Below are 576716 nucleotides of genomic sequence, written 5' to 3' on the forward strand. Positions count from 1 at the left end.
ATTCGGATTCTGTAAACATAATATGTTCTCCGCGATGAAGCTTAAAGTGAAGTAGTATGTATATAATTATATTGTGAATATGCATTCATATATGGTTGTATTTCATGTAAATATGTAATATTTGTAAGAATATGCTCATATGTATGTATTTTTTAATTACATATGTATATTTTGAATATTTTGTTTTGTATCTTCGGATTTTCCTTAGGTTTTATGAGCGATTGCTTGTTGCGTTTTTTTTTTGCCCACGAATTATCGCAGGAAGTATTGCAAGTATGTATACGTAATACTTGACTTAGTAAAATTTTTTGGCGTGAAACGTCCTTAAAATCGCGCTGAAACATACGGGTAGCAGGTTTAAAAAGTGGACGGTAACGAAAAGGGTTATATCATCGTACCTTAGTAATTAAAAAACTATTAGCCTTAGAAACAAAAATGTGGTGTGAACATTTCGCTTATATAGTCAACTCGCTATTATGACATTGATTTCGTGTCGGAATCGAGAGGGGCAGCGGGGGAGGCATACTGCGTTAACTGTGCGAAACCGGCGCTCTCGCTTATTTCTATTCAGTGTAACTTGTGACTCCGACTTTATAGCGCGGTGATTCTTTCGTGTGTATGACAAGTTTATTTAAACCGATCGATTTATACAAAAATAAGTGTAATTTGTAATTTAAAATAAACAGAAAGTGATAATAAATATATAAAAATTTTGGTATGTCGGCCTCAGCTCGTGCAAGAGCTAACCAGAAATATAAATTACGGCTATCGTTACAAAGAGGGGGCTATGGCCCACGCATAATTCCCCAATGTCCGGCGTCGAGCGAGTGAGGAACGTTGCAAAGCTGCTGCTACCGACCTCACGAGTATCTCTATCACTGGAATACCTATACTTATGGACATAACGAATGAACAGACGATCGATATATCTATTGGAACTGCTACGGAACTGAGAGATGTCAATATCAGTAGAAGTGAAGCAATGCAAAATCATTGGCGTTCAGCGCACAAACGCTTCAAAGCGGTATTTGAAGCCAATCCGTTTTGGGTGAATTCATGTCCGATAACGGAAATAGCTAGGCACTCAATTCGGATTGTAAAGATTTGGTCGAGAAATCGGTCAAATCGAACCAAAGTCGTAAGATCGTAAGTCTACGGTGCTATCAGCACCTACACTCAACGTGTCTGTTACGTCAGGACGACAATCATCTGTGCACTCAGATGTGGACGAGACAGGTTCTGTCAAATCCACTCGCTCGTCAAATCATGCAAAATCACCCGCGCGGCTACCTGACGAGCTCGTGCTTAAAGCCAGATCGCAACTCAATCGCGTGAAGGCACTCACTCTACACTTCAATCAAATCAATAATTTCCAGGATGAGGACAGTTCTGCAATGAAGGCAATTCTGCAATCAGCTGAGGAAATACACAAAGCTTTCCTCAAAGAGCACTCCTTTCTGGAAATTACCTGGCCAGTAGCACATCGCACTCACGAGTATTTTGCGGATGATGTTTACTCGCAAGAAGCAAGCATCATCTACGATATTCGTCAACTCGCTGCAGTCTGTCTTCAGCCAATCGACACTCCTGCACCTCAGTCATATCGTGAAGCAGTACAACCTGAGCCAAAGTTGTCAAAGTTCTGCCGCTGCCGAACTTTGACGGTAGTTACCAGTACTGGACCTCGTTCTGCACTCTCTTCCAGTCAATGGTAATCAGCAACTCAACACTCATAGATCTTCAGCGACTGCATTATTTGCGAGTTGCCGTTACTGGTCCAGCACTCGAGCTCATCTCACACATCCCGACGTTTTCAACAGCCTGGACAGCACTCAAAGAGCGCTACAGGAACAAACGAGTTCTCATCGACGCTCAACTTGCACATCTACTTCAAGAACACTCGGCCACTCAAAAGCAGAAAGAATCTGCCGAATTTCTGCAGCAATTCATCTCTGGGATAGATTTAGCACAGAACAGAGAATTGGGATTGTCTGGTAGTTTATTCTACCATCAAGCAACTCTCAAGCCGCACTCGCGAACTGTGGGAATCCTCAGTTAGTAATCAAGCGACATATCCAACTTACACGCAACTCAAGGACTTTATCAGTCAGCGGGCTCGCACTCTCGAGAACACAGAGTCAGCCCGTCATCAATCAACTGCCAGCACTACAAGCACCTCAAGCAATCAACAAAAACCAAAAAACGCACTTCACGCCACCGCTCGCAAAACTGCCACTCAGCCAGCTCAGCAAGACTTGTTTTATCAATGTGATTGCTGCTGTGGAGCGCACTTCATCACATCATGCCAAAAGTTCCGCACTCTGTCACCTCAAGATCGTCGTGAAGTAGTTATTCAACGACGCATCTGCCAGAACTGTATGGGCAGACACAACCTTGCATCGTGCAAAGTTCTGCGCGTTGCAAGACTTGTAATTGCACTCACCACTCAATGTTGCACGAAGCAGCTACAGCAACAAGTTTGCAAGCTGCTAGAATTCAAAGCCACGCAAATTCACCGACAATCAACAATAGGATGTTTGTGCAGCCTCCAATCACCCATGTCAATCCAACCACTCAATTCAAACATCGTTCAACTCCGCCACGCACTCATCAACTGCAATAACTTTACTAGCTACTGCAAAAGCACTAATCATCACGCCGATTGAGCAAATCAACGTTAGAATTCTGATCGACTCTGGGTCAGAAATTTCACTCGTCTCTGAATATCTCATCACGCAGCTTCAATCAAAAAACGCCACTCATCAGTTACCATCACGGAAATCTGAGGTAAGAATGTCATCACATGAAAGGGGTCAGCTGACCTCATACTCAAGGTAAGTCACTCTGACACTACTGTGCAAATCGTTGCTCAGATTTTACCAATTCTTACTGTCCGTTCACCATCATCACCCACCTCATCTGAACCGTGGACTAATCCACACCATATCACGTTTGCAGATCCGAGTTTCTTTCTGCCACAACCAGTGGACATCATCATCGGCGCTGATTTCTTCGGTCGAATTATTAAACCAAACATCATCGTCTCTTACTCATCACCACCTCAAACACTAGACAAGAAAGCAATCTCGACGAGTTGCTCACTAGATTCTGGATTCAAGAAGAAGTTCCAGAGCAATCGGTCAGTGAACTGACCCCAGAAGAAGAACAATGTGAAAAACACTTCAAAACGACACATCAACGAGATCAATCGGGGCGATACATCGTCCGACTGCCAATCATCTCAGAAAAATTGAATCTGGGAATTTCGAACAACTCAGCACATCGACGGCTACAGCAAATCAGCAAGAAACTCAACACCAATCAAGAATACAAGCAACTCTACACAGAATTCATGCAAGTCTACGAAGGAATGGGACACATGACTGCCGTGTCAAACACTCCAACCTCACTCAATGCTGACAACGACATTGAATCAGCTGATTTCACCACCGAGATGACCTAAGCACATGATACTTCGGTATCAGGAGGGTTGAGGATCTCAAACGGTGAGTCAGCTGTTAAATGTCACCAGCGCACGCAATCAGTATAATATCTGCCACATCACGGAGTGTTACGTCCCGACAGTGTCAGCACCAAACTCAGAGTCGTCTTCGACGGCTCGTGTGTCACCACATCAGGAAAATCACTCAACGATTTTCTGCACATCGGAGCAAAAATTCAACTTGATATCACCGACGTACTTCTATACGTCCGACAACACCAATACATCGTCTCGACAGACATTGAAAAAATGTTCCGGCAAATCAACGTACACCCAGACGAATGGGACTTGCAACGCATTCTGCGGTTCAATAATAATAAAGAGATTACGCCATATCATCTCACCACAGTCACCAACGGCACGAGATTAGCACCGTTCCTTGCCGTCCGAGTCCTTCAACAACTCGTGGAGGACGAAGGAAAAAATTATCCACTCGCAGTACCTGCACTCAAGTCCGGCAGATATGTCGACGATATCTTCGGCGGAGCTGATAACACTTCTGAGCTAAAAGCAATCGCCACTAAATTAAAACAAATCTGCACGGCGGGCGGTTTCCCACTCGCCAAGTGGCAATCAAACACCGAAGAAGTACTCAATTTCATTTCACCAGCTGGAGCACGTGATGAACCGCACCAGCATGGACACTGCACGAGCAAACTACTAGGATTGTACTGGCACGCAAAGTCGGACAATCTTAGATTCATCATGAAAAGCCACTCGGACAATCAAAACAAGTCCTCAAAACAAACAATCTTATCTGAGGTGGCTCAGATCTTGGATCCACTGGGATTTTTATCACCACTCACAATCAAGGCAAAGATGCTGCTGCAGGAATTGTGGTTGCACAAAATCGGTTGGGATCACCAGGTTCCGTCGAAAGTATTGCAATCATGGCAGTCACTGCAACTCGAACTTCAACAAATCGACACACTCAACATTCCACGCTGGATTAGCACTTCAAAGGCCACGAATTGTGAATTCCTCAGGTTTTGCGACGCATCTCAGCTCGCAATGGCAGCAGCAATCTACGTCACTGTCCACTCAGTATCCGGAGAGACACTCGCGACACTCCTTTGCGCAAAGACAAAAGTAGCACCACTCAAACGACTCACTATCCCACGACCAGAGCTATCAGCAGCGCTGCTACTATCGAAATTATTAACTTACATACGTCAAAGCCACTCTTCAAGTTGACGCACAATCAACCACTCTCTGGATTGACTCATTAGTCACACTCACGTGGATTCGATCACATGCGTCACGCTGGAAGGACTACGTATGGAATCGAGTTGTCAACATCCAAAAACTCACCACAGATTGCAACTGGCGGTATGTTCCGGGTAAACAAAACCCAGCTGACTGTGCATCTCGAGGCATCATTCTCGCTCAGCTATCATCACACTCACTGTGGTGGACGGGACCACCATGGCTCTCAAAGTCACGATGCAACTGGCCTCGGCAGCCAGACACTCAGGACGACACCACTAGTCAAGAAGCTCGTTCAAGTCTCACTCTCGTCATGAAAACCACTCAGCCGATTAATCAATGGGAGTTAATCCACAGGTATTCAAATTTTCGCACTCTCATTCACGACACTGCTAAAATTTTCAGAGCTATTGACACACTCAAATGAATACCGGGGTCATCTCTTGCCGCACGACTCACCCCAACAGACAGTGAGAGAGCAACAATCTACTGGGCAAAGTCAACTCAAGCAGCGTATTTTTCACTCGAGTTGCATCAGCTCAAGGCCAATCGTGCACTACCTGCAAATCATCCGTTTCACCGACTGACAGCATTTATCGACGAACACGGAGTCCTGCAAGTTGGTGGTCGACTCGCGAATTCCACACTCACGTACAATCAACAGCATCCAATCATTCTGCCAAGACACTCTACACTCACATCATTAGTCATCTACAACGCACACCTCCGTACAATTCACGGTGGCACTCAGCTAACGATGGCAGAAGTTCGAAAATCATAGTACGCTTTATGAAATGCGCTCGCCACAGGGGTAAACGAGCACAGCAACTCATGGGCCAGTTGCCTACAGCAAGGGTTCAACCATCAAGAGCATTTCTCCACACTGGTGTGGATTATGCTGGACCAATCGCAGTCAAATAATGGAGAGGCTGAGGCGCCAAACAATTTAAAGGCTGGATCTGTGTATTTGTTTGTATGAGCACATCAGCTGTGCAAATTGAAGTGGTAACAGACTACACTTCTGACACATTCAGTGCTGCGTACAGACGGTTCACCGCACGCAGAGGCATCCCGAATAAGGCCCTAAAAATGGCTATTAAATATAAACCCACCCCGTTTACGGAAGTTTATACGCGATGTTTACGAGAGGGAGTATTCCCTAAGATCTGGAAAAAACAGCGGCTAGTGCTTATACAAAAGCCAATTAAACCAGCAAGGGAGCCAGGCTCCTACCGACCACTATGTATGCTGGACACAATGGGGAAAATACTGGAGCGTATAATCTGTGTGCGGCTAGAGCAACACCTAGAAAGAGAGCCACCGGCCTTAGCCGAAAACCAATATGGTTTTCGAAGACACAGGTCAACAATAGACGTCATAAAAAAGGTAACAGAGGTCGCAAGCAAGGTTATTGAAGGAACCAGGTGGTTATATGGCTCCAAGGAATACTGTGCGGTAGTGACGTACGACGTAAAAAATGCCTTCAACTCGGCCTATTGGCCGCACATCATGGAAGCCCTGAAACAAAAGAAGACACCACTCTACCTGCTGAGGATCATATCCAGCTACCTCTCCGATAGATTACTGCTATATGACACAGAAGAAGGTCCTAGAAACTACATTATAACAGGCGGTGTACCACAAGGCTCTGTACTAGGGCCGCTACTGTGGAATGTTTTGTATGACGGGGTGCTACGTCTTCCATTGCCCAAAGAAATACAGATAATCCGGTACGCTGATGATATAGCAGTAACGGTAGTAGCAAAAGAAATAAGCCAGATAGAGTACCTGTGCAACCACGTGGCGATTAAAATAAAAGAATGGCTAACAAAAGCAAAGCTCCAGTTAGCAAGCCAAAAAACTGAAGCGGTGCTGATAACGAGCAGGAAAAAACTAGAGGCGACTACGCTCAACATCGATGGATACAATATCCCAACGCAACAGTCGTTGAAATACCTGGGTGTAATTATTGACGCGAGGCTAAATTATCGGGCCCACATCACGAAAGCCTGTGAGAAAGCAGCAAAGGTGACGGCTGCATTAAACAGAATCATGACCAATATAGGTGGACCTAGTCAGAATAGACGCGCTCTTCTGGCAAAAGTTAGCCAATCAGTTTTAATGTACGCCGCAACCATATGGGGACCAGCATTGCTGCACAAAACGTATGCGAATGCGGCAAAAGCAGTAGTTCGATTAAGCGCAATTAGGGTAGCGTGCGTTTTCCGGACTGTGTCACACGAAGCGGTTGAAGTTATCTCAGGTATCATGCCTCCAGATATTATGGCAATGGAGATAAAAAGAATGTATGACGAAGCAAAAAGCGCGGGGAGACGACTAAATATTCAAGAAAAACAGCAAGAAAGACGAACCAGCCTTAATGAGTGGCAAAAACGATGGGACGAAGCAACAAATGGTAGATGGACACACGATGGAGAAACGTGCAAATGTGGGTAGAGAGACAACACGGAGAAACTGAATATTACTTGACGCAGTTCCTGACTGGGCACGGTTGCTTCAGAGAGTATTTACGCAAATATGGACATGTCGATGGGTTTGAGTGCTCTTTTTGTGGAAACAGGATTGAGAACGCGTGGCACATTTTCTTTCTGTGCCCCCGTTATAAGAATGAAAGAGAGGAATTAGAGAAACTACTTTCAGAGCGGCTAACCCCTGAAAACATTGTACCACACATGCTACGTTCCCAGCAAGTGTGGAACTTTGTTAGAGAATGGAGCGCGACAGCCCTAATAGAACTTAGACGGAAGGAATGGCAAAGAAAGAGCGACAGACAGGTGACCCACATGGAGTTGGTAAATTTATAGATCGAGAGCCAAACGGCTAAAGCTTATCCTTTTGAAGAGATGCCTAGCGGCGGTCCCGCAAGGAAGATAAATAGCTAGAGGAGACGGAGTTAGGGTTTAGTACGTAGGCGTCTTACCCCGCAGGTTCCGCACTTAGTAACAATGGCGGCCCATGCGCGTGTAGGATGAATCGTTCATGGAATAGGACGGTATCTTTCGAATATTCCCCCTCCGGTAACACAAAAAAAAAAAAAAAAACGCAGAGGCATCTGCCACACTCAAAAAATTATTCACTCAAGAATCATCAGAAAGCACATCAATCGCTTAACTCCTACTGGATGACGGCACTCAATGGAAATTCAATCCACCTGCAGCACCGCACATGGGCGGCAAGTGGGAAGCAGCGGTAAAGTTAATCAAATTTAATCTCACTCGAGCACTTGGGGACACATCATACTCACTCGATGAAATTATGACTTTACTCACACAAATCGAAGCCATCCTCAACTCAAAGCCACTAGAACCACTCAGCGATGATCCTGAAGACCTCGCAGCACTCACGCCAGGTCACTTTTTGATCGGCCAAGCACCCACAACGCTTCCAGAACCCACTCTACAACCAATCAATATCACGCGACTATCACGATGGCAGATGATACATCATCAGCTTCAACAATTCTGGAAGCACTGGTCAACATCATACTTGCAACGACAACTCGCTACGACGAAATGGTGGCACCCAAACAATCAATTAGAAATTGGCTCACTCGTATTACTCGCTGACGAGAGGTTTCCACCTTGCAAGTGGCCATTTGCAAGAATCACTCAACTGCATCCTGGCGCAGATGGATTCACCAGGGTTGTTACATTTAAAACTGCAACTACCACTCTCGTCAGACCAATCGCAAAGTTGGCAATCCTTCCACAGGGCAACAAAATCAGATCAGAAGCACGCTTCTGATGGCGGGCAGAATGTTACGGATTGCCAATGCATTACCCACACTCTAGTCACGCTATAAAGAAGTCACATCTCGTGCTAATTTCAAGTCACTTGGTGTCATCTTGTTCATTGATAATACATTTTGTAAGTCAAACGTTACAAAAAAACCATAAAATTAATTGTAACAAAAGTTCAAAGGCTGTGTATAAAGTGAGGGCTGATTTACTAAAAATGAGCAGTCCTCATGGTAATAAACGTGGGGTGCAACACCCAAAACCGGAAGTAAAGAAAATTTTCTTCAGTATTAAACACAATTATAATATACCACAAACACTGCAAACGGAATTATAATACTGCCTCAAACACTGTCAATATGGAATAATTTTATGGCAACAAAATTTTGCTGGTAGGAACCACAGTGAATTCATTCAACAATCTTTCGCTCCATTCGCAGATATTCTCTTAGATTCAATTTATACTCGAACAGAAGAAACAGGTACGGGTATACCTATGTACTTTAAAACCTCCTTTGGCGCATGCACAAGAACTTAGCTAAAGGTCAAAAGGCATAGTTATGGAAGGTATACACGCAACAATTATTGTACCAATTTCATCGAATTGTCCAACTGATTGTTACGTACTTATATGGGGCAGTTGTATGAGTTGTACCAACTGATTGGATGAAAATCAAATTTTTTTGATATTTTGTCAAGTTGGTTGTGATAGTTGGATAGTGTTTGGGTTGGTCGTGCGATTTCAAACGATCTCGCCATTTTATTTTGGCTGTCAAAGAGAGCGCGTCATTTATAATAAGTAAAGCAACAACTTCCAAACTCATGTTTAAGCAACGAAGTGAATATTCAAAAGAAGTTGGCCTCAAAATTGTGTTAAAAGTTGTGTCGTATGTAGCGACAAGGGCAATTTCTTGCCCAACTCAATCAACCAACTAATTGTTGCGTGTATGCCTTCCATTACGATTTTATAATAATACCCAACGATTACCCTTCTCGTTACGTAGGCTGCTATATATATCTCTGACGTAGGCAACACTAAGTGTTGCCAGGTGCAAGCTGACATTTCCATTGGAAAGTTTGACATTTCTTAGCATAACATCACTCAGAACGTTTTGTCATTTAATCGTGAATTGTTTTATTTACAGGGAATTAAAAAATTCAACTCGGCCAAAAAATGGAATTAACTCGTGAACATTTTCGTGTGATCATTTTTCACAACTTTCGACGTGGATTATCACGACAAGTGTGCATCGGTGAACTAAAATCTTTGTATGGCTATGAAGCACCATCCTATAACACTGTGAAAAACTGGTACAATGAATTCAATCGTGGCCGACGCTCGCTCAAAAACAAATTCCGTGAGACATCGATGCCGTACGTGAACTGATAATGCAAGACCGTCATGTAACATACCTTCAGATAGACGCATGCCTATGCATTTCTCCCACCAGCATACAAATTACAAATAACCGTCTTGTTTCTTTATTATTATCACTTTATTAATCAGATCATGCTGTCTGATGAGTTCTCTGTTACAAACTGAAACTTACATTCTAAAGCTAATGTCTTAAATAAGTCCCTGCACCTTGTCTTAGTTGTTGTGTCCCGCAATTCGTTGTTAGTAGTAGTTGTAGAGTTATACGACGCCGACGCTTGCGTTGGCAGTTTGCCGCTACCGCTGTGCCTTACCTGTCAGCGTGGGAATGTGAATTTGTTGACTCAGGCCACGTGCGGACTTTGTTGTTGACAAAGTGCTGCTTATGTTAACTGCAAGCTGCCTGCGTGAGAATGTGGATTCGCTGACTCTGGCCATGCACGGACTTTATTGTTGACAAAGGGCAGCTTATGTTAACTCCTCCCCTTCTAAATGAAGGCCGTCCACGGACTTCTTAAGATTGTTTATGACGTTCTGAAGATTCTGGGATTTGCGTTTTCTTTTTCGCTCTAGGTATAGTTTAATTAGACCGTAACAGGAAATTAGTATGACAATGCTACTGAGACCTGATATCGTTGGTCCTATCATAGTCCTCCCTTCGATTTTCCCAATAAAACGCAGGTTTTCCATACTTATCTTGGGAAGGTATGGAAGACTCAAAATCTCTTGATGACTGGTGATATTGAGGAGCGCCGTCGTTGCTGATCCTGGTAATTTTTTAAACATGCCATTTACGTTTTTGAAGTAGGATCCATTAATTTGAATCTCATTTTCGAAGGAAAGTAAATAAGTTCCCTTTATGGTCTTCTCGGTGGCTGCGGTAGTCTTGACTAAAGCGGTATTATCGTTAAAGATGATTATGCCATCATCGACCACCATAATTGGTTCAAGGTGGCTGGGGCGAGGGCTGCAGTGGGCAACATTTTCAGAATGAAGTTGCTGCGCGCACGTTGGATGTTGTAATTTTTTGCAAAACGTTGGTGTGAGCGTTGCGCTGCAATTGCCAATCGCCAAAATTTGATTATGACAATTGGCAACATTGTTGTCATTCCCAAGGTGCAGGATTGTTCCGTTGTGTTGGGCAGGAAAAATAATAATTTTCTTACAGACTAGTACTGGCTTGGGATATTTGATAATAAAATGTAGAAGATTACCATCTAATAGAACCTTAATATATGATACCTCCATTAAATCAGTGATAGTTGTGTTTGTAGAGTGCATTTCAATAATGTTTTTTATATCATTTGAGTTTAACAACATGGGATTTATTATCCCTATCTTTGCAAGGGAAGTAGTTGAAATTAAAGTTTCAAATTCATTTATAATGATCCTATTTCTTGCAAGCAATATTTCATACAAGTGACCAGTGTCGATCTGTCCAGCTTTTGAGTTTTTAATGATGTGGTTAACCGTTTCCGTCAGTTCATTTATCTTTTCTTGTATCCTTGTGTTTATTTCTACCTGATGTCGCTCTGAGTCTACGAGTTCCTGTTGTCGGAACTTTAAGTTTTCGAAATCGTCAAAGTCAGGCGTACCTGCGATAACCTTTAGGGCAGTACCCAAAACGTTAATGCTCCTAGCCTGTCTGTGATGGATGTCCAGTGTTGTCAGAAGCACCTTTATATGTGCAATGTCTGCGTCGAGTAACATTCTCATATGGGATAGAGGGAATTGCGTTGTTAAGCCTTTAGTTTCCTCAACTATTCCCTTGTATACTGTAAGATAAGTTGTATGCCTTAGATAGCCAAATTCCTCCCAAATCGTCGCGGCACCATCTTGAATCGGTATGTAGTCGGAAGTCGAATAGTCGGTCAATTTTGCCGTCGTCGTTTGAATAAGGAGTATCGCAATCAGTATCCTGAAAGATAGTGTGAAAGAAGCTTAAATAATTTACCCTATGCTATTTAAATAATTCTAAAATATGCTAAGAATTTAACCTTACTTTAGGTTGTCCTTGTGGACCATCCTCCCTTTTATGAGAACCGTGGTTCCCAAGTCTGCTTCAACTTTCTCCTCAACATATAAAGGGGATAATTTATTCCCGAGTCGTCTGTTAGTCTTTACCAATACTCTTTCCCCCACGTCGAATACTCTATTCCGTCTGGAGGGGTTATTCCTATCCATTTGTGCTTGTTGAGCCTTCATTATTTTCATGGTTATCTCATTCCTCAGTTCGGGTGGGTTGGCGTGAAGTATTTCGATTGGTTTCATATTGGTCACCGAGTGAATCGTTCGATTGTATTTATTTGTTGCCATTAATATGAGGTCTGTTGTCTCGTTAATTTTCCTGTCCAGTTTCAAACATCTGGCTATCTCCAAAAGTGTACTATGGAGGCGTTCAACCTGCCCGTTCGAGGTGCTATGAAGGGGTGGTGCGTTTACGATGTCCACACCAAAACTATTCCTCAACAATGTGGTTATCGTTTCAGAATTTAGAGAAGCTTCATTATCACAATAAATTGTTTTTGTGTTTGGAAATATATTCATTAACTGAATGATTGGTACCTTTACATCCACAATTGTTCGAGAAGGTATAGGCTGCACCACCGCAAATTTTGAGAATTTGTCCAGACAGGTAAGAAAGTACTTCTTATCTGTCGAAAAGATATCAATGTGCAACATTTCCCCGGTATAGGAGGGGATTGGAGTTACACCATGTTCCTGCTTACGTGGGTGTCTGTCGTATTTGGCCTTACCACAGATCCTACAATTCGCGACAACTTCATTCGCCAAATTTGTCATCTTTGGGAAATAGTAATCGCAGAGGATTTGTTTAATATTCTCCTGGGCTGCTCTGTGAGCTCGATTGTGCTCAGCAACAACAATTTCCCTCTGCTCGTTTTTGTTGACAATATCAGACCCCATGTTTTTGCAGTGCCAAAACTTTGTTGACGGAAAACTCCTTATCAATTCATCTTGTATGCTGGCCAATGTTGGTAGATCGCAATGTATGGCATTTACCACATTTGGGTTTACAGCTATTTTTATCTCCTCAATAAGGTGCTTCCTATTTGTAAATTGAATTATATGAAGAGTTTTATTGCCAAAGTATATGAAATTCCGTCTTAAAGCCATGTCTGCTTCTTCTAAAACGATTTGGTTTCGGAAGCAATTTAATGGTTTCTCAGTTCCTTCTATCGTATAAGATAGTGACATTTCGCTGTGGACTGTAGCCAAATCTGATTGGGCATCCTCCTCTAGAGCGTGGATGTTCTGTCGTGACAGCGCGTCAGCAACATGATTTTCCTTACCCGGTTTGTAAAAAATTTTAGCGTTGTGCTCGTCGATAAACGCTTTCCAGCGTTTAATTTTGGCATTTGGGTTTCGGTCTGAAACCGCAAACGTAAGTGGCTGATGGTCTGTAAAAATGTTTAAATTTTTAACGCCATAGAGATAGATTCTAAGGCTTTTTAGGGCCCAGACTATGGCAAGTAACTCGCGTTCGTTAGTTGCGAAGTTTTTCTCACGATCTTTCAAAGTCCTTGAAATAAAGGTGATTGGCCTATTGTCTTGTGACAGTACTGCCCCTATACCCAAAGATGAAGCGTCTGTCGTTAGATCAAATGGCTTCCTGAAGTCTGGGTAGAGTAACATAACATCCTCCGATGTAAGGACTTCTTTCAATTTGTTAAAAGCAAGTGATTGTTTTTCGTCTAATTCCACTTTTTCGATTGTGTGGCGCTAACCTTGCCGTTTTCTCCTTTCAAAATATCTGTTAAAGGCTTTGCTATTGCCGCTTGCTAAACCTAGAAAGGATCTGACATTGAAAAGAGTGGCGGGCTTCTCGTAGTTATGTATAGCATCTACTTTGCTGCGGCTCGTTTTAATGCCTCCCCTAGACACAACAAAGCCTAAGTATTCAACGCTTTCCTTAAAAAATTGTGATTTCTCGCGCGAAATTCTCATATTAGCTTCATGTAACCTCTTTAACACCCACTCGATATGCTCCACATGTTTTTCTTCGGTTTCTGAAATGATAATAACGTCATCGACGTAAACGTAACAGGACTTTCCTAGTTGTTCTCTCAGTACGTCGTCGATAGCCCTTTGAAAAATGCTGGGCGCATTCTTCAATCCAAAAGGAAGCCTGCAGAATTCGTATTTTCCGTTGCCTGCCGGGAAAGCGGTCTTTTCCCTATCGGATTCTGCGAGAGTTATTTGGTGGAAGCCCGAATTCAGGTCGAGTGTTGTGAAATACTTGGCCTTTCCTAGATTTGATAGTATTACGGTTACATTGGGGATGGGATATTTGTCATCGATGGTTTTTTCGTTTAATTTTCTGAAGTCTATTACAAGACGTTTCTTCACATTGCCTTGTGCGTCCATTCCTTTTTTATCTACAACCCATATTGGGTTGTTGTATGGTGACCTAGACGGTCGGATAATACCATTTTTTAGTAAATCGCGAATTTCAGTATTCACGAATTCCGCTACACCCATTGGATAAGGGTATAGCTTAGAATACACCGGGTCGTCACTTTCGGTGCGAATAGTGGCGACAATATTTGTGTTAAATGGTAGAGCCTCATTAGGATCAGAAAAAACGCGTAATAAATTTTTCACCATTTTCTGAAATTTGCCCCTTACAACCTCGGGGACTTCTATGTCCTCTACTCGTGTGAAATTCACATTTGCACACTTTAAAAACTTTATTTCTTCTGAGCCATTATCAGTTATTATTCTTTTTGATTTTAGATCTATTGTTGCGTTTGTTTGCGTTAGCAAATCCTGACCTACTATTCCGTCGAACGTTGAAAGAGACGGGAGAATAAAAAAAGTCATGGATTGACTTTACCAAGAAAGAATTTTCGACAGGTGCTATGTGCTTAAGCACTTTTAGAGGCTTTATACAGTTCTTTGATGCCCCCGTATCAATCAATAATTTTAGTTTTCTCCCTGCAATTGTTCTTTCAATGAACGGTAGCAAGGAGTCCTGTCTAAAAAATTTAACTAGTTAGGTTCAGTAAGGTCGTCTTCGATTGATGAGGCCTCTGAGTTTGCTACCTCATGATACGTCGTATCTTCTTGATTAGAAGTAGAATTTACGTTTGGCAGGTAGTTAACCCGTTGTTGTTTTGGTCCTGTAAATTTTGCAGAATCATTACTTGGTCTCTTCACTGTCTGTCCGTATTTTTGATTTTGATTATTAGGATATCGAGATGAGTATCCACTATTTTTCTGTTGTGCTGTAGGTTCTCTGAAGCGTTGCGAGGTATCAACGTCCATTGGCTGTACTGGCTCTAGTTTCGGCGGAGTCCTGCTGTTGAAGTCCCGCGTTCTGTTAAAATGGGGATTTTTCGCAAGATACGTGTCATTCGTCTGATATCTACTACTTGTACCTTTTTGCCTAGATTGCTCTATATTTAGCCTTTGGGATTTGTCTTCCAGGCTCCTGGCATATGTGCTTGCGAACTGGTATCGCTCATGGTTAGATTCCACCTCCTGTGCTAACGCTAGAGCCGAAGGTAGATCTTTAGGCCGGGCTGAGAATAACACATCACTAAGGGGTTTCTTAGTCCCTGAAATAAATACGCGTAATGCATCCATTCTGTATTTTTCGTTCAGTGATGCTGCAATTGATTTTTCGTAAGTCATTATCGTTTTGTTAGTTAAAAGGGTTAACCTTTTCTCTACCTCGTCGTAATATTGTAGTAATGACAAACTTCCTTGGCGGAGAGTTGACATCTCCTGTTCGATCAAGTAGATTGGTCGTTTGTCGGAATAACTGAAATCGAGTCTATTAATTATGACCTTAAAATTTAGAACGGTATTAAATGAGACCAGAACCATGTCGGCCGGGCCTTTAACTTTATTCCTAATGATGTCAACAGCCTGATAATGTTTGCTGCTACCCTCATAGCCTTCAAAAACTTTATAGTCGGTGTGTGCCGCCTGCCGCCTGCCGCCAAGATACATAATTCTCCTGCTTACCGTCGAAGTCCGGTAAGGACTTTACAATATCGAGTGGCTCCTCACATCTAATCTAAATTTTCTCTTTGAGTGGCAAGTGCACTACAAACTGCACTTTCCACTAATGCCCTTAATTGGTCTGGTTCCAGCGCCATTTCTTGTCTTTTGTCTGTCACTCTATATTCTGTCCACCAATTTTCTGTATTACCCCTATTGTTGCACTGTCTTTTACTAACTTCTATTCCGTTAAGGCTCTCAAATATTTTGTTCAGGTCCTGATCACTCATGAGCTTGAAGTAAAACCGATACCAATAAGCTGGCCTGCGCAAAATTTATTTCTCAAAAACTCGTGCAAAGATTTACAATTATATTTAACACAAGTTTTCTTTTTTAGCTACTTTTTTTACTAGAGCAATTCAACATATTATATTTTTTTGCACTCTGCTTACATATTTTTGAATCTTAATTCTATTGTTTAGTTTTTTGTAGAAATTTTCAATCCCCTTTGGTCCGTGATTCCTTATTTGTGACGTCTCCTCCTTGATGGGTCCGTACAATTATTCCCGAATAGTTTTTTTTACTATTTTTTATCGAACTTTTTATTTCCGAATAGTTTTTACTATTTTTTATCGAACTTTAATTTTTGTTCCCAAATAGTTTTTACTATTTTTTATCGAACTTTAATTTCTTTTATTCCCATATCTTGTTTCTTTATTATTATCACTTTATTAATCAGATCATGCTGTCTGATGAGTTCTCTGTTACAAACTGAAACTTACATTCTAAAGCTAATGTCTTAAATAAGTCCCTGCACCTTGTCTTAGTTGTTGTGTCCCGCAATTCGTTGTTAGTAGTAGTTGTAGAGTTATACGACGCCGACGCTTGCGTTGGCAGTTTGCCGCTACCGCTGTGCCTTACTTGTCAGCGTGGGAATGTGAATTTGTTGACTCAGGCCACGTGCGGACTTTGTTGTTGGCAAAGTGCTGGTTATGTTAACTGCAAGCTGCCAGCGTGAGAATGTGGATTCGCTGACTCAGGCCATGCGCGGACTTTATTGTTGACAAAAGGCAGCTTATGTTAACTTACATTCAATATTGCATGAACACCTGGCCGTAAAAAAAGTTTGTTCTCGTTTCATCCCGCACAATTTGACAATCGCTCAAAAAAAGGCTCGTGTGGATTGGTGTAAAGAAATGCTGAAAAAATACGATCGCGGTGCTTCAAAAGACGTTTATAAGATCGTCACAGGTGACGAATCATGGATCTATGCATATGAGCCCGAAACAAAACAGCAATCGATTGTGTGGGTCTTCCAAGACGAGCCAAAAGTTGTTCGTGGAAGAAGCACTTCGAAAGAAATGGTCGCCTGTTTCTTCGGCAAAACTGGTCATGTAGCGACTGTTCCGCTTGAGCAACGTAGGACGGTCAATTCTGAGTGGTGCACCACCATTTGTTTGCCTGAAGTCTTCGGATAAATTCGAAAAACGAGCAAGAGAAGACAAATCATTGTGCACCATGACAATGCGAGCTCTCACACATCGGCTCAAACCAGTGCCTTTTTGACCGGCCAAAACGTCGAATTGATGGGTCATCCGCCGTACAGTCCTGACTTGGCACCCAATGACTTCTTTTTATTCCCACACATCAAGAAAATAATGCGTGGTCAACGATTTTCGTCGCCAGAAGATGCTGTTGAAGCATTTAAAAACCATGTTTTGGAGGTGTCTCAATCGGAGTGGAAAAAGTGCTTCGAAAATTGGGTTGAGCGCATGCCAGAGTGCATAAATCTTGATGGAGAATATTTTTGAAAACAATAAAACCATTTTCGTTGATAAATATTCCTATTTTCATTATTAGGCCAGAGATAAATTTAGCAGCCCTCGTATAAAAGGCAAGAGAGTTTTAAGCGTTGCGAAATTAAGCTGCTCAGCTACAGAAACAAAAATTCCAACAGACAAAATTAAGAATTAGATTAAAATTTATAATTTTTAAATGTTACTTGTTAGGAGTAGATAAAATAATTTTTTTAATAGTAAAGAGTGAGTCTGTTAGATCAAATGTGCTAGAATCAGAAGTGAAATCATGACATATACGGCGGAATGGTTCGTTTAACTCATAATTTGTTCTAGAAAATTTTAAAAGTAAGGGTCTAAACTGCCTGGTAGAGCGAGCGGCAAGCATCTCCCTACGACTAGCGAGTGTCGGGAGATTTATAACTTTTAAACGGTTAGTGTAAGGAGGAAGATTTAAACTGGAATCCCAATGCAAATGATTTAAGGCAAAAAGTAAAAATTGTTTTTGAACAGACTCCAACTTATTCGAATGGACTTGGTAACTAGGGTTCCAAACCACAGAAGCATACTCACCAGAGATGTAAAAAGAGTTTTTGTGATAAGCGGATATTTAAATTCTTTCGACCAACGTTTAACAAAACTAAGAGTGCCTTTAGCTTTAAAAACCGTGGAAGATGCGTGCAGACTAAAATTGAGTTTGGGGTCCATAGTTACTCCCTGATCAACAAAAGTGCATACTTGCTCTAACCTAAAGTCTTGTATTGCGTATGAAGTAGGCTTTACAGCTCTACGTAAAAAGCACATTTTGCATTTTTTAAGATTCAATGACAAGTCATTTCTATCACACCAAGAAACTAGGATGTTTAAGTCTGCTTGCAACTGACATCTTTCGCTGTTTGAAGTATACGTTTTAAAAAGTTTTACATAGTCAGCATATAATAAAACATTTGAAAACTTAACAACAGATGATATGTCATTAATAAATAACAAGAGCAGAATTGGACCAAGATGGCTACATTGAGGAACACCTGAAGGAACACTGATTTTGTCAGAAAAATGATCGTTAAATATGATTTGTTGAAGATAAGAAGCAACCCATTTTAGAAATATTGGTTGAAAACCAAGAAGATCAAGTTTATTCAAAAGAATTGAATGGTTTACTTTATCAAAAGCTTTACTAAAATCTGTGTATAAAACATCAGTATTCTTATTCTCCCTAAAGCCCGTTGATACATGTGATACAAATTCAAGCAAATTAGTTATTGTAGAACATCCTACTTATTAGTTATTGAGAACAAGAAATTAGTGGAGACCTAAAATCCACTCTTATGTAAAGGAATTATAAATGACTTTCCATATGGATGGAAATACGCTTTGCATAAGAGATGAATTAAATAGTTTTGTTAGGGGTTGGTATATATAATATATTTGGCACATTTCTTAAGAAAGAATGAGGGAATAATATCTGGTCCTTAAGATAGGTGCATTAATGACAGAAATCAGACATAACTAGCTGATTCGGAACATTTTTTGGAGATTTAGGAGAGTAATTGGACCCAAAGAATTCAGCGAATATATTAGAAATAATATGATTGTTACTAGACATACTAGACTTATATTTCAAAGCGGATGGAAATTTATAAATCCTGCGTTTGGAGGTGACGAAACCGTAGAACAATTTTGGATTAGGCTTAATATTAATTTTTTACTTTATTTATATCTTCTTCTTCTTTACTGGCGTAGACACCGCTTACGCGATTATAGCCGAGTCAACAACAGCGCGCCAGTCGTTTCTTCTCTTCGCTACGTGGTGCCAATTGGATATTCCAAGCGTAGCCAGGTCTTTCTCCACTTGGTCCTTCCAACGGAGTGGAGGTCTTCCTCTTCCTCTGCTTCCCCCCGTGGGTACTGCGTCGAATACTTTCAGAGCTGGAGTGTTTTCATCCATCCGGACAACATGACCTAGCCAGCGTAGCCGCTGTCTTTTAATTCGCTGAACTATGTCAATGTCGCCGTATATCTCGTACAGCTCATCGTTCCATCGAATGCGATATTCGCCGTGGCCAACGCGCAAAGGACCATAAATCTTTCGCAGAACTTTTCTCTCGAAAACTCGCAACGTCGACTCATCGGTTGTTGTCATCGTCCAAGCCTCTGCACCATATAGCAGGACGGGAATTATGAGCGACTTATAGAGTATGGTTTTTGTTCGTCGAGAGAGGACTTTACTTTTCAATTGCCTACTCCGTCCGAAGTAGCACCTGTTGGCAAGAGTAATCCTGCGTTGGATTTCCAGGCTGACATTGTTGGTGGTATTTACGCTGGTTCCAAGATAGACGAAATTAACTACAACTTCAAAGTTATGACTGTCAACAGTGACGTGAGAGCCAAGCCGCGAGTTCGACGACTGTTTGTTTGATGACAGGAGATATTTCGTCTTGCCCTCGTTCACTGCCAGACCCATTTGCGTTGCTTCCTTGTTCAGTCTGGAGAAAGCAGAACTAACGGCGCTGGTGTTGAGGCCAATGAAATCAATATCATCGGCATACGCCAGCAGTTGTACTCTTCTTATAGAAGATTGTACGTTCTCTATTTAGTTCTGCAACTCGAACTATTTTCTCCAGAAGCAGGTTGAAAAAGTCGCACGATAGGGAATCGCCTTGTCTGAAACCTCGTTTGGTATCGAACGGCTCGGAGAGGTCCTTCCCGATTCTGACGGAGCTTTTGGTGTTGTTCAACGTCAGTTTACATAGCCGTATTAGTTTTGCGGGAATACCAAATTCAGACAACGCGGCATAACGGCAGCTCCTTTTCGTGCTGTCGAAAGCAGCTTTAAAATCAACGAAGAGATGGTGTGTGTCGATTCTCCTTTCACGGGTCTTTTCCAAGATTTGGCGCATGGTGAATATCTGGTCGGTTGTTGATTTTCCAGGTCTAAAGCCACACTGATAAGGTCCAATCAGTTTGTTGACGGTGGGCTTTAATCTTTCACACAATACCCTCGATAGAACCTTATATGCGATGTTGAGGAGGCTAATCCCACGGTAGTTGGCGCAGATTGTGGAGTCTCCTTTTTTATGGATTGGGCATAGCACACTTAAATTCCAATCGTTGGGCATGCTTTCGTCCGACCATATCTTACAAAGAAGCTGATGCATGCACCTTATCGGTTCTTCGCCGCCGTGTTTGAATAGCTCGCCTGGAAATCCGTCGGCCCCGCCGCTTTGTTGTTTTTCAGGCGGGCAATTGCTATTCGAACTTCTTCATTGTCGGGTAATGGAACGTCTGCTCCATCGTCATCGATTCGGGAATCGGGATCGCCTTCTCTTGGCGTTGTGCGTTCACTGCCATTCAGCAGGCTGGAAAAGTGTTCCTCCATAATTTAAGTATGCTCTGGGCATCGGTGACTAGATCACCTTTGGGGGTTCTATAAGAGAATGCTCAGGTCTTGAAACCTTCTGTAAGCTGCCGCATTCTTTCGTAGAATTTTCGAGCATTACCCCTGTCGGCCAGCTTATCAAGCTCATCGTACTCACTTATTTCGGTTTCTTTCTTTTTCTGCCTGCAGATGTGCTTCGCTTCCCTCTTCCGCTTACGGTATCTATCCCATCCCGCTTATGTTGTGGTCAATCGTAACGTTGCGAGGTAAGCAGTCTGTTTTCTCTCGGCACTCCTCGTCGTACCAGCTGTTCTTTTGCACTTTCTGAAAACCAATGGTTTCGGTTGCAGCTGTACGTAAGGAGTTTGAAATGCCGTCCCACAGTTCCCTTATACCAAGTTGTTGACGAGTGCTCTCAGAGAGCAGGAGTGCAAGCCAAGTGGAAAATCTTTCGGCTATCTGTTGTGATTGCAGCTTCTCGACGTCGAACCTTCCTTGTATTTGTTGGCGTGCGTTTTTTGCTGCACAGAGGCGGGTGCGAATTTTGGCTGCAACAATATAGTGGTTCGAGTCGATGTTAGGACCTCGGAGCCCACGCACATCTAAAACACTGGAGACGTGTCTTCCGTCTATCACAACATGATCGATCTGGTTGGTGGTTTTTCGATCCGGAGACAGCCAGGTAGCTTGATGTATCTTCTTATGCTGGAATCTAGTACTACAGATAACCATATTTCGGGCCCGGCGAAGTCGATCAGCCTCAACCCTTTTGGGGATGTTTCCTCGTGGAGGCTGAATTTACCGACCGTAGTGCCAAAGATACCTTCTTTGCCCACCCTGGCGTTGATGTCGCCAAGCACGATTTTGACATCGTGGCGGAGGCATCTCTCATAAGTGCGCTCCAAGCACTCATAAAAAGCATCTTTGGTCACATTGTCCTTCTCTTCCGTCGGGGCGTGGGCGCAAATCAGCGATATGTTGAAGAACCTCGCTTTGATGCGGATTGTGGCTAGACGTTCATTCTCCGGAGTGAATGATAGTACTCGGCGACGGAGTCTCTCTCCCACCACGAATCCAACACCAACCTTGCGCTCCTTTATATGGCCACTGTAGAAAATGTCACAAGGACCTACTCGTCTCTGTCCTTGTCCCGCCCATCGCATTTCTTGGACGGCGGTGATGTCAGCCGTTACTTTCACGAGGACATCTACCAGCTGGGCAGCGGCACCTTCCCAATTAAGGGACCGGACATTCCAGGTGCATGCCCTCAAATCATAGTCCTTATTTCGTTTGCCATGGTCGTCATCAAAAGGGGGGTCACTCATCCGAGGCTTGTTGTTCCTTTTCATTGGGGGTGTTTTTTTACGTGGCGGGTCCCAAACCCAGCGCACAACCCTATGCAGGGGATGTTTCGCCTTCTCACTTTAGCTCGCCTTCAAACGGTTGTTCTTAGGCTACCCAGAGGATACTTGGTCAAAGACCGGAAGTCGTGAGCTACTTGAGTCATATGTAAAAGAATCGTTTCTGGCCACTCCCAAGTGAATGGCGATCAGAGAACTTTCCTCACTTGCGTGAACTTCTACACATGACTCCATCCTCCATATAAAAAAAAAAATATTATTAAAAAAAATCATTTATATATGTATACTACATAAATAGATGTATATTATAAACTTCGTTATTCGTTGTTCAATAAAATATAAATTAATAAAACGAGGACAAGCGTAAATTCGTTTGTACCGAATGCTCTTGACAAATTTTAATTTTTTATACAAAGACTTTATTATTTAGTTTATATGCTTATTTCGTACGGTATCGGCGATTCCGACAGATGAGTGGGTAGAAAAGATATGGTGGATATCTCAGAAATTGAGAGACCGGGGATATATATTATACAATATAGTAGACAGGCGGACATGGCTAAATCTCGTCAGCTCGTCACTCTAATCATTTATATATTTTTTTATACGATCTCCGACATTTGCTTTTCTTTTACATTGTAATATTTCTGTGAACCTAACGGGGTTTCAATAGAGACGTTACAAAAGTAGACCAATGGGAACAGCAAACAACACAATATTTTTCCCGCTCTTTCGACATTTATCTTCAGTAAGGTTTGCCATTTCATCATGAAAAGATATACAGGGTTTGTCCGAAAAGTAATAGGACTGATTTTCTTCCGCCGCGACTGTACCTCGGAGCGTACGAGCACCGACTTGTTTCGGTAGAGGGCATTCCTAGCTAACGAACAGTTGTCTCCGAGCACCTGGAGAGTCAGGACAAACATTTTTGCGCGACGTGTTTCTGTGAGTGTGCAAGCCGAAAATGCAACGTTCGTCAGAGAAGAGGCACGCCATTGAATTGTTGTTAAACTCGGTAAATCTGCGACAGAGACGGTTGATATGATCAAGCAGGCTTACCCAGATGTTGCTTTTAGAAATGGTGTGTTTCGGTGGCACCAGGCTCTTTTGTAGGGCCAGGAAGAGGTCGCTGATGAAAACTTGAAACATGAGCAAATCCAAGGTGAAAACGATGGTCATTGTCTTTTTTGAAATCAAAGGCATCGTCCACCATGAATTTGTTCCTCCTAAACAAACCGTCATTGTCATGTTTTACGTTGAAGTCCCCAAGAGACTTAAACGCATGGTCAATCAAGTCCGCCAAGAGATCGCAGCCAACTGGAAGTTGTACTACGACAACGCCCCGGCTCACACCGCGTTTCTTGTGAACAGCTACCTAACCAAGGCCAGCATCCCAACGTTTCCGCAGCCACCTTACAGCCCAGATGTGGCCCCCCGGACTATTTTTTGTTTTCTTGTCTGAAAAGGCTGATGAAAGGCAAGCATTTTGAGACGGCAGAGATGATCCAAGCGACATGTACCTCGGCTCTCAAGGCTATTCACGGGTATTCCGCCTTCAATACTTCGAAATCTCGCTGGCAGCACTGCATTGACGTAGAAGGAGCCTATTTTAAAAGTTTTTAAGGAATTGTAACGATTTGTTCAATAAATTTTTCAAAATCGACTCAGTCCTATTACTTTCGGGACAAACCTCGAACGATCCAACAACGAGTTGAAATTATTAAAATTTACTATCGAAATTCGGAGTCAGTGGTCAGTGGCCGCTACGTTTAATTTATCGTCGTTATAATCCTCCTGTAAGATCAATAATTCAGCATTATTTTCCAAAAAATCCGGTTTTTTTGTGCTTTTCCACCAACTTTTTTTCAAAATTGACTTTTCCATTCGATTCCTCGTTAAATTTTACATAAGAATCGGTGTTCAAGAATATGGGACTCTGGAAAAATTTGAATCCACGGGCACAGTAAAAAATCGAGAATATTGCTGTCACTACCTCATTAATTGAGGAAGACCCGAATAAGTCCTTCACACATCGTTCTCAAGCTTTTGGCATATTTGTGACGTCGTTATGGCTAATTTTGCAAAAGGATCTTGGCATATATCCTTACAAGATCAATTTAACGCAAGTACTGAAGCCGCTTGACCAACAACAACTTGAAAATGATCCGTATTTTCATCAAATTCAGCGATGAGGCTCATTTCCGGCTAAATGGCTTCATCAATAAGAAAAATATGTGTTATTGGTCAGGCAGCAAACTATCCCGATATTGGTGGTACGATTTGGTGTGGTTTGATGGGCCATGATGATTAAAACCGCCACGTTACTGTGAATGGGAATAGCTCCCGCTCAATGATAACCGAATATTTTTGGCCCGAATTGGATGATACGGACTTGGTCAATATGTGATTTCAACAAAACGCCGCCACAGGCCACAAAGTGAATGTCACAATCGATTTATTGAAAACCAGGTTTGGTGAACGTGTTATCTCACGAAAGGGGGCTACGTGAAGTCTATATGGGCCATTCCATCAATTGGCGACACGGTTTTGTACCCGTGGTTCTCCGATTTTGACGAAACTTTAGAATATCATAATATAGACTAAAATAAGAATATCTGTAAACTTTTAAGTGGCCAAAGTTGCTCCATTGTTTTTTGGCGCGCACTTCAAATTGAGATCAAACAAAAAAATGATTTTTACTTTTATTTTTTAACGACCTCAAAATTGAGTGAAAAAAATTTTGAAGTTATCCATTTTTATGTAAAAAAATCTCAGTTTCTGATAAAAATATTTTCAAAATCCAAAAAAAAATTTCAAAATCCAAAAAAACATGTTTTTTCCAAAAATCCCGCTTTTTATGCTCTTCCCCACTTTTTTTTTTAAATTGACTTTTTTATTCGATTTCTCGTTAAATTTTACATAAGAATCAGTGTTCAAAAATATGGGACTCTGATCCCATGAACAGCAAAAAATATTCAAAGTTGACGCTCAAAATCCAAAAAAAAAACATTATTTTCCAAAAAAGTCATTTTTTTGTTTGATCTCAATTTGAAATGCGCGCCAAAAAACAATGGAGCAACTTTGGCCACTGAAAAGTTTACAGATATTCTTATTTTAGTCTATATTATGATATTCTAAAGTTTCGTCAAAATCGGAGAACCACGGGTACAAAACCATGTCGCCAATTGATGAAATGGCCCATGTATAGAATTGTCACCTTGAAACTTTTCTCTGATTATATTACACACGCTCCAAATGTAGTAATAAATACACTTATTTTGACAACATTTTAAACATTTTACTTAGTAAATGTCAGATATTTCTAAATATCATTTCTTATCAACTAAACAGCACATGAGTTGCAAATTAAACATTATAATAATAATATAGTACACATGTTATATATTCAATTAAAACTAAGAATTAAAATCTATTGAATTGAACTACAGAGTTTACAGTTGCAAAGATTAAAAATATACCATTATTAATTTAGATTAAAATATAGTAAACTGTTCTCTAATCTTAAGTATTTCTTAATAAAAAAATCGAAACAGCATAAAAATTAGTGAAGAAGTTTTCAGAGTCAAAAAATCTAAAAAAAAATTCTAAAAATAATCGAAATTCAAATAGATAGTTGTAAAACTTTTACATATATGTACATTAAACCTTATTTAAAATTGCCTTTAACAAACATGCATAGCGATCATTTGTTGCTTGCTAGCTTGTTTATTTAAATTACGTTTTAAGACTTTTTTCCGACTTGTCTAGGATTACCTATGTAATAAGAGTCATATTTTACAATTAGAGTATATTGTACAAACTTTCTAATGAATTCACGAAGATATATCAGGAATGTGTATGATAAATTCAAATAAACACACAAAGCACGAAAAAGTTTGAAGCATACAATTTCATCGGCTAATCATTTTTATTAGATTCTTAATTCTAAATGAAATTTGGATGTGTTTTAAATATTTGATTTGAAAATTAGTAATTCATTTTGTATTTTTAAAATTTAGCTAGTTTCTTATAGTTCATAGTTTATGTAAATTCCATTTGTTTAGAAGCGATTTACAATGCATAAATTTCTACTGTTTTATCCGTATCCTGTTGCATTTTCTCTCTCAGATGCTTAATATCTTCATCTATTCGTACGATCGCTCGAATTTTCTGAAATCAAAACAAATATAAATAATCGATATGTAATTTAAAATAAACTCGAATTATTATTTAAGTTTAAGCTTTTAATCAAAAGCTCCAAAAATAATATTGTCAAACCAATTATTCGTAGCTCAAAACTGTGTATATTAAAGATATAAGTAACTTTAAAATGTCTGTGTGACAGATAATTTATTGATAATGATTGATAAAGAACCTAACTAACCAGGAACATGAATTAATATCAAATCTTATCTCTACATCTTATAAAATAAAGCCTTAAAATGTGTATGTTACCTCACAGCTCAGCTAAATTTTAACCAATTTTATTCCGGTTTTTTGCAAAACATACCTTGAGCCCTCCTCTCCAACGTAGGATACCTTCGAAAATATTTTGCCTTATAAAGGCGCGACAATAAGCAAAAAAACCTCAAAAATATACTAATTTTATCTTCACATTCCAATATCTTTAAAACTACTGCATCAATTTAGAAACGACGTAATGAATTGAATATTTCTTAAGCAAATTGCATCAGTTATTGCATTGTTCATATTAATACTAATACGAAAAAAAAAATTAAAATATAAACCCGTTTTAACATTTTTTATTCTGTTTTATGCGAGCTTCGTTATTATTGTCGCCTGTTGCTGCATGCAGGAGAAGCGCAAAGCATAAATGAAAAAAAGAGTTGAATTGAAACATGTGTATATATGTATGTTTTATGCATCCGCGGCAAGGCGAACAATTTTGCGCAACCTGCTCGCTAGAAATGAAATTTGTTTGATTACAACATGTTCGCGCAAAGCCCCATTCGTATTAGTGGTATTGAAACATTTGTATATACCAACGTAGATATTAATACTTATATTTCCATATAATTGTGTGTATATGTATATATATGTATATTAGGGTGATTCAAAAAAAAAATTTTTTGTTTTTTTTTATTGGTACTCGGAAAAATGGGTTCCTAGACACCTCTAAGAAATCCTCTCCAAATATGAGTTTTTAATTGTAACGGGAAGGTCCTCCGCCTAACGGTTTTCTATTTTTTCTTATTATCAGATAGAAAAATTTATATCTCGCTTCCAACTACTTAAAAAAATATCTTGTTAATTAGGTTTTGTAGGAAATTGAATGCTCTAAAATATGGTCTCTCAAGATTTTTTCGTAAACCCAACCGTTTAAAAGATATTAACAGTTGAACTTTGATTATTTTTGGTAAAATTTTTTATTTCTTATTAATTTTATAACTCAATGAAAAAAAATTATTATGAATAGGTTTTTGAAGAGGATTTCTTAGAGGTGTCTAGGAACCTATTTTTCACAGAACCAAACGAAAAAAAAAAATTTTTTTTTTTGATCCTCCTTAATATGCATTGATGTTTGACGATGAATATCTCGTAAACGCTTAACTTAAATTTCCTACAAAACTATGTGTTTCATCATTCATAATAATTTTTTTTCATTGAGTTATAAAATTAATAAGAAATAAAGAATTTTTCCATCGCCATTCACTTGGGAGTGGCCAGAAACGATTCTTTTGCATATGACTCAAGCAGCTCACGACTTCCGGTCTTTGACCAAGTATCCTCTGGGTAGCCTAAGAACATCCCTTTGAAGGCGAGCTAAAGTGAGAAGGCGAAACATCCCCTGCATAGGGTTGTGCGCTGGGTTTGGGACCCGCCACGTAAAAAAACACCCCCAATGAAAAGGAACAACAAGCCTCGGATGAGTGACCCCCCTTTTGATGACGACCATGGCAAACGAAATAAGGACTACGAATTGAGGGCATGCACCTGGAATGTCCGGTCCCTTAATTGGGAAGGTGCCGCTGCCCAGCTGGTTGATGTCCTCGTGAAAATAAAGGCTGTGATGTCAGTCCAAGAAATGCGATGGACGGGACAAGGACAGAGACAAGTAGGTCCTTGTGACATTTACTACAGTGGCCATATAAAGGAGCGCAAGTTTGGTGTGGGATTCGTTGTGGGAGAGAGACTCCGTCGCCGACTACTATCATTCACTGCGGTGAATGAACGTCTAGCCACAATCCGCATCAAAGCGAGGTTCTTCAACATATCGCTGATTTGCGCCCACGCCCCGACGGAAGAGAAGGACGATGTGACCAAAGATGCCTTTTATGAGTGCTTGGAGCGCACTTATGAGAGATGCCCCCGCCACGATGTCAAAATCGTGCTTGGCGACTTTAACGCCAGGGGGGGCAAAGAAGGTATCTTTGGCACTACGGTCGGTAAATTCAGCCTCCACGACGAAACATCTCCAAATGGGTTGAGGCTGATCGACTTCGCCGGGGCCCGAAATATGGTTATCTGTAGTACTAGATTCCAGCATAAGAAGATACATCAAGCTACCTGGCTGTCTCCGGATCGAAAAACCACCAACCAGATCGATCATGTTGTGATAGACGGAAGACACGTCTCCAGTGTTTTAGATGTGCGTGGGCTCCGAGGTCCTAACATCGACTCGAACCACTATATTGTTGCAGCCAAAATTCGCACCCGCCTCTGTGCAGCAAAAAACGCACGCCAACAAACACAAGGAAGGTTCGACGTCGAGAAGCTGCAATCACAACAGACAGCCGAATGTTTTTCTACTCGGCTTGCACTCCTGCTCTCTGAGAGCACTCATCAACAACTCGGTATAAGGGAACTGTGGGACGGCATTTCAAACTCCTTACGTACAGCTGCAACCGAAACCATTGGTTTTCGGAAAGTGCAAAAGAACAGCTGGTACGTCGAGGAGTGCCGTGTCGCAGCGGAGAGAAAACAGGCTGCCTACCACGCAACGTTACGATCGACCACAACACGTGCGGGATGGGATAGATTCCGAGAGTTGAAGAGGGAAGCGAAGCACATCTGCAGACAGAAAAAGAAAGAGGCCGAAATGCGTGAGTACGAAGAGCTTGATAAGCTGGCCGACAGGGGTACAACACCAGCGCCGTAAGTTCTGCTTTCTCCAGGCTGGACAAGGAAACAAAACGAATGGGTCTGGCAGTGAACGACGGCAAGACGAAATATCTCCTGTCATCAAACAAACAGTCGTCGCACTCGCGACTTGGCACTCACGTTACTGTTGACAGTCATAACTTTGAAGTTGTAGATAATTCGTCTATCTTGGAACCAGCGTAAACACCACCAACAATGTCAGCCTAGAAATCCAACGCAGGATAACTCTTGCCAACAGGTGCTACTTCGGACTGAGTAGGCAATTGAGAAGCAAAGTCCTCTCTCGACAGACAAAAACCAAACTCTATAAGTCACTCATAATTCCCGTCCTGCTATAAGGTGCAGAGGCTTGGACGATGTCAACAGCGGATGAGTCGACGTTGCGAGTTTTCGAGAGAAAAATTCTGCGAAAGATTTATGGTCCTTTGCGCGTTGGCCACGGCGAATATCGCATTCGATGGAACGATGAGCTGTACGAGATATACGACGACATTGACATAGTTCAGCGAATTAAAAGACAGCGGCTACGCTGGCTAGGTCATGTTGTCCGGATGGATGAAAGCATTCCAGCTCTGAAAGTATTCGACGCAGTACCCGCCGGGGGAAGCAGAGGAAGAGGAAGACCTCCACTCCGTTGGAAGGACCAAGTGGAGAAGGACCTGGCTTCGCTTGGAATATCCAATTGAAGAAAAGAAGAAACGACTGGCGCGCGGTTGTTAACTCGGCTATAATCGCGTAAGCGGTGTCTACGCCAATTAAGAAGAAGAAGATATGTATATGTGCATGCGCGGCAAGACATGGAATGGAATGCTGGATGTTAGAGATGAGCGATATTGTGATTTTTCGATATCTGTGATTCCAATGATTGCTCTTTTTAAATCACTGTGATTTTATATTGCTATTGCGATCGCAACTAAGTCGACGTTCAAACGTCGTTGTTGTTGTTGTTGTGGCGGCAGATTCTGCCAATTTGATAGTGTTCAGCCGAATAAAAGTCCGGGTACGTTCCACTTACGTAGACCCGACTGTCGTGGGAACGACGGAAACATTTTGTCGTTACTGGCGGCAAATTCTCTTTTGGCTCCTGTAACTCGAGTCAAGTTTTTCCGCTTTTCTTTTCACTACATTTTCGCAAATGTTGGAGCGGATCGGCTTCCTGACACTTAGAGCGTATTGCATAGTTCATTTGTATGTTGGCATGATGGTTTCACACATTTCTTAGAAGGAATTACCATTAGTGTGGTTGATAATTTGTTTGTTTAAAATACCCGCTTTTAATATTTTCAAGACCAAATTGATAACGGGAGTTTCCTAATCTTTGGGAAAATATTAAAAACCCGTCATTTTTTTATTCCATAATTTTTTCTGAAGTTAATTAGTTACAATTCTTGTTTTCATCACAAAAAGCTTTCAAATCTGGTTTTAACAATAAGTAAAATTAAAAATTTTATTAAAACAAATTAAAATATTCCATAATTCCATTTTGATTATATTTCATCTACCACTTCAAACATCTGCTATACTTCACTTCTTTTCCTTCATTCATTTCCTGCCATTATTAAAAATTATAAGAACGTTACACTCAAAACTTCAAACCGCTATGACGAAAAATAGCATATACGATATGTATATACAATACCCTGAAGAAAGTTGTTACTTTTCTGCTATTTGCTATTGTGATCGCAAATCACAGGTTCGAACTGTGATCGAAATTTACAGATTCGAACTGCTATCGTAAATCACAGGTTCGAACTGTGATCGCAAATCACAGTTTCGAACTGCGATCGCAATTCACAGGTTCGAACTGCTATCGCAATCGCAGTTCATAGAAGCGAATTGCTATTTATAAAATGTGATCGCAGTTGCGATTTGAGATTTTTCAATCACAGTGAAAAAATCACCGGTAGTGAAATATCGCTCATCACTACTGGATATGGGCATTGTCGCGGAAAACACCATTTGTATGTATTTGTATGCTGAACGACAGTTTGCAAGCATGTTCGATACTTCATAAAAGAATAAATTCTCACTCCGTTCCTCTGCGAGGCAACATGAGTGCATATTTGTAACATATGGTCAGCTGCTGAAAATTATTAATCATTCTCGAATTAGCAAGCGAATAGAACTGAGCGCTTTTCGTGTTTTCTCAAAATTGCGAGAATTTTTGAATTAATAGCTACTACTAAATCTAAAAATTTAATTAAAAGCATGCCCGACGTCGTCGTACTATCTGTACGTGCGAAGAGACAGCGCAATGCACGTACTATTGAAACAGAAAGTCAGCGGGAGGCGTGCCTGATGCAAAGTAGGGTTAGAAACCATGCGCGCCGGTTTGAAGCCAGCCAACATTTGTGGCGTGAAAAAAAGCTTTCGGGTATGCGCTACGATGCTGCGATTGAATATGCAAATGACCAATATATTTCAATTGGAAATATGTCGATTGTTTGAAGTTTTTGTTCTGCCAAAAGATATCCAGGTGAATCAATTGGCATGTGTTGCCTTGGTGGAAAAGTCTATTTAGAAGAAATCCCTCCTCCACCCGAACCACTAAAGTCCTTATTAACAGGTAATGATCCAAAATCGACTCATTTTTTGCAAAATATACGGAACTACAACAATGCATTCCAATTTACTTCATTTCGGAGTAATCAAATTGTCGAGAGTGGTTACATGCCTACGTTTAAGATACAAGGGCAAGTTTACCACTTAGCAGGTAGTTTGTTTCCGGAATTAGACCAAGGGCATCAATTCCTTCAGATTTATTTTATTTCAGACTCTGAAGCACAAGCGTCCGTAAGATGTAGTAGAGCAGCGCAAGTAGTTGACAAAGGAGTGGTAAGGGTTTTGCAAGACATGTTGCATGAACATAACGCGTATATTTCGTCATTTAAAACTGCATTACAAAGTGTTCCACCAAATACTCCAGATTTCCAAGTAATTATTCATGCAAATAAAGTGCCTGTCGGAAGTCATCCTGGTCGATACAATGCACCATGTACCAGTGAAGTTGCGGTCATGATAACTGGTCAAGAATTTAATAAAAGGGACATAATTTTAAAACGTCGGTGCAACAATTTAGTTCGAATTTCTGAACTTCATCGTGGTTATGATAGTCTCCAATACCCACTAATATTTTGTCGCGGTGAAAACGGTTACTACATAAATATTCCACAAATTGATCCTAATTCGAAAAAGCCTATCTCAAAAACAGTTTCCTGCATAAGCTTTTATTGCTACCGTTTAATGGTAAAGGAAAATTTGTTCAACCCGATTCATAAGTATGGAATGTTAATGAATCAGTACATAGTTGATCAATACGCTAAAATTGAGATAGAGCGTCTAGCTTATTTACGAAATAACCAAAATACGTGCAGAGAACTATATTCATTTGAAGGATGCTTTAAAATCAAATGAAGAACCAAATCAAATTGGTCAATGAGTTATTCTCCTAGATATCTTCATGAAAACACGCAAGATGCTAAGACTTATGTCAGGAATTATGGGAAGCCTGATTTGTTCATAACATTTACATGCAACCCTAACTGGGAAGAAATTAAAGCCAATTTAGATTCAAACACTGTTGTTCAACAGCGCTATGATATTATCAATAGAGTTTTTAACTTAAAAATTAAAAAGCTGTTAAAATTAATTAACAAAGCTCATATATTTGGCCCGCCTCAGTGCCATATGTATACTGTGGAATGGCAAAAGCGTGGACTTCTATTGCTTTGGTTAAAAAATAAGATAACAGCAAATCAAGTTGATAGTGTTATTTCCGCCGAATTACCGAATAAGTAATGCGATCCAATTTTGCACGATTTGGTAGTGAAGCACATGATACATGGACCATGCGGTGCTTTAAACCCTAATGCTCCATCTATGAAAGAGAACCGCTGTATAAAAAAATATCCAAAAGCTTTTCAAGATACCACATCCTGTGGGGATGATGGATATCCAAAGTATTTCAACGAAAATAACGTGCGTGATATTGTTAATAATCCAACAGATACGACTTTAACGGATTTTTTTAAGTTATGTGCAAATGATGATTTTGCCAAAAATATAACCTACGACAAAGTTCCTGCATATTACACGTGGAATAGATCTACAAATAAATTCCAACGTAGGAAAATAGGCTCTCCTGTTGAGGGTTACGAAAACTTAAAAAAAGGAGACGCCTTGGGAAGAGTTTATGTTGTTCATCCAAATAATAGTGAATGCTTTTACCTAAGGATGCTTTTACATAAAGTCGAAGGCCCAACTTCTTTCCAATTTTTTAAAACTGTTCAAGGTAGGGCTTTTAGTTCCTATCAAGCAGCCTGCAAAGCTTTGGGTTTGTTGGAAGATGATTCACTTTGGGAACAAACGCTACTGGAAGCAGAAATTAGTGCTTCGTCTGTTTCGATGCGATATTTATTTGCTATAATTTTGTCTTTTTGTCAAGTTTCAGATTCTGTTGAACTTTGGAATAAATTTAAAGAAGGTATGTCAGAAGACATATTGCAAAGAAAAAAACGAGAAGCTGGTAATCAAAATTTAGGTTACAATCAATTAATTTTTGATGAGGCTTTGTGTGACCTCAACAAAACTTTAATTTCTCTTTGCGGTAAAACAGTTACCGATTTTTCCCTTGCACTGATAACTGACGTTAACACTGTCAATAATAGACTATTCGAGAGAGAAAAATCGTATGATCAACATCAACTACTTGAAATTGTTAGACGTAATGAAGATAAGCTTAATTCAGAACAAAAAAGTATATATAATTTAATTTTGAGTTCTGCTTTTAATTGTGAGGGTAAAATATTCTTTCTTGATGCCCCTGGGGGTACTGGAAAAGCCTTTCTTATTAATTTACTATTGGCAAAAGTTCGGTCTTTAGGGAAAATCGCGTTAACTGTTGCATCCTCAGGCATAGCAGCAACTCTTCTCGATAGGGGCAGAACTGCTCATTCAATGTTTAAAATTCCACTTAAGTTAACTGAGGAAATAAGCAACATTTGCAACATTCCTAAACAAAACAGTACTGCTAAGTTTATGCAAGACTGCTCGCTTATAGTTTGGGATGAAGCTACAATAGCACACAAATCAGGAGTAGAGGCTTTAGATAAAACATTGCAAGACCTACGCAACAAAGTTTCACCTATGGGTGGATACACAGTACTATTTTCTGGAGACTTTCGTCAAATTTTGCCCGTGGTTCCTAGGGGAACAAGGGCAGATGAGGTAAATGCGTGCTTGAAAAGATCAAAGTTGTGGAAACATATCTATAATGTCCAATTAAAAAAGAACATGAGGCTGACCCCAGGTCTAGAAAATGAAATTTTTGGTAAGACACTACTGCAAATTGGTCATGGGCAAATGACAGACAAAAACTGTAAAGTAGACATAAATCAAAGTCTTTGTGTACCTGTTAAAAACCTTGAAGAACTTATAGAAAAGGTCTATCCAGATATTTCAAATGTAAGTGGGAAAACATTGGATTGGTTTAAGGAGAGAGCTATTTTAACTCCAACAAATGACGAATGTTATGGAATTAATGACATGGTTCAATGCAAATTTGACGCCCCTAATAAGACTTACTTTTCAGTCGACACAGTTGTCGATTCTGAGCAAATAGTTCATTTTCCAACCGAATTTCTTAATTAATTAAATCCGTTTGGCGCACCTCCGCACAAACTTAATCTTAAACTAGGCTCACCAGTTATTTTGTTAAGAAACCTAAATCCTCCAAAACTTTGTAACGGCACCCGCTTGGTCATAGTATCTTTCAAAAATTATTTAATAAAGTGTAGGTTTGTAACTGGATGTGGCGCTGGAGATATTGTATTAATACCCAGAATACCTATTATTCCGACAGACTTGCCTTTTCAGTTCAAACGCCTCCAATTTCCTTTAAAACTTTGTTTCGCTATGACAATAAACAAATCTCAAGGCCAAACATTAGAAGTCGCTGGGCTGGACCTAAGTATCAATTGTTTCTCTCATGGCCAGCTTTACGTAGCTTTGTGGCGAGTCACTAATAAAAATAATCTTTTTATTTTATTTCCTGAGAAAGAAGTTCTAAATATTGTTTACAGAGAAATAATTTAATGTATCGGTGCACCGGTTTCAGGTTTTTTTCCTCATTTTAAAGAGAATTTAATTTTAGTTTTTATGCAACTTTTCACTTAAGAATTCTTTTCTTTGCAGTCAAGTCAGTTCATAAAAACTGAGAAATTTTGAAATTAACGCTTTAATTGTCATAAAACAAATAAAGAATTAAAATAAAATCTCTCCTAAAAATATTTTGCTTACTGATGAATGAATGTTTGTTTATTAGTAACGCTAAGGGAACGACTGAACCAATCTTGATGAAATTTTCAGAGAATGTTCTGTGTGGGTCGGGGAAGGTTTAGAAATAAAAAACCTGTATGCTTTTCGTTAGGAAAAGTCGGGAAATCGGACAATTCCAAAAAGTTAATTTTTTCCATACAATTTTTTTTTCAATATTTTTGTTTGGCTTTTCAATTATTTTAATCGTTCAAATTTGTCGTTTGCTTCAAAAATTTTTGAAAATTATTCAGTGAAAATGTTATGTGTGTTCCACATATTTTTCGGCATTTTCGGCTTGCACAGATTGAAATTTGTTACGATGCCACGAAGAGGTCGCGCTAATATCGGTCGGCGTTCTTTTTGGCATCAACATACATTAGCAGCCCAAGACACATAACCAAGTACTCCCAGGATGCGATGACATACGGGCGGTATTATGGATCGCAGTCAATCAGCAAGCGATCGTCACGATGTCACAGCAAGACTTTTCAAGCAAGAGCTTCGATGGATTTTATCTTGAATCAACGTATATAATATATGGTGCTGTTGGATGCTAGATGTACTCTGTTGAGTGGCAAAAGAGAGGTTTGCCGCACGCACACATTCTTCTTTGGATGGTAGATGGTGGCTACACCGGATCAAATTGATGAAATCATTTCTGCGAAAATTCCTGATGCAGAGAAAACTCCAGTATTATATGAAGTGATAAAAACCAATATGGTTCATGGACCTTGCGGACACTAAAATCCCACTTCGGTTTGTATGTCTGACAAGAAATGCACGAAACACTATCCACGTGCTTTTCTTTTGGAAACACAAATTAGAAATGATGGATATCCACTCTATCGGCGTCGCTCACCAGACGACAATGGCAGAACATTTAGCATTTAATTTAGAAGAGTGAACATCGAAGTTGACAACACATGGAACGTACTATATTGACCATTATTGTCTAATTCATATTCAAAACTCATATTAATGTTGAGTATTGCAATTTGGTGTAGTCGATAAAATACGTTTGTAATTACATCACCAAAGGAAGCAACATGTCGGTTATTGGTCTTGAACATGATACGTGAACTGTAATAAAGTTCTTTGTAGAATATTTACTTCTGCGATTCATGAATGTTTTCCGATTATTGTGCGTCTCGCAGTTAATTTGGAAAATGGCCAAGAGAACAACAAACTTAACATTTACGAGTTTTTTCTCAACTTTCGTCAGTGATCCGTTTGCGAGAGCAATGCTCTATTCGGAAATACCTTGATATTATACTTGGAATGCTTCGTCGAAGAAATAGGTACGCAGAAAGCAGGCCAACCAGGAGATTTGTTAATGTACGCGGCTCACCTTTATTTCATTCATTGCGTACTGTGCGGTGTGTGCAAGTTTTGGAGAAGTAAGCCAGCAATTACAATTGCTGAAACATGTTAATCACTGGAATGAAAATGAAGGTCGCACACTTTTCGTGATAATCATTCCGACATATCAGCACGCGCAATGTTAGCTGCCAAAAATACCGATGTTACTTAAACTGGAAGATTCAAAGTCAAATTCCAGGAGACTTGCGCTCATACAAACCGATCGATCGTCTTGACAATGAAGACAACGCCGTGATTTATTCAGTGGAATTTCTAAATTCTTTTGAGAGGCTTGGTATGCCACCGCATCATTTGCGTCTTAACCTTTAACTTATGAGGTCAAATTTCGAAACGTAGATTTAGAGGTAGTAGTAAATTTTACACCATTTTTATTGCTAAAATTTATTAGAGATTTTTTTATTATAATACTTACAAATTTCATCAAACTGATTTAAATTAATTCTAATTACAGTATTTGGAAAGAAAATTTTAAACTCTTTGTATTTTTTTGAAAAATGTGTCGTTTATTTTAGAAGCCTTTTTTGTGATTATGAGAAAATCAAAACACAAGGTGTAAAATTTACTACCACGTCATAAGTTAAAGGTTAAAGTTAGATCTCTCGTTAATATGATTCGCAATATCCAGCCGAATCTGTATAATGGAACCCGACGGATTGTGACGCAGCTATCGAATACAAGGGGCAGAATGCTTGATTCTCCGAATTCCTTTGAGTTCTAACGATTTGCCATTTCAGTTCCAACGTCTTCCGTTTCCAGTGACAATTGCATTTGAGATGAACAGCATACAAGGTTAGTCGCATAGTGTGTGGCATAAATTTAGAAATGCTATGTTTTCACACGGCCGGATATACGTTGCGTGGTCACGAGTTGAAAAACCATCTTTTTTGTACACCGGAACAGAAAAAAATGTTTTTTATCAACTTGCGTTACATTCAAAATAAAAAAAAAATGAAATTATAAATTCAACTTCCCTTTCATTAGCTAGTTCACTAATAAATTTTAAAGTTTTATGCTAAAAAAAAGCACGAGGTTACAAAATCTAATAACAGTATTTATCTAAAAATATTTAGATATCTATAATAGGTAAGAAATTACGATCCAAATGGAGGATATGTTGAAGCTGAAGGAATTACGAGCCAAATTGGGGAAATGCTGACGCATAACACTATTAGAGAAAGTTGATCACATATAAATAGCCCTTTGTGGATAGTACCGAAAAAGATAAATAACTGCGTTAACATGAAATGGAGAATAATTGTTGATTATAGGAAATTATATTGAAAACACAATTGTCGATAAATTAGGAAGATGGCAAAATTATACTACCACTGCCCTAGTCAAAGGTCTTATTTTAATTAAAGAGGATTATGTATACTCGTATAATGTAAAGATACAATAAAGAATTACGCCAGTAGCTCAACCCATGGCGGAATATTTAAACAATACCTCAGATAAAAATTATTATTGGCTATTTTTTGTACAGTAACATACTCTCCATCTTAACTGTTCGGGTATATATAGATTTTATATTAGATTTTTGTTTAACAATTGTAAAACAATTATGATTTTACATATGTATCAACCACAACTAATATATAATACAGCCCTCTTTTACAAAACCAATGCCAAACTGGTAATGAAGATATAAAGAGTGATCCATTCCGAAGATCCCTACTTTTTTAAATTTTGTTATCATTCAAAATAACAATGTTTGGCATTTATTTTTGAAGATTATCTCTTTTAAAATATTGTCTGCAGCTACGTCTTAGATTTTCTATCTATAAAGTCCAATTTTCAACGACGCGTTCGAGCATTTCGACTTGTGACTGGCGAATGACACGCGTGATGTTTTGCTCCAGCATAATGATAAAATAATTATATTCAATCTACAGTCGGAGACCAATAAACTATTATGGAAAAGAGGATAAAAATATGGCAACACTGGTGTACGGCATTTTTGCGCACCGGCTATATCTACCTTATTTTATTTTTTTTGCTTATACATTAAAATAAGAATAAAATTAGTTCTGATTTTGATTTTATGTTCCAAATATATAAAAACTTAACTCAATAAAAATACTCTAAAATTTTACATACAAATAATTTATTAAGGGAATCCGATCACCTATTTAAGATTTATTTCCAAATTTTAAAATAGACTCCAAATGTTTAACAATTAACGGTTTTAATTTTTCTGTCAGGATCCGTAGAAGTTTTTCTTATTTACCTATAAATAAAATCTTGGCTTGGAAATGTCTCTCAAATTCCATTTTATCTTAAAAGAAGCCTTCTGTTTGTTCTTCCGAAAAAGCTCCCAGATTATTTTTAAATTTAATGGACAAATTCCTATTCATATCAATGATAAGCTCATCATAATTGTTAGTCTTATGGTTTCAAAAGAAACCATGCATTACTGCTATAAATCCCAGTTTTCTTTTCTCCATTGCTTAGTGTCTTCGGGAAACTATCACAATCCATGTTTTTATACTCTCGCAACAAAGTTGCTAAGGAGAGTATTATAGTTTTGTTCACATAACGGTTGTTTGTAAGTCCTAAAACTAAAAGAGTTAGATATAGGGATATATACCAAAGTGATCAGGGTGACGAGTAGAGTTGAAATCCGGATGTCTGTCTGTCCGTCCGTCCGTGCAAGCTGTAACTTGAGTAATAATTGAGATATCATGATGAAACTTGGTACACGTATTTCTTGGCTCCATAAGAAGGTCAAGTTCGAAGATCGGCCCAGAATCATTTTCTTGGTATTACTTGTAGAAGCCCCGGTGTCTATTTTTTTCTTCCGCAATTTATCACTGGCATTAACACTTCTTTTAATAAGCTTAACAATGTCGCGCACCTTAGTTATTAAAGCTGATACTTCCGTGGACTTATCCATTTATTGCGTTACAACCAAATTAAGCGTATGTGCAAAGCAGGGTATTCTTTTTTGTTCGCCAAATAAGCTTCTATTTAATTTCATCATGGTTGAATCATTATCAGCTACACAAGCAGAAACTTTATTTATGGAAACGTTCCATTCGTTGAAAAGTTTAAACATAGTTTCTTCTAAATAAACTGCTGGATGACTTTCGTGCAGTTCGACTACTCCTAACGTCCCACTTAACAAACGTAAATTGTCCAAAAAATGAATGTTAACCCAAGGAACGACTGATTTTTCATTGTCTCCGTCCATATGTCATACGTTAGGCAATAACTGTCGCACTTACGAATATCTTCATCTTCTTAATTGGCGTAGACACCGCTTATGCGATTACGTATAGCCGAGTAAACAACCGCGCGCCATTCGTTCTTCTTATCGCTACATGGCGCCAATTGGATATTCCAAGCGAAGCCAGGTACTTCTCTACTTGGTCTTTCCAACGGAGTGGAGGTCTTCCTCTTCCTCTGCTTCCCCGGCGGGTACTGCATCGAATACTTTCAGAGCTAGAGTGTTCCGGATGGACAGGACAACATGACCTAGCCAGCGTAGCCGCTGTCTTTTAATTCGCTGAACTATGTCAATGTCGTCGTATATCTCGTACAGCTCATCGTTCCATCGAATGCGATATTCGCCGTGGCCAACGCGCAAAGGACCATAAATCTTTCGCAGAATTTTTCTCTCGAAAACTCGTAACGTCGACTCATCCGTTGTTGACATCGTCCAACCCTCTGCACCATATAGCAGGACGGGAATTATGAGCGACTTTAGAGTTTGGTTTTTGTGCGTCAAGAGAGGACTTTGCTGCTCAATTGCCTACTCAGTCCGAAGCAGCACCTGTTGGCAAGAGTTATCCTGCGTTAGATTTCCAGACTGACGTTGTTGGTGGTGTTAATACTGGTTCCTAAATAGACGAAATTATCTACAACTTCAAAGTTATGACTGTCAACAGTGACGTGGGTGCCAAGTCGCGAGTGCGACGAGTGTTTGTTTGATGACAGGAGATATTTCGTCTTTCCCTCGTTCACTGCCAGACCCATTTGCATTGCTTCCTTGTTCAGTCGGCATAAGCCAGCAGTTGTACGCTCTTATAAAAGATTGTACCTGCTCGATTAAATTCTGCAGCTCGAACTATTTTCTTCAGAAGCAGGTTGAAAAAGTCGCACGATAGGGAATCGCCTTGTCTGAAACCTCGTTTGGTATCGAACGGATCGGAGAGGTCCTTCCCGATCCTGACGGAGCTTTTGGTATTGCTCAACGTCAGCTTACACAGCCGTATTAGTTTTGCGGGGATACCAAATTCAGACTTCGCGGCATAAAGACAGCACCTTTTCGTGCTGTCGAAAGCAGCTTTGAAATGAAATGTGTGAAATGTGTGTCGATTCTCCTTTCACGGGTCTTTTCCAAGATTTGGCGCATGGTGAATATCTGGTCGGTTGTTGATTTGCCAGGTCTAAAGCCACACTGATACTTTTTTTATGGATTGGGCATAGCACACTTAAATTCCAATCGTTGAGCATGCTTTCGTCCGACCATATTTTGCAAAGAAGCTGATGCATGCACCTCAGCTCTTCGCCGCCGTGTTTGAATAGCTCGGCCGGCAATTCATCGGCCCCTGCCGCTTTGTTGTTTTTCAGGCGGGCAATTGCTATTCGAACTTCTTCATGGTCCGGCAATGGAACGTCTGCTCCATCGTCATCGATTGCGGAATCGGGTTCGCCTTCTCCCGGCGTTGTGCGTTCACTGTCATTCAGCAGGCTGGAGAAGTGTTCCCTCCATAATTTATGTATGCTCTGGGCATCCGTGACTAGATCACCTTTGGTGATTTTACATGCTCCGGTCTTGAAACCTTCTGTAAGTGGCCGCATTTTTTCGTAGAATTTTCGAGCATTACACCTGTCGGCCAGCTTGTCAAGCTCTTCGTACTCACGCATTTCGGCCTCTTTCTTTTTCTGTCTTCAGATGCGTTTCGCTTCCCTCTGCAACTCTCGGTATCTATCCCATCCCATTACGAATATACTCTTTGAAAATTGAAGACAGCGCTTCATATTTTTCGTGCACTCGTAATTTTATTGTTTCTCTACGTGGAACTTTAAGAAGCAGAACCAGTTCTTTCATCATCTGCAGAAAGCCTTTTCCTTCTACAGTGGAAAATTGTTTGTTGTCCATTATAATATATTTCACAATTGCTTCAGTAATTTTCCTTGATTTAGGGCCATCTTGGTGAGAAATACTTTTGACCTGCTCAAAAAAGTCTTTCACGTTAGGTTGGATCAGCGCTGGCAACTGATCCGATTTATTTTGCAGTACTGACGGAGTACATGTACTAGGAGACGATTCAATACATGCAGTCTTCTTATTACTATTGTCGGATAACTCACTTGACGCTGTCGTCATAGCGGTTGGTGATATGTTAATTATTTCAGAAATTTTTCGCTGTTTTGGTTCCGAGTGCGGCGTAGTTTTGGAGGATCATTCTGCATTATCAACTTGATCGAGTAATACCTTTTTATGTACATTCTCAACGTGACAGCGAAGATTCGACGTGTTACCTGATGTTTTTAATTTCTTTTTTTTTTCAATATCTTTTTTATTTATTGAATCTGCTACTTGTTTTGAAAGCCTAACAGTAAGTAATAAAATCTTAAACCTATTTAAAAACTAGACACGCTCAGTACGCGGGCATATCTCTTCTTTTAAGGCGTGTTTGATCACAGGAATATACAAAGCATTAGCCAAAGGGTTTGTTTAGATATATATTTAATTCTGCTGTCTTCTACTTCTTTCCTTACCATAGAAAAACCAAGGTCTTTATGGATATTTTCATTACGCATGTACCATGGTGAACACGTGATTGATCTAAGCATTTTTGATTGGAACCTTTGTATTATGTCTACGAGTATATTAGTTGCACAGGTCGTACCCCACAGTTGAATGCCATACATCCAAATCGGCTTTATGACCGCATTATATAAAAGCACTTTGTTGTCTAGGCTAAGTTTGGAGTTTTTATTTAATAGTCAATTTAAATTTGCAGCTCTTATCTTTATGCAAGTTATTTTACTAGATATATGTTTTCTCCACGTAAGTCTTCTATCTAGGTGAATTCCAAGATTAGTTACTTCATTCGCTTGGGGTACTAAAATATTGTTAATTTTTACTGCCGGACACATTTTTGGTCTAAACGAAAATGCAACATGCTTACACTTTTGTTCATTTACTTTTATACGCCAGTTGGCTAGCCATTCTTCGACAAACCTTAAGTGCTCGGCTAATATTCTTGATGCTATTATGTGGCATTTGTTACGGCTCACTATAGCTGTGTCGTCCGCAAAAGTAGAGGTTAATACATTTTTAGCTGTTGGAAGATCTGCTGTATAAGTTAACACACCATAGTAGCCAACAACAAAAGAACAGCAACAACACGCTTCCGGACAACATTTCAATTCCACCGAAATCGCTGACGATGCGTCTGGAGCTGAGCGTGCGAAACAACGATATTGCTGACGACGCGCTCAACGAGTTGCGCGTGACAACAACAAACACCTATCGCTGCTACTGCGCTGGCAAGTCACGCGGCAGAGCATTTATTCAGACAGGTAAAGGGTGATTTTTTAAGAGCTTGATAACTTTTTTTAAAAAAAAAACGCATAAAATTTGCAAAATCTCATCGGTTCTTTATTTGAAACGTTAGATTGGTTCATGACATTTACTTTTTGAAGATAATTTCATTTAAATGTTGACCGCGGCTGCGTCTTAGGTGGTCCATTCGGAAAGTCCAATTTTGGGCAACTTTTTCGAGCATTTCGGCCGGAATAGCCCGAATTTCTTCGGAAATGTTGTCTTCCAAAGCTGGAATAGTTGCTGGCTTATTTCTGTAGACTTTAGACTTGACGTAGCCCCACAAAAAATAGTCTAAAGGCGTTAAATCGCATGATCTTGGTGGTCAACTTACGGGTCCATTTCTTGAGATGAATTGTTGTCCGAAGTTTTCCCTCAAAATGGCCATAGAATCGCGAGCTGTGTGGCATGTAGCGCCATCTTGTTGAAACCACATGTCAACCAAGTTCAGTTCTTCCATTTTTGGCAACAAAAAGTTTGTTAGCATCGAACGATAGCGATCGCCATTCACCGTAACGTTGCGTCCAACAGCATCTTTGAAAAAATACGGTCCAATGATTCCACCAGCGTACAAACCACACCAAACAGTGCATTTTTCGGGATGCATGGGCAGTTCTTGAACGGCTTCTGGTTGCTCTTCACCCCAAATGCGGCAATTTTGCTTATTTACGTAGCCATTCAACCAGAAATGAGCCTCATCGCTGAACAAAATTTGTCCGAAAAAAAAAAAAAAAACCGAACACTGATTTTGGTAATAAAATTCAATGATTTGCAAGCGTTGCTCGTTAGTAAGTCTATTCATGATGAAATGTCAAAGCATACTGAGCATCTTTCTCTTTGACACCATGTCTGAAATCCCACGTGATCTGTCAAATACTAATGCATGAAAATCCTAACCTCAAAAAAATCACCCGTTATTTAGGCGTAGTTGCCGCTGCAATAGTTTTAAGAAGTTCAGTTGTAATTACTCGCTCGACCTTAACGGCTGCCCTTGCTCCAAAGCAAGGGAAATAAAGAATATCATTAATTCATAAACAACCGGTCTTGTAATTGGCGCCCAACGTGGGGCCACAACAAAATCCTTGTAAAGGATAATTTCGTGGCCGCGGTGCTCGGACGCACGCCAAGCCGAGGCGTAGCCATCGAGGGACTAAACTAACAACCATCGAGAGACTAAACTAACAGCCATCGAGGGACTAAACTAACAACCATCGAGGGACTAAACTATTACTATTACTACAGTATGAAAGAATCTATGTAAGTAGAGTGCTCGAGATATTGACATATTCGTTGAATTAAAGCATCAGCTTAAAAAATATTAATATAAATATTAATTTAAGTAAAAATTGTTTTGATTAAAAAATTGTTTTGATTTAAAATAAAAAATTTTAAAGTGAATAAAGAATAAAGGGAATATCAAGGAACATGGACGAAAATATTCTTCGCGCCGTGCTGGGTGCCGCTGTGCGGACAGCAACGGAGCAGACGAGACGCGACTTCCAAACGACTATTGACGAACTTACCGCTAGGTTAACACTAATCGAAAGACCGGTTCAGGTAGAGGAGTACAGGGAGATTGCAATTGACCCCACTGTTAGGTGCGATGAGTCGCTGGATGTTGTAAAGTCGTTGCCGGAGTTCAATGGTGACCATTCACGATACGTGTCGTGGCACCAGGCGGCTTATACCGCGTATAAGATTTTTGAAGACGCGCAGGGCAGCTCGAAACATTACCAGGCAGTGGCTATTATTAGGAACAAAGTAGTTGGATCTGCGGATGCGACACTATCGTCGTTTAATACAATTCTCAATTTCAAAGCCATAATAGCAAGGCTCGATTTTACCTACTCGGACAAAAAACCCGTCTATATATTGGAACAAGAAATGTCCACCCTCCGGCAGGGAAGACTATCTATTACAGCATTTTACGATGAGGTGGGAAAGAAACTAACGGCTATTATCAACAAAAATTTGATGACCTACGAAAACAAGAAAGACGTCTTGGAATCGCTTAATACCAAGTATCGTCAGGACGCATTAAGGGTGTTCATATCGGGTCTTAACCACCCGCTGTGCGATATTCTATTTTCGTCAAGGCCAGCTGACATGGCATCGGCCTTGGCACTCGCACAAGAACTGGAATCCAACCAGACGCGCTCACTATTTGCTCAGAGGTTTTCAGACACTAAATCCCCAGCCAATGGCATGCAATCACGCAATTTCACCGGAATGCCGTTAATAAGCCCTCACTTCTTTAGGCAGTCAGGCGGGCAACCGCAACAGAGACCTATTTCTAGGCCCACCCCAATGGATGTGGATCCAAGCCTCTCTAAACTCAGATATCCAACGCAGAATATAGGTTCCAATTTTAAAGCAGCACCACAAGTGGTACAACCATCAACTTCCTCTCCTATCGCAAGGAATTTCCCTTCAGGAAGAACAGCCTTCGGGAACCAATACCCGAGAAATATTATAACTTCTGATACTCAACAGGCACAGAAAAGACAACGCGATAGTGACCGTGCTAACCTAAATAAGATACAACGCTTGAACCATTTAGGACAAAGTACCGTGACGGACGATATTAATGGGGATCCCAACTGTTATTACCAACCCGAATATTTTGATGACTATGCATACAACGAGAACTCTTATACTGACTGTCCACCCCAAGAAGAAACTACAGACGAGATAAATTTTTTAGGGGTAGATCCCTGCTACCATACGTTAGCAGGACATTCGGAGGAAAGCAATTAAAATTATTGATAGATACAGGTACGTCGAAAAACTACATTAAAGAATTCAACTGGAAGGGTATCAAACATGTAGCATCACCCTTCTTTGTTACGTCAATTCATGGCAAGAACGAAGTCACCAAGAAATGCACCATAAATATTTTCAATACAAATACCTCATTTTTCATTTTACCAACCCTGCATACTTTCGACGGTATAATCGGCTATGACCTTCTACGAGAAATAGACGCCAGACTGGACATAAAAAAGGGCATTATTAATTATGGAGGCTGTTCAGAAAAACTAATGTACTTCTATTGTAAGGATGTTAACAGCATCATTGCCAATGAAGACATCGAGCAATTGAAATTAAAACACGCTGCTGTTTTTTCCGACCCAAATGAGTCCTTGCCATACAACACAAATATCATAGCCACCGTACGCACGGAAGATAACGAACCAGTTTACGCCAAGTCGTACCCATACCCAATGGCAGCTTCCGCGTTCGTGAACGAAGAAGTGAGTAATCTGTTGCGCGATGGCATTATAAGGCCATCACGATCGCCTTATAATAGCCCAGTGTGGGTGGTGTACAAAAAAGGAACAAACGAGGCAGGGGAAAGGAAGATGCGTATGGTAATAGATTTCAAAAAACTAAATGCGAAAACCATCAGCGATAGATACCCCATTCCCGATACTTCGGTCATTCTGGCCAACCTGGGAAAATCATCACTTTTCACCACTATAGATTTAAAATCCGGTTTCCACCAAATCACGCTGGCGGAGAAGAATAGAGAAAAAACCGCATTCTCCGTAAACAACGGAAAATACGAGTTTTGCAGGTTACCATTTGGTCTGAAAAACGGCCCCAGCATTTTCCAGCGCGCCATCGATGACGTCCTCAGAGACGAAATCGGTAGAAGCTGTCACGTCTATATAGACGACATAATTATATTCTCCGGTGACTACGAAACACACCTGCAAGATGTGAGCCGGATTCTTGAAAAATTATACTCGGCAAATATGAGGGTATCCCTGGAAAAAACTCAGTTCTTTAAAGCTGAGGTTGAATTTCTTGGATTTGTTGTTTCCAAAGATGGCATTCGAACATCAAAAGAGAAAGTGCAGGACATTGTGAACTACGAAGTTCCGAAAACGCTTCGCGCTTTGCGCTCATTCCTAGGGTTGTCCGGTTATTATCGGCGCTTCATTAAAGACTACGCGCAAATTGCCAAACCCCTAACAAAATATTTAGGGGGTGAAAATGGAACAATTGGTGCAAATGTTTCTAAAAAAATAGAAATTGTATTTGATGATGAAGCCCATAAAGCTTTCCAGAGAATTAAAAATATTTTGTCCTCAGAGGATATCCTTCTTCTCTACCCAGACTACGATAAACCCTTTGATTTAACCACAGATGCGTCCTCTCATGCGTTAGGGGCGGTGCTTTCACAGGGAGGCAGACCTATTACTATGATATCGCGAACCTTATCTCAGGCAGAGAAACATTATGCAACCAATGAGCGAGAGCTCCTCGCAATTGTTTGGGCTCTTCAAAAACTTAGAAATTACCTATATGGTGCAAATAACATTAACATTTATACGGATCATCAACCCCTCACCTTCTCGATTTCGGACAAGAATCCGAATGCTAAGCTAAAGCGATGGAGGGCTTTCGTGGAGGAATTCTCACCTAGATTCCACTATAAGCCAGGTAAGGAAAACGTTGTGGCGGACGCATTATCGAGACAACATATAAATACCTTAGACCCTAAGGCAGATTCCCCATCAGATGGAGAGACGGCTCATAGCGAAGAATCGTCAACGGACGTTATCACCACGTCTCCGAACCCCATCAATTCCTTTAAAAACCAGATAATCCTTGAAGAAGGGCCCACAAGCTCAAAAACCACGAAAATTTTGTTCAAGTCACAAATCAGGCACCATATAACCTTTCAAAACATAGATGCAATCTTTGAACAGATAAAGGACTGCATTAACCCCAATACTACTAACGGACTACTTTGCGAGCTTTCCGTCCTTGGGAAAATCCAAAACAAGATCAAAAATGATTATCCAGCCGTGAAGTTCGTCCACACAAAGTTTTTGGTCACGGACATCTTTAATGAAGACGACCAAAAGGAAATTCTTCATACAGAGCACAGCAGAGCGCATCGCTCCCTTAAGGAAAACGTGCTGCAAGTCTTGAGAGATTACTATTTTCCGCATATGCGCAAAATGCTGAAGGAAATAATCGTAAACTGTAAAATTTGCCAGGAAGCAAAGTTCCAACGCCATCCATCAAACCCCGAAATAGGACGCACACCGATTCCTAGCAAACCTGGTGAGATACTCCATATAGACATTTTTTCGACGGACGGCAAACACTTCTTGACCTGCATAGACAAATTTTCGAAATTTGCCTTAGCCCAATCAATTGCTTCTAGATCAATAGCAGATATAAAGGAACCTATAATTCGTATCATAAATTTTTTCAAAAATACCAAAAGTTTTGTTTGCGACAATGAGAAATCTCTAAACTCAAATTCTGTAAAATCCCTACTGAAAGATAATTTCAATATTTCGATTTTTACAACACCGCCTCACCATAGTACAACGAATGGACAGATAGAGCGGTTTCACGGCACACTTTCAGAAATTAGCAGATGCATTAAGTTGGGCCAGGGTTTAAACGACACGAACGACCTTATACTGCTCGCCGCATATAAATACAATAGAACAATTCATTCAGTGACAAGACAACGGCCTATTGACATTATTCATTCTGACACACAGAAATTTCTAGATGAAGTCAAAGACAGCTTGATCAAAGCACAAAATTCTGACCTTAACTACCACAACCGAAAAAGGGTAAGAAAAATTTTTAAGCCAGGGGAGAAGGTCTTTATAAAGGCCAACAGGAGACTTGGTAACAAACTTAGCAAATTATACACAGAAAAAGTAGTTCAAAAAGATTTGGGAACAACCGTTCTTATCGACGGAAAACAAATTCACAAAGGTAATCTGAGATAATTTTGTTTCATCATTAGGCTCCTGATTTTGATGGCGGCTGCGTTATCGCGGTCAGAAATTCTGAATTTCACTGAGTCCGTCTACATTCCTATTTCGGACGGGGAGGTTGCAATTTACCGCCAGTACAAACACATCATTCACCACCTGAATTTGACCATTTACGAGAACATAGCCGAAGAAACGCATAATCTTCTTGAGAATTTCCCGCAGTCTCACATTAGGAAAACCGTTCAACTGGACATAGACCGCATATTACGATTAATAGATTCATTAAGAATTCATCACCGACAATCCCGTAGCATAAACTTTCTTGGCACCGCTCTCAAATACGTAGCTGGAACTCCCGATTTCGATGACTTTAACCAACTTCAGACACGGGCAGAATCCCTAATTGAAGCAAACGAGCAACAGATTTACATTAATAGCCAGCTCCAAGTTAAAATTAACCAGTTAACCGACACCGTAAACAAATTAATTAGCTCGACCAAACAGCATGAGATTGACACTGGACATCTTTTTGACTTGATATCAGCAAGAAACAGAGCGTTAATAGACGAAATAGAATCAGCTCTTTATTCCGTCACTTTGGGTAAGATACAATTAATTAACCCAATATTGTTAAATAGTGATGAGGTTAAAAATTTACTAACTAACGAGCACTCTACAGATATTACAATAAGCGATTTACTAACAGTCTCAAAATTAAAAATTTTGCAAAATTATAATAACATATATTTCGTAATTAAATACCCAATGGTAGAACAAAATTGTAAGAAAATTAGGATTAAACCAGTTGTAAAAAATTTTAAGTCAATTATGATAGAGACCAGTGTAGTTCTAAATGCAACAATACATATCAACAACTAGCGAATTGTAAAAATTCTTTATCAACAATATTTTGTCAAATGTCAAACATGAATAGCTCTTGCGTGTTGAATTTGTTAAGCCAGCGCCTAGCGTCCTGCCAGACTATTACAGCTGATCATATCGAAGCGGTAGAAGAAATTGACGACGGTTTAATTATTATAAATGATAAATTGGTTGAAGTTCGCGAGGGAAACTCCCCGCCAGCAATTTTGAATGGGACATTCATGATAAAGTTCACAGAGAATGCTACCATCAAGGGCACTACGTACACCAACTGGAGGAAGATTGTGCGCGCTCACCCCGAGGCCGCACCCGCACAATTTGTGAACCTGACAAATCATACCACACTCTTGTCACTTCCTTACCTGCACAACATTAACCAAAAAAATCTGCGACACATTGCATCGTTGAGGGGGCTTGTCGAAGCACAGTCGTCTCAGTGGCTTATAGCCTACACCTTAACAATAGTATTTTTTATTGTTTGCATATCAGCCTACATAATCTACAAAGTACGGAAGCACAGTGCTAATATTGCAATATTGAGCAGCGTTCTTAAGGGATCCGTGGACGTCCCCTCTTCTAGCGGGGGAGTAGTTAACACACCATAGTAGCCAACAACAAAAGAACAGCAACAACACGCTTCCGGACAACATTTCAATTCCACCGAAATCGCTGACGATGCGTCTGGAGCTGAGCGTGCGAAACAACGATATTGCTGACGACGCGCTCAACGAGTTGCGCGTGACAACAACAAACACCTATCGCTGCTACTGCGCTGGCAAGTCACGCGGCAGAGCATTTATTCAGACAGGTATTTAGGCGTAGTTGCCGCTGCAATAGTTTTAAGAAGTTCAGTTGTAATTACTCGCTCGACCTTAACGGCTGCCCTTGCTCCAAAGCAAGGGAAATAAAGAATATCATTAATTCATAAACAACCGGTCTTGTAATTTATATATGATGTATAATGTTGGGCCTAGAACTCTGCCCTGGGGTACACCAGCCCTTATCTGTCTTTCATCAGATATGAAATCTCCCACTTTAACCATAAATTTCCAATTTTTTAAATAAGATTCCAATGTTTTATATAATTCTGAAGGTAGAATATTCTTAATCTTGTATAAAAGGCCATCATGCCATACCTTATCAAACGCCTGATCCACGTCTAGAAATATAGCTGAACAGTACTCTCTGTGCTCAAATGCTCTTCTTATTTCGTTAGTAATTCTATTTACTTGCTCAATCGTGCTATGTTTTTCACGAAACCCAAATTGGTGCGTTGGTATTATATTATTTTCGTGGAGGAAAGGAGTCATCTTTGATAGTAACAGTTTTTCAAATATCTTAGAAAGACAGGGTAGAAGACTGATTGGTCTGTATGAAGACGGCTGTGTTAAGCCTTTCCCAGGTTTGTCTATCAAGATGATCTGCGACTTTTTCCATGAATTTGGATAGTGTCCGAGATTAAGAGTTGCATTGAAGAGCAAAGAGAGCACTTCTACGGCAATATTTGGTAACTCAATTAGCATTTATGGGGTAATATTATCATGTCCTGGTGACTTTTTTGGGTTAAGTTCTTTTATATTTCTAGCAACTTCAGAAGTAGAAGTCCTAATAGACACATGCGACTCGTTTACGGTATTGGGCAAGGTTGGCAACTCAAAGTTGTTCTTTTGGCAATTGGGTTGAAATACCTTTTCTAGGTGATTTGCAGAGCAATTTGCCTTATCCTCATCACTACGTGCCCAATTCTCATTCAACTGTCTTAGAGGCATGTTGGAATCTACTGGTGGCTTGAAAGACTTTTGTGCTTGCCAAATAGAGTTTTGCTTGCGAGAATTTGGACACAGTTCCTTTATATAATTTTAGGTGTTGTGTTCCTCTTCGCATTTAAGCGCCTTTTTTAACTTCGTACAGTTGAAACAAAGTTGAAGGGGATCGATTTAACTGCCATTCCCGCCTAGCTCGCCTTTTCTCATTTACAAGTTTCTCTATTTCATTATTGGTGATTTAATTTCTTGTTGCAGAGTTTGCATGCGGCGGAAGCATCTGAATTTCTTATAAAGATGCTCCAGACCTTGCTTTTTAATTTTGAAGGCAGCATTTTGAAAATCTGAAATATTATGTACATATTTAAACATCTAACGCAATTATTTACAAATATTTTATATTCACCACACTTGTAATAAAGTTGTGATTGACAACAGATGAGTTCGAAACAAAACTTATAGTTATTAAACGCTCAAAAACAACTTCTAACACACATAGTACGAAATAGACAGGCAACATCGATGTTTCAGAAACATCGATGTATCGTTTGCATCCCTATGAACCACAGATTTTGATAAATTTAACATCTGGACAATTAAAAGAATACTTTTCACACACGAGACATATTGTCGGTTTTTGTCGAAGTGGCAGGTTTCCCAGCACGGTATTCATTAGCGACCTCTTCCCGGCCCTCCAAATAGGCCTCCGAAACACACCACTTCTTGCTAAAGCAACATCTGAGTAAGCCTGCTGGATCATATTAAACGTCTCTGGCGCAGATTTGCCGAGTTTCACACAGAATTTAATCGCGTACCTCTGCTCTAATGAACGCTGTATTTTCGGCTTGCACCACTCACAAAAACAAGTCGCGCAAAAATGTTTGTCCTGACTCTTCAGGTGCTCGGAGACAACTGAACAGCCGCTCGTTTGTTAGCTACGCTCCGAAATACAGGCGCGGCGAAAGAAACTCAATCCTATTACTTTCCGGACAAACCCTGTATAGAGTATGGTGTCTCTAATTTGGAATACATAATTTTTTTTAGGTATCGATATGCATACCTCCAATTTATTTTAAGCTACCCAGACTTACTTAAATACAACATTTCAGCTTCCTACGTCAACGTTAACCCATGCCGACAGAGCCCTGAAGATCTTAAAAATTATTGTTTTTAACCCTTTCCGTAAATCAGAGTTGAGTAGCTAAATCAATTGAAATATTTAATTCTTTAAGAAATATTTATTAAAAGAATATAAAATTACAGATCAGACAGCATATTTTCTTTTGAGGGTCTTTTTTTTACAGTATGTATACAGATTTTTATGCTCCTGAACACAGAGTATCAAAAACTTAAACCATTGAAATTGTGGATATGTTTTACACCTCTTTCAGCTGTATCATTAACTCCCTTTGCTTTTCGCCACCTTCATCTCAGGTAGAAACGGGTCTCTGGAGAAAATGTTTATTAATTTTTAAACGAGAAAATAAATTTGTGCTTTTTTGACAGACACGAAACTTAAGTCATTTCCTGGGTAAGGTTTCTAAGGTAAAAAAATACTTTTTCTGCGAATTTATTTCTTATATATGAATTGAGTAGTTTTATTCGGACCTTTTGTACATTATTAAGCACACTTTTGACATTATAGGGCAATCAAACCTTCCCCATCGTTCTCTAATATTTTTTTTTTTTTTTTTCATTTACAAATTTTTGAAGGCTATTCAAAGTGAAAACTGTTATTTTCCACTAAAAAAATCCACAATTTTGTGGGTGAAAAACACCCTTTATGAAAGAAAAGAATTTGCTAAACGATAGGGGGAGATATTTTATATGTCAAAAATGTGTACAAAGTTTGAAATTAATCAGTCAAGTAGTTTTGAAATGACAGTGAATACGGACGGAAAGTAAAAAAGTGACGAAAAAATTCCCTACATTGTCAAAAGTGATTAAAAGATGTATAGAAGATCCGAAAAAAAGACTCAATCCATATTTTGGAAATAAATTCGCAAAAAAGTAATGTTTTTTATTATGTAGTTCTTAATGATTTTCCTGTAACAATAAATAAGACAGTATTATTAAATGTTTATTGAAAACAGTACACAAAATAGTACTATTTTATAAATACACAATATACAATAAATAGTATTTATACGAATAATCAGACATATCTTCTTTAGATGGAATATATCTTTTTCCAGAATCATACAAATCCTCTCTTTGGAAATTTACTATAATGTTCATTTTGGTTTGTTCATTAACTTCATCACCAAAGAGTGACAATACGGCAATTTCTTTTGACAAGTACAAAAGATGTTGATCAAACTTGCTCAGGGCTTCTTTGGAGAGCAATTTCTCAACAGTTTCATATCCCTTAAAAAGCACAAATCCTTATTCGTTTCCTTCGCCGCCAGAATACATCCAAGCCATGGTTTTACATATAAAACCGCAATGAATAAACAGGCGTCTTGAAGTGCTTATCCTTGGCACTCATTTTGAACTGAGAGTAAAATGCTCTAAGCATCCACCTTGTTTCAAGCATCGCTCCAGGAGGTCTAATATTTATTTATTTTTCTGTATCCTCCTAAGAAAATAAAGGATAATTCAATCAGTTCCCGATAATCGTCACGTCTAACGGTTCTTTGGAGTTCTAGATCATAAAATTTCAACAATTCTTCTATTGTTGTATGACAAAAATTTCGTATCGATATTTGGTTCAATGGTAGCAGAATTAATAGTTTTCCAGTTGTCTCTAAACTTTTTGAACAGTGGGATATCAGTGCTACTTGGTGGACTTTTGTTTGGAATACTTATTTTAAAACCAGTTCCTAAACGTGATGACGGCAAGCAAAAGTTAGTAATTCCCTATCTAGTGTTTGTTTAAAATCGCCCTGTACTAGTCACAACACATTATTGGTCATAAATTGCGTTCAACACAGCCTTGGCTTGATCCTGGCCGGAAGAGCTTTCCAGTACGGCCGGAAGTTTCTCCTTTTCTCCAAATTAAATTAAAATTGGTAGACGTTCTTTTTAGAACATCTCACGTCATCCCAGTGAACGGTCACTATTTCAGGCACATTATTATTCTGAAAATATGATTTATCTTGTCGACTCTGTGTGCGAATACCTTGAGTAAACGATTTGCTTATGGGAAAATCATCACAGACAGTATCTAGTGTTACAGCCTGAAGTATATAGACAGAATCCCTTACACTAAATTGCCATTAATCTGAAGCTGCAACTAACATAGGCGTGATAAAGTTTTTCCTTCCTATTTTTGTAGTAGTTTGAGAACATACCATTTGAGAGGTGGATGCCAAGGGTTCCTCAAGGCTTTCATCTGAGCTGGTAAGTTGATCGTGATGTCCTTGCATTTGAATAGAATCTTGAGCAGTAACAGATGACGATAAAGCTCCGAAACACATTTGCTCACATCTTTTTTCTTTTAATTTGATTTCCTTAATCGTCCCCTGCTAAGCACCTTGAACGCTCTGGTAGTCTTTGTTTTTGTAAAAATATCTTATCTTCTTCAATTTTTATCACTTCCAAAGCATCAGTGTGAGCTGTATCAAATCAATTTTTCTTAAAATCCTCCTCCAGTCCTTGTAAACATCCTATATTTTTATATTCTTGCAACCAGTTCCTTAATATTCTGAAGCAACTTTGTTTTTGTTTTTTTTGTGTTCACCTAACGGTTGCACGTATCACCTAAACCTAATCGAGATAGATATAGTGGGTTATATATATATAACTGGGCGTAATAGGACCACAACCACGTCCACAAATTGTCATTAACGGAAAACGTATAAAGTGCCATAACTAAGCACTAAATTAAGATATACTTGTATATATTTTTCCTGAAGGAAAAATTTGTTGAAAAAGTGGGCGAGGCGCCGCCCTCTAACAATGTACATATCTCCTAAACCACTTAAGCTATAACAACCAAATTTGTAGGCAACAAATCCTAAAAGAACCTACATTGTAAAATTATGTGAAATCGGGGGATAACCCCACTCACTCCCCATATAACGGTGCTATTAAAGACTACTAAAAGAGCAATAAATCAATAACTAAATACGCCAGAAACATTAAATTTTATCACCGAGATGATATGAGAAAGCTTTATTGGAGACGTTGCGAGAATTTGACAATGGACGTGGCACCGCTCAGGTTTTAGTGCAATCTCATATCTCGAGACCCGACCAACCGATTTCGATTTAATACGTAGCATTCTTTTTACATTTTTATGTCACAGTGTGAAAATGGACAAAATCGCACAACAATCACGCCTACTTCCCATAAAGCAAAATTGTAAATTCCACTGTATTCTTATACTTTTCAGTACACAAATCAAAAAGCAATTAATATAACGGTATAAAACTTTGCATGAATAATGTCTTTAGTGTGTGCCACCAAAAATTGTATAAATGCAAAAAAAAAACTGTTCAAGAACCTAGATGCCGAATATTTAGATCCCGGTACCTATAGTTGATTTGTGTTCCAAAATATCGGTAAATGTGTAATATATGCAACTGAAATTAAAAGTTTTTTCTATAATGGTATGTCCGTATGTCAAAAATAAAAGCTAATACTTCCCTTAGTCCTCATATACTTAATTTTCAAATTCCAGGGTGACTTTGCACCGCATATTTCGGCCAATATGTGAGTTATCCCAATGAAAATAAGAGAGCGTGTTTTATTTAACAGTGTATCTTTGTGCCTAAAATATTGGTTGTCAAAAAAGTCTTGCGGTATTTTTATTGAATTTTTTTTTATTGAAATTGAAATGAGTTTTTGATGACTCATGCCCAGCTCTTGACCGATGCTACGGCTGCTACTATGCCGGTCTCTTTCGACCAATTCAGCGATTTTATCGCAATTTTCGACGACAGGCCTTCCGGAGCGTGGCGCATCTTTGACCACCTCTACACCAGAACGAAAACGTTGAAACCATCGTTGTGCGGTGGAAATGGAAACTATATCGGGTCCATAAACTGCACAGATTTTATTGGCGGCTTGAGATGCATTTTTGCCTTTATCGTAGTAGTACTGTAAAATATGCCGTATTTTCTCTTTATTTTGCTCCATGTTTGCGACCCTATAACTCCTATAAATCAATCAAACACGTGTTAGCACGTGAAATGAGCTTTCCCAAAAGGTATAGCACAGTGATGGATTACCGCCTAGGAACGCGAGGCCCGGGCCTAGGGCGGCACAATTTGGGGGCCGCAAATTTTTCAGAATGTCAAAATTTTAAATCTGATATAATGTAACGCCAATACATTTTAAGAATTTATTTTGATTCTTTTTATATAAATTTACAAATTCTGTGGAATAGAATGTAATTCATTTTCTGATTAACTTTTTTATTCGTGAGTGCAATACTGATAAAAAATGTTTTATAACAGAAATAATTGAATATTGATAAGCTTTTTCTGACGAATTTTCAAAGCTCTGTTGACTTGTTGTATCTTTAGTAAAGTTAATCTTACAAGTGAGCCGCTTCTAAAATTGCAAAATGTTTTCTTATTTTATTTACAATGATTCCGGTGTTTCATATATGAATTTATATAAGTATTCATTTAAAATTCATCTTTTTGTTTGTATATAAAAGTATTTTTATTCTTAAAAATGATTTCTGTAGAATCAAATAAATGAATGTATTCATTTTATATCCAATTTTTTGAAAAATAGAAACAATTTGAAGAAAATAAAAATTTAATAACATTGATGTTTCATTTTCGCAATATTATGAATTATATTGACGCATATTAACGATCTTTTATAGCTTAAAGCAATAATTCGTAATTATTGTAAAATATTATTAAAATTCAAGTATATATTTATGTCGATATACAGCCGAGTTCACACAAATAGCACACATAGTCATAGGAAGCAATAAGAGCTTATACAATTGACAAAGTTCTTTAAAAGGCTAAACAGGGCTAAAAATATCATTATTTGTTTATTAATTTAATGAATGAATTAATGCCCGTGGCTAAAAGAATTTTTGGTTTTTAGCCTTGATTAGATGACACTTCAGCACAAGATACCAAAGAAATACAATCGAATCCTCCTTTATTTCAAGATACAAATACAAACAAAACGTCGTCAACTTTTCTTTCATCAGAAGTTGCGGAAGAAAGTCAATCAACAACTGATATGTTTCAATTGAATGGTGATCCTTTTCTATGGAATATAAATGATGAAACGCGAGATTTTATAACTATAAACGGTTTACCACAAAGTAATGTAACGGATTTTAAAAATTCACGAAATTTTTATAATGATAAAACGAGGTTTTGTTCTAAAAGCTTATTCCAAAGTAATTTAAAGAACGGAGAAATTCAACATCGTGAGTGGTTCAGAAAGTAAAGGATCAGTATTTTGTGCTCTATGTTTACTATTTGGTAGGAGTGGCGAAGTAAACGCTTTTACTGGTGAAGGGTTTAGAGATCGGAAAAACTCAAAAGCGCGCATTGAAGCTCATGAAAATTCTGATTTTCACAAAACTAACATTAGTCACTTCAAAGCTCGAGCTGTCATTCAAGACCGTGTTGATCAACGTTTAATGGAGCAGCTCGATGAAGAAATTTTATGCTGGAAAAAAGTTTTGCATCGAGTAATTGTGATAATTAAATCTCTCGCAATAAGAGGACTGTCATTTAGAGGACATTCAGAATGAATTGGAGATCCCCATAATGGAAATTTTTTAGGTTCAGTCGAGCTTCTTGCTAAATTTGATCCGTTTTTATCAGAACATTTAAAATTATATGCGTACCCTGGCCGTGGAAATACTTCGAATTTATCTAAAACAATCTACGAAGAAATTATCTTATTAATTTAAAATAAAGTAGTGCAACATATTTCTAAAGAAGTGCAATCTGCTAAGTATTTTATATATGTACGTAACAATGGTAAAATTGTCGAAAGATTTCTGGAATTCATTCCAAATACTGGCCATAAGGCTAAAGATATTGAAGATGCTTTGTTAAAATCTCTTGAGGATAATGGTTTAAATATAATGAATTGTCATGGTCAATGGTCAATCTTACGATAATGCAAGCAACATGTCAGGTTTATATTCAGGAATGCAAGCACAAATCAAAACAACTAATCCATTTGCTGAATATGTTCCTTATGCTGGTCACTCTTTAAATTTAGTGGGAACTTGTGCAGCTGAATCTGTTACCGAAGCAGTTGACGTTTTTTCTACTTTGCAAGAATTATATAATTTTTTTACCGTTTCGACACATCGTTGGGAAATTTTAAGACAGCATACAAGTTTAAGACTTAAAAGCCTTTCTCAAAGTCGTTGGTCGGCTCGACATGCATGCATGCTACACATTAGAAAAAGAGTGGCCTGGAATAATTGTTGCACTAAACTTTATTGGTGAAAACAAAGATGAAAAACCGACTACGCGAGCTGAAGCTAAAGGACTGCAGCAAAAATTACAACATCTAGAAACAGCAATTCTAGTCGTTGTTTGGAATGCAATTTTGGATCGCTTTAATGCTGCGAGTAAGAAGCTTCAGGACTCTCAAGCTGATTTATCATCTGTGATAAGAATATATAATTCTTTGGCATTATTTCTCTATGATATGAGAGATAAGCAATTTTCTGATAATGAAAAAAGCCAAAGCACTATCTGGAGTTCAAAATTATTACCACTATGACACTCGTAGTAGAAAAACCCGAAAACTTCAGGCTGACGAGTCACGGGAAAATGAAAGAACATTTATCTGGAGAAGAAAATTTTCGAACCAACGTTTACTATCTAATTTTAGGTACTTTAAGTGTACAATTGACAGGACGTAATAGTGCTTATCATAATCTTTACGAAAAATTTAATTTTTTTGACAATTTATATGAAATAGATACCGATGAATTAAAAATTCTTGCAGATGAATTAGTTACTAAGTATTCTGATGATTTGGAAGATACTTTCCCGAATGAATGTGTTCATTTGCACTCAAAGATTCTCTAATGAACACAAAAGATATTCGTTCCGCGCAAGGAATATACAATTTTTTGCATTCTCAAAATCTTCAAGATGTTTATCCAATGTAGACATTGCTCTACGTATTTTTTTGAGTATTCCGGCTACGAACTGTTCAGAAGAAAGATCTTTTTCCACCTTGAAAAGAGTCAAAACGTATTTACGCGCAAGTATGGGCCAAGAGAGACTCAATGCTTTAGCATTACTGTCAATTGAAGCCCAAACTAGTTCAAGAAATTGATTACAACGACATAATTGATGATTTGCTCAGACGAAAGCCAGAAAGAAGATATTTGAAAATTAAGTTATACATTATAGTTTAAGAAAACTGACTGGTATTTATGTTGTTAATATTTATTTGTATTGTTTAATAATTATACTTTTATGAAATAAATATTATATCTTAATAATATGAACGGACTCAAAGAAATAAAATTTCATCCTTTAAAAAGGGCGGTTAATCAGACAGGGCCTAGGGCGGCAGAATACTTAATCCGCCACTGGTATAGCATGTCCCGATGCGACGAATAAAACTAGAACCAACTAGCGAAAATACCGCAAGACTTTTTTGACAATCCAATATATAAATTTGAGCGAAAAGTAATAATTATATTAAGTTATAGTTAGTACAGTAGAACTCCAATTATCCGAATTAATGGGGACCGGGACCCATTCGGATAATCAAATATTCTGATAATCGGATTTAAAGAAAAAAAAAATTGCCATTGGAGCGAATAAAAGCTACGTTTTGATATTGCACTATTTTTTTATTGAATTAAATGAAAGAAACATGAAATTTTCATATGTTTTAAATATAAATAAAATGTACTTATGTACAAGTTTAGAAATAAAAATCTTAGTTTTTTAAACATCTCCGTCAATGTAAGCTGTTTTGCGGTCTTCAACCGTTTTCGGGCAGCCAGGTCACGCATTCGCTTGACGGTGAGCAGTTGCAAGTGGTCACACTCGGGCTGACGCTCCATCCACTTCAAAGCAGTCTCGAGGCCGGCAAATGCTTCACTAGCTGATGGTCCAGCGTCGACTTCAACATCAGCAGAAAGTTCTTCTTCTACTTCCACTTCAACATCTTCTCTCACACTTACAACAATTTCACCGTCATTGAAATTTGAAAACCAGGGTCAGACGTGTCACAAGCCATCCACTCTCCTACATTGTGATTCGGATAATCGGCGATTCGGATAGTCGGAATTCGGATAATTGGAGTTCTACTGTATAACTAATATCACGATTTTAGAAAATCCGGCTGAGTTTGTTCTTAATGATTCGTTTTACAACCTAAAGTAATTCCCTGGCACTGATTCTTGCAGGAACTTAGCCTTTCATTACTTGTTTTAGAATGTTTTTGCAATTCCCTTCAAGCATGGCGAAGGTCTACAAGGTGTCTTCCAAAGTAAACAGGACTTTTGGAATCTAGTGCCCCTTGGTGGCGCCATCTATGTATATGTCGACTAGAGCGTTAGAATCTGCTATCTTTATTGATTGTTCAGTGAGAATTTCATGACATTTCATAGAATGGAAGTGAAGTTATTGCGTTTTAAGTGTCAGTATGTTTGTGTTATCGGTGCGAAAATGAGCTTCGAACAAAGAGCCAACATTCATGCCTATCCCGTAGCAGAGTGTACGAGTGGTTCAAAGTGGTTGTGAGGACATAAATGACGATCAAGTTGTGCTCCAATCGAAATCCGTGATCGCCGGAAATTCCATCGAAACTATGCGTGAATTCATCAAAAATCAGCCGAAATTATCATTGAAATTCATGGTAATGGAATTGAACATCTCTAAAACATCGATTTATTGCATTTTGACCGAACATTTGGGTTTACGAAAGATGTGTGCACGGTTTATTTGCACAAATTGACTGACGATCAAAAATTGCTCGGAATCCAACATTCGAAGGACATCATTAAAGAGGTCAAAAAGGACAAAAACTTCTTTTACAATGTTTTGATTGGTGACAATTCACCTGACATGACACCGTGCGACTTCTTCCTTTTCAAGCGTTACGCAGACGTAGAGGCCATTCAAAAGGCGTGTATCTGCATACTGGCGACCATATCGGTTAACGAGCTAAAACATTTGTTCGACATGCTTTTGGACCGTGCAAAAAGCATAATTGAAGCAGAGGGAAACAAATTTTGAATAAAATAATTTGATTTTGCTGAAAAAAACCATTTGTTCTGTTTTTTTTATAAAGTCCTGTTTACCTTGGAACACACTTTGTATCTTTTCCCCAACATATAATGCACTCCCGAGTGATGAGATTAGCGTTTTCACTAACAGTCAATTTGAATTCGCGAATGTTAAAAAAGTACTGAAAGAACTTGACAATTAGACGGTAACTTTGCGTCTATTATTTAATAATTTATGTCACCAACTAAGAAAACACATTTTTTTGCTTCTTAATTCCACTGCCATTTTTTAAATGTACAACAATAATGTGTTAACCGCTAGAATAATTGAGACCAAATGACAAATGCCGTGAATACGTACCGCTACTGCCACGCAACATGTATGAACATGATTCGATACAATTCGGCACGGGGTTTCATACTCCAAATAAGGTAAAAATTTATAAAGGATACCCTAATATATAGTGGAGGATCGAGTCATGTGTAGAAGTTCACGCAAGTGAGGAAAGTTCTCTGATCGCCATTCACTTGGGAGTGGCCAGAAACGATTCTTTTACATATGACTCAAGCAGCTCACGACTTCCGGTCTTTAACCAAGTATCCTCTGGGTAGCCTAAGAACATCCGTTCGAAGGCGAGCTAAAGTGAGAAGGCGAAACATCCCAATGAAAAACCACCAACAGCCTCGAATGAGGCTGTTGTTGACTCGGCTATAATCGCGTAAGCAGTGTCTACGCCAGTAAAGAAGAAGATACCCTAATATAGACTATACGAGTATATATACAATTATTTACATTCCGATCCTCTGGTTGATATTTTGCAACTTAAGCTATTTCCCTGGCGTTTATTCTTGTTCAAGTTGCAAGAATATAAAATGTTCGGTTGCATCCGAACCTAGCACTCGTCGTTGGTTTTGGCCAAGTCAATAAGCACATGACTATTGGAACAATAAATCGACAAACAAGTATAAATTGAGATTCTAATTCATCCGTTTAGCAACTAAAACCATTACTTCTAATTGGAGTTAATAAAAAAGCGTAAATTAAAAAAAAAAAACAATAAGAGCAAAGCTAAAAATATATTTCATAGATAGATCCCTTGATTAAATTAACTGTTATGCAAAAAAAATGCAAAACAATCAATGGGACTATAGATAGTTTTAATTTCTGCTAACTGTCTATAGTTTAGTTTGACTGGCTTAACTAAACTTACAAACGTAAATTTGCAAAATTTCTCTTAAGAAGGCTACATAATGATATATTCTGGTAAAACCAAATGTGAAGCCAGAACACTCGCTCAAATTGGACAAAATATTCTGTGCCAAAATAATATAGTACGAAATATCCATTTTGCAAGTCGGGCAAAATTTGTCTCAATGTTAAAACAGCAAACCATTCAAATACCTTTCTATCTTGAACAATACATTAAATATATACATATGTATATTTGTATGCTGTTTACTTGCAATACCGTTGTTTTTGGGTAAAATTATATGCATAAATTTTCAAGAAATAACAATGATGCAACTACGTGTATTTGATCATTTGTTGCAATCATGTCAAAAAGAAAACGCGCAGTGGAGTTATTTCTAAAAATTAAAATAAATAATAATAGGATATCTGGAAGGAAATTGGCAGAAAAATAAAAAGGCTAATATTAAAAATAACAAGTAAGAAAGGCTAAGGTCAGTTGCAACCGAACATTTTATGCTTTTGCAGGATTCAACACCAGGAAATGACCTTAACATGGAGAACGTCAACCAGAGGATCGGCATCCAAGAAATTTTATATAAACATATACTTTAAATAACACATACACTGACCGACAAATTCGACATAAGATTTATCAGAAAAACGAAAATCCTTACATAGTACATAGTATATGTGAGTTGGGGTAGTATCGACCCGAATTTATCTAGTAATTGTTATCATGCCACATATGAAAAAAAATTTATTTGAGTTTCATTAAAAAATCCGGCTAATAGTTATACAGGGGTAGGCCAAGTTTCGAGAAATTATATATATTTTGGGCTTACTACACACAAGCAAGTTATCTGCGCCTGGCTTACAAAGAACGTTGAAATGAAAAAGACACAAAACGGAAGAAGGAACACAGAGTTCCTTAACTAGGCTCGAGGGCGCCCGCTGCTATTACTGTATAGGACACATCGTACGATCATCTCTCTTCTCCTGTTGGCAGCCACCACGTGCGCAACGTACATTAACCACCACAACTGGAGACCCCGACAGGATCAATAGTTTTCCCTCGATTTGTTAATATAATTTTAAAATTCGCTAACTATTTCGGCTACAGTGCATCACGTTATCTAATATAAATTATGCCAACACTTTTCTACTACAGTGCGCTTTGTGTATTGGTTCTTGTGCACAACCGCGCACGACAGAAGACGACGCTAAACACACATTCTTCGAATGTGTGCATTGGTAACGAGAACACACCGCCCTAAAAGACCTGATCGACCAAATAAACGTGAAGAATTTAATCAGCATCATGCTGGACTGTGAAGCAACCTGGGGGATTATCTAGAAATCTGCAGCAATCTTCGCTACGCAGCAAAAAGCGGGACCTGGACGCAGGTGTGCAGACGTATATCTCTCAATGTGAAAAATGTAACGCCATCCTGAAGTAATGCAAATGCAGTTCCAGGGTGGGCGACGGTTTTTAGTGACCAGCAAGTGGTACATACCGTTGCTGTGACGTCAGCACTGATGATGAACCATAAACGTAAGACTCAATTTCTAACGAAAATATCAATTATGTATGCTGCAATCACATATATTATTCAAATTCGGTGAAAATGATTCCTTGATAACAGTGCACCCTTCTTTCGAATATGACTTTTATTGGGTTAATACTTCCCTTAGCTCCCATATAGCTAATACTAGGATTTTGCAACTTCCGGGTTACTTTCCTCTTCTTTACTGGCGTAGAAACCGCTTACGCGGTTATAGCCGAGTTAACAGCAGCGCCAGTCGTTTCTACTTTTCGTACGGTGGCGCCAATCGGAGATTGCAAGCGAAGGCAGATCCTTCTCCACCTTTCCAACGGAGTGGAGATCTTCCTCTTCCTCTGTTTTTCCCAGCGGGTACTGCGTCGATTACTTTCAGAGCTGAAGTATTTCGTCGTGTCAAGGTCGTCGTATATGTCAGACAGCTCATCGTTCCATCGAATGCGGTATTCACCGTGGCCAACGCGCAAAGCACCATAAATCTTTCGCAGAACTTTTCTTTCGAAATCTCGTAACATTGGGTTTTGACTTATAGAGTTTTGTTTTTGTTCGACGAGAGAGGACTTTACTTCTCAATTGCCTACATAGTCTGAAGTAGAACCTGTTGGCAAGAGATATTCTGCGTTAAATTTCGAGGCTGACGATGTCGTTGGTGTTGATGCTGGTTACAAATTAGAATTATCTACGTCTTCGAAGTTATGACTGTCAACAGTAACGTAGATACCTAGTCGTAAGTGCGACGATTGTTTGTTTGACAGACCCATTTTGCCTTATGCATTCTGGAGAAAGCAGAAATAACGGCGCTGTTGCCAAGGTCAATGATGTCAATATCATCAGCATAACACATGTATGGGGCTGTAGACTCTTATGGTACCTTCTCTGTTTAGTTCTGCAGCTCGAATTATTTTCTTCCGAAGTAGGTTGAAGAAATCACACGATAAAGAGTCGCCTTGTCTGAAACCTCGTTTGGTATCGAACGGCTCGGAGAGATCCTTGCTGATCCTGACGCTACGGGCATAAACCATCTGCTAAATAGCTCCTGGGCAGCCTCACAGTTATTCAGGTTCAGTTTTTGGTGTTTTTTGTTGGTGTTTTCTGTGCCCTTTTTTTAAATGCACTACGTGATGGGTTCATATCGCACGACTTCGCAAAGTAACCGAAATTCAACCATATTGCTTCCTCATTTCTTAGATTTTTTTATTTTTCTTCTTCGTCTCGAGGCCTTTATGGTGGTTATCTGCAGTGGTTGACGTCACGAAAAAAACTTCGTCGTGCTTCCTTATATGCAATGGTCGCCTCCTGAGCACTTGCGTGAAACTTTGCTAGCACCCCGAGAAGATGATCTTCCAAAGTTTTGTCAACACCAAGGTTTTTGATACTGTTTAGGCGCCCTCAGAATGAGCAGAATGAGGTCTATTTCCGCAATCATCGTCCTTTGGGAAGAGTTTTGCACTTATTATCACCATGGTTTATGGTTCTATTGCTGCTGTTTCTTATGATGCCAAAAATGTTGCTGATGTTGTCGTTATTATTTTTATATCTTATAGAGGATACTTGGTCTAAGACCGGAAGTCGTAAGCTGCTGAGCCATATGTAAAGAATGTTGCTGATGTTGTCGTCATTATTTTTATATCTTATAGAGGATACTTGGTCTAAGACCGGAAATCGTAAGCTGCTAAGCCATATGTAAAGTATAGTTTCTGGCCACTCCCAAGTAAATGGCAAACAGAGAACTTTCCTCAATTGCGTAAACTTCTACATATGGTTCCATCGTCCACCATTGTTACTGGAGGGACTAATGAAGAGACGGTATTGAAACCCATAATCCTTTTAATACTTACTTTTCCAGCTTATACGCTAACGTTTTTCTGTAAAAGTGACTTTCTCAATCCCCCGCATTCACACAGGCACCCCTTGTTTCCCTCAAGGACAACTGTACGTGGCCTGCTCACGTGTCGAGAGCAAAAAATCTTATTATTTATGCAGAATTAAACAAATAATTACGATATTGTCGGTTAATGTCACCGGACCATTGTCATTGCAACGTATAAATATGCGTGTTTTGCGTAAACTTTGCTAGTAGATAATATTCATTGGGGAAGTATGTTTATTCAACCAGCGTTGAACTGCACAGGAACACACATTCGTCTACTATCTGTTATAACACTGATAACATGATTCCCGGTATATAGTATAGTATATTGTATCGACATCGTAGAAAGTGCATCGATTTAACGATATCATTCGGTGACGCAAAATGCAATGAATCAAGGATTGCTATTAAGGATCATTGCATTGTCATTGCGACTTTAACAAAAAAGCATTCATTACAATATTACATTTAACAATTTACTACCGCATTATGCACACACAGTTACGGCAGGTAAGAGGGATTATTTCTTTTTACGCACGACGTGGAACTGACAAAACATTCATTTTTTCGCTACTTCTTGCTGAGATATCTTAAAAGAATTGTTAGATATATTAGAAAAGTAGCTGTATAATCCTCAATTCATAAAATACTTTCATCGACAATGTATTTTCCGATGTATTCACAAAATCGAAATATCTTGAGTGGCTGGCAGATAGATCGATTTTGGCAGCAAAATATGTAGACGTCATTGGATTAAAGTGGCCTGGAGACGATCACATAATTGCGTCAAACACTTTAAGTGTATTAGTGTCATCGGCTACACGTACTCTACATCGACATGTTGTCGGCTCTGTCTCCACTTATGGTTGACAAGCTTAGCTCATTTACGATGTAAATTTCAAAGCGGTAGCAGAGCTAAAGAGATGTCCAACTCCTCTGTCAATGGAGAGAACAATTGCTAAACGTCAAAACCTCCTGTACTTTGACAGTTGATCATTAGGTTTCGACGCTTAACAATTGGAAGCGAGCGATAGCCAGATTGAAATCTTACCAAAAAAATATGTAAACAGAGGGATTCGTTACATCGTTCAAGACCACTAATAAAAAATGTTGGCTAAATGAGCACCTGACTCCCCTCTTAATACAATAAAGCTACACACCATACTCAACACGACTACACCATCTACATCATCCACACATCATATTCCACACATCTATACCATATTCACATTCACACCTCACACTCAACACACCTGCATCATATACACCACACATGAGGACACCGTACACAATGCACAAAAGGGATTGACGGACGGCGCTGGTTCTCTTTTTAGTACGATCCGCACGCCTATACGCATCTACGGTCAGCTATAAGCATTTCTTTTCCCGCTTTTAATTCGTTCAACAGCAAAGTCGTCGCCAAAACATGGGTGAGTTGCCGTGCGTTTTTATAAAGTTTCACATGGTCCTTCGAAGCCGTACCGAACGGTCAGGGTGTCGCGGTAACGCGTTAACTAAAACAAAAAAAAAGTGTTGGTGAAAACCCGGGGCTCACAGTTGAAACAAAAAGTGGAAAAAAACCCGGAGCTTAAAACAGTTAAAACAAAAAAAAAAAAGTGAAAACCCCGTTGGGATAGAAAAAAAAAGAGGATCAAAGTGTCAAAAGTGCAGTGTCATACACATACAATATACATACATTAATGTGTATGTAAAAAGTTAGTGAAAAAGAGAGTTGGTGACAAAATTTGGCAACCAAATATATACTTATGTATATATACATACATCTTATATATAAAAATGAAACCGTATTCGTTGTCACGGCATCACGCGTGAATGGCTGAACCGATTTGGCTGATTTTTTTTTTTGTTGTATTTGTTATTATTAGGAGAAGGTTCTTATGTAAGAAAAAATTAAGAAAGTTGCCGGGAAACCCCTAAAAACAGCACTTTTCTTTTTCCCATACAAACGTTTTATTTTGTATACATATATGTACATACATACATACACATGTATGTAAAAATGATTACATATGTAAGTAAAAATGATTGTTTGTTAGTAACGCTAACGCTCGAGAACAGCGGAGCCAATCTTCATTAAATCAGAAGTTGTTCGCTGTGGATCTGGAAAGGGTTAGATATAAAAAAAACCATATACTTTTCATAAGGAAAAGTCGAAAAATTGGAAATTTCCAAAAAGTGACTTTTCATACAATTCTTTTTTGTTTTGTTTTTCAATATTTTGATTTGTAAATTATTTGAATCGTTCAATTTCGGTCGCTTGCTTTTTTATTCCGGCTTAAATAGAAAAGTTATTGAAAATTATTCAGTGAAAACTTTATGTGTGTTTCAAACGAAGTGATCAATTACAGATTGAAATTTGTTACGAAGCAACGAAGACATCGCGCTAATATCGGTCGGCGTTCTTTTTGCCATCAACGTATGGCAGCACAAGACACATGAACTACATGAGACTCCCAGGATATACAAGTATGGTGTAGTCAGATGCTGGATGTACTCTGTTGGGTTGCAAAAAAGGGATTTGCCGCACGCACACATTCTTCTTTGAATGGTGGATGGTGGTTACACCAGATCAAATTGATGACATCATTTCTGCGGAAATTCCTCATGCAGAGAAACATTCATTATTGTACGAAGTGATGAAAACCAATATAGTGCATGGACCTTGCGGACACCACAATCCCACTTGCAATAAATGCATGAAACACTATCCACGTGCTTTTCTTTTGGAAACGCAAACTAGAAATGATGGATATCCACTCTATCGTCGTAGCTCATCAGAGGGCAATGGCAGGACATTTACCATTCAACTTAAAGTAGTGAATATTGAAGTCGACAACATATGGATCGTACCATATTCGCCACTATTGTCTAATTCACATTCAAACGCCAATGTTTGATATTGTAGTTTGGTGAAATCGACTTTTCCGGCTGTTGTGTGTTTCGCAGTTCATTTGGAGAATGGATAAAGAGTGTTTTTCAACCCAGAGAATACAGTACAGCCAGCGGAAACACTTCCAACAACAAAATTTACATTGACGAGTTTTTTTCTCAACTTGCGTCAGTGATTCGTTTGTGAGAACTCTGCTCTATTCGGAAATGCCTTGATAGTATGCATGGAATGCATCGCCGAAGAAGTAGGTACGCAGAAAGCAAGGCCAACCAATAGATTGACATCCAGGTGTGTTCTCAACTAATTCCTTAGGACGAATTTGAAGTGGCTATTGTCATCGTGGGAGAAAATTTAGGAAACCGAGACATTGTTTTACTTCGACGGAACGATCAACTTCAGCGTGTGTCTGAAACACATCGATCATATGATGCCTTACAATATCCTATCCTATTTTGGCAAGGTGAAGACGGCTATCATTTTCCAAGTAAGATGATAAGTCCAGTTACAGGTAAATTAATTAACAATATATATTTACCACATTAAAATACATATATGTTTAATAACTTAAAATTTATATTATCAAATTAATAACAAAAAAAATTGTTTATATGTGCTGAAACGAACAAAAAAGTTTGTTCAATGAATTATTATTCATATAGACTGATGAAGATATATCATCGAACAGAATCCTTATTGCCAATGCCTGATGATCTATAAAGTATTTTGCGAGCCACATGGTGGTACAAACAATTTGCTATACAATTACCTAAATATATATTTATAGTCTTGCAGATTCAGGATCAAATTTGAAATTTAGTTATAAATTATTTATATTATTATGCATGGAATGCATCGTTGAAGGAATAATTACACAGAAAACAAGGCCAACCAGTAAATGGACATCCAGGTGTGTTATCAATTAATGCATTAAGATGAATTTACACAATCCACCCGAAAAACGACGATTGTTTCTACCTTCGGTTGCTATTGATAAATGTACGCGGTTCAACTTCATATGAGTTATTGCGTACTGTGAATGATACGGTGTGTGCAACTTTTTGAGAAGCAAGCCAGCAATTACAATTGCTGGAAAATGATAACCACTGGAATGAAAATGACGTTCGCACACTTTTCACGATAATCATTTCGACATATCAGCCTCCAAATCCGCGTTTATTATGGGATACGAACAAAAATGACATTGCCGAAGACATTTTACATCTAAAAATTGAATATGGATAAATTCCGGTTGATACTTCCGGTATTTTGATATCAATTCCATCTGCCGTTTATCGATTCACGAAAGATGAACTCATCACGAATGTTTATCTGAACATTAGCCAAATTACCTTAACTACGATTTCTTGAGTGCACGTGCAATGATAGCTGCTAAAAATAAACTGGAAGATTCAAAGTCAAATTCCGGGAAACTTGCGCTCATACAAATCGATCGATCGTCTTGACAATGAAGATCCCAAAGTTGGATCTGTCGTTATTATGTTTCGCAATCTGCAAGCGCCGAAACTGTGTAATGAACTGATTGTGACGCACCTATCGAAGGTGCCCCAAGGGGGCAGAATGCTAGATTCTACGGATTCCTTTGAGTTTTATCAAACGGATTCCGTTTCCAGAAAAAATTGCATTTGAGATGACAATCATCAGGACACAAGATAGTCGCTAAAAATGTGTGGTATAAATTTGGAACTGCTATGTTTTTCACGCTGCCAAAAATACGTGGCGCACTCACGAGTTAGAAAACTATCTTCTCTGTACAGTTACGCACCGGAACAGAAACCAAAAAATCTTCGTTATCAAACTGTGTTACATTGAAAAAAAAAAAAAGAAATGATGAAAACGGCTGCGGGGTCAGCTAGTACAATATAAAAAGTTAAAGTGGGGTAAAAAATTTGGAAAAAAAATATATATACATATATATATATATGTACATATGCATAAATGCATAACACATAAAAAGTGAAACGTGCGGTTACAAAAAAAAAAGAAGAAGACAAGTACGGTGGTTTATATATATATTCTCATACAATATACATACATACATACATACATATGAGTGATAAATGGTAATTTCCATATTACCAAAAGCACAACTAACACACAAAAAAAAAAGTTCTAAACCATCAATGTAGGGAAATGGAATAAAGTATCGATATATATTGTATCGGTAATTTTTGAATATATCAATATCGACATTGATATTTTTATTTAAAAATATCGATATATCGATATATCGGTATGATATGAAAACAAAAATATTTGGCCTAATCTACTTTAATCATCTTACCTTACTAGATAAATACTAACCAATAGACATAATTTTTAATAAATCAAGAACAACAATTAAAACATTAATTATTTATTAATCAAACCAATATTTATCTGATACAGACATAAAAAAACTCTTTGATTTACGTGCTCGGCTGTAAACCGTCTTCTGTTATTACCCAATAATGAGAAATGTGAGATTCACAGCAGATGCCACTTTCTCCAAGGAAACTGAGGACGCTGGCGATATCAAATACTTTAGAGCTATGTCGGAAAAGACTGGGTAAAATGACGACAATCAAATCAGAATTTTGTTGGATTCTCTTTTCTGGGTATTATAGGCTGATCTAGATATTGCTTTAGTTCACTAGGCATACCATCACTGGTTGAAGTTGAAAGTAAAGAGTTTGCTGAATCTGCAGCAATATCTATCATAATTTTTTCATGTCCGGACCACAACGACGGCGAAGATTTTTCGGAATTTGGAATTATGGTAGTGCGAATGGGTCTGAGTTCAGGCGAAAGTTGTTCTCTACGCCTATGTTCTAAACGTATTTCTTTTGACAGTTTGGTTATTGCAGTTGAAACAGCTAGCGCTGAACTAAAATGAATACGCTTAAAGCGTGGGTCTAAAATTGTTGCTTTGGCCAGATGTAAATGCAGCTCTAGTGGTTCTAGTTTTGCAATAACTAAATTTAGCAAACTCTTCTGAACCGCAATACCAAAAGTGAAAGGTTTTACTTGTTCAAGGCCTCTCTGAAGTAAGTTTGCAATGGGAATCACCAAACTTGAAGTCACGTACTGATCGCCGCTAATTTCTTCATTAGCTTGCTTAAATGGGATATCTGATAATAGATCTCGTATGACACCTAACTCTGAAGAACAGTGTGCCCACAATCCTTTTGTAAAAAACGCGGGAAAAGATGTTTTCCTTTTCTCCTCTTTCGCCTGTTGAGTGAAGTTGGGGCGGTTGATATTCCTCTGCATTACGCTTCTATTATTTTATGTAATTTGTGGGAGTAATGCAGAGGAGCATTTATTTGGATTAAACTGTTAGTATAAAAAAGGATTTAGAATTTTTTTTATCATAAAAATAACGTTTTTATACCTTTTGAATACTTATAATATTATATCGATACCTCGATATATCGAAACAATAAATATCGCTCAAAAATATTGTTACATTGAAAAAATTATATCGATATATCGATGTATCGATATTTTTTCGACAACCCTACATCAGTGAGGTGAAAAGGAAAACAAATAATAATAATCGTGCTGTGAAAATAAGTGAATAAGTCAAGTTTTGGGTCAAATAACGCACAAACAAACAAAAAAAAAAAGAATAAAGAAAAATGAAACCACAAAGTCACCAAATACACTCATATTATCCCCAAAAGCACCTGGCGGCAATCCAAGTGAGTTGTATCGTCTCCTTTCAATTTTTATATATTATATCATATGTATGGGTTAAAATCTAAAATATAAAATTTACGGTTCAGACCAAAATTCCGGTCGAAAAAAAAAATTAAAATTAAAAACCGTTACCAAACTGTTTTCGGTGTTCGGTTTATTTTCCGGTAAAAACCGAAAACCGCTAACAAAGCAGTTCGGTACTGTGTATAACAGATTAGTGATTGCCGGTAAATGCTTACCGTTGTGTTATGACACAAAACTACCCCGAAAAATATATACATATAAAAGTTCAAGTATTTACTTGCGAAATTTCCAGCAAGGCCCCTTATACTTCATCAAGTATAAGCAGGATTGCTTAAAATAAGCAAAAAAACAAGAAAAGCGTATTTGCGAATTAAATTTTATACCATACATACATATGTACATACATTTTACATATATTTATAAAAACATATAAAGAGCATAACGGGCTCCTTTACTACTCAAATCATATGCATATATACATATTGCAAAATATCTACATTTAGTACATACATATATTCTAAAGCAGCGTTGGCCACGGCCTATGCGCACAATAGCGCGCGGAGAAGCCAGACACCTCACACCGACATGTCGCGACAACTGTCTGTGAAAGCACGATTGTGCTACTGTATTCAACTTCGTAGGCAAGTAAAGAAGAATTTTGCGATCAGTTGACGCTAGAATTTCAAGCAAGCAACACCATTTACGTTTTGCGCTTTAAAAACAGAACGCACTAAAAATGTTCCGACAAATTTGGGAAATATGTTATTTTTTTATTGAGAACAATGAAAAGCATGCAGAATGCTTAATTTGTTATAAAAAAATAAAGCGTTGTAGCAAACATGACATAAAAAGACATTATGAAGGTTGTCACAAAAATCTTGTAAATATCGAGGGAGACGCCCGAAAAAGTCTTCTTGATAATTACAAAACAAAATTTTATTTACAATTAAATTCTCAGCCTATGGCAAACAAAAAGTATGCCCACGTGAAAAGGCATCTTTTGTAGTTGCACTTGCATTAGCAAAGCAAGGCAGACCTTTCACCGATGGCGAGTTTTTCAGAAACTTATGCGACAATGTTTTGCAATGCTTTGATGAAGGAAAAGAAATGCAGGAAATTTTGAAAACCATTCCATTATCCCACCAAACTATAGCACGTAGAACTGAGGTTCTCAGTGCATATATACAGTCCTGTACCAAACAAAGATTGTTAAACTGTAGATATTATTCAATATGCTTAGATGAAAGCACAGATAGTAACAACATATGCCAATTAGTTATTTGTGCAAAAACTGTCAATGATAGATTTGAGACTTTTGAAGAAATTGTTACTACTGTTGCTTTCTTTGGTAACGTCACCGGGAAAACTCTATTTGATACTTTACAAGAGCATGTTTTCTCTATAGCGAACACCAATAAATTGAGCGCAGTGTGTACAGATGGTGCGAAGGTCATGGTGGGCAAAAAAATTGGTTTGGTTGGGCAGTTATCTATGAATAACATTAAGGTTCCCACATTTCATTGTTGCATTCACCAACAAGTGCTTTTTTCAAAAGAACTGGGTTGTGTACAAGCAATGGAAACAGCAATTAAAATCATAAATAAAATCAAGGGGGGTCATAATGCGCTTAGCCATCGAAAATTTAAAGCTTTCTTAGAAGAAATCGACGCTGAACACAACGATTTACTTTTACACACCGAAGTTCGTTGGCTAAGTAGAGGCAAATGTTTGCAAAGGCTTTTCGAACTAAGAATAGAGGTCAAAATATTTCTAGAAGATGATAATTCAGAGTTAGGAAAATCGCTGGTTTCATCATTGAATAATGAAGAATTTATAACGGATCTAGGTTTTCTGTGCGACATAACAAAAATACTTAATCAATTAAATCTGACATTGCAGGGCAACAATAAACTAATTTTCAATTTACATAAAACAATAACAACATTTCATGAAATATTAAAGAATTTATCCCATCAAATCAACAATAACAATTTAATAAGTATGCCAAACCTATCATCACTTGCAGAGGAATTTTCAATCACAAATAAATTAGAATACTATAGCCAAATTATATCCCGCATTTTAGAAAATTACAACAAAAGATTTAAAGATCTAGCTCAAATACAACCAATTATAAACCTATATGATAATCCATTGACGTGTGATGTTTCTACCTTTGATCCGTTACTTCAAAAAGAAATCAGAGAAATGCGATCAGATTTTTGGTTACTTATTGACTCCGGTATTGATTTTTGGAAAACGATTGATGAAAAAAAGTATTCACTAGCGAAAGATGAAATTTTAAAAATATTTTCAATGTTCGGATCAACATATAGTTGCGAAGTGGCATTTTCCACTTTAAAGCATATTCAAAGCAAATATAGAAATCTACTATCAAACAATCACATTTCTGATCTCATTAGAATTAAGCAATATAATAAAGAAATAAATATAGATAATTTAGTTGACCGTAATTTTTAAAAAGTACGTTTACTTATTTGTACGCACTGTTCCGTATTCGTGTTGTCTGCTCGTAGCTTTCCGAATGTACGCTAATAACCAACACAAGCATAACGTGCACACATTCACGTTGGACAACACTGTTCTAAAGTCAGAATATCATTCTATTTTCTTTTCGCGGCCTCTTCTCACTTATGTATGTATATGCGGCGCAGTTACACAAATTATATACATACTTACTAACAAATGAAATTACCTACGGTCGTTTAATTGTATTTTCGGGACTTATTCGTACCGCGAACATATATACGCATATATATATATATACATATATACATAGGGGCGCATATAAATACATTCAATATATACTGGAAGAAATACCCAATCGACATTGGGTACAAATTATAGAACAATAAATACATATAACAAAAAAGGATTTTTTGTAACATATAAAATTTGTACAAAAGTGTATTGTCACGTATGTAGATACGTTAATTACTTCAAAGTCCACATTGGCATATGTTCCGCGATACTCCTTGGATTTTGGCTTACAAAACCAAGCAGGATTGCGTATAAAAATATTCAAAGTCCACATTGGCATATTCCCGTAATACCCCTGGATTTTTGAGCAACAAAAACAAGCAGGATTGTGTAAAAAACCAAAGCGTATTACATATGTACGTACATGCATATGTACAAAGTGCAGTGATCTCTAATACGAGCGCTCATTAGCACATAACAAATAAAATATCCACCCTATAGGACATTTGGACATAAAGCATATATAAAGAAATAAAATACTTCAAAGACATTTCTTATACAAAATTCATTGCTGAGAGTGACAGTTTGATACGATACTTCACTCGATTTTCATCTTCGCCGATTCAAGACAACTCTGAATCGGTATTAGAAATCAAAAAAGACAATTTAGACAACTTCTGGACACGTTTCCAAGCGGCATATGATGCAATCGTAGAATCTGATGATTTAGATTTACCAGAAAATTTTAAATCCTCGGCTTACACCAAATATGAACACTGCCTAGACCAGTTCGGAGACACAAAGGCAATGATTTTTGATCAACTAAAGCTATTAAGGGCAATTGCACCTACTCCACAACCGAGAGTAGAGCTGCCACAAAGACAAGCCCAAGAGGCAAGTTTAGGCATTCACCTCAAAGTGCCAATATGCGATACAGATATATTTCATGGTGGTTATGAATAGTGGCCGTCCTTCCGGGACATGTTTACAGCTGTGTACATAAACCATCCTAAATTATCACAAGCGCAGAAATTGTATCACCTCAGATACAAAACCAAAGGTCATCAATGACGAAAATTTTAATTTTGCTTGGGAAGCTCTAAAAGCACGTTATGAAAACGAGAGAATATTGGTCGATAAGCAAATAACAATTTTAATGAACTTGCCAAAAATTCAAAAGGAAACCAGTGAAGAGTTCATAAAGCTTCAATCCACGGTTTCAAATTGTTTGTCGGTTTTATCGACACAGAATATTCCCACAGATAATTGGGACCCCATTCTGGTAAATATATGCACAGCTGCATTACCAGAAAAATCGTTACTTTTGTGGGAGCAATCGCTCTCATCGCGAAGAAAGTGCCCAACGTGGCAGCAAATGAAAGAATTTCTTACTACCCAATACGAAATTGCAGAAAGGGTAGATAAAAAACTAGTCAGAACGAAAAACGTTCAAAACGACCTCAATAGAAGCTTCAATAGACTCCAAGCAAGTAGCCACAATAATTCAAATAGAAACTTTTTAAAAATCAATCGTTCTCTTCCGAACAATATAAACAAACGTCATGCGAACTTTGTAGACGAGGTCACAAACTAAAATTGTGCGAAAAATTCAAAAAAATGAATGTCAGCGATCGAATCAGTTTCGTAAGAACGAAAAAATTATGTACCAACTGTCTGTCACATGCGCATACGCTTAAAGATTGCGAAAGCAAATTTAATTGCGTTTACTGCCATAAAAGACATCATTCAATGTTACATATAACAAATTTTTCCAGCTCACCTCCGAACAATGCAAACGTAAAACGAGCAACAGGATTAGTTGCCACAACAAATTCTGAAAACTGCCAAGAAGCACCATGCTGCTCAAAGGCGTTGAAAACCCAAACGCTACATAGCGAAAATCACAGTAGGGTACTATTACCCACAGCAGTTGTCTCCATCGAACACCGAGGAGAACTGTTTAAACTCAGAGCCTTAATAGACCAAGGATCACAACGATCATTTATAGCGTCAAGGGCACAAAACAGGCTACAGTTATCAACAAAACTGGCCAACTTTGAAATCACGGGAACGGGCGGAAGAGTTGTTCAAAACTCAAATGAAATCTGTCCCATTACCCTCTTTTCCCCCAAAGCGGATAAGCGCATACAAGCAGAAGCAATTGTCCGCAATTAACCAACATGCTACCAAGCTATCATATAAATAGCAAACATTGGCAAAAGGTTTCACACAAAATACTATTTTCGGATGGGTCCTAAGTGGACTAGTTGGGGAACCAGCACAATAATGACAACTCAAGTTGAGGAAATCTCAAACGAGTACCTCAATTCCCAATGGAAATCTTGAGAATTAGAAGAACTCCCTCCGATATCAGTCACAACCCCTGAAGATCAGTATTGTGGACTTTTACAAAGCCACCACTGCTAGATCAGAAATGGTCGCTACGTTGTACGACTACCACTTAAGCAACAATTTCTTAACAAACTCGCCTTAGGTCACTCTCGCACCTCTGCAATTCAGCAGTTTCTAAGTAAGGAAAGAAACCTACTTAAAAAAGGTGAACTCAAATCTGAATATGATGGTGTGTTAGAAGAATACCTCCATTTAGATCACATGGAGGAAGTAACCCCAGGGGAGAAAATCATCAACGGCAAATAATACTCCTTTTATCTGCCACATCACGCAGTAGTGAAGCCAGACAAAAAAACAACAAAAGTAAGAGTTGTTTTTAATGCCACGAAAACCACTAGTTCACAGGGAATTCCCTAAATGATATCCTATTTACGGGACCCACACTCCAACCAGATTTAATGCTTCTGATATTAAATTGGCGTGTATTCAAATACGTATTCAATGGGGACGTTGAAAAAATGTATCGGCAAATAGGCGTACATAAAGGCGACCAAGATTTTCAACGTATTATGTTCCGAAGATCCCCCACCAGTCCTTTACGCGACTTCAAATTAAAAACAGTTACATTTGGCGTTAACTGTGCACCATATTTAGCCATTCGAACTCTCCACGAATTGGCAGACAACACAAAGTCAGAATTTCCTCTGGCAACTGAATTGTTGAAAACTCAAACGTATGTAGACGATATTTTGTCTGGAAGTCACACTCTTCCACAAGCATACGAGGCCTTATCACAGGTAATTAAAGCCCTCAAATCCGGGGGGTTTCCATTAAAGAAGATTTCGGCAAATCACCCAAATATACTCAAAAATATTCCAAACGAAAATTTGTTGGACACTAATTTCCTTATATTCGAAAAGGAAAGTACAACAAAAACTCTAGGCATTCCATGGAATGCGATATCGGAACAGTTCTCATACACGACGGAGTCCATATCCGCATTATCAGCCATAACGAAAAGACAGATTTTATCCTCGGTGGCAAAACTTTTCGACCCCGCAGGATGGCTTTCGCCAATTATGATCCAAGCGAAAATCTTAATACAAGAATTATGGTTAGATGGAACCGACTTGGACGAACAAGTGAAACCTCTTCGCTTAGAAAGTGGTCCCAGTTCGCAAACAATCTGAATGACATTTCTCAGATTCAAATTCCACGATGGGTAAATTACTCTCCCGATCACAAAGTTGAATTACATGGCTTTTGTGACGCCTCAGAAAAGGTATACTGCGCTACTATCTATGTGCGCACGCAAAGTGACACCACGACCACAAGCCACTTATTAGTAGCAAAGGCAAAGGTGGCACCTTTAAAAACTATAAGTCTCCCACGACTTGAGTTATGTGGCGCACTACTATTTTCAAAACTAGTAGCCATGATGCAAATGCATTTAAATATGACAAAATGCAAACTATATATGTGGTCCGATTCAGAAATTGTACTAGCCTGGTTGGAAAAACCACCACATCCATGGAAGACGTATATTTCTAACCGAACGTCTCAAATTCTTGACCTAGTGGGATCAGCCACTTGGCGTCACGTAGCCAGTGCTGACAATTCTGCCGATCTAGGTTTAAGAGGGTGCACGCCACTGCACCTTGCCACTACCACCCTCTGGTGGAATGGCCACCGATGGTTGATTCTTGGCCACAATCCGCCATGCGCAACATTATCGCCCCAGAAGGTCGAAAAATCGCCACCTTTCATACATTATTGGATGATACCGACATCCTTGAACGATTTTCATCGTTTCCAAGAGCTTTCAGAGTAGTATATGTTCAAATTTAAAGAGCAACTCAAAAGGAAAATCAAAGGATCACATAATTTCCCATGCAACACAGTGACGCACCTAGAGTTACAAAAGGCAAAGGTCGCACCAATAGCATACACACAAGCGCGCTACTTCAGCCGCGATATATCAGTACTAAGAGAATCGAAGCCGATTGATAAAAAGAGCTTACTCTTAGTTCTAAACCCATTTCTGGACACGAAAGGTCTGCTTCGTGCCAATGGACGGCTCGCTAATTCGAGCCTAACATACAATGAACGCCACCCCAGAATAATTCCAGAGAGGTCACCATTTGCCACATTATTCCTCCACTACATCCACACCTTAATGCTACACGCCGAACATCGTCTCATGCAACAGATGGTACGCCAGGAGTATTATATCCCCCGTCTTAAGCCGCAAATCAAGAAGTGCATCTTCACGTGCAAGATTTGCACTATACACACACAGAAGATGCGAACGCAGATTATGGCAGCACTTCCACCGGAACGCTGCAATTTCGCTCTGCCTTTCACCACAACAGGAGTTGATTTTGCTGGGCCTTTCCAGGTAAAGGCGTCCATGTTAAGGTCTCCCACTCTCATGAAAGGCTATGTGGCTGTCTTTTTATGTTTCACGATAAAGGCAGTACATCTTGAGCTATGTAGTAATCTGACGACGGAGGCTTTTCTCGCGGCATTTGCTCGCTTCGTCGCTCGACGTGGCTACCCATCAAAAATCATGAGCGATAATGGCAAAACCTTTATCGGAGCTCAACGAGCCACAGAAAAGCAATTTGTGGATTTTTTTAAAACAAGTGTCACACGACATCGTACAAAAGTACGCCCCTCAAGGTATCAACTGGCAATTTATACCCCCAAGCGCTCCTCATATGGGCGGTTTATGGGAATCCGCTGTAAAAAGCTTCAAATCCCATTTCAAACGGGTAGCTGGAAATTATAAATTCAATTACGAAGAGTTCACGACGTTATTATATCGAATTGAAGCCGTTCTCAATTCACGGCCACTTACAGTACTATCGCAAGACCCCTCAGATTTCACCGCCTTAACTCCAGCGCATTTTTTAAAAGGAGCACCCATCCTGGCCATTCCTGAGCCAGGCGCTATCAGGAGTCGCTATCTCTATTAAATCGATGAGACCGAATTAAAATTCTCCATCATGATTTCAGCAGCCGACTGAGACTGTGTCCTCATTCATGATGATTGTCTACCTCCTACCGAGTGGCGGCTTGGCCGCATAGAAAAGCTTCATTATGGCTCAGACGGTCACATCCGGGTCGTGGATCTCCGTACGCAAAACGGAACACTAACTAGACCGCTCGTGAAGCTGTGCTTTTTACCAACCACCGACGACCGAATCCGACAATCGAAAAAACCAAACCGATAATGTCGCGATATAATACAGTCACCCAATTTAACACTAAAACGAGAAGTACGCCAATAACAAACCGCTAAAAAGTAATAAACCGTTCGAATTAAGACGCCGTATAAAATGACCAAGAATCTTAGCCAAAAAATTGTCGATCAAAACGACGACACGTTCATGCCACATATCGTGGCACGTTCACCATGTCTGCTTATTTGATAGCAATTTATAATCAATAATCTTCTCTATACAGATTATCATGGATATAGATACGACAGCCGCAAATAAGTCAACCGCTCGCGCGGCTACGAATGTGCCACGCAACGGGCCTACACCAGCGTCCCGGACGATAGTTGCAACAGCATCGGCCGCTGCACCGCAACCACGCCAGCAACCGCACCGGCAACAACGCCGGCACCTGTACCGGCAACCGCGCCTGCAGCGGTCCTTCCCTCCGCACCTCGTGGTGGCACGCGACACAGATTTCAGCGACCCTAAGGTGCCCCATCTGTCGACGCCCGCATCGCCTGCATCATTGTGGGATATTTAGGGGAGTGTGACTCACGAGGGTTTTGCAAATATGCCACACGCTGCTACATCGCAGCGCGGCGCGCGAGATGAATCGGCCACCCATCCATCCCGGCCGCATACCCCGATGCCAACCCGCAGCTCGTGCCGCACCCCATCGGAGCGGAACATCATTGCGGCGTCGACAGCCTGGGCCACCCTTTCGTCGATCTACGGGTCTGAGCAGCGTTGTGGCAACGCTGTAACAGCTGCAGCGCCTTTTAGGCTAAACAGTCGTTTAGGGGGGCCGGGATGGCTAAATGAGCACCTGACCCCCCTCTTAATACAATAAAGCTACACCCCACACATACACACCATACTCAACACGACTACACCATTTACATCATCTACACATCATATTCCACACATCTATACCATATTCACATTCACACCTCACACTCAACACACCTGCATCATATACACCACACACGAGGGCACCGGACACAATGCTCAAAAGGGACTGACGGACGGCGCCGGTTCTCTTTTTAGTACGATCCGCACGCCTATACGCATCTACGGTCAGCTATAAGCATTTCCTTTCCCGCTTTTAATTCGGTCAACAGCAAAGTGGTCGCCAAAACATAGGTGAGTTGCCGTGCGTTTTTATAAAGTTTCACAAATGTATAGCAATAAAAATTAAATAAATTTGTGAAATTTGAACATACTTGATGAAAAGTTTTGTAATGTCAAGCATCATAGTATTATTTTCAATGGAAAATTATTAAAAACATTTATTAATTGAGAGCTAAAAAGCTTAAATCCTTTTATTGGGTATTGGAAGGTCAAAAGATTTGAATAGTTTCTCCATATAATAAATAATCACTATATAGTAATTTTTGTTCGTACTAAATGCTGGGCTTTTTAATTTAAATGCCCAAAAATTATTATTTTATCCAATCTGGCCATAATGGAAAAAGTTATAAAAAACGCTAACTGGAATAAGTTGGACATCGCTTTATTCCTGGCGGTAGCATATACGGATGTAATTAATTTGTATGTAGAAACTTTTATACGAAGTGCAAGTGCCACATTACAAAACTTTAGAATGTTTATTAAATGATAAAATAGAAGCATACAGTAGTACGAAATCACCTTAAAATTTATAAGGAGCTCCACCTTGGTTAAAGATTTATTAAATGTGTTGGAATTAATTCGCAAAAAGTTGCAATAATATGTTTTGTTGGATATTTGTAATTCTGCGAGAAGATTTTCATGCGAAAACTTACAAGGTATGACAGTTAAGTAGTGAGACTGATTCCATAAAAACCGTATATTTGAAAATTATTCTACAACTCTGCCATCCTCTTCAAAGTAGTCCTCTTGGGCAGCTATACATCGATTCCAGTGCGTTTTCCATTCTTCGGAACGCTTCGACTGGGATGTTCGTGAGTACCCTCGTCACGGCCGCCTGGATGTCCGTAATCGACTCAAAATGGCACGGCGCGTTGTCGTGATGAAAGATCCAGTTACGAGTGATGTCTGGGCGCACCCTATTGACTCGTTTTCGCAATCTTTCGAGTACTTGGCAATAGTAGACTTGATTCACAGTTTTCCCCGGTGGAACGAATTCTTTTTGGACGATTCCACGGCTATCAAAAAGGCAATAATCATCGTTTTCACCTACGAGCGAGCTTTTTGGCGTTTGGTTTCCGGTTCGTATTGGAAAAACCAGCTCTCATCGCCTATAATATCTCGATTTTAGCGTACGTTTCAGAATCTGGCGCAAAATTTAATCGCGACGCGTTGCTCTTGATTTCGTTTTTCCATTTTCGTGACGAGCACTACAAACCCACGTCGACCCAACTTGACGCAGCAGGCAAAAAACAAGCTAGAGCGATGGTACATATATCTGTGTAAAGGGGAGGGATGCCGGAAAAAAAGAAAGGGAATTTCAAGGACACAGGATTACCACAAGCGCGGCAATAAAATCAGTCTCATTACTTAATTGTCAAACCTCGTATTACGCTATTTGTACTAATTTTTCATCCACTCTGCCTTCTTTTTCAGTAGAATTGCAGCACATGAATGAAAGAGAATCATCATCCGATACTGACATGATAACCGTACGCTACGATCTCAAAACAAAACTGATTCTTGACGTGTTTATTTGATCGTTTGCGGACAAAACACGAGTAAACATCACTAACACATATTCACTGTTTGACGCAATTATTTGATCGTCTCCAGGTCACTTAAGTCCAAAGGCAAAACGGTTGTTGTCAACTATCGATGATTGCACTGCCAACGAAGCTGTAAATTACCCCATTGAGTTTTTGAATTCATTTAATATATGGGAATGCCAACGAAACACTCTCAACTGAAAAGGGATCTCCGGTTACATTACAAGGTTAGTCAATAAAAAAATAACGAAGCCGTGCCATTTTGAATTCCAAGTGCCGAGGTGAAAATGTTTTGCTGTCACGAATCCCTATGATACTTTATTGACATTCGCGAAGTCTATGAATAACTCGCAAGGCCAAACGTTGCCTATTTGTGGCTTGGATTTGGGTACACTATAATTTTCCTGAGAATAACACTATGTGACATGTTCTCACATAAGCAAACCATCCATTTTGTTTGTCTTTGTTAAAGACGGACTGCCACAAAATATTGCCCAATTCATTGCGATAAGAGATAAAGCTTTGTTTAATTTTAATTGAAATAATTAGTAGTAGATACATAAGATCTTTTGGATATTTATGAATTCCAAGTGCCGAGGTGAAAATGTTTTACTGTCACGAATCCCTATGATACTTTATTGACATTCGCGAAGTCTATGAATAACTCGCAAGGCCAAACGTTGCCTATTTGTGGCTTGGATTTGGGTACACTATAATTTTCCTGAGAATAACACTATGTGACATGTTCTCACATAAGCAAACCATCCATTTTGTTTGTCTTTGTTAAAGACGGACTGCCACAAAATATTGCCCAATTCATTGCAATAAGAGATAAATCTTTGTTTAATTTTAATTGAAATAATTAGTAGTAGATACATAAGATCTTTTGGATATTTATGAATTCCAAGTGCCGAGGTGAAAATGTTTTACTGTCACGAATCCCTATGATACTTTATTGACATTCGCGAAGTCTATGAATAACTCGCAAGGCCAAACGTTGCCTATTTGTGGCTTGGATTTGGGTACACTATAATTTTCCTGAGAATAACACTATGTGACATGTTCTCACATAAGCAAACCATCCATTTTGTTTGTCTTTGTTAAAGACGGACTGCCACAAAATATTGCCCAATTCATTGCGATAAGAGATAAAGCTTTGTTTAATTTTAATTGAAATAATTAGTAGTAGATACATAAGATCTTTTGGATATTTATGAATTCCAAGTGCCGAGGTGAAAATGTTTTACTGTCACGAATCCCTATGATACTTTATTGACATTCGCGAAGTCTATGAATAACTAGCAAGGCCAAACGTTGCCTATTTGTGGCTTGGATTTGGGTACACTATAATTTTCCTGAGAATAACACTATGTGACATGTTCTCACATAAGCAAACCATCCATTTTGTTTGCCTTTGTTAAAGACGGACTGCCACAAAATATTGCCCAACTCATTGCGATAAGAGATAAATCTTTGTTTAATTTTAATTGAAATAATTAGTAGTAGATACATAAGATCTTTTGGATATTTAGGTAGCTACCAATGACACCGTCCTATACGCACGGGTTGTGATTTACTCTTTAGAGAAATTCCTAACCATATCAGCGTTATCCAAGGAAAGTACTGCCTTAAAACTGTTCCAGGAGTTTTTCTACTTATTGCTAAGTGGCTTCTGTAAAATATCACAATCCATATTTTGTTTTATTTGAGGACCTACATATATACACACATATGTATATATATAATATATTTTTGATACACATATAATATATATTTAAAACCAAAAACGAAAGAAATTGATGTTATAAGAATACATAAATATATACCTTTAAAACAAGGGGAAATAATTAATAAAGTGTCGTAAAACAAAACATTGTATACATATTTATATATGTATCTTTATATATAAAAGTGCATGTCACGTTGTTTGTCCGCAATGACCTCCTAAACTACTGAACCGATTTTAGTGAAATTTAGTACACTGTGTCCAGTTGGAACCAACTTAAAAGATAGGATAGTTAAGACAATTCGTAAATAAAGATTACAGCAAAAGCTCTCTTAAATGAACACACTATTAAGCGGACATCTCCATTAACCATGGGCATTGTTGATGTGTATTAAGTACAGTCTATAAAGCGGACAACTCTATTAACTGGTCTGGTAACCAGGCATTGAGAGAGCAGCCTTAAATTCGTTACTATTTAAAATGAAATTTATTTGTATAAACATATTCAAAATTAGAGTACAATTGTACAATCCCTTGGATCCTTATACCGACGAAAACAGTTCCCCTTAACAGTAATTACATAAATGAATTTTTTGATGCAATAAATTGCTAGCATAACCATATATATTTTTGTAAAAAAAATGTTAATATATTATTTTTATACAGGTTTAAAATACACTATAACTATAAAAAAGTATGGCAAATTCACTCGTGTTTTTAAAACGTCCAAATATTGGTCCTTTTTCATCTTTCCATCGATTTTCACATTAGGACCAACTCCATACTGCGTAATACACCCCCAAATAATTAAACATCCACTTCCAAAGTTTATATTGTAGTTTGCTTTTCTTGATGGCGTTGAAGTGGTCCTGAAGTGTTTGACTAGTACCAAGAGCGGCCATCTGACTGGAATCGGTTAATTTTGGGACCAAATTACCTTAAAAAAGTTCAAAAAAATTAAAGACTTCCCACAAATAATTAACATTTACAATTATTCGCGTCCAGTCATCACACGTCCAGTATTCGTGGCGTGCCAGGAAATCCTTTCGGGCTGAAACATTTTTTTTTTGTCAAAGCGTCCTTGCTTTGGGTAGTCAATTTGTTGGATATAAGAAGTCGTCCAACATGTCAAGTTTCACGGATTTGAATTTTTTTGGGTCTCGCGCCCTTATTGCATGTTAGCCTTTCCATATTGCTATCCGCAGAACCATTGTATGGCCGATTTTGAGCTCCTTGTCAATATCGGGAGAAGATTGCCCAGCGGAGAAATATCTTTCAACTTTTCTTTTAATTTCTTCACTTACACCATGCATTGTAAACGAATTTTACCGTAACACAATAAAAAAGTAAAAATTTGTGTCAGAAATTTCAATTTGAATATTAAATTGCAATGTTTAGTTAGATAAACGTTATCCAAATCATTGTCTGAAGTTGAAAAAGGCATTGTATGGACTTAAGCAGTCTGGGCAGCAATGGAACATCAAGTTGGACGGCATATTAAAAGGTATTGGATTCCAACCATGTAAAAGCGAACCGTGTGTATATGTAAAGTACTATAATGGTCACATTAATATTGTATTATAGCAGTATATGTCGATTATCTGCTTATAGCGTGCTCCGACCACAAACAAATGCAACAAATAAAGAATGACATTTCGAAAGAAGTTAAGATAGTTGAAAAAGGACCAGTACAATATTTTTTGAGCATGGAAATCGATCGTGATGGTGAAACTGGGTCTATATGCGTTGGGCAAAAATCATACATACAAAACTTACGCTTAACATGAATATAATATGGAAAACTGTCGACCAATCGCTACTCCACTAGATACGGAACATCAAGTAAATTGTAATGAGAGTAAATATAAGAAAGCCAACCAGATGCAGTACCAATCATTACTAGGTTCATTAATGTACCTAGCAGTATGTAGGCGGCCAGATATTTTGCATTCAGTGTATAAACTTGCGCAGCGAAACAACTACATATACACATTCAGAGCATATGGCTGCAGCTATGAGGATATTGCGTTACCTGTGTAATACTCAAGACAAGCGATAGCGGTATTATAGCTCTAGCAAAGAAATCGAATGTTTTGTCGATGCAGATTGGGGCGGCGATAGCAGCGAGCGTAAGTCATATACGGGGTATGTATTCATACTTGCTGGAGGTGTTTTTTCATATGAATTAAAGAAACAATTAACAGTAGCTCTCAGCAGCACCGAGGCCCAATACATGACACTTACGTCAGCCGTGAAAGAAGCAGTATTTCTACGAACACTTTTGGGAGCAATGAGAATCGAATGTCCAAAGACGTTCATGGTAAATGGAGATAACCTCAGTGCCATGAATCTTATTAGGAATGCGGTATATCACGCAAGAACCAAACACATCGAATATGCATGCATATGAACGTCGAGGAGGCGTGTTGAAATGCAGTCCTGCATATAACAACGAACATATTCATGCAACTCTGATGTATTTAAATGAAATCGGATTGTAACTGAACTTTATTGTACCTACACATTTTCTCACTCTTGTTCTAACACTGAAGAATAAACACATATTTTAATAAAAGGGTTAAACAAAATTTAACTTATATCAATATTTTTTAAAATGAAATCTCAAACACAATACATGGATTTTTTCGCCTTTAATAGGCACAGCAGCGTGTGTACAGTCCTACTATGTATGTATGTATATACAACATCAACCAGATACAAACGCAAGACCGCTAAAACTGAAAAACACTTATTTTATTAGTTTTACAAAAAAATAAAAGCTCTTATAGACGTGAAAGTATTTTCGGTTCTCACAATTTATCCGTTTGATTGGAATTGAAAGAACACATATTCAAAGGAACCTTAATCTTACCAATTTCTGAAAATACTAAAAATTATTTCTGACGAAAAAAGTCCATGTACACCACACTCGAAACAAGGTGCTACAAAACAAAAACCGAGTAAAAATATTTCGAGCGCTAGTTTTATATCAGAGAGTGACAGTTTAATACGATACTGCCATCGAAATCAAGAATCAAAATATTGACAATTTTTGGACACGTCTCCAAGCAGCTTATGACACCATTGTAGAAACTGACGATTCAGACCTAAAATTTTATAACCTCGGCTTACGCCAAATTCGAAAATTGCTTAGACCAATATGAAGATATAAAAGCCATGATCTCGGATCAATTAAAACTAATAAAATCAATTGCACTTACTCCAAAACCTATAGTAGAGCTGCCACAAACACAATCCCAAGGGGCATGTTCAGGCATTCTTAAAGTGCCAGCGTGCGATACAGATATATTTCACGGAGCATTGTTTTTGGTTTTATGACCGGACCCAGACACTACGAAATCGAGACTGAATTTATTCTTTAGCTTAAAACATTTGATATTTGGTTACTCAGCCAAAGGCGCGAGCTTAGGCTATTACTTGCAGTAAGTGCAATACGCAAGATAAGCACTTAAGCGCCAATAGCAGTATTACGCCGGATGCGCGAGTGGCTGTTTTGTACTTGGAAAATATTTATGGTTCAAATTACCGCGCCGATTACTTGAATCGGATTTAGCGACTTTATTTATATGAAATATTAAAATGTTAAATTTACTGATTTTTTCCCGGAATCTGATTTGACTTTAATTTTTGAAACTTTATTTATTTTGTTATTTATGTGTTAACTTACTTACATAAACCATCCTAAATTATCACAAGTGCTGTAATTGTAACACCTCAGGTACACAACCAAAGGCCAAGAAGGCGTAATATCAACGAAAACTTCAATTTTGCTTGGGAAGCTCTAAAAGAACGATACCAGAATGGAAGAATAATGCTCGACAAATAAGTATTGATATAAATGAGTTTACCAAAAATCCAGAAAGAAAATAAAACTTCAATCCAATGTTTTAAATTGATTGTCGGTTTTATCGACACAGAATATTCCGGTAGGCATATGCTTCGCGGCATTACCAGAAAAACTTTTACTTTTGTACGCGCAATCGCTCTCAACGTGCTCAACATGGCAACAAATGAAAGATTTCTTAACTACCCAATATGAAATTGCGCAAAGAATAGATAAATCAAGAAAAAAACGTTAACTTCGGCTTTACCAAAGCTAATATACCCTTCACAGGTGTATTTCTTTTAGTAACTACGTGTTCAGTTCGTGGAAACTAAATATATGCTTTAGTAATCCGATCTGAATAATTTTTGCGGAGATTATGTTATTACCTTAAGCAGTAATTAATGTCAAATTTCGTGAAGCTACCACGTCAAAAGCGAAAGTTTTCCATACAATCTCTTGATTCCGATCGTTCGGTGTTTATGGCAGCTATATACTATAGTGAGCCGATCTAAACAATTTCTTTCCATATTACATTATTTCTATAAACAATAACTCATACCAAATATCCTGAAGATATATCGGAGGATGGAGTCATGTGTAGAAGTTCACGCAAGTGAGAAAAGTTCTCTGATCGCTATTCACTTGGGAATGGCCATAAACGATTCTTTTACATATGACTCAAGCAGCTCACGACTTCCGGTCTTTGACCAAGTATCCTCTGGGTAGCCTAAGAACATCCGTTTGAAGGCAAGCTAAAGTGAGAAGGCGAAATATCCCCTACTTAGGGTTGTGCGCTGGGTGTGGGACCCGCCACGTAAAAAAACACCCCCAATGAAAACCAACAATCAGCCTCGGATGAGAGGTTGTTGTTGACTCGGCTATAATCGCGCAAGCGGTGTCTACGCCAGTAAAGAAGAAGAAGAAGATATCGTTAAATGAGGAAATTTCCCAAGCAAACATATGAATTCGATCATTGTATGTATGCCTTTTAACATCGTATACTATACAAATAAATATTTTTCTTACTAATAGAAATTAAATTTATCACAGCAATATTATGTATATGTATGTATATTATGTATATTGCTGTGATAAATTTAATCTCTATTAGTAAGAAAAAAAGGTGCGTGTGGAGTCCCTACGCGCGGAAGAAGTTATACTTCTTGGTGATAATCAGAAGCAAAATGCGAAACAATCATACATCTTCTATCCTATCTTGTGTATCTGCACATGCTCATATGAGTGTATGTATACGCATGTGCGCGTTCAGAAATTGAAATCATATTTTCATCACTTATCAATATACTTATTACATGTGCGCGCATTGACTTGCATGTTCATACATTCATATATACTTATATGTACATATATTTGCATACATTACCAAACAAATAATGCACAAGCATACAAACATACATATGCGTACACATATGAATATGTCACCAACAAAAAATTGATCTTCACAAGTCAATATGGCAGCCAAATTGGCGAAGAACAAAAGAGAGATGATTACGCTGCATATTCTCTTCCGCAACGAAGAGACGGAACTACTTTCCGAGTCAAAATTCCTTCATTTAGACTTCGCTTTATTCTTCATTTTATGTGCATAATAAATTTATAAAATGTGAATTTTAGTTTTCTAGTTTTCTTTCATACAAAATGATATGCATTTCTGAATATCACTAAGAAGTATAACTTCTTCCGCGCGTAGGGACTCCACGCACCTTTTTTCGTTCTCCCGAGCCTTCAGAGTAGTCGCCTATGTGCTCGAGTTCAAAGAGCGACGTAAACTTAAAGTTAAAGGGGCAACTTACCCCAAATGCGATACATTGAAGCACCAAGCCTTCGCTTTTATCGCATCAACTAAAACGTGCTACTTCAGCCGCGACATATCATTGCTAACAGATTCGAAGCCGATTGATAAAAAAGAGCACACTCTTAGTTCTGAACCCAATTCTATACAAGAGAGCTCTGCTTCTTGCCAATGGTCGGCTTGCTAATTCAAGCGTGACATACAAAAAATAATAATACCTTAGAAGTCTCCATTTGCCACATTATTCCTGAACTCTTCTTCTTTACTGGCGTAGACTCGTGAATTATATCCACATATTAATGCTACAAGCCGAACATCGTCTCATGCAATATATGGTAAGCTAAGAGTATTACATCCCACGCCTGAAGCTCTAAATAAAGAAATGTATTTTCATATGCTTGCATAAGCAGAAAATGCGAACGCAGATTATGGCAGCACTTCCACCTGAACGCTGTAACTTTGCTCTGCCTTTCACCACTACAGGTATCGATTTTGCTGGTCCCTTTCAGATAAAGGCGCCCATGCTAAGATGTCCCTCCTCATGAAAGACTATGTGACTGTCCTTGTCTGTTTCACAATAAAAGCAGTACACTTTGAGCTATGTACTTATCCCACCACGGAGGCTTTTCTGAAGCTCAAAGAGCTACAGAAAAACAGTTTATGGAGTTCATAAAAAAGTCTCACCTGACATTGTCCAAAGCACGCCCTCCAAGGTATCAATTATGGGAATCAGCTGTCAAAACCCACAAATCTCATTTCAAGAAGCTAGCCGGCAACCACAAATTCAATTATGAAGAGCTAGAATCGAATCCGTTCTCAACTCATGGCCTCTCGCTGCACTCTCGAAAGATCCTTCAGACTTTCTGCCCTCGCGCTAGGGCATTTTCTTAAAGGAACCCCCATTCTGGCCACACCGGAGCCAGGCGAGGAGTCGCTGTTCTTATTAAACAGATGGGAAAGAATTAAAATTCTCCATCATAATTTCAACCGCCGATGGAAAGAAAAGTATCTAAAAGACATTCACCAGAGGTGTAAGTGGAAAATTCTAGAACATGGACCAAAGCTTGGAGATTGTATCATAGTTCACGACGATTGTCTCCCCCCTACAGGAAGCCAGCTTGGCCGCATAGAAAAACTTCACTACGGTTCAGACAGTCATATCAGGGTGGTTGATCTCCGTACTCAAAGGGAAAGCTAACCCGGCCGCTTTTAAAATTATGCTTCTTGCCAACCGCCAATAATAACGAAAACGTAAATAATAACCATTCCTAAACCGATCCAATAAGACGAGAAAACGGAAAAAATTAATAACAAACCGATATCTTAAAAGCAAAATAGCAAAGATAATTATAAAAAAAAACGTTAACTTCGGCTGCACCGAAGCTAATATGCCCTTCACAGGTGAATTTCTTTTAGTAACTATGTGTTCAGCTTGTATGGAAGCTATATTTTATAGTAATCCGATCTGAACAATTTTTTCGGTGATTACATTATTACCTTAAGCAGTAAACCATGTCAAATTTCGTGAATATACCACGTCGAATAAGGAAGCTTCCCATGCAAGCATTTGATTCCGATCATTCAGTTTGTATGGCAGCTGTATGCTATATTAAGCCGCTTTGAACAATTTCTTCGGAGATTGCCTTGTTGCCTTAGAAAATAATCTACACCAAATTTCGTGAATATACCTTTAAAAATGCAAAAAATTTCCATACCAGCACTAGATTCCGATCGTTCAGTTTTTATAGCAGCTATAAGATATAGTTAGCCGATCTGAACAATTTATTCGTATATTACATTATTATCTTAGAAAATAACCTGTGCCAACTTTTGTGCAGATACATTGTCAAATGTTAAAGTTTTCCATACAAGAACTTGATTCCGATCGATTGGTTTGTATGGCAGCTATATGCTATAGTGAACCGATCTGAATAATTTTTGCGGAGATTATGCTATTACCTTAAAGAGTAATCCATGTCAAATTTCGTGAAGATACCATGTCAAAATCGAAAGTCTTCCGTACAAGCCCTTTTCCATACAAGAACTTGATTCCGATCGTTCAGTTTGTATGGCAGCTACATGTTATAATTTTCCAATATCGGCAGTTCCGACAAATGAACAGTTCTTGAAGAAAAAATGACGTTTACAAAATTTCAAAACGATATCTTAAAAACTGAGGGACTAGTTCCTCTATATACAGACAGACAGACGGACATGGCTAAATCGACTCAGCTCAATAAACTGATAATTTATATACTTTATGGGATCTCCGACGCTTCCTTCAGGGTGTTACAAACTTCTTGATAAATTTAAAATATCCTGTTCAGGGTATAACAAGTTTCAAAGCCCCATATCAAACGCAAACTCTCCGTTCGGCTGTTACTGTGCCGCACCCTAGGACTGTCCCAGAAGCAGCGGCCCGAACCATCAGGGCAGCAACAGTGCCACCCGTTGCACGAATTTCAACACGAGAAGCACCGACGCTGGCATCTCCGAAACCGCACTGCACCATATGTCCGCTCTGTTGCTGTTCACATAGGTTGCACCACAACTCCATTTTCAAGGGAATGCTATCCGTACAACGTCAGAAGGTGGCGCAGGCACATGAGCATTGTCACGCAGGAGTGCGAGTCTGCCCAACTGTGCTGGTTTTGCGAAAGATCCCACCATACTTTGCTGCATAGAAACTCCGGACGTCCTGTCTCGCCAAATGACCTCCGCCGCCGTACGACCATCCGACGGTCGCAGCGAAGCCGTATGCACATTAACATAATCCAGAAGCTCATACCTGGCGACCACTCAATGCGACTTCGACGCACCAACAGATAAGGTCACAATCTCACCGCATTACCGGTCTGAGCAGCGTTGTAGCTACGCTACGGGCATTACAGCGTCTGCTAGGCTAATACTCGCCTAAGGGGGGCCGGGATATCCAAATCAGCTCAAGTCGCCCATAAGTAACACCATCCAATACAACACAGCACTTACCACATCAACACGCTAGTGAGGAAAAACCCCATTACTGACACACCACACTTAGGAACACCATTGCATACAAGCACAACGCATCGCTACATACGGATGAGGACACCACACTTTGTTCTTCAACTTCCAAAAAGGAAGGTAAAACAGTTCGAGTCTCAATCACTGCGGCAGTATAGCAAAGCATCATACAATATTCGACGCAAAAATGTATCAATATAAGTATCAGCTGAGTATCTGCAAAAAAACAACATTGTCGCAATATTGCTGCAGATATTTGCTTGCTCGAACATCCCCTGACTTAACCGTTGCATGAAATGAAGAATGGTCTGAACCACTTTGAATGTAATACAAAAAAAAAAAAATCAGAAAATATTCATTTTTAACTGACATACGAGCGTACGAGGTGTGTTCAAAAAGTATCGCGAATTTTGTGTTTTTTCAAAAATTATTTATTTATTCATGAATATCTATTTTGTCCCCTTCAAAGTAATCCCCATGAGATATTATACACTTGTGCCAACGGTTTTTCCAATCTTCGAAGCACTTCAAAAAATAATTTTTTTTTATCTTCTTCAGCTCCCCTCCTTCGATAATGTCTTTATCTCGTCAAGAGAAGCGTAACGTCGTCCTTTCATGGGCCTCTTCAGTTTAGGGAACAAGAAAAAGTCACAGGGGGCCATATCTGGGGAATACGGTGGCTGCGGCATCATTAGTGTGTTGTTTTTGGCCAAAAAGTCGCGCACAAGCAACGATGTGTGTGAGCAGGGGCGTTATCGTGGTGCAAAAGCCAATTTTTGTTCTTTCACAAATCCGGGCGTTTCTGGCGGATTGCTTCGCGCAAATTGCGCATAACTTGCATTTAATACCTTATTGACCGTTCTTCCCTGTGGCAAGAACTCATGATGCACCACGCCCCTGCAATCGAAGAAAACTGTCAGTTACGATTCGCGATACTTTTTGAACACATCTCGTAAATTAAAAAAATGCATTGCTACTTATGTATAACAAAGAATGTTAAATTTAGACAGAGAATGTTATTTTACATATAGCAAAGCTGCAACATACTGATAAAGGCGAAACCTTAAAAGACCTTAGACACTCCTTTGCTCTCATTGGCGGGTTTATTTTTGTATTTTCTGCAGATTTCCGACCTACTCTTCTTGTGACTAATGAACGTACGCGAGCATATATCATTTAAGCATGCTTAATGTCGTCGCCCTTATGAACTTCGATTGAAAATTTAAAATTACGGACGAATATGAGAGCTCATCTTCATGAAATCATTGATGGTGATTTTCCACAGCAACTGCTTAAACTTGAGGAAGTAATTTTTCCACTCCATATTTAAAACGTAATTGTAATATTCTTTTCCAAATAGTCCATAGTTTAGAAATTTTAATAGATGCAGTATACCTAAACATCGACAATTGGCACGAAAAAAATCAATTGCATTCCTCCGAAACTTAATGTTCATCGCAGAATGGTTGCGGCCAGAGATAAAGAGATGTCCAACTTCTCTCTCACTGGAAGTGAGAGAACAATTGTTTAACGTCAAAACCTCCTGAACTCGATCAGCTAAAACAGCATCTCCAGGTTTAGCAATTAGGAGATTTTGACGTTCAGCAATTGGAAGCGAGCGATGGCCAAATTGAAATCTTACCAAAAAAATATGTAAACGGAGGGATTTTTTGCATTGTTCAAGACCACTTATAAAAAACTTAAAACAATCAAAATTAAATGAAGTTGTGAAATATAATTGCATATGATGAAACATTTTGTAATGTCAAGCATCATAGTATTGTTTTCAATGGAAAATTAGAAAAAAACGTTTATTGATTGAGAGCTAAAAAGCTTAAATCTTTTTATTGGGTATTGAAATGTCAAAAGTCATTTGTTTTAACATACCATAAAAGGATTAAAATAGTTTCTCTATATATTAATTAACCACTATATAGTAATTATTATTCGTACTAAATGTTCGGTGTTTTAATTTAAATGCCCAAAATTTATTATTTTGTCCAATCTGGCCATAATGGAAAATGTTATAGAAAACGCTAATTTTGAAGCGCTCTCACAGTGGAATAAGTTGGACATTACTTTATTCCTGGTTGCGGCAATACTGACATTGTACACAAATTAAAGAGTAGAAATTTACTTCAAATTGGAATTGTACAGTTGTGTGATCAAAAAAAAAAAAAACAATATTTCGCAGGTTTTAGAGTTTCGTATTTATATTTGATTTTATTTAGCTTTGTATGGTGGGAAATTCAAATCACTCTTAAGAAAAAATTATATAAGATATACTTGTATCTAAAAACAATTTTATTTAATAAGAAGACAGCACACTTCACAATACAATATGAGTTTCGACTTTGTCGCAATGGGCACTATAATAATATGTGTCTAAAGTCAAAGCGATGCCATAAAATGCCTCTGAGCTGAGAAATTTAAAGATAAAAAATCACGATTTACGTTAGGTTCTTAATTTTGTTAATTTTGTTATTTTTATTATTTGTCTTACATTTTATAGATTTATGGTAGTTATAAAGAAACTTAAAATTATTTGGCAATTGTTACCCACGGTGCAACTTCGCATTTAAGCGCGCTCTCACGATCTAATTATTCCTAATATATTAAGAAATAAAAATATACAAATCGATAGACAGCGTAACTAATATCGAAGGCGCAATCCTTTATCGCCAGGAGTTCTTAAATTCATTAAACCCTGCTGGACCCGCAACTACATGAATTGGCATTAAAAATTGGAATTCCAGTTATGCTTTTGAGGAATTTAAATCATCCCAACATGTGCAATGCAATTAGGTGGGATAGACCTACGAAAAGAATGTTTTACTCATGACCAACTGTATGTATCACAGCCCGGAGGTCCTGAAAGTCAATTTATGTTGCTGTCATAAAATAAATTAACATCAAATATCGTTTATAGGGAAGCTCTGATTTAATAAGTTCTTTTTTCAGAAGCAGAAAACGTAAAATATACAATAAAGATCTTTAAAAAAAAAAATAAAAAAAATACAAAACAAGTAAAAAGGGCTAAGTTCGGGTGTAACCGAACATTTTATAATCTTGCAACTTGTAAGAATCAAAGCCAGGGAAATAGTTTAAGGGCTTCACCAGTTTTTGTTGGATTTAAAATATTTTCGGTCATAAGGTGGCACACAATAAGTTCATTATTCGTGCAAAGTTTTATCCCGTTATATAATAATTCCTTATTGATTTGTGTACTGAAAACTGAACGAATCAAGTGGAATTTAAAATTGTGCTACGTGGAAATAAGGGTGGTTGTTTCACATGTGTGTTTTCACACTATGACATAAGAATGTAAGAAGAATGTCACGTACTAAATTCTGTCGAAATCGATCAGTCGGGTCCTGAGATATGGGATTTCACCATTAAGTGGGCGGTGCAACGCTCATCGTCCAATTTTCACATCAGCTCCCATAAAACTCTACCGTCCTGGCGGTAAAGTTTAATGTCGCCGGCGTATTTAGTTGTTGATTTATCGCGCTTTTAGTAATTTTTAACAGTACCGTTATATGCGGAGTGAGCGGGATTATTCACCGATTTCATCCATTTTCACACCGTCGAGAAAAGTTCTTATAATATTTATAATCTGCAAATTTGATTGTTGTAAGTAAGTGGTTTAGGAGATATGTATATTAAAATTGTTAAAGGGCCGAGCCACACCCGGTTTAAAAAAAAAATTGCCCACAAGTGCCTCTTGCTACTAGGATCCTCTGTAACAAATTAAACCTTTATATTTTAATTTAGTACATAGGGCTGGCACTTTATACGTTTTTGGTTAATGCGTAGCACTGGTCCGATTACGCCCATCTACGAACTCGATTTTTTTTTCTACTAAGAAATAAGCTTCATCAAGATATCTCAATTTTTACTCAAGTTATAGCTTACACGGACGGACGGACGGTCAGACATACAGTCAACCGTATTTCAACTTTTCTTGTCATCCTGATCATTTATATATAAATAACCCTATATCTATCTCGGTTAGTTTTAGGTGTTACGTATAACCGTTAGGTGAACAAAACTACAGCAGTATGTAGCAACTGGTTGCAAAAGTATAAAAATAATACTCACTGACCAATATATTCGGCACAAAACCTGTTGCAATAACGATTTTATTTATTTTAATCAACCAGACTGACAAAATGCTCACAGACTTTCATCAAAGTTTCTCACATCCAATCACAGATCAGATAAAATCAGAGTGATGTTCGAAAATCCTGATATTACTTACATGGGAGCTAGATCAAGTTTTCAATGAACTGTATTCATTTTAGGCACAAAGGTACACTGTTATGAGCAAAACATGCTGTCCTGATTTTAATTAGATAACTGACATATTGGTCGATATATGCGGTACAGAGTCACCCCGTAGTTCAAAAATCTTTAAATCTTTAGGTATATGAGGGCCAAGGGAAGTATTTGTCCGATTCAACTCAATTTGGACATACAGACAAACCATTATAAGGATTAACCTTTAATTTCAGTTTTATATTTCACACATTGGCCGACATTTTCGATCAAAAGTCAACCATAGGTACCAGCGTCTAAATATTCGGTGCCTAGGGGCTTGAACAGTTTTTATTTAATTCAAACAATTTTTGGCTATATAGTGGCACAAACCAAAGATATTATTCGTGCAAAGTTTTATGCCGATATATTACATCCTTCTTGATTTTTGTACTGGAAACTGAAGGAATCAAGTAGAATTTAAAATTGTGCTATATAAGAAGTATGCGTGGTTATTGTCTGATTTCGCTTATTTTCACAGCGTGGCATAGGAATATGAAAAGAATGCCTTATTCTAAATTTTATCTAAATCGGTTAGTCGGGTCCTGAGATATGGGATTTCACAAAAAATGTGGGCGGTGCTACGCCCATCGTCCAATTTTTACCACGGTCCCTATAAAGCCTTGTCATACCATCATAATGTAACATTTTTACGCTTCTGGGGCATATAGTTATCGATTGATCGCGCTTTCAGTAGTTTTGAACAGTATGGGGAGTTTGCGGGGTTTTTATCCGAATCTTGTGATATTTATACTGGGCGAATTTGGTTATTGTAGCTTTAGTAGTTTAGGAGATATGCACATCAAACATTTCAGAGGGCCATGCCCACTTACTAAAATTTTTTTTTTCCTCAGTTGGCCCTTGCTACTGCGATCCTCTATGCTAAATTACAGTTTTATATCTTAATTTAATGCGTAGTTATGGCACTTTATACGTTTTCGGTTAATGGCACTTACGGACAGACAGACAGTCAACTGGATTTCAACTTTTCTTGTCACAGTGATCATTTATATAAGTATATATAACCCTATATCTATCTCGTTTAGTTTTATGTGATACGCACAACCGTTAGTTGAGCAAAATTACTTCTATAATATTCTGTAGCAACTGGTTGCAAAAATATAAAAATAAACTTTCTTGTTTGAATTTCTTTCATTTAACTAATTTTTAATGACCCCATACAAAAACGAGAAAGTATAACTTTTATATTGTTAAATGCGATTGTTACAAAAAAAAAATTCATGGACATTGTGGAATTTAAATCTTAATTCTCCCTGCATGGTGAATGGAAAATTTTCACAACGTTCTCCAACACAGTTATTAGCAGAAATTATGTAAATACTTATTAGTGAGAATTATCGTCAATTCATTTATGACAACGGAAAGTCAGGAATATGCTCGTTCAAGTAGATCAGCACGACATTGAAGCTGATAAGGTTTCCGTCAAGAAGGTAGTTCTAGAAGTAGTCAGAATTATAAAAATCATGTAACGTGAAATGAAAGAGGTTTATTGTATGCAAAAACGTTGATGTCAACGAAATTGATTTTCAGATTCAAAACAAAATAGTAGGCGCATTGTGGTACGCTTACGAATACCTGGTTTTACTTGCGTAGCGAAGGTTATGAGTAACGAACATACCCTCCTATACACCCATGGGTCCATATATGTATATGAGCAAGAACAAAATAAAATTTAAATTTAGAGGAAGTCAAGGGCAAAGCGTGAAGTCAAGGCTGGTTCCAGGAAAACAACAACACTAGCGGCAGCCAGTTCCAAACCCAGTAGCCAAAGTTTAGCTGATAAGCATTGGGAGGAGGGAGAGGTGCTGCTGCCAACATTGCGTATATCAAAGAATGTCCAAACTTTGAGATCAACAACCAAGAAGAGGCAAGGTAGGCAGAGAAGCGGCATGCTAATAGCTGATAAAAGTACAGTTGCTGCTGCTAACTTCGGATAAGTGTCGCAGCGGAGAGAGAACAAAGTGCCTACCTCGGAACGTTGTGATCGACCATAACACGTGCGGGATTGGATAGATAGAGCTGAAAAGGGAAGGTATTTGTGAAAGGAAAAAAGTGAGACCGAAATGCATGAGTATGAAGAGCTAGACAAGCTGGCCCACAGTGGTAACTCTCGATAATTCTATGAAAAAATGCGACGACTAACGGTAGGTTTCAAGACCGGAGCATGCTCCTGTAGAACCCCCAGAGGTGATCTAATAACCGATTCCAAGAGCACACTAAAATTATTAAGGGAATACTTCTCCAGCCTGAACGGTAGTGATAGCATAACATAAGGAGATGCCGAACCCGATTCCGATGGAGCAGATGTTTCATGTCCGGCCGTGAAGAAGTACGAATAGAAATTACCCGTTTGAAAAAAAGTAAAGCGACGGTGACCGATGGATTAACAGCCGGGATATTCAAACACGGCGGCGAAAAACTGATAAGGAGCATGCGTCAGCTTCTTTGTCGAATATGGTCGAACGGAAAGCTTGCCTAACGATTGGATTTTAAGTGTGCTCTGCCCAGTCCACAAAAAGGCAGACCCCACAATCTGCACCAACTACCGTGGGATAAGCCTCCTCAACATTGCGTATAAGGTTTTAACGAGCGTATTGTGTGAAAGATTAAAGCCCACCGTCAACAAACTGATTGTACCTTATCAGTGTGGCTTTAGACCTGGCAAATCAACAACCAACCAGATATTCACCATGCCAAAGTTTGGAAAAGACCCGTGAAAGGAGAATCGACACTCACCACCTATTCGTCGATTTCAAAGGTGCTTTCGAGAGCACGAAAAGGAGCTGCCTCTATTCCGCGATGTCTGAATTTGATATCCCCGCAAAACTAATACGGCTGTTTAAACTGACGTTGAGCAACACGAAAAGCTCCGTCAGGATCGGGAAGGACCTCTCCGAGCCGTTCGATACCAAACGAGGTTTCAGACAAGGCGACTCCCTATCGTGCGACTTTTTCAATCTGCTGCTGGAGAAAATAGTTCGAGCTGCAGAACTGAACCGAGCAGGTACAGTCTTTTATAAGAGTGTACAGCTGTTGGCGTAAGCTGATGATATTGATGTCATCGGTCTCAACACCTGCGCCGTTAGTTCTGCTTTCTGCAGACTAGACAAGGAAGCAAAGCAAATGGGTCTGGCAGTGAACTAGGGCAAGACGAAATATCTCCTGTCATCAAACAAACAGTCGTCGCACTCGCGACTTGGCTCTCACGACACTATTGACAGTCATAACTTTGAAGTTGTAGATAGTTTCGTATATTTGGGAACCAGCATAAACACCACCAACAATGTCAGCCTGGAAATCCAACACAGGATAACTCTTGCCATTAGGTGCTACTTCGGACTTAGTTAGCAATTGAGAAGTAAAGTCCTTTCTCAATGAAGAAAATCCAAACTCTATAAGTCACTCATAATTCCCGTCCTGCTATATGGTGCAGAGGCTTGGACGATGACATCAACTGATGAGTCGACGTTGAGAGTTTTCGAGAGAAAAGTTTTGCGAAAGATTTACAGTCCTTTGCGCTTTGGCCACGGCAAATATCGCATTCGGTGGAACGATGAGCTGTGCGAGATATACGACCACATTGACATAGTTCATCGAATAAAAAGACAGCTACGCTACGCTGGCTAGGTCATGTTGTTCGAATGGACGAAATTACTCCAGCTCTGAAAGTATTCGACGCAGTATCCGTCGGGGGAAGCAGAGGAAGAGGAAGACCTTCACTCCGTTGAAAGGACCAGGTGGAGAAGGACTTGGCTTTGTTTGAAATCTCCAATTGGCGCCACCTTAAGAAAAGAAGAAACGACTGGCGCGCTGTTATTAACACGGCTATAACCGCGTAAGCGGTGTCTACGCCAGTAAAGAAGAAGAAACGAGTTAGTTAACTTTATTAATATCTCAAAAGAATGCTTAGTCATACAAGTCAGAAATATCTACAAATGAAACAGTTTTGATCCTATTTAGTGCCATGTTTCCTAAATAAAGATTAGAAAGACAAATTTTTAAAATGGAAAAGTAATTGTGCTACGAACTAGTATTAAATTTTTGAAGGCTCCAGAAAAGGTTCATATGAAAATACTTATCTGATATAAAAAGTTGAGCTGAAAACAAAAGCGTATTTAAAACTTCTTGAGGCTTCACACTATCGAACTTGTATCGATATATTGGAAGACCGTCGGAACAAAAGGAGCTCCAAAATGGAGTTTATACTGCAAAATAAGCCCTTATTTGCATTCAAAAAGGTACAGTTCGTTGTTGCGTATGCAAAGCTGCTAAATGTACATAGATTTGGTTAGGTTAAGCTACACTGACTAGCTTTCACGACGTACATAAAACTACAAGTTCTTCGTAGCTCCAAATTAAGGTTTATTATTAATACGAGCTGAAAATTACGCCTTTGAGTACATCAACGCTTTTTGCATATGTTTCCTAGATATCCCAGCCGAGTTTTGGATAGGGGCGGATATAAGCAGCGAACGTGTTCCAGCGTCTCCCTCATGCCTTCTTCTCTCACTTTCTAAATGCATCATCGTTAATAATCCCCATACGGTATGTATGTGAGGAAAGTAATTTGTGACCTGTGACTAGGGCAGCAATCGTTCTGCAGTGTTCTTGACACCATATGAGTGGAAAGTTTGCGTGTTTTCCTTTCGCTTCGCTTCACATGAGTTTGGCGATTCTGCAAGACCCTAAAACATTTCATCGCACCCTGATCCGTCTGTTAGCCTTCGGAAATTTCTTTGTGTATGCTTTTTAACGCCTTCCCCGTTTCCTGAACTGGGGCGGTCGTCAAGCAAATGACATTCTTGGTAATCTCATCTACTACTTCGATTCCCGGAATGCGATTCTAGCCTAGAACGCAGTATATATGCAAAATTTTCCGGCAGCCTGCTTTTAAAGAAATTCTCTAACGTAATGCGAAGTGAGGTTATTGCTTTATTTGACGCTTGGCGATATGTACTGATATTTTATAATTCATTTTCTGCTATTACAGCAGACCTCCTGGCCGCAAGCACAAAGAATATACTGCAGTGTTCCGGCAGCTTAAAGGGTCGCCTGATATCTAGCACTTTTTATCCCTGCGCTATCTACTCTCTTTTAATGTGACTTTAAACATTCTCTTCCAGATAAAGCTCGAGGGTGTCTATTTTACCCACCGTTTTACTGTTCATCGAACTATGTTTGGAGCCGAGCTTTCCACAACAATGTCATTTGGTGACAGGTAGGTAAATGGCTTAAATGGTTCGAAGTCTTTGAGTGACCAAAGCATTTTGTCCACGTTATGGTATTGGACATACTCTACGCTATTTCCTACAAGTTGGAGATTAGTAGAGTTCGTATACCCATGAAAATGCGTGCTGAAAGGGTCTTCCAGTGATTTTTCATTGCACTCCATTCATTTGCCACATTTTTTGGATCTAAGGGTAATCAATTGCTTGAATGGTACTTTCCTCCGCCTAGCTACCCCGGTTGTCTTTTCTAACTTACCGCAAAAGCTCTTCCACGACTGGTCTTTGGCTCTTCGAATTTCTTTTTTTTTTCAGTTCCAGTTTGAAGAATTTTACTTCAAATCCTATACACCTATGGGCAGAAACTGAGCGTGCCCGAAGCACCTCCCAATCTTCAAAATTATTTACCTTTATTCTTGTATCATTGTAATTTTTTAAATAAGGTTACTTATGTTAGAATGTGTTTTTCGAAAAGTTCGACCGATTTCACAGTATGTTTTCCGTCTTCAAAAAGTGCTTTGCATATTCTTTTTTTAATAACAAACTCAATAGAACAAATATTTTATCAAATTGTTTATTTTATAAATGTTTGAAAGTTAAAGTTTTGACATTCAAACATTTTAACACCTGATTTTTACGCGGGGAATTCTCAATTTTCTTTTTACACACAGACCTTTCTGCATTGAAAGATTACAGTGTTGCCAAAATTTATTTGCTTTAAGCGCTATTAGATTTTGCAATAGACTAGCTCACTGAAACTCAGTACATATATAACAGTTATTCTTTAACAGGCGAAAAAACGGTGTACGCAGACTTTTTGTGTCGAGTGTGTATACTTGTATGTATATTAGTTTTAGCCTAAATATGCAGTATAGCATGGTTCAGTATATTATTTACGAAGTAGCTTGCCATCATTAACAAAGTTCAAATTGATTTTTTTATGTGATCTTTTGAACTTACCTCGCCTGTATCTCCGGGAGTTCGCCTCCATAGCCAAACCATGTAAACAGGTATGTAAAGCATCGATGACAAGGCAGTAAACCATCCAAACGCATGAGCCCACCAAGGATAATTATAGTCTAAATATTTGATTGGTTTCCATTGCACAATGTTGAAAAAGAATACTCCCTAAAAATACTTGATTAAAAACAATTACGACATAGTACTTTTTGTTTTTATTTTACCAGACAAATGAGCGGAGTTGTAACACACCAACAAAATTTCCACCAGACCATGGGGTAATAACCGATCATATCTTTTATGCCGTCATAAAAACGGTCGACGCCATAGCACCACGAGATTGACACACATTCGAAAAATATTAGCCATAATAGGCAGAAACCACTAACTGCATACGAGTCCAATATTTGAAATATGTACATGCCACCCTATATGATTTTATGAATTTAATTTAAAATTATGGACAAATGTTTTTTAATAAATTAATTTTTCTAAATGAAATTTGTATTAAAATCTAAAATTGTGAAAAATCTCTCTACACAAGACTATGTCCTCAATCTCCTTATAATTCGGGAACGGTTGAATCGATTTGGATGAAAATTGGAGGATGGAGTCATGTGTAGAAGTTCACGAAAGTGAGGAAAGTTCTCTGATCGCCATTCACTTGGGAGTGGCCAGAAACGATTCTTTTACATATGACTCAAGCAGCTCACGACTTCCGGTCTTTGACCAAGTATCCTCTGGGTAGCCTAAGAACATCCGTTTGAAGGCGAGCTAAAGTGAGAAGGCGAAATATCCCCTACTTAGTGTTGTGCGCTGGGTTTGGGACCCGCCACGTAAAAAAACACCCCCAAGGAAAAAGCAAACACAGCCTCGGATGAGAGACCCCCCTTTTGATGACGACCATGGCAAACGAAATAAGGACTATGATTTGAGGGCATGCACCTGGAATGTCCGGTCCCTTAATTGGGAAGGTGCCGCTGCCCAGCTGGTAGATGTCCTCGTAAAGATAAAGGCTGACATCACCGCCGTCCAAGAAATGCGATGGACGGGACAAGGACAGAGACGAGTAGGTCCTTGTGACATTTACTACAGTGGCCATATAAAGGAGCGCAAGTTTGGTGTTGGATTCGTGGTGGGAGAGAGACTCCGTCGCCGAGTACTATCATTCACTCCGGAGAATGAACGTCTAGCCACAATCCGCATCAGAGCGAGGTTCTTCAACATATCGCTCATTTGCGCCCACGCCCCGACGGAAGAGAAGGACGATGTGACCAAAGATGCTTTTTATGAGTGCTTGGAGCGCACTTACGAGAGATGCCCCCGCCACGATGTCAAAATCGTGCTTGGCCACTTCAACGCCAGGGTGGGCAAAGAAGGTATCTTTGGCACTACGGTCGGTAAATTCAGCCTCCACGAGGAAACATCCCCAAATGGGTTGAGGCTGATCGACTTCGCCGGGGCCCGAAATATGGTTATCTGTAGTACTAGATTCCAGCATAAGAAGATACATCAAGCTACCTGGCTGTCTCCGGATCGGAAAACCACCAACCAGATCGATCATGTTGTGATAGACGGAAGACACGTCTCCAGTGTTTTAGATGTGCGTGCGCTCCGAGGTCCTAACATCGACTCGGACCACTATCTTGTTGCAGCCAAGATTCGCACCCGCCTCTGTGCAGCAAAAAACGCACGCCAACAAACACAAGGAAGGTTCGACGTCGAGAAGCTGCAATCACAACAGACAGCCGAACGATTTTCTACTCGGCTTGCACTCCTGCTCTCTGAGAGCACTCGTCAACAACTCGGTATAAGGGAACTGTGGGACGGCATTTCAAACTCCTTACGTACAGCTGCAACCGAAACCATTGGTTTTCGGAAAGTGCACAAGAACAGCTGGTACGACGAGGAGTGCCGTGTCGCAGCGGAGAGAAAACAGGCTGCCTACCTCGCAACGTTACGATCGACCACAACACGTGCGGGATGGAATAGATACCGAGAGTTGAAGAGGGAAGCGAGACGCATTTGCCGACAGGGGTAATGCTCGAAAATTCTACGAAAAAATGCGGCGACTTACAGAAGGTTTCAAGACCGGAGCATACTCCTGTAGAACCCCCAAAGGTGATCTAGCCACCGATGCCCAGAGCATACTTAGATTATGGAGGGAACACTTCTCCAGCCTGCTGAATGGCAGTGAACACATAGCACCAGGAGAAGGCGAACCCGATTCCCCAATCGATGACGATGGAGCAGACGTTCCATTGCCCGGCCATGACGAAGTTCGAATAGCAGTTGCCCGCCTGAAGAACAATAAAGCGAACAATAAGGAGCATGCATCAGCTTCTTTGCAAAATATGGTCGGATGAAAGCATGCCCAACGATTGGAATTTAAGTGTGCTATGCCCAATCCATAAAAAAGGAGACCCCACAATCTGCGCCAACTACCGTGGGATTAGCCTCCTCAACATCGCATATAAGGTTCTGTCGAGCGTATTGTGTGAAAGATTAAAGCCCACTGTCAACAAGCTGATTGGACCTTATCAGTGTGGCTTCAGACCTGGTAAATCAACAACCGACCAGATATTCACCATGCGCCAAATCTTGGAAAAGACCCGTGAAAGGAGAATCGACACTCACCACCTATTCGTCGATTTCAAAGCTGCTTTCGACAGCACGAAAAGGAGCTGCCTTTATGCCGCGATGTCTGAATTTGGTATCCCCGCAAAACTAATACGGCTGTGTAAACTGACGTTGAGCAACACGAAAAGCTCCGTCAGGATCGGGAAGGACCTCTCCGAGCCGTTCGATACCAAACGAGGTTTCAGACAAGGCGACTCCCTATCGTGCGACTTTTTCAATCTGCTGCTGGAGAAAATAGTTCGAGCTGCAGAACTGAACCGAGCAGGTACAATCTTTTATAAGAGTGTACAGCTGCTGGCGTATGCCGATGATACTGATATCATCGGTCTCAACACCCGCGCCGTTAGTTCTGCTTTCTCCAGACTGAACAAGGAAGCAACGCAAATGGGTCTGGCAGTGAACGAGGGCAAGACGAAATATCTCCTGTCATCAAACAAACAGTCGTCGCACTCACGACTTGGCACTCACGTCACTGTTGACAGTCATAACTTTGAAGTTGTAGATAATTTCGTCTATTTAGGAACCAGCATTAACACCACCAACAATGTCAGCCTAGAAATCCAACGCAGGATTACTCTTGCCAACAGGTGCTACTTCGGACTGAGTAGGCAATTGAAAAGTAAAGTCCTCTCTCGACGAACAAAAACCAAACTCTATAAGTCGCTCATAATTCCCGTCCTGCTATATGGTGCAGAGGCTTGGACGATGACAACAACCGATGAGTCGACGTTGCGAGTTTTCGAGAGAAAAGTCCTGCGGAAGATTTATGGTCCTTTGCGCGTTGGCCACGGCGAATACCGCATTCGATGGAACGATGAGCTGTACGAGATATACGACGACATCGACATAGTTCAGCGAATTAAAAGACAGCGGCTACGCTGGCTAGGTCATGTTGTCCGGATGGATGAAAACACTCCAGCTCTGAAAGTATTCGACGCAGTACCCGCCGCGGGAAACAGAGGAAGAGGAAGACCTCCACTCCGGTGGAAGGACCAAGTGGAGAAGGACCTGGCCTCGCTTGGAATATCCAATTGGCGCCACGTAGCGAAGAGAAGAAACGATTGGCGCGCTGTTGTTGACTCGGCTATAATCGCGTAAGCGGTGTCTACGCCAGTGAAGAAGAAGAAGAAGTCACCATGAACAAATAATCCCCCACCCAGTTTTTCTTAATTTTAATTTTAACAACATTTTTTTTTTAATTGAAAATTTTTACTAGTTTTAGTTAAAAAATTAATAATTTAAAAACTGTTCGTGATTTTTTGATAAAATTTTCAGTAGATATAGTTCAATGCTTGTACTTTCAGAAAATATGCATGGATTTTAATTATTTTTATTTTTTCATATTGTTTATTAACTTTTAAGTTAACAAATGAACATTTTAATGACATCTCCCTCAAAAAAAAAAAAAATTCAGTATTTTGCAATAAACATTCAAGTAATGAAATCCGCGAAAAAATTTGACTGATCGCAATTAGATTAAGCAAACAAAATTTTTTAAGACGGGGGGTCAGCGCTGCCGGTATAGCGCGCTGCCGCGTATCATTGGCATACCCTTAGATTTACTCCGTAATTATAAGTAAGGAATAATAGTTAATGTTTTAATTTAAAATATCGTTATTTTATGGTTAATTTTATTTAAACAAATGACAGAGATAGTAAATCATATAATTTAATAAACTGTCCATTCACATGAATTGCACATATAATTACCAATAAAATCTTTGAAAACATGAGCCCAATTTTTTGTTATTAAAACTAAGTTTTTTATGAATTTTGTATGATCTTTTTTGTTAAATGGATTGCAGCATTTATTTATCCGGTTCATCTTTAACACGTTCTACCCGGGACATTTTTTGCGTGTTCGTATACAGCGCGTGCACGAGAATTCAAGTTGTTCATACAACGGAACTCGTTCGCGGAATTATGTATGTCTCTCTCTAGTATGGTTGTTGAATTAAAAGTATAAACATTTGTGTACCACCGGTGGTAATACATCACTCGAGTGCAAAGTTTTCTCCAAAGCCCTTAAAATCGTTACCAATAAAGTTAAAAAAAAAAAGAAATAAAGCAATATTTTTGAGTTATAAAATTAATTTAAAAATTATTTAACTTCTTTGATTTTTATTTATAAAAGAAATATATGATTTATGATATCTGACATTTGTTTAAATAAAATTAACCATAAAATAACGATATTTTTAAGTAAAACATTAACTATTAGTCCTTACTTATAATTACGGAGTAAATCTAAAGGTATGCCAATGATACCCGGCAGCGCACCATACCAGCAGCGCTGACCGCCCGTCTTAAAATTTTTTTTGTTTGCTTAATCTAATTGCGATCAGTCAAATTTTTTCGCGGATTTCGTTACTTGAATGTTCATTGCAAAATACTGAAAAAAAAATTTATTTTTTGAGGGAGACGTCATTAAAATGTTCATTTGTTAAAGTTAAAAGTTAATAAACAATTTGAAAAAAAAAAATAATTAAAATTCATTCATATTTTCTGAAAGTGCAAGTATTGAACTATATCTACTGAAAATTTTATCAAAAAATCACCAATAGTTTTTTAATTATTAATTTTTTAACTAAAAGTAGTAAAAATTTTCAATTAAAAAAAAAATGTTGTTAAAATTAAAATTAAGAAAAACTGGGTGGGGGATTATTTGTTCATGGTGACTTCTTCTTCTTCTTAATTGGCGTAGACACCGCTTACGCGATTATAGCCGAGTTAACAACCGCGCGCCAGTCGTTTCTTCTTTTCGCTACGTGGCGCCAATTGGATATTCCAAGCGAAGCCAGGTCCTTCTCCACTTGGTCCTTCCAACGGAGTGGAGGTCTTCCTCTTCCTCTGCTTCCGCCGGCGGGTACTGCGTCGAATACTTTCAGAGCTGGAGTGTTTTCATCCATCCGCACAACATGACCTAGCCAGCGTAGCCGCTGTCTTTTAATTCGCTGAACTATGTCAATGTCGTCGTATATCTCGTACAGCTCATCGTTCCATCGAATGCGATATTCGCCGTGGCCAAAGCGCAAAGGACCATAAATCTTTCGCAGAATTTTTCTCTCGAAAACTCGCAACGTCGACTCATCCGCTGTTGACATCGTCCAAGCCTCTGCACCATATAGCAGGACGGGAATTATGAGAGACTTATAGAGTTTGGTTTTTGTCTGTCGAGAGAGGACTTTGCTTCTCAATTGCCTACTCAGTCCGAAGTAGCACCTGTTGGCAAGAATTATCCTGCGTTGGATTTCTAGGCTGACATTGTTGGTGGTGTTTACGCTGGTTCCAAGATAGACGAAATTACCTACAACTTCAAAGTTATGACTGTCAACAGTGACGTGAGTGCCAAGTCGTGAGTGCGACGACTGTTTGTTTGATGACAGGAGATATTTCGTCTTGCCCTCGTTCACTGCCAGACCCATACGTTTTGCTTCCTTGTCCAGCCTGGAGAAAGCAGAACTAACGACGCGGGTGTTGAGGCCGATGATATCAATATCATCGGCATACGCCAGCAGCTGTACACTCTTATAAAAGATTGTACCTGCTCGATTAAGTTCTGCAGCTCGAACTATTTTCTCCAGCAGCAGATTGAAAAAGTCGCACGATAGGGAGTCGCCTTGTCTGAAACCTCGTTTGGTATCGAACGGCTCGGAGAGGTTCTTCCCGATCCTGACGGAGCTTTTGGTGCCGCTCAACGTCAGTTTACACAGCCGTATCAGTTTTGCGGGGATACCAAATTCAGACATCGCGGCATAAAGGCAGCTCCTTTTCGTGCTGTCGAAAGCAGCTTTGAAATCGACGAATAGGTGGTGTGTGTCGATTCTTCTTTCACGGGTCTTTTCCAAGATTTGGCGCATGGTGAATATCTGGTCGGTTGTTGATTTACCAGGTCTAAAGCCACACTGATAAGGTCCAATCAGCTTGTTGACGGTGGGCTTTAATCTTTCACACAATACGCTCGATAGAACCTTATATGCGATGTTGAGGAGGCTAATCCCACGGTAGTTGGCGCAGATTGTGGGGTCTCCTTTTTTATGGATTGGACATAGCACACTTAAATTCCAATCGTTGGGCATGCTTTCGTCCGACCATATTTTACAAAGAAGCTGATGCATGCTCCTTATCAGTTCTTCGCCGCCGTGTTTGAATAGCTCGGCCGGCAATCCATCGGCCCCTGCCGCTTTGTTGTTCTTCAGGCGGGTGATTGCTATTCGAACTTCTTCATGGTCGGGTAATGGAACGTCTGCTCCATCGTCATCGATTGGGGAATCGGGTTCGCCTTCTCCCGGTGTTGTGCTTTCACTGCCATTCAGCAGGCTGGAGAAGTGTTCCCTCCTTAATTTAAGTATGCTCTGGGCATCAGTAACTAGATCACTTTTGGGGGTTCTACAAGAGTATGCTCCGGTCTTGAAACCTTCTGTAAGCCGCCGCATCTTTTCGTAGAATTTTCGAGCATTACCCCTGTCGGCCAGCTTATCGAGCTGTTCGTACTCACGCATTTCGGCCTCTTTCTTCTTCTGTCTGCAAATGCGTCTCGCTTCCCTCTTCAACTCTCGGTATCTATTCCATCCCGCACGTGTTGTGGTCGATCGTAAGGTTGCGAGGTAGGCAGCCTGTTTTCTCTCCGCTGCGACATGGCACTCCTCGTCGTACCAGCTGTTCTTGTGCACTTTCCGAAAACCAATGGTTTCGGTTGCAGCTGTACGTAAGGAGTTTGAAATGCCGTCCCACAGTTCCCTTATACCGAATTGTTGATGAGTGGTCTCAGAGAGCAGGAGTGCAAGCCGAGTAGAAAAACGTTCGGCTGTCTGTTGTGATTGCAGCTACTCGACGTCGAACCTTCCTTGTGTTTGTTGGCGTGCGTTTTTTGCTGCACAGAGGCGGGTGCGAATTTTGGCTGCAACAATATAGTGGTCCGAGTCGATGTTAGGACCTCGGAGCGCACGCACATCTAAAACACTGGAGACGTGTCTTCCGTCTATCACAACATGATCGATCTGGTTGGTGGTTTTTCGATCCGGAGACAGCCAGGTAGCTTGATGTATCTTCTTATGCTGGAATCTAGTACTACAGATAACCATATTTCGGGCCCCGGCGAAGTTGATCAGCCTCAACCCATTTGGGGATGTTTCGTCGTGGAGGCTGAATTTACCGACCGTAGTGCCAAAGATACCTTCTTTGCCCACCCTGGCGTTAAAGTCGCCAAGCACGATTTTGACATCGTGGTGGGGGCATCTCTCATAAGTGCGCTCCAAGCACTCATAAATGGCATCTTTGGTCACATCGTCCTTCTCTTCCGTCGGGGCGTGGGCGCAAATCAGCGATATGTTGAAGAACCTCGCTTTGATGCGGATTGTGGCTAGACGTTCATTCACCGCAGTGAACGATAGTACTCGGCGACGGAGTCTCTCTCCCACCACGAACCCAACACCAAACTTGCGCTCCTTTATATGGCCACTGTAGTAAATGTCACAAGGACCTACTTGTCTCTGTCCTTGTCCCGTCCATCGCATTTCTTGGACGGCGGTGATGTCAGCCAGCTGGGCAGCGGCACCTTCCCAATTAAGGGACTGGACATTCCAGGTGCATGCCCTCAATTCGTAGTCCTTATTTCGTTTGCCATGGTCGTCATCAAAAGGGGGGTCACTCATCCGAGGCTTGTTGTTCATTTTCATTGGGGGTGTTTTTTTTACGTGGCGGGTCCCAAACCCAGCGCACAACCCTATGCAGGAGGATGTTTCGCCTTCTCACTTTAGCTCGCCTTCAAACGGATGTTCTTAGGCTACCCAGAGGATACTTGGTCAAAGACCGGAAGTCGTGGGCTGCTGATGATCATGGTGACTACTTTATGAAAAAATACTCACATTAATATTCGATGATCAAGTGGAAAACGAGGGGTCCACGTGAGGGGTGACGTGTTTTTACTCATCGCACAGGCATTATAGCTACTTTCTTAGATTATGTACGAAAGACGTCAGGCAATTATAACAAACCAAACGCAGCTATTATAGACCAGTCATTTAAGCTTAAATTAGGTAAGAATCTCGGAATTCGATATACCCATTTTTATGTCTGTAAATACACATACATACAGACATATAAATGAGTATATCGAATTCCGAGGTGAACTTACTATAATGACTGGACTATTAAAATGAAAAGGTGGAATAGCTGCAGTGTTTAAATACTTCATTATATATGATCTCTGATAGAAATGGGATATGGGGATGGTAGAGTATAACTGCAACCAAATTGTTTAATTAAGAGTATAGTATAATTCTGAATGATAAAATTAAATGTTTGAATCATAACTGACTCAATTATGAGGCTACACTATCGACCAATTAAGTACGTAGATGTTGACGAAATTAATTTCCTGATACAACAGTTGTTGCAGACTATTAGTTATATTCTAAACCTACCATTAAAAAGTATTTTAGCAATATACTAGATATAAAAGTAATTTATCTAGATACTAGATAAACCCGAAATGATAGATTAAGTTTGGGAGTAATCGAAAATTTTATACTCTCGCAAGTTAAGGGGTGTATGGAGTTTTCGTACATATTTTGATTATTATTTTTATTAATACATAGCTGACACTGCAGGCGTTGTCCTGCGTGAAACTATGTGTTTTGAAATGAAAAGAAAGCTGCATTTACTTGCGTTAAAAATCATTTATTTTCGATTTTTCAAATTTCGTTCGATTCCATTGATTATAATGATTATCAATCTCAAGAAGTTGCACACGACGTACCATTCACAGTACATAATGACTCAAATGAAATGTAGGGGGTATTTATCAATACATAGCAGCGAAAGTTTATCGTCGTTTTTCGGATGGATTGTGTAAATTCGTCCTAATGCATTAGTTGAAAACAAACCTGGATGTCAATCTACTGGTTGGCCTTGCTTTATACGTAACTATTTCTTCGATAATGCATTCTATGTATATGTATATAATATCAAGGCATTTCCATGCATAATATCAAGGCACTGCCGCAAGTTGAGAAAAAACTCGTTAAGATCAATTTTGTTGCTGGCGTTGTTTCCACTGGCTGTAATGTATTCCCTGGGTTGAAATACACTCTTTGGCTATTCTCCAAATGAACTGCGAAACGCAATAGACGTAAAACGTTTGTGAATTGTAAAAGTAAATATCAAACAAAGCGCTTTATTGCAGTTCATGTATCGCCCCATTTGATACTTGCTGATCTCATCTCGTTCAAGGAAAATAACAGCCATGTTGCTTTCATTGGTGACGTATTTGCAAACGTATTTGATCGATTTCAACAAATTGCAATATTCAACATTGACATGAGTTTTGAATGTGAACTAGACAACGGTGGCAAACATGGTACGATCCATGTGTTGTCGACTTCGACATTCACTCCTCTAAGTTTAATGCTGAATGCTCTTCCATTGTCGGCTACGCCGATAAAGCGAATATCCATCATTTCCAGTTTGCGATTCCGAAAGAAAAGCACGTGGATAGTGTTTCGTGCATTTATTGTCAGACATACAAACCAAAGTGGGATGGTGGTGTTCTGGATCTATCTCTGGATCAGGAATTTCCGCAGAAATGATTTCATAAATTATGTTTATTAACTTTTAAGTTAACAAATGAACATTTTAATGACATCTCCCTCAAAAAAAAAAAAATATTTCAGTATTTTGCAATAAACATTCAAGTAATGAAATCCGCGAAAAAATTTGACTGATCGCAATTAGATTAAGCAAACAAAATTTTTTAAGACGGGGGGTCAGCGCTGCCGGTATAGCGCGCTGCCGCGTATCATTGGCATACCTTTAGATTTACTCCGTAATTATAAGTAAGGAATAATAGTTAATGTTTTAATTTAAAATATCGTTATTTTATGGTTAATTTTATTTAAACAAATGACAGAGATAGTAAATCATATAATTTAATAAATTGTCCATTCACATGAATTGCACATATAATTACCAATAAAATCTTTGAAAACATGAGCCCAATTTTTTGTTATTAAAACTAAGTTTTTTATGAATTTTGTATGATTTTTTTTTGTTAAATGGATTGCAGCATTTATTTATCCGGTTCACGGTTTAACACGTTCTACCCGGGACATTTTTTGCGTGTTCGTATACAGCGGAATTATGTATGTCTCTCTCTAGTATGGTTGTTGAATTAAAAGTAAAGGGTGATTATTTAAGAGCTTGATAACTTTTTTAATCGTTACCAATAAAGTTAAAAAAAAAGAAATAAAGCAATATTTTTGAGTTATAAAATTAATTTAAAAATTATTTTACTTCTTTGATTTTTATTTATAAAAGAAATATATGATTTATGAGGGTGTATGAATTAGCCCCCACTGAATTAACCCGAGCGCTCGAAAAAAAATATCCCTGGTCGGTCCAAAACCCCGGTGTTCATAATTCTTCTGTGAAAATTATTAAAATCACTAATAGTGCACATTTCGTAAAAGGAGAAACCATAATTTTGTAAATTATAAAATAATAGAAGGGAATTTTTCCTTTTACGAAAGGTTAAAATCACAGTGTACATTTCGTAAAAGGAGAAACCATAAGAGAGTGTGGCAAACAATTTTAATAAATTTAAATTCCCGTTTTGTCGTCAAGATGTTGACGAATATTTACATATTTTTATTTAATTACTAGCTGGCCCCGCAGCCGTTGTCCTGCGTGAAATTATGTGTTTTGAAATGAAAAGAAAGTTGAATTTATCATTTCATTTTTTTTTTCAATGTAACGCTTGATATACCACATTTTTTGATTTCTGTTCCGGTGTACAGAAAAGATTGCTTTCCAACTCGTGTGCACGCCACGTATATCTGGCCGTGTGAAAAACATAGAATTTCCAAACTTATTGCACACACTATGCGACTATCCTTGTGTCCTGTTGAGTGTCATCTCAAATGCAATTTTCGCTGGAAAATGAAATGGCAAATCGTTGGAACTCAAAGAAATTCGTTGAATCAAGCATTCAGCCTTTTGTATTCGATAGCTGCGTCACAATCAGTCGGGTTCCATTATATAGTTTCGGCGCTTGCAGATTGCAAAACATAATAACGACAGATCAAACTTTGAGACGCAAATGATGCGGTGGCATACCAAGCCTCTCCAAAGAATTTAGAAACTCCACTGGATAATTCACGGCGACGTCTTCAATGGCAAGACGATCGGTCGATTTGTATGAGCGCAAGTCTTTCGGAATTTGACTTTGAATCTTCCAGTTTAAGTCAAGAACATCTGTATTTTTTGGCAGTTAATATTGCGCGTGCATTTAAGGAATCATAGTTAAGATAATTTGGCCAATGTCCGAAGTTTGGTGATGAGTTCATCTTTCGTGAATTGATAAAGGGAAGATGGAATTGATATCGAACCACCGGAAGCATCAGCCGAAATTGAACCATTTCCAATTTTTAGCGAATACGATGTAAAATGTCTTCGACAATGTCATTTTTGTTCGTATCTCATAATTGACGCGGATTTAAAGGCTGATATGGTGAAATGATTATCGCGAAAAGTGTGGGAACTTCAGTGGCATTCGAAGTAGCTATCGCATCGTCCAACATTTGTTTCCACTGATTATCGGGTTCCAGCAATTGTAATTGCACACACCATACCATTCACAGTACGCAATACGCCGCGTACATTAATCAGTAGCAACCGAAGGTAGAAGCAATCATCGTTTTTTGGGTGGGTTGTGTAAATTCATCCTAATGCATTAGTTGAGAACACACCTGAATGTCCATCTACTGTTCGGTCTTGCTTTCAGCGTAACTATTTCTTCGACGATGCATTCCATGAATGCAAGGTATTTTCAAATAGAGCAATGTTCTCGTAAGCGGATCACTGACGAAAGTTGAGAAAAAAACTCGTCAATGTTAGTTTTGTTGTTGGCGGTGTTACCACCGGCTGTAATGTATTCTCTGGGCTGAAATAAACTCTTTGGCCAATCTCCATATTAACTGCGAGACACACAACAATCGGAAACCGTTCATGAATTGCAAAAGTAAATATCCTAAAAAGCGCTTTATTGCAGTTCACGTATGGACCGTATCGTTTAAGACCATTAAGCGCCATGTTGCTTCCCTTGGTGACGTACTTACAAACATATTTTATAGATTACACCAAACTGCAATACTAAACATTGATATGAGTTTAGAATGTGAATTAAACAACAGTGGAGAATATAGTACGATCCATATGTTGTCAACTTCGTTATTCACTACTCTAAGTTGTATGGTCGTCTGATGAGCTACGACGAAGGAGTGGATATCCATCATTTCCAGATTGCGATTCCGAAAGAAAAGCAAGCGGATAGTGTTTCGTGCATTTATTGTTAGACATACAAACCGAAAAGGGATTGTAGTGTCCGCAAGGTCCATGAACCATATTGCTTTCCACCACTTCATATAATACTGGATCTTTCACACGTAAAGTTTTCACTGAATAATTTTCAATTGTTCAATTCACAACCTGTCGTAAAGCATCGTAAATCGTAATAGTAATAATTTTTCTCTTGAATAGCCGGAATAAAAAAAGAAGCGATCGAGACTGAACTATTCAAATAATTTCCAAATCAAAATATTGAAAAACAAAACAGAAATTGAAAAAAAATGTTTTTGGAAAAAAGTTACTTTTTGGAATTATCCAATTTGCCGACTTTTCATGAAAAGTATAAGATGTTTTTATTTCTAAACCTTCCTTAATCCACAACGAACAACCTCTTAAAATTTCATCAATATTGGTTCAGCCGTTCTCTTAGCGTTACTAACGAACAAACATTCATTCGTTTGTATGAGAAAAAGAAAAGGACTGTTTTTAGGGGTTTTCCGGCAATTATTCGAATAATCCCTGAACCTAAACGAATATTTAAAAAAAAGAATTATCAAATTTCGTTCAGTCGTATTAAAGTTATGAGCGTACATACATTTTGGCGATTCATTTTTACATACATACATATTTATATAGACGAAGATGTAAGGTTGTTTTTATTGTTTTTTTTTTTTTTTTTTGAAGAAATGAAATATTGAAATGATTCCTACAAACATGAATTTTGAACAAATGCTTATGATTTGAAATATAATTTTTGTATTTATGAGTTGTATTAAATTTTGACATAAAGAGATAAAAAGTATCCTATGTCCGTCTCCTGGCTCTAAGCTACCTCCCTACAAATTTTCAGCCAAATCTGTTCTGCCGTTCTTGAGTTATAAGTGATGTAACTAACACGACTTTCTTTTATATATATAGATTTTCTTTTTCTCACATTTTCATATTTTCATTTAATTCTTTACTTTTTTTTTAAATATTACATACGTATGTATAATTGAATTTTTGTTAAAATTTTGATTTAAAAACTTGACGTTTAAAGCAAGCAAAATAAATTAAAAATGAAGTAAAGTGGGGCTAAAGTCATTTTCGTGGGGATTAATTCCTTTTTTTCGTGGGGATTCTGTCATGTAAGAACACCCACGTTTGGTGGGGCTTAATTCATTTCGATTGGTGGGGATAAAATCATTTTCGTGGGGCTTAACTCATTTTTTTTCGTGGGGATTCTGTCATGTAAGAACACCCACGTTTGGTGGGGCTTAATTCATTTCGATTGGTGGGAATAAAATCATTTTCGTGGGGTTTAATTCATTTTTTTTTCGTGGGGATTCCGTCATTTTTGGTGGGGAAAGATTCACTAAGAAATTGGTGGGGCTTAAGTCATTTTGCCCGGTGGGGGTTAATTCAGTGGGGGCTAATTCATACACCCGATTTATGATATCTGTCATTTGTTTAAATAAAATTAACCATAAAATAACGATATTTTTAAGTAAAACATTAACTATTATTCCTTACTTATAATTACGGAGTAAATCTAAAGGTAAGTCAATGATACCCGACAGCGCACCATACCAGCAGCGCTGACCGCCCGTCTTAAAATTTTTTTTGTTTGCTTAATCTAATTGCGATCAGACAAATTTTTTCGCGGATTTCGTTACTTGAATGTTCATTGCAAAATACTGAAAAAAAAAATTTATTTTTTGAGGGAAAAAAAATGTTCATTTGTTAAAGTTAAAAGTTAATAAACAATTTGAAAAAATAAAAATAATTTAAATTCATTCATATTTTCTGAAAGTACAAGTATTGAACTATATCTACTGAAAATTTTATCAAAAAATCACCAATAGTTTTTTAATTATTAATTTTTTAACTAAAAGTAGTAAAAATTTTCAATTAAAAAAAAATTGTTATTAAAATTAAAATTAAAAAAAACTGGGTGGGGGATTATTCGTTCATGATGACTACTTTATGAAAAAATACTCACATTAATATTCGATGATCAAGTGGAAAACGAGGGGTCCACGTGAGGGGTGACGTGTTTTTACTCATCGCACAGGCATTATAGCTACTTTCTTAGATTATGTACGAAAGACGTCAGGCAATTATAACAAACCAAACGCAGCTATTATAGACCAGTCATTTAAGCTTAAATTAGGTAAGAATCTCGGAATTCGATATACCCATTTATATGTCTGTAAATACACATACAGTATATCGAATTCCGAGGTGAACTTACTATAATGACTGGACTATTAAAATGAAAAGGTGGAATAGCTGCAGTGTTTAAATACTTCATTATATATGATCTCTGGTAGAAATGGGATATGGGGATGGTAGAGTATAACTGCAACCAAATTGTTTAATTAAGAGTATAGTATAATTCTGAATGATAAAATTAAATGTTTGAATCATAACTGACTCAATTATGAGGCTACACTATCGACCAATTAAGTACGTAGATGTTGACGAAATTAATTTCCTGATACAACAGTTGTTGCAGACTATTAGTTATATTCTAAACCTACCATTAAAAAGTATTTTAGCAATATACTAGATATAAAAGTAATTTATCTAGATACTAGATAAACCCGAAATGATAGATTAAGTTTGGGAGTAATCGAAAATTTTATACTCTCGCAAGTTAAGGGGTGTATGGAGTTTTCGTACATATTTTGATTATTATTTTTATTAATACATAGCTGACACTGCAGGCGTTGTCCTGCGTGAAACTATGTGTTTTGAAATGAAAAGAAAGCTGCATTTACTTGCGTTAAAAATCATTTATTTTCGATTTTTCAAATTTCGTTCGATTCCATTGATTATAATGATTATCAATCTCAAGAAGTTGCACACGACGTACCATTCACAGTACATAATGACTCAAATGAAATGTAGGGGGTATTTATCAATACATAGCAGCGAAAGTTTATCGTCGTTTTTCGGATGGATTGTGTAAATTCGTCCTAATGCATTAGTTGAAAACAAACCTGGATGTCAATCTACTGGTTGGCCTTGCTTTATACGTAACTATTTCTTCGACAATGCATTCTATGTATATGTATATAATATCAAGGCATTTCCATGCATAATATCAAGGCACTGCCGCAAGTTGAGAAAAAACTCGTTAAGATCAATTTTGTTGCTGGCGTTGTTTCCACTGGCTGTAATGTATTCCCTGGGTTGAAATACACTCCTTGGCTATTCTCCAAATGAACTGCGAGACGCAATAGTCGTAAAACGTTTGTGAATTGTAAAAGTAAATATCAAACAAAGCGCTTTATTGCAGTTCATGTATCGCCCCATTTGATACTTGCTGATCTCATCTCGTTCAAGGAAAATAACATCCATGTTGCTTTCATTGGTGACGTATTTGCAAACGTATTTGATCGATTTCAACAAATTGCAATATTCAACATTGACATGAGTTTTGAATGTGAACTAGACAACGGTGGCAAACATGGTACGATCCATGTGTTGTCGACTTCGACATTCACTCCTCTAAGTTTAATGCTGAATGCTCTGCCATTGTCGGCTACGCCGATAAAGCGAATATCCATCATTTCCAGTTTGCGATTCCGAAAGAAAAGCACGTGGATAGTGTTTCGTGCATTTATTGTCAGACATACAAACCAAAGTGGGATGGTGGTCTTCTGGATCTATCTCTGGATCAGGAATTTCCGCAGAAATGATTTCATAAATTCTTGTGTAACCACCATCCAAAGAAGAATGTCTGCGTGTGGCAAACCTTTTTCTGCCACTCAACAGAATACATCCAGCATCTAACAGAAACCATATATACATACGCTGCTTCAAGAAAAAGTCCATCAAACATCGTAGCTGTTGTTTGAAAAGTCGTGCTGTGACATCGTGACGATCACTTGCTGATTAACCGCGATCCATAAATCCACACGTATGTCATCGCATCCTGGGAGTACTCGTTCATGTGACTCGGGGTGCCATGCGTTGATGGCAAAAAGAACGTCGAACGATACGTATATTAGCGCGACCTCTTCGTGGCTTCGAAACAAATTTCAATTTGTAATTGATTACTTTGTGTAAAATACACATACATTTTCAATACTTTTTCTTTTAAATAGCCGGAATAAAAAAGCAAGCGACCGAAATTGAACGATTCAAATAATTTACAAATCAAAATATTGAAAAAAATGTGTGTGAAAAAAAGTTACTTTTTGGAATTGCCCAATTTTCCGACTTCTTCTCATGAAAAGTATAAGGTTTTTTATTTCTAAACCTTCCCAGATCCACAAGGAATAACCTTTTCATCAAGATTGGTGCAGCCGTTCTCGAGCATTGGCGTTACTAACAAACAAACATTCAAGAAAAGGGCTGTGTTTAGGGTTTGTCCGGCAATTATTCGAAATATTTAGAAAAAAGAATTGGCCAAATTGGGTCATCCGTTGTTGAGTTATGCGCTTAGAAATATATTTTACGATTAATTTTTATATCCTGAACAGGGTATATTAAGTTTGTCACGAAGGTTGTAACAGACAAAACGAAGCGTCGGAGAGCCTATAAAGTATATATATAAATGATCAGTATGTTGAGCTGAGTCGGTTTAGCCATGTGCGTCTGGCTATCTGTCTGTCTGTATCTATACGAACTAGTCCCTCAGTTTTTATCAGTTTCTATCGTTTTGAATTTTTGCAAACGTCATTTTCTCTTCAAGATACTGCTCATTTGTCGGAACTGCCGATATCGGACCAATAGTGGTCCGATAGCTGCCATACAAACTCAATGATCGGAATCAAGTTCTTGTATGGTAACTTTCACATTTGACAAGGTATCTTCACGAAATTTAGTATAGATTATTTTCTAAGGCAACAATGTAATCTCCGAAGAAATTCAGATCGCATTACTATAGCTTATAGCTGTCATACATACAGAATGATTGAAATCAAATGCTTGCAGAGGAAACTTTCTCATTTGAAGATATATCTTCATGAAACTTTCGCATTTGACGTGGTATCTTCACGAAATTTGACATGGATTACTGCTTAAGGTAATAATATAATCTCCGAAAAAATCCGAAATTACTATAGCATATAGCTTCCTTACAAACTGAATATATAATTACTAAAAGAAATGCACTTGTTAAGGGTTTATTAGCTTGGGCGCAGCCGAAGTTAACGTTTTTTCTATTTACAATAGTTTGATTTTTATTTTTATTATTACATTCATTATTTACAATTACAGCCAAAAAGATACACTGTTATTAGAAATATTTTTCAATTTCATTAAAGTAGGTTGTGTTTATGCGACTTCCTGGAATCTCGCCCCACAACACAACATTCATCCCGCAACATGACATTTATCATACAACACAACTTTCATCATACACAACATACAGCATCACACCACGCAACCCCACGCACCGAACACCACCATACCACAACATACATCGTTCTCACAACCCAACCGAGTAAAAAAGGATTGGCCAGATCGGGGCGGCCCCCAGTCGATTTTTACGCCCGTAAACTTAACACGCGTCTCGCCAGCTATTGATTCCCGTTTCGTGGAAGTTGTGGTCCAAATTCTAAAGAAAATCAGTTCGGTCGTGTGTGGTTGTGCACTGGCAATAGCAGTGAAGCTATATAGAAAATACAATTAAACCATATATATATTGTTGAAGATACATAGAAAATACAAATACACCATATATATATTGTACATACATAGTTAATAAGAAAATAAAACATTGTGAATACTAAAGTGCCAACCCGTTGAAGTTTTCCCCGAAACGAAAAAATATACACAAGTGATTGAATTGTTATACTTTTAACTTTAAATTATAAATTTTGCAAGTAAGCGCTAACAGAAAGGGATATATAATTCAAGGCACACGTAAGTATACCCTGTAAAACTAAGTGCAACGAACAGGTTGTAAAAAATATATATTAGGTATACCGAGGAGAAATGAAATATTGGCCGGCTTTACCCAAAAAACCATTTTTTTTCGAATTTCAACACTAGAACTGACAGATAAACCGATATGTTCGGTAAAAAATCAGTCAAATGTGCTGCGTTCAGATATTTGGTGTCTGGGTCCTTGAAAAGTTATAGCCCATTTCGAAAATTTTTAGGCATAACATTAATTACTTTAAGCAAAGTTCATCAAGCATATTCATTGGTGTTTGATTTGTATACTTAAAGAATCAAATTACATCTCAAGTTGTGTTATATAGAAATTAGGCGCGTCATTTCCTCATTTCGGCAATTTTCTTGTGAATAATAATAATAATTCGGTGACTTTACATACCACATTTGGTTTAAATTGCTCAAGCAGATTCGGGGATACAGGATCTCACCTAAAAGTGGACGGTGCCATGCTCTTTGTCCAATTTTCATACCGGATTACTTAACGCCTTTCTGTACTATATACGATGTGAAATTTAATGCTTCTGACATATTTAATTAGTCAGTTATTGCACTTTAAGTCCTATTAAGCATAACCGTTATAGTGGGCATAATCATTCTTACACCCATTTTCACTTTCACAAATTTCAACCACAGCAAATCTTCTTCTTTACTGGAGTAGAAACCGCTTACGCGGTTATAGCCGAGTTAACAACAGCGCGCCAGTCGTTTCTTCTTTTCTTAAGGAGGCGCCAATTGGAGATTTCATGGCAAGCCAGGACCTTCTCCACCTGGTTCTTCCTACGGAGTGGAGTGGCCTCTAAAACCTTTGAAGTTCCACACAAAACATTTTAGCGAATGGCTAGAAGCGAGAAGCCGGCAGAGGATCTACTTTCCACAAAATTAAGCAGGAAACCTTTGTTCAGCGCAGAAATTGAAAGCGAGCTTGCCAGTTATTTTTTGGAGATAGAATCTCGCTTTTGGGGGCTAAGTAGATTGGACTTAAGATCCCTTGCATTTGACGTGGCACTTTGAAACAATATTCCCAATAATTTCAATGTGTTGGCTAAATATGCAGGCAGAGACTGGTTGAATGGGGTTTGCAAACGCCATAGTAAAACTTTAAGCTTACGTACACCAACTGGCACTTCTTTCGACAGGCAAAAGGACTCACACGCCAAACCGTCGCTTCCTTTTTTAATTTACTTGAAAGGAGTATACAAAATATAATTTTCTAGCAACCCATATTTGGAATGTAGAAGAGTTGGGACTGTCAGTGGTGCAATTTCGACAGCCTAAAATAATTGCAAAAAAGGAAAGCGACAAATAGGCGCTATGACTTTCGCAGAACGTTGATTCCTTATAACTGTTATAACGTGCATCAGTGCTGGCGGGTTTTTCGTGCCTCCATATATCATATTTCCTAGAAAGAATAATAACCCACTTCTTATGAAGGATGCTCCACCTGGGGCGAAATCTTCGGAATTGATACAAATACCCATTTTCACAAATTAGTTTAGGCATTTTTTGGAACACACAAAACCAACAAAAGAGGATCCAATTTTATTAGTTTTAGATGGAGAAATTCTATATTGCGGGCTATAGCAATATATAATTTCTTGACCTAGCTCGTGAAAACGGAGTTGTTATTTTGTCATTGCCACCACATTCGACTCATAAAATGCTACCATTGAACAAAACTTTCATGGGTCCGCTGAAAGTGTATTATACTGATCAAGTTAGACACTTCAGTCGAGAACAATCCCGTAAAGTAACCCTGTATTATTTAGTTGGACTGTTCACAATCGCTTAATGGAAAGTTCCAAACGGTGAAATATACGTAGCTATCACTGGATTTAAAAGTACTGAAATTTGTCCTTAACCACAGTCCAAACTGAAAATCCCTTAAAAAGCTTGGAATCTTTCCGGCCAATATCTGATAACTCCATAGCCAGTACAAGCACTGGATTATCAGTGTGTTTTATTTGCAAAAATATTATTTAATTTTATTTGATTTAGAAAAAAACTAAGACAAAGAGAACTTTTTCTTTCATATAATTTTATTCGAATTGTTTTTATAATAGATACGTAATAAAAGATCGAATATATTAAATTGTCACATTTTTTAAACGTTTATTACACTCTTATTAATATTATATTGTGCGGGTAACATGGTATAGTATACTATATTAACCTAACCATGTATACCATATTACCCGCGCGTTTTTCATAATGCCAGTTTCTGACTTCTTTCACATTTTTAATCGCAAATTTTATACCATATAATATTATGCATTTAAAGTAATTTATACTTATTTATATTTGCGAATATTAAAATACTAGAAACAATTCAGTTTTGGAGGTTTCTGACGAATCTCTTCATGGTTATAGCCAAAATACAAATTAGTATACCATAAAGAGAAGAACTTTGCAAATAAAGTCAATGTAATACGGACTACCTCACAGTATCATTACTCGGCCCATTATCATTTTCTTCGTTGCAGCAATTTCGCTTGTATTTTCGCTTTTCGTAAATTCGCGCGGTTATAAAAAAATTGTATTGCCCTACATTTTTTGGCGCTCAACTTGCCCAATTTGGTGGTCAGTATTAGACTGCATCGTTAGACATTATCGTCTTTGGATCATCACCATTGGATATTTTTACCATTATTACAGCACATCTACTTGCCGCCGTTACGTTTAACTCTCATATGAGAATGTATTTAAACTTCATTGATACCTTTTTGCGATAAATTATATTCAAAATAATTTTGAAGCCACTATAAAGTACATAGGAGATCCTGTGCTTCAATGTCTTTGGTCGAGCTAAAACAACAGCGCACCAGCACCAAGAAAAATGTTAGGCGTATTAAAAATATTATGCGTATTAAAAATATCATCGATTCTAGCTTACGACCAGGTGTAAAAGTTCTTTCAGTCGCTGAATACAAATGCCGATTAAGCATCTTGGAGTAATATTTTAAGCAGATTCTCTCAATTCAAACTAACATCGAAAGACTGGATGCTGAGGACATTTACGAAATTGTCTCCAAGGTCAAGCCTCAGAAACTATAAATGCATTTTTCTGTTCTAGCATATTGTACCAATTCTGTTTTAATAACAATCATAAGATTTTCAATTGTCAACGATTTAAGTCGCTAAACATCACTCAAAGTTTTAATCATGTAAAGAAAATTGGACTTTGCATGAATTGCTTATCAAGGGACATCAAGTAACCAATTGTTCATCACCACACAGATGCAAGGTTTGCGCACGACAACACCATAGCTTACTTCTCCGCTGTTCAACTCCAGGCCAACCAACAGCTGCTCAACTATTTACTAAGTACACAGGAGGCAGCCGTACATAGGTACAAACATGAATAATTCATCGTTGGATAATGTAATCCTTGCAACAGCAAAAATTTTCGTTCGTGACTCAACGGGAAGCTGTAGATTGGGTACAGCCCTGCTAGATTCCTGTTCGAACAAAACATAGTAATTCAAAGCATCGGTTTGTCATCAACAAATATTAAATTCAAAACTTCAACTAACATTAAGTCGCAAGTCACCGGTTTCGAGCTTCCAATAACTTTTTGTATTACATCGCACATTGCTTATCAACCAGATCCGGAATTCAACATTTCAACATGGAATATTCCAAACAATATAGTACTCGCTGATGATGAATTTCATATACCAAAGAAAATCGACATGTTGCTGGGTACGGAAACGTTTTTTAGTCTGCTATCTATAGGTCAAATCCATCTTGGGTGTAATTTACCTATCTTGCAAAAAACGCTCTTAGGTTGGATCGTTTCGGGACGCTATAATACCGGCAGTAACAATATATCTAAACCATCGTGTTTACTTTTAACTAATGAATCTTTAGATGCCAAATTGGAAAGGTTGTGGAAATTGGAAGAAGTTACTACCATCCCAGAGCCTTGGACTCGTGAACAACAGATTTATGATCATTTATACAATGCAACCGTGTCAAGAAGACCTTGCGGCAGAATAGTTGTCAAACTCTCTTTTAAGGATGATCCGACGTGCTTGGGTGAGTCATACACTACGGCATTGCGACGATTCAATGCACAAGAACGTCGATTAGCCAAATCACCACAATTGACAGCACAGTACGTTGAATTTATGAACGACTACGAGAGCCTGGGTCATATGAGCATCGTAAAGAATCCGAATCTGAGCGAACCGTATTATTTTATACCACATCATTGCGTTCTTAAACCAACAAGTACAACAACAAGGCTTAGAGTCGTATTTGATGCCTCCTGTCGAACTACATCCCAAAAATCACTAAACGATATTCAGATGGTTGGTCCTACAATCCAATGCGAACTTTTTATTCTTCTTCTTCGTTTCCGATTCAATAGGTTTGCACTCACTGCGGACATAGTCAAGATGTATCGGCAAGTATTAATGCACGAAGATGATCGAAAGTTCCAGTACATTCTGTGGAGGAGTTCACCGACTAAGAAGATTCGGACATACCAACTAAATACTGTAAAGTATGGAATGGCTGCTGCACCATATCTTGCTATACGGGGTTTGTTGTACCTAGCTGAACAGCATTCAAAACAATTCCCAATTGGCGCAAAGATCGTGAAGTCATCATTTTACGTAGACGACTTAGTGTGTGGTGCTGACAGTCTAACCGAACTTTCACAGATAAGGCATGAGGTAACACAACTGTTAAAGTTAGGAAAATTTAAATTAACAAAGTGGCATTCTAATCATCATCGATTCAGAGAAGACGACTCGGCTAAAATGGAACCAAAATATTGATTGTTTTATTTTTTCATTTGAAGCAAAACTAGGACTCAGTGGTCGTCTTACAAAACGTTCCATCCTCTCTTTTGCATCGTCACTTTACGACCCACTTGGTATTTTGGTTCCTGTTGTTATAACTTTAAAAATTTTGTTGCAAGAAATATGGCTGCTAAAGTTGGATTGGGATGAATCAGTGCCACAGAACATTGAATGGACTTGGAAAAACTTTCTGAATTCCTTATCGGATCTTTCATTAATCAAGGTGCCTAGGCCTTGTTTTTCAGCAGATATGGAGTCTCTTCAGATACATGGATTTTGTGACGCATCGATTCGTGCATATGGCTGCGCAATTTACACTCGTTTCATCAACAACTATTCGCTTACTCACCGCTAAGTCCAGAGTTGCATCCATCAAAAAACAATCGTTACCAAAATTAGAACTTTGTGGCGCTCTTCTCCTCGCTCGTTTATTAGCAAAAATCAAACAAACAATTTCTCATAAATGTTTTATTATTTTTCTTTGGACAGACTAACAATAGTCTTACACTGGCTGAAACTGCATTCTGCAACACTTTCGACCTTTGTTGGCAATCGAATTTCGGAAATCCAGGACTTAACCAAAGGTGCCCATTGAAGACATGTACCAACTCATTGTAACCCGGCGGATGTTGCGTCTAGAGGATGTACCGTGAAGGAACTTGTTGATTCAATATGGTACACGGACCGGGGTTTCTATACGAAAACTCAAATAAATGGCCAAAGGACAACTGCAATGATATCGACATGGAAGTTGTCGAAAAGGAGATACGAAAATCTGCATTCAAATCAATCGTTAGCACCAGTTACATTTTGGAAATCGTGAATCAGCGAAGTAACTATTCTAGCAGCCTTCGATTAATAGCTTGGATGTTCCGCTTCATCAATATTTGTCGACATAATGCACAACTTAACGGATCATCAACTCTCTCACCGCAAGAGTTGCATCACGCCTTACTTTGCATAATTTGGAACATACAACATATACATTTTGCTAATGACATTCATCTCTTACAGAAAGGTCTCACGACAAATGGTCCATTGCGTTATTTAAATCCGTTTTTAGAGTATATCGAAGGATTTCAAATACTCAAAGTTGGAGGTCGATTGGAATCAGCAGATATTCCAGAAGAAAGGAAACACCCAATGCTGTTGCCAAGCAAATGCAAATTCGTTGTGTATAACGCTCGCCACCTACATCGAAAACACTACCATGCAGGATGCAAAGGCACTCGTAGCACTAATAAAACTTCAGTTTTGGATAGTCAATGCACGCGATTTAGCAAGACGTATCGTCAGATCGTGCACACATTGTATAAGCTGATGAAAGGGTAATGGGACAGTTACCTATCGAGCGATTGACTTCATCTCGCCCCTTTGCACGTTGCGGTACTGACTACTGCGGACCAGTTAACGTATATTTGCGTATTCGAGGTAAAAACACCTTATGAATCGTTCGTAGCGACCTTTATTGTCTATTATATTTTATTACATCGGACTAAATTCGGTGGGTGAATCGGACTACAACCACGCCTACTTCTAAAGTTTCACAATTTTAATTTCTATGTGATTCATACAATTTCCAGGATAAAAATCAAGCACCAATTTATATATTGGGACTAAACTTTCCACAAATAATGCTTTTAACATATGCCATCTCAGGTATAAAAGTTGTCCAAGTCAAACCAGAGGTTTCCAGCTTCCAGTTACCGAATATGGACAATCTTTGAGATATATTATTGTAATTTTTAGATAATAGCCCTTCTGATAATAGTATGTCTGTGTGAAAAAATGGGGTTGAATCTGGTCAATTCTTCCTTTAGCACCAATACATGTATTTATGAACTGCCGGTTTACTTTATATCATACATATACATATATAAATTTGTGTTCTATTAATAAAATTCATAGAGCGTGATTTTCTAATAACGGTGCATTTGTGCTTAAAATTAGTAAAATCGGGCGAAAACTTGACTTAGCCCCCATATAACCAACATAAAGCATCCGGGTGACCTTATTCCATATACATACTTATAGCTTATCACTCCAAATTTTCAAGTGTTGTGCATATTTAAAAACTTTTTATATCGGTACTTTTTGCCGTATAGAAATTTTTTATTTTGAAATACTATAAGTTAATGACATGTTATTTATCAAAAATATTAAATATTAAACAACAAAAAAATATAAGAAACTGACATGCGATGAAAAAATTTTATTTTTTAATTTAATTTCATTTACACTAAATTTAAAATTAATGTTTTCTTTTCTTTTTTTAATTGAAACACGAAGTGTAGTCGCGGTATTACTTTAAAAACTACAAAATCGGCCGCTTTTGTATAAGCATAGAAAAGCTAGTTTGTGTTTTACTTATAATAATTTAAAAACTATAATTATAATTAGATAATATAATTTAGTTTACTTATGCTTACTAAAAACATAAAAATATAGTATTAGGTCTAGAACTTTGCTTCCGCCTTTTTTTTGTAAATTTAAAGCTTTATTTTTTAAAAACGGTCCAAAAGTGTTTTCCTTTATTCCCTTAAAAAGCAATGCTTAATTAACACACGAAATGCTTTATGATTCATTTTTTTGTAAACTAACACAAGTTACTTTACAAAAATTCTACATTTTTTAATTCCTAATAGAAATCATTTAGATGGTAGTAGTAGAGTAATAGTATTATCTATGTATGTGTCAGCCTCAGTAAAGCGTGGACGGGTCTTCAGCCGCACTTTTCTTGGAATTAAAAAAGAAAAGCAAAATTTCCCGCAAATGTCGAGAATTCCGCTCAAAAAGTGACATTTTCAGTTGAGAATAAGTTAGGGATGCAAACAGATCTCTACAAATATTTTGTTGGGTTAATGTTGACACCAAAGGTCCAAGATCGATATAAAACGATTTAGTCGACCAGTGCTTGACCATAGAGACATTTATTAGAAAACGGCGGAAGCAAAGTTGTAGGCCAATATGGTACATGACAACGAGCAGATGCCGGACACTGCAAAAATGCTGCGTCCTCGTCAATGCTTAAAAGGCGAAGCTGCACGAGTAATACAGCATCTACGAATTTCGTCGGAAAATTATGAAGCTGCATGGAGTTTACTTAAGCAAAAGTATGACAATCAGCGAATTCTGTTCACAACGCAGGGGGGCAGAATAATGATACCTAAATTACCTACAACGGCGACGAAACCAAAACTAACTAATGCAGTGCAAAAGATAGAAGACGAGAAACTTATAACAGTTCGATTACTTATTCTATCTTCCGTTGAGGAAGAAACAACAGAAGTATTATAATAGAGGAAGATAAAAAAGGACTAAAAATTTTTGATTTGTATCATTTGAACTGCATTAGTTAGTTTTGGTTTCGTCGCACTTGTAGATAATTTGGATAATTTTAATTTCATCCGATAGGATTTGGATACGAAATCTTTGATATTCTGCCTTTGGGAAGCAATTACTCGATTCATCTCGCACGTATCGATCGAGGTCGCAATTTCTATCGAAAAGAAAAAATGCAAAGGGACTCATATTTGTTAATAACTTATCTTCTAGTTAAACTAAGAAAATTCCAAAAAAAAAATAAATTCTACAACTTTTTAAAAATTAAAAAAAAAATGGTTGTTGACCAAAAAAATTTTATTTTATGTTGTTTAAAAATATGGTCAAACTTGACTTTTCTCAGTTTTTTTTATTAGTAGTAGTTTTTTAGTTTAATAAATAATTTAATGCCAGAGATAATAAGCTTTGCCACCAATTCCATACGACTTTTAGTTTTTTTCTTTCCTGCGCCCGCCAATTGAGAAAAATCGTAGAAATGAAAAGAAAATCACGCGTTAAAGTTTTCACTTTCTGCCCAAGCGCTCATACATATGTTTGCTAGACTCTTGGTCACTTTTTCCCTTCTAGCTTCCACAATATTTCGAATTTTCATCTATAAATTTGAGGGCATATTCTTAGTCATTTTTTAAAGAGATTTAAGTAAAAAAAACGATTTTTTTTAACTTCTAAAGGAGGCTCCCCCTTTAATGCAAGAAATTTAGATTTGCCTATAAGATTACGATGAAACATTATCATCCAATCTTCATGACATTTGATTGCATGTTAAAGCTGATTTAAACTTTAATAATAAAATCGAAGTTCCACGTCATGTACAAAAAACATCCAATTCTGGCTAGGAATTTCGTGGTTTCGCAGACGTATTACCGCGCCTGTATGGGTGCTGCATTTATGTACGTTCTATTAAAATGACGCTTACAAAACAACGTTACTTATTGCAAAATCTAAAGTGGCTCCTATGAAAGCACAATCGCTTTCACGTCTGGAGTTGTGTGCCGCATTGTTACTGAGTAGGAAAAATCAAAGAGAAGTTATTAAAATTTTTGTAAGTACGATTTGGTTATTTTGACCAGAGTTCGTAATGAAAAATGCGTTGGAATGGCCGGTAAGCGAGAAGGAAACTAACATTAAAATCCAAGATTTGGTACAACAGAAGGTAAATAACCTCAAGTGTAGCAAAAGCAGCAACGAGGGAAATATCATCAAAACCGTTATCAACAGCTGTTCATCGTACCACCGATTACTTCGCATAGCTGCATATTTGTATCTTTCTTTGTTTTCAAAAAAGTTGATGTTAACAATAGGGGTATTCAGACCGAAGCCTGTTAATTTGGTAATTCGTTAGTTGATACTTCATTAAAAGGCTTAACTGTGAACATACTTTTTGCTCTACCTTGGTAGTATGGTAAATTCTATTCCGAAACAGGGGTAAAAAAAAGGATCTGTATGCTACCTACCCTACGCCTTTGCGCAAATGATTATGTTATGATAACAATCCAGAGGCAGATACCGCAGTCACAGCGGCTATACTAACTCCAAATGTCAAACTGAATTGGCTTTCCGTTCTGAAAAGGACTTCTCCCAATGTGACCACTGAAATTATCATCACACGAGCTTTAAAATGCATTTTGAAATTCGCTGTTGCTGAAAAACTAGTTCCAACAAAGCAGAGTTGTTCTAACCATGAGGATGAAATCGCCTTTTTTGATTTGGAAGAGATTAGTAAATTTATATAAATTAGTTACTTTCGTTAAAAATTACTAGTTTCTATTATTATAGATGCAGACGAGGAAACGACAACTTCACAGAGCTTGGGCTATAGTAAAGTAGAGCTTGAAAGCATTATCAGGGAGCAGTTGTACTCATATCTTGCGGACCCAATAAAAAATTGCGCAGTATGGCAGAAGTATGACTTGTTAAAACAAGCTTCGCTCTATTTTAATACGCCTCTGACATCCTCAGCGCCTGTGGAGAGATTGTTCTCTTTCGCAGGAATTATCAATAGCGCAAGAAGAAATGCTTTGAACGATTTTTCATTTGAAAAATTAGTATTGTTAAAAGCAAATAATTGAATCTTTTTTATCTTTATGGTTGAAATTATTGAAATATTGTTAAATTTGTTTGTTTAAATTTTTGTTGAATTATTGTAATGACTATATTTTGTTATTATTTATTTATTTATTGTATTATTAAATTCACCATATGATTTATAAATAACAATAAATTTAAAAATTAATGGAATATTAATTGCCATTTAATCCACTTTAATCCAAATTAATCAAAATTTTTAATCTAACTAAGTTTTTGATTAAATTTTTTTAATCTGTAAATAAATTTTTCAAACTAAATTAATTCCCTTTAATCATGATTAAATTTTGATTAAATTAATTTTCAATCATTAATTAATCAACGAATTGCGAAAAAAATTAATAATCGAATTAATTAAAAAAATATATTAATTCAATTGATTATTAATTTTAATCCCTTTTTAACAGCTCTGGTCAATAGCAATAGATTTGACACTTAGTATGCCATAAATTTTATTCTGTCGAGATGCCCCGTTAGGTTTGGGCAATTGATTACAAAGGCACATGTGCACCTGAAAACAACCATACAACATAAACTTTTTGATAACACACACATCTATTAAATTGTATAGTTAAAAACAACACCATGCGTTGTCCAGTACATACCAATATCTATATATATAAAAATGCATCACGCGTGAATGGCTGGACCGATTTCTGTTGCATTTGTTATTATTAGGAGAAGGTTCTTATGTAGGAAAAATACGAAAGTTGCCTCTATAATATAAAAATTAATCGCAAAATGTGTTGCTAAGTGCATAACTCAACAACGCAATTTGGCCAATTTTTTTTTTAATGTTCTTTGAAGTTCAGAGATGGTTTTTACAGTGAGAAAAATTCGAATAATTGCTGGTAAACCCCTAAAAACAGCGCTTTTCTTTTTCAATTTCCCATACAAACGTTTTCTTTTGTAATAATTTATGTATGTATGTAAGTAAAAATGAATGTTTATTTGTTAGTAACGCTAAGAATCGAGAACGGTTGAAGCAATCTTCATGAAATTTTCAGAAGTTGTTCGAAATTCCCAAAAAAAGACTTTTTCCATACATTTTTTCTCTTTCGTTTTTTGTGTGTTTTAGACGAAGTGATCAATTACAGATTGAAATTTTATACGAAGCCACGAAGAGGTCACGCTAATATCGGTCGGCATTCTTTTTGCCATCAACGTGTGGCACACCAAGGCACATGACCGAGTACTCGCAGGATGCAATGACATACATGTGGAATTATGGATCGCGGTCAATCAGCAAGCGATCGTTAGGATGTCACAACACGACTTTTCAAATAACAGCTAGATGTTTGATTGACCTTATCTTGAAGCAACGTATGTATTGTGCTGTTAGATGCTAGATGTACTCTGTTCAGTGGGAAAAGAGAGGTTTGCCGCACGCACACATTCTTCTTTGGGTGTTAGATGGTGGTTACATCAGATCAAATTTATGAAACCATTTCTGCGGGAATTCCTGATGCAGAGAAAGATCCAGCATTATGTAATGAAAACCAAAATGGTTCATGGACCTTGCGGACACCACAAATCCCACTTCGGTTTGTATGTCTAGGAGTAAATGCACGAAACACTATCCACGTGATTTTCTTTCGGAAACCCAAACTGGAAATGATTGATATCCACTCTATCATCGTAGCTCATCAGACTACAATGGCAGAACATTTACCATTCAACTTAGAGGAGTGAATATCGAAGTCGACAATATATGTATCGTCACACATTCGCCACTGTTGTCTAATTCACATTCAAAACTCATGTCAATAATTGATATTGTAGCTTGGTGAAATGGATCAAATACGTTACCAAAGAAAGTAAAATTGCAGTTACTGGTCTTGAACGAGATGAGATCAGCAAGTATGAAATGGCCGATGCGTGAACTGCAATAAAGCGCTTTGTATGTTATTTACTTTTGCAATTCATGAACGTTTCTCGACTGTTGTGCGTCTTGCAGTTCATTTGGAGAATGGGAAAAGAGTGTTTTTCAACCTAGAGAATACAGTACATCCAGCAGAAACACTTCCAACAATAAAATAGACATTGACGAGCTTTTTCTCAACTTGCGTCAGTGATTCGTTTGCGAGAACATTGCTCTATTCGGAAATTGCTATTATACATGGAATGCATCGTCGCAGAAATAGTTACGCAGAAAACAAGGCCTACCAGTAGATTGACAACCAGGTGTGTTCTCAACTAATTCCTTAGGACGAATTTATACCTTCGTTTGCTATTGATAAATGTACGTGGTTCAATTTTATTTGAGTCATTGCGTACTGTGAATGGTAGAGTGTGTGGAACTTTTTGAGAAGCAAGCCAGCAATTACAATTGCAAGAATATGATAATCAATGGAATCAAATCATGGACGATTCGATAGCTACTTCGCATGCCACTGAAGTTCGCACACTTTTCGCGATGACCATTTTGACATATCAGCCTTCAAATCTACGTCAATTTTGGATTAAGAACGAAATTACATTGCCGAAGACATTTTACATCGTATTCTATAAGAATTGGAAATAGGCAAATTTCGGTGTCAGTGGTTTGATATCAAATCCACCTGCCTTCTGTCAATTCACTTCAACGAAATATGAACTCATCACGAATGTTTATGCCAACATTATCGTAACTATTGCATGAGTGCGCGCCAGTTATATGTGGCGTGTTCCCGAGTTGGAAAACCATTTTCTCTGTACATTTACGCACCGGAATAGAAACCAAAAAATGTTGTTTATCAAACTGCATTACATTGAAAAAAAGTTAGAAAAATCGAAAAGAAATGATTTTTAACACAACGTAAATTGAACTTTCTTTTCATTTCAAAACACATAATTTCACGCAGAACAACGCATGCGGGGTCAGCTAGTACACATATATTTAATTAGATACGTAAGATTTCAACTCCAAAATACTAGATATTGCGTTTCGTTATTCTAATAAACCTTTTGTTGAGTTATATAAATAAAATTGCTTGAAACTATGTATTCAAGTATACAAGTAACTATATCAGTAATGCAAAAATTAATTATTTTTCTCCGCTCCAAATATAATGTATATAATAATTTCCGACTTTCCACCTATCGAAATGTGTGATGATTTACTAAAATTAACTGAACAAATTTTATTTCACTATTCTTTCGAATAATGAATCCTGAATTCTTTTGTAACATTTTCTAATCTTTTTGCTGCTTTGACCCTTTTCTTTATCCATAGTTTATTTTGACTATCGATCCCTGAATAAACTTACCAACATTTTTCATAAAATTGCAAAATTTCATTACTAGGGTGCTTCAAAAGAAAATTTTTGAATATTTTTTAACTCTTACCCCTTCAAATGTTAGTTACTGACAAACAAAAAATCCTCCCTCCCAGAACTAAAATTTCACAAACTAATTTTCGTTTCTCAGAATTAGCCATCACATATTCATAAAGTTGGCTTTTCAAACTTTAAATACTCCCGCGACAAAATTGTTATTCTCAGAAACTTTATTTCTTTTTATTGAAAAAATTACAAATTTCAAATCACTATATTTAATTGTCTAGTTGAGATAATCAAACTTTTTCGCAGAAATTTTTAAAATTTGAAAAGTGAACTTTCTGAATATGTGATGGTTATTTTTGAGAAACGAAAATTAGTTGGTGAAATTTTAGTTTGAATGAAAAAACGAAAATTCCTAAGTAAAATGTATTGGAATCTAAAAAAAAACTAGCGACCCCTTAGGTTTAAGCTACAGCGCCTGGCTTGAGGGAGGATTTTTTGTTTGTCAATCACTAAAATTTGAGGGGGTAAGAGTTAAAAAAAAAAAATTTTAATTTGTTTGAAGCACCCTAATATGTAGTTTAGTTTTGGATAACAGCCTTGCTAGTCACGGCTACGTTCCACTCATATACTCTATGCATAAGAAAATGGGTGAACGATCTCACGTACACAAAAGTTTCGGACAGGTTGACAAGCCTTTAGAAAATTATTGAACATTGATCGAAAATCTCTGTTAGCGCTATTGGATAATTGACCGTTGATTTTACGGATAGGAGCCTTGCAGAGATAGGAACCTCAGAATCATCTAATCTTGTTTGGGTTGATTCCCTGCATGTTGTCGTAAGTACAGACAATTTTTAAAATAACGTATGAGTTATATTTTCTTTACAATTAAGTAACAATTTTGTAACATTCTGAAATGCTACCTTCACATAACCGTAGTTATTTATAGAGGCAGCCTAAATTCAGAACTTTTGTCGAGACATTTGTGCAAATAAACGAATATCACGTTAATTAACGTAATTTTACAGAGTCGAAGAGAATGTTTAGCCAAGTCGGATTGCTAATATCTGATGAAAGAACAGTACTAAAGGCTAAAAACTCAACAAACTACTATTTTTAAACAAAAACAAGTGAATTTTTGACAAATAAAGTACTCAACCGAAACTTATTTGAAGTATAAATTTTCGTGATGTATACAAAATTTACGGTTTTAAAATTAGTAAACTCTCAGAGCAGTTTATATGAACAATTTTATAAGTAACTTTAATAATTATTTGTGTGTTGCCTGGGAAAAAAATGAATAAATCCGGAAATTATTTCATAAAAGCGCAGTGTACAAAGCCAGGACCTCTTAATTTAAACCAGCGACAAGTAAATGGATTTCAAGGGGAACACTATCGATATTACGTTTTTAAACTATGTAGTATTCCGACTATCGTCAGTTTCGCAGCTTTATTTCATAGTGATACTAGCTTTCCCCGCTGGCGTTGTCCTGCGTGAAATTATTGGGGTGCTCACAACGTGTCATAAAGCATCGTAAAATCATAAATTTGTATACTGGTTTAAAAAATTTGTTGTAGGATTGCATACTAAAATAAGTTTACGCAAATACAATTCTGAACGCTATGTTTTCGGATCGTTATAATTTATAACTTTATCAGACTATGTGAAACCTCTTTATGTGTTTGGAAATGAAAAGAAAGATGATATTATATTGTTAAAAATCATTTATTTGCGATTTTTCTACATGAAGATTGCGAAACATAATAAAGACAGATTCACCTTTGAGACGCAAATGATGGGACGGCATACGAAGCCTCTCCACAGATTTTAGAAATTCTACTTGATAATTCACGGCTTCGTCTTTATTGTCAAGATAACCGATCGATTTGAATGAGCGGGAATCACGGAATTTGACCTTGAATCTTCCAGTTTAAATAATTAACATAGTTAAAATTGCGCGTTTACTCAAGCAATCGTAGTTACGATAATTTGGCCAATGTTCGGATAAACGTTCGTGATGAGTTCATCTTTCATTGAAGGGAATTGACAAAAGGCAGGTGAAATTGATATCAACCTACTGGAAATATAAACCGAAATTCGCCCATTTCCAATTCTTATCGAATACGATGTGAAATGTCTTCGGCAATGTCACTTTTGTTCGTATTCCATAATTGACGCTGGCAATTGTAATTGCCGGCATGCTTCCCAAAAAGTTGCACACCGTACCATTCACAATACGCAATAGTTCAAATAAAGTTGAACCGCGTACATTAATCCGTAACAACCGAAGGTAGAAGCAATCGTCGTTTTTCGGTTGGATTGTATACATTAGTCCTAATGCATTAGCAAAGAACACACCTAGATGTTAATATATTGCTTGGCCTTGTTATCTTAATTCTTCGACGATGCATTCTATGTATAATATCAAGGCATTCCCGAATAGAGTAATGTTATCGGAAACGGATCACTGACGCAAGTTGAGAAAAAACTCGTCAATATCAATTTTGTTGTTGGCGGTGTTTCCGCTGGCTAAACTGTATTCTCTGGGTTGAAATACACTCTTTGGCCTTCTTCAAATGAGCTGCGAGATGCACAACATATTTGATACGTGTTGATCTCATATCGCTCAAGGCCAATAACCGCCAAATTGCTTTCTTTGCTTGTACTTGCAAACGTATTTGATCGATTTCACCAAACTGCAATATTCAACATTAACATGAGTTTTGAATGTGAAATAGGCCACAGTGGCGAATATGGTACGATCCATGTGTTGTCGACTTCGACATTCACTCCTCTAAGTTTAATGCTGAATGTTTTACCATTGTCGTCTGGTGAACTACGTCGATAGAGAAAGAAAAGCACATGGATAGTGCTTTGTGCATTTATTGTCAGACATACAAACCAAAGTGGGATGGTGGTGTCCGCAAGGTCCATGAACCATATTGGTTTTCATTACTTCGTATAATTCTGGATCTATCTCTGGATTAGGAATTTCTGCAGAAATGATTTCATCAATTTGATCTTGTGTAACCATGAAGTTTTGCCACTCAACAGAGTACATCCAACATCGAACAGCACCATATTGCTTCAAGAAAAAGTCCGTCAAATATCGTAGCTGTTGTGTGAAAAGCCGTGCTGTGACATCGTGACGATCGCTTGCTGATTGATTGCGAATCAATAATTCCATAATTTATGCCCATTTTGCATCACAAGTGAATGTAACAAACAAATCCGTCAGCCCAATGTACTTGTACAACCTCTTCGTGGCATCGTAACAAATTTCACTCTTTTGTACGAAACACACATAAGGTTTTCACTGAATAATTTTCCTTTTGAATAGCCGAAATAAAAAATCATACGACCGAAATTGATCAATTCAATTAATTTAATGTTATAAATCAAAACAAAAAAATTGAAAACAGAATTGTATGGAAAAGTCACTTTTTGGAAATTTACGCTCGTAAGTCAATTAAAACTTTTTCTAAATTTTGTTTACAAACCACCCTCATTGGATTCCCTTCAAAGTGGTTCAGGCCATTTTTCATTTCGTGCAACGGTTCAGTTAACTATAGCGAACTGACAAAAACCCAACTTATGTTTATGTATATATGTATAAGTTTATTATTTGTTTACATTTCAATAATAACTAGAAGCTTCCGATCATACGTGGCTGCTGCTAAGATATTATTCAATAAGTTAAAATTTTACTTATGGATTAAGACGAAAAAAGAAAATTTGAACCTAACTTCAAAGTTTAAAAATTATTGCTAGAAATTTTCTTTGAGGTGCTACAAATCAACATAAGATATTGAATTCTTTTACTTTTTTATTTTATTTTTTATTTTGTTACAAATAAGTCTTTTTCAAACCTATTAGTTAATAAGAATTAAGATAATGAATGAAATAGTTAGTACGAGTAGGAGTAGTAGATCACTCCAAATTTGTACTCTTGCAACCTGTTGCAACAGAGTATTATAGTTTTGTTCACCTAACGGTTGTACATATCACCTAAAACTAAACGAGATAGATATAGGGTTATATATATATGCATATATATTAGGGTGTGCCATTCTGAGGCAACCTTTTTTTTCAACTGAAAAACAGGCTCAAAACTTTCGAAAAAGTGTAAAAAAAGTCACTCAAAAGATGAGCTCCTAATATTAACATTAAGAGGTGCCTATTTCAAATTTTCTGTTTTCCATATAAATTACATAGAAAAAAAATCATTTTTTTTGTGGTGGTTACTGTGCGGAGGTTTTATATGTGCCCCGATGGCTGCCAGTAGGGATGGTAAACTCGATTCCGATTCTACTCGAGAATCGAGTTTTCTCGTAAAATAATCGATTTTTCGAATGTCAAGAACCGATTCTTAATCGACTTCGACTACTGGAGATCGATTCCGAAAAATCTCAACTGGTTAGATCAACGGAAAGCTTTGTTAATAGCCGATGGTAGGGCTCAAGTTGATCTTAGAACGCTAGATATTTGTTAGACACAAAGACTTATCGAAAAGTATCCAGTAATTTTGAGACGACATTTCATGGTAAGAGTATATGTTCTAACGAAGTTTATAAAAAACAATGATTATGTGTTTGCCGGCAAAGTGAAAGACTATTAGTGGCGTATTAAATTCCAGAATCGGGGTAGTCCTCATCTTCATATGGTGATTTGAATCGACCTAACTCAGAAGAAGGAAAACTTCTTTTGGATAATAATTGTTGGTGTGGAACTTCTCTAGAAGAAGAAGATCCAGAGCTTCATGAATTTGTTAAAAAATGTCAAATTCATCGGCATACACAAACTTGCACTAAAAATAATACCTCGATAAGATGCCGATTCAACGAGTGACGAGACATGAATTGTGTCACATTCTTCAGATGATTTACTTCGTAATGGAGGTCGGATTTGTTTACTTAAGCGTCGAAAGAAGATGCTTGGATAAATAATTAACACCAACACGTGGGCAGGCAACATGGGTAATCAGCCTTGCGTATCAATCAAAGCGATACCGTACTATATTACGTATATATACAGCAAATTCAACGCGAGGACACTGATATTTTACGCAAACTGTTCAGGATATGTATGGAGATTCTTCATGAACGACAAGTATCAGCTGTAGAATGTGCATATAGACTTTCGTCGTATCCCATCACGGGACAGTTCTAGAAGCTGCATTTTTCTGAACACAAGAAAGCTAGAACAGCGTTGGAGAGTATTGCAATTCGACAGAAGCGAACACGCAACTGGTTATTATAGTAATATATTTGAAAGATATCAAAAACGTCCATTACAATCTCCCGACTACGGTTTTACCAATATGAACCTTACAGAGTTTGCAATGTTGCTTGAACAATTCTATCCGAAAAAAGTGAGCGAAAATGGAGAAAGTGTTGAGGATGATGCTTACGAAGAATACCGAAACACACGTTGTCCGCTCATTACGCTATTAGATACGAGCAAAATGGTTGTGAGAAAGGTTCCTGAAGTTGTTAGGGTGCCACACTTTATAGCAACAAACTTTTTCAGCACCTTACTCCTTCAATATATGAAACTGAATTACTTAAATGTTCGATAAAGCAAAAAAGTCTTTTTACATCGAGAGAATTGTTTGAAGGAAATGAGTAGGCATAAGCGTGCCCAACAGCTTCATAATGCATTCAATCAAGTACATGCATTTGAAATTTAAGAACAAAATCTTTAAGTTAGAGAAGAAGAATTCCCGGACACAGAAATGAGCAATGTTCAATGTGCGTGTAGCACAACAATGGTTCGCTCGCTTCCGTTCTGGAAATTTCGATTTACACTGATGACAGTTTTACATTAATGGAATAATGTCTCTAGCGGAAAAATTGCAAAGAGTGGTCGACCAAAATGGTATATATGTATATGTTTATTTATTTATTAGTATAAGTATAAAACAGAAAAATAAGTTGAACTTTGATTAGATACGAAAAGACTTTTTCGACTACCAATATAATAATTTTTAAACATAATAAATTTTGTAGGTTTTACTTTAAATGCCTAAATTGAGCCTCACACTGGAATAAGTTGGGCATCCCTTTATCCCTGGTTTAGGCTTTGTGACACACCGTTTTTTGTCACATAATACCAACCTCTTTCAGGAATTTGTTAAACACATTATTACAAACTGCCGTAGTCACTACGAATCATTTTTACTTTTGTTTTTGGCACTAAACCATTTGTTTGATTTTATCCTCTTTAACCTCTGCGAATGGTAGGCACCTTGCCGTGGTGCAGGGGCTTAGGCGCAAGGCATACTCGGCGCCCCCCAATCCAGTATGGTTGGTGCTGACCATGTGGGATGTCGGGTGCCGCATGCGTGCGCTAACTAAGAGCTACCACCTCCTAATCCAGGGTGTTATGCGACTCCTGCGCTCATTGGATATTTTGCAGCCAGGAGGTAAATGTGGCTGTATTCTAATGGAGCCTCCCCTACATCGGGCCGAATTGGGGAGTAACTGTGGCTTTACCGCGTCGAGATATCGTTACGAGATTTAGATTCCTTGACGCTCTTTCGCCAGAGGAGCGGTCGCTGTTTGAAGAGCACGCCTGGGAGGATAATGACGACGTGCCCTCTTGCAGCGGCGCTCACCTGGCGAAAACGCCCGGTGCGGCTGTAGCAGCAACGAGCGCCGCCGAGACTTCCGCCGGAAGGCGCAATGGGTCGGACTCGGGTGAGTCACATCAGGCAGAGCCTGATGGCGCTCGTAAAAGAAGAAGGAGGAGGCGCAGAAGAGGTGGGCAAAATCCCCTCCCAGAAGCTGGCCGGCGGGTGCGACGATCCACACAGGAAGGAAATGAGCGGTTTCACCATGAAGTGGTACCTACGGTACCTCCGTGACGGGAAGACTCTGGAGGTAGCGGAAGCTCTAGCCAGGAATAGAGGCAAAGGGAGCAACGCATCCCCGGCAAAGGGGCACGACAAAAACGTGTCAGCTCGCGCGCAAGGCAGCGGAACCAGCAACCGTGGCCCGGTCAGCACCACTCTGACTGCAGGGCGTGGCGATAGCAGGGCCCTGCCCGCAGACACGTATGCACAAGCCGCAAAGCTTAAAAGCGGCCAAATCCCGCCGCAGGAGCCCCCCAGCCTTAAAAGGTTGCGGGGCATCAATCCAAAGGCAGCCGGGGGCCAACCATCTGGACCGCATGGCTGTACTGCCTCTTAACTACCCGGCGGAGTCGTTGAAACCAGAGGAGCTCACCCTGCTCTAGGACCTCCTCATAGAGGAGGTGTTCAGAGGAGAGGACTACGCGGCGTCCTTTCTAGGAGTAGTGTTCAGAGGAGGTATGCTGCAGGTGGACTGCATGGATGAGGGGTCCGCCGACTGGCTGAGAGAGTACGCTCCAAAGCTGAGAGCCTGGAAGGGCCCTGTCCTTTGCGCGAAGAGGGCGGAAAACTTGCCAATCATGCATAACGTGACAAAGTTCCTCCCTCGGTGCGGGGACAAGCCCTATGAGTTCGCCTTGGGTCTGGTGAAAAACCAGAACCGGGGACTCAACATCTCGTCCTGGCGCGTCGTCAGCAGCAAAATGGAGGAGATCGATGATATGAAAGGATGGATCATAACAAGCAGGTTCACAGCGAAGAAACTGGGCACACTGCTCATCCAAGAGCCTTGGGTCCACAGAGAGAAGTTAAAGGCCTCAAGACGGAGACAAACAAGGTAATCTGGGATCTCTCTAGCGAGAGTCCTAGGACATGTATAGTTGTCAGGAATAACATTGATTTCTTCTGTATTTCAGAGTTCCTGACGCAGGATTTGGTGGCAGTGCAGGCCAAGGACTCTGAAGGCAAGGACTTCGTCCTGGCGTCAGCATACTTCCCAGAGGAGGCAGCAACGGCACCCCGGAGGTAGTGGAAAAGTTGGTGGAGCACTGCAGACGGCACAGGCTTCTCCTTATCATTGGCTGCGACGCTAACGCTCACCACTCGGAATGGGGCAGTACCGACTGCAACGTAAGAGGTGAGTCTTTTTTAGAGTACGTAGTAGGTAGCAATTTAGTGATAGAGAATGTAGGGTGTGAACACACATTCATAACTATAAGCAGGAGGGAGGTGTTGGATATCACCCTCAGCAATGAGCCTGCAACCGGATTGGTCTCGCAATGGAGAGTCTCAACGGAGCCCTCCTTGTCAGACCATAGAATTGTAAGGTTTACGCTGAAGGTAGAGGTCAAGCAACACCCCCCTAGACGCAACCCTCGGAGGACAAATTGGAGGGCCTTCAGGGAGAGGCTAGACGAAGAACTGTACAGGGAGAGGCCGACTGACAACAGCGTCACGGGCCCAAGAATGGAAAGTAGGTTGACTGCGCTGAACGGGTCCATCATTAACGCGTACAATGACAGCTGCCCCTAAGAAAGGCGCAACTGCCCCTGGTGGACAAGGAAACTCGCAGACCTCGGGAAGAAGGTACGCTGCCTATTTAATAATGCAAAACGTACAGGGGTCTGGGAAGAGTATAGGGGTAACCTAACCCTATATAATAAGGAGATTAGGTCTGCCAAACAGGCTAGCTTTAGGAGATTCTGTGAAAACGTCTCCTCCACACCAGAAGCGGTTCGGTTGCACAAGGCTCTGGCTAAAGGGAAGACTGACACAGTGCTAGCTATCAACAGGAGTGACGGGACATTTACGACCAGCGCGGAGGACAGAGCTTCGAGCTCACTTCCCGGAGACTATTCCGGTAGACAGATGCCCACCTGAAACTGAACACAGGCCATCCCGCTCTGATTGGGCAATCGCTTAACAATTATTCACTGCGGACTCGATCAAGTGGGCAATGGCCTCGTTTGAAAAATTCAAGTCTCCAGGAGTGGACGGCATCTTCCCAGCGCTTCTACAACGAGGTGAGCAGATCCTTCTGTCACACCTGATTCGGCTGCTGAGGGAGAGCCTCACATTGGCGTACATCCCTGACTCATGGAGGACGGCTGCGGTGATCTTCATACCCAAAGTAGGAAGAAAGGACTACTATCTGGCTAAATCATTCAGGCCAATTAGCCTAACCACCTTCCTACTAAAAACTATGGAGAAGATCATAGACCATGATATAAGGTCGAAGGCGTTGAAGACGGCACCCATGCATGCGGCCAGCTTGCATACAGAGCGTGAAGATCCACCAATACGGCTCTGTACCAGCTGACCTCTGAGATAGAGAGCTCACTGGAGAAAGGGGAAGTGATGCTATGCGCCTTCCTGGACATCGAAGGTGCCTTTGACAACACATCTCACAGAAGTTTACCCATGGCACTGAAGGGAAGGAATGTGGCGGCACCGGTGCATAGATGGATAGAGGCTGTACTGCGCACAAGGGTCGCTGAGACCAAGGGTATGCGAACGACATTGTGATCATGGCTAGAGGCAAATTTGAGGACACCCTCTGTGACCTGGTGCAACGAGGTCTAAACCTAGCAAAAGAGTGGTGCAGAGGAGTTGAACTGGGTATCAACCCCTCAAAGACGACCGTCGTCCCGTTTACGAGGCGTAGGTCCCTACCCGGCCTCAGAAATCTTACACTTGGTGGTAGAGAGATCGAGATGACTAACAAGGTCAAATATCTTGGTCTTACGCTGGATTCTACTCTGCGGTGGAAGCAGCATGTGAACCAGACCTTAGTCAAGCCTACAAAGGCATTAATGGTGTGCAATCGGCTGGCGGGAAAATCCTGGGGATGCAAGCCAAGGATCGTTAGGTGATTGTACACCATGCTTGTGCGACCGATAGTCACATACTAGGCGGTGTCCTGGGCTTCTATAGCATCGCAGGCTTCGGTGGGAACCCAATTATCGAAGCTTCAGCGGCTAGCATGTGTCTGCATGACACTATGCGAACCTGCCCAATGGCAGCGCTGGAGGTCCTGCTGGAACTCACACCGCTTCACATAGTGATCGGTCAAGTAGCCAAGCACTCACTTCTGCAAATAATGGCAGAGGGATGTGGTAAAGGCAAGATAATCTCGTCCCAGAGGATGGAGATGATAAGTGGCAATATTCCAATTGCCCTCCTCCCGAAAGTCAGGATTACAGAAACTATCAACTTCACGAAGAAGTTTAAGGTTGCCCTCGGCAGCAAGGGTGAGTGAAACGACTCCACTCTTGAGCTGAAGCTGAGAGATAGCACACTAAAGTGGTACACCGACGGCTCGAAAACGTCGGAAGGAATGGGTGCAGGGATCGCAGGTCCACGCACCAAGCTCTCCATACCGATGGGTAGCTATCCGAGCATCTTTCAGGCCGAGGTCTTGGCCATAAGTCGGTGTATAGGGATAAACCTCCATCGCAAGTATCGCAATGAGCGAATAGCCATACTCAGCGATAGCCAAGCGGCACTAGAAGCGATCTCCTCGTACGAGATTAAATCACTACTAGTGCAGGAGTGTAGAGATCGGCTGAACAGCCTAGCTGAAAGGAACCAGGTGCACCTAATCTGGGTGCCTGGTCATAGAGGTATAGCCGGCCCGCTCCGCAGCCTCCACAAATATGGTAGGGCCCGAACCATTTACTGGGGTGGCCCCCATACCGTGAAGGAGCTGCTCCGTAAGGAAAAAAGAGTGGGCAGAGAAAGACATTGGCAACGGGTGCATGGTATGCGACATGCCAAGTTGCTAATTGGGGGTACAACCAAAAGAGGTTTAAATCAATAATTAACCTCCCAAGGGATAAACTCAGGCTTCTGGTCGCATTCTACACCGGTCACTGCAAGTTGAAAAGGCACTTATTTAACATGGGACTAGCCTCTTGCGTTAACTGCCGGTATTGCGACAGCGAGCCTGAAACCCCGGAGCATCTGCTAATCGACTATGTGAGTCCCTGTGAGTTAGGAGAGGGCACAATAGACCTAAGGTCGCGGTGCATTCCTCAATTATTTATCTATCTACCTTGATTTTATCTAACATTTCGTGTTTGTGTTTTAAAGAATATACGAATATAAAACGGGTCTTATCAGCCATTAACGGAAGTACGTTTTTTACACCACCAACCGAATCATCCCGCATGGACCCACACATTGATCAGTCTCAAAATCTCTAGCGCCACCACCAAAGAAAAATCACTAGATTTAGTGCATTGTATAAAGCTAGGTTTATAGACCTGGAACCACTACTTCACTATGAATACTTTAGTTAAATAGTAATACACTTACCTGCGAAATGCATGTAAGACCAACAAGATAGCTCAGGGTGCACACGACGGCAATAAATATTTCTTTACGTTTGCGTAACAATTGTGGCCATTCATCAATTATAGCTGTAATGAAACCTTCCATTGTACAGAATTGTGAATCAAGTCCAATAAGAAGTAACATAAAAAAGAAAAGACAAGACCATAAGGGTGAACCTGGTAGTTGTAACACTGCTGATGGATATACCAAAAATGCCAAACCAGGACCTGTAAAGACCGAACATATAAATATTACAATATAAAAGCAAACTTTAAAACAATTAAGTTAAGAGAGCCATAAAATACATTAGGTGGATTCTCTTGCGCTTGCACGGTGCACGACTTGCAGAGTTTTCCCTCTTGGTGCAACGGCACAATAACAAACACACGCAGCAAATTATTTGCAATGGCTGTAAAATATGTCAGCCCAAAACCAATGTTTATTTCCGTGCCGTTAAATTGTTGATGAAGGTGAGTTTTAAATAGATTTTATAATTTCTACTTAAATTATAAAGATTTGTTACAGTTTTTTGTTAAGAATGAATGCAGAAGCAGCGCTAATTCACAATAGTCATTCTCAATAAATTGACCGAATCAGCCGTTCATATATCACTAGATTCTGCAATGGGTGCTCTCTTGACATTGCGCATTTCGGTATAAGATTTCTACATTTTTTGTCATCGTGCAATCTTGCAAGAGCAAGAGATTCCCATATTGTTTAAGTTTGTTTGGAATTTAAGGTGGCCTCGCTCCTGAATAGGTTTAATACACACATCTAAAAAAAAGTCTCGAGCTTAATATAGCTTGCTGAAGAAGCTTTTTTCTCTAGTGTGCTCATTATCAATACCAATAAAAATTACAAGAAGAGAGTTAACGCATAAGAAAACTTTGCGAAGAATTAAATTTTACAGTGGAGATGTTACAGTATGATTACATGTAACTCATTGAGTCTAAGTTAAATGCCATATATAAGCAACTCATCTTCCAAATAAAATAAAAACTAAACCATAACGTTATCTTGACACCTTTGTGAAATGGTTTAAAAATTAGTGTAATTGATGTACAACCACAGCAAGTGTAGATATTGGATCTAAATATTACACAAACAGTGCTTTCAAGGTGTGCCACCTCATCTAAAAGTAGTCGAAAACGAGTTACAACTTTTCAATACTCAGATACTGAGTATACCTAGTAAAACATGTAATACATGATGTGTGGAATGTCGACCTGTTACTCTAATTGACTTTATGCTAAATAGATACATATCTGTCAATCTGCGAGTTTTCGTAACCAATATTCTGTTAATATAATAGTCAATTTTTGTCTAGTCGAAGTATGAAGTTTGTCTAGACCTTAGCCCAAACCTCATATTCCCAATGTAATTGTTAACGATTAATAATAAGTTCACTAACTTTAATATATGATTTATACTGTGCAATTTGGCATCACCATTATCAAGGTACACACTGCCCAATCTGGCATCACCATGATCAGCAGACTCATTTTCGTTTTAGCATTTCTACCGTTGTTTGGGTCAGACCATTGTGTGGTATACAACAACAACTAGACGCACGGTTATCAGGTGATGCGTTTTAGCTTGGCACATCATACGATTATACTGTTCTTTGGTCAGACCATTGTTCCGTATGCAATAACAACATTCTTATTTTCGCCAGTTCGCTTACATGTTATTTTTCTATATAAGCTTGAGTTAAGCATAGAATAGTCTCAGTTGTCAAATGCATTAGATGGTACTTGGAGAGTACCAAATAGAGAAAATAAATTTATATTGAAAGTGAATCGTGGTTTTTATTCCAGTGCAGACATATACGTTATACGAGTTTAATTTGAGTGTTTAGTGCAATCCTAAACATTTTTGGTGCCTCCTGTGAGGACGTGTGTATATTGTTTAAATTGCTTATAACATGTCAGCATTAAACTTGCGTACATCAGCGCGCACATCTATTTTGCGCATCTGGACGCAAGTTCAAGCGGAGAACTACCATCCAGACTGTGTTGAAAGTGAACAGCTCTTGGGTAGTGCCAGACAACACTTCTCTCGTTTTATGGACAACCATTTTGCCCTCGTGTCCAGCGCACATGGAGGCGAGATGGCAGAGCATGATGATTTGCTCGCTTCAACGGAGGAGATTTTTAACAACATTTGCATCAAACTAAAACGCAAAATGTCAGCGTTTAGCGAACTTCCCATCCAGGAATGCAGCCATGCACCAGACATGCGTTTGGATCCCGTCTCCATTCCGAGCTTTGACGGACATGTTTGAGACGCTGGTTCACAACAGAAGTGACTTGCAGTCCACCTATAAACTAGGAAAATTGAGACAATATGTGAAGGCGGAAAATGTTCCTTTAGTCGGTGGTTTGTACACAGGTGGTTATGAAGAAGTCTGGGCTGAACTGAAACAACGTTACGACAACCCCCGTACTCTTTCGGAGCATCATGTTCAGCATCTTCTAGACTTACCAACTCACCCATCAGAATCTCGAGCTACGCTACTTAATTTTGTGGATAGTGTACGTAATTCCTTCAGAGCGCTTGAATTGATGAATGTGCCAGTAAAACAGTGGGATACTATAGCCGTACCACTGCTACTACCGAAACTGCCGATTGTTACTCGAACCGAGTGGGGAATGAGCCTAAAATCCAATGAAATTCCGAAAATGGAAGAAGTGATCATGTTCGTGGAACAGCGTGCAGCAAACCTGCCGACATCGGCGCCAATTGTTCCACATATTTTAAGCGGACGCACATCCAGTCGTGTCGTGAAGGCGCATCTGACTATGAACTCCGAAAAAATTCTTAATCCGTTGGTAGCATCTGACAAGGCAACGAATTGCCCATCTTGTAATGAGTTTCGTCGCATTACGAAATGTCAAACGTTTCGTAACCTTCAACTTGACGGACGCTGGGACTTGGTGAAGCAGGCATCATTATGTTTCAATTGCCTCAAGGCCGGCCATCGTAATCGCGACTGTCCATCTGGTTTATGTCTCAACTGCCAACAGAAACACAATACTCTTCTATGTAGAAGGCCCCAGCAGAGGAGCGTTGAAGGTACTTCCTCCAGATTTACTCCTGGAGCGTCGGCTACAGCACCAATAGTGGCTCCCAAGGTACTTCCTCGACAACAATGACCAAGCAGCGACGTCCAGTCATTTCTCTTACAGAGTGACCGGACTATTCTCTTAGCAATGGCAAACGTGCTTCTTGCTGACTGTAAGGGTTATTTAAAGGAATGTCGAGCACTTTGCGATATCGGTTCCCAGGTGAGCTTCGTTTGTGAATCATTAGTAACTGTTTTGAATCTTCCTAGAAGTCCCTGCGAGTTGCAAATCGAGGGCATTGATCGAAGCCTTTCAACTCGTACCAAAGGTGTTGTCAGAGTTAGTATGCAGTCTCATGTGGACGAGAAGTTCCAGATCAGCTTTGATGCGTTCATCATTGATTCAATCACGTCTATGGCTCCTTCTACTAATATAGACATCCGGACCAGTCATCACTTAAGGGATCTTTGTTTAGCTGATCCGGAATTCGGTATACCAGGTCCCGTAGAATTACTGATTGGCGCAGATATTTGGCCTGCTCTCGTATTAAACGATGTTGTCGTCGGTTCTCATAACGAACCATGTGCATTACACACTCGTCTGGGATGGGTAGTGCTAGGGCCAGTAGCATCGAACGAGTCGAAGTCAACCCTTTTCTCATCACTCATTGACGTTTCCGATGATTCTACCAACGATGAACTTCTAAGAAAATTTTGGGAAGTAGAGGAGCCTCCTGATAACATCAAGGCGGAGGTGGACGAATGTGAAGAGATTTTCGCAAGTACGGTTGCGCGACATCCGAATGGTCAATATATAGTACAGATACTATTTCGATCTGATGCCCCTCCACTTGGAAATTCACATTCGGCGGCACTTCGGCAATTTTTGAAACTAGAGCGGACATTGGCAAACGACTATGTACTGAGGGCGAAATACGTGGAGTTCATGAGGGAATACATTAATTTGGGACATATGAAAGCAATCGATGCTCCTCCAGTTGACATGGGAAGCCGTTATTACATCCCTCACCATGCTGTTTTGACCAAATTCAGAGTAGTGTTTAACGCATCGTCTAAAACAACAAACGGTGTATCTTTTAACGATACACAAATAAGTGGACCACAGCTACAGGACAACCTGGTTGACATACTTCATCGATTTCGGCGGTATTCGGTAGCTCTCACAGCCGATATCAAAAAGATGTTCCGACAGGTAATGATGGACTCCAGGCATCGAAAATGGCAACAGATCCTTTGGAGGGAGGGCCCTAATGAACTCTTGCGTACCTATCAACTTAAGACAGTGACGTACGGTATGGCGAGCAGTCCTTTTAATGCTATTAGGTCATTGAGACAGTGTGCATACGATAATTCGAAAGTGATCGCTGACGTCAGCCGGGCAGCCGCAGCACGAGACAGCATCCTTCATAGCTTCTATGTTGATGATTATTTGGAAAGTGTCCACACGACAGAACTGGCCATCAACCGTGCACGAGACGTTGATGCCATTCTTCAACAAGGTAAATTTGAGTTAGACAAATGGAACTCCAACTGCGTTCAGACCCTGGAAGGAATCAGTGGCTCTAAGGCGTCAGCATCGGAGATAAATTTTAGCGATTCCAGCACAACGGTATTGGGCCTTCACTGGAATCCTATTTCTGATACGTTATTCTTCAAGGTTAAGGTATGTAACTTTGACACAATTCCTACTAAACGGATTGTTTTGAGTGATATTGCAAGGTTGTAGATCCTCTGGGTATGCTGGCACCAGTTGTCGTGACGGCCAAGATATTTGCTCAAAATCTGTGGTTGGCAAAACTGAGTTGGGATACGCCTCTACCACATAATCTTCGAGAGACTTGGATGAAATACCGGAACAGTCTACAGGCTCTCGAAAGGACCAAAATACCACGATGGCTGGGGATCAGAGAACATTCTGTATCGACACTACATGGGTTCTGCGATGCAAGTACCAAAGCTTACGCCGCAGTTATTTACCTACAAAATACCAGCGCTAACGGAGGGACTATCCCCCGCCTGGAGCTTTCAGCAGCTCAGCTATTGGTTACAACTATGAACAATATACGTCGCGCCTTGCAAATGGAAGATACAGCTTACACTTTATGGAGTGACTCAACAATTGTTCTCCATTGGATTCGGCGGCCACCCATTTCATTGAAACAGTATGTCGCAAATAGGATAGCTTTTATACAATCAAAATCGGACATAAACGCGTGGCGACACATTCGTTCAGAAAACAATCTTGCTGACTGCGCCAGCCGTGGAATTACATCGATAGCAATCATGGGGAACGACCTTTGGTGGAAGGGACCTCCTCTTATTCATGCGGTTAATGAATCATCATCCGCTTTACCAAGTCTCACCGCTGAGGAAAATCAAATTTTTAATGGGGAAAGCCGTCCGTTAACGGTGCATCTTGGCGTTAACAGCGGGGACGGTATACTGATGACATCCTTTCATGCAGAACGAATACCTTTGGTAGCAAGGTTTAGCCGTTTGAGTGTCTTACTGAATACAACTGCTCGGCTTCGTCGTATCATGCCGACGTTTAGAAATCAGAGATCACAGGACTTGATTACTGCTGAAGAGAAAGAATGGGCACTAATCACGCATATTCGTCAAAGCCAAGGTAAAATGTATCATTCTGAAATAAGAGCACTTAAATCTCGTTCCAGCATCGATTTGTCAAGTAAGCTTCTTCCACTGAACCTGATTTTGAACGAAGAAGGCATACTGCGTGTTGGTGGTCGGTTAACAAATTCGGAATTACCGTATGAGCAAAAACATCATTCTTGCCAATACCTGTTCATTGGCAAACCTTCTCGTAAGTGATGCTCATCAGCGCTGTCTCCATGGTGGGATACAGGAAATGCTGCAGTACTTACGCATGCGATTTTGGATTATGCATGCATGTCGGATTGTAAAGTCATATCTTCATCAGTGCGTCATATGCCGTCGACACTCCCGAGTAACTCAGCAGCAACAGATGTCGTCACTTCCAAAATCCCGAGTTATAGTTGCCCCACCCTTTACCCATACCAGGTTGGACTATTGCGGGCCTTTCAACGTTCGTCATGGAGGAAAGCGAGCGACTACAATGAGCAAAACTTACGGAGCGATTTTCATTTGTATGGCTACAAAGGCCGTACATATCGAACTTGCGGAAAATTTGTCAACTCTGGCATTTATCGATGTGTTTGATCGCTTCATAAGCCGCCGTGGAATATGTTCGATCCTTTATAGCGACAACGGAACACAATTTGTAGGTGCTAGCCGAGTTCTACATCAAGACCTGCAAAGTTGGAGAAATTTATATGCAACTCAACACCTATTGATGATATTCCACAAAATCGTCTTTTATATTCTCAACAATTACAGAAAGTGTTCGAGCATTTTTGGAAGCGGTGGAACCGTGAATATTTATCCAGCTTACAGGCGCGTCGCAAGTGGGAAGGTCGACGTGAGAATCTCCAGCCAGGAGATGTAGTACTGATTCAGAACGAGAATCTACCACCCACGCATTGGCGCATAGGTCGCATCACTGAAGTTCATCCTGGCAGCGACGGATTGGTACGAATAGTTACTGTTGAATATAACAGTAAGAAACGTACACCTGAAGGACTTTTCGTTAAACACCACTGTCAACGTCCAGTGCAAAAGATTTGTCGTCTTATTGATCCAAATCGCGAATTCCTGAACCCTAACGGTTCAGCCGGGGAGGAATGTTAACGATTAATAATAAGTTCACTAACTTTAATATATGATTTATACTGTGCAATTTGGCATCACCATTATCAAGGTACACACTGCCCAATCTGGCATCACCATGATCAGCAGACTCATTTTCGTTTTAGCATTTCTACCGTTGTTTGGGTCAGACCATTGTGCAGTATACAACAACAACTAGACGCACGGTTATCAGGTGATGCGTTTTAGCTTGGCACATCATACGATTATACTGTTCTTTGGTCAGACCATTGTTCCGTATGCAATAACAACATTCTTATTTTCGCCAGTTCGCTTACATGTTATTTTTCTATATAAGCTTGAGTTAAGCATAGAATAGTCTCAGTTGTCAAATGCATTAGATGGTACTTGGAGAGTACCAAATAGAGAAAATAAATTTATATTGAAAGTGAATCGTGGTTTTTATTCCAGTGCAGACATATACGTTATACGAGTTTAATTTGAGTGTTTAGTGCAATCCTAAACAGTAATCAATTCCGATTTTTTGGGTGACGTTTTCAACATCAACGGGTCATATAGGATTTAGTTTCTTTAGTTGAGTTTATATCACATATGTCTCATTTGATGATTATCTTAGTACAATTTTCGCTAATGGAAAGTAAAATATGGTTGTAAAACTAAGCGAGTCTTTAATATAAGTTAAAAGATGTACATTTTTTATTAACCCATTCACTATTTTGTCGAATTTTGAATTTTTTTGCAATATTTTTTATTTTAAAGTTTTGCAAACACCTTAATTTGATTTGTTTCCGAGACTATAAGATGTTTGGTTGCATCATTGGTTGGTAGTCGAACTTAGCCCTTCATTACTTCTTCTAGCAGCACAATTTTTTTTTGTGAAACATTTTTAAGAGTTAACATTGCCTATTGATGCATTAATATGATTAAAATAATATTTATAGTTGAAATAATTAAGGTTTTATAAATTCTCAGTTAGTAACTAATTTTATAGATTCTGTAAAATGTCAGTATTAATCAACTTGAACAACTGAGTCAAAGCATTGAAATAAAGTACAGTGGGTTGCCAAATTATTAGGGACAGTCGTATTTTTTACCAATTTGTTCCTTTGGGCGCAGTTGAGTGCGGTTTTAAGAGGAACAACTTTACAGGAAAGTACTTTTTGCGTTCACCACATCTTGATAACTCCAGTTTTAAGTAGATTTTGAGAGTTAATGTATTTGTTTACTTTCTAAAAATATTTTATTAACGGTAGACTCGCAGGGTGCTGAACACGTATTTTAGTGAAAGTTGAAATTAATTATTTAAAAAAAGTTTTTATCATTTTTGTGCAACAAACGCAGATCAAATGTAAGTATCATAGTTGTATTATTAAAAAATAATGAATTTGGACCGATTTTCATTATAATATTTTTTTATTTTGCTCCAGTATGGGTCGAGGGTGTGATTTGTCCCCAAGGAAAAAATCAGAGATTAAAATTCTTCTCCAGGCCACAAGCCATTCGCAAAGGAAGATAGCAGAACTAGCTGGAGTTTCTAAGACAGCAGTGAATAAAATAAAGATTAGTTTGGATCAAAATCAGTCACTTTCGCCAAAAAGAAAAGGCAAGAGTGGAAGAAAACGCATAACAACATCACGATCTGACCGGAAAATTCGGGACATCTGCTTGCAAAACAGGAAGAAAAGTGCTGGGCTCTTAACTCAATTAGTCCAAGAGTCTAGAGTACTAGTATCCAAAAGAACTGTGCAGCGAAGGTTAGCAGAAGAAGGGTTGACTGGTCATCGTCCTGCTAAGAAACCTCGGTTAACAGATGCCTGGACCCAAAAATACCGCCAGAAGACTGACGAGCACTGGAGTAAGGTCAGCTATTATTATTACTGTCATCTTACACCATTTTTTAAATCATATATTTGAAAATAATAAGCAACTTTGTTTTTTTTTTTTCAGGTATGTTTTTTAGATGAGTCAACATATAAAATTCTGGCCGACAAGAGCAGCTTCGTCAGGCGACGTCCAGGCGAAAAATATCACCCTGACTGCATTGTGGAGAGGGTTAAACACCCTGTTAAAATAATGGTGTGGTCTGTCATAAGCGCTAAAGGGGTTGGACGTCTCTACATTGTCCAGAGTACCATGAGACAAGACCAATACAGACAAGTTCTGGAAACACGACTGTTACCGCAACTTAAGGATTGGTTCACAGACGGTGAGGTATTCATTTTTATACATGATTCAGCGCCATGTCATAAAGCAAGAAGCATAACCAAATTTCTGGCAGACTATAACATTCCAGTTTTACCTTGGCCTGGCAATTCACCTGACATGAACCCCATAGAAAATTTATGGCAGATTACCAAGGCCGAAATTGCCAAAGAGATAATAACTACCAAGGTAAAATTGATTGAAAAGTTAATAAATGTATGGCACTACAACCCCATGATTAAAGAAAGTGCCTTAACGTGCATAGAAAGTATGCCCAGACGGATTAAAGCACTCATTGTGGCGAAAGGAAATGTGACTAAGTACTGATTATTAATCAGAAATATTTTATCTCGCTCATATGTATATTTTTGAAATAATTATTTTTATTTTTTTGTTCTTATGTTAGTTTGTAAATTACTCTTTTATTATTATTAAAGCTTTTTATAACTAAAAAAGACCAATACTTCACTTATACCATATTTTTGTGACTGTCCCTAATAATTTGGCAACCCACTGTATGTTCACGAAGAGCGCACAAATGAATTCAATTCTACTAAACACACCTATTTTAATTTTGAATGAACACATTGTTTACCGACCTATTATTGCATATATGTAACAGGTGAGCCAACCCACATCGACATAAGTTTTTCTTCTCCCCGTCCAATTATCTTTCTATGTTCTGTCATAGCCTAGTTAAAATCTCAGATATCTCCCTAGGAAATTCATGTTATCTACATTAATATACACATAGGGCATATGTGAACTAAGGAAAGTTTTGGAAAACTACAATACATTTTTGGTACAAAATTGCATTGTACATGTCATGTGAATATAGTTTGCAAAATTACGTGAGATCAGATCGAAGTTTTTGGAAGATCCTCATAAATAATAGAATGTGATAAAACTGTTAAAATGTACGAAATTTGTTCATGCATCTAGTGAATTCTAAATCTATATATATAATATAAAAGAAAGTTGTGTTAGTTACACCATTATAACTCAAGAACGGTTGAACCGATTTGGCTGAAAATTGGTCTGGAGGTAGCTTAGAACCAGGGTAAGGACATAGGATACTTTTTATCTCTTTATATTAAAATTTAATACAACTAATAAATACAAAAATTATATTTTAAATCATAATCATTTGAATATATTAATATTAAACAGATTCTTCCTCAAAAATATTACAACTGCTAAGTATTTGGAATAGTAGAAAAGAACTGCAATCAAATACGCAGTGAAATAGATTATATCTGGCTCAGTAATCAGTCGTTAAGTATGTATTATACCACGTGCATCTCAAAAGACTGATGTCATAACCTTTCCAGCCGACTTTTTCGTCTGAGAACCGGTTCATCATGTGACAGTCGATTGGACTTCAGTGAGAAATGATGGAGCTATGTTTCTATTGTCACACACCGACGCAAAAGTTCGGTTTTATTACGATTGAATAGTACTTAAACACCTCTCAGAATCAGATATTCGTTGATTTTGTTGGACTGTGAACTTGCGAGGCACCCACTTTGCACAGAGGTTTCGCTTCTTTAAGCTTAGCAAATATCCTTTCTCGGTGGATTTCCCTGAGCCCAAATTCAACAGTATTTTCCCCCAAAAAGCAATGCTTTATAAACACTCGAAATGCATTATGATCCATTTTTTTGTAAACTAACACAAGTTGCTTCACAAAAATGTTATATCTCATTAACTAATAGTTATAATCCAACTTATAGAAATCATATAGATGGTAGTAGTAGTATTATCTCTATCAGCCACAGTAAAGCGTGGATGGGTCCACTTGGATAAAAAAAAAAAATAGATTAATTCATTGTTTATATTGTATTTCTAAATTTATAAAATTTTTTTCTTACTAAACAATATGAGTAGAACATAAAATAGTGCAGTTAAAGAAAATTTATTATTTTAGTTATAAGTTAATCATACCAGATGCAGCTACTTCTGCAACCGGCCTTTGCTGTTCGTTTGCCATAAAACCCACAACGGAGAATATCACAAATCCAGCAAACATGCTTGTACTTGAATTAACCGTACATACAATTAAAGCATCTCTAAAAAGTAAAAAAGACAATTATAATTATTATCTCGTGATCTTGTAATGATCGACATATGTAAGACTAACTTGTATACATTATTTGTAAATTTATTATAGCTGCCAAGCGCAACTAATGTTCCAAGTCCAAGTCCATAAGAGAAGAAAATTTGTGTAACCGCATCAATCCATACCTATGGCCATATCTAATTATTCAACATGATAAAATAATATTTTTGGTTACTTTATACTTCTGATTCCGTAAGTTTTGAAAAATTAGGTATCACGTAAAACTTTATTCCTTCTAATGCCCCTGGAAGGGTTATACCACGAATAAGTAATACAGTTAGCAAGACGTATGGAAATAGTGCAGTGAAGTAAACTACTTTGCCTGTCCATTTTACTCCTTTCCATATACAGAAGTAGCATAGGATCCACACGAGTAGCAGAGTTCCCGCCAATTCCCAGCGTATATTGCCAATATGTTCGATACCATCAGATATTTGCAGTGCACGACGTCTGAATGAACGAAAAACATTTATCAATCAATTACTATTATATATCCGTTATACATAAGTATACTATATAATGTGAATTAGATTTAAATTATATACATTAGACGGTGCCAAATAAATAAAATATTTTTTTCGGTCCCATATCAAAATTTTGTTGAGAGTCACGAAAAAAAAATTGTGTCAAAATTTGAGCCCTTTAACTTCATTTTTCAGTTAGCGCTCGCAAAAATAAGAATTTTCGTCAAAAAATGTTTTTTTTTTCATTCATTTTTGGTTATAGATCATTTAAAATACCAAATATAAAAAAAACCCTTAGTATGGTTTTGTAGGAAATTAAATTCAACACCGTTTTTTTTATTGCTCATTCAATTACAAATTGTTCTATGATTTTTATTTTCAATTATTGATAAACACTTATTAAACTTCTTTCCAACGAAAAAAAAAACAAACTAAATCAGTTTTTCTAGGAATGTTTATGATCTAAACAAATAGTTTTTATACTTTAATTGTGGCTAAATGAGTTAAGCTTCCCGCCCTCACGCGCCACTACACCACACAGCACTCCACTCACAAGCAACACTGGCACATACACCACACCTGAAGACAGCAGATTTCCCACACACCACACATCAATTGGAAGCAGCAGAAAACACCACACACACACCAATACACGCAGCTGCTAATCCACCACCGCCCAACGAGCAAAAAGCTTCGTCCTGGAAGTGAACGTCCACTTCGATCACGAATTTCGATCAAAAAACATCGGCGAACGTGCTGCATTTTTCCCTTCGTTTCGAGCTGTAGCGTTAATCGATAAATATAATGATAAGACTATCTTGTGATGAAAAACAGAAGCAGTTTTTATTACAAGTTGTTGCTGAACATCGCAAAAAATATCCCAAATGTAATAAACGAAATCTATGTGAGTAATATGTTGGCTTGGATTTCATAATTGACTTAAAGTCATTCGAGTAAAGATCATATCAGCCTCTTTTATTACAAGATCAAAAATATGTTTATCATGATAATTTTATGTCAGAGGACATAGGATCTTTTAGAGAAAAGATGTAAGATCTTAACAATTAATGAAACATGTGAATAAAAATAATAAAATAGTAACTATCTATTTCTATTAACACACCAATGATTTTTCATAAAATCGAAGATTTGTGGAATTCTGACTCTAAACATGAATTTTACTAAGCTTTGACACAATAATAAGGACAAAAGCAAAAAAAGATAAAATTAGCATAAACTTTTTTATTTTAAAAATAAAAAATATTAACAGCTTAAGAGTATTCACATTTATTAAAGTATAATAACTACTTGTTTAGATCATAAACATTCCTAGAAAAATTGATTTGGTTTGTTTTTTTCGTTGGAAAGAAGTTTAATGAGTGTTTATCAATAATTGAAAATAAAAATCATAGAACAAATTGTAATTGAATGAGCAATAAAAAAAACGGTGTTGAATTTAATTTCCTACAAAACCATACTAAGGGTTTTTTTATATTTGGTATTTTAAATTATCTATAACCAAAAAAAAAACATTTTTTGACGAAAATTCTTATTTATGCGAGCGCTAACTGAAAAATGAAGTTAAAGGGCTCAAATTTTGACACAATTTTTTTTTCGTGACTCTTAACAAAATTTTGATATGGGACCGAAAAAAAAAATATTTTATTTATTTGGCACAGTCGAATTTACATTTAAATTACCTTACAGAACATTTAGAAAATACATTGTGAATTATTAATTTAACTTTACTTAAAAATTTTCAGAAACCTAATATATTAAACTTTTTCAATTTACAGAAGCGCTAAGTTCGGATATAACCGCAAATTTCATATTTCTGCAATTTGCCTAAAATTATTGTATTCTATTCTTGATAGTAAGGGCTTGCGCTGATCTTGCTAAAATGCAGACCAACAGGATTAAAGCTGGAGCAATTCCATCGGTCCATTTGTTAGTTATATGAGATTTAAGGAAAGTTTTCGTCCAATTTTATTCATTTTAGGCACAAATATACGTGGTTATAGTCCGATTTCGCTCATTTTCACACTGTAACATAGGAATGTTCGAAGTTGTCATAACCTCCAAGTCGTAAACAATTTCGTCTTTCTATATATTCTTATCTATAGTTGACTTTTGATCGAAAATATCGGTCAATAAAGATGTTCGAACTTCCGGGTGTACCACATACATATCAGTGATCTGCAGTGAATAAGTTAAACACAACTTTGAGCCACTTGCGAAAAATTGAGTATGAAGCAAGCAAATTATTCACGGAATGAGTATAAGTGTGAATACTACTCACTTACAATTATGAGAGAGAGAGTTTTGGCTTGTGAGCTGCTTAGCTTGTATGAAGCATATATTCACAAGTGTTTGCTTATGAGCTCACAATACTTATGAATCTTTGCTTAGGACTCTCTGACATTCATGAATACAAAACACTTGTGAATATACGAAGAAGCTCAATTGTGCGCAAGCCACTTGAGCCACTTGAGCCGTAACGCTATGAACCAAAGGCTAAGAAATCCATTATGAAATTAGTAAGAGTTACTATTACATTATTGTATAACAACAAGGATTTTGTAACTGGTTCAAATAATGACTAGATATAATGAAATAAAAAACTGGATTTTCATATTTTGTGTTAATTTTCTCTATTATTAAAAAAATCACATATACATACTTACATACATTAATATGTTATCACTTATAATATTTCATTTTATTTTATAAAATGATAATTTAGTTCCTTTCAATGGAATTAAAATTAAAAATAAAAATCACGTCAGTTTAATGGTATAAAAATTACATGAATTATTATCAAAAAACTAAATAGCAAACTTCAGTTAATTTCGGTAAAAAATAAAAATAATAAGCATAAAATTTACTTCAAGATTTATGTACATACATAAGATTCAACTCCAAAGATACAAGTATATATTATAAGTATAGCTTCTAAATATATATTAAGATTGAGGTATTGCACAAAATTACTTTTCAATATCATTGTATATTTTTGTTTTTTAAGTTTCTAAGGTCTTCTTGCCATATTAGTTAGTCTTAAATATAGAATTCAGGAATATTATATTATCTACGGTTTTGGGTGCAAGTCGATTTCTTTTATCAGTTATTAAATTGCCTGCCAAGGAAAATACACGTTCAGACGCCGCACTACTTGCAGGCATAGTTAATATTTTAAGTGCAAATTTTGATATGCGTGGAAAGTTAGCTTTATGTTCCTTCCACCATTGAATTGCGTCAAAGTCATTATCAAATTGTATTCTTTCTGTAAAATATCTATCCATCTCATCTTCGATACGTTCCTGCGCGCTCATGTTTGAAATATTTGTAAAAAAGAAGTTCAGGTCATTTGCAGGTGAAGACGCATTTGATGTTGAAGTAATTGGTGAATATGGAATTTGTGGGGTCTCATTGTGTTCGGAAGTGTAAAACTCAATATTGCCTGATATCTCCTCAATGCAGAAATGCTTCACAGCTTCAATATCGACATCTCTCATAGCTTTTGCGGGAGGATATGAAAATAGTGCTACTTTGTGGTAAATGCTTAAATTAGCAAGCCATATACCGTCGATATATGTATGTTGATATGTTACGTTTAAAGCTGAATATTGTTGGAATGTCTGTATGAACTGCTCCGCATATCGTTTTTAATCGAAAAATTGAAGGAAGTACAAAACATATTGCCACAAAACCCACCCACATTTCTTGTATATATGTATAGTATCTCTTAGTAATTTTACTATGTTTTAATGTGATTTATTGTTCTATTTTAAAAGAAAACTGAATAAAAGAATAAGAAACAAAGAAGTTTCAGTTTTGTAGTTTCTACGAAGTCACTAGACTCACTCGTTCCTTTTAAAACCCCTCCGTGTAGGTATAAACTTCAGGGACTCATCTACCTAAGCTCTTCACTTTCTAGAATGTAAGATAAAGATGCAAGGGTTTAAGAAATAATTGAATAAAAGGATAATAAACAAAGAAGTTTCAGTTTAGTAGTCACTACAATCGCACGTTTCGTTCCTTTTAAAACCCCTCCGCGTAGGTATAAACTTCAGGGACTCATCTACCTAAGCTCTCCAATTTCTAGAATGTAAGATAAAGCTTAAGAAAATAATTGACTAAAAGGATAATAAACAAAGAAGTTTCAGTTTTGTAGTCACTACAATCGCACGTTTCGTTCCTTTTAAAACCCCTCCGCGTAGGTATAAAATATATTTTGAATAGGCAAGGAATTTGTGAATGCATTCATGAATAAATAATGAGCCACTTATTAGTGAATGTATTCATGAACCTTTCAACTCATCTAATGGTAAGCAACGAATAGCTCAAACAATTGTATACAGAGAAGCAAGCCAAGCCAAGTGTGAGCGATAAGTGATTGTGAGACATATTCACACTCATTATTACACAAGCAAGCCATGTGATTGTGAGAAGATAATATTTTTAGTGAGAGCAAGTGTGAGTGAATATTGGGGGTGGTTCATGAATATGAGAGTGTATTCATAAGCCAAGTATTCACTGCAGATCACTGATGTACATGTCTACAGATACATTGTTTACAAAATAAGTGCAGCTGAGAAAACATAAATATTTATGTATAGTTATAAATACTAGTTATAGATAGTCACACATGTGTACAAATACTTTTAATTATCAGTAAAAATCAGAACAATAGAATGTAAATACAAATAGTCCCAAAACCATAAATATTCCCTTCCTTTGTTAGAAGTAAATGGGTACACATAAGATTTGGAAAACAACTGACCTGTGCGTCGGTACTAGCATAACTATAAATAGAAGTAGTTTGAAAAAGAATAATCAGAATAAATTGACCACTGAGCGCAGAGTACGGCGTTTAATTTAAAATGCAGCAAATAAAAGAAAAATATGTAATAAGAATACAATACAGAAAAACAACCCTTGTGTTGGTTATTGTATTCTTCATCATAAATCTCAAGTGGCTTAAAGAGGACATACACGGGCACACATGTGCGTTCGATCTGTGTGAATTCGTTTGCCCATACACGACACACAAATCCATTTTGCGTTCGTTCTTCACACAGTTAACATGTGCGACAGGCAAGCGGAACATTTCTTCGAAATTATTTCTAATGTAGCACTTTTATCTATTTCTTTGTATTTCGTTATTAAGTTATTCCAACTTTTATTTTTCTCAATTTTATTTTTATATTTATCACTTTTCGTTTGCCAAATTGTCGATTAATTTTTTAAAAGATCAATAAATTCAGATACGAAATCTTTATTAAGGGAGAGCCTGCTTTAGAAGCTTCAAACAATCGCTTAAATCTCTTTAAAAATTATCTAACAAAAAACAAAGTTATAGATTGGAACTCGAAATATTGTCGAAGCTAGAAGGGAAATAGTGTCCGAGCGTCAGACAGATACATACAAGTATATGAGCGCTTGGGCAAAAAGCTAAAAGCGCGATTTCTCGGTTTTTTATTTTTACGATTATTTTAATTGGCGGGCAAAGCTGGAATTGGGCAAAGTTTATTGTCTTTGGCATAAAATTATCTACTATTTAAACTAAAAAAACTAGGAAGAGTCAAGTTTGAACATAGTTTTAAACAAAATAAAGTGATTTTTTTTGGAATTTTCTTAGTTTAACTAGAAGATAAGTTATTAAAAAACATGAATCTCTTTGAATTTTTTGTTCCTGATAAATGCATATGCGAGATGCATCGAGTAATTGCTTCCTAAAGGCAAAGATTTCGTATTCAAAAAATTTGTGAAAGATGTTCAAATATATGACTATAAGGCCTAGAAATTTCGCTTGAATCAATTATTTTTTCCCCTCCCAAAAAAATCCTCAAAAAAATCGATTTTTTAAAGCCTCTAAAGCAGTGTCTCCCCTTAACACTTGCAATTGTCCGCGACCTTCACTGCTCGGCGACACGAGAGAAATGAGATTTTGTGCGCTCACAACGCCATACACGATAAACATGTTCGCGCACCGATCGTAAAAAATCAAACATTTTCGCGAACATGGATCGGTACGCGAACAAGCCCATACACGAGTAAACCGCATGTTTACACATACCGATCGAACGCACATGTGTGCCTGTGTATGGGCGCTATTAGTCACAAACACACACAGATGCATACTTACATAAACAAACAAATACCCTGCCAACCACGGCTACCCTCTTGTGTCAAATATTTCAATACAACTACACATTTTTTCTCTATGCACAACGCACATTTTCGGATTATTTTTTGTTCACCTAAATGTGATGAAAAAGGTTTCTTTAATTTCTTGATTTATTTGAATGAGCGCGAAGGAGAAAACATAACATAGTGCCAAAAGAAAATCCCGAAAAGGGTAATAAAAAAACCATTGAAAGACGCATGTCATTCGTGCTAGTACCATCGTAAAGGAGGCTCGTACAACAAGAAGGTAAGTAAGTGAATTATATGTGATTTTTATTTTAAATAATTTCCAAATAATTACTTCATTTGTTTTTATAGCATTGGAAATCAGAATGAATCGAAAATAGCTGCAGCAGCAATATCATCAAAAGCAGCAAATATCAATTGTTAAGTAAGTATGTGAAAAAAGTGTGTTTAAAATTGGATTGCGCAGTCCAACATAATACGCAAAAATAATTACATATGTACATAAGCATGTATTTTATGCGTTTAAGACGGCCTGCACAATCCAACATAATATGTGACAACAAATGTTTGTTTTATATTTTAAATGATGAACTAATATTTATCTTTTCTTTCAGATGTTATTATTATTTTTATTTATTCAATCTTTGCTTTCAGAGTAAATTCTATTTGTATTTAATATATTTTATTTTTTCAGATAATATTAATCTTTCTTTTTGTTTTAGATGTTACAAATTCAATGTACTTATTATTTATTTTTGGTTTTAATAACCTTTATTCTATTTTCAGGTATTTTTCTTTTATAATCTTTTTTCATTCTTTTTTTCAGATATTTGTCTTTTACAATCTTTTTTCATTCCTTTATTTTAAGGTATTTGTTTTTAACAATCTTTTTTCATTTCTTTACTTTTAAGTATTTGTTTTCTACAATCTTTTTTCACTGCTTTATTTTTAGGTATTTGTCTTTTATAATATTTTTTCACTTTTTGATTTTCAGCTATTAATAATTCTTTTCTTTTTTCAGATGAAGTAAGTTTTTTTAAATTAAATACATTTTTATTTACACAATGTTTACGTTAAGATATTTAGTTACAATAAATTACAATTTTATGTAAATATGTATTAAAAATAATAAAATTAATAATTTAAAAATTAAAAAGTTTTCTTGAAGAAATTTTTAAAGTAGGAATCAAAAAATGCAACCCTCCATCAGCCGTCGATTGAGGATACTAGAGCAGGACAGATATACCTTTTTATATGACACTGCTGAATGAGCGCAACAAAGATGTATGATTACATGTATGTATACTGTTTTTTTTACCCGCTCATGGTTTGCAGGGTAGAAATGCAATAGATGCACACTAGCAAATGTATACATATTCATATGCTGATAAAATATACGTGTACTTTTAGATAAGGCCAACGCACTTCTTATGTGTTATGCGTTGGCCTGATACTTGATTTAAAAATATAGGCTAAGAATTTTGTATAAAAGAAGCTGCTCAACAAAAATAAAATCAAAAGATTCTTTTTATTACTATATTTTACTTCCCACCACCGGTGGTAAGGGGTAAAAGAAGCATGAAGAAGAATTGAGAATAAAGCCTAATACTGAGAATAAGGAACAGGATACGTAAGCCGTACTAAAAAGACTATACATAAAAATCCTTTAATTGTGATTCAAACTGATACTCAACTGCTGTGAGTCGAGGGACAGCAATGACAACTAGGCGACCAATCAATAACCTCTAACGATCCCTTTGAAAAATAAAAGCGCAATATTACAATTAGAAAAAAAAAACTGTCAACATGGGAATCAACAGAGGAAAGATCCTTGAGAACTAACTCGACATAGCGGAAAAAGTCCTGCAAACATACAATAACATAGCTGGCAAATCGATAAGAAAATCGAAAGTTGAAGAATTATATAAATATTTTATTAAAATACAAAAGATTTTGACGTTCTTCTTCTTCACTGGCGTAGACACCGCTTACGAGATTATAGCCGAGTTAAAAACCGCGCGCCAGTCGTTTCTTCTTTTCACTACGTGGCGCCAATTGGATATTCCAAGCGAGGCCAGGTCCTTCTCCACTTGGTCCTTCCAACGGAGTGGAGGTCTTCCCCTTCCTCTGCTTCCCCCGGCGGGTACGGCGTCGAATACTTTCAGAGCTCGAAAGTTTCCGTCCATCCGCACAACATAACCTAGCCAGCGTAGCCGCTGTCATTTAATTCGCTGAACTACGTCAATGTCGTCGTATATCTCGTACAGCTCATCGTTCCATCGAATGCGATATTCGCCGTGGCCAACGCGCAGAGGACCATAAATCTTTCGCAGAACTTTTCTCTCGAAAACTCGCAACGTCGACTCATCCGTTGTTGATATCCTGCGTTGAATTTCTACGCTGACATTGTTGGTGCTGTTAATACTGGTTCCTAAATAGACGAAATTATCTACTACCTCAAAGTTATGTCTGTCAACAGTGATACGAGAGCCAAGTCGCGAGTGCGAGGACTGTTTGTTTGATGACAGGAGATATTTCGTCTTGCCGTCGTTCACTGCCAGACCCATTTGCTTTGCTTCCTTATTCAGTCTGGAGAAAGCAGAACTAACGGCGCGGGTGTTGAGGCCAATGATATCAATATCATCGGCATACGCCAGCAGCTGTACACTCTTATAAAAGATTGTACCTGCTCGATTAAGTTCTGCAGCCCGAATAATTTTCTCCAGCAGCGGATTGACGAAATCGCACGATAGGGAGTCGCCTTGTCTGAAACCTCGTTTGGTATCGAACGGCTCAGAAAGGTCCTTCCCGATTCTGACGAAGCTTTTAGTGTTGTTCAACGTCAGTTTACACAGCCGTGTTAGTTTGCGGATATACCAAATTCAGACATCGCGGCATAAAGGCAGCTCCTTTTCGTGCTGTCGAAAACAGCTTTAAAATCGACGAAGAGGTGGTGTGTGTCAATTCTCCTTCCACGGGTCTTTTCCAAAACTTGGCGCATGGTGAATATCTGGTCGGTTGTTGATTTTCCAGGTCTAAAGCCACACTGATAAGGTCCAATCAGTTTGTTGACGGTGGGCTTTAATCTTTCACACAATACGCTCGATAGGACCTTACATGCGATGTTGAGGAGGCTAATCCCACGGTAGTTGGCGCAGATTGTGGGGTCTCCTTTTTTATGAATTGGGCATAGCACACTTAAATTCCAATCATTGGGCATGCTTTCGTCTGACCATATCATACAAAAAAGCTGATGCATGCTCCTTATCAGATCTTTGCCGGCGTGTTTGAATAGCTCGGCCGGCAATCCGTCGGCCCCTGCCGCTTTATTGTTCTTCAGGCGGGCAATTGCTATTCGAACTTCTTCATGGTCGGGTAATGGAACGTCTGCTCTATCGTCATCGATTGGGGAATCCTGTTCGCCTTCCCCAGGCGTTGAGCGTTCACTGCCATTCAGCAGGCAGGAGAAGTGTTCCCTCCATAATTTAAGTATGCTCTGGGCATCGGTGACAAGATCACCTTTGGGGGTTCTACAAGAGTATGCTCCGGTCTTGAAACCTTCTGTAACCCGCCGCATTTTTTCGTAGCCAGCTTATAAAGCTCTTCATACTCACGCATTTCGGCCTCTGCAGATGCGTCTCGCTTCCCTCTTCAGCTCTCGGTATCTATCCCATCCCGCACGTGTTGTGGTCGATCGTAACGTTGCGAGGTAGGCAGTTTGTTTTCTCTCCGCTGCGACACGGCACTCCTCGTCGTACCAGCTTTTGGACTTTCCGAAAACCAATGGTTTCGGTTGCAACTGTACGTAAGGAGTTTGAAATGCCGTCCTACAGAACCCTTATACCGAGTTGTTGACGAGTGCTCTCAGAGAGCAGGAGTGCAAGCCGAGTAGAAAATCGTTCGGCTGCCTGTTGTGACTGCAGTTTCTCGACGTCGATCTTCCTTGTGTTTGTTGGCGTGCGTTTTTTGCTGCACAGAGGCGGGTGCGAATCTTGGCTGCAACAAGATAGTGGTCTGAGTCGATGTTAGGACCTCGGAGTGCACGCACATTTGAAACACTGGAGACGTGTTTGGGGATGTTTCCTCGTGGAGGCTGAATTTACCGACCGTAGTGCCAAAGATACCTTCTTTGCCCACCCTGGCGTTAAAGTCGCCAAGCGCGATTTCGACATCGTGGTGGGGGCATCTCTCATAAGTGCGCTCCAAGCACTCATAAAAGGCATCTTTGGTCACATCGTCCTTCTCTTCTGTCGGGGCGTGGGCGCAAATCAGCGATATGTTGAAGAACCTCGCTTTGATGCGGATTGTGGCTAGACGTTCATTCACCGCAATGAATGATAGTACTCGGCGCCGGAGTCTCTCTCCCACCTCGAATCCCACACCAAACTTTCGCTTCTTTATATGGCCACTATAGTAAATGTCACAAGGACCTACTCGTCTCTGTCCTTGTCCCGTCCATCGCATTTCTTGGACGGCGGTGTTGTCAGCCTTTGCTTTTACGAGGACATCAACCGGCTGGGCAGCAGTACCTTCCCAATTAAGGGACCGGAAATTCCAGGTGCATGCCCTCAATTCGTGGTCCTTATTTCGTTTGCCATGGTCGTCATCAAAAGAGGGGTCTCTCATCCGAGGCTGTTAACGCTTTTGATTGGGGGTGTTTTTTTACGTGGCGGGTCCCAAACCCAGCGCACAACCCTATGCAGGGGATGTTTCGACTTTTCACTTTAGCTCGCCTTCAAACGGATGTTCTTAGGCTACCCAGAGGATACTTGGTCAAAGACTGGAAGTCGTGAACTGCTTGATTCATATATAAAAGAATCTGACATTCACGGATTCCTGGACCAGCATTTCCAAACGTTAAAAGCAGTAGAGAATAAAAAAACTATTGTACAAAAACCGCAAGCTGCAAACATACAAAGAAAAACCATATGCCTTTCAATGCAACGCAGCAAAGTATAAAATGTACTTATTGCTAAATATTGGATCATGTAATTACTGATTGCCGAAAATTTAAGAATATGTCTTTTGAAGAAAAACGGAAATATGCAAAAAAAAAAATCATCACTGACCACTGCTCAACCAGATCAATCATTTATGTATGATATGAAACTTACTGACCCATTTTTTAATAAGGCAGATAGAATAGACATGGTAATTGCTGGAGACATTTTTAAATGAATCACAGAAGACGGAAGTGACGGAGTCCTTGGAAAAGCAACAAAATTCGGTTGGATTTTATCCGGTATCATCAAACAAAAGACATTCCGTAAGATGACATCTACGACTACCAACCTAGAGCGATTTTGGGAACTGGAGGAAATACCAGATGAAAACAATATCGAAGAAGGTGATGCATGTTTAAAGCATTTTGAAGAAACCATCAAACAAGATGATGATTGGCGATTTATTGTAGAAATCCCTTTCAAAGAAAAGATTTGGGTGATTCTCGCATACAAGCAGTGGCGCGCCTCGTTTCTATGGAAAATAAATTTCAAAAAAGCAATAAACTAAAAGATGAAAATGACGTTACGAGAGTTGGAGGAAGGCTGACAAGCCCGGAATTGCCTTATAGTTCAAAACACCCAATAATTCTTCATAAAGTCAACTTTAACTGCATTAATAATTAAAGACGCACACCATTGTACAAAACATGGTGGAAATCGGTTAACAAAAGCAATTATCAGAAGACAATACTATATAATCAGGGTTAAGAACGCGATAAAAAGTTGTATACGAAATTGTTGTAAGTATATACGATACAAACAAGTCACTGCAAAACAAATAATAGGTGATGTATCAATGTTAAGTCCTTCTACTTATACTGGAGTTAACTACACTGGACCACTCCAAATGAGATGCTCAAAAGGACGTGGTCAAAAGCCGTTCAAAGGGTATGTAGCAGTTTTTATATGCCTCTCAACTAAAGCTGTTCGTCTTGAGGTAGTCAGTGAGTTATCATCAGACGCGTTTTTGACAGCACTAAAAAGATTTTTCGGCAGAAGAGCAAATTGTCTTCATATCTACTCGGACAATGGATCCAATTTTGTTGGAGCAAATAAGTGGCTTGATAAAGAGTTTAAAGCAGCAATAAAGCAAAACTCAGATGTGCACCAATTTTGGCCAACAAACAAATAACTTGGCTTTTTATTCCCCCGACAGGCCCATATTTCGGAAAAATGTAGGAGTCAGGTGTAAAAGGAATGAAATACCACTTAAAAAGAGCCATCGCAGATACAAACTTAACTTTTGATGAAATGTCTACAGTACTAGCTCAAATAGAGGCATCCTTGAACTTGCGTCCATTATATGCAATAAACGACGATAAAGGGATAGATGCGTTAACACCGGGTCATATTCGAATCGGAAGACCAATAAAGTCAATTCCATCTCCCGTACCAGATGTGAACACCTCTACATTACACAAATGGAAGTTAGCACAAAAAATTCAACAAGATTTTTGGAATCGTTGGAAAAATGAATATCATCATACACTTCAGCAAAGAAATAAGTGGAAAACTCCGATAGACAATATTAAGGTGGGCGATGTGGTAATACTAAAAGACGAGAACACACAACCCGCCAAGTGGCCTCTTGCTAAAATTATAGAAATTCATCCGGGAAATGATGGTCGCGTTCGTGTGGTAACGTTGAAGCTGCAAAATAGCATATAGAAAAAAACAATTCAGAATTTATGTCCTTTGATAAGCGTAACAGAAGAAGACCAGAAGGATCAGGTAACAGAAACTTCCTTAGCCATAAATAGTCAAAAGAAAGCAGACAGGTCGAAGATGAATATAATTGGAGTTGTTTTGTCTTACATCAAGCACCAACACGCGAACGCCTTGAAAGTATTGACCGCATCAACAAACAACAAAGATGTCGAACAAATTAAGCAGCAAATCAATAGAATAAGTAATAATGATTTTAATTTAAGGGATTTAAATCTAAAAATGTAATCAAACAAAAAATAATTATTATAATATTGTAACCACATTTTTTGGCCCTCGGTAGTGTGTTCAAATTACTTGAACAATAATATGCTATCAGATGACTGCATACAAAAATGCAGCAAATAAAAGAAAAATATGTAATAAGAATACAATACAGAAAAACAATTTCTTGTTTTCTTCATCACACATACATACTAACTTAAACAAACAAATAGAAATGCAATAGACCCTGCCAATCACGGCTACCCGCTTGAGACAAATATTCCAATACAACTATACATTTTTCTCCGTACACTAACACCAACGCACATTTTCGGGTTATTTTTTGTTTACCTAAATGCGATGAAAAAAAGTTTTTTTCATTTCTTGATTTATTTGAATGAGTGCGAAGGAGAAAACATAATTGTCAATAGTGCGGAAAGAAAATCCCAAAAAGGGTAATAAAAAAAGATTGAAAAACGTATGTCATTCGTGCTTGTACAACAAGAAGAAGTAAGTGAATTTTATGTGATTTTTTTTTTAAATAATTTGCAAATAATTATTTCATTTGTTTTTATAGCATTGGAAATCAGAATGGATTGGAAATAGCACCAGCAGCAATACCATCGGAAGCAGCAAATATCAACTGTTCAGTAAGTATGTGAAAAAAGTGTGTGTTTGAAATTGGACTGCGCAGTCCAATATAATACGCAAAAATAAATATGTAAATATGTACGTATGTATGTATTTTATGCGTTTAAGGCGGCCTGCACAATCCATATATATAATATGTGAAAACAACTGTTTGTTTTATATTTTGATCAAATAATATTTATCTTTTCTTTCAGATATTATTATCATTTTATACAATTAATATTTCTTTTTCTTTTAGATATTACTAATTCAATGTAATTATTATTTATTTTCAGGTATTAATAACCTTTATTTTGTTTCAATCTTTTTTCAGATATTTGTCTTCTATTTTCAGGTATCAATAATGTTTCTCTTTAATAAATCTTTTTTCAGGTAATAATTATTTTTTAAATGTAATATATTTTTATTTATATAATTTATAAAAATTTTATGAGAATATGTGAAAAATAAAATAAAACAAAAATTTTAAAAATTTAAAAGTTTTGTTTGAAATTTTAAAATTAGGAATTAAAAAATACAACCTTGCATCAGCTGTTTAAAATGCAACCCTGAATGAGCCAAACACTCCATATGTTTACCAGCACGTTTACCACCATGTTACCCGCTGATTATCTGGTGTTTTACCCGCTCATGGTTGGCAGGGAGATGCACAAATGTATACAAATGCATTTGCTGATAAAATATACGTGTACTTTTAGCTAAGGCCAACGCACTTATTGTGTGTTATGCGTTGGTCTGATAATTAATTTAAAAACATGGGCTAAGAATTTTGTATAAAAAGAGCTGCTCAACAAAAATAAAATCAGATTTGAAATACAATCTCATCCGAAAAGATTATTTTTATTCATATATTTTACTTCTTTTGTATATACGAGGTGTGTTCAAAAAGTATCGCGAATTTTGAGTTTTTTCAAAAATTATTTATTTATTTATGAATATCTATTTTGTCCCCTTCAAAGTAATCCCCATGAGATATTATACACTTGTGCCAACGGTTTTTCCAATCTTCGAAGCACTTCAAAAAATAATTTTTTTTTATCTTCTTCAGCTCCTCCTTCGATGCCGATGTGGGGAATACGGTGGATGCGGCATCATTAGTGTGTTGTTTTTGGCCAAAAAGTCGCGCACAAGCAACGATGTGTGAGCAGGGGCGTTATCGTGGTGTAAAAGCCAATTTTTGTTCTTCCACAAATCCGGGCGCACAAATTGCCCATAACTTGCAGGTAATATTCCTTATTGACCGTTCTTCCCTGTGGCAAGACCTCATGATGCACCACGCCCCTGCAGTCGAAGAAAACTGTCAGCAAAACTTTCGCGATACTTTTTGAACACACCTCGTATGTCCTTGTAAACTAATCGTATTATTTTTTAAATTGATCTTAGAGTTGAGCTGACGAAGTTATTGTAGCTTATTAATCCGTCGTAATTTTAAGAACAATTATAACGTAAAGATTGAATTTGTGGTTATGGTAATTCTAGAAAACTTCTTGAATTTGTTTAAGTAACACTTTTCCTGTACTGTTGTTAATAATATTGGTTCAACTTCAAGGATTCTACTACTAAGAATTTGGGGTTTAATTAAGCTAACAGAAGACCCTGTATCTACATATCAAGAACCTTATAAATTTATCTACAACCTTTAATTCTATCGTTGGTCTTCTGGAGCTTCTTATTGAAAATTTCACGACACAAATTCAGTCGCCGTATTGCTTGATTCGAATTAGTTTCATTTTGCCTTCTTATTTGTTGCGAATTTATTTTAGATACATTATTGGCATTAAGCGCACTAAAATTATTGCTGTTAGTATAACTATTAGGAAATTTAAAGTTGTATTCATTTGTGGGTGATAAATCCATCAATTTGGATTTGAATGATAAAAGCGATTTGCGTTATTAGGTGGTAAGGCATGGCATAGACGGAGAAAAATGTTGAAACTCGTTACCATTTGCTTTATTAGAATTTATATGAAAAAGTTTGGGAACTCTGGCAAATGAGATGTTTCTTTGATTATGATTTTGCTTTGTTTTGCTCAGTCTTCTTCTTCTATCATCTTCAAACACATTATTTTCTTTCAAATTTTTATTGCTGACTTAAGATCAGTTGCTAAATTTGCGTTTATTAATGCAGTTAAATAATTTGGCAATACCCTCTTTAACGTCTTTAAACTAATCTGATCTAGCTCTTTATACAAAATGTCTTAGTGGATACATATTAATTTTTTAATTTCTTCGCACAATAATCTTACACTAATCTTAAATTTTATACTCGTATTACTGATTTCAAAAATAAGAGTAGACACAGGTGCATGTTCGCCAAATTCATCAATGAACAATTGTCGTAGTGTTGTCCAATGACACGGTTGCTTCCATCTTACAATATCCAGATCAGAACCTCTTAGATTGCAGGTAACGCAGTTCAAATAAAATGCAACCTCTTCTGAAGAGATTGTTGTGTACGAAGGTAGAACGCTACCAATGCTGTCGATATATAGTATATCGCCAAGTAGTTCAAGTTGCCGTCAAACGGTTGAATCAGCTTAATGGTTTGAGATCGAGCTTATCTTTTCCTTCAGACTTTGTTGTTTCTTTATTTATACTAAGAGAGCTCAACTTTTTGTCTACATATAGTTTCTAACTCTTCTTCAACGCGTATTAATAAGAGCAGTGTACATTAGGCATATAACTTTTTACAATTTTTGCAAATACGAAAAACGGCATACCATAGTCGAATAGAGAATAAAAAAGTATGAACCCAATTATTTTTTTTTTTTGCGAAATTGCAAAAAAGTTTCCGCGCAAAACGAAATTACTTTTTTAACAGAACTGCTGAAAAAACAAAAAAAGTTTTGTACACTGTACACGTTTTTCTTCATAATAATAGATATTTATTTAACTAATAATCTTCCTATTATTCCAAACGCCTTTTAATGGACCTAAGGGAAGTGCCCCACCCACCCCAAACTAATTTTTCTTCAGAAAATTCTGATTCAATGTGATAATAACACAAAAAAAAAAAATGTTGACTTTTTTTAGAAATCCATTTTTGCGCGGAACGTTTTTGAACCGAAATCACCTAAAAAAGTGATATTCATTACTTGTACAATATTTGCCACCACGTGGTGGTATGCCAAATTTTTCGTCAAAATTTGTTATATGCCTAGTGTACATATAGATTAACACCCTTATTCTTTTCACTTGACAAAATCAACACATTTCTGATTTGTGAAAATTTAAAATTTATCAAGCATTTCGTATTCTGTGTCTGAAGTAAAAAGCTATTTTCCTTATAAGTTGTTAAGATGTCAAATGCTCTTGACAGTTCTCGTTATAAATTAAATATCTGATTGAGCATATTGTTGTGAAAATAGAAGATATTTTACTTCTGTTATTATTGTTAAACGAGGATGAAAATTATGAGAATAGGGATCCCACGCGGCTTTTAAAAAGTTTACGCGACGATGGCGTTCAATTTTCTTTCGGCGAGAATGCCTTTTTGCAAAATTTTCGATTAACTCGTAATAATTGAAATTGCCTTATTGATGAACTGGCCCCGAACGATAATCAGAAATCGTCACTACCTTTAACAGTAAAGATATTAGCAGCTTTGAACTTCTTTGGGCACGTCTCATACCAGAAATGTGTAAGTAACAACGTCAACTTGCCCATGAGTCAGTCGTCCCTTTTGAGAGGTATGCGGGCTGTAGCAAAACTTATTGTGAAGGTGAAGGGAGGAGAAATAAAGTTTCCCAGTTCAACATAGGAAGAAACTTTTATGAAAACGGGGCAAGTATTATTGTAATACAAATAATAATATACTAATTTAAGCTAATTTATTTGAATATAAATATTAGGGTGTGTCATTCTAAGACAACCTTTTTTTCAACTGAAAAACAGGCTCAAAACTTTCGAAAATGTGTAAAAAAAGTCACTCAAAAGATGAGCTCTTAATATTAATATTAAGAGGTGCCTATTTCAAATTTTCTGTTTTCCATATAAATTACATGGAAAAAAAATCATTTTTTTTTTTGTGGTGGTTATTGTGCGAAGGTTTTATATGTGCCCCGATAGCTGCCAGTAGGGATGGTAAACTCGATTCCGATTCTACTCGAAAAACGAGTTTTCTTCTCGTAAAATAATCGATTTTTCGGAATCGATCTCCAGTACTCGAAGTCGATTAAGAATCGGTTCTTGACATTCAAAAAATCGATTATTTTACGAGAAAACTGGATTCTCGAGTAGAATCGGGATCGAGTTTACCATCCCTACTGGCAGCCATCGGGGCACATATAAAACCTCCGCACAATAACCACCACAAAAAAAATGATTTTTTTCTATGTAATTTATATGGAAAACAGAAAATTTGAAATAGGCACCTCTTAATATTAATATTAGGAGCTCATCTTTTGAGTGACTTTTTTTTACACATTTTCGAAAGTTTTGAGCCTGTTTTTCAGTTGAAAAAAAGGTTGCCTCAGAATGGCACACCCTAATAAATATATTCAAGACTTTTTAGAAAATTTGGAATAAAAAGCACCATAGGAGCAATTGACTGCACGCATATTGCTCCACCATCAAAGAATGTCGAACGTCCTCTTAGTTTATATTTAAATAAAAAAGGATTTTACAGTATAAATGTTCAAGCAGTAAGTTTTGTTGTTGCATGCACATCCACAGCAGCCGAACCAAATGTAGATAAAGCCTTTTCATCAAATTCGGTCATCGGCTTGGAGCTTGGACCTTCACCTGTGAGCCTTTGACTCATTTTTAACCGCCTTGCAAGAGCGGGCAGTTGACTTTTCCAAACGCCTAACATGTACAATATAATAAATAAAAGAACATATGTATCAACAAAAATTAAGATGTTATCTTTTTCCATTTTGCATCCCTTCGTATTGGTCCTCTAAAAGAATTCAGTTCATCTGCCAGCTGTTGCCATAATTCCCTCATTTGTTGAGGCCTTTTTGGGCAATTTTTCCTCGTACCCATTTCTAGGTGTGCTTGGCAAAATGAAACATAAGCCTTCAACTGCTCGTGAGTAGTTCGATTGTGTTTTTGTTGACTATCAAAGTTAAATTATAAATTTTGTTAATAATTAATCGATATACAATATGTGAAAACTTACGTTGCAGAAGAGTCCATTTTAACGAATAAATATAATTTGAATAGAAATCAGCTGTTTCTATTTACATTGTTTTGTTTACCACACGTGTGGGGAAAAGCTTTCCGAACTGAAGTTTTTACTTTTATCAAGATTGCCACAGAATACCAAAATATTTCTTACTTGATAAATATTTGAATTAATTTTCAAAATTTTATTAATTTGTCAAGTGCACAGAATAGGGGTGTAAGTTCAATTCTTGTTTTATATAGTGTTTTTTTATCAAATTATTTTAACAAAGTTAAGTAATAGATATCGGCAAAAATATTATTTACTTTACTAGTATTTGTTCTAGAACTCTCTTTAGTTGTATGAATTCTTTATTGCCAAAGAGTATTATTTTTCACACACTCTGAGTAGGTATTTTTGAGTTTTTTCTCTTAATTAGTTAATGTTTGTGTAAATCACTGGAACCACTTTTATTGTTTTTTCGTATTGTAGATATCTTTTTAGATACTAGTTTGTCCTCCAGTCACATTGTTAGTGGCATGATATTGAAAGACATTACACTGACCTTTACTTGACATTGAACATTATTTTGATATCCAACGTCATGACAATAGAACATACTGTTTTTGAAGTTATACTTCTTATATGACGCCGGAAAAGGTTGCGATAGATTCTGGTTGCGCAACCTTCCATATAAATGTAACGCAAGGTTGCGCAACCTCGCTCCATCCATATGAATGTAACGCAACCTTGTCTGCGAAGATGTTCGAGCAGCAAGCGAAGCGGTGACAATCGGCGATCGTTTGTTCGTTTCTTTCGGCACAGCTCGGCTTTTCTAGCAACAACATAATGTTGCCATGCTTATGCTGTTGTTGTTTTTGTTTTCGTAGAACAATGTTTCAATTTTTGGTTGGTGACATATTCACATGTGTGCGCATAAATATGTTTGTATGCTTGTGCATTATTGAAGTTATACTTCTTTTTCTTTTCGTTTGTTCTGCGAATTCTCAACTATTTTGTGTGACTTTTAATTGAAATACTCTGCGTTGGCCTTTCAAAATTAACACTTCACAGAATCATTTCTGTGCTTTTGAAAAACGACCCACGATGACGAGGTATATCGTTTTATCTGGGAGCGTGAGATTTAAGAAATTCATTTCTAATTTTGTCTTGTGGCATATTAGAAATGATGTTTCTTCGATAATCGCTCGCTTACAACGGATAGAACGACTTCTGAGTGGTGATTTTAATGAATGAATTCACAGAATCATTTCTGTGCTTTTGGAAATCGACCCACGATGACGAGGTATATCGTTTTATCTGGGAGCGTGAGATTTAAGGAATTCATTTATAATTTTGTCTTGTGGCATATTAGAAATGTTTCTTCGAAAATCGCTCGCTTACAATGGATAAAACGACTTCTGAGTGGTGATTTTAATGAATAAATTCCTTTTGGTTGAAATACTCTGCGTTGGCCGTTAAGAAGTTAAGACTATACTTCTCAGGGCATCACAGCAATGTTATGTATATGTATATTGCTGTGTTAAATTTATTGCGAAAGCAAATGTTCTACAAAGTATGTATATTTCTATACTTAAACAAAATTATTGGAACCATCGTATGTTTCTTGCATGCATAACCAAATCATACTTAAGTCAGCGCAACCTAAGTGTCAATGGTGGTGTTGGTGGTAAGCGCTTGGAAAGTCAAGATGCTGTGAGTGCCACAGGTTCGAGCCCCGACGGAATAAATTTTTAATTTTTTGCTTTTAACATCGTATACTATACAAAAAATATTTTTCTTACTAATAGAAATTAAATTTATCACAGCAATATTATGTATATGTATTTATATTGCTGTGATAAATTTAATTTCTATTAGTAAGACAAATATTTATTTGTATAGTATACGATGTTAAAAGGCATACATCTTCTATCCTATCTTGCTCATGTGAGTGTATGTATACGCATGTGCGCGTTCAGAAATTGAAATCATATTTTCATCACCTATCAATATACTTATCACATGTGCGCGCATTGACTTACATGTTCATATATTCATATATACTTATATGTACATATATTTGCATACATTGCCAAACAAATAATGCACAAGCATACAAACATACATATGCGTACACATATGAATATGTCACCAACAAAAAATTGATCTTCACAAGTCAATATGGCAGCCAAATTGGCGAAGAACAAAATAGAGATGATTACGCTGCATTATCTCTTCCGCAACGAAGAGACGGAACTACTTTCCGAGTCAAAATTCCTTCATTTAGACTTTGCTTTATTCTTTATTTTATGTGCATAATAATTTATAAAATGTGAATTTAAGTTTTCTAGTTTTCTTTCATACAAAATGATATGCATTTCTGAACACCGCTAAGAAGTAACGGGTGATTTTTTTGAGGTTAGGATTTTCATGCATTAGTATTTGACAGATCACGTGGGATTTCAGACATGGTGTCAAAGAGAAAGATGCTCAGTATGCTTTGACATTTCATCATGAATAGACTTACTAACGAGCAACGCTTGCAAATCATTGAATTTTATTACCAAAATCAGTGTTCGGTTCGAAATGTTTTTTATCGACAAATTTTGTTCAGCGATGAGGCTCATTTCTGGTTGAATGGCTACGTAAATAAGCAAAATTGCCGCATTTGGGGTGAAGAGCAACCAGAAGCCGTTCAAGAACTGCCCATGCATCCCGAAAAATGCACTGTTTGGTGTGGTTTGTACGCTGGTAGAATCATTGGACCGTATTTTTTCAAAGATGCTGTTGGACGCAACGTTACGGTGAATGGCGATCGCTATCGTTCGATGCTAACAAACTTTTTGTTGCCAAAAATGGAAGAACTGAACTTGGTTGACATGTGGTTTCAACAAGATGGCGCTACATGCCACACAGCTCGCGATTCTATGGCCATTTTGAGGGAAAACTTCGGACAACAATTCATCTCAAGAAATGGACCCGTAAGTTGGCCACCAAGATCATGCGATTTAACGCCTTTAGACTATTTTTTGTGGGGCTACGTCAAGTCTAAAGTCTACAGAAATAAGCCAGCAACTATTCCAGCTTTGGAAGACAACATTTCCGAAGAAATTCGGGCTATTCCGGCCGAAATGCTCGAAAAAGTTGCCCAAAATTGGACTTTCCGAATGGACCACCTAAGACGCAGCCGCGGTCAACATTTAAATGAAATTATCTTCAAAAAGTAAATGTCATGAACCAATCTAACGTTTCAAATAAAGAACCGATGAGATTTTGCAAATTTTATGCGTTTTTTTTAAAAAAAAAGTTATCAAGCTCTTAAAAAATCACCCTTTAGTTATAACTTCTTCCGCGCGTAGGGACTCCACGCACCTTTTTTTTATTCAGTCCGTGTTTTCTATTTTAATTATCTCTCCTTTTATTATTATGATTATTATTAATTTTTAATAGAAGATTCATTTAAGGATCTTTTTGGTAAATTATACTGACTGCGCCATCAAAATTTAAAAATTAATATTTTGAATTTTGTTTAAATTTATTAACAATTTAAAATATTACAATATTAAATTAATACCCTCACATTTTAGTATTTGCTTAATATCAAACTCATCCTTCGATAACAACTGTATAAGAGCGTATTAGAGATTGATTTATTGTTTAATGCGAAATTTCTGTTGTCCCAGACTACCAATGGACGACATTGGTAGAAAATCCGAGCTGTGCCGAGAAATACAAACGAACGTTCGCCGATTGTCACCGCTTTCCTTGCCGCTGTAACAGCTTCGCCTAAATATCGTCGTAGATTTTTGCGAACCGCGGAAATATATTTTAAAATTGTAAAATATTTTACATAGACAAGACTTTTGTCACTTATTTCAGCATTTTGTGGGGTTGACACTTTTCCCATTATCTTGAGAAGTATTAATGACAGCGATTTTGACGTTGGACCCTTTTTGTAGAAATTAAAATTTCCTACAGGTTTGTCAAGTACATTTTTTCTATAGCTCTTGTCATTTACGAGATATATATATTATGTATAAAAAAAATAGGAATTTGGTGGAAAATCGGATGATGGGATTGAAAAAATAGAATAGTTCACAAAAAAAACACCCTAATATAAATATATATCATATATATAGTACAAACATAGTCAAATATGAAATTATATTATGCTATATTATCAAACATAAGAAATATTTGAAAAATAGCTCTTATTTGCACATTAATATTAAAAATAGCATAATTTAATTAGAATATTACCACTTTTGCATTTAGAAGGTGTGTTCAAAAAGTAACGCGAATTTTGAATTTTCGCGGGTTACGTATATTCGAATTTCGAATTTTTTGTGGCGTTATGTTGGTACACATGTCTCTCACTTATGCCGACAAGCTCGGCCATTTTGAATGTTCATTTAATTGTTGACAGCTGGTTTGCTTGCACGTGTTTTGGCTCGTCTTCGATTTTTACCTATCAAAACAATTGCACCACGATAACGCCCCTGCTCACATATCGTTGCTTGTGCGCGACTTTTAGGCCAAAAACAACACACTAATGATGCCGCAGCCACCGCATTTCCCAGATCTTGCCCCTGTGACTTTTTCTTGTTCCCTAAACTGAGGAGGCCCATGAAAGGACGACGTTATGCTTCTCTTGACGAGATAAAGACGGCATCGACGGGAGCTGAAGAAGATAAAGAAAATGATTTTTTGAAGTGCTTCGAAGATTGGAAAAACCGTTGGCACAGGTGTATAATATCTCATGGGGATTACTTTCAAGGGGACAAACTAAATAAATAATTTTTAAAAAACACAAAATTAGCGATACTTTTTGAACACACCTCGTATTCATAAAAATACGCAAAATTAAACCATATCAATTAATATGATTGCATGTAAAAGTATATAAATATAAGCAAAAGGTCAACATACGTTTGAAAATGCAATGTATATTTCTGAGCATAATTTTCAATGAGTGCTCAGCTCTGTTCAAATTAAAATTTCTCCTTCTGAACTAGCTATGCTGAAACACGCTCATCGCATTTTTTTAGCTTTTGATAGTTCACACGCTTGTCCGTAGTTGGACCTTCTTTATAATATAATTTCTCTGCTCTGATTGACGTTTTACATCTTACGGTATTTCGCTGGCTTTGATTCTTGCAAGTGGCAAGAGTATAAAATGTTCGGTTGCACCCGAGCTTAGCCCTTCCTTACTTGTTTTTAATTGTGATTTATATCTTTTATATTGATTTTTAAAGATTTCATTTCTTCCACGATTTCTTTGATAATATCAATTACTTTCTCTAACTCAGTGGACTGTTCATGTTTCATGCTCTTGGAACTTGCCAAGCCAAGGAAATACCTTCAGGTATATAAGGATTGTTAGTTATTAGAAACACACGCCCTCTTAATTGCATCACATAACTTACATATTCGAAAAACTAAATATTAGGTATATTGGGCTGAGGGAAGAAATGACCCAATTCCATCTGTTTAAATGAGTTAAGCATCCGCCTACTTTACCCGAAAAAACTGGCGCACCTTAATACGCCACGCAATTCACCACAGCTGATGACACCACAACAGAACACCAAGACATCTCACTACAGCATCAACCCACTCATCAAAAGGGATAGAAAAAAAGGGAAAGCGGACACAATTCGACTCTCGTTCAAGGCACTTCGACACATACAGTTCGAGCATCAACATCCTGTATATCCTCGTATTGGTGTCGCTGCAGTTACCACTGTGACCCCCACAATATAATAACATTAAATTTTTAAAAACCATTTAACTTATCCGTGAACATTAAGATTTAATATTTAACTTTACTATAACTTTATACAAACAAGAGATTTTGATAATAAATTATATTGTGATTATAAACTCAAGTGTAGCCGATTCTTTTATTTCGATTGTGCATGACAACCAGTTAAAAAGGTTAAAAATTAGAGATACATACATATATACATACATATGTATCTAATGGTTACGAATTTATACATGGTCCTTCGAGCCTCACTGAAAGGCACTGTGGTGAAACAAAAACCACAATAAACACACATAAGTGCAGTGACCCTAATAAAAACAATACTAAACAATCAAAAGAGGTCTGCGAACAGAAAACATATACACATTAGACGAAAAAGTGCAGTGGCGAACAAAAAAAAAAAACAATAAAAATAAAATAAAATAAAACAAACAAAAAAAAGTTTGAAAAACAAAAGTGTAGTGTGCCAAACAAAAAAACTATATCTAAAAATACAAACATATTTACAAAAAAATATATATCTATTACAAGAAAACAAAAACACTGTACGCGAATTTAAAACAAAATATAATAAACAATTTCAACAAATAGAAAACAATAAAAACCACACACAGAGAATCGCGCGCGAAATGTAAAAGTTCCTAGATAATAAAACAACACACAAAACGGGCGCGAAACTCTCAAACAAAAAATACATAATTGCAATAACAATACGGGCGCGAATTTAAAAAACAAAACTACAAACAACAACACGCACGAGATGCCAGGCAGCTGGAAGAGTACAAGAGGAGTGGAAGAAAGGAATTGACATCAAAGGCCTGAATACACGCAAGCACACACGCACATACATATGTATATTATTCCCTCAAAAAACCCTTGACGAAGGATAAAGTGAGTCGTATCGTTTGCTTTTCATTTATTTCAAGAAGCATTTATGCATATTAAAGGTTGCAGTTTTTAGCACAAAACTGTAATAACAATTAAAAAGAAAACACAAAACGGATTAATAATACCGAACTGTTTTAAGTGACGACTTTATTCTGCGAGTTTGTCAAAAATATTATTAGTAAATAAAGATTCACTGCCTTCTATACTTAGCTTTGGTATTCAAACACATGTGTACATATATGTATAACTACAATGTAAGTATACATATTAGACGGCGGGTCTAATAGAAGCTACACAAAAGTGCGTTTTAAAAGCACAAAGGAAATTACCTTTTTCAACTCCTGTTTCAATCTATCATTACATACAAACATACGGCAAAATCTGCCTGTGACGCAAAACAAAAAATCCCAAAAAAAAACAAAAGTTCAAAGTCCACATTTGCAATTATCCAGCAATACCTCTTGTTCTTTGGCAAACAAGAACAAGCAGGATTGTGGACAAAAAGCGAATTGATCTCTTTAACGAGCTCTCAATTGCTTACGAACAAGGCGTAACAAATAATTCGTGCATACTTATGTACACAGCATATTGATCTCTTCGACGAGCTCTCAATTGCACAAAACATAAGCAACTTCATACGCACATACAAACATACATACGAGTCCAAGCATTAGGGCGCACATAAATAAAAAATCATTCGGACATCAAATATTTTAATAAATAAAAAACGCGGTTTTTAATAGTAACTAATTCAAATATATTTTCAACCTAAAATATAAATAAATAATACTATTTTGCAAAAATGGTTCATAATGGCACAAATCAAAATACACCTGCAGGAGCTACACGCTCAAAACAGGTTGTTAAATTCATTTCTGAAAGTGACAGTTTAACAAGATACTGCACTAGATTTTCCGCTTCACCGATTCACGAAATCTCGGAATCGTTATTAGAAATAAAATGCCAAAATCTCAAAAATTTTTGGACTCGCCTCTAAACGACTCATGACGCCATAGTAGATTCTGACAATTCAGATCTACCTCAAAATTTTAAATCGTCGGCTTACGATATTTACGAAAACTGCTTAGACCAGTACGAGGAAACGAGAGCTATGATCTCCGATCAATTAAAGCTAATTAAAGCAATTGCACCTACTCCCCACAGTAGAGTAGAGCTGCCACAAATGGACAGTCAAGAGGCAAGTTCAGGCATCCACCTCGAGTTTCCTGCATGTGATACAGAAACCTTTTACGGAGGTTATGAAGAATGGCCGACATGTTCACAGCCGTTTACATCAACCATCCACAACTATCAAAGGCACAAAAACTGTATCACCTCCGATACAAGACAAAAGGTCAAGCAGGCGTCACAGTAAAACAGTTCGCATTAAATGACGACAATTTCAATTTGGCTTGGGAAGCTCTAAAAGCTAGATTTGAAAACGAAAGAATACTGGTCGATAAACAAGTAACGACACTAATGAACTTGCCAAAAGTTAAGAAAGGAACAAGTGTAGAATTCATCAAACTAGAATCCACTGTTTCAAATTGCTTGTCGATTCTATCGACACTAAATATTCCCACAGACAGCTGGGATCCTATTCTGGTAAACATTTGCACTGCCGCATTACCAGAAAAGTCGTTACTTCTATGGGAGCAATCGCTCTCATCACGAAAAAAGTGCCCAACGTGGCAACAAATGAAAGATTTTCTCACCACCCAATATGAAATTGCGGAAAGGATAGAAGAAAAAATAATCAAAACTAAGAACAAACACGACCAAAATGGAAGCTTAAATAGACCCCAAGTTAGTAACAAAATCAATACAAACAAAAACTATTACAAAACGCAATCGTTCACATTCGAACTGAAAAAACAAACGTCATGCGAACTATGTAAAAGAGGGCATAAGCTTATATCTTGCGAAAAGTTTAAAAACTTAAAAGTTAACGAACGAAATCATTTTGTCAGGTCAAAAAGACTTTGCACAAATTGCCTCTCAAATACGCACACATATAAAAATTGCAAAAGCAAATTCAATTGCATCTATTGCCACAAAAGGCATCATTCTATGTTGCACTTAAATAACTATCCCATCTCACCCTATAAAAGCGCTTATAAATCAAGAACCACGGGATTAATTGCAAACACAAATCCCGAAAACCAAAATTTTAAAAATAGCCAAGAGACACCATGTTGCTCAAAGGCACAAAAAGTTCAAACGCTGCACAGCGAAACACAAAGTGGACTAGTTACAGAACTAGTTACCACCATACCAACCCAAGTTGGGGACAAATACCTCAATTCACAATTAAGGAAATTACAAAAGTTAAGGAAACTTCCATTAACAAACAAAACTATACAAGATCAGTATTGTGAGCACTTCTCTAAAACCTCAAATACTCGATCAAATAATGGCCGGTACGTCGTACGACTACCACTAGAGCCACAATTTTGCAATACCCCACATAATGGTAGAAAAAACATAGTCAGAATCCCCCTGAGAACTTAATATAAAAACAAAAATATATGTTCGTAACTTTTCGACCCCGCAGGATGGCTTTCGCCAATAATGATACAAAAATCCTGCTTAAAAAATGTCAACTATGTGGCGCGGTACTAAACGTCAAATTAGTGCATACGCACTTTAACATATAAAAAAAAGTGTCTCAAAAAGTAAAAAAAAAAAAAAAAAATTGACACTTTTCATACAATATTGCCCCACAGAGGCCTAAATTGTAAAATAGAAAAAAAATTAACAAAAGCAGATATCGCTCTTATCGCGGGTAGTTGGTGAGAATCTGTAGTAAGGTATGAACATCCCACTTAAAAAATTTTAATTCTACTGAAGCCGTTCGCAATTACCGGCCACTCTCTCGCAAGATCCCTCTATTGTCACAGTCCTAACCCCAGGGCTAAGGAGTACCCATTCTGGCCATATCTGAGCCAGACGTGGAGCTACTATACTTCATAAGCCGATCGTAACTTAAATATCATAAAAATATTGCAACAATTGTCAATAATACAGAAAAATCAAGTAATAAATGATTAGCATAATAACTATCAAAAAAACAACCACTTTATATAATAACTACGAAAAGCAGTTACAAACTCGTAAATGCGCATCATATAGTTTCATATCGCATGAACGTAAAAACAAATACATACAAATGTTTAAAACCAAAGCCATTTTTCACATTTATTCCCTCGGGTACTCTACTAGCAATACACCGATATACATTCCATCGCATATATGTACATACACAACACTAGGCAAAATATTCGCCTAGGGGGCCCAGGATGTTTAAATGAGTTAAGCATCCGCCTACTTTACCCGAAAAAACTGGCGCACCTTAATACGCCACGCAATTCACCACAGCTGATGACACCACAACAGAACACCAAGACATCTCACTACAGCATCAACCCACTCATCAAAAGGGATAGAAAAAAAGGGAAAGCGGACACAATTCGACTCTCGTTCAAGGCACTTCGACACATACAGTTCGAGCATCAACATCCTGTATATCCTCGTATTGGTGTCCAAATCTCGCGCGCTGCAGTTACCACTGTGACCCCCACAATATAATAACCTTAAATTTTTAAAAACCATTTAACTTATCCGAGAACATTAAGATTTAATATTTAACTTTACTATAACTTTATACAAACAAGAGATTTTGATAATAAATTATATTGTGATTATAAACTCAAGTGTAGCCGATTCTTTTATTTCGATTGTGCATGACAACCAGTTAAAAAGGTTAAAAATTAGAGATACATACATATATACATACATATGTATCTAATGGTTACGAATTTACCCTATATCACGATTAGTTTTAGATTTTACATACAACCGCTAGGTGAACAGAACTATTATGCTCTGTAGCAACATGTTGCAAGAGTATAAAAGTTTTAATATTCAAGTGAGAATCATTTGAATATTTTTTTTTTACTTCAGAAAAAAAAACAACAACACATAGCTACTGCCATCAGTAATTTATGCTGACATATGTAAATACGTTCTTATATTGTATATATGGATTATACTGATTGTTGTTGATGAACAAAGCGGTTTTTAGATACTCAATGTAAAACCATCAATGCTTTTATAAAATCAGGCATTGCGACTACATTGTTAGATGATGGGCGAACGACGCACATATACGTGTTCCAAAGGACTTTAAGAAAAAAACAGAACAAATGGGTTTTTTCGGCAAAATCAATTTATTCTATTCAAAATAGTCTTCTTCTGTTTCAATATAGTTTTTTGCACTATCCAAAAGCATATCGAACGAGTGTTTTAGCTCGTTGGCCGGTATGGCCGCCATGCCCGTGTAAGCCTTCTGAATGGTCGCTACGTTTGCATAACGTTTTCCTTTCATGGTCAATGCATTTTTCCGAAAAGAAAGACGTCGCACGGTGCCATATCAGGTGAATACGGGGAGTGGTTAATGGTTAAAATATTATTTTTGGTTAACTAATCGGTCACAAGATGTTCTTCGAATGTTGGATTCTGAACAATTTTTGGTCGTCAGTGCCGTGCACACACCTTTCATAAGCCCAAATGTTCGGTCAAAATGCGATAAATCGGTGTTTTGGAGATGTTCAATTCCATTTTTATGAATTTCAATGATGATTTCGGCTGATTTTTGATTAATTCACGCACAGCTTTGATGGAATTTCCGGTGATCACGGATTTTAATTGGCCCACATGTTAATCGTCATTTATGTCCTCACGACCAATTTGAAAACGTTGATACCACTTGTACATTCTGCTACGGGATAGGCAATCATCGCCATAAACTTGTGTCATCAATTGAAACGTTTCAGTAAAAGTTTTACCAATTTCAAAACAAAATTTAATGTTGGCTCTTTGTTCGAAGATAATTTTCGCACCGATGACACAAACATACTGACACTTAAACCGCAATAACTTCACTTCCAATCGATGAAATGTCACGAAATTCTCACGGAACAATCAATAAAGATAGCAGATTCTAACGCACCAGTCGATATATAGCTGCCACTAGGGAGTGCTAGATTCAAAAAGTCCTGTTTACTTTGGAACACACCTTGTATAACATAACGAACCAAACAGAACACCTAACATTAAAAATGGCGGTCCAAATTCCACGCAAGCGGAGCTCCATGTATAGAGCTAGTGTAGCAGTAAAACTAAGTCCGAGCGTTTAATTCATTCGAAACATTTTTGAATAAGAAGTGCTTGAGGAGTATTGACCCGATTTTACGTATTTTTGGCCAACGCCAAAACATCAGATTATGAAATAAGGGAAAACATTCGTGTTTAAAACCTAATATGGGAGATTGCCCCCAAAACGGTTTAATTTATAGATATATATAGTAAAGCAGTTTGAACCAATTTTATAACAAAACATACCCTCGAATCCATGTGATTGAATCAATGAGATGTAGTGAATCCAGTAATATCATATAACGAAATCATTTTGTCAGGTCAAAAAGACTTTGCACAAATTGCCTCTCAAATACGCACACATATAAAAATTGCAAAAGCAAATTCAATTGCATCTATTGCCACAAAAGGCATCATTCTATGTTGCACTTAAATAACTATCCCATCTCACCCTATAAAAGCGCTTATAAATCAAGAACCACGGGATTAATTGCAAACACAAATCCCGAAAACCAAAATTTTAAAAATAGCCAAGAGACACCATGTTGCTCAAAGGCACAAAAAGTTCAAACGCTGCACAGCGAAACACAAAGTGGACTAGTTACAGAACTAGTTACCACCATACCAACCCAAGTTGGGGACAAATACCTCAATTCACAATTAAGGAAATTACAAAAGTTAAGGAAACTTCCATTAACAAACAAAACTATACAAGATCAGTATTGTGAGCACTTCTCTAAAACCTCAAATACTCGATCAAATAATGGCCGGTACGTCGTACGACTACCACTAGAGCCACAATTTTGCAATACCCCACATAATGGTAGAAAAAACATAGTCAGAATCCCCCTGAGAACTTAATATAAAAACAAAAATATATGTTCGTAACTTTTCGACCCCGCAGGATGGCTTTCGCCAATAATGATACAAAAATCCTGCTTAAAAAATGTCAACTATGTGGCGCGGTACTAAACGTCAAATTAGTGCATACGCACTTTAACATATAAAAAAAAGTGTCTCAAAAAGTAAAAAAAAAAAAAAAAATTGACACTTTTCATACAATATTGCCCCACAGAGGCCTAAATTGTAAAATAGAAAAAAAATTAACAAAAGCAGATATCGCTCTTATCGCGGGTAGTTGGTGAGAATCTGTAGTAAGGTATGAACATCCCACTTAAAAAATTTTAATTCTACTGAAGCCGTTCGCAATTACCGGCCACTCTCTCGCAAGATCCCTCTATTGTCACAGTCCTAACCCCAGGGCTAAGGAGTACCCATTCTGGCCATATCTGAGCCAGACGTGGAGCTACTATACTTCATAAGCCGATCGTAAATTAAATATCATAAAAATATTGCAACAATTGTCAATAATACAGAAAAATCAAGTAATAAATGATTAGCATAATAACTATCAAAAAAACAACCACTTTATATAATAACTACGAAAAGCAGTTACAAACTCGTAAATGCGCATCATATAGTTTCATATCGCATGAACGTAAAAACAAATACATACAAATGTTTAAAACCAAAGCCATTTTTCACATTTATTCCCTCGGGTACTCTACTAGCAATACACCGATATACATTCCATCGCATATATGTACATACACAACACTAGGCAAAATATTCGCCTAGGGGGCCCAGGATGTTTAAATGAGTTAAGCATCCGCCTACTTTACCCGAAAAAACTGGCGCACCTTAATACGCCACGCAATTCACCACAGCTGATGACACCACAACAGAACACCAAGACATCTCACTACAGCATCAACCCACTCATCAAAAGGGATAGAAAAAAAGGGAAAGCGGACACAATTCGACTCTCGTTCAAGGCACTTCGACACATACAGTTCGAGCATCAACATCCTGTATATCCTCGTATTGGTGTCCAAATCTCGCGCGCTGCAGTTACCACTGTGACCCCCACAATATAATAACCTTAAATTTTTAAAAACCATTTAACTTATCCGAGAACATTAAGATTTAATATTTAACTTTACTATAACTTTATACAAACAAGAGATTTTGATAATAAATTATATTGTGATTATAAACTCAAGTGTAGCCGATTCTTTTATTTCGATTGTGCATGACAACCAGTTAAAAAGGTTAAAAATTAGAGATACATACATATATACATACATATGTATCTAATGGTTACGAATTTACCCTATATCACGATTAGTTTTAGATTTTACATACAACCGCTAGGTGAACAGAACTATTATGCTCTGTAGCAACATGTTGCAAGAGTATAAAAGTTTTAATATTCAAGTGAGAATCATTTGAATATTTTTTTTTTTACTTCAGAAAAAAAAAACAACAACACATAGCTACTGCCATCAGTAATTTATGCTGACATATGTAAATACGTTCTTATATTGTATATATGGATTATACTGATTGTTGTTGATGAACAAAGCGGTTTTTAGATACTCAATGTAAAACCATCAATGCTTTTATAAAATCAGGCATTGCGACTACATTGTTAGATGATGGGCGAACGACGCACATATACGTGTTCCAAAGGACTTTAAGAAAAAAACAGAACAAATGGGTTTTTTCGGCAAAATCAATTTATTCTATTCAAAATAGTCTTCTTCTGTTTCAATATAGTTTTCTGCACTATCCAAAAGCATATCGAACGAGTGTTTTAGCTCGTTGGCCGGTATGGCCGCCAGTATGCCCGTGTAAGCCTTCTGAATGGTCGCTACGTTTGCATAACGTTTTCCTTTCATGGTCAATGCATTTTTCCGAAAAGAAAGACGTCGCACGGTGCCATATCAGGTGAATACGGGGAGTGGTTAATGGTTAAAATATTATTTTTGGTTAACTAATCGGTCACAAGATGTTCTTCGAATGTTGGATTCTGAACAATTTTTGGTCGTCAGTGCCGTGCACACACCTTTCATAAGCCCAAATGTTCGGTCAAAATGCGATAAATCGGTGTTTTGGAGATGTTCAATTCCATTTTTATGAATTTCAATGATGATTTCGGCTGATTTTTGATTAATTCACGCACAGCTTTGATGGAATTTCCGGTGATCACGGATTTTAATTGGCCCACATGTTAATCGTCATTTATGTCCTCACGACCAATTTGAAAACGTTGATACCACTTGTACATTCTGCTACGGGATAGGCAATCATCGCCATAAACTTGTGTCATCAATTGAAACGTTTCAGTAAAAGTTTTACCAATTTCAAAACAAAATTTAATGTTGGCTCTTTGTTCGAAGATAATTTTCGCACCGATGACACAAACATACTGACACTTAAACCGCAATAACTTCACTTCCAATCGATGAAATGTCACGAAATTCTCACGGAACAATCAATAAAGATAGCAGATTCTAACGCACCAGTCGATATATAGCTGCCACTAGGGAGTGCTAGATTCAAAAAGTCCTGTTTACTTTGGAACACACCTTGTATAACATAACGAACCAAACAGAACACCTAACATTAAAAATGGCGGTCCAAATTCCACGCAAGCGGAGCTCCATGTATAGAGCTAGTGTAGCAGTAAAACTAAGTCCGAGCGTTTAATTCATTCGAAACATTTTTGAATAAGAAGTGCTTGAGGAGTATTGACCCGATTTTACGTATTTTTGGCCAACGCCAAAACATCAGATTATGAAATAAGGGAAAACATTCGTGTTTAAAACCTAATATGGGAGATTGCCCCCAAAACGGTTTAATTTATAGATATATATAGTAAAGCAGTTTGAACCAATTTTATAACAAAACATACCCTCGAATCCATGTGATTGAATCAATGAGATGTAGTGAATCCAGTAATATCATATGTCTTTCTGCTCATACGTCTAAAGACCGAAAACAGAGCAAGTGAAGATGAACGGTAGTCAAAAGTATTCTCTTGCTCTGTTTTCAGTCCCAAGTAGCTCTTCTTCCTTCCGTTCTTCTCCACCTGGTCCTTCTAACAGAGTGGAGGTCTTCCTCTTCCTCTGCTTTCTCCGGTGGGTACTGCGTCGAATACTTTCGAATGCGACGACTGTTTGTTTGGACTTGCCCTCGTTCAACACCAGATCCGTTTGCTTCGCTAACTTATCCATTCTGGAGAAATCAGAACTAACGGCGTGGTTGTTAAGGGTAACGACATCAATATTATCAGCATACGCCAGCAGCTGTCCACTCTTATAAAAGATTGTACCTGCTCGATTAAGTTCTGCAGCTCGAACTATTTTCTCCAGCAGCAGATTGAAGAAGTCGCACGATGGGGAGTCGTCTTGTCTGAAACATCATTTGATATAGAACGGCTCGGAGAGGTCTTTTGGTGTTGCTCAACGTCAGTTTACACAGCCGTGTTAGTTTTGCGGGGATACCAAATTCAGACATCTCGGCATATAGGCAGCTCCTTTTCGTGCTGTCGAAAGCAGCTTTGAAATCAACGAATAGGTGGTGTGTGTCGATTCTCCTCTCATGGGTCTTTTTCAAAATTTGGCGCATGGTGAATATCTGGTCGGTTGTTGATTTTCCAGGTCTAAAGCCACACTGATAAGGTCCAATCAGCTTGTTGACGGTGCGCTTTAATCTTTCACACAATACGCTCGATAGAACCTTATATGCGATGTTGAGGGGGCTAATCCCACGGTAGTTGGCTCAGATTGTGGGGTCTCCTTTTTTATGGATTGGGTATAGCACACTTAAATTCTAATCGTTGGGCATGCTTTCGTCTTTAGATATGACCGGCTGGACAGAAAAGGAGGTGGTGTCTTGTTTGCTGTTCATTCTTCAATTCCATCTGAAGAAGTCGATGTTTCGCATGCAGACTTCATAGAATTTAAGTGCATTCCTATTTGCGCTAATAGTGGCCATATCTACTTAACTTTATCTTACATACCGCCTCACTCGGACATATCTGTATATTTGCAGCATGCTTCATTAATAAATAAGGTTTCCTCAATGACTAATAATACTGATTCCATGATTGTTTTGGGAGATTTCAATTTATCGTGCGTATCATGGAAATCTATTGATGATTACACCATTCCTATTAGTACTCGCTTATGTCGGAGTTGGGTCTTAACCTAATTAATTTAATTTCAAACGAGTGTGGTAAGTTCTTAGATCTAGTTTATGTTGATAACGCTTCAATGTTCTCCGTTGTCCGATGTGATCCTTTGGTTCGGCCAGAGGACCCGCATCATCCTGCTTTGGAAATTAACATCGAAACCATAACCAACATTGCTCTTAACAATACACAAGACCTTTGTTTTCGGTTCAACTTTGCGAAAGCTAATTTTAAGAAGATTAATTACGAACTTTCTAAAGTAACTTGGCCACATTACAGTGGCAATATTGAATTTAGTGCTTCTCACTTTAATGAAACTATTTTAAACTTATTTGAAAAATTTGTTCCGAAGTGTGTTGTTACTCGAAAAAGGAGTTCTAATTTATGGTTTTCGAAAGAATTATGTAAACTAAAAAATAGAAAATCTCGTGCTTTTAAACTTTTTAAAAAAACTGGTTTAGTTGCTGACTATTCAAAATATTCTAAATTGCGTCAACAATTTGCTGAACTTAACAAAATATGTTATAATAATTATATAAATAAAGCAAAAAATAATATTATACGTAATCCAAAATTGTTCTATGGTTTCGTCAACTCCAAACGCAGGATTTCTAACTTTCCGTCCGCTATGAAATATAAGTCTAGTATGCCTAGTGACAATCACACCATTTCTAATATGTTTGCTGAATTCTTTACGTCCAATTACTCTCCAAAATCTCCAAAAACTGTTCCGCATCAGCACAAGTTATGTCCGATTTCTGTCATTAATGCACCTACCATTTCCGAAGAAGACGTCTTATATCAGTTGAACATGTTAGAACAATCATACAATTATGGCCCAGATATGATTCCCTCATGCTTTCTTAAGAAATGTGCCAAATATATATACATCCCCCTAACAAAACTATTTAACTCATCTCTTATGCAAGGCTTATTTCCACCCATATGGAAAAAGTCATTTATAATTCCTTTACATAAGAGTGGATTTAGGTTATCTATTGAAAACTATAGGGGAATAGCAAAGTTGTCTGCAATACCTAAACTTTTTGAAGCAATTATAACAGACGACATAACCTTCCGGATCTCTCCACTAATTTCTTGTTCTCAGCACGGTTTTCGTAAAGGGAAATCTACAATAACTAACTTGCTTGAATTTGTATCACATGTTTCAGCTGGCTTTAGGGAGAATAAGAATACTGATGTTATATACACAAATTTTAGTAAAGCTTTTGATAAAGTAAACCATTCAATTCTTTTGAATAAACTTGATCTTCTTGGTTTTCAACCAATATTTCTAAAATGGGTTGCTTCTTATCTTAGCAATAGAATTCAACAAGTCTTATTTAACGATACTTTTTCTGACATAATCAATGTTCCTTCAGGCGTTCCACAAGGTAGCCATCTTGGTCCAATTCTGTTCTTGTTATTTATTAATGACATATCATCTGTTGTTAAGTTTTCAAAAGTTTTATTATATTCTGACGCTGTAAAACTTTTTAAAACGTATACTTCAAACAACGAAAGATGCCAGTTGCAAACAGACTTAAACAACCTAGTTTCTTGGTGTGATAGAAATGACATGCCATTGAACCTTAAAAAATGTAAAACAATGTGCTTTTCACGTAGATCTGTAGACCCAACTTCATACACAATACAAAACTTTAGGTTGGAGCAAGTATGCAGTTTTGTTGATCTCTGAGTAACTATGGACCCCAAACTCAATTTTAATTTTCACGAATCTTCCACGGTTTTTAAAGCTAAAAGGCGCTCTTAGTTTTGTTAAACGTTGGTCTAAAGAATTTAGAGATCCGTTTACCACAAAAATTCTTTTTACATCTCTGGTGAGGCCTATATTAGAGTATGCTTCTGTGGTATGGAACCCTAGTTACCAAGTCCATTCGGATAAGTTGGAGTCCGTTTAAAAACAATTCTTCCTTTTGCCTTAAATCATTTGCATTGGGATTCCAGTTTAAATCTTACCCCTTACACTAACCGTTTAAAACTTATAAATCTCCCGACACTCGCTAGTCGTAGGGAGATGCTTGGTATAATATTTCTTGTAAAACTCATGAATGGGTCAGTCTGTAGCCCATCTCTCTTATCTGATGTTAATTTTAACGTCCCCGCTCGCTCTACCAGGCAGTTTAAAATTTCTAGAACAAATTTTGAGTTAAACGAACCATTCCGCCGTATATGTCATGATTTCAATTTTCATTCCAGCACATTTGATTTAACAGACTCACTTTTTACAATTAAAAAAATTATTTTATCTACACTTAACAAGTAAAATTATAAACTTTAATTTAATTCTTAATTTTGGCTGTTGAAATTTTTGTTTTTGTAGCTGAGCAGCTTAAGATCGCAACGCTTAAAACTCTCTTGCCTTTTATGACTCGGTTAATTCCGCTCGTTCGCGGATTGCGTCCCTCGCGTCGGTTGGGCGGGAGGAGGGTAACCGTTGGGTATTATTATTATTATATCTTACAAAGAAGCTGATACATGCTCCTTATCAGTTCTTTGCCGCCGTGTTTGAATAGCTCGGCCGGCAATCCGTCGGCCCCTGCCGCTTTATTGCTCTTCAAGCGGGCAATTGCTATTCGAACTTCTTCATGGTCGGGTAATGGAACGTCTGCTCCATCGTCTTTGATTGGGGAATCGGATTCGCCTTCTCCTGGTGTTATGCTTTCACTGCCATTCACAAGGCTGGAGAAGTGTTCCTCCAAATTTTTAGTATGCTCTGGGCATCGGTGACTAGATCACCTTGGGGGGTTCTACAAGAGTATGCTCCGGTCTTAAAACCTTCTGTTAGCCGCCGCATTTTTTCTAAGAATTTTCGAGCATTACCCTTGTCGGCCAGCTTTCTTTTTCTGCCTGCAAATGCGTCTCGCTTCGGTATCTATTCCATGCCGCACGTGTTGTGGTCGATCTCTCCGCTGCGACATTGCATCCCTCGTCGTACCAGATGTTTTTTTGCATTTACTGAAAACCAATGGTTTTGGTTGTGGTTGTACGTAAGGAGTTTGAAATGCCGTCCAACAGTTCCCTTATGTTGTTGACGAGTGCTCTAAGAGAGTAGACGTACAAGCCGAGTAAAAAATCCTTCGGCTATCTGTTGTGAGTTTAGCTTCTCGACGTCGAACCTTCCTTGTGTTTGTTCACGTGAGTTCCTTGCTGAACAGAGGCGGGTGCGAATCTTGGCTGCAACAAGATAGTGGTCCGAGTTGATGTTAGGACCTCGGAGCGTACGCACGTCTGGAACACTGGAAACGTGTCTTCCGTCTATGACAAAGTGATTGATCTGGTTGGTGGTATTCCGATCCGGAGACAGCCAGGTAGCTTGATGATTTTTTCTATGATGAAATCTAGTACAAAAGTCAACCATATTTCGGGCCATGGCGAAGTCGAAAGCCCAATAAGGGTTGTTTCCTTCTTCGCCTACCCTGACGTTAAAGTCGCCAAGAACGATTTTGACGTCGTGGCGGAGGCAGGTCTCTTAAGTGCGCTCCAAGCGCTCTAGAAGGCATCTTTGGTCACATCGTCTTTCTCTTCCGTTCGAGCGTGGGCGCACATCAGCGGTTTTTTGAAGAACTTCGCTTTAATGCGGATTGTGGCTAGACCACCGGAGTGAATGATAGTACTCGGCGTCTCTCGGAGTCTCTTTCCCACCACGAATTCCACACCAAACTTGCGCTCCTTTGTATGGCCACTGTAGTAAATGCCACAAAGACCTACTCGCCTCAGTCCTTGTCCCGTCCATCGTATGTCTTGGACGGTGGTGATGTCAGCCTTTATTTGCACGAGGACATCAACAAGCTGGGCAGCGGTACCTTCCCAATTAAGGGACCGGACTTCCCTCACCCAATCGAGGCTTGTTGTTCCTTCTCATTGGTATGGTTTTTTACGTGGCGGATCCCAAATCCAGCGCACAACCCTGTGAGGTTGGCTTTCGCCTTCTCACTTTAACTAGCCTTCAAACGGTTCTTAGGCTACCCAGAGGATACTTGGTGAAAGACCGTAAGTCGTGAGCTGCTTGAGACATATGTAAAAGAATCGTTTCTGGCCAGTCCCAAGTGAATGGCGATCAGAGAACTTCCCACACTTGCGTGAACATCTACACAAGACTTTATCATGAATTGATCAAGGTCTACAAAAGCATAGCATCCTTTTGCACAGCAACAAAGACAGCAAGAAATTACGATTTCTGTGGAATGTGCAAAAAAATTTGGCTGAGTAAATACTTTTAACTACGTAACTGCTGACGTTTTCGAAAACGTACTACTGCAAAGTTTCGATAAAATATGAATACAGAACTCGTATCATTGTTATACATCGTCAAACAACATTGCAAAACGATGCGTTGCTTAATTGCACGGCATAGACAACATTTACTTGAAATTAAAACCACTAGTTTAATCTACATAAATAAAAATGAATCGCCAAAATGTACGTACGCTCATAACTTTAATACGACTCAACCAAATTTGATAATTCTTTTTTTAAAATGTTCGTTGAGGTTCAGAGATGGTTTCTGTGGAGAAACAAATTCGAATAATTGCCGGAAACCCCCTAACCCATTTTCTTTTTCTCATACAAACGAATGAATATTTATTCGTTAGTAACACTAAGAGAACGGCTGAACCAATATTGATGAAATTTTCAAGAGAATGTTCTTTGTGAATCGGGGAGGGTTTAGAAATAAAAAAAACCTGTATGCTTTTCGTGAGGAAAGGTCAGAAAATTGGATTATTCCAAAAAGTTAATTTTTTCCATACACATTTTTTTTCAATTTTTTTGTTTTGTTTTTCAATTATTTGAATCGTTCAAATTTGTCGTTTGCTTCAAAAATTTTTGAAAATTATTCAGTGAAAATGTTATGTGTGTTGCACATAAAGTGATCAATTACAAATTGAAATTTGTTACGATGCCAAGAAGATGTCGCGCTAATATCGGTCGGCATTCTTTTTGGCATCAACATACATTAGCAGCTCAAGGCACGTGAGCGAGTACTCCCAGGATGCAATGACATACGTGCGGTATTATGGATCGCGGTCAATCAGCAAGCGATCGTCACGATGTCACAGCAAGGCTTTTCAAGCAACAGCTTCGATGGACATTATCTTGAAGCAACGTATATATGGTGCTGTTAGATGCTAGATGTACTCTGTTGAGTGGCAAAAGAGAGGTTTGCCACACGCATTTTTTGGATTGTGGATGGTGGTTACACCAGATCAAATTGATGAAATCATTCAATCATGCGGAAATTCCTGATGCAAAAAAAAAATCAGTATTAAACGAAGTAATAAAAACCAATAAGGTTCATGGACCTTGCGGACACCACAATCCCACATCGGTTTGTATGTCTATCAATAAATGCACGAAACACTATCCACGTGCTTTTCTTTCGGAAAAATAATCTAGAAATGATGGATATCCACTCTATCGGCGTTGCTCCCAGACGACAATGGCAGAACATTCAGCTTCCAATTCAGAAGAGTGAATATCGAAATTGACAACACATGGATCGTACTATGTTCACCATTATTGTCTAATTCACATTCTAAACTCATATCAATTTTGAGTATTGCAGTTTGGTGTAATCGATAAAATACGTTTGTAAATACGTCACTAAAGGAAGCAACATGGCGGTTATTGGTCTTGAACGATACGGTCGATACGTGAACTGCAATAAAGCGCTTTGTAGGATATTTAATTTTGCAATTCATGAACGTTTTCCGACTGTTGTGCGTCTCGCAGTTAATTTGGAGAATGACCAAAAAGTATATTTCAACCCAGAGAATACAGTATAGCCAGTGGAAACGCCGCAAGCAACAAAATTAACATTTACGAGTTTTTGCTCAACTTTCGTCAGTGATCCGTTTGCGAGGACACTCGGAAATACCTTGATATTATACAAAGAATGCATCGTCGAAGAATTAATTACGCAGAAAGCAAGGGCAGGCAGTAGATGGACATCCAGGTGTGTTATTAACTAATGCATTAGGACGAGTTTACACAATCCAACCGAAAAACGAAGATTGTTGTTTACCTGCGGTTGCTATTGATAAATGTACGCGGTTCAACTTTATTTGAGTCCTTGCGTACTGTGAATGATACGGTGTGTGCAACTTTTTAAGAAGCAAGCCAGCCATTACAATTGCGGGAAAATGATAATTACTGGAATGCAAATGCCTTCAAATCCGCGTCTATTATGGGATACGAACAAAAATGGCATTGTCGAAGACATTTTACATCATCTTCGATAAAAATTGGAAATGGATCAACTCCGGTTGATACTTCCGGTGGTTTGATATCAATTCCATCTGCCGTTTATCGATTCACGAAAGATTGAGTCATCACAAATGTTTATCAGAACATTGGCCAAATTATCGTAACTACGATTTCTTGAGTGCACGTGCAATTATAGCTGCCAAAAAAAATCAAATTCCGGGAGACTTGCGCTCATACAAATCTATCGATCGTCTTGACAATGAAGACGACGCCGTGAATTATCCAATGTAATTTCTAAATTCTTTAGAGAGGCTTGGTATACCGCCGCATCATTTGCGTCTCAAAGTTGGATCTGCCATTATTATGTTTCCGAATCTTCATGCATCGAAACTGTGTAATGGAACCCGACTGATTGTGACGCACCTATCGAATACAAGGGGGCAGAATGCTTGATTCTACGAATTGCTTTGAGTTCTATCGATTTGCCATTTCAGTTTAAACGGATTCCGCTTCCAGTAAAAACTGCATTTGAGATGATAATCATCAGGACAAAAGGATAGTTGCTAGAAATGTGTGGCATAAATTTGGAACACGGCCAAAAATACGTGGCGTGCTCACGAGTTTGAAAACTATCTTCTCTCTACATTTACGCACTGGAACAGAAACCAAGAAATGTTGTTAAGCTGCATTAAATTAAAAAAAAAATGTAGAAAAATCGCAATGAATTTTTGTCTTTTTTCATTTCAAAACACATAACTTCACGCAGGAAAACGGCTGCGGGGTCAGCTAGTCTATAATATAAAAATGAACCGCAAAATCTGTTGGTAAGCGCATAACTCAACAACACCTGGACCAATTTGGTCAATTATTTTATTAAATGTTTGTTAAAGTTCAAAGATGGTTTTAACGGTGAGACAAGTTCGAATAATTGCCGGAAAACCCCTAAAAACAGCCTTTTGCTTTTTCCAATACAAACGTTTGTATATAAAAATGAATGATTGTTTGTTAGTAACGCTAAGGCTCGGGAACGGCTGAACCAATCGTGATAAATTTTTTGGAGATTATTCGTTGTATATTTAGGAAGGTTTTGAAATAAAAAAAACCGTATACATTTCATGAGAAAAAACCGAAAAAATGGAGAATTCCAAAAATGACTTTTTCAATACCGTTTTTTTTAATCCAGAGTTCGTAAAACCATCAAAATACGCTCTTGCTCTGATGAGTAATATTCCGCAAGAGGACATCATTTCAAATACTCAGGAGCGCAAGCTTAACTAACATTCTCATCACAAAAAAACTCCTCACGTATTTGGCTCACTCATATATTAGCATGAGCGAGCATTTTTAAAAGATAACTATTTGCCTAACGCATCATCTTTATTTTTATCGCTCTGAGTGTTCAAGTGATGCGAAAAATAAAACTCATCTTTTAAATTATTTACATACACACAATACAACTTAAATTAACGGTTAATCATGCATGTACCCAAAACTGTTAATATTTACACCAACAACAATTAAACTTTAACATAAATTTATAAATATACATACTCTAAGAGAATAAGAAATTGCTCAAGAGCACTCTCTGCTGCATCACTGAGTTTATCAGCGATACAAAATACTGAGTGCTGAAACCTGAGATGAGAAAAAGAAACTTAGCGCTCTTGTGAGGAGTATTATTTTGAGGAGCACGTACGTTTGCGGTAAATATTAGAGCGAAAAGATAAGATAAGTATTAAAGAGAAATATTCTAGAAGAGCACTCTTTCCTTTGAACTCACAATTGAGGAAATCAAAATTTATTGCTCCTCAATTGTGTTGTACTGAGGAGGAAGATAGAAATTTTACTTCTCAGTGATGAGTATTTGCGAACTCTGTTTTAATCTTCTTTTTGAACTGAAACTTCTTAAGCGACTCCGGAAAAGGTTGCGTTAAACATTTAACGCTTCAGTGGAAGGGGAATAGCATAAACAAACCATAAAATTAGTGACAGTGATAATACGCATAACACAGCGGATTCCAGGTTATGCGATGGAATGTTTCTCTTGAATATTTCAATTATCCATAATAGATGCACCTTGTGGATTAAATCGTCTTTAAACTAATATCCATTGGATTGGCAAAAATTTTAATGGTTTGATTTTAAATTGATTTTACAGCCAAATGGCAACGAGTGAAATAAGACGAGTGGATCGACATGGGGTTACTCCTCGCCATTTGCTTTATATGGCTGCAAAAAATATGAGACTTCGTGTTGCTTCATCTCTGACTGTTGCCTTCAGGTATATCGGGAATGACACACGAATGACGAGACAACAAAGAGAATCGGAAGAGTATATCCACAATTGGCTCGACACAAATCTGGCATTTCTAAGATCAATACCGAATTCTGCATATTATTATTCACAGCATAAAAAAAGATCTATTCGCCTTGATTTGGCAACTTGGAAGGCCTATGTTGTTTCTTACGATGAGTGCAAATGAAATTGTTGTTACAGCTACTACAAATGAAGGATAGAGGAGTCATTTCTGAAGATGAATCCGCTCAATTGAATTGGATTCATAAAAGTACATTAATCAACAAGGACGCTGTAACCTGTGCCATCTATTTCGACAAATTAGTACACATGTTAATGAGTCTCCTATGAAGCAAAAAAGCATCCCCATTTGCACAATATAGGGTGAAAGGCTATTTCAAGCGAATCGAATTTCAACATCGTGGTAGTCCTCATGCCCATATTCTACTCTGGCTGGAGAACGCACCGAAGCGCCCATTGGAGGAAGACAGAAAAATTACGATATCATTAATCGACATTTTAATCGCAGTATCCACATCTGAAGCATCACGAAACATCAAATTGCAGACACATAAACATACATTTACGTGTTATAAAAATGTAAGGGGTAACCAGCCACAAAAAGTCAATTTGAAGCACTTTTCCTGCCTTCTCGATCCACACAAATACTCGTCCCTATGAAGAAAGAAGACCCAAATTTCGTCAGCTACGTCAGTCATTACCAGAAAATAAGATCTCAGTACGAAATAGCCGATTACAACGACATTGATGACTTCTATCAAAGCAACAATATAACTTCGGATGAACAGTACTATAAATACTTTCTGCGGGAATTAAGCGGCCACGTATTTTCTTGAAAAGAACACCAGCGGAGAAATGGCATAATCCAGGGATGGGCACATTTTTAGCCCGCAAAGTTAGCAAAGTGCGTACGAGGGCTAGATGAGGGGAATATCAGTTTACGGAGGGAAGGGCATAAAATGTGGCGAAAAAAATTAATTACATTCCTCCGTAATTTAATGTTCATCGCAGAATAGTTGCGGCAATATCCACAAATTAAAGAACGGAAGTTTACTTCATGACAGAATTGTACAGTTGTGTGAACAAAAAGAGGTAAACATAATTTGCAGGTTTTAGAGTTTCGCATTAATATTTATTTGTATTTACTTCTGCATGGTGGGAAATTCTAATCACTATTAGGAAAAAATTATATAAGTTATATTTGTATCTAAAAACATTTTTATTTAATAAGAAAACAGCACATTTTAACCTTATGGTTGTTCCTATCGGGTGATTTTTTTGAGGTTAGGATTTTCATGCATTAGTATTTGACAGATCACGTGGGATTTCAGACATGGTGTCAAAGAGAAAGATGCTCAGTATGCTTTGACATTTCATCATGAATTGACTTACTAACGAGCAACGCTTGCAAATCATTGAATTTTATTACCAAAATCAGTGTTCGGTTCGAAATGTGAAAATCCGCTTTTTTATCGACAAATTTTGTTCAGCGATGAGGCTCATTTCTGGTTGAATGGCTACGTAAATAAGCAAAATTGCCGCATTTGGGGTGAAGAGCAACCAGAAGCCGTTCAAGAACTGCCCATGCATCCCGAAAAATGCACTGTTTGGTGTGGTTTGTACGCTGGTGGAATCATTGGACCGTATTTTTTCAAAGATGCTGTTGGACGCAACGTTACGGTGAATGGCGATCGCTATCGTTCGATGCTAACAAACTTTTTGTTGCCAAAAATGGAAGAACTGAACTTGGTTGACATGTGGTTTCAACAAGATGGCGCTACATGCCACACAGCTCGCGATTCTATGGCCATTTTGAGGGAAAACTTCGGACAACAATTCATCTCAAGAAATGGACCCGTAAGTTGGCCACCAAGATCATGCGATTTAACGCCTTTAGACTATTTTTTGTGGGGCTACGTCAAGTCTAAAGTCTACAGAAATAAGCCAGCAACTATTCCAGCTTTGGAAGACAACATTTCCGAAGAAATTCGGGCTATTCCGGCCGAAATGCTCGAAAAAGTTGCCCAAAATTGGACTTTCCGAATGGACCACCTAAGACGCAGCCGCGGTCAACATTTAAATGAAATTATCCTCAAAAAGTAAATGTCATGAACCAATCTAACGTTTCAAATAAAGAACCGATGAGATTTTGCAAATTTTATGCGTTTTTTTTTTAAAAAAAGTTATCAAGCTCTTAAAAAATCACCCTTTATTTTGTTCACACCACTGTACATGTGATAGAACAGTTAATGGTGGTGATGCCAGTTGTAAAATTTCATTTTAGGTTCAATTGGGAAAACTTTTCTTAAGTTGTGCAAGGCAGTTTTATATATCTGCATATATAAAAAAGGAAAGATACTATTCAAAGAACTGAGGTTTTTCTCTATAATTGTTTTGTTAAATTTAAAAAATCTAAGATGCCTCTGGAAATGTATTAAAATAATACATTTTGTGCACATCTAATTTTTCATAATATAAAATATCAAAAAGGGAAATGAAACTATTAAAACTAGTTTATATATTTATAAATAATAGCATTCGACTCTGATTTTGAGTTAGTTTAAGAAATTTTCGAACATATTGGAAACATTGGCAGACCCTGCGTTGTGAGAGAGCAATCTGCTGACTCGTTTCTACGGGGAAACCCCAAATCGTTGGAAATTCTATGGTAAGCGGGCGGTAGAGAGAAGCGGTATAGGCTAATCATTTACATTGCGCACGTTTGAAGAAACAGTGGTTCATAACCTGAAGTTATTATTGAAATTACTTTTTATAAGGAAGTTTAAAGAAATAAGCTGGTTTGAAACTTTTTGCTTCGAAAATTATATCTCTGTTTGGAAGCACATACACTTGTGAACAATTTTCTGCAATAATGAAATTAAACAAACATAAAATAAAAAGTAGGTTATCTGATACAATAATGCGTGTAGCTATAGAGAATGAGATTAAATTAATTCTATGTTTAAATTTATTATGTCAAATAAACTAAATTAAATGCTGTTATTATTGTTGGTATTAAAATAATTATTACTAAAATAAAATATTTATTTTACTTTTTGTTATTTGTCTTACATTTTATAAATTTATAGTAGTTACAAATAAACTTAAAATTGTTAGGCAATTTTACAGTTATTACCCACAGTGCAACTTCCCATATATGCGCGCGCTCTCATTTGTAAACATGGTGTGGTAAAACACGTTGCTCTCACTTCCCTCTTCATGTTTGCCCGCGATGATCCCCTCATCTAGCAAAATGTGCACTCTGCCAGTTAACACCCAGCCAAACACGTATGACTCATATTACCTACCACTACACATATATACAACATAGCAACAGTAGACCACGTGAACAAAGCACACAAACACATGGAGGGGCATCACTATACAAGAATGTACAGCCAACACGTGACCAACAACAACCAGCCAATACCACATCACGCATATGCAACGTGATCAAAACACAAACACATGGAGAGGCATCATCTTACAAGAATGTACAGCCACCACGTGACCAACAACAACAAGCCAATACCACATCACGCATATACAACGTGATCAACATACAGACACATGGAGGGGCATCATCTTACAAGATGCCACGCCACCGGAATTAGCCAATCAGAAGACGACACGAGTTGACTGCACTGCTATAAAAGAGTGACGCGCATACAACACTTGTTCTCAGTTTAAATATAATCATAGGCATAGCTAGTAATATATTGTCCAATGTGTAAACATACAATATGTATATTTAAATAAAGAAACCTTGGAGGAATCCAAGGGAAATATATTTCTATAGAATAACCAAAGATTATTCTTAATTGGCGCCCGAGCAGGGACCGGTCAACAAAAGGATTCAGTGAATAAAATCCTTCGCGACTTCAATAACGACGAATTCAAAATAAAATTCAAGTGTATCAAAAGTGGTCCAGCAGAAGAAATTTTCTAAAAATGGCACAGGCACAAGCGGAAATCCTTGGTTATGGACTTGAAGAGAAGATTCGCCGAAGCTCAAATAACCGCTGCACCTGGGGAAGAAGCACAGGACGAAGTCTGCATATACTCAGACCCAAAAGAAGTTGATTTAGGACTCTTCAAGTCAGCAATAAACAATTTCAGCGGAGACTACCATGAGTATAGAAACTGGAGAAAACTGGCCACAACTCTAATGGGAAACGTGAAACCATTCAGGGGACAGAATATATACACGGAAGCCTTAATCTTACTCAGGGGAAAGATTACAGGAAAAGCCGCGCAAATTCTCATCAATAATAATACAAAATTAAACTGCGAGGAAATCATAGACCGCTTAGACGACTCATATGCCGATCAACGCCCACTCTATGTCCTGGAAGAAGACATGATGAGGATGATGACAGGCAGAAAAACCTCTACATATATGTATACTACTATCAGTTAAACCAAGCGCTGAACGTAGTATTATCCAAAATAGAGATGACACACAAGAATGAAAATGTGATCAGCGCTCTATCCAAGGAGGTACAACTAAAGGCAGTGAGAACATTTATCGCAGGATTGAGTAGTTCAGCAACAAAGAATGCATTATACTCAAGATCATGCACCAATCTGATGGAAGCACATGGGATAGCTAGAAAGATGCAGCATGATTCGCATTATCACCAACTGGAACACGTACCGAGGGTACAACGGCGAAGCCATCAGCAGTAGCAAACACAGCAGCAATTCCAGCAGAATTTTTATCACCAACAACCTCAAATGCAACAAGAAACAACGGAACCAAAGGAGGTAGACCCCTCTTCAACAAGATTTAGGCGACAACCATACAATCCACAACCGCCAATGAACACTCATCAGGAAGCAAGGCAAACACAGAATCCGTTGAGACAAGTCATCCAAAGATTCGGCAACCAATTCAAGCGCGACAGAGAAGACACGGCAAACTCGCAGCACAACGCCTTAACCAAGTGAGAGACACCCAAGAAGACGACCAGGAGTCACTTTACAATGAAGCACCTAGTGTAAGTTATAGAAATAATAATAGACCGAAACATTTTATAATAAGATACCACGTTCTTCCGACGTTAAGACGCACTGCATCTAATGGAAGATTCGTGCATATACTGATAGATTCAGGTGCAACTAGTATGTGAGTAAAAATTACCCATTTGCAGAAAGAATAAAATTAAATAAACCTGTTCAGTTTAACACACTACACGGGAGTTCAACAGTTCACAAGAGAGAAATCAATCTAGTAGGATTTGACTTAGATTTTTTTGAAGCAGAAGAACTAAAAGAGTTTTATATATTACTAGGAGAGGACGTGTTAAGAAAAATGAAAGCAAAAATACATTTATTTGAATACTCAGTAACATTTGAAAAAACTACTGAAGTAGGTAGGGAACAAATAAATTACTCTATAGGAGATAAAAAAATATGAGAAAGAAATCAAGGAACTAATGGAGAATAATTACAATAATGAACTGTTACCTTTCACCACCACAATACAAGCAGAGATTAGGACTGAATCCAAAGAACCTGTCTGGGTGCGACAATACCCATATCCATATGCAGATCAGGAGTTTGTCGAAAAGGAAATACTGAAACTTTTAAAAAACGAAATAACTAAAGAAAGAAAAAGCCCATATAACTCACCGATATGGACGGTATCAAAAAAGGGCATAGATGAAGAAGGAAAACCAAAAAAACGTATGGTTATAGATTTTCAAAAATTAAATAAACAAACCACAGCGGACAGATACCCTATTCCAGATATAACTATGACATTACAAAACTTAGGTAAAGCAAGATACTTTACAGCTTTAGATTTAGAATCTGGCTTTCATCAAATTATGATCAAACCAGAAGATAGGGAAAAGACTGCATTTTCAGTCAATGGCCAAAGTATGAATTCCTTCGCCTACCGTTCGGCCTAAATAACGCTCCAGCCACATGCGAAAATGCGCATATGTCTATATCGATGATGTCTTAATTTACTCTGCTGACCCAGAGCAACACAAAGCAAAGTATGAATTCCTTCGTCTACCGTTCGGCCTAAAGAACGCTCCAGCCACATGCGAAAATGCGCATATGTCTATATCGATGATGTCTTAATTTACTCTGCTGACCCAGAGTAACACATTAAGGATATCACAAATATTGTGCATATGCTACATGCAGCCAATATGAAAATCTCGGAGGAAAAATCAAATTTTTTCCAAACTAAAACGGAATTTTTGGGCCATATTATAAATAATGGTAGAATAACAGTAGACCCAGGGAAAATAGATGCAATTGATAGATATAAAACCCCAGAGACTCTGAAAGAATTAAGGTCATTTTTAGGATTAGCCTCCTACTACAGGAAATTTGTGAAGAACATAAAGGGTGATTTTTTAAGAGCTTGATAACTTTTTTAAAAAAAAAACGCATAAAATTTGCAAAATCTCATCGGTTCTTTATTTGAAACGTTAGATTGGTTCATGACATTTACTTTTTGAAGATAATTTCATTTAAATGTTGACCGCGGCTGCGTCTTAGGTGGTCCATTCGGAAAGTCCAATTTTGGGCAACTTTTTCGAGCATTTCGGCCGGAATAGCCCGAATTTCTTCGGAAATGTTGTCTTCCAAAGCTGGAATAGTTGCTGGCTTATTTCTGTAGACTTTAGACTTGACGTAGCCCCACAAAAAATAGTCTAAAGGCGTTAAATCGCATGATCTTGGTGGCCAACTTACGGGTCCATTTCTTGAGATGAATTGTTGTCCGAAGTTTTCCCTCAAAATGGCCATAGAATCGCGAGCTGTGTGGCATGTAGCGCCATCTTGTTGAAACCACATGTCAACCAAGTTCAGTTCTTCCATTTTTGGCAACAAAAAGTTTGTTAGCATCGAACGATAGCGATCGCCATTCACCGTAACGTTGCGTCCAACAGCATCTTTGAAAAAATACGGTCCAATGATTCCACCAGCGTACAAACCACACCAAACAGTGCATTTTTCGGGATGCATGGGCAGTTCTTGAACGGCTTCTGGTTGCTCTTCACCCCAAATGCGGCAATTTTGCTTATTTACGTAGCCATTCAACCAGAAATGAGCCTCATCGCTGAACAAAATTTGTCGATAAAAAAGCGGATTTTCACATTTCGAACCGAACACTGATTTTGGTAATAAAATTCAATGATTTGCAAGCGTTGCTCGTTAGTAAGTCTATTCATGATGAAATGTCAAAGCATACTGAGCATCTTTCTCTTTGACACCATGTCTGAAATCCCACGTGATCTGTCAAATACTAATGCATGAAAATCCTAACCTCAAAAAAATCACCCGTTATATGCAAACCATTAACGGTTTACTTAAAGGGAGAAAACGGTAGTATATCGAAAAATAAAAGCAAAAATGTGAAAATTAAATTAGACGAACAGGCACTTAAGGCCCTTGAAGAAATAAAAGAAAAACTAAAAGAAAAGGTAGAGCTATATCAGCCAGACTTTGAAAAGGGATTCGATCTAACCACAGACGCCAGTAACCACGCAATAGGAGCAGTACTGAGTCAAGGTAGAAACCCATTTTCGTAGAGCACGTCTGACATTTCTGCGAACTCATCAGAAAGAGCTACGTGTTGAAACATATGCAGGTTTGCATGACTACTTAATGCGTGGTGCAAATATGGAAAGTGTTCGTCCTGATCGTATAGTTGTACTTCCTTCAAGTTTTCTTGGCTCCCCTCGAAATATGAACATGCATTACCATGATGCTATCATGAGTAATATTCGAACTTTCAACCTATACGGACGTGTTTTTCATGCGCTCCGTAGAAACTTTCGAAAAAAAACAAAAATAAAACAAAATAAACAAATATTAAAAAAGTGCATTCAGTGCAAACGTTTTGCAATAACGCCTAAAGTGCAAATCAAAACATAAAAAACCACAAACTGTTTACAAACAAAAAACATAACAAAATAACAAATAATAAGTGTGAAATAAAACAAAAAAATACAAAAGTATGAGCGCAGCGCAGCCCCACCAACAAGGCCGTAGACATTCTCTGAATGCCTACTTCAGCTTTGTCGAGCCTGCGAGTTCAGCTCCTACCAACAAACAAGGCAACGGTGAGAAGGATGAGTCATCGCAGCGACCAACTGAGCAGCACCATAAGCAGAGCTTACAAAAAACTAAAGCAGGAGAGAACGGCAGTCAACAACGGCCAGCAGCAAACATGATCACATCAACTAAACAGGTACCAGCAAGTACGCAGGCAGCGAAGAACAACATAAAGCAAGGTGAGAATGTACCAATAAAAAAAGGCCAGTCTGTACAAACTGGCATTGACCGCTACATTAACATAAAAAGGAAATTAAGTCCTTCAAAGGCAGCGGTCAATCCCAAGAAATTCCAAGGCGGTACACCAATTAAGAATAAACCGGAAGTTTTAAATGGCAATAGGTTTGCCTTACTAAGCAATGGAACAGACGACGATGCCAAGGGTACCACCACAGTCGTTAATGCCAAACCACCACCAATATATTTGCGCGAACGTAGCAGTAATGCTCTCGTTGCTGAAATAAGTAAAATTGTAGGTACTAACAATTTCCATATAGTGCCTTTGAAAAAAGGCAATATAGATGAAACAAAAATTCAGTCCTACACTGAAAAAAGTTTTATGGACATAGTTAAATTTTTGTCAAATAAAAACAAAAATTATTATTCGTATCAACTGAAGAGCTCTAAGGGCCTAGTTGTTGTAATCAAGGGTATAGAGTCCGCCGTAGACTCCAGTGAAGTCAAAGAAGCATTGGAAGAATGTGGTTTTGGAATTAAAACAGTTGTAAATAAATTTAATAGAAACAAAATACCATAGCCAATGTTTAAAATTGAATTGCTGCCGAATTCGAATCAACTTAAAAAAAATGAGACCCATCCCATTTATAATTTGAAATATTTGCTCTACTCTACGATGCAAGCAACTGTGGAAGAACCACATAAAAGAAACGGTCCGGTACAATGTACTAACTGCCAAGAATATGGGCATACTAAATCATACTGCACTCTACGCAGTGTTTGTGTGGTATGTGGTGATTTACATCCCACTTCTAAATGCACCCTTAAGAAAGAAGAGTTAAATAAAAAATGCAGCAATTGCGGAGGGAATCACACTGCTAACTACAGAGGTTGCCCTGTATATAAATATCTGAAATCTAAGTTGTCACAGGGAATTCAAGCACGTCGTAACCAAATGTTACAAACGCCCCGTAATGAAATTATAGCAACCTCAGAAAAAAGTACAAATCCTATTACTTCTAACAATAACAATATGCAAGGAAGCTATGCAAATGTGGTAAAAGGCAACACTGTGCAAATGCAACTGCCGCAAAATCCTCCAAATGGAGGTATTGAAACTATGATTATAAATCTTACACAGTGTATGACACAATTTAAGTCTACCATGCAAAAAATGATCCAAGATTTAATAAAATCACAAAATCAAATGCTGCAAAATTTATTAAGTAAAAAATGAGCTTACTAAATATCTGTATATGGAATGCTAACGGTGTTAACCAACATAAATTAGAGATTATCAGATTTCTGTCTGAAAAGAATATAGATGTAATGCTTATTTCAGAAACTCATCTAACAAATAAAAATAATTTCAACATACCGGGATTTAGACTATATGTTACAAATCATCCGGATGGAAAAGCGTATGGTGGCACAGCAGTGTTGATTAGAAATCGTTTAAACCACTATGCTCTAGAATCTTATGCTACACCACAGTTACAAGCTACAACAATATCACTAAAAAATCGGGGTTGTGACTTAAACCTTGCGGCTATATACTGTCCACCTCGTTTTAAAATTACAGAAATCGAATTTAAAGACTTTTTTGGAACACTAGGTCAAAGATTTCTAGCAGGTGGAGATTACAACGCAAAACACACGTACTAGGGCTCACGTATTATTAATCCGAAAGGGCGACAGCTGTATCAACCCCCCCCCCCCCCCCACAATAACCTTGAAATAATATCTCCTGGTAAGCCGACATATTGGTCTAGTTATCGGAAGAAAATACCAGATTTAATTGATTTTGCTGTAATCAAAAATGTAGATAAATCGCACATAACAGCAGATACATGTACTGATCTATCTTCTGATCACTCTCCGGTACTAATAAAATTATGTGAACAACCCATAATCGTTAATCCAAAAGCGGGTCTAACTTCTTATAAAACAAATTGGCTAAAATATAAAAAATACGTCAGTAGCCACATTAATATTGAGTACAAAATAAATACAGGAAGAGATATTGACGAAAGTATAAGAGAAGTCAATGATATAATAACCAGCGCAGCTGTCTTAGCAACACCAAACAAAAGCTATAAGCCGCTTGGTTTCAGAAAAATCTCTAATAGAGAAATAGAAATGCTTGTAAATGTAAAAAGGCGTGCAAGATGCGAATGGCAGATAAATCGTTCCCCTTCCACTCAGCTTCAATTAAAATCTGCTGTACGTAAATTAAAAAAAGCGCTTAAACGTGAGGAAGAATTGAACACCGAAATGTATATAAAGAATCTGTGTCCGAATTCAAACAAGCGAAATTCCCTTTGGAAAGCCCAAAAGTCCATGAAGCCACCAACTGACTCCAACATGCCTATACGAGACTTGGGAGGAAACTGGGCTCGAAGTGACGAGGAAAAGGCTAATTGCTTTGCTAGAAAAGGTATTTCAACCCAATTTGCCAAAGAACAACTTTAGGTTGTCAATCTTATCCAACACAGCTAAAGAGACGCTCAAGCCTCTTATAACTTCACCTTCTGAAATCTTTGGTATCATCAAAGAACTTAATCCAAAAAAGTCGTCGGGGCATGATAAAATTTCCCCAAAAATGCTAATTGAATTACCAATTATTGCTATAGAGGTGCTCTCTTTGCTCTTCAATGAAATACTTAGTTTCGGATACTATCCAATTTCATGGAAAAAGTCGCAGATTATCTTGATAGATAAACCTGGGAAAGACTTAACACAGCCGTCTTCATACAGACCAATCAGTCTTCTACCCTGTCTTTCAAAAGTATTTGAAAAAGTATTACTATCAAAGATGTCTCTATTCCTCCACGAAAATAACACAATACCAATGCATCAATTCGGATTTCGTGCGAAACATGGCACAATAGAGCAAGTAAATAGAATTACTAACGAGATAAGGAAAGCATTTGAGCACAGGGAGTACTGTTCAGCAATATTTAGATGTAGCTCAGGCGTTTGATAAGGTGTGGCACGAAGGTCTTTTATATAAGATTAAAAAAATTCTACCTTTAGAATTGTATAGAACCTGGAGTCTTATTTAAAATATAGAAAATTTATGGTAAAAGTGGGAGATTTCATATCTGATGAACGTCAGATAAGGGCTGGTGTACCCCAGGGCAGTGTTTTAGGCCCAACACTATATATCATATATGCAGCAGATCTTCCAACAGCTAACAATGTATTAACTTCAACTTTTGCGGACGATACAGCAATAGTGAGCCGTAACAAATGCCACATTTTAGCATCAAGAATATTAACGGAGCATTTAAGTTCTGTCGAAGAATGGCTAGCGAACTGGCGTATAAATGTGAATGAACAGAAGTGTAAGCACATTACATTCTCGCTAAGACCAAAGATGTGCCCGGCAGTAAAAATAAACAATATCTTAGTACCCCAAGCGAACGAAGTAACATATCTTGGTATTCACCTAGATAGAAGGCTCACGTGGCGAAAACACGTATCTAGTAGAATAACATGTATGAAGATTAGAGTTGCAAATTTAAATTGGCTTTTAAATAAAAACTCCAAACTTAGCCTAGACAACAAAGTGCTCTTATATAATGCGGTCATAAAGCCGATTTGGATGTATGGCATTCAACGGTGGGGTACGAACTGTGCAACTAATATTGATCTAATACAAAGGTTCCAATCTAAAATGCTTAGAACAATCACGTGTTCACCATGGTACATGCGTAACGAAAATATCCATAAAGACCTTGGTATTCTATGGTATCCTATGGTAAAAAAAGAAGTAGAAGACAGCAGAATTAAATATATATCTAAACTCCGAGATCACCCAAACCCTTTTTCTAATGCTTTGGCACATTCCTGCGATCAAACACGACTTAAAAGAAGAGATATGCCTGCGTATTAAAGAGCAACGTAACACCAAAACAGCTCAATCACTTGCTTGAGTCTGTCTAGTTTTTAAATAAATTTAAGATTTCATTACTTATTGTTAGGCTTTAAGAAAAAGCAGATACAATAAATAAAATAATTTTGAAAAAAAAAGGAGGCTATGGTTAGAAAATATGGAACACCGTCGCTTTCATAACTTTTACATGCAACCCAAAATGGCCAGAAGTCATTCAGAATATTGGGAGATACCAGGGGCCGGAAATGCATCCAGAACTGATAGCCCAGGTTTTTAAGCACAAGCTCAATGAGGTTATGAAAGATATTTCCCAGAGGAATGTGTTTGGAAAGGGGAAATACTACCTAAATGTCATTGAGTTTCAAAAACGGGGTCACGAAGAAGATGTTATTCGCGAGCCTTCTGAAATTGACCTGGTTGTTTGCGCTGAGATTCCTAATAAGGAGGCAGAGCCTGAGTTGTATGAAATAGTCTCAAAATGTATGATTTATGGCCCATGTGGAGTACTTAATCCGTCATCGCCCTGCATGACTGATACGGGAATTTGCTCCAAAAACTATCCGAAAACTTTTCATGCTAATACGTTTACAAACGTTAACGGCTATCCTCAATATCGGCGCCGCAATGATGGAAATAAAATAGTTGTTCGTGCCAATAAAAATTTAATTGAAATAGACAACCGATGGATAGCCCCATACAACAAATATCTGACCAAAAAATACAGTGCCCATATTAATGTCGAAATATGTTCATCGGTAAAAAGCGTTAAATGCCTCCACAAATATATTTACAAAGGATATGATTGCGCAACAGTTCAAATTATTGAACACCCAATTGATCGCGTGGATAATCATGATGAAATATCTACATTTATAGACGCTCGATATGTTAGCGCCTCTGAAGCCTGTTGGAGGCTTTTGCAATTTTCAATGCAAGAAAAGTCGCACGTGGTAAAAGTTCTTGCCGTTCACCTTCCAGACTCACAAAATATTTCTTTTCGTGATGATAATGCTGTGATTTCTGATATCCTTGCTCGATGATGCGATACCACTTTAACCGCATATTTTAAATTGAATGCGATAAATCCATTTGCGAATACTTTGTTGTATTATCAAATTCCTGAGTACTACGTATATACCTGGCAAGATGCGTCGCGCACATGGCAAAGAAGAAAACGTAATGCAATTGGTTAAATGTATACGGTCGATCCAAAAAATCGGGAACTCTTTGCTTTACGTTTATTGCTTACTTCGTTAAAAGGACCCAGGTCGTATTCAGATATGTTAACCGTGAACAGGGAACATCTCTCTTCTTATTGGGAATCAGCAGTAAAGAGAAAATTGCTAGCGGATGACACAGAGTGGACCGCTGCACTTGAAGAAGCATCTGTCTTTAAAATGCCTGTGCAACGTATGTTTGCAATGATTTGCATATTTGGAGAACCAACCTCACCAATAGAGCTCTGGAGAAAATTTAAATTGCATCTTTGTGAAGATTTTTTAATAAATAATTCAGAAAACACCAGCGAGCTTTTAGCATTGAGAAATATTAGTCACATTTTCCAATCACATGACACATCTTTAAAAGACTTCGGGTTACCTGCAGGTGATCTTACCACTGAAGACACAGGAATTGAGAATTATATGTAATATAGATGATGAAGTATTATACGCGCAAACACTAAAGGAATAGCTTAATCATGAGCAAAAGACTATATTCCACCAAATAACCCATGCAATTTCCAGTAGCAACGATGTCGTAAAGGCATTCTTTGTTGATGGTCCTGGCGGCTCTGGCAAAACTTTTTTTATAAGAGTATTATTCACCATATTCGTAGCCTCAGACAAAAAGTGATATCCGTGGCTTGGACAGGGATTGCCTCTATTTTGCTTCCTGGCGGAAGAACGGCACATAATATATTCAAATTTCCAATACCTTTGACTGAATCTTCTGTTTCTCTAATTAAGCCAGATAGAACCCCCGGAAAAGCAGTCAAATGTTCTACAGAAATAATATGGGACGAAGCTAGCATGGTTCCTGGGACTGCATTACAATGCATAGATCGATTATTACGTGATATTCACCAAAATGAAATACCTTTTGGTTATTTTGTTTGGTGGTGATTTCAGGCAAGTTCTTCCTGTGGTGCCCAATAGCTCACTCCGTATATAACAGTTTTTTTTTGCGTGTTGGAGAAGGTCGAGAGCTCTCTCCAGAGTCGAAAATCAATATATCTCAAGAAGAGATAATTTTGCTAAATGAAAATTTAGTGGATTGGGTATATCAGCCTCAGTCTGGTGTTATTAGTCAAAACCATTTGAAGGATCGGGTAATTTTGTGTCCAAAAAATGATCACTGTACGATAATAAATAGCGAAATAGTAAATATGTTGCCCGGTGAAGAAAGAGTATATTATAGCGTGGATACTGTCGTTTCTGAAGATCCTCAAGAGCTTGTCAGATTCCCTACAGAATTTCTAAACTCCGTTAATTTCAGTGGAGTGGCGCCTCATGAGTTAAGGGTTAAGGTTGAAACGTTGACTCGCTTGATAGTAAAAGCACCACATTGTAATTGTTTGGAGGTCGTAGGTGGAGATTTCATATGGTAAATTTAACAGAAATATTAAAACATTACGACGCATTATGCGATTCGGTTCAAGGAAACAAAAGTTTAGCTAAAGAAACGGCTATAATAAACAGAAGGAAACCTAGAAGTATAAATTTTTTAGGCTCAATACTTAGCTTTGTTACCGGAGTACCAGACCATTATGATGTTATTAAAATTAAATTAAAATTAAAGAAAAAATAAATGACATAATAGAAAACAATGATAAACAAAGATTGATTAATACTCACTTTGAGAAACTGTTGAAAGCCTTCGATTACAAAACTATTAATCAACATACAATGTTAGAAGAAATTCATAAAGAATTAGGAGATTTAACGTTAACTATAAACTTTGCAAAGAATAAAAATTTCTACTCTGCATCAATAAATTTAGAGGATATCGAAAAAATAATTAAAACCGAAGGATCAGATGTACCCGTAATAAATTTAATGGAATACTCAGATATTCATGTATGTAGAATTGGAGATACCTTTATTGTTGTATATAAATATCCAATAATCAAAGAAAAATGTGAAACCAGCGTTTGAAAAACTACGCTACTCCCGTAGCATTTCATTTTACTCTTGCTACCGCTCTCACTTTGTCTGGAGCCACAGCATAGCCTTAGCATAACAATGTAAACGAAGTGCTCTACTCTGCTCCAAGTTTTGTTAGGTAAAAAACTATAGCTGGAGCGGGAGCAAAAAATTAAAGGTAGAATTAGAGGTGCCATAACCATATCCATATAAAACAGCTGATTCAACCAAATTTACGGGGAACAATGTTTCCAATTAGAGGTGCGTTACCATAACAACATGCCCATAACCATAACCATAGCAATCAATTGAATTTTGATTTTCGCTGTAACCATAAAAAGCTATTTGTTGATTTTTTGATTTTTCATTTGAAATTTCGTTTGCATTTTGTTTTGTTCGCCTCATAATTTTGTATTTATAAAGCTCGGATTGTTTGACATAATGCGATTTTTAAACAGCAATCAAATAATAATCTATTAATAAAAATGGATGATATTAAATTAATAGAATGTGTGCGGAATTCGCCATGCCTATATGACAAGAGTCATGCCGATTTCAAAAATCAAGAGAAAAAAAGGCGCTCTTGGAAGGAAGTCGCCGATAATTTGGAAGTTGATGGTGAGTTCAATATAAATATTATAATATTTAATATACAATATGTTTGGACATTATAAACAGAAAGTGTTGTTATGAAGCGTTGGGGCAACTTGAGAGAACGCTTCTCAAAAGAAATTAGAATCTCACAAAATGCTTCAGGAAGTGGTGCATTCGTAGGAAGGCAGTGGGCGCTATTTGAAAGTTTGCAATTTTTAAGAAGTCACATTATTACCATATCCATGTAAATAATGAGAACATTAATATTAACAGAATGCGACAAAGTGCGCCAATATTGAAACGCAGCGACGAGAATTATGACTTTATAAACATTTCGTCCGAATCACAAGATCTCTCGCCGTCACCTCCAATTTCCCCTGGGCAGTTAATTTCGTCCGACCAATCAACAATAATTCTGTCCGATCAAACAACAGCAATTCCGTCCGATCAGTCAATTCCGTCAAATCAGCCATCAGCAAATCCGTCATCAATATCGCGACCACGAAAACGAAGAGGCAGACAGCTTGACGAGGTGGACACTGCCATCCTCGGAACAGTGAAAACTTTCCAGGAGGTATGTGAACGTAGAGCGCGTCGAGAAGAGTTTAATGTGGAGATAAGCGGTTTTGGGCGAATGATATGCTCTTCGATTTCAAAAATGAAAAAATCAAGGCAAGCATTGGTGATGCGTCAATGTACTGACATTGTAATGCAAGCGCAAATTGATGAAGAAGAAGAAAGCTTTGTGTATTTGAACTAGTCCCTCAATTATGAGAAGAGTTTTTTTAAACTTTTATTACATTATTACTTTTTGTTCTTTTAATCAGAACGGTTTAATTTTTGAACCTGAAGTACAAAGGATATAATCCATATAACGTTCAATATAATAATTATTTGTGTTTATTTAATTAATTTTTTGTTCTTTTTATTGTTAATCAATGTGTATGAAACACACGTATGTAAAATAACATTTTCAACATTTTTTTTTATTGAATTTTATATGTATATCTATAAGTGTTTTACTCTATATGGTTTTGAAAAGGTACTGCACCATTGTTCATAAAATAATTGGTGAGATGTTCTCTGTGGTTATACGCACTGTTTTGACCCCTGCGTCTAAAAGTTTGTGCTGACCGCAATGGCCCCCCACAAGATCTTAATTCGTTTCTCCATTCAGCATTTCTTCCATCTCCGTCAGTGTAATGCTCTGAGCAGTACCATCGATTCATATCGTGGAGCATTATGAAATTATGAAGCACTAGACATGCTAGTACGATTTTTTCAGCATTTTCAGGATGAAACTCCATTGTTGTTCTTAGCACTCTCCACCTCGCTGTCAAAATCCCAAACGCATTTTCAATAACGCGTCTTGCCCGTGATAGTCTATAATTAAAAATTCGTTGAGCTCTTGTTGTATTTACACCTGGATACGGCTTCATAAGGTTATTTTTTAATGGAAAGGCACAGTCTCCAACAAAGTAATGCGGAAACGGGTGGGAAGATAACGGAAGTGGAGTATCAGGTGGTAGTGGCAAACGATTTTCTAACAGATCTTCGCCAAATCTCGTTGCATGAAAAATACCTCCATCACTCTGGCTTCCGTAAGCTCCTACGCTAATGGCTGTAAAAGTGTATTTAGCATCACATGCTGCCAGCAGTACAATGCTGAAAAACTTTTTATAATTATAAAACATGGATCCTGAATTTGGAGGGCATTTTATCGCAATATGTTTTCCGTCGATCGCACCTACACAGTTTGGCATGTTCCACATTTGTGCAAAGTCGGTCGTGATGTCTTTATACTGTTGTTGCGTGGGTTCACTCAGATAAATTGGTGAAAGCATTTCCCAAATCGCCTCACATGTCTCCAGCACTATGTTTCGCACAGTGGTCTTTCCGATTTTGTAGCTCCATGCTAATTTTTTGAAAGGAATTCCGTATGCTAAGTACCTAACAATTACCTTAATAAATATAACAAATGGAGTAATAATCATATAAACTTACAGAAGTGTGAGGGACAAACGCTCTTCGGCATGGATTTGTTCCTTGAATTTACTCATTGAAGGCGCCATTAACTTCAAAAAAGTATCATACAACTTCCTATTCATTCTTGTATGGGCAAACAATTCTTGTTCATCCATATCTTTTATTTTCAGGAACGTTTTTTGATGGTATCCGTTTTGGAATCTATTAACATTAATAGGATGGACAAGCCATCGCCTTGTACGCTTGCATTGCTTTTTTTTAGCATATAATGCTATAATATTAATAAATAATTGATCAATTTCTTCGTCACTGCTCATTTTATTTATTTTTTTTGGCACTTTTGAAATGAAAACAAAAATTCTGAATGAAAGATCAGCTGATTATGGTTATGGCACCACTAATCGGTAGTAGTAAATATCGTTACGGTTATGGCAATGGTTATGGATATAGCGATATGTTATAGCACCTCTAATTCTACCTTAAATTCTGCGCTATGCTCTGGTGTAGCGGTAGCAAACAATTGGGAGCGGTAGCACAGCAGAGCTAATGAAAATTTTCATGTGCTAGAACTCCCGCATGTGTTTGTTGTTTTTTTTTTTTTTTTGCTATTTTCTGTCATAACATTTGAATTAATTGAATAATTCAAACAAAAAAATGTTATACAAATCATTATGGCACTTGTTGCGTCAAGTGACTTTACAAATCTAAAATCAAATATTTTAAGAAACATATTAATAAATTCAATTAAATAATAATTGAATAAATTATATATATTTACCCTTTTTTATATTACCATTTTATATTACCATTTTTATATTACCAAAAACATCATCTATTCCAAATGTATTACAATACTCAATTCTATGAATTTTCGAAATTAATTTTAACTACATTACTTTCCTCTTTTGTATATACATTAGGGTGTTTTTTTTTGAACTATTAATTTTTTTCAGTCCCGTCACGAAATTTCCTTGGAAATACCATACAAAAACTTCCTTGAAATGTTTAGCCCTAAATATTAACATTAAAAACTGGACCAAGGCATGTAAAAATTGTCCATAGAAAATACACGACAATCCTGATTTTTTATCTTTAAATTCCTTCTTCACATTTCGTGCGAATGCGAATTTCTTGGAAAAATCATTCATAGAATTGAGCATTGTAATACATTTGGAATAGATGATGTTTTTGGTAATATAAAAATGGTAATATAAAATGGTAATATAAAAATGGTAAATATATATAATTTATTCAATTATTATCTAATTGACTTTATTAATATATTTCTTAAAATATTTGATTTTAGATTTATAAAGTCACTTGACGCAACAAGTGCCAAAATGATTTGCATAACATTTTTTTGTTTGAATTATTAAATTAATTCAAATGTTATGACAGAAAATAGCAAAAAAAGAAAAAAAAAACAACACACACATGCGGGAGTTCTAGCACATGAAAATTTTCATTAGCTCTGCTGTGCTACCACTCCCAATTTTTTGCTACCGCTACGCCAGAGCATAGCACAGAATTTTTTGCTCCCGCTCCAACTATAGTTTTTTATCTAACAAAACTCGGAGCAGAGTAGAGCACTTCTTTTACATTGTTATGCTAATACTATGCTGTGGCTCCCGGAAAAGTGAGAGCGGTAGCGATAGCATAGCAATAATTCTAGAAATTTTGCTGCTTCGGAGTAGTAAATGAGAACCCTGTGTGAAACTTACGAAATTACGCCAATATCATATGAACACGGAAAGATAGAATTAGACTCAAAAATTGCCAAATGTGCTAATGGAATGAAACGAATTAATAAATGTAAAAATATTTTGTCGAGATACATATGTAAAGAAGAAAAACCAGATAATTGTACAATACCTATATTACTAAATTTGCAATCACAATGTAATGTTATAGAAGAAAATAATGAGGAAATAAAAGAAATTAGCGAGGGAAATATATTAATAAATGGAAAAAATAATGTTAACAACAAAACATATGAAGGAACATATTTAGTTCAATTTGATAAAACAGTTGAAATTAATAATAATAAATACCATAATCTAGATCAGTGTTTCCCAAAGTGGGCGATAACGCCCCCTTGTGGGCGCTGCAGGTGTCAAAGGGGGCGGTAAGAGACCCAGAAAGAAAATGGGGGCGTTGTGAGGAGGCCTGGGGGGTTATTTGTAATTTTATTTAGCTAGGAGGCCTCTTAGACAACGACTACATGAGCTCTCGACTCTCAACAACATCTTGTGAACATCAACTAATATGAATTAAAAGATTGCTCAAACTCGGTTCTATATTTCTCTCCGCGTAGTTCATATATCTGTTCTATTTTATAGAATATAGAAAAAAAGAAAATCATGTCAATCGGTCGCTCCGTTTCATAACGGGGCATCTCGACAGGATAGAATTTATAGAATACTAACCGTCAAACGCATTGCTATTGCCATTGCCAAATCTGTATGTGGGCATTTGCTATCATAATATAATCATTTGCGCAAAGGTGTAGGGTCGGTAGGTTCGAGCTGATGTAGCGCATGCTTTGAGCTCTTGAACTATATTATCCGAAAAATTCCTTTGAGTACTAATTCTGTGCAGAGACGAATTGATGAAATGGCGGAAAACATTGAAGAATCATTGTGCGATCACCTGAGGACAAACCAATTCTCAATTCAGCTCGATGAGTCCACTTTCCCAACTAATGAAGCATTGTTGTTGTCTTACGTGAGGTTTATTAAAGATGAGAAAATATGTGAAGAACTATTATTTGCTAGAAATTTAGAGACCGATACAAAAGGCGAAACCATATTCAATATATTGGAAAAGTTTTGCAATGAGAAAGAGATTCCTTTGAAAAATATTATTTCAATTGCTACGGATGGCGCTCCGGCTATGATAGGGTGCCATAAAGGCTTAATAGCGCACTTAAAAAATAAAATTCCAGGTGTCCTTGGTGTACATTGCGTTATGCATAGACAACATTTAGTTGCTAGAAACTTAAGTGAAAAACTATTTCAATCACTGCAATATGTCATCAAAGCAGTCAATAAAATCCGCAACAACTCTTTGAATGATAGATTATTTCATCGGCTTTGTGTTACTAATGACGAGGATTTCAATCATTTGTTGTTTCATACTGAAGTTCGTTGACTATCAAGGGGCAATTGTCTGACTCGATTCTACAACCTGTTTTACTCTGTTATAGAGTTCTTGGAAACTAAAGATACAGAATTTCAAGACAAGCTCATAACATCAAAGAATGATATAGCTTACATGACAGACATGTATAAATTGTCCAACGACATGAATCTTTAACTGCAAGGCGTTGCTGCTTTCGCAGCCAAACTGCTTCTACGCAAAAAGAATCTGGGCAGACGTGAGTTTCACAATTTTCCGAATTTATCAGTATCATGCAGTAATGGCGAATTGTTTGCCTACTGCCAACATTTGGAAAATCTCCACATTGACTTCACCGAATGATAGCAGGTCATTTTGAACTTGGAAATACCAGACTGGGTGTTGGATCCGTTTTCAAATGTCAACACAGCAATGTCACCTCAACTGGAAGAAGAACTTATAGAATTGACAACAAACGAGGAAATAAAAATCAAGTTCAAAAATGGTTACCAAGAATTTTGACTACAAAAACCGATCTCGCAATTGTACCCTGGATTGTGGTCAATCGTTCAACGAGTGCTATGACAACACTGCTTGCAAAAAATAGAAATCGTTTGCTTGTTATCGAACGTGGCGACTTGCGACTGTTCTTGAGTAAATTGGAACCTGATATTAACAAACTTATTAAACAGCATCATATTCATCCCTCACATTAGTTTTTATATATGGATCGATTATTTTAGTTTTATTTTTAATAAAAGATTCTGTGTTTTAATACTATAAAGTTGTGTTTCAATAATCATTCTTATTGGCAGGTGGAACCCGTACTGCGCTCGGGTTTTAAGTTGCTGGTTATAGTAAAAGTTTAGTTTAGAATTCTCCGTTAATATACATATATACATAGGTCACAATAATTAATTTGAAGTTATAGTGGTTTTTAAATGGGTGAAAAAATGGGGGCGCTAAAAAATATTTATTCTCAAAGTGGGCGGTGGACAAAATAAGTTTGGGAACCACTGATCTAGATGAAGAAATAAAAAAGTATATTTTAGCGCACGGACAAGAAGATATAAAAATATTAGAAATTGTGTCCACAAATACGAAATATCAATTCAGTAACATACAAAAATTACAAAAATTTTTAATACCGTATGAAGAGCATCCTATACGAAATATTTGTATAACTATTATTGTAATAATCACACTATGTACTCTGTTATACGTTAGTTTTAAATTGTATTATGCAATTATGAAATGTAAAACACTCAAACTACAAGAAAGACAGCAGAAAGAATACGAAGAAATATTAAAACAACAAGGTATGGAACATCTCATCAAAAAGGACGGCACAACTAGCGTATAAAAAGATCAGGAGATCTTTTCAACGGAGGAGGGGAGAGTTAACACCCAGCCTAACACGTATGACTCATATTACCTACCACTACACATACATATATACAACATAGCAACAGTAGACCACGTGAACAAAGCACACAAACACATGGAGGGGCATCATTATACAAGAATGTACAGCCACCACGTGACCAACAACAACAAGCCAATGCCACATCACGCATGTGCAACGTGATCAAAACACAAACAAATGGAGAGGCATCATCTTACAAGAATGTACAGCCACCACGTGACCAACAACAACAAGCCAATACCACATCACGCATATACAACGTGATCAACATACAGACACATGGAGGGGCATCATCTTACAAGATGACCAATCAGAAGCCGACACGAGTCGACTGCACTGCTATAAAAGAGTGACGCGCATAAAACACTTGTTCTCAGTGTTTAAATATAATCATAGGCATAGCTAGTAATATATTGTCCAATGTGTAAACATACAATATATATATTTAAATAAGGAAACCTTGGAGGAATCCAAGGAAAATATATTTCTATAGAATAACCAAAGATTATTCTTAATTTGCCCGAACGGACAAAATGCCACTGAGGGCTAATATGCCCACCCCTGGCATAATCCATTCAACCCATTATTATTTAATGTTTTAAAATCGGATATGGATTTGCAGTTCATATTAAACGAATATTCCTGCGCGACGTACGTCGTGGACTATGTTAATAAATCTAACCGAGGGATCAGTAATTTACAGAGACAAATTAATGAAATCACAGAAAAATATCCGTATTTTGGAGTGGTTGAAATCACTAGCAAAATGAGTGTCGACTTATTGAACTCAGGAGAGATTTCTAGCCAAGAAGCAGCTTGGTGGCTACTTTGTAAACCAATGTTAGAAGCCTCTAGATCAGTAATACATATTAACCCTAACGTCGTGGCCGATAGACCGACAGAGATGGAAAAAGCACGCAAAGAATTGGCGGAGCTTAATGACGAGTCCACAGACATTTGGAAGGATAATGTGTTCGACAAATACTCGTACGAGCAATGACGGGAGAAATTGAACGATCTAACCCTGGCCCAGTTTTGTGCGCAATACAAATGCAACGCCAATAATGAATACAAGAAATTGACTAAACACCATGTTATAAGATATACAAGTTATAATATGACAACCCAATTCGAAGAGTACAAAAGAGAGATGGTTACGCATATTCCCTTCCGCAACAAAGAGACAGAAGTACTTTCCGAGTCAAAATTCCTTCAAATTTATGCATACAATGAGAATATTATTCTAGAGCGTCGCAAGGAATTCGATTCCAACATCAACATTGAAGAAATTATGATATTATGCTACAACTGTTCGTGAGAAAGAAAATTGTATGCAAGAAGACAATCAAGATGTTATGGGAGCGGTTCTTCAGCCACTTCCATTCGACGAAATGTACGCAGATCCTAATTCAAACGTCAACGATGATCTCCGCTTAGCAACCTTGAACAGGCGCCAAGCAATTGCGAAGCGAATAGAAAATTTAATGCCGAATGCACAATTTTGTGAATTTATGCAAACAACAAATATCGGACAACGATCCATCTTACTACAGGTTATCCATTACTCAACATCGAAACAACTTCACCCATAGTTAGTATTTCTGACAGGTCCCGCTGAATGTGGAAAAAGTTTTGTAATTCGGCTCATCATGGAAATTTACAATAAATATGCAACCAACAACGAACACTGTAATGCATATCTCACTTGTGCTTCGACAGGAAAAGCTGCAGTGGCAATCGACGGTTCCACCATTCATACTGCTTTGTCGTTGTCCACCAGTAAAGATAATGCTTTGAGTTCTGAAGCCTTACACAAATTCCGATCATTTTTTCAACACATAATATCAAAATCATAATCGATAAAGTTAGTATGGTTGGAGCAGAGCTTCTAAAAAGAGTCGACAGGAGATTGAAAATTATATCAGGTAATTCAGATGCACCTTTCGGGGGACTGGACATGACACTAGTTGGGGATTTGAGACAACTCCCACCAGTGAAAGCTACACCAATTTTCAAACAATCGAAACATTACATTGTATCTCAAACTTGGCGTTCATTCAAACTGCATGAAATCACGTAAGTCATGCGTCAAGCAAATGTGGTTTTCTCGACCATTCTAACGAAAATCGGAAATGGGGATCGGTTGAATGGTGAAGAACTTGCGTTAGTAGAATCAAAATTTGTGACAGAAGAAGAAGCCAATAAATTATGTCCTAAAGGGATTCGAATGCAACGGTCGACAAATATAATCAACTCATCTTGGCAAATCATCCAGATCAGATCACATTCGCGGCTGTAAACTTCATCTCACGTTGTGAAAATGATGAACAATTACAGAGCGCACATAAAGCCCTTGAGAAGAAAACACTACCAGCTGATACCGGTGGACTGCTACAACGTTTAACACTCGTCATTGGAAAGTATTATATCATAACAGCCAAAATCGCAGTTGCTGATGGATTAGCCAACGGTGCCATGGGGAAATTAGATCACATAGAAAGAAACGACAATGGAGAAGTCACTCGAGTGTGGCTAGTATTTCCAAATTGTGGTAAAACTGGAGTAAAAGCTCGCATGACAGCACGATCATTCATGCAAGCAAATAATATCAATCCTTTGGCCGTGCCAATTGCTCGACGAAACACAACAATATATCTTAATAGACATAGGAGTATATCAGATAAAATAAACCACTATCTACTCCCAGCAGCTTGTGGGTTTACAATTCCCAAGTCACAAGGAGGAGTTTTCAATGAAATTACTACTACGAAAATGGTCAATTTCAGCAGTTAGTTTATGTCGTACTGTCAAGAGCTGTTGCCATTGAAGGTACAGTGAACAAACAGAAAAAAATTTATCATTGCATTGGAAGCAATAACAGGTCATGTCGCGCTTTGCGAGATGAAATGATAAAATTACGTCAAAATCCAATTATCACCTTAGAAAAAGAATTATTCGACTTTCTTAGCACAAGAAAATGTTTATCAATAATGTCAGTCAATTGTCAAAGTCTTCGTGCTCATGTTGATGATTTCTCAAATAGAGTGTTTAAACAGTCAAACATCTTGATGTTATCTAAAACATTTATGAACGACAACGAGCCTCCTGTATCCAAAACATGAATCGTACCATATTCATCACTGTTGTCTAATTCACATTCAAAACTCATGTCAATGTTGAACATTGCAGTTTGGTGAAATCGATCAAATACGTTTGCAAGTACGTCACCAAAAACAGCAACATGGCGGTTCCAATTCATGAACTTTTTACGTCTGTTGTGCGTCTCGTAGTTCATTTGGAGAATGGCCAAAGAGTGTATTTCAACCCAGGGAATACATTACAGCCGGTGGAAACACCGCCAACAACAAAGTCGACATTGACAAGTTTTTTCTCAACTTGCACCAGTGATTCGTTCGCGAGAACATTGCTCATCAACTAATGCATTAGGACTAATTTATACAATCCACCCGAAAAACGACGATTGCTTTTACCTTCGAATCCAATTGACAAATGTACGCGGTTGAATTTCATTTGAGTCATTGCGTACGGTGTGTGCAACCTTTTGAGAAGCAAGCCAGCAATTATAATTGCTGGAACGTGATAATCACTGGAGTCAAACGATGGACGATGTGATAGCTACTTGGCCACTGAAGTTCGCACACATTTCGCGATTATTATTTCGACATTTCAGCTTTCAAATCCGGGTCAATTATGGGATACGAAGAAAAACTACAATGCCGAAGACATTTTAAATCGTATTCGCTAAGAATTGGAAATGGGAAAATTTCGGTTGATACTTCCAGTGGTTTGATATCAATTCCACCTGCCTTTTGTCAATACACTTCAAAGAAAATTTCATTAGGAATGTTTTTGCAAACATTGGCTAAATTATGGAACCTACGATTGCTTGAGAAAATACCGATGTTAATGACTTAAACTGGAAGATTAAAAGTCAAATTCCAAGAAATTTGCGCTCATACAAATCGATCGATCGTCTTGACAATGAAGACAAAGCCGTGAATTATAAAGTGGAATTTTTAAATTCTTTGGAGAGGCTTGGTATGCCGCCGCATCATTTGCGTCTCAAAGGTGGATCTGTCATTATTATGTTTCGAATCTTCATGTGCCGAAACTGTGTAATGAAACCCGACTGATTGTGACGCAGCTATCGAATACAAGGGGGTAGAATGCTTAATTCTAATTACTTTGAGTTCCAAAGATTTGTAATTGTAATGGAAAACCATCTTCTCTGTATATTTACGCAACGAAACTGAAACCAAAGAATTATATTTATAAAGCTGTTCTTGATTGAAATAAAAATGTAGGAAAATTGCAAATAAATAATTTTCAACACAATATAAACTCAACTTCATTTTCATTTCAAAACACATAATTTCACGCAGGACAACGCTTGATTCATAAAAAATAGAAGCGCAATCATCATTCAAATATAGTATATAGAAAATTGTATTCTTGTCATCATAAGTGCATTTTTTGCTATAATCCCTGAATTTAACGCAGATTACGTATAAATTAATGTTACTAAAGTTTGAATTTAAGCCGCGCAGTCCTCCTCCGCGTATCGGCTTTTGGTATCTTTTTTATTATGCTTCCCTACTCGTTGTGTTTTTTGTCGTTAGTCGTTATCATTTTAAAGGCAGTGTTGCCTGTCACTGTCCGTACGTACCTCCATTTCTAATATCGTTCTACCGTCCTGACATTCGTTCGTCCTCAAACGACCTGCTTCATTTTTTCATGAACATGGCAACTGCTGATATTCGATTCGTTCCTCCATGATCACCTACCTTTTCAACATCATACCCTTTAATTCGGCACAATATTGTGTACGTATTATAGCTACTAACTCATTTTCTGGATTGAATAATGTATCTACAACGCATAAAATGTGGTTATAATGTTTTGCAGTAGCCCTCAAAGGTCTTTAATTTTCTAAGTGAAAGATGCCTAATGGTTGATCATCTTTAGGAATTAGGTAAGGGACCCTTCTTGTTTAGCTCTAGTGTTTTACGTGCGGCAAAATTATTTTGTCTATGCACCTTAAATATTAGACCTTCCATTAAACTGGGAACAACGATCATCATTCAACTATGTATGCTTGTAGGACCCGATATCTTAAGGCATCTTCCATCTGAAAGCAATGCATTCCACTTAGGGCATCTACATGCCTCATCTGAGATTCTGTGTACAATTTGGTAGTCGAATTATCTAAATTAAGAAGTTAATCAGAGAAACCGGTCGACAGTTTTCCTATCATTTGGCAATGAGTAATTTTTAATGGGCTGCATATTTTCCTCAGATGGCTTAATTGTCCCCGCCTCAATGACATGTCTAAAGAAATTCAGTTTTCGCTCCAAAAATTAGCCCTTTTTCTATTTGACACGCACACCGTCTTGCGATCCTATTTCTAAAGCGCGTCTCAATTTAATTATGCCTTTATCGACGTCTATGGATGGAATTATGATACATATACCGAACATATATCAAATGAAAAGTATTTAAATTCATTTCCACTAGGGGTAATGAATCTAATGTTGTTAAAATTTGTCCTGCAACATGTCTAAAACGTCATCGATCTGTGCCATTGGAAAGTCTGCCCGAATAATTTTCCTGTTCAACAACCTTGTTGGCTTACGAAACTTTTGTCTTTTAAAGATAGTCTTCGTGGAAGTTGGAATTCTGATGTTTCGTCTTATAAAACGCATTGCAGCTAAAATTGCACCTGCACTCAAACAATCGTAGTTACGATAAATTAGCCAATGTTGGCATAAAAATTCGTGATGAGTTCATATTTCGTTGAAGTGAATTGACAAAAGGGAGGATGGAGTCATGTGTTGACGTTCACGCAAGTGAGGAAAGTTCTCTGATCGCCATTCACTTGGGAGTGGCCTGAAACGATCCTTTACATATGACTCAAGCAGTTCACGACTTCCGATCTTTGACCAAATATCCTCTGGGTAGCCTAAGAACATCCGTTTGAAGGCGAGCTAATGTGGGAAGGCGAAACATCCCCTCCGCAGGGTTTCGCGTTGGGTTTGGGTCCCGCCACGTAAAAAATCTTACCAAAAGGAACAACAAGCTTCTGATGAGTGACTCCCCTTTTGATGATGACCATGGCAAACGAATTAAGGACTATGATTTGAGGGCATGCACCTGGAATGTCCGGTTCATTAATTGGGAAGGTGCCGCTGCCCATCTGGTTGATGTCCTCGTGAAAATAAAGGCTGACATCATCGCCGTCCAAGAAATGCGATGGACGGGACAAGGACAGAGACGAGTAGGTCCTTGTGACATTTACTACAGTGGCCATATAAAGGAGCGCAAGTTTGGTGTTGGATTCGTGATGGGAGAGAGACTCCGTCGCCGAGTACTATCATTCACTGCGGAGAATGAACGTCTAGTCACAATCCGCATCAAAGCGAGGTTCTTCAACATATGGCTGATTAGCGTTTACGCCCCAGCGGAAGAGAAGGACGATGTGACCAAAGATGCCTTTTATGAGTGCTTGGAGCGCACTTATGAGAGTTGCCCCCGCCAAGATATCAAAATCGTGCTTGGCGACTTTAACGCCAGGGTGGGCAAAGAAGGTATCTTTGGCACTACGGTCGGTAATATCAGCCTCCACGAGGAAACATCCCCAAATGGGTTGAGGCTGATCGACTTCACCGGGGCCCGAAATATGGTTATCTGTAGTACTAGATTCCAGCATAAGAAGATACATCAAGCTACCTGGCAGTCTACGGATCGAAAAACCACCAACCAGATCGATCATGTTGTGATAGACGGAAGACACGTCTCCAGTGTTTTAGATGTGCGTGCGCTCCGAGGTCCTAACATCGACTCGGACCACTATATTGTTGCAGCCAAATTCGCACCCGCCTCTGTGCAGCAAAAAACGCACGCCAACAAACACAGGAAGGTTCGACGTTGAGAAGCTGCAATCACAACAGACAGCCGAACGATTTTCTACTCGGCTTGCACTCCTGCCCTCTGAGAGCACTCGTCAACAACTCGGTATAAGGGAACTGTGGGACGGCATTTCAAACTCCTTACGTACAGCTGCAACCGAAACCATTGGTTTTCGGAAAGTGCAAAAGAACAGCTGGTACGACGAGGAGTGCCGTGTCGCAGCGGAGAGAAAACAGGCTGCCTACCTCGCAACGTTACGATCGACCACAACACGTGCGGGATGGGATAGATACCGAGAGTTGAAGAGGGAAGCGAGACGCATTTGCAGACAGAAAAAGAAAGAGGCGGAAATGCGTGAGCACGAAGAGCTTGAATGGCAGTGAAAGCATAACACCAGGAGAATGCGAATCCGATTCCCCAATCAAAGACGATGGAGCAGACGTTCCATTACCCGACCATGAAGAAGTTCGAATAGCAATTGCCCGCTTGAAGAACAATAAAGCGGCAGGGGCCGACGGATTGCCGGCCGAGCTATTCAAACACGGCGGCGAAGAACTGATAAGGAGCATGCATCAGCTCCTTTGTAAAAAAAGGTCGGACGAAAGCATGCCCAACGATTGGAATTTAAGTGTGTTATGCCCAATCCATAAAAAAGGAGACCGCACAATCTGCGCCAACTACCGTGGGATTAGCCTCCTCAACATCGCATATAAGGTTCTGTCGAGCGTATTGTGTGAAAGATTAAAGCCCACCGTCAAGAAACTGATTGCACCTTATCAGTGTGGCTTTAGACCTGGTAAATCAACAACCAACCAGATATTCACCATGCGCCAAATCCTGGAAAAGACCCGTGAAAGGAGAATCGACACACACCACCTCTTCGTCGATTTCAAAGCTGCTTTCGACAGCACGAAAAGGAGCCGCCTTTATGCCGCGATGTCTGAATTTGGTATCCCCGAAAAACTAATACGGCTGTGTAAACTGACGTTGAGCAGCACCAAAAGCTCCATCAAGATCGGGAAGGACCTCTCCGAGCCGTTCGATACCAAACGAGGTTTCAGACAAGGCGACTCCCTATCGTGCGACTTTTTCAATCTGCTGCTGGAGAAAATAGTTCGAGCTGCAGAACTCAACAGAAAAGGTACCATCTTCTATAAGAGTGTACAACTGCTGGCGTATGCCGATGATATTGATATCATCGGCCTCGACACCCGCGCCGTTAATTCTGCTTCCTCCAGACTGAACAAGGAAGCAACGGAAATGGGTCTGGCAGTGAACCAAGGCAAGACGAAATATCTTCTGTCATCAAACAAACAGTCGTCGCACTCGCGACTTGGCTCTCACGTCACTGTTGACAGTCATAACTTTGAAGTTGTAGATAATTTCGTCTATTTAGGAACCAGCATTAACACCACCAACAACGTCAGCCTGGAAATCCATCGCAGGATTACTCTTGCCAACAGGTGCTACTTCGGACTGAGTGGGCAATTGAAAAGTAAAGTTCTCTCTCGACGAACAAAAGCCAAACTCTATAAGTCGCTCATAATTCCCGTCCTGCTATATGGTGCAGAGGCTCGGACGATGACAACAACCGAGGAGTCGACGTTACAAATTTTCGAGAGAAAGGTTCTGCGAAAGACTTATGGTCCGTTACGCATTGGCCACGGCGAATATCGCATTCGATAGAACGATGAGCTATGTGAGATATATGACGACATTGACATAGTTCAGCGAATTAAAAGACAGCGGCTACGCTGGCTAGGTCATGTTATACAGATGGATGAAAACACTCCAGCTCTGAAAGTATTCGACAAGTACCCGTCGCTGGAAGCAGAGGAAGAGGAAGACCTGCACTCCGTTGGAAGGATCAAGTCGAGAAGGACCTGGCTTCGCTTGGAATATCCAATTTGCGCCACGTAGCAAAAAGAAGGAACGACTGGCGCGCTGTTGTTGACTCGGCTATAATCGCGTAAGCGGTGTCTACGCCAGTAAAGAAGAAGAATAAGAGAGGTATACTTTATTGGAAATATATGAGTTCAAAGTTTTAGCCCGCTAAATCCTGACTTGTGTACTAGAAAGAATCAAATGTAATTTTAAATTGAGTTAGTTGGGAAATATTCGTGGTTTTAGTCCGATTTCGCTCATTTTCACACTGTGATATCGAAATATTAAAAGAATGTCACATTCTTAATTTAGTCAAAATCGATCTGTCGGGTCCCGAGATATGGAATTTCACCAAAAAGTAGGCGGTGCCACGCCCATTGTCCAATTTTCACACCGGCTCCGATAGCCACCAACCGTCTAGAATAATTTAGCAAGATTTCAGTATTTAATTAAAAAAATAAATAAATAAGTAAAAGGAGTACCTACTTATTTTATGCAAGTGACCTACCTAATTGAGCGTGCTTTTTTAAAAACAGTGGAAAGATGTTGAAATAAATTTAGGATAAGTATAGACCCTGTTGTTTAGTAAAAAAAACTTATAACTCGATCTCTTCCGACACTATGAGAAAAATATATTTTTTATTTTTTTCTGATATTACATTGTTTTCCCGAAAAAATACAAAATTATACATTAAGTAAATTTAACTGTATATTATTAACCTTTAACTAATGACGTGGTAGTAAATTTTACACCTTGTGTTTTGATTTTCTCATAATCCTAAAAAAGACTTCTAAAATAAACGACAAATTTTTCAAAAAAATACAAAGAGTTTAAAATTTTCTTTCCAAATACAGTAATTAGAATTAATTTAAATCAGTTTGATGAAATTTGTAAGTATTATAATAAAAAAATCTCTAATAAATTTTAACAATCAAAATGGTGTAAAATTTACTACTACCTCTAAATCTACGTTTCGAAATTTGACCTCTTAAGTTAAAGGTTAAAACAAATACTTTGCAGAATTCACTGGCATCGCTGTAATTTGTAATTCTATTCTATGTGCGACGGCTTGAACAGCAGCGAATTGATGGCAGCAACGGAGTGAGGACAGCAGCGGAGATTCCAACGTAGCAGCGATGTTGCTGTTGTTGACGTTACAGAACTAGACATTTAGCAGCACTATGTAGTTACAGTGGTTTGTAGCGGCACTTTACGCTTAAATTTTATTAATTTTTGTCATACGGCACTTTTATACAAATCTTGTAATTATCATATTTCTTAACACTTTTAGCCAAGAACACTTTGATACAATTATTATGGGACTCACTGTACCTACGTTCATATACTTATAGGATGTATATGCCTTAAATTTAGATACTTATGTTCGCTAGCTCAAGCCTAGCTTGATTAAACTTGGTATGCAGGTTTCTTAGTACAAAAAAATGAGTTCGTACATGGGCGTAATCAAACCACTGCCACGCCCACAAATCGCCATTAACAGAAAACCTTTAAAGTGCCATAACTAAGCACCTAATTAAGATATAAAACTCATATTCGGCAAAGGGTCCCAGTAGGTAGGGGCACCTGTGGGGGAAAAAATTAAAATTAAAAAATTAAAATTAAAAAATTAAAAAGTGGGTATGGCCCCGCCCTCTAATATGTTTAATGTACATATCTTCTAAACCACTAAAGCTACAACAATCAAATTCGGCCAGCACAAATTCCTACCAATAGTGAGAAAATTAATAAAATCGGATGAAAACCCCGCTCACTCCCCATATAACGGTACTGTTCAAAACTGCTAAAAGCGCTATAAATCAATATTTAAATGCCCCAGTGACGCTAAAATTTGCCGCCGAGGTTGTATGATAAGGCTTTATTAGAGCCGCACTAAAAATTAAACGATGGGCGTGACACCGCCCACTTTTTGATGAATTCCCATAACCCGGTACCCGACTGACCGATTTCGAAAATTTGGTACGTGGCTTTCTTATCATATTCCTATGTCAAGTTAATCGAACTTAAGGATGACTTTGTACCGCATATATCGGCCAATATGTGAGTTATTCGAATCAAAATGAGAGAGGGTGTTTTACTCATATCAGTATATGTCTGTGCCTAAAATAGGAAAAAGTTGATCTACCCACCATTTAACTAATATCAGGATGTTCAAACATCCGGCTGACTTTACTCTATGTGATTAGTTTTTTAGTAAGTGACATGTTAATAACATAAGCATGTTAATTTTTTCTAAAAAATCTTATGTGTCTGTCAGTTTAAGGAGTTAGGAGTAGTCAGAGGCACGAAAAAATGATAAGTTTCAGTATTTTTTTTTGATCGTGTTATTTTAAAAAAGTAGTAATATGGCATTATTATAGAATGTGTTGACTTGAAGTCACGAAAATTTCAAAAAAAAATTTAATTTCCAAAGTTATAGGTGTTTGTGTTGACCCAGTTCCAAACAAAGGTACTTGCTGTGACAACCATAAGTCCTTGGAAATTCATCTAAAATCAATCGGACAAAAAAAAATGTGTTTTACAAATAACGGGTGATTTTTTTGAGGTTAGGATTTTCATGCATTAGTATTTGACAGATCACGTGGGATTTCAGACATGGTGTCAAAGAGAAAGATGCTCAGTATGCTTTGACATTTCATCATGAATAGACTTACTAACGAGCAACGCTTGCAAATCATTGAATTTTATTACCAAAATCAGTGTTCGGTTCGAAATGTGTTTTATCGACAAATTTTGTTCAGCGATGAGGCTCATTTCTGGTTGAATGGCTACGTAAATAAGCAAAATTGCCGCATTTGGGGTGAAGAGCAACCAGAAGCCGTTCAAGAACTGCCCATGCATCCCGAAAAATGCACTGTTTGGTGTGGTTTGTACGCTGGTGGAATCATTGGACCGTATTTTTTCAAAGATGCTGTTGGACGCAACGTTACGGTGAATGGCGATCGCTATCGTTCGATGCTAACAAACTTTTTGTTGCCAAAAATGGAAGAACTGAACTTGGTTGACATGTGGTTTCAACAAGATGGCGCTACATGCCACACAGCTCGCGATTCTATGGCCATTTTGAGGGAAAACTTCGGACAACAATTCATCTCAAGAAATGGACCCGTATGTTGGCCACCAAGATCATGCGATTTAACGCCTTTAGACTATTTTTTGTGGGGCTACGTCAAGTCTAAAGTCTACAGAAATAAGCCAGCAACTATTCCAGCTTTGGAAGACAACATTTCCGAAGAAATTCGGGCTATTCCGGCCGAAATGCTCGAAAAAGTTGCCCAAAATTGGACTTTCCGAATGGACCACCTAAGACGCAGCCGCGGTCAACATTTAAATGAAATTATCTTCAAAAAGTAAATGTCATGAACCAATCTAACGTTTCAAATAAAGAACCGATGAGATTTTGCAAATTTTATGCGTGTTTTTTTTAAAAAAAAGTTATCAAGCTCTTAAAAAATCACCCTTTAGATAAACTCGGACCTGATCCAAGGATTTTTTTTTTCAATTCAAAAATTAACGAAATGGCGGCCTCAGGAAATTTTTGTCTAAATTTTTGGGAAAAAACCAACAGTTAATTGGTCTTAAAAAATCGAAATTTTTGAAAAAAAGTCCTTCGATCAGGCCCGAGTTTATTATGTATTCTAAAAGCTGTATACATTTCATCAAAATCGACAGAGCGGTTTTCGAGTTACAGTTGTCTCCAGTTCAAAAAACATAGTTTTGAGAAAAACGCGTTCAAAGTTTCACACTAGCGCTTTGATGTGCCCGAGCTCTCTTTGTTATTTGTCGAATAGCTCAAAAACTAATTTTCGGATCAACGTGAAATTCATCATAATGTAATATAAAGTATAAGTATTTGGGTGTGTCATTCTGAGGCAACCTTGTTTTTCAACTGAAAAATAGGCTCAAAACTTTCGAAAATGTGTAAAAAAAAAGTCACTCAAAAGATGAGCTCTTAAAATTAATATTAAGAGGTGCCTATTTCAAATTTTCTGTTTTCCATATATGTAAATTACATGGAAAAAAAATCATTTTTTTTGTGGTGGTTATTGTGCGGAGGTTTTATATGTGGCCCGATAGCTGCCAGTAGGGATGGTAAACTCGATTCCGATTCTACTCGAAAATCGAGTTTTCTCGTAAAATAATCGATTTTTCGGAATCGATCTCCAGTAGTCGAAGTCGATTAAGAATCGGTATTTTCAAATTGCGACAGTTTAAATTCGTCGATAACTCCCGAATTTAGTCTCTGCTTACTTGATTAATATAAAATTTTCCCAAGAAAAGAAAATCTTATTTGTTTATAATAAGGTTTTGAATATGGATTTAATAAACATTTTTAAGTAAGTTATACCGAGTTTTCCATTACAGATGGTATGAGTTCTAAGTGTCGTGATCTGTACTTCTTTTCATTGTATTCAGTAATGTTTACTATCTTACCATGGAAAGAACAATGCTTACAAATTTTTACATTTTTTTATCAAAAGAATCGTTCTCCAATTGAAACTTTTCATGCGCTTTTGCCATTGCATGACTGTAATAATGGTTCACCTGTGCTTTCTACTCGTCGAATCTTTGGAAATTTCGTGCGTACATTTTCTTTACAGTAAGGAAAATGTTGCTGCCGTTCAGGCAATTGTTGCTTAAGACCTCAATTTGTCGATTCCAAGACGTTCTTAAAAGTGGAAAAGTCTCAAACTCCAACCTGGCGGATTTTAAAAAAGGATTTGGGCTTGCATCCGTATGAAATTGATCTCACTCACGGTCTGAAGCCATTGGGCCACCAAAAACGTCGTGAATTTGCTGATTTTGCCTTGGAACAACTTGAAAATGATAGCAAATTTTTTAAGAAAATCATTTTTTTTGATGGCGCTCACTTTAGTCTGAGTTGTGCGGTAAATAAACAAAACTATCGCTTCTGGTGCAAAGAAAATCCGCAAATTATTAATGAACAACGATCACATTAACCTAAATTGACAGTTTGTGTGGTTTTTAATCTGGTGGAGTCATCGGCCCAAACTTTCTTCAAAATGAAGCTGGTTTCACCGTTAATGTCAATAAATATCCGCACAGATCGATTATAACCAACTTTGTATTGCCGCAATTTAAATAAGTTGATCTTGAAATTATTTGTTTCCAACGAAGCGAGGCTACTTTGGAGATTCGATTAGTTCAACAAATTGTGACATTGAATGATATCCATGAAGTTGTGATTTAACACCTTTAGACTACTTCTTGCTAGTATACTCGTACATCTAAAAACAGTTTTTAAGAAAAGAGCTCGTAGTATCAAGTACAAAAAATAAAAATCATATACTTACTCCCATGTAGAATACCTTTTAATTAAAGGGCTTATAGCATCAAGTAGAGGCAAAGGAATATACTTACTCCCAGAATTCTTTAACTGGATCTGTCAGTTCTGAAGTGGTGATATTTGCTAAGGTTAAAGAACAAATTTTTTTTATTGTTCCATTAATTGAATCCTCCCAGCAAATTAAATTGTTGCGTTCGTATGGATTGACACAATTTACAGTATTCCAGAAGTTATTACAAGAACGCCAAGGCACATCTACAAATGACAAAGTAAACTAGAGTTAAGCAAAGACGGCAGAGAAATTGTATTTTAAAAATGCTAACTATTTTGAAAAAGCTGCACGTATATTTTCAATAAAGTTGTTACTTTTGCTGAAGAAACACGTAAATAAACTGTTATGATTAAAATTCTGTAACATTACTTTATTCGTAAACTAGAGGACCCGTCCACGCTTTACTGTGGCTGACATATAGATAATACTACTACTATCAGCTTTATGATTTCTATCATTTAGATTATAACTATTAGTCAATGAGATATAGAATTTTTATGAAGCAACATGGGTTAGTTAACAAAAAAATGGATCATAAAGCATTTCGTGTGTTAATAAAGCCTTGCTTTTTGGGGGAAAATACTGTTGAAATTAGGCTCAGCACCGAGTGAAGACGTTTGCTAAATTGGAAAGAAGCAAAATGAGCAAAATAAAAGCGAATTTTTGCGTCGGTGTGTGACAATAGAAACATAGCTCCATCATTTCACACTGGTGCCCAAGTCATTCTAGTGGACTGCACATGTTGAACCGGTTCTCAAGCGTGGAAAGACGAAGAAGTCGGCTGGCATTCATCGACTGATTGCTGAGCCAGTTATAATCCATTGAATTGCGTATTTGGTTGCAGTTCTATCCTACTATACCAAATATTTAGCAATTGTAATATTTTTGTATTAGTTTGAAATTGTACGCATATACTTCATCGTTTCCGTTTAAATATTCCTCGTTAGATATATATATACATATATATATATATATATGTGTATATATGTATATGTTAGAAAGCTCCGATAATTGTGGATAGGCTCGCGACCGCCCTGTACCGCCACAAACGCTACGTCTCCCAATTTTTAAAATATTAATTTAAATCGTATGCAGTAAAAACCATACAAGTCTATATTAAATCAACAACGTATTTAAGGTATTTAACTGAATAAGCATAAATTCTGTATTGGTTAAAATCGCTTCAAAAATTCGCCATTATCTGTCGTAAAAAGTAAATGACAAAAAAATGTTATTGTGTTTCAATGTGTACAATACCTAGTACATTGTTTCAATAAATCTCGTAGGGTTCAGCCCGCATTTACAATGTATTTAATTATTTACGACATCACATAAGAAATCTGAAAAATAACAGCATTTCTCTACTATTTAATGAATGTTACTCGTATTACACTTATAAACCACTTCAATCACTCTATCTATTAAAAAAAACCGCATCAAAATCCGTTGGGTAGTTTTAAGAATTTAAACATACAAAGGGATATAGGGACAGAAAAAGCGACTTTGTTCTATACTATACATATATTGATGGTATAAAAAAAAACTAAAATAACATCTAAATGATCAGCTTTTCGATACGAATTGACATCGTTGACGCCTGCACGTCCGTCTACCGTGCAAGCGATAACTATCTGAAATTCTCGGTTATGTTAGCACAAAATGCGGCGGATTAGAGTATGAGGAGCAATGATGGTAGATGAATAGGATGAAAAACGCGCTCACTTCATACAAATATTATGTTCAGAAGTTCTAAAAGTGCGATAAAGTCAGAATCTATTACTTTCACAGTAAAGATTGTCAGATTAGTATCGAAATGCAGTGAAGGATCTGTAAACTAAAAGAAATAAGAAAGAAACCTATTCTTGGCACTCTAAGAAGGAATGTAATTTAGTTTATCAAATTTTCAACGCATCTTTATGATCTACAAGTATTTTGAAAATTTCCATATAACGCCAGTCAGGACGTCTTTTTTGCCTTTACCGTAGATCAGGGTTGGGCATATTAGCCTTTAGTGGCATTTTGCCGTGCGGGCACGAGTGCACATTTTGAGGGCCTGGTGAGGGGATCATCGCGGGCAAACATGAAGAGGGAAGTGAGAGTAACGTATTTGACCACTCCATATTTACAAATGAGAGCAACGTATTTTCCTACACCATGTTTACAAATGAGAGCGCACGCATATATGGGAAGTTGCACTGTGGGTAATAACTGTAAAATTGCCTAACAATTTTAAGTTTCTTTGTAACTACTATAAATTTATAAAATGTATGACAAATAACAAAAAGTATAATAAATATTTTATTTTAGTAATAATTTTTTAATATGTCTTTATAACTGCATTTAATTTGGTTTATTTGCCATAATAAATTCAATGTTTGGTTTAATCTCATTTTCTTTAGCTACGCGCATTATTGTACCAAAATTTAAATCAGATAACCTATTTCTTATTTTATGTTTGTTTAATTTCATTATGGAAAAAAATTGTTCACAAGTGCAGGTGCTTCCAAACATAGATATAATAAGCAAAAAGTTTCAAACAAGAATATTTCTTTACACAAAGATCTTTATAAAAGTAATTCTGTCTGAAGTTTGCGCAAACTTATTTTTTAAAATAGTAGAGCACTGCAGATTTAGTTAAAGTTTCAGCTGCTTCCAAAATGCATTCTTTAATGAAATCTCCATCAGAAAATGGATGGTTACCTAACACCATTTTAAGTGCAATCGCTAACATAGATTGCACCATTACTATCAACAGAACAGATAATACCATATTTGGAACAACTGAATAACCTACAAACCTCTTCTTTAATGTTGCCTAACGACTTTAAGTTCATAAAAAATTGGTACGGGATTCACCTGTATACATATCATATTCTTTGTGTTGCGCTTCATAATGCCTTTGAATATTGTATTTTTTCATCTGAACATGTTTCTTACATAGCAGACATTGTATGCTACCAGAACTTTCCTGACATAAATACTTTTCTTCCCATTCCACATTAAATTTTCTTTTTAAATTTTGGGCACTGCTTTCTTCCTCTGATAACATTTTGGCAGATTTAAATTATAATAATTTCAGTTTCTGAACCACTGTCTTCAAATGCATATACATCAGTGAAGCGCTTTACCTAGACCGCGGGCGGCCGACTTTATTGCTCTCTCACAGATTCGCTCACACGTATTAGTCAAGCGCTCTCTATACATTGTGGAAAATTAATGTGCATTTGAAAATCACTTGGTCAACGACTGTTGACTGCTACGCATGTATTTTGTATGTGCGCGCTGAAGAGCTAAGAAGAACACGCTTTGTTGTAGAAAAATATTCTAACCATGCAAGGCTGCAAGAATATCAACCAATCCTTGATATATTGCAGACTAATTTTCATAACCGATTTCATGACTTTTATAAAATTAAGCATATTATTGAAATTCATAACGACCCTACTGGGTGTAATACTTTTGGGGTGAGTTTAAATTTAAAATCCGAATTAGAAAAGATGCAACGTGATTTATTGTTGCCTCGTGAAACAGGGCAACAGTTTTGGAAAAATCTGAACGACAACTTTTATCCGAAATTAAAGAACGAAATGTGGAAACTCTTTTCAATGTTTGGAACTACTTATTGTTGCGAAGTTTCGTTTTCCACTTTGAAATTAATAAAATCAAATACTAGAAATAAAATTAACGATCGGCACCCTGAAGACTTACTTCGTATAAAATTTTGCGGCTCCGAACTAGATTTAGATAAGTTGGTTCAAAACCATGAAAATATTGATTTTTAGTTTTTTGATACAGCCGTTTAGGTGAAAACTTCAACATAAATTCAATATTTAAAATTTTTTGAATTTTAATTTCTTTTTGACACGTGAATTGTTTTTATTTTTGTAATAGATAAAAAATTAATAAGGAATTTCATTAATTTCACAATTTTGTAAAAGTTGTCGAATCACTTTCAAAATTTTTTTATATTAATTAATACTAAAGTTTTGTATTTTTTTTGGGTGTAGCAACAAGCTCTCTCATACTCCAACACAAGCACACAGTTTGGTAGTGTGCGTTTGGGCATCACTGATATACATAAATGAATCTTATGCGCAATGTAAACAATTACCCAACAACGCTTCTACCGTACTTGGGGTTTTCCCCATAGAAACGATTCAGCTGATTGCTCTCTCACAACGCAGGGTTGCCAGGCTCGATATACGTAGTTATTATAAAAATTGCCTTCAATATATTATATTTGAAATTTTCTTAAACTAACTCAAAATCAGAATCGAATGCTATTATTTATAAATATATAAACTAGTTTTACTAGTTTGATTTCAGTTTTGGTATTTTATATTATGAAAAATTATAATTGAAAAGTTAGATGTGTGCAAAACTACATATGCGTATTGAGTAATGGCAACACTGTTCGAATGAACACGAAAACAAAACGCCTTCCGCTCGTAGCGGAGGGAGAAGCGAAATACGATGTTTCTGCCATTAGTGTTTGTATTCTATTTGTGTGCTTAACCACTCTCAATCAATAATGCCATACCGCGCAAATATATTTTTATTTGATGATTTCTTATATTTTTGAAAATATGTGTTCCCTTTCTATAGCGCGTATTATTATTTTAATACATTTCCAGAGGCAACTTAGATTTTTTAAATTTAACAGAACAATTATAGAAAAAAACCTTAATCTTTAAATGTTTTGATAAAAAAACCAAACTGAAAATATCACAAATGTTAATATATATTAAATATATATATAGATAAGCATTTTCATTAAATTATATATATATATATTATGGTCTCAAATGTTTTTTTATATATGCATATATATAAAACTGCCTTGCGTATAAAAGCCCACAACTTGATAAAAGTTTTCCCAATTGTAACTAAAATGAATTTTTAGATAAGTATAACTTATATATTTTTTCTTAACAGTGATTAGAATTTCCCACCATGCAAATGTAAATAAAAACAAATTTTAATGCGAAATTCTAAGCCCTGCAAATTATGTTCACCTCTTTTTGTTCACACAACTGTACAATTCCGATATGAAGTAAACTTCCTCTCTTTAATTTGTGTACAATGTCAGTATTGCCGCATCCACTCTGCCATGGATAATATGATACGAGACTCTCGCATTGGCTCTCATTTTTCCCTCAAACGCGTTCCCTGATTATTTGACAGCCAAGAAGATATGTGCGAACATATTTTGGCAAAATAAATGTTTATGTAAATTTATTAAGGATTTTGCATTTTAGCTTTTATATTTGTATGCATTTTCAAAGTGTTTTATTTAGTGTTTTGTATAATTTATTACATACTCAATATAATTTTTTTCAGCAGTGGCATCATTGACAAATGTTATAAAAAATGCGAGTTTTGACAGCTCTCTCTCGAATCAAAGAGTCTCGTATCATATTATCCATGACTCTGCGATGAACATTAAGTTACGGAGGAATGTAATTGATTTTTTCGCAACTTGTTATGTCCTTCTCTCCGTAAACTGATATTCCCCTCATCTAACCCCCGTGCGCACTTTGCTAACTTTGCAGGCTAAAAATGTGCCCATACCTGCCGTAGATAAATCAAACATGAACAATTAAGTAAGAGCTAAGTTCGAGTGCAACCAAACATTTAATACTTACACAAATTGATACTTGAATTTATCAAAACTATTGTTAAACATATTTCAGAAAGATTATTTTTTTGTAAGTTTTTACCTGTTTTCATGGACATGAAAAAATAAAAAACGGCCCATGCCAGAATTACGATATAGTAAACGTTCATCCAGCAAGACATCACAGCAGCAGCGTAGCCAATGCCTAAAATAATAAAAGAAATTTTTAGTAATGGAGCTAAATTTGCTTTATTAGATATATTTTTGAAGTGAGAATAGAAATTGATAGTAAAATACTAAAATTTAGAATGAATAAAATGATTGAAATAATTTGTGCATCGAAGGGTCTCACACTTAATATAGTTTATCCAGGATTATGCTTCAATTTATTAATAATTGATGAAATAGTATTATAGTTGTAAAGACTGTTTGATAAACGTTAAAATAGACCACATTTGTAACAGCCACATTAAAGATATAACATTGACAGATGTTCTCGCTTTATTCGGAAAAGCAAGCCTCACTGCAGATTAGGGTGATTCAAAAAAATTTTTTTTTCGTTTTGTACTCGGAAAAATAGGTTCCTAGACACCTCTAAGAAAGCCTCTCCAAATATGAGTTCTTAATTGTAACGGGAAGGTCCTCCTACATAGAGTTTTCTATTTTTTCTTATTATCAGATAGAAAAATTTATATCTCACTTCCAACTACTAGAAAAAAAATCTTGTTCCTTATTTAATGCCCTAAAAAAAGGTCTCCTATGATTTTTTTCCTAAATCCAACCGTTTAAAAGATATTAATAGTTAAAGTTTGATTATTTTTGGGAAAAGTTTTTATTTCTTATGGATTATTATAAGTAAATGAAAAATTCATTATGAATGACAAAACACATAGGTTTTTGGAGAAGCTTTCTTAGAGCTAGACACCTCTACCTAGCTATTTTTCAGAGTACCAAACGAGTTTTTTTTTTTTTTTAATACACCCTAATATGCTTTGATGTTTGACGATGAATATCTCGTACACGCTTAACTTAATCGAAAAATCATACCGGACCATTTTTATAGAGCAGCAAATTTCCTACAGAACTATGAGTTTCATCATTCATAATAACTTTTTTTCATTGAGTTATAAAATAAATAAGAAATTATAAATGTTTCCAAAAATAATCAAACTTTAACGGTTAATATCTTTTACACTGTTGGGTTTACGAAAAAATCATATGAGACCTTTTTTGTACAGCATTCAACTTCCTATAAAATCTAAGGAACAAGATATCTTTTCAAGTAGTTGGTAGCGAGATATAAATTTGTCTATCTGATAATAAGAAAAAATAGAAAACTCTATGTAGGAGGACCTTCCCGTTCCAATTAAGAACTCATATTTGGAGAGGCTTTCTTAGAGGTGTCTAGGAACCTATTTTTCAGAGTACCAAACGAAAAAAAAAAATTTTTTTTGATCCACCTTAATATGCATTGATGTTTGACGATGAATATCTCGTAAACGCTTAACTTAATCGAAAAATCATACCGGACCATTTTTATAGAGCAGCAAATTTCCTACAGAACTATGAGTTTCATCATTCATAATAACTTTTTTTCATTGAGTTATAAAATAAATAAGAAATTATAAATGTTTCCAAAAATAATCAAACTTTAACGGTTAATATCTTTTACACTGTTGGGTTTACGAAAAAATCAAATGAGACCTTTTTTGTACAGCATTCAATTTCCTATAAAATCTAAGGAACAAAATATCTTTTTAAGTAGTTGGTAGCGAGATATAAATTTTTCTATCTGATAATAAGAAAAAATAGGAAACTCTATGTAGGAGGACCTTCCCGTTACAATTAAGAACTCATATTTGGAGAGGCTTTCTTAGAGGTGTCTAGGAACCTGTTTTTACGAGTACCAAATGAAAAATTTTTTTTTTGAATCACCCAACTGTAGATATAAATACAATTTCTTTAAAACGAAAGAGTGGTTTGATGGAACATTTCTACGATCAAACTCACTGCTACATGATAACTGAATTTCCCAGAAAGGGTGTTCCAGAATGGACGATGGGTCCTTTCGTGCGCTCAACGTAGCCGCTGACCAGTACAACATTTCGTAGTCCATCGCCTCGTTTCAGTGGCTGCCGTCTTGAAGCAAGCTTATCGCCTCACATGCTTCTCGGGCAGCTATGATTTTGTATTACTAGTGCCGCTTCGATACTACTTACATATCGACGCGCACGAAACATCTGGACCTCTTCTTTGGATCGATTGTAGCGTTACTCTCCTGTCTCACGGTGAAAATGGTCCCGTCACTGCCCTTATTTAAGTATTTACATATATAATTGATAGCCTGGACCGTGCTGAAAAATCGTATCTTTGAAAAGCGCGCAAGAATATTTTCTTCTGCATTTTCCATCTTTCGTGCATTAGACCATACGTTTCAGTTCGCTGTATGGTCCGTGGTTCATGCTTTTAGTGATGGTGTCATATAACTTTTTATCTTCGTTGGGGTCGGGCAACTCTGCAGAAACAAGTTCGGCAATTTGGCTGGGAAGCAATTTCTAGTCTAGTCTATACCAGCGACTCCGTTCACTCTTTGTTATCAAGGATATCCTTAATCCAAAAATCACTTTTTTCAATTAAAAATTTTTTTTTTTAAATATTACACTTTTTTTTTGGAATTTTTTTAGTTTAACTAGAAAATACATTATTAAAAAATATTATATATATTAAAAATCTTTTTGATTTTTTTTGTTTCGGATTGAAATTGCGACCTGCATCCTGCAATTGCTTCCTAAAGGCAGAATATCAAAGAATTCGTATCCAAAAAATTTGTGAATGATGTTTAAATATATAACTATAAACCCTGGACATTTCGTTTTAATCAATTATTTCTTTCCCTTCCAAAAAATTCCTCAAAAAATCGAATTTTTGAAGCCTCAAAAGCAGGCTCTCCCCATAAGGAATAGTACATTTTCACAAATATCTTATCACTTGAAATATTTAATACGTAAAACATGCATCTCTGTATAATACTGCATGTATACACATAATACTGCATGTTTACACATACATATGTATATTTGCCTCTTGAAGGAGTAGAGCAGAAGAAGGCAAGACTCACAGCCTATGTCTAATATGGTAATGTCTTGTTCAACATTCATCGCATGTAATTTCAAAATCGTCGACTAAAACCTAGAAAGTAATATATGAAAATTCTCAAGCGTTTTTGAGAAATAAAATATCATTTGGGATAAGTGATTTCACTAAATTTAAAGGTTAACGAATTGTACGGACCGAAAATAATAGTGAAAAAAAGAAACGAGTGCGATCACGATTGCAGCGTAAAATATTGCGTAGTCGAAAAATTCTTTTCGTAATTTGTCAATAGATGTCGTTGTAGTCGTATATCTTCAATGCTACTAATCAAATTATATAGTGTTGAAAATATGAGATTTTAAGCTTCAATTAAATTTGGGGAAGTTGAAAAAAGTTATAGCTGTTCAAAAATGAGTGAAAATAATGAAGTAATTCACTTTACTTTGTATAAAACAGGGAAGTATGTTCATGTAGCGCAACAATGGTTTGCTCTTTCTGTTCTGAAAATTTCGATGTTAAAGATTTACCCTGATGAAAGTTTTACACTGAGGGAATATTGTCTAAAACCTTGAGAAATATTATACATCATCTTTAAAACACATATCATTTTTTTTGTTTCAGATAATCCGGTAACGAGTTGTAATGTTCGCCACTTTTTTCAAGGCGCTTCTGGAGATTCACCGTCACATTTTGTTGTAAAATAATAAACCATTAAATTTATTAAAATTATATAATTTACTTATGTTGCCGCAAAAAAACACAAATACTATATCCTTTTTTTCGCCTTTAATTTTTAAAATTACTAGTGCAAAGTTCTAGTCCGTTATAACAATTGCTTTCAAATTTGTGTGCTGAAAAGTGAAAGAATCCCATGGAATTAAAATTATGTTATATGGGAAGTAGGCATGGTTGTAGTCTGATTTCGCCCATTTTTACACCGTGGCATAAGAATATGAGAGGAATGTGTTGTTCTAAATTTTGTCGAAATCGGTGGGATCGGGTCCAGAGATATGTGATTTAACCAAAAAGTGGGCGGGGCCGCGCCCATCGTTCAATTTCCACACCGGCTCCCATAAAGACCTCTCATACCATCTCGAAGGTGAAATTTAATGTCTCTGGCATATTTAGTTATTGATTTATTGCGCTTTTAATAGTTTTCAACAGTACTGTTATTTCATCTATTTTCACACTCTCGTTAAAAGTTCTTATAAGATTTGTATTCGGTAAATTTGGTTGTTTGTTGTTGCTTAAGTGGTTTAGGAGATATGTACAAGGTGCTTTCCGAAGTAAAAAGGACTTTTTGAATCTAGCGCCCCCTGGTAATGCCATCTATATGTCGACTGGTGCGTTATAATCTGCTATCTTTATCGATTGTCCAGTGAGAATGATATTTCATAGATTGGAAGTGAAGTTATTGCGTTTTAAGTGTCAGTATGTATGTGTTATCGGTGCGAAAATGAGCCTTTCTTATCCCGTAGCAGAGTGCACGAGTGGTTTCAACGTTTTCAAAGTGGTCGTGAGGATATAAATGACCAGCACGATCAGCATGAGAGCTAATCAAAAATCCTTGTTAACTGGAAATTCCATCGAAACTGTGCGTGAATTCATCAAAAATCATCCGAAATCATCATTGAAATATATGGAAGTGGAATTGAACATCTCCAAAACATTGATTTATCGCATTTTGACCGAACTTTTGGGCTCACGAAAGGTGTGTGCACGGTTTGTTCCGCACAAATTGACTGACGACCAAAACTTGTTCAGAGTCCAACGTGAAAGAGAGTGCCCATGAAAGGAAAGCGTTATGCTGACGTAAAGACCATTCAAAAGGCTTGCGCCGGCATACTGGCGGCCATATCGGCCAACGAGCTAAAACACTCGTTCGACATGCTTTTGGACCGTGCACAAAGCTGTATTGAAGGAGACTATATTGAAGAAAATAAATTGATTTTGCCGAAAAACTATTTGTTCTGTTTTTTTTTTTTTAAGTCCTGTTTACTTTGAAACGCACTTTGTACATTTAACATTTTAGAGGCCGGGCCACGTCCATTTTTTTTTTTAATTTTGCCGATGGATGCCCCTTGTTTCTGTGATCCTCTGTACCAAATTAACCTTAAGGTGTTACATGGGTTTCACAGTTTCAAAAAATCGAAAAAATTTTTTTTTCTTATTAAATTCTATAACATTTCTAGAATATTGTCCTAAATTTTCAAGTTGATCTGATCAATACTTTCGGAGATACAACCCTGAAAACTTGTGCGCTCGAGGCAATCTAGGCTAAGTGCGCCGTCTTTAAGCGCGTTTTTCTCGAAACTGTGTTTTCAAAGTCGGTTGTCAAGATTTCTCGCGAACTACTCAACCGATCTTGATGAAATTGTACACAGGTCTTCGAGATATCATTTACAAGATCTTGAACGAAGGATTTTCTTTTTTTTAATTACAACTATTAAAAAAAAAATGTCGAGAAATTTTCATCGAAATTTGCATTTTTTTATAAAACGTCTGCTAAAAATCCAATTTTAATTTTTTTCTTTTTCCTTCGTCCAAAACCCAGTTAATTGTCTTTACTAAAACACGTATTTTTTATTTTTATTTCTGATGATCCTGAAAGAAGTTCTGCTGACAACGCAGATGCACCTTTTTTCCGAGGGACTGCCGGAAATGGCGTCGTAATGACTGCCATTTTGATATTTTTTTTTGAAAATTTTACAAAATGTTTACTAAATATGAGTCTTTTAAATAAAAAAAAATCATTAAAATATTTTATTTCTTATATGTAAAAAAAAATTATTGAAAAAAGGCCGTTTTTTGCCCGAGGAAACCCATGTAACCCCTTAATTTAGTGCTTAGTATGGACCTTTATATGTTTTCGGTTAATGGCGATTTCTGGGCGTAGCAGTGGTCGGATTACGCCCACCTACGAACTCGTAAATTTTTTTGTACTAAGTAATCCGCGTTCAAGGTTTCATCGAGATATCTCAATTTTTACTCACGTTACAGCTTGCACGGACGGACGAACGGACAGACAAACAGTCAACCGGATTTCAACCTTTCTCGTCATAACCCTATATCTATCTCGCCTAGTTTGGTGATATGTACAACCGTTCTGTGAACAAATCTACTTGTGAATGTGAATAGTATGCTATCGCCTGAATCGGATTCAGACTGAACCTTTCGATCTATATAACGGGTGATTTTTTTGAGGTTAGGATTTTCATGCATTAGTATTTGACAGATCACGTGGGATTTCAGACATGGTGTCAAAGAGAAAGATGCTCAGTATGCTTTCATCATGAATAGACTTACTAACGAGCAACGCTTGCAAATCATTGAATTTTATTACCAAAATCAGTGTTCGGTTCGAAATGTGTTTATCGACAAATTTTGTTCAGCGATGAGGCTCATTTCTGGTTGAATGGCTACGTAAATAAGCAAAATTGCCGCATTTGGGGTGAAGAGCAACCAGAAGCCGTTCAAGAACTGCCCATGCATCCCGAAAAATGCACTGTTTGGTGTGGTTTGTACGCTGGTGGAATCATTGGACCGTATTTTTTCAAAGATGCTGTTGGACGCAACGTTACGGTGAATGGCGATCGCTATCGTTCGATGCTAACAAACTTTTTGTTGTCAAAAATGGAAGAACTGAACTTGGTTGACATGTGGTTTCAACAAGATGGCGCTACATGCCACACAGCTCGCGATTCTATGGCCATTTTGAGGGAAAACTTCGGACAACAATTCATCTCAAGAAATGGACCCGTAAGTTGGCCACCAAGATCATGCGATTTAACGCCTTTAGACTATTTTTTGTGGGGCTACGTCAAGTCTAAAGTCTACAGAAATAAGCCAGCAACTATTCCAGCTTTGGAAGACAACATTTCCGAAGAAATTCGGGCTATTCCGGCCGAAATGCTCGAAAAAGTTGCCCAAAATTGGACTTTCCGAATGGACCACCTAAGACGCAGCCGCGGTCAACATTTAAATGAAATTATCTTCAAAAAGTAAATGTCATGAACCAATCTAACGTTTCAAATAAAGAACCGATGAGATTTTGCAAATTTTATGCGTTTTTTTTTTTTAAAAAGTTATCAAGCTCTTAAAAAATCACCCTTTATAATAAACTTTAGTAATGTGAAGTGATATTTTCGATTTTGTTTCATGTATGTAGTTTAGAATATGGAGTCATGTGTAAAAGTTCACCAAAGTGAGGAAAGTTCTCAGACTGCCATTCACTTGGGAGTGGACAGAAACGATTTTTTTACATATGGCTCAAGCACTTCACGACTTCCGGTACTGGACCAAGTATTCTCCGGTTACCCAAAGAACATCCGTTTGAAGGCGAGCTAAATTGAGAAGGCGAAACATCCCCTCTAGAGGGTTGCGATCTGGGTCTAGGACAGGCCACGTAAAAGGCGCCTCCAATGAAAAAGTACAAACAGCATCGGATGAAAGAACCCCCTTTTAATGACGACCCTGCAAACGCTCTACAGATAACGACTAAAGGACCTGCATCTGGAATATTCGGTCCCTTAATTGGGAAGTTGCGATGCCCATCTGATTGATGTCCTCGTTAGAGTGAAGGCTGTAATCACCGCTTTCCAAGAAATTGTATGGACGGGACAAATACTGAGGCCACAACACGTTCGGGATACGATACATACCGAGAGTTGAAGAAGGAAGCAAGACACATTTACAGACAGAAGAAAAATAGAAGCAGAATTCCGTGACTATGAAGAGCCTGACAAACTGGCCGACAGGGGTAATGCTAGAAAATTCTACGGAAAAATGCGGCGGCTTAACGAAGGTTTCAAGACCGGAGCATTCTCTTGTAGAACCCCCAAAGGTGATCTAGTCACAGTTGCCTAGAGCATACTTAAATTATGGAGGGAACACTTCTCCAGCCTGCTGAATGGCAGTGAACGTACAACGCCAGGAGAAGGCGAACCCGATTCCGAACTCGATGACGATGGAGCAGATGTTTCATTGTCCGACCGTGATAAAGTACGAATAACAATTACCCGTTTGAAAAACAGTAAAGCGGCGGGGGCCGATGGATTGCCGGCCGAGCTATTCAAATACGGCGACGAAGAGCTGATCAGGAGCATGCATCAGCTTCTTTATAAAATATGGTCGAACGAAAGCATGCCCAACGATTGGAATTTAAGTGTGCTATGCCCAATCCATAAAAAGGGAGACCCCACAATCTGCGTCAACTACCGTGGGATAAGCTTCCTCAACATCGCGTATAAGGTTCTATGGACCGTATTGTGTGAAAGATGAAAGCCCACCGTCAACAAACTGATTGGACCTTAGACCTGGCCAATCAACAACCGACCAGATATTCACCATGCGCTAAATCTTGGAAAGACCCGTGAAAGGAGAATCGACACACACCCCTTCTTCGTCGATTTCAAAGCTGCTTTTGGCAGCACGAAAAGGAGCTGCCTATATGCCGCGATGTCTGAATTTGGTATCCCCGCAAAACTAATACGGCTTTGTAAACTGACGTTGAGCAATACTGAAACCTTCATCAGGATCGGGGAAGACCTCTCCGAGCCGTTCGATACCAAATGAGGTTTCAGACAAGACGACTCTCTATCGTGCAACTTATTCAATCTGCTGCTGGAGAAAATAGTTCGGGCTGCAGAACTTAATCGAGCAGATACAATCTTTTATAAAAGTGTACAGCTGCTGGCGTATGCCGATGATATTGATATCATTGGCCTCAACATCTGCGCTGTTAGATCTGCTTTCTCCAGACTGGACAAGGAAGCAAATCAAATGGGTCTGGCAGTGAACGAGGACAAGACGAAATATCTCCTGTCATCAAAAAAAAAACAGTCGTCGGATTCGTATATTTGCTCTCACTTCACTGTTGACAGTCATAATTTTGAAGTTGTAGATAGTTTCGTATAAACGCACGATGCTTCTTCGGACTGAGTAGGCAATTGAAAAGTAAAGTCCTCTCTCGACGAGCAAAAACAAAACTCTCTAAGTCACTCATTATTCCCGTCCTGCTATATGGTACAGAGGCATGGACGAAGACAACATCTAATGAGTATACGTTGCGAGTTTTCGAGAGAAAAGTTCTGCGAAAGATTTATGGTCCTTTGTGCGTTGGCCACGGCGAATACCGCATTCGATGGAACGATGAGATATACGACGGCATTGACGTAGTGCAGCGAACTAAAAGACAGCGGCTACAGTGGCTAGGTCATGTCATCCGTAAAGATTAAAACACTCCAGCTCTGAAAATATTCGACGCAGTACCCGCCGAAGGAAGCAGAGAAAGAAGAAGAGCGTTGACTCCGTTGGATGGACCAGGTGGAGAAAGACCTGGCTTCGCTTTCAAATTTCAATTGGCGCCACCTTACGAAAAGAAGAAACGACTGGCGCGCTGTTGTTAACTCGGCTATAACCATGTAAGCGGTTTCTACATTCAATAACCTTAAGATTTTAGGTTTAGCTTTTGATAGTCTATGCTCTTTCACTCCTCAAACGACCACGATTATCGCCAAGGTACAGAGCCAAAACAAAATTTTCAAGTTGCTCGCCGGCAGCACATTGGGAAAGGCAAGATTTATTCTGCGTTGGATTTCGAAGCAAACATTCTTGTTGCTGTTAATGCTGGTTCCAAGATAGACGAAATTATCTACAACTTCAAAGTTATGACTGTCAACAGTGAAGTAAGAGCCAAGTCGCAAGAGCGACGACTGTTTTTTTGATGTTAAGAGTACTTTCGTCTTGCCCTCGTTCACTGCCAGACTCATTTGCTTTGCTTCCTTGTCCAGTCTGGAGAAAACAGAACTAACGGCGCGGGTGCTGAGGCCGCTGATATCAATATTATCGACATACGCCAGCCACTGTACGCTCTTATAAAAGATTGTATCTGCTCGATTTAGCTCTGCAGCTCGAACTATTTTCTCTAGCAGCACATTGAAGAAGTCGCACAATATCGAAAGGCTCGGAGATGTCCTTCCTGATCCTGACAGAGGTTTTTCTTCTGCTCAACGTCAGTTTACCGAGCCGTAGGAGTTCTCATAGGTGCACTCAAAATACTCATAGAAGGCATCTTTTTACACATCGTCCTTCTCTTCAGCGATATGTTGAAGAACTTCACTTTGATACGGACGTTCATCCACCAGTGAATGACAGTACTCGGCGACGGGGTCTTTCTCCCACCACGAATCCCACCCCAAATTTTCGCTCCTGGCCTCTGTAGTTAATAACACAAAGACCTACTTGCCTCCGTCTTTGTCCCGTCTTTCGCATTTCTGGGACAACCGTGATGCCAGCCTTCACTCTTTCGAGGACATCAACGAGATGGGCAGCGGAACCTTCCCAATTAAGGCACCGGAAATTCCAGGTGCAAGCCCTTAAATCTTTGACGTTGGTGCTATTGCCAGGGTCGATATCAAAAGGAGGTTCTCTCATCCGATGCTGTTTGTACTTTTTCATTAGGGGCATCTTTTACGTGGCGTGGCGTGGAAGGGATGGTTCGCCTTCTCACTTTAGCTCGCCTTCAAACGAATGTTCTTTGGCTACCCAGAGAATACTTGGTCAAGAATCAATTTCATCCGATTTTGGAATGTCTACGTCTTTTTCATATTGCCATTCAACATGATGGTTCTCTAAATTTTTAGTAATAGACATACATAGGTTCTTTAGACGATTCTTACAGCCGTAACTATCACTTCACTATGCGTTATCACCTGTTTAAGGATCTTCTCAATGTGACGATTTAGGAACTTAACTTCGACTTAATAGCTTAAATTTTACCGACAGACAAAAATATTCGTATTGCATTTGTAGAAAATATTTGGATGAAACATTTACGCGTTCTTGTCGTTCGAGGTTCTTGTCGTTCAAGGTGTACGAACGTGTTTTTTAATTCGCTTCGGGTATTCAGATTGTGCAAAAAGAAAAATAAAAGCAAACAATCAAAAAAATTCAGTGCTCACAAATTATTAATAATAAACGTAAGCAAATAATGCATGAAATTAATAGATGAAAACAAAACAAACAATAATGAGAGCTTCGCAGCCTAAGCAGCTTGGCGTAGACATTCCTTAAAAGCTTTGTCGAGGCAACATAAACAACGGCTAGCAAAAAAAATGTAACGGCGATGATGACTCATCGCAGCGATCAGCTGAAATGCAAATTAAGCAAGCGCAGTCAGCAGAAGCACCAGTGAACAACAATCGGGCAACAACAAATGCGCCGAGAGTAACCAATATGCAGGTACCAGCAAGCACCCGGACAGCGAAGGAAAACAAAATGCAAGGTGAGAATGCACCAAATAAAGAGGACCAGCTGTTCATACTGGTATTAATCACTACCTAAATGTAAAGAGAAGATCGAGTCCAATTAAATCAGCGATCAATACCAAAAAAAAAATCACCTAAGCACGCCAAATGGTCAATTGCCAGAAATTCTTTATGGCAAGAGATTTGCCTTGCTGAGCGAGGATCCTAACGATGATTCAAAGGGTATCACCACAGTCGTGAATGCCAAACCCTCTTATATCTATTTACGTGAGCGTAGCTCAAATACGCTTGTCTCCAAAACAAGCAATTTAGCAGGCACAAACAGTTTCCGTATTGTGCCTGTATAAATGAGCATCCACACACACACACCACATTAGCACGCCACATCAGCTCCACATATCAACACTGACACTCATCCTTCACCACACTCATCACATCACCACTTACCATCCACATTACTCACGAGAGCAACACATATTGACACCCACACACAAGTACACCAACCAACAACCATGACACCGCCCACTTACCAAAGCGAAAAAGGGAACCTACGAGGAGATGCAGTTTCAGTTGGTTATCGACATCATCAACAATCGGTGCATTTTTTCGTCGCGCATCTCCCACGCCGCCGAGAGCAACAGTGACATACCCTTTTTTCAATTTTTCGGAAAGTTTCCGGTTTTTTTCCATCAAACCCTAGTGGGCTTATACCGTCCCCGAAACTCTATCATCAGTGCCTTCGGGAATTTTAAAGTATTTATTAGAACCTTATTGGAGGATATCCCGTCTCCAAAATTATTGTTAAGCAGCGGTGAATTTTAAATTAATAAAAAACCTGTTCGAGCACGCGTGCACAAACAAATCCAGTGTTTTCATTTCTTTCGTTACGGGAAATTTGTGGTCAGCTGAAAGGTGAGTGCTCGAAAAATACAGTGCCCTTGCAAAAAGGTAACACAGATGAAACAAAAATTCAAACATACACTAAAAAAAGTTTCTTACCAACTAAAGAGGCCTAGTTGTGATCATAAAAGTTATATAGTATTCCGTAGTAGACTCTACCGATGTTAAAGAAGTACTGGAAGGAGGTGGGTTTAGTATTAAATGAATAGTAAATATCTTTAACAGGAATAAAGTCCCACAACCAATGCTTAACATAGAATTGATGCAAAATTCTAACCAACTAACGAAAAATTAAATACACCCGATTTACAATTTAAAGTACGAGATTATGGACATACGAAAGCATATTGCACCCTTCGCAGTGTCTGTGTGATGTGTGGAGATATAGTTTTAGTGCAAGCTGCAGAGTTAAAAATACAAAAATCGAGCTTCCTTGCTTAGTTCTATATTTCCGCTACGGAGTTAAAAATAAAAATCCAAGCCTCTTTGCTTAGTTTTAAACTTCAACTCTGGAGTTAAAAAAAAAAGAAATGCTGTTACTTCTTATAGAAGTGCTGTTACTTCTTTATTTTTAAATCGCACACATTCTAATTTTAGAAGTGCTGTTACTTATTTTTAAATCTATGCGCGCAAGCACTTATGTATGTGTATGTATACACTATAAGTTTTGGTGTATCTAATATGATGGAGTTATTTGCTTGGCCAGCAGAAATGTGTCTGAAATATGTTCATATGTCAATATGTGACTCTTCCACCCTTAGATTCAGTGGTCTCCATTGAATAACTATATTAATTTTTCTTACCATTTTTATACTCTCGCAACAAAGTTGCTAAAGAGAGTATTATAGTTTTGTTCACATAACGGTTGTTTGTAAGTCCTAAAACTAAAAGAGTCAGATATAGGGTTATATATACCAAAGTGATCAGGGTGACGAGTAGAATTGAAATCCGGATGTCTGTCTGTCCGTCCGTCCGTCTGTCCGTCCGTCCGTGCAAGCTGTAACTTGAGTAAAAATTGAGATATCATGATGAAACTTGGTACACGTAGAAGGTTAAGTTCGAAGATGGGCAAAATCGGCCCACTGCCACGCCCACAAAATGGCGGAAACCGAAAACCTATAAAGTGTCATAACTAAGCCATAAATAAAGATATTAAAGTGAAATTTAGCACAAAGGATCGCATTAGGGAGGGGCATATTTGGACGTAATTTTTTTGGAAAAGTGGGCGTGGCCCCGCCCCCTACTAAGTTTTTTGTATATATCTCGGAAACTACTATAGCTATGTCAACCAAACTCTACAGAGTCATTTCCTTCAGGTATTTCCATGTACAGTTCAAAAATGGAAGAAATTGGATAATAACCACGCCCACCTCCCATATAAAGGTTATGTTGAAAATCACTAAAAGTGCGTTAACCGACTAACAAAAAACGCTAGAAACACTAAATTTTACGGAAGAAATGGCAGAAGGAAGTTGCACCCAGATTTTTCTTAAAAATTGAAAATGGGCGTGGCGTCGCCCACTTATGGACCAAAAACCATATCTCAGGAACTACTCGACCGATTTCAATAAAAGTCGGTATATAATATTTTCTTAACACCCTGATAACATGTACGAAATATGAGTGAAATCGGTTCGCAACCACGCCTTTTTCCAATATAACGCTATTTTAGATTCCATCTGATGCCTTCTCTGTATAATATATACATTAGGAACCAATGATGATAGGTAAATGACGGATAATGAACTCTCGATTATCACTTTATCATGCGAGAGTATAAAATGTTCGGTTACACCCGAACTTAGCCCTTCCTTACTTGTTTTAAATTAATTTTACTTAAAAATAATTTTTCATTTAATATTAATCTTTCTTACAAAATAACTTTCTATTCACCGTTTTATAAAAAATATTTTTTTTTGGAATTTTCTTACGATTGCATAATATAGTTTTATTTTTTTCTAAAGTTTTCCAAATAAATTGTTTTTTGTTTATTAATTTTTTTTTAAATAATGTGTTCTTTATCAAATTTTCTTAGAATTTGTTTACTAATATTTCTTACAAATAATGCGTTTTTGGAACGAAGTTCCTTACGGCAGACTTGGAGAAGATAAGGATTTTGCTGTGGGACCTAACTGAAAAAAAGAGAGAGTAAAACCTTAAGAAAAAGTCCGCAAGGAAAAAGTATTAATTGCTTACTTTTAGGCGGGACCCCCTGCACATTTGTTCACCATTGAAAAAGTTTACGATCCGCTTTTGTGAATAAGCTTTAGTGTCATTGTGTGTCATTGTGTTGCCATATTCTTTCAATTCGTTTTCTTTAAAAATATAATTAATTGAAAACAATACATATTGGAACGAAGTTCCTTACTTCACGCTTGGAGGAGGTAGGGATTTTGCTGCGAGACCTAACTGAAAAAAAGTGAAAGTAAACCCGTAAGAAAAGACCGTAAGCTCTTCGAGCTAAAAAAAGCTATTTATAAGTATCTTTGCTTGAGAACCAGGATCTTAGGCCGCTGTCACAAAAACTCCAGAAAGCGTTTTCTTTCCAGTGTAGAAAAAATTTATGAAATGATGACGCTTCCCTCTTTATCTCATCTTTATCGACTTCCAAGAGGCGTTCAATACACTTCATAATCTGGAATGCATTCGATAATAGAGTGGTCCACTTAAAATTAATTGATTTAATAAGACGGTCTTCTCTGATGTGGGTTAACGTACTTCGTAAGAAAAAGAGCTCATTAATTGAATAAAACCACCTATACTATACTATAGACTATAGACTTGTCTAGGTCCAGAACTAACCATATCCCAAAATTTACTTAAAAAAAAAAATAAAATAAAATAAAAAAACACCGAGCAGTTATAAATGTGGTAGTTTCAGATTGTTGGGAGGATTAAAATCATTTGTATGGGCACGTCCCAATCTTTTGAGACCCCACATCATCAGCTGGTACTTTTTATAATCCTGCAACCAGTTACTACAGAGTATTATAGTTTTGTTCACCTAACGGTTATACGTATCACCGAAAACTAAGCGAGATAGATACAGGGTTATATATATGTACATATGTATATAAGCGATCTGGACGAAGAGAAAAGTTGAATTTTGGTTGACTGTCTGTCTGTCCAAACACTAACCGAGAATATATAAAGTTCCATAACTAAGCGCTCAACTAAGATATGAAGCTGTAAGCACAAGGAATGGCAGTAGCTAAGGCCACCTGTGGGCACAACCTTTTGAAAAACTGGGCGTGGCCCCGCCGTCTAATAATGTACATAGCTCTTAAACCACTTAAGCTACAACAACAAGCAAATTTTCTGGGTATAAATCTTATAAAAACTTCTAGCGACCAAAGTGAATGAAATCGGCGGATAATCCCGTTCATTTCTACTAACAGCACGATAAATTAATAACTAAATACGCCAGAGACCACCATGATGGCATGAGAAAGCTTCATGGGAGCCGGTTTGAAAATTAGGCGATGAGTGTGGCACCGCCAACTTTTTGTTGTAATCCCATATCTCGGGACCCGACCGACCGATTTCGACAAAATTTAGTACGTGGCATTCTTCTTACATTCTTATGTAACATTGTGAAAATGGACGGAATGGGACAACAACTATGCCTACTTCCCATATAGCACAATTTTAAATTCCACTTTATTCGTTCAGTTTCCGGTACACAAATCAAGTAGCTATAAATATAACTGGATACAACTTTGCACAATTAATATCTTTAGTGTATGCCACCTTATGACCAAGAATTGTTTAAATCCAATCAAAACTGTTCAAGCCCCCAGGAAACCATATATTTAGACCCCGGTACCTATTTTCAGATTGTTTTGTGTATTCTTGTAATGTTAAAATAATAAAAAATTTATATTCAAAATATTAATTTACATTTTTTACTTGAAATTTCTGACTCTAGACTAAAATATTCCCTTAACATCGTATTGGATATAGTAATAGATAAGGCTAAACGCGGAACGGGAGAAATAAGCTGGGGTCAAAGTAGAAGTTTCGAAGACCTAGACTATATGGAGACATTATATGTTTAATAACACACAACTTTGCAAAAAGAAACCCATCAATGGGGCAAGAAACGGCAGCGCAAGTAACCCTCGGCTAAATCAAAGAAATGCGTTTAAACACCACCTTTACCCAAAACTTCCAAGTCGATTGTGGAGAACTCGGAAATGTGAAATTCTTTTAGTTACTTAGGCAAGTTATAGGCATGCACATTTGTTTTTACCAAACTTGACTATTATTTTGTTATCTTAATTAATAATTTGAACTACATTTTTTTTATTTTACGTAATTCATTATTTCTTAAAATACTTAATTTTCTTAATATTCTACTCTAAAATTTTGAAAAATTCGATTTTTTTAATATATTTAAAGTTTAGACCCTTATGAATATATCATCCAAAGGATTTTTAAAAATTAAAATTGTTTAAAGAGCTACAGTTACTTTAGTGGCGCAGTAACTAGCCCGGTAGGTAGGTAGATTCACTTTTTTAAACGCGTTTTTCTCGAAACTACTTTTTTCCACACGGTACCGGTATTATCTCAAATTCTATAAAACCGATTTACTTGAAATTTTGTGTGAACCTTCTTTATACAATCCTTTATCGTTCCTATCAGCATCGTGTCAAATTTTTGTTTTTAATATTTTAATGAAATTCAGGAATTTCAAAAAAAGCGTAAAAAATGATTTTTATTTTCAGACGGTCACCATTTTTTCAAAATAATTTATTTCGTATTGCCTGAGGTAGGGATAGTCCCTACAGCATCCTTAGTGATTAAGAATTTCTTTTGATTTTTTTTTCAGACCACCAGGAGAGTCAGGATCAATGTCACCAGGATGCGCCATTTTTTTTTTAAACCTGTCTCTCCACCCCGCCGCCCCCTATAATTATTTTAATTTTTAATATTTTTTTGTAAATTTTTTTTTCTGTATTCTTAAGATATCAATAAAAAAAAAACACCATAAAAAAATGGATGGTAAAAATATTTTTTGTTTTTTTTTTAATAAAATTCAAAAAACTGCCCAAAATTTGATTTCTAAACTAGAATACAGCAAAATTTGAGAGAAAAATCAAGACAACCTACATAAAATTAAGCACAATTTTTTTTGGAAATTGTATCGATTCTACATTAGCCGAAGGAACTTCTTTCGTACCTGGTGTCCCCTGACACCACATTTCTTTTTTATTGATACACCTAGCGAAATATTTATAAAGCCACTTTCGTTAAGCTCAATAATGAAAGAAAAACCTATCATTTTTCTATTATTTATTATTTTTTCGAATAAATATTTAATTCAATTAATCTTATGCTTAGTTTTAGGAAAAAAAATAAGCCGAACGAAATAATTATAAAGCCACTTTGATTATGCATTCTATTTTTGGTATTTAAGGGAAAAATTAAAGTGTTTAATAGGATGTATGACCTCCATTGTTAGCAATAACTTCTTCCAATCGTCTGGGCATAGAATTAATTAAAGAATGGATAACGGTTTGATCAATTGTTTCCCATTTTTCAACGATGGCATTTCTTAGACATTTTACGTTATCAAATTGCCGTCCCTTTCCGAAAACCTTGGCTGATAACACGGACCAAAGGTTTTCAATAGGGTTTAGATCGGGACTAATTGCAGGCCAATCGAGAACTTTAATATTCCGAGCGAGCAAGAAATCAACTGTTTTCTTGGAACGATGTATCGGTGCATTATCTTGCTATCAATAAGAACTTCATCCTTAATGTAGTATTTGTTGTTACTATTATTTATTATATTTTCTTTCTGTTTTTGTAATTTTTCGCGAGTTTGGTTAGTTCTTGTTCGGAAAGTAGGTTATTTATGAAATCAATTGGTATCTTTTTTATAGTAGAACTAGCTGACCCGGCGAACTTTGTACCGCCTAACAGTCAATGATTGTGGTGTTACAGATAAGCAGAACTGTATGATTTTTTGAAAGCAATACAATGAATACATATAATATTTATAGCGGCCCGGTACGTGCTTCGCTACGTATAAAGTGAAATATTAAATCAAACTTATTTATAAAAAAAATATATTTAATTATTTGCTAGCTATCCAAAACATTTGGATAAACAACATTTTTTGTTTTTCCATTTTGAGCATGAATAAACAAACGGCTGGGGGTATCGACTCTGGAAAAGGCAACATAAAGTTGGCCATGTGAAAAACATGATTCCTCCAAATTCACACCACAAACGTTAAGTGTTTGCCCTTGAGTTTTGTTGATGGACATCGCAAATGATAAACGCACAGGATATTGTAATCGTTTAAATTCAAATGGCATATCAGTTGGAATCATAGGGATACGCGGTATTGAACAAACTTCTCCTTTTGATTTACCAGTTAAGATCGTAGCTTCAATCAAATTTGGCAATAAATTTTTCACTGGCAATCTGGTGGCATTACACAGTTTTGGTGGATTAATATTTCGCAATAATATAATCAAAGAACCCACTTTCAGATTCAAGCAATGCGGTGGCATACCAGCCGGTTCTAATGAATTTAAAAATTCAGTTGGATAATTCATTGCCTCATCTTGATTCATAGCGCTGTCAATTGATTTACATATATGTCGTGACTACGCCTGATAGTTTTGCTTGAATTTGAAAATTAATGGCATGAATGTTCTTCGGTGATAAAATGGCGCGTTCTCTCAATCAATCATAGTTTCTGTAATTCTGAAGAATATTTGGAAAAACACATTCAATCAATTCATCTATCGATTTCGTAATTGTACAAAAATTGTTCGGTACAGTGATCGATCCGTTGGTTCTGTCGATTTGTATTTTGCCATCACCAATTTGTAACAATTGTTTTGAAAACTCATGGGCAGCTGGATCATTTTGTAGGTGAATACGCAAAATAATGTTCAGTGTCAATTTTATTTGTACATATCTCCAAAGAATTGATGACTTTAAACAGGCATTTATTTCATCATCAGGAGTTGACCGAGGAATGACAGGCAATGTTTGTCGAAAATCCCCTGACAGTAATATCAAAGCACCACCAAAAAGCTGTTGGTTACCACGTAAATCTTGCATTGTTCGATTAAATGCTTCTAGTAATTTTTTATTCGCCATTGTACACTCATCCCACAAAATAATTGACGTTAATCTCAGAACTTTTGCCATAGCAGAATTTTTTGAAATATTGCAATTTGGAGTTTCAATCACCTGTACATTCAATGGCAATTTTAATGCAGAGTGTGCTGTCCGACCACCTTCTAATAATGTAGCAGCAATTCCCGAAGATGCAAGTGCCAATGTAATTTTCTGTTCCGATCGAATAGTGGCCAAAATCAGTGATATAACGAACGTTTTGCCTGTACCACCAGGTGCATCCAAGAAATTTAACCCACCTGCATTATTGGAAATGGCTTGCATGATTGTGTCATAGACATGTTTTTGCTGAATATTCATTTTGGTTATATTCGATTGTACAAATAAACGCAAATCATTAGAATTGAATTCCTGCTCACGTTGCAATTCACGATCAAACAGATCATGCATGTCACGATTTGGTGCGGTCATACCCAATTGTACTAATGTTTTATTTGCAATCCGTAGACACATATATTCAATTATTATCAAAGCTTCGTTGTACATTTCCAAAGTTATCAACAAATCAGGATTTCTTGCATGATGACGCGTACGAATTAAAATATCTTCTGCAATATTATGTTTATATTTGTTCCATAATTCAAGTGGATTTGATGGCATACATGTTGATAATATAACGGCAAACAGCATTCGTATTTGTTGAGGATGAGCCGAAATAGATGCATCATGAAGTGTTGAATCCCAATGAGCATCATCCTCCATCAAATGCAAAAGTTGGCATGCTTCACGATACGTTTCACACAAATACATGTTGATATAAATATAATGCAAGTAAGTTTGTAGGTGGCATAATAAGTATGCTAGTTAAGACGAAAGTTCAAAAATTTTGAGAGCGAAAGAGCGTAGCTAAGTAGGTAACAAATCGTTTAGTAAATGATTAAACTACTATTGATGTAAGTATGTTAATATGAAAACGTATAATCCGCTGGCTAAGTGGGATGAATCTGACCTAACAAATGGGGTTTTGGTGTGTTTTTAAAAATAATTTCACCATACATTGAGCGCTTTTCAGCTTTCCAAGTAGGTACGAGTTAAATAAAAAAAAAAATGTAACATATGTGTGGTGAAATTTTTGAAACATTTTGGCCGATATCTCGAGACCCTAGTCACGGAGCGTCAACAAAAATACTCTATACTATAGAAATCATCAACAGCTTCCACTTGCTACCCATATTGTACAAACACATCCTAGGGTTACCCGGGTCCACGTTTTGGCCTATTTCTCGAGACTCTGGTATCCGATTCTTAAAATTTCAAAACACAAACCATCTACTGAATAGTCCAAACAAAGCCTAAAAATTTGGTTTGGATAGGTGAGCCCGTTCTTGAGTTATAAAGTCACAACGAAAAATGGCATTCATTTTTATACATATAGATATATAGTATATAACTATTATTATGAACGGTTATTGCTTTAAATATTTTTGCTTTCAAATTGTTTTGTTATTTTGATCGGCATTAAAAAGTCTTAAGTGTTCATTCAAAGTTGAGTGCAATCTTTCAACATCTGCGTTGCCTGTTTTATTATAAGTGGTCGCCAGGTGTAGGTTTATTTTATTATATTCAAGAATTGTTTTATTATTTAATTTTTTGCTTGTACTAAAGTTTCCGTTTTGCCTAAATATTGAATTCTTTCTTTTATGGCATTTACGATTGATATCCAAGTTCTGTCCTTTAATGATGTGGCTATTGCGTATTTTGTTAATTTATCTTTTAAGGTACATTATGCCTCTTTGTGGGTACCAAATATCAACATGAACAAATTCATTATCGTTTTTAGGAGTTTCCGTAATATTTAAACTATGTTTGAAAGGGTTTCTATCGAACTTCGCTTTATTGCATATTTCACACTTATTGATGTATTTCTGTATATCTTTTGGTAGTTTGGGTAGTAGTGTTTTCCTCAAATATTTTATTTATTCCCCTGTGATTATTTTCCAGGTGTTTCTTTCTATCATTGTTAAAAGTTGTTCTTTGTCTGTTACATCCTTTAAAATTATGTTTGATTTCATTATTTTTAGATTTGGAATATTTGCGAAAAATTTTATATATATATCTTGAATTTGTAGAAATAATTTGTCATCTGGGCAGTATATTACGATTAATTTTTTCAGGTAGGTTCTCTTGCATTATTTTTAAAATGTCACTTTAAAGTTGTGCGTTTATTATGTTTCTTATTTTCCTTTGAAGTATTATTTTCTTTGTTATTGATTGTCTTTGCGTTCTTTGAATTATAAGTTGATTTTTATATATTATATATTGATTGCGTTTTCTGTTATTTTTATGAAGTATGTACTATGTACGAGTACTATTCATTTCTGCGTATCTACATATCGTTCATTTGCTGCAAGGCCGGCATAAGTCAAAAAAATCGATTCGCCAGAAAACGCGTTTAAAGTTTTCAACTTACTACAACCTTACACGGTGACTCCAACCTTACACCTCTTCTCAAGCGGAGCATATAAGAGGTATTCATATGAATTTTTCACTCAACATGAAGTATGATATAACGAACAATTCTGCAGCATTAACTCAAAAATCACGTTTTTTGAATTATGCCGGTCTTGCAGCAAATGAGCGATATGTCATCAACATTGAATATTTCGTTTGAATTCAATTCCATCATATTATTCTTTTCATAATTTAGTCTGCTTAGACCATCTGCAATTACATTTTCCTTTCCTTTTGTGTAATTAATATCGAAATCAAACTCATTTAGTTTTATTTTCCATCTTTAGAGTTTAGCGTTTGGTTCTTTTAAGTTCTTCAGCCAAGCTAATGGTCTATGATCAGTTTTAATACCGAAGTGTCGGCCAAATAAGTATGGACGGAAATATTTCGTTGCCCAAACAAATGCAACTAACTATCTTTTTATCGTACTATAAGTTTTTCATGTCCATTCAAGGTACGACTGAAATTGTTTTGTTATCTTGTATAAGGGCTGCTCCATGTGCAAAATTGCTAGCATCTGTAACAATAGTATACATTTTTGTTAAGTCTGGGTGGATAAGAATGGGATCATTTTTAATAAACATTGTTTGTTTTATCGAAAGAATCTTTTTAGTCCTTGTCATTAACGTTTTTTTTTTGCGTCCTTATTAAATGATATGGAGGATGGAGTCACGTGTAGAAGTTCACGCAAGTGAGGAAAGTTCTCTGATCGCCATTCACTTGGGAGTGGCCAGAAACGATTCTTTTGCATATGACTCAAGCAGCTCACGACTTCCGGTCTTTGACCAAGTATCCTCTGGGTAGCCTAAGAACATCCGTTTGAAGGCGAGCTAACGTGAGAAGGCGAAACATCCCCTGCATAGGAATGTGCGCTGGGTTTGGGACCCGCCACGTAAAAAAACACCCCCAATGAAAAGGAACAACAAGCCTCGGATGAGTGACCCCCCTTTTGATGACGACCATGGCAAGCGAAATAAGGACTACGAATTGAGGGCATGCACCTGGAATGTCCGGTCCCTTAATTGGGAAGGTGCCACTGCCCAGCTGGTTGATGTCCTCGTGAAAATAAAGGCTGACATCACCGCCGTCCAAGAAATGCGATGGACGTGACAAGGACAGAGACAAGTAGGTCCTTGTGACATTTACTACAGTGGCCATATAAAGGAGCGCAAGTTTGGTGTTGGATTCGTGGTGGGAGAGAGACTCCGTCGCCGAGTACTATCATTCACTGCGGTGAATGAACGTCTAGCCACAATCCGCATCAAAGCGAGGTTCTTCAACATATCGCTGATTTGCGCCCACGCCCCGACGGAAGAGAAGGACGATGTGACCAAAGATGCCTTTTATGAGTGCTTGGAGCGCACTTATGAGAGATGCCCCCGCCATGATGTCAAAATCGTGCTTGGCGACTTTAACGCCAGGGTGGGCAAAGAAGGTATCTTTGGCACTACGGTCGGTAAATTCAGCCTCCACGACGAAACATCCCCAAATGGGTTGAGGCTGATCGACTTCGCCGGGGCCCGAAATATGGTTATCTGTAGTACTAGATTCCAGCATAAGAAGATACATCAAGCTATCTGGCTGTCTCCGGATCGAAAAACCACCAACCATATCGATCATGTTGTGATAGACGGAAGGCACGTCTCCAGTGTTTTAGATGTGCGTGCGCTCCGAGGTCCTAACATCGACTCGGACCACTATATTGTTGCAGCCAAAATTCGCACCCGCCTCTGTGCAGCAAAAAACGCACGCCAACAAACACAAGGAAGGTTCGACGTCGAGAAGCTGCAATCACAACAGACAGCCGAACGTTTTTCTACTCGGCGTGCACTCCTGCTCTCTGAGAGCACTCATCAACAATTCGGTATAAGGGAACTGTGGGACGGCATTTCAAACTCCTTACGTACAGCTGCAACCGAAACCATTGGTTTTCGGAAAGTGCAAAAGAACAGCTGGTACGACGAGGAGTGCCGTGTCGCAGCGGAGAGAAAACAGGCTGCCTACCTCGCAACGTTACGATCGACCACAACACGTGCGGGATGGGATAGATACCGAGAGTTGAAGAGGGAAGCGAGACGCATTTGCAGACAGAAGAAGAAAGAGGCCGAAATGCGTGAGTACGAACAGCTCGATAAGCTGGCCGACAGGGGTAATGCTCGAAAATTCTACGAAAAGATGCGGCGGCTTACAGAAGGTTTCAAGACCGGAGCATACTCTTGTAGAACCCCCAAAGGTGATCTAGTTACTGATGCCCAGAGCATACTTAAATTATGGAGGGAACACTTCTCCAGCCTGCTGAATGGTAGTGAAAGCACAACACCGGGAGAAGGCGAACCCGATTCCCCAATCGATGACGATGGAGCAGACGTTCCATTACCCGACCATGAAGAAGTTCGAATAGCAATCACCCGCCTGAAGAACAACAAAGCGGCAGGGGCCGATGGATTGCCGGCCGAGCTATTCAAACACGGCGGCGAAGAACTGATAAGGAGCATGCATCAGCTTCTTTGTAAAATATGGTCGGACGAAAGCATGCCCAACGACTGAAATTTAAGTGTGCTATGCCCAATCCATAAAAAAGGAGACCCCACAATCTGCGCCAACTACCGTGGGATTAGCCTCCTCAACATCGCATATAAGGTTCTATCGAGCGTATTGTGTGAAAGATTAAAGCCCACCGTCAACAAGCTGATTGGACCTTATCAGTGTGGCTTCAGACCTGGTAAATCAACAACCGACCAGATATTCACCATGCGCCAAATTTTGGAAAAGACCCGTGAATGGAGAATCGACACGCACCACCTATTCGTCGATTTCAAAGCTGCTTTTGGCAGCACGAAAAGGAGCTGCCTTTATGCCGCGATGTCTGAATTTGGTATCCCCGCAAAACTGATACGGCTGTGTAAACTGACGTTGAGCGGCACCAAAAGCTCCGTCAGGATCGGGAAGAACCTCTCCGAGCCGTTCGATACCAAACGAGGTTTCAGACAAGGCGACTCCCTATCGTGCGACTTTTTCAATCTGCTGCTGGAGAAAATAGTTCGAGCTGCAGAACTTAATCGAGCAGGTACAATCTTCTATAAGAGTGTACAGCTGCTGGCGTATGCCGATGATATTGATATCATCGGCCTCAACACCCGCGCCGTTAGTTCTGCTTTCTCCAGGCTGGACAAGGAAGCAAAACGAATGGGTCTGGCAGTGAACGAGGGCAAGACGAAATATCTCCTGTCATCAAACAAACAGTCGTCGCACTCGCGACTTGGCTCCCACGTCACTGTTGACAGTCATAAAGTTGTAGATAATTTCGTCTATCTTGGAACCAGCGTAAACACCACCAACAATGTCAGCCTAGAAATCCAACGCAGGATAACTCTTGCCAACAGGTGCTACTTCGGACTGAGTAGGCAATTGAGAAGCAAAGTCCTCTCTCGACAGACAAAAACCAAACTCTATAAGTCTCTCATAATTCCCGTCCTGCTATATGGTGCAGAGGCTTGGACGATGTCAACAGCGGATGAGTCGACGTTGCGAGTTTTCGAGAGAAAAATTCTGCGAAAGATTTATGGTCCTTTGCGCGTTGGCCACGGCGAATATCGCATTCGATGGAACGATGAGCTGTACGAGATATACGACGACATTGACATAGTTCAGCGAATTAAAAGACTGCGGCTACGCTGGCTAGGTCATGTTGTCCGGATGGATGAAAACACTCCAGCTCTGAAAGTATTCGACGCAGTACCCGCCGGGGGAAGCAGAGGAAGAGGAAGACCTCCACTCCGTTGGAAGGACCAAGTGGAGAAGGACCTGGCTTCGCTTGGAATATCCAATTGGCGCCACGTAGCGAAAAGAAGAAACGACTGGCGCGCGGTTGTTAACTCGGCTATAATCGCGTAAGCGGTGTCTACGCCAATTAAGAAGAAGAAGAAGTATTAAATGATATGCGATTTTTGAGTAATCCTTTATGAATCGCCTGTAGCATCCCGTAATACCTAAAAATGCTTTTGTTTCCTTAACGCTTCTTGAAAGTAGAATCTTTTCTATTGCTTCCACTTTAATACCATCTAATCAAGTGACCTAGTTTCTTCCTTTGTTTCTTGTCTTAGAATGTCGCATTTATTTGGTTGGATTGCTCAATGATTCTAGGTGTTGTTCTACGCTTGTAGAAAATACTAGAATATCGTCCATGTACACAATGCATATTTTGCCGATATATTCTCTTAATATATCGTTCATTAGCCTTTGGAACGTTGCCGGTGCATTTCGCAATTCAAAAGGTTTTCGTAGAAATTCATAATGTTCATTTGCAGTGGATAACGCAAACGTCTATTTTTGGAATTGGAAATCTCTTCTCCCTAGTTACGCTGTTCAACTTCCTGTAGTCGATTACAAGACGCTATTTTTGTTCATTGGTTGCGTCCACCTTCTTTGATACCAGCCAAATATGTAGATACTTTAATTATACCTTGGGTTAACATTTGGTCTATTAGTTTTTCTATTTCCGGTTTGTGTATTTCTAGATACCGGTAGATTTTAGAGTAAACCGGAATATAATTTTTGGTTATTATTCTATGTTTTGTTGACCTTGTAAATGTTAAATTACCATAATCGTTGTAAAATACGCTTTTATATCTTTTTAGTATATTTAAAAGTCTATTTCTGTCCATACTGTTAAAGGATTGGTGTCAACGAATTCTGTGACACATTTATCTTTTATGTCATTATTGAAAATTTCCACCTCATCGCCTTTGTAGCTGATTTTGTTATATATTATATTTCTTCTTTTGTTAGATAAAAAGTTAGTATTGTTTTATTTGTTTTTTATAATTCTGTTTGAGTAGTATATTATCGCATTAAGCTTCCTTAAGATATTGTTCATATATGAATTCCTTTTGATTAAATTCTTTCAATATTGGGAATTTGCAAAGCTTCTTAACTTTCGTTTTTCTTCCCATTGCTGTGATTTACACATCAACTTCCCTCTTTCATTTCGGGTTATAAATATTTTCATTGATCAGACTAAACTTTGCTCTAGTGTCAATGATGAAATATAACTTTCTTATGTGTTTATCTATTACTATATAGGGTAATTGTTTTGTGCCTCCCACTGAGAATTTGTATTTGCATTGTCAATATCCATAGGTTCTGTTTTATCTGGTTGATATTGCGGACCGATTGTAATTTCCTGATTGGTTATAATTTCGCATTTGATTGCCGTCTCTTTGTTGATCAAAGTTTCTCTGTGTTAAAATTTCCCTGTTGTTCTTTGGTTTGACATTGTAGTTTGGTTTGATCCGTTGCCACTGTTATAGTTATTACCTACATTACCATAAATACCTGTTTTGTGGCATATGTTCTATTGTTAACGTTATCACTAAAATTAATCCTAAGATAACTAATTTCGTTCAGATCTTTCTTTTGTTGCCCTAGCGCTGTCAAGCCTTGATAATTATTTTGTATGCCTTATCTAGACTGTCGGGGTTTCTCTAGGGAAACGCCTTTAGTACCGTCAAAAAAAGTAATTTTTTCCAATTCTATTATGGAAGAATAAAAACAGATCATATCCGGGTTTTTTGCATATGTGTTAAGAGGTATTATTGAACTGCAAAATAAAAATTTTTTTATGTAAAAAAAAAACAAACAAAATGGCGGAAATATCAACGATCACGTTGATTGACATTTTTTTGCGGCCGTCAACTTCCTGGCTAAAATAAATTTTGTTTTAATCTGAAAGATTTTATCAAGTGCATAGTAGAGGGGTTTTGAGAATTTCGGAAAATCGGGGGTGTAGGCCAGGATTTTGTAAAAAGTGGCATTTTACCTGGGTTTTTCGAGATCAAAATACTTAAACAACTATCAAAGGAAACGAGCCTCAAAGTTCTCCGGTTGTATAGACTGCTGCATGAAGTGCAATGGTTCTAGGGCCTTTTTCTTCGAAAATATTCGGAGTAAACCAATGAAACTTCGAGACTATATTTCTGAATAGTTTTTCAATTGATTAGAGCGAAAAAAAAATTAAAATTTTTTGAAAATATCTGAATTGCTATAACACTACACTACCGGCACTCACCTTTGATGATTTTGATTTGTAAAAAGGTTTAAAAACGTTGGCACTTGAGCGGTTGGAAACAAGCGAGTGGGTATGCGCACGGACCGATAACAAAAGAGGCTCGGCGCCGTCCGTCAGTCCCTTTTGTCCATTGTGTCCGGTGTCCTCGTGTGTGGTGTATATGATGCAGGTGTGTTGAGTGTGAGGTGTGGATGTGAATGTGGTGCAGATGTTTGGAATATGATGTGTGGATGATGTAGATGGTGTAGTCGTGTTGAGTATGGTGTGTGTGTGTGGGGTGTGTCATATTATATTAAGAGGGGGGTCAGTTGCTCATTTAGCCATCCCGGCCCCCCTAAACGACTGTTTAGCCTAAAAGGCGCTGCAGCTGTTGCAGCATTGCGACAATGCTGCTCAGACCCGTTGCTCGACGAGATGGTGAAACAGGCTGTCGACGCCGCACTGATGTTCCGCTCCGCAGCGGTGCGGCAGGAACTGAGGGTTGGAATCGGGGTATGCGGCCGCGATGGATGGGGGGCCGATTCACCTCGCGTGACGAGCTGCGGTGTAGCAGCGTGTGGTGCGGCCGGTGGCACATTTGGCACAGCCCACGTGAATCACACTCTGTTGTTGCATGAGTGTGCGACAGGCAGTTGAGGCAATGCCCGTGAGCCTGAGCAACTTGCTGCTGTTGCAAAGGCCGCATACCCAGAAATATTCCACAATGGTGGAGACGATGAGGGCGTCGACAGATGGGACACCTTATCCGACGGGTCTCCGAAGTCCTCGATGTAGTCGCTGGTGGTCGGGTGCCACGAGGTGCGGGTGTAAGTACCGCTGCAGGCGCGGTTGCCGGTACAGGTGCCGGCGTTGTTGCCGGTGCAGTTGCCGGTGTTGTTGCCGGTGTTGTTGCGGCCACAGTTCGGGGCGCTGGTGTAGGCCCGGTGCGTGGCGCATTGGTAGCCCGAGCAGTTCATGGGGTTGCGGCTGACGTATCTACCTCTATGGTGATCTGTGGTAAAGGAGATGGTTAGTTATACATATTTGTCATATGAAATGATATGGACAATCGTGCCACGATATGTGGTATGAATGGGTCGTCGTATTGATCGACCATTTTTCGTTAGTTTTCACTGTTGTCTTTGACGGTTTGTTATTTTTGACGGTCGATATTGGCGTATTTCTCGTATTACTGTTAAATTTTGTGATTTTATTATATCGCGATATTATCGGTTTGGTTTTTTCGTTTTTAGGATTCGCGGTCGTCGGTAGTCGGTAAAAAGCACAGCTTCACGAGCGGTCTGGTTAATGTTCCGTTTTGCGTACGGAGATCCACGACCCGGATGTGACCGTCGGAGCCATAATGAAGCTTTTCTATGCGGCCAAGCCGCCACTTGGTAGGGGGTAGACAATCATCGTGAATGAGGACGCAGTCTTCAAGTTTAGGCGCTTGTTCAGGAGTCTTCCAACGATATCTTTTGTATTCGTCCTTTCATCGGCGGCTGAAATCATGATGGATTTTACTTCGTTCCCATTAATAGAGATAGCGACTCCACGCCTGGCTAAGGTATGGCCAGGATGGGTGCTCCTTTTAGAAAATGACCTGGAGTTAAGGCGGTGAAATCTGAGGGGTCTTGCGATAGTACTGTGAGTGGCCGTGAATTGAGAACGGCTTCAATTCGATTTAATAGCGTCGTGAACTCTTCGTAATTGAATTTGAAATTTCCAGCTACCCGTTTGAAATGGGATTTGAAGCTCTTCACAGCTGATTCCCATAAACCGCCCATATGTGGAGCACTTGGGGGTATGAATTGCCAATTGATACCTTGAGGGGCGTACTTTTGTACGATGTCGGGTGACACTTGTTTTAAAAAATCCACAAATTGCTTTTCTGTGGCTCGTTGAGCTCCAATAAAGGTTTTGCCATTATCGCTCATGATTTTTGAAGGGTAGCCACGTCGAGCGACGAAGCGAGCAAATGCCGCGAGAAAAGCCTCCGTCGTCAGATTACTACATAGCTCAAGATGTACTGCCTTTGTCGTGAAACATAAAAAGACCGCCACATAGCCTTTCGTGAGAGTGGGAGACCTTAACATAGACGCCTTTACCTGGAAAGGCCCAGAAAAATCAACACCTGTTGTGGTGAAAGGCAGAGCGAAATTGCATTTTGTCACGTTTAAATACATTTGCACCTTGGCTACTAATTTTGAAAGTAGTAGTGCGCCACATAACTCAAGTCGTGGGAGACTTATAGTTTTTAAAGGTGCCACCTTTGCTTTTGCTACTAATAAGTGGCTTGTGGTCGTGGTGTCACTTTGCGTGCGCTCATAGATAGTAGCGCAGTATGCCTTTTCTGAGGCGTCACAAAAGCCATGTAATTCAACTTTGTGATCGGGAGAGTAATTTACCCATCGTGGAATTTGAATCTGAGAAATGTCATTCAGATTGTTTGCGAACTGGGACCATTTTTCTAAGCGAAGAGGTTTCACTTGTTCGCCCCAGTCGGTTCCATCTAGCCATAATTCTTGTATTAAGATTTTCGCTTGGATCATAATTGGCGAAAGCCATTCTGCGGGGTCGAAAAGTTTTGCCACCGAGGATAAAAGCTGTCTTTTCGTTATGGCTGATAATGCGGATGTGGACTCCGTCGTGTATGAGAACTGGTCCGATATCGCATTCCATTGGATGCCTAGTGTTTTTGTTGTACTTTCCTTTTCGAATATAAGGAAATTTGTGTCCAACAAATTTTCGTTTGAGATATTTTTGAGTATATCTGGGTGATTTGCCGTAATCTTTTTTAATGGAAACCCTGCGGATTTGAGGGCTTTTATCACCTGTGATAAGGCCTCGTATGCTTGTGAATGGGTGTGACTTCCAGACAGAATATCGTCTACATACGTTTGAGTTTTCAACACTTCAGTTGCCAGAGGAAATTCTGACTTTGTGTTGTCTGCCAATTCGTGGAGAGTTCGAATGGCTAAATATGGAGCACAGTTAACGACAAATATAACTGTTTTTAATTTGAAGTCGCGTAAAGGACTGGTGGGGGATCTTCGGAACATAATACGTTGAAAATCTTGGTCGTCTTTATGTAAGCCTATTTGACGATACATTTTTTCAACATCCCCATTGAATACGTATTTGTATATATGCCAATTTAATATCAGAAGCATTAAATCTGGTTGGAGTGTGGGTCCCGTAAACAGAATATCATTTAGGGAATTCCCTGAACTAGTGGTTCTCGAAGCATTAAAAACAACTCTTACTTTTGTTGTTTTTTTGTCTGGCTTTACTACTGCATGATGTGGCAGATAAAAGGAGTAGTATTTGCCGTTGATGATTTTCTCCCCTGGGTTTACTTCCTCCATGTGATCTAAATGGAGGTATTCTTCTAACACACCACCGTATTCAGATTTGAGTTCGCCTTTTTTAAGTAGGTTCCTTTCCATACTTAGAAACTGCTGTATTGCAGAGGTACGAGAGTGACCTAAGGCGAGTGTGTTAGGAAATTGTTGCTTAAGTGGTAGTCGTACGACGTACCGACCATTTTCTGATCTAGTAGTTGTGGCTTTGTAAAAATCCAGGGGTTGTGACTGATATGGGGGGAGTTCTTCTAGTTCCCAAAATTTTCTCAATTGTGAATTGAGGTACTCATTTGAGACTTCCTCAACTTGAGTTGTTAATGTTGTAACTGGTTCCGCAACTAGTCCGCTTAGGACCCTTCCGAAAATGGTATTTTGCGCCAGACATGTTTTGATAATTTTCTCAATACCTTCGAGAATAATTTGTGGTATGAGATCGCTGCCTAATAGGAGATCTATTTGAGCGGGAGTGTTGCAGTTGGGGTCTGCTAACTTAAGGTGTGAAACCTTTTGCCAATGTTTGCTATTTATATGATAGCTTGGTAGCATGTTGGTTAATTGCGGACAATTGCTTCTGCTTGTATGCGCTTATCCGCTTTGGGGGAAAAGAGGGTAATGGGGCAGATTTCATTTGAGTTTTGAACAACTCTTCCGCCCATTCCCGTGATTTCAAAGTTGGCCAGTTTTGTTGGTAACTGTAGCCTGTTTTGTGCCCTTGACGCTATAAATGATCGTTGTGATCCTTGGTCTATTAAGGCTCTGAGTTTAAACAGTTCTCCTCGGTGTTCGATGGAGACAACTGCTGTGGGTAATAGTACCCTACTGTGATTTTCGCTATGTAGCGTTTGGGTTTTCAACGCCTTTGAGCAGCATGGTGCTTCTTGGCAGTTTTCAGAATTTGTTGTGGCAACTAATCCTGTTGCTCGTTTTACGTTTGCATTGTTCGGAGGTGAGCTGGAAAAATTTGTTATATGTAACATTGAATGATGTCTTTTATGGCAGTAAACGCAATTAAATTTGCTTTCGCAATCTTTAAGCGTATGCGCATGTGACAGACAGTTGGTACATAATTTTTTCGTTCTTACGAAATTGATTCGATCGCTGACATTCATTTTTTTGAATTTTTCGCACAATTTTAGTTTGTGACCTCGTCTACAAAGTTCGCATGACGTTTGTTTATATTGTTCGGAAGAGAACGATTGATTTTTAAAAAGTTTCTATTTGAATTATTGTGGCTACTTGCTTGGAGTCTATTGAAGCTTCTATTGAGGTCGTTTTGAACGTTTTTCGTTCTGACTAGTTTTTTATCTACCCTTTCTGCAATTTCGTATTGGGTAGTAAGAAATTCTTTCATTTGCTGCCACGTTGGGCACTTTCTTCGCGATGAGAGCGATTGCTCCCACAAAAGTAACGATTTTTCTGGTAATGCAGCTGTGCATATATTTACCAGAATGGGGTCCCAATTATCTGTGGGAATATTCTGTGTCGATAAAACCGACAAACAATTTGAAACCGTGGATTGAAGCTTTATGAACTCTTCACTGGTTTCCTTTTGAATTTTTGGCAAGTTCATTAAAATTGTTATTTGCTTATCGACCAATATTCTCTCGTTTTCATAACGTGCTTTTAGAGCTTCCCAAGCAAAATTAAAATTTTCGTCATTGATGACCTTTGGTTTTGTATCTGAGGTGATACAATTTCTGCGCTTGTGATAATTTAGGACGGTTTATGTACACAGCTGTAAACATGTCCCGGAAGGACGGCCACTATTCATAACCACCATGAAATATATCTGTGTCGCATACTGGCACTTTAAGATGAATGCCTGAACTTGCCTCTTGGGCTTGTCTTTGTGGCAGCTCTACTCTCGGTTGTGGACTAGGTGCAATCGCTCTTAATAGCTTTAGTTGATCAGAAATCATTGCCTTTGTGTCTTCGAACTGGTCTAGGCAGTGTTCATACTTGGTGTATGCCGAGGATTTAAAATTTTCCGGTGGATCTGAGTCGTCAGATTCTACGATTGCGTCATATGCCGCTTGGAGACGTGTCCAGAAATTGTCTAAATTATCTTTTTTGATTTCTAAGACCGATTCAGAATTGTCTTGAATCGGTGAAGATGAAAATCGAGTGCAGTATCGTATCAAACTGTCACTCTCAGCAATGAATTTTGTATAAAAAATATCTTTACCCCTCTTTAGTTTTGTAGCACCTTGCTTTGAGCGTGTAGCTTCAGCAGGTGTACACGGACTTTTTTCGTCTGAAATCATTTTGGGAACTTTAGCAAATGAGTTGTTTTACTGTCCTTTGAATCTGAGCTCATTTAAAAGATGTATAGAATATCAAAACGTCGTAGTGAAAACTAGACTTGCAGATGTTTAAAAAAGTTTCGTATATAAATTGTTCAATAGAAGAAAATCAATAAAACCAATGGCTTTTGGATACCGAGATTTCGAAAAATATTTTCGTTTATATATGTATATGAGTAGACGTGAACTCTTAAATAAATAAGAGTTTTGAACGAACTTAATATGATAAGACGCTTTACGTATTTTATAGTGTTTGTAACCGCGAACTCTTTTAAGTTAAAAAGAGTTTTGACCGAAATGTTTAGACGTGAACTCTTTTAAGTAAATAAAAGTTTTCCAAATTAAGTAAAATATTACGCGTATACTGAATATCGCTTAAATTCGATTTAATTATCTATTGTTGACCGGAAATTTTTATAAGTATTTTATTTTTCCGTGTATATTTCTTTTATATACGTTTTATGTCCAGATGTCCTATAGGGTATACCTATAGGTGGATATTTTATTTATTATGTGCTAATGAGCGCTCGTATTAGAGATCACTGCACTTTGTACATATGTATCACGCTTTGGTTTTTTACACAGTCCTGCTTGTTTTTGTTGATCAAAAATCAAGGGGTATTGCGGGAAATATGCCAATGTGGACTTTGAATATATTTTATACGCAATCCTGCTTGGTTTTGTTAGACGAAAACCAAGGGGTATCGCGGAATATATGCCAATGTGGACTTTGAGGCAGTAAGCGTATCTACATGTGTGATCATACACTTATGTATGTGCAAATTTGTATTTTATAAATCCTTTTTGTTATATTTATTGTTATTTAATTTGTACCCAATGGCGATTGGGTATTTTTTTCCAGTATATTGAATATATTTATATGCGCCCGTATGTGCATATATATGTACGCATGTATATATATAAGTATATTTTCCTACGAAGAAACCACCAAAAGAGAATTAACCGACCGCAGGTAATTCTCTCAAGCTCACTCGTTTTTATGTATAGGGTGATTTTTTAAGAGCTTGATAACTTTTTTTAAAAAAAAAACGCATAAAATTTGCAAAATCTCATCGGTTCTTTATTTGAAACGTTAGATTGGTTCATGACATTTACTTTTTGAAGATAATTTCATTTAAATGTTGACCGCGGCTGCGTCTTAGGTGGTCCATTCGGAAAGTCCAATTTTGGGCAACTTTTTCGAGCATTTCGGCCGGAATAGCCCGAATTTCTTCGGAAATGTTGTCTTCCAAAGCTGGAATAGTTGCTGGCTTATTTCTGTAGACTTTAGACTTGACGTAGCCCCACAAAAAATAGTCTAAAGGCGTTAAATCGCATGATCTTGGTGGCCAACTTACGGGTCCATTTCTTGAGATGAATTGTTGTCCGAAGTTTTCCCTCAAAATGGCCATAGAATCGCGAGCTGTGTGGCATGTAGCGCCATCTTGTTGAAACCACATGTCAACCAAGTTCAGTTCTTCCATTTTTGGCAACAAAAAGTTTGTTAGCATCGAACGATAGCGATCGCCATTCACCGTAACGTTGCGTCCAACAGCATCTTTGAAAAAATACGGTCCAATGATTCCACCAGCGTACAAACCACCAAACCAACCAAACAGTGCATTTTTTGGGATGCATGGGCAGTTCTTGAACGGCTTCTGGTTGCTCTTCACCCCAAATGCGGCAATTTTGCTTATTTACGTAGCCATTCAACCAGAAATGAGCCTCATCGCTGAACAAAATTTGTCGATAAACATATTTCGAACCGAACACTGATTTTGGTAATAAAATTCAATGATTTGCAAGCGTTGCTCGTTAGTAAGTCTATTCATGATGAAATGTCAAAGCATACTGAGCATCTTTCTCTTTGACACCATGTCTGAAATCCCACGTGATCTGTCAAATACTAATGCATGAAAATCCTAACCTCAAAAAAATCACCCGTTATATATATATATATATTTTTATATTTGCGCCGCATATACATGTGTTTGTATGTATATTCATATGTTCGCCGTGTTAATAAGCCGCGAAGAGAGAATTTAATAATCTTTTAATTTGAGATATATGTATGTATGTACATATATGTATTTGAAAAATATTGATGTGAATATTATTAAGCATATGTATCAAGTTGGTTAGAATAATAAGTGAGCAAGTTACGCTTTTTGGAATGAATATTTAGAAATATATAGAAATATATGTAACATATATGTATGTATGTACATATATGTATTTGAAAAATATTGATGTGAATATTATTAAGCATATGTATCAAGTTGGTTAGAATAATAAGTGAGCAAGTTACGCTTTTTGGAATGAATATTTAGAAATATATAGAAATATATGTAACATATATGTATGTATGTATTTTATCTCCAATTGTATTTGCGCATATGTTTTTTTCTTTTTCTTATGATTGCCGCAGCTTGTTATAACACACCGGTAAGCATTTACCGGCAATCATATATGTATGTATATTATATGTGCGCATGTTTTTTATGTTTGCACTTTTAGTCACCTCACTTTTATTTTGTAACACTTCACTTTGTACGTCTTGACAAATTTTGCACATATGTATATATGTAAATATGTATGTATATTATATGTTTTCAAGATCTGCTTTTGGCATTACCGGTAAAAAATTTTGTTTTTGTTTTTTGTGGAGGTTTTATCCTACCGGTACTTTTTTATTTTATTATCTGTTTATCTTTTTTGCCACCGCTGTTTAAAAAAAAATTTTGTTTTCACAGTTTTTTTTTCGTTTGTCACTAACAGGCGTTTGGTTTTGCTCCCTTTGTCACCACCGGCTTTTTTTTGTTTTTTTGTATTTTACTAAGTCCACAGTTTTCACCTTTTGCTTTTTTTTTTTTTTTTTTTTTTTTAAATCACAATTATGTGCACATATTATGTTCTTTTTTTTTATAGATGTATGTATATTTTTTATTCACTTCACTTTTGTGGTGATATTATTTATTATTTGCCGCGTCGTCGCGTCACCGTGATTAATTTTTTATTTATTTATTATTTTTATTCTTTTATTTTTTATTATTATTATTTTTTTTTTTTTAATTGACTTTATCACTGGTGCCGTCCGGTACGGCTCGAAGGACCATATTTGAATTGGTATAACACTACACTACCGGCACTCACCTTTGATGATTTTGATTTGTAAAAAGGTTTAAAAACGTTGGCACTTGAGCGGTTGGAAACAAGCGAGTGGGTATGCGCACGGACCGATAACAAGAGAGGCTCGGCGCCGTTCGTCAGTCCCTTTTGTTCATTGTGTCCGGTGTCCTCGTGTGTGGTGTATATGATGCAGGTGTGTTGAGTGTGAGGTGTGGATGTGAATATGATGTGTGGATGATGTAGATGGTGTAGTCGTGTTGAGTATGGTGTGTATGTGTGGGGTGTGTCATATTATATTAAGAGGGGGGTCAGTTGCTCATTTAGCCAGAAAATTCTAAAGGTATCTTCCCCCTTAAATGATTTCAGCGCTATTCTATTGACTTCATTCGTTGAAAAATTTAAATCATTATGCGCTTTTATTATGTAGTTTGTTCATTTTTATTTATTTTAAAATAATAACTTTCTATTGTTGGTTTTCAACTCATCCATAAGTTCCCCTGAACTTTTCTTTTCCCCGCAGTTACTCAAAAGTATTCGTTTCAATGTTTCCCAATCACTAACTTGTCCACATCTGTGAATTATTTCTTTAGTTCTTCGCACGCATCTTCTTTTCAGATAATTGTATAAAATTTTTTGATTATATGCATAAAAAATTGATATTGTGGGTAATATGTCTTCAATTTACCCAATAAAATCCATTAATTGGTTCGGATCTCGTCCGTCAAATTCTACAATTCCATTAATACAGTTTAAAATTAGTTTAAAAAAATGGTAAGGTGGATGCTTCCATCTTGAGAGAAATTTGTTTCAAGTGAAAATAAAAAAATGTTCGTATTGTTTTCTGATTCAACTTTGTTTTGTGTAAGAAGTTCCTACCGTATATAATATTTTAATTGATCTTGTACGGTTTGAGAGGTGCTTTCTACTCTTGTAGTGAAGACATCTATTTAAGAGTTTGAAAACAATTTTTGTCGAGACACATTAAAAATTTTATCGTTACAGTTTTGGAGTCACTGTTTTAGTGAAACATTGTTATTTGTTTTCTATTTTCAGCACTGCATACACACGATGGAGGATGGAGTCATGTGTAGAAATTCACGCAAGTGAGAAATGTTCTCTGATCGCCATTCACTTGGGAGTGGCCAGAAACGATTCTTTTACACACGGCTCAAGAAGCTCACGACTTCCGGTTTTCGACCAAGTATTCTCTGAGTAGTCTAAGAACAGCCGTTTGAAGACGAGTTAAATTGAGAAGGCGAAACATCCCCTCCACACGGTTGCGCTCTGGGTTTGGGATAGGCCACGTTAAAGACGCCCCAATGAATAAAAGAAATGTGGTGTCGTGGGACACCAGGTAGGAACGAAGTTCCTTCGGCTAATGTCGAATCGATACAATTTGCAAAAAAACATGTGCTTAATTTTATGTAGGTTGTCCTGATTTTTCTCTCAAGTTTTGCTGATTAGTTTTTATTTAAGTATAGATAAATATTAAGAAAATTTAGTATTTTAAGAAATAATGAATTACGTAAAATGAAAAAAATGTAGTTCAAATTACACTGTGATAGTCAAAAAAAAAAACAAGACCAAATTCAACGGTTTCCCCCTATTTCGGGTCCTACGAATCGAACTGCAGCATTACTTGTTTGAGTTACAATCATGGTTTCATACAAAAATTTTTGTTGAAGTTTTTTATCAAAGTGGCCCATGGTAAGAGAAAGGCACATTTTTCTTCGGTCTCTAACTTTTTTAATGTTGACTTTTTTGGTAAACTTTCTTTGGCAAAGCTTCTCAGAATATATCCGTCTTTAAGTTCTTAGATGACTGTAAACCCCGAAATCAATGTTTTTTGTGTCCTTATAGCCAATATGTCGGAAAAACTGAATTTTAATCCATTTTTTAATGTTTTTTCCCTCACGTTTCGTCAATATTTTAATTTACCCTTTGATTCTTATACATTAAGTGACATCGTGTAATAGTAAGAAACTTAAGCAAAGACAACGTTGTGAGCAAACTAACCATTGGAAAAAAATCTTAACAAAATTTTTATTTTTTAAAATTTTTATTTTTTTTTTGTATCTTATAAGTGTTATCAATAAGTATCATAAATTTGTACACAATATTTAAATTAAATTTAACAAGACTCATCTATCAATGTCCAACACAAATCAGCAAGCAACGAGTCAAGCTTTTAACCACTGCACTGATAATAAATAACAACAAGTAACGTTTGAAAGAAACGTTAAATGCTTGCCTAAGAGTCAAAATTTAAGCATAGATTGCAGTAGTTAATTTGACTTTGACTTCGCGGAAAGAACATTGTTTTAGTGCCTTGTATATTAAGAAAATAAATTAAAATGAATAAGTGTCCAATTGTTCTGCTACGTATGTGGAAAATTTACAAGCCCTCGGAGTAGACGCAAAATATCTTCGGGAACTGCCGGCATCTACGAGGAATATTTCGATTTGCCCGTTATAAGAGACGTAGATTGGGTGCCAAATACCATTTGCACGCAATGCAACAACAACCTGCATAACTGGTCAAAAAGACTGTACCTAAAAATGGGGTTCGGCATCACAAGGGCATCATACTGGTAACTGCTACGCGTGCAAGAACAAATGTGCAAGACTCAACAAAAAAAACACTGTTTACAAAAGTGTTCAATCTGCACAGCTACCAGTATCTCACTCAGAAAGTGTTCCGATACCAAGATGTCCAAGTCCAACTGACAGATATATTTCGCCAACATTTTCCACCGAGCCTACAGATCTACTCACAATGTATAACCGAACCGAAGTTGAAAGCCCATGTCGTCATTTGGAGATTTCCCAAGCCCGTTTGAATACGATGGTACGACAGCTGAAATTATCGCAAAGACAAGCGATTTGCCTAGCACATCATCTTCGTTCGGTAAATATATTGTCTAAAGATGTGAAGGTGTATGGATACCGCAAAAGACAGGAGGAGCTTTTAGATTTCTTTGAGGTTAATGGCGACAATACTTTTTCGTATTGTAAAAATATTCCTGGTCTTATACAATACATGAACTGTGAGTACAAACCAGAGCAATGGCGTTTGTTTATTGACTCGTCGAAAAATAGTTTAAAAGCAGTATTGATGTATGTGGATAACACAAAAAATCCGGTTCCAATCGCCATAGGCTCCAACACAAAGGAAACATACGAAGCAATGAAATTAATTTTGGACGGAGTTCAGTATCAGCAGCATCAATGGAAGATATGTGCGGATTTAAAAGTTATCGCCTTGCTTACTGGTTTGCAGACAGGATACACAAAAAATATGTGCTTCATTTGTCATTGGGACTAAAGGGCTGTATGAATACGCAAAAAACAAACTTTGAGTCACTGTCCAAAAATTTCAACTCGTACTCACTCATACAACGTAAAAATGAATTCTCATGTTTGGGTAAAATAAGGACCGAGTCTCATTAGTGAGAACAACAACGAGTTCGCTCAACTCATAGCACTCTCACAAGTAACGATCCACTCTCTGTAGAATTGGTCTACCAAAGCATTTCATTCTGTTGGTGTGAATTAATTCTGTGCAAGAAGGATGTTGGATGAGTGAATGATGTTCGTGTGAATTAACAACTGTTAACTCGAGTTATTGTAGTTGCACGACTAGAAAGAAGTATGTAAATACGCATAGATAATTACATACGAATGTGAATAAAAAAATGTTTCCAATATTAAATTTTATTGCAATTTTCGTGAAGTTTATTTAGGCATTAATAGATTTAACAAAGTATTATAAAAAATAAAAATATTTTAGAACTAAAACCTGTCCTTTGGAACAATTGAAAAAAAACTCTTTTTAAATCACAAAATACATACAACTTTTAGTTCCAAAGTATCACATTTTTATTAATTACATTCGCATTCATTTCCAGTCCAATTAACTCATGTGTAAATATACCTATGTATTATGCTGATAAACTGTCGATAAATCGTAAAAAAAACATTAGGGAAAACCAAAAAACGTACGTAAACAGAGACACAGGTGTAAATTGTATTACTACATGGCAAATATTAGCAAACAATTCCACTGAATTTCGCGGTCAATTACTTACATCCATTATTTTTGATGAAAAATATGAGATATTAAAATAAAAATCTGACAAAACTATTTTACCCCCTTTTATCTCCCTATACACAAAACAAATGACGAATTTAAATATTTAATAAACTGTCTCGGTTAGGCGTCTACGGTCAGTACAATGCAGGCAAACATGTTGTGTGGAAAACCCTTCCGTTTATCTTCTCTATTTGCTTGCTTAGCTGAACACTATGGGTGCACACTGTTCTGTTAAAAGAATGAGAGAAACAATGAATTCACAACAATAAGTGACGATCACACACTATTCCACTACTAAGCGAACGCTAACGCTTTGCATTCACTGCTGGTTGATGATATGAGTGTGAGTTTGGTTTGTTTATGAGATGAATGAGCTGAGTCTACCTGCTAGCGATAAACAGCAACTCGCAATGTCTTCTCTGTATCTGCATTCACATAATTCCAACTCACCGTCGGCGCTTAACTCGAGTTATGAGATGAATTCATAAATTCTCTGTTGCATTCATAGCGTGAATTAATTCTTGCAACCCTTTAATTGGGACACAAGGTACCGCGGAAACCAATATAGAATGCTTGATTGGAAGCTTCGCACAGAATTTCATTTAAATGTGGCAAATGTTATCCATATTCCGCTGATACCAGCTAATAACATTTTGCTACCACCACTGCACATAAAATTGGGAATTGTCAAAAATTTCATAAAAGCAATAAATCGAGATGCCGAAGCTTTTAAATGTTTGACAGAAATAACGGGTGATTTTTTTGAGGTTAGGATTTTCATGCATTAGTATTTGACAGATCACGTGGGATTTCAGACATGGTGTCAAAGAGAAAGATGCTCAGTATGCTTTGACATTTCATCATGAATAGACTTACTAACGAGCAACGCTTGCAAATCATTGAATTTTATTACCAAAATCAGTGTTCGGTTCGAAATGTGTTTCGCGCGCGTGTTTTGTTCAGCGATGAGGCTCATTTCTGGTTGAATGGCTACGTAAATAAGCAAAATTGCCGCATTTGGGGTGAAGAGCAACCAGAAGCCGTTCAAGAACTGCCCATGCATCCCGAAAAATGCACTGTTTGGTGTGGCTTGTACGCTGGTGGAATCATTGGACCGTATTTTTTCAAAGATGCTGTTGGACGCAACGTTACGGTGAATGGCGATCGCTATCGTTCGATGCTAACAAACTTTTTGTTGCCAAAAATGGAAGAACTGAACTTGGTTGACATGTGGTTTCAACAAGATGGCGCTACATGCCACACAGCTCGCGATTCTATGGCCATTTTGAGGGAAAACTTCGGACAACAATTCATCTCAAGAAATGGACCCGTAAGTTGGCCACCAAGATCATGCGATTTAACGCCTTTAGACTATTTTTTGTGGGGCTACGTCAAGTCTAAAGTCTACAGAAATAAGCCAGCAACTATTCCAGCTTTGGAAGACAACATTTCCGAAGAAATTCGGGCTATTCCGGCCGAAATGCTCGAAAAAGTTGCCCAAAATTGGACTTTCCGAATGGACCACCTAAGACGCAGCCGCGGTCAACATTTAAATGAAATTATCTTCAAAAAGTAAATGTCATGAACCAATCTAACGTTTCAAATAAAGAACCGATGAGATTTTGCAAATTTTATGCGTTTTTTTTTTTTTTAAAAGTTATCAAGCTCTTAAAAAATCACCCTTTATTTCCAAGACTAAGTGTTGCGAAAATAAAATAAGGTATTTTAAGTCTTTTAATAGAACGAATGTTATGTTGATACATTATTTTCAGGTGTTCTCAATTGCCCCGATATAAGAAAACTTACGAAGAACGCAAAATTCGGAGAACTTCTAAGGCCAAATGAAAAAATTGCCTGGAACTCCGTTATGACCGTTATAAACCATTGCTTAGGAGTGCACCGGTCTGAAGATTGGAAAAAATATGTGGATGACATGGTAGACACTTTTGAAGAAATAGGTGTGAATATCTCCTTAAAAATTCATTTCCTTCACCATCACAAGGACCATTTTGAGCAGCAAGTTCCGACTGAATCCGATGAGCATGGAGAAAGATTTCACCAAGTCGCCGCCCCCCTTGAGCATTGGTACAGCGGCAAAAAGCTTGACTCGATGAGTCTTATTAAATTTAATTTAAATATTGTGTACAAATTTATGATACTTATTGATAACACTTATAAGATACAAAAAAAAAATAAAACAGCACACAAACATAGTTAGTGTAGCTTTTTTAAAAAATACAAATTTTGTTAAGTTTTTTTCTAATGGTTAGTTTGCTCAGAACGTTGTCTTTGCTTCAATTTCTTACTATTACAAAATGTCACTTAATGTATAAGTATCAAAGGGAAAATTAAAACATTGACGAAACGGGAGGAAAAAACATTAAAAAAATTGATTAAATTTCAGTTTTTTCGAAGTATTGGCTATAAGGACACAAAAAACATTGATTTTGGGGTTTACAGTCATCTAAGAACTTAAAGACGGACGTATTCTGAGAAGCTTTGCCAAAGAAAGTTTACCAAAAAAGTCAACATTAAAAAAGTTAGAGACCGAAGAAAAATGTGCCTTTCTCTTACCATGGGCCACTTTGATAAAAAACTTCAACAAAAATTTTAGTATGAAACCATGATTGTAACTCAAAAAAGTAATGATGCAGTTCGATTCATAGGACCCGAAATAGGGGGGAACCGTCGAATTTGGTCTTGTCTTTTTTTTTTTTGAAAAAAGCTATCACAGTGTAATTAACTAAAATAACAAAATAATAGTCCAGTTTGGTAAAACCAAATGTGCATGCCTATAACTTGCCCAAGTAACTAAAAGAATTTCACATTTCCGAGTTCTCTACAATCGACTTGGAAGTTTTGGGTATAGGTGGTGTTTATACGCATTTCTTTGATTTAGCCGAGGCTTACTTTCGCTGCCGTTTCTTGCCCCATTGATGGGTTTCTTTTTGCAAAGGTGTGTGTTATTAAACATATAATGTCTCCATATAGTCTAGGTCTTCGAAACTTCTACTTTGACCCCAGCTTATTCCTCCCGTTCCGCGTTTAGCCTTATCTATTACTATATCCAATACGATGTTAAGGGAATATTTTAGTCTAGAGTCAGAAATTTCAAGTAAAAAATGTAAATTAATATTTTGAATATAAATTTAATAGTTTTGATTGGATTTAAACAATTCTTGGTCATAAGGTTGCATACACTAAAGATATTAATTGTGCAAAGTTGTAACCAGTTATATTCATAGCTACTTGATTTGTGTACTGGAAACTGAACGAATCAAGTGGAATTTAAAATTGTGCTATATGCGAAGTAGGCATGGTTGTTTTCCCATTCCGTCCATTTTCACAATGTTACATAAGAATGTAAGAAGAATGCCACGTACTAAATTTTGTCGAAATCGGTCAGTCGGGTCCCGAGATATGGGATTACAACAAAAAGTTGGCGGTGCCACACTCATAGTCTAATTTTCAAATCGGCTCCCATAAGCTTTCTCATGTCATCATGGTGGTCTCCGGCGTATTTAGTTATTAATTTATCGTGCTGTTAGTAGAAATGAACGGGATTATCCGCCGATTTCATTCACTTTGGTCGCTAGAAGTTCTTATAAGATTTATACCCAGCAAATTTGGTTATTGTAGCTTAAGTGGTTTAAGAGCTATGTACATTATTAGACGGCGGGGCCACGCCTACTTTTTCAAAAGGTTAGTGGCGATTTTTGTTCGGACAGACTGACAGTCAACCGAAACTCAACTTTTCTGTTCGTCCATATCGTTTATATACATATGTATATACACATAACCCTATATCTATCTAGCTCAGTTTTAGGTGATACGTATAACCGTTAGGTGAACAAAACTATAATACTCTATAGTAACTGGTTGCAAGAGCATAAAAAGTACCACCTGATAATGTGGGGTCTCAAAAGATTGGGACGTGCCCATACAAATGATTTTAATCCTCCCAACAATCTGAAACTACCACATTTATAAATGCTCGGTGTTTTTTTATTTTTATAATAAAAACTTTAATTTTGGGATACGGTTAGTTCTGGACCTAGACAAGTCTATAAAGAAGACTCTCTACCATCGTATAGGTGGTTTTATTCAATTAATGAGCTCTTTTTCTTACAAAGTACGTTAACCCACATCAGAGAAGATCGTCTTATTAAATCAATTAATTTTAAGGGGACCACTCTATTATCGAATGCATTCCAGGTTATGAAGTGTACTGAACGTCTCTTGGAAGTCGATAAAGATGAGATAAAGAGGGAAGCGTCATCATTTCATTAATTTTTTCTGGTTCTCAAACAAAGATACTTATAAATAACTTTTTGAGTTCGAAGAGCTTACGGTCTTTACGGTTTTACTATCACTTTTTTCAGTTAGGTCCCGCAGCAAACTCCCTATCTCCTTCAAGCCTGCCGTAAGGAACTTCGTTCCAATATGTATTGTTTTCAATTAATTATACTTTTTAAGGAAAACGAATTGAAAGAATATGGCAACACAATGACACTCAATGATACTAAAGCTTATTCACAAAAGCGCACATAAACTTTTTCATGGTGAACAAATGTGCAGGGGAGCGAACACTTAGTTAGAGCCCGCCTAAAATTAAGGAATTAATACTTTTTTCTTACGGACTTTTTCTTAAGGTTTTACTCTCACTTTTTTGTCAGTTAGGTCCCGCAGCAAAATCCCTATCTTCTCCAAGCCTGCCGTAAGGAGCTTCGTTCCAAAAGGTACAAACAGCATCGGATGAGAGAACCCCCTTTTAATGACGACCCTAGCAAACGCACTACAGATAACAACTAAAGGACTTGCACCTGAAATATCCGGTCCCTTAGTTGGGAAGATGCCGCTGCCCAGCTGATTGATGTCCTCGTTGGAGTAAAGGCTGACATCACCGCCGTCCATTAAATGCGATGGACGGGACAAGGACTGAGCGCCAGGGTGGGCAAGGAAGGTATCTTTGGCACTATGGTCGGTAAATTCAGCCTTCACGACTGCCTACCTCGCAACGTTATGATCGTCCACAACACGTGCGGGATGGGATAGACACCGGGAGTTGAACAGGGAAGCGTGACGCATTTGCAGACAGAAAAAGAGAGAGGGCGAAATACGTGAGTATGAAAAGCTTGACAAGCTGGCCGACAAGGGCAATGCTCGGAAATTCTACAAAACAATGCGGCAGGACCTGGCTTCGCTTGGAATATCCAATTGACTGGTGTGCTGTTGTTAACTCGGCTATAATCGCATAAGCGGTGTCTACGCCATTAAAGAAGAATAAGTATACACACGATTGATATTTTGTTTTACAATATTGTGTGATAATTTTTACTTATTGCTTCGCTTTTACTATTTACTTCGATATATTATAGTATGTATATTTACTTGTCTTCTTACTCTTATTTGGTTCTGTGGTTTGATACTGCTGCTGCTGCTGTTGGTTTTGTTGCCGCCACTGATGTTGTAATTGTGATTGCTGTTACTGCTGCTATTGTTGTTGCTGTTGAGGTTGTTGTCCCTGCAACTGCTGCCGCTGGTGCTGTTGCTTTTGTTGCCGTAATTGTGACCTCAGGCCCTGCTGCTATTGCTGCTGTTGTTGACGCCGCTGCCGCTGTTGATGATGTTGTTTTTATTATTGTTGCTGCTACTGTTGTTACCTCTTTTATTTAGGTTTATTTATTCCCATTCCGTTTTTATTTTGTTTTGTTCCGCATTTTTAACTTTGTTCATTACTAACTTGGTTTACTTATTTATGAAATCTTGACGCTTGATGATGCTCGATTTTTATGTCCTCGTCTCAAGTTTTATTGTAAGCTGCGGAGTTAAAAATACAAAAACCAAGCTTCTTTGTTCTTTATTTCCGCTACGCAGTTGAAAATAAAAAAAACAGAGCTTCTTCGCATAATTCTAAACTTAAACTCTGGAGTTAAAAATAAAAACACCGAGCTTTGTACACGTATTTAATTTTACTTTTTATATTTTTGGAGTGATATCCAACTAACGAAGTGAACAGCCGAATTAAAAGTGAAGCCTAAATCTAAGCTTATTTTAAGCGGCGGCTGAGCGCTTCGCTTTCTAAAAATCGATTTTTTTTGTCTTATCTTATTGTTTAACATTTCAAAAATATGTCCTTAAAATTATAAGTCGATAGAAGTAATATTCTTAGAGGTATCGTATTATTAGTCTCCTGGCCTTTAACGCTTTAACTGGTTAGAATTAGCTGTTAAGCTGAGGGAGGTCGGGATAGAAGTGTAGCTGCCGACGCGTTTCTCTCAAAACTACTTTTTCAAAGTCCGTGTTCACTGTCATTTCAAAACTACTTGATCGATTCATTTCAAACATTTTTAACATATAAAATACCGCCCCCCAACGTTTATTAATTTTTTTTTCATTAAGAGTGTTTTCCACACACAAAATGGCGGAATTTTTAATGGAAAATAACATTTTACACTTTAGATGGCCCCAAAAATTTTTGAATGCAAAAAAAAAATAGAACGTTGGGGGGAAGATTTGATTATAGTTTAACTAATTTTTCTTGGTTTTTTTTTTTGTATAATTTCCAGCCGAGTTATGGTGAACACCGCAAAGTGTTTTTTCTCAAGACATTCTGGGGAAAGCACTGTTACCGGCCTATGCCTCAACATTTCTGCATGAAAAAATTACCTTACATTGTCAAAAGTGTGCTCTATAATGTCCCAATAAAATTGCTCAATCCAGATTTGAGAAATAAATTCACAAAACAAGTCTTTTTTTACCTTGAATGTGATTGGACTGGAATTAAATGATTTTCCATTATCGAAAATAATAACTTTTGGTATTCCTAATGAAATTATGATGTGTCTAAGACAGTGGTCGGCATTTCTTAGCACAATTGTGCAAACTAACTTCACACGTACGCTTACGCTCTATCGTTAAGTCGTTGTTGAGCCAGCAACGAATTAACATCACGCAACACTATAGCGCAAAACCAAATATACCCTGCGAGAAATATGTTATTATTCTAAATGCCTTTGATGCCATGCAATGCCTTTTATGTTCCAAGTCTTTTAAAGATAATAGGGAATATATCCTCAACAGACAATTTGTTAATTTTCATTATACTAATAATTAATAATAAAAATTGCTTAATTTTAATTCCAATTTCTTACTGGGCTACTTTATTTTCGTGCTCACCAACACAGTGACAGATCCTCTCATGCCGACCACTCGCTGGCTAAGGGTGCAAAGTGCCTAAGTCCATTTTTCCCAAAAATGAGATTTTGATGCAGTTCGAAAGATAATTCGAAAATACATGGGTTAAAAAACAAAAAAAGGGATTTTTTTTTTTTTTTAAGTTGTATAGTGTTGGTAAGCAAAAGTCTTAAGTCCGTAGTTGTCAAAAAAGCGCGCGCTAAGTCCACTGAACGTACACAGCATCAGCTGTTTCATAGGAATTTGGCGCAACATTCAGTAAAGTTTGTTTATTTGTTTTATAAAATTGCTCATAAGTGGAAGGTGAATACGGTTACTTATTTTTTCTTAATATTTAAAGTTTAATTATTGTTATTATATCAGATAATGTGTGCTGATAAAAATTATAATATTCAACCGAAAGCAGTAGAGTGCCCTGATTTTGGAATTGAAGCAGATGATGGTGTTGTAGGACTAGTGCCTTATGGTTTTAACAGCAGTTCAGACAATTCATTTGAGTTACCAGAGCAGAGTAAAACACGTAAACGAAGATTAAAAACAAAATCCAGTTCCTCCTTTTCTGAAAAAAATAAAGTCCTTCGCCAAAGTGGTAAAAAATACCTCGGCAAAAAAAAAACAGGTAACGTTTGGCAATACAATAACATCAGAGACGCTAGAACTCTCAAACAAAGATGTAATTGTTTGGACAAAGGTGAGACTGCAATCATGAAATGCGCACAACTGTCAGAATCATGTAGAGATCAAATATTTAAGGAATTTTGGAAAATGTGTTGGAAACAAAAAAAAAATTACGTTAATACTTTGATAGAGTGTATTCAAACTAAAAGACCTCGAAATCGTCGCATAGAAAACGCATCCAAGAGAAGTCAAACACTGCAGTATCACCTTAAAGCCAATAATACAATTTTGCGTGTGTGTCGCACTCTCTTCTTAAACACATTGGGCATAAGCGGAAAAACTGTTTTGAAATGGTTGAAAACGCCCTTTTCTGTATCCAATTCAAACAAACACAACCGAGGAATGGCTACCCAAAGTGTACAGCAGCAAGAACTAAGTATGTTTTTCGACAGTCTTCCAGCCACAGAATCTCATTATTGTCGAGCTACAACCACAAAAAAATATCTGTTATCAGAATGGCAGTCTAAAACAAAGCTTTATGATTTCTATAAAAATAATTGGTGTACTGAACACGAAAAGCAACCTCTTTCTATGACAGTTTTTAATGACATTTTTGAAAACAAAAAATTATCTTTGTATGCGCCGAGAAAAGATCAGTGCGATATTTGCGCGCGTTATCGTGTCGGAAATATTTCAGAGGAAGATTACTTACTCCATCAGGAAAAGAAGAAAGAAGCCAGAGAAGAAAAAACCAAAGATAAAAATACCGCGCAATTCGTATTTACAGTTGATCTTCAAGCTGTTTTAATGTCACCGAAATCAAATGTTAGTACATTTTATTACCGCTCTAAGTTGCAAGTTCATAACTTAGTATTTTATAATTTGAAAAATCAAAAAGCGTACTGCTTTTTATGGCACGAGGTCGAAGGCGGATTAACTGCTGATGAATTCGCTAGTATTTGGACTTATTTCATTGAAAAAAATATTCTGCATAATTTGGAAAACAAAAATAACCCGGTTAACATTATTTTTTACAGTGACGGGTGTACATATCAAAACCGTAATTGTACTATGTCAAACGCTTTGCTTAATACATCGATAAATAATAAAATTACGATTGAGCAAAAAATACTTGAAATAGGTCATACGCAAATGGAAGCTGATAGCGTACATTCTGTAGTTGAACGTGCATTAAAAAATAAAGACATTTATGTACCAGCCGACTATATTGGTTTGTGTAAAGGTGCGCGGAAGAAACCAGAACCATATGATGTGACCTATTTAGATCATACATTTTTCAAATCGTTTAAAAATGTATCGTTTTTTAAAACCATACGTCCTGGTCGTGGTACAGGTGATTCGAAAGTGACAGATATTCGAGCACTGAAGTATACTCCAGATGGAGAAATATTTTTTAAATTAAGATTTCCACATGAATGGAAAATTCTTCCACAGCGCAAATGTATGCATTTAGCTCCATTACTGTGGTACAACCTGGATCAGCCTTACCATGAAAAAAGGCCTATTTCAAAAAGGAAATATGAAGACTTACAATCTTTAAAAGTAACATTGCCAAAAGACTACCATAAATTTTACGACGAGTTGCCACACGAATGAATTGTGTTTATTTTGAATAATTAGTGTTTAAGATTTTGATAACTGGAACATATGACTGATTTTTGTATATTTAAGATATTTATTTTTTTTTTTAGTTTTAAAAAATTTAAAAAAGAAAGTGAAATATAATTAAACTTGATTAAACAATTAAAGTTTATATGAACTTTAAATAAAACTTGTTTTGTCTTTTCAGGCGAAGAGAAAATACAAAAGTGTTTAACAATAAAAAGAGCTAAGTCCCATACAAAAAAAAAACTCTGTTGCAGAAAATGGGCTAAGTCCCAAAAATAGGCATAAACAAGTATCTTATGCTTATTTCAAATTAAAATTGTATTTGAGTCATCAATTACGAATATAAAAAGACATTGTGTTATACAGCTTTAAAAAATATTAACAAAAATAATATTTAAAATGTTTTTCGTCTCTCCTGAAAAATTTCAAAAAATGGACTTGGGCACTTTGCACCCTTAGCCAGCGCACTGGTCTAAGAGGTTGTTTCAAATCTTCTACCGCTCATGATTTAATTAGTTATACGAGTATAATAGCATATTTCGAAAATTTATCTATGGCGGTAAGAATGAACTGTTTGTTTGTGTGGTAGATATCGATATGAACAATGTGTCCGGGGTACTCAGGTATTGGTGTGCTTTGAATGTCGTGTTTATGAGCGTGACGGTCGTATTTATTAAGCTTACACGTTCTGCATTGTTTTAAGATTTTTTTACCCTTGGATCTCATTTATGGAAAATATAACTTTTCTAGAATTTGCAACTTGTTTTCTTCGGCACGACTGTGTTCATTAATAATTACTTTATTTTGATCGGCTGAATTTGTTAAATCTCTTACTAATTTTCTAGTGAACTGTATTTTGTATCTTTTGAAACGATGGGCATAAATCTTTTGTATTATACAGTGTTCCTTCGTCTGTCAGTAGGCCATTAGTGACCGATGGGTTGAAATATGATTTAAGGATATTGGTTAATTTTCCTTCGTTGAAACTGTGTGACAATGATAGGTAGGCAATGGAATTTCAAACTTATAGTCAGTATTATTTCCTACATTGGGAATAGTTTGGTTTGACGTTAAGCGGGACATTAGCAAATGGTATTAAATTCTGTGAGGAGCTTTAGTCGGGTGGACGAGATCATCTGCAACTTTATTCATAGTTCCGGGTTTGTATTGTAGTTCGTAATGGTATAATTCTAAAATTGGTTTCGATCGCTTCTTTTTAGAACAGTGGTCGGCATTTCTTAGCACAATTGTGCAAACTAACTTCACACGTACACTTACGCTCTATCGTTCAGTCGTTGTCGAGCCAGCAACGAATTAACATCATGTAAGACTATAGCGCAAAACCAAATATGCCCTGCGAGAAATATTTTATGATTCTAAAAGCCTTTGGTGCCATGCAATGCCTTTTATGTTCCAAGTCTTTTAAAGATAATAGGGAAATCCTTAAAGACATTTTGTTAATTTCCATTATACTAATAATTATTTAGATGAAAAAGAACGAAAATGTCTTTATTTTATAATTTTGCTCATAAAATTTGCTTAATTTTAATTTCAATTTCTCACTGGGCTACTTTTTTTTAGTGCTCACCAACACAGTAACAGATCCTCTCATGCCGACCACTGTTTTAGAATTAGAATTTTTGTTAGATAAGGCGTATGTTAATGGCTGATGCTAAAGATCTCTACTTTGGCAGTCCCGTACAGGTAGTTTTGAAGGCATTTCAGAGCCCAAATAATAGCTAGCATTTCTCTCTCCTTTGAGGCATATGCTTCCTTTGTTATACTAAGGGTTCTAAAAATGAATATAATGGGTCTATTTTCTTGTGTTAATACTGCGCCCGTAGCGTATTTTGATGCGTTCGTCGTTAAGTGAAATTCATTATTACAATCGGGATAAGATAGCATAACGTCTTCTGACAATAGAGAATATTTTACCTTTTGGAATGCATCAATGGCTTCTTCATAAATATTAATGTGTTTTCTACTAGAAAGTCTTTTGGATATATGTCTTTCCTCCCCCTTAAAAGGGATGTCAAGGGTTTCGTCAATTTGGCGTAATCTTTCATGAAACGACGATAAAAGCCGGACAGTATGAAAAAAATGATTGTAGGCTAGTGTAATTTTCTTTTGTATGAATGATGGCGGATAGTTCCCTTGGGCTATCAAAAAAAAGAAAGTTTAAATAAATTTTCCATTGTATGGTGAGTTATCTTAACATTACCTGCTATTGAATTTACGTAGAATATATTTTTATTAGGGTTTTTTATGGGTTTTTAAACATGTTTTGGTTGAATGTAATTTCTTTTCGAGCCAGTATTGATAAGGAATTTGAGCAATTCACCGCTATTTATTTTGCACTCGAAATATGGTAGTGATGAATTACTTAGTCTAAAAAAACGTATGTCTGTAAAGTCTTCAGATTCGTTAGGAAATGTCTCGTTTATAAAATTTGTTTTGTTCGTGTATTCAATTAATGTCTGTTCATAATTATGTTCTTCGTTTTCGATTTCTGAACTATTGATGTGAAAATTTCTTTGTAGTTCTGGTGGATTTTGATTATTGGAAAATCCACTTGTTGGCCTTTTCCCTGCGTATTTAGGAGCAATACGTTTGTTCGCATAGCTAACATTAGACTTGGATCTATATCCATAGGTTGCGATGGTTCTGCTTGGTTAGAATACACTTTAAGGTATTTGTGGCGAGTGAAATGGTTGAGGATAATCTCGATATTGGTTAAATGTTTTGGGGTGTGAACTTTAGGAGAAAGGTGGTGGTGAGCTTGTGTTTAGCCTTTTTCCAATGTTACTAGCATGTTTATTTATAGTTTTGATTCTCTAATTTTTTACATAGATATAAAGCCTTTGGTAGGTCTACTGGTTCTTTCATTCCCAATAATCGCGGTAGGTCACCTTTAATCCTCTAACAAAAATATCTAAAGCCTTATCACGGTAGTGCCTATTAGGACGTTCATGGATTCACTGCCGATATCTGTACACGAAATTTTATTCAAAATAAGAAACAAATGGTTTGATAAAATTGTTCACCCGTTTTGTTGCCTTGAACGAGAGTAATCATTTGGTACTTAAGTGTGCCGAGATCTCGCTTATCTGCATAATGCAGAGTCAAACAACGTGAAATGCTGTTCCAGTTTAGCGGAGTATTATACGACTCCAAAACATTATCAGCAGTTCCCGTTATTTTATTTTTTATGGAATTTATAACACTAAAATATTTAGCTGTTCCTCTGATAGGTTCATACAACTTAAAAATTCTATCAACGCTCTTCTTCCAAGAGCTGCATTCGATTGGTTTTCCCAAAAATTTTCTGAGGCAGCGAACTACATCAGGAACCTTGTCTAGTTCATCAATATTTTGCCTATATTCGCTATTAATTACTTCATCTGTACAGTTATGTAAGTGCGTTATGTTTAGTTTGCCTGCTGCCCTCGGTGAGGCATACATTTCTCACTATTCTTCTAATCAGAGCTTCTAATTCTGGTGTTGCGTTTACTTGTTCTATAATTGGTGTGTTAGCAGGGGAGGGTACGGATGGGATATTTATTAGTGGTGGACAAATAAGGTTGCTTGGGTTAGCCATTTTGATTATTTATTTGATTATATATTTTTATTTTATTAATTTGTTTTGTTTTTTGGTATATTGGTCTTTATTATAAGAACCGGAAGGATCCCCCCGAATGTGGTGAATCGCAAAGATATTTAGTTTGAATTTTATTTTAATGACTAGAAGTTTTTTTTTTTTGTGTGGTGTTATCTTATATTGATTTTCAACACAATATTATAATTTTTATTTATAATTGTATTTTATTTTATTATAAGGATGACTTTATAGAATTTTACTATAGTTCGTTAGCTAAATTTGCTTTTATTTTATATTGAATCTAAATATATATTTCTTTTTAAATCTATATATGTAAGTTGTAGGATAGGAATTTTTTTTCCTTTTTTGGAATTTTTAGTAATAACTAACTTTTATATCATTTTTGGCTTTTATTTTTTTTTGTGTTCAACTAAAATTTTCCGCATACACTTTTTGTGAAGTGAACAACAACTGATAAAAGACGTTTTTTTAACACTTTTCACTTAATTAGTTAATTGAATTAAATCAAAATCCAATCCAAATTATAATTCTTAAAATTAACATCTTACATTAAAACGTGCATGACAGGAAGAAGTGTCCCGTTTAATTCGTTTCGTCATTACTAAGCCCCGACAACACTGTACAAATGCAACTGCCCCAAATCCCCTAAATGGAGGTATGACACAATTTATGTCTGCCATGCAGAACATGATCCAAGATATAATAAAATCACAAAATCAAATGCTGCAAAATTTTTTAAGTAAGAAATGAGCGTAAAAAATATCTGTATATGGAATGCTAACGGTGTTAACCAACATAAATTAGAGATTATTAGATTTCTGTCTGAAAAAAATATAGATGTAATGCTTACATCAGAAACTGATCTACAAATAAAAAGAGTTTCAATATTACCGGGATTTAGACTCTATGTTACAAATCATCTTGATGGAAAAGCGCATGGTGGCACGGCAGTGTTGGTTAGATATCGGTTAAACCAGTATGCTCTAGAATCTCATGCCACTACACAGTTACGCAAAACTTTTTGGAACGCTAGGTCACAGATTTCTAGCAGGTGGAGGTTAGAAGACAAAGCACACGTACAGGGACTCACGTCTGGTTAGCTGACATACTGGCCCAGGGATTTCTATCCCAGACTCAATAGAATTTGTGTAGTCAAAAATATAGATAGATCGCAGTTAAGTGACTTCCCTTCAACTCTGCTTCAACTGAAATCTGCTGTACGCAAGTCAAAAAAGTGCATAAACGCGAGGAAAAATACAACACTGTATATTATATAAAGAAACTGTGTCCAAATTATAGCAAGCATAACTCCCTTTGGAAAGCCCAAAAGTCTTTTAAGCCACCAGGGAATCTACTGGACTTCTAAGGCATAGCAGTTAAATGGTAATTTCGCACGTAGTATTGAGGAAAAGGCAAATTGCTTTGCAAATCACGTAGTGAGGTATTTTAACCTAATTGCCAAAGAACAACTTTAAGTTGCCAACTTTTCCAACACCGCTAACGAGACGCTTGTGTCTATTAGAACTTCTACTTCTGAAGTTACTAGAATCAATAAGGGGCTATGCCAGTGTGATGCATGAAAAATTAGGCGATTTTTCTAATTTTTTTTTAAGTGAAAGAACGCGATTGAATATTTCGAACTTATGTAAGGTATATTTTCAGTTATATTTTAAGATTTTTTTTTCACAAAAATGTTGAAAAGTAACGAAGTTATGGATTCCGGCCGAATAAGTAGCTGAAACAAAACAATTTTAAAATTTCTTATACAATGACCTACGATCTTTGAAAAATATTAAAAATTAACAAAATGGCGTAATTAAAAAAAAATAGTATTTTTAGGTAAAAAGTTGTCGTTTTTTTAATGCCAAATTGACAATTTTCAACCAATCAAAAAATCATAGGTCATTTTATAGTAAATGTATTCAAAAACACTCATTTGAAGTCGATCGGTCAATTTCTCGTTGAGCAATTTTGAAAAATTTCGTTTCGAAAAAAATCCGTTAAAAGTTTCAATGATATATGTTTGCACCTCTGAGCGGTCGCCCTTTTGAACGCTGCCATCCAAAAACTATTTAAGATACGACCTTCCCGATTTCACAGGATATTTATGGGAATATAAGCTATTGAAAAAGCAAATTAAAAAATCCTTTTTTTTTTGAAAGTATCACTCTGGTATAGCCCCTTAAAGAGCTAAATCCGAAAAAAGCATCAGGATATAATAATACATATTACTCTAAAAATGCTAATTGAGTTACCAAATATTGCTATATTAAATTTCGTGGAAAAAGTATTAGATCTTCATGATAGATAAACCTGGGATAGACTTAACACAGCCGTCTTCCTACAGACAAATAAGTCTCTTACCCTTTATTTCTAAAATATTTGAAAAAGTGTTATTATCAATGATGACTGCTTTCTTCCACGATAATAATGTAATAACACACCGATTCAGTTTTCGTGCTAAACATGGCACTTAGCACAGAGATTACTGTTCAGCTATTTTTGAAGATGTAGCACAGGCGATCGTTAAGGTCTAGTATGAAGATCTTTTAAGGAAAATCAAAATGAAACATAAAATTTATAGTTAAAGAGCAGACTTCATATCAAAAAATCGAGTAATAAGGGCTGGTGTACCCCAGAGTAGCGTGCTAGGCCCAGCTCTGTACATAATATTTACAGCAGATATTCCAACAGCTATTAATGTATCGACATCCACATTACATGTTACATTCTCGCTAAGAGCAAAAACGTGTCAGACAGTTCAAATAAACAATGTCCTAGTACCCCAAGCGAATGAAGTAACTTTCCTTGGGATTCACCTGGATCGAAGGATCACGTGGCGAAAACATATAGCGAGTAAAATAACTTGCATGAAGATAAGAGCTGCAAATTTAAATTGGCTTTTAAACAAAAACTCCAAACTTAGTCTAAACAACAAAGTTCTTTTATATAATGCGCTCATAAAGCCAATTTGGATGTATGGCATTCAACTAAGGGGTACAACCTGTGCAACTAACATTGATATAATACAAAGGTTCCAATATAAAATGCTTAGAATAATCACGGGACCAGCATTGTACATGCGTAACGAAAACGTTTATAAAAATCTTGATATTCCTATGGTAAATAAGGAGATAGAGGGCAGCAGAATGAGATGTGTTTCAATATTTCGCGAATATCCAAACCGATTGGCTAATACCTTGGTAAACTCATGCAATCAAACACGTTTAAAAAGAAGTGAGCTTCCAGCCTACTAGAGAGCAATGTTCTACCAAAAAAGCTCGACCACATTCTTAAGGTTCTGTTGTTTTAAATTGATTTAAGATTTGATTACTTAATGTTAGACTTTACCAAGCACATTCAATAAATAAAGATATATTGAAAAACATTAAGTATAGAGGTAAAATAATTGGATGATAACGAAATTGTCCTCCTTCATACATAACCAAGTTATCAACTATTTGTGTCGATTGGTTTAGAGGAATGATAAAAAAATACGACAGCGGTGATTTAAAACACGTCTACAATATCGTGAATAAAGGACTTACGTAGGAACCCAAAAGTACAATAAACAGCAGTCAAGCAAAAAAAAAAATTGGAAAAACTGGGTATGTCGTAACCATACCCCTAAGAACTGTAAATTCTGTCTGCCAGTTGTCTTTGAAAAATTCGGAAAAACCAACCACCAAAGACGGATCACTCTCTTAAGCATTCGGCTTATCTTCAATATATTCCATAATTTACTAATATGCGTAAGTCTATGACATAGCACGAAACCTCAGCAGCAAAGTCCCCTCCACGTTTTACTCTCAACTGCGTTTCCTCAGAATGAAGGCACTAACCTTATCAAAACTATAACATCTGAGACAGCCAGAGAAATTTCTGTGAAATGGCGATCAGGATAATCTCCGCGAAAATTAATATGAAAAAGCGGTTCGACAGCCATAACATATCCTGTCAAACTGTGACATATTCATTATTTACAGTAATCTACGTTTTCAATATAATATAAGTAATATAGCAATTAAAGGTGCACATCATCATCATCTTCCACCTCAACATCTTGATTGTGACAACAGAGGGTTTCATACTAATCACCATGGAAGGAAGCACAATTGCCATGGTTTATGTCATATTGATTTTTTCCGGTGGACTTCCCTATCTATGTGTAAATTCCACTTGAACATTCGTAGAGGACCGCGCGATACACGTAAAAGGTTAAGGCGCCACTAATATTGAATGTTCTACAACGTTGCGATTGATATATCTTAGCATTTTCGATTCAATTTCAAGTCTATATCCTATAACTTATCACGACTAGAACACTTCAAACTTGAAGCACCTTACAGGCTCCGATTTTCGTTAACCAATTCTTTACGTCGGTGCACTACTGTGGGTAAAAATAGTAACATGTCGTAATTTAACTTTAACGTGAAAACCCATTCGTCGAAATATTTTTTCAAGGTATGTATGACTGTCAGTGGCATCTGTGCCAAATGTCACATCAAAATAATCATTGGTGTTCAGTATATATTTGTCTTTCTGACAATGATGGAGGAAATTATTCAACAAGGAAGTTCCATTACATTTTGTGTGCGGAATCAAAATATCTATGCTTACGACCCGGAAAGAGACGATCAGTCGGTCGACCATCGCGACATAGGTGAGCCGAAGCCGAAAAAATCACACCAAAGCAGGTCAAAAATGAAGGTTATGTTGACTGTTTTTTCGACTATCGGCGTGTGGTGAATTTTGAAATCCTTTCGACGGGTCAAGCTGTCAACAAGGAATACTATTCGTAAAAAGGGGCCGGAATTATAGGCCGATAACTCTTAGTTTTTGCAAAACGATAATGCACCGTGGCTTACTGCCTTGATTCTTCGTGAATTTTTCACCAAATTTGAAAACCAATATCGTGCCGCAACCATCGTGTTCGCCTGATTTAGTTCCGTGTGACTTCTGGCTATTCAGTCAACTCAAACGATCGCTCCGGGAAACCGTTTGGAGACATTAAACGTGAATCACTGCGGCTACTCCGGAAATTGACTGTAACAACTGTTTGGAGGGTTGCAAAAAACGTTGGGCGTTGCAAGTTTTTCTCAAGGTGTCGAAACTTCAAATGCGCTATGTCGCTTAATGTAACAGCATCCAAAACAAAGAAACCAAAACTGGGCTATTTGACTCCAACGCTACCGTTTTAGGCCTACATTGGAATCCGCTAAGTGGAGAGGTATTTTTAAAGAGCAAATTTAAGAATCACAGACAATACCAACAAAGAGTAGAATTTTTTGTGACATAGCAAGACTATACAGTCTTTCTACGAATACCTATCGCTAGTCCTTTCTTAAATTTCGAAGAAGCCTTTGTAGAGTAATATGTATGGGTGATTGTGACTTGTTGATTATACAAAGTTGGTTAAACTTTCAAGTAACCAATCCAATATAGCGAGGAAACTAATGGCAAAAGTTTGGCATTCGGATTGCCTAATGATATTCTACTACTAAAAAATAAAATAGGTTCAATTCTTGTATGGTGTGTTGCCGTGTTATATTATAAAATTTACAACTTTAGGTATGATTTTCGTACTTTTTCAAATATGTTTCCATTATTTAAATTCTTAAAGATTAAATTTACGTAGTTACACTATAAAATGTTCAAAAGGTAAATGTGGATATAGATGAAAACAGCTTAAATTAACGTAGTCACATTATTAAATGTTCAAAAGGTAAATGTGGAGATAGATAAAAACAGCTTTCTACGTAAAACTTTTTCTGTCCATTTTTGCTGTTACTTGCATTCTAAATATTTTAAGCGGCATTTTTTAATTGTTTAATGCCTATGCCAAGATTCGATGATAGTATTACTTAAGAAGATTTTTTCTCCAATTCAGAAAAACAATACTCGTAGAGTAAATTCCATGTATTAAAACCACCCGACGAAGATATTTATACATAACACAACATCTTGGTCCTACTTGCCAGAGGATCAGATTTTCGCGTGCATTATTTCAAAAATGTAGTGGAAATATAATCATTTGGAATATTTTGTAAATATTGTTTATTATAGTATAATTAGTATAATGTTTTGAATATTTTTTTTGTGCCTCAATTGTTCTTGATTTTTATATATTATATTTATTTTTTTCTAAATTATATCAAAAATGTTGATTTAAATTTTTATACAATATATGGATTAAAATGTGCTTCATTGCAATCTTACAGGTGGAGAGGAAAAGCAATAAATATGTAATAAAATAATAGTTCGAAAAAATTTTTGAAAATTTTCACTTACGTATCTTTTATTTTCTGTTTATATGTAAATGCAAACCAGTATAAACTTAATATTTCCCCTTATTTGAGAACTTTTTTCACTTAAGTTAAAAATAAAAACGGGCTTACCTTTAAATATGGGAGCAATTTTAAAAACCCCCAGACCTCCGATTGTTAGCATTTGTCCCAGCGCTAATTCCATAAAAAACATTGGTATCCCAGCCAATATTAGAGTCAAGAAATATGGTATAAGGAAGGCCCCTCCCCCATTTTTGTAGCATAGATATGGAAACCGCCAAACATTTCCCAGTCCGATAGCAAGACCCACAACAGATAATATGAAGTCAAGTTTTGATGACCAGGAACCACGTTCCGGTAAGCCATTATGGTTTCGCATCTAATTTAGAAAGGTTTAGTGAAATTACTATTGTAAATTCTATAACATTAAATTTCAAAATCAATCCGAACCAAGTAAGGAGGGCTATGTTCGGGTGCAACCGAACTCTTTCAAATTACTATAATCAAAGCCAGAAAAAAAACTTTAAATATAAAACGTCAACCAGATCTTTGGAATCTAAACAATTTTGTATATACATATACTCTAATCAGATTTTTTAGATGTACCTCGAATACAATCATAAATTCAACCGGATGTTGGAATATCCTGATATTATTTATTGAGATAAATTAAAAATTGGACGATATATGCAGCGTAAAGACTTGGAATTTCGAAAATCTTTATATTAGATATATGGGGCCTCAAGGAAGTATTCAACCGATTTAATCCATTTTTAATGCACAGAATAACTATTATCATTATTATTGGAGGATGTGATGTGTAGTTCACGCAAGTGGGGAAAGTTCTCTGATCGCCATTCACTTGGGAGTGGCCTGAAACGATTCTTTTACATATGACTCAAGCAGCTCACGACTTCCGGCCTTTGACCAAGTATCGTCTGGGTAGCCTAAGAACACCCGTGTGAAGGCGAGCTAAAGTGAGAAGGCGAAATACACAGGGTTTGTGCGCTGGGTTTGGGACCCGCCACGTAAGAAACGCACCCAATGAAAATATACAAACTGCTTCGGATGAGAGACCCCACTTTTGATGGCGACCATGGCAAACGAAATAAGAACTACGATTTGATGGCATGTACCTGGAATGTCCGGTCCCTTAATTGCGAAGGTCCCGCTGACCAGCTGGTCGATGTTCTCGTGAAAATAAAGGCTGACATCACCGCCATTCAAGAAATGCGATAGACGGGACAAGAACTGAGGCGAGTAGGTCACAAAATTTCATCGATTTATCTCCAGTAGTTTATGAGCAAATAATTTTACAATTTTATCGTCCTCTAAATTTCAACCTTCAATATCTTTAACAAAAAAAAAAGAATTTTGACGAAATACTTATATCCCGAGTTCCCCTTCTTAATGAACTGCTAATTTTCCAAATCGGAGAATTTTCATGGACCACTTGTCGTGGTTTGACCCATTTACTAAAATGTCGACATCGGTTCACGTCGAATTTATCGTGAGAAAAAAAGAAAAAAATATAAATACTCCTTTTGCATAACCAATGTTTGAATGTAAAACTCACTATTGCTACATGCAAGTAGGTATACATTCCACAAGAAAGTACACATTTGTATAAACAAATGTTTACGTAGACAAAGACAAAGTCAAGTGAGTTAGTGTCGTTACGTACTTTTCTGGTACCATGTACGATAGGAAATAATCCAAAATTATTTCCTAAGCGCGAGTTAAGGGACGTCTTCTTTTTAATAGTAACAAACTTCAAAACAACCTTTTGTTGCAGTAAACAGAATGCTTCAAAACAACACTGATTTGGAACAATAGAAATGCACTATCAGTACAACAAACAATAACAACCTAAAGAGTCATTTACTAGTAAACAACCGGCATATCAATACTCGTAGTAAAAGTAGCACTAAGACTTATGTAAGCAAACCTAAACAAACAATATATGGTATTATATCTAAACAAATTAACAACTAGTAATAAGTAAACATACTAGTTAGTATAAATAGAAGCAAGAGCCATGTAATAAGTTAATCTTAAGAGTATAAATAAAGAGTACACATTTCGGTGCAGCTCAGAATATATTCTTTTGACTCATTTTTACTCAATGTGAAAATTAACTCGCGCGGAAACATACACAGTGCCCACATCAGCTCAAGTTAAACAAAAAATTGAGCATAATAAAGCCATAAAAGCGGTGAGTGTTAAACAGTTTATAAGTATTTATTTATTTGTGAGAAAGTTTGCGTAATAGGGAAATAGCGAAGAGCGCATTTTATGAGCTTTCCCTTTAGATACCGGCTTAGATCCCACAATCCACTCAAAGAGCAAATCCTGACTGAGAAATTTCCGAGCATCAGTTACACTAGTGGACTGCTATAGGAATAGCTAAGAAATGTCAGCTAAACCTAAAGCAGCAAATACCATCTCTGGGAACAAGTAGGATTGTAGTCCGTTCACAAGAAGCAACAAATCTTCCGATGCCCAGACGCTTAAAGTTGCTACACTAACTACACATGAGGCGACTCCATCAAATACGGTCCCGCACGATGTGACTTCATCTAGTAACTGACACAGCCAGCGCTGCCGACCTGCCAACACAAGGCACTTGCTAGTGGTGAAAATGCAATAAGTGCAAGAGTTGAGGAACGTATTCCTTATAATAGTAACAAACAACAAAACAACCTTTGTTTCAGTAAATAGAATGCGCCAAAAAATCCTTGAACAATTGGTACAATTAGAACAAGGAACAATTGAAGTGCACTATCACTGCAACAAACAAACATCAAAACAACCTTGAGTTTAAATACCACAACAACCTTATCTTAAAACAAAGCAAATGTATCTAAGCAAACAAAACATATGTAAAAAACCAAAAAAAAAATAATATAATCTGTATCTAAATCCTCTGTATCGGAGGATGGAGCCATGTGTAGAAGTTCACGCAAGTGAGGAAAGTTCTCTGATCGCCATTCCCTTGGAAGTGGCCAGAAACGATTCTTTTATGTAAGACTCAAGTAACTCACGACTTCCGGTCTTTGAACAAGTATCATCTGGGTAGCCTAAGAACATCCGTTTGAAGGCGAGCTAAGGTGAGAAGGTGAAAAATTCCCTACATAGGGTTGTGCGCTGGGTTTGGGACCTGTTACGTAAAAAAACACCCCCAGCGAATAGTAACAACCAGCCTCGAATGAGAGACTCCCCTTCTGATGACGACCATGGAAAACAAATTAAGGACTACGAATTGAGGGCATGCCCCTGGAATGTCCGGTCCCTTAATTGGGAAGGCGCCGCTGCGCAGCTGGTTGATGTCCTCGTGAAAGTAAAGGTTGACATCACCGCCGTCCAAGAAATGCGATGGACAGGACAAGGACAGAGACGAGTAGGTCCTTGTGGCATTTACTACAGTGGCCATATAAAGGAGCGCAAGTTTCATGTGGGATTCGTGGTGGGAGAGACTCCGTCGACGAGTACTATCATTCACTTCGGTGAATGAACGTCTAGCCACAATCCGCATAAAACCGAGGTTCTTCACCATATCGCTGATTTGGGCAAACGCCCCGACGGAAGAGAAGGACGATGTGACCAAAGATGACTTTTATGAGCGCTTGGAGCGCACTTATGAGAGATGCCCCCGCCACGTTGTCAAATCGTGCTTGGCGACTTTAACGCCAGGGTGGGCAAAGAAGGTATCTTTGGCACTACGGTCGGTAAATTTAGCCTCCACAAGGAAATATCCCCAAATGGGTTGAAGCTGACCGACATCGCCGGGGCCCGAAATATGGTTATCTGTAGTACTAGATTGCAGCATAAGGAGATTCATCAAGCTACCTGGCTTTCTCCGGATCGAAAAACTACCAACCAGATCGATCATGTTGTCATAGACGGAAGACACGTTTCCAGTGTTCCAGACGTGCGTACGCTCCAAGGTCCTAACATCGACTCGGACCACTATCTTGTTGCAGCCAAGATTCGCACCCGCCAAACACAAGGAAGGTTCGACGTCGAGAAGCTACACTCACAACAGATGGCCGAACGATTTTTTACTCGGCTTGTACTTCTGCTCTCTTAGAGCACTCGTCAACAACATAAGGGAACTGTTGGACGGCATTTCAAACTCCTTACGTACAACTACAACCAAAACCATTGGTTTTCGGAAAATGCAAAAAAACAGCTGGTACGACGAAGGGTGCTATGTCGCAGCGGAGAGATCGACCATAACACGTGCGGCATGGAATAGATACCGAAGCGAGACGCATTTGCAGGCAGAAAAAGAAAGCAGGCCGACAGGGGTAATGCTCGGAAATTCTTCGAAAAAAATGCGGCGGCTAACTGAAGGTTTCAAGACCGGAGCATACTCTTGTAAAACCCCCAAAGGTGATCTAGTGACCGATGCCCAGAGCATACTAAAATTATAGAGGTAAAACTTCTAAGTGAAATTACAACGCCAGGAGAAGGCGAACCCGATTCCCCAATCGTTGACAATGGAGCAGACGTTCCATTGCCCGACGACATTGACATAGTTCAGCGAATTAAAAGACAGTGGCTACGATGGCTAGGTCTTGTTTTTCGAATGGATGAAAACCACTCCAGCTCTGAAAGTATTCGATGCAGTACCTCCCGGGGAAGCAGGGGAAAAGGGAGACCTCTACTCCTTTGGAAAAACCAAGTGGAGAAGGACCTGGCTTCGCTTTGAATATCCAATTGACTGGTGTGCTGTTGTTAACTCGGCTATAATCGCGTAAGCGGTGTCTACGCCAGTAAAGAAGAAGGAGAAGATAAGAAGTGACTCGATTCCATCCCTGCCTAACATGAGCGGGTAAAAAACCAGATAATTAGTGGGTAGCATGTGGGTAAACATGTGTAGTTTGCCACAGGCCGCGCGAAAATTCTACCCGTCACGTACGTATACATATGATCATACCACAAAAAATAACCCGAAAATGTGTGTTGGTGTTAGTGCATAGAGAAAAAATGTGTAGTTGTATTGAAATATTTGACACAAGAGGGTAGCCGTGGTTGGCAGGTATCCATTTGTAGCTCACAGTCATACTTTCAGTTTCAATTCTGAGTTTCAATTAAATATCTCACACATTGACTTATATACTTGTATATCTGCAGTAAAAAGTCAACTACAGGCACTGAGGTCCTTATATTTGGTACCTGGGGGCTTGAACAGTTTCTTGTTATGTTTTTTGTTGCTTTGTTTTTGGACAATTTTTGGCCATAAGGCATTATTCGTGCAAAGTGTTATTCTGATATATTAATTACTTCTTGATTTTTACACTCGAAAAGAAATGAAAAACTCAGATGGAATTCAAAATTGTGTTATATTGGAAGTACGCGTGACTGTAGCCCGTTTTCGCCGATACATTTTAACATAAAAACGTCAGAGCAATGACGTTATGTAATATGTGACGTACTAAATTTGGTCAAGCGAGTTTCAAGATACTAAAATGTTGACCCCAGCTCAATTAAAGTCCTATCATACCAGCGTGGGGGCACATTTATTGATTTATAGCGTTTTTTCCCACAGGTTTCACTTGTTACTGCGATTCCCTTTGCCAAACTAGAGTTTTATATCTATTATTATAACTGAGTACTATGCAACTTTATAGGTTTTTATTAATGGCGTTTTGTGGGCGTGGCAGTGGTACAATTATGATCATCTACGAATTCGTACTTTTTAGTTTCATCAAAATATAATATTTAATAAAAATATGTATTTTTATTCAAGTTACAGTTTGCACGGTCCGGACGGAGATACAGACAGTCACTCGGATTTCAACTCATCCCGGTATACTGATCATATACACTCTGTCCAGAAATTATCGGAAATTTTAGATTAGTACAACAGTCCTTAATTAGAATGCTAAAAACTAGCGCGGTCTGTCAACCAGTGTGTTTACAGCATTTTTTTATGTCAATCGACCTCAGCTCTCGCGTCGAATTTGTTTTAATATCTTCAATTAACTCAAAACGGTTTCCTCGGAGTGGTTCTTTGAGTTATAAGATTAGCCAGAAAGCTAAGTAAATCAGGTAAATACGGTGCTTGCTCAATGATATTTGTTGAGTGTTCTGTCAAAATTTAACACAAATGCGTTAAAATTTTTTTCTAAAACTCGACAAACACTACTGAGGTGGACTAACATAAACAGCTATTTGTCTTTGTCTTTAGTTGTCTTGCATATAAGCAGGAGATGAGAGGGGAAATGAAAAATTCCTGACACTTTCTTGAGTGGGTGTACATGTCGGGTTTGTACCCACACGCTTGTATGTTAACTTCCTTTTTAAAATGAAACTACTACGGTTTCATATTATTTTAGAACAGTTTAAAACGCACAAGGTTTTATTAGTTAATGAAAATAGTTTTTTATAAAAAGTAAAAGGATTAAATAATTGAATTAACAGTTTATCTTGGTAAAACGCTTCGCTTATAATTTACGTCGTCACATGCGTACGACTACTCGATCTGCCGTCATCTATTTTTTGGATTTTCTGGTTCGGAGTCTATTGTTCGAAACTTCTTGCGAAAAAGGGTTTCCGTACCGCTCAAAAACCAAAACTTGAACACCCTCCATCGTTTTCGACTTCAATTACGTCGTCATCTTCATTATAAAAATTGAAACATGGTTTTATAAATTCTGCACAAGTCGTCGTTTGACTTGGACCTTCAGCTACGCCAACTTTTGCTTTGACTTTAGTAATTCGGTATGAACCCAAATTTGACTTCAATTTAAGACTGCCACCAAACTGCGTTTTCTTCACGGTGACTAAATCATTTACTGAATATTGGTTAGCTTATTTGCGTCTAAGATTGTACAGTGGCTCCAAGCCAAAGTCGGACACCGTAGAAAAAAATGTTCCGTCCTAAAAATATTTGAGTCAAAGCAGTTAGAAAAAAAGATAAAATATTTTTTCAATTACTTATTTATTGCAGTTCCAAAATATAAATCAAAACATATAAATTAATTCAGTATTATAAAATATTCTACTAAAACAACAAATAAGAGCAAATTCAATGCACAAGCCAAACTCGGACAGTCAACAAGTTTTTTGAAATTTCGATATATATTTTAAAAACTAATATTTTTTATGAAGACTTTTATTTTTAGTAACCATTTTGAGCCGGTTAGGCATTGTTTTAACTAATTTTTCGCAAAAACTAAGTTCGATTTTTTCACATTCTTGTAATAAGATAGATTTCAAATCATTTTTGCTTGACACGGAATGCTGTCGAATTTTTGTGTTAAGATAGTCCGATAAATTTTCGATCAGATTAATATCTGGACTTTGGGGTGGCGTTTCCAGAACATGGGGGCAATTATAAAGTAATCAAGAACGCACTTTGTAGGCCTTGTGCTTTGGATCATTGTCTTGATAGAAATACCAATTATCACTGAGATCCAATTTTTCAAGACTTACCTGTTGCGAAAGGTTAAAGATAATAGATAATCCTTTCCTTAGCCCACCAAAGTTAGCTGTTATAGCTGAAAATGAGTTTGGAAAGAAATCTAGTGCATCTACTATTAGAAATCTACTTCATGAAGCTGATTTAAATGGTAGAAAGGCCCGACAAAAGCCGTTGATCAGCAAACGAAATCAGATCATCCTTTTAAAATTTGCAAAAGAACACGAATATAAGGATTTTTCGTTCTGAAGAATGTTATGTGTACTGACGAAAGTAAATTTAATGTTTTTGGCTCCGATGGAAAACCATATGTTTGGCGGAAACCAAATGAGGAGCTGCAACTGCGCAATCTGAGACCAACTGTTAAACATGGTGGTGGATCGGTAATGGTTTGGGGTTCATTTTCGGCTTCTGGACCAGGGTCTTTGCATTTTATTGAAGGAATAATCAATCAGAATGACTATCTTAACATTTTAAGAGAAAATTTACCAAAAAGTCTTGAAAAATTGGATCTCAGTGATAATTGGTATTTCTATCAAGACAATGATCCAAAGCACAAGGCCTACAAAATGCGTTCTTGGTTACTTTATAATTGCCCCCATGTTCTGGAAACGCCACCCCAAAGTCCAGATATTAATCTGATCGAAAATTTATCGGACTATCTTAACACAAAAATTCGACAGCATTCCGTATCAATTTGCAATTTGCACTACCACTAAATATTTAGTGATAGTGAAAAACAAATTGCACTGCCACTAAACCTTTAGTGATAGTGAAAAACAAATTGCACTACCACTAAATATTTAGTGATAGTGAAAAACAAATTGCAATACCACTAAATATTTAGTGATAGTGAAAAAAAATGCACTATCACTAAACCTTTACTTTACAGCCATCCATAAGTGCTAGTACATCATTTCTCGAATTCGATGACGAGTCCACAGTTATTCGATTTAAAGAAACCAACCTGCGAAATTTTTGTAAATAACTTCCTTTTTCAGATGAAAATCAATGTATACAAGGCGGAGCTGTAGCAACCGAAGTAACTTTGTACTTGAATGACGCTGATAGAAGCATTGATGCTTTGCACCGCTTTCCTATTATAAAAAAAAAAAATTTTAAATAAAGGGTGATTTTTTAAGAGCTTGATAACTTTAAAAAAAAAAAAAACGCATAAAATTTGCAAAATCTCATCGGTTCTTTATTTGAAACGTTAGATTGGTTCATGACATTTACTTTTTGAAGATAATTTCATTTAAATGTTGACCGCGGCTGCGTCTTAGGTGGTCCATTCGGAAAGTCCAATTTTGGGCAACTTTTTCGAGCATTTCGGCCGGAATAGCCCGAATTTCTTCGGAAATGTTGTCTTCCAAAGCTGGAATAGTTGCTGGCTTATTTCTGTAGACTTTAGACTTGACGTAGCCCCACAAAAAATAGTCTAAAGGCGTTAAATCGCATGATCTTGGTGGCCAACTTACGGGTCCATTTCTTGAGATGAATTGTTGTCCGAAGTTTTCCCTCAAAATGGCCATAGAATCGCGAGCTGTGTGGCATGTAGCGCCATCTTGTTGAAACCACATGTCAACCAAGTTCAGTTCTTCCATTTTTGGCAACAAAAAGTTTGTTAGCATCGAACGATAGCGATCGCCATTCACCGTAACGTTGCGTCCAACAGCATCTTTGAAAAAATACGGTCCAATGATTCCACCAGCGTACAAACCACACCAAACAGTGCATTTTTCGGGATGCATGGGCAGTTCTTGAACGGCTTCTGGTTGCTCTTCACCCCAAATGCGGCAATTTTGCTTATTTACGTAGCCATTCAACCAGAAATGAGCCTCATCGCTGAACAAAATTAAATCGGACGTAAAGCGCGAAACACATTTCGAACCGAACACTGATTTTGGTAATAAAATTCAATGATTTGCAAGCGTTGCTCGTTAGTAAGTCTATTCATGATGAAATGTCAAAGCATACTGAGCATCTTTCTCTTTGACACCATGTCTGAAATCCCACGTGATCTGTCAAATACTAATGCATGAAAATCCTAACCTCAAAAAAATCACCCGTTACAACACACCTCTTCCTTCCTCTGCGCCAGTGGAAAGACTTTTTTCCTTTGCTGGAATTGTCAATCGATCCACAAGGCAAAATCTTACCGACCGTAATTTTGAAATGTTGGTATTAAAAAAAGCACATAAAAAATGAATTATGTTTTCCTAATTTTGGTGCGGCATAATTAGAAGTCTCTATTCAAATATATGGTTTATTTTGAATACATTGCCTCATACTGCTTCAGCTTATACATACATATATGTACATACATAATCTTATTTTTATTCTTCAAGAAACAGTGTTATGTTACTGAAAAATGTTTATTATCACTAAGGGTTTTCACTATCACTAAAGATTTTCACTATCACTAAATATTTAGTGGTAGTGCAATTTGTTTTTCACTATCACTAAAGGTTTCACTATCACTAAAGGTTTAGTGGTAGTGCGATTTGTTTTTCACTATCACTAAAGGTTTAGTGATAGTGCATTTTTTTTTCACTATCACTAAATTTTCAGTGATAGTGCATTTTTTTTTCACTATCACTAAATTTTCAGTGATAGTGAATTTTGCTGTTTAACTACCACTGAAGAAGTAGTGCTAGTGAAACCTTATTGCATTTATTTTTTAGTGCACTGTGCCCAACCCTGTTTTATATTTTGGAACTGCAATAAATAAGTAATTGAAAAAATATTTTATCTTTTTTTCTAACTGCTTTGACTCAAATATTTTTAGGATGGAACATTTTTTTCTACGGTGTCCGACTTTGGCTTGGAGCCACTGTATATCTTTTTGTTTTCAGTTTGAATCTTTAATATTTGTTCTTTTGCATGTTGTCGTATTTTGTCTCTTCCTTCTTGGAGTTGTGATCTTATTTCTTCTTCAATAAGTTGTTTGATGTTCTTGTCGTTAGCTGTAGGCATTTTAACGCCAGTAAGTAATTCAAAAGGTATCATGTGAATACTTCTGTTTTATGTGGAATTTCTGTCTGTGAATTTGTACAACTTCTTCATTCTGGCTCAGTTTCGTTAAAACATTAATAGCAATCATATTCAGTCGCTCTTTTTGACCATTGGCACGAGGTAAGCCAGTCTTTATTTTAACATGATTAATGTTCCCGTCCTCACAATAACGCCGAAAGTCGTCAAACGTGAAAGCTGATCCACGGTCTGTAACAATTTGGATTGGATTTCCGAATGTTGCACTTTGTATTCTCAGACGGCTGAAAATCATTATCGCTTATCATCATTATTGGATTGCGGCTAAAGGCGTCAACGTGCCTCATTCGACTTCCAGATCGATGTTCCACCTGACAATCGTATTCTTGGAGAAAAAGGATCCGTCGCGCTATTCTAGTCTTCAAATATTTTTTCTCAAGCGTTTTTGTTAAAGCGTTACAATCAGTTATTAGTTTAAAGTGTATACCCTGTAAATATACTCGAAAAATTTTCAGCGCTTCTATTACAGCCAATATCTTTAATTCGTAACTGGAATACTTACGTTCAGCATTAGAATTATTTTTGCTCATGTAATATATAGGATGTAATTGGTTATTGTCTGAGAGTTTTTGCAGTAATACGTCACGATAGCCGTCAGCGAAATTATCTGTATGAACTTTAGTTTCTGATTGAATATACCTAATACCGTTTTCACGTCCAGAATTTTCTTCAGTATATTGCAGTTATTTCGTCGTGATTAATTTGGTATTTCTTACCTTGTTTAGTCAGATTAGATAATGATTTAGAAATTAACGCAAATAAAGGTACACACTTTCAAAAGTAGCCGGCTAAACCCAAAAAGCTTTGTAATTATTTTAAAATTTTCGGCAATGGGTACTTAACTAAAGCTTTGATTTTTTGGACATGGTGAAATTTTTCGATGTTCAATACCGTTTCTATTCGCTTTTTTTTAAATTGACATTTTTTCCAATTAATTACAAGTCCATATTATTTACATTGATTCAACACTTCTTCTAAATTACGCACAGTATAGTTTTTATTCAATGCTGGTACATTTATGACATCAATGTAAGGAAGTGATACTCCTCTATGCATCAAATCACGGAAAATTGCATTTACATGTCTTTGGAAAACACCGCGAGAGTTCAACAAGCCAAATGGAACTCTTCAAAACAGTGCGCCTAGTGTAACGAATGACGTGCAGTTGCGGCTAGATGCAGGCACAGGCACATGATAAAATCCATATTTCAAGTCAATTGTGCTAAATATATTTGCATTTTGCCATCAGTTTAGCTGGTTTTTAATCAAGTGTAATGAAAATCTATCTTTTATTACTTAGAACTTTGTTCAATTGTCTATAATCAACACACAGTCTTGGACTACCGTCTCTTTTTTTCACTAAAACCACAGCACTACTAAAATCAAAATTTTCAATCATGCCGTCTTTGACCCACTTATCTATTTGATCCTCAACAATGCCTCTTTTTTAATGGCAGTTTACGTGGTCTAAACGATATTTGTGTTTCATCACTTCAAACAATAGGTATTCATTTGCACATTTGTTGATTCGCAAACCAGTTTACACATTTCTTCTTTCGCTTCTATTAGTTTCATCGATATCAAATTAATCTATTAATGAGTCCACTTTCATCATAGCAAAAACATCTTCAACTTTGTCACAAGGAATTTCCGAATAGAAAGTCCATCTCGATTTATTTGTATATATCTGCTTGTAAGCAAAAATCTTCCCCGATCACCACGTCAATGTCAATCAACTTTGAAGGTACTACCAAAAAAATTAAACAAAAAATTTGATTGTAAATACTTATGTCAACACTAAGTTCCCCAATTGGTTTTATTTAATATTATTACAAGGCTTACGTTCACCAAAAACCTATTAGACAAATGTTTGTTTCTTTTAACACAGGTTCGCGTAGCGCCTTTTAAATAATAATGATAAACACTTCCTTGTTCATTATACTACTTTCGGCAAACAAACGAGTATTTCTTTTTTCGTTCTTATTTTCAACTTGTGGGCAATCTTTCAAAATATGCCCACATTTTTTACACTGGAAACACTTCGTACCTTTTGTTTTAACTTTGCACTCTGAGCTTTTGTGCCTTTTTGTACCACAATTATAACAAGTTATATTTTTACTATCATACTTAGCTAATTTATTTTCGAATGAATTCACTTCTATACTTTCTTTGTTATTTTTCCGAATAGATTCACACACTTTTAGTGTTATTTTATTTATGTTCAAATCACTTATACCATTGATTACGTACTAAATATATCAACACATTGTTTTCTACGTTACCACGCATTGCTAACTATTTCATACACAAAAAATTTTCTTGAACACTTTCTTCTCGTATCTATTATCATTTTTCTAGCAATAAGTTGTTAATGTATTTGTGTGCTGTTTATAATAGTCCTAAATTCATCTTCTAAAGCCAATTTTAATTTTTGCCACGATGTGATTCCACTTTCACTTTCAAATAAATAGTTTAGCCGAACCTTGTGGATATTTTTTTGCAAAAATTAATTTTTGAAATTCGTTCTACCCCATTGAAATAGAACTTTCTTCGAATTCGCTTAACCACACTCCGACGTGGATTTTATCTCTACTATCAAACCAACGAATAGAGTTTTCTATGACTCGAAAGTTCATTGAAATACGAGAAATTTGCGGCGCTTCAGAAAACGTTTTTTCTGTTGTTTCCCCTCTTCTGAACATTGCAGCCTTATCATCGTTTCTGTCCGTTATATTTCTTGCAACACGTTTGCTTTCAGCATTTCTCCTTTATTCCCCCCGTTCTTGACATTCAGATGTGATGCTACTTGCGCGAGCGTCGTCAAAACTGCTCATAACATCACCATCACCGTTGCGCTTTGCAAATATCAGTTTCAAACCTCGGAATCTCTCAAACTGTTTTCTATGTAGATCAATTTCTGTGGATAGCGCTAGTTAATGACTTCATCACAAAGCACGTAAACAAAGTTTCCACTAAGCATCGTCAATAACAACCAGACATGTATTATCAAGAAATGCATTCTCAACATGTAAGCAACAAATATCTAGCAATGGAATAATCCACTGCGATAACCACCGTCGCATCTCTACAATAACAAACAAGTGATAACATACACCGAATTTCAACAAACAAATGGCAAGCAGATAATAACTAATTCATCTCAATAACAACAAACAAGTTGCAACCAGATAACAACAGTCACATCTCACTAGAATAAATAGCTGTAAGATCTCATATTAAAAACTGTTTTTAAGAATATCAATAAAGGCACGCATTTCAGCGTAGCAATAAAAATATATTTTATCTCACATCGTAAAAACGATATTAACTCGCTCGTCGTTTTCGTCCATTTCAAATCCAGTCCTCTCCTTCTGTTTCGAAAATGAATTTTTGTAGTTTTGAGGAACTAATTCGGGCTTCTGCAAACTCGCCATGGCTGTACAATTTCATTGCATTACCCTATTCTATTTAAATTTTGGGCTTTACGCTTATATTTTTAAACATTTTCACTTCGTAATGATGGGAAATTTATCCTTTTTTCTTTGGTTGAGCCCCCACAATATGTGGGGTTTGTACCGACGCGTTTGCATCTATGTAAACTTCCTTTTTAAAATGAAACTCGGATAGTGTTGTTTAATATTTTTTTAAAACAATTTAAAGCATACAAACGTTATTAGTTAATGGAAATTGGTTTTCTATAAAAAGTAAAAGGATTAAATAATTAAATTAACGGTTTTTTTTGGGAAAATACTTCGCTTTACGTCGTCACAGGCGTACGGCTACGCGTTCTGTCGTCAAGTCGTCGTCTATCTTTTGGATTTTCTGGCTCCGAGTATTACGAGTATGTTCGAAACTTCTTGCGGAAAAGGGTTTCCGTGCTGTTCAAACCCCACACATACATAATCCTGTATCTATATTGATTATTTTTACAGCCTTATTCTGATGCCTTCACAAAAATCACCACCCTCGCTATTTTGAGCTTGTTATCTGTGAGATTTTCCGTATGCTGAAGTGAAAAAGCTCAAATATTCACAGTTCCCTCACAAATTTGTGATGTCTGAAAGCAAACCTCAAAAAGCGAAATCGATTGTGTTTGTTTTGTTCATTTCAATATTTTTAAAGAAATTTGCTATTATATTATAAAAAAGAATGGAGGAACTATCCGAAGGGGTTATCTTCTTCTTTATATAGAAAAATCACGTGTCACGTTGTTTGTCCGCGATGGACGCCTAAACTACTGAACCGATTTTAAATTTGATTGCACACCGTGTGCAGTTTGATCCAACTTGAGAGACAGTATTGCTTACATCTCAACGGATAATTGCAATATTGTATTCTTGCAAACTATTTTTATATTATTAGTGATTATGCTATTAAATTGTAGCTTATTTGTATTTTTAACATAGATTCATCTTTTGAATACTTACTCAATCCAGTCAACAATTAACGTCATCTGTTAGAATATTTTGGAGCTAAAGGATAATTGTGAGTGTCAAATAATAGACAAAGAATTTAAAATAAAATAATCTTGCTATTAAATTTTAAATGTAAGCTATCCTATCAATTGAAAAATAATGTGGAATAAAATTTTCAATTATTCTTACTTTTACAGTTTTTGATGTTAGCAAAACCAAACTAAATTTGGTTATCAAGCTATTTATTTTCCGCTTGCTTCTCATGTTATTGATTGAATTATTAATGATAGTTAATCGATTAACAAAAATTTATTTACCAGTTTGCAGAAAATTTACCGGTGATTAATAATGCTATCTTCAACAATAAACTAATATACTACTGTAATGAAATTGGAAGTTGAATTTTGTCTATTTTATCTCCTTCAAAGTATTCCTCTCCCGCTGCAATACACTTATGCCAATGAATTTTCCAGTCATCATGGCACTTGGGAAAATCCTCCGGCGTGATAGCCATCAGAGCCTTCTTCGATTTAGCTTTTATATCCTCAATTGAGTTAAAACGGTGTCTTAGGAGTGGTCATGTAAATTTGCTGAATAGCCAGAAGTTACAGGAAGGTACATCAGACGAATGCGGTTGCGGCGCGATATTAATTGAAAATGTGGCGAAATTATCACGAATAACCAATGCAGTATGAGATAGCGCATTAGCGCACTTGTTGTTTAATAAATTCAGACATAGTAAAAATAGAAGAATTCACTTTTAGAGCCTCACAAAACGACACGTATTTCAAATACTAATGAATATTTTGACGTGAGATTTAGCATAGATGTACTATCAACTTACCGACTCGGAAAACACGCGAAGTATTGATTGAACAACCAATTGGAAGAAGGGAATAAAAGCCGTTTTTGACGGAATAGATTTTTACTCATATTAGCTCTTTTCAATCGTAAAACTACGCGTCAGGTTGAAAAAAGAAATAAAAAGGTCAAACGTCATTGTAATACTAGCGGCCAAAAAAATGTAAGTTGGAAGAAGGGAATAAATCATGGATTTATTTTTTTCTTCCAACTAACAACCTTTTGTCAAACAATTAAAGGTCATTTTAATTTGACATTTTTATTCACTTAAGCCGTTAGTAATAACTGAATCTGATTGGCTGGTTAACCGGCTGCTTAGATCATCGCGATTTTGGTTTGTTTACCAGTTATATAGTTGACACTTGACCTTGAATACAAACGTTTGTGGTGCGCGTTGTTGTGATTATTTAAAAGAAGAAAGAACAATGTCAACTGAGATCAACATCATCTGATGATGAGATTAACATTCCAAAAAAGAAGAGGAGAGGCGTACTTAATTTTCACCTTTATAAAAAGAAAATACAAAAAACACAGCGTCTATTGGGTCAATCGTACACAAGCACAGGGAGGTTAGTAGAGGCAAAAAGCAATAAAAGACGTGATTGTAAATGCAAAAAAAGTGCACTCATCAGTTCAGTAATATAGATAGACAAGCAATAATGAATACAGTTTATAATGTACGAACCAAAAATGAGCAAGACACGTATCGTATGAGCCTTATTGAACGCTCAAATATAGCCCTTCGCCGCCAATCGGACAATGAGAATAAAAAAAACCGTGAGAGTAGCTTTCATTACTTTGCCATGAAAAATACTGAAAAGATAAAACTATGTCGTGAAGCGTTCTCCATATTATACGCTGTGAAAAATAAACATATATTCCGATTGACTCGTCTTATCACCAAAGGTAAACTTCCAGAAGATCAGCGTGCTAAACATCGTAATCGAGGAAATAGCTTACCAAATGAAGCGAATGTTGCGATCGATCAACACATACGATCATTTCCCCTAAAACTATCGCATTACAGCAACAGAGAGCTTTATTATTTAGAGGCTAGCCTTAATGTCAAAATAATATTTGAACTTTTTTCCAAGGACTACCCCCAATATAAAGATGTTGTGAATATGATTACTATAGGAGTTTAAACAAAATTTCGACTATAGATTCGGGCGGCCACAAGTCGACGTTTGCTCTGTCTGTGAAGAGCTAGAATCCAAAGTAAAAAGTACTTCACTTAATGATAATGCAAAGAGAGTAGCTGTGGCTGAGAAAATGGTACATGTGAAACGAGCGAATAAGTTTTATAATAAACAAAAAGAAATATTGACTTTATGCAATGAGAGAGACGATGTAGGCGCTATAGTTTTTGATTATATGCAGAACCTACCTTTGCCAAAGATTCCTGTTCAAGAAATGTTTTACTTAAGAAAACTATGGCTGTACGTGTTTTGCGTTCACGATTTTAAACCAAACGAGCATATTTCTATATTTATCATGAGGGAGAAGCTAAACGAAGTCCGGATGAAGTTTGTAGTCTATTATGGATGATGATACAGAAAATGGATCTTAAAATCAAAGAACTACACGTTTTTAGCGATGCTTGCGGGGGTCAAAATAGGAACAACACACTCATAAGGTTTTTTTTTACCCTCGTATCAATCAATCGTTTTGATAAAATATATCAATACTTTCCTTTTTGCAATGTGATCGTAATTTTGGAACAGCCAAGATACTTATTAGAAGAAAAGATAGAATATATGTACGTCCCAGCTCAGTACAACAACTTGATTTCAGCAGCTAAAAGTAAGGCATTTTTGGGTGAAGCCATTAATAAAGAGAACAAATTGAATTTTAAAATAACATGGCAGCCGTTCTACAAGAAAACCTGCAAGTCAATAGATGAAAGTATATCTCTTAAAATATCAAAATATAAACATTTTGAGTACAATAAATAGTGGTAATAAAGATTACTTAACCTGTTCCAAATTCATTGACGGATTTGTAAAGACATCTTTTTTGCTCCGAAAATCAAGAACTACTCCTAAAATACCCGACGAAAAAGCATACCATATATTCCTGAAGAGTATAAGACGTTTTATGATTTGATTTTGACTTGGCCCACAGCCACATTGGATGGTGCTGATATAGATGAGGATTAATACAATATCTTTTCTATGTTATTAATATAATAAATGCCAATATTCTTTAATATTTGTGTCTTTATTTTCATAAATTGGAAAAAGGGAATAATTCCAAGAATTTCAAACTACCCTAACTTTTGTTTTTCTTTACATAAAATATTTTTTTTACAACCTATTATCGGCAACAATGTTTACTACATTTCATTTTAAGATATCATGGGTATTTGATCTCGTTGAGAGTAAATCAGTTTTTTCTAATTATCTCAGTTCGAACTTTTTGTAATTATTCCCTTCTTCCAATTGGTGGTTCAATTGAAAATTCACCTTTCAATTAGATCACAGTAGTATATATGAAAAAATTATAAGAAGCTTCCCATAATTTTTAATAATTGTGCAAATATTTTTATTTTCATTATTTTTATTCAACTTTTATTAAAAAATATTTTGTACTCCTCATTTCTATGTGTTATAATTGTATGTTTTTGAGTTTTATTTTTAATATTCAAACGCTGAAATCATTATTCTAAGTCGAATGCCACCGAAAAAAATCAACAACGCGCGAAGCAGAGAGGCACGAACCAAGCTTATTGAAAGAGCATTAAACTGCCAGATAATTTATACACTGTTCTTGAGGAAAAAAAATGAATTGATTCAGAGTATTTTTCCGAATATACAGAGTATTTACTTGAATAATAACTGGCTCAGTGAGCGGGCTATTTTGGATTTTGGCAGCAAAATATGTTGATGTTGAAGAAATTAACTTCTAAATACAACAGTTGTTACAAGGCGATTTGATGTCTTTTAAATCGATCGATACTGTTCTTAATGAAAATAAAAGTGAAAGTTTTGAACTTTTAAATTCACTAGATATACACGGATTTCTTTCACATAATCTTCGATTAAAGAATGTTCACCTATTTTTCTCCTGCGTAATTTCAGTCCACCTCGATTATGCAATGGTGCGAGTTTTTCTCATGGGCAACTTGCATGTTCACATGTAGGAAAACCGTCGAATCTATTTGTGTTAGCTAAATACGGATTAACCAAAAATATTCTGCACCAATTAGTGCTCAATTAAATTGAGATTAAAAGTATTCATAATTCAAAATATTTAATATTTTACTTAAAGATTTAAAACTATTTGTTAGAAATTTAAATAAAAATATTTTTAAATTAATTCTTTTGTATTAACTCTTGCCAAATTCAATAGTATGAAAATTTTGTTCAATCGTATTAAAAGTAGTTCCCTTTCAAATTCCAATCCTGTGGATTTTTATACCAGTTTTAACGTTTCCGTCTTCGTTCATACATAATAATTTCATTAGGGATATTGTTAATCTGGTAGTTCGTTAGTTGATATTTCGTTAAAACACTTAACTGTGAAAATACTTTTTGCTGTACATCAGTAGTGGGTGTAAATTTGGTTTCAAAACAGCTGATTCAATTATATTAAATACTTGTTTTTGAAAGATTGATCAGAAACTAATTTTTAGTAGGCAGAAGATGCATTTTTTTGCAATGAATTAAGTTAACTTTTGAGGCAACAACGCAAACAAAACAGCTGAGTGATGTTACCAAGTAACGAAAAAACTATCATGCTTGCCAGTCTGGTACTTCGTTACTCGGCAAAACGATAATCTGTTAATTTTACAAAATCAAAACCCACGTAAAAAACTACCGAGTAACGACTAACGAATTAACACAGCTGGTCTGAATACCCCTATTGTATTAAGGGGTAACTGTTCTCCATGAAGACTTTACTACAATGTAATATAACAAAAAATTTAGCCACAGCAACGCGTGACCGGGTGGGCTAGTCGATTGTAAATATAAGTATTTGTCTATTACAATAAATATGTAACTTAAGGTGTTTGTACATTTTACTTCCTTCTAAGTATGAATAAAAAGACATATACATATTTCAGTTGAAATAATTCGGACAATGTTTTATTTGTAAATATGTATGTATGTGTTTAATACATGTGCGGATAAAAAGATATTTGTTGAAATAATACTCTATAAAGCTCAAGCTGTTCCTGAGTTGTTCTTTCACATTTTGAAATATAGATTTGCTTTTCTTAGTTGTCTATTTCTTTATTTTTTCTTGCTTGTGTTTTGTAAAATAGCTGGTTCACAGCAAAGTGCTTTTCACCTCATGTGGTGCTCTTGTGAGGTTTGACCAAGAATAACCTCACAGCAAGCCTAACATAATAACAGCCTTATTCTGATGCCTTCAGAAAAATCATCAATTTCACTATTGTGAGGTATTTGTTATTGTGAGGTTTTCCGTATGCTGATTTGATTTCAAAAACACAAATGCTCACAATTTCCTCACAAATTTGTGATGTCTGAAAGCAAAGCTCACAATGGGAAATCGGTTGTATTTGTATTGTTAATTTCAATATTTTTAAAGAATCTATTATAAATATGAGTATTTGTCTATTACAATAGATATGTTACATAACACATTATCTCGTTTGTTTTTGTAAAACCGCTGATTCACAACAGAGAGCTTTTCTCCTCATATGGTGAGTTTTTTGTGATTTTTTTGTGAGGTTTGAATACGATTGGCCTCACAAAATAAACCTTACAACACACCTCACAAAATTTTCCTTACAAACAAGTTGTGAGGTTTTCTCAGAATATGGCTGTAAACCTCAGAAACCAGTTGTGAGGCTTTCTCAGAATAGGGCTGTTAGGTGATACATACTTATGTATATAAGTTAACGCAACATACGCCGAAATTGGCTTACATAGCTTTTACAAATAAAAGCTTACGTAAGCATGCGACTTGGACAGCGGTCGCTATCCCACGGCTAAACGACACCACACGCGCATCCGGAGTAACTGACGATACAGCACCGTCACTTGAGAACGTCAGTGCTGCTTTTCAGCAACAACAACGACTCCAATGCACCTGTACGTGACTTGCTAGCTTAGTTTAACCATAAGAAGATTTTTGTATTTCAGTCTAAGTTTGGTGTTTGAAACGATAACAAATAAATAAATAACTGGCGCCCAACGTGCTAGTCGCGAATAAGTTAAGCGAGTAAAGGCCCTCAAGAAGTGCCTCGCGCCGCGACTGACAGCAGAACCAAGGGATAACTTCGGTAGAAGAAAGCCCGCACCCAACGAAGAGTGCGCAACGTTGGACCCTAAGTAGCCCCGGCAAAAAGGAAAAATCCAATGCGTCGTTGGACTTTAACGTAAGAACGTAAATTAAGAATTTAAGTGAATAGATTTAAGAGTTTAATTCAATAAAAATAAATGAAACAGTAAATTTTTTAGTGAAATTTAATTGAAAGAAACTTATAATAAACTAAGCAATTATTACACAGAAGTGCATTGTTAGCGTAGATCTAGGAAAAAATACAAAACAGAATTTTTCCATTTTAAACTATAACAAAAAGCTTGTACAGCTTATAATAAAATAAAATAAAGAACCTGGATCAGTTCAAGTTCTTATAACACTAAAAACAACTCTGCGATTCACCACCAAAAGGGACCCTCCAGAGATTGATAAATCTAATAAAAACAAAACGTAGTTACAAATTGGTAACATAAGAATAAAACACCACTGCACCGTGTGCAGTTTGATCCAACTTGAGAGACAGTATTGCTTACATCTCAACGGATAATTGCAATATTGTATTCTTGCAAACTATTTTTATATTATTAGTGATTATGCTATTAAATTGTAGCTTATTTGTATTTTTAACATAGATTCATCTTTTGAATACTTACTCAATCCAGTCAACAATTAACGTCATCTGTTAGAATATTTTGGAGCTAAAGGATAATTGTGAGTGTCAAATAATAGACAAAGAATTTAAAATAAAATAATCTTGCTATTAAATTTTAAATGTAAGCTATCCTATCAATTGAAAAATAATGTGGAATAAAATTTTCAATTATTCTTACTTTTACAGTTTTTGATGTTAGCAAAACCAAACTAAATTTGGTTATCAAGCTATTTATTTTCCGCTTGCTTCTCATGTTATTGATTGAATTATTAATGATAGTTAATCGATTAACAAAATTTATTTACCAGTTTGCAGAAAATTTACCGGTGATTAATAATGCTATCTTCAACAATAAACTAATATACTACTGTAATGAAATTGGAAGTTGAATTTTGTCTATTTTATCTCCTTCAAAGTATTCCTCTCCCGCTGCAATACACTTATGCCAATGAATTTTCCAGTCATCATGGCACTTGGGAAAATCCTCCGGCGTGATAGCCATCAGAGCCTTCTTCGATTTAGCTTTTATATCCTCAATTGAGTTAAAACGGTGTCTTAGGAGTGGTCATGTAAATTTGCTGAATAGCCAGAAGTTACAGGAAGGTACATCAGACGAATGCGGTTGCGGCGCGATATTAATTGAAAATGTGGCGAAATTATCACGAATAACCAATGCAGTATGAGATAGCGCATTAGCGCACTTGTTGTTTAATAAATTCAGACATAGTAAAAATAGAAGAATTCACTTTTAGAGCCTCACAAAACGACACGTATTTCAAATACTAATGAATATTTTGACGTGAGATTTAGCATAGATGTACTATCAACTTACCGACTCGGAAAACACGCGAAGTATTGATTGAACAACCAATTGGAAGAAGGGAATAAAAGCCGTTTTTGACGGAATAGATTTTTACTCATATTAGCTCTTTTCAATCGTAAAACTACGCGTCAGGTTGAAAAAAGAAATAAAAAGGTCAAACGTCATTGTAATACTAGCGGCCAAAAAAATGTAAGTTGGAAGAAGGGAATAAATCATGGATTTATTTTTTTCTTCCAACTAACAACCTTTTGTCAAACAATTAAAGGTCATTTTAATTTGACATTTTTATTCACTTAAGCCGTTAGTAATAACTGAATCTGATTGGCTGGTTAACCGGCTGCTTAGATCATCGCGATTTTGGTTTGTTTACCAGTTATATAGTTGACACTTGACCTTGAATACAAACGTTTGTGGTGCGCGTTGTTGTGATTATTTAAAAGAAGAAAGAACAATGTCAACTGAGATCAACATCATCTGATGATGAGATTAACATTCCAAAAAAGAAGAGGAGAGGCGTACTTAATTTTCACCTTTATAAAAAGAAAATACAAAAAACACAGCGTCTATTGGGTCAATCGTACACAAGCACAGGGAGGTTAGTAGAGGCAAAAAGCAATAAAAGACGTGATTGTAAATGCAAAAAAAGTGCACTCATCAGTTCAGTAATATAGATAGACAAGCAATAATGAATACAGTTTATAATGTACGAACCAAAAATGAGCAAGACACGTATCGTATGAGCCTTATTGAACGCTCAAATATAGCCCTTCGCCGCCAATCGGACAATGAGAATAAAAAAAACCGTGAGAGTAGCTTTCATTACTTTGCCATGAAAAATACTGAAAAGATAAAACTATGTCGTGAAGCGTTCTCCATATTATACGCTGTGAAAAATAAACATATATTCCGATTGACTCGTCTTATCACCAAAGGTAAACTTCCAGAAGATCAGCGTGCTAAACATCGTAATCGAGGAAATAGCTTACCAAATGAAGCGAATGTTGCGATCGATCAACACATACGATCATTTCCCCTAAAACTATCGCATTACAGCAACAGAGAGCTTTATTATTTAGAGGCTAGCCTTAATGTCAAAATAATATTTGAACTTTTTTCCAAGGACTACCCCCAATATAAAGATGTTGTGAATATGATTACTATAGGAGTTTAAACAAAATTTCGACTATAGATTCGGGCGGCCACAAGTCGACGTTTGCTCTGTCTGTGAAGAGCTAGAATCCAAAGTAAAAAGTACTTCACTTAATGATAATGCAAAGAGAGTAGCTGTGGCTGAGAAAATGGTACATGTGAAACGAGCGAATAAGTTTTATAATAAACAAAAAGAAATATTGACTTTATGCAATGAGAGAGACGATGTAGGCGCTATAGTTTTTGATTATATGCAGAACCTACCTTTGCCAAAGATTCCTGTTCAAGAAATGTTTTACTTAAGAAAACTATGGCTGTACGTGTTTTGCGTTCACGATTTTAAACCAAACGAGCATATTTCTATATTTATCATGAGGGAGAAGCTAAACGAAGTCCGGATGAAGTTTGTAGTCTATTATGGATGATGATACAGAAAATGGATCTTAAAATCAAAGAACTACACGTTTTTAGCGATGCTTGCGGGGGTCAAAATAGGAACAACACACTCATAAGGTTTTTTTTTACCCTCGTATCAATCAATCGTTTTGATAAAATATATCAATACTTTCCTTTTTGCAATGTGATCGTAATTTTGGAACAGCCAAGATACTTATTAGAAGAAAAGATAGAATATATGTACGTCCCAGCTCAGTACAACAACTTGATTTCAGCAGCTAAAAGTAAGGCATTTTTGGGTGAAGCCATTAATAAAGAGAACAAATTGAATTTTAAAATAACATGGCAGCCGTTCTACAAGAAAACCTGCAAGTCAATAGATGAAAGTATATCTCTTAAAATATCAAAATATAAACATTTTGAGTACAATAAATAGTGGTAATAAAGATTACTTAACCTGTTCCAAATTCATTGACGGATTTGTAAAGACATCTTTTTTGCTCCGAAAATCAAGAACTACTCCTAAAATACCCGACGAAAAAGCATACCATATATTCCTGAAGAGTATAAGACGTTTTATGATTTGATTTTGACTTGGCCCACAGCCACATTGGATGGTGCTGATATAGATGAGGATTAATACAATATCTTTTCTATGTTATTAATATAATAAATGCCAATATTCTTTAATATTTGTGTCTTTATTTTCATAAATTGGAAAAAGGGAATAATTCCAAGAATTTCAAACTACCCTAACTTTTGTTTTTCTTTACATAAAATATTTTTTTTACAACCTATTATCGGCAACAATGTTTACTACATTTCATTTTAAGATATCATGGGTATTTGATCTCGTTGAGAGTAAATCAGTTTTTTCTAATTATCTCAGTTCGAACTTTTTGTAATTATTCCCTTCTTCCAATTGGTGGTTCAATTGAAAATTCACCTTTCAATTAGATCACAGTAGTATATATGAAAAAATTATAAGAAGCTTCCCATAATTTTTAATAATTGTGCAAATATTTTTATTTTCATTATTTTTATTCAACTTTTATTAAAAAATATTTTGTACTCCTCATTTCTATGTGTTATAATTGTATGTTTTTGAGTTTTATTTTTAATATTCAAACGCTGAAATCATTATTCTAAGTCGAATGCCACCGAAAAAAATCAACAACGCGCGAAGCAGAGAGGCACGAACCAAGCTTATTGAAAGAGCATTAAACTGCCAGATAATTTATACACTGTTCTTGAGGAAAAAAAATGAATTGATTCAGAGTATTTTTCCGAATATACAGAGTATTTACTTGAATAATAACTGGCTCAGTGAGCGGGCTATTTTGGATTTTGGCAGCAAAATATGTTGATGTTGAAGAAATTAACTTCTAAATACAACAGTTGTTACAAGGCGATTTGATGTCTTTTAAATCGATCGATACTGTTCTTAATGAAAATAAAAGTGAAAGTTTTGAACTTTTAAATTCACTAGATATACACGGATTTCTTTCACATAATCTTCGATTAAAGAATGTTCACCTATTTTTCTCCTGCGTAATTTCAGTCCACCTCGATTATGCAATGGTGCGAGTTTTTCTCATGGGCAACTTGCATGTTCACATGTAGGAAAACCGTCGAATCTATTTGTGTTAGCTAAATACGGATTAACCAAAAATATTCTGCACCAATTAGTGCTCAATTAAATTGAGATTAAAAGTATTCATAATTCAAAATATTTAATATTTTACTTAAAGATTTAAAACTATTTGTTAGAAATTTAAATAAAAATATTTTTAAATTAATTCTTTTGTATTAACTCTTGCCAAATTCAATAGTATGAAAATTTTGTTCAATCGTATTAAAAGTAGTTCCCTTTCAAATTCCAATCCTGTGGATTTTTATACCAGTTTTAACGTTTCCGTCTTCGTTCATACATAATAATTTCATTAGGGATATTGTTAATCTGGTAGTTCGTTAGTTGATATTTCGTTAAAACACTTAACTGTGAAAATACTTTTTGCTGTACATCAGTAGTGGGTGTAAATTTGGTTTCAAAACAGCTGATTCAATTATATTAAATACTTGTTTTTGAAAGATTGATCAGAAACTAATTTTTAGTAGGCAGAAGATGCATTTTTTTGCAATGAATTAAGTTAACTTTTGAGGCAACAACGCAAACAAAACAGCTGAGTGATGTTACCAAGTAACGAAAAAACTATCATGCTTGCCAGTCTGGTACTTCGTTACTCGGCAAAACGATAATCTGTTAATTTTACAAAATCAAAACCCACGTAAAAAACTACCGAGTAACGACTAACGAATTAACACAGCTGGTCTGAATACCCCTATTGTATTAAGGGGTAACTGTTCTCCATGAAGACTTTACTACAATGTAATATAACAAAAAATTTAGCCACAGCAACGCGTGACCGGGTGGGCTAGTCGATTGTAAATATAAGTATTTGTCTATTACAATAAATATGTAACTTAAGGTGTTTGTACATTTTACTTCCTTCTAAGTATGAATAAAAAGACATATACATATTTCAGTTGAAATAATTCGGACAATGTTTTATTTGTAAATATGTATGTATGTGTTTAATACATGTGCGGATAAAAAGATATTTGTTGAAATAATACTCTATAAAGCTCAAGCTGTTCCTGAGTTGTTCTTTCACATTTTGAAATATAGATTTGCTTTTCTTAGTTGTCTATTTCTTTATTTTTTCTTGCTTGTGTTTTGTAAAATAGCTGGTTCACAGCAAAGTGCTTTTCACCTCATGTGGTGCTCTTGTGAGGTTTGACCAAGAATAACCTCACAGCAAGCCTAACATAATAACAGCCTTATTCTGATGCCTTCAGAAAAATCATCAATTTCACTATTGTGAGGTATTTGTTATTGTGAGGTTTTCCGTATGCTGATTTGATTTCAAAAACACAAATGCTCACAATTTCCTCACAAATTTGTGATGTCTGAAAGCAAAGCTCACAATGGGAAATCGGTTGTATTTGTATTGTTAATTTCAATATTTTTAAAGAATCTATTATAAATATGAGTATTTGTCTATTACAATAGATATGTTACATAACACATTATCTCGTTTGTTTTTGTAAAACCGCTGATTCACAACAGAGAGCTTTTCTCCTCATATGGTGAGTTTTTTGTGATTTTTTTGTGAGGTTTGAATACGATTGGCCTCACAAAATAAACCTTACAACACACCTCACAAAATTTTCCTTACAAACAAGTTGTGAGGTTTTCTCAGAATATGGCTGTAAACCTCAGAAACCAGTTGTGAGGCTTTCTCAGAATAGGGCTGTTAGGTGATACATACTTATGTATATAAGTTAACGCAACATACGCCGAAATTGGCTTACATAGCTTTTACAAATAAAAGCTTACGTAAGCATGCGACTTGGACAGCGGTCGCTATCCCACGGCTAAACGACACCACACGCGCATCCGGAGTAACTGACGATACAGCACCGTCACTTGAGAACGTCAGTGCTGCTTTTCAGCAACAACAACGACTCCAATGCACCTGTACGTGACTTGCTAGCTTAGTTTAACCATAAGAAGATTTTTGTATTTCAGTCTAAGTTTGGTGTTTGAAACGATAACAAATAAATAAATAACTGGCGCCCAACGTGCTAGTCGCGAATAAGTTAAGCGAGTAAAGGCCCTCAAGAAGTGCCTCGCGCCGCGACTGACAGCAGAACCAAGGGATAACTTCGGTAGAAGAAAGCCCGCACCCAACGAAGAGTGCGCAACGTTGGACCCTAAGTAGCCCCGGCAAAAAGGAAAAATCCAATGCGTCGTTGGACTTTAACGTAAGAACGTAAATTAAGAATTTAAGTGAATAGATTTAAGAGTTTAATTCAATAAAAATAAATGAAACAGTAAATTTTTTAGTGAAATTTAATTGAAAGAAACTTATAATAAACTAAGCAATTATTACACAGAAGTGCATTGTTAGCGTAGATCTAGGAAAAAATACAAAACAGAATTTTTCCATTTTAAACTATAACAAAAAGCTTGTACAGCTTATAATAAAATAAAATAAAGAACCTGGATCAGTTCAAGTTCTTATAACACTAAAAACAACTCTGCGATTCACCACCAAAAGGGACCCTCCAGAGATTGATAAATCTAATAAAAACAAAACGTAGTTACAAATTGGTAACATAAGAATAAAACACCACTGCACCGTGTGCAGTTTGATCCAACTTGAGAGACAGTATTGCTTACATCTCAACGGATAATTGCAATATTGTATTCTTGCAAACTATTTTTATATTATTAGTGATTATGCTATTAAATTGTAGCTTATTTGTATTTTTAACATAGATTCATCTTTTGAATACTTACTCAATCCAGTCAACAATTAACGTCATCTGTTAGAATATTTTGGAGCTAAAGGATAATTGTGAGTGTCAAATAATAGACAAAGAATTTAAAATAAAATAATCTTGCTATTAAATTTTAAATGTAAGCTATCCTATCAATTGAAAAATAATGTGGAATAAAATTTTCAATTATTCTTACTTTTACAGTTTTTGATGTTAGCAAAACCAAACTAAATTTGGTTATCAAGCTATTTATTTTCCGCTTGCTTCTCATGTTATTGATTGAATTATTAATGATAGTTAATCGATTAACAAAAATTTATTTACCAGTTTGCAGAAAATTTACCGGTGATTAATAATGCTATCTTCAACAATAAACTAATATACTACTGTAATGAAATTGGAAGTTGAATTTTGTCTATTTTATCTCCTTCAAAGTATTCCTCTCCCGCTGCAATACACTTATGCCAATGAATTTTCCAGTCATCATGGCACTTGGGAAAATCCTCCGGCGTGATAGCCATCAGAGCCTTCTTCGATTTAGCTTTTATATCCTCAATTGAGTTAAAACGGTGTCTTAGGAGTGGTCATGTAAATTTGCTGAATAGCCAGAAGTTACAGGAAGGTACATCAGACGAATGCGGTTGCGGCGCGATATTAATTGAAAATGTGGCGAAATTATCACGAATAACCAATGCAGTATGAGATAGCGCATTAGCGCACTTGTTGTTTAATAAATTCAGACATAGTAAAAATAGAAGAATTCACTTTTAGAGCCTCACAAAACGACACGTATTTCAAATACTAATGAATATTTTGACGTGAGATTTAGCATAGATGTACTATCAACTTACCGACTCGGAAAACACGCGAAGTATTGATTGAACAACCAATTGGAAGAAGGGAATAAAAGCCGTTTTTGACGGAATAGATTTTTACTCATATTAGCTCTTTTCAATCGTAAAACTACGCGTCAGGTTGAAAAAAGAAATAAAAAGGTCAAACGTCATTGTAATACTAGCGGCCAAAAAAATGTAAGTTGGAAGAAGGGAATAAATCATGGATTTATTTTTTTCTTCCAACTAACAACCTTTTGTCAAACAATTAAAGGTCATTTTAATTTGACATTTTTATTCACTTAAGCCGTTAGTAATAACTGAATCTGATTGGCTGGTTAACCGGCTGCTTAGATCATCGCGATTTTGGTTTGTTTACCAGTTATATAGTTGACACTTGACCTTGAATACAAACGTTTGTGGTGCGCGTTGTTGTGATTATTTAAAAGAAGAAAGAACAATGTCAACTGAGATCAACATCATCTGATGATGAGATTAACATTCCAAAAAAGAAGAGGAGAGGCGTACTTAATTTTCACCTTTATAAAAAGAAAATACAAAAAACACAGCGTCTATTGGGTCAATCGTACACAAGCACAGGGAGGTTAGTAGAGGCAAAAAGCAATAAAAGACGTGATTGTAAATGCAAAAAAAGTGCACTCATCAGTTCAGTAATATAGATAGACAAGCAATAATGAATACAGTTTATAATGTACGAACCAAAAATGAGCAAGACACGTATCGTATGAGCCTTATTGAACGCTCAAATATAGCCCTTCGCCGCCAATCGGACAATGAGAATAAAAAAAACCGTGAGAGTAGCTTTCATTACTTTGCCATGAAAAATACTGAAAAGATAAAACTATGTCGTGAAGCGTTCTCCATATTATACGCTGTGAAAAATAAACATATATTCCGATTGACTCGTCTTATCACCAAAGGTAAACTTCCAGAAGATCAGCGTGCTAAACATCGTAATCGAGGAAATAGCTTACCAAATGAAGCGAATGTTGCGATCGATCAACACATACGATCATTTCCCCTAAAACTATCGCATTACAGCAACAGAGAGCTTTATTATTTAGAGGCTAGCCTTAATGTCAAAATAATATTTGAACTTTTTTCCAAGGACTACCCCCAATATAAAGATGTTGTGAATATGATTACTATAGGAGTTTAAACAAAATTTCGACTATAGATTCGGGCGGCCACAAGTCGACGTTTGCTCTGTCTGTGAAGAGCTAGAATCCAAAGTAAAAAGTACTTCACTTAATGATAATGCAAAGAGAGTAGCTGTGGCTGAGAAAATGGTACATGTGAAACGAGCGAATAAGTTTTATAATAAACAAAAAGAAATATTGACTTTATGCAATGAGAGAGACGATGTAGGCGCTATAGTTTTTGATTATATGCAGAACCTACCTTTGCCAAAGATTCCTGTTCAAGAAATGTTTTACTTAAGAAAACTATGGCTGTACGTGTTTTGCGTTCACGATTTTAAACCAAACGAGCATATTTCTATATTTATCATGAGGGAGAAGCTAAACGAAGTCCGGATGAAGTTTGTAGTCTATTATGGATGATGATACAGAAAATGGATCTTAAAATCAAAGAACTACACGTTTTTAGCGATGCTTGCGGGGGTCAAAATAGGAACAACACACTCATAAGGTTTTTTTTTACCCTCGTATCAATCAATCGTTTTGATAAAATATATCAATACTTTCCTTTTTGCAATGTGATCGTAATTTTGGAACAGCCAAGATACTTATTAGAAGAAAAGATAGAATATATGTACGTCCCAGCTCAGTACAACAACTTGATTTCAGCAGCTAAAAGTAAGGCATTTTTGGGTGAAGCCATTAATAAAGAGAACAAATTGAATTTTAAAATAACATGGCAGCCGTTCTACAAGAAAACCTGCAAGTCAATAGATGAAAGTATATCTCTTAAAATATCAAAATATAAACATTTTGAGTACAATAAATAGTGGTAATAAAGATTACTTAACCTGTTCCAAATTCATTGACGGATTTGTAAAGACATCTTTTTTGCTCCGAAAATCAAGAACTACTCCTAAAATACCCGACGAAAAAGCATACCATATATTCCTGAAGAGTATAAGACGTTTTATGATTTGATTTTGACTTGGCCCACAGCCACATTGGATGGTGCTGATATAGATGAGGATTAATACAATATCTTTTCTATGTTATTAATATAATAAATGCCAATATTCTTTAATATTTGTGTCTTTATTTTCATAAATTGGAAAAAGGGAATAATTCCAAGAATTTCAAACTACCCTAACTTTTGTTTTTCTTTACATAAAATATTTTTTTTACAACCTATTATCGGCAACAATGTTTACTACATTTCATTTTAAGATATCATGGGTATTTGATCTCGTTGAGAGTAAATCAGTTTTTTCTAATTATCTCAGTTCGAACTTTTTGTAATTATTCCCTTCTTCCAATTGGTGGTTCAATTGAAAATTCACCTTTCAATTAGATCACAGTAGTATATATGAAAAAATTATAAGAAGCTTCCCATAATTTTTAATAATTGTGCAAATATTTTTATTTTCATTATTTTTATTCAACTTTTATTAAAAAATATTTTGTACTCCTCATTTCTATGTGTTATAATTGTATGTTTTTGAGTTTTATTTTTAATATTCAAACGCTGAAATCATTATTCTAAGTCGAATGCCACCGAAAAAAATCAACAACGCGCGAAGCAGAGAGGCACGAACCAAGCTTATTGAAAGAGCATTAAACTGCCAGATAATTTATACACTGTTCTTGAGGAAAAAAAATGAATTGATTCAGAGTATTTTTCCGAATATACAGAGTATTTACTTGAATAATAACTGGCTCAGTGAGCGGGCTATTTTGGATTTTGGCAGCAAAATATGTTGATGTTGAAGAAATTAACTTCTAAATACAACAGTTGTTACAAGGCGATTTGATGTCTTTTAAATCGATCGATACTGTTCTTAATGAAAATAAAAGTGAAAGTTTTGAACTTTTAAATTCACTAGATATACACGGATTTCTTTCACATAATCTTCGATTAAAGAATGTTCACCTATTTTTCTCCTGCGTAATTTCAGTCCACCTCGATTATGCAATGGTGCGAGTTTTTCTCATGGGCAACTTGCATGTTCACATGTAGGAAAACCGTCGAATCTATTTGTGTTAGCTAAATACGGATTAACCAAAAATATTCTGCACCAATTAGTGCTCAATTAAATTGAGATTAAAAGTATTCATAATTCAAAATATTTAATATTTTACTTAAAGATTTAAAACTATTTGTTAGAAATTTAAATAAAAATATTTTTAAATTAATTCTTTTGTATTAACTCTTGCCAAATTCAATAGTATGAAAATTTTGTTCAATCGTATTAAAAGTAGTTCCCTTTCAAATTCCAATCCTGTGGATTTTTATACCAGTTTTAACGTTTCCGTCTTCGTTCATACATAATAATTTCATTAGGGATATTGTTAATCTGGTAGTTCGTTAGTTGATATTTCGTTAAAACACTTAACTGTGAAAATACTTTTTGCTGTACATCAGTAGTGGGTGTAAATTTGGTTTCAAAACAGCTGATTCAATTATATTAAATACTTGTTTTTGAAAGATTGATCAGAAACTAATTTTTAGTAGGCAGAAGATGCATTTTTTTGCAATGAATTAAGTTAACTTTTGAGGCAACAACGCAAACAAAACAGCTGAGTGATGTTACCAAGTAACGAAAAAACTATCATGCTTGCCAGTCTGGTACTTCGTTACTCGGCAAAACGATAATCTGTTAATTTTACAAAATCAAAACCCACGTAAAAAACTACCGAGTAACGACTAACGAATTAACACAGCTGGTCTGAATACCCCTATTGTATTAAGGGGTAACTGTTCTCCATGAAGACTTTACTACAATGTAATATAACAAAAAATTTAGCCACAGCAACGCGTGACCGGGTGGGCTAGTCGATTGTAAATATAAGTATTTGTCTATTACAATAAATATGTAACTTAAGGTGTTTGTACATTTTACTTCCTTCTAAGTATGAATAAAAAGACATATACATATTTCAGTTGAAATAATTCGGACAATGTTTTATTTGTAAATATGTATGTATGTGTTTAATACATGTGCGGATAAAAAGATATTTGTTGAAATAATACTCTATAAAGCTCAAGCTGTTCCTGAGTTGTTCTTTCACATTTTGAAATATAGATTTGCTTTTCTTAGTTGTCTATTTCTTTATTTTTTCTTGCTTGTGTTTTGTAAAATAGCTGGTTCACAGCAAAGTGCTTTTCACCTCATGTGGTGCTCTTGTGAGGTTTGACCAAGAATAACCTCACAGCAAGCCTAACATAATAACAGCCTTATTCTGATGCCTTCAGAAAAATCATCAATTTCACTATTGTGAGGTATTTGTTATTGTGAGGTTTTCCGTATGCTGATTTGATTTCAAAAACACAAATGCTCACAATTTCCTCACAAATTTGTGATGTCTGAAAGCAAAGCTCACAATGGGAAATCGGTTGTATTTGTATTGTTAATTTCAATATTTTTAAAGAATCTATTATAAATATGAGTATTTGTCTATTACAATAGATATGTTACATAACACATTATCTCGTTTGTTTTTGTAAAACCGCTGATTCACAACAGAGAGCTTTTCTCCTCATATGGTGAGTTTTTTGTGATTTTTTTGTGAGGTTTGAATACGATTGGCCTCACAAAATAAACCTTACAACACACCTCACAAAATTTTCCTTACAAACAAGTTGTGAGGTTTTCTCAGAATATGGCTGTAAACCTCAGAAACCAGTTGTGAGGCTTTCTCAGAATAGGGCTGTTAGGTGATACATACTTATGTATATAAGTTAACGCAACATACGCCGAAATTGGCTTACATAGCTTTTACAAATAAAAGCTTACGTAAGCATGCGACTTGGACAGCGGTCGCTATCCCACGGCTAAACGACACCACACGCGCATCCGGAGTAACTGACGATACAGCACCGTCACTTGAGAACGTCAGTGCTGCTTTTCAGCAACAACAACGACTCCAATGCACCTGTACGTGACTTGCTAGCTTAGTTTAACCATAAGAAGATTTTTGTATTTCAGTCTAAGTTTGGTGTTTGAAACGATAACAAATAAATAAATAACTGGCGCCCAACGTGCTAGTCGCGAATAAGTTAAGCGAGTAAAGGCCCTCAAGAAGTGCCTCGCGCCGCGACTGACAGCAGAACCAAGGGATAACTTCGGTAGAAGAAAGCCCGCACCCAACGAAGAGTGCGCAACGTTGGACCCTAAGTAGCCCCGGCAAAAAGGAAAAATCCAATGCGTCGTTGGACTTTAACGTAAGAACGTAAATTAAGAATTTAAGTGAATAGATTTAAGAGTTTAATTCAATAAAAATAAATGAAACAGTAAATTTTTTAGTGAAATTTAATTGAAAGAAACTTATAATAAACTAAGCAATTATTACACAGAAGTGCATTGTTAGCGTAGATCTAGGAAAAAATACAAAACAGAATTTTTCCATTTTAAACTATAACAAAAAGCTTGTACAGCTTATAATAAAATAAAATAAAGAACCTGGATCAGTTCAAGTTCTTATAACACTAAAAACAACTCTGCGATTCACCACCAAAAGGGACCCTCCAGAGATTGATAAATCTAATAAAAACAAAACGTAGTTACAAATTGGTAACATAAGAATAAAACATAATTTCAATTTTAATTTTTATGTAAATTTTTTGATCATTCTCAATCCTTCATCAAATTTTTCGAGTTAAAAAACTTCAAAATGAGCAATCCCGAATCCATTATCAGACCCCCCATTCTTAATACCAATGTACCACCACCATCCACTAACCCCCAGGTAACCCCAGAATTAGCCAATATAATTCGCAATATAGTATACCAGGTGATTTCGGCAGAAGCACCATCATTGATTGAGAATATTATCCACCCAACAAGCACAATAGTAACGGATCAAACAATAGACCCCAGACACGCAGGAAACTTGACAGGACTCGATAGGATACCAGACGTTGTAAGGTGCTTAAGAGACTTTTCTGGTGATCCAAGAGAATTCGCTTCTTGGAAAAAAAGTGTTGAGAGAATCCTGAAAATATACAATAGCGAAAAAGGTACTCCACGTTATTTCGGCATTTTAAATGTCATACGAAATAAAATAACGGGGAATGCCGACGTCGCTTTGGAGTCCTACAACACTCCTCTAGACTGGGAGGCCATTTCGAAATGCCTCAACACACACTACGCCGACAAACGCGACATCAGCTCTTTAGAATACCAAATGTCATCTTTATATCAAGGCAATAAAACAATAAACGAATTTTACCAAGATGTGTTCTCACATCTTTCCTTAATTTTAAACAAAATTGCTTGCCTCGAAATAGGACCAGAGTCCGTAAACATACTGACGAAAACCTACCGCGATAAAGCATTAGATACATTTGTTAGGGGATTAAATGGCGAACTTCCAAAATTACTCGGAATTAAAGAGCCGACCGATCTACCCCAAGCACTCCAGTTGTGTATGAGATTGGAGAACCAAAACTTCAGAACTCAGCACGCCTTCGGGAACCAACCCACATCCCGGAAATCACACCCACCACCACTTCCACCAAGGAAGCAACAGCACTTAACGCAAGCCTTTTACCCAAGCCTTGCCCACATACCACATCCAATGCCTCTCATGCAACAAACAGCATATACAACTTTACAGCCCCAATATCAACAGTATCCTCAATACCACCGATACCTAACCTACCCGCAAAATCAACCACCAAGACCCAATCAATACCAAAACCCACCAGCTAGACCCAATCAATACCAAAATCCGCCACCTAGACCCAATTACCAACAGAACCTACCACCAAGACCAATTCAACCCAAACCCCCAATTCCAATGGAAATAGATGATTCGCAAAGGACAAAACAAGTAAATTACATGAACAGACCGAACAATAACGGCTTCGCCGGAAAGCGACCGAACACGATTTCAAACCAAGTACACCAACCATACAAACAGCACAGAATTAACCATATTGAACCCGTTGACAATACTATTAATGATCCAGAACAGCAGAACGAAGAGCAAGACGGACAACCATGGGAAGATTACTATAATCAGTACACTTCACACGACAATACCCCGGCAGAAGATTCTAGCGAATTCTCCGACATTCATTTTTTAGGTTAACAAATTCAACGTTACCCTACTTTCAATGTAAAGATGGTAACGGATAAATCCTGAAATTCTTAATAGACACAGGTTCTAACAAGAACTATATTCAACCCCAACTTGCCAAAATCCCCATTTCAAACAACAAAAATTTCTATGCCAGCTCAGTAGGAGGGAACATCGAAATCACGCATCACACTTTTCTTAACCTTTTTGGACTTAACGACGAAAATCTAAAATTTTTCATTCTACCTACCCTTAAATCCTTTCATGGAATTCTAGGTAATGACAGCCTTAAGCAGTTAGAAGCAATAATTTTCACTTCAAAAAATTATATGCTATTAAAAAATAACATAAAAGTCGTAATCAAACAGCAAACAGCAAAATCAATTAATAATATCGAAATTAGAACGGAACATCTCACACTTGGACAGACAGAAAAACTTCGAAATTTATGTAATAGATACCCGCAACTTTTTTCCGACCCAGACGAAAAATTAACGTACACTACCGTTGTAAGAGCCGAAATTAAGACGACCACTCAAGATCCAGTATATTCCAGATATTACCCTTATCCCATGTCCCTTAAGGATGAAGTCGAAAAACAATTGACAAAATTACTCGAGGATGGTATAATAAGGCCTTCTCGATCCCCCTATAACTCCCCAATCTGGATAGTACCGAAAAAAGTTGATGCATCTGGCACAAAGAAGTACAGAATGGTAATTGACTACCGCAAACTTAATACAGTTACGATAGCCGATCGCTATCCTATCCCAGATACAAATGAGGTACTCTCTCAACTCGGACAAAACAAATTCTTTACAGTTCTTGACCTGAAAAGTGGCTTCCATCAGATTCCATTAGTTGAATCGGATATTGCGAAGACAGCTTTCTCAGTCAACAATGGTAAATATGAATTTACCAGACTTCCCTTCGGCCTAAAAAACGCACCCTCAATTTTTCAAAGAGCATTAGACGATATACTCAGAGAATATATCGGCAAAATATGCTTCGTTTACATAGATGACATAATCATTTTCGGCAAAGACGAAGACTCCCATCTAAAAAATGTTGAAACAATTTTCCGAACTCTACAAAAAGCTAACATGAAAATCCAGATTGACAAATGCGAATTCTTAAAGACGGAAGTTGAGTTTTTAGGATTTGTCATTTCTCAAAACGGAATAAAAACAAATCCAACAAAAGTAAAAGCAATTTTAGACTTCCCATCCCCACAAACTTTAAAAGAACTCCGATCTTTTCTAGGACTATCTGGTTATTACCGCCGTTTTATTAAAGATTATGCCAAACTTGCCAAACCACTAACCGTACTTTTGAGAGGGGAAGAGGGACGTATGTCCAAAAATCTTTCATCCAAAATTAAAATTACTCTTGATAATAAAGCAATAGAAGCATTTAGTAAATTAAAAAAATCACTAGTATCTTCTGACGTCATGTTACAATACCCAGACTTCGAAAAAGAATTTCATTTGACAACCGACGCATCAAACCACGCAATAGGAGCAGTCCTAGAGCAGGACGGCAAACCCATAACGTTCATTTCCAGAACATTGACAAAGACTGAAGAAAACTACGCGACTAACGAAAAAGAACTTCTAGCCATAATATGGGCTTTAAAAACTTTTAGGAATTACCTTTATGGATCAACCATAGTAAAAATTTTCACGGATCATCAACCGTTAACATATTCACTCAGTAACAAAAATACCAACAATAAGCTGAAAAGATGGAAATCGATATTAGAAGAGTATAATTATGAGATTAAATACAAACCTGGCAGTAACAATATTGTGGCAGACGCACTTTCTAGACCACCACAGCAAATAAATTCCATGTCAGCAACACAACACAGTGACGAAAGTTCAGCTCAAACCTTAATTCCATATACTGACGCCCCAATCAATGCCTTTAAAAATCAAATCTTTATTTCAACAGGTGAACCATCTTCATACCAATTTAAAATACCCTTTCCTACCTATCACAGGCATATCATAATTGAAAGAGATTTTACGGAAGAAAGTCTTGCTACCATATTAAAAAGATATCTCAATCCTTCAGTAACAAATTGCATAAAAACTGAAGACAGCATCTTAGGCAAAATCCAAACAATTTATCAAATTCATTTTAGTAGATACAGGGTACGTTACACTCGAAAATTTACAAAAGACATTATAGATGAATCCGCACAAGAAACGGAAATAATCAACGAACACAATAGAGCTCATCGCAACCCCACAGAAAATAAAGCACAACTTTTAGAAAGATGCTATTTCCCACAAATGAACGCCAAAATAAAACGAATTACAAAACAGTGTAAAATCTGCTCAGAAAATAAATACGAAAGACACCCCGTAAAACCCATCCTGAAAGCTACTCCGATTCCTAATTACCCAGGCCAACTTGTCCACATAGACCTTTATTACACTAATAGTAAGATAGTACTCACAGCAATAGATAAGTTCTCAAAATATGCTCAAGCAAAAGTCGTACCTTCTAGAGCATCCGAAGATATAAAAACACCCTTAAGAGAAATCTTGACATCATTTGGAATTCCTGAGAAAATCGTGATTGACAACGAAAAATCATTAAGCTCAGCTTCTATAACCTTCATGTTGGAAAACCAATATGGAATAGAAATCTTCAAAACCCCACCGTACAAAAGTTCAATAAACGGACAGATAGAGCGATTCCATTCAACACTCACCGAAGTACTGAGATGTACTAAGGCAGAGAAAATCCATACCGACTTTGAAGATCTTCTTAATAGGTCTTTGTATAAATATAATTATTCCATTCATTCCACCACAAAAAGAAAGCCTGTAGAAGTATTTTTTGGAAGAACAGTCGGACCTAATCCTTTCGAATTAGACAGACAAGAAAATATTAAAAATCTCAAAAACAAACAAGAAAAAGACCTAGAATTTCATAATAAGAATAGAACTGATTTCAAAACATACAATAACGAAGACACTATTTACGTTCAAATAAATAAAAGACTAGGCAATAAATTAACGCCCCGTTATAAAAAAGAAATAGTTCAAGAAGACAAAGGCAACACGATTGTAACAAAATCAGGTCGCACCGTTCACAAAAGTTTCATAAAAAAATAATAATAATACACTCAATTTTTCAGGATCTTGCTTGCTTTGTGCAATGCAGAAGTTAAAATTTTGGACTATACGAACAGCCACTTAGTAACGATAGAAATAGGAACCGCAAAGGTCCAGACCGGAACATTCAGATTGATACACACCATTAACCTCGACCTATATGACTCCGTGCTCAACGAAATACATTCCTCAATAGAACATTACGTAACAAGGAAAGGCCGTAGCTATTCATTCTTATCCCAAGAAGAAAAATCCATCCGATCCCTATTATCCCAGCTCAAACCCAAAAGAACCAAGCGAGCAATAGATTCTCTTGGCACAGCCTGGAAATGGTTGGCCGGATCCCCAGACCATGAAGATTTGAGAATATTAAACAATAAAATAAATAACCTGTTAGTTAATAATAACCAACAAGTAATAATTAATAAGTCTATTCTAGAAAGAATAAACAATCTGACGTATATTTCTAATGTAATATTAAATGAAATTAAGTCAAATGACATTGTCAAATTAGAAGTAGAAAAAAGTATTGAGAGAAAATTAAATTTAATTAAAGAAGAGCTAACAAATATAGATTATTCTATCCAGTGGGCGAAAGCTGGAATTGTAAACTCGTTTATGTTATCAAATGAAGAATTAGTTGTAATCAAGGAAACATTAGAAAAACAAAATACGCCTTACATAAATGTAATCGAAGCTATTGAATTTAGCGATGTCAAAATTGCATCAAATTTATCATCTATCATTTACATTATAAAATTTCCCTTGACAAGTCAAGAGCTTTGTAAATCAATAATAACAAAACCTGTAAACCTAGGAAATAAGGCTATTAAACTCGAATACGAAAATTTAATTGTTTGTAATAAAGACATATTTGGTGTCAAAAATAGCTGTAATAATGTTAACGATTTAATAATTTGTAAGCAAGATAATTTAGAAAAAGTCACGAAAAGCAGCTGCGTACCAAATCTACTAAAGGGCTACGCATCCAACTGTACTTTAGTCAATAACCACCACATACCAACAATAGAAGAGGTAATACAAGGAACTTTCCTGATAAAATACGATAACGCAAGTTTAACTATTGAAAACAAGAATTATACAAATAGAAATCAAGTTCTTGCACAACCCCTACCAGCTATCATCAAATCAGTAGACGTTACAGCACATCTCGAGGAAGTCCTCTCTCTGCAATATTTGAAGGACCTTAACGTAGCAAATATCCAACAAATCAATGCCATCAACACTAAATACAAAATCAGCCTATTCACTGGATCCACAGCAATAATCCTATTACTTTTTGCCCTGTTTGTAATGATAGCAAGAAAGATCCTCCTCAAACGAAAAACAAAGTTTCGTATTCAGGTCAATAATAATGTTACACCAACGAAAGGATCAACCCCTACACTTGACGATATTTCAAGGACATCCAACGAGGACGCTGCATGTTCTAAAGGGGGAGGAGTTAACGCAACATACGCCGAAATTGGCTTACATAGCTTTTACAAATAAAAGCTTACGTAAGCATGCGACTTGGACAGCGGTCGCTATCCCACGGCTAAACGACACCACACGCGCATCCGGAGTAACTGACGATACAGCACCGTCACTTGAGAACGTCAGTGCTGCTTTTCAGCAACAACAACGACTCCAATGCACCTGTACGTGACTTGCTAGCTTAGTTTAACCATAAGAAGATTTTTGTATTTCAGTCTAAGTTTGGTGTTTGAAACGATGACAAATAAATAAATAACTTATACAACCCTTAAGTGAACAAAACTATTATATGTACTCTGTAGTAAGTTGTTGTAAGAGTATAAAAATATCGGCATTGCAAAGTGTTGAAAAAAGCTCAATTATAATTTGAGATGATCTCGTATAAGCTCACAAATATTTTCCTTGCAATGCGCACACAACAAAGCAAGTCATAAAACCATTAAAGAGAATAGTACTCCAAGAAAAAATTAATGCCTTTTGCATCCGTAAGCTTCAAATCTTATTAAAAGATTAAGAAGAATATTTTGAAGATTGCGGAATAATCGTAATAGTCTGTATAGATAGTATTAGAAAAAAATCGTAATACTGTGTTTGAATTTATTAGCAAAAACGAGAATAGGGAATTAATCTGTAAATTTAAATTAATTTTGCCAACCTATGTTAAACAAGTAAAAAAAAACTGCCACTTTAGTTTTCATAAAATTGCTATTCCCATTTTCTCAGGAGAATACGCTTGGTAGCAAACTTTTAAAGACTTCTTTGAGCAACATGTAGTGGTTTCTCAAAATGTTTCGGACACTTTTAAATGTCCCTTCAACCTCAACGAATTTTTATATCTCCTAGAACTTTCTTAATGAAAAATTTACAAATAAAAAGTCACTAGCAAATATATACTATGTCAGATTATTTTTAGATGCGTCGGTGATGACTGAAGCTGCTTTCAGAGTACCAAAAATTTAAGTAGACAAGATGATTGTGAGTACAAAAGTGTTGCAATGTCGTTGTTTGTCTGCAGACGATTTTTCACCAAGTTTTTTGTGTTATACAATTTAAGTCTTAACATTAATTTCACTTAAAACCCCAAATGCCGACTTTATTTCATTATATTCGTTTCTGAATCATGAAGGGAACGTATTAGAAGATGCATAAGTTTCCAAAACATCATCAAAATGCGTAATGATATGAAAAACTTTTCACAAAACATTTAATTGCTTTAAATTTAAAGCTCTTTCTACCCAAGAGATATGAGATCCAGTACTGAAAAACCAATTATGCACCCAATGTTTTAAAACAGGGAATAATATAAAACATTGTAAAAACTAAAATTGAGGGACATTCATGGAAACCATCATATATGGCTTCATAATAAAGCAACAACATAACATAGCAAAAGATAAAAAATTAGATAACCAGTTAAATAACTTTTGGTTATTAGTATCACTTGAAAATAGATGTGTCAATAAAAATAACGAAGAAAAACAGATTGTAAAGCAATTAATGTGAAAATTTAAAAACTTCAACACATGGTAAATTCAATTGATAATCCGTTCAAAAAGGAAAATATGAACTAAAAAAATGCCCCTTTACAAGCAGAAAGACGATTATGTTTTAGAGAGAAAATTGTTAAACTGTCTCTGAATGAATGAATCCGTAAAAGATGCATTTCAAAAAATTTGGCTATACGGTGGAAATAAAAACTGTTAATAATTTTTAGGTTGCAATATCATTTATGAAATCTTCTTCATTTTATTGACTTTAACAACAGCGCGACAGTCGTTTCTTCTTTTCGCAACGTGGTGCCAATTGGATATTCCAAACGAAGCCTGGTCCTTTTCCACCTGGTCTTTCCAACGGAGTGGAAGCTTTTCTCTTCCTCTGCTTCCCATGATGAGTACTGGGTCGAATGCTTTCAGAGCTGGAGTGTTTTTGCCCATTCGGACGACATGTCCTAACCAACGTAGCCGCTGTTTTCTAAAACTATGTCAATTGAGAAGAGTTATTCTGTGTTGGATTTCGAGGCTGACATTGTTGTTGCTGTTAATACTGGTACAATATGGTATTATCTACGACTTCGAAGTTATTACTGTCAACAATAACATGGGAACTCAGTCGCGAGTGAATTAAGATAGATAGATAGATATTTATTTATTTCATGCACAATAAATATACAGGAAACAAGAGAAAAAAAAACAGCACTAGCTCGAGGCCATCAGCTGGTTTTACAAAAGAAATACTAATTTACATTTCGTTTATGGATTACAAATATTATACAGTTAAGGTTAACTAAATTAAATGAGATAGGTTGCATGAGGCTATAAAACTAGATACATATCTTGCTTATGTTAAGTGCTGCAGTGTCGGAAAGAAGTTGTGATGGAACAGTCGAGCCAAAAATCCGTTGCCTTTGAATAGAAAAACGAGGGCAGATGTCCAAGATATGCTTCACAGATGTGCTCATTGCCCCGCAAACGTTGCATAATGATACTCCATGACTAAGAAGATGTCCGTGAGTGATCTGCGTGTGGCCCAAACGAAGTCTTGTGAAAACGAGAATGTCTGACTGTTTAGCATCGGAAGGAAAAGTAGGCCTAATTTTTGTTGGATTAATATCTGCATAATGGTGAACATATTCTTTCCACTAAGGATTTATTGTTAATATACTGCCGTACATGTCTCGATAAATCGGCCTTTTCAAGTGTGTCAAAACAGATAGCTGGGTTATTATGAAGACTCTTCGCAACAGAGTCAGCTAGTTCATTGCCTTGGATGCCACAATGGCCAGGAATCCACATCAATTTAATTTTGTTTTTGTGTTTAATTAGCAAATCCCTGGTGTGGGTTACTAGAACGCTGTCCTTTTTGAATTTCCAGAGGACATCAATGGCAGACCGACTGTCAGTACAAATGCAGAAATTGCCCTTGGTTTTCGATGCAATTAAGGCGGCTTGATGGATAGCAAAGATTTCACTGGTGTAGATGGAGCAATGATTAGGCAGGATACCTTTTCTTAAAACATCAAGGTTTTCAGAGACTACTGCAAATGAGGTTGAAAATTTGGTTTTCAAACCATCGGTAAAAATAAAGTTGAATGCTTTTTGACTTAGCTCAGCTTTATATTCCAGAAAATTTTGCGCGTAAAGTTGTGGACAGGTGTTTTGCTTCTGAAATGTTTGTAAACGGGTTTCAATTGATAAGTCTGACAGCAGCCAAGGCGGGTAGTTTGGGTACACTTTCCGAGTTGGTTTAACCGATACATTTAATTTCTTGGCAGTGATCAGTACACGGTATATCGCTGAGAGCCGCTTTGGAAGATACTTTCGGTTGGAAGCTTTAAGTATTTCGTCAAAGAGGTGGCTGTTATTGCAGCATAAAATTTTGTATATAAGGCTTGCAGTCATGTATTCGATTCTCTCATTTATGCTAGGGAGTCCAGATTCAGTTAGCATGGTGTCGACGGGGGTGGTGGTGAAGGCCCGTAAGCTTTTCCGCACCGCTGCGTAATATGGAGCACAGAGAAGATTTAAGTTGCTTTTGGCACAGGTTCCATAGATTGGCAGCGCGTAGTCAATTACAGATAAAAATAATGCTTTAACAATATTACAAAGTGTAGTAGTATGAACAAATGATTTTTTAGACGAAAAAAATTTTATAATATTGAGGCGTTTGATAAGTTTATTTCTAATATAATTACAGTGAAACCTAAAAGTGTATTTACAATCAAATAAAACGCCTAATATTTTCAAACTGCTGACATTGCTTACATACACATTGTTATGACATAGTTTTATATTTGGGCAGCATTTTTTCCGACAGATATGCAAGGTATTGCACTTCTCACATGATATAATCGCTCCTGACTGAGCCGACCAGACAGTAATGTCATTAAGGACTTTACAAAAAATCGCCTGAACCGTTTCAAGGCTGTCCTCTTTAGTATATATTAAAACGTCATCAGCATAAATCCCGTAACTTACTTTGTACTTATCTATAATTTGACTTATTTCGTCAAATGCAATAATAAATAAAACTACCGAAAGAGGAGAACCTTGAGGAATCCCATTTTGCAAATCATATACCTCGGATGAAACGCCATTTACTCTGACTATAAATTTTCTATTCGTTAGAAAGTTTTTGACAAAGTTATACATTCTGCCACCCACTTTCCACTTTCTTAGTTGCCTTAAAACTACGTGTGCTCCAATGCGGTCAAAAGCCTTTTGGAAGTCAAGGGAAAGAGCTGTGATGTGTTTTTTACTGGATAAAGCATTCGAACAGAAATGATCGAAAGTTAATAGGGAATCGATGGTACTATGACCGCTTTTAAACCCAACTTGAGTGGAGCTTAACAATTTGTTTCTAGAAGCAAACCACATCAACCTGTGGGCAATTATTTTCTCCAGAACTTTACTATTACATACAAGTAGGGATATGGGCCGAAAACTTGATATATTATCCGCTGGTTTGTTTGGCTTGTGGATGGGAGATACAAAAGCGCACTTCCAGCTTTGAGGAAAAATACCAGATGAAAAAATGCTGTTATATAGGTTTATCAGTCTCATTTTAAATGAATCGGGGAGATTTTTGATCATTACGTAAGTAATGCGGTCGTGTCCTGGAGAGGAGCCCTTAACCCTGTTAACGAAATTGTTAAATTCCTCCTTCGTGATTGGATTATCAATTTATTTTGCAGATAGAAGGAGATTAGGAGGGGGAAAATATATTTCGCTTAACAGGCGAGTTTTGTCAGCTACAAAAGTGTGAGAAAAATTTGTATCGTTTGAATAACCAGACCAGTCCTTAGCAAACAAATTTGCAGCTTCCTTAGCAGATGGTGAGGGGTTATTGCCTGCCACAAGGTGGGGAAAATTGGAAATACTATAAGACCCCGATAATTTTTTAAGGTTTTTCCATATTTCTTTGGGTGAAGTTGTAGGATTAATAGAGCTAGTAATATTGCTAAAGGCTTATTTTTTGCCTTTTTTGCCGCTAACTTGAATTTGGCGTTTGCTGCTTTATAAGACAGAAGGTTTTGGTTAGATCGTACACGTTTGTAGATATACCAGGCAGATTGCTTTATGGCTCGCAATTCAGCGATTTCCTTATTCCACCAAAGGACACATTTTTTCGAGAAATATGGCCTGCTTTGGGGTATAGATGAAGAAGCTGCAGTAAGGATAACCTTTTTAACTTGAGCGGCTTCCTTGTTGATGTTGTTGCTGGCGGGATAAAGGTTATTAATTTTCTCACATAAGTTATGGTACTTTTTCAGTTAAGAATTTGGGAGCATGCTTGATCATATTTGCTTTGTTACAATTTAAGTAAAAAATTATTGGATAATGATCACTGCCACAGAGATCATCCAAGACTTTCCAAGAAAAGAGTGGGTAAATATTCGTTGATGATAATGAAACATCTACATGAGTAAATGTTGTGTGTGTAGAGAAGTGCGTAGGTGTTTTATTATTTAGGACAGATAAGTCAAGTGAACAAATGAGTTCCTCAAAGCTTTTGCCTCTACGGTTTTGGATAGGGGAGCCCCAAAGCGGGCTCCACGCGTTAAAATCCTCACAAAAGATGAGTGGTTTAGGTAGAGAAATCAAAATACTTTTCAGCTCGTGGAAATCAATAGCACTGCTTGGCGGAAAATAAACTGAGATCACTGTGAAAGTTAACATAGCTTTGATTTGGAGGGCAATTATATTTAAGTTAGTTTCGATCTGAATACGTTTGTGGCAAATGTTTTTTTTAATCAGCAAACCAACGCCGTGAATATTAGTTTGATTCGTATTGTGGAAATATGCTACGTATGGAGAAGGTGCTAAAAATATATTCCCGTATCCAATATTGGTCTCTTGCAGAGCAATAAGATCTGGTTTAAATTCAATAATGAGTAACTGAAGCTCATGATAATTATTAAATAAACCATTTATATTCCATTGTAAAAAAGTTAACATATTTAATGGCTGGAATTAGAAGCTGAAAGTAATTATTATATTGATATATACGGAAAACTAAAGAGCATTAACTGTCCGAATCATCAGACATTTTCTGTAATTGTGTAAGAGAAAGAACTCTGTTAATTGATGCAGGTGGAGAGAAAGCAATTGCCGAAAAACTGTCATCAGTGGTAAAGTTGTTATTCATAGTATGAGTAGTTGAGTATTTTTGTGCTTTATTGAGTGACGCTGCACTATTTAAGTTTACGGTGGTATCTCCGAGAGAAGTACTAGCATGGTTATAGCATTCATCATCTGAGCTATTATTTGAGTGGAGAGTGGTTTGCTTATTAGAGAGCATTCGCTTTGATTGTTGGTTAGCTGATTTCTGTTTAGTTGGGCTGAGATCAGAGTGGAGAGTTTTTTGGTAGTTAGCTGTGATTTGAGTAGAATTTTGAAGAGAGTTATTTTGATTATTGGGATGTTGATTAGTAAGACTATTGCTTGAGAAAGTTTGTGTTTGGTCGCTGGAGACTTTTGGATTTGAAGGTAATTTATGAATGATAGTTGATGAATTGGTGCTAGAATTCTCCTTGTTCTCATTAATTACCGTTTGTGAGGAACCGGTACTTGGTGCAGTAGTAAAGGGTGATTTTTTAAGAGCTTGATAACTTTTTTTTAAAAAAAAACGCATAAAATTTGCAAAATCTCATCGGTTCTTTATTTGAAACGTTAGATTGGTTCATGACATTTACTTTTTGAAGATAATTTCATTTAAATGTTGACCGCGGCTGCGTCTTAGGTGGTCCATTCGGAAAGTCCAATTTTGGGCAACTTTTTCGAGCATTTCGGCCGGAATAGCCCGAATTTCTTCGGAAATGTTGTCTTCCAAAGCTGGAATAGTTGCTGGCTTATTTCTGTAGACTTTAGACTTGACGTAGCCCCACAAAAAATAGTCTAAAGGCGTTAAATCGCATGATCTTGGTGGCCAACTTACGGGTCCATTTCTTGAGATGAATTGTTGTCCGAAGTTTTCCCTCAAAATGGCCATAGAATCGCGAGCTGTGTGGCATGTAGCGCCATCTTGTTGAAACCACATGTCAACCAAGTTCAGTTCTTCCATTTTTGGCAACAAAAAGTTTGTTAGCATCGAACGATAGCGATCGCCATTCACCGTAACGTTGCGTCCAACAGCATCTTTGAAAAAATACGGTCCAATGATTCCACCAGCGTACAAACCACACCAAACAGTGCATTTTTCGGGATGCATGGGCAGTTCTTGAACGGCTTCTGGTTGCTCTTCACCCCAAATGCGGCAATTTTGCTTATTTACGTAGCCATTCAACCAGAAATGAGCCTCATCGCTGAACAAAATTTGTCGATAAAAAAGCGGATTTTCTGCCAACTTTTCTAGGGCCCATTCACTGAAAATTCGACGTTGTGGCAGATCGTTCGGCTTCAGTTCTTGCACGAGCTGTATTTTATACGGTTTTACACCAAGATCTTTGCGTAAAATCTTCCATGTGGTCGAATAACACAAACCCAATTGCTGCGAACGGCGACGAATCGACATTTCACGGTCTTCAGCCACACTCTCAGAAACAGACGCAATATTCTCTTCTGTACGCACTGTACGCATTCGTGTGGTTGGTTTAATGTCCAATAAAGTAAACTGAGTGCGAAACTTGGTCACAATCGCATTAATTGTTTGCTCACTTGGTCGATTATGTAGACCATAAATCGGACGTAAAGCGCGAAACACATTTCGAACCGAACACTGATTTTGGTAATAAAATTCAATGATTTGCAAGCGTTGCTCGTTAGTAAGTCTATTCATGATGAAATGTCAAAGCATACTGAGCATCTTTCTCTTTGACACCATGTCTGAAATCCCACGTGATCTGTCAAATACTAATGCATGAAAATCCTAACCTCAAAAAAATCACCCGTTATTAGCACGTGCGTTTGCTGGAGACGAAAGCACAGTGGCGTAGGAGATTATGGGGTTAGCTGGGGGTAAAGTGACTTGCTTTAAATATATATTTTTGGCTTCCTTCATCGAGCATTTATTTCTGGTTTTTATAGTTAAAATTTCTTTAGCTTGCTTAAACCTTTTACACTCGCTTGAGGATGACGGATGTGGCTCAGAACAATTGGCACACTTAACTCGAGTGCAGTCGTTTGGGTGATGGGGAGGAAAGGAGCATGTTACACATGTCGGACTATTTTTGCACCAGTTTGCGGTGTGCCCTAGCAATTGGCACGATCTGCACCTCATAGGGTTGGGAATGTACTCCCTAACCTTTACGGAGTGCCACGAAATATCTATTTTGCTGGGGAGTTTGTATGAGTCGAAGGACAGGAGAACAACCCCACTGGGAGTTGCCTTACCGTCAACTACTTTGTTGAATTTATGTATTGAAGTAACGCCTTGGCTGCTTAATTCTTTTACAATTTCCTCATCACTTATTTTATTGAGGTAAGGAGCATATATTGTTCCCTTTGTTGTGTTCAGCGAGGCATGAAATGAAAATTTGACAGAGCATACACCATGTAGTTGCGTAGTGGCCAGAAATTTTTGGGCAATTTTTATATCTTTTACTAGAAGCAGAAGGTTTCCGTCTCTACGCTCAGATATGGAAATAACATCTTTGCTTATAATTTGTATGGCTTTGTGCACCGCAAAACATGAGAAGTCTGAAATTTTTTTATTAACATCATCACATGCTAGAATAAGAAATTTTGGGTCTGCCACAAGGACGTTTGGTAGTTCGGGGAAAATATTAATAGGCGAACCATTAGAAAGTTTTTTCTTTTTGCGTGGGTAATCGTTTGCAAGTAGTGCAAAACGATTCAACCTACTAGCACTTGCCCCTAGGGGCATTTCACAATTTGAACAAACTCACCAAGCCTGAATAAAAAATATTCAGTGAATGATAAATATGAAGCAAAGCTTTACACTAATCAACGAATAGAGGCAAAAGAGAATAACGGAACTGAGACCGCACTGAAATCACTATAATAGCGAACTTAACACGACCAAACACTTTGAGTGCTAGACGCTGACTGAGTGAATTAAGAATAATCTTTAGTTATTCTACAAAAATATATTTTCCTTCGATTCCTCGAAGGTTCCTTTATTTAAATATTTAATATTTTTATACACAAAATATTATAACTGATTATGTCTAAATCTCTATTCAAACTGAGGACAAGAGTTGTATGCGCGTCACTCTTTTATAGCAAAGCAGTTAACTCGTGTCGGCTTCCGATTGGCTAATTCCGGTGTCGTGGCGTCTTGGATAATGTCATGCTTGTTGTTGTTGGTCACGTGGTGGCTGTACATTCTTGTATGATGATGCCCCTCCATGTGTCTGTGTGTTGATCACGTTGTATATGTGTGATATGGTATTGGCTTGTTGTTTTCAGTCACGTGGCGGCTGTACATTCCTGTCTGATGATGTCCCTCCATGTGTTTGTGTGCTGATCACGTTTCACATGCCTGATGTGGTATTGGCTTGTTGTTGTTGGTCATATATGTATGGCTAGGTGTTAACTAGTGCGACGACTATTTGTTTGATGACAGGAGATATTTCGTCTTGACCTTGAAAGAAGAAATAACGGCGTGGTTGTTGCGGCCAATGATATCAATATTATCGGCGTACTCCAGCAGCTGTACACTCTTATAGATGATGCTATAGACCTGCTCGATTAAGTTCTGCAGCTCAAATTATTTTCTCCACGAGTAGATTGAAGAAGTCGTACGAAAGAGAGACCTTGTCTGAAATCTTGTTTGGCATCGAACGGCCCGCAGAGGTCATCTCGATCCTAATGGTGGTGTGTGTCGATCCTCTTTTAACGAGTTTTTTTAAGATTTGGCAGGTCTAAAGCCACACTGAAAAGTTCTAATCAAATGATAAGGTCCAGTCGGATAATCGGTAGTTGGCACAGATTGTGGATTCCTCCTTTTTGTGGATTGGGTAGAGCACATTTAAACGCCAATCGTCGGGAATGCTTATCCTTATCAATTCTTCGCCACCGTATTCGAATAGCTCGGCCGGCAATCCATCGATTTGAACTTCTCATGATCGGGAAAAGGAACGTCTGCTCCATCGTCACATATTGAGGAATCGGGTTCGCCTTCTCCTGGTGTTACGCTTTCCCTGCCATTCAGCAGGCTGGAGAAGTGTTCTCTCCATAATTTTAGTATGCTTGTAGAAGGGTTCTACAGGGAAGGGTTCCGGTAGTGTAACCTTCTGTTGGTCGCTGCATATTTTCGTGGAATTTTTGAGCCAGGTTATAAAGCTCTTCATAATCACGCATTTCGTTCTTTCACGTTGTTTTGTCTGCAAATGCGTCTCGCTTCCCTTTTCAACTCTCGATATCTATTCTATTCCGCACGTTTTGTGGTTCATTGTAATGTTGCGAGGTATGCAGTCTGTTTCCTCGTCATAGCAGCTGTTCTTTTGCTTTTTACGAAAACCAATGGTTTCGTTTGGTGCTGTATGTAAGGAGTTTGCAATGCCGTCACACAGTTCCCTTATACCGAGTTGCTGATGAGTGCTCTCGGAGAGCAGGAGTGCAAGTTGGGTAGAAAGTTCGGCTGTCTGTTGTGATTACAGCTTCTCGACTTCGAACCTTCCTTGTGTTTGTGGACGTGCGGTTTTTGCTGCACAGAAGCGAGTGCGTATTTTGGTTGCAACAAGATAGTAGTCCGAGTCCGAGTTTTATTATGGAGGCTGAATTTACCGACTGTTGTGCCAAAGATACCATCTTTTTCCACCCTGGCATTTAAGTCGCCAAACATGATTTGAACAACGTTGCGCTCCAAGCGTTCATAGAAAGCTTCTTTGATCATATTGTCAGCGATATGTTGAAGAACTTCGCTTTGATACGGATGGTGCTAGATGCTCATCTACCGAGGTGAATGACAGGATTCGGCGGTAGAGTCTCTCTTCCATTAGGAATCCCTTACCAAAATTGCGCTCATTTATATGGCCACTGTAGTAAATGCTCCAGGAATTTCTCGGCTCCATCCTTACCTCGCTTCTATAAATTACTGCATCCTTTACGAAATCACTCCGTATTAAAGCTTTTTGGCACAGCTACTAAATTAAGAGTAGTTCTCGATTCATGTAAAACCTTCAATAATCTTGTTCTTTTTCATTAGAGGGCTTGGTAAGCCCTTTTGTTTTCATTTATGAAGATGAAATGGTTTCGATTATTAATTCGATGATTAGTGAATCAAAGCAAACACGATTGTTAGCAAATGTTACAGATGCTTTAAGGAAAACCCTCACCCCCTACACAAGTTAATGGGAAATTTATCAGAAGTTAGACTAATACAACTAGCTCACTTTATAATAAAAGAATGGAATTCCTCGCTTGGATACATTACAAAATACATGGCAAAAGGGCTAATAAAGATAATGTTTTATCTATGTTTTTCTACAAAGGCAATGCACTTCTCGCTACTCCCTTCTACACTTCAGAAGTCATATCAGATACAACTTCAGCCACATTTATACGTTAAAAATAGGTCGATAAATATGCCAAGATCTTCACAGTTTTTGGCTATAAGAAGTGGATGCTAAATTAGTTAAAAACATTTTTTCGCGTAGTTGAAGGAATAATGACTTTGAAATATCTAGATCATAACAAAAATTGAAGCTATTCTTATTTCGAACCCAATTGCTTCATTATGAAATAACGTAAATGACCGCTAGATGTTTACACTAGTCCATTTTTTGATAAGGCAGCCATTATCCACTATCGTTGACATATATTATAACCAAAGTTACCATAGGTTAACGGACCATTGAAAATCGGTCGAAAAGAATTCGAAACAATTCGAATGAATATTTAACTCAAGCCAAAAAAAAGATAAATGGCCAAACTGCCCTTTGAAAACATTTACACTGGTACATTATCTTAAATAAGAAAATAATACCCCATCACAGCGCAGAGGAGGGCGCAATGGAAACTTAACGTCAGAGATGGCAATAATAGAATGGTTGATTTATGGACAAGCCATGGCATACCGAAAAGAGCTTTTCCAAATACTTGTACGCTTTCTACCGAACTCTATTGGTTGGAAAGGTGAGAAAACTTTAATGCAGTCGACTCGTAACATACAAATGTTCACATCGATCTACTTCAATACATTTTTCAGAGGTAGACATAAACATCTTTAAAGAGCATAATATTTACACCAGCAGCTGCACTATAAACACCTAAATATTGAAGAGCTCAAAATATCATCGCGTTCACAGGAAAAGATGATCAACAGAGGACGAAATAATTCTGTTACTACAACACGTTTCCGCAAAAAAAGGGAAGGCCGAAAGGAATGGGAACTGCTTACTTGGCTTCTTGCGAAACCAATCTTTAGTGCAAGACGTTACCTTAGATGCACTAAAACGCCAAAGTTAATCTTATTGGAATACTTTTAAGTTATTGGACGAGTTTATTTCTGGAATCAATCAGAACACGAGTTATTCATTGAAGCAGCCACTAAGCTCAGCACAATAATGGAGGCCTTTGAAAAGCTTCAAATAGGCATTGTACGTGTCTTGTGGAATGCTAGAGGGAACTTCATATAAAGAGTGTGGCCTATTAACAAGTTGGAACGCCAAATACAATTAATATTAGACGATTGCGATCAAGGTTTGTGCTTCCAGATACTGCTCCTTCCGAACATCGCCATACAACTATCACAACAGCACAAAAATATGCGACAGGGGTTAATCATTTTTTAGTCTTAGTATTTGAAGAGCATTACACTTATGCGGATCGGATAATGCCATTGTTGAAAATTGCTAAGTTTTGTTTGGAAACAAATCTTGTATAAAACGTCTATACAATATTGATATACCATATATAATACTGATATGTATGGTATAAAGCCAACATAAGGTTTAAAATACTTATGTTAGGTGCGAGGCTACAAGTAATATTACCCGATTTCACCCAATATGTTGTATTATTTCCCTGAGTTTCAATAATTTCTATTTTGGCATGACGATGTATCATGAAATTAGATAGCTCACAGATTGACCAATCTATATAGTATAAAGTTACGCAACTATTTGAAAATTCTTTCAAATGGGCTATCTTACGTTGGATTTGAATTATCTATATTTCGACATTGGAAACGTCAAATAACATTCGGAAAGTGACAGATATTCAGTAAAAAGTATAAAGCTATTCACTAGAAGAAAACTGGGAAATATTGAAAACTTTTTTCCAAAGTGGTGAGTCTTCAACCCATTCAATTTTACCGAAAAATCATCTTTTCGGAAGAAGCTCATTTCCACCTCGATGGTTACGTTAACAAGCAGAATTGTCGCATTTGGGGCACGAATCACTGTATGGTGCGGATTTTGGTCTGGTGGAATCATCGGCCCATTTTTCTTCGAAAATGAAGAAGGAACCGCCGTAACCATCAATGGTGAGCGATATCGCGCAATGTTAACCGAATTTTTCTTCAAGCAAATTGAAGAGGAATACTTGGACAACATTTGGTTCCAGCAGGACGGCGCTACGTGCCATACAGCAAACGCTACACTCAATCTTTTACGTCCACTTTTTAAATTTAAAATTTTATATGGTCCACCCTATATTATCTAAATGGAGACTAGAGGGCGTATTGAGCCGATTTTTTCCATTTTAGGCACAAGATACTGAGAAATAGAGTCTCTCTGAATTTTATTATGTAAGCTATTAGTGTCCAATATAATTATGCGGTATAAAACCAACCGAAGGCTCGAAAATGTTTATACTGGATATATGTAAGTGTACTAGGGGAAGTACTGACTCGATTTTATCAATTTTTGGCGTGAAGACAAAAAAGATGCTCTTTGAGTTTCATCAAGATATTTCACATATTGTCCCATATTATTATTATTGAGAAATACGTTCTTCAAATATTAGAGATTGACTTTTCAGTAGTTCCTGAGGAATTTAATTTTGTCACGCCTTTCCGTGCGTGCGAAATTTAATGCACTTGGTCTAACTAAGTATTTAGTGAAATGAAGCGCATTTATTACTTTTCAACATAAACTGCATATGAGGAGCTGACGTGGATTTCACTTCGCTTGAGGAGATATGCTCGTAGTTTTTGGTTTTTATAGCTTTGGAGGTTTTTAAGATACATACATTATACCTAGTGGCAGAGTTACGCTACTTTTCAGTCCAGTATTTTTTGAATATATCTCGTAAATGACAAGAGCTATAAAAAAATGTACATGACAAACTTATAGGAAATTTTGTTTGCTACAAAAAAGACCACTTACATCACTACCATTAATACTTCTCGAGATATTCGACTTTTTAAGTAAGGCTTTTTAAAATTTTTATAGATGGTATGTATTAAAAAAACCTATGAAAATTGCATACAGTCTTACTTAAAAAGCTGAATAATTCGAGAAGTATTAATGATAGCGATTTTGACCTTCGACCTTTTTTTATAGCAAATCAAATTTCCTACAAATTTGTTATGTACATTTTTTCTATAGCTCCTGTCATTTACGAGATATATACAAAAAAATGCGAAATTTTTGGAAAAATGGGGTTTAGAGCCCCGTACTACCTCGCCGGTTTGTAGAGTGAAAAATTCTGAGAAATATGCGTCTAAAATCAAAGCGATGCCATAAAATACCTCTGATCTGTAGGAATTTAAAGATAAAAACTCACGATTGTAGTGTGCTTTCTATTGAAAATTTTTATATGGCCTTGGTCCAGTTCTTAATATTAATATTAAGAGCTAAAATTTTCAGGGAATTTTTTTTAGGGTATTTTCAAGGAAATTTCGTGACGGGGCTGAAGAAAACTAATAGTTCAATAAAAAAAACACCCTAATATTATATATATTTATTTAAAAAATTAAGCTTTTAAGGCTCATTTTGACAAGCAAATTTCACAAAGGACCTTTAAATAACGAGAAGCCCACTGAATGTAATAATTAAAGATGATGATTTAACAAAAAAGTGTGTGGTTATGTTACTCACTGGAGTGCAGTGTTTAGTATATACAAGTAATATTCTTATAATAACATTAAAATACCTGTTCAGTTTCGTTCTTCAATTTTGTCAGTAACGAAGAGGATGAAATTGTGGTAGATGTAGGTAAAGTTAAGCTTTCATTTGTATTACTGATCGTAGACATTTCTATAGTTTCTATGCGTTTCCTATGAGATGGTATGTGTACTGTTTCCGAACCACCATGTCCTATTCCCGAACCATTATAAGCACCGTCGTCTTTAACATCTAAATCAGTATTGTTCGCCATAAGCATGAAGTTTTCAACAATTATCTTTTTACAGCCGGAAATTCTTTGCACTTCTTCAAATTGCTTTAAAAACAACCTGATACCATTATAGTATACGATAAAACCAATTTATATTGTTTACGATGCAATAAATGTTACCTGTAACAAATTTAAATATTTATTTTTAACAATGTATTAATCTTATTATTGTACGATTAAAATTTTCACCATGTTAGAAAAGAATAATATCAAATTACAAGGGTTCAGCAATTATAAATGTTATTTACAAATAAAAAAGACGAGATTGAGAGAAACATATCTTAAATTGAACATAGTGGAAGAAGACATAATTGTTGTTATCTATTTATGAATGAGGAGGAAGTACGACAGAATTGTCTTCCATGTGACCAAAGATGCCTTCTATGAGCGCGTGGAGCGCACCTATCAGATGTCACGATGTTAAAGTCGTACTTGGCGACTTTAATGCCAGGGTGGGCAAGGAAGGTATCTTTGGCACAACAGTCGGTTTATTCAGCCTACACGAAAAAACATCTCCAAATGGGTTGAGGCTGATCGACTTCGCCGGGGTCCGAAATATGGTTATCTGTACTACTAGATTCCAACATAGAAAAATTCGACAAGCAACTTGGCTGTCTCCGAACCGAAAAGCCACCAACCAGTTCGATCATGTTGTGATGGACCAAAAACACGTCCCCAGTGTTTTAGACGCGTACGCTCCGAGGTCCTAACATCGAATTGGACCACGGCACTACGATGAGGAGGATGATACTAAAATGATGGAGGGAACACTTCTCCAGCCTGCTGAATGGCAGTGAAAGCATAAAACCAGGGGATGTCGAGCCCGATTCCGATGGAGCAGATGTTTCATTGCCCGACCATGAAGAAGTTTGAAGAAATTACACGTCTGAAGAACAACTAAACGGCTAGGCCCGATGGATTGCCGGCCGAGCTATTCAAACACAGCGGCGAATAACTGATAAGGAGTATGTATCAGCGTTTTTGTAAATATGGTCAGACGAAACCATGCCCAAGGATCAGCATTTAAGTGTGTGCTAACCAATTCACAAACAGGGGGTATCCACAATCACCGTCTGAAGAACAACTAAACGGCGGGCCCGATGGATTGCCGGCCGAGCTATTCAAACACGGCGGCGAAAAACTGATAATAAACGCATCAGCGTTTTTGTAAATACGGTCGGACGAAACCATGCCCAAGGATTAGAATTTAAGTTTGTGATAACCAATTCACAAACAAAGGGACTCCGTAATCACCGTGGGATAAGCCAGCAACGCGTTTAAGGTTCTATGGAACGTATTGTGTGAAAGATTAAAGCCCACCGTTAGCAAACTGAGTGGACCTTTTCAGTGTGGCTGTAAACTTGGGTTTAATTTGTGTTATCACTTAATAAAATATTATTTCAGAAAGAAAAATTAACCTCAACTTTCATGTGTAAGTTCATACTTATTTCTCGCTTTTTATCATCCAGCAGTTAATGGAAGAATGACAGTATCCATATAGGGGAGGGTAGAAGTTAACGATTCTTTCCTTTCGTATCCTTCGTTGGGCTCAATTCAAAATAATATTTCATTAATGTTTATTTTTATGGCAGCACAATCGTAATGGTGAGTATCCGGACTAATACTAACTTTACAATACGCAAACTGAACTCTAAGCTAAGCTCCGCATAGTTACCGCTGCTGCAATCACTGCTGTGTTGGTGTTGTGCTCTCATAATCGTTTTTATATATACGTGATGCTGATTCATGCCACGGGCAACAGTCAATGCAACCAAAAAAGCTGTTTACCCGTTGCATCGATATTGCTGATTCAGGCCACAGCCAAGCGTTTCGGGCAATTGCTTGCTTGCGTTTCTCGTGAGAACTTCTAGGAACTAGGACAACTAGGTCTCTGCAACTTTGTAAGATAAAATGTCAGCAGCTAAACACACCCTGTTTTAATTGGTCACACTTTAAAAATCATAAGTTTTCTAATATTATTGATCCTTCAAGATTTAACGAGGAGCAATGGTAGCATATTCAAAAACAATGAAGAAACTGTGTCTTTGCAAGTCTGGCTAGTTGCTTAATAATTACCGCAATACTGCAACCCTGTTACTAACTTGATACTCTGTTACTGATGCCCGGCTGATATTCTGCTTATACTTTGCTGCAATTTGCAGTAATTATTTCACACAGAACCATAAATGCCGGTTACTTCTTGAGTTTGTTCTCGACTTTTTGTTATTTAAAAGAATTTGTAGGCCTTTAATCTGAAAGGGTAACTTTGTGGGTGTTATAGGGATTCTGCGTATAAATACCGTCTCTCCTTTAGCTCCTCTGGCCTGGTAGATCTGCCGTCTAAAGTTTGTGATACGTAACTAAGTGGCGTTGCACAGTCTGGGCGCGTCCAAGGTAGGCATCTAAATATATGACAGACAAGCCAACTTTAAAGAAATTAAAGAACTCTACAGGGTATATAGTTGCATCGTTAGTTTTCATCACTGTGACTTATGATATATAGGTTCTCACTCTTGCTTTAATATACTTTTATTAAATTTTTCTACCAATTCGTGTATGGGCGGCATGATAACTCTTTCGCACAACCTATTCTCAATAGTCAGGTTTTCTTGTAAACTCGGAAATACCACATTATTTTCTTAATTAACAACATTGCTAAATTAACTGTCGTGTTGGTATTGAGCTGTAACCTTTCTATCTCACAACGGCGAAACCTTGATGCATGCGTTTTTCTAATCTACTGTGGTACCTTGCTCGATAATCTGCCACGTCTGTCGGAAATCACCTGCCAGCTAGACGACCACTCCACTCATCAAGATTCGATTACCTTGAATGTCTTGCAAGCTGCGGTTCAGTGGTTCAATGGCTTGCTTGTGCAACATTACGCATTCATACTACACGATCATTTTGCACCACTTAAATAGAGCACTGCTACTATCACTTGCTGATGTTGCAAATGGGCGTTTTTTAACTTGCAAATTTCAGCGGGATCTTAAATACTGAGTGTATGGTTCTGACACAACTTAGCAATATTGCTGCATTCCGTAGTATGCAAGAACCAGCGCAACTACTTTGTCTTGGCGCAACTTTGCCAGCAGCAAGTTCAGCAAAAAAGTTTTGTCGGTGCCCTTTGGTGCGTCCTAGAAAAATAAAACACTTTTCCACTAGCTACGCGGATTAGATTGAAAATTTGCCAGGGGTTCTGTTTAGTTGTTTTGAAATCCTAAAGCCACTCTAATATAACCAAGCTCTCTGACCAAATCAGTAGACAAGTCTCCAGTTTTTTATGGGGCAGGCATACTGAAATCAGGCAGTAATTTATATAACGTTAAATCGAGTATTCTCCATGCCGCTCGTTACTACTTACCTATCGGTCCGGCCGAAACATTTAGATCTCATAGTTCTATATATATATATATTTATACTTATACCTATATTACGATGTTCCTTATATGGAATAAACCTTTTTTTTTAGATATCGAAATGCATACCTCTTATTTCTTTTTATGCTACCCAGACTTACAATACAAAATTTCATCTTCATTAACCCATGCCGACATAACTCTAAAATCTTGAAAATTGCTGTTTTTAACCCTTTTTGTTATCAAGCAAAATCAAATGAAATATTAATTTTTTATGAAATAAACGAATATAAAATTACAGATCAGGCAGCATATTTTCTTTTTAGGGTCTTTTTTTACAGTCTGGATACGGATACCCCATGCTCCTGAACACAGCGTAGCGTATGGTAAGGGTTTTAAGATAAAAAAATACTTCTTTTGCGAATTTTTTTCTTATACAATATATAGAAATTTTAATGCCGAAATATGTAAGCCAGTAACAGAGCTTATGCCAGAAGGTCATGAGAAAAAACACTTTGCGGTGTTCACCATAACTCGGATCGAAATTATCCAAAACTGGTCTGGTAACGACTGTTGTATCCGGCAATTATGTTTTAGACATCTTTGACTACCGACAAAAAATATGATACGTTATATGTTTGGGGTTTAATCAATACGGAAACCCTTTATCGTAAGAAGTTTCTAATACCATGTCCAGACCGGTACATAATCACAAGATTTCGGCTGTTGAGTAGTTTATCCCACTAATCCTATAAATTTAACAAGCTTTCGCAATACAAAAATGACAGTTCTTAATCACATATCCGAGATGATTTAAATATAATCTACGCGAAAACTCTCTGTGTGACTCTGATTTAGCACCATCTACTTGCCAGTATTGGAAATCTATTACATTATCACAGATGATTTAAACAATACAAAGAGAAAAAATGTAAACAAATAAATGACTTAAAGACAATGAATCTGAATTCACCTGAAAATCGACTTCCAAAATAAAAAAAATGCGTCCATTATTACCATTATATGGAAAATATTAAAAAAACACGGCTTATAAACAAAATACTTTATAACAATGTTTTCTTTTAATAACTATTAAGCGATATGAATTCTTGAATGGCAAAAACATCAGTTCTATCATCTGTCCAACAGCAGGGCGAACGGCTAGATTAGTGAAGAGATTAAATGTAATCGAATCACTTAAAATTTTTAGTATTACAATAGAGTCCGAACCAGAATATGCCAACGAGAGATGATAACTTGACGCGTAACCGTACGGACGTGCCGACGTTAATTATAAAAGAAGTGTTTTTTAAAGATAACCTGTTTGCTGAATTATACTATTTTTTTACTTTTTTTAAAAACCAATTTTTCGTTCATTAATAAAATCCTTATATGTTGTAAAATGTTTTCAAATAACATTAAGCTGCAATATCCGTGTTTAATTTATTCATCGAAGTTAACATACGAGTATGTGGGTACAAACCCCACATATAGTACATCTTTTTGTTACATTTACATGAATTTAGTGTTGTAAATGTGAGACTCAGACACTTTACGTACTCGGAAAAATAAATCGAAAATCCGAAATACACAAATCTTATTTTTAAAATGTCCAGGGAGGTTGCGATAAAGAGATAAAATTTCCTTCCAAAGTAAACAGGACTTAAAAAAAAAAAACAGAACAAATGGGTTTTTCGGCAAAATCAATTCATTTTATTCAAAATAGTCTTCTTCTTCTTCAATACAGCTTTTTGCACGGTCCAAAATCATGTCGAAAGAGTGTTTTAGCTCGTTGGCCGGTATGGCCGCCAGTATGCCGGTGCAAGCCTTTTGAATAGCTTCTACGTCTGCATAACGCTTTCCTTTCATGGATAAACGCATTATTCCGAAAAGAGGGAAGTCGCACGGTGCCATTTCAGGTGAATACGGGGAGTGGTTAATAGTTAAAATGTGATTTTTGGTCAAATAATCGGCCACAAGCGTCAAGCGATGAGACGGCGCATTATCGTGCAACAAACGCCAACTTTCATCTTCGCGATATTCGTGCCGAAGCATATAAAAACTTCAAGGTAGAATACCGCATTAACGATTTGGTCGGGCGGAAGAAATTCTTTGTGGACAATGCCCAAAAAAACTACTTTTGTCTTCCCCATGCGAAATTTTTTGGGTTTCAGCTCGTCCGGTGCCTTCCATTCAGCACTCTGGCGTTTCGTTTCGGGATCGTATTGGCAACACCACGTTTCGTCATCAGTCACAATATTGTAAATGAAGTTTTTGTCTTTTTTGACCTCTTTAATGTTGTCCTTCGAATGTTGAATTCTGAACACTTTTTGGACGTCAGTCAATTTGTGCGGAACAAACCGTGCACAGCTTTCGTAAGCCCAAATGTTCGGTCAAAAGGCGACAAATCGATGTTTTGGAGATGTTCAATTCCATTTCCATGAATTTCAATGATGAATTCGGATGATTTTTGATGAATTCACGCACAGTTTCGATGGAATTTCCGGTGATCACTGATTTTGCTTGGCCCACTTGTTGATCGTCATTTATGTCCTCACGACCACTTTGAAAACATTGGAACCACTCGTGCACTCTGCTACGGGATAGACAATCATCGCCATAAACTTGTTTCATCAAATGGATCGTTTCGGTAAAGGTTTTACCAATTTAAAAAAAATATATAATTTAGGTTCTTTGTTCGAAGCTCATTTTCGCACCTTAAAACGCATAATTTCACTTCCAACCATGTCATGAAATTCTCACTGGACAATCGATAAAGACAACTAGCGCCACCAGGGGGCGCTGAATTCAAAAAGTCCTGTTTACTTTAGAACTCTTCCTGTAGTACAATGTGAGAGAGAGCAATTATAGCATATTTTGTTGAAATTGGACTTGTAACTGTTCTATGTATTCAATAAGCGTTGCACCAAACAACATCATTTGGAGTCAATTGCTATAATTTTTATGTTGGCCAAGAAGTGTTTGGAGTAATTTTCCATCAAAATAATGAGTGTAATGAATCAAGTGACGGAACCAATTGCCGTAATTTTACTTTACCACAACCACAACATTATCCTGCAAATAGACCATTATATTTGAAATCTTTATAGTGTTGAAAAATTATTCACATTTGACCAATTGTTTGAGATTTGTCGGCGCTATAATCTATTTCCGTATCGTAAGAGACTGATCTTCATTCTAGGTTCTCTGGAGCATTTCGTCTGCGGAATGGAACAATTTTATTTTCCTGTGCTTGGTGCTGTGCTGATCAATGCGCTCATACTTTTTCCATACTATGTCAATCCTCTTCATTGTAATTCACTCTAGAACAGTGGTCGGCATTTCATAGCAAAATTTTGCAAACTAACTTCACACGTACGCTTACGCTCTATCGTTCAGTCGTTGTCGAGCCATCAACGAATTAACATCACGCAAGACCATAGCGCAAAACGAAATATGCCCTGCGAGAAATATTTTATGGTTCTAAATGCCTTTGATGCCATGCAATGCCTTTTATGTTCCAAGTCTTTTAAAGTTAATAGGGATTATTTCCTCAAAAGACAATTTGTTTTTTTTCATTATAATGTTAATTAATAATTAAAATTGCTTAATTTTAATTCCAATTTCTCACTGGGTTACTTTTTTTTCGTGCTCACCAACACAGTGACAGATCCTCTCATGCCGACCACTGCTCTAGAACACAAATCTGCTATACCATACATCCATCCATTGCTGATCGTCGGAGCGTTTAGCATGTGAGTTACCTCATTTCGCATTTGAATGACTTCGACGACGTCGTTTTCTCCTCGGTATTGTAAACAGTAAAAGATAATAATGTTTTCGTGTACTAATGGAAACTATATATAATGGTGACAGAATGAGAATTCAAGTAAACAATTTCTTTTTTTTTGTTTTTTTGACGTAGCCGGCAAAGAACTTTGTATATATATTCGGAATACGAAGTATGTTTTTTGCTTCTTATAAAAAATTTATCAATGATCCTGTGTAAAATTTTGTGTGAAAAACAAAACTAAGTGCACGAACACATTACAAGTTTTGACTGTGGCACATGGTAACCATTAAAGAAATTTTCGGAGGAAGTAATCATATCGATTGCCTCGTACCGTTCAATGTTAACCATCGAGTTGGGTATGAGTCTGTTCGCCGCGAAATTTGTGCGCACTCTCCCCAAAAACAGCTCGCATTAACGTTGCTCAGGAAATGTTGCATTCAGTTCGCAACGATCCAGACCTCTTCGTTACAAATCATATAATAGTTGTATAGTTATGACATGAAAACCAAAGCTCAATCATTTCAATGGAAGCTGCCACATAAAGGTACTGCCTACAGTTTTATTCGATAACAAAAAAAAAAGTTTATCATGTCATATAAACAGTAAGCGTGATTGCAGTCCATCTAAAGTAATCTTTTATTCTAAACTTGTTTGTATATGATCTAAAGTGCTTAAATCGAAAATACGAGCTGTGTTCAAAAAGTATCTCGAATGTTGTGTTTTTTCAAAAATTATTTATTTATTCATGAATATCTATTTTGCCCCCTTCAAAGTAATCCCCATGAGATATTATACACTTGTGCCAACGGTTTTTTCAATCTTCGAAGCACTTCAAAAAATCATTTTTTTTTATTTTCTTCAGCTCCTCCTTCGATGCCGTCTTTATCTCGTCAAGAGAAGCGTAACGTCGTCCTTTCATGGGCCTCTTCAGTTTAGGGAACAAGAAAAAGTCACAGGGGCCAGATCTGGGGAATACGGTGGCTGCGGCATCATTAGTGCGTTGTTTTTGGCCAAAAAGTCGCGCACAAGCAACGATGTGTGAGCAGGGGCGTTATCGTGGTGCAAAAGCCAATTTTTGTTCTTCCACAAATCCGGGCGTTTCTGGCGGATTGCTTCGCTTCCTTTTTGACCGTTCTTCCCTGTGGCAAGAACTCATGATGCACCACGCCCCTGCAATTGAAGAAAACTGTCAGTTACGATTCGCGATTCTTTTTGAACACACCTCGTAAATCAAATTATGAGCCACCTAAACAAAAAAGTGAAGGTAACGTCTTTAACTTTCTAAAGCAGTGTTTCCCAAAGTGGGCGATAACGCTCCCTTGTGGGCGCTGCAGTTGTCAAGGGAGGCGGTAAGAGACCCAAAAAGAAAATGGGGGCGTTGTGTAGAGGCCTGGGGGGTTATTTGTAATTTTATTTTGCTAGAAGGCCTCTTAGACAACGACTACATGAGCTCTCGACTCTCAACAACAACTTGTGAACATCAACTAATATGAATTAAAAGATTGCTCAAACTCGGTTCTATATTTCTCTCCGCGTAGTTCATATGTATATCTGTCCTATTTTATTGAATATAGAAAAAATGAAAATCATGTCAATCGGTCGCTCTGTTTCATAAAGGGGCATCTCGACAGGATAGAATTTATAGAATACTAACTGTCAAACATATTGCTATTGCAATTGCCAAATCTGTATGTGGGCATTTGCTATCATAATATAATCATTTGCGCAAAGGTGTAGGGTAGGTAGGTTCGAGCTGATGTAGCGCATGCTTGGAGCTTTTGAAAAATTTATTTTATCACTTGCGAAATGACGTCGGTTAGGTAGCTGATGTAGCGCACGTTTTGAGCTTTTGAACTCCTTAAATCTTTTATGTGGAAAATATAAAGAGGATCTTTATCCTTTCTTACAAATGTATTTCTGGGAAAAATAAGATAATACGAAAAGGAGAAAGATCTTTTTTTTGCAAATGTATTTCTAGGAAAAATAAGAATTCATATTTTTGGACTACTATATAATAATTGTGCTTAAGCATTCCTATATAAACAATGTAATATTTATTTTAGATTAATTTGTGGTTTTGCGCGCAATAGATGAACATTACTTACGCCTCCTTTACACTACTCGCGAAGTTAAACGTATTTCTCAAAGCAAAACAATGTCGGAAGTAAAAAAGAAGACACGGCAATACTGTGCGGAATACATTAAATTCGGATTCATTGAAAATACCACAAACCCATCCTCTCCTTTGTGTCTTCTAAGTCTAAAAACATTTTCGAATGAAGCAATGAAGCCTTCAAGACTGCGAGATCATTTGAATAAAATGCATCCAGATAAGAGAGACAAGAATGTAGCATATTTTCAAGACCTAGAGAAGAAGCATAATACTCAGCCAAGTGTAGCAAAACTATTTTCGGCGGCTGCTAAGCAAGATGACGATGGACTTCGAGCTTAGTGCTGTGACAACACTGCTTACTAAAAATAGAAATCGTTTACTTGTTACCGAACGTGGCGACTTGCGACTGTTCTTGAGTAAATTGGAACCTGATATTAACAAATTTATTAAACAGCATCAGATTCATCCTTCACATTAGTTTTTATGTATATATGGATCGATTATTTTAGTTTTATTTTTAATAAAAGATTCTCTGTTTTAATACTATAAAGTTGTGTTTCAATAATTATTCTTATTGGCAGGTGAAGCCCGTAAGAGTTAACTTGACATCTAAGCGCCGTTGTATGTTACCTACTGCGCTCAGGTTTCAAGTTGCTGGTTATATACGTAGTAAAAGTTTCGTTTAGAATTCTCCGTTAATATACATATATAGATCACAATAATTAATTTGAAGTTATAGTGGTTTTTAAATAGGTGAAAAAATGGGGGCGCTAAAAAAATATTTATTCTTAAAGTGGGCGGTAGACAAAATAAGTTTGGGAACCACTGCTCTAAAGCATCGTGGGAGATATATACAATATCCTAGCCTTAACTGATTAGTGAAGAATATATATTATATATGTATATAGTGTAATATATAAATCTAGGGGAACACATGACCTGTAGAATAAGGTAATAAGATATCAGATATGATTCCAATTGATTGCCTTTTCTCTCTAGATACTGAATGTAATGAAAACACGAATTTATCATTTTTGCTATATGATGCGGACACGGCATTTTATCAATTTCGCTTAATAAGGAACACATTTCTCATTAATCTCATATATATAAAAATGAAACGCCTTTTTTGTATGTCCACGCATTACGCCGGAACCACAGCACGGAAAGACGTGAAAATTTGCCGGGAAAAGGCCCTAAAGGCGTCCTTTTTTGCAAAATCACCTTCGGATTCGCAATTTATATGTATCTACATATAATTATAACTCAAGAACGGCTGAACCAATTTGGCTGAAAATTGGTGATGAGGTAGCTTGGAACCCCGGGTCGGGCATACGTTTCTATCGTTTTGTGTTAAAAGTCACAACAATTCATAAATAAAAAAGTTATATTTCAAAATATAAGCATGTGTTCAATATTTATGCAAAATATTTGAACATTTGTTTCTTCAAATATACAGAATAAAATCACACAGCTACTGGCAAGGTACATTAATTTTTGTTTACATACACATATTTTATATTGGTTGTCAAAAAAGTCTTGCGGTATTTTTATTGAACTTTTTTTTATTGAAATTGAAATGAATTTTTATGACTCATGCCCAGCTCTTGACCGATGCTACGGCTGCTACTATGCCGGTCTCTTTCGACCAATTCAGCGATTTTATCGCAATTTTCGACGACAGGCCTTCCGGAGCGAGGCGCATCTTCGACCACCTCTACACCAGAACGAAAACGTTGAAACCATCGTTGTGCGGTGGAAATGGAAACTGTATCGGGTCCATAAACTGCACAAATTTTATTGGCGGCTTGAGATGCATTTTTGCCTTTATCGTAGTAGTACTGTAAAATATGCCGTATTTTCTCTTTATTTTGCTCCATGTTTGCGACGCTATAACTCACGAACGACTTAAAAGAAACGACAATCAATCAAACACGTGTTGGCGCGTGAAATGAGCTTTCCAAAAAGGTATAGCATGACCCGATGCGACGAATAAAACTAGAACTACGCGCTTTCAGCGCCAACTAGCGAAAATACTTTTTTGACAACCTAATATATGAACTATAGTGATAGTTGTAACTGAATAAGAAAAGGTTGAATCATAATTTAAGATGAGTGCATAATAGCTGACAAATAATCCTGTGTTTTCTTATGTGTAGTATCTGGGTTTTAGCAGTCGATTTTTTAATACGCTTTTATTAGCTTCACTTGTATGTATGTATGTATGTATGTATGTATGTATGTTTGTAACTTTTTTAAGTGGTACTGAAACGTAGAATATTTGAGCGACACTATAGGAAGGCGTATGTATGTATGTATGTATGTATGTTTGTAACTTTTTTAAGTGGTACTGAAACGTAGAATATTTGAGAGACACTGTAGGAAGGCGACAGTAAGTTTAAGCAGCTCACCAAAAATATGCAACATCTATATAAAACTAGTTTTGGCGACATTTGAGTAGCATATGTATACACTGAAATATACATATGTATATCCTTAAAGAAAGTATACTTTAAATAGATACATATACTTACATATGTATGTACATATATAAGTAAAGAGTGATTTTTTAAGAGCTTGATAACTTTTTTTTAAAAAAAAAACGCATAAAATTTGCAAAATCTCATCGGTTCTTTATTTGAAACGTTAGATTGGTTCATGACATTTACTTTTTGAAGATAATTTCATTTAAATGTTGACCGCGGCTGCGTCTTAGGTGGTCCATTCGGAAAGTCCAATTTTGGGCAACTTTTTCGAGCATTTCGGCCGGAATAGCCCGAATTTCTTCGGAAATGTTGTCTTCCAAAGCTGGAATAGTTGCTGGCTTATTTCTGTAGACTTTAGACTTGACGTAGCCCCACAAAAAATAGTCTAAAGGCGTTAAATCGCATGATCTTGGTGGCCAACTTACGGGTCCATTTCTTGAGATGAATTGTTGTCCGAAGTTTTCCCTCAAAATGGCCATAGAATCGCGAGCTGTGTGGCATGTAGCGCCATCTTGTTGAAACCACATGTCAACCAAGTTCAGTTCTTCCATTTTTGGCAACAAAAAGTTTGTTAGCATCGAACGATAGCGATCGCCATTCACCGTAACGTTGCGTCCAACAGCATCTTTGAAAAAATACGGTCCAATGATTCCACCAGCGTACAAACCACACCAAACAGTGCATTTTTCGGGATGCATGGGCAGTTCTTGAACGGCTTCTGGTTGCTCTTCACCCCAAATGCGGCAATTTTGCTTATTTACGTAGCCATTCAACCAGAAATGAGCCTCATCGCTGAACAAAATTTGTCGATAAACACATTTCGAACCGAACACTGATTTTGGTAATAAAATTCAATGATTTGCAAGCGTTGCTCGTTAGTAAGTCTATTCATGATGAAATGTCAAAGCATACTGAGCATCTTTCTCTTTGACACCATGTCTGAAATCCCACGTGATCTGTCAAATACTAATGCATGAAAATCCTAACCTCAAAAAAATCACCCGTTATAACCGCGCACCAGAAAAGCGTGGGGTGCTTTGTGACATATTTTTCATATATCGAGCATTCCACGCTATTTTCACAATAATGCAGGAATTTTTCCTTCATTATTATTGTTAGTTTATACAAAGAATTATTTTTCACTTTTTAGTTTGATATACTTTAAAAGCGTGTTTTTTAGTTTTTTTAAACTATATTTATTCAATTACATTCGATGAATGTTAAACAAAACATTACCATATGATTAGATAGGGTGCGTCAGAAGCGCCCTCTTCTGCTCTACTCCTGCAGTGTTATTCACCATAACAAGAAGCAAATATGTATATTCTATATGTGTAAAGACTGTGATGATGTTGTTACATCATACATACTTGTATTTATGTATGTACTATTCCTTAAGGCAGGGATGGGCACATTAGTCCTCAGTGGCATTTTGCCCTTGCGGGCACGAGTGCACATTTTGAGGGCTAGGTGAGGGGATCATCGCGGGCAAACATGAAGAGGGAAGTGAGAGCAACGTTTTACCACTCCATATTTACAAATGAGAGCAATGTATTTTCCACCACCATTGACTGATCTATCACATGTACAGTGGTGTGAACAAAATAGAAACAACCATAAGGTGTTGTGAAGTTTTAAAATATGCTGTTTTCTTATTAAATAAAATTATTTTTAGATACATAACATAACATATATATATTTTTTCCTAACAGTGATTTAAATTTCCCACCACGCAAAGGTAAATAAAAGCAAATTTTAAAGCGAAACTCTAAACTCTGCAAATTATGTTTACCCCTTTTTGGTCACACAACTGTACAATTCCGATATGAAGTAAACTTCCACCCTTAAATTTGTGTACAATGTCAGTATTGCCGCAACCACTCTGCGATGAACATCAAGTTACGGTGGAATTTTTCTCAACTTGTTATGCCCTTCTCTCCGTAAACTGATATACCCCTCATCTAGCCCCCGTGCGCACTTTGCTAACTTTGCGGGCTAAAAATGTGCCCATCCCTGCCTTAAGGGATCGTCTCAGTGTTACCCTCCGAAAAATCACTGATTTTTGCAATTTTTTTTAATGTTGAAATTAACTAATCAGTCCGATTTTTAATAAATAAATAATACGTTCATGACGAATACAAAATGATTTTTTTATGTTTATTTATTGGGTGTACAATAGTTAAATAAATAGTTAAAATGACACGTAAAAAAAAAGTTCCTGCGCGATGTCCGCGATTGCGCCGTAATTTTGATCTAACGCACAAATTTCAAAAAGATAAATTCCGATTTCAATATTCGAAGGAATGTTTATTATGGTGCAAAGTATCCGATAAGGCAAAAAAAACTATTTCTCGAAAATTTCACTCTGACACGATTTGTGAAGTCAACAAAATATGTAGATTTCCAATTTAACTATTCCATTATATTGCTATCACGATGATATCCTCGACAACAAAGAGGAGCGGTGGCGCGGGTTTACGCTAGTAGTGACATATTTCACTTGACTTTAGTTCACAAGAATTGCGCGAATATCAAATTACTTGCCCCTCCCTTATAATTTTTAATAAGGTTTCGGAGTATTCTTAAATATTGCACGTAACATTACGGCTTGCATATTAATGTCTGTCTAAACTTATCATGGTACACTTTTTTGATACTTACAATTTCTGGCAGTTATTGGATTACTTTAAAATTTTAGAGCTTTATTACGTGCTTCACACTTATTCGTAAGATTAGGTAATAACTGTATCCACTATAAATTTGAAAGTTCTTACAATCTTTACAGATTATTTTATTGTTGTCTCATTTTATTATTATATTGGCATTTAAATTGATTATTTAATAGTTTTCAGAACTTTTTATGTTCCTGAGTTTCAGAAAGGCGGCTGAAATGTAATATGTATTTTATTTTTTGCTATCACTGAAACTGTTGCCCACAGAAAAACCCAAATCTGTTTGTGTGGCGCTATTATAATGCATCAGTTTATACACTATGATGTAAATCGGCAACTGCTCCCTTAATTTCAAACAACAACAGTATAACGAGACACACAAAGTTTTTTAACAGCTTTAATCGCATTTCCTTTGCATCGCTTTGATTTTGAGCTCTTACTTAATTTTATGACCTCTTTATGATTGAATATAATTTCCCCTCGTTGCCAAGTCTCTTATTCAAATGTAATCCCCTTTCTACTGTAACATGTGTAAACATAAAATGTTATTTAAGCACGTCAAAATTAAAAGGGACTTAATTCTAAATTCTTATTACTTTGAGCAATGCATTAAAGCTAATTTAATAACAGGGAAACAACTTATCAGAATTCAGTTTTTTTTATATAACGGATAATACCATGAATGACCTAAGAAAAATATTTTTTTTCAATATATGTATGTGTGTGTATTGTTCAACTTATGCTAACATAACTAATGCAAATTATCTTATATACCAAATATTTACATATATACAATGTGCATTCCAAAATAAACAGGACTTAAAAAACCAGAACAAATGGCTTTTTTAGCAAAATCAATTTAGTTATTATATTCAAAATAGTCTCCTTCTGCTTCAATACAGCTTTTTGAGCGTTCCAAAAGCATGTCGAAAGAGTGCTGATTAAACGGAGGCAAGAAAAATGCTTTGATATTTTTCAATACAATTTCCTTTAATTAAATATATGAATTTGGACACTTCACATTTAACAATAAAAATTTATGATAAGTCATTCATCAGTCATTCAGGCATTCTCTACATGCCAAGATATGATCGTATAAATGAAAATGACGATATGTGCAGGTTCCCGGTCGAATTAGTTGTTGAATAATGATTGATCCGATTTAGTATATGTTTATGATGTATAAGCGAGAGATACTTGCAGCGCGCGGATTGGGTGTCGAAGCAACGAACATTGATGTGCGAAGTGTCTATGACGAAGTGTCTGCTTTTTTATTGTCCATCCTTTTTGCGGAGTGAATTGGTGTACAGATGTGGTGAGTTCTGTTGTAGTGTCATCTGCTGCGATGAACTGAGCTGTTTTATTAAGGTACGCCAGTTTTTTCGGGTAGAGTGGGCGGATGCTCAACTCATTTAAACATCCTGGGCCCCCTAGGCAAATATTTTGCCTAGTATTGCGTATGTACATATATGCTACTGCATAGTAGGCGTACTGCTAGTAGAGATGCCGAGGGCGCAGAATACATGCTGTAAATCCAGAAAATGCCTTTGGTTTTTAAACATAATATTTGTTATTTATTTACTTTTAGGTGCATATTTTGCGGGTTTATCCGACTTATTATTATAGTAAACATGTGGATGCGTTGTTTGCTTTTATTCATTTTTTTTTGTGGTTTTTTAAATTTCTTATTTCATTGGTATGGTATACCGGTTGCTTAGTATTTGCCTTTTCTGTATTATCGGCAATTGTTTGCATTCAATTTATTCTTGGCTTATGAAGGATAGTAACTCCACGCCTGACTCAGATATGGCCAGAATGGGTACTCCCTAGCCCTGGAGTTAGGGCTGTGCCAATAGAGGGATCTTGCGAGAGAGTGGCCGGTAATTGCGAACGGCTTCATTAGAATTATAATTTTTTAAGTGGGATGTTCATGCTTTATAACAGATTCTCACCAACTACCCTTATGAGGAGCGCTTATGTAGGGGCGATAAGAGCGATATCTGCTTTTGTTAGTTTTTTTTTCTATTTTACAATTTAGGCCTCTGTGGGGCAATATTGTATGAAAAGTGTCGATTTTTTTCGTGTTTTTACTTTTTGAGACACTTTTGCTATATTTAATGTTTAAGTGCTTATGCACTAATTTGGCGTTTAGTAGCCCGCCACCGCTCTAAGATTTTTTTTTCATCATTTGGCGAAAGCCATCCTGCGGGTCCCAAAAGTTCTATGTGCTTTTAATAATTGGAGTGTCGGAGGTAACTCTGACTTTGTTTTTAATTCCAATTTGTAGAGTATTAAAAAATTGTGGCTTTAGGGGTAGTCGTACGACGTACCGGCCATTATTTGATCGAGTAGTTGTAGCTTTCGAGTAGCGCTTACAATACTGATCTGGTGGAGTTTTATTTAATATTCGGGGAAGTTTCTCTATCTCTTGAACTTTCCTTAATTGTGAATTAAGGCATTTGTTTGATTTTTTCTCAACTTGAGTTGGTGTGGTGATAACTAGTTTTGTAACTAGTCCACTTTGTGTTTGGCTGTGCAGCGTTTGAGTTTTTTGCGCCTTTGAGCCACATGGTGCCTCTTGGCAATTTGCTGAATTTTGGGTTTCGGGTTTTGCTTTTGCAATTAAACCCGTGGATCTTCTTTTTGTATAAGCGCTTCTTTGGGATGAGATAGGATATCTGCTGTAATGAAGCATTGAGTTGTGTCTTTTGTGACAATATAAGCAATTAAATTTGCTTTTGCAAATTTTAAGATTATGTGTATGGGACAAGCAGCTTGTGCAGAGTCTTTTTGACCTGACGAAGTTGTTCCTATCGTTTATATTTAATGTTTTAAACTTCTCGCAAGTTTTGAGTTTATGCCCTCCTGTACATAGTTCGCATGACGTATGTATTCTTTGTTCGGATGTGAACGATTGTATTTTGTTAAAAATTATGTTTGCTTTATTTTTCTTTCTTTCATTTGTTGCCACGTTGGGCACTTTTTTCGTGATGAGAGCGATTGCTCCCATAGAAGTAACGACTTTTCTGATAATGCGGCGGTGCAAATGTTTACCAGAATTGGGTCCCAGCTGTCTGTGGGAATATTTAGTGTCGATAGAACCGACAAACAATTTGAAACAGTGGATTGTAGTCTTACAAATTCTTCACTTGTTTCTTTCTTGATTTTAGGCAAGTTTAATAGTGTCGTTACTTGCTTATCGACCAGTATTCTGTCATTTTCGTATCTTGCTTTTAGAGCTTCCCAAGCCAAATTGAAATTGTCGTCATTTAATGCGAACTGTTTAACTATTTCGCCTGCTTGACCCTTTGTTTTGTATCGGAGGTGGTACATTTTTTGTGCCTTTGATAGTTGTGGATGGTTGATGTAAACGGCTGTGAACATGTCCCGGAAGGACGGCCATTCTTCATAACCTCCGTAAAAGGTTTCTGTATCACATGCAGGCACCTTGAGTTGGATGCCTGAACTTGCCTCTTGATTGTCTATTTGTGACAGCTCTACTCTACTGTGGGGAGTAGGTGCAATTGCTTTAATGAGCTTTAGTTGATCGGCGATCATAGCTTTTGTTTCTTCGAATTGGTCTAAGCAGTTTTCGTATATTGCATAAGCCGAGGATTTAAAATTATGTGTATCTGAATCGTCAGAATCTAGAATGGCGTCATGAGCCGCTTGGAAGCGAGTGCAAAAATTCGTAAGATTTTGATTTTTGATTTCTAATAACGATTCAGAGGTTTCGTGAATCGGTAAGGAGGCAAATCTAGTGCTGTATCTTATTAAACTATCACTTTGGGAAATGAATTTAACAACCTCTTTTGAGCGTGTAGCTCCTGTAGGTGTATTTTGATTTTTATTATTATTCATTATTTTTACTGTATAGTAAAATATTTGTCAAAATGAGTTAAATTTGTCTCAGTGTAAACCGAATTCTCTTTTCAATAAATTTCGTATAAAACGGTTTCTTTATTTTTTATTATTACCGTTTCTTATTTACTTGATAAACGATATTGTTTATTTATATTTTAGTTTGAAGTTTGAAAATATCCGCACTTTAAATTTACTAACACTTTTTACGTCCTTATGTTAGTATTTAGGTACACCCTAATACTTGGACTTGTATGTATATATGTATGTGCTTATTAAGGTACTTATGTTTTGTGCGATTGAGAGCTCGCTGAGGAGATCAATGCGCTATTTACATAAGTATGCAGGAATTGTTTGTGTGTTTATGATTATGCGATTGAGAGCTCGTTAAAGAGATCAACTCGCTTTTTGTATACAATCCTGCTTGTTTTTGTTTGCCTTTGTTCGTAAGCAATTGAGAGCTCGTTAGAGAGATCAATTCGCTTTTTACACGCAATCCTGCTTGTTTTTGTTTACCAAAGAACAAGTGGTATTGCCGGATAATTGCCAATGCGGACTTATAATACGAGTATGTGTGTGTACAAATGTATTAATAAATATTTTGAATAGTTCTTACAACTTATCTAAATTTTGTTGATATATTTTTTTTTTGTATATATGTAAAAGTTATTTAATTTTCTCGTAAAAGAGAGAGAGATTTAAAAGGGAATTGAAAACAAAAGAAGCACATTTTTATATGTGAATATTTACTTTGTCAAGATGTTTTGGTATAAAAATATATTAATTTTTTCCGTTTTTGTTGTATGCAATCGTGCCTAATGCTTTATGAAGTATAAGGAGGACTGCCGGAAATATGTTACAATTAAATACTTGATTTTCTTTTTTGATAATTTGGTGTTTTGAGAACACAAAGTTATTATAAATTTTTTTTTGGAAAAATTTTTGAAAAATAGACATGCATATGTATGTGCATAAATTAAATAAATTATGGACATAATACGCTCACTCTGTTTTCCAATGAGGGCTTTTGGGCATTATCCGACTGTACATATGTATGTATGTGTGTGCATTTGGTTAAATTTCTGTGCTCTTCTCCGAATCGTTTCCAGCTGGTATGACTTGGAATGTTGTTTGTCAACTCCTTCTCCACTTCCAGTTCGTTCTATTTGATTTCAGCGTTATTTCGGGTGTTATTCGCGCCCGAACGTCTTTTTTTTTTTATCAGGTGCTTTAGTTTTTCGCGCCCGATTTGTGTTTTATTGTGTAGGCGCTTTTAAATTTCGCGGGTTTTTGTTGTTCTTTTATGTTCGCGCCCGAATATTATTAATTTATGATTTCTGTTTTACCATTGCACTGTGTTGTATTTGTTTCTATAAAGGTGAGTTAGTGTTTTATTTTTGTGTTTTCACAATTGTCACTTTTTGTCACCTCTTTTTATTTTTTGCGTTATGCCAGTAAATAAAAAGTTATGCATATATGTAACTACATACATATATATGTATATTTGCGCGTCACTGATCTTTTTTCATATATTTATGTTTATATTTGTTTTATTTTTGTTTTTTCCCAGCACCTGGTTGGTTGTTTTTTGTTATATACACATGTATGTATATTTCTCTGTTGTAATTTGTATTTGTTTTATTTTTTCACGGCGCTTTTATGTTTATATTTCACCTTTATTGTCGATTGATTTCTGCTACCATGTTTTCTGTTTACATTGATTTCTCTGTTGAAATCCGAAGGTGCCTTTCGTTAAGGCTCGAAGGACCATGATTAAACGGAGGCAAGAAAAATGCTTTGATATTTTTCAATACAATTTCCTTTAATTAAATATATGAATTTAGACACTTCACATTTAACAATAAAAATTTATGATAAGTATATAAAGGCATTCGCTACATGCCAAGATATGATCGTATAAATGAAAATGACGATATGTGCAGATTCCCGGTCGAATTAGTTGTTGAATAATGATTGATCCGATTTAGTATATGTTTATGATGTATAAGCGAGAGATACTTGCAGCGCGCGGATTGGGTGTCGAAGCAACGAACATTGATGTGCGAAGTGTCTATGACGAAGTGTCTGCTTTTTTATTGTCCATCCTTTTTGCGGAGTGGATTGGTGTACAGATGTGGTGAGTTCTGTTTTAGTGTCATCTGCTGCGGTGAACTGAGCTGTTTTATTAAGGTACGCCAGTTTTTTCGGGTAGAGTGGGCGGATGCTTAACTCATTTAAACAAGTGCTTTAGGTCGTTGGCCGGTAGAGCCGCCAGTGTGCCGGTGCAAACCTTTTGAATGGCCTCTACGTCTGCAAATGCATTTTTTCGAAAAGGAAGAAGTCGCATGGTGTCATATCAGGTGAATACGGGAAGTGGTTAATAGTTACAATGTAATTTTTGGTCAAATAATCGGTCACAATTGGTCCTTCGCATGTTGGATTCTGAGCAAATTTTCAATTTGTACAGAACAAATCGTACACACCTTTCGTAAGCCCAAATGTTCGGTCAAAATGCGATAAATCGATGTTTTGGAAATGTTCAATTCCATTTCCATGAATTTCAATGATGATTTCGGATGATTTTTGATGAATTCACGCACAGTTTCGATGGAATTTCCGGCGATCACGGATTTTGATTGGCCCACATGTGGATCATCATTTCTATCCTCATGACCACTTTGAAAACATTGAAATCCCTCGTGCACTCTGCTACGGGATAGGCAATCATCGCCATAAACTAGTTTCATCAATTGAAGCGTTTCGGTAAAAGTTTTACCAATTTTGAAACAAAATTTAATGTGGGCTCTTTGTTCGAAGCTCATTTTCGCACCGATAACACATACATCTTCTTAATTGGCGTAGACACCGCTTACGCGATTATAGCCGATAACAAAAACATACTGACACTTAAAACGCTATAACTTTCCTTCCAATCAATGAAATGATTGTCGGTTTGAAATGACATGAAATCTCACTGGATAATCGATAAAGATAGCAGATTCTAACGCACTAGTCGACATATAGATGGCGTTACCAGGGGATGTTAGATTCAAGAAGTCCTGCTTACTTTGGAAAGCACCTTGTATATAAAAATAAGTTGGGTTTTAGTCTGTTCGCTATGGCTCCCTTAGCGGTTGCATGAAATGAAAAATGGCCTGAACCACTTTGAAGGGAATCCAATGAGAATGGTTTGTAAAATAAATCGGATAGGGCTGTGCCGAGGCACACGGCCGTTGGTTTTAACGTGAAACGTCCATGTTAGCGAAATGCTTTTAAAGTAAAAGATTGAAATGATAACAAGATTCACGCTGTTTTAAGTATTTTAATAAATAATCTATACCAAATTTCGTGAATATATCTTATCAAATGTGAAAATTTTCCATACAAGAACTTGATTCCGATCGTTCAATTTGTATGGCAGCTATATGCTATAGTAAACCGATCTGAACAATTTCTTCGAAGATTATGTTATTACCTTAAGTAGAAATCCGTACCAAATTGCATGAATATACCTTGTCAAATGTGAAAGTTTTCCATACAAGATATATGCTATAGTAAGCCGATCTGAACAATTTCTTCGAAGATTACATTGTTGCCTTAGAAAATACCAAATTTCGTGAATATATCTTGCCAAATGTGAAAGTTTTCCATAGAAGAACTTTATTCCGATCGATCAGTTTGTATGGCAGCTCAAATACTATTTTCAAATGTTTGTCTGTTGAACGCCAGTGATTTTGCATTGCTTCACTTCTACTGACATTGACATCACTCAGTTCTATGGCAGATCCAATAGATCTATCGATCGTCTGTTCATTCTTTATGTCCATAAGTATAGGTATTCCAGTGGTAGAGGTACTCGCGAGGTCGGCAGCAGCAGCTTTGCGACGTTCCCGAAACCGTCTCGCTCGCTCGACGCCGGACATTGGGGTACCTATGCGTGGCCCATAGCCCCTCTTTGTAACGATAGCCGTAATTTATATTTCTGGTTGGCTCTTGCACGAGCTGAGGCCGACATACCAAAATTTTTATATACAGTATACTCTCGAAAAGTAAATCGATTGGTATTTTGGGTAATTTACTTTTTCGAATAATTTACTTTTCCAAATATATACATAAATTATCTGTTTTTATAATATTAAATGCATTTTTAAACTTAAAAAATTCATTCATTTATTTGCTTCAATAAAACATATGGATTTACATGAAAAACATATGTATTTATTATGAGGAGAAAAAATTTTGAATATTCTTTTGTTTTTTTTCTTTTGCAATATATTTTCTGACCATTTACATATGTACATATCTCAAAGTTTATTTACTAAACAGACGCGATAAACAAGAGAGTAAGTGTTTTTGCAACATCGTAAAAAACGCTGCTTGCTTCGTTTCGAATTTTTTTATCACATTCTCTGAAAAGTAAATTAAAAAATTTACTTTTTCGAGGTGCATGTGTAATCTTAAAGGTGATTTACTTTTCCGCGACTATTTACTTTCTGAGAATTTACTTTTCGAGAGTATACAGTATTTATTATCACTTTCTGGTTGTTTTAAATATAAATACTGTCTAAATTACACTTTTGTATAAATCAATCGGTTTAAATAAACTTGACAAACACACGAAAGAATCACAGCGTTATATAGTCGGAGTCACGAGAGATGAGAGCGCCGGTTTCGCACAGTTAACGCAGTATGCCTCCCCCGCCACCCCGCTCGACCCTGACATGAGCTCAATGTCATAACAGCGAGCTAACTATATAAGCGAAATATTCACACCACATTTTTGTTTGTTGTTTCTAAGACTAATAGTTTTTTAATTATTAAGGTATAATGATATAACCCTTTTCGTTACGGTCCACTTTTTACCGCTACCCGTATGTTTCGGCGCGATTTTAAAGACGTTTCACGCAAAAAAATCAGAAAATGTTAATTTTTAACCCACTTACGACCGTAAATTAATAATAAATCATTACTTACTTATAACAGCGAATGTTAAATTTAGACAGATAATCTTATTTAATATTGAGCTAAAGCTGCAAAACACTGATAAGGGCGTGCAAATTCTGAAATGTTAGAGCAAAATGTACAATACCAACACATGTCTCTCTTTATTTATATCGTTTGAATTCAGTTCGTACAGATTTGATAGATTCATATGGATTTCCCGTTATATTTAAATGATAAACGCGCGTATAAAGAGATAATTAGAATTTTTTATTTTATTGAAGCTTACATAATAAACAATTATTATATAAACTAAAGTACGCAGCGCTAGCATCATAGGCTTTCGGCTGATAAATAGAATTAGATGTGGCGATTTCACAAAAATGAATCTCAACAGAGCCCTAAACTGTAGTAAAATGAGGTGGAGGCTCCTATGAAGCAAAACATTTTGTTACCAAATTGTACAAACTGAAAAATTGAGTAGAGGAATAATTTGCATGAGTCAAAATATATTTTTAAACTTTAGAATTTTGTTAGAAATAAAAAATTTAAAAATATGTAGTTTATTTTATGAAACGCAGCTCGAGGCTAAAACCCCTTGTACTGTAAATAAAAATGAATGCTTGTTTGTTAGTAACGCAAGGGCTCAAGAACAGCTGACCCATTCTTCATGAAATTTTCAGAGGTTGTTCGTTGTGGATCTAGGAATGTTAAGAAATTAAAAAAACCTTATACTTTTTCATGAGGAAAGTTGGAAAATTCCACGAAGTGTTTTTTTACACAATTTTTATTTTTTATTTTTTGTTTTTATCTTTCAATTGATTTATTTGGAAGTTATTTGTATCGTTCAATTCTGTCGTTTTCTTTCTTTATTTCGGCTATATGAATAGTAAATTATTGATGTGTACAAAATGATCAATTACAGATAGAAAATTTGTTACGTTGCCACGAAGAAGTTGCCCTAATAGTGGTCGGCGTTCTTTTTGCCATCAAAATACATTGGCAGCCCAAGGAATATGCACGAGTACTCGCAGGATGCGATGACATATGTACGTGCGCAATTATGGATGGCCTGATTTTTTTGTTACATTCACCTGCAATGCAAAATGGCCACAGATTACGAAATTATTGAATCGCGGTCAATCGGCAAGTGATCGTCACGATGTCATAGCACGATTTTTTAAACAGCTACTATGTTTGATGGATTTTATCTTGAAGGAACGTATATATGACGCTGTTAGACGCTGGATGTACTCTGTTGAGTTGGAGTTGGATGGTGGTTACACCAGAACAAATTGATGAAATCATTTCTGCGGAAGTTCCTGATCCAGAGATAGATCCCGAATTATACGAAGTGGTGAAGACGAATATGGTTCATGGACCTTGCGGACACCAAATGATATTCACTGGAATAAATAGATGGACCATGCGACAGCTACTACGCATGCCACTGAAGTTTGCACACTTTTAGCTATGATCATTTCGATCGGCCTTCAACTCCGCGACAATTATGGGCTACAAACAAAAATAACATTGTCGAACACATTTTACATCGTATTCGCTAAGTATTGGAAATGGACAAACTCCGATGCTTCCAGTGTCTTGATATCAATTCACCTGCCTTTGGTCAATTCACTTCAATGAAAAACTCATCACGAATGTTTATACTGACATTGGCCAAATATCGTTACAACTATTCCATGAGCGCACGCGGAATTTTAGCTTCCAAAAATATCGATGTTAATGACTTAAACTGAAAGATTCAAAGTCAACTTCCGGGAGATATGAGCTCATACAAATCGATCGATCGTCTTGAAAATGAAGACGAAGGCGTGAATTATCAAGTGAAATTTGTAAATTCTTTAGAGAGGCTAAGTATGCCGCCGCATTATTTGCGTCTCAAAGGTGGATCTGTCATTATTATGTTTCGCAATCTTCATGCGCCGAAACTATGTAATGAAACCCGACTGATTGTGCCGCAGCTATCGAATTCTACGAATTCCTTTCAGTCCCAACGATTTGTTTCTTCAGTTCAAACGTATTCAGATTCCAGAGAAAATTGCATTTGTGATTACAATCAAGAGGACACAAGGATAGGCGCTAGAAGTGCGTGGCATAAATCTGGAAATGTTATCTTCTCTGTACATTTACGCACCGGAATAGAAACCAAAAAATTATGTTTATCAAGCTGCGTTCCATTGAAAAAAATGTAGAAAAATTGCAAATAAGTGATTTACAACACAACATAAATTCAACTTTTTTTTAATTTCAAAACACATAATTTCACGTAGGACAACGCCTGCGGGGTCAGCTAGTAAAAATATAAAAATTAGTAGCTATTGCGTTATGTGACCGCATAACGTCCAAACCACAGTACGTGAAAATTTGCACAGGTATTCCTTTAGTTGCAGAAGGTCCTAACGAAAACATGTTGCACCGATCGATTTTACAATATATACATGTATCACTACATAGTATAAAACAAAGTCCCTTTCTCTATGTTGGCTTAAATCTTTAAAACTCCGCGATGGTATACTACTATCAAATTGAAAGGCGAATTTTTAATTTATACTTCGCGTGTCTTTCGAATCGGTAGGACGGAGGATTTTTCCAAGTGCTATGATGACTGGAAAATTCGTTGGCATAAGTGTATTGCAGCTAGAGGGGATTACTTTGAGAAGATGAAATGGTCAAAATACACCTTTCAATTCGATCACAGTAATATTTCTAGCTTTTATGGATATCCCACAATAACATTTTTTGCATTTAATTTTTACGATAAATAATGGCTAATTTCCGAAGCGATTTTAACCAATACAGCATTAATCCGTTTACAATTAAATACTTTAACTTCATTGTTGATTTCATATTGATTTATCTATACACTGTACGTATGATTTCAATGAATATTTTCGAAGATATTACAGATTCAAAATTTCCGGGACGTATCGCTTTCGGTGGTACCGGCCGGCCATTACGGCGGGAACGTTCCTATAAATAACGCGTCGGAGGCCGCGGTTCTCCCTATAGCACTTCGAATTAAGTAGCGTTTATTATTGGAGCTCTCTAGCGAGGAATCTATATATACAATATATATGCATATATGTAAGTTACAAATTGATTTGTTATTGGGTTTTTTATTCACTGCGATATGACTCGCTTTTTCAACGCCAACTTTAAAACTCATCACTTAATATTAAATGCTTCTAACTCTAGCCTATTATTACACATCATGCTATTGATGTACCGTAATTCCGCATTCCTTAGCAAAGTCCCATTGTTTTAAACCGCCCGCAATTAAAAATTATAGAAATTTCGCTTAACGGAGATTGCTTTTGTGAATTTTCTTTCCATTAATCAAAGCCGTGGTGCCAAGATCTTTTTCGTTTACTTTTTCCACGAAGACCTTATGGAATTTATTCCCAAGCCTTTTATTTCGCCTCAAAAAAACCTTTTCTTCAGGATTATAAGTTTTCAATGTTTTATCCTTATTATTCCTATGCAAAGTTTTCTCCTGAGTTTTAAGTAGCAGTTTTCTTATCTCAATTAGATTTTCTTCCGTGAAATTGTGAAAGATATCGGTTGGCCTCGCTTTGGTTACCGAGTGTATGCTATAATTATACTTATATGCTGTTAAAAGTACCAATTAAATTACATCATCCAGTTTCTGTTGGTCTCTTATGCATCGTGATATTTCCAATAATGTGGAATGAAACCTTTCCACCTGACCATTACTTTCACTATGAAGGGTGGGTACAAAAAATTGATCTATTCCGAATTTTATCCCTAAGTAACGATTTTATGGTATTCGATTGAAACGCCTTCTCGTTACCAGAAACCATGGTATTTGTGTTACTAAATACTAACAAAATTTCTAATAAAGCATTCTTAACATCTACTGTTGTCCTTGAATCAATTGGCTTTACGATAGCAAATTTAGAAAATTTGTTTAGACACGTCAAGAAAAGTTGCTTACCAGTTATAAAAATGTCTAAATGGAGAATTTCTCCTGGAAGGTTTGGAATAGGAGATTTACCAATTCCCGGATCAGGTGGTTCACGTTGGTATTTATTTTCCAAGCATATCTTGCAGTTAGCAATCATTGTTTTCAATAATTTTTTTATGTTTGGAAAAAATAGTTAGTGGAAAATTGGCGAAAATTTTCGTGTAACCCACGATGAGCTCGATTATGCTCTGTTGCTATTACTTCCAACTGATCATTTTTATACTCTCACAACAAAGTTGCTAAGGGAGTATTATAGTTTTGTTCACATAACGGTTGTTCGTAAGTCCTAAAACTAAAAGAGTCAGATATAGGGTTATATATACCAAAGTGATCAGGGTGACGAGTAGAGTTGAAATCCGCATGTCTGTCTGTCCGTCAGTCTTTCCGTGCAAGCTGTAACTTGAGTAAAGATTGAGATATCATGATGAAACTTGGTGCACGTATTTCTTGGCTCCATAAAAAGGTTAAGATCGAAGATGGGCAAAATCGGCCCACTGCCACGCCCACAAAATGGCGAAAACCGAAAACCTATAAAGTGTCATAACTCAGCCATAAGCCTAAAGATATTAACGTGAAATTTGTCACAAAGGATCACATTAGGGAGGGGCATATTTGGACGTAATTTTTTTGAAAAGTGGGCGTGGCCCCGCCTCCTACTAAGTTTTTTGTACATATTTCGGAAACTACTATAGCTATGTCAACCAAACTCTGTAGAGTCGTTTCCTTCAGGCATTTCCACATACAGTTCAAAAATACCAGAAATCGGATAACAATCACGCCCACCTCCCATACAAAGGTTATGTTGAAAATCACTAAAAGTGCGTTAACCGACTAACAAAAAACGTCAGAAACACTAAATTTTACGGAAGAAATGGCAGAAGGAAGCTGCACCCAAGTTTTTTTTTTTTTTGTTTTTTAATTGAAAATGGGCGTGGCGTCGCCCACTTATGAACCAAAAACCATACCTCAGGAACTACTAATCTAATTAATTTTACAGAAAAATAAAAAAATATGTAAATGACGGATAATGAAATCTCGATTATCACTTTATCATGCGAGAGTATAAAATGTTCGGTGACACTCGAACTTAGCCCTTCCATACTTGTTATTAGGTAAATCTATGACCATGATTTCGGTATGGAGAAATTGAGTACCGGAAAGGCCGATACTAATGTATTTTGTATTTATGCTAGGGTTGGAAGATCGCAATGGATTGCATGAGTTTTAAATTGATTGACTGGACAGTTAACCGTTTTAATTGTATTGGAAGAAGATTCTTCGCTGTGTACGGTTTCGTTAGAGGCGGTATCATTCAAAGTGGAGACAAACTGTCGCGAAAGTGCGTCAGCTACCTTATTGTCTTTTCCGGGTTTGAAATGAAAAGTAGGAGAAAATTCCTCTACAAATGATCTCCACCTCTTCATCTTGGAATTGGGATTCTTTTCAGACATAGCAAATATTAGCGGTTGGTGGTCAGTAAAAATATGGACGTCCTTAATTTCGTACAAGTAGTGACGAAGTTTCTTCAATGCCCATACAATTGCTACGAGCTCCCGTTCGTTGGTGGCATAATTTTGTTCACTAGCAGAAAATGTTCGTGATATCATTGTTATAGGTCACCCATTTTGCGATAAAACTGCGCCTAAGGCATTAGAGGAAGCATCCATTATAAGCTCAAAGGGTTTTTGGTAGTCAGGATATTGAAGAAGCACGTCTTCGGAGGCTAATACTTTTTTTAATTTTTCGAATACGCGTAGGGCGTCTTGGTCAAAATCTATTCTAACGTTTTTGGCACCCACTTGTTCATTTTCACCGCGAAGATAAACTGTCAATGGTTTTACAATGGCAGCATTATCTTTCACAAAAAGGCGGTAGTACCCAGATAAACCAAGAACCAAGTTCTTGGTTGTTCATAGTTTATGATGTCGTAAATCTTATCTGGGCAAGTTTTAATGCCTTTCTCAGATACAAGGAATCTTATAAATTCCACTTCAGTTTTAAAGAATCTCGATTTTTCGACAGACACTCTCGTTCCCGCTTTTTCCAGTTTCTGAAGGATACAATCGATGTGATGTAAATGTGACTCTTCGTCTGGGGAATATATAATTATGTCATCGACATAAACATGGCAGTATTTTCCTATTTCCTGGCGTAAAATATCATCAATGGCTCTCTGAAAAATACTTGGTGCGTTTTCAGACCAAAAGGCAACCTACAAAATTCGTATTTTCCATTATTTATATTGAACGCTGTTTTCTGTCTGTCTTCCTCACTTAATAAAATTTGATAGAACCCTGACTTAAGGTCTAATGTTGTAAAAAATTTGGATCTACCTAAGTTGGCCAAAATTACGGTTGTATCCGGTATGGGGTATCGATCTGCGATTGTTTTCTCGTTCAATTTCCTGAATTATATCACCATCCTTAACCCATTTACAGCCATTGGTCGATTTATCGACCAGCAAATTTGAAAAATCACCAAGTCGAAAATGAACGAGATCTGCGTGAAATCAATAATTTTATGCGATTTTGCAACTTTCTGAATCCGTGGCTAAACGGCTCAATGTAACAATCTCAAAAAATGTTAAGCATCGAGTGTTTTTTTATTATAATCAAAATAAAAAGTTGAAATGAAATCAATGCGGTGGATCTAGGTGCGGCCGAAAATGGGTTAATTTAGGTTTACCATCTTCATCAAAACCTTTTTTGTTAACTACATATGTGAACTGGAGAATTGTATGGCGAACACGATTCCCTAATTATACCATCTCTGAGTAAATTTTTTATTTTGTTATTGATGAATGGAGCCGCAGAAATCGGGTACGGATAACTTTTACTATACATATATCGGGTCATTAATATCTGTTCGAATTTTTGCTTTAACAGTGGTATTATATGGCAAAGCCCTATTAGGATCGACGAAAGCGTCACTGTTCTTTTCTATAATTTTACGAAATCTCGTTTGAACTAACGGAGATACAGACTCTTCTTTTGCTACAATTGAATTAACCTGATTGCATGATAACTATTGAAATTTAACTTTACCGTTTCGGTAAAATAAACACCACTTACCAGTATCAATTTTCGCATCAATGTTTTTGAGGAAATCATACCCTATGATACCATCGAACGTTTTTAGATTCGAAAGCAAGAAAAACGTAGAGGTATTATCTAAAATGTTAATTAGGCATTTTCGGTTAATTATATTTTGTCCGTTTATTGATGACAATTTAAAAGGTTTATCCAAGGGTTTAATACCTTGAATAAAAGGGAGGTCCTTGATGTAATTTTTTGACGTGCCTGTATCTATCAAAATTCTCAGCTCCTGGCCGTTTTTGTCTTTTTTTGTAATAAACGGCAGTTTAAATGATTAATTTCCTCACCGGTATTTTCATCACTAACATTTTGATCATTATTAGAAATATAGTTATTTCCATACTCGTTTAAATAATCAGTTTCGTAATAAAAGCTATCAGTGCAGTCTTTATATTTTTCGTCCTCCAAAAAAACACTTGTTACTTCTGGCATAGAATTAACTTTTTAAATTTTTTGAAACGGTGAGCGACCCGAATGTAATTGGTCATGGGAACGTTTGAACGCTACTGGCAAATCGGAATTTAAGAGCTGTGGTTTACCAATATATTTGGGCATTTGATGTTGCGATGAGTTATGTTGTGGTACGTTTGTGATATTTTGAGGGTTAGTTCTCTGTTTATAGAAACTTGTGCCATTGTCGACTTCCAAGGAAGCTGGCCTGGTTACGGTACTGCGATTGAAGCGGGGGAACAATGGGTTATTATGATCCATGACTTGGCGCTGAGGCATTAAAGCTGGCCTATTAAAGCTGGCCTCTGTTATTTGGTTGAAACGTGTTACCTACCGCAAAGGTTTCCGCGAACTGCATTTGCCTATGGTTTTTTTGTAGCTCAGAATTAAGTTACTTCTTATCTAATATTTTTATAGTAGAATTTACTGAAAACCACTTGAAAACAGTTTGAAAGAGCACTTACAGTTTTTAATATGTAAATATAAATGTAATACAGTCAGCTCCTTCGAATTTCAAGTTTCCCCGTCTTATTTTATTGGTAGGGTTTTCTATGTTGATACACGTCAACCAGATCCAAGTTTTTAATAAGTGAAGGTGTGGTCCTTAGAATTTTAGGCTTCTTCGTCTCTTTATAGACGGATTTTTTATGTTGATCCTTATGCCAGATCCTTAGATATTATTGAGTCCTTAGTTCTTTTAAGCCCACCCGTCGGGCGCCAGTTACAAATTGTTTTGTTATTGGGGTTTTTATTCACTGCGATATGACTCCCTTTTTCAACTCCAACTTTACAATTCATCACCTAATATTAAATGCTTCTAACCCTAGCCTATTGTTACACATCATGCTATTGATGTACCGTAATTCCGCACTCCTTAGCAAAGTCCCATTGTTTTAAAGCGCCCGCACAAGTAAAAACAAATAAAGTTCTAAGCCGGTTTTGATACTCTGTTATCAAAACATTTCATTTAATGATCATTAGCGCTCTAGTTAGACAAATTAACCCAGCACATATTTCAAGAGTAGCAGCATATGGGATAATATCTGCTATGTTAACTTGTATATACAAGCAGCGTTCCAAAGTAAACAGGACTTTTTGCGTCCCTGGTGGCACCATCTTTATCGATTGTCCAGTGAGAATATCATGACATTTCATAGATTGGAAGTGAAGTTTTAGCATTTTAAGTGCCAGTATGTTTGTGTTATCAGTATGAAAATGAGCTTTGAACAAAGAGCCCACATTTAATTTTGTTTTAAAAATGGTAAAACTTTTACCAAAACGTTTCAATTGATGACACAAGCTTATGACGATGATATATATCCCGTAGCAGAGTACACGAGTGGTTTCAACGTTTTGAAAGTGGTCGTGAGGACATAAATGACGATTAATATGTGGGCCAATCAAAATCTGTGATCACTGGACATTCCATCGAAACTGTGCGTGAATTCATCAAAAATCAACCGAATGATGATCATTTCATTTCATTGATCAATCATTTCAATGATGATGAAATTCATGGAAATGAAATTGAACATCTCCAAAATATCGATTTATCGCATTTTGACCAAACATTTGGGCATACGAAAGGTGTATGCACGGTTTGTTTCGCACAAGTTAACTAACGGCCAAAAATTGCTCAAAATCCAACATTCGAAGGACGATTATTTGACCAAAAATCACATTTTAACCATTTACTACTCCCCGTATTCACCTGAAATGGCAACGTGTGACTTCTGCCTTTTCGGAAAAATGCATTTGCCCATGAAAGGAAAGCGTTGTGCAAACGCAGAGTCCATTCAAAAGGCTTGCACCGGGATACTGGCGGCTATACCCCCCAACGAACTAAAGCACTCTTTCGACATGCTTTTGGACCGTGCAAAAAAATAAATTGATTTTACCGAAAAAACTATTTGTTCTGTGTGTTTTTTTAAATCCTGTTTACTTTGGAACGCTCCTTGTATATATATAAAGAAAGGCGTGGCTGAACTGATTTGGCTGAAATTGGTGAGAAGGTACTTTTCATACTTTTTATTATAAAATTCAATATAATTCATAAATACCAAAGTTATATTGGAAATCATAACCATTTACTCAACATTAATGTTATAATCATTTGAAAATTTGATTACTTTAAAAAAAGAAAGAAATAAGTAAAATAAATGACAAGAGAGAGCTAATGCGGGAGAACACTAATTTTCTTATGTATCCATACTTACATAATATAAGGGTTATACTGATTGTTGCTCCAGAAGAAGGCAGCTTTTTTTCATAAGAAATCAACCGACATCTAACATAAAAGAATAACCGAATAACTGCGGTGTTGATTAAAGGGTATATAATAATTTGAGATATACAGAAATATTTTCGAAGCATTGCACAGTATACGCGTATAATTTCAAACTGATCCTTCCAGAAAAATAATACAACTTCTAAAGGCAAACCGCAATAGATAGAACATAATTGGCTCAAGATTTAGTCAATGAATATTATATCACGTGGCGATGAGAGCTTGATACAATTGACAACAACGCAGTAGAAGAGATGATGACTTGACGAGACTTGAGACTTGACCGTATGCACGTGCCGACGTTAATTATAAAATAAGTGTTTTTTAAAGATAAACTGTTTGTTAAATTATACTATTCTTTTACTTTTTTTAAAAATCTCTTTTTCGTTCATTAATACATTCCTTGTACGTTGTAAAATGCTTAGTATATCTTTTTGTTACATTTATATGAATTTAGTGTTGTAATTGTGAGACTCAGGCCTCCCCAAGTACTTAAAAGTAAATCGAAAATCCAAATTACCCAAAACTTATTTTTAAAATGTTCAGGGAGGTTGCAATAAAGATATAGCTTAAAGTGAGAGAGAACAATTATGGCATATTTTGTTGAAAGTGGACTTGAAGCTGTTCTGTGCACAGACATTTTTAAAGATTGAATAGTGAACTTTCTGAAAAGGTGATGGTTATTTTTGAGAAACGAAAATTAGTTGGTGAAATTTTAGTTTGAATGAAAAAATGAAATTTCCTATGTTAAATGAATGGGAACTTTAAAAAAAAATATAGCGACCCCTTAGAGTTAAGCTACAGCGCCTGTCTTGAGGGAAGATTTTTAATATTTCCAATCAGTAATATTTGAGGGGGTAAGAGTTGAAAAAAAAATTCAAAATTTTGTTTGAAGCACTCTATTAACAGTAAGAGATAATAATGTTTTCGTGTACTAATTGAAATTATATATAATGGTGACAGAATGACAATTCAAGTAAACAATTTTTTTTTTGTTTTTTTTTTGACGTAGCCTTCAAAGAACTTTGTGTATGTATATATTCAGAATACGAAGAAAGTTTTTTGCTTCTTATAAAAAAAGTGTCAATGAATCTGTATAAATTTTGTGTGAAAAACAAAACTAAGTGCGCGGACACATTGCAAGTGGTGACTGCGGCATATGGTGAAGTTAGTTTGGACAAAAGCAACGTTTATCGGTTGTGCAAAATGTTCTCAGAGAGTCAAGAAAAGAAGAAAATATGAATTAAGTGAAAAAAGGACTGGCAAATCGTTGAATCACCATTAAAGAAATTTTCGGAGGATGTCAACATTTCGATTGGCTCGTACCGTTCAATGTTAACCATCGAATTAGGTATGAGTCGGTTCACCGCGAAATTTGTGCGCACTTTCCCCAAAAAGAGAAATGTTGCATTTATTCCGCGACAATCCAGATCTGTTCGTTACAAATCATATAATAGTTGTATAGTTATGACATGGAAAGCTTAATCATCTCAATGGAAACTGCCGCATAAAAGTACTGCCACCAATTTTAGTCGATAGCAGGTGTAGTGCATCATAATTTTTTCCCAAACGATCGAAAGTCAATAAAAAATATAAATAAACAACATCCTACCCTTAACTGATTAGAAAAGAATACAGAATATATGTAAGTATATAAAGTAGGATACAAGTCTAGGGGAACACATGATCCGTAAAATAAGCTAATAGTATATAAGATATGATTCCAGTTGATCGTCTTTTCTCTCTATATACTGAATATAATGAAAACACGAACGTATCGTACTTCCTATATGATGCTCAAATTTAATGTCCCAGACTCGGACACGGTATTTTATCAACTGCGGTTAATAGGAATACTAATTTTTTATTAATAGCTTATAAAAAGACATCACGACATATTTAACTTGACTTTAGTTCACAAGAATTGCGCGAATATCAAATTACTTGCCCCTCCCTTATAATTTTTAATAAGGTTTCGGAGTATTCTTAAATATTGCACGTAACATTACGGCTTGCATATTAAAGTCTGTCTTAACTTAACATGGTACACTTTTTTGATACTTACAATTTCTGGCAGTTATTGGATTACTTTAAAATTTTAGAGCTTTATTACGTGCTTCACACTTATTCGTAAGATTAGGTAATAACTGTATCCACTATAAATTTGAAAGTTCTTACAATCTTTATAGATTATTTTATTTGTTATCTCATTTTATTATAATATTGGCATTTAAATTGATTATTTAATAGTTTTCAGAACTTTTTATGTTCGTGAGTTTCAGAAAGGCGACTGAAATGTAATACGTATTTTATTTTTTGCTATCACTGAAACTGTTGCCCACAGAAAAACCCAAATCTGTTTGTGTGGCGCTTTTATAATGCATCAGTTTATACACTATGATGTAAATCGGCAACTGCTCCCTTAATTTCAAACAACAACAGTATAACGAGACACACAAAGTTTTTTAACAGCTTTAATCGCATTTCCTTTGCATCGCTTTGATTTTGAGCTCTTACTTAATTTTATGACCTCTTTATGATTGAATATAATTTCCCCTCGTTGCCAAGTCTCTTATTCAAATGTAATCCCCTTTCTACTGTAACATGTGTAAACATAAAACGTTATTTAAGCACGTCAACATTAAGAGGGACTTAAATCTAAATTCTTATTACTTAGAGCAATGCATAAAAGCTAATTTAATAATAATCCCGCGAATGATCTAACAAAAATATCTTTTTCAATATATATGTATATGTGTGCATTGTTAAACTATGATAACATACCTAATGCAAATTATCTTACTTACTATATAAAAATTAAAAACTATTGCCTTATGTGCCCGCATAACGTCCAAATTAAAGCACGGAAAGACGTGCAAATTTGCACAGGTATTCTCTTAGTCCTGCGGAAGGTCCTAACGGACCGATCGATTTTACAATATAAACATGTATCACTACATAGTATAAAACAAAGTCCCTTTCTCTACGAGTATGTCTGCTTAAATCTTTAAAACTCAGAGATGGTATACTACTATCAAATTGAAAGGTAAATTTTTATTTTATACTTCGAGTGTTTTTCGAATCGGTAACTTTTTTCTGTAAGTTAGTAGTACTATTACAAACATCTATGCTAAATTTCACGTCAAAATATTCATTAGTATTTGAGATGCGCGTCGTTTTGTGAGGCTCTAAAAGTGAATTCTTCAATTTTTACTATGTCTGAATTTAATGAACAAAGAAGTGCGATAATGCACAATCTCATACTTCATAGGTTATTCGTGATCATTTCGCCACATTCTCAAATAATATCGCGCCGCAACAACCGCATTTGCTGATTTAGCTTTTTCAATTCATCAAATTCACATGTCCACTCCGAGGACACCATTTTGACTTAATTGAGGAAAAGCAGAATCGAAGAAGGCTCTGATGGCCATCACTGCGGAGGATTTTTCCAAGTTCTATGATGACTGGAAAATTCGTTGGCATAAGTGTATTGCAGCTAGAGGGGATTACTTTGAGAAGATGAAATGGACAAAATACACCTTTCAATTTGATCGCAGTAGTATGTATGTCTAGCTCTTATGGATATCCCACAATAACATTTTTGCCTTTTACTTTTTACGACAAATAATAGCTAATTTTCCAAGCCTAATACCTTAAATACCTTAATTACATTGTTTTTTTGATATAGATCTATCTACAAGGTGCGTTCCAAAGTAAACAGGACTTAAAAGAAATAAGGGAACACACTTTTTTTCGGCAAAATAAATTTTATAAAATTATTTTTTAATCTGCTATCTAAAATCTGATATCTTTATCGACTGTCCAGTGAGAATATCATGACATTTCATAGATTAGAAGTGAAGTTATACCATTTTAAGTGTCAGTATGTTTGCATTATCAGTGCGAATATGAGCTTCGAACAAAGAGCCAACATTAAATTTTGTTTTAAAATTGGTAAAACTTTTACCGAAACGTATCGATTGATGAAACAAGTTTATAGCGATGATTGCCTTTACCGTAGCAGAGTGCAGTATGGTTTCAACGTTTTGAAACTTTGAAACTACTTTAAAACGCTCCTTGCATATACTCGTAAAGAAAGTCGTGACACCTAATTACACTTTTTATACGGCTGAACAGATTTGGCTGAAAATTGGTGGGGAAGTAGCTTAGAACCAGGGGACGGACATAATTTACTTTTCATATTTTTATTTTAAAAGTCAATATAATTCATAAATACCAGAGTTATATTGGAAATCATAACCATTAACTCAACATTAATGTAATAATCTTTTGAAAATTTTATTACTTCAAAAAAAGAAAGAAATAAGTAAAATAAATAACAATAGAGAGCTAATGCCGGAGCACACTAGTTTTCTTATGTACCCATACTTACATAATATGTATATGGGTTATAGTCGTGCTGATTATTACTCCAGAAGAAAGAAGTTTTTTCCAGATATTTCAAGATATCTTTAATATCGCAACAGAAAATGGCATTGACATTTCCTGCGTCAAGCTTTGCAGTTACTCTACTACATTATGGGCGAAGGGCGAAAATGAATTCATAAGAAATCAAAGCCGACATCTAACATAAAAGAATAGCGGAATAACTGCAGTGTTGATAAAAGGTTATATTATAATTTGAGATATACAGAAATATTTTCGAAGCATTGCACAATATATGCGTATAACATCAAGCTGATCCTTCCAGAAAAATAATACAACTTCTAAAGGCAAACCGCAATAAATAGATCATAATTGGCTCAAGATTTTGTCAATGAATATTATACCACGTGACGTCATAACCTTGCCAGCCAACTGTTTCGTCTTTCCACCCTTGAGGACTAGTTCATAATATGCAATCCACTAGCCTGACTGTCGATTTGACTCCAGTGTGAAATGATAGAGCCATGTTTCTATTCTCACACACCGATGCAAAAATTCGGTTTTATTACGAGTAAAGAGCACTCAAATACTCTTTAGAATCAGCAATTCTTTGTTTTTGTTGGATTATGAATTTGCGCGGCAGCCGCTTGCACAGAGCTTTCGCCTCTTTAGAGCGTCCATAGCCTTCATTGTGCTCGGCGCTCATTTCGTCTCTGTTTAACTTAGGAAATCTCTTTACAAAGGTTGATTTCCATGGCGCAGAGTCATAAGTCATAAGTAAAAAACATATATTTAAAATCATAAGCACGAGTTCAACATTCATATCAGAATCACTTGATATTTGTTTTACTTAAAAAAAATATATATATATATCTTCACAGGGCTACTGCCAAGGCTATATTAATTTTTGTTTACATACAAATTAATTCCCGCGACGAATTTTATTTTATATATTTTATATCCGCGAACGCTCGGATAAAAATAGAACACATGTGGTTCTTGAGGATTGCCAGATACAAATCAAAACTTTATTTCCAAAATACTAGTATTTACATATTTTTTTTTACTTAAAGTTAAAGCTAAAGCTGAAGTGTAAGCATCAACTAGTGATTGAATCGAGAGCAAAGAAAGTGTCAATTACAATGTTAGCTGTTTCGGCATATTTCGACAGAACGTTAAGCGTTCTGTTTTGTTTACAATTACGAGTATACGTATTATTGTTATGCCTTCTTGCGAGGGCGAGCGATATTGTTTTGATAGGAATGGATTATTGGATTCAGAACGGAAAAAGCATTTCGAATTTTTAAATAATCAAAAACGTTAATTAATATTTTTAATTTATAAGACTGTGTGATTGCAAAATGCAAAAACTCAATTTTATTTACCGTTATGGTAAGGTTGCTATGCGGAGGCTGTCATTAACTTCCCCCTTCGTAAATTGAATCGTCCCCGATTCACTATTATTTTGTGTTAATTTTTGTTGAGAAGACAATTGTACATTTATAATCTTAAGAAACACCCTGTATATTATTAGACTTACAGATGTCATTACGAATAGAAGCTAAGTTCATTATTTAATAAACTTCCTTCTTCTGTTTTCTACTGTCCCCAAGTTAACACGCGTTTTACTCTCCTAACAGGTTATGGGCCTTTGCCACACAAAGTTAATTTAACCCATCAATAAATAAATCCGGGTAAAAAAAGGTTCTGTGTGTTAAGTAAATATATTGCCTTTTGATTTGGTATATCTTTTACAATTTAAATAATGTCGAACGTTTCTTCGGTACCCGACGAACGACTTCGCGGTCGTGAAAATTTTGATGTCTGGAAATGCCAAGCAAAATCATATTTGGTCATAAAGGGCCACTGGAAAATGGTCCAGAATGGTTCGCCTGTTACTGCAACTGAGGCTGATCGTGATGCTAATGAAAAAGCACTAGCTGAAATCACGATGTTGGTGGAGCCAAATAATTTCGGTCACTTTGCAGATAAAACATCAGCTAAGGACGCGTGGGAAGCACTCATGGAAGCCTATGAAGATAAAGGTTTGACGCGCAAGGTGGAACTGTTGAAGCAATTGGTACAACTCAAGCTGTCAGACTGCGAAACTATGCAAGAGTATGTAAACTCAATGATAATGACTGCATTTAAAGTGAGAAACGCAGGTCTAAAAATTGATGATGAACTGACCGCATCACTCATGTTAGCTGGGTTGCCCAATGAGTTTCAAGCGCTAGTGCTCGCTGTCGAAAACTCCAAGAAAACGCTCACTGTAGACGCTGTGAAAAATCTACTTTTACAAGATGCGAAATTTGATACAAAGCAAAGTGCCGAAAATGCTCTTTATACAAAGGCAAAAACATTTTCAAAAGTTCGCTGTCATTCGTGCAAGCAACTAGGGCACATATTTATTTATTTATTTATTTATTTATTTATAATAATTCATATAACAAAAGTAGTTTTATTATATAAATACATAAACGCAGCACTGGCTACGAGGCCTTCAGCCGCCTTGTAATTATAACTAGGTAAAAAATTCTATTTGCTAAGGGTTAGTAAAGGTGTAAGTAAGTTGCTTAAATATATTTTAACAAATCGTTGGTTTTTAAGAATCTATAAACAATCATAACATTTTTTTCTGAAGGTTCACTTAGTAGTTTTATGAGATCAATGTTGCCAGAGTTGTGGGCTGTTGAGTGAAGCATCGGACAGAGTGTGAGTAAGTGTTTGATAGAAGCGGTGTCCTCGCTAATGGGGCAAGTGGATGGGCTTTTACCCGATAGTAAGTGGGCGTGTGTTATGATAGTGTGTCCAATCCTTAATCGAGTATATGTCTTCATTGCGCTAGTTGGAACTGTTGACGAGTAGATTATTCGATTTCTGGCTGGGTTTATGTCCGCGTAGTGATGTTTAAATGTTTTCCATTCGCTTGCGTTTTTTTGATGCCTTTTGTGCTTAATAAGGTTAGAAATGTCTTGCTTGGATGGGGCATAGTATGTTAAGGCAGGAGTCCTGGCTACATTTTTCGCAGCGAGGTCTGCAAAGTGGTTGCCTGAAATACCAGCATGGCCAGGGATCCACATTACTTGGATTTTCTGAGGGGCACCAATGACCGCGTCCCTGATAACTTCTATTATGGGATTGCGATTGGAAGGAGACGTTATTGCAGACATACACGATTGGCTGTCTGTACAGATGAGGAACTTTCCTTTAGTCTTTTTTGCGTGATTAACTGCGTGAAGGATAGCAGATCCTTCAGCGGTAAATACAGAAGCCAATTGCAAATAATTTCTCCTGTGGCAGTGACAACTGCTAACGAAGTGGAATCGATGGACTTGGAGCCATCCGTAAACAATAGCTTCCAGCCATTATTTGTATAATTAGATTCCAGTTCAGCAAAGGTTTGTTGAAAGACTACGTTTGGTGTGTTTTGCTTGGACAAAAACAAAAGCTTATTCCGTAGGATTTTGTCATTGATCAGCCAGGGAGGATGTCGTGTGGTGGATTTGCATTTTGCGTTACGTAAAATATTATTTTCTTCAGCGAAACTTAAGCATCTCGAAATAGCCGATTGTATTCTTGGAATTTTTCTTTTTTTCGTGGCATGGTTGATAGTTGCATTTAGTAATGGGTTGGTGTTCTCAGCCGTTTTCGCAAGAATTTGGAGCGAAGAATCTATAATTCTATCTTGAATAGTTGGTAAACCAGATTCAGCCATTATCGTTTTTATTGGCGAGGTTGGAAACGCCCGGAGACTTTGTCGTATTGCGCAGTGGTATGGTGCATTTAAAAGGTTGATACTGCTTTTGGAGCAATTGCCATAGATGGGGAGCCCATAATCTATTTTTGAAGTTAGCAAAGCTCTGACAACATTGACTAGTGTGTTCAGATGAATAAATGAATGCTTAGACGAGAGATATTTAACAATATTTAATCGTGTCATTAACGAGTTTCTGACATATTTACAGTGAGCATTAAAATTATACTTAGAGTCAAAAATTAATCCTAGTAATTTCAGCTGTGTTTTACATTCGATGTTAGTTTGGTTGTGGGTAAGTGAAATACCGTTGCAATTTTGCTTCCTACATACATGAAGTATATGTGTTTTGTCTAAAGAAAGTGAAGCACCAGACTCCAGTGACCAAGTCTCAATTCTGGCGAGTATATTAGTAAATAAGGATTGTGCTAAATTAACGTCAGAGACTTTTGTGTAGATTAGGACATCGTCAACATAGATCTGGTGCTCAACTCCTTTGTAATTTTTTATCATCCTACTAATATCATCGAAAGCAATGATAAAAAGGAAGGCTGAAAGAGGTGAGCCTTGCGGCATACCATTAGAAAGCGGGAGTGTTGAAGAAAGAAAACCATTTACGTTGACTTTGAGTTTTCTGTTTGTGAGAAAGTTGGGAATAAAACGTATCATATTCTGGCCTATTTTCCATTTTCTAAGTTGTCGAATAATAATATGGGCTCCAATTTTGTCGAAAGCTCTGTGGAAGTCCAGAGATAGTACGGACACGTGGTTTTTGCTGGACAAAGCGTTAGTAATGAAGTAGTCAAGTTGGATTAAAGCGTCTAACGTGCCTTGACCTTTTTTGTAGGCGACTTGATTCGGTGATATGAACTTGTTTCGCTGAGCATACCACATCAAGCGGTTTGCCACGATCTTTTCCAAAATTTTGCCCATACATGGAAGGAGGGAAATCGGCCTATAGTTAGCAAGTTCATCGGAGGATTTGTGTGGTTTAAGTATTGGTATAACACAGGACGTTTTCCAAAATTGGGGGTATACACCAGTATTGAAAATTTTGTTATAAAGCTTTACCAATCGGAGCTTAAGACTTTTCGGCATATGTCTGATAATTGGATAAGAAATTTTATCTTGCCCCGGCGACTTACCCTTAACGGTAGATGCAACGAACTCGAATTCAGACAGTGAAATGCTGGTTTCTATTTGTCTAGCAGAAAAAGAAAGAGGGGAGACAGAGTAGGAAGTGTCGGACAGTGTGGTGGTTTTAGAGGTTTGAAACTGTGTGCTGAATGAAATATCTGAGCTTGTTTCTAATTGGTTACCAAACCTGTTGGCCCCTTTACGCATTAAATGGTCAGATTTCTAGGCACTCCAGAAAGTTTTTTTAAAGCGTTCCATATTAACTTAGGACTAGACGAAGGATTTATTTTGCTTGTGAAATCCTGAAAACATTTACGCTTGGCCTGTTTCGTGGAACGACGGAAAAGAGCATTGGCTTTCCTGAAAGATATTAAGTTGACTAGTGTTCGAGCCCGTTTGTACTCATACCAAGCTGTCTGTTTTTTTGCCCGCAATTCAGCGATTTCTTTATTCCACCAAGGAACACTCCTTGAATTTGCTGTTGGCTTTGTATGAGGAATGCTAACATTCGCTGCTGAGCGAATAATTTTTGTTAATCTCGCACTTTCTTGGTTAGGGTTGTCAGATATTGGGATATTATTGCTATTTATCTCGCAATGTGTCTGGAACTTCTCCCAGTCAGCGTAATCAGTTTTCAATAGCTTATTTATTTTGTGGTTTTTAGTTGTTGAACCTAGGTGCAATTTTAGTACAATGGGGAAGTGATCGCTTCCATGCAGGTGATCGAGTATACTCCATTCGCACTCTGTGACAAGTGTGTCGGTGCACATTGTAAGATCTACATGGGAAAAAGTGGAGTGAGTGGAAAAGTGCGTCGCGGATCCGTTATTCAAACATATTAAGTTAGAGGAAAGTAAAGCATCTTCAATGCATTTGCCCCTCTTGTTGGCTATTGGAGATCCCCATAGTGGACTCCATGCATTAAAGTCACCAGCGAAAATTAAAGGAGTAGAAGCTTGGTTGATTAATTGCAGGATGTCTGTACTGGTAAATTGTTCGTCTGGTGCAATATAGGTGCAGATAATGGTGATTTTTTTAACTAAGATAATTTCGATCGACATAGCCAGCAAATTGGATTGAATGGCATTAATTTTGTGTGGAATATCTCTTCTAATGAGAATCGCAATGCCTCTTTTACTTGTGCTAATATGTGGAAGATTGTGAAACATGCCAATGTACTGCTTAGGAGTAAAAGCCGACAAGTTGAAAGAGATGTGGGTTTCATTTAAGAGTATAATAGCTGGGGTATGATCATGTATTAATAATTGAAGCTCATTGTAATTGTTAGTGTAGCCGTTTAAATTCCATTGTAATATTGGAATCATAAGAGCTATGTAGGAAGAAAAGAAAAAGGTAAACAGAAGAGAGCTAGAAATTCAACTCGTATGAGCAGTCAGTTGAAGCTGAGTGTCACCAATTGAGTACTAGTTCAGAAGAGAGTAAAAGCTAAGCGTATTTATTCAGAGTCTATTTCTATTTGTTCCGTATGTTCAGTAGAGTATTGATTATCGTTGGAAATGTTTGTTGTTGGAAAGAGATTTTCGTGATTAGGTGGATTAGCACAGTAGGTTGGTAGTAGTATTTTTGAGGTCAGTATATTTATTAAGCGAGTTTAAGGAGTTGTTTAAGTTAGATATGAAAGAGGCTGTTGTTGGACTGAAAAGTTTGGGATTTAAGAAAGAGTCTTGTTGGGTACAGTTGTCGCTGATATTTTTAGCTGAATGTGAGACGTTGTTGTAGTCAGAACTGATCGATGTAGGCTTGTTGATGGAAATATGCTTATTGTTGGCGTTTGATGAGTGATTTTTGTTAGTTAAAGATTTTAATGATGAGTTGGGTGCAGAGGTGATCTCTGCGTTTTGTTTTGATGTAGTAGGCAAGTCATTGTTGGCGGTTATATGAGTATTTTTAGATTTTGTGGAATTGTTGATGGCTGAAATTTTTGTTGGTGTGGAGGTTTCGTCTGAACTGTGTGCAACGAGATAATGCAGCGATGGGTGTCGCAAGCTATAACTTATGGCATAGGCGCTTAGGTCATGTCTGTCGCGAAAGTGTCACAGCCATCCAAAATGCTTCGGAAGGTGTTAAAATTACAACCAGTGCTAACGACAAATGTGTGGTTTGTATAAAAGGCAAGCAGACCAGAGCGTCACATAGTGAAAAAGGGCAGCGTGCTCAACAACCTTTGGAACTAATACATAGTGATGTAATGGGTCCATTAAATGTTAACTCATTTTGTGGTGCGCGCTATTTGTTAACGTTTGTGGATGACTATTCCAGAAAAGTGTTTGTTATCCCAATTGAATCAAAAGCAGCTGTCTTGGATGAATTTGTAAAATTCAAAGCAATGGTGGAGAATCAATCTTCGAAATATATAAAAGTTCTCCGAACGGACAATGGTCGCGAGTATATAAATGAAGTGTTTAACAAGTATCTTTCGAAATATGGCATTATCCATCAGAAAACGACACCCTACACCCCCGAACAGAATTGCGTTGCAGAGAGGCTAAATCGGACAATAACGGAAAAAATCAGATGCATGCTGCTAGATGCAAATTTAGAGGATAGATTCTGGGCTGAGGCTGCTGTAACTGCGGCATATCTACTGAATCGTACACCATTCAGAGGTAACAATCTGAGTCCGGAAGAGTTGTGGTCAGGAAAAAGACCAAACTTGAAACACCTGAAAGTCTTTGGTTGTAAGGCAATGGTTCACGTAGCCAAAGAAAAACGCAGTAAGTTAAAACCTAAATCTCGAGAATGTATTCTCGTAGGCTATAGTACTGAATCAAAGGCATACAGATTGTATGATCCTGTAGCGAAAAATATTATTGTTAGCTGTGATGTAGTTTTTATTGAAAATCAAATTAATCAAAATCCTCCAGCTATAGATGCAAAGACAGATACGGTTAATTTATGGTTACCAGAGCCAACTTCCGTTGCCAATTCAGAGGGGGAATATGTGGAAGAATTTCCAACAGAAGATGGTAGTGGTGAAACTTCAGGTAGCAGTGATTCACATACAGTAGGGAATCATGAATCAACAATGGAGCGCGAAGAAATAACAGGATTGGACCATGAAGGAGTCCGTCGTTCTGAGCGATTGCGGAATATGTTACGACCAAATTATAATCTCTGCGTAACTGAATATGTATCATCAGATCCAAACACTGTGGAGGAAGCGATGGCAAGCGAACACCATAAACTTTGGCAATCTGCAATGATTGAAGAAATTGAATCTCATGACATCAACGGCACTTGGGAACTATCAGCCCTGCCTTTGGGAAAGAAAGCCATTCCGTCAAAATGGGTTTTAAAAAGAAAGGCAAATGCAGACGGAGATCCTGTACGTTATAAAGCCAGGCTTGAGGTGAAAGGATTCAACCAGAAGCAGCACATCGATTATGACGAGACATTCGCACCAGTTGTGCGATATACATCAATTCGTTTTTTGCTTGCTCTTGCGGTGAAATATAATCTTACTTTTTACCAAATGGATGCTGTAAGTGCTTTTCTACATGGCGAGCTTAAAGAAGAGATATATATGACTCAGCCAAGTGGCTTTGACGATGGATCCGGTCGCGTCTGCAAGCTGCGAAAATCGTTATATGGTCTGAAGCAATCTAGTCGTGTCTGGAACATAAAGCTCAATTCAACGTTAGTTAGTTTCGGCTTGCAACGCAGCAACGTCGACCAATGCGTATATTTTCTTGTCGCTGACAAAAAAATGCTATTCGTCGCTGTTTACGTGGATGATGTCATCCTATTCGCCAATGATACAAAGCTGTTGAACAAACTAAAAGATAAGCTCTCTGAAACTTTCAAAATGAAAGATCTAGGTGCAGCATCATCGGTTTTGGGTATGCGTATAGCTCAAAATCTCAAAGAATGTACTCTGAAGATCGACCAATCTGCCTACATTGCCGATGTAATTCGACGTTTCGGCATGGAGGAATGCAATCCTGTAGGCACACCCCTCGACGTTAACCAAAAGCTGTCCGCGGAGATGTGCCCAACTAATGATGACGAAAAAAGGGAAATGGCTGCTGTTCCCTATAAGCAAGCTGTTGGATGTCTGCTGTTTGCCGCTCAGGTCACGCGCCCTGATATATGTTTTGCTGTCAACTTTTTAAGCCGATACAGCACGAATCCAGGGAAGGCACATTGGACTGCAGTAAAGCGGGTCATGCGCTATCTCAAGGGAACTATTGACAAGGGCTTAGTGTATAAGAGGAGTCCCGATGAAATCGTTGGTTTTTGTGACGCTGACTGGGCAAATAATGTAAGTGATCGCCGCTCAACAACTGGCTATGTTTTTTCTTTTCAGAATGCTGCCATTTCGTGGGCTACCAAAAGGCAACATACTGTAGCCTTATCATCTACTGAAGCCGAGTTAATGTCTATGGTGGCTGCTACACAAGAATCAATCTGGCTTAAGCGATTTGAAAAAGAGTTAGTGCCCAAAGTTTCGAAATCTATGATTTTATTCTGCGATAACAAGAGCGCTATACACATAGCTGAAAATAACTCATACTCAAGTAGAACGAAGTATGTAGACATCAAATCAAAATTCATCAAAGAAAAGGTTGAAGATGGCCAAATTAAGTTATACCATATTGGCACCGATAAAATGATGGCAGATATTTTTACGAAAGCAATATCTATTTGATCCAAATATATATTTGATCCAAAAGGGCATTATACGTGACTTTCTGAAATTGTATACTTTCGATTGGTTTGGGAATTTTACGAGATTTTTTTAATTTTAGTATTATGTATGCTATGAAAATTATTACCAAGATTTAATTTATGTATCAAAAAATTAATAAACTGTTATGTTCTTGTTTCGTTCTGCTAAAATATTTATATTATCTGAGTTTATTATTTGTTTCGTATTGTATTTTTAAGATAATTCCAAATTTTTGTTACAATATTTCCATAAGTTTGGTTATTTATGACAGTAGTATTTTCAAATATTATTAAATATGAAACTAATATCTCACCTGGTTTAATTTCTTCTACTTTCAATGTTTTTTATTTTTTTACATTTTCCGTGTTTTTTATTTAAAATTTCTGAAAAACATGTGCTTCACTTATTTAATTTAAAACATGTTTAAATTCTCTGTCGTCACAATTTTGTATAAGTTTAAAATTTTTTGCATTCTTGATGATCAAAGTATCATCGCTCATTTCTCGTATTATTGTAGTATTGTTATATTTAAATTCACAAGCGTTAAAAATAAATACAACTCCTACCTAATTTTAGTTTTTTTAATAACGTATTATCTTCATATTTATAATGTTTTTTATTTATTGTTACATTTTTTCATCCTCATGAACTATTTGCAAATTTCGTTTGTTTGGCAGAGGCAAAATTAATTTTACATATACTTAAAAAAACTCTTTGGTATTTGAATGGCGAACACAAGTGCTTCATTTTTGAAGCACCTACTCCTACTTTGGCTAGTTTCAGCTTGTAAAAATCTATGTCAAAGCTATCTATTTCTTCTTTAGTTAACATCCTCGGATGTATTAAATTGTTTTTAGCGGCGGCTATATTATTTTGAACTTCATGTATCTTCCCTTCTATATGCCTTAATTTATTCATTTGATCATTGTAAAGAACCAATTTCGCTAGCCTTCTATCCTCCTTTTGTATCTGAATTAATTCTTTTAATATTTTACTCCTGTCATTCTTTACTATCGTTTTCATCAACTTAATTGAATCGTTAAAATGCTCATTTATGATAATCTGCTTATTGATACTATTTGTAATTGCATTGTGCGAATTTCCCTTTTTTACTTCTAAATGACTAGTTATATCCTGTCGGTCCTCCTCGTCCATTACCCCGAACAACCATTTAAACATTGTCCCTCTTAAATTAATTAAACCTCTCTTCTTTCTTTCCTCTTCCTTGGGAGTAATTGATCTAATTTTTGCTTTAATTACTTTAATTTCGTTAAAAAGAAGTGCGTTGTTACTTAGGTCTGCTTGTCTTATGTTTTCTTTTGTTTCCTCCACCAAACTTGTTAGCTCTTTCGGGTGTATAATATGTAGTATCGTATTTCCGTCGTCAATGATTTCTACTTCGTCGAGTTGGATCATGGTGTACATATATCCTGCTTCTTCAACTATTGGTGTCACTTGTAAGAGTGCTGCCACCAATGTTATAGTTACTAAAAAAACACAATTGTCCCCATCATCTGTAAAAATAAAATGATTATTTTATAACCGTTTTTTTTTCAATATTTGCCAATTTTATTGGTCTTTAATATTCGTCGGATGAACGTTCTGTAGTGGACTAATTCGGTAATACGGTTGATCATTATGCCGTACCCTTTTGTAGTTTTTTATTGGGCCCGTCGTTCTCAGTTCTTCATAGTCCTGTTTGTACCTATTTCTATTGTGTATTATGAGTTGTTTCTTCTGGTCTATTGTGTTTTTTAAAATGGTTGGATCTATACTATTTCTTGCGTTATTGGGTGTACATTTTATGGTTGAGTGATAGCGATCATTATAGTTACCTATAACGATCTGTATCCTCATTTCTGTTGAGAGGCTTGGATCCTCAATTCCTGTTAGTTTTTCTAACAAGGTTGAGTGCAGCCTCTCAATGTCTGCATTACCTGTATGGGAATTTGGTTTTGTTAGGTGTACTTCGCCTCCTTCTGTATTTAAGAACTGAATCAACTGTTCGGCCCTGAATTCATTGTCTATGATAATCTTCTTTGGTCTCCCAAATTTCGTGAAATGTTCAATTATGATGGCCTTTTTTGCTTTGCAATTTCTGTCAGTTATACTGTATGCTACTGCAAATTTTGTCAGTTTATCAATTACTGTGACAAATGACTGCTTTTCAAAATGAAAAATGTCCACATATATTATTTCATTTTTATCTGAAGGTGTCTCTGTTAGTTTAAACCTCGGCTTTATCGGTTTCCTGTCATATTTAATTTGCTTGCATTTTTTCGCAATTACCTATAATTAGCTGTACATTAGGCATATAACAAATTTTGACGAAAAATTTGGCATACCACCACGTGGTAGCAAATATTGTACAAGTAATGAATATCACTTTTTTAGGTGATTTCGGTTCAAAAACGTTCCGCGCAAAAATGGATTTCTAAAAAAAGTCAACATTTTTTTTTTGTGTTATTATTACATTGAATCAGAATTTTCTGAAGAAAAATTAGTTTGGGGTGGGTGGGGCACTTCCCTTAGGTCCATTAAAAGGCGTTTGGAATAATAGGAAGATTATTAGTTAAAAAAAAATCTATTATTATGAAGAAAAACGTGTACAGTGTGCAAAACTTTTTTTGTTTTTTCAGCAGTTCTGATAAAAAAGTAATTTCGTTTTGCGCGGAAACTTTTTTGCAATTTCGCAAAAAAAAAAAAATAATGGAGTTCATACTTTTTTATTCTCTATTCGACTATGGTATGCCGTTTTTCGTATTTGCAAAAATTGTAAAAAGTTATATGCCTACTGTACATGTTGCCTTAATTATGGATAGTATATTTTATCTTTAAGTGTACTGTAAGTCTCGTTTATTCCGATGTGCATTGACTCATTACTATGGTAAAGTGAAATTTGTTTATGCAGATCTTCTTCTTGTATAATTTCTGTTGCTCTTTTTGTACATTTAATGAATTGCAACTTGCTATTGCAAGAAAACATGCTTATAAGTAATAGTTGAATTTTGTGATAATCGGTCTACTCTACTTCGGAAAAAATACCCACTTTGCCCTTGCCAATATGCCTTGGGAAAATATTTTTCAATATGTTCTCCGTATTAATAGGGTTGATCTCGATTACTTTCCTTCCATGTATTATTTGAACTTCAGTTTGAAGACTATATGTTATTATAATTTGTGTTATACTTGTTGACAATTTCTTCTTTTATGACGAAGTATTCTAATAGTCCCTCTTCTGCGGAATGTATTGTATCTGACATTTATAAATTGGATTCTTTATTATTAATTTCGTCGATTTTTGGAGAGTTAACCACCTTTGGTGACGTTGTGAAAACTCCCTTCCTTTATATTTATTATTTAAAAATACTATCGGGCAATGATCATTTATAATTTTAAATTTTGTGCCATATATGTATGGCCCGAAATAGGTTATTGAATATATAATGGCTAGAAATTCTTTATCTGTTGTAGCATATTTCTGCTCATGGTTATGTAAAGTTCTGCTAATGTAGCACACTGGCTGACCTTGTTGAGAAAGCACTGCGCCTATTGCGTAATCACTTGCATCCGTTATAATGGTAAATTCCTTATCATATTCAGGAAATTTTAAAATTGGATGTGATGATATTAGTGCTTTCAAATTTTCAAAACTAGCTATGTACTGCGGATCTCTTGAATTTATTTTATTACCTTTTTTTAAATATTTAATCATTGGATATGCAATTTTTGAGTAGTCCCTAATGAACTTTCTATAATAACCAGTGGCTCCCAAAAAACTTTTTAATTGTTTTTCAGTTCTAGGTATTTTAAAATTTTGTATTGCTGCTATCTTGTCCTGATTTGGTTTAATCCCTTCTTTTGTTAAGGTATGCCCGAAAAATTTTGTTTCCCTTTTTAGAAAACTACATTTACCGACTAGAATTTATAAATTATGTTCCTTCAACTTTGAAAAAAATTTCTCTAAGAAGTTTAAATGTTCCTCTAATGACGTTGAAAAGATTAATACGTCATCTAAATAAACGACACATATCTTATTTATGTATGTATTCTCTTAATATGTTATTCATTAGTCGTTGAAAGGTTGCCGGAGCATTTTTTAGTCCGAAAGGCATTCTTATATTGTATATTCGTATAATCCCACCGGAGATACAAGAGCTGTCTTTTCAATATCCTTTTTATCCACTAAAATTTGATGGTAACCTTTGGCTAGATCAAGAGTGCTAAAGTACTGCGCCTTGTCCAACTTGTCTAAGATTCCATCAATGTTTGGCAAAGGATATTTATCATCGACAGTTATTTGATTTAGTCTACGGTAGTCGATTACTAACCGAAATTTTTTATTGCCCATGCTATCACATTTTTTTGGTACTATGAAAATAGGTGAACTATATTTACTCCTACTTTTCCGAATTATACCTTGTTTTTCTAGCTCCCTAATTTGCCTTATGGCTTTTTTCTCATGTTTTGGGGTAACCTATATATTTTTGAATTGATTTGCTGGTTTGTGGTGGTTCTTATTTCGTGGACCACCGTTTTTATGTTTGTCGAGGCATCTCCTTCTTTATACATACATCAATTTTTTATACTTCTTTAGCAATTTTTCAACCTCCTTTCGTTCATTTCATTTTAAATGATCCAATTGAATGTTTTGTATTTTACTTTCTTCCAATGCATATACTTACTCTTGGATAGTTTTTGAATAAAACGGAATTTTAACACCATTTTTAAGCTCAATTTCTTCGTTTTCAATATCGATTATATTGAAATTATTAAATATAAAATCGTTCCCTAGTAGAAGATCGTACGGTTTTTCAAAGTCTATTTTCAACCATCTCATCCTAGCATTGTGAGGGTATTTAAATTCTAGCGGACATGGTGTCTTAACTCTTTCGTTAGACGCTCTTATATCACCATTCAGTGTACTAATTATTGTTTTATTAGGGTATTCAGACCAGCCTTGTTAATTCGTTAGTCGTTATTCGGTAGTTTATTACATGTATTTTTTTTATAAAATTAACAGACTATCGTTCTACCGAGTAACGAACTATCCATCTGGCAAGCTTGATAATTGTTTCGTTACTCGGTAATATCACATCAGCTGTTCTCCTGCTCCTCTGTACATAAATTTTAATTACTTACCAGTAATAAATTTGATCTGCTCCACATAATTTTCAATTAAATGACTGACAATTTTTGATTTTGCACTTTGTTGAGGCATTTTTACTATTTAATAAAATTGAATCAGCTGTTTCGGAATAAAATTTACCATACTACCAAGGTAGGGCAAAAAGTACGAAGTATCAACTAACGAATTACCAAATTAACAGGCTTCGGTCTGAATACCCCTATTTTTTTCTAGAACCGGTAACTTATAATGTTCAAAGCTTGATTTTTTTCATAATACTAATAGTAGAGCCTGGATCTACCAATGCAGACCATTTTTGTTGAACAAAGTAAGTGAAATAAATATTTTATTTTGATTAGTTATTAGTATTATTATTACGATATTGATATGGGCCTGAATTTCCTGTCCGATAATTAGTTTGTCTCTGCGGATTATTCGGGTGATAATTATTTTGCCCTGAAAAGTTGGTATTGCTTTGAGAGTATCGTCTCGAATTAATTTGTGTATAATAACGATCATGGTTTTGATCGCCAATATTTTGTCCCCTAAAGTTGTTTATTCTTTGATTATTTTGATTTTGGTTACTATTAAAATTTCTTGCCTTCTGAACAAATTGGTTTGAATTTCTGTTTCTTGCTAATATTATAGGATTTAAATTTCTATCGTCTAGCCCTATAAAATTGTGGATCGTATTTGTCCTGTCTGCCCATGTCGTTATATTCCATATCATATAGGCGAAAATACCTGCTGCAAGTTGCTTTACCCTTTGTATAACCATTCCTGAAAACATTTCTTTCATCATGCCGCGTGTTTCACTCAAAGCACAATATTCGGTAATATTATCCATTATTTCTTTTGTTTTCCTTCCAAGTTCACCGATACTACCCACCCTAAGGTTAGCGATGTCGTTGGTCAAAGTCATTTGGTTCTTTGTTGCTGTTTTAATTTTATTTTGCATGTATCCCAATTTTCTCGAGGATTCAATGTTAAAAAATTTTTTGCCGATCCTAAAATTTTTAAAATATAAACTACTCTGAATGCTACCTGTTGTTGTCCTGCATAATCAGCTAGTACCCTATCAATTGCCTCAATAAACGCCGGTAATTGATTAATTGACTTCCAGAATCGAAAAATTAGAAGTCGATTCCAAAGTCAAAAATCGATTCCGCTCGCGCGCTTTCCATCCCTAATAAGGAAACCTCTGAAACCTCGTTTGGTATCGAACGGCTCGGAGAGGTCCTTCCCGATCCTGATGGAACTTTTGGTGTTGGTCAACGTCAGTTTACACAGCCGTATTAGTATTGCGGGGATACCAAATTCAAATATCGCGGCATAGAGGCAGCTCCTTTTCGTGCTGTCGAAAGCAGCTTTGAAATCGACGAATAGATGGTGCGTGTAAATTCTCTTTTTATGGGTCTTTTCCAAGATTTGGCGCATGGTGAATATCTGGTCGGTTGTTGATTTGCCAGGTCTAAAGCCACACTGATAAGGTCCAATCAGTTTGTTGACGGTGGGCTTTAATCTTTCACAAAATACGCTCGATAGAACCTTATATGCGATGTTGAGGAGGCTTATCCCACGGTAGTTGGCGCAGATTGCAGAGTCTTCTTTTTTATGGATTGGGCATAGCACACTTAAATTCCAATCGTTGGGCATGCTTTCATCCGACTATATTTTACAAAGAAGCTGATGCATGCTTCTTATCAGTTGTTCGCTGCCGGGTTTGAATAGCTCGGCCGGCAATCCATCCGCCCCTGCCGCTTTATTGTTCTTCAGGTGGGTAATTGCTATTCGAACTTTTTCATGGTCGGGCAATGGAACGTCTGCTCCATCGTCATCGATTGGGGTATCGGGTTCGCCTTCTCCTGGTGTTGTGCGTTCACTGCCATTCAGCAGGCTGGAGAAGTGTTCCCTCCATAATTTAAGTATGCTCTGGGCATCGGTGGCTAGATCACCTTGGGGGGTTCTACAAGAGTATGCTCCGGTCTTGAAACCTTCTGTAAGCCGCCGCATCTTATCGTAGAATTTTCGGGGATTACCCCTTTCGGCCAGCTTATCAAGCTCTTCGTACTCACGCATTTCGGCCTCTTTCTTTTTTTGTCTACAAATGCGTCTCGCTTCCCTCTTCAACTCTCGGTATCTATCCCATCGCGCACGTGTTGTGGTCGATCGTAACGTTGCGAGGTAGGCAGCCTATTTTCTCTCCGCTGTGACACGGCACTCCTCGTCGTACCAGCTTTTGCACTTTCCGAAAACCAGTGGTTTCGGTTGCAGCTGTACGTAAGGAGTTTGAAATGCCGTCCCACAGTTCCCTTGTATCGAGTTGTTGACGAGTGCTCTCAGAGAGCAGGAGTGCAAGCCGAGTAGAAAATCGTTCGGCTGTATGTTGTGATTGCAGCTTCTCGACGTCGAACCTTCCTTGTGTTTGTTGTTGTATTTTCTTGTGCTGAAATCTAGAACTACAGATAACCATATTTCGGGTCCCGGTGAAGTCGATCAGCGTCAACCCATTTGGGGATGTTTCGTCGTAGAGGCTGAATTTACCGACCGTAATGCAAAAGATACCTTTTTTGTCCACGATTTTGACATCGTGGCGGGGGCAGCTCTTATAAGTGCGCTCCAAGTGCGAGTTAATTTATTTACTCGTTAGGAATAAAATAAATATATAATTTTAAGTCAGCCAATGAGATTGGTTCTGACTGATCCTTTATTTGTATAATATTTCACCGTATACACATGTACTTCAATATTGAATATATTACACTTAAATTGTACAAGTGTTAAAAGTGGTATCTTGTTACTCGGCAGTCGATAATGATAAAGTGACCTCGAGGCTATTGTTCCAGTTCTTCTTCTTCTTCTTTACTGGCGTAGACACCGCTTACGCGATAATAGCCGAGTCAACAACAGCGCGCCAGTCGTTTCTTCTCTTCGCTACGTGGCGCCAATTGGATATTCCAAGCGAAGCCAGGTCCTTTTCCACTTGGTCCTTCCAACGGAGTGGAGGTCTTCCTCTTCCTCTGCTTCCCGCGGCGGGTACTGCGTCGAATACTTTCAGAGCCGGAGTGTTTTCATCTATCCGGACAACATGACCTAGCCAGCGTAGCCGCTGTCTCTTAATTCGCTGAACTATGTCAATGTCGTCGTATATCTCGTACAGCTCATAGTTCCATCGAATGCGATATTCGCCGTGGCCAACGCGCAAAGGACCATAAATCTTTCGCAGAACTTTTCTCTCGAAAACTCGCAACGTCGACTCATCGGTTGTTGTCATCGTCCAAGCCTCTGCACCATATAGCAGGACGGGAATTATGAGCGACTTATAGAGTTTGGTTTTTGTTCGTCGAGAGAGGACTTTACTTTTCAATTGCCTACTCAGTCCGAAGTAGCACCTATTGGCAAGAGTAATCCTGCGTTGGATTTCCAGGCTAACACTGTTGGTGGTGTTAATACTGGTTCCTAAATAGACGAAATTATCTACGACTTCAAAGTTATGACTGTCAACAGTGACGTGAGTGCCAAGTCGCGAGTGCGACGACTGTTTGTTTGATGACAGGAGATATTTCGTCTTGCCCTCGTTCACTGCCAGACCCATTTGCGTTGCTTCCTTGTTCAGTCTGGAGAAAGCAGAACTAACGGCGCGGGTGTTGAGACCGATGATATCAATATTATCGGCATACGCCAGCAGCTGAACACTCTTATAAAAGATTGTACCTGCTCGATTAAGTTCTGCAGCTCGAATAATTTTCTCCAGCAGCAGATTGAAGAAGTCGCACGATAGGGAGTCGCCTTGTCTGAAACCTCGTTTGGTATCGAACGGCTCGGAGAGGTCCTTCCCGATCCTGACGGAGCTTTTCGTGTTGCTCAACGTCAGTTTACACAGCCGTATTAATTTTGCGGGGATACCAAATTCAGACATCGCGGCATAAAGGCAGCTCCTTTTCGTGCTGTCGAAAGCAGCTTTGAAATCGACGAATAGGTGGTGAGTGTCGATTCTCCTTTCACGGGTCTTTTCCAAGATTTGGCGCATGGTGAATATCTGAACGGTTGTTGATTTACCAGGTCTGAAGCCACACTGATAAGGTCCAATCAGTTTGTTGACGGTGGGCTTTAATCTTTCACACAATACGCTCGACAGAACCTTATATGCGATGTTGAGGAGGCTAATCCCACGGTAGTTGGCGCAGATTGTAGGGGTCTCCTTTTTTATGGATTGGGCATAGCACACTTAAATTCCAATCGTTGGGCATGCTTTCGTCCGACCATATTTTGCAAAGAAGCTGATGCATGCACTTTATCAGCTCTTCGCCGCCGTATTTGAATAGCTCGGCCGGCAATCCATCGGCCCCTGCCGCTTTGTTGTTTTTCAGTCGGGCAATTGCTATTCGAACTTCTTCATGGTCGGGCAATGGAACGCCTGCTCCATCGTCATCGATTGGGGTATCGGGTTCGCCTTCTCCCGGTGTTGCGCTATCACTGCCATACAGCAGGTTGGAGAAGTGTTCCCTCCATAATTTAAGTATGCTCTGGGCATCGGTAACTAGATCACCTTGGGGGGTTCTACAGGAGTATGCTCCGGTCTTGAAACCTTCTGTAAGCCGCCGCACCTTTTCGTAGAATTTTCGAGCATTACCCCTGTCGGCCAGCTTATCGAGCTGTTCGTACTCACGCATTTCGGCCTCTTTCTTCTTCTGTCTGCAAATGCGTCTCGCTTCCCTCTTCAACTCTCGGTATCTATCCCATCCCGCACGTGTTGTGGTCGATCGTAACGTTGCGAGGTAGGCAGCCTGTTTTCTCTCCGCTGCGACACGGCACTCCTCGTCGTACCAGCTGTTCTTTTGCACTTTCCGAAAACCAATGGTTTCGGTTGCAGCTGTACGTAAGGAGTTTGAAATGCCGTCCCACAGTTCCCTTATACCGAGTTGTTGACGAGTGCTCTCAGAGAGCAGGAGTGCAAGCCGAGTAGAAAATCGTTCGGCTGTCTGTTGTGATTGCAGCTTCTCGACGTCGAACCTTCCTTGTGTTTGTTGGCGTGCGTTTTTTGCTGCACAGAGGCGGGTGCGAATTTTGGCTGCAACAATATAGTGGTCCGAGTCGATGTTAGGACCTCGGAGCGCACGCACATCTAAAACACTGGAAACGTGTCTTCCGTCTATCACAACATGATCGTTCTGGTTGGTAGTTTTTCGATCCGGAGACACCCAGGTAGCTTGATGTATCTTCTTATGCTGGAATCTAGTACTACAGATAACCATATGTCGGGCCCCGGCGAAGTCGATCAGCCTCAACCCATTTGGGGATGTTTCCTCGTGGAGGCTGAATTTACCGACCGTAGTGCCAAAGATACCTTCTTTGCCCACCCTGGCGTTGAAGTCGCCAAGCACGATTTTGACATCGTGGCGGGGGCATCTCTCATAAGTGCGCTCCAAGCACTCATAAAAGGCATCTTTGGTCACATCGTCCTTCTCTTCCGGCTAGACGTTCATTCTCCGGAGTGAATGATAGTACTCGGCGACGGAGTCTCTCTCCAACCACGAATCCAACACCAAACTTGCGCTCCTTTACATGGCCACTGTAGTAGATGTCACAAGGACCTACTCGTCTCTGTCCTTGTCCCGTCCATCGCATTTCTTGGACGGCGGTGATGTCAGCCTTTATTTTCACGAGGACATCAACCAGCTGGGCAGCGGCACCTTCCCAATTAAGGGACCGGACATTCCAGGTGCATGCCCTCAAATCGTAGTCCTTATTTCGTTTGCCATGGTCGTCATCGAAAGGGGGGTTTCTCATCCGAGGCTTATAGTTGATTTTCATTGGGGGTGTTTTTTTACGTGGCGGGTCCCAAACCCAGCGCACAACCCTATGCAGGGGATGTTTCGCCTTCTCACGTTAGCTCGCCTTCAAACGGATGTTCTTAGGCTACCCAGAGTATACTTGGTCAAAGACCGGAAGTCGTGAGCTGCTTGAGTCACATGTAAAAGAATCGTTTCTGGCCACTCCCAAGTGAATTGCAATCAGAGAACTTTCCTCACTTGCGTGAACTTGTTCCAGTTGCTTATCTAAATTTACAATCTGTCTTAATGTTAATAGACAATAAGTAAATGTGCTGTTAAGGTACAAACAAATTGTGAGTGTTACTTCATTAAGTGACCCTCTGTTTAGTGACAGTATAATAAAAATAAAAATCCAAACTACATACGTACTAATTTACATAATTATTTGCTATTTTCTTTATGTTAAAATAACATAATCATACACTAGTTTGTACTAAAGTTATTTATTTACATTACGTGCATGCGTGCTGGTTTACAAGTTTAATATGGTTGGCTAAATGAGCACCTGACCCCCCTCTTAATATAATAAAACTACACCCCACACATACAAATATAATAAAACTACACCCCACACATACACACCATACTCAACACGACTACACCATCTACATCATCCACACATCATATTCCACATCTGCATCATATTCACATCCACACCTCACACTCAACACACCGGCACCATATACACCACACATGAGGACACCGCACATAATGAACAAAAGGGACTGACGGACGGCGGCCGTCCTCTTTCTAATACGATCCGCACGCCTGTACGCATCTCCGGTCAACTAGTCATTTTTCCCCGCTTTTAAGTCGTCGCCAAATCATAGGTGAGTTTGCCGTGAGTTTGTATAAAGTTCTCTATGGTCCTTCGAAGCCGTACCGAACGGCAGCAGTGGTAATAAAACAAAAAAAAATATATATATATATATATATATATAAATAAATAAAGTAAATAACAAGAATAATAAAAATCGGTCCGGTGTCGCGGTATCGCGTTAAGTAAAACAAAAAACAAAAAAAGTGTTGGTGGAAAAAAAAACCGGAGCTTAAAACAGTTTGTTCTAACTGTAAAAAAAAAAAAAAAATTAATCACGGCAGAGAAAACGGTAGTGAAAAAGAAAACACCCCGTTGGTGACAAAACGGGAAGAAAAGAAATAAACCGGTAGTGACAAATCTTTGGAAAAAAAAAATTTAAACGAATGGTGACAAAAGTTGGCAAAAACGAAAAAATATATACATGTATAAAAAGGCGTAACATATAAAACAGTGAAGAAACGTACAAAAAACAAAAAAAAGTAGGAGAGTGCAGTGGTGAACAAAACGAACAAAAATAAATATATATCTACTAGCTGACCCGGCGAACTTCGCCCCGCCCAATTTTTATTTTTTTTTTTGAAGTCATAGACTCGTATAACTTTACCACAAATAATATAAACTTCAAACAACGCATTTTCATTTAATGTTTTTAATGTTTGTAGCGCCATCTACTGTAACATACCGCGCTCAATACCGCTGTTAGCGCCACCAACTGGTGGATAGCTCTTTGCTAATAATAAACAAATAATTTGCAATAAATAAATAATGCGACTATAAGGAGAGTTATAAACTATCCTATCTTTCAAGTTGGACCAAACTGCACACAGTGTTAAAAATTTCATTAAAATTGGTTCGGTAGTTTAGGAGTCCATCGCAAACAAACAACGTGACACGTGATTTTTATATATTAAGATATATATAAAACAAAAAAAAGAGGATAAAAGTGCAGTGTCATACACATACAATATACATACATTTATGTGTATGTAAAAAGTTGGTGAAAAAGTCAAAAAGAGAGTTGGTGACAAAATTTGGCAACCAAATACATATATGTATATGTATATATACATACATACAACATAAAAAGTTAAAGTGAGTGAAAACGTGCAGTGGCAAAAAAAAAGGTTTTATAAAGGGTGATTTTTTAAGAGCTTGATAACTTTTTTTAAAAAAAAAAACGCATAAAATTTGCAAAATCTCATCGGTTCTTTATTTGAAACGTTAGATTGGTTCATGACATTTACTTTTTGAAGATAATTTCATTTAAATGTTGACCGCGGCTGCGTCTTAGGTGGTCCATTCGGAAAGTCCAATTTTGGGCAACTTTTTCGAGCATTTCGGCCGGAATAGCCCGAATTTCTTCGGAAATGTTGTCTTCCAAAGCTGGAATAGTTGCTGGCTTATTTCTGTAGACTTTAGACTTGACGTAGCCCCACAAAAAATAGTCTAAAGGCGTTAAATCGCATGATCTTGGTGGCCAACTTACGGGTCCATTTCTTGAGATGAATTGTTGTCCGAAGTTTTCCCTCAAAATGGCCATAGAATCGCGAGCTGTGTGGCATGTAGCGCCATCTTGTTGAAACCACATGTCAACCAAGTTCAGTTCTTCCATTTTTGGCAACAAAAAGTTTGTTAGCATCGAACGATAGCGATCGCCATTCACCGTAACGTTGCGTCCAACAGCATCTTTGAAAAAATACGGTCCAATGATTCCACCAGCGTACAAACCACACCAAACAGTGCATTTTTCGGGATGCATGGGCAGTTCTTGAACGGCTTCTGGTTGCTCTTCACCCCAAATGCGGCAATTTTGCTTATTTACGTAGCCATTCAACCAGAAATGAGCCTCATCGCTGAACAAAATTTGTCGATAAAAAAGCGGATTTTCACATTTCGAACCGAACACTGGTTTTGGTAATAAAATTCAATGATTTGCAAGCGTTGCTCGTTAGTAAGTCTATTCATGATGAAATGTCAAAGCATACTGAGCATCTTTCTCTTTGACACCATGTCTGAAATCCCACGTGATCTGTCAAATACTAATGCATGAAAATCCTAACCTCAAAAAAATCACCCGTTATATTCTCATACAATATACATACATACATATGGGTGATAAATGATAAGGTGGAAAGCAAAGCACAACAAACACACAAAAAAAAAAGTTCTAAACCATCAGTGAGGTGAAAAGGAAAACAAATAATACAAATAATAATCGTGCGGTGAAAATAAGTGAATAAGTGAAGTTTTAGGTACAATAACGCACAAACAAAAAAAAAAGAATAATGAAAAAAGAAACCACAAAGTCACCAGGGATTCACCACAGCAACCAACAGCAAAAGGATAGGAGAAAGAATCAAAGGCACAAGCAAAGACACAAGCGCAGGCACAAGCACTGGCACATACACACAGACAAATACACTCATATTACATATTATGTACAAAAGCCCCTGGCGGCAATCCAAGTGAGTTGTATCGTCTCCTTTCAATTTTTATATATTATGTCATATGTATGGGTTAAAATCTAAAATATAAAATTTACGGTTCAGACCAAAATTCCGGTCGAAAAAAAAAAAAAAAATTAAATTAAAATTAAAAACCGTTACCAAACTGTTTTTGGTGTTCGGTTTATTTTCCGGTAAAAACCGAAAACCGCTAACAAAGCAGTTTGGTACTGCGTATAACAGATTAGTGACTGCCGGTAAATGCTTATCGTTGTGTTATGACACAAAACTACCCCTAAAAAAGATACGAGTATACATATAAAAGTTCAAGTATTTACTTGCAAAATTTCCAGCAAGACACCTTATACTTCACCAAGTATAAGCAGGATTGCTTAAAATAAGCTACGGAAATCAAAGAAAAAAAAAACAAGAAAAGCGTATTTGCGAATTAAATTTTATACCATACATACATATGTATATACATTTCACATATAAAGAGCATAACGGGCTCCTTTACTACGCATATCATATGCATATATCCATATTGCAAATATCTACATTTAGTACATACCAGGCCCGTAGCCAGCTTTTCATTTCGGGGGGGGGCTGAAGTAAAAACATATATAAACTTTGAATTTTCTGTTTATTAAAAAAAAAACAATATAAATTCATATACATGTGGGAACAGTGAAAATGATGATGACTGATGTGTTTGACGTCCAATCGCAGAAGAGATTTATTTCTTATTCGTTATAACTTAAGAACTAGTAAGAATATAATAATAAAAGGAATGAAGGATTAAAAACATATGATAGCGTTAGGAGTTAGGTAGAGTTGTATTTTAGGAGTGCTGCGCCGAAGATTAATTTAACGCCGTTACGATCATTCGAGGTTGCCACAATACTCCCCTCCTAGACACTCTGTGTAGTGGCGATGAAAGCAGGTTTCAAACGATCTATTGAAACTTTAATAACGCTGTTGTTTACTTCCACTAAAAAATATTTCGGAAATCGTTGAATAATTTTGTAAGGTCCTTTGTATGGGGGCGATAGCGATGGTCGCACTAGATCATCACGAATAAAAACTTGTTGGCAGGTTTGTAACCCGGGGTGAACGAATACTTTTTGTTTCGCGTGCCAAGCGGTGTCAACTGGTCGCAGATCTCGCATACAGGATCGTAGTTGTTTGACCATGTCAGCTTCGCTGTATGTTGGTTTGCTATCGATGAAAAATTCTGAAGGTAGCCGCAGGTTCTCGCCATAAACTAGATCGGCTGGTGCTGCATCCAAGTCGCTTTTGTATGTGGATCGTAAGCCCAATAAAATAAGTGGTAAATATGAAGTCCACTGATTAGTGTTATGGCATAGAAGTGCTGCTTTTAAAGTACGATGCCATCTTTCGACGAGACCATTTGCTTGGGGGTGGTAAGGCGTGGTCCGAAAATGACGTGTACCCAATAGCTGTAGTAATTGTTTAAACAGGCCGCTCTCGAATTGACGTCCTAAGTCAGATGTGATAGTTACAGGTACACCAAACCGTGAAATCCAGCCGTTTAGTAGTGCTTTGGCAACAGTTGGAGCTGTTATATCTGGTATAGGTAACGCTTCTGGCCAGCGTGTGAATCTATCCAGGATAGTAAGACAATAGCGGTTTCCTTCGGATGGTGGAAATGGTCCGACTAAGTCGATATGGATGTGCACGAAACGACGTGTTGGACATTTTTGACGCTGAAACAAACTTCGGTTGTGTCGTGTAGTTTTATTCCGCTGACACTGCAAACAGCAGCGGGCAAAATCTCTGCTATCCCGCTGGACACCAGGCCAAACAAATCGCTCTGTTACCAATCGTGTAGTCCCCTTTATACCTGGGTGTGAAAGATTGTGAGTTGACCGTAAAACCGTTTCTCTAAAGTTCTTGGTTACGAACGGTCGAACACGGCCAGTTGAGGTGTCGCAGCATAAGCTTCTGGAACTAAAAGGAAGAGCGAAATTTTGTAGGTTAAGAGAGTGTTTTATGTTACCATTTAAAAGATTTCGAAGCTCCTCGTCCTTGGACTGGTCCTCAGCCAAGGTATCGTAGTTTAAAGTTTCTGTAGAAATTGAGTTTATTCGTGACAGCAGGTCTGCTGTTACATTATCTTCGCCGCTTACATGGCGAATGTCGGTGGTGATCTGAGCTATGAAGTCGAGTTGGCGTATTTGCCGATTAGAAGCTCGATCTAACTTTTGTTGAAATGCGTATATCAGCGGCTTATGGTCTGTGTAAATATGACAACGGCGACCTTCGACCATGTATTGAAAATGTCGTAATGCTAGGTATGCGGCAGTCAGCTCCCTGTCGTAAGTGCTGTATCTTTTTTCCGCACTAGTGAATCTGCGAGAGAAAAATCCTAATGGTTGTAGACTACCATCCACGAACTGATTTAGCACTGCACCAGCGGCAAAATCTGATGCATCTACCCATAAAGAAAGTTCCGCGTTGTGCGATGGGTGAGCGAGTAATGCACAATTGGCCAGTTGTTCCCTACATGCAGCAAAACTGTCTGCTGCTTCCGCTGACCAAGTAAGTGGTGTAGTATCGTTTCGCTTATTACCACGAACCATATCAAAAAGACAGGCTTGTGTCTTCAGAGCGTGTGGTATGAAACGACGGTAGAAATTAAGCATCGCTAAAAAACGCTTTAAGTCCTTGACGATAACTGGTCGTTTAAAATTACGTAGAGCCTCAACGCGTTCTGGGAGTGGCCGAATACCATCTTTAGTGATAGAATGTCCGAGGAATCGTAGTTCCGAAACACCAAATTCCGATTTACTAACGTTGATAGTTAGGTTGTTCTCCCTGAGTCGTTGAAAAACTTGGCGCAAGTGGTTTTGATGTTCTTCTTCTGAACTGGATGCAATACATACATCATCAAGATAAACAAATACGAAGTTTAAACCACGAAAAACTTCGTTGATAAGTCTTTGGAATGTCTGTGCTGCATTCCTCAAACCAAACGTCATATGCGTAAATTCGTAGAGTCCGAAAGGAGTCGTTATCGCCGTTTTACAAATGTCTTCTTTGTTTATTGGCACTTGGTGAAAGGCCTTTTTTAAATCGATTTTAGAAAACACGCGTTTTCCTGCCAAGATGTTAGAGAAATCGTGCAAAAATGGTAACGGATATCGATCAGGAACTGTTACTGCATTTAGTCCACGATAATCCCCGCATGGTCTCCACGTTCCATCAGGCTTACGTACCATATGTAATGGGCTTGCCCAGTTACTACTGGAAGGGCGACAAATGCCCAGTTTCATCAGCGAATCAAATTCAGCTTTAGCAGCTGTTAATTTTTCGGGTGAAAGACGGCGTGGTCGTGCGAAGACGGGTTGACCGGTGGTAATAATTCGATGTTCTACAGACGATTTCGTTGGTGAATTTAGCGGATGAGAGCGTGTGATATCGCTGTACTCTGCGAGAATATTCGAATAAGTAGAATTCGCGTTAAAAGATTTTATACTGAGTATGCACGTTTTTTCAATTTCGCAAACCGTTTTTAATTCGGTTTTGCGATCGAGTAAACATCTATTTTTGAGATCGACCAAAAGCTCGAAATGAGACAGAAAGTCAGCGCCAATAATTGCTTGCGAAACATCAGCGATAACGAAATTCCACAAAAATTCGCGTCGTAAATTTAGATTCAGTTTCAGAATCGCCTCACCGAATACAGAGATCGGCGATCCATTTGCGGCAAACAATTTTAAACCGTTTGGGGAAGCTCGGGCTGTGTTGTTGCATTTTGGTATAACGGAAACGTCCGCACCGGTATCTATTAAAAAATTTAATTTTGCTGACGTATCGTATATGCGTAAACGGTATGTCTTGAAGGTTTTAGACTGTTTGCCCAACTCTAAAACCGTCGCAGCCGAGCGGCCCTATAAAGATTTTTTCAATAAAACAAAATTGCACGGCTCTCGGCATTTAGTTGCTTTCGCACCGAATTTACTATGGTACCAGCACATTGGTTTGTCCGGTTTACTTAAAGACGTATGGGATCCACGTGACCTAGATCGAGACCGCGAACGAAAATTTGATCCTTTGTTGTTGAAAAGCTTATGCACCTGCCTAGTCAATTCTGCTATTTCAAGTTTCAAGCTCGAAACTTCATTAAGTGTCAGACCCTCTTGCGCGTGGTTGTGTCGCATCCCAATAGTTTCGACAATGGAGTCAGCGATCTTTAGTTTTTCCACGATAGCGACGTTTGTAGCAATAATCGCTGCTTGTACATACGGAGGAAGTCTGCTTACCCATAGATCGTGTAAAATGCTGTCATTCAGAGTCGTCCCGGCTGCGCGTTTCATGTCGTTAAATAACTCGCTGGGGCGTCGGTCGCCTAGAACCATGTCTTTAAGAACACGTTGCAGCCGCCGCTGTTGACTGTCCGAAAAATGCTCGATGATCTTGTCCTGAATGTATTTGTATTTAAAATTAGTTGGCGCAGCGTCTATGATGCAGCGAAGCTCTATCAACTTGTTAGGCGGTACACATGCAAGAACGATGTCGAATTTCTTATTATCGTTGGAAATCGAAGAAGCGCTAAACCAAAAGTCCAGCGAATAAAAATAAGCTTCGATGTTGTCTTCGGTCATTGTTGGTAGTGGTAGACGTGGAGTTGAACTTTGAAAATCCCCAATATTGACGTCGGAGTACCGGTTGCCAGAAACCACATGGCTATCGTTTAACGCCATTCCTATGAAATAAATAAGTTCAATTTACCTACGGGGTCACCAGATGTGGGAACAGTGAAAATGATGATGACTGATGTGTTTGACGTCCAATCGCAGAAGAGATTTATTTCTTATTCGTTATAACTTAAGAACTAGTAAGAATATAATAATAAAAGGAATGAAGGATTAAAAACATATGATAGCGTTAGGAGTTAGGTAGAGTTGTATTTTAGGAGTGCTGCGCCGAAGATTAATTTAACGCCGTTACGATCATTCGAGGTTGCCACATACATATTACTTAAATGATTTGGTAGTTGTAACTTAAATAAGTAATATTTTTCTTTTCTTCTTGTTTGCCATATCATTAATTACTTCATCTGGATCTATTTTAATATCCCAGTGCACTGCAATAACAGCAAGTGCACTCAGCCGCTCATTGCCCATCACACTGCGTGGTAAAGTTTTTATTCTTTTTAAGGTTGAAGAAGTTCTTTCGAAGGAAGCGGTCCTCACTGGAAGAGTTGGTAAAATTGTAAGCAGGTAGTGAATATTTTTAAAATACGTTGCATAGCAATGTTGCAGTAATTTCAACACTTCTATGGTTGGATCTATTGTTGATAAGCTGGCACACCACAACCGATTCTCTGATTTTAATGCTGTCATTGATATTTGCTCCTCGAAGTAAATAGTAAAATTTTTTAATTCTTCGGCATAATCAATTGCAGCAAAACCTGGGAGTAGAATTTGAAATGACGAGAGTACGAGGGCTGTCCGATAAATAACCGACCTAACCATGATGCACGCGGCTTTTTCAATTTTTTTTTTTTGTTTTTCTACATAGTCTCCTTGTAACTCCACACACTTCTCCCAGCGATGCTCCCATCTCTGCAACCCTTCCAAATAGTACTTGGCGTCTTTGTCTGCAAAATACGAGTTCACGAAAGAGATTGCCTCCTCATTTGACGAAAATTTCTGGCCGCCGAGCGCCAGGTTCTCTTGGTGCTAGATCCGGTGAATAAGGTGGATGGTCAAGCAGTTCGAACCGCAATTCGTGGATTTTCGCCATGGCGACTGTTGAGGTGTGAGATGGTGCGTTGTCTTGGTGGAACAAGACTTTCTTTTTTTGCAAATGTGGCCGATTTTTTCGAAATTTCTTCCTTTAGCTTGTCCAATAATTATGCGTAGTATGCTCGTGTTATAGTTTTTCCTTTTTCAAGATAGTCGATAAAAACAATTCCATGGCTGTCCCAAAAAACACTCGCCATCACTTTCCCAGCCGAATACACAGCTTTAGGTTTTTTTGGGGCTGGTTCCCCTTTTCCAATCCACTGTTTAGATTGGTTTTTTGTTTCGGGCGTATAATGATGAATCCAAGTTTCGTCTACAGTTATCAATCGGCGCAAAAAACGGGTTTTATTGCCTCTAAACTGAGCCAACAGAGCGCTGGAAATGTTCATGCGCGCACGTTTGTGGTCTAGCGTAAGCAAACGCGGCACCCAACGCGCGGACAGCTTTCTCATGCCCAAATCTTGGTTTAATATGTGACAAAAAGTTTCTTTTGACATCTTCATAATCTCAGCAATTTCCCTAACTTTAATCCGGCGGTCGTCTAGTACCAATTGATGAACTTTAGCGATGTTATCGTTAGTGGTTACAGTTTTTGGACGCCCAGGACCTTCATCATCTTCCAAGCTCCTGCGACCATGTTTAAATTCAGCTGCCCAAAATTTTACGGTGGTAAACGATAGTGCAGAGTCACCATACACAGAGTCCAACTCATCTTTGATTTGTGAAGGCGTATTGCCTTTCAAAAATAAAAATATAATTACAGCTCGATATTAAATTTTTTCCATTTTGGGGAAATCACCGAAATAGACTCACAAAAACGACTGTCAACAGATAATTGCGAAAGATAAATTTCTGAAATTTTGGCGAGTAGCTATTATAATATGCACAATTTGAAGTAGAAACTTTTTTTTCAGATGTGCCGCTAGCTTCACGTTGAGGTCGCTTATTTATCGGACAGCCCTCGTATATCCTCATTCACTAATAAACGTTCTGTCATGTTTTGAATCAGAGCATCAACGCATGGAATAAATATTGTAACTCTGAAGTGGCTTTCAGGGGTTGTGCAAGGTGGATTAGCACTAGTAGTTTGACGCGAAGTCACTCTAGGCACTACAAGATCTATGTCATAAAGATCTTTAGACATTTGTGATGCTGTTTGGAAAATATCGTTGAAAAAACCATCCGCTGTTTCTCTTATCTGGTGCAGAGTTCTTATTAATTCTTTGGCTCGGTTCATTGCTGATACAAAATCCATAGATTTTTCTTGGAGTTGCACAGACAGTGGCAGCGTTAAGCTGAACAATTGCTCACAGACTCACAGACAATAGACTAAGCAAAAAATTGCTTTTCTCTACCGCTGCTAAGAAGGCTGATGCTTTAGACGAAATGGACCATGTCTTACTCGAAATTATTTCCAAACTTAGTACATTGAATTTGAAAAGCTCCACAAAGCTTATAATGCTTTCTTGCCTTTCTATAAACCTTGTTCCACAAAGGCGAACAAGTCGTCTTTTTTTGCTTTCTGGTGCGTGCTTCTGTATAACGTCCTGGAAAGTTGTGTTTGCATTTGAATGGTTTCTAAATAAATTTGCTATTTCACTGACAATACCAAGGCAGTTCCGTATTGAAGGTAATGACATAGTATTAGAAAGCGCAAGGTTCAATCGGTGACTAGCGCAATGAACATATCGTGCTTTTGGATACAGTTGTCTTATCCTGGTTTGCACTCCACTTAAATGCCCTGATATGTTTGCTGCTCCGTCATATCCCTGTCCAACCAACTTCGCCATATCAAGATGGAGATCTGTACAACGCTTAAGTATGACTTTTGATAAGTTTTCAGTCACCGTCTAGTGTAGTTGCGTACGACTGTTATAGGTTTGAGCTGAGTTGTGTATAAGAGTTTCAAAAGATTCAGTCAGTGATAAATCTTTTTTATTTGCGATTTATTTAAAAATTTTCCTTATTTCGGGGGGGGCTTCAGCCCTCTAGCCCCCCCCCCTGGCTACGTGCCTGGTACATACATATATTTTCTCATCATCATTCTATTTTCTTTTCGCGGCCTCTTCTCACTGCGTACATATATACATACATACTTATGTATATGCGGCGCAGTTACACAAATTATATACATTCTGACTAACAAGTGAAATTACCTACGGTCGGTTAATTCTCTTTTCGGTGTTTTTCGTACAAACATATATACGTATATATATACACGCGTATATATGTATATGCACATACGGGCGCATGTATGTAAATATAGTCAATATATACTGGAACAAATACCCAACCGACATTGGGTACAAAATATATAACAAAAAAGGTTTTTATAACAACTTTTCATAATTAAATATTTGTACAAAAGTGTACTGTCACATATGTAGATACGCTTATTGCTTCAAAGTCCACATTGGCATATGTTCCGCGATACCCCTTGGATTTTGACTAACAAAACCAAGCAGGATTGCGTATAAAATATATTCGAAGTCCACATTGGCATATGTCCCGCAATACCCCTTGATTTTTGGGCAACAAAAACAAGCAGGACTGTGTAAAAAACCAAAGCGTAATACATATGTACAAAGTGCAGTGATCTCTAATACGAGCGCTCATTAGCACATAATAAATAAAATATCCACCTATAGGTATACCCTATAGGACATCTGGACATAAATCGTATATACAAATATACACGGAAAAATAAAATACTTATAAAAATTTCCGGTCAACAATAGATAATTAAATCAAATTTAAGCGATATTCAGTATACGCGTAATATTTTACTTAATTTGGAAAACTTTTATTTACTTAAAAGAGTTCACGTCTAAACATTTCGGTCAAAACTCTTATTAACTTAAAAGAGTTCGCGGTTACAAACACTATAAAATACGTAAAGTTTCTTATCATATTAAGTTCGTTCAAAACTCTTATTTATTTAAGAGTTCACGTCTACTCATATACATATATAAATACAAACGAAATATTTTTCGAAATCTCGGTATCCAAAAGCCATTGGTTTTATTGATTTTCTTCTATTGAACAATTTATAAACGAAACTTTTTTAAACATCTGCAAGTCTAGTTTTCACTACGACGTTTTGATATTCTATACATCTTTTAAATGAGCTCAGATTCAAAGGACAGTAAAACAACTCAGTTGCTAAAGTTCCCAAAATGATTTCAGACGAAAAAAGTCCGTGTACACCTGCTGAAGCTACACGCTCAAAGCAAGGTGCTACAAAACTAAAGAGGGGTAAAGATATTTTTTATACAAAATTCATTGCTGAGAGTGACAGTTTGATACGATACTTCACTCGATTTTCATCTTCACCGATTCAAGACAATTCTGAATCGGTCTTAGAAATCAAAAAAGATAATTTAGACAATTTCTGGACACGTCTCCAAGCGGCATATGACGCAATCGTAGAATCTGACGACTCAGATCTACCGGAAATATTTAAATCCTCGGCATACACCAAGTATGAACACTGCCTAGACCAGTTTGAAGACAAAAAGGCAATGATTTCTGATCAACTAAAGCTATTAAGAGCAATTGCACCTACTCCCCAACCGAGAGTAGAGCTGCCACAAAGACAAGCCCAAGAGGCAAGCTCAGGCATTCACCTTAAAGTGCCAGTATGCGACACAGATATATTTCATGGTGGTTATGAACAGTGGCCGTCCTTCCGGGACATGTTTACGGCTGTGTACATAAACCATCCCAAATTGTCACAAGCGCAGAAATTGTATCACCCCAGATACAAAACCAAAGGTCAGGCAGGCGTAATAGTGAAACAGTTCGCTCTCAATGACGGAAATTTTAATTTTGCTTGGGAAGCTCTAAAAGCACGTTATGAAAACGAAAGAATATTGGTCGACAAACAGGTAACGATATCAATGAATTTACCAAAAATTCAGAAAGAAACAAGTGAAGAGTTCATAAAGCTTCAATCCTCTGTTTCAAATTGTTTGTCGTGTGCCCACTGATAATTGGGACCACATTCTGGTAAATATATACACAGCTGCATTACCAGAAAAATCGTTACTTTTGTGGGAGCAATCGCTCTCATCGCGAAGAAAGTGCCCAACGTGGCAGCAAATGAAAGAATTTCTTACGCTTAAAGATTGCGAAAGCAAATTTAATTGCGTTTACTGCCATAAAAGACATCATTCAATGTTACATATAACAAATTTTTCCAGCTCACCTCCGAACAATGCAAACGTAAAACGAGCAACAGGATTAGTTGCCACAACAAATTCTGAAAACTGCCAAGAAGCACCATGCTGCTCAAAGGCGTTGAAAACCCAAACGCTACATAGCGAAAATCACAGTAGGGTACTATTACCCACAGCAGTTGTCTCCATCGAACACCGAGGAGAACTGTTTAAACTCAGAGCCTTAATAGACCAAGGATCACAACGATCATTTATAGCGTCAAGGGCACAAAACAGGCTACAGTTACCAACAAAACTGGCCAACTTTGAAATCACGGGAATGGGCGGAAGAGTTGTTCAAAACTCAAATGAAATCTGCCCCATTACCCTCTTTTCCCCCAAAGCGGATAAGCGCATACAAGCAGAAGCAATTGTCTTACCGCAATTAACCAACATGCTACCAAGCTATCATATAAATAGCAAACATTGGCAAAAGGTTTCACACCTTAAGTTAGCAGACCCCAACTGCAACACTCCCGCTGAAATAGATCTCCTATTAGGCAGCGATCTCATACCACAAATTATTCTCGAAGGTATTGAGAAAATTACCAAAACACTTCTGGCGCAAAATACCATTTTCGGATGGGTCCTAAGCAGACTAGTTGCGGAACCAGTTACAACATTAACAACTCAAGTTGAGGAAGTCTCAAATGAGTACCTCAATTCACAATTGAGAAAATTTGGGAACTAAGTAGAAGAACTCCCCCCTATATCAGTCACAACCCCTGAAGATCAGTATTGTGAGGATTTTTACAAAGCCACAACTACTAGATCAGAAAATGGTCGGTACGTCGTACGACTACCACTTAAGCAACAATTTCCTAACACACTCGCCTTAGGTCACTCTCGCACCTCTGCAATACAGCAGTTTCTAAGTATGGAAAGGAACCTACTTAAAAAAGGCGAACTCAAATCTAAATACGATGGTGTGTTAGAAGAATACCTCCATTTAGATCACATGGAGGAAGTAAACCCAGGGGAGAAAATCGTCAACGGCAAATACTACTCCTTTTACCTGCCACATCACGCAGTAGTAAAGCCATAAACAAAAGTAAGAGTTGTTTTTAACCACTAATTCAGGGAATTCCCTAAATGATATCCTATTTACGGGAACCACACTCCAACCAGATTTAATGCTTCTGATATTAAATTGGCGTATATACAAATACGTATTCAATGGGGACGTTGAAAAAATGTATTGGCAAATAGGCGTACATAAAGACGACCAAGATTTTCAACGTATTATGTTCCGAAGATCCCCCACCAGTCCTTTACGCGACTTAAAATTAAAAACAGTTACATTTGGCGTTAACTGTGCACCATATTTAGCCATTCGAACTCTCCACGAATTGGCAGACAACACAAAGTCAGAATTTCCTCTGGCAACTGAAGTGTTGAAAACTCAAACGTATGTAGACGATATTTTGTCTGGAAGTCACACTCTTCCACAAGCATACGAATCATTATCACAAGTAATCCAAGCCCTCACATCCGCAGGGTTTCCGTTAAAAAAGATTACGGCAAATCACCCAAGTATATTAAAAAATATACCAAAAGAAAATTTGTTGGACACTAATTTCCTAATTTTCGAAAAGGAAAGTACAACAAAAACATTAGGCATCCAATGGAATGCGATATCGGACCAGGGGGGTTACTCTGTAAGGCGTTGCGCAAGTGAAATAGCTCGTAAATGAAAAAAAGCAACTCTGTAAGGCGACAAACGCATTGGAAATTGCGTTTTGCGCACTTATTTTTACCCCTTCGCAATGGCAGCACTCTGTATTGCGTAAACGACTGTCAAATCTGTGCGTTTAACGTATTTTTGATTCGATGTAAGTTTATAAGGCATATTTGTAGTTTTAATTAAAAAATAAATTATTTAACATGGAACATTCTAAAAATAAACAGACAAACCCAACACAGTTCGAAATTTTAATCAATTTTATGAATACACGTTCGGAACTTTCCAAAGGACAACTTAAAACTGTGGACGCGAAAAATGCAGCAAATAATTTATGGAAAGAGTTGGTATGTGACTAGGGTGGGTCGATTCCGGAATTTTTTCGATTCGGTATTTCTAATTGTGCGGAAAAGTTGCCTTAGTACTTCCTGATTCCAATGCAACTTTTTGTTTTGAGATCGGATTGCATCTTCAACCCGAACCTCGGCCTTGAAATTTCGGAAATTCGCCTAAAATCGTTTAATTGTCTACCTAGCACCTGAAATACGCATCTCATGGCAAAATATAAAACAAAAGTTATTTGTCACGTCATTTGCAACCGAAATGGTATAAGTGATCATGGCCGTAGGACGAACCGTTCCCGAGATACGAGCGAAAAGGCGGCGCGCCACAGCGCAAGGTCAAAATTGTTGCAGCTCTCAGCTAACCTGTATTGGTCACCCAGAACCCACCGCGTGGAGGTAGCTGCTCCTCGGGTTCCTCCCAAGCCCAACCCAACCAACCAACCATATGTCAGGTTTGTTTTAGTCTGAATCTGTGTCAAATTTGTTGATAAAATCAGATTTTGTACTAAACTTTGGCACTTGTTGCCTAGATTTCAGTGTAGAGCGTATAAAAAGATCACGAGATTGGGGGCCAATAACTTTAGAAGATGCCTCTGTCACCAGTTTGACGATTCTCTCGACTGCCACGGTGTGAGAGGGGAATTCACTAAATTTCCATACCTCTGCAGTGTCTCCCGACAGCCCTTTTATGAGTTCTTCGTTAGAAACTGAACAAAGAACTGGTGGAACAGTCAAGGTAATAGTCTTCTAGTTAATCATATCGTAATAAGTATTAGCTTTGAAATTCAGCTTTGGCACTTTATTACATCTAACTCTTCCATTTATGGTGTCAGACTCTGCTTCTCTGGCTGCCAGAAGACGGTCAAGGGCCAACTTTCTGACTTCTATCCGTTCGTCAGTCCTCATACTAAGGAGAATGTTTTCTGGAAGAGCAAAGAAAGCATTCTGTTGAATGGATGAATCGACAACCTTGCGCAGTTTAGCGGGTAAGTATCTCGACCTTTGAATTGCAGCATAGAGATGGCGCGAGCCATCTTTGGTTGAATCTTATTGAGAACCACAAAGGTGAGTAAACTGTAAGTATGTACTTGACCAAAATCTTTATTTCCTTTGTTGGTTTGCCAGTAGAAATGTATAATCTCAGAATTCTATTTGCACAGGTGAGCCAGCGAGATTTGCACATGTTACCTGGATACATCGACGCTAAATCTGAGGAACATTGACCGGAAATAACAGCTTCTGATATTTTATAGAGATAAGCTTGGTCTGTGCTAAGTTGGGTCGGATTAATAACCTCAGAAGGTAATTGGCAGGATGGAAAACTTTCAAATTTGACAACAGGCAACTTCTCACAATAAGGGAGCAGTTTACCTATGTCGCCAGAGAATGTATTTGGACTCTTTGAGACACCATCTATGTGTTCAAAAAGAGCACGGAATGGAAGTTCGTTGAAATGTAGAAGACAAACAACCCACTGTAATGGCCTACCTATTCTTTCTTCTAGTTTCCGAATGATTCCACCTTTCCAACCTGTGTTCGTGTTGGTGCCATCAGCACCGACAACTTCTAGATGTTTCACATCAACTGAATTGTCTTGTAAATGTTGCCATATAGCTTGCGTCTCATCCTCAGCTGACCCGGAAGGAGAAGTGACGTGGCCAAAGTAATGACAACCAGGTTCCGCTATAAGAGAAATATGTTCCTCTTTGACAGTGTCGCGGTAGTACTTTTCACCTTCGCTGACTTGTGTAAGTGTATTGTCTTTGCGGCCGTCAAAATACAGCCCATATACGGAGTCAATACTTTCGGTGTTCTGGAGCTTAACACCAACACTTTTTTTTGCCCGACTAATCTTGCATTTGTCAGTGACAAAGCTAGCCTGATCCTCTGTTATCAAACCTGCTTTTTTGGCATCCAGAAAAGCCGATGAAACAATCAAGGCCGCTGCTCTATCACTTACTCCAAATCTTTGGGCAGCTAAAGCAGTGTGTTGTAATCTAGTGTGTTTTGTTTGGTTTTAGAGGATGGAAGAGAAAATTCATCATCACCATCACCAGAAGAAAAATAAATGCATTTACAAGCAGCGATGTCAAATAATTTTCCGGCAGAAGAGACAAAGTCGTCTCTTTTAGAGCTCAAACCTATTGGGTTCCTTAAAAACATTTTTTCAAGAGTCAGAAATTTCTTATGGTATGTGGTGAGCATTTGTACAACTCTGGTGTGTGAAACTATCGGAATAGATGACTTTTTGAAAGTATTTTCAACCTTTTTTGCAACTATTTCTGTAACCTCTTTACTCCTAGGTTCATAGTTGTCGCCTCGGAGTCGCCCTATACCAAATCTTTCAAACTGATAACACAAAAGAACATCCTGGTAAGTAGGTAACTGGGACTCAGAGAGATTGTACGGATATATGCCAAACACAGGACATTTCTGTCTAAATTTAAATTTAGATACAGACATTTTGAGTTCTGTGTTTTGTTGAGAGAATATAAGTGATAGCACCTGGCGAAATCAACGGCAAGAGTGAAGGAACTCGATGAAAAAATAGTCCGAACGTGTCGTATGGCGCAGGGAAATGAATGTAAGTGATAGTACTCGGCGAAATCACCGACAAGAGTGAAGGAACTCGATGAAAAAATATTTGTGTGGAGATCTATCCGAACGTGTCCTTTGGCGTAGGTGAATGAATGTGAGTGATAGCACTCGGCGAAATCAACGTCAAGAAGTGTGGCCGCAAGCCGATTTTCACCTTGCGCTGTGGCGCGCCGCCTTTTCGCTCGTATCTCGGGAACGGTTCGTCCTACGGCCATGATCACATATACCATTTCGGTAGCAAATGACGTGACAAATAACTTTTGTTTTATACATTTTGCCATGAGATGCGTATTTCAGGTGCTAGGTAGACAATTTCACGATTTTAGGCGAATTTCCGAAATTTCAAGACCGAGGTTCGGGTTGAAGATGCAATCCGATCTCAAAACAAAAAGTTGCATTGGAATCAGGAAGTACTAAGGCAACTTTTCCGCCCTATTAGAAATACCGAATCGAAAAAAGTCCGGAATCGACCCACCCTAGTATGTGACCTTAAGCTGCGGGGCCACCATCGCGCGATGTTTTAAAATGGAAAAAGGTAAAAAAGATTAATTATAAATGATTTTTGAAGCACATATTACTTAATTATTTAAAGGTTTGGTCGGATTATAAAAACCATTTGAAAGCAAAAATGCGGCGGAACAAAGTAAGTATCTCTGGAACTGGTGGTGGTCCTCCAAGTCATTGCACCTTAACACCGTTGGAGGAGCAGGTTAGTGAGCTTCTGGCAATGGAAATATCCGTCAGTGGAATAAGCGACACCTAAGAATTTGGTGCAGCACAGTTAACAAAACCAAGTGGGTCAGACATCACAACCGACGAATTCCGGCAAAATGAACCAACGCCAGTGGATGAAATGCCACATTGTTCACGACAAAGAGTCGCTCCGCAAAAGAAGGATAGCCTTTTAAATAAGCAGGTGGATTACCAAATCGCTTATCACAAAGGTTCATTAAAAGTGTTATCTGAAATTAATGAAAATCTGAAGGTAATTTCAAAATGTATGAAAAAAAACATAAAATGGCTAAAAGAATATATAAATTGGCTGTTGAAAAATTCGAACACAAAAAAAAAAGGATTGATTTGGACAAAACAAAACTAAAATTTGCAACACTAGAACTAAAAAAGCAAATGCTTGAAATGAACGGTCCGGCCAATAAAAATATTGTATTTTAGTTATTGATATTGAAGTCTGTTACTTATTTTTTAATACTTACTGATAATTACTTATTTATTATATTAATAGTTTAAATGAATTGTTTTGATTAAAAACGTATTTTGTGTTGATGTGATAGTTTTTACTTTTTATTACATACAAGTATATAATACTTACATATATAGATATATATACACATGTGCAAGAGACTAAAGCTTTATATCATTAATGTGAATTTTAATCAAATAAATGTGAAAATGTTAATATTCGCTGGGGGTGTTTTTTTACGTGGCGGGTCCCAAACCCAGCGCACAACCCTATGCAGGGGATGTTTCGCCTTCTCACGTTAGCTCGCCTTCAAACGGATGTTCTTAGGCTACCCAGAGGATACTTGGTCAAAGACCGGAAGTCGTGAGCTGCTTGAGTCATATGCAAAAGAATCGTTTCTGGCCACTCCCAAGTGAATGGCGATCAGAGAACTTTCCTCACTTGCGTGAACTTCTACACATGACTCCATCCTCCTCTACACATGACTCCATCAGCCTAGAAATCCAACGCAGGATAACTCTTGCCAACAGGTGCTACTTCGGACTGAGTAGGCAATTGAGAAGCAAAGTCCTCTCTCGACAGACAAAAACCAAACTCTATAAGTCTCTCATAATCCCCGTCCTGCTATATGGTGCAGAGGCTTGGACGATGTCAACAGCGGATGAGTCGACGTTGCGAGTTTTCGAGAGAAAAATTCTGCGAAAGATTTATGGTCCTTTGCGCGTTGGCCACGGCGAATATCGCATTCGATGGAACGATGAGCTGTACGAGATATACGACGACATTGACATAGTTCAGCGAATTAAAAGACAGCGGCTACGCTGGCTAGGTCATGTTGTCCGGATGGATGAAAACACTCCAGCTCTGAAAGTATTCGACGCAGTACCCGCCGGGGGAAGCAGAGGAAGAGGAAGACCTCCACTCCGTTGGAAGGACCAAGTGGAGAAGGACCTGGCTTCGCTTGGAATATCCAATTGGCGCCACGTAGCGAAAAGAAGAAACGACTGGCGCGCGGTTGTTAACTCGGCTATAATCGCGTAAGCGGTGTCTACGCCAATTAAGAAGAAGAAGAAATGTGAAAATGTGAAAAATGAAAATGTTTACTTAACTAAATAGTGTTATATGGTTATAAAGTAGTCATACTGTTTATTGGCAGGTGATTCCACATTAAAAAGAGTGCAAATATTATGAAGAGCACAACATACGTTCAAAATTTGCACCACTTTTTCTGGGGCATAATGTAGTTCTCTAGCAGCTAAAAGGCATCGGAGCTGCGCTTTTAACACTCCAAATACTCGTTCTATAAAGGATCTGGCTTTTGAAAACTTGTAGTTGTAATAACTCTCAGCAGAGTTTTCAGCAGCATTTCTATATGGAGTTAAAAGCCATGGCTCAAGCGGATATCCAAGTCGCCTATAAGAAAAAAATTAAGTTAGCAAAATAATTGATGCATATAATAGCTAACGAGTAAAATTAACGAATGTGTATATGCTCACCAAGAATGCGAATTCCTCTTTCTCCATTCATATAGTTGGTTTGTAAATATTGGCGCTCGCTTGATAAATTCCACACATGTGAATCATGACACGCCCCAGCAAACCGACCGTTAACGGCTTTGATCATCATCTTATGATCACATATCTAGGTTTTGGAAACAATATTTATAAAAAACCAAGATAAATTAAAAAACAATTCCCTTACCACCATAGCGTTTATACTATGTTTTAATTTCCTATTGAAATATAAATGTTCATTTACGGCCGGTCGTATCAATTGGATGTGAGTACCATCCACCACTCCATTTACTCCTGGAATTCCTAACACTGAGTAAAAAGCTCGTTTCGCTTCATTTTTCTCCTCTGATGTCATTCCAAAAGTTATATGTTTTGGACACAGCACTTTTTCAATCGCTTTGCAAACTTCAAACATACAACGCGAAACAGTTTGTTGAGCTAGTCCTGTATGATGATCTTGTCCAATTTGCTGTTGATACCCTCCCTGCGCCAAAAATTTTAAAGTTGCCGCTAATTTCACAATTTCGGGTATTCCTGTGGACCTGCGTGGAGTTTTTAGCTCACCACTTATGCTATCCAACACATATTTGAATGAGTCCTTGCTTAGGCGAAAGTTTTGCACGAAACTATTTACGAGTAGAAGCACAAACAAGTTTAAAGAATTGCATTACACTTTATCATTCAAACTTACCTTTTTTCACTAAAGCGGCCCACTCACGACAAATTTGTTTGACAAATCTGTTTGAAGACGGTTGAGCACTCACGACAAACCGATTTGACAAACTTTATTTCCATTGTGTGCTTCGCGGAGTTAACATGTCCGATTATAACGCGGATGATGTAATTGCGCTACTAGTAATACACAAGTGCATGAAGCGAAAAAAGCCAAATGCAAAAAAAAAAAACAAAATAATGAAGAAAGAATGGATGAAAGAGTGGTTATGTGAGAGATATAACTACTCACATGTACAACTATTAAATTCAATGGAGCTGAATTTTTCCACGACTTATCTTTTTGGCATTTATTCTTATAATTTTCACTTTTGCATTGCCATAAGGCCGGTTCATTTTTAAATAATTCAATAAACTCTTCCAAAAAATGTTTGCTCACGCTTGCCATTTTTTTATCCGCTGATGTTTACTCTGCAAAAATTTCGAGCAACTGACCAATTGTTTGCAAACCACGCCACTCACGACAAACGAATCCACAAATCGGTTGTTAGTTTTTGAAATTTGTCGCAAACCTTCAATCCGTTTGACAACATGCCCACTCACGACAAAAACCACCTCAAACTCAAACAGATTTGTCAAACAAATTTGTCGTGAGTGGGCCGCTTAACACTCATCACATTGGACTTGTCCCTAATCATTTTCCGCTCCACTCGTTCATTTTTTTCGGTTTCTTCTCATAACACAACGCAATCCATATTCACACCTTTTTTATTTATTTAAAATTACTTTTATATATTCATAAAACTCTTCAAATTTAATTATGTTTATCTGTCAATTTTTTTACACTTCTTCACTTTTCTGTTATTGATTTTGTTTTCATTCTCCTTCGTTTCGGTCAGTAATGTCAACTATACTGGAGATTTCTCAACGGGAAAACAGTGCAACACTGTTTACAATGCGAAAGTGTTACAGAGTACCGATTGCCCTTCGCAACGCAATTCACTTTCGCAACGCATTGCTATTCGTAACGCCTTACAGAGTAACCCCCCAGTTCTCATACACGACAGAGTCCATATCCGCATTATCAGCCATAACGAAAAGACAGCTTTTATCCTCTGTGGCAAAATTTTTCGACCCCGCAGGATGGCTTTCGCCAATTATGATCCAAGCGAAAATCTTAATACAAGAATTATGGCTAGATGGAACTGACTGGGACGAACTAGTGAAACCGCTTTGCTTAGAAAAATGGTCCCAGTTCGCAAACAATCTGAATGATATTTCTCAGATACAAATTCCACGATGGGTAAATTACTCCCCCAAACACAAAGTCGAATTACATGGCTTTTGTGACGCCTCAGAAAAGGCATACTGCGCTACTATCTATGTGCGCACGCAAAGTGATACCACGACCACAAGTCACTTATTAGTAGCAAAAGCAAAGGTGGCACCTTTAAAAACTATAAGTCTCCCACGACTGGAGTTATGTGGCGCAGTACTACTTTGAAAATTAGTAGCCATGGTGCAAATGCATTTAAATACGACAAAATGCAAACTATATATGTGGTCCGATTCAGAAATTGTACTAGCCTGGTTGGAAAAACCACCACAAGCATATTTCTAACCGAACGTCTCAAATTCTTGACCAAGTGGGATCAGCCACTTGGCGTCACGTAGCCAGTGCTGACAATCCTGCCGATCTAGGTACAAGAGGGTGCAAGCCACTGCACCTTGCCACTACCACCCTCTGGTGGAATGGCCCCCGATGGTTGATAGAATCTCCTAATTCTTGGCCACAATCCGCCATGCGCAACATTATCGCCCCAGAAGGTCGAAAAATCGCCACCTTTCATACATTATTGGATGATACCGACATCCTTGAACGATTTTCCTCGTTTCCAAGAGCTCTCAGAGTAGTTGCTTATATGTTCAAATTTATAGAGCAACTCAAAAGAAAAATCAAAGGATCACATAATTTCCCATGCAACACAGTGACGCACCTAGAGTTACAAAAGGCAAAGGTCGCACTAATAGCATACACACAAGCGCGCTACTTCAGCCGCGATATATCAGTACTAAGAAAATCGAAGCCGATTGATAAAAAGAGCTCACTCTTAGTTCTAAACCCATTTCTGGACACGAAAGGCCTGTTTCGTGCCAATGGGCGGCTCGCTAATTCGAGCCTAACATACAATGAACGCCACCCCATAATAATTCCAGAGAGGTCACCATTTGCCACATTATTCCTCCACTACATCCACACCTTAATGCTACACGCCGAACATCGTCTCATGCAACAGATGGTACGCCAGGAGTATTATATCCGCCGTCTTAAGCCGCAAATCAAGAAGTGCATCTTGACGTGCAAGATTTGCACTATGCACAAGCAGAAGATGCGAACGCAGATTATGGCAGCACTTCCACCGGAACGCTGCAATTTCGCTCTGCCTTTCACCACAACAGGTGTTGATTTTGCTGGGCCTTTCCAGGTAAAGGCGTCCATGTTAAGGTCTCCCACTCTCATGAAAGGCTATGTGGCGGTCTTTGTATGTTTCAGTACACCTTGAGCTGTGTAGTAATCTGACGACGGAGGCTTTTCTCGCGGCATTTGCTCGCTTCGTCGCTCGACGTGGCTACCCATCAAAGATCATGAGCGACAATGGCAAAACGTTCATTCGAGCTCAACGAGCCACAGAAAAGCACTTTGTGGATTTCCTAAAACAAGTGTCACCCGACATCGTACAAAAGTACGCCCCTCAAGGTATCAATTGGCAATTTATACCCCCAAACGCTCCTCATATGGGCGGTTTATGGGAATCCGCTGTAAAAAGCTTCAAATCCCATTTCAAACGGGTAGCTGGAAATTATAAATTCAATTACGAAGGGTTCACGACGCTATTAAATCGAATTGAAGCCGTTCTCAATTCACGGCCACTCACAGTACTATCGCAAGACCCCTCAGATTTCACCGCCTTAACTCCAGGGCATTTTCTAAAAGGAGCACCCATCCAGGCCATTCCTGAGCCAGGCGTGGAGTCGCTATCTCTATTAAATCGATGGGAACGAATTAAAATTCTCCATCATAATTTCAGCCGCCGATAGAAGGACGAATATATAAAGGATCTCCACAAAAGATACCGCTGAAAGACTCCTGAACAGGCGCCTAAACTTGGAGACTGTGTCCTCATTCACGATGATTGTCTACCCCCTACCGAGTGGCGGGTAGGCCGCATAGAAAAGCTACATTATGGCTCCGACGGTCACATACGCGTCGTGGATCTCTGTACGCAAAGCGGAACCCTAACCAGACCGCTCCTGAAGCTTTTTACCAACCACCGACGACCGCGAATCCGAAAATCGAAATAACCAAACCGATACTGTCGCGATATAATAAAATCAGTAAATTTTAAGCTAAAACGAGAAATACGCTCGTAATAAACCGCTAAAAAATAATAAACCGTCTAAACCAACAAAGAATCTTAGCAAACAAATTGTCGACCAATATGACGACACGTTCATGCCACATATCGTGGCACGTTCACCATGTTTGCTTATCTGATAGAAATTTATAATCAATAATCTTCTCTATACAGATTACCATGGATATAGATACGCCAGCCGCAAATACGTCAACCGCTCGCGCGGCTACGAATGTGCCACGCAACGGGCCTACCCCAGCGCCCCGGACGATAGTTGCAACAGCATCGGCCGCTGCACCGGCAACCGCACCAGCAACAACGCCGGCACCTGTACCGGCAACCGCGCCTGCAGCGGTCCTACCCTCCGCACCTCGTGGTGGCACGCGACCACCACCAAACCCATCACAGACTACGGAGACCCGTCGGATAAGGTGTCCCATCTGTCGACGCCCTCATCGTCTCCACCATTGTGGAATATTTAAGGGTATGCGGCCATTGCAACGGCAGCAAGTTGCTCAGGCCCACGGGCATTGCATTAAGTGCCTGTCACACACTCATGCAACTACCGAGTGTGAGTCACGTGGGTTGTGCCAAATGTGCCACCGGCCGCACCACACGCTGCTACACCGCAGCTCGTCACGCGAGGTGAATCGGCCGCATACCCCGATTCCAACCCTCAGCTCGTGCCGCACCCCAGCGGAGCGGAACATCACTGCGTCGTCGACAGCCTGGGTCATCATCTCGTCGAGCTACGGGTCTGAGCAGCGTTGTGGCAACGCTGCAACAGCTGCAGCGCCTCTTAGGCTAAGCAGTCGTTTAGGGGGGCCGGGATGGCTAAATGAGCACCTGACCCCCCTCTTAATATAATAAAACTACACCCCACACATACACACCATACTCAACACGACTACACCATCTACATCATCCACACATCATATTCCACATCTGCATCATATTCACATCCACACCTCACACTCAACACACCGGCACCATATACACCACACATGAGGACACCGCACATAATGAACAAAAGGGACTGACGGACGGCGGCCGTCCTCTTTCTAATACGATCCGCACGCCTGTACGCATCTCCGGTCAACTAGTCATTTTTCCCCGCTTTTAAGTCGTCGCCAAATCATAGGTGAGTTTGCCGTGAGTTTGTATAAAGTTCTCTAATGACTTTTCTTTTTAACCTTTTTGTAGTGGGTGCCTGTAGTAATGCCACTGCTAAAGGATTGGGATGGATCTCTAACCTGATTTTGTATCTTTCACTAAACTTTTTTATTTCATCTTTCACTTTGCATATTTTTAAATCTCTGTGAATAGTATGATTTGAAACATACCATGGAGCTTTTGTAATTAACCTGAGAGTTTTTGATTGAACGCACTGTATTATTTCAATATTTGAATTGCTTGCCGTGCCCCATATTTGTATCGCATAAGTCCAAATAGGTTTGATGATGGTTTTATAAATTAGCAGTTTATTTTCAAGAGAAAGAACAGATTTTTTACCCAGAAGCCAATAAAGACTTCTCAATTTTATATTAATTTGTTCTTTTTTCGCTTTTACATGATATTTCCAGGTAAGCCTTCTATCTATGTATGTGTAACCAGCATATTTCACATGATCACTAACAGGTATGGCTGTATTAAAAATTTTGATTGAAGGACAATCACCTTTTCTTAGGGCAAAAGTAACATGGACAGATTTATCTGAATTGACTTTAATTTTCCACATCTTGAGCCAGTCTTCTAGTTGGAATAAGTAATTTTGTAGTATGTCAGAAGATTCTGAAGGCACTTCATTTGAAGTTAGGACTGCAGTGTCATCAGCGAATATTGCTATCGTAACATCGTTGTTTTTTGGGATATCCGCTGTGAATATCGAATAAAGAATTGGCCCTAAAACACTTCCCTGTGGTACGCCTAATTTGATTTTATACATACTTGAGTACTCATTTCCAACCCTAACATAAAATTGTCTATCTTTTAAATAAGATTTAATAAGAAAGAAAAAGGGAGCAGGTAAATTTTTCTTTAATTTGAAAAGCAGTCCGGGTGCCAGACTTTATCGAATGCTTGTTGCATATCAAGGAATACACCTGAACAATATTCTTTTTGCTCTAAAGCTGACCTTATTTTATTAAACACTCTTTGGCATTGTTCAGGAGGTCCGTGGTGTCTGCGAAACCCGTACTGTTGGTCCGGAATTATATTTAAATTTTCCAATACCGGTATCAGTCTTCGTAAGAGAATTCTTTCGAATACCTTTGAGAAAGCGACCAGTAGACTTATGGGGCGATACGAACTTACAAAGTTTTCGGATTTTTTTGGTTTAGCAATCATAATTATTTCTGCACATTTCCAGGTTGTAGGAAAGTGCTGAAGCCTTAGTATGGCATTGAATATAATTGTAAGAGCTCGCATGGACTTCTCAGTTACGTGCTTTAGTACTGCGTGGTCTATCTGATCGTAGCTTGGGCTTTTTTTGTTGCTACATTTTGCCAGTTCCTCTTTCACTTCTGATAAAATAATACGCCTTATTGGAAAATCCATTTGGCATGGAGTATCCAAAAAGTGCATCACTTCCCTTTCATCAGAAGCATTAATAAAATTAAATGGTGTGAATACTTCATTTAAGTACTTAGCAAACGCCTCTGCTTTATCCTCATCTGACCGATACCATGAATTGCTGGAGTCTTTTATTGGAACCTTTCTGACTTTTGGGCGTTTGAGAAATTTTGTGGCATTCCACAGACATTCAGAACGAGTTGCGTTAGGGCTAAGGTTGGTTAAAAAGGTCTCAAGGGAGTTGTTTTTTAACTGTTTAAGCCTTGTTTTTAAATATTTAGTAGCTCTGTTTAAAATTAATTTGTCACTTGGATTCTGGGTCCTTTGCCATATTTTGCTCAACTATCGTTTTTCCTTTATTAGGGTTTTGATTTCCACAGGGATAAAGGTACTGTTTACTACAAAAGTATCTTGTGGAGTTGAGATAAAACCTACTTCTACCATGGCGTTGTTAAATTTTTCAACAAAGCCGTATAATTGGTCAGTGGTTCTTAAGTTAACACTAAGATCAATATTATTGTCTAACCAGTAAGAAAATGATGGAATATTAGTACGTGGAGTCACAATTTTTGGTTTACTTTGAAGAATTATAGGTGATGATTGGAGTACCGCAATTAAGGGTGAGTGATGAGAGCTTAGTTCAAAGTTTTCTTCAATTTTTAGCAAATTACTAGAGAGGCCTGAGTACACAACAAAATCTAATAGATCCGGAACTTTAGTGGGATCCAATGGCCAGTAGGTAGGCATACCGGTCGAGGGAACTGATAAATTCCTATTCATAATGCATTTAAATAGTTCGTTACCTTTCGGATTATTTAAGCGAGAGCCCCACCAACGGTGCTTGGCGTTAAAGTCTCCTCCGAGTAAGAATGTCGAGCCGAATTCGCTAAACATATTTTCATATTCTATGCAACTGATTGTGTGCCTGGGGGGAAAGTATCCAGCGCCAATAGCTATTGATCGTGTGTTTGTTTTGATTTATATGCGTGAAATTTGCATCGAAGTTGAACAAATTTCTTTCAATGGTTCATACTTAATTTTTGAGTTAATAATCATCGCCGACCCACCTCGGGCTCTACCCCCAGGGTGGTTACAATAAACTATGTCGTATCCTCTAATTTTAAAAAATGATCTTTGTGAAAAATTAGTTTCGGAAACTAAAAATACATCTATACAATTTTTGTTAAGAAATGTTTCGATTTCGTTAATATGGTTGACAATACCGTTGGCATTCCAAATTGCTATTCTTAAGTTTAGTTGCATACTTTGTTCAATAAACTATTGATTATTGCTAATAAATTATTTATCTGAGCAGTCTGTGCGTTAATTATTTTCTCATTTTTTTCTTTCTAAAAATTGATCGAGTTTAGTTGTTTTTACAGCATCAGCATACGAGGCCATGTTGTTTGTTTTGCTGTTGAAAAATGAATTTTGTTTTTGCAAATTTGTGGATTCTGTGGCATTGTAAACAAGCTGACTCTCCATCGTGCGTGCTTTGCTAGCATTATATTTGGTTTTCAGTGACTGGTGTACTTGACACCCGCGATAGTTAGCTGGATATTCGTGCTGGCAGTTTGCACATTTGGCAGGAGCATTTCTGTCTTTGGTACATTCGGTAGTGTTGTGATTAGAGCCGCATTTAACGCAAGCATAAGATTTGTTACAATAACTTTTCGTGTGCCCAAACTCTTGACATCTGTGACATTGGACAATGGAATTAGTTTGCATTGGTGGTACCACCTGAACGACTGCATTAACTAAGTATCTGATGTCATAAATGTTTTTGTTGTTCTTAGCTGGTTCAATATCGACGAAAAATAAGGGGAGTGGGTGTTTGTCTGCACGGCTTGTAATGTTGCTGAGTCTTCTTACACGATGACCAAAATTTTCAATTTCTTTCTTAATGTCTTCAATTTCAGATGTAGGGTGAAGATTTTTAATCACCACCCGAAAAGATCGCTCTTGCTTGATCTGGTATGTGTGAAATTCCATATTCTTTTCATTCAAATATTTAACAAGAGAGCGGTAAGCTTCAATTGTTTTTGTAGTTATTCTTGTTTGTTCATCTGCTTGTGTTTTGTAGTAGAAATTAGCTTTGTTTATGACTTTGGAGAAAGCAAGTACCATTCCACTAATATTTGACATATTTGGTATTATGATTGGCGGTGGTCTGTTTGCTGATTCAACGCTCACTTCTTCGATACTAGTGCTTACATTGTTGTTGTCGTTTTCCTTATTACTAAGTATCTCAAACCGGTTTTCGTTGTTGTTGTCAGTATCGATATCCACTCAGGCTAGTTTTCGTGAAGATGAAAGAGGGGAGTTACGGGCTGCTCTTCGTTTACTGTTCACTGTCTGCCATCCAGTGTCAATTTTCGACATGGTTAAGCTAATTGCATTGCTTATGCACTCAGTCAGGTTTTTCACCTTCTCTTGTTTTTTTTTTTTCTTCAAACCGCAGTCTCAGTCAGTAAGAAAAATTCACTATGCGCGCACTTGTTATTTGGCCCGCTGACAATACTGTACTTAATTTTTTAATGTTGTCAAATTGATATTCGTTTTTTGATTCCAATATTTCAGGAATGTGAATACTTTCGTTTCCATTAGCTATATTATAATCTCTAATTTCTTGTTCCTGGTTTTGGAATACTTCTGACTCAATAATAATTTTTTCATTAATTTGGATTAAATTTAATCCTTCAATTGATTTTTCGTTTAAAATATGTTTTCCTTGTAATACGACATTACAATAGGCTTCGTAACCTTCGATCATTAGTATTGTACAATTGTCATTAGGTTCTTGTTTACAAATATATTTACTTAAATTATTTTTACATTTAGATGTTAATATTATTTTATCTTCACATTTACTTACGATTTTATTCATATCCAAAATGCCTTTACGATAGGATAATGGAGTAACTTTGTAAGTTGTGCATTTCTTTTCAATATAAATTACAATGAAAGTGTCGTCTAATCTACCTACATGCGTGTCTGCATATTCAAGTATGTCAATAACCGGTATACAGTTTGTTTCTTTTCTAATATCCTTTCAATCTCGTCCGTATTTATTGCTGCTGAATAAAAATTTCCGTTCTTCGCGAAATTAATTGTCGTAGTTAAGTCAAATAACTCCTTGTATAATTCTTGCAATATAACTTTTTGTTTAATCGTCTCAATATTAAATGTTTTCATCATTATTTCAAACATGGAATTAATTTGTCTTCGTTTTTTATTATTTTCAATTATGTCGTTGAGTATTGTTTTAATTTCAATCAGGTCGTCGTGGTCTGGGACTCCTGTGATAAATTTCAAAATCGATCCTAAGAAATCAAGAGATCATCTTGAGCGTCTGGCTCATCCATTATTCAGTAGTTGCTGTCTGAGGATTTCTATTGTGTTGAACAATGCTGTTTCTGCTCTCCTTTATGTTCGGCGATCTCGTAGTAGGGTTTAAGTATTTTGCTTAAGTTCGTCATATGGAATAGGTACTCATGTTCTTGATACAAAAATGATGGGTCAGTCTCGGTTAACACGTACTTGCGATATTGTAAGTCGGTTATTTCCTGAGCTAAGGATGTTTGCGTTATCTTTATCATTGTTTCTGAGGTTGTCCTTGTGTACGATCTTCCCCTCCGTTCTTAAAATTGTGTCCTCACGATTCTCTTGTACTGCTTTCTTCAAATAGCGTGGATTTGTTTTATTTCGTCGGTGAAATTTCTCAAGCATTTTTGAGAATTGAAGTTTTTCGGGATGCGTGTTTGGTTAATATTTTTAAAAATATTCACTCAATAAACACTCTACCAATTGCCTGTACCGGACACTTAAACTTGCGAAAAATACGAAAATTAGCGAAAGAAATAGAAACGCGTGCGGATTCGATTGCGGTCTAATTACAATTCCTTTCTTTATTTTAGCAACTAGATGACTTAGCCTAAATCTTAAAGCTAACGGGAAAAAACAGTTGGAATGGAAGTATACAGGTATGTACAAAAGAGGTGAGTAGCTCATTTTGTTAACTTATAGTAATAGATTAAGGTAAGTATATATAACATTATTAGGGTAAGTATACAATACTAATATAATTCAATATTTATATTTTTTTATAATTCATTTCTCTTAATTTTAGTTTTAGGTTTAAATGTATATTTTGTCGCTTGACGCAACACCGGCCACCTTGACAGGATCAGATTCCTTCAATATCCAGTGGAAGGACAGCCAGTTTGTGGATGGGGCGCTTAATCGTGCCCGTCTTGGTTGCTACTTCTGCGACTCGCACCTTGCCGTCTTGCCCTTCGACGGTGGCGACGACGCGTCCGAGTACCCACTGCTGTGGCGGCACGTTGTCCTCGTGGACGAGGACGAGATCGCCTGGCTGGAGGTTGCGTTTGGGGTGCAGCCATTTGTTGCGTTCCTGAAGGCCCGTCATGTAGGTTTTGGACCACTGTCGCCAAAACTGTTGCTTGAGACAGCAAACAAGTTGCCATCTCTCGCAGCAACGAATTGGGTCCGTTGGCACTTGTGCTGGTGGCAGTGCTCGCAGAGGGCAACAGATTAAAAGGTGCGCTGGAGTTAGTGCTTCTCCGTCGTTGGGGTCCTGTCCCAACGGTGCTAGGGGACGAGAGTTCAAGATGGCCTCCACTTCGGCCAGTAGTGTTTGATAGCTCCTCCGTCGTGAGTAGAGCGTTGCCGAGTGCGCGAACGAGCAGATGCTTGGCGGATTTCACGGCCGCCTCCCATAATCCGCCGAAGTGCGGCGCCTTGGGTAGTATAAAGCCGAAGCTGAATCCTTCTTCGGCTGCGAACCCCATTAGTTCTGGCGCTTGCGCTAGGAACGCCTACTTCAGCTCGCGCAGCTTGCGGTCGGCGCCGACAAAGTTGGTTGCGTTGTCGCTGAATACTTTCTGTGGCATCCCTCGGCGACCAATGAACCTTTTAAGGGCGAAAATAAAAGAATTAGTAGACAGGTCCGAGACTAGTTCTAAATGTACTGCTTTTGAAGTGAAGCAAACGAAAACTGCTATATAAGTCTTTACGGGTGGTCGACCACGTATTTTTAACGTTGTATACGAGTATATGGGACCACAAAAATCTACGCCACATATCAGAAAGGGTCGTAACGCTCGAAGTCTTTCAACTGGCAAATTTCCCATAATTTGGGTTTGCAACTTCGGCTTGTAATGAAAGCAGTGTGTACAATTTCTTACGGTTCTACTGCAAGCTTCTCTACCATTAAGTAGCCATATTCGTTCTCGAAGAAGCGCAACCAACGCTTTTGCCCCAGCGTGGTGATTTCGAATGTGCAGGAACCGTAAGTACGTTATAACGAAGTGCGAACTTTTATTTAATAAAAGCGGAAATTTGGCATCGTATGGGAGAGGTGCATTTAATAGGCGACCTCCTACTCGGATTAATTTGAATGACAGCGACATATCCGAGTACTCATGCAAAAACGGGTTGAGTTTTTGCAAGTTTGTGGGTAGCGTCGTGCCTTTCGCAAGTTTTTGGATTTCGCTCGCAAACTCGGAATGTTGAGTCACCTGGACAATTTTCAAGAAACTCAAGTTTAGCTCTTCTGAAGTCAGATCTTGTCCCCTGGAGGATTTTGGTGGTCGTCTGATCCATCGTAATATATATGCGACCACACGAAGCAATTTTTTATGAGAAGAGAATTTTTCAATGAGGTCCAATATTGAATTTTTCTCAGCAGTCAAAATTAATCTAAATGTTGCTTTCTTCTTCTCTAATGCTTCGTCTTCTGGTGAGAGCTGGAAGTGGTTATTAATTGGCCATAATGCAGGGTCTTCTAGGAGGAACTGTGGACCGCCAAACCATATTGAATTATTCAATTCGTCCACGTTACAACCCCGAGACACTTGATCCGCAGGATTTTGTTTCGTTGGCACATGTCGCCACTGTACATTGTCAGTCAATTCTTGGATTTCGGACACTCTATTTGCGACAAAGGTTTGTAATGAAGATGGATGCGTTTTTACCCAGTGCAATACAATTTCAGAGTCTGTCCAAAATGTAATTTTCTCGAATCGTCGACTCAACATTGGTGCAACTCGTGACCATAATTTGGCAAGAAGATGTGCTGCCGAGAGCTCGAGACGCGGAAGAGACTTGGTCTTCAGCGGAGCCACTCTAGACATTGCAGTAAGCAGCATACATTTGACACCACTAGCAGATTGGCTTCGTATGTATATGCAGCATCCGTACGCTCTTATTGAAGCGTCGGAGAAGCCATGGATTTGGCATGTAGCAGTCGACTCTAAGTTTACATACCGAGGAATGCTAATTGACGAGAGCTGCAGTGGGTTGGCTTTGAAATTCTGCCAGCTAGTATTGAGACGCAATGGAATCGACTCATCCCAATCTAGTTTTTGAATCCAAAGCTCTTGCAATAAGATTTTTGCTTTGGTAACTAGTGGGGCTAATAATCCAAGAGGATCGAAAAGGCGAGCGGAGACTGACAATATGTTCCGCTTAGTGGCTCGCAGATCATTAAAGTTGGCATCCAAAACAAATCGAAACAAATCCTCTTTCGGCAACCAATGGCTTCCTAGTGTTTTAGTAGAATTTTTGTCATTGAAACTTAATGACTTTTCAGTGCAATTACTGTCGAAAAATTTAGGGTGGTTCGAAAACCACTTTGTTAAAATGAATCTTGCCGAGTTTAATATTTTAATTACTTCACTTCTTATAAGATCTAGAGACTCAAAATTTTCAGATCCTAATAATAAGTCATCAACATAAAAGTCTCTTTTAATGGCCAATGAACCGAGCATTTGCAAACACCGTGTTGCGAGAAATGGAGCAGGCGCAGTGCCGTATGTTACGGTGTTAAGACGAAAAATTTCAATTTGCTCAGAAGGATGCTCTCTCCACACAATAAGCTGACAATTTCTGTCTTCTTCGTGCACGATTATTTGGCGGTACATTTTAGTAATGTCTGCCGTTAAAGCGTACTTGTGTAAACGAAAACGAAGAAGAGTTGAGTATAACTCTTCTTGGATGGTTGGACCTACCATCAACAGTTCATTCAACGCTATTTGAGTTGAAGATCGACTCGAGGCATCAAATACAACACGTAATTTGGTTGTTGTGCTCTCGGGCCTTAAAACGCATTGATGCGGAATGAAGTAGTGTGGCTCACTCGGGATTTTATTGTTTGTTGGGCTTATGTGACCCAATGCTCTATATTCATTCATAAAGTCCAGATACATTTTACGAAGTTCTGGATCTTTTAATGTCCTTCTCTCCAGGGCCTGAAACCGCCGAACTGCGGTTTCATAGGAGTGACCGAGTAATTTACGGTCAGCTTTAAAGGGCATTCTAACTTGAAGCCGTCCTGAAGGCAATACTTGAGTTGTATTTACGAAAAATTTTTCACACTCTTGTTGCTCTGGTGTGAATTCAATGCCATTTGATTCTGAAAGTAATTCTTCTAACGCCCAAAATTTTTGGACCACCGAATTAATTGACGTTAAGTCATCTTCAGTTTGGCATAATGTGCTAGTTGCAGAAGGAGGAGGACTTAGATTGCTAGCATATTTGCCAGACACAACCCACCCTAAAAGGGTTTTCTGTAGCGTTGGTTGATTAGGGCCACTTTTAATTTGGCCAACCGCTAACAGATCGAAAAAGGTTTCTGCACCCAATAAGATATCAATATTTTTTGATTTATGGAATTCTGGATCCGCCAATTTAATATTGTGCGGAATTTTCCAGCCATTAACATTTATGTTATGGTCTGGATGATTAGCCGAAATGCAACGCATTATCCAGAATTCTGCCGAAAATTCGTAATTATTTACCCGCGACTTAACAAACGCGCTTAGTGTTGTCCCCACTTTCGTGTTGGAATTTCCAATTCCTATTATATTCAACGTTTTGTGTTGGCGACGAATCCGCAATTTTTGTGCCAAGTCCTCCGTCATAAAGTTGACTTGGGAGCCTGAGTCCAATAACGCTCTCGCAGGCAGGTATTCACTATAACTGGTCCTCACTTGAATAACAGCCGTCGCCAACATTACCCGATCCGGCATACTCGCTGTATGCATGGCATGTGTGGTTGATGGTTGCGGATGAGATGCAGCGGGGAAGGAAATCGGGTACTGGTGTAGCAATGTGTGATGCGATCGATCGCATACACGACATCGATCCGCTCTACACTTGGACACAGTATGCCCCTTACGCAAGCAATTTATGCATAAGGGCACCGATTTCACAAACTCAAACCTCTGTTGTACCGGAAGCGCCTTGAAAGTGGGGCAGGCAGTTAACGGATGTTCCTTTGACTTGCATTTTTGACAAGTTGGCTGCTTTGCCTCTGCAGCAACTAAAGCTGATTTAGTCCTGTCCATGTGTGGCTGCTTCATGTGGCTCATGCTGGTTGTGGCTCCGGATTTCGTCCTCGAACAAGATGCTCCTTCCGCTGCTAACTTCTGAAACCTTCTATTTAAAGTTACTTCGCAATTCTTCCATAATGGTAAGTGATCGTAGTCAAGTTGCTCTTCCCACTTCGATCGGGTGGCAGAGTCAACCTTTGTCATAACTATATGTATTATTATGGCGTTTGTTATTTGTTTCTCATCGCCCAGAGATAGCAAAGAGTCATAAACAGCAGACACTTCATCAATCATTGATCGCAATGAAGGTGCGGATGGCTTCGGGATGGTTGGTAGCTCAAAAAGTTTAGATATTGTATTGAAAAATATCAAGCACTTATTATCGTAAACTTTTTTGAGACTTGCCAACGCTTTCGGATAATTTTCATCCGACATCTGAAACGCTTCAACTGTTCCCAGAGCCTCTCCAGATAGACAATTTACCAAATGGTTAAATTTTTCTATATCTGGGATATTTGGATCATTATGAACCAAGCTCTCAAACAAACTCATAAAGTTTTTAAATTCTGAATATTCTCCCTTGAATTTCGGCAAATTCATTTTAGGGAGTCTTGAGCTGTGAGAAGCTACGAAAGATGTTTCGGCAATTGACGTTCGGTTTTTGGCAAAAATATTTTTAATTATTGATTTCGTTTCAACAATTATGTCCTTTAATTCCCCTCGGGCCATGTCGTCTTCATCAATCTCTTCAATTTTAGATTGGCATTTCATTAGCTTTTCGCTATGTGAATTTAATATGTCGAGCCGACATTCCAATTCAATTGGATCTAACGACATGGTTTTTTCTAAAAGGTCCGTCTTTATTCGCAAAATACTATTTTTTGCCACCGTCCTTTGACGCTTTAATGACTTTAAGTCGATTAACTCCTTACTTGGAGAGAGGTTGGTGATAGTTGGCTTTGGCTTGCTCATTTTGCTTGTTTAAATTAAATTTTCAAAAAAACAAACAACTACAACGGTTGGCAACAGATATATTAAGAATCGATACCTAAAACGAAAAAAATATATATATCGATTCCCAAATATACGAAAGCCAAACCAATAGCAATAAAGGTTGGCAACAAATATATTTGGAATCGGTTGCGAAAACGAGAAAAAATAATATCGATTTCCAAGTATAAGAAAGCCAAACCGATGAGTTATGCAAATGAGAAATAGCAAGCACAATTGAAAATTTAACGCGAAAACATTGTCCAAGAATTAAATTTGCAAATACACGAGATAATATGTGAAAAAACTGACCGAATTAAAATTTTAAAATTATGCGATTTACCAAAAGGTCGCACCTTAATGTAGGCAAATCCGCAATCCCAAAATCCCTTCACATTCACTTCAATATATGTATATAATACGTATATGTATAATATATAATATATGTAGAAAACGATAAATAAGCGTGTAATGTGAAAAGGGAGAGCCAAAAACTGAAAGTGTGCGTTTGCAGTTTTATTATTATTGTTTTTTGTTTGCACCACTTTCAATAACTCGCACTCGTTACCTGGTGCGTCGGCTGTTTGCCGGCGCTTACGTCCCTCTGGCACAGGATGCAGCGGCAGCTCATTCCCACGATGACTTAAGCAGCAGCGGATAGACGGCAGCAACGAAGTGATAGCACCAGCGGAATTATAGGAGCAGCGAAATTGGAGGAGCAGCGGATTGGTACCAATACTGGCAGTGATGGCTGCAGCGGAGCGACGACAAAAACAGCGACGTGATGGCAGCAGCGGAGCGACGATAGCAGCAGCGGCGTGATGGCAGAAGCGGAGTGATGACAGCAGCGGCTGAATATCAACAGCGACGGGATGGGAACAGCGATGTGATGATTTTAACGGATAGCGGTGGAAACGGTTGTCTTTTTTTACCGGCACTTTGGTTTCTACCGGTTTTTAGGCTTTACCGGTTGTTAAATATTGCGGCACTTTAAGCAACGGGGGTTTTTTTTGAAACTGTAGCATAAATTAATAAACAAAAATTTTTAGTTTTTTATTTTTTAGGCCAAAAACGTGTTGTGCCTTTATTTGTGCCTACCAGTGTACCGCATAAGTAGATCACTTTTCGCACTTATCAAGTACCTCCTTTTACTTTATTTCTTTGTTTGGTGAATTCTATGTACACGTATACGCACACACTCCACAATACTTCCCTTTTCTTCTTTAGCGATTTTTTTAAGCTTAGGTAAGTATGCTGGTAAGTATTTCAGCACTGCACTTGCACTGTATGTATATAATTTTTTATAGGTTTTCACTGGTCTTCACGTATGTATGTATATCTGTATGTATTTATTCTTTTTTCCAGGTTCTACTGCACGCACTTTATACATATATCGATATGTCGGTATATATTTTTGTGTTTTGGAAGTTTTCACTGCACGCACTTCAACTATATGTATGTACAATATGTGTTGTATATTTGGATTTTTAATCCTTTGTATAATATTATTTTTTTTTGTGTTATTTTTTGTTTTTAGAATTAGTTGTTTTTTCACATTCACAACCGTGAACACCGAATTCCGAAAATCGAACAAGGGTACAATTGGCAATTGGTTTCGAAAAGAATTTTTGCACTATTATTATTTCACTGAGTGTAAATCTTATCTTAACTTTTGTTTTTTGTTTTATTATTTTTTTAAACACGCATTAGTCCCTGCTCGGGCGCCATGAAATTTCTCAAGCGTTTTTGAGAATTGAAGTTTTTCGGGATGCGTGTTTGGTTAATATTTTTAAAAATATTCACTCAATAAACACTCTACCAATTGCCTGTACCGGACACTTAAACTTGCGAAAAATACGAAAATTAGCGAAAGAAATAGAAACGCGTGCGGATTCGATTGCGGTCTAATTACAATTCCTTTCTTTATTTTAGCAACTAGATGACTTAGCCTAAATCTTAAAGCTAACGGGAAAAAACAGTTGGAATGGAAGTATACAGGTATGTACAAAAGAGGTGAGTAGTTCATTTTGTTAACTTATAGTAATAGATTAAGGTAAGTATATATAACATTATAAGGGTAAGTATACAATACTAATATAATTCAATATTTATATTTTTTTATAATTCATTTCTCTTAATTTTAGTTTTAGGTTTAAATATATATTTTGTCGCTTGACGCAACAGTCGGTTTTGTTTAACATAAACTCTTTGTCCTGTTTTATATTCCTTTTGTGTTCCTTTTTATTGATAGGTTTCCGTTTTGTGACGGAATGTATTGTCCTATTGTATTCCTTGATTGTGTTGAATAGTTCTTCAGTCGCGGTTGAATTTTTTTGTTTAATGCGAATTCTAGTAATTTCCAGAATGGTTGCATGCAGCCGTTCAACTTGAGCGTTCGATGTTGAATCATTTGCTGCGGTCATTGAATGTTCAATATATAGCCGTTGGAATTAAGCTTTTGCTGCTATGCTATTAAATACAGTGTCGATATCGGTCATTACTTTATTACAAAATGGAAATATTTGTATGAGTACTTCCTCTAATATTTTGTAGAATTCTCTTTTGTCGTTTAAATTTCTCATATATGCGTATTTTGAGTATCTATCTATGCATGAGAGATACATTGTTCCATGGATCTCAAATATTTCCATTTGTATTTGTGTGTCTATACCTTTGGGTATGGGTGTTTTTGCAAAAACTTGCTTTATCGGGTGGCGTTCGTATTTGTTCTCTTTACAAATGCTACAATTTCTAGTTAGTCGGGTTACATCATTTTTTATATTTGGCCAATAGCAAGTTTCACGTATCTCTAATGTATTATTTTTTGCATTTCTATGTGCTCTTTCGTGTGTATGTTTAATTATATTTTCTCTATCCTCTTCACTCGTTGTGTCCTTTAATAGATTTTGAAAAAAAAAACCTTTTTCTCTATATTAAATGAAGAGTTTATAATATCATGAGTTTCATACCAGGTTTCTAGTGTAGTGTGAAATGCGGACGTGATATTAGGTTTAATAATTTTCGTTAGTGTATCTATCAAGGCTTGTGGTGTGACGTAATTAACATAAAATCTCTCGTGGTTTTCAAAAATTGTAACTCTTTCTAATGCATTTTGTTTACATTTTTTTTAACAATTTGTGTTTTAAATTGGTTCAGTGGAGCGTTGACTTCTTTAATCCTGATTGACGAGGATGATTCCTGCGAGTGTATTGAGTCGTTCGTAGTTACGTTTACTTGACGGCTGAGTGCGTCGGCTACTACATTTAAATCTCCTTAATATATTTCATTTTTGCTCCATATTCTTCTATAAAATTTTTCCATCGTTTTAATTTTGAATTTGGGTTGTCCTCTGATATTGAAAAATTAGGGATTGATGATCGGTGTAAATAGTAGCATTACTAGTGAGACAATACAGATAATTCCTAAGTTTCTTGAGTGCCCAAACGATTGTTCACCCTCTCATGCCCGATGTTGCGTATATGCAACATTCGGTTTATGAGCGTTTAAATACCGCTATCTTATTATATTATATTAGCTTTAGAACCTTTCGCAAAAATATAGCCTCATGTGTTCTTAAAGCTTACAGCTAATTGGTTCGTAATCAGCTGCACACGTGTTCAGTTGGTAGCTATTCTCCCGAGAGCAAAGTTGAAAAATTTATTTTTCAAAAAAAAACGTTGTTTTAAAAAAGTGTTTAAAAACATTAATATAATTAGTTCATTCAAAAACCAAGTTCAACAACTAAATAAAGAAAGGTAAGAGAGTAATTAACAAAAAATCGGCATGAAAATGTTTAGTTTGCTTGTAATAATTTTCTAAATGCAGTGTGGCGTATACGCAACATTGGTCTATTGTGGTAATTTTCGAAAAATAAAAACTTATTTTTGTATACACGTTCTAAGATGCGTCCAAAAGGTCTGACTCAGGCTAAAATTGAAAAATTTGCCAACTTTGATTGGGATGATTCGGCTTACGAGGAAAATGAAGAAGAAGATGCAAATATGGACAGAACTATAGAAGAAACTTTGAAAAATTTGGATAACACTGCTGAAAATATGCATGTTGGTTTAATTGACCAATTTATTAGAACCGAAAATGATGAAGATTCGAGTGAAAATGAGAACGTTGTACAGGAGGTGATGGAAAAAATTGATTTGCAGAGTTTGAAGAGGAGGAGTGCAGGGTTTATGGAAAGCGAGACCAACTGGAAAAGTAAATTATGCAGCAATGCGGTGAAAAACCTATCAAATATTTCAGTATTTTCTTTGCGGATGAACTGTTGCAGAAAATATGTGATGAAACAAACTTATATGCCATGCAAATAAAGGGCATAGATTTGAAATGTACTGTACCTGAAATAAAAAGATTTGTTGGCGTTCTACTATACCTTGCAGATGTGAAAATATCAACATATAGAATGGCGCGGGAGTTACATATATAGTTCCACAAACAACAATATGTAATGAAAACTCCAACGTAGATGAAATAATAAGAAAATACTTAAACCAACCCAACAACATTACTGTATAAAACATTTATTTATTTGTTGGCTTGAGACACTCATCTAAATGTGTATAACGAAAATGCAAGTGTCGTTGCTTCATAAAAATTAAACAACGATACTTGCAATGTAAACAAATTTAAACATTGTAGCTCAAATTTCATGTCACCGAACTCAAATTTATGAGTACTACACGAAATGTTATTACTTTTACTTTTATAAGCAAAAGTCAAAGTAGTATCAAATTACGTAGGAATATTTGTACTTAAGCCACATAAATGTCAATGCACTGAATTATTTGTATTCCACTTAAAAAACTGCCTAAGCCACATAAATGTCAATGTAATTGGAAAAGTATTAAAATATTACATATGTAAGTATATGATTTTGTTTATATTCGAATATTTTGATCAATATTGTAGGTTTCATTTTAAGAACGAAATTATTGTAAAGTCAGTCTTAAGATTCACTTGAATAATGGAAGATATAACAGCTTAAGCTTGTTTTTCAATTCGACCTTATTTTACATAATTGGCGCAGTCACGGAGTTGTGTTTCTTAAGAAATACAATAAAAGTTTACCTATCGCGAAAGTGAATAAAATAATAATAAGTTTAAAGTGAAGTCGATGTGTAAAAAAAAAAAAAATAAAAAATATTAGAAGTTAATCTTCTAATAAAAAAACCAAAATACAAAATAAAAACAACTACGGTGTTAAAATTTAAAATAATTAAACCCTTTAAATAATAAAAAAAAAACAACGATGAGTCGATTTGATGTCAACCGAGATCTGGGAAACGGAGGAGAACTATTTAACAGAGCAAGAGCAACAAATGGCTCAGATGGCTAGAGTGATTAATCAACAAAAAGAAGCCATCAATCAAATGAGGTTGCAATATTCAAGTCAAGTGCAACCTCAATCATTATTAAACACGAAAGAACTGTTACAACAATTTAGACAGCTGAGGTGTTTGGACGAGGGACATTATATAATGGCGTTTATAAAATCAGTGGAAGCCATCATAAATTTGTGCCCACAAAACAACCAACAATTGATAAACCTGGCGATGACAATAATAGCTAACGAAAAAATCCTGGGAGATGCAGGAAGACACATACAAGAACTAGGCGACAACCCAACATGGCAGGAGATTAAAACTAAATTAATCCAACAAGGAAGACCAAAGACAACATATGGCGACATCTTTAACAAATGCAGGAATATAAAAGTAAGTAACTTAAGAGAATTATTCGATTATTTTCAAAAGGCTAAATTTGAGTTAAATCAAATATATTTATTTGATGAAGACAAGCCTTATATTTATAAGCCAGATAGGGTAGACAGAGATTTAGTTAACTTATTAATTGAAAAAATTTATGTACCTATGAGATCACATTTAAATGAAAATTGCTCGCTTAACGATATTATAAATAAATATTCTAAAATTAAAGCTTTAGATGACACTAGAACTATACATATTACACACAGAAAAAACTTAAGCAAACTAAATTTTACTATGAATAAAACGCAATATTTTCACACTAATCAAAACACAAATAGGAACAGCTCAGTTACACGAATTAAACCAAATACCAATATGTATAACCAAAATTATCAAAACACACAAAATACTAATACACGACAAAATGAACAGTATTCACACAATTTTACACAAAATTACGGCAGAGGAAATAGTAGCAATAATACCAGATTTTCGCGTAGAAGAACTATCAACAACAATACCACACCAACACCTGAACCAATGGAAATAGGTGTACTCGAGGAAAACGAAGTAAATTTTTTAATAACGCCTCAAGAACGAAACTCCCCATAATAAATATAACGATAGGAAAAACTAAAATTAGTTGCCTTATAGATACAGGATCAACTACAAGCATATTAAAAGAAGGGATATTATCGGAAAACTATCCCAAAATAACAATGAAATATGCTATAAAATACAAAACTTTAAACGGGGTAAATCAAATAAAAAGTGTAATAACCACACCATTTCCAAAAGAATTTGGATGCTTTGGCACCCTTCAGTGGAAACTATTGAACTTTTCAAACACAAAATTTTCAGGTATAATAGGCCAAAATTTTTTAAAACCTTTACAAGCAAAAATTAATTGTGTGGAAAACTACGTTGAAATTTTAAAAAATAATAAAATTTATTTCGAAGAATTTAATTATTCCCAATACATAGAGAATATTTGCAATTTGGAGCATACTAAACAAAGTTATATAAAAGATAAATTCAATTTTTCCCATTTGAATAAAGAAGAACATCAAGCAACCTTAAGGCTGCTCAATGACTTCGAAGACCTTTTCTTTAAAGAAGGAGCTAAATTATCATGCACCAATGGGGTACAGCATGAAATTATAACAACAAATTGTAAACCTTTATACTCCAAAATTTATAGATATCCTCAAATCCATGAAGAAGAGATAAAATGCCAAATTGAAGAAATGCTACAACAGAAAATAATTAAAGAAAGCAATTTACCCTACAATAGTCCCTTATGGATTGTAGAGAAAAAAGCAGACAATTCAGGGAAAAAGAAATATAGAATTGTCTTCGACTACAGAAAATTATACGAATTTACCGTGGATGACAAATTTCCAATTCCAAACCTAAATTCAATCCTAGACAAACTAGGTAGATCACAGTACTTTACCACCCTGGATTTAGCCAAAGGTTTTCACCAAATCTCAGTTAGAGAGGAAGACAGAAGAAAAACTGCCTTCTCAACACCAAATGCTCCATTAACTTTTCAAAGATGGATGAATAGAGTCCTTAAAGAACATATTAATAAAATATGCGTCGTATATATGGATGATATTTTAGTATTTGGCACTTCTTTAGAAGAGCATTTAACTAATTTAAAGCAAATATTTGAAGCCTTAAGGCTAGCAAACCTAAAAATACAAGTGGACAAATGCGAATTTCTCAAGAAAGAAACTCAATTTTTGGGCCACATTTTAACATTAGAAGGAATTAAGCCAAATCGAGCTAAAGTTAAAATCATACAAAATCTAAAGATACCTAATACTACAAAAAGAATAAAATCATTCTTAGGTATGACAGGATTTTATAGGAAATTTATTAAGGATTATGCAAAAATTGCACATCCTATGACGCAATATCTAAAAAAAGGACAAACAATAAATATATACAACCCACAATTTATTGCAGCGTTTGAAAAACTAAAGGATATAGTTACAAATTCACCTATATTACGATATCTTAATTTTAATAAACAATTTAGGATTACAACTGATGCTAGTAATTTCGCAATAGGAGCAGTTCTGTCTCAAGATGGTCACCCCATTGCTTATGCGTCAAGAACACTAAATAATCATGAAACAAATTACGCTATTATCGAAAAAGAACTTTTAGCGATAGTATGGGCCGTGAAATATTTTAGGCCTTATGTCTTTGGTAGGCAATTTGATTTGGAATGCGACCATCAACCATTGAAATGGTTAATGACAAAATATTCCGGAAAGGATATAAGTCCAAGACTTCAAAGATGGTTAGTGAGTTTGGGCGAATATAATTTTTCCATAGAATACATTAAAGGGAAAAACAATTATATAGCAGACTTTTTGAGCAGAATAAGAAATGACGAAATTATTTCCCACATAGAAATTTTCCAAGGGGATGAAGGTAGCAGCATGTCAGTAGAAGCAGAAACTGTCCATTCACAAAAAGAAGATTCAGGATTTGAAATCCCAATATTAGATACAATTGTTAACAGGTTTAAAATACAAATAATAATAATAAAGGAGAAACAAACCGCCGTCGAATCTATATTCAATTACAAACGAATTTATATTGATGAAAGAGATATTGAAGAAAATGGAATAAGAGACACTATTAGAAGGGAAATATGTAGAGGAAAAGTAGGTATATATTCGCATCTTAGCGATCATGAATATTATAAGGTACATAAAATTATTGAAGAAGAATTTGCATCTAATCTTAATGTGAAATTTGTAAAATGTTCTTATTTAGCAAAAGACGTTGACAACGAAGATGAATTAAGAAAACAAATTGCATTATTTCACAAAAATGAAAGTGGTCACTGTGGAATTATAGTCACTTACGAAAAATTAAAGAATAAATTATACAATAAATAATTGCGATATATGTTCAGGCGGCAAATATGATCGAAATCCTATAAAAAACAAATTTTTTGTTACTGAAACACCCAAAACTACTAATGAAATAATTCATGTTGATACCTACGTAAATAGCAAACACTCATTTATCGTCTTCATAGATAAATTTTCAAAACATGCTACATGTCTACCACTTACGGACAGGAATAGCAGAACCATTGTAAGTCAATTACAACAATTTTTATCCATAAAAGGAAAGGTAAAGAAAATGGTGTTCGACAATGAATTTAGAGCCCAAAATATTGAAGATTTTTTAAAAAGAGAGGGAATACAATATCACATGACTAAACCGAATAGTCACACTGGAAATAGTGATGTGGAAAGATTAAATAATACAATCACAGAAAAAATTAGGACTCTAAATCTTGAGCATTATTTACCAATTACCCAACAAATTTTTAAAGCTATCACATACTACAATGATACTTATCACAGCACAATTAAATGCACCCCAATAGAAGCACAAAATAAAATAATAGATCACGCAATAATTTATGACAGGCTCTGTAAAATAAAACAATCAAAAATAAATAAAGCAAATAGTAGAAGGATTTATAAAACACTATAAAAATGTAAGACATAAAGAGGAACCAAATTTTAAGAAAAAACTCTTACAAGGAATCCACACCACTAACATAAAAAGACCTAACAAATTTGGCAACTAATCATTGAACATCTATATTAAAATAAATTATTAATTTAAATTTGCAGGTAATAATGTGGATATTATTATTAATCTCATCATCGTAAGTAGAAGTAAGAGGTAATTTAATCACTAAAAAAATAACACAAACTAACGGATACATAGAAATTTAATAATAATCAAAGCATACCGATAGAATCCGATTTAATTTTACATAAAGTAGACATTCAAGAAACAAAGAATTTACTCGCATCAATGAAAGATAATATAGATATTTTTAGTGAAAGTGAAAGAAATTATATAATAAATCAAGTAGATACACTCATAAGTAAATTAAAAACAATAACACCTACAAGTAGACAAAAAGTGGACTAATAAACATAGTAGGCAATGCATGTAAATATCTTTTTGGTACAATGGATAATACTGATCAAGAAGATATAACCAACCGTCTTAACACAGTCGATTCTAACTTACATAATTCTATAACAGAATTAAATCAACAAATAAAAATTAACAGTCACTTTAACTCAACAATACAGCTTACTAAAGAAACAATAAACCAGAATCAGAAGAATGTTCTTTATCAGATAGGAGGATTGCATAAAACTATAAAAGATGTTTTGCTACAAAATACCTATTTAGAAAAATTACTTATGTTAAATTCAATTAAAAATCATATTGAGCATATTCAAACATATATAACTACAGAACAAAATGGCATAAATAATGCCAATATTATTACAAAAAATGAAATAGATTACTATAATATAAACATTGAAAAAATTAAACGGCAATATTTGAAAAAGAAAGAGAATTAATATTTGTAATCAAAGTACCAAAAATATTTTTCAATATACAAGTAATAACTATAATACCTATCCCTTATTTAAATAAAGAAATAAATGCTGAAATTTCAAATGTATTCAAATATAATGATAAGATTTATGAGTATAAGAAGAATAAATACATAAATGAATGTACCATATAAAAAACACTGTACAATAGATAAGACATGTGAATTAATTACAAATGTTAACTCAGAAATAATTAATATTAATGACGAAATCATAATTGTAAAAAATGCAAAAAATTATTTAATTCAAAATAATTGTGGCTCAGAAGCATTACAATTAAATGGAAATTATGTAATAAAATACAACAACTGTTCAATAGAATTAGCAAACCAAAAATTTTCAAATAATTACAAAATGTTTATTGACAAAATTATATTATCACAATCTAAACATATTACTTTTAATACCACTCTAACTTTAGAAGAATTAAAATTAACGTCGATACATAATCTAAAAGAAATAGAAGAAATAAAATACAAAAATAAAATTGTAACATACAGTGTACCAACAGTGGTAATATTAATAGTAATATTCTTTATAATAATATTAATGTGCAATCATTGTAAAAGAAATAAAGAAAGAATTCAGGAGAATCCTTCGTCTAGGGGTGGAGAAGTTACATATATAGTTCCACAAACAACAATATGTAATGAAAACTCCAACGTAGATGAAATAATAATAAAATACTTAAACCAACCCAACAACATTACTGTATAAAACATTTATTTATTTGTTGGCTTGAGACACTCATATAAATGTGTATAACGAAAATGCAAGTGTCGTTGCTTCATAAAAATTAAGCAACGATACTTGCAATGTAAACAAATTTAAACATTGTAGCTCAAATTTCATGTCACCGAACTCAAATTTATGAGTACTACATGAAATGTTATTACTTTTACTTTTATAAGCAAAAGTCAAAGTAATATCAAATTACGTAGGAATATTTGTACTTAAGCCACATAAATGTCAATGCACTGAATTATTTGTATGTCCACTTAAAAAACTGCCTAAGCCACATAAATGTCAATGTAATTGGAAAAGTATTAAAATATTACATATGTATGTATATGATTTTGTTTATATTCGATTATTTTGATCAATATTGTAGGTTTCATTTTAAGAACGAAATTATTGTAAAGTCAGTCTTAAGATTCACTTGAATAAAGGAAGATATAACAGCTTAAGCTTGTTTTTCAATTCGACCTTATTTTACATAATTCGGGCGGCCAATTTCAAACTAGCGGCCGTTGCAAATGCACTACCAAGGAACAGATTCGAGAAAATCAAACAGTTTTTCCACTTGAACAATAATATTAAACCGCCTCAGAAGGGAACACCTGAGTACGACAAGTTACACAAAGGCGAATTGAAGCATATGCCGCTCATAAATTTCCAATTGGACGTTGCTACCGAGCTTTTGAACGCAAGTGAAACTACGGTTGTCGCAGAAAAGAGAGGTCATCCATCATCACTCCTTTTGACAAAGAATTCAGAAACTTCATCACCTTCTCCATCGACTCCGTCATCACCAGCTCTTTCTACAGGTTCTGAATCTGAATCAAACCTCAATAAAAGAGCACATGTTGCAGAGCCTGCAAAATCCCTACGATTTGATGGTTATAATCATTGGCCGGAATGGGGAACAAGAGGCAGATGTAGGCTGTGCAGCACTGGGTTTCCAAGCTCTAAATGCAGCAAATGCAATGTGCACTTGTGCTCCAATCCTCAAAAGAATTTTTTTGTATCCTACCATACATAAATTGAAATAAACGGCATTTGAAAAAAAAAATCAACTTGTGTTTAAATTTAGTATGTACATACCACCATTGCCCAATGTTGCATATACGCAACATCCTGTAGCTCTGGAACCAGGACACCTAGGACATTGAATGCATACTCAAAAAAATTATTGCCACGCCCATTTTAATTCGGGCATGAAAGGGTTAACATTTCCTTTTCGTTTGTTGAGTAATTTTGCTCAGTTCGCGTTAATGTACGTGAAATGAATGCTATAGGTTTCTTGCCTTGTGACAATACAACTCCAATCGCATGATTGCTTGCGTCTGTAGTCAAGTCAAATCCTTTTCCCAAAATCTGGTTGGAATAATTCTATTTGTTCTTTTAGTTTATTTTTTTCTGTTTCAACTGCTTTAAGTGCTTCGTCATCTAATTTTACATGTACTGAGCTACTTTTATTCTTTGAAATATTACCATTCTCCCCTCGTAGGTAATGGTTAATGGTTTCGTTATGGATGCAAATCCTTTTATAAATTTTCTATAATATGAGGCCATTCGCAAGAAAGATCTTAAGTCTTTCAAATTTGTAGGAGTTTTGTACCTATCTATAGCATCTATTTTTCCTGGATCTACTGTAATTCTACCATTTTTAATTACATGTCCTAAAAATTCTGTCTGTCTTTGAAAAAGTCAAAAGACTTTTCATCCGAGATTTTCATTTTTATTTCAGTTTCTACAAATGCTCTATCCGCTTGGGGGTATGGATACTGTCTGACCCAAATAGTATTATTTGTTTCTGTTCTGATTTCTGCCTCTACTGTAGTTACGAAGGGTAAGGTTTTACTCTGCTCATTTCTTTTCATAAATTCATTTATTTCTTTTTTATACATTTCTTCTCCAATCATATAATTTATTCTTGTTAAGTTATTCTTTTTCACAATTAATACATTTCTTTCTGTATCTATCATTGCTTTAAACCTTTAATTCCTATCAAGAAATCGAAATCTTGTAATGTATCGAGTTCTAAAAATTCCATGCTGAATCCTATAATATTCACTTTCATTTTATATTTAATGAATGATTTACCGTGTAAAGTAGTGGCTTGTTTTTAACTTTCTACTTCTCTCCTTTTTGCGTGAGGGAATTTTGGATTTACATAATTTTTTTCTGCACAACTATCAATTAAAATATACACTGAGTTATCTTCTTCTGTGGTCCTTACAAGCGTTGGTAACCCATGCCTTAGAATAAAACATATTCTTCCTGTTCATATTCTGTATTTGATTGTTGTTGCTTTCATTTGCTTTAAACCTTTAATTCCTATCAAGAAATAGAAATCTTGTAAGGTATCGAGTTCTAAAAATTCCATACTGAATCCTATTATATTCACTTTCATTTTATATTTAATGAATGATTTACCGTGTAAAGTAGTGGCTTGTTTTTAACTTTCTACTTCTCTCCTTTTTGCGTGAGGGAATTTTGGATTTACATAATTTTCTGTGGTCCTTACAAGCGTTGGTAACCCATGCCTTAGAATAAAACATATTCTTCCTGTTCATATTCTGTATTTGATTGTTGATCGTGTATAATTTGGTTGATCCGTTGATTCTTCGGTTGTATATTAGACTCTCTCGTTCTCGTTTGTATCCCAATGCTCCTGCTACTTTCTTAAATGAATTTTGATAATTCTGTGGAGGCTGCGGATTTCATGGTGGTTGTTGCTGATTCTTGTTGTAACCTTGTCTCGTTGGTCTACGGAATATGGTGGATGAATCGATATCCATTGGTTCAACTGGGTGTTGTTGTTGACAAAAATAATTATTCTGATGTTGATTGCTGAAATTATGATTCTGATGATGATTGTATCGTGGAATGTACTCGAGGTTCTGATGGCGTGAATCATGTTGCATTGTACAGGCGATACTGTAGGCATCTGCTAATGTTGTGCAGGCTCGTGCATAAATGTCATTATTGATAGCTACACTTCTCAGTCCCGTGACGAATGTTCTGATTGCTTTAGCTTGGATTTCTTGTGTCAATACTTGGACTATTCGTTCTTCCTTGTGTGTCATCTCAATCTTGGATAGCACTACATTCAATGCTTGGTTCAGATTGTCATAATATACATGCAGTGGTAGTCCTTTTTGTTGTATTTTTGTCATCTTCTCCTCCAGAACGTATATTGGTAGTTTGTCGGCATAGGAATCGTCTAGCCTATCGATGATGTCTTGGAAGTTTCTCTTTACGTTGTGGTTGATCAGGATCTGTTCTGCTTTGCAGTAATTTTTCCTTTGATCATTATTAATGCTTGGACATATATATTATGTCCTTCGTATGTCTTCCATTAATGTGGTTGCTACTTTCCTCCAATTCCTGTATTCGTTGTAATCACCATTAAATTGTGTTATTGATTTAAACATATTCACTTCTTCTGGTCTGGTGTAAGAACATGTTTGTTCTGTTCGTTGTGGAATGGTTGCACTTCTTCCTAATTGTAGTTCGGATAACTGTCGTTGCAGATCGGCGACTGCGTTGGTTAATGCAATTAAATTAGCGTGTTGTGTCATCTTGCTGATTTATTTGTTGATTTATTTTACTAAAGATCGGTCTCCAGTTGCATTCTTGGAACGATGATTGATATGGTACGAGTATTCTTTCAATGAAAGCGTGTTGTTTGCCAAGGATGGTATATTGATCTTTTACTTTCAATTTGTTGTCGTATTTGGATTTTTCTGTGAATCCCTTTTGATTGACGTTGTGTGGGATGATGTACTGGTAAACTTCTTGTATGGTTTAAATGAATCCGTTTTTTGTTTCCAGGGACTAGGTTATTCCCTTTCAGGCAGACTGACTAAGGATATTATAGACGATCCTTTTTTGTTGCTGCCCCACGCCGCCAGCTAATTTATTTACTCGTTTGGAATAAAATAAATATATAATTTAAAGTCAGCCAATGAGATTGGTTCTGACTGATCTTTTATTTGTATAATATTTTACCGTATACACATGTATTTCAATATTGAATATATTACACTTAAACTGTACAAGTGTTACAAGTGGTAACTTGTTACTCGGCAGTCGGTAATGATAAAGTGACCTCGAGGCTACTCATACTATTGAGATGCTGGTTGTTTACTAGTAAATAACTATTTGGTTTATTATTGTTTGTTGTACTGATAGTGTGCTTCTATTGTTCTAAGATAAAGTGGTTTTGATGATTTTACTTTAATGTTTACTGAAACATAAGGTTGTGGAGTCTTTGGTCACATCGTCCTTCTCTTCCTTCGGGGCATGGGCGCAAATCAGCGATATGTTGAAGCACCTCGCTTTGATGCAGATTGTGGTTAGACGTTCATTCACCGGAGTGAATGATAGTACTTGGCGACGGAGTCTCTCTCCCACCACGAATTTCACACCAAACTTGCACTCCTTTATATGGCCACTGTAGTAAATGCCACAAGAACCTACTCGTCTCTATCCTTGTCCCGTCCATCGTATTTCTTGGACCAGCTGGGCAGCGTTGTTCCTTTTCATTGGTATGATTTTTTACGTGGCGGGTCCCGAACCCAGTGCACAACTTTGCGGAGGGGAAGTTTCACCTTTTCACTTTAGCTCGCCTTCAAACGGATGTTCTTAGGCTATCCAGAGGATACTTGTTAAAGGACCGGAAGTCATGAGCTGCTTAAATCATATGTAAAATAATCGTTTCTGGCCACTCCCAAGTGAATGGCGATCAGAGAACTTTCCTCACTTGCGTGAATTTCTACACATGACTCCATCCTCCAGAATATTTTATATAAATTATAATTATTTTTGAGCTATTTTAAATTTCGAAATGTCCATTAGATCTGTTATGGTCATTATACCGTTTTGGTAATATGTTATGTGTTTAGTTCATCAAAATGTAAAATTGTTGGATTTAAAATTCCAATTTTACCAAAAGTTATTGCATTTATTAAATTTTACAGTTCATGTATAAAATGTTGATTTCGTTTTCTTTTAATTTTCCTGTTTGTGGTATCACCTTTAATATTATTTACTGTGACAGATAATTCTGCTATTATTTTAAAAATTTCTGAATTTGTTGTGAATTGTTTATTGTAATTTATTACTAGTTCGTCCAATTTGTCATTAATTTTTACAAAGTCATCATGGTCTGGTGTTCCAGCTCCAAAGCTTCCAAAGTGTTCTTAATTCATTTATACCCCTTTTTTGGCTAAATTGGTTTTGTTTTAATTGTTCTAATAAAGCTTCAATTATCAAAATTTCAGATTTTGTTTCCTGTGTAATAATTCCTAAGCGGTCATGATTGTGTTCGTTATTACTGTACAAATTTCTATTTTCAAGTGCTATTATATTTTCAAAATAAGACAAATTAAAAACGTGAAATAAGTCCCCGTATTCCTCAAAGATGGAAACATCTCCATTTTCGATAAGTTCGTAGTCTTGTCGGGTATAGTCTATAACATCGGCAGCTGCTAGCTGATTAGTGTAGTCAAAATTAAAATGATCATATTGGAAACCTAAAATAATTATGATTTTATATTATCTTTATGAATAATTCTGCTCCTATTATTAATTATTATTTTAAAGTTGTTAGCAAATTTTTATGGTTTATTATAAAGTTTGGTTTAAAGCTCATTACTGAATGTGCTGTTGTATTGTGTTTTTGCGCTGTTCTAAGTTTCTAAATTACTGACAATATTGTATTCTTCTTTTTTACATCTGGCTATTTCAATTATTGTTGAATGGACTCTTTCTTACTTGTCCGTTAGTTATGCTGTGACGTGGATTACAAAAATAAATTTCAATATTTATCCTATGCATTAACGACTTAAACGTTGGTGTGGTAAAGCTTGGTTCATTGTCTAAAATAATTTGTTTTACATCTGTGAAACTTTGAAGTAATTCTAAAACCTTTTGTTTGGTATTTGATTTATCTTCTATACATATGTTTTAATATTACAAATTTTGATCAAGCGTCTACACATGTGATAAATTCTAGTGAGTTAGGACTGATCTTCTCTATTAATAATATCCATTGAAAAAAGTTTTGTAAATACAAATTCGTTCTGAAAAGTTTGTTTGAGAGTTTCTTGGACGTCATGCAAATCCTCAACAGTACAGTGAATCGCCGTCACTAGCTTTGTTTGAATATATTCTTTCAAAGTAATTAATAAATTTTCTACTGTATCCAATTTTATTAAATGCCTTTTAATTCTAAAGACTTCAATTAACTCATGGATCGTAAATCTGTTCTTACACCATATTATTTGCTGTTTAAATTGATTTATGGGTTTTTGTGTTTCTTGTATTTGAACGCGTTTACTACTCTGTGCTGAATGTTGGGATTCCTGGCTCTGAGAATCATCGGAAATGTTATATAATTCAAGACAATGCATCAGCTACAATATTGGATTTACCGGGTTGGTATACAAATTTTGGAGAAAATTTTTTTATAACAATGTGCCATTTTTTTAATTATGCAAATGTTAATGGTGGATATTTTAGTGCCCAAACATTGGCATAAAGCTTTTTTTCATTAGTTGTATAATTTCTTTCTATTTTATTAAGAGTTTTTGAAATGAAGGTAATTGGTTTACCCCCTTGTGATAGGACCGCACCCATTGCAACGTTAGATGCATTAGTAGTTAATACAAATGTTTTTACAGCCTGACTGTATCAATTCAAAACCAATAGTTTTTTTAATTTATTTAATGCAGATATTCCTTCCTTATCTAGGGATTTTTAAATTTTTTTGATTTATTTTTAAAATACGTACCGGCTTTCTCTTGATAGGTATTTTGTCAAAGATTTGGCTATCGCAGCATAGTCTTTAAAGGGGGGTAAGGTTTGACAACTTTTTTTCAATTTTTTTTCATTTTTTCTCTGAACCATCAACATCTCAAGAATATTGTGTTAGAGTTTTAGGTCATTCAGAGAAAAACTAACGAAGTTACAGCAAGTTGAATAACGGTACCTCTAACTTAGGTTTGCGCGCCTTCCAGCTACCTGCCTGAGCGGCGAGAACTTTGAATCGATTTTCCCAAATATGTCATTTTTAAAGTCGGTGACCAGCCTACAGAAAAAACTACTGCATCAATTGTTTTGAAATTTTGTACAAATATTCTAAATATATAGTATGTAGCTCTCGAATGACGTCGAGTTTTTCCAAAAATTTTAATTACTAACAATTTTACAATAACAAATAAGTCGATTTTTTCGTCGAAAATCGTCATTTTGGCTTGAAAATGGTACCAAAAATTGAAAAATAGAAAAATTAAAAAAAAAACTCGACGTCAATTGAAAGAAAAACTAATAAACTAAAGAAAGCATTTTGATTTTTTGGTTCAGATGATCCAGTGATGCTGTAGGCTGGTCACCGCACAAAAACTTCTTTTCGAGGTGCCTGCAGAGATCGACGATAAATCCGTTATTTCTCGCTATTTTTCGATAAAACTTTTTTTAAGTATCCTACAAATGTTGTACTTTCATATAATAATAAGTAAAATAAACCTACAGCAATCATTTTTTCTAAAAAAATTCATGAAAAAGGTCTTTTTTCGACGAAACAAACCTAATTTTTCATCCTGATTTTCAGTATTTAATAATTTATTTAATAAGATTCATTATCCTCATTAATTTCTGAGCCTCTTTCACTCAATATCAAATAGTTATCATTTATGTTGCCGGCAAATTCATCGGTTGGCGTTGCGGAACATTTTCGATCCACAATATTTTTTTTATAATTATTATTTCCATTCCACTGGTATAAATTTTCAGCTGGCATTTTACGACATTTTTTCCCAAAATAATTTCTTCAAATAAAATATTACCGGTAAAATCTTTGGCTGGCTTTGTAGAACTTTTTCGTTCCACAATACTTTTATCGGGTAGTTTTTTAGAAGCTTCTTGTCCTTCCTTAATTTTGCTATTCTTATTTGTATTTTCGTCATGTTTAATTGATACTTTTTGTTCCTTAGATTTTAAGTTTCCCCGAATTTTATTTATTATAGGGTTATTCTTTAACCTATAATTAATTTTCCCATTGGACACATCGATAAGTGCCTCAATTTTTTTAAGGAAATTGTATCCTAAAAGGTGATCGGATTCTAATCCTTTCATTTCATAGAAGATTTCTTCGACTCCAAATATGGTTATAATGTGGTAAAATTTGATAATGGAATAGCCATTCACGGTTTTTATGCGCTTATAAATGGCTATTTTGTTGTTATTATTGTAAACCCCAGGCTTAATTTAGCATGAGGTTGCTCCCGTATCGACTAGAGCTTTTAAGTTTTTATTCAATTTGAAGTCATAAAGTTTGAGATAGGCGAGTTCATTCCCTCTTCGCCTAAAAAATGGCTCTCATTCATATTATTAATTCTTTAACATTTTTCTTGCAGGCGAAAGCTATGATTACTTTCTCTCTGTCGCTTTACACCATGTGTTTCCTGGTTTTGACCCCTATTAACCTGAATATTTGAATTCGCTTGTATTGTAAAATCTCTATCATAAAGTCTGGATACAGATGGATCTTTATCCATAGTTGTCGGTTTAGGAAAATTATGATATATATTGTTATTTGAAGTGTTGTTCCTTTGAGGAAATCTTAAATTATTGTTTGTATAGATTGGTACATTACACCCTACCTTAGGATCCTGCTCGATTATATGTATATATATAGGACGTTTGTCCGCATATGCAAAGTCTAAACGATAAAACGATATAAATTCATCCTACCCATAAATTTAGGTACGGACTTACCTACGTCTAATGATTCATGACATACTATATTATCGTCTATTGTCTGGAGTTCAGAATCGCAGAATGGAGCTTATATAGAATTTTTACTTTACTTTATTGGCTGTAGAAGCCTTAATTTATGTATTACCGTCTTTTTTTTTATTCTGGAAGGTCTGGAGTTCAGAATCGCAGAATTAAGCATTTATTATAAACCGGAGGGTCCCCTTTGCGGTGGGGAATCGCGGTTTCAATATATTTTGTTATATGGCTGTTCGAGCCTTTAATTATTGTTTTATTGGTTTAAATATAGTTTATCGGTATAGGCTTTTTGAAACCTGAATCATAGCCATACTCTCTGCTTCCTATTATAATAGTCCTTTAATGTGGCTCTTTTTTTTTCCTATATAATTAAATACTGCGTTCATGCAGTTTACTTTCCTATCTTCGTCGTTGAAGTAATTTGATAAACACTTTTTTTTGTTAGAATGGCACATCTTTTTTACTATTTTGTCATAGTCTAAGTTATTAGGTAGGGTGTCCGAGTCTGTAATTTTGTTATAATTAAAAAGATTTATTGGTTCTATTAATTTTTATAATTCTCTGGAGGGTGGTGAATCGCAGCTTTTGATTATGTTATTTATTGGTTGTACAAACCATTAGTTATTTTGTTTATTCATTTTTGGACATTTCTTAGTGTCATGAGCGCCCTTACAGAAGTCGCAATATGACAATTTCTTATATTTGATAGCTGGGCTATTTCCCATTTTTAATATAATAACAGTAAATTTTAAATACAACTTACAAATTTATTCTGTTGCATGTTGGTAACTGCTCCATTCTTTTCTCCTGGTTCAATTTATTATTGACCGTTGCTGTCTCCGTTGATGATGTTCTTTATAACTGCCGCTGCCGCTGTTGCCACCTCCGCCGATGATGGTGTTTTTTACAGTTGTTGCGACTGCTGTTGTTACCGCTGTTGATGATGTTGTTTTATAAAATACTAGCTGTCTCCGCATACGTTGTCCTGCGTGAAATTATGTGTTTTGAAATGAAAAGAAAGTTGAATTTACGTCGTGTTAAACATCTTTTATTTTCGATTTTTCGAAATTTTTTTCAATGTAACGCAGTTTGATAAACAACATTTTTTGGTTTCTATTCCGAGGCGTAAATGTACAGAAAAAATGGTTTTCCAACTCGGGAACACGCCACGTATAACTGGCACGCACTCATGCTATCGTAGTTACGATAATTTGGCAAATTTGGCATAAACATTGGTGATGAGTTCATATTTCGTCGAAGTGAACTGACAAAAGGCAGGTGGAATTGATATCAAACCACTGGAACCGAAAATTTGCCTATTTCCAATTCTTATCGAATATGATGTAAAATGTCTTCGGCAATATAATTTTCTTCGTATTCCAAAATTGACGCGGAGTTGAAGGCTGATATGTCGAAATGATCATCGCGAAAAGTGTGCGAACTTGAGTGGCATTAAGCTATCGAATCGTCCATCGTTTGATTACATTTATTATCATGTACCAGCAATTGTAATTGTTTGCATGCTTCTCAAAAAGTTACACACACTCTACCATTCACAGTGCGCAATGACTCAAAAGAAATTGAACCACGTACATTTATCAATAGCAACCGAAGATATTTGCAATCGCCCTTTTTCGGGTGGATTATGTAAATTCGTCCTAAGAAATTAGTTGAGAACACACCGTATCGTTCAAGACATTCAAGACGTTACAAACGTATTTTATAAATTACACCAAACTGTAACATTAAACATTGATATGAGTTTTGAATGTGAATTAGACAACAGTGGAGAATATAGTACGATCCATATGTTGTCAACTTCGATATTCACTACTCTAAGTTGTATGGTCGTCTGATGAGCTACGACGATAGAGTGGATATCCATCATTTCCAGTTTGCGATTCCGAAAGAGAAGCAAGTGGATAGTATTTCGTGCATTTATTTTTAGACATACAAACCGAAGTGAGATTGTGGTGTCCGCAAGGTTCATGAACCATATTGGTTTTCATCACTTCGTTTAATACTGGATCTTTCTCTGCATCAGGAATTTCCGCAGAAATGATTTCATCAATTTGATCTGGTGGAACCACTATCCACCATCCAAAGAGTAACATCGTAACTGTTGTTTGAAAAGTCGTGCTGTGACGGCGTGACGATCGCTTGCTGATTGACCCGGATCCATAATTCCACACGTATGTCCTCGCATCCTGGGAGTACTCGTTCATGTGCTTTGGCGTTGATGGCAAAAAGAACACCGACCGATATTAGCGGGACCTCTTCGTGGCTTCGTAACAATTTGATCACTTCGTTTGAAACACACATAAAGTTTTCACTGAATAATTTTCAAACATTTTTTTTTAAATAGCCGGAATAAATGAGCAAGCGACCGAAGTTGAACGGTTCAAATAATTTACAAACCAAAATATTGAAAAACAAAAGAAAAAAAGAATTGTATGAAAAAAGTCAATTTTTTGAAATTTCCAATTTTTCGACTTTTTCTTATGAAAAGTTTTTTTTTATTTCTAAACCTTTCCAGATCCACAGCGAACAACTTCTGAAAATTTCATAAACATTGGTTTCGCCGTTCTTGAGCCTTAGCGTTACTAACAAACAAACATTCATTTTTACTTACATATGTACAATCTGTAGTACTAGATTCCAGCATAAGAAGGTACATCAAGCTACCTGGCTGTCTCCGGATCGAAAAACCACCAACCAGATCGATCATGTTGTGATAGACGGAAGACACGTCTCCAGTGTTTTAGATGTGCGTGCGCTCCGAGGTCCTAACATCGACTCGGACCACTATCTTGTTGCTGTCAAGATTCGCACCCGCCTCTGTGCAGCAAAAAACGCACGCCAACAAACACAAGGAAGGTTCGACGTCGAGAAGCTGCAATCACAACAGACAGCCGAACGATTTTCTACTCGGCTTGCACTCCTGCTCTCTGAGAGCACTCGTCAACAACTCGATATAAGGGAACTGTGGGACGGCATTTAAAACTCCTTACGTACAGCTGCAACCGAAACCACTGGTTTTCGGAAAGTGCAAAAGAACAGCTGGTACGACGAGGAGTGCCGTGTCACAGCGGAGAGGAAACAGGCTGCCTACCTCGCAACGTTACGATCGACCACAACACGTGCGGGATGGGATAGATACCGAGAATTGAAGAGGGAAGCGAGACGCATTTGTAGACAAAAAAAGAAAGAGGCCGAAATAAGTGAGTACGAAGAGCTTGATAAGCTGGCCGACAGGGGTAATGCTCGAAAATTCTACGATAAGATGCGGCGGCTTACAGAAGGTTTCAAGACCGGAGCATACTCTTGTAGAACCCCCCAAGGTGATCTAGCCACCGATGCCCAGAACATACTTAAATTATGGAGGAAACACTTCTCCAGCCTGCAGAATGGCAGTGAACGCACAACACCAGGAGAAGGCGAACACGATACCCCAATCGATGACGATGGAGCAGACGTTCCATTGCCCGACAATGAAGAAGTTCGAATAGCAATTACCCGCCTGAAAAACAACAAAGCGGCAGGGGCGGATGGATTGGCGGCCGAGCTATTCAAACACGGCGGCGAAGAACTGATAAGGAGCATGCATCAGCTTCTTTGTAAAATATGGTCGGATGAAAGCATGCCCAGCGATTGGAGTTTAAGTGTGCTATGCCCAATCCATAAAAAAGGAGACCCCACAATCTGCGCCAACTACCGTGGGATTAGCCTCCTTAACATCGCGTACAAGGTTCTATCGAGCGTATTGTGTGAAAGATTAAAGCCCACCGTCAACAAACTGATTGTACCTTATCAGTGTGGCTTCAGACCTGGTAAATCAACAACCGACCAGATATTCGTCATGCGCTAAGTCTTGGAAAATACTCGTGAAAGGAGAATCGACACTCACCACCTATTCGTCGATTGCAAAGCTGCTTTCGACAGCACGAAAAGGAGCGCCTTTATGCCGCGATGTCTGAATTTGGTATCCCTGCAAAACTAATACGGCTGTGTAAACTGACGTTGAGCAACACGAAAAGCTTCGTCAGGATCGGGAAGGACCTCTCCGAGCCGTTCGATATCAAACGAGGTTTCAGACAATCATGCGACTTCTTCAACCTGCTACTGGAGAAAATAGTTCGAGCTGCAGAACTCAACAGAGAACGTACAATCTTCTATAAGAGTATACAGTTGCTGGCGTATGCCGATGATATTGATATCATCAGCCTCAACACCCGCGCCGTTAGTTCTGCTTTCTCCAGACTGAACAAGGAAGCAACGCAAATGGGTATGGCAGTGAACGAGGGCAATACGAAATATCTCCTGTCATCAAACAAACAGTCGTCGCACTCGCGACTTGGCTCCCACGTCACTGTTGACAGTCATAACTTTGAAGTTTTAGATAATTTCGTCTATTTAGGAACCAGCATTAACACCACCAACAATGTCAGCCTGGAAATCCAACGCAGGATAACTCTTGCCAACAGGTGCTACTTCGGACTGAGTAGGCAATTGAAAAGTAAAGTCCTCTCTCGACGAACAAAAGCCAAACTCTATAAGTCGCTCATAATTCCCGTCCTGCTATATGGTGCAGAGGCTTGGACGATGACAACAACTGATGAGTCAACGTTGCGAGTTTTCGAGAGAAAAGTTCTGCGAAAGATTTATGGTCCTTTGCGCGTTGGTCACGGCGAATATCGCATTCGATGGAACGATGAGCTTTACGAGATATACGACGACATTGACATAGTTCAGCGAATTAAAAGACAGCGGCTACGCTGGCTAGGTCATGTTGTCCGGATGGATGAAAACACTCCAGCTCTGAAAGTATTCGACGCAGTACCCGCTGTGGGAAGCAGAGGAAGAGGAAGACCTCCACTCCGTTGGAAGGACCAAGTGGAGAAGGACCTGGCTTCGCTTGGAATATCCAATTGGCGCCACGTAGCGAAGAGAAGAAACGACTGACGCGCTGTTGTTGACTCGGCTATAATCGCGTAAGCGGTGTCTACAACAGTAAAGAAGAGGAAGATGTACATATATACAAAATAAAACGTTTGTATGGGAAAAAGAAAAGGACTGTTTTTAGGCGTTTTCCGGCAACTTTCGTAATTTTTTTTTACATAAGAACCTTTTCCTATAATAACAAATACAACAAAAAAAGAATTAGTGAAATCGGTGCAGCCATTCACGCGTGATGCCCTGACAACGGAAAACGGGTTTAATTTTTTTATATTTTATTTAAAAAGGAGAGTACAACAAAAACATTGGGCATACAATGGAGTGCGATATCTGACCCGTTTTCATATACTACAGAGTCAATATCCGCATTATCCGCCATCACAAAGAGGCACATTTTATCCTCTGTGGCGAAACTTTTCGACCTCGCAGGATGGCTTTCGCCAATTATGATACAAGCGAAAATCCTGATCCAAGAATTATGGCTAGACGGAACCGACTGGGACGAACAAGTGAAGTCTCTTCGCTTTTGAAAAATGGTCCCAGTTTCTAATAACCTAAAAGACATTTCGCAGATACAAATTCCACGGTGGGTAAACTATTCCCCCGAATACAAAGTGGAATTACACGGTTTCTGCGACGCCTCTGAAGAGGCATATTGTGTCACTATTTATGTGCGCACACAATGCGATATTGCAACCACAAGCCACCTACTGCACCTCTAAAAACGATAAGTCTACCACGACTTGAACTCTGTGGCGCTCTGCTATTAGCAAAGCTAGTTTCCATGGTGCGGACCCACTTGAACATGGCAAATTACAAGTTATATCTATGGTGCGATTCCAAAATAGTTCTAGACTGGTTGGAAAAACCACCACATGCGTGGAAAACATATATTTCCAACAGAACGTCTCAAATACTTGACATAGTAAGATCAGCCACTTGGCGACACGTAGCCAGTGCTGACAATCCTGCGGATCTAGGTACAAGAGGACGCAAGCCTCTGCATCTCGCCACCTCCACCCTCTGGTGGAATGGCCACCACTGGTTAACAGAATCTCCCGATTTTTGGCCACAATTGCCCATGCGCAACATAATTGCCCCAGAAAGTCGAAAAACTGACACTTATCATAAAACCCTGGATGACACTGACATCCTTGAACGATTCTCATTGTTGTCGCCTATATGCTCAGATTCATAGAACGACTCAAGCATAAAGTTAAAGGGGCAACCTATCCCCAGTACGATTCTTTGACCCACCAAGACGTGCAAAGGCCCTTATCACCTCAACCCAAATGCGCTACTTTAGCCGCGACATATTATTATTAAGAGAACTGAAGCCGATCGATAAAAAGAGCTCATTCTTAGTATTAAATCCATTTCTAGACACGAAAGGTCTGCTTCGTGCGAATGGTCAAGGCCTTTTCAGATAAAGGCGTCCATGCTAAGATCTCCCACCCTAATGATGGGCTACGTGGCTGTCTTTGTTTGTTTTACGACAAAAGCAGTACACATTGAGCTGTGTACTAATCTAACGACGGAAATCTTTTCTCGCGGCATTTGCTCGCTTCCTCGGACGACGTGGCTTTCCATCTAAAATAATGAGCGATAATGGCAAAACATTTATCGGAGCACAACGAGCTACAGAAAAACAGTTTGTAGATTTCATGAAACAAGTCTCGCCTGACATTGTCCAAAAGTACGCTCCGCAAGGTATCAATTTCCAATTCATCCCCCCAAGCGCTCCTCGTATGGGCGGTTTATGAGAATCAGCTGTAAAAAGCTTCAAAACTCATTTCAAGAGGCTAGCTGGCAACTATAAATTCAATTATGAAGAGTTCACGACATTGCTAGAATTGAAGCCGTTCTCAACTCACGGCCTCTCGCAGCTCTCTCGCAAGATCCCTCAGACTTCACCGCCCTAACTCCCGGCCACTTTCTTAAAGGAGCGCCCATCCTGGCCACACCTGAGCCAGGCATGGAGACTCTCCTTATTAAACAGATGGGAACGAATTAAAATTATCCATCATGAAATCAGTCACCAAGGAAAGAAGATTATTTAAAGGACCCCCACAGAAGGTACCGGTGGAAAACACCAGAAAAAGCGCCTCAGCTTGGAGGTTGTGTCTTGATCAATGACGATTGTCTCCCCCCTACCGAATGGCGGATTGGCCGCATAGAGAAGCTCTACTACAGCTCCGACGGTCATATTCGCGTAGTCGATCTCCGGACGCAATCTGGAACACTAACCAGGCCGGTCCTTAAACTATGTTTTTTGCCAACAGCCGAAAAAACCGATATATAAACTGTAAACAATAAACCGAGAAAAACCCGCCAAATATACCACAAACAATAATTTATTAAAACCAAAAATAACATAAAAGGGTCGATCCACATGACGACCCACTGGCAACATAGTTCATCACTATATTTCACAAATATCTAATGACGATAACCTCTTCTATAGATCAATATGGATATCGATGCGGCAACAACACCAATGCCAACCATCCGTTCGGCTGTCCATGTTCCACGCCCTGGGGCTGCCAGCGCCACGATCCACCACGGCAACAACGCTGTCAACCGCTGCACGCAGTGCAACTCGAGCAACTCCGACGTCGCAATATAATTAGCCACCTTGCATCCGATGCCCTCTGTGTTGCCGTTCTTACAGGTTGCCACACCGCGGCATATTTAAAGGGATGCCACCTCAGCAACGCCAGTGTACGTCCGGCTATGTGTGCCAAATGTGTATGCTTCCGCCCCATGCCTAGGGGGCCCAGGATGGCTAAATGGGTATCAGCCTTCCCCCTTCTGCCCACATCTATGTATATATGCAACATTGGTACGCCACATTCCCCACACTCATCATCATTTTCCTCACATTATACACCACGCTCTAACACACGCACACAGTGACATCACACACCATCATCTACTTTCGCCGAACCAAAGTAACAAAAGGACAGACAACTTGATCAAAAACCATTCTGGCGCTACGACATCGGTCCGATCCACACGATTCTTTTTTGGCGAACATTTTTGGTTAATTTAAAATATTTTTTACCTTTTGGGAAGATTGAAAGTTTTACCTTTTTTTACATTTTTTGCGAGCATCTCGTTTAAAAATTAAAGTTTATATATTATATACCTATGTTGTAAAAATAAATCGGAAAGCTTACATTTACATTTACATTACAAGTTTGCGAACCTCTTGGGTTGATTTGTGTTTTATACTTTTATAAGAAAATAAATTCAAAAGTTGATAACAACTTGAAGTGAAGTGCAAACGAATTTTTTATCGCAATTTTGAAAGAAAATTATACGGTGAGTGCGGAAAAGGTGGTACATACAAAAATACATAGACATTAAAAATTGAATAGTCAAGAAATAATGAATACAATTTCAAATATACTTATTACATACTCAATAGGGGTATTCTCTTGCTCTTGCAAGATTGCAGATTGCAAAAATACTACACCAAAATATACAAGGGCACGAGAGCACCCATTGCAGAATCTAGTGATATATGAGCGACTGATTCAGTCAATTTATTGTAAATGACTATTGTGCATGGCTATTGTGAATTGGCTCACCTTCTGCATGCATTTTTAACAAAAAAACTGTAACAAAACTTTATAATTTAAATAGAAATTATAAAATCTAATTAAAATTTACCTTTCTCAACAGTTTAACGACGTAATATGTCTTTATGTAAAATGGCAACTACAACAGGGTTGCAATTTTATTTTTGCGTGACATTGCACGCTAATATACATGGGTTTTGGTCTGACATATTTCACAGCCCTTGCAAATATTTTTCTGCGTGTGTTTGTTGTTGTGCCGTTGTAAATCTGCAATGCTTGCACCGTGCACCGGGTTTTGCAAGAGCAAGAGAATACCCCTAATATGAATAAAGTGCATAATGCATGACAACACACTAGGTGAACATATTTTAAATTCAAAATCACGAAATTTTAGAGCAGAGCGATTTACAGACTTTGCTTAAAGAAAGAGGCCACAACATTTCTCAGGCTACTTTATCAAGAAAATTAAAAAAACTTAAAATTGCCAAAGTTGCTGGTATGTATAAAGTAATTGACATCAACCAATATCGATTACCATTAATACTTAATATGCAAATTTCGGATTTTGGTTTAATAGTACTAAACACTCAACCGGGACAAGCTAGCAGCCTAGCTTACTTTCTAGATCAGAAGTATGTTATTTATTCATCAAATAATAGCAAAAAGTATTATTGATCATCAAAAGTAAGGCTGTACTTACAAAGTATTACAATCAATTTATGAAACATTTCTATATATTTAAATCCTGAATAAGAATGTTATAAGTTAAAAATGTGATATAAAGGAGATAAGGGGGATTTCTTTGTTTAAATCTGTGTCTTCTTTTTTTCAATATAACTACATATCAGAATGGACAATTCATATAGAATCAGCATAGGTATTGCAAGCCCTACTTGGCTTAATTCGCTAACTGATGGCATAAACTCTCTTGGTATACCGAAAGATTTCCCACTATGTTCAAAAGTGATGAAAAACCAGGATAAAGGAAATATATAGTAATAGACTGCAGTAGCTCCCGTTACAAATAAAACCGGTTTTACAATCAAGTATGGCAACAACATTGCCCTTTAACTTTTATATAACCCAGGTGCTAAGAACATAACGGGTGATTTTTTTGAGGTTAGGATTTTCATGCATTAGTATTTGACAGATCACGTGGGATTTCAGACATGGTGTCAAAGAGAAAGATGCTCAGTATGCTTTGACATTTCATCATGAATAGACTTACTAACGAGCAACGCTTGCAAATCATTGAATTTTATTACCAAAATCAGTGTTCGGTTCGAAATGTTTTTTATCGACAAATTTTGTTCAGCGATGAGGCTCATTTCTGGTTGAATGGCTACGTAAATAAGCAAAATTGCCGCATTTGGGGTGAAGAGCAACCAGAAGCCGTTCAAGAACTGCCCATGCATCCCGAAAAATGCACTGTTTGGTGTGATTTGTACGCTGGTAGAATCATTGGACCGTATTTTTCAAAGATGCTGTTGGACGCAACGTTACGGTGAATGGCGATCGCTATCGTTCGATGCTAACAAACTTTTTGTTGCCAAAAATGGAAGAACTGAACTTGGTTGACATGTGGTTTCAACAAGATGGCGCTACATGCCACACAGCTCGCGATTCTATGGCCATTTTGAGGGAAAACTTCGGACAACAATTCATCTCAAGAAATGGACCCGTAAGTTGGCCACCAAGATCATGCGATTTAACGCCTTTAGACTATTTTTTGTGGGGCTACGTCAAGTCTAAAGTCTACAGAAATAAGCCAGCAACTATTCCAGCTTTGGAAGACAACATTTCCGAAGAAATTCGGGCTATTCCGGCCGAAATGCTCGAAAAAAGTTGCCCCAAAATTGGACTTTCCGAATGGACCACCTAAGACGCAGCCGCGGTCAACATTTAAATGAAATTATCTTCAAAAAGTAAATGTCATGAACCAATCTACGTTTCAAATAAAGAACCGATGAGATTTTGCAAATTTATGCGTTTTTTTTTAAAAAAAAGTTATCAAGCTCTTAAAAAATCACCCTTTATAAAATTGCCATGCAAACACAGAAAAAGAAAACGAAAGTGCGCTCATTATTGCAACTTGGAGAAAAAATAAATGCCTCCGTTAAGTCTGTGTAAATTAAAGAAAAACCTTCACTACCTTTTGTTGCTTCTATTAAAGGTGCGAGTAAAAAACGGTATCTATTCTCCTTAAAGTAATAACAAAAACCAAAAGCAACGCAAAAAAATAAAAAGCAAAAGATAACTCTTTTTCTGAGTTTCGCAAAGTGCTCATAAAATGAGGCGTATTTGCTTGAGTTCCAGTTCATACTTTACTATAGCTCAATAATGCTATGTCTAACATTCTCAGCGAAAAAACCCACTCATTGTCATATCACGCTGCAACCCTGCATATATCATCTGTAACATACATATGTACCAGTTAAATCCACAATTGCACTGTAAGGGTTATGCACAAAATCTCTCGATATTAAAGGTTCCTCGCATATAGAAAGTACATTTGACATTGGATAACCCTCTGTCATCTTAGTACCCTGATGTCATCCGAGTAGCTGACACTGGGATCCAGAAATTAGATTCCAGCGTCACGCACTGGAATGACGTAGAGGAGAGAGCTGCATCCTTAAACATTTCATTGATTTCGCTTTCTTATCAGTCGTAAATGTAAAATAAAACATAGAAACATTGCTAACCGGAACTCTGACGGCAGTGCCATCTAGCTTGCCTTTTAATTCAAGAATTATAGAACCAATTGTTTTTGCTGCCCCGGTTGTAGTTGGCACCATAGATAATCCGCAAGCCCTTGCTCTACGCAAATTTTTATGATTACCATCAAGAACATTTTGATCATTCGTGTAGGCATGTATAGTTGTCATAAAACCGCTTTTTATACCTAAACTGTGTAGGACTTTCACAATCGGAGCAAGGCAATTTGTAAGTGACATCAGCATCCGAAACTGGAGCAGAGACAATTACTTTCTCTGCATTGTGCCTTATTGCTTCTTCACGTTTATTGAATGCACCAGTACATTCAAGTATTACATCAACATTCCAAGGAATATTTTCAGGATTCCGTTCTCTATATGAAAAAAACTTTTTGCCATTTACAGAAATCCAATTTTGAGACTCATTAAAATCAATATCACCACTGAATTTGCCATATTTAATCAAATGTGCATGCTGCTTTGCACTGAGCGATCCATTGACAGCTACAACTTCTATTTGTTTGCTATATTCTTCTATTTCGAAAATAGCACGCAATACGCCTCTGCCTATTCTACCCAGACCATTAATTCCTACGCGAACCGTCATCTCTTCATTCAAAAAATTTAATTATAGAAGATATCACTTGATATTTCTTTTTATTCTTTTGACTGCTAATTGGCAGTTTTAACCTTAATATATTAATATTCACCTTGACTAGAGAACTATAATACTGTATCACTTTTTCAATAGTATTGAAACTTTAGTAGGGGGCTAATTATGTTATTATAGAGGATCATTATAGATCAATTAGAAAAAATTTCAGGCCAATCATTTATACACAAACTTGCTACCGATAAAGAATATTTTAAGGAAGTGTCTAGGTATTTGGAAGAAAATCCTAAGATGAGCTTAGAAGAGTTTATAATTAGCGTTTATAGATCAAGTGGAGGAGATGTCAATTTTCGTGATTATAAGGATGAGGCAGCATTATATTCTGCACCAGAAAACGACAATCACCATATGGTTCGTATTTTAACATCATGTGGTATGTATAAGCATTGATGACTTTAATTGTAAAATTAGTAATAGAATACAGAAAAAATCTGAATAATCTAGGAGAATTTCATTAAGTAATAATGCTAATGTTTCACATATCTACGAAATAATACGCAGATTTACTAATATAAGAGATGCTTTCCAACATTTGGACCTTAGACACAGTGATAAGAGACCTTTTATTGTTGGGTGTATTACTAGCTTTGTGAGTTTGACGGCTATTAATGCTATTAAAGGTAATTACTATAATGGTCCTGGTAGTCTTACTTGCATTCCTGACAATATGTCAAACTTTTCTGATTTTTCTACTGATAGAATTAATACCTTTGCTAGCTTTATTATTGGAACAATAGCATATAAGGCCGCATACAACATTTCTACGTTTGTAAGAGATGTTTCTAGTTTACTCCATAAAAGATTAGAATTGCAAAAAAATGGATCAGAAATCGCTAGATATAAAAAAATACAAGAGAACGTTATCTCTATTCTGCCAGAAGTAAAAGTAGGATCAAATTTGTATAGAGATATCAATTGTTGATGTTACCTGGGTACAAATTTTTCTCATATCTCAATACTTTCTAGACTGTTATTGAGTGCTTTCACATCTGAGTTTTCCTACTGTCATCCCAGCGCGTAACGCTGGGATTTTTATTGCTTTTATAGTCTCATTTATTATTTTGTAACTAAAAAAAGTACTTTCCCTTTTTAGAGAAATGCATATAATAGATTCGACATTGCAGTGCGTTGTGCAAACAGAATTCAGAATACTATAACCTACAGGAGGCCTTATGAATAAGAAATTTCTCTATTCATTATTGTCAATAAAAAGTATAGGAGAAAACGGTGTATTTTCTGGTTATGCGAGCGTTTTTAACATTTTAACATTGATAAACAAAATGATCTGATATTGCCCGGAGCATTTAAAGAAAATTTAAACAGAAATAAAATAAAACTCCTTTGGCAGTATAATCCTGACGAACCATCATAGCATCATAGATATTTATGAAAATGATGTTGGCCTGTATATAACTGCACATTTACTTTTGGGTATTCAGAAAGCAGAAGAAATATATTTGATGCAAAACTGTGGCAAAGGCTGTACTTGCAGACATTTACATTTCTGCTTAAAGTGTATTAGACGGGCAAAGACTTTACTATAATTTGGCACCTGTGTTAGTATTTGTTAACCATTTATACTAATATATATAACTTTATTACTATTAAAACTTTCTGTAAATTAAAGTTAAAAAATAAGGTAATTTTATGCTAAATATTAATAATAAGATTAATTATGAAATTAATATTAAGCGAAAAAAATACAGCTGGTCTACTGTATTTGCTTGGTTATATCTAAAAACGATTGGACGAATATTGCCCAAGAGATGGAATAGATGGGCAGAAAATATTTTGTACTACGATAAAACTACTGCAAACAATGAAGTTCAAACTGATGCTTTTAAGACAATAAATGGAAGTGTTCAAGTTGACTTAAAAGCTGAAATTGTAGAGAAAGAACGTCAAAGTGTAGTGATAAACAAAGTTGGAGGGGTTCAGACTGATGGAGTAGTATTGATAAGAGAGGAAGATGATGAAGCAGTAGAAGAACAGCTGGAGGGCATAAATCAGGAATTAGAACGTTTACAAAATGCTTCCTTAAAAGAAGAAAATAGAGAATTACGATCTGCAATTGAAGGACTTGAAAAGAGTTATAAGGGACTTACAAAAGATGCAGGCGAACGAGAAGAGGAACTAACCAAATACAAATAAGATAAAAAAGCAATGCAGGATAAAGTTGGTGAACAACAGAAAACTATATTTGATCAATAATAATCATGATAATAAGAGAGCAAGAAGAAGAAATTTAAGCTACTAGGAGAGATAATGAAAGTTTGCAAGCACAAATAATAGAACTTAAAAGTAGTTTAAAGGACAAGGAGGATGAATTAATTGAATTGAATCAACAATGGCAAGCTAGCAAATTAGTGGCCTTACTTAAATCACAGACTGATAAATTGTGTCAGGCTAAAGACAAAAATACTGAATTAGAAAATAAAGTCAGTGACTTAGGTCATAAAAACAAAGCTCGGCGATTAAGTGTGCTTTCTGCTGCCCCGCTTCTTACAAGTATAAATTGTTGAGGTATACTCGCCGTGTCCAGGGTTCATTACAATAAATTTGTAAACATTTGGGGCTCTTCTACGAATCGTAATATATTTTACTATATATTATAATTTTTATTTAAAGTTACAAAGTTGTCTCCCGCTTTGTAATGTCGTCGCCCGAGGGAAGTGCTGTCAGGGTAACGGTTCAGTGTGGTCCGTTAGGGGAATACCGTTTCCCGCTCTGCTGCGCTCCTGGGTGCTGGACGACTTGCTGCTCTGTACCACGATGATCACGCTCGGCTACTTCTGCCGGCACTCGCGTTGGCTTCGCTGACAATATCCTTCGGCGTGCGTTGACGCTTCAATAAAGGTATCCTGGCGTACACGATGACACTCCTCTGTTACGACGACTACGCCCGGCTATTTCTGCCAGCGCTCCTGTAAATTTCGATGACGATGTCCTGGCGTATTCGTTGACGCTCGCGTGTTACGACGACTACGCTCGGCTACTTCTGCCGGCGCTCGTGTAGGCTTCAATGACGCTGCCCTGGTATACACGTTTATGCTCCTCTGCTACGCTGGAGAGGTCCTTTTTAACCACTTTTGCCGCGTAAAGATCCCGGACCACGGAAGACTGCGTTAGCGACCGCGATGTTAAAGGTTGAGTTGGTCAGAGGATAAACTCACTACCAAGCTCACCCTTAACAGACGGCGTTCACAAGTCAGGGAACCAAGACTAGCCAGAGGATGAACTCACTGCATGTTGCGTTGGGATGGCGTGTGTTGCTGGGACTGCGTATGTTGCTGACGGTGGCGTGGTTTTATCGCTGCGTATGCATGCTTGTTGTTGTTTCGTCTGCTTGTCTGGTTTCTCAATTTTCTTGTGTTCGTAGAAGTGGCGTGGTTTTACCGTTGTGTTGTGAACAATAGGGTGTGCCTTTATGGGTCGTGAGGACTAAATTCTGTATAGATATTTAGTTCTCACAAAAGCTGACACTAAGAAACTACAGGAAGCAAAAGAAGCAATTGCAATTGGCTAAAAAGGCAGGTGCAGTGAGTACAGTATCTACTGCAAAATCAACTCTTTCAAAATTACGAAATTTGCCCAATAAGCTTTCTAGGGATAAGGGTCTCAATAACTTTTTATCTGGGAAAAACGAGGAGTTAAAAAAAGGTTTTCCTGAATTTAAAGAGAAACATTTTTGCCATAACGTGCTTAATGAAACTATAAAGCCTCTATCAAATCAAGATGATGGCAAATTTGAACGCAGAAAGCTGCTTGAATTATTAGAAAGTAATTTGAAACAATCCGCAAGGGAGATCATAGAAGCTAAGGTTAAAGTTATTGTCAACGAACATTGTAACATTGGAAAAAATGTGGGTAAAGAACTACGAGATGACACGTTAAAAGCCAAGTTGTCACCTTCTGTTAGAAAATGCGTAAAAAAATTGGAATTTAACAAACAAGAAGGGGTAAATAAGATTGTAGACTCTATCTTGCACAGCTTTAATAGAATAATAATAATAATAACGACTCAGGAGAATTGCTTGAAGAAATTATTACAGGAAAATTAACAGAGGCTAAAATGAAATGTTTTTCAAATAAAATTCAAGAGTTACAACTGGCATTAAGCATAAGAGATAAATTTTTATCTCCAGATCAGAGAATGTGTAATCAAACTCAAGGAGGAGTAAACGAATATCAATTAACAGAAAAAGCTAAAAAAGAACATATACCTAATTCCTCCATGAGTTCCCCTAATATTTCAAGCATACATTCATTGAACAGTCAGAAAGTAATTAGAATGGGCTCTTAGCATAAAGCACCAGCTTCTCTTTTGTTAAAGTGTAGGAGCTATCTTCACAATGTTGTTTTAACAATTCCAAGTTTCTACCTAAACTTTTTCCTGGCTGGTGACCTATACTTATTAAATCATCGCCAGTTAAAGGAAATTTTGGAATATTAAATGTCTTAGCAAATGAAATGTATTCATCAACATTTTCTCCAGACTCAAAACCACAAATTTTCACTAAATCACAATATAAATCTCGACCAAATAAAGATACATATATATTCTTTTTTGCTATTTTCTGAGAGTTCTGTTTTGATATCGTTGGATAGTAAACATAGCAGCTTTTTCTTTTGCTTGTTCGAAAGACGTAAAAATTTGCTTACATATTCTCCAAGACTTAGCCTGTCATTTTTTTAGTAGTCATAAGGAGTAATGCTAATTTTACTAGTGCATCAGTGCCCAAAAGAAGTGGCGAAGACAGAATTTCGCATTTTACTTTTTTTGGGATAATCTTTTGCAAAACGTCAGATTCTTGCATGCTCTTAAGTGTTGGAAAAGAATCATTGCACTCCAGCAATTTAAGTATTTCATCTCTTATTCTCTTTTCAGAGAGAATTTGAATCATATGCGAATGCTTTTTGCATACGTTTAGTATTTCATCACTCAAATCTCCGACACATATTTTTGCATGAAAACGAAATGCTCTTAAAATACGTAGATAGTCTTCTTTAATCCTAACTTCAGCGTTGCCTATAAAGTTTAACCTTTGCGCTTTTAAGTCCTCTATACCACCAAAGTGGTCATATATATGGCCACGCTTATCTGCATACAGAGAATTAAATGTAAAGTCGCGCTTTGAAGCATCTGCTTGACAATTATTGGTAAATTCTACTTTTGCATGCCTACCATCACATTTCACATTATGCCTTAGTGTTGTGATCTCAAAAGATCTTTGATCTACTTTCAGAGCTGGAGTGTTTTCGTCCATCCGGACAACATGACCTAGCCAGCGTAGCCGCTGTCTTTTAATTCGCTGAACTATGTCAATGTCGTCGTATATCTCGTAGAGCTCATCGTTCCATCGAATGCGATATTCGCCGTGGCCAACGCGCAAAGGATCATAAATCTTTCGCAGAACTTTTCTCTCTCGAAAAACTCGCATCGTCGACTCATCTTTGTTGACATCGTCCAGGCCTCTGCACCATATAGCAGGACTGTAATTATGAGTGACTTATAGAGTTTGGTTTTTGTTTGTCGAGAGAGGACTTTGCTTCTCAATTGCCTACTTAGTCCGAAGTAGCACCTGTTGGCAAGAGTTATCCTGCGTTGGATTTCTGGGCTGACATTGTTGGTGGTGTTTACGCTGGTTCCAAGATAGACGAAATTATCTACGACTTTAAAGTTATGACTGTCAACAGTGACGTGAGGCTGTTTGTTTGATGCTCATCCGAGGCTGGTTATAACTATTCACTGGGAATGTTTGTTTTACGTGGCAGGTCCCAAACACAGCGCACAACCCTATGCAGGGGATGTTTCTTAGGCTACCCAGAGGATACTTGGTCAAAGACCGGAAGTCGTGAGCTGCTTGAGTCACATGTAAAAGAATCGTTTCTGGCTACTCAGACGACGATATAGCAGAAATTTTTAAATTATGCAATAGTTATAATTTTACATAGCAAATATGAGTTTTAACTGCGGTATAGTTGGGTTACCAAACATAGGAAAATCAACCTATTTAATGCGCTTACAGAGTCAAGTGCAGCCGAAGCTGCAAATTATCCTTTTTGCACAATCGAGCCAAATATAGGCAAGATTTCGATAAAAGATCAACGTTTGAAACAAATCGCAGCAATTGCAGGCTCAGAGAAGGTAATCAACAACCAATTAGAAGTTGTGGATATTGCAGGTCTGGTAAAGGGGGCGAGCAAAGGCGAAGGGCTTGGCAATAAATTTTTAAGCCTTATCAGAGAAGTTGATGCCATCGTTCATATCAGCCATATACACAGTAAAATAGATCCAATATCAGATGCTGAAGTGGTAGAAATGGAATTAATCCTGCTGATATTGATAGCATAGAAAAAAGGCTTCCTCAATTGGAAAAGAAAGCAAAGCTAGGTGAGTAGCGCGTATTATGTATGAAGTGTATATAGCTTTCTTTACTGTGGGCCCCAAAGAGGCACGGGCATGGCCAGTAAAAATAGGGTCAACAGCTGATAAAGCAGCAGGTGTAATCCACACTGGTTTTGAGACAGGCTCTATAAAAGCAGAGACAATAAGGTTTGCAAACTACATAAAGTATGGAAGTGAATCAGCTTGCAAAGACGCAGGAAAAATTCGCTTTGAAGGCAGAGATTACATCGTGCAAGATGGTGATATAATGCACTTTACGTTTACTGTGTAGTTTATTATTTAAAGTTAAGTTTTCTGGATCCCAGTGTCATTTGATTATATGTAGTATCATTTTAATTAAGCTTATTATTAACTTTCAAAAAGTGATGCGAGTCAATTATTAGAGGGAAACAAAGAAAAAGTAGAGAATCAGTCGGAAGAAAAAAAAGTGAAAGAAACAAACAGTAATTCCAAGGACCGCAATAGAGTAAAACCTATAACTAAAAAAGATGAAGAAGAGCAAAGTGAAAAGAAAAGTTTACAAAAATGGACAAAGCTAAACAGAGAACCAATAAAAGAATGGAGTCATAAAGACATACAAAGCAAGTCAGTATATAAACGACAATGTGATAGCCTTAATGAACATTTTCCTACAACTGTGTTTATTGATGATTACAGTAAGCAATTTTTTTACTGCATTAAGAAGAACAACTTAACTTGCTTAAGAGGAGTAATAAGTAAGCTGGAAAAAATTGGATTAGGTTTAGAAATAAATTGGGTGATATTCCTCTCATTTATTCAGTTAAACAAGGTGAGGTAGACATAGTGCGCTTTCTCTTATTACAAGATGCTGATCTTGGAGTAGTTAACAATAATTTTCAATCTCCAATTGATATAGCAATCGAAAAAAAGCAGATCAATATAATAAATGCGATTGCCGAAATGATGCCACATCTTTTAGAGGATAGAAAAATAGACAATAAAGAAAGCTCAGCAATGTACGATTGGGCTGTGAAAACGAAGGAAATACAGTGCGATAAGCAAGATGATTAGATTTTTGTTATTCATTTTAGTTGGTCATTTATGTTATGGAAACTAAACAATAGATGAAAAAAATCGGATTAGTGATTTTTTAAACGCTTTGCGTGATGCAAAATACGTATCTTACAGTAAAAAAGATTTTGCTGAATTTTTAGTGCAGTGCTGGCAAAGAGGGCGTGCCAGAAGATTTTAAGAAAGGTTTTGGTTCTAACTTAAATGAAGCTAATTTTAACCAACTGTGCCTAAGTAAATCTGTTTTTGATGGAGTAAGTCTGATTGGTGCCGATTTTTCTAACACCGATTTATCCGATGTGTCTTTCATTGATGTTGATTTACGTGGTGCTAATTTTTCCAATGCTAATTTACATAGCATTAAAATAAAAGGTACAAATTTGAGTTTTACAAAATTTGTTTTTGCAAAATTAACAGGCATCGTATTTGATCAGTCTAATGTTAGTTATGCTGATTTTATCAGTTCCGATCTCAAAAAAGTAAGTATGCACAACGTAATTGGTTTGCATACTAAATTCTCGAATGAATGAAAAATGAATCAAACTCGAATGTTAACCACGTAAATTTTAGTGATATTGAAATAAACGATACTGTTATGCAGAAAAACAACCTTTATAATGCAAGTTTCTTTGGAGTGGATGCATATAAAGTAAAGATACAATTTTCTTCAATAAAAAATGCTAACATATATGGTGCAGAGTTAAAAGAATCAGGCTTTACAGGTAGCAATCTTTCCGCTGCCTACCTTAATTCTTCTACCATAATTAACAGTAACTTCGACGAAACTAATTTAAGTAACACACAAATTTCCTATGTGAATGACGATAATTCAAATTTTGTTCAGTCTATACTAAATGGTTCCAAGATAAAGCATACATATGATTCTGAAGCAAATCTTCAGGATGCTGATTTATCCAATATTGATTTTAGTTTTAGTGAACTGCATCAAGTTAATATCTCTAATGCTGACATTCGTCACGGAAAGTTTCATAATACTAAAGTTGCGAATTCTAACATGAACGGCTCATTTTTTGACCATTCACTATTCACCTCTGCGAAGATAGAAGATTAAGACCTTTCTACAACTTCAATGTATAAGATAAAAATATAAGACTCTCAAGTTTATAACAGTACACAGTTCTCGCCATAATATTGATTCCAGTTAAATAGGAAATTCAACATTCTTTAATTTATTAGCTGATAATTCAAGCTGATCTAATTTAAAAGGATCTAATTCAAATTTTATTGAAAGCGATTTCAGATCCTCTTTGCTTCACGCTAATGCCTTTAGGAAAACTAGCTTTTTTCTTAGCAATTTGAGCAATTCAACAATTAGTGATACATATGTGTTCTCTCTCTTCAAGCATATATAAAAGTTCAGTTGTTGATGCTCACTTAACAGGTTGCAAATTTGATAATTCAATTTTGATTAAAAATAAAGGACAGAAAAAACTTGCAGGTTCAGAAAATGCTATAACTTCGATTAAAGATTTGTAAGAGAAAATATCACAGGGTAAAAAATTTAATGTAAATTATTCTTACTTTGAATTTAAGAATATGACTTTAGAAAATTCCGATTTTTCTAATTCAACATTGAGTAGAACAAAGTTTGTAAATGTTAATTTGAATAAGGCAAATTTTGAAAAAAACGATTTGCGCTATACTGACTTTATTAACTCTTCTCTTATTGGCACCAACTTATCAAATTCTAATTTAGAAGGTTACAGCTTTTTAAACTCTGATCTAAAAAGCGACATGTTAAAAAATGCAAAAAAAAATGACCGTAAAAAGTGAGGTCGTATTATTGGTTCTATCCTCCCCTTCTGGAGCTGTAAAAACTACTATATCAGCAAAATTACTTGAGCAATCAACTAATTTAGTTAGGTCTGTTTCTATGACTACACCCAAGCCTCGCCCCGGCGAAATAAAGGGAAAAGACTATTTTTTCGATACCGAAGAAAAATTTCACGAGTTATGCGAAGCTGCTCAGATGCTTGAATACGCCAAAGTTTTTGAGGATTGAGGATACCAAGAGATTTTATAGAGCAAAACCTGAGCAGTGGAATAAGCGTTTTACTAAGCATAGACTGGCAAGGAGCATTTCACTTACTCAAGCTCATGAGAAAAAAAGTTGTGAGTGTTTTTATACTTCCCCCTTTAATGGAAGAGCTTAGGTTGCGTTTGCAAAAGCGTAATAGTCATAATGCAAGCAAAATAGAGCGCAGATTAGCCGAAGCTCAAAAAGAGATAAGCAAACGTGGTAAATATGATTAATCATATGATGATATTGATAAAATTGTAGAAGTGATAAGCTCCATACTAAATAAAGAAAGACTTAAAAATCAGAAGAAAAGCCAAGCCTGGAAGATTTATAAAAAATCAATTTGGATATTTGCAGCTATAGTATCTTATCCTACTTTAGCCAATAGCACGTTTCGCAGTTTAGCTATATTTATTATTTTTTTAAGACAAAATGGTTAAAATAGTAGACAACTGTTCAAGTGAGGTTTAACTATGACGGCAAATTTTCTTACTTTTTTTTCCGCCTTTCCACCTATACTTTGATCACATATACAACGTTTAGCTCAATTGAAAAGTCAAACTTCTTGGTTGTTAGTTTAGTGCTGATAACTTAAATCTTTTTCTTCTTTACTGGCGTAGACACCGCTTACGCGATTATAGCCGAGTCAACAACAGCGCGCCAATCGTTTCTTCTCTTCGCTACGTGGCGCCAATTGGATATTCCAAGCGAGGCCAGGTCCTTCTCCACTTGGTCCTTCCACCGGAGTGGAGGTCTTCCTCTTCCTCTGCTTCCCGCGGCGGGTACTGCGTCGAATACTTTCAGAGCTGGAGTGTTTTCATCCATCCGGACAACATGACCTAGCCAGCGTAGCCGCTGTCTTTTAATTCGCTGAACTATGTCGATGTCGTCGTATATCTCGTACAGCTCATCGTTCCATCGGATGCGGTATTCGCCGTGGCCAACGCGCAAAGGACCATAAATCTTCCGCAGAACTTTTCTCTCGAAAACTCGCAACGTCGACTCATCGGTTGTTGTCATCGTCCAAGCCTCTGCACCATATAGCAGGACGGGAATTATGAGCGACTTATAGAGTTTGGTTTTTGTTCGTCGAGAGAGGACTTTACTTTTCAATTGCCTACTCAGTCCGAAGTAGCACCTGTTGGCAAGAGTAATCCTGCGTTGGATTTCTAGGCTGACATTGTTGGTGGTGTTAATGCTGGTTCCTAAATAGACGAAATTATCTACAACTTCAAAGTTATGACTGTCAACAGTGACGTGAGTGCCAAGTCGCGAGTGCGACGACTGTTTGTTTGATGACAGGAGATATTTCGTCTTGCCCTCGTTCACTGCCAGACGCATTTGCGTTGCTTCCTTGTTCAGTCTGGAGAAAGCAGAACTAACGGCGCGGGTGTTGAGACCGATGATTAGATTTTACGTACGCGGACAAACGTCCCGTATATCTTATAGAGCAGGAATTATGTACCTTAAGACAGGGTTCTAGGTCCTGTCTGGAATTCTACGATGAGGTAGAAAAGAAGCTAACGTTACTAGCTAATAAGACTATAATGTCTTACGAGAGTAGCGTGGCAGAAATTATAAACGAGAAATATAGGGCAGATGCCCTAAGAGTTTTCATTTCCGGCTTAAGGAAGCCCTTATGCTTTAGCACAGGAGGTAGACTCAAACCATGAGCGGTATGCGCTCGCGGCCAATTTCGCTGCCAGGAACGTCGAGGGCAACCACATTAAAAAAAAAAATAATATAATTTCAAGCCAGAACGACCATAGGACAAACACTTAATATCCACCCTCAGCTCATAAGAGCCCACACTACTTTAGTAATAGGCAGTACAAACTCGGACATGCACCTCATTTTACGGAAAATCAAAGGGTAAATAACGGACGTGACAGCGACAGACTAGTTAGAGCGGAACCAATGGACGTTGATCCATCCTTATCAAAATTTAAACACCAACCGTTTGATAGAGACCGAGGTGCCTATCAAGGAAACAGTAATAGAACGCAACAGGGCTATCAACAAAAGCGTCCAGCAAATTCTGGACGTTACATAGGACCAAAGATCCAACGTGTTAATCATCTGGATTTAAGGACACAACATTTTAGGGACACATTCTCTGTAAAATCTATTCACGGGGTTACTTCTATCATGGAAAAATGCTCTTCTTCTTCTTAATTGGCGTAGACACCGCTTATGCGATTATAGCCGAGTCAACAACAGCGCGCCAGTCGTTTCTTCTTTTCGCTACGTGGCGCCAATTGGATATTCCAAGCGAGGCCAGGTTCTTCTCCACTTGGTCCTTCCACCGGAGTGGAGGTCTTCCTATTCCTCTGCTTCCCGCGGCGGGTACTGCGTCGAATACTTTCAGAGCTGGAGTGTTTTCGTCCATCCGGACAACATGACCTAGCCAGCGTAGCCGTTGTCTTTTAATTCGCTGAACTATGTCAATGTCGTCGTATATCTCGTACAGCTCATCGTTCCATCGAATGCGATATTCGCCGTGGCCAACGCGCAAAGGACCATAAATCTTTCGCAGAACTTTTCTCTCGAAAACTCGAAACGTCGACTCATCTGTTGTTGACATCGTCCAGGCCTCTGCACCATCTAGCAGGACGGGAATTATGAGTGACTTATAGAGTTTGGTTTTTGTTTGTCGAGAGAGGACTTTGCTTCTCAATTGCCTACTTAGTCCGAAGTAGCACCTGTTGGCAAGAGTTATCCTGCGTTGGATTTCTAGGCTGACATTGTTGGTGGTGTTTACGCTGGTTCCAAGATAGACGAAATTATCTACAACTTCAAAGTTATGACTGTCAACAGTGACGTGAGTGCCAAGTCGCGAGTGCGACGACTGTTTGTTTGATGACAGGAGATATTTCGTCTTGCCCTCGTTCACTGCCAGACCCATTTGCGTTGCTTCTTTGTTCAGTCTGGAGAAAGCGGAACTAACGGCCCGGGTGTTGAGGCCGAAGATATCAATATCATCGGCGTACGCCAGCAGTTGTACACTCTTATAGAAGATGGTACCTTCTCTGTTGAGTTCTGCAGCTCGAACTATTTTCTCCAGTAGCAGGTTGAAAAAGTCGCACGATAGGGAATCGCCTTGTCTGAAACCTCGTTTGGTATCGAACGGCTCGGAGAGGTCATTCCCGATCCTGACGAAGCTTTTGGTGCTGCTCAACGTCAGTTTACACAGCCGTATTAGTTTTGCGGGGATACCAAATTCAGACATCGCGGCATAAAGGCAGCTCCTTTTCGTGCTGTCGAAAGCAGCTTTGAAATCGACGAATAGGCGGTGAGTGTTGATTCTCCTTTCACGGGTCTTTTCCAAGATTTGGCGCATGGTGAATATCTGGTCGGTTATTGATTCACCAGGTCTGAAGCCACACTGATAAGGTCCAATCAGTTTGTTGACGGTGGGCTTTAATCTTTCACACAATACGTTCGACAGCACCTTATATGCGATGTTGAGGAGGCTTATCCCACGGTAGTTGGCGCAGATTGTGGGGTCTCCTTTTTTAAGGATTGGGCAGAGCACACTTAGATTCCAATCGTTGGGCATGCTTTCGTCCGACCATATTTTACAAAGAAGCTGATGCATGCTCCTTATCAGTTCTTCGCCGCCGTGTTTGAATAGCTCGGCCGGCAATCCATCGGCCCCTGCCGCTTTGTTGTTCTTCAGGCGGGTAATTGCTATTCGAACTTCTTCATGGTCGGGTAATGGAACGTCTGCTCCATCGTCATCGATTGGGGAATCGGGTTCGCCTTCTCCCGGTGTTGTGCTTTCACTGCCATTCAGCAGGCTGGAGAAGTGTTCCCTCCATAATTTAAGTATGCTCTGGGCATCGGTGGCTAGATCACCTTTGGGGGTTCTACAGGAGTATGCTCCGGTCTTGAAACCTTCTGTAAGCCGCCGCATTTTTTCGTAGAATTTTCGAGCATTACCCCTGTCGGCCAGCTTATCAAGCTGTTCGTACTCACGCAATTCGGCCTCTTTCTTCTTCTGTCTGCAAATGCGTCTCGCTTCCCTCTTCCACTCTCGGTATCTATCCCATCCCGCACGTGTTGTGGTCGATCGTAACGTTGCGAGGTAGGCAGGCTGTTTTCTCTCCGCTGCGACACGGCACTCCTCGTCGTACCAGCTGTTCTTTTGCACTTTCCGAAAACCAATGGTTTCGGTTGCAGCTGTACGTAAGGAGTTTGAAATGCCGTCCCACAGTTCCCTTATATCGAGTTGTTGACGAGTGCTCTCAGAGAGCAGGAGTGCAAGCCGAGTAGAAAATCGTTCGGCTGTCTGTTGTGTTTGCAGCTTCTCGACGTCGAACCTTCCTTGTGTTTGTTGGCGTGAGGTAGAGGTGGAAAAGGACTTGGGTACAACAGTTTTAATTAAAGGGAGGAGGGTCCATAAGGACAACCTTCGTTAAACTTAATCTAGAACTTAGGTGTTTCTAATGATAAACAATTAACAAAAAGTTTCATATATGTTTTTAGGATTTTCATAACTTTGGCCGTATCAATATCGGCAACGACAGGAAGGTTAATCGACTATACCAATGCAAGGTACATTCCGGTGGTCGGTGAGGACCTTGTAATTTGGGAGAATTCAGGACACATCAAGCATGTTACCAACTTGACACTTTACGAATTACTGAGAGACGAGACAATTAATGCCACAGACCACTTTCCTCAGTCACATGTGAGGAAGTTACTAGACGCGGACATAAACCAGATAAGTCGACTGATACAAATGATAAACGCTTACCACAGGCAGGCGAGAAGCCTGAATGCCCTAGGGACAGTCCTGAAATACATTACCGGAACTCCTGACCATGACGACTTCAATAGATTAATGAACACAGAAGATCAGGTAATTAACTCGCAGGACAGACAGTTTACAATAAACACTCAAGTACAGAAAGAAATCAATAACCTTACCATTACAGTAAATAAACTCCTGAAATTAACAAAAGAAAAAGAAATAAACACTGGTCACCTTTATGACATACTTCTGGCTAGAAACAGAGCAATTATTATGGAATTAAATAACATTATAACAGCTTTGGCCAAAATTGGGGTCTTAAGACCCATTCTCTTAGACAGTAACGAAATAAATTTCATAACAGGAGACGAGCACTTCACTGACCTTACCGTGGCCGATGCTAGAATTAAGATATTACAGTATAATAACATAATTTACTTTTCAATAAGATATCCGATTCATATGTTTAGATGTAAGAAAATTTCTATTTTACCAGTAGCTTATGGCCACCAAATCCTGCACCTTGAAGAATCCATCTTAGCCAAGTGTTATAACCATACCGTAGCCGTAAAGAACTGCAGTGACACAACACCAACGTTTTGCTTACCATCTCCGACTACATCATGCGCTCTGTAGCTACTGACTCGCAACACCGCTAATTGCAGTACAACATTTAACAACCTCACACCAATTTCATCGATAAGTGGGTCCCTATTACGGTCAACAGAACATACCTCGTGGTCTTCAAAAACAACGTAAAGATTAATGGTACGATAATGATAACGAAAATTCTACGTTGCCTCTAAAACCTGAAACTCCATGGGCTTCTACAATCAACTTGACGCAGCACACAGAAATATTAAGCGCTTCTTATCTTCACCATGTGAATCTAGAGAATGTTCAAAGGATCAATCACCTGCAGCGATCAATCCATTATGGCCACGTTACAGGTTTCTCAGCCTTTGGTGTCTTATTAATCATGGCATTCACTGTTTACGTCCTTCTCAGGATAAGGAGGACCAAGAGAGAGATTATCATAGCCAGGTCCGTTGAAACTGCAATTAAAATCGCTTCTTTGAGGACCGAGTACGTTCCCCATTTAGAAGGGGAGGAGTTATCGCGAGAAAACGACACACCCTAAAGTTATCGCGAGGAAACGACACACCCTAATTCCCGTCGTAATAAGAGCCTACTACTCTGCACATGTCGCTAAGTTAGCACATTTTGCGTGAGAACATTGGCCAGACATCAAAGTAAACTAACACCATGCACGAGGCGTAAGGTCAGCAAAACTTCAGCAGAGGAGCCACAACGCGATGCGGGTTGGTGGCTTGAGCTAAGTTAGGGATAATTATAAGTTTCACTTTATACTTGACAACTAAGCCGAGATGACGGCAAATAAAGTAATTTTGAATTAAACATTACATTTGAATAATTTATATATTTATAAACATCAATAATTGTTCCCTTAGTCACTGTCGGGGTATGTCGACGTATGGGGCCGATTATGAATAATTAAAAGATGATTAATTTGAGTTGAAACGTTATAAAAACTTAGTTTAATATAAATGTGGATATATACAAGTATAGGCGTGGGTGTGTGTTACCAATATGGGTTAATTGGTTTATTTTTTAGATATACATATGTAAATCTATGTTAGTTTATTAAATTATTGTAACCTGCTGCTGATTTATATCCTGTGTTGATGTTTTTTGATGGAAGTGCTGCTTTGATGACTTTCCTGTGTTTGTCCACATGTAAGGGAATGTATCACTGGTGTTTGCACTACCAATATCGTATAATAATTATTTACTTTAGTTATTTTCACTTGTTGTGGCGGGATCACCTTTTGCCTTTTTATTCACTTGTTGTGTTGCATGTAGTGTTCTCTTGTATATCGCTGCTGTTGGCGGGATAATAATACCTTTTGTGTAAAAAGCGCGGGATGTTTTGTCCTCTTTCGCCTGATGTGCATTACGCCTCTATTACTTTATGTAATTTGTGGGAGTAATGCAGAAGAGTATTTCTTTAGATTAAACAGCCACCTTCCCTTTTACTTTAAGCCGCTTCCATTCTGCTTTAAATATAGGAAGCTCACTATCATCTAAAACATCCGGTACTTTTGCTCCTGCTTTTTTTAGATCTCTTATTATCACTTCTTTCTTACCTGGTAATTCCTTACCTTGACTCTCGAATTCCTATCTCACTAAAGAATTTTTTATCTTATCTTCCAGTGATAAACCTTCTTTTCGTCTATCCAGCTGAAACATAACTGCTTATATAAAGGCAACTTGATAGGCGTTGTATATTAAGTGAGTTGTCAACTTAAAATCTATGCTACTTACCATTTTTAACCTGAATTCGTCCAATAATTCCTTCAATTTATCATATGTAATCTCTTTCTTTTCTAGCTTTATCAGTTCTTCCATAGTCTTCGCAAATTCTTGAATAGAAGGTGCAAGCACATTCTTGATCTCATTACGTAAAGGCTTAAGACCATTTTTTAAGTGGATATTAGCTGATAATTTCAGTATGGTCTTATGTTCTGAATCACGTGCAACATTAAACCAACTATCATCTTTATCTTCGTATAAATCACTATAAAGTAGTTGTTTAAATTGCGGTGGAAACTTAACTTCCATGTCTGCTTCAATAGCCTCTATCTCATGAAAAGACCCCTAAATATTTTGGTGTTCATTTTGACATAACCCATTACTTATTTTAATAGCAGCAATAAAAAAATGAGATAATTTTTTAATTAAAAGATAAAAAGTAGTCAAAGCGAGTGTTGCAGGAATAAGTAATGCTGCAATTAACAAGAATCACTATTGCAGCAAGAACACCATATGCCAATGTTTTTGCTGTACTTTCACTTATTTCACTTTTTTTTTTTGTTTTGAACTGAACTGATTTGTGTCTTATCATTTGTTTTTAATTTATGTATTATATACGGCTAATCCTAACGCAGTAAAAACTATATAAGGAAACATTAAAACTGATAGAGCTAAATTTAATACTTTCTTCTCCGGGCAAGCTCGATTTACCTCTTTAAATATTCTACTTGGTATATTATACCAAGAAGTAAAAAAATCAGAGTTATAATCTTTATAACGAAATATACTGAGTGGAACGTTAAAATTAGCAAACGGATCTTGTTCTTCCACAGCATCAAAAAATTCTTCTTCCTCTTCTGAAATAGCAAGACCTAAATCATTTCCTTCTTCTACATTAGAAACAGCTTCAAAAGCATCAAAAAACTCTTCCTCTTCCAAAGTAACATTGGAAATAGATTATACTTTACCTAAATCATCACTGTTGTTATTCAAATTAACAAGTTCCTTACAATCTACAACAGCATACATACCATAACCTTACCCCAATCACCCTAAGTATAACACAAATGCTAACAATTTGCAGCTATCAACAATCTAACTTAATACGAAGGCTGCTATATATATTTCTGGCCTAATAATGAAAATAGGAATATTTATCAACGAAAATGGTTTTTTTTTCGTTGGATTTGGCTCGTCTTGGAAGACCCACACGGTCGATTGCTGTTTTGTTTCGGGCTCATACGCATAGATCCATGATTCGTCACCTGTGACGATCTTATAAACGTCTTTTGAAGCACCGCGATCGTATTTTTTCAGCATTTCTTTACACCAAACCACACGAGCCTTTTTTTGAGCGATTGTCAAATTGTGCGGGATCCAACGAGAACAAACCTTTTTTACGGCCAGGTGTTCTTGCAATATCGAATGTGTGCTGGTGGGAGAAATGCATAGGCATGCCTCTATCTGAAGGTATGTTAAATGACGGTCTTGCATTATCAGTTCACGTACGGCATAGATGTTTTCTGGCACAACGGCTGTTTTTGGACGACCTTCACGGAATTCGTCTTTGAGCGAACGTCGGCCACGATAGAATTCGTTGTACCAGTTTTTCACAGTGCTATAGGATGGTGCTTCAAAGCCATACAAAGATTTTAGTTCATCGATGCACTCTTGTTGTGATAATCCACGTCGAAAGTTGTGAAAAATGATCGCACGAAAAATGTTCACGAGTTAATTCCATTTTTTGGCCGAGATGAATTTTTTAATTCCCTGTAAATAAAACAATTCACCATTAAATGACAAAACGTTCTGAGTGATGTTATGCTAAAAAATGTCAAACTTTCCAATGGAAATGTCAGATTGCACCTGGCAACACTTATATCGGTATTCTGCTTGAGACGATTGTCTCATGTCTCTAATTGTCACAATCTTCATTTAGTGACTCTTTTGGTCAAGAGTCTTATTTTGGTATTCTAGCAGATACAGTATATTACTATACAGTATACTACTTTACTGTGTCTGCCAGAATACCAAAATAGACTCCTGACTAACAGGGTCACTAAATTACTATCGTGACAATTAGAGACATGAGACAATCGTCTCACGCAGAATACCGATATTAGTGTTGCCTGCGTCAGAGATATATATAGCAGCCTATGTACCAACAATTGAATCTTGGTATTCTTTAGAGTAAAAGTTGATTCCAATTTCTATATTAACCTCTAAAGATAAGGCTAGAGTTTGCTCTTTTATATATTCTTCTTCTTCTTAATTGGCGTAGACACCGCTTACGCGATTATAGCCGAGTAAACAACCGCGCGCCAGTCGTTTCTTCTCTTCGCTATGTGGCGCCAATTGGATATTCCAAGCGAAGCCAGGTTCTTCTCCACTTGGTTCTTCCAACGGAGTGGAGGTCTTCCTCTTCCTCTGCTTCCCCCGGCGGGTACTGCGTCGAATACTTTCAGAGCTGGAGTGTTTTCATCCATCCGGACAACATGACCTAGCCAGCGTAGCCGCTGTCTTTTAATTCGCTGAACTATGTCAATGTCGTCGTATATCTCGTACAGCTCATCGTTCCATCGAATGCGATATTCGCCGTGGCCAACGCGCAAAGGACCATAAATCTTTCGCAGAATTTTTCTCTCGAAAACTCGCAACGTCGACTCATCCGCTGTTGACATCGTCCAAGCCTCTGCACCATATAGCAGGACGGGAATTATGAGAGACTTATAGAGTTTGGTTTTTGTCTGTCGAGAGAGGACTTTGCTTCTCAATTGCCTACTCAGTCCGAAGTAGCACCTGTTGGCAAGAGTTATCCTGCGTTGGATTTCTAGGCTGACATTGTTGGTGGTGTTTACGCTGGTTCCAAGATAGACGAAATTATCTACAACTTCAAAGTTATGACTGTCAACAGTGACGTGAGTGCCAAGTCGCGAGTGCGACGACTGTTTGTTTGATGACAGGAGATATTTCGTCTTGCCCTCGTTCACTGCCAGACCCATTCGTTTTGCTTCCTTGTCCAGCCTGGAGAAAGCAGAACTAACGGCGCGGGTGTTGAGGCCGATGATATCAATATCATCGGCATACGCCAGCAGCTGTACACTCTTATAGAAGATTGTACCTGCTCGATTAAGTTCTGCAGCTCGAACTATTTTCTCCAGCAGCAGATTGAAAAAGTCGCACGACAGGGAGTCGCCTTGTCTGAAACCTCGTTTGGTATCGAACGGCTCGGAGAGGTTCTTCCCGATCCTGACGGAGCTTTTGGTGCCGCTCAACGTCAGTTTACACAGCCGTATCAGTTTTGCGGGGATACCAAATTCAGACATCGCGGCATAAAGGCAGCTCCTTTTCGTGCTGTCGAAAGCAGCTTTTAAATCGACGAAGAGGTGGTGTGTGTCGATTCTCCTTTCACGGGTCTTTTCCAAGATTTGGCGCATGGTGAATATCTGGTCGGTTGTTGATTTGCCAGGTCTAAAGCCACACTGATAAGGTCCAATCAGTTCGTTGACGGTGGTCTTTAATCTTTCACACAGTACGCTCGATAGAACCTTATATGCGATGTTGAGGAGGCTAATCCCACGGTAGTTGACGCAGATTGTGGGGTCTCCTTTTTTATTGATTGGGCATAGCACACTTAAATTCCAGTCGTTGGTCGTCCGACCATATTTTACAAAGAAGCTGATGCATGCTCCTTATCAGTTCTTCGCCGCCGTGTTTGAATAGCTCGGCCGGCAATCCATCGGCCCCTGCCGCTTTGTTGTTCTTCAGGCGGGTGATTGCTATTCGAACTTCTTCATGGTCGGGTAATGGAACGTCTGCTCCATCGTCATCGATTGGGGAATCGGGTTCGCCTTCTCCCGGTGTTGTGCTTTCACTGCCATTCAGCAGGCTGGAGAAGTGTTCCCTCCATAATTTAAGTATGCTCTGGGCATCGGTAACTAGATCACCTTTGGGGGTTCTACAAGAGTATGCTCCGGTCTTGAAACCTTCTGTAAGCCGCCGCATCTTTTCGTAGAATTTTCGAGCATTACCCCTGTCGGCCAGCTTATCGAGCTGTTCGTACTCACGCATTTCGGCCTCTTTCTTCTTCTGTCTGCAAATGCGTCTCGCTTCCCTCTTCAACTCTCGGTATCTATCCCATCCCGCACGTGTTGTGGTCGATCGTAACGTTGCGAGGTAGGCAGCCTGTTTTCTCTCCGCTGCGACACGGCACTCTTCGTCGTACCAGCTGTTCTTTTGCACTTTCCGAAAACCAATGGTTTCGGTTGCAGCTGTACGTAAGGAGTTTGAAATGCCGTCCCACAGTTCCCTTATACCGAATTGTTGAGGAGTGCTCTCAGAGAGCAGGAGTGCAAGCCGAGTAGAAAAACGTTCGGCTGTATGTTGTGATTGCAGCTTATCGACGTCGAACCTTCCTTGTGTTTGTTGGCGTACGTTTTTTGCTGCACAGAGGCGGGTGCGAATTTTGGCTGCAACAATATAGTGGTCCGAGTCGATGTTAGGACCTCGGAGCGCACGCACATCTAAAACACTGGAGACGTGCCTTCCGTCTATCACAACATGATCGATCTGGTTGGTGGTTTTTCGATCCGGAGACAACCAGGTAGCTTGATGTATCTTCTTATGCTGGAATCTAGTACTACAGATAACCATATTTCGGGCCCCGGCGAAGTCGATCAGCCTCAACCCATTTGGGGATATTTCCTCGTGGAGGCTGAATTTACCGACCGTAGTGCCAAAGATACCTTCTTTGCCCACCCTGGCGTTAAAGTCGCCAAGCACGATTTTGACATCGTGGCGGGGGCATCTCTCATAAGTGCGCTCCAAGCACTCATAAAAGGCATCTTTGGTCACATCGTCCTTCTCTTCCGTCGGGGCGTGGGCGCAAATCAGCGATATGTTGAAGAACCTCGCTTTGATGCGGATTGTGGCTAGACGTTCATTCACCGCAGTGAATGTTAGTACTCGGCGACGGAGTCTCTCTCCCACCACGAATCCAACACCAAACTTGCGCTCCTTTATATGGCCACTGTAGTAAATGTCACAAGGACCTACTTGTCTCTGTCCTTGTCCCGTCCATCGCATTTCTTGGACGGCGGTGATGTCAGCCTTTATTTTCACGAGGGCATCAACCAGCTGGGCAGCGGCACCTTCCCAATTAAGGGACCGGACATTCCAGGTGCATGCCCTCAATTCGTAGTCCTTCTTTCGTTTGCCATGGTCGTCATCAAAAGGGGGGTCACTCATCCGAGGCTTGTTGTTCCTTTTCATTGGGGGTGTTTTTTTACGTGGCGGGTCCCAAACCCAGCGCACAGCCCTACGCAGGGGATGTTTCGCCTTCTCACGTTAGCTCGCCTTCAAACGGATGTTCTTAGGCTACCCAGAGGATACTTGGTCAAAGACCGGAAGTCGTGAGCTGCTTGAGTCATATGCAAAAGAATCGTTTCTGGCCACTCCCAAGTGAATGGCGATCAGAGAACTTTCCTCACTTGCGTGAACTTCTACATATGACTCCATCCTCCTTTTATATATTCACTCCACGTATTTACTGCTTCCTTAATTTTCTCATCTTCTGTTTTGATTATTACTCGTACTCTGATTCTATTTGATACATGAAAATCAGCTTGTTTTCTGGTTTCTTGAAAAAGCCTCACGTCATCTCTCGCTAGCCCTTCTAGAATTAATTTATCATTTAGTTCAGTATTTAGAATGACAATCTCTTTATTGTTATCAAATGCAGAGGAATATTCACTGTTTGCTTTTAACAATAGTTCATATTCGCCTTTTTCTATAATATAGTTCTCTGATTCGTCTCCTAGAAATATCTGCTCTTTCTCAACTTGCTTCCTTTTTCCCTCCTTGACATATTGAACTAGCTTCTTGATTTTGTCTGGAATTCTTTTCCCAAGCAGTGGGAAATTTAGCTTTAACTCTAGTGATGCAATACCTTCAAGTCTGTTTACTAATTCCAAGCTTTTTACATTCAATTCATCTTTTACCATCTCCTGGTACTCATTTCAATCTGCAGCACACTGGATCCCAGTGTCAGCTACTTGGACAGCAGGAGAGAACTCTGGGATGACAGAAAGCGGTTCACCTTCAAGAAAACTACATTAAGACTGATGATAAATGATCATACTACCAAGCGGCTGTCTGATACGGATATTAAAAGTGTTACTGATCGAAAGTGCAGAGTTGCATACCTATCTCACTAAATCCATCTTGGCAATGAGCTTTGATAGTCAGCATTCTCTAATTGTGAGAAATCAGCCAAATATACAGATGTTTCTCATACTTAAGCCCTTGCCATATATTCTCTGTTAGAAGTGGCAACAAAGGGGCTGCAGCTCTTAGTATGTAATAAGAAACCGTATATACAACATTATAAGCATCAGTTTTATACTGATACAAATCATTTTTCCAAAAATGCTCTCGACTGCGACGAATATACCAATTGTTTAGCACTTCAAAAAAGTTCATTAAAATTTTGCAAGCCTCTTGGGAGTTATAGTTGTTCATAGAAGCTTGAATACTTTCTAGAGCTTCAAAACATTTGGAAATCGTGTAGCGATCAATAGTGCTTTGATAATCCTTACAAACTTCAGCTTTAATTCCATCTGCATTTGCATACATAATAAAAAAGTGATAACTGTTCAAAATAGATTTTATTACGTTTTTCAGAACATCTCGTATTGCGTTTCCTTCTTTATCGAGTAGCAAATTACCACCACAAACAATAGATCCAGAAAGCATAAGAAAACGCAGTGCATCAGAACCGTATCTATCAAAAACCTCCATTGGATCTGCATAGTTATTCAAACGTTTGGACAATATTTGCCCCTTTTACATCCAAAACAACACCGTGGCATATGCAGTTCTTAAATGGTTCCCTATCAAAGAAAGCAGTGGATAATACAAAGAGCGTATAAAACAACCCCCTGGTTTGCGCTATGTATTCAGTGATAAAATCCGCAGATTCAAACCACTCCTTATTTTCAAACGGATAGTGGATTTGCGCAAATGGCATCGAGCCAGATTCAAACCAGCAGTCAAACACGTCAGTTACACGGCGCATAACTGATTTTCCTGTTGGATCATCATTTTGGTCTTGTTAAAGTATCGATAAATGGTCTGTGCAAGTCGTCTATTTTAACATTAAAATCTCTCTCCAGTTCTTCTATTGAACCATATACATCTACTTTGGGATATCTCGCATCGTCTGATTTCCATACAGGGATTGGCGTACCCCAGAATCGATTGCGTGAAATTGACCAGTCGTGTGCCCCTTCAAGCCATTTTCCAAATTGACCATCTCTAATGTGGTTTGGTATCCAATTAACTATCTTATTTAGCTCTACCATTCTGCTTTTGAATTTTGTAACAGAAACCTACCAAGAAGGCATTGTGCGATAAATCAAAGTGTCAGTTCTCCAGCAGTGAGATAATTGTGAATATATTGTTCAGTTTTAAGCCAATTCCCTTTGCTATTTTAATTTATTTATTACTGTATCATTGGTATCAAAAACATGAACCCCTGCCAAATCTGAAATTTCAGCAGTAAATTTTCCACTGTTATCAATTGGACAAATAACTGGAATATCATGGCTTTGGCAAAGGTAAAAATCTCCTTCACCAAATCCAGGAGCAGTGTGCACAACGCCAGTACCATCTTCTTCCGTCGCATAATCAGCAATAAAAACGCGAAATGCATTTTTTGTGTCTTTGAAATAGTCAAACAGTGGTTTGTAAGAAAGACTTGCAAGATCATTTGCTTTAAGTTTTATATTGCAGTTTTCATATGGAATATTGATTTGTTCAGAGTGGCTGATAAATTTCTCTAAGTAGCTTTCAGCAAAAATGTATATTTCACCGTTCATTGAACTTCACTACTCCCTGTCATCCCAGTGCCCAGACACTGGGATCCAGAAATAGATTCCAGCGTCACGCGCTGGAATGACATAAAAAGGTGGACTGACACTGCACAATACCTAATATCTTTTCCCATTGCTAAGGCCAAGTTGCTCGGCAACGTCCAAGGAGTTGTAGTCCAAGCAAGTAATTTACACTTTCGTTTAACACTTTTAAATTGCTGTGGGTTTTCCAAAAGCTCAAATGCAACAGTTACAGCTTTGCTAACGTTTTCTCTATACGCGTTATCAAGCCTTGTTTCGAAATTAGATAGTGGAGTTTCGCACGCCCAGCTATATGGAACAACGCGCACTGATTCATACACTAGACCCTTATCATAAAGCTGCTGAAACGCTCACATGACCGACTTCATGAATGGTTTATCCATAGTCTTATAGTCATTGTGAAAATGACCACCTCGCCTGCCTATTTACATACTTCTCCCATTCTGACGAAAATTTCATCACAGAAGTACGACAATGGTTATTGAATTTTTCAATACCGAATTTTTCTATTTCAGTTCTACCAGATATTCCAAGTTCCTTTTCTGCTCCAACCTCAGCCGGCAGTCCATAGCAATCCCAGGCAAATCTACGTTCAACCCTTTTTTGAAGCATAGATTGATATCTTGCAAATGCGTTTTTGATGAAACCAGTGAGTAAATGTTCATAATGCGGAAGTCCATTTGCAAACGGAGGTTCATCGTAAAAGACAAAACAATTATCCTTGGAACGTTCTTCAACTGACCGCTCAAAAACTTTGTTTTCCTGCCAAAATTTTATGGTTTCCTTTTCTAACGATGAAAAATCAGGACTACTTACTCTATCAGGATAATGCTTTGACTTCATGTTGAAAAATTACAAATTCAAAAACATTTCAATCACATTTATATAGTATTCTTCATACTAAATGATAAATTTTTATAATTTAGTTTGTTTTGAATCCAAGTAGTTAAGGCACTGGGATGACAAAAGAGGGAGTGTAGAAAGATCGCACCCAATTGGTGTCATTTAAGTAGCTGACACCGGTTCCCTTATGACGGTGTCATTCCAGTGCTCCTTTTTTTGTCATCCCAGCGCTCAGACACTGGGATCCAGCTTCTATGCAACCTCATCAAAAACATCCATTTAGTATAAGATCAGCTACTTTCCATGCTGGTTTGCTTGCTCACAAGCAAACTTTTCTGGATTCCAGTGTCAGCTACTTTCATGCCATCGTTGTAACATTGTACCATATTACAATGTTCGTACAGTTGTGATAGATCTATTTTTAAAGCCCACATCCTAATAAACTACTCTGTCGAGCTTCCAACTCTTTCACATTTACTATTTTGTCCCTGTATTTATGACGGCAGTAGCCCCTTCGGTGTCATTCCAGTTCCACAAGGTATAAAAACCATATTAATAGAAGACGATAACGTTTGGCTAGATAGGTACTTATATCAGAAGAATCTTTCCTGATCTAAAGCAATCTGTAATTGAGAAATCTTTAAGGAAAGGATTAATTAAAGTTGATGATTGCAAAGCAAAGTCCAGTGATAGAGTAAATTCTGGGTGAACTATAACGCTGAAGCACTTGAATTATGTTGAAAACGCTAATTCTGATCACAAATATAATGAAAAGTTAGTGAATCTACTAAGAGAGAACATATTATATGAAGACGAATATATACTAGCTATAAACAAACCCGCAGGGGTCATCGTTCAAGGTGGCGTAAAAGTAAAGATTAGCATGAGTGATTTGCTTGACCAAATAAGAGAGGGAGAAACATTTAAAATTGTCCATAGGCTTGATAGAAATACGAGTGGAGTGATAATATTCACACGCAATGCTGATGTTACGAGATACCTTATGGAAGAATTTAAAGGACGAAGAGTAAAAAAAACTTATTTAGCATTAACTTCTGGTATACCGAGCAAGGATAGTGGAACAATAGGCTATCCATTGGTGAAAAAATATGTTTCAGGTCAAGAAAAAGTGGTCGTTGAGGAAAATTCACCTCAGAATGCCACTACGCATTTTTCAATTATAGCAAAGCCCAAACACAATGTTGCTTATTTAATATTATAACCAATTACCGGCAGGACCCATCAGTTACGTGCACATTTAGCTCATATAAATTGCCCTATTCTTGGTGACGGTAAATATGGTGGCAAAAAAGCTTTTATTGATGGGATAGCAAATAAAATTCACCTTCATTCGCATTCTTTGTCTTTAAAACTGGCAAACAATAAACACATCAAAACATCCATTGCAGTGCTATTTTCTGTCTTTGGCTTTAATCTGAAACACAAATATTAGGCTAATTAATGCGCAGGCAGTAAGATAAATGCCTTCTGCAAGTTTTGTTTCGGTTTTTTCTAAAAGCCACATGCATACGAGTATGTATGGAGAAAGGCCACCAAAAATTCCTGCAGATATAAAGGGTGATTTTTTAAGACTGTGCCAAATAAAAAACATTTTTTTTTCGGTCCCATATCAAAATTTCGTTGAGAGTCACGAAAAAGAAATTGTGTCAAAATTTGAGCCCTTTATCTTCATTTTTCAGCTAGCGCTCGCAAAAATAAGAATTTTCGTCAAAAAATGTTTTTTTTCATTCATTTTTTGGTTATAAATAATTTAAAATACCAAATATAAAAAAACCCTTGGTATGGTTTTGTAGGAAATTAAATTCTCTACAAAAATGATCCTTTCTCGTATTTATAGAATCAACACCGTTTTTTTTATTGCTCATTCAATTACAATTTGTTCTATGATTTTTATTTTCAATTATTGATAAACACTAATTAAACTTCTTTCCAACGAAAAAAACAAACTAAATCAATTCTTCTAGGAATGTTTATGATCTAAACAAGCAGTTTTTATACTTTAATTTATTGTTATATGGTACAGTAAAAGATAAAAATTATTTTATTAACAAATATAATGAAGACAAAAAGATTAATCTCTTTACAATTTTTATTTATAAGGCACTTTTTTTCGTTTCCAACACCCGTCCTGCGCGCCACAGTAGCTTTTGGTCAACAGCGATCTGACGCGCCATCCACATACGCTCATTTATGCTGGTTCCCCAAATAATTGAACATTTAATGTATATAAAATAAACTGTGTAAAAATACATATAAAGACTCTTAATAAATTCTATTTTTTTCATACTACTCAAGTAACCCGGTACTTTTATTTCAAATGTGCATGACATTGTATCTAATGGCTACAAAGTTAAACACTATAATTTGAGATCTGTGGATATTTATTGTTATTTGTTTTGTAAAGATATATTACTTATGTCGGAAAATAGTTCAAATTATGTTTATCTTTTGGGTGCCGTTTATAATAATTTGCCATCACGCAAGCTGCCTAAAAATAGAGATGTTTTTAATTATTTCATGTATAAGTACAAGATCTTGAAGAAAACAATTCGTCAATGTGCTGCCGACGTTATAGAAGAAGTTCAAGAGATTTGGAGTGTTATGAACATACCACTTATAAAAAAACAACATGCAATTACAAAAATCGAAACGCTTTTTACAGAATGGAGAAATTTAGATAAAAGTCGATCTAAAAAACATTCTGAGTTTCATCTATTGAAAATAAAAAAATTTACCAAAAAATTGGATGAATTATTTGATATAAGACTTAAAAAATATATATGTGATAACTCCTGTCCTGAAGAACTTTTTTTGTTGGTAAAAAAAAGTAAAGGCCGGTTAACACCTCTACCAGATGACGTAGAAGATGAGAGTTTTCCTCTTGAACCAATAGAAAATGATACTTATGAACATGGTAATTATTACAAACTTCGTATTTGCTGACAAGACATTAAGATCTAATTTTTCTGAAATATTATTATTTAAATATCTAATCACAATGATTTTTTTTCAGTCTTAAGTCAAGCTTTATCTGATACATCTGTTTCTTTTGGAGAATTGAGCGGGTCATCCTCTAGTTTTTGTTCAAGAGCACCTAAAAGACCAATTTCTAATTTTGAGGACGAACTTCCTCAAACTTCGCATGAAAATAAAATAAATGTTATGACTCCGGAATTATCATCAGCTTTAGACAGATCAAATGCCTCTAGCAGAAATGCTGCCTATATTGTTATCGCTGTCGCAAAAAGTTTGGGTCATGATCCTAAAACTATTAATGTTAGCCATAGGTCAATACACAGAGATCGCAATAAAATTAGAAAAATGTTGGCGATAGATATAAAAAATAATAATTCAGCTGTTCAGAATGTAGTGTTACACTGGGACGGTAAATTACTCTCAGATTGTTGTGGTACCCAGAAAGTTGATAGGCTTCCAATAGTTTTATCCGGACTTAATTATGAACAACTTCTAGCGGTTCCAAAATTGAATAGTGGAACAGGATTCAATCAAGCTCAGTCGATTGTCGGAGAGTTGAAACGATGGAACGTTGTTAATAATGTTAAAGGAATGTGCTTTGACACTGCCTACGTTAACTCAGGTGTGTTATTATTGTACAATTACAATAAAACTATGTGCTCTAAGCCAAAACTTATGCTTTACCGTCATTTAGTTTTTCTCATTGATTTTTCGTGTTGATCATTATTGACTGTGTTTAAAGGTGATGAGAATGGAGCAGCAGTATACATTGAGAAAGCTTTGAATAAAAAACTGATCTGGTTTCCGTGTCGACATCATATTTATGAGCTAGTCTTAAAAAGTGTTGCAGAAGTTGTCTGGCCTGTGTCTTGTGGTCCAAGTGCTGCAGTTTTCAATCGATTCAAGCAAGAATGGTCAACAATTGATCAGTCCCAGTATGAAACAGGAATGGATGATCAAAGCGTCAAGCAAATTTTGTGTGAAAAAAAACAAGATATTTTGGAATTTATTCAATATCAAATGAAGGTAACCTTATACAACGAAATGTAATTTTATTTTTATACCACAAATATCATCAACCGATCGATCAAAGTAATCTGATTATTTTAGGAATTTCAACCTAGAGGAGATTATAAGGAGCTCTTAACTTTGGCTTGTATATTTTTGGGAGAAGTTCCACCTCAAGGTATTTCTTTCAAGACTCCTGGAGCACACCATCATGCTCGATGGCTATCAAAAGCAATTTACTGCTTAAAAATTTATTTATTCAAAAGTCAATTTAAACTTGCTAAAGTCGAGCTTCCCAAACTAACAGAAATTTGTATTTTTATTGTCGATGTTTATATCAAAGGCTGGTATAATGCACCAATCAGTATCTATGCTCCGTATCAGGATTTTATGTTCTTGAATAGTTTATTAGATTTTAAACGCATAAACGTGAAATTTTCCGAAGCTGCATCAACTAAATTTCTTAGACATCTCTGGTACTTGTCGGAGGATCTTGTGGCATTATCATTCTTCGATGAAAGAATACCATCGACCATCAAGACAAAAATGGTTCAAGCAATAACAAATCAATTAAGTATGACAGAAAATACGAGGAAGTTATGTTTAAAACAAGACGATTTAAAAACATTTGGCTCAAAAGATATTAGTGATTTTATTACTCAAAAATCGATGGTTTTGTTTGAGAATTTCGGTTTATCTACAAGTTTTCTGGATTTACCTGTAGATCAATGGGAGTTCGATGACGGGTACCAGGCTTCTTTAGAAACTGTTCGATCAATTAAAGTCGTAAATGATATTGCCGAAAGAGCTGTAGCGTTAATTGACAAATATAATGATAGTCTCACTTGTGATGAAGAACAGAAGCAGTTTTTATTACAAGTTGTTGCTGAACATCGCAAAAAATATCCTAATTGTAATAAACGAAATCTATGTGAGTAATATGTTTACTTGGATTTCATAATTGACTTTAAAGTCATTCGAGTAAAGATCTTATCAGCCTCTTTTATTACAAGATCAAAAATGTATTTGTCATTATAATTTTATGTCAGAGGACATAAGATCTTTTAGAGAAAATATGTAAGATCTTAACAATTAATGAAACATGTGAATAAAAATAATAAAATACAATAGCTCATCATTTCTTTACTTAATTTAAGCTTTTTAAGATATTTTGTTTGTAGTAACTATCTATTTCTATTAACATAAAACATTTTCATAAAATCGAAAATTTGTGGAATTCTGACTCTAAACATGAATGTAACTAAGCTTTGACACAATAATAAGGACAAAAGCAAAAAAAGATAAAATTAGCATAAAATTCATTATTTTAAAAATAAAACATATTAACAGTTTAAGAGTATTCACATAAATTAAAGTATAAAAACTGCTTGTTTAGATCATAAACATTCCTAGAAAAATTGATTTAGTTTGTTTTTTTCGTTGGAAAGAAGTTTAATTAGTGTTTATCAATAATTGAAAATAAAAATCATAGAACAAATTGTAATTGAATGAGCAATAAAAAAAACGGTGTTGATTCTATAAATACGAGAAAGGATCATTTTTGTAGAGAATTTAATTTCCTACAAAACCATACCAAGGGTTTTTTTATATTTGGTATTTTAAATTATTTATAACCAAAAAATGAATGAAAAAAAACATTTTTTGACGAAAATTCTTATTTTTGCGAGCGCTAGCTGAAAAATGAAGATAAAGGGCTCAAATTTTGACACAATTTCTTTTTCGTGACTCTCAACGAAATTTTGATATGGGACCGAAAAAAAAAAAAAATTTTTATTTGGCACAGTCTAATATATATATATATATTATGGTCACAAGTATTTTTTTATCTACATATATATATAAAAATGAAATGGTGTATAGTTGTAACGCTAAAACTCGAAAACGGCTGAACCAAATGAAATACTTCCTTTGGGGGATTTGTTTGTTATTACCACGCGCAGGTCATGTCTTAAAATCAGAACAAAATATAAAGGGGGCGTGGCACCTCCCATACAAATTGAATTTTTCAAGTCGAATATCTTCAAAAGTATTTAAGGTAGGCACATGAAAATTGGTACAGAGGTACAGAATAACAACACCACTCTCACCTATAAAACCGGGGGCTATCGAATAAGGGGGCGTGGTACCTCCCATACAAACTAAATTTTTTAAGCAGAATATATGTGAAAGGGTTCAAGGTAGGGACCTGAAAATTGGTATAGACCTATATGGTATCAAAAACCTTCTTACACATAAAAGAAGGGGTAGTCGGAAAAGGGGGCGTGGCACCTCCCATACAAACTGAATTTTTCAAGGTGAATATCTTCAAAAGTGTTTAGGGTAGGAACATGAAAATTGGTATAGAGCTATAGGAAGCAACACCATTCTCACCAATAAAGCTTGGCGTTATCGAAAAAGGGGACGTGGTACCTCCCTTACAATCTTTAATTATTTTGGTTGTTAATCCACCATATATTTATCTCATTTTCCACCTAGCACGACATTTTGGTTGTTCTTGCTGCAGCGGTTATATGGTAATTTTGGTTGTGTTACGTGCTATTTTTGGTTTATGGAAATGGCAGTTTTATGAAACAAACACAAATTAAATTAAACGTCAATTTTGCTTTGCAATCGAACACGCAAAATTTAGAGGGCAATAAAAATGCGCCTTGCTTTACTGATATATTGATATATTTTGTTTTAAAAAGTGAGTTATTTAGTGAAAGTGATTTAGCGTGTTGGCGAATACCGATTTATGTACATTGGAATTTATCATTCAATTGATCTGCTTCCTTAGTTTAATTCATTCATTTTTGGAGTTTTCAAAGGTAAGTTATTGGTCCGTAAAACCTGATATGAACTTTATGCAAATGAATGATCATTTCCAATTAGATATGTATTTGTTACGATGCCAAGAATCAGTACGTATGGTAACACTTCTCGGAGTTCCCAGGCCGCAAGGAGAACACGAAATAGCAGAGCACGTCAAAGGGAAAGTGTTATTGAGAGGGTATCACCACGAAATAGACTGCTGGAGAATAGCACGCACCAGTTAGAAGATGTCAACCAAACATACAATCAGCAAGAACGATTGAGAAGAAGGGAAGTTCACAATCAGCAACAACGATCGAGAAGAAGGGAAGTTTGTGCTCGCCAAAGTGATGAAGTAAGATCACAACATGCGATTATTCGACGACAACAGCGGCAACATCTTTCTTTTGTGAACATTGAACGGGCAGGTTTTCGATATGATCCAAACATTCAATATAGTGCATATGTTCAAATCGGTCAGATGTCAGTAGTTTGTCAATATTGCAGTCAAATTTAAAAATGAACCGCCAGGGTTATGTTGCGCCGGGGGAAAGGTTAAGTTGCCAGAATTGCTTCCACCACCACAGCCATTGTTCCAGCTGCTTTACGGTGAATCTCCTCGCTCGAGCCATTTCTTAAAGCACACTAAAATGTACAACGATTGTTTTCAAATGACGTCATTTGGCGGTGAAATTGTAAATGAACAAAACTACAATCCAACGTTTAAGGTATTTTTGCCAAACAATATTCGACAGAAACTACAGAGCTTTCCTCCAATTATACAGGTTCATGGGCAAATTTTTCATCTCGCTGGATCGCTGTTGCCGCATCCAGATCAAGAACACAAATATCTCCAAATTTACTTTCTGGGAGATTCACATGATGAAGTAAATCGGCGTTGTGCTATCTTCAATACAACGAAAAGAGAAATAATCGAATAATTGCAGCAAATGTTACACGAACACAATGGCTTCATTAAACTGTTTACGATTTCGTTGGAACGTATGCCAACAGATAATCATAGTATAGTCATACAAGCGGACAAAAGACCAACAGGGACACATGAAAGACAATATAATCCACCTACAGTTAGCGAAATATCAGTTGTTGTTGTTGGAGAAAATTTGCAGTCGCGTGATATTGTTATCAAACGTAGAAATCAAAAAGCACTAAAACGCATAAGTGACACACAGCGGTCTTACGACGCAATGCAATATCCGCTCATGTTCTGCCGTGGAGAAGACGGATATCACTTAGGATATAAGATGATTAATCCGGTGAATGGTTACTAAAAAAAAATTTTTGTTTGCTACTTCATATAGGTAGTTTAAGCTTTTAGGTGTCGAGACAAATAAAAAAGTCAGTTCAATGAAGTTTTACGCATATCGAATGATGATTCGCCAAAACTATGACAACCACTTACTGAGATATGGACGGTTATTTCACAAGCATGCAGTTGACATGTACGTTAAAGTTGAGACAGAATGACTTAATTACATGCGATACAATCAGTCGAAGTTGCGATCTGAAGAGTATATTCACTTAAGAGATGCAATGAATGGTGATGCGGATATTACAGATATTGGTCGACTCTATATTTTGACATCGACATACATTGGCAGTCCTAGACACATGCATGAGTACTCCCAGGATGCGATGACTTACGTGCGCAATTATCGACGGCCGGATTTGTTTGTTACATTTACTTGCAATCCAAAATGGCCAGACATTACGAATCTATTGCATCCCGGTCAATCACCAAGCGATCGCCACGACGTTACAGCACGCGTGTTTAAACAAAAACTCAGATGTTTGATGGACTTTATTACGAAACAACGTGTATATGCACTGTTCGATGCTGGATGTACTCAGTGGAGTGGCAGAAGAGAGGTTTGCCCCACGCACACATTCTTCTTTGGATGGTGGAGAAAATTACACCTGACCAAATTGATGACATCATTTCTGCCGAAGTTCCTGATGTTGAAATAGATCCAGAGTTGCACGAAGTGGTGATGGCCAATATGGTTCATGGGCCATGCGGAGAACACGATCCATCTTCGGTTTGTATGTCGGACAGTAAATGCAAAAAACGCTGTCCCCGTGCTTTTATTTCGGAAACTCAAACTGGAAACAACGGATACCCTCTCTATCGGCGTCGCTCACCCGCTGACAATGACAGAACATACATCACTGAATTAAAAGGAAAGAATTTCGTGGTTGATAACACATGGATCGTTCCATATTCGCCAATTTTGTCTAAGGCATTCAAAACACATATAAATGTTGAGTATTTCAGTTAAGTATGTTTGCAAATATGTCACCAAAGGAAGCGATATGGCGGTTATTGGCGTTGAACGAGATGAAATTAGCAAATTTCAAATGGGCAGATATGTGAACTGCAATGAAGCAATCTGGAGAATATTTTCATTTGCAATTCATGAACGCCATCCTACTTTTGTGCATCTGGCAGCTCATTTGGGGAATGACCAGCGAGTTTATTTCAACGCAGAGAACATAGTACAGCGAACGGAAATACCACCAGCAACCACTTTAACAAGTTTCTTTGCAACTTGCGCCAGTGATCCGTTCGTGAGAACATTGCTTTACTCGGAGATGCCTCGGTATTATACATGGAATGCATCGTCGAAGAAATGGTTGCGCAGGAAGAACGGCCATCCGGTAGATGGTTATCCAGGTGTTTTTTCAACTGATGCATTGGGAAGAATTTACACAATCCATCCAAAGAACGATGATTGCTTTTACCTACGTTTGCTTTAGATTAATGTACGCGGTTCAACTTCATTTGAATCATTGAGGACTGTAGATGGTACCATTTGTGCAACATTTCGAGAAGCATGTCATCAATTGCAATTGCTTGAACACGACAGTCACTGGAATCAACACTTTTCGCTATTATAATTTCGACATGTCAGCCTTCGAGCCCGCGTCTATTATGGGATACGTACAAAGATGACATGGCAGAAGATATTTTGCAGCGCCTGCTATTAGCGACGAGATGAACAATGAACGCTGACATTTACAATGAAGCATTAGTCCTTATTGAAGATTTATGTTTACTTATGAGTGGAAAACTATTGATTGAAGTTCATATGCCGGCACCAAGTCGTCAAACAAGGGATTTAGTGAGTCGCGAATTGGAACGCGAGCGTGCTTACGATATAACTCACTTGCAACAACAAGTACAAACAAATGTTCCACTGTTGAATGAACTGCAAAGCAGTGCGTACAATCAGCTAATAAATGCTGTAGATAGTGGAAACGGTGGCATATTTTTCCTCGATGCGCCCGACGGGACTGGCAAAACGTTCCTATTGTCTTTAATACTAGCAGCAATACGTGGTCAAGGTGGTATTGCATTAGCTCTTGCATCTACCGGGATTGCTGCAACACTGTTAGAAGGTGGAAGAACGGCACATTCAGCATTAAAGCCTCCATTAAACTTGCAAATACTCGAAAGTCCTGTTTGCAATATTTCAAAGCAATCAGCAATGGCACAAGTTTTAAAAAAATGTAAGTTAATCATATGGGATGAATGCACAATGGCCCACAAACGATCATTAGAAGCACTCGACCGAACGCTGAGAGATTTGCGCAACAATAATCGTTGCTTTGGAGGAGTGATGATATTGCTGTCGGGCGACTTTAGACAAACACTTCCCGTGATTCCAAAATCAACAGCGGCGGATGAGCTAAACGCATGTCTGAAGTCATCGCATTTGTGGAGGTTTGTTAAAACCATTTCATTAACCATGAATATGCGAGTTTTGCTGTAAAACGATAGAACTGCGGAGGTTTTTTCAAAAGAGCTGCTGCGAATCGGAACTGGACAAGTTCCGGTAGATCCTTGCAGTGAGTTAATATCGATTCCAACTACGATTTGCCAATTCACATCTAATAAATATGAACTAATCAATGGTGTATATCCAAATATTGCTCAAAATTATGGTAATTACGATTGGTTAAGCACGCGCGCAATTTTAGCAGCAAAAAATATGGATGTCAACGACTTGAATTGGACGATTCAAAATCAAATTCTGGGAGATCTGCGGTCATATAAATCAATCGATCGCGTTGAAAATGAAGACGGAATGCCGCCTCATAATTTGCGTCCCAAAGTTGGGTATGTAGTTATTATGCTACGGAATCTTCATGCTCCCAAACTGTGCAATGGTACTCGACGGATTGTGACCAAGCTAATGGACAATTTAATAGTGGCAAGCATTTTGAAAGGCCCGTTCAAGGGAGAGGAATGCTTACTTCCCCGAATTCCATTAACTTCAACAGATTTGCCATTCCAATTCAGACGTTTGCAGTTCCCAGTGAAACTTGCATTTGCGATGACAATAAAAAAGTCGCAAGGGCAGTCGCTGTAAGTATGCGGCATAAATTTAGAAATGTCTTGCTTTTCACATGGCCAGCTGTATGTGGCGTATTCCCGTTTTGGAAAACCTTCCTCACTGTTTATTTACGCCGCGGAACAGAAAACCAAAAATATCGTGTACCGTGCAGCCCTAAACTAAATATGTACTAAAATTATATATTTTAGAGACTCGATTAAAACTAATAAAATTGAATGAGAATAGTACAAACTTAATTTTATTAAATTGTCAACAAATCCTGGACGCGATGTGTCACCATTATTGAAAAGAGTAGCATTTTTCAAGCAATTAAATTCAAAAAGCATTAATGTACCCTCGAAAAAAATTTTTATCAGGCATTTTCCACAAAATTTCACTCGGAAGTAAATTGCAGGACCCGCCTGTATATCATATTTTTTTATTTAAATTTTTTATCAAAAACAGTTCAAAAAACTCAGCAATAATTTTTCTTCACTATTTTCAATATTGGGAATTTGTCAAGGACAAAAAAGGCGGTATTAAAAGTATACACAATGAAATTAGGAAAAATCGTTCATATTCTATTAAAACCAATACCGGTTTAATTTTTGAAATGAAAAAAAATATATATATTTTGGGCAGAACTAAGTTTGCCGGGTCAGCTAGTATTTGCATATATACAAAACTGCTTTGCGTATAAAAGCGCACAACTTGATAAAAGTTTTCCCATTGTAACTAAAATGAACTTTTACAGCTGGCATCACCACCATTAACTGATCTATCACATGTACAGTGGTGTGAACAAAATAGGAACAACCATAAGGTGTTGTGAAGTTTTAAAATGTGCTGTTTTCTTATTAAAAAAAATTGTTTTTAGATACAAGTATAACTTATATATTTTTTCCTAACAGGGATTAGAATTTCCCACCATGCAAAGGTAAATAAAAACAAATTTTAATGCGAAACTCTAAGCCCTGCAAATTATGTTTACCTCTTTTTGTTCACACAACTGTACAATTCCGATATGAAGTAAACTTCCGCTCTTTAATTTGTGTACAATGTCAGTATTTCCGCAACCACTCTGCCAGAGATAAAGAGATGTCCAACTCCTCTCTCACTGGAAGTGAGAGAACAATTGCTAAACGTCAAAACCACCTAAACTTTTACAGTTGACTGGATTGAGGAGGTTTTGACGTTTTGTAATTGGAAACGATCGATGGCCAGATTGAAATCTTGCCAAAAAAATATGCAAACGGAGGGATTTGTTGCATCCTTCAAAACCACTTTTAAAATATGTAAAACAATGAAAATTAAATAAATTTGTGAAATTTAAAGGTATTTGATGAAACGCTTTGTAATTTGAAGACTCATAGTATTATTTTCAATGGAAAATGATTAAAAACATTTAATGATTGAGAGCTAACAATCTTAAATCCTATTATTGGGTATTGAAGTATTAAATGTCGGGTGTTTTAATTTAAAATGCCCAAAAATTTTTATTTTGTTCGATCTGGCCATAATGGAAAATGTTATAGAAAACGCTTATTTTGAGGCGCTCTCACACTGGAATAAGTTAGGCTTCCCATTATCCCTGCACTCTGCGATGAACATTAAGTTACGGAGGAATATAATTGATATTTTTCGCAACTTTTCGCAACTTGTTATGCCCTTCTCTCCGTAAACTGATATTCCCCTCATCTAGTCCCCGTGCGCACTTTGCTAACTTTGCGGGCTAAAAATGTGCCCATCCCTGCTCTATCGTAAATGCTGTATTAATGCTTGTTTCACCTCCTGCAGTTATTCCTTGCACTATTCTGCAAAACACTAGCAATACAGGTGAACGCAACCCTATTTCTTTATACCCAGGTATAATTCCCATAATTGTAGATGATATTGAAATTAATATTACTGAAGTAAGTAAGGTCTTCCTTCTGCCATACTTATCTCCCATATAACCAAAAATTACTGCACCAATTGGTCTAAACGCAAAACCAATTGCAAAAACACCAAGGAATTTGAGTGTACTCAAATAATGATCTTCTGATGGGGAAAAAAGTTGATGATTGTATCTGTTAATACTGTGAGTCCGGTACGGGTGAGTCGCTTTTTGATTTTATTGTTAGCGAAAATCTTTGCATCTGCAATAGGGGAAATTCTCCTACTTTTGTGACCGCAGGCAGGGAGGAGGTTCTCGACCTCACCCTAGCCTCACACAGGATTGCCCCACTGATCTCGAACTGGAGGGTTCTCGATGACCACTCCTTTTCTGATCATAGATATATCGGGTTTAGTCTTGATGGAGAAGGTCCTCCTAGGAAATCCCAGAAACACGGACTGGGAAGTTTACCGCAGAAGGCTTCGGCAAACTCTTCCACGCGCACCGGTGGCAGGCGCGCTGGCCACCGCCGATGTGGTGGATGGGTGGGTCGAAGCCTTCAGCTGTCCATTGAAAACACCGAAGGGTAGAGGTAAACATCAATGGTGGACTTTGGAGCTCTCGGAAATTAGGGCGTCCTGTAGGCGCTTATTCAACAAGGCCCGTAGGAGTGGGCTAACCGATGATTGGGTTTTGTATAAAACAGGACTTTCGATATACAAGTCCGAGCTAAGAAGGGCTAAGAGGATCTCGTGGAAGAGCTTCTGCGATAAAGTGGAGGGCTTTCACGAGTCCTCTAGATTCAGGCGAATTTTCGCGAAAACCCTGTGTCCCTGGGGTACCTTAAGGATGTATATGGGAACTGGGCGCTGAGCAGTGAAGAGACACTACAGATGCTCCTTGATGCTCACTTCCCTAGTAACACGTCCTCCACGAAGGTATCTCTCGGAGCGTTGAATGCTGATCGCACGGCCTTTGGTGGCCTTCTGGATGAGCGTCAGTTGACTTGGGCGATAAATTCGTTCAAACCGTTCAAGTCCCCGGGACCGGACGGCATCATACCAGCGCAGCTGCAGCAGGCTGTTAAGGTATCATGCGGCTGGTTGGCACCGATCTATGCGAACTGCATCAGATTAGGTTACACCCCGGGGGCCTGGAGACGAGTCAGGGTTACGTTCATCCCGAAGGCTGGTAGGGGCTCTCACGTTACGGCCAAGGATTTCAGGCCCATCAGTCTCTCCTCGTTTTTACTAAAGACTTTGGAGAGGCTGATGGACTGGTATCTAAGGAGGCGCATTCCGAGGGACTATCTATCAGGAGCGCAACATGCGTATCGTAAAGGAAGGTCAGTGGACACTGCCTTGCACACTATCGTGTCGTGGCTTGAGGAAGCAATTGAGGGCAAGGACTTTGCGGTTGGGACCTTCCTCGATATTGAGGGAGCTTTCAACAATGTTCTGCCAGAGGCAGTCGTAGCTGCACTAGACGGTCTTGGGGTTGAATCGAACCTTAAGCACCTCATTTTCAGTCTTCTGTGCGACAGAGTGGTCGAAGCAAAATGGGGCAGCGCGAGCGCGCGGCGCAGTGTGAGCAGGGGAACCCCGCAAGGGGGGGTTCTTTCTCCTCTTTTATGGATCCTGGTCGTTAACGACCTGCTCAAAAAGCTACAGGATCTTGGCTGTCAGGTGATTGCCTATGCAGACGATGTAGCACTTATGGTGAAAGGAAAGTTTCTAAGCACCGTGTATGAGTTGACGCAGGGATATCTCAGCGTTGTAACGAAATGGGCGGTCGATAATGGACTTGCCATCAATCCAAATAAAACAGAAATGGTTTTATTTAACAGAAGGTACAAAATCCCAGAGGCGCCGTTACCGCTATTGGGAGGTATCCGCTTGCAACCAGCGGATACAGTGAAGTATTTAGGGCTCATCCTGGATAAGAAGCTTTCATGGAAGCCGAATATCGAGGAGAGAGCCAAAAAGGCATCGATTGCCTTATATTGCTGTAGAGGAGCTATTGGCATGAGGTGGGGCCTCTCACCGAAAGTGGTATTCTGGCTCTATGACACCATAGTCAAGCCCATAATATTCTATGGAGTCTTCATGTGATGGAGGGCTTTGCAGAAGACCACACTTGCAAAGAAACTTGAGAGCGTTCAACGAGCTGCGCTCATCAGCATGTGCGGTGCATTAAGGTCCACCCCAACCATCGCACTTAATGCAATCCTGAACATAACTCCGGTGGATATTGCCGGAAGGTGTATGGCCGCAAAGGTGGCTATTAGGCTCAGAGAGTCTGGGTTCCTAAGGGGGCGTGCATCTGAGCACTCGGATATCCTCACAAGCTTTGACTTCATACCGGATCATCTAGATCATGGAGTCGCCATATTGAACTCCGGTGGCTCCTTCTCTGCACATATACCGACGAGGGAGGTTTGGCAGGGAAGAAGTCGCTGGAGGAGAGGGGCAGTAAGCTTCTTTACGGATGGGTCGAAGCTTGGGGGGAAGGTCGGTGGAGGGGTCTACTGTCGGGAGCTCTCCATAAAATCCAGCTTCAGACTTCCCGACTATTGCAGCGTTTTCCAGGCTGAGGTTGCAGCCATCTAGGTGGCAGCAGACATGCTGCTCAAAAGTGTGTCTACCTTCAGGGAAGTGACCATTCACTCAGATAGCAGAGCGGCGATACTAGCCTTGAACGCGTTCACAGTGCGTTCAAGGTTGGTCGAAGAGTGTCTGGCATCACTGTCTCTGGCGGCGAGTGCTTTTATTATAAGACTGGTGTGGGTGCCGGGCCACAGCGGAATTGTAGGTAACTGCAAGGCTGATGAGCTGGCACGGAAAGGCACCCTAGAATCGCTATCGGTAGAATGGGAACGGGTAGGTGCTCCTCCATCCTCCTGTTCTCTACTACTGGATGGCTGGGCCTCGCGACTGCTCGGTCAGCGATGGTCCAGCATTGGTACCTGTGCGGTCGCAAAGGCCTTTTGGCCAAAGATAGACCGCAGAAGATCTGGTGATCTCTTTGCCCTCAGTAAGGCTAGCCTCTCATTAATGATGGGGCTCCTAACGAGCCACTGCCCTATTGGCATACATGCTGTAAGACTGGGAATCTTACCGGACGCCGCATGCAGAAGCTGCTTGGAGGAGGATGCAGTAGAAACCAGCCAGCACTTCCTTCTTGACTGTCCTGCTTATGGGAGGTCAAGACTTAGACACTTGGGGGCACATAGCTTCAAAACACCCGCCGACTTGGCGAGCATAGAAATTAAGCGTCTCTGTAGATTTGTATTGGATACTAAACGGTTTGCCGATATCTAAGTCCGAACACGGGAGTTCGTTTTTCAATGGCTTCACAAAGGACTAATTCTACTAGTCCATGTGCGATCTCTTGATCAGCCATCTAACCTAACCTAACCTAACCTATCTGTTAATACTCCAAAAAGAGTGAGTTCATACCACATAACCTAATATATCATTAACCGGTGCTCCTTGCTTTAAAGTTTTTCATTCAATAACCTTCAAGTATAATTCACGTAAATGCTTATCCTCCACCTTGGAAGGAGCACCCATTAGAACATCTTCACCTTGCTGGTTCATAGGAAAACAGATTACTTCACGAATATTTGGCTTATCAGCAAGCAGCATAACTATTCTATCAACTTCTGGTGCTATTCCACCATGAGGAGGAACACCAAATCTGAATGCACGTACAAGTGCACCGAATCCTGTATCAACTTCTCCCCGGCTATAACCTGCAATGGCAAAAGCTTTATACATGGTATCCAGTTTGTTATTACGAATCGCCACACTTTACAGTTCTATTCCATTGCAAACAAGATCATATTGGTAAGCAAGGATATCCAGTGGATTTTTGTCCTCTAAATCTTTCAGACCACCGTGTGGCATGGAGAATGGGTTATGAAAGAAATCGATTTTTTTACTTTTATCGTCATATACAAAATATGGAAAATCAATGATCCAACAAAACTTGAAGATATTATCATCTATAAGACTGAGTTCTGACCCTAAAAGAGTCCTTATTTTTCCTGCAATGTTTGCCGTCTCATTCTCTTTGTCAGAAGCAAAAAATACACTATCTCCTGGCGCTATGTTTGTTGCTTCTCTTATGTGGTTTAGCCTATTTTCATCAAGAAATTTAGCAATTGGACCTTTCGCAGTTCCATCTTTATCAAACGTTATATATCCGAAACCCTTAGCCCCGAATTCTTTTTGCGCATGTTCTATCTTTTTATCAAAGAAGGTGCGTGGTTCCTCTGCTGTTTTAGGTGCAGGGATGGCTCTACTACCATACCACACTCAATATTGCTTTTGAAAATATTGAACCCTGAATCACGAAAAATTTCTGTAACATCGCTGATTAATAATGGCTTGCGCAGATCTGGCTTATCAGAACCATATTTAAGCATTGCTTCTTTATATGTAATACGTCGAAAATCTTTAACAACAGACTTACGAGAAAATTTGGCAAACACTCTTTATAAGGTAGACTCAATAATCTGAAAGATGTCTTCTTGAGTTGCAAAAGGCATTTCAAGAGCTAGCTGATAAAACCCTTCCGGAGAACGGTCAGCCCTTGCGTCTTCATCACGAAAACACGGTGCAATTAGGAATATTTATCAAACCCTGAAACCATGAGCAACTGTTTGAAAATCTGCGCAGCTTGTGGCAATGCATAGAACTTGCCAGGATTTAGCCTGCTTGGCACTAGGTAGTCGCGTGCTCCTTCAGGAGAGGAAGCAGTGAGTATTGGAGTTTTAGTTTCTAAAAATCCTCGCTCTATCATGAGCTTACGGAGCTCTACAATAATTTGTGAGCGCAAAATAATATTGTTGCGGACTTTTTCACGTCTTCAGTCAAGAAATCGATATTTAAATCTCATGTTTTTTGGGTATTCTTGCTCGCCGGTAATGCTTGCCAGTATACTTCTTTCTTCTTTTGCTATTTCTTCATCAAAGGGCAGCTCAACTTCCGACTCAATGAGCAAATTGTTGACTATCACCTCGATTTCTCCGGTAGAAATAGAGCTGTTTACCGTATCCTCAGTTCTAGCTTCAAATATTCCTGTAACAGTAATTACACTCTCCAATTTTAAAATTGATATCTCATCAAAAAAGTCTTTGTCATTATCAAATACTAGCTGAGTGATTCCGTAGAAGCTTCTTAAATCAACAAAAATTAGGTTACAATAGTCGCACTTACAGTATAACCATCCTTTTCTACGTCATTCTTCCTCAGTTCATTGCACGTATGAGTTTTATAGCAGTTCATATTTGTTTTACTTCTAAATTCTTTAAAAAGCATAGAAATAAACCTTATTACATACAAGCCCGTTCGTCAGATATTTGCGCAATTTTCGAAATAGAGTAGTACTGCTCTTAAATATATTGTCTTTACCCGCAAAAAAGTTGCACAATTTCTATAATTATGCTATAATATTTAGTAAGGGTACTTTTAATGAATTAGATACAGGAAATGCCACTTACACAGATCATGTTATATAGCGTAACATTACTTGCTGTAGCTGCAGTATTTCTCTTTTTGAGAAAAATATACAAAAATCGCATTAGAAAAATCATATTTCCTACAAAAGTTTTTAAAGAAGAGTGGGAAGAAGACAGAAAATTCAATGAATAATATAAAAAAATAAGCAAAAAGAGTTGATGAAACAACAAAAAACGCTACGCGAGAAACAAAAATATGTGCAAGTTTATAAGGAAGATCCAGAAATAGTTGGCATAGCAAAATTGGTAGGTAAATGGGCAAAGATGATTATGATGGGTAATGGTTTAATGCAGCGTTTTACACAATTGATACATAAAGAGGGCGGACAGAAAGGATTTTGGGAGCTGTTTGTAAAAGCTCAGGCTTCAACTCAAGGTAAACACAAGGGAAAGGGCAGATAATCCATGCTTGAATGTGAAAATTTATCCTGCACGTAATAATAAGGTACTATTTAAGTTTTAAAGCTAAGCTAAAATCAAAGATTCTAATCACTGGCCCAAATGGTAGTGGTAAAACCAGCTTAATTAGAAGTTTATCTGGACTTTTACCGCCGGTATCAAGCAATACGAGGGCTGCTATATATATTTCTGGCCTAATAATGAAAATAGGAATATTTATCAACGAAAATGGTTTTTTTTCGTTGGATTTGGCTCGTCTTGGAAGACCCACACGGTCGATTGCTGTTTTGTTTCGGGCTCATACGCATAGATCCATGATTCGTCACCTGTGACGATCTTATAAACGTCTTTTGAAGCACCGCGATCGTATTTTTTCAGCATTTCTTTACACCAATCCACACGAGCCTTTTTTTGAGCGATTGTCAAATTGTGCGGGATCCAACGAGAACAAACCTTTTTTTACGGCCAGGTGTTCATGCAATATCGAATGTGTGCTGGTGGGAGAAATGCATAGGCATGCCTCTATCTGAAGGTATGTTAAATGACGGTCTTGCATCATCAGTTCACGTACGGCATCGATGTTTTCTGGCACAACGGCTGCTTTTTGGACGACCTTCACGGAATTCGTCTTTGAGCGAGCGTCAGCCACGATAGAATTCGTTATACCAGTTTTTCACAGTGCTATAGGATGGTGCTTCATAGCCATACAAAATTTTAGTTCATCGATGCACTCTTGTTGTGATAATCCACGTCGAAAGTTGTGAAAAATGATCGCACGAAAAATGTTCACGAGTTAATTCCATTTTTTGGCCGAGATGAATTTTTTAATTCCCTGTAAATAAAACAATTCACCATTAAATGACAAAATGTTCTGAGTGATGTTATGCTAAAAAATGTCAAACTTTCCAATGGAAATGTCAGATTGCACCTGGTAACACTTAGTGTTGCCTAGTCCAGAAATATATATAGCAGCCTATGTATAAGGCACTGCGGAAAAGATATATATGATGATCCAAAATTCTATATATCTTCTATGGTCTATATAGGCCATAAGAATGCCTGTAAAGATAGCTTAACTGTTCTTCTTGCATAGTTTTTGGCAGCACGTTAACAACCATTAGAAACGAAAAGACTTCGTTGACACCCTTCGCCAGTCCCCTTATCATGAGACTAAAGCAATTTATTTATGTTCAGTCTGTGCAGATAAAACGACAAAAAAACTTAGTATAACTAGTGTGTCACGTTTTATTTTTTGCACAATGTGCACCTTATGTCTTTATAAACTTCTGGCTATACAAGCTGAAACGCGCTATTCAAGACATCACCCACGTCAAATTTAAAAATAGAGAGTGAATAACTAGCACGGGTTTCTTTGCCTTTTTTCATTTGGCAAATTTCTTAAACATTTATGGCTTAACGACAACCGTCATCCCGCTACTTGTTAGCGAGATCTAGAGATACCACGAGTGAATCACGGTATGACGGTTCGCAACGGCATGACGGTTTGCGGTGGCATGACGATAAGCTCGTCATCCCGCTGCTAAGGCATACCGCAAGGGGATACTGCGAATGAATCGCGGTATGACGGTTAATTATACTCGGATCACATCTTTGTGTTTGAGGCAAAACCAGCTATAACATTTCTTCGCAAACAAATGTTCGTATAGTTGTGCTCATGATGCTGGAATCTATACAACAATTAGATCCTGTCAAGCAATAAGCTACATGTGCTATTTATTTAGTAGATTAAATATGGAGTTTAAAACTCTGCTATTGACTTCCTGTAGAACTAGTGAAAACCAAACTTGGTAAAAACCACTTAATTACTTATAATTATAAGTCAGGTACAGTAAAATAACAGCTTTTGTCCCCTTGATTTTTTTTTTTATCTTGTATCTTGGAAGTGCTGCTTATTTTTCTTTTCTCCACTTCATCAGGTTTTATATATATAAAATTAAGTGGCAAAACTTCCTGTTCGCATACTCCTCCTAGACGGCTTGCCCGATTTCAATGAAATTTTCAGGCGTGATTGGGATCTGTTTGGAGGGTGCACATAAGAAATTTAATGTGTGTATCATTGCACGTTTTGCAAAAAAAAAAAAAAAAAATATACATCCCGCCTATATAAATTCTCATGAAATAATGTTTTGCCGCAAGATTGGCAGTCCTGTCAAATGCCTTTTACTAATAAAAAGAAATAACTGGCGGATGTTTACAATTAATAAAAAAAAAACATTGACATCGCATGTTGATCGTTTTTGCCTGTCATTCGTTCTTTCTATGGATGACTGTCAAGCTAACAAGACTGAGTGTATCAAAAAAAAGTGTCAACATTATGTGTATTTTTCTCAGATTTCAACGTGATTAACATTCTGCGTACAACACAAAGTAAGTGAGTATTGTTGTTGTTTTGTAAGCCATGCGGTTCGATTGTCGCTTGAAAATGCGCGGTGTGTGTAAAAAAAAGTGTTTCAACATTGTGTGTTTTTTCCAGATTTAATTCCATAGATTTGCTACATTTATTCGAACCGATTTTGTGTTTTTCTGCTGACCGTGCCACACACACAAAGCAAGTGAGTATTGTTATTGTTTCGTAAGTGTTTCCATTCGGTTTGCAAATACACTGTTTGTGGGTCTTATTGCATATGCGTATGTGGGTAAAATACATAGTTTAAGATGTAGTTTTAGGTTAATTTTTTCATTTTTATTTATGTACTTCAAATATGCATACTCTAGAAAATGCCTCGACTACGCCAACGTAATACGGTTGGCAGGCATACGAGTGATTCATGTCGAATGTCAATCAAAGCGAAGAGCAACGCGCTCAAATGAATGCCCGAGGTGGAGCGGTGTACAGAGAGCGGCGTGCACAGATTAGAGCTGAATTCGCCGACAATCAACGGCCAAATTACCGTCAAGGCCGAGTTCCGCTCCGCCCTCGCGATCAAATGGAACATGTTGACTTTCACTACGATCCTGACTGCGACTACAGCCTGCGTGGTGCCATTAGAGCAATGGATATTATTTGTACGCATTGCAATGCAGCGAAGTTTCGAGGAGAAACAGCTGGCATGTGCTGCTCCAGTGGCAAAGTGAAACTGCCTGCATTGGAACCGCCACCAGAACCATTACATTCCTTGCTCACCGGAGAATCGCCGAAGTCTAAGCATTTCTTGCAGAACATACAAGCATACAATTCATGCTTTCAATTGACTTCTTTTGGTGTCACAAAGATCATTAGAGATCCATTTATGCCGACGTTCAAGGTGAATACTTTGCATGGAATTTCCAGTGAAACATTTGACATTTTTATTCTACAGATTCAGGGACAAATATACCATCGAGCAGGCTCGCTCATACCATTTGCCGATGCCGACTATCAATTTTTGCAAATATATTTCATCGGTAATGAAACTGACCAACTGGCCGTCTGATAACCATCGAATCGTCAACAGAGCAGACAAAATGCCGATGAGGCAGCATGCCAGCCGATTCAACGCACCAACAATCGATGAGGCAATCGTCATTTGTTGGCGAACAGTTTGAATCGCGAGATATTGTACTGCATCGTAGAAACGAACAACTTCAGCATGTTTCCGAGCTACACCGTAGTTATGACGTATTACAGCATCCGATATTATCCTGGAGAGGTGATGACGGCTCCAGAAGAAATGTTACTAACGATTCAATATTTTGTGTATTGTTCATTTATAGGCCAAGAAACACTGAAAAAACTCAGTGCGATGAACTTCTATTCGTGCAGAATAATGATTCGTCCGCAAGAAGACAACTACATCCTGAAATGTCGCAAGATTTTCCATCAGTATTTGGTTGACATGTATGCGAAGATCGAGACCGAACGTGTCAACTTTATTCGATTCAACCAAGCGAAAATGCGTTCTGAAGAGTACATCCATTTGAGAGATGCCGTAATAAATAATGCAAATGTGAATAGCATTGGACGTCTGTCAATATTGCCAGCCACATACATCGGCAGTCCGCGCCATATGCACGAGTATACGCAAGATCCGATGTCGTATGTGCGCCATTACGGCAGTCCGGATCTGTTCATAACGTTCACGTGCAATCCCAAGTGGAATGACATCAAATGCCATTTGTTCCCCGGTCAATCAACAACTGATCGTCACGACTTAACAGCACGTGTATTCAGGAAAAAGCAAAAAGCAATGATGGATTTAATTGTGAAACTTCGTGTTTTTGGAGAAGTTCGATGCTGGATGTACTCGATCAAATGGCAGAAAAGAGGATTACCGCATGCACACATCTTGATTTGGTTAGTTCGTAAAAAATTCGACCAGATCAGATTGATAAAGTCATCTCAGCGGAAATTCCAGATGAAGCAATCGACCCACAATTGTTCAACGTTGTAACAAAAAACATGATCCACGGCCCTTGCGGCGCTATTAATCCAACGTCACCATGCATGATTGACAATAAGTGTTCAAAGCGCTATCCTAGAGCTTTAGTTGATGATACAATCACTGGAAATGACGGATATCCATTATATCGGCGTCGATCCGCTGAAGATGGCGGAATCAAGACGTTGATGCACATCAATGTAGAATATTGCAACTCTGTCAAATCGACCATATACATCTGCAAATACGTAAATAAGGGCAGTCATATGGCAGTTTTCGGAGTGGCTGATTATCAGAGCATCGATGAAATTCAGCAATGCCAAATGGGCCATTGTATAAGCAGCAACGAAGCGGTATGGCGCATTTTATCGTTCCAAATACACGACCGGCATCCCGTTGTTCTTCATTTGGCAGTTCATCTCGAAAATGGTCAACGCGTTTACTTCACTGCAGACAATGTACAACAGAGCGCAGCACGACCACCGCGGACAACACTAACTACCTTTTTCGAGTTGTGTGAAAAAGATGAATTTGCAAGAAGATTGCTATATTCCGAAATACCACAATGTTTCACTTGGAATCCATCATCGAAAACATTTCAACGACGAAAGCAAGGGGAGCGTGTTGGCGGTTATCCAAATGTCCGTAAAACCGATGCCATAGGACGCATTTACACCATCCATCCGAACAACGCCGAATGTTTCTATTTGCGTCTGCTATTAGTCAACGTGCGCGGACCAAGATCATTTGATGATTTGAAAACTGTTGACGGTCAGTTGTGTGCGAGGTATCGTAAAGCATGTCAGCGATTGCATTTGTTAGAAGATGATATGCATTGGGACACCGCACTTCATGACGCATCACTCACATCTCATCCAAAACAAATACGCGTACTATTCGCCATAATAATATCTACATGCCTTCCGTCAAATCCGCAAGAACTGTGGAATAAGTACAAAGACTGCGTGACCGAGGACTTATTAATTTTGGCGTGTAGTCGAGCATCGGACGCAGACTTGCTATATACATTACAAATGTGTAATGATGCTTTGATATTAGTTGAAGATCTGTGCCTTACAATTGCGAATAAGGCATTAACGCAACTTGGCATAGCTGCGCCCAATCGTTCAGCGATTGATATGCTTGACCATGAGCTTCAACGTGAACAACAATACGATTGCAATGAATTGCGTGCTTTCATACAAGCTAACATTACCAAATTGAATATTCAGCAGAAAAATGCTTATGATAAGATTATACGAGCGGTTGACAATAACGCCGGTGGATTCTACTTTCTGGATGTGCCCGGTGGTACAGGGAAAACGTTTCTGACCTCTTTAATTCTTGCTACTATGCGGTCACAGCAGAAATTGCGCTGGCAATTGCTTCGTCAGGCATCGCTGCTACTCTACTTGATGGCGGCCGAACAGCACATTCTGAGTTGAAATTACCGTTGAACATCTAAGTCGTTGAAACACCAACGTGCAACATATCGAGGAATTTAGCAATGGCAAAAGGTTTGCAAGGAGCTGGAATAGTTCTATGGGATGAGTGCCCAATGGCTAACAAAAAGTCATTAGAAGCATTCAACAGAACAATGCAAGATTTACGCCAAAAGCAACAACTTTTTGGCGGAGCATTAGTCTTATTACCCGGCGATTTTCGGCAAATTTTGCCAGTCATTCCTCGATCAACTCCTGCCGACGAAATAAACGCATGTTTAAAATCGTCAGTTTTGTGGAGACATGTTCAAAGGCTGACTCTTACCATCAACATGCGAGTCCAATTGCAAAATGATCGATCCGCAGCGGCATTTTCGAAGCAGTTGTTGGACATTGGCGAAGGCAAAATACCAATCGATGATACCGGTTTGATCACATTGCCGAGCAACTTTTGTACAGTTTTACAATCGAAAGAAGAATTGATTGAAAGTGTATTTCCGAATATTGTTGTACACGTCAACGAAATCAATTTTGCCATTCAAGAAAAACTGAAAGGAGAAGCTACAACATATACATCGATTGATAGCGTTTTGAATCAAGATGAAGTAGTCAATTATCCAACTGAATTCTTGAATTCTTTGGATTCCCCCGGTCTGCCACCGCATCGTTTGGTCCTGAAAGTCGGTTCACCCATTATACTTCTACGAAATCTGAAGCCACCAACTTTGTGTAATGGCACAAAAATTTCAGTCAAAAAATTGTGGCCAAATTTGATTGAAGCAACAATACTAAATGGCAAGGCAGCAGGTAAAGTTGTACTCTTACCACGCATTCCCATAATTCCAACGGACATGCCGTTTGAATTTAAATGCTTGCAGTTCCCAGTACGTCTTGCATTTGCGATGACCATCAACAAATCGCAAGGGCAAATGTTTCAAGTGTGCGGCGTCAATTTGGAAGAACCGTGCTTCTCCCACGGCCAATTGTTCGTCGCATGCTCGAGAGTGGGAACACCAAGGTGCTTATTCATTTACGCGCTTTGTTTGGTGTTGGATTCGTGGTGGGAGAGAGACTCAGTCGCCGAGTACTATCATTTACTCCGGAGAATGAACGTCTAGCCACAATCCGCATCAAAACGAGGTTCTTCAACATATCGCTGATTTGCGCCCACGCCCCGACGGAAGAGAAGGACGATGTGACCAAAGATGCCTTTTATGAGTGCTTGGAGCGCACTTACGAGAGATGCCCCCGCCACGATGTCAAAATCGTGCTTGGCGACTTCAACGCCAGGGTGGGCAAAGAAGTTATTTTTGGCACTACGATCGGTAAATTCAGCCTCCACGAGAAAATATCTCCAAATGGGTTGAGGCTGATCGACTTCGCCGGGGCCGGAAATATGGTTATCTGTAGTACTAGATTCCAGCATAAGAAGATACATCAAGCTACCTGGCTGTCTCCGGATCGAAAAACCACCAACCAGTTCGATCATGTTGTGATAGACGGAAGACACGTCTCCAGTGTTTTAGATGTGCGTGCGCTCCGAGGTCCTAACATCGACTCGGACCAGTATATTGTTGCAGCCAAAATTCGCACCCGCCTCTGTGCAGCAAAAAACGCACGCCAAAAAACACAAGGAAGGTTCGACGTCGAGAAGCTGCAATCACAACAGACAGCCAAAAGATTTTCCACTCGGCTTGCACTCCTGCTCTCTGGGAGCACTCGTCAACAACTCGGTATAAGGGAACTGTGGGACGGCATTTCAAACTCCTTACGTACAGCTGCAACCGAAACCATTGGTTTTCGGAAAGTGCAAAAGAACAGCTGGTACGACGAGGAGTGCCGTGTCGCAGCGGAGAGAAAATAGGCTGCCTACCTCGCAACGTTACGATCGACCACAACACGTGCGGGATGGGATAGATACTAAGAACTGAAGAGGGAAGCGAGACGCATTTGCAGACAGAAGAAGAAAGAGGCCGAAATGCGTAAGTACGAACAGCTTGATAAGCTGGCCGACAGGAGTAATGCTCGAAAATTCTACGAAAAAATCCGGCGGCTTACAGAAGGTTTCAAGACCGGAGCATACTCCTGTAGAACCCCCAAAGGTGATCTAGCCACCGATGCCCAGAGCATACTTAGACTATGGAGGGAACACTTCTCCATCCTGCTGAATGGCAGTGAACACATAACACCAGGAGAAGGCGAACCCGATTCCCCAATCGATGACGATGGAGCAGACGTTCCATTACCCGGCCATGAAGAAGTTCGAATAGCAGTTGCCCGCCTGAAGAACAACAAAGCGGCAGGGGCCGACGGATTGCCGGCCGAGCTATTCAAACACGCCAGCGAAGAACTGATAAGGAGCAAGCATCAGCTTTTTTGCAAAATACGGTCGGATGAAAGCATGCCCAACGATTGGAATTTAAGTGTGCTATGCCCAATCCATAAAAAAGGAGACCCCACAATCTGCGCCAACTACCGTGGGATAAGCCTCCTCAACATCACGTACAAGGTTCTATCGAGCGTATTGTGTGAAAGATTAAAGCCCACCGTCAACAAACTGATTGGACCTTATCAGTGTGGCTTCAGACCTGGTAAATCAACAACCGTCCAGATATTCACCATGCGCCAAATCTTGGAAAAGACCCGTGAAAGGAGAATCGACACTCACCACCTATTCGTCGATTTCAAAGCTGCTTTCGACAGCACGAAAAGGAGCTGCCTTTATGCAGCGATGTCTGAATTCTGTATCCCCACAAAACTAATACGGCTGTGTAAACTGACGTTGAGCAACACCCAAAGCTCCGTCAGGATCGCGAAGGACCTCTCCGAGCCGTTCGATACCAAACGAGGTTTCAGACTCCCTATCGTGCGACTTTTTCAATCTGCTGCTGGAGAAAATTATTAGAGCTGCAGAACTGAATCGAGCAGGTACGATCTTTTATAAGAGTGTACAGCTGCTGGCGTATGCCGATGATATTGATATCATCGGTCTCAACCCCCGCGCCGTTAGTTCTGCTTTCTCCAGACTGAACAAGGAAGCAACGCAAATGGGTCTGGTAGTGAACGAGGGCAATACGAAATATCTCCTGTCATCAAACATGCAGTCTTCGCACTCGCGACTTGGCTCTCACGTCACTGTTGACAGTCATAACTTTGAAGTTGTAGATAATTTCGCCTATCTTGGAACCAGCGTAAACACCACCAACAATGTCAGCATGGAAATCCAACGCAGGATTACTCTTGCCAACAGGTGCTACTTCGGACTGAGTAGGCAATTGAAAAGCAAAGTCCTCTCTCGACGAACAAAAACCAAACTCTATAAGTCACTCATAATTCCCGTCCTGCTATATGGTGCAGAGGCTTGGACGATGACAACAACCGATGAGTCGACCTTGCGAGTTTTCGAGAGAAAAGTTCTGCGAAAGATTTATAGTCCTTTGCGCGTTGGCCACGGCGAATATCGCATTCGATGGAACGATGAGCTGTACGAGATATACGACGACAATGACATAGTTCAGCGAATTAAAAGACAGCGGCTACGCTGGCTAGGTCATGTTGTCCGGATGGATGAAAACACTTCAGCTCTGAAAGTATTCGACGCAGTACCCGCCGCGGGAAGCAGAGGAAGAGGAAGACCTCCACTCCGGTGGAAGGATGGAGAAGGACCTGGCCTCGCTTGGAATATCCAAATGGCGCCACGTAGCGAAGAGAAGAAACGACTGGCGCGCTGTTGTTGACTCGGCTATAATCGCGTAAGCGGTGTCAACGCCAGTAAAGAAGAAGAAGATGGTCCAACAATTGATACTGCTTGACCTGCCTCTATAGAAAATGATACGTTATTTAACGCTGGCTTATCAGACTGAGATTCATAAAAAAATGTTACGCCATTAACGAAATTCCCTTTTGAACACTACAAATTTTTATAGGATTATTAGGATCTGCTATAGAGCTTTTCATATTTTTAAATTCAAATAAACGCTCTAATATTCCAAGACCTCGTTGTAAATCACTGATATTATGGCTCACATTATTTATAGTTCCTGCTGCGAGCGCTGAATAAAACACAAATGAGGAGAGTTCTCCAATAGTTATGTTATTGCTTAAGACTTCTTTAATACCAAAAAAGAGCAAAACAACGAGTGAACCTATCATCACGTGATAACTAGAGTTACTTAAATAGCACGCAAGAGTACTAATTTTACGTATGATTTTGATACTGAGTTGATAGTCACTATAGATCTAAAATTTTCCTCACTAAATGACGTTTAAGGGGTATTCTAGTCTATAAATCAAATTTTGGGCAGTTTTTTGAATTTTATTAAAAAAAAAAACAAAAAATATTTTTACTATCCATTTTTTATGGTGTTTTTACTGATATTTTAAAAATACAGAAAAAAAATTTTACAAAAAAATATTAAAAATTAAAATAATTACAGGGAGGGAGAGACAGGTGTAAAAAAATGGCGCATCCTGGTGACATTGATCCTGACTCTCCTGGTGGTCTGAAAAAAAAAATCAAAAGAAATTCTTAATCACTAAGGATGCTGTAAAAGTCCCTACCTCAGAGAACACAAAACATTTTTTTTTTGAAAAATGGCGACTGCCTGAAATTAAAAATCATTTTTTACACTTTTTTTTGAAACTCCTGATTTTTTTTTTAAATATTAAAAACAAAAATTTTGACACCATGCTGGTAGGAACGATAAAGGAATATATGAAGGAGGTTCACATAAAATTTTATGTAAATCAGTTGTATAGAACTTGAGATAATGCCGGTACCGTGTGGAAAAAAGTAGATTCGAGAAAAACGCGTTTAATTTATTTTGAGCAAAGCGTGCATAGCTACGCACTTCTTTTCCAAGTGAGGTCATGATAATGAGTAGTATAGGTATTATTCCGGCTGCATACGCAGTTAGTTGTATATTTGTATATAATAACATAGCAACATTGCCAATCAGAATCACAAAATTTCGTAATCGCAGCACAGAGGTATCAGTAATTAACGTTGAGATAACATCTTGTACGTCTGTGTTCTCAAAGAAATTGGTTGCAAGTTAGTGATACTGCTATAAAGGTCATATCTGATTATTGCGATAACTTTCTCGCTGCCAATGCCAATGAAATATAACAGAGTAAATGCAGTGAGAGAAATGGGTAAAACTATAAGTATTGCAACTAATAGTTTTATATAGTAAAATAACTGCCAAATATTAGATATTTTAAAGTTTTTAAAGTTAAGAATATAGATTTTAGTTTCAGGAGAAAGGGGAAAGGTGTAGTATGAAGCAATTTAGGTTCTGCAGCTGTTGTGATTTTAGTCCACCAAGAAAGCCCGCAGAAACGAAAAACTTGCTTGAAAGGCGAATAGGCGAAATAATCATCAACAGCATAAAAGAGAAACAGTGTGCGGCTGCAACTTAGAGTTTCTCTTTTTTACCCATAAGGAACGGAATTACTTGACACCCTTCGCCAACCCCCTTATCATGAAACTGAAACTATTTATTTATCTTCGCAATCTGTGCAAGTTAGTGAAAAAAACTTAGGGTATTTGACGTCTTATGTTTAATTTTTCGCACTACCTATATAAGCCGAAACGCGCTTACTCGTACAAAGCGTTTAACACTCCAGTAGTCGCGCGAGTTACGTAGCCTAACATAACAGTCTGGCAACTATCCCTCTCATTACGATATACAATACATATGTTCGATATTCAGCTTTATAAGCATATTGTAAGCATTACTCATTACGATACATAATACATACATATGTACGATATTAAGGTCTCTTGTAAGCTTTCACTTTGACAAATAAATGTCGTATACATAATATACGAACATAACTGGCGCAGTCGGCACCCAAAAAAGAAAATGGAATCTACTTACCCAAAAGACATTTTTAATGAGTTAAGCAGCGTGGTTTATAAAAAGTCGGCTTCGGTATGCATTTAAATTTTGTAAAATAACTATTTCGGCTACATACATATATAAGTATATATGCTGCTAACTAAAAGATAAAGTGCCTAATGCTGTATTTTGATTTATAAAAGTAAAAGAAAAGAAAATTGAGATGAAATTACAATTTTGAAATTAGAACATATAATTCTATAAAAATCGATGCTGAAAATGAAAAATTCATTAAAAAAGATTAATTTGTGAGACAAAATTACAATTTTGTAATTAAAACGCATAATTCTACAAAAATCGATGCTAAAAATAAAAATTCATTAAAAATGATTAATTTATACAATAAAGGGGCGAAAACTACTTTATACCCAACAAATACATAAATCGTAAATTTAAGAAAATGCTATCTTGAACTAAAAACTACATACATTCATACATTTCTAAAATATATAACTCAATTTTATACCTACAAACAACTATGGAAAAAGCTACATTACTACTACGTACTTAAAATCGAGCAAACGTAAAAAAAAAAAAATATATTAAAAATATCAAAAAAAAATTAAGCTAAACTTAAAATTAAATATTGACGTGCTTCGGTAAACAATTTGAAAGCATAAACTTATTAATATTTTGAGTGCAAAATGCGAGTTTGAAGGAATTTTAATGTCGATAAACGAGACGATAAATGTTCATGAACAAAATATATGCACAAATATTGAATGAAAAGCAATTCGAGTACAAATCTAAATTACAAATTAGCGCTAAAGGCATTTAAATGTTCATTAGTCTATTAACAAATTAAAGAAAAACATATTGTTATATACAAACAATTTAATAAATTGAGTAATAAACACTCAAAACTACTCAAAACTGCGTATATATGAAACTTATGTGAAAACCTAATTAAATTAAATTAAATTAGTGTATGAAAAAAAAAAAAAAAATGTAAAAAAAAAAAAAGAAAAAAAAAGAAAAAATCGAAAAACAAAACACACAACACGTGGTTAACATGCATTTAAAATTGAGAACAAAACAATTTTATGAAAGTTGGCGTATGCAAAGAACTACATAACTGCATAAGGTGGAAATCCAAATTATAACTTCTTTTTTTTTAAGTGAAAAACTGTATTTAATATTCAAAATTCAGTATCACATTCCGAAATTTCAAAAAATTAAATTAAAATAAATGAAAACAGCTTCTAAGTTGCATAATTCGGCAATTCACTCTTTTTTATACTACCATCCAAAAAACTATTATCATATCGAAATAAAATAAGTCAAAACTCAAAATCCGTAAATTAATGAAGTTAAAATCAACAAAATATACAAACTCAAAATTGACAATTCGGTAACCTGTAAATTAATAACGGCAAATTATCATCGCTAATGTGCAAAATAAAATAAATCATATTATACATGCCACGTTGTAACATAACCTTTATGTCACCACATGGTTGCAAACAATAAGGCCAAAGAAATATATAATACATAACAGTTTTTGTGATCGGATGATCAACTCCAACAATCCAACCAACGGTCCAACTAGCGGTACTTGGCAATGACAACTAATCCAATTAGTTCCAGCGAGAACCAACCGGCAATAACAATTAATCCAATTAGCACCAGTGAGAACCAACCGGCAATGGCAACTCATCCAAATAGTTCCAGTGAGAACCGACCGGCATTGCCAGCATTGCAGCTGTCAGTGAGCGATATTGTGAAAGATGCACACAGAGTTCACGAATTCCGCGGAGACGACATATATGCTCTCTCTTCATTTTTACGAGAAGTCGACGCCATACTTGCAATGCTGTATACAGATCCAACAGCATGCGAATATGTATACCGAAGGGTAATTCTAAATAAAATTCAAGGTAAGGCATTACATGCAATTCGTACTATATCGCCAGATGCAAACTGGATCGAAATCAAAGCAACTCTAATTAGAACTTTCGGCATTAAGGAGACATACCATCAACTTTACCAGCAAGCATTTGCACTTCGACATCCTAGCATTAGAACTTATTTTGAATTGTTAATTAATATATTATACAAACTAAACGAGAAATTTGAATACGATGTAAATAAACCAATAGAATTTAGTCCTATAAATAATGAAAAAATTATTTTAAGAACATTTTTGAATAATATAGACGCTAATTTGGCTTCAATAATTATAAATAGGAATATAAATTGCTTATGAGATGCTTATAATTTATTAGAATGTGAAGGTTTAATTCGTAATAAGTGTAATAGTACAAAATTCAATGATAATTACTACTATGCAAAACAAAGTAGACATACAGATTCAAATTATAACTATAACAGAGATCAACAAGAATATAAAATAAATCAACAACATTTAAGAAATCATAATAAAAATTTTCGGAAATTCTATCCTGATCAAAATAAAAATTTTTGGCCAAGGCAAGAAACAAAGAATTATTCAAGTCAAGCTAATAATAAATTTCGGTTGCGAAATTCCAATCAATTTAATAGCCCAAATTTTAGAAAAAGTGAGCCAACGAATACCGATTACGATAGAAACCAAGTTTCAAATTTTCATGTTATGGCCTCAAGGGAACATTACCCATAATAGAGCTACACATAGAAAATAATAGTGTTTTATGTTTAGTAGACACTGGCTCAACTACTTCACTTTTAAATGAAAGAATACTACCTTATTACAAAAGAATTCCACTTCAAGTTCCATTAAAATTTAAATCTTTAAATAGCGAAACCAAAATTAATTTTGAAATTATTACTAACTTACCAAAAGAATTCGAAAAAGATGCAACAATGTCATGGAAGTTAACCAGCTTTGAGGGAAAAACTTTTGATACTTATGGACAAAGAAAGTATCACTATAAATAACATCGAAATTAAATTTGTGAAAGATTATCAATATAGTAAAATAAATGAGTTTCATTATTCAAATACAATGAATATAAATGAAAAAGTTTTACAAAATTTGTATAAGAATTTAAATACAGAAGAAAAGAGCGCTTTAAACAAAATACTCAATAATTATCACGATTTAGTCTACACAGAAGGCCAGCAGTTAAGTTACACTAACATAACAAAACACGAAATAAAAACAACTACCGACAGACCAATTTATACAAAAACTTATAGATATCCTCAAATACACGAAAAAGAAGTAACTGCACAAATTAGAGATATGTTGAAACAAGGCATTATAAAAGAAAGTAACTCTCCTTATAATAGCCCCTTATGGATCGTACCCAAGAAGACAGACATAACAGGCGAGAAGAAATGGAGAATAGTAGTAGACTATCGCAAATTAAACGAAATTACAACGGACGATAAATTTACAATACCAAACATCGACAGTATACTAGACAAACTTGGACGAGCACAGTACTTCTCGACGATAGATTTAGCAAAAGGATTTCACCAAATCCTTGTCAAAGAAGAAGACCAGTTGAAAACTGCTTTCTCTACCCCCTACGGACATTATGAATACGTTCGGATGCCGTTTGGTTTAAAAAATGCTCCAGCAACGTTTCAAAGACTTATTAACAGTATTTTAAAAGATTTTATTAACAAATTTTGTGTTGTATATCTGGACGATATACTAATTTTTTCCACCAGTTTTGACGAACATGTTACAAGTATCAAACAAGTTTTGGCGAAGTTAAGAGAAGCGAAACTAAAAATCCAAATCAATAAATGTAAATTTTTTTCAAAAGAAACCCTATACCTAGGTCACATTTTGACACCTGAAGGCGTTAAACCTAATGCAAATAAAATAAAAACTATTTTAGAACTAAAGATTCCAAAATCCGTTAAACAAATAAAATCGTTTCTCAGTATGTGCGGCTATTATCGCAAATTTATTAGGGATTTCGCAAATGTAGCGTACCCGATGGTAAAGTTTCTAAAGAAAGACGCCAAAATAAATATAAATGATCCAAATTTTATCAATTCGTTTGAAAAACTAAAGAAAATAATTACAGAAATTCCAGTACTTAAGTATCCGGATTTTAGCAAACGTTTTGAGTTGGCAACCGATGCCAGCTCCTTCGCAATCGGAGCAGTGTTGCAGCAGGACAAACATCCTGTTTGTTTTGCCAGTCGAACTTTAAACGACCATGAGCGTAATTATTCGGTCACAGAAAAAGAGCTGTTGGCTATTGTCTGGGCTGTCGGATATTTTCGCCCATATTTGTATGGCGTTAAATTTAATATTACGTCCGATCACCAGCCTCTAAAATGGTTGTATACAAAAACGCAAGGAAAAGATGCTAATCCAAGGCTTTACCGATGGTTAGTTAAACTAAGCGATTACAATCTAAACATCGATTACATTAAGGGAAGAGATAACCACGTAGCAGATTTTTTAAGCAGAATCAATTCTGATACTCATGAAATAAACGTAGGTAATGACGACAGTTCAAGCTCTTTAAATAGTAACGCTAGTGACGATACAATTTCAATGCATTCCCATGCTGATGATAGAAATAATTACATTGGTATTTTAGACACAGTAGTAAATAGATTTCCTGTTCAAATAATATTTACAAACACTAAAAGTAAAGAATCTGAAATTATAAATAATAAAAAAAAGATTTACATCAGTTTAGAAGATCTAAGTAATAATTTAGAAACAATTTTAGAAAGAAACATTTCAGGTTCAAGAATTGGAATTTATACAGATCTCGACGATGAAAAATACAATATTTTACAACAAAAAATTTTTGATATATACAAAAGTAAACCAAATTTCAAATTTTTCAGATGTTCTTACAACGCAAAAGATATGGCTTCAGAAAACGAAACCTTTAAACAGATTCACATGTACCATAAAAACGAAACAGGTCACACTGGTATTAACGAAAACTACGAAGGATTGAAAAAATTTATATATTATCCAAATTTAAAAACTTTGATACAGAAGTATATTAATAATTGCGTTACATGCAATAGAATAAAATACGATCGCAAACCAGTGAAACCTAAGTTCGCAATGACCGAAACCCCAAAGGATAAAAATCAGATCATACATAGGGACATTTACACGAATTCAAAATCAAATTTTTTAACATTTATAGATCGATTTTCAAAATTTGCTACTGCCTACTACCTTGAGGACAGAAATCACCAAACAATAATTGAGAAACTAAGACAATACCAATCACAGAAAGGACATTTCGAAAAACTGATAACAGACAACGAATTTAAAAGCGTAAACATTAGGGATTACCTCAGAACAGAAAATATAAATTTACATCTAACAAAACCAAATAATCATACTGGAAACGCCGACATCGAGAGGTTACATAATACACTAACTGAAAAAATTAGGATGTTAAACATAGAAAATAACTTGTTAGGCATTAAAGAAAAAGTAAGCAAATCCATTGAATACTACAATAATTCATACCATTCCATTACAAAAGAAAAACCAATTAATGTAGAATCAGGAAATTGTAACAAAACAAATATATACACAAAAATGATTAATGAAAAGAATAGATATTTGAATAAAAGAAATCTGGATAGAGAAAATTACCAAGAAAACAGGAGTAAGGGTTACATTAAAAATTATAAAAATGTTCGTCATAAAGAACAACCGAAGTTTATATTTAATGAATTGAATAATATACATGCTAAAAATATAAAAAGAAAATATAAATTTCATGATAAATTTAACATACAAGAAATTACCTAAAACAACAAAAAACAAACAAATTAATAAATGGATAACAAACAAAAAATAAGAATCTAATAGATATATATGTAAAAACAAACAAAAATTGTAAAAAAAAAATTTAAAATGTTGTGGATATATGAAAATATTTGATTTTTTAATTATTATAAAAAAAAAAAATTTATTGTATTTCTATTACTGATTACTTATGATAGTATATCACAATTCATGTAAACTTCAATTTGAATCTAAAAGATATATATGTTAAAACAAACAAAAATTGTAAAAAAAAAAAAAAAATTTTAAAATGTTATGGATATATGAAAATATTTGATTTATATAATTATTATAAAAAAAAAATTAATTGTATTTCTATTACTGATTACTTATGATATTATATCACAAATCATGTAAACTTCAATTTTAACGGGGGGGAAGTTACGTAGCCTAACATAACAGTCTGGCAACTATCCCTCTCATTACGATATACAATACATATGTTCGATATTCAGCTTTATAAGCATATTGTAAGCATTACTCATTACGATACATAATACATACATATGTACGATATTAAGGTCTCTTGTAAGCTTTATAAGCATATTGTAAGCAGTCTTAAGATTCACTTTGACAAATAAATGTCGTATACATAATATACGAACATAACTCGCGTACTACAATAGTAGACCACTTGTGTATATACTTTTACGTTTTACGAATAACTATTCGCAAGAAGTCTGATTTTAAGTTCCTAATATGTTTAAAATGAATATTTTTTGGTTGATTTGGTTTTATAATAAACTGTTACTTATTATTATTAAAACAAATTTTTTTATTTACAAATATTTCGTTTCAAACCCTTATGTCTAAAATGTTCTACACATGTAGTACGCGCGACTACTAACGGCACAAAAAGGGGCGCGACCACTGGAGTGTTAAGACAGCAAAAAACGTCAAATTGACAAGGGAGAATTTGAATACTAGCTACTACGGGGTTTCTTTGCCTTTTTTCCTGCTTAGTAAACTTCTTAAACACTTGCGGTGTAAGTTAGTTGCAAGTTAAAAGCAGCTAAATCGCTGTTAAACAAGCGTTTTAGAATAAAAAAAAACGCCTAAATTTTAGTACATAGTAAATAGCCAACCACCATGGGGCTTCTTTTGCCTATTTTTCATTTGGTAAATTTCGTAAACATTTATAGTTGCAATTTAAGAGCCCGTAAAGGGTGTCTTTACAGTGCCCCTGTGATGTATTCCAATGCTTGACACTGGAATACAGTTTTCCATATAATCTCATCGAAAATGTTGTAACTACTTTCCATGCTAGTTTGCTTGTTCACAAGCAAACTTTTCTGGATCCCGGTGTCTGGGCACTGGGATGACAAGAGAAGGTACTAGCCTGACACCCTGACAACCGTCATCCCGCTGCTTCTTAGCGAGATCTATGCTAATTCCCTTTTATTCTTTCAATTATGTTATTTCCATTTAAATCTGCAAAATCAAAGTCCAAGGCCATATCATTCTTGCGTGTTATGTCCCTGCCAACTTCTTCCACTACATCTCTTGCTTTTAGGAAGCTTCCTGATCTTTTGGACATCTTAACAGGTTTGCCGTTCTCGAAAAAATTCACAATATTATGCAGTTTTACCTCTATTTTTGCTTGATCATCACTGAGCGCAGAGACGACTGCTTTGAGTCTTTTGACATAACCGCCGTGGTCACCACCAAGCTTTACGATCATATTGTTAAAACCACGCGATATCTTATCAAAATGGTAAGCGATATCCGAGGCAAAATAAGTCCAACTGCCGTCCTCTCTCTTCAATGCACAGTCAACATCATCACCAAATTTTGTAAAGTGAAATAGCATCTCTTTTCTGGAAGTCCAATTTTCGCTTTCTTTGTCTTTTGGTTTCTCCAGGTACCCTTCACTAGACTAGACCCTTATCAGACAATATCTTTGTACTCTCTTCAGTTTTGCCACTTTTTTGTAGCTCATACTCTGAAGTAAAGACATCATGATATACTCCAAGTAAGTTCATGTCTTCCTTTATATAACTTAAAGTATAGTCTCTAATCACTTGATTATCTTGCTTTTCTAGAAGCTCTGCGCCATATTTTTTGGCCAGCCCAGTCCCTATTCCCTTCACCTTTTTTGATGCTGATTTTTTCTTCCAGAGCTTCCTTATACCGCAAATATACTGACCGTATTAGCATAACATCGATACTGTTATCAAGGGCATGGGTGACCCTTACCATGTGTTTAATTTTTTTCTTTTCTGGAGCATTTTCTGCGGTGACTCAATCAATCGGTAGCGCAGACACTGTTGCTAATTTAATTGTTAATTTCCTTCCAGCAAGGCTACTGCTGCCTGGAGTATTTTTGGCTTCTGCTTTTATTTCAACTGCAATTGGCACATCAATGGGAGTCGTTGCGCTGATGGTACCTATAGCTGTTAATCTGGCAAAAAGTAGAGCTTTTGGTCTCGAAATAGGAACTGAAACTGTAGTAGGTGGTGCCGTGTTTGGCGATAACCTTTCGATGATATCTGATACCACCATTGCATATGTTTCTTCACAGGAAGCTTCAGCAAAAGATAAACATAAAATTAACTCTAAAGTTGAACTTATTGCCAGCATTATAACACTCATCTACCTAGCCGTTGCCTCAAATAGAACAAAAATTGTTTCTATATCAAATTTATATTATTATTCTATAATAAAAATTATTCCTTACATTTCTTTAATAATCATTCAATTTCCTCCTGACGTGTATGAAGGTTTCAAAAAAGTAAACGAAATAGTGACGTCTCTGATTAATTTTTCGCTCTACGTGCACCGCATGTTTTTAAAAATTTCTGGGTTTTTACCTACATATAAGTTAATACACATAGCCAAACCACCATCTGCTTATTCATTTCACCTGTAGTGCATCGAAGTGCTTACGATGCAACGTACCTTCCGCGCATGACAACAACAACAATAACAGCAGTATGCGAAATCAGCGACAATAACATTCCCATAGGTACGGAAAGTGCTGACGCTTTGTCTGCAGAGTAGCGTGTGACAGCAATAACGACAACAACGGCGAACCGCAGTGGCAGCGGCAGCGACGCTTAGGGTAGCGTTAAGTTAGGAATTGGCTTTTGTTTAGGGAAATAGTTAGTCTAAGACCGACTCTGTAATCGAAGAGAGAAATAAAAGTTTAAAAAATTATAAGTGAAGAGACTTCATTATTGGCGCCCAACGTGGGGCCACGCGCGGAAAAAGATACGGTAAAATCCTTATAAAAGGATAATAGTCTAACAATTCGCAAGGTGGCCGCGAGCTCGATACCCGCGAGTAACAACCAAAATGTTAATTAAAAATAAAAACAACGCTTAAATCAACAAGCTTAAGGATTTCACGTCGCGCCTAGACGTAGCCAGCGAGGGACTGAGGAGAGAATCGGACTAAGCTGTGGACATCTCCATTAAATATAAAATAATAAAATATGATAATTTTTCACATGTAAGTAAAGTGCTCGGCTTTCGAATAAATAAATTTTTTTCCTAACTTGTGTGCGTGGATCAATTATAGTTATATGAATAAGCGACGCTATTACTGCTCAGGAGCACGACATAGTTATTGTTATTACAATTTTTCTGGTTTTTTATTCTCGTTTGTGTGATCGTTTTTTGTGTAAACCGTGGACGCACAAACGATGCAGGGCTTAATAACAGCAGCCATAAGGACTGCCACTGAAATAACAAAACGAGATTTCCAAGGAACCATTGACTCATTGACTAACAGACTGGCGACTTTAGAGACCCCTACAAGGGTAATAGAATATGCGCCTGTTACAATCACAGGCAATGTTCAATGTGACGAATCTCTGGACGTGATAAAATCGCTGCCCGAATTCAACGGGACACAATCACGGTATGTTTCGTGGAGAAATGCCGCCCAGGCAGCGTATAAGGTGTATGAACAACATGACGGTAGTTCCCGTCACTACCAAGCGGTAGCGATCATAAGGAACAATATTACAGGAACAGCTGACACCGTGCTTGCTTCTTTCAACACGGTTCTAAATTTCAAGGCGATTATCGCCAGACTAGATTTCACTTACTCCGATAAGAGACCCCTTCATATGATTGAGCAAGAGATGTCGACGTTGCGTCACACCAACAAGAACATCCTGCAGTTCTATGATGAAGTAGAACGAAAACTTACCTTGCTCGTAAACAAAACAGCGATGTCGTATAGTGGAAACGCTGAGCTAATCGGCACTCTTAATCAAAAATATCGACAAGATGCGCTACGAGTGTTTATTTCAGGTCTTAATAGGCCTCTATGCGATGTTTTGTTCTCCTCGAGGCCTGCCGATATGCCCACAGCACTAGCCCTTGCACAAGAGCTAGAAGCTAACCAAGCCAGATCTGCATTCGCCTATTCGTTCCTCAATAGGAAGGAGCGACCGCTTGGAGCCATTCAGAGGGCAACCCCATTCATCCCCCAGAATCTCCCTCAATATCGAAGAATGGAAGCCACCAGACAGGATGTGACACCGATGGAGGTCGATCCATCCCTTTCATACCATCGACAGAATAGACAGCAATTGCGTCAATCGATTAACCAAAGCCAGGGAACCCACCCAGGATCCACTGTGAATCCTCTTTCTCAGAGGAATCCGTTCAATACTTACCGGTCCCAAGGAAATCAAGAAGTAGCTCAAAAGAGGCGAGTGGAAAGCGACAGACAGACGGCACCAAAGGTGCAGCGCATAAACCACCTTGGAACGCAGGGATATGGGGACGAGAAGCAAGGGTGCGATGAAGACTATAGTGGTGACCAGAATATTAATAACGGAGAGGACATACAGTACGACGACCAATACTTGGACGAACATATTGATGAAATTAATTTTTTAGACAAAGTCCCTCCTGCCATATGTAAGCAGATCATTCGCAGGGAGGGAATTAAAATTTTTAATAGACACTGGTGCCGCGAAAAATTATGTTAAGGATTCGATTTCCTTAAGGGCATTACGGAGGTTGAGAAGCCCTTCCTTGTCAACTCAATCCACGGGACTGATAACATCGAACATAAATGCACTATATATTTCTTCGACCAAAATGCTCAATTCTATATTCTGACCTCCCTCTAGACATTTGACGGTATCATAGGGCTTGACTTCCTTAGAGAAATAGGTGCAGACCTAGACATGAAGAACGGGATTATTCACTATAATGGTAAAAGAGAAACTCTTAGGCATTTCCCTTGTCGAGACGTGAACGCTATCCTGTCTACTAATAATCGCGAAAATCGAATATCAAAGTTAATAAAGGAGCATTCAGGAGTGTTTGCCGCACCGAATGAGTCATTGCCTTATAATACAAATATTGTAGGAACAATAAGAACCGTTGATGACAATCCAGTCTATTCCAAAAGCTACCCATATCCAATGGCTTCAGCCGACTTCGTAAATCGAGAAATTTCCGATCTGCTCCGCAACGGCATAATAAGACCTTCACGGTCACCGTATAATAATCCAATATGGGTTGTAGGAAAAAAGGGACTTACTGAATCTGGAGAAAAAAACATGCGCCTGGTTATTGATTTCAGGAAGCTTAATGAGAAAATGATAAGCGATAGATATCCCATTCCCGAGACTTCAGTCATCTTGGCTAATCTGGGGACATCATCGTTTTTTACCACTCTTGATCTTAAATCTGGGTTTCACCAGATAAGACTAGCAGAACGGGACAGGGAAAAGACAGCATTCTCCGTTAATAACGGGAAATATGAATTTTGCCGACTTCCGTTCGGCCTTAAGAATGCGCCTAGCATTTTTCAGCGGGCCATCGATGACGTTCTTCGAGACGAAATTGGCAAGTGTTGCCATGTTTACGTTGACGACGTCATTATCTTCTCTAGGGATGAAGATCAGCACGTCAAGGATGTTAAACGTATTCTCGAAAAGCTTTACGAAGCAAACATGAGAGTGTCACTTGAAAAAACCAAGTTTATATGAAGCGAAGTAGAATTCCACGGATTCATTGCCTCTAGGGATGGAATACAAACCTGCCCAGACAAGGTGCAAGACATTGTCAAATATGAAGCTCCAAGAACACTTCGTGCCTTGCGGTCCTTCCTCGGACTCTCAGGGTACTATAGACGGTTCGTGAAGGACTATGCGTCAATTGTTAAGCCATTAACGAAATACCTTCGCGGCGAAAATGGACATGTTAGCGCCAATCGTTCTAAAAACGTTCATATTCGACTGGACGAAGAGGCGATACGAGCATTTGGTAAAATCAAGGAAATTTTAGCTTCAGAGGACGTCCTCTTACTATATCCTGATTTTGAAAAACCTTTCGACTTAACGACCGATGCATCCTCGCATGCATTGGGCGCGGTTCTGTCACAGGGCGGTCGACCTGTCACCATGATTTCCCGGACCTTGTCATCCACTGAAGAAAATTACGCTACAAATGAGCGCGAGCTCTTAGCAATAGTCTGGTCCCTCCAGAAATTGAGAAATTATCTTTATGGTGTTAAACAGCTTAACATCTACACAGACCATCAACCCCTTACGTTCGCCATATCGGATAAAAATCCAAACGCGAAACTTAAGCGATGGAGAGCATTTGTGGAGGAATTTTCCCCTAAATTTTTCTACAAGCCAGGGAAAGATAATGTCGTAGCGGATGCGTTGTCACGACAGCATATTAATAGTTTGGAAAATTCAGGCTCCTCTACGGATGCTACAGCACACAGTGAGGTATCACTCACTAAAACTATTCCCACAATAGAGAATCCTATTAATTGCTTTAGGAGTCAAATAATTCTTGAAGAAGGTAGCTCCCCATCGAAGACTTCAAAAATAATTTTTAAAACGCAGATGAGGCACCATGTCATCTTTAATGACAGAAGTGAACTACCGAAAATCATAGGGGACTGTGTTAATCCTAATGTTGTAAACGGACTATTATGTGACCTACCAACACTTGCAAGAATTCAAGACGAAGTATTAACGAAATTCCCAGGTGTAAAATTCCGACATGCAACGAGGCAAGTGATAGACATAACCAATGAAGACGATCAGAAGGAGATATTGGAAACCGAACATAATCGGGCCCATCGTTTTTAAAAGAAAACCTGCAACAGATTCTAAAAGAGTATTATTACCCCAGAATGCGACAGAAATTGAGGGAATTAGTAATTAACTGTAAAATCTGCCGGGAGGCCAAATACCAACGCCACCCCCCGAATCCGAGGGTAGGCCAAACCCCTATACCACAGTATCCTGGAGAAATTCTCCACTCAACATCTATTCAACGGATAAGAAACATTTCCTGACGTGTGGACAAGTTCTCAAAATTCGCGATAGTTTCACCCATTGCTTCCAGGTCAAGAATTGACGTAAAACAACCTATTATACAGATTCTAAATTTTTTAAAAAATACAAAAACCATAGTTTGCGATAATGAAAAGTCCTTTAATTCGCAAACAATAAAGTCACTGTTGAGAGATAATTTTTCGGTGACCATGTTTACAACCCCCCCGATCCTAGTACCACTAACATTAACAGAGATTGCAAGGTGCACTAAACTTACACAAGGACTGAACGAGACGGTAGATTTGATATTGCTTGCTACATCGAAATATAATAGGTCGGTTCATTCCGTTACGGGACAAAGGCCTATAGATGTAGTTCATTCTATTCCTCAGCAATTACGAGAAGACATCGTGAACAAAATTCACAGGGCACAAGCACTTGAGTTAGGTCGATTGAATAAACATAAGAAGTTGAAAACATATCAACCCGGAGACAAAGTATTTGTTAAAACCAATAAAAGAATTGGCAATAAATTAACAAAATTGTATGTGGAAAATATTATTGAGCAGAACTTGGGAACTACGGTCATGATAAATGGTAAACGGGATCACAAGGCAAACTTGAGGTAAAGCAAGTTTTTTTTCTTTTTTCCCAGATACTCGTTTTTGACGGTTATTTCCTGGACGCAGGCGAAATTATTTAATTACACCAACTCACACTACATGATGATTTCAACTGGGAAAGTTGCTATTCACGACCAATATGGTATTTTGCTACATAAAACTAACTTGACGAATTATGAAACTATAGCGATAGATACAGAAGGGCTGCTTGAACAGTTTCCACATTCTCCTGCAAGGAAATTGCTCCAAGCGGATGCTGGTCAGATTCTCGTTTTATTGGAGACTCTGAAGACCCATCACCGACATTCACGTGGTATCAACATTATAGGTACTGCACTGAAATACATCGCAGGGACACCCGACTTCGACGATTATAACGAGGTCGCAACCAAAGAACGTGAACTGATTGAGGCTAAAGAACGACAGATTACAATTAACACTCAGCTTCAGACAAGAATAAATAATCTGACACGAGCAATGAATGACCTACTTAAAATTAAAAAAGAAAAAATTGTGGACACAGGGCATTTATTTGGGTTGGCTACAGCAAGAAACAGGGCAGTACTAGCAGACCTCACAAACATAGTTCATTCAGTAACACTAGGAAAGCATAACATAATTGATCCCGCCATTTTAGATAGTGATGATACTAAAATTTTGATATTTGCCGAACACTTTGCCAATATTAGGGGAAGGTGGGGAAGGTTGGGGAATCCCGGGCCAGCGCGATATTTTTTTCCCTAGTATAGGTTGACAGCTGCAACCAACTGTCATCGGCTCGTCTCATACTAAGCTCATTTTCTATATAGCACTCGAGCTGTGAACACGTGTTATAACCTCTCTGCGACAACAAAAAGAAATTCGACACTCCGAAAGTTTTTTTTCAACTCTGTGTACAGTTGATTTTTTTCACATTTTCCAATAAATTCATCCAGGTAAATATGTTTATAATATTAGTTGAGCCTTTAGCCTTCGACACACAAAAGAAATTTTGCACGAATTTACATTGTGTTCATTATACACCGCCATTTTGCAAATATGAGCGTTTGGGGAATTACGGGGAATGTCGGGCCACATAGTTTTTTACATTTGACATGCTAACTTCATATATTTGACGTGTACCGCTACGAAGCGGTAGCGATCATAAGGAACAATATTACAGGAACAGCTGACACCGTGCTTGCTTCTTTCAACACGGTTCTAAATTTCAAGGCGATTATCGCCAGACTAGATTTCACTTACTCCGATAAGAGACCCCTTCATATGATTGAGCAAGAGATGTCGACGTTGCGTCACACCAACAAGAACATCCTGCAGTTCTATGATGAAGTAGAACGAAAACTTACCTTGCTCGTAAACAAAACAGCGATGTCGTATAGTGGAAACGCTGAGCTAATCGGCACTCTTAATCAAAAATATCGACAAGATGCGCTACGAGTGTTTATTTCAGGTCTTAATAGGCCTCTATGCGATGTTTTGTTCTCCTCGAGGCCTGCCGATATGCCCACAGCACTAGCCCTTGCACAAGAGCTAGAAGCTAACCAAGCCAGATCTGCATTCGCCTATTCGTTCCTCAATAGGAAGGAGCGACCGCTTGGAGCCATTCAGAGGGCAACCCCATTCATCCCCCAGAATCTCCCTCAATATCGAAGAATGGAAGCCACCAGACAGGATGTGACACCGATGGAGGTCGATCCATCCCTTTCATACCATCGACAGAATAGACAGCAATTGCGTCAATCGATTAACCAAAGCCAGGGAACCCACCCAGGATCCACTGTGAATCCTCTTTCTCAGAGGAATCCGTTCAATACTTACCGGTCCCAAGGAAATCAAGAAGTAGCTCAAAAGAGGCGAGTGGAAAGCGACAGACAGACGGCACCAAAGGTGCAGCGCATAAACCACCTTGGAACGCAGGGATATGGGGACGAGAAGCAAGGGTGCGATGAAGACTATAGTGGTGACCAGAATATTAATAACGGAGAGGACATACAGTACGACGACCAATACTTGGACGAACATATTGATGAAATTAATTTTTTAGACAAAGTCCCTCCTGCCATATGTAAGCAGATCATTCGCAGGGAGGGAATTAAAATTTTTAATAGACACTGGTGCCGCGAAAAATTATGTTAAGGATTCGATTTCCTTAAGGGCATTACGGAGGTTGAGAAGCCCTTCCTTGTCAACTCAATCCACGGGACTGATAACATCGAACATAAATGCACTATATATTTCTTCGACCAAAATGCTCAATTCTATATTCTGACCTCCCTCTAGACATTTGACGGTATCATAGGGCTTGACTTCCTTAGAGAAATAGGTGCAGACCTAGACATGAAGAACGGGATTATTCACTATAATGGTAAAAGAGAAACTCTTAGGCATTTCCCTTGTCGAGACGTGAACGCTATCCTGTCTACTAATAATCGCGAAAATCGAATATCAAAGTTAATAAAGGAGCATTCAGGAGTGTTTGCCGCACCGAATGAGTCATTGCCTTATAATACAAATATTGTAGGAACAATAAGAACCGTTGATGACAATCCAGTCTATTCCAAAAGCTACCCATATCCAATGGCTTCAGCCGACTTCGTAAATCGAGAAATTTCCGATCTGCTCCGCAACGGCATAATAAGACCTTCACGGTCACCGTATAATAATCCAATATGGGTTGTAGGAAAAAAGGGACTTACTGAATCTGGAGAAAAAAACATGCGCCTGGTTATTGATTTCAGGAAGCTTAATGAGAAAATGATAAGCGATAGATATCCCATTCCCGAGACTTCAGTCATCTTGGCTAATCTGGGGACATCATCGTTTTTTACCACTCTTGATCTTAAATCTGGGTTTCACCAGATAAGACTAGCAGAACGGGACAGGGAAAAGACAGCATTCTCCGTTAATAACGGGAAATATGAATTTTGCCGACTTCCGTTCGGCCTTAAGAATGCGCCTAGCATTTTTCAGCGGGCCATCGATGACGTTCTTCGAGACGAAATTGGCAAGTGTTGCCATGTTTACGTTGACGACGTCATTATCTTCTCTAGGGATGAAGATCAGCACGTCAAGGATGTTAAACGTATTCTCGAAAAGCTTTACGAAGCAAACATGAGAGTGTCACTTGAAAAAACCAAGTTTATATGAAGCGAAGTAGAATTCCACGGATTCATTGCCTCTAGGGATGGAATACAAACCTGCCCAGACAAGGTGCAAGACATTGTCAAATATGAAGCTCCAAGAACACTTCGTGCCTTGCGGTCCTTCCTCGGACTCTCAGGGTACTATAGACGGTTCGTGAAGGACTATGCGTCAATTGTTAAGCCATTAACGAAATACCTTCGCGGCGAAAATGGACATGTTAGCGCCAATCGTTCTAAAAACGTTCATATTCGACTGGACGAAGAGGCGATACGAGCATTTGGTAAAATCAAGGAAATTTTAGCTTCAGAGGACGTCCTCTTACTATATCCTGATTTTGAAAAACCTTTCGACTTAACGACCGATGCATCCTCGCATGCATTGGGCGCGGTTCTGTCACAGGGCGGTCGACCTGTCACCATGATTTCCCGGACCTTGTCATCCACTGAAGAAAATTACGCTACAAATGAGCGCGAGCTCTTAGCAATAGTCTGGTCCCTCCAGAAATTGAGAAATTATCTTTATGGTGTTAAACAGCTTAACATCTACACAGACCATCAACCCCTTACGTTCGCCATATCGGATAAAAATCCAAACGCGAAACTTAAGCGATGGAGAGCATTTGTGGAGGAATTTTCCCCTAAATTTTTCTACAAGCCAGGGAAAGATAATGTCGTAGCGGATGCGTTGTCACGACAGCATATTAATAGTTTGGAAAATTCAGGCTCCTCTACGGATGCTACAGCACACAGTGAGGTATCACTCACTAAAACTATTCCCACAATAGAGAATCCTATTAATTGCTTTAGGAGTCAAATAATTCTTGAAGAAGGTAGCTCCCCATCGAAGACTTCAAAAATAATTTTTAAAACGCAGATGAGGCACCATGTCATCTTTAATGACAGAAGTGAACTACCGAAAATCATAGGGGACTGTGTTAATCCTAATGTTGTAAACGGACTATTATGTGACCTACCAACACTTGCAAGAATTCAAGACGAAGTATTAACGAAATTCCCAGGTGTAAAATTCCGACATGCAACGAGGCAAGTGATAGACATAACCAATGAAGACGATCAGAAGGAGATATTGGAAACCGAACATAATCGGGCCCATCGTTTTTAAAAGAAAACCTGCAACAGATTCTAAAAGAGTATTATTACCCCAGAATGCGACAGAAATTGAGGGAATTAGTAATTAACTGTAAAATCTGCCGGGAGGCCAAATACCAACGCCACCCCCCGAATCCGAGGGTAGGCCAAACCCCTATACCACAGTATCCTGGAGAAATTCTCCACTCAACATCTATTCAACGGATAAGAAACATTTCCTGACGTGTGGACAAGTTCTCAAAATTCGCGATAGTTTCACCCATTGCTTCCAGGTCAAGAATTGACGTAAAACAACCTATTATACAGATTCTAAATTTTTTAAAAAATACAAAAACCATAGTTTGCGATAATGAAAAGTCCTTTAATTCGCAAACAATAAAGTCACTGTTGAGAGATAATTTTTCGGTGACCATGTTTACAACCCCCCCGATCCTAGTACCACTAACATTAACAGAGATTGCAAGGTGCACTAAACTTACACAAGGACTGAACGAGACGGTAGATTTGATATTGCTTGCTACATCGAAATATAATAGGTCGGTTCATTCCGTTACGGGACAAAGGCCTATAGATGTAGTTCATTCTATTCCTCAGCAATTACGAGAAGACATCGTGAACAAAATTCACAGGGCACAAGCACTTGAGTTAGGTCGATTGAATAAACATAAGAAGTTGAAAACATATCAACCCGGAGACAAAGTATTTGTTAAAACCAATAAAAGAATTGGCAATAAATTAACAAAATTGTATGTGGAAAATATTATTGAGCAGAACTTGGGAACTACGGTCATGATAAATGGTAAACGGGATCACAAGGCAAACTTGAGGTAAAGCAAGTTTTTTTTCTTTTTTCCCAGATACTCGTTTTTGACGGTTATTTCCTGGACGCAGGCGAAATTATTTAATTACACCAACTCACACTACATGATGATTTCAACTGGGAAAGTTGCTATTCACGACCAATATGGTATTTTGCTACATAAAACTAACTTGACGAATTATGAAACTATAGCGATAGATACAGAAGGGCTGCTTGAACAGTTTCCACATTCTCCTGCAAGGAAATTGCTCCAAGCGGATGCTGGTCAGATTCTCGTTTTATTGGAGACTCTGAAGACCCATCACCGACATTCACGTGGTATCAACATTATAGGTACTGCACTGAAATACATCGCAGGGACACCCGACTTCGACGATTATAACGAGGTCGCAACCAAAGAACGTGAACTGATTGAGGCTAAAGAACGACAGATTACAATTAACACTCAGCTTCAGACAAGAATAAATAATCTGACACGAGCAATGAATGACCTACTTAAAATTAAAAAAGAAAAAATTGTGGACACAGGGCATTTATTTGGGTTGGCTACAGCAAGAAACAGGGCAGTACTAGCAGACCTCACAAACATAGTTCATTCAGTAACACTAGGAAAGCATAACATAATTGATCCCGCCATTTTAGATAGTGATGATACTAAAATTTTGATATTTGCCGAACACTTTGCCAATATTAGGGGAAGGTGGGGAAGGTTGGGGAATCCCGGGCCAGCGCGATATTTTTTTCCCTAGTATAGGTTGACAGCTGCAACCAACTGTCATCGGCTCGTCTCATACTAAGCTCATTTTCTATATAGCACTCGAGCTGTGAACACGTGTTATAACCTCTCTGCGACAACAAAAAGAAATTCGACACTCCGAAAGTTTTTTTTCAACTCTGTGTACAGTTGATTTTTTTCACATTTTCCAATAAATTCATCCAGGTAAATATGTTTATAATATTAGTTGAGCCTTTAGCCTTCGACACACAAAAGAAATTTTGCACGAATTTACATTGTGTTCATTATACACCGCCATTTTGCAAATATGAGCGTTTGGGGAATTACGGGGAATGTCGGGCCACATAGTTTTTTACATTTGACATGCTAACTTCATATATTTGACGTGTATAAGTGATTTTTCGTGCAGAATTTCAACAACACAATAGTTTTTCAACATTTCCTGATAGTTTCGTGCTCTGAAAAATTTTTTTTAGTTATTATGCCGCGGTACTATCCCAAACAAGAGAAAAATGTTGATTTTGACAACATTTTGGAGGCGATCAAGTCGGTGAAAATACATCACAACAGCGTTCGACAATCTGCGACGGCACACAAAATTCCGAGGACCAACCTGATGCGTTATATTGCAGCATTTGATGGTGCGAGCATCGACGTTACTACTGCCAATGCCGATGTAATGAAGAATTTGCTGGCTGAAAGCACGACGATGGGCACAAAAACAGTGAGTTCTGCTGGTTTCTTTCTTTTTCTTTCATCGAATAATAAATCATTTTTTTTTTTTATTTCAGATCTTCAACATCGAACAAGAGAAGGCGCTGATAAGCTACATTCTCCAGGCCAGCGACATCAACTATGGAATTAGTTTGATGGAGCTTCGTAAGCTCTCGTATGAATTTGCTCGGAAAGTTGGCGCGTCGTATCCGGATCCATGGAACGACAATCAACAGGCGAGTAAGGATTGGCAGTTGGCGTTCATGAAACGCCACAAAAATTTGTCACTGCGAACACCAGAGCCGTGCGAAGCGATTCAACAAAGAGAATGTCGATGCATTCTTTGCCAACCTTTCATCCGTTCTCGGTAAGACGCCATTTGAACCTCACCGAATATGGAACATGGATGAAACCGGGTGCCCGACCGTGCCAACCAGACCTGTCAAAACCATCGCGCGCAAAGGACAAAAGCAGGTCGGCTCATCAACATCTGCCAAAAAGGCACCAATGTGTCTTTGGCTTTGGCCGTCAGCGCTAGTGGCCAGTCTATACCGCCATTCTTCCTCTTTCCCCGAGTCAACATGAAAGAGATTGGTTACATGAACTCTGACGTATTCCCTCAATTCATGCGTCATTTCATCAAGCACACCGGTGCTAATGCCGATTCGCCAACCATGTTGCTGCTGGACAACCACGGTTCGCATTTATCGATCGAGGCGATAGATTTGGCGTTGGATCATAGCATCACGTTGCTGTCTTTTCCGCCGAAATGCACGCACAAAATGCAGCCGCTAGATATTGCGGTATTTGCACCATTTAAAGGCATGATGACCGTGAAGCATGATGCATGGAAAAAGTCCAACATTGGTGTCACTTTCGATCTGCATCATGTGCCGCTCCTTGTCGATCAGTTATGTTAACGCCGAAAACCATAAAATCCGGCTTCCGAACAACTGGCATCTACCCGTTCAACCCGCAAATTTTCACTGAAGTTGACTTTGCCGCTTCGGAACTGAGCGGCGAAAATTTGTTCGGTGACGAAGAGAAAGACGCCGACAATCAACGTCGAGTTCTTGCCTCTGGTGATGCCATTGTGACTGCTGCGAATGAGGAGGTGTCAACGTCGGAGGCATCGACAAGTGCCCCAGCTTCAACAAGTGGTGCTGCATCATCGTCGTTGTCTCTTGTTTCGGCTCCACAGCTCCGTGATGCATTGAAATCGGTTGGCCCGTTGAAATTGGGCACACCTGCGCCGAAATCAAAACGTGGCCGCAAGACAATGGAGTCAACGATTTTGACATCGCCTGAGGTTGTCGCAGATCTGCGTGACAAGGCCGAAAAAAGCGGCAAAAATTGACGAAAGCAGCCGATGAACCAGCAGCCAAGAAGCAAAAAGGCCGTGGCAAATCGAAGACGCCACGGAAGAGAAGCCCGTCTCCGACCGAAACCGACATCGAAGAGGACTTCGATTTTTGCACGATTTGCAAGAAAAAGATGCCGAAGCACGAGAATCGTCAAAACACGGCCCATTGCATCGTTTTTGATCGAGGGGTTCACTTGAAATGTGCCGGACCGAACCCGAACACGTACACCTGCATCCACTGCGAGTCGGAATAATTTTTTTCGCCAATTCCTATTTTTCTTATTATTTATGAATCTCTCTTTCATTTCCATTGATAAATAAACGTTTTTCATCGGTAACAATCATGTTTTAATCGATTTACAGACTGGCCCGACATTCCACCACCTTTTTTCAAAATCGCAAAATCAGGTTTTTTGCGCCAATGGCTATAACTTTTAAATTTTTGTAGAATTTTATCAAACCAATGTTATCAAAAGGAAGGTTACGACTCGCACTACAAATCCATGCTTTGGGATTTTCACAAAAAATAACTTTTATGTGACTTTTTAACCGAAATCAAAACGTGGCCCAACATTCCCCCCTACTATAAGCGATATTTAAACAGCCTCTAAGCTAAGAATATTGCAGGATAGTGATAATATTTATTTTGTAGTTAAATATCCTAAAATCAGCAGAATTTGTGAAAAAATTAGGCTTTTACCTGCAATTCATAGTAAGAAGATAATTAACCCCTTGTTGTCTGACGGTACTCTCCAGTACCACTTCGAATTTTTCTGTTTTAAACAGAATCGCTGAACTTCTTCCTGCAATCAGACCAACGGTACTTTAAAGTACAAAATAAAGCACACATATAACAGAACTTTTTTTAATATTCGCGAATTTTTCGCTCTCTGTGCTCATTTCAAGTTAGTGTTTTCCATAGTGCGGTCGTAAAAAAAGTGTTTCATTATTTTACTTATATATTGCAAAATTCTTAAAATTTCTCCAGGAAATAAAGAGAAACTTAAAGTTTTGTTAATTTGGCATTTATTATTGAAGACACAAAGGAGTCTAACTTTTTTGTTTACCAGTGATATTAGATTTTCTGAAGGAGACCGTCGGGCTCTGTTGACCCTTGTTTTTACACACAACACTGATTTCCTTATATACAGGTTTATAATATAATATAATGGCTGGAGTTCACGGCAGATTTTTGACAGAAAATCAAATTGCTTCCATTTTGGAAGAAATTCCAATTGATAATGCACAAAATACGGATATTGAGAGTGAGGATGAAAATGAAGAGGTGATGACTTCACCGAACGACGAAGATTAGTTTTTGATTGAAGTTCTAAATCAAATTCAGGAAGAAGAAAATGAAGACACAAATATTTTGTCGGAAAATTTCCGTACCACAATTCCACCCCACCGTGGTTTCACAATTTGACTCAGTAGAGGGACCAGTAACTGGTTTTTTCAGGATATGGAAACGCCAACACAATTTTTCGTATCTTATATGGAAGCCATTATGGAAGGAATCATATTTCATTCAAATTTATATGCGGTACAAAAAAATAAACCTTTGAATCTACAAAAAAGTGAGCTATTGGCATTTATTGGCATAAACTTTTGTATAGGCTACCATCAGCTGCCAAGTTATCGTCATTATTGGAGTATCAGTGAAGATCTGGCAGTCCCCGTAGTATCAAAAGCCATGTCCGAAACAGATTTGATTTGATTTTACGTTTTTTGTATGTAAATGATAATTCTAAAATTCCAGAAAACAATAAGGATCGGCTATTCAAAATTCACCCTATGATTGAAGCTCTAAATCAACGTTTTCAGCAGGTATACCATGGAGCTATCAGTTGACGAATCCATGATTCTTTTCAAGGGTAGAAGTGCCATAAAACAATATTGCCCTATGAAACCAATTAAGCGTGGTTATAAATTATGGTGCTTTGCGGATCAACGGGGTTAATTCAAAAAGCTCTCTGTATATCAAGGAAAGGATGAAGCTGTCGAAGAAAAATACGAAGGATATGGTCTCGGGGAGAGAGTAGTTTTATCTCTCAGAGAAGAGGAATGGGGCAAGAACAAGTACGTGTTCTTTGATAATTATTTTACGTCAGTTAGACTACACGAATTTCTCCAAGTCTTTGCATGCGGAACAGTTAGAGGAAATCGGAAAGGACTTCCTTCAAACATGAAATCGGATCGGCAGGCGATCGAAAAAATGGTGGCATAGATTGTTTTCGGGGCTTTTGGAAATATCTTTCGTTAATTCCTACATTGTATACTGTCAAATCCATGATAAGATTACTCTCCTAGAATATTGGCAGTCAGTTGCACAAGGCTTAATGACGCAAAAGGATGTTGGTGCCAACAAACGCTGGTTGAGTCTTGCACCAACACACGCTAGCAAAAAACGTCGTGGTAAAAGTGAGTCAGTACCGAAAGATGTCCGATTAGGTAATTTGGGGATACATTGGCCAACATTTGATTAAAGTCGAGGAAGATGTGAAATGTGCAGTTTAAAAAAAATTCAGTCAAAGCCGCATTCGAAATGTCAACACTGCGGAATATTTTTGTGCTGCAATGATATGAGCTCCTCAAGCCCGACGGTACTTCTAAGTACCATATCCTTTTTTTATACTAAGATGTCCTTTACGTTTTTTTATTGTTTTTATTGCTTAATAATATATGACTACGAATGGAAATATGTGAAAACTTATAAGATAATTGCCTTTATTCTTGGTTTGGTCAACAAGGGGTTAACTTAGAAACAGATATAGCAGCACACTGCGCTCCCGACTACCAACCTCTCACAAACTGCAAAAATGCTGCAACCCTTACATTTTGCCAGCCACTTGCTTCATAATTCAGCGCAATGCAAAACAACTTCAGCAGAACACATCGCCCCTATGTAAGAAATTGCCGACGGACTAATAGTGGTAAATGACCAGTGCGTTGAGATCTCAGAGGGAACACGGTCAAGCGTTACTATAAAGGGCACCTTTCTCGTTATGTTTGAAGGTAATGTCACCATAAACGGAACTAATCATGTCAACTGGAAAAAAGTTGTTAAATCCCACCCCGAAGCCCCTCCTTCAACGATAGTAAAGTTTACGGAACATATAAAAACTCTATCATTGCCGTATCTGGAAGAGGTACATGTAAAGAACTTAAAGCATATTGCATCACTACAACAAGAAATGGCAACCAAACATTTGATCTCGATTGGTTCACTGGGGCTAGTGGCTACGATCATCATTTTTATGATAATAGCCTACTTTTAGTCCAGGAAGCAGCGAAAGCTAGCCATCATTGAAGTGATTAGAAACGCCGACACTGCAACTCCACCCGGCGTGTAAGAGGCACCCGAGGACGGTCGCTTTCAAAAGGGGGAGTAGTTAACACACATAGCCAAACCACCATCTGCTTATTCATTTCACCTGTAGTGCATCGAAGTGCTTACGATGCAACTTACCTTCCGCACATGACAACAACAGCAATAACAACAGTATGCGAAATCAGCGACAATAACATTCCCATAGGTACGGAAAGTGCTGACGCTTTGTCTGCAGAGTAGCGTGTGACAGCAATAACGACAACAACGGCGAACCGCAGTGGCAGCGGCAGCGACGCTTAGGGTAGCGTTAAGTTAGGAATTGGCTTTTGTTTAGGGAAATAGTTAGTCTAAGACCGACTCTGTAATCGAAAAGATTTGGCTGCTCCTGCATAGCAGGAGAAATAAAAGTTTAAAAAATTATAAGTGAAGAGACTTCATTATTTATATAAGCCTTACAAAGCGTTTAAGACAGCAAAAAACGTCAAATTGACAAGGGAGAATGTGAATTCTAGCTACTACGGGGTTTCTTTGCCTTTTTTCTTGCTTAGTAAATTTCTTAAACACTTGCGGTGTAGGTTAGTTGCAAGTTAAAAGCAGCTAAATCGCTCTTAATCAAGCATTTTAGAATAAAAAACGCCTAAATTTTAGTACATAGTAAACAGCCAACCACTATGGGGCTTCTTTTGCCTTTTTTTCATTTGGTAAATTTCTTAAACATTTATAGTTGCAATTTAAGAGCCCGTAAAGGGTGTCATTACAGTGCTCCTGTGATGTATTCCAATGCTTGACACTGGAATACAGTTTTCCATATAATCTCATCGAAAATGTTGTAACCACTTTCCATGCTACTTTGCTTGTTCACAATGGATCCCAGTGTCTGTGCACTGGGATGACAAGAGAAAGTACTAGCCTGACACCCTGACAACCGTCATCCCGCTGCTTGTTAGCGAAATCTATGCTAATTCCCTTTTATTCTTTCAATTATGTTATTTCCATTTAAATCTGTCAGCAAAATCAAAGTCCAAGACCATATCATTCTTGCGTGTTATGTCCCTGCCAACTTCTTCCACTACATCTCTTGCTGTTAGGAAGTTTCCTGATCTTTTGGACATCTTAACAGGTTTGCCGTTCTCGAAAAAATTCACAATATTATGCAGTTTTATCTCTATCCGATATCCGAGGCAAAATAAGTCCAACTGCCGTCCTCTCTCTTCAATGCACAGTCAACATCATCACCAAATTTTGTAGAGCGAAATAGCGTCTCTTTTCTGAAAGTCCAATTTTCGCTTTCTTTGTCTTTTGGTTGCTCCAGGTACCCTTCACTAGACTAGACCCTCATCAGAAAATATCTTTATACTCTCTTCAGTTTTGCCACTTTTTTGTAGCTCATACTCTGAAGTAAAGACATCATGATATACTCCAAGTAAGTTCATGTCTTCCTTTATATAACTTAAAGTGTAGTCTCTAACAGAGTCCTGCACGAGTAATTAAAAAAGTAACATGTTAGCAAGCGGCGATGCCGATGCGGCGAGTACACGCTACGTAACGGTACTTTGGCATCGTGGGCATCGGCATCGAGGGTATCGGCGTCGCGGGCATCGCGGGCATCGCCGATTACTAACATGTTACCAGTGGTCGGCATTTCTTAGAACAATTGTGGAAACTAACTTCACACGTACGCTTACGCTCTATCGCAGAGCCGCTCAAAATTTTTCATGCCTATACTCGGAGTATAGGCAAGCAAATGCAGTCGAAGCATGTACGCTATGACGCTAATTCTGCCAGCGTCAAAAATACACTCGAAATACAGGAATTCAGTTTCGAATAAGCATATAGAGGACTTAATGAGAATCAAAACTTACGATCTTGAAGTCGATATGGAAAAAATTATGGAAAGTTAAAAAAATTAAGTTAAAATTATTGTTGTTCTTAATTGCTTTTTTAATCAAAAACCATAATTTTTTATTTTTTTCTAAATTTTTAATAACAAAATAACCAAATAGCACGATTTCACTCAGTGTACTAAGCAAGCACGCGCACACAATCATACGCTAGCAGATATCAAATGTGTGATTGTATGCGTTGGTAAATAAATTGCGCATTATTTTGAGCGGCTCTGCTCTATCGTTCAGTCGTTGTCGAGCCAGCAACGAATTAACATCATGTAAGACTATAGCGTTTCATTTGCCATTGACGATACCAGATAGTAATCGTACGATGCCACGATGCCGCGATGCCGATGCGCAATGTTACCTTCGCATCGTGGTAATCGTCAGAAGTGTTACTTAGTAAAGTAATCGTACGATGCCTACCTTAATCGTGCAGGCCTCTGGTCTCTAATCACTTGATTATCTTGCTTTTCTAGAAGCTCTGTTGGACCAGTTGGATTTGCAGATACAAATTCAACATTAATGGCCTGATTGTTCCCTATATCTAGGGTGCCAAACTCTGTTTTTAGCTCATTTATTTGTTTTAAAATTCCACGCCACACTTCTATTTTTAAGTGCATGTTGATGAAACCAGAGCCTGCTCTTTCCACTTTTGCAACTTCATCAAAAAGTTCAAAATCTTTGGCTAAAACCTCTGCAATTTCAATGTGATTCTTCTTTTTATACTTTGCAAGCACCATAGCAACATTTGTGTAAATGTCTCCATGGACTCTATTGCTTGGAGGCTCTATGATAAAGTTTGCTGCACTTGTGCTAATAACACCCCTTTGTTTCAACTCATTCAATTTACTAAAGATAAGAGTGGAAATCTGCTTTAAAATGTTCATTCACTATATTGCTATAAAATCTATAGCAGTATAGTGAATAAGTGGGACTATTTGAAGGTTTATCCTAACTATTTTATCTTCCTGGATCAGAGTTTATATTAAGTCGTTTCCGTAACCATGGTAAGAGAAAGCCATACCTTCGCTTTAACCATCATTACCAGCATCAGGCTCTTCAACATCATCAGTTACTACCTGATCTTCAGTTTTGATTTTATCCTTGATCGTCTTGTCTACACCCTCATCACTATAAGAAAATTTGTTAGTTAGTTATATGAATAGCGATTATTGATTTTATCACTATAGTTATGTTTTAACATGGAGATACGATACAGTTAAAATTGGAATTACATTAAGATAGAACAAGCTATGAATATAACGTGAATGAAAGAGTCTACAGATCTCGAAATTTCCGGATAACTATGGAACCATTATAAAATAATAAAATTAAAAATTTAATAATTTTAATTATAAATCTAGCATATCAACTAACGGTATGATTTAAATTTTTTTTCAATTCCACTGTATCTTCGCCAGTTTTGCATATATGTAGCTCGTCTTTACTCATTAGAGAGTCATGAGTTCCTACTTCTTCTACTTTTCCATGATTAGTTACTGTTTAAATGAGTTAAGTCTCCTCACACTCTACCTGGGAAAAACTGGCGCACTCTAGCAAGACAGTACAATACACCACTGCCGATGATGTCATAACACAACATCAACTCAACTCACCACACCTGTACAACTCACTCAACCAAAGAGATGGACAACGGGATGGCATATTTATATTGTATACATTGTTACACGCATCCGTAATTACATTCGCTCGACACAACTCTAAACATACACTTCGCTTTCAACCCTCCGTTTACAACACCCGTTCTACGCGCTACAGTAATGCCTGGTTTTCACTAGGTCAAAATAATTGACATCAAAAACTGCCTAAACGAACAGCTGTGCTTTTGGTGGCAAATGCGTTTTCATTACAAAATCCAAACTGACCGAATGTCGATACTGCAGTGCCTTTCAAAAACTGTCGTCAATTTTTGGTGTCAGATGATGGTTTCTCAGGACCCAAAGTGGTTGAAGAACTTGCTGAGGATGACTCTGGAAGACTTCGATTTTTTAGTGGTGCGTCTTACTCCATATATTTACAAAAGAATCACACGATTCCGTGAAGCGATCTCGGTCGGTGAAAGACTGGCGGTAACACTACGCTATTTAGCCACAGGTGATAACTTCTCGATTTTGATGAGTGTTTTTCTATTGGGGAAAACTACCATCTGCCATATAGTGCATAACACGTGTGGTGCAATTTTTGAAGCTTTAAAGAATGAGTTTTTAAAAGTGAGTGAACTCATATCTGTTCGTTAGTTAGTGAAAAAATATAATGTGGATTCTAATAAGGTTCCCGACACTCATGAGGAATGGACAAAAGTATCGGATCGTTTTTACCAGCGATGGCATTTTCCTAACTGCTGTGAAGCATTGGATGGAAAGCACATAGCGATTCAGGCGCCTGCGAACTGCGGTTCAGATTATTCCAATTATAAGAAATATAATAGCATTGCTCTGATGGCTACGGTTGATGCGGACTACAAATTTTTGTTTGTAGATGATGGAGGCGTTTTCGCAAGGTAAAACTATTACAAAATAATAACATTAAATGTTCATAATTAAAATATCTTACTATTCTAACATATTCAGATGTGCTCTTTCAATGGCTCTTGCAGAAAACAAGTTAAATTTTCCTTTGCCGAAACTTAATTATTTGTTAAGACGCAAGTCTATATATATACGATTATCTGATGTAGACAAAGATACAAATGGCATTACTGATCCAGGTAATTGGCGAATGGAGTTGGGAGAAAATGGAATGCTTCCATCAGTTCGGCCAAGCAGTATTTTAGGTAGGCCAGCAGACAGCGCGATAAATGTCCGTGAAAGTTTTATGGAGTATTTCATGACTCTTCATGGAGAGGTTGAATGGCAATATAATAGGACGATATTGCATAATTCGTCTTTGTAGTACTTTCCTCTTTTATAAATATGTAATTCTATAATTTATTTTGTAAATACAAAATATTTTCATGTTCCTTAATTATAAACTTTCTCAAATTTAAATAAAACAAGTTAAAATTCAATTCATTTCTATATATTTCATTTTTTATAAAAATTATAATAGGACGATATTGCATAATTCGTCTTTGTAGTACTTTCCTCTTTTATAAATATGTAATTCTATAATTTATTTTGTAAATACAAAATATTTTCATGTTCCTTAATTATAAACTTTCTCAAATTTAAATAAAACAAGTTAAAATTCAATTCATTTCTATATATTTCATTTTTTATAAAAATTTTTACATGTACAAAGTCAGATGTACATATACCTAACCAAAAGGACTTATCTGAATATATATAAAAATTTAGTTATTTGAAATGCACATAATTCTTATTCCATAAATGTACAAAGGGAATTTCATTTGCCATGTGTCTTGTGGGAAGCTATCATATCTGTTAGTCCTTATTTTGGTGTAACTTTCTTATTCTGTCAGAGGATATATATTTTATTATATGCTAAACTATAATTTAGAACGACTACTTAACTTTGTAATTGGGAGTTTTAATGGACCCTTAGTATAATTTTAGTATTCATGTTAATACCATGCTATTGAAAGCTAAAGGTATGCTTAGTTTTGTTAAACAACAATTCAAAGAATTAGAAATCTGTATGTAACTAAAACTCTTTTACAACTATGGCTAGACCTTTATTGGAATATGGCTCTGTGGTATGAAATCCTGGTATCGAATTTTGAAAAGTGTTTCTATGGCCAAAAGTCAAATTAAGTCTGCCATCGTCGTTCTTCTTCTTCTTTACTGGCGTCGACACCGCTTACGCGATTATAGCCGAATTAACGACAACGCGCCAGTCGTTTTTTCTTTTCGCTACGTGGCGCCAATTGGATATTCCAAGCGAAGCCAGGTCCTTCTCCACTTGGTCCTTCCAACAGAGTGCAGGTCTTCCTCTTCCTCTGTTTCCCGAGTTGGTACAGCGTCGAATACTTTCAGAGCTGGAATGTTTTCGTCCATTCGGACAACATAACCTAGCCAGCGTAACCGCTGTCTTTTAATTCGCTGAACTGAGTTAATTTCGTCATATATCTCATAGAGCTCATCGTTCCATCGAATGCGATATTCGCCGTGGCCAACGCGCAAAGGACCATAAATCTTTCGCAGACCTTATCTCTCGAAAACTCGCAACGTCGACTCATCAGTTGTTGTCATCGTCCAAACCTCTGCACCATATAGCAGGTCGGGAATTATGAGTGACTTATAGAGTTTGGTTTTTGTTCGTCGAGAGAAGACTTTG

At 37.3% G+C, this 576716-nt stretch overlaps 6 protein-coding genes, 2 long non-coding RNA genes and 3 pseudogenes across 15 annotated transcripts; 5 read left to right on the plus strand and 6 right to left on the minus strand.

The window, feature by feature from the left end:
* Window positions 1–25624: 25624 nt before the first annotated feature.
* On the minus strand, window positions 25625–398917 carry LOC115066076 (sodium- and chloride-dependent GABA transporter 1). 7 transcript variants are annotated; one of them, XM_049459650.1, is made up of 13 exons: window positions 398601–398902; window positions 396465–396535; window positions 363227–363589; window positions 307285–307552; window positions 247119–247220; window positions 241421–241601; window positions 160263–160530; window positions 160102–160205; window positions 159906–160030; window positions 148949–149193; window positions 105629–105832; window positions 105405–105572; window positions 25625–26514 (listed from the first exon to the last, which is right to left on the minus strand). In XM_049459650.1, the coding sequence occupies exons 3-13, from the start codon at window positions 363455–363457 to the stop codon at window positions 26416–26418; spliced, it is 1995 nt and encodes a 664-aa protein (XP_049315607.1). In that variant the 5' UTR covers window positions 363458–363589; window positions 396465–396535; window positions 398601–398902; the 3' UTR covers window positions 25625–26415. The 7 variants fall into 7 exon arrangements, with proteins under 7 accessions (XP_049315607.1, XP_049315605.1, XP_049315606.1 ...); XM_049459648.1 differs by lacking the exon at window positions 396465–396535; XM_049459649.1 differs by lacking the exons at window positions 396465–396535; window positions 398601–398902 and adding an exon at window positions 377885–378123.
* LOC125779124 (craniofacial development protein 2-like) lies at window positions 26742–272686 on the plus strand. Of its 2 annotated transcripts, none has more exons than XM_049459716.1 (2): window positions 26742–30003; window positions 272570–272686. In XM_049459716.1, exon 1 carries the CDS (start codon window positions 28208–28210, stop codon window positions 29462–29464), a length of 1257 nt encoding a protein of 418 aa, XP_049315673.1. In that variant the 5' UTR covers window positions 26742–28207; the 3' UTR covers window positions 29465–30003; window positions 272570–272686. The 2 variants fall into 2 exon arrangements, with proteins under 2 accessions (XP_049315673.1, XP_049315671.1); XM_049459714.1 differs by lacking the exon at window positions 272570–272686 and adding an exon at window positions 108931–108997.
* Window positions 152179–153777, plus strand: LOC125779111 (uncharacterized). The gene has a single exon (XM_049459672.1). The coding sequence runs from the start codon at window positions 152179–152181 to the stop codon at window positions 153775–153777; it is 1599 nt and encodes a 532-aa protein (XP_049315629.1).
* On the plus strand, window positions 180447–180632 carry LOC125779910 (small nucleolar RNA U3; annotated as a pseudogene).
* Window positions 180644–180820, plus strand: LOC125779918 (small nucleolar RNA U3; annotated as a pseudogene).
* Window positions 215158–228780, minus strand: LOC125779153 (uncharacterized). The gene has a single exon (XM_049459796.1). The coding sequence runs from the start codon at window positions 222671–222673 to the stop codon at window positions 221699–221701; it is 975 nt and encodes a 324-aa protein (XP_049315753.1). The 5' UTR covers window positions 222674–228780; the 3' UTR covers window positions 215158–221698.
* A 13891-nt stretch (window positions 398918–412808) lies between the features above and the next one.
* Window positions 412809–421986, minus strand: LOC125779149 (uncharacterized). Its single transcript, XM_049459790.1, has 2 exons — window positions 420186–421986; window positions 412809–417591 (listed from the first exon to the last, which is right to left on the minus strand). Exons 1-2 carry the CDS (start codon window positions 420889–420891, stop codon window positions 417305–417307), a joined length of 993 nt encoding a protein of 330 aa, XP_049315747.1. The 5' UTR covers window positions 420892–421986; the 3' UTR covers window positions 412809–417304.
* Window positions 421987–439047: 17061 nt separating this feature from the next.
* LOC125779213 (uncharacterized) lies at window positions 439048–442860 on the minus strand. Its single transcript, XR_007423182.1, has 3 exons — window positions 442251–442860; window positions 442046–442190; window positions 439048–441962 (listed from the first exon to the last, which is right to left on the minus strand). It is a non-coding gene; the product is annotated as an uncharacterized LOC125779213 (long non-coding RNA).
* Window positions 442861–485069: 42209 nt separating this feature from the next.
* On the minus strand, window positions 485070–487400 carry LOC125779212 (uncharacterized). Its single transcript, XR_007423181.1, has 2 exons — window positions 486409–487400; window positions 485070–486353 (listed from the first exon to the last, which is right to left on the minus strand). It is a non-coding gene; the product is annotated as an uncharacterized LOC125779212 (long non-coding RNA).
* A 774-nt stretch (window positions 487401–488174) lies between these two features.
* Window positions 488175–495115, minus strand: LOC115066161 (glyceraldehyde-3-phosphate dehydrogenase-like; annotated as a pseudogene).
* A 70636-nt stretch (window positions 495116–565751) lies between these two features.
* On the plus strand, window positions 565752–566410 carry LOC125779196 (uncharacterized). The gene is made up of 2 exons (XM_049459841.1): window positions 565752–565886; window positions 565954–566410. The coding sequence occupies exons 1-2, from the start codon at window positions 565779–565781 to the stop codon at window positions 566245–566247; spliced, it is 402 nt and encodes a 133-aa protein (XP_049315798.1). The 5' UTR covers window positions 565752–565778; the 3' UTR covers window positions 566248–566410.
* Window positions 566411–576716: the final 10306 nt, after the last annotated feature.

This window comes from Bactrocera dorsalis, chromosome 6 (assembly GCF_023373825.1).
Source record: "Bactrocera dorsalis isolate Fly_Bdor chromosome 6, ASM2337382v1, whole genome shotgun sequence".
In the NCBI taxonomy this organism is placed as follows: Eukaryota; Metazoa; Arthropoda; class Insecta; order Diptera; family Tephritidae; genus Bactrocera; species Bactrocera dorsalis.

Bases quoted from the DNA above. Each gene is read 5' to 3' on its own strand.
- LOC125779124 (XM_049459716.1), top strand. From the start codon at position 28,208: ATGAAAAGGAACAACAAGCCTCGGATGAGTGACCCCCCTTTTGATGAC.
- LOC125779111 (XM_049459672.1), top strand. From the start codon at position 152,179: ATGGCAAACGTGCTTCTTGCTGACTGTAAGGGTTATTTAAAGGAATGT.
- LOC125779153 (XM_049459796.1), bottom strand. From the start codon at position 222,673: ATGATTATTACTCCATTTGTTATATTTATTAAGGTAATTGTTAGGTAC.
- LOC115066076 (XM_049459648.1), bottom strand. From the start codon at position 363,457: ATGCTTATGGCGAACAATACTGATTTAGATGTTAAAGACGACGGTGCT. The intron at 241,602-247,118 runs GTAAAAACTTAC...TGTCATTTGTAG, and splicing joins TTTCATGTCCATGAAAACAG to ATGTGCCTTGGCGTTCTTGT. The intron at 149,194-159,905 runs GTATGATTAACT...CGGTCTTTACAG, and splicing joins TGCAGAAGTAGCTGCATCTG to GTCCTGGTTTGGCATTTTTG.
- LOC125779149 (XM_049459790.1), bottom strand. From the start codon at position 420,891: ATGGTTATCTGTAGTACTAGATTCCAGCATAAGAAGATACATCAAGCT. The intron at 417,592-420,185 runs GTGATCTAGTTA...GAACCCCCCAAG, and splicing joins CTCCTGTAGAACCCCCCAAG to GTGATCTAGCCACCGATGCC.
- LOC125779196 (XM_049459841.1), top strand. From the start codon at position 565,779: ATGCGTTATATTGCAGCATTTGATGGTGCGAGCATCGACGTTACTACT. The intron at 565,887-565,953 runs GTGAGTTCTGCT...TTTTTATTTCAG, and splicing joins CGACGATGGGCACAAAAACA to ATCTTCAACATCGAACAAGA.